The 576,716-nt window shown below is 47.3% G+C and overlaps 1 protein-coding gene across 1 annotated transcript; it reads right to left on the bottom strand.

Annotated features, from left to right (window-relative positions):
- Positions 1 to 189,282: 189,282 nt before the first annotated feature.
- On the bottom strand, positions 189,283 to 486,230 carry LOC141271676 (membrane-spanning 4-domains subfamily A member 15-like). The gene is made up of 6 exons (XM_073681714.1): positions 486,099 to 486,230; positions 384,886 to 385,008; positions 333,075 to 333,131; positions 329,237 to 329,362; positions 261,289 to 261,408; positions 189,283 to 189,471 (listed from the first exon to the last, which is right to left on the bottom strand). Exons 1-6 carry the CDS (start codon positions 486,228 to 486,230, stop codon positions 189,283 to 189,285), a joined length of 747 nt encoding a protein of 248 aa, XP_073537815.1.
- Between the last annotated feature and the right edge of the window lie 90,486 nt (positions 486,231 to 576,716).

Here is a 576,716-nt window from a genome sequence, read left to right as displayed (position 1 = left end):
CAGTCCACGTCTGGGGAGGTGTCCTCAGGTGTCAGGACTCCCATTTCCAGGTCGATCGGCAGCTTACCTGGTCTTGCTCGCATCAGGTAAGCCGGGGTGCAATTTGTAGCATTCACCGGGATATGGTTGTACAAGTCAATCAGGTCTAGCAGCTTCTCCGGCCACAGGCTGCGTTCTTCCAGGGGTAACGTCTTGAGGAGATCGATGACGATATTGTTCATTTTCTCACACAGCCCGTTGGTTTGCGGGTGGTAAGGCATTGTCCGAATCTTCCTACAGCCGTAGAGGTTGCAGAACTCCTGGAATACTTCAGCCTCAAGCGCTGAACCTTGATCTGTCAAGACCTGTTCCGGATACCCATGTGTACGGCAGAAGTGTTGCTGGAAGGCTCTGGCCGCTGTCTGGGCTGTCAGGTCTTTAACAGGAACCACTACCAGGAACCGGGAGTAATGGTCCACAATTGTCAGGGCATAGACGTAGCCCGACTGGCTTGGTGCCAATTTCACATGGTCCAGAGCTACCAGCTCAAGAGGCTGCCTGGTGACGATGGGCCTCAAGGGTGTCTGCTGGCTGGTACGGTCCTTCCTTCTGAGGTGACATGGGCCGCAGTCCCTGCTCCACTTCTCGATGGCCCTTCTCATGCCGACCCAGTAGAACTGCTCTCTCAGAAGGAACTCCAGTTTCTTCCACCTGAAGTGTCCTGCTCTGTCATGGTAGGCCTCCAGGACCATTGCTGCATCCCGCCTTGGGACCACTATTTGCCAGGTCAGCTCGTGCATCCAATGATTGACAAGCCTTCTGCACAGCTTACCCTCGTAGAGGAATAGCCTGCTTTTCTCCTTCCATATCTGCTTGGCTTACTCTGGAGCGTCCGGGCCAGGGCTAGCATCTTCCTGGGTTAACATGTCTTTCACCAGGCGTATTGCAGGGTCGCTATCTTGCGTTTCAGCCCAGCTGTGGTGGGGTAAGGGATTGAACATGACGGTGGTTAAGTCCTTGTCCCTTACCCGGTGAGAATGCTGAGTGGCTCCATACTGGTGGAACGCAGGGAGCTCTATTTCCTCCAGCTCTTCTGAGTCATCCTCTCCTTCAGGTAGGTGGGGCATTGTTGAAAGGGCGTCTGCGTTGGCGTTGGTTCTGCCTGCCCGGTATTTGATTGTGAAGTCATAATTGAATAGCCGGGGTATCCACCGCTGCTCTAAGGCACCTAATCTTGCATTGTCCAGATGTGTCAACGGGTTGTTGTCCGTGTACACGGTGAACTTTGCGGAGGCCAGGTAATGCTTAAACCGTTCTGTGACGGCCCACACCACTGCCAAGAATTCTAGCTTGAAGGAGCTGTAATTCTCCGGGTTTCTTTCAGTTTGCCTCAGCTTCCGGCTGGCATACGCGATCACCCTTTCTCTGCCCTGTTGGTTCTGTGACAGTACGGCTCCCTGCCCCACATTACTGGCATCTGTGTGGAGGATAAAAGGCTGGCCATAATCGGGGTAGGCTAGTATCTCATCCCCCGTGAGGGCCATCTTCAACTGACGGAATGACTCCTCTTCCGGCTTGTCCCACTTGAAGGGTGGCTTGTGACTTCTGGACTTAGACTGTCCTATCAGGAGGTCCTGCATAGGAGCTGCCATCTGTTAGAACCTTGCTGTTAGGTTTTTTTTCCTTTGCTGGTCACATGACCTTGTTGGCCTATTTAATCCTGCTCCGCCCTTCTGGCTTTGCTGGACTTCATTGTATATCTACTTTCTAGCTAGCCTGTGCTCTGTATCTAACTCTGTTAGTTTGCTTGGTCTACGGACCTCTATGTTCTATCTATTTTGTTTGTTCGTCTGTCTGCTACTATTTCTGTTAGGAGGTGTCCCATATTCCTCCCAGTCCTTAGTACTTGTAGGGATTCCCTCCCCACATCTATAGGTCTTCGTACAGACTAGATTAGGACTTTAGCAGGTCTGATCGCAGGATCAGGTTCCCTGTTACATCGTAGGGATTCAGCTGAGTCCTATAGTAGGGACAGATCTCCTCTCTTTCCTTAGCTTTGGTAGCAGAACATAACAGTAAGTCCAGCCAGCAAATTCTCTAAGGAAAGAGTTTTCTGTTCCATCATGGTGTCGGTTCAGGATTTGGCTCATCGCCTGCAGGGACTCTCTCTGGAGGTGGCCGAGCTCCGTCAGCACGTGAGTAACAGTCCTGGAGCACATTTCTTGGAGCCTAAGGTATGTTTGCCGGATTTATTTTTTGGTGAACACCGAGAATTTTTTTCATTTAAAAATGCTTGCTTATTGTATTTTCGTTTGAGACCTAAGTCCTCTGGGGATGAATCCCAGCGCGTAGGGTTCATAATGTCACTTTTGCGCAAAGAGCCTCAGGAGTGGGCCTTTTCTTTGCAACCTAGTGATTCATGCTTCAGATCAGTGGATAGTTTTTTTTCTGCTTTGGGACTATTATATGATGATCCTGACCGTGTCGCATCAGCTGAGACTGAGTTGAGACGTTTAAAACAAGGATCGGGTAATGTGGAAAAATATTGTACACATTTTCGTCGTTGGTCCACTCAAACAGGGTGGAACGATTCTGCTCTGAAAAGTCTATTTCTTGCTGGGCTCAGTGAAAGGGTTAAAGACCTGCTAATTGCTTATCCTACACCTGAGGATTTGCAACAGGCTATGCAATTAGCTATACGGGTGGATAGAAGACTGCGTGCTAGGGTTAATGAGAGCAAATCCTCTGCTATGTCAGTTTCTGGTTATGATAATGTGTGTATTAACAGTGGTGAACCGATGGAGATTGGATCGGTGGCACCTCGCTCTCAAGAAAAAGACCGTCGTTTTTCAGAAGGCTTGTGTTTCTATTGCGGAAAATCTGGTCATTTGATTAAAGGCTGTGAGCTTCGTATGAAGAAAGAAAAAAAAATGGTCAGTCACGCCCGTATTGCCTGTTTAAATTCCAAGGGTATATTTTTAGCTGCTTCCACGATTGCTCAGGAAAAATTGATGGAATTTCGGGTGTTTGTTGATTGCGGGTCTACACTGAATGTAATTGATGGGGGATTCGTGGAAAAACTCAATTTAAAACCTGAACCTTTATCATCCCCCATTGCTGTGGTTTCTGTGGATGGCTCCCCTTTGAAGAATATTACTCTCAAGGTCAGTGAATTTCCTCTCACTATTAATGGTGTTCACCATGAGAAATTGGATTTGGTAGTGTTGAATAACTTGCCTTCTCCAGTAATATTGGGTTTGCCCTGGTTAAAATTTCACAATCCTGTACTGGATTGGTCTACCAGTGAAATTAAATCCTGGAGCCATAAATGTTATGACAAGTGTTGTAACGGGCGTATTGCAGCTTTGGATAGGGGAGAATTGCCTGTTCCTATTCAGGATTTTTGGAGAGTTTTTTCTGAGAAGGAATCGCAGGTTTTGCCTCCCCATAGAGACTATGATTGTTCTATTGAATTTGTCCCTGGAGCGACTCTTCCTAAGAGTCGTTTATTTAACCTTACTATTCCTGAGAGGAAGGCTTTGGAGGAATACATACAGACAAGCTTGGCCGCCGGTCACATTAGGCCCTCTAAGTCTCCTGTGGCGGTTGGATTTTTTTTTGTAAAAAAAAAGGACGGCGGTTTACGTCCTTGTCTGGATTTTCGTGAGATTAACAAAATTACGGTACGCAATCCTTACCCACTGCCATTGATTCCTGATCTGTTTAACCAGTTATTGGGGGCCAAGTGGTTCTCTAAAATTGACCTTAAGGGGGCATACAATCTGTTGCGCATGAAGGAGGGTGATGAATGGAAGACTGCTTTTAACACTCCTGTGGGTCATTTTGAGAATCTGGTTATGCCTTTTGGTCTTACTAATGCTCCTGCATTTTTTCAGAATCTGATTAATGACATCCTTAGACCTTTGATCGGTAAAAATGTGGTTGTGTATTTGGATGACATTTTGATTTATTCGCCAGATCTGGAGTCTCATTGGCGGAGCGTGCGTGAGGTATTACAGTTATTAATGGACAATTCGCTTTTTGCTAAGCTGGAGAAATGTGAGTTCGCTGTACAGAGAATTAGTTTTTTGGGCTACATTATCTCCAGCAAAGGTTTTGAGATGGATCCGGTTAAGGTTCAGGCTGTGCAGGAATGGCCTAGGCCTATTGGTTTGAAATCGATACAGAGGTTTTTGGGTTTCGCCAATTACTATAGAAAATTCATAAAAATTTTTTCTAGTATTGTCAAACCTCTGACTGATCTCACCAGGAAAGGTGCTGATGCTGTTCAGTGGTCTTCTGAGGCCATTGAAGCTTTTGTGTATCTCAAGGAGAGGTTCACCTCTGCTCCCATCCTTATGCAGCCTGATGTTACTAGGCCGTTTTTGGTTGAGGTTGATGCTTCCTCTGTGGGGGTTGGCGCAGTATTGTCTCAGGATAACGGGGATGGATTACATCCCTGTGCTTTTTTTTCAAAAAAATTTTCGGAGACTGAACTGAATTACGATATTGGTAATCGGGAATTATTGGCTATTAAACTCGCATTTGAACACTGGCGCCACTTCTTGGAAGGTGCGGAATTTCCCGTTCAGGTTCTTACGGATCATAAAAATCTGATATATCTTGATGCTGCCAAGCGCCTGAATGCCCGTCAGGCTAGGTGGGCACTGTTTTTCTCGCGGTTTAATTTCTCCGTTACTTACATCCCTGGTACTAAGAATGTTAAGGCGGATGCCTTGTCTCGCAGTTTTTCTCCCATAGTCGGTGGTGAGAAAGAGGAGAACATTTTACAAGAAGGTGTTGTGATAGCTGCTTTAGACTCCGTTTTGGAAGATGAGATTCTTAAAGCTCAGGAGAATGCCCCATCTAACACTCCTCATGGGAGGTTGTTTGTGCCTGGGACCTTTAGGAGAGATTTGTTTGTTGAGTGTCACGAATCTCGGTTGGCAGGTCATCCCGGAATCTCTGAGACCAAGAGACTGGTGGGTAGATCTAAGTCCTCACATACTCCTGCTGCGGGGTTGCTTTGTCCTTTGGAGGTCCCCAGTGCTCCTTGGACACATTTGGCTATGGACTTTATAACTGACCTTCCCCCCTCTGAGGGTTTTACTGTCATCTGGGTGGTCGTGGACCGTTTTAGCAAGATGTGTCACTTGGTTCCCTTCGTCAAACTGCCCTGCGCTAAAACTCTCGCTAAGGCCTTTGTCAAGGAAATTGTCAGACTTCATGGCGTTCCTACTGACATTGTTTCTGATAGGGGTCCTCAGTTCGTGGCTCGTTTTTGGCGTGCCTTTTGTGACAGGTTGGGAATTCATTTGTCGTTTTCGTCCGGATATCATCCTGAATCTAATGGCCAGACAGAAAGGAAAAACCAGGATGTTGAGCAGTTCTTGCGTTGTTTTGTGGCAGACAATCAAGAGGGGTGGTCTGAGTTTCTGCCACTTGCCGAATTTGCTCTGAACAATCATACATCTTCTTCTGCTGGTTGTTCGCCTTTTTTTTGTTGTTCTGGGAGACATCCGTCGTTTGGGTCGTTCTCCAAGTTGGGATCTGCCGTGCCTGAGGAGGAGAATTTTTCCGGTGATTTGGAAAGAGTTTGGACGGATGTGCGTGGTAATCTTCAGGAGGCCAACAGAAAATCTAAAGACTACTTTGATAGGAAACGACAGGAGGTTTTGTTCGCTGTTGGTGACATGGTTTGGTTGTCCTCTAGGAATCTGCGGTTGAGGATTCCTTCTAAGAAATTGGGTCCCAAGTTTGTAGGGCCCTTTAAGGTGCTTCAGGTTGTCAACCAATCTGCTGTTAGGTTGGAGGTTCCTACCTCCTGGAGAATTAATCCGGTCTTTCATGTCTCTCTGTTAAAAAAAGCTGTTGTGTCAGATGGTGACGCCTCTGCCTCTGTTCCTCCGGTGGTGGAGGACGGGGAATATGAAATTTCTCGCATCCTTGACTCTAGACGGTATAGCGGTAGTTTGCAGTATCTTGTGGCCTGGAAAGGTTTCGGACCCGAGGATAACTCTTGGGTGAGGTCAGATGATGTTTCCGCGTCCAGACTTATCAGAGCGTTTCACAGGAGATTTCCTGATAAGCCTGGTCCTAGGGGATCCGGAGGATCCTCTTAGAAGGGGGGGTACTGTTAGAACCTTGCTGTTAGGTTTTTTTTCCTTTGCTGGTCACATGACCTTGTTGGCCTATTTAATCCTGCTCCGCCCTTCTGGCTTTGCTGGACTTCATTGTATATCTACTTTCTAGCTAGCCTGTGCTCTGTATCTAACTCTGTTAGTTTGCTTGGTCTACGGACCTCTATGTTCTATCTATTTTGTTTGTTCGTCTGTCTGCTACTATTTCTGTTAGGAGGTGTCCCATATTCCTCCCAGTCCTTAGTACTTGTAGGGATTCCCTCCCCACATCTATAGGTCTCCGTACAGACTAGATTAGGACTTTAGCAGGTCTGATCGCAGGATCAGGTTCCCTGTTACATCGTAGGGATTCAGCTGAGTCCTATAGTAGGGACAGATCTCCTCTCTTTCCTTAGCTTTGGTAGCAGAACATAACACCATCTTAGTAAACCCGGGGATGAACCTTCGGTAGTAGCCTACCAACCCGAGGAACTGCCTCACTTCTTTGATGTTCGAGGGGCTTGGCCAGCTCTTGATTGCCGTGACCTTGTCAGGATCGGGGGCTACTCCTTCCGCACTTACCTCGTGTCCTAGGTATTGGACCTTCGGTTTTAACAGGTGGCACTTTGAAGGCTTCACTTTCAGGCCGTAGCCTGCGAGGGCTTCGAACACCTCGGCCAGCTGCTTTAGATGGTCCTCGTAAGTCTTCGAATAGACGATCACGTCGTCCAGGTAAAGGAGGACTGTCTCGAAGTTTCGGTGCCCTAGACAGCATTCCATCAGCCTCTGGAAGTTCCCTGGTGCGTTGCAGAACCCGAAGGGCATACAGTTGAACTCACTCAGTCCCATCGGGGTGGTGAAGGCGGTCTTCTCCTTGTCAGCCTCTGCCACAGGAACCTGCCAGTACCCGCTAGTAAGGTCCAAAGTAGAGAAGAAATTAGCTGATTTTAGAGCTGCTAAAGACTCCTCTATCCTAGGTAGCGGATACGCATCTTTATGGGTGATACGATTGATTAGCCTATAGTCCACGCACATTCTCATGGTACCGTCTTTCTTTTTCACCAAAACTAAGGGAGCTGCCCAGGGGCTACAGCTATCTCTAATGACCCCAGCTTCTTTCATTTCTCTCAGCATACCCTTAGCGTTCTGATAATGTGCAGGGGGTACAGGCCTGTGTCTCTCTTTTATTGGTGAGTGGCTCCCCGTGGGGATATGGTGTTCTATCCCTTTTACTCTGCCGAAGTCTAGCGGGTGCTTACTAAAAATTCTCTCGTACTCCAGAACCACCCGGTAGACTCCTTGTTTTTGGTGCAGGGGAGTGGAGTCAGCATCCATGTGGAGTTTCTGGCACCAGTCCTCCTTTTGTTTCTGGGAGACATTACTCTCCGCCTGTGGGGATGGAGGCAACTGTTCCACGGCCCTGATAGCTTTGTGCTCAACAGCAAACAGTTTGGCAAGTGTAGCGTACCTGGGTAGGTGCACCTCCCTCTCCCCAATGTGGAGAATGCGAACGGGCACCCTCCCATGACGGACATCAACCACCCCCCGGGCTGTCAAAATGGTGGGCCTGCTGTCTGAGTACACGGGTTCTACCATGGCTTGGTAGTCTCTGCCACTCAACCCGATAGCAGTCCGACACCAGATCATCATTTCACTTTTGGGAGGCATGGAAGTGGGGAATGGGTCACTCATTCTTACGCTACCGATCTCACCACCAGACAGTTCTACCTGCTGCCGTCTCATCAGGGCTCTTATCTCTTTCTGGAGGACCCTCTTTTGGCTGGAGCTCGCATTCATCGCCACCTGCTGTAAAATCACAATTACTTCTGAAAGACAGTTTTCAATTATATTAGTACCCACAGTTATTTTAGGGTGACTTTCACGACGGTCAATGTCCACAATGATCACTCCCTGTGCCGGCAGTTCCACCTTACCAATCTTGATGGTCATCTCTCTGAACCCCACCTGCGGCACGGGTTGGCCATTGCTGGCAATGATGCTTAAGTCATCGTCTGGGTAGCGGGTTATGTCAGCATCACTCCAGTACCGCTTGAAAAGTACGTAGGGGATGGTAGTCACTTGAGACCCGGTGTCCAGCAGTGCACTCATGGGGATACCGTCCAGCACTACGGGTAAGACCGGGCGTCCTTCCACGTACTTATCACGCCAATTAGCCGGGCCTGATGACCTTATGCCTGGGGGTTGGCCCTCTGCCCCAGGTCGGACCCATTTAAAGTACAATACTTTGCTATGTGTCCTGGCTGACTGCAACGGCGGCAAATCGGCTGTCCATCCTCAGTGTAGCGGTCGGCGGGCCTCCCTCTGAATGGCGGGATCCTCCTCTGTCGACGCCACGGGACATCCTCCGGACTGGAAGCCAGCTCGATTGGTCTTGACGGTTCCACCTGCAACGACTGTACGGTCCTGGTTAATGCAGCCACACTCTTTGTTAGTTCCTGGACCTGATTGTGCAGGTCTGCGGCTGGGATGGATTTAGGGCCTGTGCATCAGCCCCCACAAGGTCTGCGGGGTAGGGCGCTGCCCCCTGGTGGTAAGTGATGGCAGGGCGCCGGGAAGCTACAGCGCCACCTGCTGCGGGTTCTCTGAGCACCCGGATGGCCCGATCCTTGAACTGCGCAAAAGTCAAATCGGGGTTCTGTAGGGCCATGAGGCGCAGCTGGGTTCTGTGGGCGCTGGACAGCAGACCTTCTATGAACTGGTCAGTCAACAGTTTATCAGAGTCCTGCACGCTACCAGGGTCAGCTTGTTTGATAGCTCTCAGGGCTTCTTGCAGGTTCAAGGCATAGTCTCTGATACTATCCTGGGCCCAATGCTTACAGCCATAGAACCGCATTTTGATTTCTGCTGAGGTACGGGTATCAAAGGTACTCCGCAGCCGGGTCAGAATGTCCTTTACTGTCCTTTTCTCCTCATCTGACCATGATTTCACTTCCCGCTGTGCTGCACCGGTGAGCTGCCCCGTCAGAATGCTCACTTTCTGTTCTTCCGTCAGGGGATAAACTTTGAACAAACTGTGCAGTCTTTCCCTAAAGTCAGTTAAGGTATGGGGGTCCCCTGAGTATTGGGGTAGTCAGGCTGCTCCGGGGATGTAGGGCATAGAGAACGGCATCACCGCTGCTGCAGCCCCGTTGGTTGTAGAAGGCCCCTCCGTGTCCGTCATCTTCCTCCCCCCTAGTTAAGCGTGGCCTACCTTCCGACGATCCTCTTCTGTAGGCCACGGCTCCGCTGGTGCTGCTCCGGACGAGGACCTTGCGTCGCGTACTGGTGACGTCAGCGTCGCTCTCTCTCCCTTCCAGGACCTTGCGCAGCGTCGGTGCGTAGAGCGGGGCTTCAAGTCTCGCGCGCTTTGGACGTCCACGCCCCTCTTCTTCCCGCGCGGCGTCCTGAAGATGGCGTCCGATGGCGGGAAAACGGCTGAAGATGGCGGGAAAACTGCTGAAGATGGCGGGAGACAGCTGAAAACGGCGGGAAACAGCTCCGGATGGCGGGAACCTCCTTTTTAAGGTACGTGTACAGTCTTTTTCAGGCACGCAATACTCGTTTGTGGCGGGTTGGTCACAATCCTGCCGACTACGCCAAAGCTGACTTGCTCCCTGGGCCGTGGGGCACTCGAGACCGGACTTCAGGGCAATGCTGGGAGTAGTAGTGGCGACCCGGTCCCGTGGCTCAGGGTGGTCAGACCAGTGGTAGTCAATGATGTGTTTTAGGTAATGTCCGACTACGCCACCCGTGGATTGCGGTCAGGGAGGACCGCCGCTGCAAGGCAGACCGCTGAGGCTGGTGTTGGGGGTGCAGCAGGGTATAGTACAACTCCCCACTGGAGGAGTGTAGCCTCAGGGCAGTGTGATAGGATGCTGGGGGTGATGGTGCAGGCGCAGCAGTAACCACACAGAGTCCAATAATACAGTCCAGGGTCTTTTACTGATCTTATCATAGACCCAACAGGAGTACAGGGTAGGAATGGACCTGGTTGTCTGAGGGCATTCGAGCGAGCTCCGCTGGTCAGGGTGAGTGGGTAGGCCTACCGTTCTCTTTCTGCCCTTGCTGACTATCTCCCCCTTTAGTGGTATGATAGCCCACGTCCCTGAGCTTGCCGTGTACTACGCCTGTATGGCTTGCGACTCGGGCCTTTGGTACCTGTAGCTTCTCCGTGCTGTACCGGTCACTCTGTGTGGCGGAACCTCCAGGCTTCTTGGCCAAGGGACCTGAAATCCCTTGCGGGTTGATGATCTGCTGCAGGACTTGCAATCCTGACAGCCTCGGACCCCAGTGTCCGGTATGCAGTTTCTCTCTACCAGGACCGGCTCTCGTCGCCTCTGTCCCTGGCTTTCTGCTCCTCCTTTGCCTCCTGGACTCCTCAGCTGTGGCTGACCTGTCTCTCTCTTCTGGGAACCCTTCTGGATACTTCAGAAGTGGGTCCTGGTCTCTCTAACCCTGCCCTTAGTACCAGATTTTATAGGGGCAGCCTGCTCCCCCTACTGGCCTGGGACAGGAGGCGCTGCATGCAAATGGTCCATGACCAGAGAACCTCCCTCCTGCTCTCAGACACAGCCTTACAAGTTTGTGGCATCCAGGCCTGGGGTGACACATTGGCATCTCTGCCGGGGGAGGTAGGCAGAAGGCAGAGGCAGAGACGTTACACTATGTCAGCACAGAATGACTGTTCAAACCAAGTACAGGCGCTCGGTGCATCATGGCGAGGCCAAACATTTATTTACACCTTCCCACCTGCTTGTTCTCCCTCTATCTCCTTCTCCCTCTTCTTTGATTGACAGCTCTGGCTTTATAGAGCAAGAGAAGGGTGACAATATATAGGAAACAAGCAGGTGGGAAGGTGTATATAAATGATTGGCTCTGCCATAATGCATCGAGCACCTGTACTTGGTTTGAAAAGTCATTCTGTGCTGACAGAGTCACTTCAAATGCCTGAATAATATGTGCAACTGTAATAAAATAAAGCTATTTGGAGAATGTCTTATAGCTTTTACCTTTAACTTGTTTGTCTATAATTTTAATTCTAATCTCCTGAAATAACTCACTCCTTAGCTTTCTTTGCTCCATGTTCATTGTGGTACACACTATGGTACCAAATAGCACAATAACTACTTTTCACCTTTTAAATAGGCAGACTGATTACAAGTTTGTGGACACCTGTTATGCTAATTAACACCTCAATTTAACGTGTCCCTGTGGTCAAACTATTTTCAATCTTTTCTAGGGGTACCATCATTTTTGTCCAAGCCATTTTTATCAGTTTGTATTTAATTTTTTTCTGTTCAACCACAATTAAAAAGCAATGTCTGATTTTCATTAGTTGATATGCAGCAAATTTAAATTGAAAATCACTATTATTTTTATAAGGTATTTCATTGACTATTGTAGTTTTTTTTAATTTACCAGAAGTGTACCAACATTTTTCTCCATGTGTGTATACTGTATATCAGGTGATGGCTATTAACCATGAGAAAGTACAAACTGCCCATACTTGAGGAATAGGGAACTCCCCTGAAACATTGCACAAGATCTATTGTGCAGCATCTCCGAGTAAATTGATGGATCCATACCACTATTGACTTACAGCAGAAGTATTTATATCTGAAGGCTAAAATCCATGGGTTACTATGATAGAAGTTATTGCCTTTTAATCATTGTATTTGGTCATGTATTTATTTGAAATTACAACATTTCATTGAAATTCCATAGTCTGGCATTTACTTTTTATATGAAGTTGGATATATGAAGACTGAGAGATCCCGATTGTTTAACTCTTATTGTTTGAATCAGCTTGGCTTGTGTTAATTAACCCCTTTAAAGCCCATGACGTACTAATACGCGTCAGTGCCCTGGGCTTTAAGAGCCTGACCCGTATTAGTACGTCATCTTGATCGCGCGCGCACACAGGCTGTGCGGACGCGATCGCCGCCGGGTGTCAGCTGATTGTCACAGCTGACACCCGGTACTATGTGCAGGGAGCGGTTCCGCACCGCTCCCAGCACATTAACCCCCGCAATGCTGCGATCGAAATCGATCCCAGCATTGCGGTGGCAAGGGGAGGTGATCGGTATACTCACCTCCTCTTCCGGCCTCCAGCGCTGTCTGCCACGTCATGACAACATCCGGGTCACCAGACAGCAGGAAGATTGTTTGGACATGCGCAGTGCATCTCCAAACTATCTTCTCCCTGTCCAGCGCTGACTGCCTGCATGGCACAGGGATGGTGCTGCATTCCTGTGCCATGCAGGCGATCAGAATAAAAAAAGTGAAAGTCCCATAGTGGGACAAAGTAAAAAAAACTCCCAAAAAATGAAAAAAAAAAAAAAATTGTAAAAATATAAAAAAAAAATAATAAAAAAAATAATCCACTAAAAATAAAAATATAATGTACCCATCAATAAATATTACTATGAAAAAAAAACAAACAAACAATAAAAGTACACATATTTGGTATCGCCGCGTCCGTAATGACCTGGTCTATAAAACTTTTTCACTAGTTAACCCCTTCAGTGAACACGGTAAAAAAAATAAATAAAAAACAAAGCAAAAAACAATGCTTTATCATCATATCGCCAAACAAAAAATGGAATAACACGCGATCAAAAAGACAAATATAAATAAAAATGGTACCTCTGAAAACATCATCTCGTCCCGCAAAAAACAAGCTGCCATACAGCTCAATCATCTGAAAAATCAAAAAGTTACAGCTCTCAGAATAAAGCGATGCAAAAGAATAATTTTTTCTATAAAATAGCTTTTACTGTGTAAAAGCGCCAAAACATAAAAAACGATATAAATGTAGTACCGCTGTAAACGTACTGACCCGAAGAATAAAGCTACCTTACCAATTTTACCACACCCGGAGCAGAATAAAAAAATGTAAAAAAACACTATTCCTGAATTGTTGGTTTTTGTTTATTCTGCCTCCCAAAAATAGCAATATAAAGCGATCAAAAAATGTCACGTGCCTGAAAATGGCACCAATAAAAACGTCAACTCATCCCGCAAAAAACAAGCCATCACATGACTTTGTCGGCCAAAATATGGCGATGCAAAAACTAGATTTTACAAAATATGTGTCTTTTAGTGTGTGACAGCTGTCAGTCATAAAAACCCGATATGATTCTGGTATCGCTGTAATCGCACTGACCCAAAGAATAAAGTAATCTCATCATTTTTACCGCATGAGGAACGGCGTAAAAAATAAACGCTAGGGCTGGGGTTGAGGTTGTGCTAATGCTAGGGTTGGGGTTGTTTTTTTTTTTCAAAAGTTAAAAAAAAAAGATGACGATATGGCGACTAGTGTTGAGCGCAAGTGCTCGCTACTTGAGTTTGCATCGGGTGCTCGGGTATGCACTGAGTATCGTGGGTGCTCGAGTCTCCGCCCCATATGCTTCGCGGCCAAAAATACCTCGCGGAGATTGCCTGCCATGCACGAGCGATCCCGCATGTTTTTTTTGGGGTGTCTAATAACCGTGAAACATGCGGGCGGGGACTCGAGCATTTCACTTGAGCACCCGTGATACATGGTGCATACCTGAGCACCGGATGCAATCTCAAGTAGCGAGCACTTGCGCTCAAGAGTAATGACAACTTATTCAATATGATGACCTAATGTTATCAAATTCTGTGTCATATCTCTGGGTTCAAAATGTTCACTATACCCCTTAATAAAATCCTTGAGGGGTATAGTTTCCAAAATGGGGTCACTTGTGGGGGAGCTCCACTGTTTAGGCACATCAGGGGCTCTCCAAACGCGACATGGTGTCCGCTAACAAATTGAATGGAAAATCGGCTCAAATTGTTAGCGGACACCATGTTGCGTTTGGAGAGTCCCTGTGTGCCTAAACATTGGAACTGCCCCACAAGTGACCCCATTTTGGAAACTAGACCACCCAAGGCACCTATCTAAATGCATAGTGAGCACTTGGAACCCCCAGGTGCTTCACAAATTGATTCGTAAAAATGAAAAAGTGGAAAAAAAAATACTTTTTCATTTTTACTGATCAATTTGTGAAGCACCTAGTGGTTCCAAGTTCTCACTTTGCATCTAGATAGGTGCCTTGGGGGGTCTACTTTCCAAAATGGGGTCACTTGTGGGGGGTTTCCACTGTTTAGGCACATCAGTGGCTCTCCAAACGCAACATGGTGTCCGCTAATTATTCAAGCAAATTTTACAATCAAAAAGTCAAATGGCGCTCCTTCCCTTCCGAGCCCTGCCGTGCGCCCAAACAGTGGTTTTTCCCCACATATGGGGTATCTGCGTGCCCAGGGGAAATTGCACAACAAATTTTGGGGTCCATTTTTTCCTGTTACCCCTGCGAAAATAAAAAAAATTGGGTCTAAAGTAACATTTTTGTGAAAAAAGTTAAATGTTCATTTTTTTCTTCCACATTCCAAAAATTCCTGTGAAGCACCTGAAGGGTTAATAAAGTTCTTGAATGTGGTTTTGAGCACCTTGAGGGGTGCAGTTTTTAGAATGGTGTCACTTTTGGGTATTTTCTGTCATAAAGACCTCTCAAAGTGACTTAAAATGTGATGTGGTCCCTAAAAAAATGGTTTTGTAAATTTTGTTGGAAAAATGAGAAATCGGTGGTCAACTTTTAACCCTTATAGCTCCCTAACAAAAAAAATTTTGGTTCCAAAATTGTGCTGATGTAAAGTAGACATGTGGGAAATGTTATTTATTAACTCTTTTGTGTGACATATCTCTCTGATTTAAGGGCATAAAAATTCAAATTTTGAAAATTGCAAAATTTTCACAATTTTCGCCAAATTTCTGTTTTTTTTCACAAATAAACGCAAGTGATATCGAAGACATTTTACCACAATCATGAAGTACAATATGTCACGAAAAAACATTCTCAGAATCAGCAGGATCCATTGAAGCGTTCCAGAGTAATTACCTCATAAAGTGACAGTGGTCAGAATTGTAAAAATTGGCCCGGTCATGAACGTGCAAACCACCTTGGGTTGTAAAGGGGTTAAAGTGACTTTTCAAAACCATACTGTCAGTAACTAAGGAATTTGAACTTCATTTCTAATTACAGTAATACCTTGACTTACGAGTTTAATTTGTTCTGTGACCAAGCTCTTAACTCTAATTGCTCTTATATCAAATTAAATTTCCCATTTAAAATGAATTAAAATGCTATTAATACATTCCAGCACCCCACAAACCACACAATTTTTTTTAGGTGTTTTTAAGTAAGAGAAATTAACTTTATTAATAACAAATACAGTAATGTACGCTATGAAAAGCTGTTAAATGTCTAACAAATAAAAAAAAGCAAAAACGCTCACCACACTGCAGATGATTTCACAGCCTCAGCCTCAATGTCCTGGTAGGTGCCCGTCCTTCACGTCTTGCCAGCAAACCATCCAAAGAATATATATTGATAGGAATAGACAGCACTGCATACCAGTCAATAAAATTCCAAAGTGCTTGTTTAATAATTCATGATTAAATGATGGAACACAGCCACATCATGCGAAGACAACTGACGTTTCTGGCACTACTGCGCCCTTAATCATAGAATAAAAGTGAACTGTGCTCATGTGAAATTTAAAATCAATGGCCTGGCAATCCCACCCCTGAAAGGGGAGGAGGAATAATTAATTATTTATGCTATACATATGGATGCTTGAGTTCAATATAGTGCAAATAGCATATATAATTTTATACACCAACAGTATGCATACCAAGATGGACTTACTGAGTAGACCAATATTACATCACAAAAGATATATATAAGACTGGAAATATCTGAAACAATCAAAAAAACTTTAAAAAAAAAAAATCTCTTTCTTTTTATCTTTTCCCCTTTTCTTCTTTTTTTTTTCCTTCCCCTATCATATCAGGTGACACCTAATATATATCTTGAAATTAAAAATTGCTACAAGTGACCGGTTGAAGAGCAAGCGTGCAAAGCAACTAATATATGTAATATAAATCACTTTTGTGATTCATGCCGGCTGGAAATTTTGTGCCCATTTTAAAGATCCAATAGGTTTCTCAAAACAAAAGCTTTTTTGTGCCAGTCCCCTCCAAGGGTAGGGCATCTTACTTTTTCTATTGCATAAAATTTCAAATTGGTCACAACCCCATTGTGTATGTTCACAAAGAGTTTTGCACACCCTGAATAAGAAGCATTTTTGTCCTTAATGCTTTTAATATGTTCGGACAAACGTTTTTTCACTTTCCGTATTGTGCACCCTATATGCTTTCCGTTGCACGCCTGACACTCCACACCGTCCACTATATGATGAGAATTGCATTTCATAAAAGAATGTATAAGAAAATCTGAACCATCTGATAATGACACTTTTCTATTTTTATCCTCTGCAAACTTGCACAAATTGCACCTGGAGCCTGAGCATCTATAAAAACCTGTGGTAGAAATCCATGTGTTTTTTGTCGCTTTTTCACTAAATAAACTTGGTGCTAATAAGTTTGCTAGGGTGTTACCTTTTTTAGCCGCAAAATTACACCCCCCCTGTAGGATTTTTCTATGTATGGGGTCTTGGTTTAAGATAGGGAGATACTTGAAAACAATCTTTTTAATCTCATGAAACTGCCTGCTGTATGCAGTACTGAAAGTAATGGAGTTTTTTTGATTATCAGAATTTGTTTTTTTCTTATGCAAGATTGATTCCCTGGAGATCATATTCACCCTTTTTACCGCTGAATTTCTTGATTATTTTTTGTAACCTCTCTGAGTCTTTTCTTGATAGTGGAACTACTCCTCCAAAAAAGCATCCTCCCTAGAACAAATCCGTCGGGCCCTGATTAGTTCTCCATATGGAATGGCCGCGATTGTGTGGCTAGGGTGGCAACTGCTGGCCAGCAAAATGGTATTGCCAGCTGTTTCTTTACGATATAATGATGTATCTACTGTTTTATTTACTACATTGCCTGTCAAAAGAATGTCCAAAAAGGGTACACTCTTAGCATTATCATTGACATACTTGATGAAATCAGTTATGTTACCACTAGTGTTGAGCATTCCGATACTGAAATATCGGGTATCGGCCGATATTCGCGGTATCGGAATTCCGATACTTAATTCCGATACTTTTGCAATATCGTATACCGGAATTGGAAGTTCCCATAATGCAATAAGCCATTTTCATTTTATTCAGCCAATGAGGATCCTAAGAAGTGTGGGCACATCCTGTTAGGCATGTAGGCATCTTAACTAATGGCATGGCTGTGATTGGCTGCTGAAATGATGTCATGATGCACTATAAAAGCCGCCGCCGCCATTTTGAGCTCACTCTGCTGTGAATTCAGTTAGGGATAGGACGCTGTTGTTCTGAGGGACAGTTTTAGCTACCTATTTGGTCTATTCTGCTTTACCCAAGCTACTTTATAAATCGCTGTGCCTTGCAGTGCTAGTGCACAGTTCTCTGTGCTGTTCACCGCTTTCTGCAAGGTCTCTGTGTGTGAGTGCAGCTCACCCTGTAGTGTGTGCTTCAACCACGTCTGGTTGTAGTGCACTCAGTGTGTGTCACTGCCTCATACATTGTCCTTTTTTGCCAATTCATAATTTTTCCTGATATCTCCTATTAGTGTGGTGGTTCCATCCGTATTCAGCTAAATTGGTTCCAAACACACTATATAGGAGTAGATAGAGAATTTTTTTTGGTCTTGCAGCGCTAGTGCACAGTGCTCTGCATCTGTACTGTTCACCACTGTCTGCAAGGTCTGGTGTGTGAGTGCAGCTCACCCTGTAGTGTGTGCTTCAACCACGTCTGGTTGTAGTGCACTCAGTGTGTGTCACTGCCTCATACATTGTCCTTTTTTGCCAATTCATAATTTTTCCTGATTTCTCCTATTAGTGTGGTGGTTCCATCCGTATTCAGCTAAATTGGTTCCAAACACACTATATAGGAGTAGATAGAGAATTTTTTTTGGTCTTGCAGCGCTAGTGCACAGTGCTCTGCATCTGTACTGTTCACCACTGTCTGCAAGGTCTGGTGTGTGAGTGCAGCTCACCCTGTAGTGTGTGCTTCAACCACGTCTGGTTGTAGTGCACTCAGTGTGTGTCACTGCCTCATACATTGTCCTTTTTTGCCAATTCATAATTTTTCCTGATTTCTCCTATTAGTGTGGTGGTTCCATCCGTATTCAGCTAAATTGGTTCCAAACACACTATATAGGAGTAGTTAGAGGAGCCTTTCTGCAGCATTGGTCCCTGCAGCCCCAGCCAGATTAGTATTAGCCTATTTTTTGCAGCCTCATCTATTGCATTGTAGGTTACCTTCCTACATTGTAATGGCTACAAAAAGTTTGTGATACTATCGTTATTACATCTTTAGGCACATCCAGTGTCTTTTTGTGACAAAAAAAACCTAAATAAAGTTCACCAAACACTCCACTTTACAGTTGTGTAGGCCACATTAGCTCATATTAAAGTCTAGTCCACACTTTATAAAATTAGTGTTTCTTATACCTGTTAGCAGCTGTTCAGGAATAAGCACACTAAGCCCTTAGTACTTTTCTGCCTATCTTTATCAGTCTACCAAGATGAAGAAGGCAGGGAGTAAGGCATGTGGTCGTGGGCGTGGAGTTTCTGCAGGGAGAGGACGTGAGGATTCTGTGCCTGCAGGGAGAGGACGTGGGGATTCTGTGCCTGCTGCGGGCACCAGTGACTCAGCATCCCCCAGTTTTACCAGGGAACAGTCCTTTATGCGCAGCTTTGTAGGAGCTAGCCGTACCCCACTGCTGCGCGAGGACCAAATTGAAGCCGTTGTCGGATGGATGGCAGCTAACGCATCGACTTCAATTAGTTCCAGATCCTCTCAGGTCCTGAGCACTGAAGAGCACCCATCTGTCTCTTCACCACCTGCCAAATTGCCCAGGCAGTCAGAGAGCCCTGGACAGGAGCCATCTCTACTTCTGTTCTCTGAATCTCTTGGCTTGGAAAGAGGGGGCCAGCCAAGCAGAATTCGAGAATTTGAAGAAGAGGTAGTATGCAGTGATGCGCAACCGTTTTGTCTCTCTGAATCTGAAGAGGCGGGTGGGCCAGTGCCTATGGTCAGCAGCACACCTCAGTACGCATCTGATGATGAGACTCAGGTGCCACTTTCTGGTGCGTACTGTGCTGTCGAGACTACCCAGGAGAAGCAGTTGTTTGAAGAGGGTGGTGTAGATGATGAGGTCCTTGACCCATCATGGCGTGAGGGACAGGAAGGTGGTGGGAGCAGCTCTGAGGAAGAGATTCCCCGAACAGCCCAAAAAGGAGGGAGAGGGAGGGGGCAGACTTGGTTGCCTGTAGCCTCCACTTCGGCACCCATTAGGAGCATGGCTCTTCCAAAATCCAAAGCGGGCGCTCCCAAGACTTGCAGTGCCTGGTCCTTTTTTGACACAGTTGCAGATGACATTTGCTTTGTCAAATGCAAGCTGTGTAATCAGAAGGTGAAAAGAGGGAAAAGTGTCAGCAACCTCAATACCACAAATATGTGGAAACATGTGCGGACCAAGCACGTGGTGGAGTTACAAAAACACACTGAAGACCTAGGCCAACCTACAGCGCCACCTACCACCTCTTCAGCTCGTGTTGTAGCCTCTTCCTCCAGCTCACACACAGCTGGTTTGGCTTCCTCACAGGATCGCCATGGAAGAATCTCTGGCACTGTTGTACAGAGACACAGTGTAATTCCACCCACAGCACCACTTTCCCAGTCATCCTCACACTCCCAGGCCAGTCTACAGCCATCGTTAGCACAGGCATGGGAGAAAAGGCGCCCATACTCAGCAAACCACCCCCGCGCACAGGCTCTGAATGCTGGCATTGCTAAACTACTGGCCCTTGAAATGCTATCATTCAGGCTGGTGGAGACTGACACATTCCGTAACTTTATGGCATTGGCAGTCCCACAATACAACGTGCCCAGCCGATTTTATTTCAGCAGGCAAGCCGTCCCTGCCCTGCAACATCATGTGGAGGGAAAAATTAAACATGCGCTACAAAACGCCGTCAGTAGCAAGGTCCACCTGACCACCGATGCGTGGACCAGTAAGCATGGACAGGGACGATACCTTTCCCTCACTGCCCATTGGGTAAATGTTGTGGAGCCGGGTACAGATCGTGAGAGTGGCGCTGTACGTGTTCTGCCAACTCCAAGGATTGCAGGAATCCAGTCTGTACACATTGACTCCTCCTCATACTCCAGTTCCTCTGAATCAGCGCTGCAGGAGCCGTCACGGTCTACCTCCACATCGACCCGTGAACGGTTACCTGTTATGGTGACCAATATGAGCACAGCCGTGGCCAAACGTCAACAGGCCGTATTAAAATTAATTTCTTTGGGGAATCGAAGCCACACAGCGCAGGAGCTCTGGAATGCCATCAAGCAGCAGAGCGACGTGTGGTTTGTGCCAGCGAATCTCCAGCCAGGCATGGTAGTGTGTCACAATGGCCGAAATCTGGTGGCAGCTCTGGGCCTAGGCAACCTCACTCACATCCCATGTCTGGCACATGTGCTCAACTTAGTCGTGCAGAGTTTTTTGAGGGACTATCCGGATCTTGATGCACTGCTTCACAAGGTCCGCATAGAGTGCGCTCACTTGCGGCGTTCCAGCAATGCAAGATCATGCATTGCAGCTCTGCAGCGCCGATTACGTCTTCCGGAACATCGCATCATATGTGACCTACCCACCAGGTGGAATTCAACGTTACATATGTTGGAGAGGTTGTGTGAGCAGCAGGCAGCAGTAATGGAGTACCAGCTGCAGCAGGCGCAAACAAGTCGCAGTGCGCGCCGTTCACACTTCACCACCACTGAGTGGGCCTCTATGAAGGACATTTGCCACGTTTTGCGTGCCTTCGATTATTCCACGCGGATGGCGAGTGCAGATGATGCACTAGTCAGCATGACTATCCCCCTTATCTGCCTGCTTGAAAAAACACTGCAAGCACTAAGGGACGAGGTTTTGGAAGAGGTGGAGGATGAGGAGTCACAAATGCCATCTGCTTCTCTACAGTCTGCGCAACGTGGTTCCTCACAAAGGCCTAGGCAGGGGACACTTTGTGAGGAGGATGAGGAGGAGTCGATGGATGAGGAAGACATCTGTCCAGAGGAGGGAGGTACACAATGCTCTAGTAGTCAGTATCTAGAGCGAGGGTGGGGTGATGCAGAGCAGGCAGAGATCACGCCTCAAGCAGGGGACAGCGTTTCTTGGCCAGTTGGCAGTCTGCAGCACATGGTTGATTTCATGCTGCAGTGCCTGAGAAACGACCGGCGCATCGCCCACATTCTCAACATGGCTGATTATTGGGTGTCCACCCTCCTAGATCCTCGCTACCGGGACAACTTACAAAGCCTCATAACACCGTTGAACCGGGAGCGTAAAATGCGGGAATACCAAGACGCACTGGTGCATTCCATCATGTTCTCCATTCCAACCGAGAGCAGTGCTGCTAGTGCTTTACAAAGCCGCTCAGGGCGTCGAAGCAGTGGAGGAAGCTCTGCACAAAGAGGGAGCAGAAGCAGTGCCTCAGCACAAGGCAAGACCAGTATGGCCGAAATGTGGCAAAGTTTTGTGTCCCCGCCGCCACAAATGTCTACACCATCACAGACGGCTCCAGTCAGCAGGAGGCAACGTTTCCGTCAGATGGTGACAGACTACATGTCTTGCCCTCTTAGTGTACTCCCAGACGGCTCTTCTCCCTTCAAGTTTTGGGTCTGTAAGCTGGATACATGGCCAGAGCTTAGTCAGTATGCATTGGAGGTGCTAGCTTGCCCTGCTGCTAGTGTATTATCGGAACGCGTCTTTAGTGCCGCAGGTGGTGTACTAACAGACCGTCGCATGCGACTATCCTCCGATAACGTTGACCGGCTTACTTTTCTCAAAATGAACAAGGCCTGGATCTCTCATGAATTTGCCAGTCCTCTTCCAGAATAAATAATTGATGGCAACAGTATCCAGGTCTCCTGTTGTGTTCATGTTTCTACCACCTGAACTGTAATCCCTGAGCTCCAACACCGCCAGTTGGCGCTTGGAAGTGCCGTCTGCACAGTCAACACTTGCTGCCGTGTTATTGGGGTTCAGTAACGTCAGCTGTTCCCCCTGCTGTGCGGACGGCAATTTCTCCTGCTCTGTCCACATTCTCACTACTACAGATTTTAAAGTTCCTCCAATTACACCTCTGGCTCCGCTGTGTTCAGTATTATCCCTGAGCTCCAACACCGCCAGTTGGCGCTCGGAAGTGCCGTCTGCACAGTCAACACTTGCTGCCGTGTTATTGGGGTTCAGTAACGTCAGCTGTTCCCCTGCTGTGCGGACAGCAATTTCTCCTGCTCTGTCCACATTCTCACTACTACAGATTTTAAAGTTCCTCCAATTACACCTCTGGCTCCTCTGTTTTCAGTATTATCCCTGAGCTCCAACACCGCCAGTTGGCGTTCGGAAGTGCCGTCTGCACAGTCAACACTTGCTGCCGTGTTATTGGGGTTCAGTAACGTCAGCTGTTCCCCTGCTGTGCGGACGGCAATTTCTCCTGCTCTGTCCACATTCTCACTACTACAGATTTTAAAGTTCCTCCAATTACACCTCTGGCTCCGCTGTGTTCAGTATTATCCCTGAGCTCCAACACCGCCAGTTGGCGCTCGGAAGTGCCGTCTGCACAGTCAACACTTGCTGCCGTGTTATTGGGGTTCAGTAACGTCAGCTGTTCCCCTGCTGTGCGGACGGCAATTTCTCCTGCTCTGTCCACATTCTCACTACTACAGATTTTAAAGTTGCTCCAATTACACCTCTGGCTCCTCTGTTTTCAGTATTATCCCTGAGCTCCAACACCGCCAGTTGGCGCTCGGAAGTGCCGTCTGCACAGTCAACACTTGCTGCCGTGTTATTGGGGTTCAGTAACGTCAGCTGTTCCCCTGCTGTGCGGACGGCAATTTCTCCTGCTCTGTCCACATTCTCACTACTACAGATTTTAAAGTTGCTCCAATTACACCTCTGGCTCCTCTGTTTTCAGTATTATCCCTGAGCTCCAACACCGCCAGTTGGCGCTCGGAAGTGCCGTCTCCACAGTCAACACTTGCTGCCGTGTTATTGGGGTTCAGTAACGTCAGCTGTTCCCCTGCTGTGCGGACAGCAATTTCTCCTGCTCTGTCCACATTCTCACTACTACAGATTTTAAAGTTCCTCCAATTACACCTCAGGCTCCGCTGTGTTCAGTATTATCCCTGAGCTCCAACACCGCCAGTTGGCGCTCGGAAGTGCCGTCTGCACAGTCAACACTTGCTGCCGTGTTATTGGGGTTCAGTAACGTCAGCTGTTCCCCTGCTGTGCGGACGGCAATTTCTCCTGCTCTGTCCACATTCTCACTACTACAGATTTTAAAGTTCCTCCAATTACACCTCTGGCTCCGCTGTGTTCAGTATTATCCCTGAGCTCCAACACCGCCAGTTGGCGCTCGGAAGTGCCGTCTGCACAGTCAACACTTGCTGCCGTGTTATTGGGGTTCAGTAACGTCAGCTGTTCCCCTGCTGTGCGGATGGCAATTTCTCCTGCTTTGTCCACATCCACTGTACTACGGATTTAAAACCTCCTCCAAATACACCTCTGGCTCCTCTGTTTTTAGTATTTACCCTGGGCTCCAATACCGCTAGTTGCTGCTCAGAAGTGCCGTCTGCACAGTCAACGCTTGCTCCAGTGTTATTGGGGTTCAGTAACGTCAGCTGATCCCCAGCTGTGTGTCCGGCAAATTCTCCTGCTTTGTCCACATCCACTGTACTACGGATTTAAAACCTCCTCCAAATACACCTCTGGCTCCTCTGTTTTTAGTATTTACCCTGGGCTCCAATACCGCTAGTTGCTGCTCAGAAGTGCTGTCTGCACAGTCAACGCTTGCTCCAGTGTTATTGGGGTTCAGTAACGTCAGCTGATCCCCAGCTGTGTGTCCGGCAAATTCTCCTGCTTTGTCCACATCCACTGTACTACGGATTTAAAACCTCCTCCAAATACACCTCTGGCTCCTCAGATTTTAGTATTTACCCTGGGCTCCAATACCGCTAGTTGCTGCTCAGAAGTGCCGTCTGCACAGTCAACGCTTGCTCCAGTGTTATTGGGGTTCAGTAATGTCAGCTGATCCTCAGCTGTGTGTCCGGCAAATTCTCCTGCTTTGTCCACATCCACTGTACTACGGATTTAAAACTTGCTCCAATTACACCTCTGGCTCCACTCTGTTTTTAGTATTTACCCTGGGTTCCAGCACCGCCAGCTGGTTCTCGGTAGTTCCATTTGCTCTTGTACCTTCTACTACCCATCCGGGTTCCAGTACCGTCAGCTGGTTCTCGGCAGTGCCTTTGGATTAGGTGCCTCCTTCTCGGTATCCAAGTTCCACCAACGTCTGCTGGTCCTTGGTAGTGCTTTCTGGCACAGGTACCTCCTGCTTAGTAACCGAGTTCCAGTACCGTCAGCTGGTCTTCGGCAGTTCCATTGGCTCTTGTACCTTCTGCTACCCATCCGGGTTCCAGTACCGTCAGCTGGTCCTCGGTAGTTCCATTTGCTCTTGTACCTTCTACTACCCATCCGGGTTCCAGTACCGTCAGCTGGTTCTCGGCAGTGACTTTGGCACGGGTACTCCCTCCTGCCCAGCCTGGTTCCAGCACGCCAGCTGTTTCCAGGTAGTGTCAACGTCACTTTGCCTCCAATGCGTTGTCCTGTCGTGTTGCGGTCGGGTTAGCCGACTCTATGGTGCCTGCAGTTTAGGTGACTCCTATGTGGGCTGCGGGATCTGGCAATGAAGGCTGGTTCCATAGTGCCAATAGGACAAGCACCCCCTGTAGGACTGTGGGTTTTGGTAACTGCGGCCAGCTCGCGGCCTTGAACTTTTATTTACATGGGTACCTTCTGCTACCCATCCGGGTTCCAGTACCGTCAGCTGGTTCTCGGCAGTGCCTTTGGATTAGGTGCCTCCTTCTCGGTATCCAAGTTCCACCAACGTCTGCTGGTCCTTGGTAGTGCTTTCTGGCACAGGTACCTCCTGCTTAGTAACCGAGTTCCAGTACCGTCAGCTGGTCTTCGGCAGTTCCATTGGCTCTTGTACCTTCTGCTACCCATCCGGGTTCCAGTACCGTCAGCTGGTCCTCGGTAGTTCAATTTGCTCTTGTACCTTCTACTACCCATCCGGGTTCCAGTACCGTCAGCTGGTTCTCGGCAGTGACTTTGGCACGGGTACTCCCTCCTGCCCAGCCTGGTTCCAGCACGCCAGCTGTTTCCGGGTAGTGTCAACGTCACTTTGCCTCCAATGCCTTGTCCTGTCGTGTTGCGGTCGGGTTAGCCGACTCCATCGTGCCTGCAGTTTAGGTGACTCCTATGTGGGCTGCGGGATCTGGCAATGAAGGCTGGTTCCATAGTGCCAATAGGACAAGCACCCCCTGTAGGACTGTGGGTTTTGGTAACTGCGGCCGGCTCGCGGCCTTGAACTTTTTTTTACATGGGTACCTTCTGCTACCCATCCGGGTTCCAGTACCGTCAGCTGGTTCTCGGCAGTGCCTTTGGATTAGGTGCCTCCTTCTCGGTATCCAAGTTCCACCAACGTCTGCTGGTCCTTGGTAGTGCTTTCTGGTACAGGTACCTCCTGCTTAGTAACCGAGTTCCAGTACCGTCAGCTGGTCTTCGGCAGTTCCATTGGCTCTTGTACCTTCTGCTACCCATCCGGGTTCCAGTACCGTCAGCTGGTCCTCGGTAGTTCCATTTGCTCTTGTACCTTCTACTACCCATCCGGGTTCCAGTACCGTCAGCTGGTTCTCGGCAGTGACTTTGGCACAGGTACTCCCTCCTGCCCAGCCTGGTCCCAGCACGCCAGCTGTTTCCGGGTAGTGTCAACGTCACTTTGCCTCCAATGCGTTGTCCTGTCGTGTTGCGGTCGGGTTAGCCGACTCTAGGGTGCCTGCAGTTTAGGTGACTCCTATGTGGGCTGCGGGATCTGGCAATGAAGGCTGGTTCCATAGTGCCAATAGGACAAGCACCCCCTGTAGGACTGTGGGTTTTGGTAACTGCGGCCGGCTCGCGGCCTTGAACTTTTTTTTACATGGGTACCTTCTGCTACCCATCCGGGTTCCAGTACCGTCAGCTGGTTCTCGGCAGTGCCTTTGGATTAGGTGCCTCCTTCTCGGTATCCAAGTTCCACCAACGTCTGCTGGTCCTTGGTAGTGCTTTCTGGCACAGGTACCTCCTGCTTAGTAACCGAGTTCCAGTACCGTCAACTGGTCTTCGGCAGTTCCATTGGCTCTTGTACCTTCTGCTACCCATCCGGGTTCCAGTACCGTCAGCTGGTCCTCGGTAGTTCCATTTGCTCTTGTACCTTCTACTACCCATCCGGGTTCCAGTACCGTCAGCTGGTTCTCGGCAGTGATTTTGGCACGGGTACTCCCTCCTGCCCAGCCTGGTTCCAGCACGCCAGCTGTTTCCGGGTAGTGTCAACGTCACTTTGCCTCCAATGCGTTGTCCTGTCGTGTTGCGGTCGGGTTAGCCGACTCTATGGTGCCTGCAGTTTAGGTGACTCCTATGTGGGCTGCGGGATCTGGCAATGAAGGCTGGTTCCATAGTGCCAATAGGACAAGCACCCCCTGTAGGACTGTGGGTTTTGGTAACTGCGGCCGGCTCGCGGCCTTGAACTTTTTTTTACATGGGTACCTTCTGCTACCCATCCGGGTTCCAGTACCGTCAGCTGGTTCTCGGCAGTGCCTTTGGATTAGGTGCCTCCTTCTCGGTATCCAAGTTCCACCAACGTCTGCTGGTCCTTGGTAGTGCTTTCTGGCACAGGTACCTCCTGCTTAGTAACAGAGTTCCAGTACCGTCAGCTGGTCTTCGGCAGTTCCATTGGCTCTTGTACCTTCTGCTACCCATCTGGGTTCCAGTACCGTCAGCTGGTCCTCTGTAGTTCCTCAGCTTTCTTGTACCTTCTGCTACATTTCCAAGTTCAAGCTTTTTGAAATGGTTCTTGGTAATCACTCTAGATCTCCCTGACGAGGACCCTGAAGACGAGGACCCTGAAGACCAACCCTAAGAAGACGAGGACCCCGAAGACGACGACCCTGAAGACGAGGACCCTGAGGACCACCCCGAAGAAGACGAGGACCCTGAAGACCACCCCGAAGAAGACGAGGACCCCGAAGACGAGGACCCAGAAGACCAACCCGAAGAAGACGAGGACCCCGAAGACGAGGACCCCCGAAGACGACGACCCTGAAGACCACCCCGAAGAAGACCAAGAAGATGACCCTGAAGAAGTTGACCAAGAGGACAAAGAAGAGAAGACAAGCACCAAGATACAGAAGAACAAGAGACAGAAAACCAAGAAGCAGAAATACAAGAAGCTGCAGAACAAAAAGCGGAAGAACATTAAGCATAAGACTAAAAATCAGAGCAAAAGATAATATCTAAATTATAAGCAGAAGATGACTAAGCAGTGTATGGGGGTGAGTCCGTTCCTCCTCGTGGTGCCCCTGGAAAAGACCTGCTGCTGAAGGCCAAACTGAACGCGGACAAATCCTGTTGTAAATCTTTTGTGACGGGCAGAATGAAAGGTGTAATGTCCAACCTTTTATAGATAACAACTACAGGAATGCCTGCCACAAATAAGAATATGATGAAGAAGAAGAAGATGAAGAAGATGAAGAAGTAGAATATGAAGAATGTAAAAAAAAAGAATAATACGAAGAAGGTGAAGAAGGTGAAGAAGAAGTGGATGAAAAAGATGCTGAGGATGATGAAGGAGAAAGTGTGGGAGAAGTAAAAAAGAAGGTGAAGAGCATGGAAGTAGTGAAACATAAATATCTGACAAAATATAAAAATACTTAACATAGTCAATATTTCCGTAACTCAGAACGTCTTAAATAAAAATATTAATTCCTGCTATTCCATTTGATTGGGCTAAACCTCTATGCCTTTATTGTCTCCTCCACCTCCCCCAATACATTCTACATTATTCTTAGTTGTTTTCCTTCATGTAGAATTAACCTACAAGGAAAGAAAGGGTTTATTTTCATTCCGATATTTCTGTCCCATTGACTTGCATTGGTTTCCGGTATCGGAATCGGCGATATCCGATACTTTTTCAGTATCGGTCCAATCCAATCCGATCCGATATTTCCCGATATCGGAAGGTATCGCTCAACACTAGTTACCACTCCACACAATCATCAGGTCATCCACATAGCGACTGTAAATCATTAACCTATCACTGAAAGGGTTATTAACATTATAAATCTTCCCTTCCTCCCACCATGTCATGTAAAGTATTGCTAATGGAGGGGAAAATTTTGAGCCCATTGGGGCACCTCTAATCTGTAAATAAAATGTATCATTAAACATGAAATAATTATAACTCAGCAGATACCTCAGTATTAAAAGGATAAATTCCTTCAATGAGTTAGAATAATTGCTGTACTGGTTTAAATGATAACGTACTGCCTCCATGGCATGGTGATGTGGAATGGAAGAGTATAAGTTATTGATGTCTCCTGTAAGGAACTAAAAAATTTTTTGCCACTTAAATTTTTCAAATAAATTCAAAACTGCTCCACTATTTTTTAAATAACCTGGTATTCTCAACACTAGAGGGAATAGATATTCATCAAGCCATTCACTGGGACCTTCTCCCAGAGAACCCATACTTGAGATAATTGGGGGTGGAAAATGATTTTTATGGGTTTTCGGGAGACCATAAAATATCGGTACAATTGGATGATCTTTGAATAAAAATTTACTCATTTTATCATTAATGACCCCTAAGACTTGGCCCTCTTTTAAAATATTTTTAAGGGCTTCTTTAAAAATGAGTATGGGGACCGAATCCAATTTTCGATATGTTGCACTATCATTTATGATTTCTAAGACCTGATTTTTATAAAGATCCTTATTAGTGTTTAGCGAGCACTAAAATGCTTGGGTACTTGAAGCTCGGGCTGAGCTCGCCGTGATACTCGGGTGCTCGACCCGAGCAACGAGCCCAATGTTAGTCTATGGGAGACCCGAGCATTTTTGCGGCGGCACCCCCGGCAGTCTTTTAAAAGCCTAACTAGTGCCCAAAACGATAGTGACAGTGCTCAAATGACATGGGGACAGCATGTGGATCGCCCCAGGAAGCATTTCTGACCCCCAGGTCACTGCTGTCAACAACGTGGTCAGAGGTATTAAGCCACTTTTATGGGCTCACAATAAAACGTTCAAAAACAAAACTGAAACTGCTTTCCTGTGAAATATGTTAAGGAAGTTCCTTTCCAGGGTAAAGACTTGTGTATAAGGTAAAATAAATAACCAAAAACAAAAATACTCCTCCACACCTTGGGCTATGTTCACAAGTAGCATTTTTTATGTGTTTTTGCACTTTTGTATTGCTTTCAACCGTGACAAATGCATTCACCGGGAAATGTCATTTTAACATTTTACAACCTTATCTGGCCATGTGCTGTGTGACATACAGTGCTGAAAGGGCATGGGAACAGCATGGGGAAGACCCCTGGAAGAATCTCTGACACCCAGGTCACTGCCTAAAAGTGTGCCCATCAGAAGTGATCCTTGCCGCATCAGAAGATGCAGACTTGCAACTATCCCCATGCAAGTCCTTGTCCCAGGGCAGTGTTCAATTGCACCTCCCCCATTCCTTGCAATGCAAGCGCAAATATGCAGCCAACCACCCACCCGCAGGCTGCAATACTATACTGCTAGCTTGCACTTGAAATGGGGCCTTTTAGTTTGGAGGAGGCCGAAGCTGGCCACTACCTCATGGCTGCTTCGGCAGCGAGGAATCCATACTCAGTCCCCAGCCGCCCGGCGGCCGGGTGTCCACGCTCGGTCCCCAGCCACCAGGGGGCGGCCGGGTGTCCATAAACGGTCCCCAGCCGCCCCTATTTCTCCTGTCACCTTCCCACACACTTTTCTTAGCCTGGCCTGCTTTAGGGCAGCATTGGACGAGCCCACCAGAGAACCAGACTCCTCCGGTGGGCCCTGGCTTCTCCATCAGGGGAGTTGAGAGTGCCAAGGTGAGGAGCATGATGATGATGATAGAAGTTAGCATCTGCTTTGTTTTCTTTTAATGCAAGCGTAAGTGTGCAGCCTGCCACCCACCCACCCCCAGGCTGCAATACCATACTGCTAGCTTGCACTTGAAATCGGGTCTCTTAGTTTGGAGGAGGCCGAAGCTGGCCACTACCTCATGGCTGCTTCGGCAGCGAGGTATCCATACTCAGTCCCCAGCCGCCCCTATTTGTCCCGGTGTGCCTTATACATAAGATTAAGCGCGCATACCAAAACATTACCTGTGCCCTCCCCAGTGCATTTAGTGGGAAGGACAGCCTATTCCTCTGTAGTGTGTGCATGCCAAACCCCTGTTCATGGTACATACGAAGATGCCTCCCACCCTGCACCTGTCATTGCAGACTAGCAACTATCCCCGTTCAAGTCTTTGTCCCAGGGCAGTGTTCAATTGTACCTCCCCCATTCCTTGCAATGCAAGCGCAAGTATGCAGCCTGACACCCACCCCCAGACTGGAATACCATACTGCTTGCTTGCACTTGAAATTGGGCCTTTTAGGCATGTGGAGGCGGAATCTGGCCACCACATCATGGCTGCGTTGGCGGCCTGGTATCCATACTCAGTCCCCAGTCGCCCGGCGGCCGGGTGTCCACACTCGGTCCCCAGCCGCCAGGGGGCGGCCTGGTGTCCATAATCGGTCCCCAGCCGCCCTGCGGCCGTGTGTCCACACACGGTCCCCAGCCGCCTGGGGGCAGCCGGGTGTCCATAAATGGTCCCCAGCCGCCCCTTTTTCTCCTGTCAACTTCCCCCCACACACTTTTCTTAGCCCGGCCTGCTTTGCGTTGTCCTGTCATGTTGCGGTCGGGTTAGCCGACTCTATGGTGCCTGCAGTTTAGGTGACTCCTATGTGGGCTGCGGGATCTGGCAATGAAGGCTGGTTCCATAGTGCCAATAGAACAAGCACCCCCTGTAGGACTGTGGGTTTTGGTAACTGCGGCCGGCTCGCGGCCTTGAACTTTTTTTTACATGGGTACCTTCTGCTACCCATCCGGGTTCCAGTACCGTCAGCTGGTTCTCGGCAGTGCCTTTGGATTAGGTGCCTCCTTCTCGGTATCCAAGTTCCACCAACGTCTGCTGGTCCTTGGTAGTGCTTTCTGGCACAGGTACCTCCTGCTTAGTAACCGAGTTCCAGTACCGTCAGCTGGTCTTCAGCAGTTCCATTGGCTCTTGTACCTTCTGCTACCCATCCGGGTTCCAGTACCGTCAGCTGGTCCTCGGTAGTTCCATTTGTTCTTGTACCTTCTACTACCCATCCGGGTTCCAGTACCGTCAGCTGGTTCTCGGCAGTGACTTTGGCACGGGTACTCCCTCCTGCCCAGCCTGGTTCCAGCACGCCAGCTGTTTCCGGGTAGTGTCAACGTCACTTTGCCTCCATTGCGTTGTCCTGTCGTGTTGCGGTCGGGTTAGCCGACTCTATGGTGCCTGCAGTTTAGGTGACTCCTATGTGGGCTGCGGGATCTGGCAATGAAGGCTGGTTCCATAGTGCCAATAGGACAAGCACCCCCTGTAGGACTGTGGGTTTTGGTAACTGCGGCCGGCTCGCGGCCTTGAACTTTTTTTTACATGGGTACCTTCTGCTACCATCCAGGTTCCAGTACCGTCAGCTGGTTCTCGGCAGTGCCTTTGGATTAGGTGCCTCCTTCTCGGTATCCAAGTTCCACCAACGTCTGCTGGTCCTTGGTAGTGCTTTCTGGCACAGGTACCTCCTGCTTAGTAACCGAGTTCCAGTACCGTCAGCTGGTCTTCAGCAGTTCCATTGGCTCTTGTACCTTCTGCTACCCATCCGGGTTCCAGTAGCGTCAGCTGGTCCTCGGTAGTTCCTCAGCTTTCTTGTACCTTCTGCTACATTTCCAAGTTCAAGCTTTTTGAAATGGTTCTTGGTAATCACTCTAGATCTCCCTGACGAGGACCCTGAAGATGAGGACCCTGAAGACCAACCCTAAGAAGAAGAGGACCCCGAAGACGACGACCCTGAAGACCAGGACCCTGAAGACCACCCCGAAGAAGACGAGGACCCTGAAGACCACCCCGAAGAAGACGAGGACCCTGAAGACCACCCCGAAGAAGACGAGGACCCCGAAGACGAGGACCCAGAAGACCAACCCGAAGAAGACGAGGACCCCGAAGACGAGGACCCCCGAAGACGACGACCCTGAAGACCACCCCGAAGAAGACCAAGAAGATGACCCTGAAGAAGTTGACCAAGAGGACAAAGAAGAGAAGACAAGCACCAAGATACAGAAGAACAAGAGACAGAAAACCAAGAAGCAGAAATACAAGAAGCTGCAGAACAAAAAGCGGAAGTACATTAAGCATAAGACTAAAAATCAGAGCAAAAGATAATATCTAAATTATAAGCAGAAGATGACTAAGCAGTGTATGGGGGTGAGTCCGTTCCTCCTCGTGGTGCCCCTGGAAAAGACCTGCTGCTGAAGGCCAAACTGAACGCGGACAAATCCTGTTGTAAATCTTTTGTGACTGGCAGAACGAAAGGTGTAATCTCCAACCTTTTATAGATAACAACTACAGGAATGCCTGCCACAAATAAGAATATGATGAAGAAGAAGAAGATGAAGAAGTAGAATATGAAGAATGTAAAAAAAAAGAATAATACAAAGAAGGTGAAGAAGAAGATGATGAAGAAGGTGAAGAAGAAGTGGATGAAAAAGATGCTGAGGATGATGAAGGAGAAAGTGTGGGAGAAGTAAAAAAGAAGGTGAAGAGCATGGAAGTAGTGAAACATAAATATCTGACAAAATATAAAAATACTTAACATAATCAATATTTCCGTAACTCAGAACGTCTTAAAAAAATATATTAATTCCTGCTATTCCATTTGATTGGGCTAAACCTCTATGCCTTTATTGTCTCCCCCACCTCCCCCAATACATTCTACATTATTCTTAGTTGTTTTCCTTCATGTAGAATTAACCTACAAGGAAAGAAAGGGTTTATTTTCATTCCGATATTTCTGTCCCATTGACTTGCATTGGTTTCCGGTATCGGAATCGGCGATATCCGATACTTTTTCGGTATCGGTCCGATCCAATCCGATCCGATATTTCCCGATATCGGAAGGTATCGCTCAACACTAGTTACCACTCCACACAATCAGCAGGTCATCCACATAACGACTGTAAATCATTAACCTATCACTGAAAGGGTTATTAACATTATAAATCTTCCCTTCCTCCCACCATGTCATGTAAAGTATTGCTAATGGAGGGGGAAATTTTGAGCCCATTGGGGCACCTCTAATCTGTAAATAAAATGTATCATTAAACATGAAATAATTATAACTCAGCAGATACCTCAGTATTAAAAGGATAAATTCCTTCAATGAGTTAGAATAATTGCTGTACTGGTTTAAATGATAACGTACTGCCTCCATGGCATGGTGATGTGGAATGGAAGAGTATAAGTTATTGATGTCTCCTGTAAGGAACTAAAAAAAATTTTGCCACTTAAATTTTTCAAATAAATTCAAAACTGCTCCACTATTTTTTAAATAACCTGGTATTCTCAACACTAGAGGGAATAGATATTCATCAAGCCATTCACTGGGACCTTCTCCCAGAGAACCCATACTTGAGATAATTGGGGGTGGAAAATGATTTTTATGGGTTTTCGGGAGACCATAAAATATCGGTACAATTGGATGATCTTTGAATAAAAATTTTACTCATTTTATCATTAATGACCCCTAAGACTTGGCCCTCTTTTAAAATATTTTTAAGGGCTTCTTTAAAAATGAGTATGGGGACCGAATCCAATTTTCGATATGTTGCACTATCATTTATGATTTCTAAGACCTGATTTTTATAAAGATCCTTATTAGTGTTGAGCGAGCACTAAAATGCTTGGGTGCTTGAAGCTCGGGCTGAGCTCGCCGTGATACTCGGGTGCTCGACCCGAGCAACGAGCCCAATGTTAGTCTATGGGAGACCCGAGCATTTTTGCGGCGGCACCCCCGGCAGTCTTTTAAAAGCCTAACTAGTGCCCAAAACGATAGTGACAGTGCTCAAATGACATGGGGACAGCATGTGGATCGCCCCAGGAAGCATTTCTGACCCCCAGGTCACTGCTGTCAACAACGTGGTCAGAGGTATTAAACCACTTTTACGGGCTCACAATAAAACGTTCAAAAACAAAACTGAAACTGCTTTCCTGTGAAATATGTTAAGGAAGTTCCTTTCCAGGGTAAAGACTTGTGTATAAGGTAAAATAAATAACCAAAAACAAAAATACTCCTCCACACCTTGGGCTATGTTCACAAGTAGCATTTTTTATGTGTTTTTGCACTTTTGTATTGCTTTCAACCGTGACAAATGCATTCACCGGGAAATGTCATTTTAACATTTTACAACCTTATCTGGCCATGTGCTGTGTGACATACAGTGCTGAAAAGGCATGGGAACAGCATGGGGAAGACCCCTGGAAGAATCTCTGACACCCAGGTCACTGCCTAAAAGTGTGCCCCTCAGAAGTGATCCTTGCCGCATCAGAAGATGCAGACTTGCAACTATCCCCGTGCAAGTCCTTGTCCCAGGGCAGTGTTCAATTGCACCTCCCCCATTCCTTGCAATGCAAGCGCAAATATGCAGCCAACCACCCACCCGCAGGCTGCAATACTATACTGCTAGCTTGCACTTGAAATGGGGCCTTTTAGTTTGGAGGAGGCCGAAGCTGGCCACTACCTCATGGCTGCTTCGGCAGCCGGGTGTCCACGCTCGGTCCCCAGCCTCCAGGGGGCGGCCGGGTGTCCATAAACGGTCCCCAGCCGCCCCTATTTCTCCTGTCACCTTCCCACACACTTTTCTTAGCCTGGCCTGCTTTAGGGCAGCATTGGACGAGCCCACCAGAGAACCAGACTCCTCCGGTGGGCCCTGGCTTCTCCATCAGGGGAGTTGAGAGTGCCAAGGTGAGGAGCATGATGATGATGATAGAAGTTAGCATCTGCTTTGTTTTCTTTTAATGCAAGCGTAAGTGTGCAGCCTGCCACCCACCCACCCCCAGGCTGCAATACCATACTGCTAGCTTGCACTTGAAATCGGGTCTCTTAGTTTGGAGGAGGCCGAAGCTGGCCACTACCTCATGGCTGCTTCGGCAGCGAGGTATCCATACTCAGTCCCCAGCCGCCCCTATTTGTCCCGGTGTGCCTTATACATAAGATTAAGCGCGCATACCAAAACATTAACTGTGCCCTCCCCAGTGCATTTAGTGGGAAGGACAGCCTATTCCTCTGTAGTGTGTGCATGCCAAACCCCTGTTCATGGTACATACGAAGATGCCTCCCACCCTGCACCTGTCGTTGCAGACTTGCAACTATCCCCGTTCAAGTCTTTGTCCCAGGGCAGTGTTCAATTGTACCTCCCCCATTCCTTGCAATGCAAGCGCAAGTATGCAGCCTGACAGCCACCCCCAGACTGCAATACCATACTGCTTGCTTGCACTTGAAATTGGGCCTTTTAGGCATGTGGAGGCGGAATCTGGCCACCACGTCATGGCTGCGTTGGCGGCCTGGTATCCATACTCAGTCCCCAGTCGCCCGGCGGCCGGGTGTCCACACTCGGTCCCCAGCCGCCAGGGGGCGGCCTGGTGTCCATAATCAGTCCCCAGCCGCCCTGCGGCCGGGTGTCCACACACGGTCCCCAGCCGCCTGGGGGCACCCGGGTGTCCATAAACGGTCCCCAGCCGCCCCTTTTTCTCCTGTCAACTTCCCCCCACACACTTTTCTTAGCCCGGCCTGCTTTAGGGCAGCATTGGACGAGCCCACCAGAGAACCCGACTCCTCCGGTGGGCCCTGGCTTCTCCATCAGGGGAGTTGAGAGTGCCAAGGTGAGGAGCATGATGATGATGATAGAATTTAGCATCTGCTTTGTTCTCTTGGAATGCAAGCGCATGTATGCAGTAGCGTCTAGGCATGAGGTGGTCAGCATTTTGGCGCATATCCTACCTCCTCCGAGGATTGCTGGATGTTTTCCTGCTACTATCCCAGTTCTATGACTCCCATTAAAACAAAGCTTCAGGTGATAAATCATGGATGAGGTAGTGGCAAAGGAGAAAGAGCAGGAGGAACAGGGACCATTCACATCAATATCAGGCCAGTCAACCACATATGTCTTGTAGGATATGTTTCTGTAACAAAAGGAGCGGTTCGGCTACACAGTTATAGAGCATACAGTGAGTGCAATGCCTACCAAAAATTTCGAGGCACTCCAATGCCCCTGGGAAATGACATGGAGGTCAGAGGGCCTTAACTAAACCGTTTTTTCCATTTATAGCAACTGGGTCTCCTGTAGACTGTTGGCCTAAGCAGTGAATGGAAGGCTTTCCAAAAATGATGAGGAACTGCAATGCCCCTTGAAACAGACGTGGATTACAGCATACTAAAAACCTTATACCCATTATTGGGGAGTGGGTCTCCCTTAGTTTTTGTCTTCGCATTGAAAAGCAAAAGCTGACTACAATTAGGAGGAAATGCAATGCCCGTTGGAAGAGTCGTGGAGGTTAGAGGTAATTAAAAACACGGTTTTAATGCCCCTCGGAAGAGACGTGGAGGTTACAGTAGCTTAACAAGACGGTTTTAATGCCACTGGGAAGAGACGTGGAGGTCACAGTAGCTTAACAAGATGGTTTTAGTGCCCCCCGGAAAAATGGAAGAGGTCGCAGTAGCTTAACAAGACGGTTTTAATGCCCCTTACAAGAGCCATACAGTACAGCATCTTAAAAACATTATTCCCATTATTGGGGAGTGGGTCTCCCATAGTCTTTGCTTATGACTTCCAAGCAAAAGCTGCCAAAAATTAGGACGGAGGAACTTGCAATGCCCCTTACAAGAGCCATGCAGTACAGCATATTACAAACATTATTCCCATTATTGGGGAGTGGGTCTCCCATAGTCTTTGCTTATGCCTTCCAAGCAAAAGCTGCCAAAAATTAGGAGGAAATGCAATGCCCGTTCGAAGAGTCGTGGAGGTTAGAGTTAATTAAAAACAACATTTCAATGCCCCTTGGAAGAGCTGTGGAGTTCAGAGTGGTTTAACAAGACGCTTTTAATGCCCCTCAGAAGAGACGTGGAGGTCCCAGTAGCTTAACAAGACGGTTTTAATGCCCCTTGGAAAAGTGGTGGAGGTCACAGTAGCTTAACAAGACGGTTTTAATGCCCCTCGGAAAAGTGGTGGAGGTCGCAGCAGCTTAACAAGACGGTTTGAATGCCCCTTGGAAGAGACGTGGAGGTCCAGGAGCTTAACAAGATGGTTTTAATGTCCCTCGAAAGAGAAGTGGAGGTCACAGTAGCTTAACAAGACCGTTTTAATGCCCCTCGGAAGAGACGTGGAGGTCACAGTAGCTTAACAAGATGGTTTTAATGCCCCTCGGAATAGACGTGGAGGTCGCAGTAGCGTAACAAGATGGTTTGAATGCCCCTTGGAAGAGACGTGGAGATCACAGTAGCTTAACAAGACGGATTTAATGCCCCTTGGAAGAGTGGTGGAGGTCGCAGTAGCTTAACAAGACGGTTTTAATGCCTCTTGGAAAAGTGGTGGAGGTCACAGTAGCTTAACAAGAAGGTTTTAATGCCCCTTGGAAAAGTGGTGGAGGTCGCAGTAGCTTAACAAGATGGTTTGAATGCCCCTTGGAAAAGACATGGAGGTCCCAGTAGCTTAACAAGATGGTTTTAATGCCCTTTGAAAGAGACGTGGAGGACACAGTAGCTTAACAAGATAGTTTTAATGCCCCTCGGAAAAGTGGTGGAGGTCGCAGTAGCTTAACAAGACGGTTTTAATGCCCCTTACAAGAGCCATGCAGTACAGCATCATAAAAACATTATTCCCATTATTGGGGAGTGGGTCTCCCACAGTCTTTGCTTATGCCTTCCAAGCAAAAGCTGACAAAAATAAGGACGGAGGAATTTTCAATAATGGCAACATGGACCACGGTCACCCTGGTGGTATAGTGGTGGTGGCGGCTGAGGATAAGGAGAAAAACATAAAACAGCCGAAATGAGGAAGCGTATACCCATGTGTGACTGTGAAGCGGTGCATGTGAATACACCTCCCGAAATAACACAGTGGATTTGACTTTATGTTACTCTGCTGTCATTTGGTGGTGATGAGAAATCTGGCCCAATCCAGCCCTTGTTTATCTTGATAAGGGTCAGCTTGTCAGCATTGTCAGTTGACAGGCGAGTGCGCTTATCAGTTATAATTCCCCCAGCGGCACTAAAAACACGCTCCGATAACACGCTAGCGGCAGGGCAGGCCAGGACCTCCAAGGTGTACAGAGGGGGTTCATTCCAAGTGTCCAGCTTGGATACCCAATAATTAAAAGGCACAGAGGAATCATGGAGGACGCTGGTACGGTTGGCAAGGTACTCCCTCACCATCTTTTGAAATTTTCCACTCCTTGTGAGAGTACCCCGCGCCTCAGGGTCTGTCTGAAAACTGTCCCAGAACATTGACAGTGTTGCCCTGCCTCTGCTGGATTGGAGTTGTGTCTCTCTCGCATGTACGCCTTGGTTGGGCAACGAACTGTGACCTCTGCAGCTAGCTGTGACCTCTGCAGCAAGGGCCTTCTGGTACTGCCCCATTTGTGTTGACCTCTCCACCTCAGGAATAAGAGAGTGAAAGTTCTCCTTGTAGCTGGGGTCTAAAAGTGTCACCAACCAGTAATGACTGTCCCCAACATTTTGACAAAGCGAAGGTCACAGTTAAGGCAGCGTAACATAAAGTCAGCCATGCGTGCCAGACTGGTAACGGTCAAGACTTCCGTGTCCTCACCAAGATGTTGACTGACCATGCTCTCCTCCTCCTCCCCCCTGTCCTCAGGCCATCCACGCTGAACCGACGGTATGACAGTTGTACAGGTACTACTGTCTACAGCGCATGATACAGGCTTCTGTTCTTCCTCCTCCTCCTCCTCCTCCTCCTCTCCCTCATTGTCCCCCAATGCACGTTGGGATGAGATGAGGCTGGGCTGTGTGTAATCGACCGCTATGGCTTCTTGATCCATCTCATCATACTCTGGCTGCAATGCCTCCTCTTTAATTCTCTGCAGAGAGCGTTGCAAAAGACAGACAAGTGGAATGCTGATGCTAATGATGGCGTCATCGCCACTCACCATCTTGGTGGACTCCTCAAAGTTTGTCAAGATGTTACATATGTCAGACATCCAGGTCCACTCCTGAGGTCTTATGTGTGGAGTCTGACCTGAATATCAACGGCCTTGTTGCAGCTGGTACTCCACACCTGCTCTCTTCTGATCAAAAATCCTTTGCAACATGTGGAGGGTAGAGTTCCAACGTGTGTGGATATCACACACCAGTCAGTGTGACGGAAGCTGCAAACGCTGCTGCAACACAGCAAGGGCGGCGGAAGCTGTAGCCGACTTGCGAAAATGAGCTGACAGGTGGCGTACTTTGACGAGCAGATCTGGCAACTCGGGGTACGATTTAAGAAACCGCTGAACCACGAGGTTAAGCACATGAGCCAGGCATGGTACGTGTGTGATCTCGTCTCGCCTCAGAGCCGCCACCAGGTTACGGCCATTGTCACACACGACCATGCCTGGATGTAGGTTCAGCGGTCTCAGCCACAGATCTGCCTGCTCTTTCACAGCTGTCCACAACTCACAAGCAGTGTGAGGTTTCTCACCTAAGCTTATGAGTTTCAGCACAGCCTGTTGCCGCTTGGCGGAGGCAGTACTGCAGTGCTTCCAGCTTGTAACTGATGTGGTGATATCTGAGATGGAGGCTGAACATGAGGAGGAGAAGGAGGATGATGCGCAGGAGCTGTACACTGTGGGGGCAACTCTGACTGACATAGGGCCCGCAATCCTCGGTGTGGGGAGGATGTGTTCCGTCCCAAGGTCCGACTGGGTCCCGGCTTCACTATGTTTACCCAGTGTGCCGTCAGGGAGATGTACCGTCCCTGGCCACAAGCACTTGTCAACGTGTCAGCTGTCAGGTGGACTCTCCCAGTAACTGCGTTGTTGAGGGCACGGCAGATGTTTTGGGACACGTGCTTGTGTAGTGCGGGGATGGCACACTGGGCAAAATAGTGTCGGCTGGGGACCGAGTACCGAGGGACGGCCACCGCCATAAGGTTGCGGAAGGATTCCGTCTCCACCAGCCTAAAAGGCAGCATTTCCAACGAAAGCAGTCGTGAAATGTGCGAATTTAGGACTGAGGCCTGTGGGGCGTTAGCTGCGAATTTCCGCTTTCATTCAAAGGTCTGGGATATGGACAATTGAACGCTGCGGTGGGACATGGACGTGGACGTTGATGCTGTTTCATGAGAAACTGCCATAACAAGTGAAGACTGAGAAGAGGGGGCATCTTTACATGCAGTATGGACAGAGGATTGCCTTGCACACACAACAGGGGGTTCTATTGCACACACAACAGCGGTAGAAGCAGTGGTGACACCCGCTGACACTGGTCGTGGACCCTGGGGCTCGCCCCACAAAGTCGGGTGCTTTGCTGCCATGTGCCTGATCATGCTGGTGGTGGTCAGGCTGGTAGTTTTGTCACCCCTGCTGATGCTGGCATGGCAGGTGGTACAAATGGCCTTTTTGGGGTTATCAGCAGAGTCTTTAAAAAAATTCCAGACTCTGGAAGACCTACAGGTTGTACTGGCAACGTCCCTTGTGTTGCTGTTACGGGGAACTGTTGCCCGCCTTCTGTGTGCGGCCACCACACTGCTTCTTCCTGCCTGTTGGGGTACTCTCCCTCCCTCACCCTGTGTGCTGCAGGCCTCACTCTGCGTGTCCTCCTGCCACGTTTGGTCAATTACTAGATCATCCACCACCTCCTCCTCTTCCACTTGCGCACCACGATCTTCCTCCTCACTTCCTGGCAATTGTGTCTCGTCATTATCCACCTCTTGTGACAAATTGCCAGCGTCGACTTCCTGTGGCCGTAGCTGTTCAAATATTTGGGCATCGCTGCATGGGATCTCCTCTTCCACCACTTCAAGCGGAGCAGGTGAGGGGCACAAATCTGGAAATGAACCAGTGAACAGCTCTTCAGAGTGTCCAAGTGTGGGATCAGTTGCTGTCTGACGACACTCGGCATGGTGGGAGGAAGAAGCATGAGGGTGAGGAGGAGTATGCGGTCGAGACTCACGGCTGCTAAGATTTGACCGTGTGGAAGACAGACCGGAGGTGGCGGTGCCCAGGTAACTGGAAGTATTATCTGCTATCCAATTAATAACCTGTTCACACTGATCAGTTCGCAATACTGATGTTGTGTGCTTCCCTAGTAATTCGGTCAAGAAGTGGGAGCAAGAAGATGTGGCTGTTGGTTGTGGCACATTTTCACCTTGGCCACGACCCCGTCCTCTGCACGCACCATCACCAGAACGTCCAGTTCCACGTCCTTTGCCACGCGCCTTGCCCATTGTAAAGGAAGTAAAATAGCTTACACTCGCACTATCAATGGAAAAAATGTAATAAAAAGATTAGAACCGTGGAAGAGGAAAGCCACAGTTCTATTTCTCTGGCCTACACCTGACTCTTTTAAACAATCTGAACAATCAGGGAGAAACTATTACTGTTTTGCTTTACGGAAAAAATACCGAAAGCTGAATAATAGAGATTTTTTTACCGTGGAATGGCAAAACCACAGTTATTGTTTACTGGGGTATACCAGACAATTTTAAATATACATATATGCGGCTGAACAGTGAGCGACACACTCAAACTGTTTTTTTTTTAGGTAAAAATGGCCCAAAAGTGGATAATACAGAGGTTTGAACCGTGGAACTGAGAAACCACACTTCTATTTCTCGGGCCTACACCAGACTATTTTCAACAGATATATTTGTGTCTGAACAATCAGGAGACACTATTACTGTTTTTCTTTACAGCAAAAAATACCAAAAGCAGGATAATACAGAGATTTGACCCGTGGAACTGCAAAACCACACTTCTATTTCTCGGGCCTACACCAGACTATTTTCAACAGATATATTTGTGTCTGAACAATCAGGAGACACTATTACTATTTTTCTTTACGACAAAAAATGCCAAAAGCAGGATAATACAGAGATTTGACCCGTGGAACTGCAAAACCAAATTTCTGTTTCTCTGGCCTACACCAGACTATTTTCAACAGATATATTTGTGTCTGAACAATCAGGGAGACACTATTAGGTTTTTTTTACGGCAAAAAATGCCAAAAGCAGGATAATAGAGATTTTTTACCGTGGAACAGCAAAACCACAGTTATAATTTATTGCTGTATACCAGACTTTTTTAAATATATATATTTGCGGCTGAACAGATACATTTGTGTCTGAAAAATCAGAGACACACTTTTTTTTTTTTTCGGGGGGGGGGGGGGGACACCAAAAGGTTAATAAGACGGGTATTTGTACAGTGTGAAGGAGGAAAAAAAAAGAGGATTTAGATGAAAAAAAAAGGATTTTTCCTGGCCCCGAGACCTGGAGCTAAGTCCAGCAATTTCAGCAACAGGAGCACACAGGACTGTAATGCAGCGTTTGCTGGTATAACCACTGCGTCTCCTATACAGCCTGCCTGCCTGCCTGATATCTGGGATGGATATTGGTCCTGAGAAGGACTGTTTGTTTGATCTGGCAGCCTTTACAGACCCTACACTAACTATTTCGCAGTATATATATATCTCCCTAAATTAGCAGCGCTGTCCCTACACCGTCTGATCCCAGCTGTCTGTGTCCAAGATGGCGGCGCCCGGTTTCAAATACTCGAGGTGACGCTGTGCAGCCAGCCAATCAATGTAATGCCCACAACCAACATGGCTGCGGCATTACAGTGACTGGCTGGCAATCCCTGCATGTTCGTGGCTCTGTAAAGAGCGCCAAACATGCAGGGTGGAGACCCGAGTTCCCGCCCGAGTAACCCGGAAATGCTCGGTGCTCGCCGAACATCCCGAGTAGCGTGATGCTCGGGCGAGTACCAAGCAGTTTTGAGCATGTTCGCTCAACACTAATCCTTATCCATCACCACTACACTTCCTGTTTTGTCTGATTGTTTCACAATTAGGTTGCTGTTTTCTTTTATTTGTTTAATAGCTGAATATTGTATTCCCTTCAAATTTCGTCTTTTTTTGGATCATTCATCTCCCAATGGTGTATCCTTTCATCCAGCAACCTCAAATCATTCTCAATCAAAGTCTGAAATTGATCCAAAGCAGGAGTGCGATCCTGCAATGAGTAATAAGAAAGGTTGCTTGGGCAAAATAAAAGCTCATCATCAGTGATGCCTGATTTATTAGAATTTTCACTATGCAACTCATTCATCAATAATAAAGTTTTTTTGTTCATTAAACATTAAGTTAGAGAACTCATTCTCTACTGCATAAGGTGTTTTATTATTATTCATTTTATTTGTATCATTGTTGTCATCATTGAAAAAGTGTTTTTTTTGTGGTTAACAACCTAGAAAAATGATAAACATCACAGATGGTACGAAAAAGGTCGAAATCCTGGCTAGGTGCAGGATTTCGTCCTTCTGCTGTACATAGATTGCACTGTGTGGCCTCCCGCTGTGTATAGATGCCTACGTGCAGCCTCCCGCTGTGTATAGATGGCTACGTACGGCCCCCTGCTGTGTATAGATGGCTACGTGCGGCCTCCAGCTGTGTATAGATATCTACGTGCGGCCTCCCGCTGTGTATAGAAGGCTACGTGCGGCCTCCTGCTGTGTATAGATGGCTACGTGCGGCCTCCCGCTGTGTAAAGCTCATCATCAGTGATGCCTGATTTATTAGAATTTTCACTATGCAAATCATTCATCAATAATAACGTTTTTTGCTCATTAAACATTAAGTTAGAGAACTCATTCTCTACTGCATAAGGTATTTTATTATTATTCATTTTATTTGTATCATTGTTGTCATCATTAAAAAAGTGTTTTTTTTTGTGGTTAACAACCTAGAAAAATGATTAACTTCACAGATGGTACGAAAAAGGTCGAAATCCTGGTTAGGTGCAGGATTTCGTCATCCTGCTGTGCATAGATGGCTACGTGCACCCCCCTGCTGTGTATAGATGGCACTGTGCGGCCTCCCGCTGTGTATAGATGCCTACGTGCGGCCTCCCGCTGTGTATATATGGCTACGTACCGCCCCTTGCTGTGTATAGATGGCTATGTGCGGCCTCCAGCTGTGTATAGATGGCTACGTGCGGCCTCCCGCTGTGTATAGATGGCTACGTGCGGGCTTCCGCTGTGTATAGATGGCTACGTGCGGCCTCCTGCTGTGTATAGATGGCTATGTGCGGCCTCCCGCTGTGTATAGATGGCTATGTGCGGCCTCCTGCTGTGTATAGATGGCTACGTGCGGCCTCCTGCTGTGTATAGATGGCTACGTGCGGTCTCCCGCTGTGTATAGATGGCTACATGCGGCCTCCTGCTGTGTATAGATGGCTACGTGCGGCCTCCCGCTGTGTAAAGCTCATCATCAGTGATGCCTGATTTATTAGAATTTTCACTATGCAAATCATTCATCAATAATAACGTTTTTTGTTCATTAAACATTAAGTTAGAGAACTCATTCTCTACTGCATAAGGTGTTTTATTATTATTCATTTTATTTGTATCATTGTTGTCATCATTAAAAAAGTGTTTTTTTGTGGTTAACAACCTAGAAAAATGATAAACATCACAGATGGTATGAAAAAGGTCGAAATCCTGGCTAGGTGCAGGATTTCGTCATCCTGCTGTGCATAGATGACTACATGCGGCCCCCTGCTGTGTATAGATGGCACTGTGCGGCCTCCCGCTGTGTATAGATGCCTACGTGCGGCCTCCCGTTGCGTATAGATGGCTAAGCGCGGCCCCCTGCTGTGTATAGATGGCTACGTGTGGCCCCCTGCTGTGTATAGATGGCACTGTGCGGCCCCCAGCTGTGTATAGATGCCTATGTGCGGCCTCCCGCTGTGTATAGATGGCTACGTGCGGCCCCCTGCTGTGTATAGATGGTTACGTATGGCCTCCTGCTGTGCATAGATGGCTATGTGCAGCCCCCTGCTGTGTTTAGATGGCTACATGCGGCCTCCCGCTGTGTATAGGAGGATTATGTGGCAGCTCATATTACGTATAGGGCCTCATACTGTATATAGGGGATGTTAGCATACTTAATTGTGCTCAATATTGTCATACAATTAATGTAAAAAAATGATTATAATATAATAATATTGTGCAAAATTAATTTCACGTGAACTATCACATGATCTATCACAGGGGATCTTGTGACATGTCACATGATACATCAGGTGTGTGTGTGTGGGGGGGGGGGGGCCCACGCCTTCTAAACTGCCCGGGGCCCTTGCTACTCTTAATCCACCCCTGGGTACAGACCCTGTTATTATGGAATCTTTAAAGATTAAAAATAATGGTCTATCTATGACGTAATTTAATTCATGCAGTACTCGTGGGTGTATCCCATCCGGGCCCGGCGATTTGTCAACTTTAGTACGCCGTACTTCCTGCTGGGTTAAGCAAGTGACATTTAATGGAGAATTTTTGTTATCACTGATCATGTTTTCTGTTATGCGATTTTCTTGTGTAAATACGGTTGAAAAAAAAATCATTTAGCATATTGGCTTTTTCCTCATCCTCATCCACCATTTCACCCAGACTATTTTTAAGGGGCCAACACTATCATTTTTTAGTTTTTTACTATTTATGTAGTTAAAGAATATTTTGGGATTATTTTTACTTTCTCTGGCAATGAGTCTCTCTGTCTCAAAGCTTTCCTGCCTTGATTTGTTTTTTACAGAATTTATTTAATTTTCTGTATTTATTTAGTGCCTCATCACTACCTACTTGCTTTAGTTCTCTAAATGCTTTCTTTTTGTCACTTATTGCGCCCCTTACAGCTCTATTTAGCCATAGTGGTTTCCTCCTATTTCTAGCATGTTTATTCCCATAGGGTATATATTGTGCACAGGTCCTATTCAGGATGTTAATAAATGTCTCCCATTTGCTTTGTGTAGTTTTATGTCTCAGGATATCGTCCAAGTTTATTGCACTAAGAACATCTATCAACCATTGGAAATTTGCCTTCCTGAAGTTTAGTGTCCTTGTAACCCCTCTACTCCACATCTTATTAAAGGATACATGAAAACGTATTATTTTGTGATCACTATTACCCAAATGACCCCCAACTCGTATGTTTGATATGCGGTCTGGCCTCTTGGTTGATATTAGGTCTAGCAGTGCCCCCCTTCTTGTTGGGTCCTGAACCAGTTGTGAAAGGTAATTGTCTCTCATAGATGTCAAAAACCTATTACCTTTGCTTGAACAACAGGCTTCTATTCCCCAATGTATTTCAGGGTAGTTAAAGTCCCCCATAATAATGACTTCTCCTTGAGTCGCTGCTTCATCTATTTGCTTTATGAAGATATTCTCCACAGCTTCCATTATTTTTGGAGAATTATAACAAACCCCTTTCAGTAATTTATTATTTTTTCACCCACCCTTATCTCCACCCACAGGGACTCTACATGTTCATTAGATTCACATATGTTCTCACACAAGATGGGTTTTAAAGATGATTTTACATATAAACACACACCCTCCCCTCGCTTGTTTGTACGGTCATTTCTGAACAGACTGTATGCCTGTAAATTAACTGCCCAGTCATGGCTCTCATCCAGCCATGTCTCAGATATCCCCACCATCTCATAATTATTTTCCAACAAAATTAATTCTAATTCCTCCATTTTGTTGGTGAGGCTTCTGGTATTAGTGTACATGCATTTTATGTATCTCTCTGTACCTCTACTTCTTCTTACTATAGTGACTGTTCTAACCCCACCCCCAATTTCTTTATTTGTGCCTAGATCACTATCTGTACTATCTTCCCCACCTAGAAAATGAATACCCCCCCAATCACTAGTTTAAACACTCCTCCAATCTTCTAGCCATTTTCTCCCCCAGCACAGCTGCACCCTCCCCATTGAGGTGCAGCCCATCTGTAACATCCCTGGCGGCGTGCTGGCATGGCTTACCACCTCCCACCATGCAAGATCGCCATCTTACCTATCAGTCCAGGCTGCACACTTTGCTCCAGTACCTGCTGTGTGCATGTCTCTTGTCTGATTGCTTAGGGCGGTGGCGCAGTTACTGCCTGATTCTTATAGTTTTTGTGTGCGCACTCCTAATATGTCCCCAGCCTATTGTTGTGAGTCAGTGGATACTTAAACCCCCTCCACCCAGTAGGAGGTGCCTGAGCAACATTTTCTTTCAGTGTGTTCTGTGCAACTGAGTTGCCAGGTCCTGTCCTGTATCTAGTCTGTTCCGCCACCCTGGGGGCTGTAGACCCAGGCCTGTTATCTGTATCTGTGACTTCTAGTCTGTTCCGCCACCCTGGGGGCTGTATACCCAGGCCCGTTATCTGTATCTGTGACTTCTAGTCTGTTTCCGCCACCCTGGGGGCTGAGTTCCCAAGCTCGTTCCTGTATCTTGCTCAGTTTCTGTCTGAACTGTGTCCTAGCCCGTTATCGGTTTGTCTCCATGTCCGTCCCTGCCCTTTTCCTGCAGTGTCTGAACCTGCACCTAACTTCAACTAATTGTCTCTGTACTTCTGTTTGTGAGTTTTGTGTCCACTCGCTACTTCATTGTAAGTACCTTGTGTGTATCTGGTTCTGCTTGTCCCGTTTCCCTGCCTCCGTATCTACCTCCTGTGTTCTAACTATCTTCCTGTATTTTCCAGTCTGTTCCATGTGAACAGAGCCCTGTCCTGTCTGCCTGCACCTTCTGCTCTGTTTGCCCACCGCACCTGCGGTTTCGCTCTGCTCTGCTTGTCCACCGCATCGGCGGTTTTGCTCTGCTCTGCTTGTCCACTATACCTGCGGTTTCGCTCTGCTCTGCTTGTTCACTGCATCTGCGGTTTCGCTCTGCTTGTCCACCACACCTGCGGTTTCGCTCTGCTCTGCTTGTCCACTGCACCGGCGGTTTCGCTCTGCTCTGCTTGTCCACCGCACCTGTGGTTTCGCTCTGCTCTGCTTGTCCACCGCACCTGTGGTTTCGCTCTGCTTGTCCACCGCACCTGCGGTTTCACTCTGCTCTACTTGTCCACCGCACCGGCCTGTTTTGTTCTGCTCTGCTTGTCCACCGCACCTGTGGTTTCGCTCTGCTCTGCTTGTCCACCGCACCTGCGGTTTTGCTCTGCTCTGCTCCACTTGTCCTCCGTGCCTGCGGTTCTGCTCTGCTAGTCCACCGCACCCGCGGTTCTGTTCCTGTATCCCAGTCTGTACTGGTTCCTATCCAGCCTGCGTTCCTACCTGCCAGTATCTGCCAGTCTGCATACCAGCCGTGCCTGCCAGTACCCGCCTGTCTGCATACCAGCCGTGTCTGCCAGTACCCGCCTGTCTGCATACCAGCCGTGCCTGTCTGTACCCACCTGTCTGCATACCAGCTGTGCCTGCCCGTTCCTGCATTCCCAGGTGTGGGTCAACAGCTGTGACTGGGGTCTGACCTGGAGTAGCACCTGGTCCCTCTGCTCGGTTCCTGCCTGGTCCACGGAGTCGACTGAGCCGCCGTGCGACCTTGGTCGGACTGAGTTGATACTTAGTCACGCCCCTCCAGGCACTCCTCCGTTCATGGTCCAGTGGGATCACTAACCACGCTCACGCCAGTCAGTCCGGCGTGTGCGTAACACCGTCCCTAGCATAGAACCTGTAGCCAACTGAGAAGTCGGCCCAGTTCTCCAGGAACCCAAACACCTCCTTCCTACTCCAATTCCTGAGCCACTTATTTATCTCCCTAATCTCCCGTTGCCTCTCTGGCGTGGCATGTGGTACAGGCAGTATTTAAGAGAATACCACCTTGGAGGTCCTTCATTTAAGCTTGCAGCCTAATTCCCTGAAATCATTTTTAAGGACCTTCCAGCTACCTCTAACTTTTTCATTTGAGCCAATGTGCACCATGATGGCTGGGTCCTCACCAGACCCTCCCAGTAATCTGTCAACCCGATCAGCGATGTGCAGGACTCGAGCGCCAGGTAGGCAGCACAATGTTCGATGATTCCTGTCTTTGTGACAGATTGCCCTATCTGTTCCCCTAATAATTGAGTCCCCCACTACCAGCACCTGTCTGGCCTGCCCTGCTCTCCTATTTCCCCCCTTAATGGAGCTGACACTTCTCCGGCTTTCAGAGGACATGTATTGCTGCAGCAGTGCTACCCCTGTACTGACACAGCCCTCATTTGCCAACTTTGCAAACTTATTGGGGTGTGCCAGATCAGGATTAGGCTCCCTGGCACTCTTTCCTCTACCCCCCCCCCCCTTCTAACTGTCACCCAGCTAGCTGCGCACTGTCCAGACTCCTTTCCATATTGTCAGTGGATCTCAGTGTGACCAGCTGCTCATTTAGATCCAGTACCTTGGCTTCCAAATGCACAACATGCACACATCTCGCAAAGCAGTATGCACCCACGACCAGCTGTTCAAGGATTGCATGCAGTACATGTGGCAAGATGTACATGTGTCACCCCAGGCCTGGTTGCCACAAACAATAATCTGTGTCTGAGAGCAGGAGGGAGGTTCCCTGGTTAGGGACCATTAGCATGCTGCACCTCCTGTCCCAGGCCAGTAGGGGGAGCTGGCTGCCCTATAAAAGCTGGAACTGGGGCAGGGTTAGAGAGACCAGAACCCACTTCTGAAGTGACAAGAAGGGTTCTCAGAGAAGAGGGACAGGTCAGCAGCAGCTGAGGAGTCCGTGAGGCAGAGGAGAAACTGCAAGCCAGGGACAGAGGCGACGAGAGCCGGTCCTGGCTGAGAGAACCATTCTAACCGGACATTGGGGTCCGAGGCTGTAAGGGTTATAAGCCCAGCAGCAGAGAACCAACCTGCGAGGGATTTCAGGTCCCTTGGCCTAAGAAGCCTGGAGGCTCCGCCACACAGAGGGACCAGTACAGCGAGGAGAAAGCAAAAGGTACCCAAGGTCCGAGTCGCAAGCCATACAGGCGAGAAGTACACGGCCAGCTCAGGGACGTGGGCTATTACACCACGAAGAGGGGGATAGTCAGAAAGAGCATAGAGAGAATGGTAGGCCTACACACTCACCCTGACCAGTGGGGCTCGCCCGAATGCTCTCAGACACCCAGGCCCATTCCTAACCGGTACTACTGTTGGGTCATTAATAATTCCTACAATAAAGACCCTGGACTGTTTGAAGCGGACTCTGAACTCTTACTATTGCGGCCTGCACTATCACCCCCAGCATCCACCTACACTGCCCTGAGGCTACACTCTTCCCGTGGGGAGTTATCCTACCCCTGTGCTGCACACCAACACCAGCCTCAGCGGTCTGCCTCGCAGCGGCGGTTATCCCTGACCGCAATCCACAGGTGGCGTAGTCGGATATTCACAAATCTATAAATAGACTGCCACAACATTGGTCTGACCGCCCTGAGCCACGGGACCGGGTTGCCACTACTACCCCCATCAGCACCATACACCAGAAGGCCCGGTTCCGGGTACCCCACGGCCCAGGGGGCGAGTCAGCTTTGGCGTAGTCGGCAGGATTGTAACCAACCTGCCACAAACAGGTATTGCGTGCCTGAAAAAGACTTTATACTTACCTGAGTGAAGTTTCCCGCCATTCGGGGCCATTTCCCGCCAATCGGAGCCGTTTCCCGCCATCGGGCGCCATCTTCGGGACGCCGCGCGGGAAGAAGAGCGGCGTGGACGTCAAAAACGCACGAGACCTGAACCCCGCCCTACTCTGAGACGCTGCGCAAGGTCCTGGAAGGAGATCCAGCGGACGCCGACGTCATCACCGAGCGACGCAAGGTCCTCGCCCAGAGCATTGCGAGCGGAGCCGCGGCCTACAGAAGAGGATTGCCGGAAGGTAGGCCACGGTTAACTAGGGGGGAGGAAGATGTCGGACGCGGAGGGACCCTCTACCACCAGCCTAGCCGCTGCAGCTGTGATGCCGTTTTCCATGCCCTATATCCCCGGAGCGGCCTGGCTGCCACAGTATGCCGGCGAGTCGCATACCTTCGGCGACTTTAAAGAAAGGCTGTATAGCCTGTTCAAAGTTTATCCCCTGACAGAAGAACAGAAAGTAAGCATACTGATAGGGCAGTTAACTGGTGCAGCCCAGCGGGAGGTAAAGTCTTGGACATCTGAGGAGCAAAGGACTGTAAGGGAGGTTCTGACCCGTCTACGGGACACCTTTGATACCCGTACCTCAGCAGAAATCAAAATGCGGTTCTATGGATGTAAGCAGCGAGCTCAAGATAGCATCAGAGATTATGCCCTAAATTTACAGGAAGCCTTGGGGGCAATTAAGCAAGCTGACCCTGGCAGCGTGCAGGATACAGATAAACTGTTGACTGATCAGTTCATAGAAGGTCTGCTGTCCAGCGCCCACAGAACCCAGCTGCGCCTCATGACCCTACAGAACCCCCATTTGACTTTTGCACAGTTCAAAGATAGGGCCATCCGGGTGCTCTGAGAACCCGCACCGGGTGGCGCTGTAGCTTCCCGGCGCCCTGCCATCACTGACCACCAGGGGGCGGCGCCCTACCCCGCAGACCTTGTGGGAGCTGATGCGCAGGCCCTAAACCCATCCCCGCCTGCAAACCTGCTCCATCAGGTCCAAGAACTAACAAAGAGTGTTGCTGCATTGACCAGGACCGTACAGTCGTTACAGATGGACCCTTCAGGACCAATCAAGCTGGCTTCAAGTCCGGAGGATGTCCCGTGGCGTCGACAGAGGAGGATCCCGTCGTTCAGAGGGAGGCCCGCCAACCATTACACTGAGGATGGACAGCCAATTTGCCGCCGTTGCAGCCAGCCGGGACACATTGCCAGGTACTGTACTTTAAACGGGTCTGACCTGGGTCAGAGGGCCAACCCCCAGGCATAAGGTCATCAGGCCCGGCTAATTGCCGTGATAAGTACGTGGAAGGAGCCCGGTCTTACCCGTAGTGCTGGACGGTATCCCCATGAGTGCACTGCTGGACACCGGGTCTCAAGTGACTACCATCCCCTATGTACTTTTCAAGCAGTACTGGAGTGACACTGATATAACCCATTATCCAGACGATGACTTAAGCATCATCGCCAGCAATGGCCAACCCGTGCCGAAGTTGGGGTTCAGAGAGATGACCATTAAGATTGGTAAAGTTGAACTGCCGGCACAGGGAGTGATCATTGTGGACATTGACCACCCTAAAATAACCTTGGGTACTAACGTGATTGAAAATTGTCTTTCAGAAGTAATTGTAATTTTGCAGCAGGTGGCAATGAATGCGAGCTCCAGCCAACAGAGGGTCCTCCAGAAAGAGATAAGAGCCCTGATGAGACGGCAACAAGTAGAACTGTCTGGTGGTGAGATCGGTAGCATAAGGATGAGTGACCCGTTCCCCATTGCCATGCCTCCCAAAAGTGAAATGATGATCTGATGTCGGACTGCAACCGGGTTAAGAGGGAGAGACTACCAAGCCATGGTAGAACCCGTGTACTCAGACAGCAGGCCCACCATTTTGACAGCCCGGGGGTTGGTTGATGTCCGCCATGGAAGGGTGCCCGTCCGGATCTTAAACATTGGGGAAAGGGAAGTACAATTGCCCCGGTACGCTACACTAGCCAAATTGTATACTGTTGAACATAATGCTGTAAGGGCCATGGAACCCTTGCCTCCATCTCCCCAGGCGGAGGGTAAAGGCTCCCAGAAACCCAAGGAGGACTGGTGCCAGAAACTCCACGTGGGTGCTGACTCCACTCCCTTGCACCAAAAACAAGGAGTCTACCAGGTGGTTCAGGAGTACGAGAGAATCTTTAGTAAGCACCCGCTAGACTTCGGCAGGGTGAAAGGGGTAGAACACCACATCCTCACGGGGAGCCACCCACCAATAAAAGAGAGACACAGACCAGTACCCCCTGCACATTATCAGAATGCAAAGGGCATACTGAGAGAAATGAAAGAAGCTGGGGTCATTAGAGATAGCTGTAGCCCCTGGGCAGCTCCCTTAGTTTTGGTAAAAAAGAAAGACGGTACCATGAGAATGTGCGTGGACTATAGAAAGGTCAATCGTATCACCCATAAAGACGCGTACCCGTTACCTAGGATAGAGGAGTCTTTAGCCGCACTAAAATCAGCTAACTTCTTCTCTACTTTGGATCTTACTAGCGGGTACTGGAAGGTTCCTGTGGCAGAGGCTGACAAGGAGAAGACCGCCTTCACCACCCAGATGGGACTCAGTGAATTCAACTGTATGCCGTTCAGGCTCTGCAACGCACCAGGGACCTTCCAGAGACTGATGGAATGCTGCCTAGGACATAGGAATTCTGAAACAGTCCTACTCTACCTGGACGATGTTATTGTCTATTCGAAGACTTACGAGGACCATCTGAAGCACCTGGCCGAGGTGTTCGAGGCCCTGGCAGGCTTTGGCATGAAAGTGAAACCCTCCAAGTGCCATCTGTTAAAGCCGAAGGTACAGTACCTGGGACATGTGGTGAGTGCAGAAGGAGTAGCCCCCGACCCTGACAAAATCACGGCAATAAAGAACTGGCCCAGCCCCTCTAGCATAAAAGAAGTGAGGCAGTTCCTCGGGTTGGTAGGCTACTACCGAAGGTTCATCCCCGGGTTCACCAAGATGGCAGCCCCTATGCAGGACCTCCTTTTAGGACAATCTAAGACCAGAAGCCAAAAGCCACCCTTCAAGTGGGGCAAGCCGGAAGAGGAGTTCTTCTGCCAGCTGAAGATGACCCTCACGGGGGATGAGATCCTGGCCTACCCCGATTATGGCCAGCCTTTTATTCTCCACACAGACGCCAGTAATGTGGGGCTGGGAGCCGTACTGTCACAGAACCAACAGGGCAGAGAAAGGGTGATCGCGTACGCCAGCCGGAAGCTGAGGCCCACCGAGAGAAACCCGGAGAATTACAGCTCCTTTAAGCTGGAGTTCTTGGCAGTGGTGTAGGTTGTAACGGAATGTTTCAAGCATTACCTGGTCTCTGCGAAGTTCACTGTGTACACGGACAACAATCCATTGACGCATCTGGACAATGCGAGACTTAGTGCCCTAGAGCAGCGGTTGATGGCCCGGCTAGCAAACTATGACTTCACCATCAAGTACCGGGCAGGCCGAGCCAATGCCAATGCAGATGCCCTATCGAGAATGCCCCACTTGCCCGATGAGGGAGAAGATCCAAACGAGCTGGAGGAAATAGAGCTCCCTGCATTCCACCGGTATGGGGCCACTCAGTACTCCCACCGTGTAAGAGACAAAGACTCGACCACCGTCATGTTCAATCCCTTACCTCACCATGGCTGGGCTGAAGCGCAGGATAGTGACCCTGCAGTTCGCTTGGTGAAGGAAATGCTGACTCAGGCAGATACCTATCCCGATCCGGATGCCCCTGAGGAAGCTAAGCAGCTGTGGAAGGAGAAGAGCAGACTATTTCTCTACGAAGGTAAACTGTGCAGAAGGCTTGTCAACCACCGGACACACGAGTTAACCTGGCAAGTAGTAGTTCCCAGGCGAGATGCGGCTATGGTCCTGGAGGCCTACCATGATGGAGCAGGACACTTTGGGTGGAAGAAACTGGAGTTCCTGTTACGGGAGCAGTTCTTCTGGATAGGAATGAGAGGGGCCATAGAAAGATGGTGCAGAGATTGCGGCCCATGTAACCTCAGAAGGAAGGACCATGCCAGCCAGAAGACTCCATTGAGGCCCATCATTACCAGGCAGCCTCTGGAGCTGGTAGCGCTAGACCATGTGAAGTTGGCTAAAAGCCGGTCCGGCTACATCTATGCCCTCACGATTGTGGACCATTACTCCCGGTTCCTGGTGGTGGTTCCTGTTAAAGACTTGACAGCCCAAACAGTGGCCAGAGCCTTCCAACAACACTTCTGCCGTCCACACGGGTATCCGGAGCAGGTCTTGACAGATCAAAGTCCAGCGTTTAAAGCTGAAGTCTTCCAGGAGTTCTGCAACCTCTACGGCTGTAAGAAGATTTGGACAACGCCTTACCACCCACAAACCAACGGGCTGTGTGAGAAAATGAATAATATGGTCATTGATCTCCTCAAGATGTTGCCCCTGGAAGAACGCAGCCTGTGGCCGGAGAAGCTGCCAGACCTGATAGACTTATACAACCATATCCCGGTGAATGCTACAAATTGCACCCCGGCTTACCTGATGCGAGCAAGACAAGGTAAGCTGCCGATAGACCTGGAGATGGGAGTCCTGACACCCCAGGACACCTCCCCAGATGCGGACTGGGATACGGAACGGCGGCTACAGTACAAGAAGGTACAGGAGAGTGTGGAGAGGAGTCTGGCTCAAGCGAGAGAAAAGCAAGAGAGGCTCTTCAACCAACACGCCCCTGCTGGTCCCCTGGAACCTGGTGAGCAGGTCCTGAAGCGGAAGAGAAAGCTTCACAAGCTGGATGACCAGTGGGAGAGAGACCCGTACACAGTACTGCCGTCCAACCACGACAACCCGAAAGTATGTGTAATTACCAAGGATGGAGGAGAAACCACTAGCACCGTCTCCAGAGACTACCTAAAACGGTGCCCCGAGCAACTACAGAGTGCAGTAGAAGATCAAGATGACCTTGAACCCGCAGAGGACAAGGAAGAAATGATCAGCACAGTTCTTGGAGAGTTTCCCCGGTCCTGGACTCGGATAAACGACACGATAGTGGTACCCGTCCTACACTTCCTTCAACCAACCCAGCAGGAACCTACAGGAGAGAAGGAAGAACAAGAGGAACAAGCAGCCCCGGAGGCAGAAGAACCCATGCCAGCAGCCCAGGAGAGTCAACCCTCTGCTGACAGTGAGCCTGCCATGCCTGCGGTAAACCAAAGGACCCGCAGACAGCTGCCTGCCCTGCCTGTAAACCCAGCTAGTAGCTGTACCCTAAATGCTAGTGGGGAAAGCCAGGTTAGACCACCACCAGACAGTGGGTTACGCAGGTCAACCCGGAGCACTAGGGGTCAAATACCAGCTCGCTGGAAGATATAAATGCTGTATATTGCAAATGTTTTATGTTTGTTACCTGGTTATTAATAATGTTTTTCCAGTTTTCCTAGTACGATGGACTGACAGGTCATGGACACTGAATGGCCGGAACTGTCTTGTAGATAGTTGCACTTGGTGCCCTCTTGCGAAGATGGCCACAGAAGAAAAACCTGTCTGGCGTGGCTCCCTTGTGGTCCAAAGTAGGTAGCTCAGCCTTGTCACCACGTCCAAGGCCAGGAACTTGGGGTTTATGGAGACAGGTCCCCGCACCGTTCAAGACTTCACCTAGTTGGGTGACATGGACACCCGGTCACGGAAGCGCCGTGACCTTAAGGACAAAATGTACTTGTATATAAGTTATGTTATCAGTTATACCCTGTATTTGTGTTTCCTGTTTAGTCCGGAGTACTAAATTTTACTAGGGGGGACTGTGTCACCCCAGGCCTGGATGCCACAAACAATAATCTGTATCTGAGTGCAGGAGGGAGGTTCCCTGGTTAGGGACCATTAGCATGCAGCACCTCCTGTCCCAGGCCAGTAGGGGGAGCTGGCTGCCCTACAAAAGCTGGAACTGGGGCAGGGTTAGAGAGACCAGAACCCACTTCTGAAGTGACCAGAAGGGTTCTCAGAGAAGAGGGACAGGTCAGCAACAGCTGAGGAGTCCGTGAGGCAGAGGAGAAACTGCAAGCCAGGGACAGAGGCGACGAGAGCCTGTCCTGGCTGAGAGAACCATTCTAACCAAACATTGGGGTCCGAGGCTGTCAGAGTTATAAGCCCAGCAGCAGAGAAACAACCCGCGAGGGATTTCAGGTCCCTTGGCCTAAGAAGCCTGGAGGCTCCGCCACACAGAGGGACCAGTACAGCGAGGAGAAAGCAAAAGGTACCCAAGGCCTGAGTCGCAAGCCATACAGGCGAGAAGTACACGGCCAGCTCAGGGACGTGGGCTATTACACCACGAAGAGGGGGATAGTCAGAAAGAGCATAGAGAGAATGGTAGGCCTACACACTCACCCTGACCAGTGGGGCTCGCCCGAATGCTCTCAGACACCCAGGCCCATTCCTAACCGGTACTACTGTTGGGTCATTAATAATTCCTACAATAAAGACCCTGGACTGTTTGAAGCGGACTCTGAACTCTTACTATTGCGGCCTGCACTATCACCCCCAGCATCCACCTACACTGCCCTGAGGCTACACTCTTCCCGTGGGGAGTTATCCTACCCCTGTGCTGCACACCAACACCAGCCTCAGCGGTCTGCCTCGCAGCAGCGGTTATCCCTGACCGCAATCCACGGGTGGCGTAGTCGGATATTCACAAATCAATAAATAGACTGCCACAACATTGGTCTGACCGCCCTGAGCCACGGGATGCCACTACTACCCACATCAGCACCGTACACCAGAAGGCCTGGTTCCGGGTACCCCACGGCCCAGGGGGCGAGTCATACACTGGATAGCATTGTCAATAATGGAGCTCATTTCCTAATGGGAATTGCACTAGGCAGAAATGTTAAGTAAAAAGAAATGTAAAGAATTAATAAAATACAGACAGCAATTCAGTCCAAACTCTTCCCTTCCAAACTCCCTGAATCCAAAGTCACTGAATCACAAGTCACACTTACTTCCATTTACACTTACTCTCCAGTCACACTCAGCTCGTTCACACTCGCTAAGGAAGAAGATTTAAAGAGTTTTTTTTGTTTTTGTTTTTTCCCCTTTAACAGCAATCCAACCTGCAGCTCAATTCACTTCCAAATGACTGGATGCCCCAACCAGCTGCCCCTTATAAACCCTTAATTATGACCCCTCACCCTTAATTAACCCCTTGTGAGTATAACTACATCTCAGGATTTAAGTGCAATGTAGTTAACCCTTAAACACACAGGTAGTAAAATAAGAGACTGTAAATGACAACATCCAGGTCATCACCGGGACAGAAGGAAGTTACTTTGATCATGTGCAGTGAGCGATCACAGTAACTTCTCCCTGTGCAGCCCTGACAGGCTGTGCAGAACAGGGATGCTGCTACATTCCTATGCTATACAGGCGATCAGACTGCAAAAAGTGAAAGTCCCATCGTGGGACAATGTGTAAAAGTAAGAAAAGTGTCAGAAAGTGAAAAAAAAAATTGTAAAAATATAAAAAAATAAAAAAAATTATCCCAAAAAATAAAAAAATACTGTACCCATAAATAAATGTTTTTATGGAAAAAAAACAATAAAAAGTACACATATTTGGTATCGCCGCGTCCGAAACGACCTGACCTATAAAACTGTCTACCACTTTAGTGAACACGGTAAAAAAATTCAAAATAAAAAAATAAGCAAAAAACAATGCTTTATCATTCAAACAAAAAATGGAATAAGGCTAAGTGCCCACGTTGCGGAACTGAAGCATATTTTTTACGCTTCTCCCTGGCGGGAAAATCGCATGCGGATTTTACATGCGGTTTTCCAGCCAGGTAGAAGCGTTTGTGAGGCGTCTTTGCACCGTCTTTGCATGCATTTCCGCATGCGGGTTATCAAGCACTTCTCCAAGTGATTTAAGCATCACTTGTAAAAGTGCTTGACAACTTGTTCACACTATATAAATCCATGCAACCGGCATGGATTTATATAGTGTTACCAAGTAATAGTTAAAAAAAAAGAATCAGAATGGTAAAAAATAAAAAAATAAAGTTTATACTCACTTTCCGATGCATTCTCTGCCCCGTCCGGAGTCTTGAGCGGCTCACGCTGTTGTGTGCAGGACCTGCGGTGACGTCATTGAGTCATGTGATGGGTCACATGACTCAATGACGTGGCAAGTCCTTCACACAACAGCGCGACGGCGGGAAAACACCGGGAAGACATCAGAAGTATAAACTTTATTTTTTCTTTTTTTTACAGGTTCTTTGGTACCCAGGTCTGGATGAGAGTCTCCTCTCATCCAGACTTGAGTACCATCCGCACATGGATTCCGCTGCGCTTCCGCAAAATTAATGAACATGCTGCGGATTTTTGACTGCAGCATATACGCTGCGGAAAAATCCGCAACATGGGCATTGACATTGCGGAATGCCATTGGGGACCATGGGGTGCGGATATACATGCGTTTTACAAGCGTTTACGCTGCGGAAATTCCGGAGCACATACGCTTGTAATACGCAACGTGGGCACGCAGCCTCAAACGCGATCAAAAAGACAAAAATGTAAATAAAAATGGTACCACTGAAAACGTCATCTTGTCCCGCAAAAAACAAGCTGCCATACAGCTCCATCAGCCAAAAAATAAAAAAGTTATAGCTCACAGAATGAAGCTATACAAAAAATTATTTTTTCTATAAAATACTTTTTATTGTGTAAAAGCGCCAAAACATAAAAAAAATATAAATGTGGTACCGCTGTAAACTTACTGACCCGAAGAATAAAGCTGCATTATCAATTCTACTACATGTGAATTGTTGTTTTTTGTTTATTCTGCCTCCCAAAAATCGTAGTAGAAAGCGATCAAAAAATGTCAAGTTCCCGAAAATGGTACCAATAAAAACAACAACCTGTCTCGCAAAAAACATGCCATCACTTGATTCTGTCAACCGAAATATGGAAAAATTATAGCTCTCAAATCATGGCGATGCAAAAACTAGTCTTTGCAAAAAAATGTTTTTTTAGTGTGTGACAGCTGTCAGTCATAAAAACCCGATACCAATCTGGTATCGCTGTAATCACACCGACCCGAAGAATAAAGTTGTCTAATCACTTATACTGCATGAGGAGTGGTGTAAAAAATATATTCTAGGGTTAGGGTTGTGTTAGGGTTAGGGTTAGGGTTGTGCTAAGGTTAGGGTTGTACTAGGGTTAGGGTTGTACTAGGGTTAGGGTTGTGATAGGGTTAGGGTTGTGATAGGGTTAGGGCTGTGCTAGGGTTTGGGTTGGGCTAGGGTTAGGGTTGTGCTTGGGTTAGCGTTGGGCTAGGGTTAGGGTTGGGCTAGGGTTAGGGTTGGGCTAGGGATAGGGTTGGGCTAGGGTTAGGGTTGGGCTAGGGTTAGGGTTGGGCTAGGGTTAGGGTTGGACTAGGGTTAGGGTTGGGCTAAGGATAGGGTTGGGCTAGGGATAGGGTTGGGCTAGGGCTAGGGTTGAGCTAGAGTTAGGGTAGTGCTAGGGTTAGGGTTGTGCTAGGGATAGGGTTGTATTAGGGTTATGGTTGGGCTAGGGTTAGGGTTGTGCTATGGTTAGGGTTTGGGCTGTGCTAGGGTTAGAGTTGGGTTGTGCTAGGGTTTGGATTGGGCTAGGGTTGGGTTAGGGTTAGGGTTGTGCTAGGGTTAGGGTTGTGCTAGGGTCAGGGTTTTGGGTTGGGCTAGGGTTAGGGTTGGGCTGGGGTTAGGGTTGTGCTAGGGTTATGGTTTTGCTAGGGTAAGGGTTGGGCTAGGGTTAGGGTTGGTCTAGGTTTAGGGTTGGGCTAGAGGTTGTATTAGGGTTGGGGTTAGGGTTGTGTTAGGGTTGGGATTTTTTCAAAAGTAAAGAAAAAAAAATTGACAACGATATGGCGACAAGTGTCAAGCGCAAGTGCTCGCTACTTGAGTTTGCATCGGGTGCTCGGGTATGTACAGAGTATCACGGGTGCTCGAGTGACATGCGCATGGTTTTTTTGGGGTGTCTAACAACCGTGAAACATGTGGGCATGGACTTGAACATATCAATTGAGCACCCGCGATACTTGGTGCATACCCGACTATCCGATGCAAACTCAAGTAGCGAGCACTTGGGCTCAGGACTAATGACAACTTATTCAATATGATGACCTCTGGGTTCAAAATGTTTGCTATACCCCTTGATAAAATCCTTGAAGGATGTAGTTTCCAAAATGGTGTCACTTGTGGGGGGTTTCCACTGTTTAGGCACATCAGGAGCTCTCCAAACGCGACATGGTGTCCGCTAATTATTCAAGCAAATTTTACATTCAAAAAGTCAAATAGCGCTCCTTCCCTTACGAACCCTGCCGTGCGCCCAAACAGTGGTTTTCCCCCACATATGGGGTATCGGCTTACTCAGGAGAAATTGCACAACAATTTGCATGGTGCCATTTCTCCTGTTACCCTTATGAAAATGCAAAATTGGAGGTTGAAAAACATTTTTGTGGGAAAAAATGTGAAAATTTTATTTTTATGGCTCAATGTTCTAAACTTCTGTGAAACATCTGGGAGTTCAAGGTGCTCACCACACACCTAGATAAATTCCCTGAGGGGCCTAGTTTCCAAAATGGTGTCACTTGTCGGGGGTTTCCACTGTTTAGGCACATCAGGGGCTCCCCAAACGCAACATGGCATCCGCTAATTATTTAAGCAAATTTTACATTCAAAAAGTCAAATGGCGCTCCTTCCCTTCCGAACCCTGCCGTGTGCCCAAACAGTGTTTTTTGCGTGTTCAAGGGAAATTTCACAACAAATTTTAGGGTCCATTTTTTCCTGATACCCTTGCGAAAATAAAAAAAATGGGGTCTCAAGTAACATTTTTGTGAAAAAAGTTAAATGTCAATTTTTTTCTTCCACATTCCAAAAATTTATGTGAAGCACCTGAAGGGTTAATAAACTTCTTAAATGTGGTTTTGAGCACCTTGAGGGGGCAGTTTTTAGAATGGTGTCACTTTTCGGTATTTTCTGACATAAAGGCCCCTTAAAGTCACTTCAAATGTGATTTGGTCCCAAAAAAAATGGTTTTGTAAATTTTGTTGGAAAAATGAGAAATCGCTGGTCAACTTTTAACTCTTATAACTTCCTAACAAAAAAAAAAATTTGGTTCCAAAATTGTGTTAATGTAAAGTAGACATGTGGAAATGTTATTTATTAACTTTTGTGTGACATATCTCTCTGATTTCGCCAAATTTTTGATTTTTTTTCACAAATAAACGCAAGACATAACAAAGAAATTTTACCACTATCATGAAGTCATATGTCACGAAAGAACAATCTCCAACTTCCAGAGTTATTACCTCATAAAATCACAGTAGTCAGAATTATAAAAATTGACCCGGTCATTAACAAGCAAACCACCCACGGGGGTAAAGGGGTTAATAACAGTTTATTATTTAGTAATTTGTTTTTTTTTTTATTTGTTCAAGTTGAACAAAAATTGTCTTGGTTACCAAAGGTGCAAAATGCCATGAAACTCCTGGTACTAAAACCGTAAGAGTAGGTCTGACAGCTTTCATACTGAAGTGCACAGAAGGAAGGAAAGGTGAAGTCTAAATTTGTATCCCAAAACCATTGCTGTAAATTGGGTGCTTGTCCCAATGCAGGTTTGTATTAATTAATATTCTCTAAGAAAATTGTAAATCATAAATTCCGAAAGCTCTATGAAAATTGAAATCCATTATATGATGCATTGTAAAAATTACAAGATATGATAAAAAGAAGTTTCCTTAGATGATATGTAGAAGTCTACTGACTCATGGAAAATGCTATGTGCAAATTGCACAATAGGTAATCTTTGCAATCCACACCTCAAATGTAGCAGAAATCATAGATTATTTTATACGTAACACGTATTTTCCAGATTACATGAATTCTAAATGAGTAAACACAAGTAGGCAATGCTAGCCTTGAGATTAGTGTGATGTGGGGTCATTAATCCAAAGGATATCTACTAAGTACATGGAAATCCCTAGTGATAAAAGCAACTGAACTTTGTACGAGATGGAATTCCACATATAAGTTTTAGCTTAAAGTAGGTGGCGCTATAGAGTTCAAGTCCTCTTTTTATCTGAAGAGGCAATTTGCAGCTTAGAGTAGCACTCTCACCAAGTTTTTTATTTATTGAATGTGTGTACATGCATGTGATGTAATGTGAGTATATTAATATACTAGCAGCCCGAGTTCTGAAACAAATACGTTTCGGAAGCTAGAAAAGTATGCTCTACATAATAAGGGCAAATAGGTGCACAGTGAAGGAAATAATTATTTGATCCCTTGCTGTTTTTGTAAGTTTGTCCACTGACAAAGACATGAACAGTCTATAATTTTAAGGGTCGGGTAATATTAACATTGAGAGATAGAATATCCCCCAAAAAATCAAGAAAATCACATAAATTAGATAAATGTATTTGCAATTTGCAGTGAGAAATAAGTATTTTATTCCTCTGGCAAACAACACTTAATACTTGGGGCCAAAACCCTTGTTGGCAAGCACAGCAGTCAAACATTGTTTGTAATTGATGATGAGGGTTGCGCACATGTCAGTAGGAATTTTGGTCCACTCCTCTTTGCAGATCATCTCTAAATCATTCAGATTTTGAGGCTGTCGCTTGGCAACTTGGAGCTTCAACTCCCTCCATAAGTTTTATGGGATTAAGGTCTGGAGACTGGCTAGGCCACTCCATGACTTTAATGTGTTTCTTTTTGAGCTACTCCTTTGTTGCCTTGCCTGTGTGTTTTTGGTCATTGTCTTGCTGGAAGACCCAGCCACGACCCAAGGAGGTTATCACTCAGTTAAATGGCTCCATCCATTCTCCCATTGATGCGGTGAAGTAGTCCTGTGCCCTTAGCAGAGAATAACTCCCAAAACATAATGTTTCCACCTCCATGCTTGACAGTGGGGATGGTGTTCTTTGGGTCATAGGCAGCATTTCTCTTCCTCCAAACACGGCGAGTTGATTTAATGCCAAAGAGCTCAGTTTTTGTCACATCTGACCACAGCACCTTCTCCCAATAACTCACAGAATCATCCAGGTGTTCATTGGCAAACTTCAGACGGGTCTGCACATGTGCTTTCTTGAGCACGGGGACCTTGCGGGCACTGCAGGATTTTAAACCTTTAAGGCGTAATGTGTTACTAATGGTTTTCTTGGTGACTGTGGTCCCAGCTGCTTTGCGATCATTAACAAGTTCCAACCGTGTAGTTTTTGGCTGATCTCTCACCTTCCTCATGATCAAGGATACTCCACGAGGTTCGATTTTGCATGGTGCCCCAGATCGACATCGATTGTCATTTTGTATCTCTTCCATTTTCTTACTATTGCACCAACAGTTGCCTCCTTCTCACCCAGCATCTTACCAAAGGTTCTGTAGCCCATTCCAGCTTTGTGCAGGTCTATGATCTTGTCTCTGACATCCTTAGAAAGCTCTTTAGTCTTGCCCATGTTGTAAAGGATAGAGTTTGACTGATTAATTGAGTCTGTGGTCAGGAGTCTTTTATACAGGTGACTATGTAAGACAGCTGTCTTTAATGCAGGTAACGAGTTGATTAGGAGCGTCTAACTGGTTTGTAGGAGCCAGAACCACAAATAATGGTTTGTAGGGGATCAAATACTTATTTCTCACTGCAAAATGCAAATAAATTTATCTAATTTATTCAATGTGATTTTCTTGATTTTTTTTTTTTGGATATTCTGTCTCTCAATGTTAAAATTAACCTACCCTTAAAATTAAAGACTGTTCATTTCTTTTTCAGTGGGAGAATTTACAAAAACAGCAAGGGATTAGTGTTGAGCGAGCACTAAAATGCTCGGGTGCTCGAAGCTCGGGCCGAGCTCGCCGTGATACTTGGGTGCTCGACCCGAGCAACGAGCCCAATGTTAGTCTATGGGAGAACCGAGCATTTTTGCGGCGGCACCCCCGGCAGTCTGTAGAAAGCCTAAAAAGTGCCCAAAACGATAGTGAGAGTGCTCAAATCACATGGGGACAGCATGGGGATCGCCCCAGGAAGCATTTCTGACCCCCAGGTCACTGCTGTCAACAACGTGGTCAGAGGTATTAAGCCACTTTTACGGGCTCACAGTAAAACATTCAAAAACTAAACTGAAAGTGCTTTCCTGTGAAATATGTTAAGGAACATCCTTTCCAGGGTAAAGACTTGTGTATAAGGTAAAATAAATAACCAAAAACAAAAACACTCCTCCACACCTTGGGCTATGTTCACAAGTAGCATTTTTTATGCGTTTTTGCACTTTTGTATTGCTTTCAACCGTGACAAATGCATTACAACCTTATCTGGCCATGTGCTGTGTGACACATGCATACAGTGCTGAAAAGACACGGGAACAGCATGGGGAAGACCACTGGAAGCATCTCTGACACCCAGATCACTGCCTAAAAGTGTGCCCATCAGAAGTCATCCTTGCCGCATCAGAATAATGCAGACTTGCAACTATCCCCGTGCAAGTCCTTGTCCCAGGGCAGTGTTCAATTGTACCTCCCCCATTCCTTGCAATGCAAGCGCAAGTATGCAGCCTGCCACCCACCCACCCCCAGGCTGCAATACCATACTGCTTGCTTGCACTTGAAATTGGGCCTTTTAGGCATGTGGAGGCGGAATCTGGCCACCACATCATGGCTGCGTCGGCGGCCTGGTATCCATACTCGGTTCCCAGCCGCCCTGCGGCTAGGTGCCCAAACACGGTCCCCAGCCGCCTGGGGGAGGCCGGGTGTCCATAAACCGTCCCCAGCTGCACCTATTTGTCCCGGTGCTCCTTATACACAAGCGCGCATACCAAAACATTACCGTCCCCTCCCCAGTGCATTTAGTGGGAAGGACAGCCTAACCACAAACAGGTGGACAAGTGAATGTGGCCAGGGATGGTCCATCTCACTGACGCCTTCACACTGGGTTAATATTGTGGAAGCTGGGACACAGTTGGACACTGGGATGCAACACGTCCTCCAGACATAGAGGATTGCGGGTCCTGGGTCAATCAGGCTTCAACAAAAAGTTCAGAAGGTAGACAGCAGCAGTGGTTGGCCTCCTACACAACGAAAAAATTATTCATGATCATGAGGCCATCCATCTCCTTAGCTTTCTGTTCCTTGGAATGCAAGCGCATGTATGTAGTAGCGGCTAGACCTGAGGTGGTCAGCATTTTGGCGCATATCCTACCTCCTCCGAGGACTGCGGGATGTTTTCCTGCTACTATCCCAGTTCTATGACTCCCATTAAAACAAAGCTTCAGGTGATGAATGATTCATGAGGTGGTGGCAAAGGAGAAAGAGCAGGAGGAACAGAAACCATTCATATCAATATCAGGCCAGTCAACCACACATGTCTTGTAGGATATGTTTCTGGACCAAAAGGAGCGGTTCGGCTACACAGTTATAGGGAATACAGTGAGTGCAATGCCTACCAAAAATTTCGAGGCACTCCAATGCCCCTTGGAAGTAACATGGAGGTCAGAGGGCCTTAACTAAACCATTTTTTCCATTTATAGCAACTGGGTCTCCTGTGCACTGTTGGCCTAAGCAGTGAATGGAAGGCTTTCCAAAAATGATGAGGAACTGCAATGCCCCTTGAAATAGACGTGAATTACAGCGTACTAAAAACCTTCTACCCATTATTGGGGAGTGGGTCTCCCTTAGTGTTCGCCTATGCATTGAAAAGCAAAAGCTGACTAAAATTAGGAGGAAATGCAATGCCCGTTGGAAGAGTCATGGAGGTTAGAGGTAATTAAAAACAACATTTCAATGCCCCTTGGAAGAGACGTGGAGGTCACAGTAGCTTAACAAGATGGTTTTAATGCCCCTTGGAAGAGACGTGGAGGTCCCAGTGGAATAAAAAGACAATATCAATGCCCCTTGGAAGAGTGGTGGAGGTCCCAGTGGAAAAAAAAGACAATATCAATGCCCCTTGGAAGAGTGGTGGAGGTTACAGTGGAATAAAAAGACAATATCAATGCCCCTTGGAAGAGACATGGAGGTCACAGTAGCTTAACAAGACGGTGTTAATGCCCCTTGGAAGAGACGTGGAGGTCACAGTAGCTTAACAAGATGGTTTTAATTTCCCTTGGAATAGACGTGGAGGTTACAGTAGCTTAACAAGAGGGTTTTAATGCCCACTAGAAGAGACGTGGAGTTTAGAGTGGTTTAACAAGACGGTTTTAATGCCACTTGGAAGAGACGGGGAGGTCACAGTAGCTTAACAAGACAGTTTTAATGCCCCTTGGAAGAGACGTGGAGGTCAAAGTAGCTTAACAAGAAGGTTTTAATGCCCCTTGGAATAGACGTGGACTTCAGAGTGGTTTAACAAGACGGTTTTAATGCCCATTGGAAGAGATGTGGAGGTCACAGTAGCTTAACAAGATGATTTTAATGCCCCTTGGAAGAGATGTGGAGTTCAGAGTGGCTTAACAAGACGGTTTTAATGCCCCTTGGAAGAGACGTGGAGGTCACAGTAGCTTAACAAGATGGTTTTAATGCCCCTTGGAAGATACGTGGCGTTCAGAGTGGTTTAACAAGACGGTTTTAATGACCCTTGGAAGAGACGTGGAGGTCCCAGTGGAATAAAAAGACAATATCAATGCCCCTTGGAAGAGTGGTGGAGGTCCCAGTGGAATAAAAAGACAATATCAATGCCCCTTGGAAGAGACGTGGAGGTCAAAGTAGCTTAACAAGACGGTTTTAATGCCCCTTGGAAGAGACGTGGAGGTCAAAGTAGCTTAACAAGACGGTTTTAATACCCCTTGGAAGAAACGTGGAGGTCACAGTAGCTTAACAAGACGGTTTTAATGCCCCTTGGAAGAGACGTGGAGTTCAGAGTGGTTTAACAAGATGGTTTTAATGCCCCTTGGAAGAGACGTGGAGGTCCCAGTGGAATAAAAAGACAATATCAATGCCCCTTGGAAGAGTGGTGGAGGTCCCAGTGGAATAAAAAGACAATATCAATGCCCCTTGGAAGAGACGTGGAGGTCAAAGTAGCTTAACAAGACGGTTTTAATGCCCCTTGGAAGAGACGTGGAGGTCAAAGTAGCTTAACAAGACGGTTTTAATACCCCTTGGAAGAAACGTGGAGGTCACAGTAGCTTAACAAGACGGTTTTAATGCCCCTTGGAAGAGACGTGGAGTTCAGAGTGGTTTAACAAGATGGTTTTAATGCCCCTTGGAAGAGACGTGGAGGTCCCAGTGGAATAAAAAGACAATATCAATGCCCCTTGGAAGAGACGTGGAGGTCACAGTAGCTTAACAAGGCGGTTTTAATGCCACTTGGAAGATACGTGGAGGTCACAGTAACTTAACATGACGGTTTTAATGCCCCTTGGAAGAGACGTTGAGGTCACAGTAGCTTAACAAGACGGTTTTAATGCCCCTTGGAAGAGACGTGGAGTTCAGAGTGGTTAAACAAGATGGTTTTAATGCCCCTTGGAAGAGATGTGGAGGTCCCAGTGGAATAAAAAGACAATATCAATGCCCCTTGGAAGAGTGGTGGAGGTCCCAGTGGAATAAAAAGACAATATCAATGCCCCTTGGAAGAGTGGTGGAGGTCACAGTGGAATAAAAAGACAATATCAATGCCCCTTGGAAGAGATGTGGAGGTCACAGTAGCTTAACAAGACGGTTTTAATGCCCCTTGGAAGAGACGTGGAGGTCACAGTAGCTTAACAAGACGGTTTTATTGCGCCTTGGAAGAGACGTGGAGGTTAGAGTGGTTTAAAAAGATTGTTTTAATGCCCCTTGGAAGAGACGTGGAGGTCACAGTAGCTTAACAAGACGGTTTTAATGGCCCTTAGAAGAGACGTGGAGGTCCCAGTGGAATAAAAAGACAATATCAATGCCCCTTGAAAGAGTGGTGGAGGTCCCAGTGGAATAAAAAGACAATATCAATGCCCCTTGGAAGAGACGTGGAGGCCACAATAGCTTAACAAGACAGTTTTAATGCCCCCTGGAAGAGACGTGGAGGTCACAGTAGCTTAACAAGACGGTTTTAATGCCCCTTGGAAGAGATGTGGAGTTCAGTGTGGTTTAACAAGACTGTTTTAATGCCCCTTGGAAGAGACATGGAGGTCACAGTAGTTTAACAAGATGGTTTTAATGCCCCGTGGAAGAGATGTGGAGTTCAGAGTGGTTTAACAAGACGGTTTTAATGCCCCTTGGAAGAGACGTGGAGTTCAGAGTGGTTTAACAAAACGGTTTTAATGCCCCTTGGAAGAGACGTGGAGGTCCCAGTGGAATAAAAAGACAATATCAATGCCCCTTGGAAGAGACGTGGAGGTCACAGTAGCTTAACAAGGCGGTTTTAATGCCACTTGGAAGATACGTGGAGGTCACAGTAACTTAACATGACGGTTTTAATGCCCCTTGGAAGAGACGTTGAGGTCACAGTAGCTTAACAAGACGGTTTTAATGCCCCTTGGAAGAGACGTGGAGTTCAGAGTGGATAAACAAGATGGTTTTAATGCCCCTTGGAAGAGACGTGGAGTTCAGAGTGGTTTAACAAAACGGTTTTAATGCCCCTTGGAAGAGTGGTGGAGGTCGCAGTGGAATAAAAAGACAATATCAATGACCCATGGAAGAGACAAGGAGGTCACAGTAGCTTAACAAGACCATTTTAATGCCCCCTACTAGAGCCATGCAGTACAGCATATTAAAAACATTATTCCCATTATTGGGGAGTGGGTCTCTCATAGTCTTTGCCTATGCCTTCCATGCAAATCTGCCAAAAATTAGGATGGAAGAACTTGCAATGCCCCTTACAAGAGCCATGCAGTACAGCATATTAAAAACATTATTCCCATTATTGGGGAGTGGGTCTCCCATAGTCTTTTCCTATGCCTTCCAAGCAAAAGCTGCCAAAAATTAGGACGGAGGAACTTGCAGTGCGCCTTACAAGAGCCATGCAGTACAGCATATTAAAAACATTATTCGCATTATTGGGGAGTGGGTCTGCCATAGTCTTTGCCTATGCCTTCCAAGCAAAAGCTGCCAAAAATTAGTATGGAGGAACTTGCAATGCCCCTTACAAGAGCCATGCAGTACAGCATATTAAAAACATTATTCCCATTATTGGGGAGTGGGTCTCCCACAGTCTTTGCCTATGCCTTCCAAGCAAAAGCTGCTAAAAATTAGGATGAAGGAACTTGCAATGCTGGCAACACGGACCACGGTCACCCTGGTGGTATAGTAGTGGTGGAGGCTAAGGATAAGGAGAAGAGCAAAAAACAGCCGAAATGAGGAAGCGTATACCCATGTGTGGGTGTGAAGCGGTGCATGGGAATACACCTCCAGAAATAACACAGTGGATTTGACTTTATGTTACTCTGCTGTCATTTGGTGGTGATGAGAAGTCTGGCCCAATCCAGTGTTAGAACTCTCCTGTTAGGTTTTTTCTATTTTGCTGGTCACATGACCTTTTTGCCTATTTAATCCTGCTCCGCCCTTCTGGCCATGCTGGACTTCATTGTAATTTCTACTCTTCAGCTAGCCAGGTGCTTTGTAACCTTTCTCAGTCAGTTTAGCTAGGTCTTTTGACCTTTATGTTCTATGTTGTGTGTTTGTCTTTTTACTGCTACAATTTCTGCTAGGAGGTGTCCATCTTTCTCCCAGTCCCTAGTTCTTGTAGGGGTCCCTCCCTCACATCTATAGGTCTTCGTTCAGACTAGCTGAGGACTTTAGCGGGTCTGATCGCAGAATCAGGTTCCCCGTTACATCGTAGGGATCTAGCTTAGTTCTATTGTAGGGACAGATCTCCTGTCTTTCCTTAGTGCTTGTAGCCTATCATAACAGTAAGTCCAGCCCAAAAATATCTCTAAGGAAAGACCTCCAGTTTCCATCATGGTGTCGGTTCAGGATTTGGCTCAACGCCTGCAGGGACTCTCTCTGGAGGTGGTTGAGCTCCAACAACACGTGAGTAGCTGTTCTGGAGCGCATTTTGTGGAGCCAAAGGTACGATTGCCTGATTTATTTTTTGGTGAGCAACAAGATTTTTTTTCCTTTAAAAATGCTTGTTTATTGTTTTTTCGTTTGAGACCCAGATCCTCTGGTGATGAATCACAGCGCATAGGGTTCATAATGTCACTTTTACGCAAAGAACCTCAGGGATGGGCCTTTTCTCTCCAACCTAGTGATTTGTGCTTTAGATCAGTGGATAGTTTTTTTTCTGCTTTGGGGTTGTTGTATGATGATCCTGATCGTGTCTCATCAGCTGAGACGGAATTGAGACTTTTGAGACAGGGATCAGGTAATGTGGAAAATTATTGTACTCACTTCCGTCGGTGGTCTGCTCAGGTGGGGTGGAACGATTCAGATCTGAAAAGTTTGTTTCTTGCTGGGCTAGGTGAAAGGGTTAAGGATCTGCTTATTGCTTATCCTACACCTGGAAACTTGCAGGAGGCAATGCAATTAGCTATACGGGTGGACAGGAGACTGCGTGCAAGGATTAATGAGAGTAAATCCTTTGCCATGTCAGCTCCTAGTCTTGAGAGGGTCTGTACTGACATTGGAGAGCCGATTGAGATTGAGGCGCTATCACCCGCTCTCAGGAAAAAGACCGCAGGTTTTTTGAAGGTTTGTGCTTTTATTGCGAAAAATCTGACCATTTCATTAAGAACTGTGTGCTTCGTATGAACAAAGAAAAAAAAAAAAAGGTCAGTTACGCCCGTATAGCCTGTTTAAACACTAAGGGGGTATTTCTTTCTGCTACTACTGCAGCTCAGGAAGAATTAATTGAATTTAGGGCATTTGTGGATTGTGGTTCTACTCTGAATGTGATTGATGGGGGATTCTTGGAAAAACTTAAATTAAAACCCAAACCTTTGTCATCCCCTATTGCCGTGGTTTCTGTCGATGGCTCTCCCTTGAAATGTGTTACTCACAAGGTGAATTTGAATTTGTCCCTGGAGCGACTCTTCCTAAAAGTCGTTTATTTAATCTTACTATTCCTGAGAGAAAGGCTTTGGAGGAATACATACAGACGAGCTTGGCCGCCGGTCATATCAGACCCTCTAAGTCACCTGTGGCTGTTGGATTTTTTTTGGTAAAAAAAAGGACGGCGGTTTAGGTCCTTGTCTGGACTTTCGCGAGATTAATAAAATTACTGTACGTAATCCCTACCCACTGCTATTGATTCCTGATATGTTTAACCAGTTAGTGGGGGCCAAGTGGTTCTCTAAAATTGATCTCCGGGGGGCATACAATTTGTTGCGCATGAAGGAGGGTGATGAATGGAAGACTGCTTTTAACACTCCTGTGGGTCATTTTGAGAATCTGGTTATGCCTTTTAGTCTTACCAATGCACCAGCATTTTTTCAGAATCTTATTAATGACATCCTTAGACCTTTGATCGGCAAAAATGGGGTTGTGTATTTGGATGACATTTTGATTTATTCGCCTGATCTGGAGTCTCATTGGCGGAGCGTACTTGAGGTATTACAGTTATTAATTGACAATTCGCTTTTTGCTAAGCTAGAGAAATGTGAGTTCGCTGTACAGAGAATTAGTTTTTTGGGCTACATTATCTCCAGCGAGGGCTTTGAGATGGACCCGGTGAAAGTTCAAGCTGTGCAGGAATGGCCTAGGCCTATTGGTTTGAAATCGATACAGAGGTTTTTGGGTTTCGCCAATTATTACAGAAAATTCATTAAAAATTTTTCTATTATTGTTAAAGGAGAGGTTCAGCTCTGCCCCCATCCTTATGCAGCCTGATGTGACTAAGCCGTTTTTGGTTGAGGTTGATGCTTCTTCTGTGGGGGTCGGTGCAGTGTTGTCTCAGGAAAACAAGGATGGAGTACATCCCTGTGCCTTTTTTTCAAAAATTTTTTCTGAGACTGAACTTAATTACGATATTGGTAATCGGGAATTGCTGGCTATTAAACTCGCATTTGAACACTGGCGTCATCTCTTGGAAGGTGCTGAATTTCCCATTCAGGTTTTCACTGATCATAAAAATCTGATCTATCTTGATGCTGCCAAGTGCTTGAATGCCCGTCAGGCTAGGTGGGCACTTTTTTTTCGCGGTTTAATTTTTCTGTTACTTACATCCCGGGTACTAAGAATGTTAAAGCTGATGCGTTGTCTCGCAGCTTTTCTCCCATGGTCGGTGCTGAGGAGGAGGAGAGCATTTTACAAGAAGGTGTTGTGATTGCTGCATTGGACTCCGTTTTGGAAGATGAGATTCTTAAAGCACAGGAGAATGCCCCATCTAACACTCCCCATAGGAGGTTGTTTGTGCCTAGGACCTTTAGGAGAGATTTGTTTGTTGAGTGTCATGAGTCTCGGTTGGCAGGTCATCCAGGAATTTCTGAGACCAAGAGACTTGTGGGTCGCAGTTTTTGGTGGCCTGGATGGCAGAAGGAAGTCATTAAGTGGGTGCGTCAATGTACTGTGTGTGCTAGATCTAAGTCTTCTCATACTCCTGCTGCGGGGTTGCTTTGCCCTCTCGAGGTTCCTAGTGCACCTTGGACACATCTGGCTATGGACTTTATTACTGACCTTCCCTCCTCTGAGGGTTTCACGGTCATCTGGGTGGTCGTGGACCGTTTTAGCAAGATGTGTGGCTTGGTTCCCTTCATCAAACTGCCCTGCGCTAAGACACTCACTAAGGCCTTTGTCAAGGAAATTGTCAGACTCCATGGTGTTCCTACTGACATTGTTTCTGATAGGGGACCTCAGTTCGTGGCTCGTTTTTGGCGTGCCTTTTGTGACAGGTTGGGAGTTCATTTGTCGTTTTCATCTGGATATCATCCTGAGTCTAATGGCCAGACAGAAAGGAAGAATCAGGATGTTGAGCAGTTCTTGCGTTGTTTTGTGGCAGACAATCAAGAGGATTAAGAGAGTGAAAGTTCTCCTTGTAGCGGGAGTCTAAAAGTGTCACCAACCAGTAATGACTGTCACCCAACATTTTGACAACGCGAGGGTCACGGTTAAGGCAACGTAACATAAAGTCAGCCATGCGTGCCAGACTGGTAATGGGCAAGACTTCCGTGTCCTCACCAAGATGACAACTGACCATGCTCTCCTCCTCCTCCTCCCCCCTGTTCTCAGGCCACCCACGATGAACCGAGGGTATGACAGTTGTACAGGTACTACAGTCTACAGCGCATGATACCAGCTCCTGTTCTTCCTCCTCCTCCTCTCCCTCATTGTCCACCAATGCACGTTGGGATGAGATGAGGCTGGGCTGTGTGTAATCGCCCGCTATGGCTTCTTGATCCATCTCATCATACTCTGGCTGCAATGCCTCCTCTTTAATTCTCTGCAGAGAGCATTGCAAAAGACAGACAAGTGGGATGCTGATGCTAATGATGGCGTCATCGCTACTCACCATCTTGGTGGACTCCTCAAAGTATGTCAGGATGGTACATATGTCAGACATCCAGGTCCACTCCTGAGGTCTTATGTGTGGAGTCTGACCTGAATATCGACGGCCTTGTTGCAGCTGGTACTCCACAGCTGCTCTCTTCTGCTCACAAATCCTTTGCAACATGTGGAGGGTAGAGTTCCAACGTGTGGGGACATCACACACCAGTCGGTGTGACGGAAGCTGCAAACGCTGCTGCAACACAGCAAGAGCGGTGGAAGCTGTAGCCGACTTGCGAAAATGAGCTGACAGGCGGCGTACTTTCACGAGCAGATCTGGCAACTCGGGGTACGATTTAAGAAACCGCTGAACCACGAGGTTAAGCACATGAGCCAGGCATGGCACGTGTGTGATATCGCCTCGCCTCAGTGCCGCCACCAGGTTACGGCCATTGTCACACACGACCATGCCTGGATGTAGGTTCAGCTGTCTCAGCCACAGATCTGCCTGCTCTTTCACAGCTGTCCACAACTCACAAGCAGTGTGAGGTTTATCATCTAAGCTTATGACTTTCAGCACAGCCTGTTGCCGCTTGGCTGAGGCAGTACTGCAGTGCTTCCAACTTGTAACTGATGTGGTGATATCTGAGATGGAGGCTGAACATGAGGAGGAGGAGGAGGAGGATGATGCGCAGGAGCTGTACACTGTGGGGGAAACTCTGACTGACATAGGGCCCGCAATCCTCGGTGTGGGGAGGATGTGTTCTGTCCCAAGGTCCGACTGGGTCCCAGCTTCCACTATGTTTACCCAGTGTGCCGTCAGGGAGATGTACCGTCCCTGGCCACAAGCACTTGTCCACGTGTCCGTTGTCAGGTGGACTCTCCCAGTAATTGCGTTGTTGAGGACACGGTAGATGTTTTGGGACACGTGCTTGTGTAGTGCAGGGATGGCACACTGGGCAAAATAGTGTCGGCTGGGGACCGCGTACCAAGGGTCGGCCACCGCCATAAGGTTGAGGAAGGATTCCGTCTCCACCATCCTAAAAGGCAGCATTTCCAACACAAGCAGTCGTGAAATGTGCGAATTTAGGACTGTGGCCTGTGGGGTGTTGGCTGCGAATTTGCACTTTCGTTCAAAGGTCTGGGATATGAACAATTGAACGCTGCGGTGGAATGTGGACGTGGATGCTGTTTCTTGAGAAACTGCCATAACAAGTGAAGACTGAGAGAAGGGGGCATCTTTGCATGCAGTATGGACAGGGGATTGCCTTGCACGCACAACAGTGGGTTCTCTTACACGCACAACAGCGGAAGAAGCAGTGGTGACACTCGCTGACACTGGTCGTGGACCCTGGGGTTCGCCCCACAAAGTCGGGTGCTTTGCTGCCATGTGCCTGATCATGCTGGTGGTGGTCAGGCTGGTAGTTTTGTCACCCCTGCTGATGCTGGCCTGGCAGGTGCTACAAATGGCTTTTTTGGGGTTATCAGCAGAGTCTTTAAAAAAATTACAGACTCTGGAAGACCTACCGGTTGTACTGGCAACGTCCCTCGTGTTGGTGTTACGGGGAACAGTTGACCGCCGTCTGTCCGCGGCCACCACACTGCTTCTTCCTGCCTGTTGGGGTACTCTGCCTCCCTCCCCCTGTGTGCTTCTGGCCTTACTTTGCGTGTCCTCCTGCCATGTTGGGTCAGTTACTAGATCATCCACCACCTCCTCCTCTTCCACTTCCGCACCACAGTCCTCCTCCTCACTTTGTGGCAATTGTGTCTCGTCATCCTCCACCTCTTGTGACACATTGCCAGCGACGCCTTCCTGTGGCTGTGGCTGTTCAAATATTTGGCAATCGCTACATGGGATCTCCTCTTCCACCACTTCAAGCGGAGCAGGCGAGGGGCCCAAATATGGAAATGGACCAGTGAACAGCTCTTCAGAGTGTCCAACTGTGGGATCAGTTGCTGTCTGACGACACTCGGCATGGTGGGAGGAAGGAGCATCAGGGTGAGGCGGAGTATGCAGTCGAGACTCACGGCTACTAACACTTGACCGTGTGGAAGACAGACCTGAGGTGGTGGTGCCCAGGTGACTGGAAGTATCATCTGCTATCCAATTAATAACCTGTTCACACTGATCAGTTTGCAATAGTGGTGCTGTTGTGTGCTTCCCTAGTAATTCGGTCAAGAACTGGGAGCGAGAAGATGTGGCTATTGGTTGTGGCACATTTTCACCTTGTCCACGGCCCTGTCCTCTACACGCACCATCACCAGAACGTCCAGTTCCACGTCCCTTTCCACGCGCCTTACCCATTGTAAATGAAGTAAAATAGCTTACACTCGCACTATCAATGGCAAAAGGGTAATAAAAATGAGATTTGAACCGTGGAAGAGGAAAACCACAGTTCTAGTTATCAGGCCTACACCAGAATCTTTTAAACAGATATATTTGTGTCTGAACAGTCAGCGAGACACTCAAACTGTTTTTTTTATGGAAAAAAGGCAAAAAAGTGGATAATACAGAGATTTGAACCGTGGAACTGCAAAACCACATTTCTAGTTATCTGGCCTACACCAGACTCTTTTAAACAGATATATTTGTGTCTGAACAGTCAGCGAGACACTGAAACTGTTTTTTTTTTAAGCAAAGAGGTGGATTACACCCAGATTTGAACCGTGGAAGAGGAAAACCACAGTTCTAGTTATCTGGCCTACACCAGACTCTTTTAAACAGATATATTTGTGTCTGAACAGTCAGCGAGACACTGAAACTGTTTTTTTTTTAAGCAAAGAGGTGGATTACACCCAGATTTGAACCGTGGAAGAGGAAAACCACAGTTCCAGTTATCAGGCCTACACCAGAATCTTTTAAACAGATATATTTGTGTCTGAACAGTCAGCTAGACACTCAAAAAAAAAATTTTTATGGAAAAAAGGCAAAAAAGTGGATAATACAGAGATTTGAACCGTGGAACTGCAAAACCACAGTTCTAGTTATCTGGCCTACACCAGACTCTTTTAAACAGATATATTTGTGTCTGAACACTCACAGGCACACTCAATTTTTTTTTTGTGGGGGGGGGGGCGGGAAATACCAAAAGGTTAATAAGACTGGTATTTGTACAGTCTGACTGAGGAAAAAAAAAGAAAGAAGAGGATTTAGATGAAAAAAAGGATTTTTCCTAGCCCCTGAGACCTGGGGCTAAGTCTAGCAATTTGAAAAGCAGCACACCGGACTGTAATGCAGTGTTTGTTGGTTTAACCACTGCGTCTCCTATACAGCCTGCCTGATATCTGGGATGGATATTAGTCCTGAGAAGGACTGTTTGTTTGATTTTGCAGGCTTTAGAGACCCTACACTACCTATTTCGCAGTATAAATCTCTCCCTAGCTCAGCAGCACTCTCCCTACGCCGTCTGATCAGGAGCGACTGTGTCCAAGATGGCGGCACCCGGTTTTAAATACTTGAGGTGACTCTGTGCGGCTCTAATCACTGTAATGCCCACAACCAACATGGCTGCGGCATTACAGTGACTGGCTGGCAATCCCTGCATGTTCATTGGCTCTGTAAAGAGCGCCAAATGTGCAGGGCGGAGACCCGAGCTCCCGCCCGAGTAACCCGGAAATGCTCGGTGCTCGCTGAACATCCCGAGTAGTGAGATGCTCGGGCGAGTACCGAGCAGTGTCGAGCATGCTCGCTCAACACTACAAGGGATCAAATAATTATTTTCTTCACTGTACATAGTACCCTGGCCACACGCGAATGAAAAAAATTTGTATATGTGTTTTATGCTAAAGAATTAATTTGGTCGCTTGGATTTCTAGCACATGCATTATTGTACGATGGAAATCCCTTAATAAAACTTCATATTTCGGGAACCACTTCCAATTTAAAAAAAAATAATTATGTTTCTGGATTCCCCGCATTTAAATACATATTTCATAAGCAGGTTGATTCTGTGTTGTAGCATTAAGTTTTGAGTTAATCAGAAAACAACAGATCAGTAGAAGCTGTGTTGGTAATGGCAGAGCCACAGTAAATCGGACTCACCTCAACATTAAGCTCTTTATGTAGTAAGATTCTCCTAACGTTGCTCTCCAGTGTCCAGCGCTGTTCTTCTCCTCTTCTCAGTGACATCACCGCTTTGCAGACTGTCCGGGTAACACTGCGCTCTGCATGACCAGGAATTGTCTTTTACAATATAAGCCTGTGCAGTGTCAGAACAAGCATCCATATTATTTAATTGTGAAAGAGACTTCTGACTCATGCATAGAGCATAGAACGAGCCAGCTAGTTTCAATTGCTGTGATGTCACTGTGAAGTGGGACAGAATGGCGCTGGACACCAGGGAAAGCAGCAGAAGGTGAGTTTTTTCATGAATAAAAAAACTTAGTGGGGATGATTCTTTAAAGAAGAACTTCCAATATTATATTGCCTAAACATGTGTAAGGCTGTGTGCCCACTATGCGTTTTTTAAGCGTTTCCGCAGCAGCAATTCCACTGCAGAAATGCTTAAAAAAACACTTGGTAGAAGGTCTGCCATGTTCCCCAATGATAATCCACATGTGATTATCATTGCGGAAAAATCCGCAGCACAATTATTTTGCGTAATCGCGGCATTTTCGCTGCCATTGACTTGCATTGAATCGCTTAATATCCGCATGACTACATGTGCACATGCAGATATTAAGCGATTCAATGTGCAGATGGTACCCGGGTCTGGAGAAGAGGAGACTTTCCTCCAGACCCGAGTACCATAGTACTTGTAAAAAAAAGAATTTAAAATAAAAAAATACATTATACTCACCTTCTGATGGCCCCAGTCTCCATAGCGATGCGTCCTGGCTTCCCGGCTGCTCGCGATGGTCTAAAAGGACCTGCCATGATGTCATTTAGTCATGTGACCTGTCACATGACTAAATGATGTCATGGCAGGTCCTTTTAGACCACCGCGAGCCGCCCAACACACCGGAAGCACCGGAGGAAACCGGGGGCCATCGTAAGGTAAGTATAATATTTATTTTTTACCATTCTTTCGGTCACACTATATAAATCCATGCCGGTTGCATGGATTTATATAGTGTGACCAAGTTGTCAAGCACTTTCCAAGTGATGCTAAAATCGCTTGGAAAAGCGCTTGACAACCTGCATGCGGAAATGCATGTGAAGAACGCTTCACATCCGCATATCCCTGGCAGGAAAAACGCATGTACAATCCGCATGTACAATCCGCATGTACAATCCGCATGTACAATCCGCATGCGTTTTTTCTGCCAGGGAAATGCAGAAACGCTCAAGAAAAAATCCGGAGCATTTCTGCATCGTGGGCACATAGCCTAAATGTGTATAGTGTAATGTAATGTAAGTGTGTTAATATACTTACTGATCGTCTTCTTCCCTGGTTTCCAGCACCATTCCGGGTCTCGTCTCACTCATGTGACTTCTATACTGACTTTCTGGATTACATTGTGATCTACAGTATGTGTGAGCCAGAAGTCGTTTCCACAATGTAAGTCAGAACAACAAATGTTTTAAAAATAATTTTGTTTCCATTTTTTCATCCTTTACATATCAGTAACATGTCTATTGATCCAGTGATTTCCATAATTCCACAACTTTTCCTTCTTGATATTGCAATTTGAATGTTGAAGTGTGTACTTGCAGCAAATCTGTCACCAATTAAATGACCTATTAGACCTGATGAGGCTGATGTACTTAGTTTGAAAATGCTAGAATACACACCTTATTAGTTTAGCTAAATCTGAACTCATTTTAATATTATGTAAGGAAACTTCTACACAAATGATTATACAGCCATTTTAAACTGGATTTTCAAAGCAAGTACACTAGCCTCAAAAGGTCTATTTAGGACAATTTTAATGCTAAAACTAGTAGTATGACGATATAGGTCCTAGTGCAGCAACAAAAAGCTATACTTGATTTTTAATAATCTGATGTAGCTGAGCTGAGAAATAAAGCTTTAAAACTCCATGCAAATTAGCAGCGGTGTGCATTGGGAACTGTTGATGTATTCAGAGTAGATCGACACATCCCTAATATACTTCCAATTTCTGTGTCCTGCTGTAGAAAACCCAATTAGTCTGTAGCAAAAATGTAGCATTACATGAAAGTATTAAAGGGAATTTGTCAGTAGGATAAACCCTCCTAAGCCATCTATATGGACATGCAGGTCATAGAAAGCTGAATGCAGAATAAAATGATACCTTGATATTTGCGATCCAAGGTGTTATTCCAGAGAAATCCACAGTTTTCCTATATGTAAATGAGCTGTTAAGATCTATGGGCCAGGCGTGAATCTGCCTCCAGAGCTTATTTTAAATGAAAGGTTACCAGTGTGAAACATGTGATGACAGACAGTCTGCTCTCCTGAACTTGATGTCTGACACTTATAGCCATCCTTTCATTTAAAATAAGCTCTGGAGGCAGGTTCTCATAGAGATCTATGTCCTGACCATAGATCTTAACAGCTCATTTACATATTAAGAAAAAAGTGGATTTCTCTGGAATAAGGCTATGTGCCCACGTTGCATTTATGAAGCAGAAAATTTCTGCTGCATAAATGCAAGTCCTCTCCCGGAAAAACGCATGCGGAATTCCGCACGCGTTTATCGCGCTTTTTTCGCGCGTTTTTCACGCGTTTTCCACATGCGGAATTGCCTTGCGTTTTTTATGCATTGGACAAAGGCAATTCTGCATGCGGAAACGCAAAATTAAATGACATGCTGCGGATTTTTGAACGCGGCATAAACGCTGCGGAAAAATCCGCAGCATGTGCATAGAAGTTGCGGAAACCCATTGGGGACCATGGGGTGCGGGTTACCAAGCATTTTACAAGCGTTTCCGCTGCGGAAATTCCGCATCAAAAACGCTTGAAAAACGCTACGTGGGCACACAGCCTAAGACATCAGATCACAGATATCAAAGTATCATTTTATTCAGCTTCCTATGACCTGCATGCCCATGTAGATGGCTTAGGAAGGTTAGTCCTACTGACAGATTCCCTTTAAATAAAGCTTGTATAAAAGGCCAAGGACACAACAAATTTTTGAGAGTAGAAAAATCTTGAATATTGACCTAACCCAAATATTAGTGACATATTATGCATGAATACGTTTTAGGGAAAAATAACTGCAATGGACAGTGCAAACAATAACATACAGTAATGTCAAGGTAAAATATACAGTACAGACCAAAAGTTTGGACACACCTCATTTAAAGATTTTCCTGTATTTTCATGACTTTGAAAAATGTACATTCACACTGAAGGCATCAAAACTATGAATTAACACATGTGGAATTATATACTTAACAAAAAAGTGTGAAACAACTGAAAATATGTCTTATATTCTAGGTTCTTCAAAGTAGCCACCTTTTGCTTTGATGACTGCTTTGCACACTCTTGGTGGCTACTTTGAAGAACCTAGAATATAAGACATATTTTCAGCTGTTTCACACTTTTTTGTTAAGTATATAATTCCACATGTGTTAATTCATAGTTTTGATGTCTTCAGTGTGAATGTGCAATTTTCAAAGTCATGAAAATGCAGAAAAATCTTTAAATGAGAAGGTGTGTCCAAACTTTTGGTCTGTACTGTATATCTATATATATATATATATAGATGTTCTCGGAGTGCTTAGGGGGGTGCCAGACGAATTCAAGGCCCGAGACCAAGTGAAGGCGGGATTTGAGTCCATATTATCCATAATAACCATTAACAAGAACATAGATTGGATAAATTACATATATTATAACTAGTGTTGAGCCACCCCCGTAGTGTTCGAGTTCGGTTCGGTTTGTCGAACACCCGTGTGTTCGCCGAACTGTTCGTCGAACACCTTCGAACACCGTTAAAACCAATGGCAGGCAAACAAAAACACATAGAAACACATAGAAAACACCTTCAAAGGTGTGCAAAAGCTGACAAACTGCTCAGAAGACATAGCTAACACATGGAAAAGTGACAAGTACATATAGTCATGCGAAAAGAAAAGAGGTGGAGGAGTAAAAGGAGGGGGAGACACAGATATAGGCATGTCATGCCCTTCTAAAATCCAAAAAGTGAGAAGCCGACACGGCCAGTCCGTTCCTGCCTGTGCCACCTCCGTTTGTGGACCCTGACGGCCAGCCCCCCTCTCCCAATACTGGTGCCTGTCCGCTGGTGGGTCGAGCGAGCCCCCCTGTGGTGGAGGCAGCTCTAAGCTTTTTAATTTAAATTGTCTCTCTAATTTGAATGAATACACTTTAAATCCTTTTACAAGGATCTATTGAAGGGCAAGTCTCATGCCAGCAGCCGCGTAATTCCAGCTCCAGTAGCGTCCACTAAAGCTGCTGCAGTTAAAAAGCTTTTATAAGGATCGAGCTCGGCTGTCCACCGCAAGGCATCCTACTGCCAGTCCCAGCCCCTATGCCTTGGGGTGCCTCCTGATGCTCTTCACTGAGTATCCCGTGGTCCCGAAGCATTTCCTTTGAAAAAATTAAGTGTCCAAACTACAGGTGGTGTAGCTTGCTTAACAGCCGGGATAATCCGCTGACTTGCAGACACTGCTACTAGGCACAAAGTATTTCCTGGGCTAGATGCAGTTAAAAATTTGTAATTAGATACTCTCGTTGGATGCTGAGAAAGCATTCCATAGAGTCTCCTAGCATGCCATATATTATTATCTTAAAAAGCTTGGGGTAGGGGTCTAGGGGACCCTTTTATAGCCAAAATCACGGCCCTATATCGCAATGCGTCACCTAGGCTGAAGATAAATGGAACTGTAGCACCCCGAGGGCTCGGTTGCTGCAGAGGTATTGCACCTCACCCAGAGGTGTGATATCTCACTCTCAGGTAAGGATGGAGTGTGGATCAGGACCCCGACACCTGCATGCATTACACCACACTGCCGTGGGGCAGGGCGACCAATATGCCCCTGAGATGGGCACGACAGTCCCTGTCCCTGGCTGGAGTGGGGGGAGGGAACACTGAGGAAGGGGAACCCTGTAGTGCAGGAGCAGGGAGGAAGCAGTTCCTGGGTGCATTGAGAAGGGAGTATAAAAGGTGGGCACCATTTTAGTTCAGTGCAGAGAAGTCTGAGCAGAAGTGAGAGGGAGCAGGGGCTCTGCATGAGCTCTGCTCCGGAGGCGGGTCCAGTAACAGAGGCCCAGGCCTGGAAGAGGGAGAAGGAAGGAAGAGGAGCGGAGAAGGCTCCAGGAACGAGGAACGAAGGGATCCCAAGGGTGTGGATGGGCGAGTCGCCAGCCCACGCCCGAATCCACCTGCGTGGAGGGGTCAGGCCAAAGGGGGAGACCGGTCCCCAAAACTAGTGGAGGCGGGAAACGACCCTCAGCTAGAAACCGGAGGCTGTGACATTTTATGTGGCGCAGCCCCTTGCTACACCCGCTAGGAGGGCAGCACATAGGGTCAGGGAAACTGGCGCCAAGTTTACCAAGAGGAGGCCCGAGGCAGCCGGACAGAAGGGTTGGTAAGAAAGGCCAGACAAAGGACACACAAAGGGGGTCCTGTGAAGCGCTCCAAAGTTATCTGGGAGTTGTCTGAGCCCCTCACCTGGTGAGCACAGTACGATGTGGGCAGCCGTTACCTGCAGAAGTGGTCTGGATAATAAGAACTGTGAGTAAAGGCCCTGGACTGCATCACTAACTCCGTGTCGTTACTGCTGCTGCCCTGCACCATCACCCCCATCCTCCGCATACACTGCCCTGAGGCTATACTCCTCCCGTGGGGAGTTATGCTATGCTCTGCTGCACCCACAACACCAGCCTCAGCTTTCTGCCCTGCAGCGGCGGTTCACTCTGACCGCAATCCACGGGTGGCGTAGTCTGACATTTAAACATCAAAACCACATAAATAGTTCCGCCACTGCTTTGACCGCCCTGAGCCACGGAACCGGGTCGCCGCCACGGAGACTACAACCACCAGCATCCACCAAAAAGGGTCCGGCTCCGGATGTCCCAAGGCCCAGGGGGCGCGTCAGAACATTTTCATCACCTTTTATAATCACCAATGGGACAAGGCAGGGATGTCCTCTGTCCCCTCTCTTATACATCCTAGTGACGGAGCACCTGCTCTCATCAATTCGCCGTAACCCCAATATTAGGTGGATTGAGGTGGGAGGCACAGAGTACAAGTGCTCTGCATTTGCTGATGATGTCAATCACATATATCCATCAGCAGGCTGTTATGGCTGAAATAGATCACTTTGTTACATGGTCAAATTTTAAAATCAATACAGCGAAGTCTGAGGCCCTCGATGTCTCCCTCCCCAAATCCATACAGGATTCCATCCAGTCCAACTTTCCCTTTGCCTGGCCCTCACAGGGTATCAAATTCTTAGGAATTCCTATTCATAGAGACCTCTCCCGTCTATGTTATCTTAATTTTGGGCCCTTTATTGAACAACTCCATACAGACCACGGTTGGCAAGTTAGAACTGTAAGATTCACTACGTGAACCACTGGTGTTTTGTGGAAAAGCACATGTACACTGTGTTCCAAATTATTATGCAAAAAGTGTTTAGGAGTGATAAGGGAAGAATTTGTTTGTCAGTTAAACTCATTGATGGTGATGTGTGTCAGGGCTCTTTATATCACTGTAAGCAATTGCAGACACCTGTGCTAATTAGTTTGGCAGGTGTGTCCAATGAACGGCAAGACTACTTAAGAAGGCTGTCCCACATTATTAAGCAGCCTATATTTTCTGCCAAAATGGGAAAGAAAAAGGATGTGTCGGCTGCTGAGAAGCAACAAATTGTGGAGTGTTTAGGTCAAGGCATGACTACAATCAACATTGTGCGATGATCAGGATGAAGTGTCTTGGCAATCAAGAAGTATGTAGCTGATTCACAGTACACACGTGTGCGTGCTGATAAGGGCAAATTGAGGACTCTTTCCTACAGGCAATTACGTCAGGTTAAAAGAGCAGCGGCAAAAAAGCCTTGTCATAGCAGCAGACAAGTTTTTGAAGCTGCTGGTGCCTCCAACGTCCCCCGAACAACAAGATGCAGGGTCCTTCAGAGGTTTGCAGCAGTGCGTACGCCATCCTGTCGACCTTCTCTATCCACTGCACACAAGCAGAAATGGCTCCAGTGGGCCAAACATTACATGAAGACTGATTTCAAAACTGTTTTGTTCACGGATGAGTGCTGTGCAACGCTCGATGGTCCAGATGGATGGAGTGGAGGATGGCTAGTTGATGGACACCCCACGCAAACACGGCTACAGCGCCAACAAGGAGGAGGTGGAGTAATGTTTTGGGCTGGAATCATGGGGAGAGAGATTGTCGGCCCCTTTAGGATCCCTGAAGGGGTAAAGATGAACTCCATAATGTATGTGGAGTTTCTCAAACAGCACTTCCTGCCATGGTTCAAGAAGAAGAACCGTGTATTCCACAGCAAGATCATTTTCATGCATGATAATGCACCGTCTCATGCTGCACATAACACATCTGCATCTCTGGCTGATATGGGCATAAAAGGGGACAAACTTCTGGTGTGACCCCCATGCTCCCCTGACCTCTACCCCATTCAGAACCTCTGGAGCATCATCAAAAGGAGTGTCTATGATGGCAGGAGGCAGTTCACATCTAAGCAACAGCTCTGGGAGGGTATTCTGTCCTCATGCAAAACAATTGAAGCAGAAACCATCCAAAACCTGACAAATTCAATGGACGAGAGAGTTCAGAAGCTCCTTTCGAACAAGGGGTCCTATGTGCAAATGTAACATCACCTAGAATAAAGTTTTGAGTTGAAAACTGTTTGATTTCAGTTTCTAATAACCTGCTAATGCTTATGATTTCAAAAATGAACATTTTTTTGGTCTTTATTAAAATGAAAAGGTTGATCGAAGAGTGTGGGGGATCTAAGAGTGTGGCAACCCAGTAGTCAGGATTACTTCGAATTCTGACAATCTGAGGGTCATGTTGCAGGTAGTGCAGCAAGAAGGCACTTATGTGTCTTGCGCATCTCGGAGCCCCAAAATTATTTTCCGGGCTAGATGCAGCTAAAAATTATTATTAATTTTAAATCTGGTGGAGCTTAGTATAGACGGCCTAATAGAATCAGTACTGCACACTGCTACAAAGCCCAAATTATTTTCTAGCCAAGATACAGATAAACATGATTAGTAATTTTTAATCTGGTGGAGCTTAGTATAGATGGCCTAATAGAATCATTACTGCACACTGCTACAAAGCCCAAATAATTTTCCAGCCAAGATACAGATAAACATGATTAGTAATTTTAAATCTGGTGGAGCTTAGTATAGATGGCCTAATAGAATCATTACTGCACACTGCTACAAAGCCCAAATAATTTTCCAGCCAAGATACAGATAAACATGATTAGTAATTTGAAAGCTTAAAACGGTTGGTGAGGTGATTTTAACTAATCATCAAGCTTTTACTCTCCCCAGGATGACACAGGGGTAGAAAAGTCGTTTCGGATCCATGATTTGTTCATCTTTATGAACGTGAGTCTGTCTACATTATCAGTGGAGAGCCGCGTGCGCTTATCTGTCAGCACACCATCAGCAGCGCTGAACACACGTTCAGACAGAACGCTGGCTGCGGGGCATGACAAGATCTCCAAGGCGTAAGTGGCGAGCTCCGGCCATTTATCCAGATTGGAAGCCCAAAAAGAGCAAGGGTCCAGTGACACAGTCATGGCTTCAATGTTTCCTTTTAGATACTCCTGTACCATCGTCTCTAGGCGTTGACTATGTGTCAGACTTCTTGTCTCCTGTGGCCTTGCAAAGGATGAGCTAAAAAAGGGGTGAAATGATTCCGCAAAATTGATGTTACCAGCAGATACTGTGTTTCTGTTACGGTTTGAGTGCTGAACACTCGTCGGTCCCACGGTTGGCAAGTTGGAACTGTGAGATTCACTACGTGCACCACTGGTGTTTTGTGGAAAAGCACATGTAACATTCTGCAACAGTCTCTGCTGATACTCCTGCATGCGTGCATCCCTTTCTATGGCAGGAATTATTTCTGCAAATTTACTTTTGTACCGGGGATCTAAAAGTGTGGCAACCCAGTAGTCAGGATTATTTCTAATTCTCCCAATTCGAGGGTCATGTTGCAGGTAGTGCAGCAAGAAGGCACTCATGTGTCTTGCGCATCCAGGAGCACCAAGGCCCAAGACTCCATGGTGTTCCTACTGACATTGTTTCTGATAGGGGACCTCAGTTCGTGGCTCGTTTTTGGCGTGCCTTTTGTGACAGGTTGGGAGTTCATTTGTCGTTTTCATCCGGATATCATCCTGAGTCTAATGGCCAGACAGAAAGGAAGAATCAGGATGTTGAGCAGTTCTTGCGTTGTTTTGTGGCAGACAATCAGGAGGGGTGGTCTGAATTTCTGCCACTTGCTGAGTTTGCTCTTAACAACCATACATCCTCTTCTGCTGGTTGTTCGCCTTTTTTTTGTTGTTCTGGGAGACATCCGTCTTTTGGGTCATTCTCCAAATTGGTATCAGCTGTTCCTGAGGAGGAGAGTTTTTCCGGTGACTTGGAGAGAGTTTGGACGGATGTGCGTGGTAATCTTCAGGAGGCTAACAAAAAATCTAAGAGGTACTTTGATAGGAAACGGCAAGAGGTTTTGTTTGCTATTGGTGACATGGTTTGGTTGTCCTCTAAGAATCTGCGGTTGAGGATTCCTTCTAAAAAATTGGGTCCCAAGTTTGTAGGGCGCTTTAAGGTGCTTCAGGTAGTTAACCAATCTGCTGTTAGGTTGGAGGTTCCCACCTCCTGGAAGATTAATCCGGTGTTTCATGTTTCTCTGTTGAAAAGAGCTTGTGTGTCGGATGGAGACGTCTCTGCCACTGTTCCTCCGGTGGTGGAGGACGGAGAATACGAAATTTGCCGTATCCTAAATTCTAGACGGTATAGAGGGAGTGTAACGGGTCTGGGAGGCGGAACCTCTGAGCAACTTATACAAGGGGGCGGTCCTTGTAAGGAAGCGGGTGGCGACCAGGGAAGACAGGCAGGCAGTCACAGCAGGTGACCGGGACAGTCTCTGGGTAAACGGGCAGGAGGTCACGGCAAGTGACCGGGACAGTCTCTGGGTAAACGGGCAGGAGGTCACAGCAAGTGACCGGGACAGTCTCTGGGTAAACGGGCAGGAGGTCACAGCAAGTGACCGGGACAGTCTCTGGGTAAACGGGCAGGTACGACCTGTGACGGCTGAGCCTCCAGGTAGGCTAGCAGGCAGATGGCAGATGAGTGCTCCCAGGTGAGCAGGCGAGAGTCTCTGGATAGGCAGGTGGTCACAGCATGTGACGGCGGAGCCTCCAGGTAGGCTAACAGGCAGGTAGCAGATGAGCGCTCCCAGGTGAGCGGGCAAGAGTCTCTGGACTGGCAGGTGGTCACGGCACGTGACGGCGGAGCCTCCAAGTAGGCTAACAGGCAGGTAGCAGATGAGCGCTCCCAGGTGAGCGGGCAAGAGTCTCTGGACTGGCAGGTGGTCAAAGCACGTGACGGCGGAGCCTCCAGGTAGGCTAACAGGCAGGTAGCAGATGAGCGCTCCCAGGCGAGCGGGCAAGAGTCTCTGGACTGGCAGGTGGTCACAGCACGTGACGGCGGAGCCTCCAGGTAGGCTAACAGGCAGGTAGCAGATGAGCGCTCCCAGGTGAGCGGGCAAGAGTCTCTGGACTGGCAGGTGGTCACAGCACGTGACGGAGGAGACTCCAGGTAGGCTAACAGACAGGTAGCAGGTGAGCGCTCCCAGGTGAGCGGGCAAGCTGCTCCATAGACAGACTGACAGGTGTCGGAAGGCAGACCGTCGGACCTCAGGCTAGCAAGCAGGAAAGCGGATGACAGGCAGGAATCAGGCAGCAAACTGGCAGGAGACTGGCAGGTATCTGGCAGGTAACAGGCAACGGGACCTGAGGGCTGAAGCAGAGTAGTGAACAGTGCAACAACATTGCTCGGGCACCTCCATTTTGGAGGAGGTGCCTTATATATGGAGGGATCCTCCGGCCATTGGCCGGGGACTCCTTAGGGCGACGCGCGCGGCCCCTTTAAGAGAGGGGGAGCGCGCGCGCGCACGCCCTAAGCACAGTGACCGGGTGAGAGCGGGCGCTGCAAGCAGAGCGGGAGGAAGCCGCCGGGCACGGAGCAGAGAGGTGAGGGGAACAGCGTCCCTGCCTAGCCGAAGGCAGGGACACCGACGCTACAGAGAGTTTGCAGTATCTCGTCGCTTGGAAAGGTTTCGGACCCGAGGATAACTCATGGGTGAGGGCGGATGATGTTTCTCCTTCCAGACTTGTCAGAGCGCTTCACAAGAGGTTTCCTGATAAGCCTGGGCCTAGGGGATCCGGAGGATCCTCATAGAAGAGGGGGTACTGTTAGAACTCTCCTGTTAGGTTTTTTCTATCTTGCTGGTCACATGACCTTGTTTGCCTATTTAATCCTGCTCCGCCCTCCTGGCCTTGCTGGACTTCATTGTAATTTCTACTCTTAAGTTAACCTGGTGCTTAGTTACCTTTCTCAGTCTGTTTAGCTTGGTCTTCGAACCTTTATGTTCTATGTTGTGTGTTTGTCTTTTACTGCTACAATTTCTACTAGGAGGTGCCCAACTTTATCCCAGTCCCTAGTTCTTGTAGGGATCCCTCCCTTGCATCTATAGGTCTTCGTACAGACTAGCCGAGGACTTTAGCGGGTCTGATCGCAGGATCAGGTTCCCTGTTACATCGTAGGGATCTAGCTTAGATCTATTGTAGGGACAGATCTCCTTTCTTTCCTTAGTGCTTGTAGCAGATCATAACATTGTCTGGGTTAGATGCAGAAAAAAATTATATTCAGTTTGCAACCTGATGGAGGTCAGTATAGATGGACTAATAGAACAAGTCTCACACAGTGCTAGAAGGCCAAATATTTTTTCAGAGCTAGATGCAGAAAAAAATTATATTCAATTTGCAACCTGATGGAGGTCAGTATAGATGGACTAATAGAACAAGTCCCACACACTGCTAGAAGCCCAAATATTTTTTCAGAGGTAGATGCAGAAAAAAATTATATTCAGTTTGCAACCTGATGGAGGTCAGTATACATGGACTAATAGAACAAGTCCCACACACTGCTAGAAGGCCAAATATTTTTACAGAGCTAGATGCAGAAAAATATTATATTCAATTTGCAACCTGATGGAGGTCAGTATAGATGGACTAATAGAACAAGTCCCACACACAGCTAGAAGCCCAAATATTTTTTCAGAGGTAGATGCAGAAAAAAATTCTATTCAGTTTGCAACCTGATGGAGGTCAGTATAGATGGACTAATAGAACAAGTCCCACACACTGCTAGAAGCCCAAATATTTTTTCAGAGGTAGATGCAGAAAAAAATTATATTCAGTTTGCAACCTCATGGAGGTCAGTATAGATGGACTAATAGAACAAGTCCCACACACTGCTAGAAGGCCAAATATTTTTTCAGAGCTAGATGCAGAAAAAAATTATATTCAATTTGCAACCTGATGGAGGTCAGTATAGATGGACTAATAGAACAAGTCCCACACACTGCTAGAAGCCCAAATATTTTTTCAGAGGTAGATGCAGAAAAAAATTATATTCAATTTGCAACCTGATGGAGGTCAGTATAGATGGACTAATAGAACAAGTCCCACACACTGCTAGAAGCCCAAATATTTTTTCAGAGGTAGATGCAGAAAAAAATTATATTCAGTTTGCAACCTGATGGAGGTCAGTATAGATGGACTAATAGAACAAGTCCCACACACTGCTAGAAGCCCAAATATTTTTTCAGAGCTAGATGCAGAAAAAAATTATATTCAATTTGCAACCTGATGGAGGTCAGTATAGATGGACTAATAGAACAAGTCCCACACACTGCTAGAAGCCCAAATATTTTTTCAGAGGTAGATGCAGAAAAAAATTATATTCAGTTTGCAACCTCATGGAGGTCAGTATAGATGGACTAATAGAACAAGTCCCACACACTGCTAGAAGGCCAAATATTTTTACAGCGCTAGATGCAGAAAAATATTATATTCAATTTGCAACCTGATGGAGGTCAGTATAGATGGACTAATAGAACAAGTCCCACACACAGCTAGAAGCCCAAATATTTTTTCAGAGGTAGATGCAGAAAAAAATTCTATTCAGGTTGCAACCTGATGGAGGTCAGTATAGATGGACTAATAGAACAAGTCCCACACACTGCTAGAAGGCCAAATATTTTTTCAGAGCTAGATGCAGAAAAATATTATATTCAGTTTGCAACCTGATGGAGGTCAGTATAGATGGACTAATAGAACAAGTCCCACACACAGCTAGAAGCCCAAATATTTTTTCAGAGGTAGATGCAGAAAAAAATTATATTCAGTTTGCAACCTGATGGAGGTCAGCATAGATGGACTAATAGAACAAGTCCCACACACTGCTAGAAGCCCAAATATTTTTTCAGAGCTAGATGCAGAAAAAAATTATATTCAATTTGCAACCTGATGGAGGTCAGTATAGATGGACTAATAGAACAAGTCCCACACACTGCTAGAAGCCCAAATATTTTTTCAGAGGTAGATGCAGAAAAAAATTATATTCAGTTTGCAACCTGATGGAGGTCAGTATAGATGGACTAATAGAACAAGTCCCACACACTGCTAGAAGCCCAAATATTTTTTCAGAGGTAGATGCAGAAAAAAATTATATTCAGTTTGCAACCTCATGGAGGTCAGTATAGATGGACTAATAGAACAAGTCCCACACACTGCTAGAAGGCCAAATATTTTTTCAGAGCTAGATGCAGAAAAAAATTATATTCAATTTGCAACCTGATGGAGGTCAGTATAGATGGACTAATAGAACAAGTCCCACACACTGCTAGAAGCCCAAATATTTTTTCAGAGGTAGATGCAGAAAAAAATTATATTCAATTTGCAACCTGATGGAGGTCAGTATAGATGGACTAATAGAACAAGTCCCACACACTGCTAGAAGCCCAAATATTTTTTCAGAGGTAGATGCAGAAAAAAATTATATTCAGTTTGCAACCTGATGGAGGTCAGTATAGATGGACTAATAGAACAAGTCCCACACACTGCTAGAAGCCCAAATATTTTTTCAGAGCTAGATGCAGAAAAAAATTATATTCAATTTGCAACCTGATGGAGGTCAGTATAGATGGACTAATAGAACAAGTCCCACACACTGCTAGAAGGCCAAATATTTTTTCAGAGCTAGATGCAGAAAAATATTATATTCAGTTTGCAACCTGATGGAGGTCAGTATAGATGGACTAATAGAACAAGTCCCACACACAGCTAGAAGCCCAAATATTTTTTCAGAGGTAGATGCAGAAAAAAATTATATTCAGTTTGCAACCTGATGGAGGTCAGCATAGATGGACTAATAGAACAAGTCCCACACACTGCTAGAAGCCCAAATATTTTTTCAGAGCTAGATGCAGAAAAAAATTATATTCAATTTGCAACCTGATGGAGGTCAGTATAGATGGACTAATAGAACAAGTCCCACACACTGCTAGAAGCCCAAATATTTTTTCAGAGCAAGATGCAGAAAAAAATTATATTCAATTTGCAACCTGATGGAGGTCAGTATAGATGGACTAATAGAACAAGTCCCACACACTGCTAGAAGCCCAAATATTTTTTCAGAGGTAGATGCAGAAAAAAATTATATTCAGTTTGCAACCTCATGGAGGTCAGTATAGATGGACTAATAGAACAAGTCCCACACACTGCTAGAAGGCCAAATATTTTTTCAGAGCTAGATGCAGAAAAAAATTATATTCAATTTGCAACCTGATGGAGGTCAGTATAGATGGACTAATAGAACAAGTCCCACACACTGCTAGAAGCCCAAATATTTTTTCAGAGGTAGATGCAGAAAAAAATTATATTCAATTTGCAACCTGATGGAGGTCAGTATAGATGGACTAATAGAACAAGTCCCACACACTGCTAGAAGCCCAAATATTTTTTCAGAGGTAGATGCAGAAAAAAATTATATTCAGTTTGCAACCTGATGGAGGTCAGTATAGATGGACTAATAGAACAAGTCCCACACACTGCTAGAAGCCCAAATATTTTTTCAGAGCTAGATGCAGAAAAAAATTATATTCAATTTGCAACCTGATGGAGGTCAGTATAGATGGACTAATAGAACAAGTCCCACACACTGCTAGAAGCCCAAATATTTTTCAGAGGTAGATGCAGAAAAAAATTATATTCAGTTTGCAACCTCATGGAGGTCAGTATAGATGGACTAATAGAACAAGTCCCACACACTGCTAGAAGGCCAAATATTTTTTCAGAGCTAGATGCAGAAAAAAATTATATTCAATTTGCAACCTGATGGAGGTTAGTATAGATGGACTAATAGAACAAGTCCCACACACTGCTAGAAGCCCAAATATTTTTTCAGAGGTAGATGCAGAAAAAAATTATATTCAGTTTGGAACCTGATGGAGGTCAGTATAGATGGACTAATAGAACAAGTCCCACACACTGCTAGAAGACCAAATATTTTTTCAGAGCTAGATGCAGAAAAATATTATATTCAATTTGCAACCTGATGGAGGTCAGTATAGATGGACTAATAGAATGATGCTATGCCCAAAAGGTTTTACTTCACTAGGTGCAGTAAAAAAATTGGTATTCTATACACAGGTAGTGTAGCTTGCAACACAGATAGGCTACTCCACTGACTAACACACTCTGCAATAGGCCAAAAAGGATTAGCTTTGCTAGATTTAGCCAAATGCTGTGAAAAAAACTTGCACAGCACTGGCACAGACCTGCCTGGAAAAAACTGATAGGAACTGATGTAACTTAGTCCTGAAAAGGACTGCAATTACAATTAGTCTTTACTCCCACAACCTATCTATTTAAGAGCACAGACCTGCCTGATAAAAGTCGTAGGAAATGCTGTAACCTAGTCCTTAAAAGGACTGCAATCACAACTATTCCCTACTCCCAAACTATCTGTAGATTTGTGCGAAAATTGGCTTGAAATTAACAAGGTATAGCGCACACAGCAACAGCGGTGCCGTCTAACACGCAGCTGCAGCAGTGAGAAAATGGTGGCGACGGGGAAAATGGCTGGGTCTTATAGGGGAAGGACATGTGACATACACTGCCAATGACACATGCCCTTGCTTGTGTGAAAAAAAGCAGTTCGCTCCGTGTGTGCGCTGCTGATAGGCTGACAGATTGAACCTCCCCACTGTAAATGCGGGAAAAAGAAAAAAAAAAATGGAGATCTTCATTATTCCTGCAGAGATCCATCCTCTGCCTCTCCCCCCGCCCCGCTGTACACTCAAACTGCGTATTAACATTAATTTTCATCATTACTGAGAAAAAATCCAGTTATGATTTTGATGCACGAACAGTTATCGAACATAACCTCGAACAGCCGAATTTTTTTCAAATCGTTCGTGTTCGCTGAACGGCTCGAACACCGCCCAAAGCAGCTCTAATTTGAGATTGGCTAACAGTTCGTGTCGAACAACGCTCATCTCTATTTATAACCAACAAAGATTTGTCAATTACACCAAATGTGCCTTACAAGGGATAGCTGACCAACTAGCACCCACATCTACCATGGCCTTCCATAACAGAATAGCCCTGGATATGTTACTTGCAGAAAAAGGAGGGGTATGCAAAATGATAGGTGAGCATTGTTGTACTTATATCCCAGACAATACCGGCCCCACAGGGAAAGTTACTAAGGCTCTCAAAATCTATGAACAAACAGTTCCCCCTAGAACAAAAGTGTTGTACCAGAGAGATTACCAGAAGTAAATGAGTTTGTAAAGTTAATATCCATATTTCTGTGTTAGGGGTGGCCCTCAATTACCCAGTCACTAGATCTTTTAGGGTCTCCATCCCTATCCTGTAAGTCTTCATATGAGTTGGATTTAGGAACGTCGGTGGGTCCATCCAAAAGGGACGGGGAGCCCGTCACATCGTAGGGTTCCAGAATAGCCTTAACATAGGGTCAATTCTTCTCCCTCTCTGATTTTTAGCATATGGATATTAAAAGCAAATAATTGATTTTAGGGGGGTCTGTTAAGGTAAAATATATATATTATAGAAAATCAATTAGTTTCTTTTAATAGATTACCTAATCAGTGTGAATTAATATAGGGATGATGGAATAATCTATGTGTATGTACATATGTATGCAAATGTGTATATGCACATGGATTATGTTAATAGTTAATGAATATATAACTAACAGTTTCTATTCTTATTGTAGAAATGATTTCCTGGGAATGACGTATGCATGTGCATGGCTGATAACAGAGAGATTCATGTTAAGTTGGCAAAGATGGTGCTGAGAGACAAACTCACTTCCTCCCATCGGAATTCCTAAGGCGTTAATAAGGTCAAAAGATACATGGATGAACAAATTGCAGTGTGCCGAGTTGTTAGAAAAAGCAAGGAATTTTACTAATCCTACCTAGAAGGAGAATACCATTTAACCCCATGTCTACGTAATAAAGTATGCCATTTGCATGGTTCAGTCTCTGAGTGAAGTTTTTCAACCAGATTAGCAGATTTGGTTAACCCCTTAATAACATTTGACGTACTAATACGCGTCTGTGCCCTGGGACTTAAGAGCCAGACCCGTATTAGTACGTCATGGCGATCGCGCGCGCACACAGGCTGTGCGGGCGCGATCGCCGCCGGGTGTCAGCTGATTGTCACAGCTGACACCTGGTACTATGTGCAGGGAGCGGTCCTGCACCGCTCCCAGCACATTAACCCCTGCGATGCTGCGATCGAAGTCGATCGCGGCATTGCGGGGGCAAGGGGAGGTGATCGCCGATACTCACCTCCTCTTCCGGCTTCCAGCGCAGACTGCAGCGGCTTCCCGGGTGTTGCCATGACGACCCGATGTCGTCATGACAACATCCGGGTCACCAGAGAGCAGGAAGATTGCTTGGACATGCGCAGTGCATCTCCAAGCAATCTTAACACTGTGCACTTCTGACAGCCTGCATGGCATAGGGATGGTGCTCCATTCCTATGCCATGCAGGCGATCAGAAAAAAAAAAGTGAAAGTCCCAGAGTGGGACAAAGTAATAAGGTGTACAAACTGTCTGAAAGTGGAAAAAAAAAAAAAATGTGCAAAAATATTATAAAAAAATAAAAAAAATAATACACCAAAAATAAAAATATAATGTACCCATCAATAAATATTATTATAAAAAAAATTAAAAAAAAACAATAAAAGTACACATATTTGGTATCGCCGCGTCCGGAACAGCCTGACCTATAAAACTGTCCCACTAGTTAACCCCTTCAGTGAACACGGTAAAAAAAAAAAAAAAAAAAGGCAGCAAAAAACAATGCTTTATCACCATACCGCCAAACAAAAAGTGGAATAACACGCGATCAAAAAGACGCATATAAATAAAAATGATACCGCTGAAAACGTCATCTCGTCCCACAAAAAACAAGCTGCCATACAGCTCCATCAGCTGAAAAATAAAAAAGTTTCAGCTCTCAGAATAAAGCGATGCTAAAAAATATTTTTTTCTATAAAATAGCTTTTATTGTGTATAAGCGCCAAAACATAGAAAAATTATACAAATGTGGTACCGCTGTAAACGTACTGACCCGAAGAATAAAGCTACCTCATCAATTTTACCACACGCGGAACAGAATAAAAAAAAAAAAAAAAAACAATTTCTGAATTGTTGGTTTTTGTTTATTCTGCCTCCCAAAAATCGGAATAGAAAGCGATCAAAAAATGTCACGTGCCTGAAAATGGCACCAATAACAACGTCAAGTCATCCCGCGAAAAACGAGCCGTCACTTGACTGTCTGCCAAAATCTGGAAAAATTATAGCTCTCAAAATATGGCGATGCAAAAACTAGATTTTACAAAAAATGCGTCTTTTAGTGTGTGACAGCTGTCAGTCATAAAAACCCCATATGATTCTGGCATTGCTGTAATCACACCGACCCAAAGAATAAAGTCGTCTAATCACTTATACCGCACAAGGAACGGCGTCAAAAATAAACTCTTGGGTTAGGATTGGGCTAGGGTTAGGGCTGGGTTTGGGGCTAGGGTTGTGCTGGGGCTAGGGTTGTGCTGGGGCTAGGGTTGTGCTAGGGCTAGGGTTGTGCTAGGGCTAGGGTTGTGCTAGGGCTAGGGCTGGGGTTGGGATTTTTTTCAAAAGTAAGAAAAAAAGATGACGATATGGTGACTAGTGTTGAGAGCAAGTGCTCGCTACTTGAGTTTGCATCGGGTGCTCTGGTATGCATTGAGTATCGTGGGTATTTGAGTGACATGCTCGAGTCTCTGCCCCATATGCTTCGCGGCCAAAAAACTTTACGGGGATTGCCTGCCATGCACGAGCGATCCCCGCATGTTTTTTTTTGGGTGCCTAATAACCGTGAAACATGCGGAGCAGGGACTCGAGCATGTCACTCAAGCACACGCTGTACATGGTGCATACCTGAGTACCCGATGCAAACTCAAGTAGCGAGCACTTGCGCTCAAGAATAATGACAACTTATTCAATATGATGACCTAATGTAAACAAATTCTGTGCCGTACCTCTGGGTTCAAAATGTTCACTATACACCTTAATAAAATCCTTGAGGGGTATAGTTTCCAAAATAGGGACACTTGTGGGGGAGCTCCACTGTTTAGGCACATCACGGGCTCTCCAAACGCGACATGGTGTCCGCTAACAAATTGAATGGAAAATCGGCTCAAATTGTTAGCGGACGCCATGTTGCGTTTGGAGAGCCCCTGTGTGCCCAAACATTGGAGCTCCCCCACAAGTGACCCCATTTTGGAAACTAGACCCCCCAAGGCACCTATCTAGATGCATAGTAAGCACTTGGAACCCCCAGGTGCTTCACAAATTGATTCGTAAAAATGAAAAAGTGAAAAAAAAAACACTTTTTCATTTTTATGAATCAATTTGTGAAGCACCTGGGGTTCCAAGTGCTCACTATGCATCTAGAAAGGTGCCTTGGGGGGTCTAGTTTCCAAAATGGGGTCACTTGTGGGGGAGCTCCAATGTTTGGGCACACAGGGACTCTCTAAATGCAACATGGTATCCGCTAACAAATTGAATGGAAAATCGGCTCAAATTGTTAGCGGACACCACATTGCGTTTGGAGAGCCCCTCTGTGCCCAAACTTTGGAGCTCCCCCACAAGTGACCCCATTTTGGAAACTAGACCCCCCAAGGCACCTATCTAGATGCATAGTGAGCACTTGGAACCCCAGGTGCTTCACAAATTGATTCATAAAAATGAAAAAGTGTTTTTTTTTTCACTTTTTCATTATTACGAATCAATTTGTGAAGCACCTGGGGGTTCCAAGTGCTCACTATGCATCTAGAAAGGTGCCTTGGGGGGTCTAGTTTCCAAAATGGGGTCACTTGTGGGGGAGCTCCAAAGTTTGGGCACAGAGGGGCTCTCCAAACGCAATGTGGTGTCCGCTAACAATTTGAGCCAATTTTCCATTCAATTTGTTAGTGGATACCATGTTGCATTTAGAGAGTCCCTGTGTGCCCAAACATTGGAGCTCCCGCACAAGTGACCCCATTTTGGAAACTAGACCCCCCAAGGCACCTATCTAGATGCATAGTGAGCACTTGGAACCCCTAGGTGCTTCACAAATTGATTCGTAAAAATGAAAAAGTGTTTTTTTTTTCACTTTTTCATTTTTACGAATCAATTTGTGAAGCACCTGGGGGTTCCAAGTGCTCACTATGCATCTAGAAAGGTGCCTTGGGGGGTCTAGTTTCCAAAATGGGGTCACTTGTGGGGGAGCTCCAAAGTTTGGGCACAGAGGGGCTCTCCAAACGCAATGTGGTGTCCGCTAACAATTTGAGCCGATTTTCCATTCAATTTGTTAGCGGATACCATGTTGCATTTAGAGAGTCCCTGTGTGCCCAAACATTGGAGCTCCCCCACAAGTGACCCCATTTTGGAAACTAGACCCCCCAAGGCACCTATCTAGATGCATAGTGAGCACTTGGAACCCCTAGGTGCTTCACAAATTGATTCGTAAAAATGAAAAAGTGTTTTTTTTTTCACTTTTTCATTTTTACGAATCAATTTGTGAAGCACCTGGGGGTTCCAAGTGCTCACTATGCATCTAGAAAGGTGCCTTGGGGGGTCTAGTTTCCAAAATGGGGTCACTTGTGGGGGAGCTCCAAAGTTTGGGCACAGAGGGGCTCTCCAAACGCAATGTGGTGTCCGCTAACAATTTGAGCCGATTTTCCATTCAATTTGTTAGCGGATACCATGTTGCATTTAGAGAGTCCCTGTGTGCCCAAACATTGGAGCTCCCGCACAAGTGACCCCATTTTGGAAACTAGACCCCCCAAGGCACCTATCTAGATGCATAGTGAGCACTTGGAACCCCTAGGTGCTTCACAAATTGATTCGTAAAAATGAAAAAGTGTTTTTCTTTTCACTTTTTCATTTTTACGAATCAATTTGTGAAGCACCTGGGGGTTCCAAGTGCTCACTATGCATCTAGAAAGGTGCCTTGGGGGGTCTAGTTTCCAAAATGGGGTCACTTGTGGGGGAGCTCCAATGTTTGGGCACACAGGGGCTCTCCAAACAGAACATGGTGTCCGCTAATTATTCAAGCAAATTTTACAATCAAAAAGTCAAATGGCGCTCCTTCCCTTCCGAGCCCTGCCGTGCGCCCAAACAGTGTTTCTTCCCCAAATATTGGGTATCTGCGTGCCCAGGGGAAATTGCACAACAAATTTTGGGGTCCATTTTTTCTTGTTACCCCTGTGAAAATAAAAAAAATTGGGTCTAAAGTAACATTTTTGTGAAAAAAGTTAAATGTTCATTTTTTTCTTCCACATTCAAAAAATTCCTGTGAAGCACCTGAAGGGTTAATAAAGTTCTTGAATGTGGTTTTGAGCACCTTGAGGGGTGCAGTTTTTAGAATGGTGTCACTTTTGGGTATTTTCTGTCATAAAGACCTCTCAAAGTGACTTCAAATGTAATGTGGTCCCTAAAAAAATGGTTTTATAAATTTTGTTGGAAAAATGAGAAATGGCTGGTCAACTTTTAACCCTTATAGCTCCCTAACAAAAAAAAATTTTGGTTCCAAAATTGTGCTGATGTAAAGTAGACATGTGGGAAATGTTATTTATTAACTCTTTTGTGTGACATATCGCTCTGATTTCAGGGCTTAAAAATTAAAATTTTGAAAATCGCAAAATTTTCAAAATTTTCGCCAAATTTCCGTTTTTTTCACAAATAAACGCAAGTGATATCGAAGAAATTTTTCCACAATCATGAAGTACAATATGTCACGAAAAAACAATCTCAGAGTCAGGGGGATCCGTTGAAGCGTTCCAGAGTAATTACCTCATAAAGTGACAGTGGTCAGAATTGTAAAAATTGGCCCGGTCATTAACGTGCAAACCACCCGCGGGGCTTAAGGGGTTAATTAGCTTCTATTCATGCACTCGGACATCTTTAATTTGGAGGAGAGCAGTTACCTGGTGTATCTTAAATTGTTGAAACCTCCACAGTACCATAAAGATCCCATCTAATATGCGCAATGGCTTGTGCTATGGACTGAGCTGCGAATGGCAAGTGTGAGTCACCTGCTCCAGTTTTAGCTTGAGGCTTATAATGTGAGACCTAATAGACTCTACCCAACATCAGGCTTATAATGCTGGTCCTAATGGAGTGTGCTTTACTCCAATATTCTCTGGTTGGTCAACTTACACATGCACGTACACAATACGTATACGCCAAAATACAAACATGTCCACAATGTACAGTATATATGTATATATAATATTATAATATATTATATACAGTATACAGTGCCCACTCCCTGCTACTTTCTCGCTTCATACCTATATAAATTATAGGAAGGTATGTCACAATGAGGGCAAGAGCACAAAGTAGCAGTACAACAATGAACCCGATATACCTGTATGAACTTTCTTTCAACCTCTTATCAGGCACGTTACCTTAGTGACATACAATCTGGCACTTCTTATCAGGGATCAAAGTGTGCCATCATTGATTCTAAAGGCCAAAACAAATATTCAACCCTAATACGTTAAGCAATTGAACTTAGTATTTTGAGGAAGAAATTCGACAATCATCCTTGTAAGCTTCGCTGTAGTGAGCATAGTTTTACCTGCAGTAACTGGGTACCTCTCAAGCTGTGTCACTTAGCTTCATGTCAGTTCAGACAGTTGCTTAGGAACAAGACTGTGCATTATCAATTAAAAAAAGAACTAAAAATACACATTGGCTTTAATCTTTCCAATCATTTTTTTCTATATTTATCATTGACATTTATAGATGACAAAGAAGGATAATAGCATTAGTGGCGTAACTAGAGTCTGATGGGCCCAGGTGCAAAATCTGGACCTGGACCCCCACTTGCATGTTGGTCAGATATATGGCCTCTTATAGAGTTCTAGATCCTATAAAGATATACGTGTTTGCCACCCATGTAATGATATCCTGTCCCCATCCTGTAATAATGTCCATCATGAAAGGCACCTTCCTGTAATAATGTCCTTCATCCTCGGCCCCTTTCTGTAATCATGTCCCCCATGCTGGGCCCCTTCCAGCTATAATGTCTTCTATCCTGGGCCTTTTCCTGGTATAATGTCGTCCATCCTGGACTCCTTCAAGTAATAATGTCCCTCATCCTGGGCCCCTTCCACTAATAATGTCCCCCATCCTGGGCCTCTAACTGTAATAATTTCTGCCATCCTAGGCCCCTTCCTGATATAATGTCCTCCATCCTGGCACCTTCCTATAATAATAGCTCCCATCCTGGGCCCTTTCAGTAATAACGTCCTCCGTTTTGCTGATCTTCTCCAACACATTTAAAAAAAAAGGAAACATCCTCTTCTATAGCCGGCCCAGAAGCCAGGAGCTGACTTTTGGCGTTCCCCACATGGTCGGTGCATGACAGCACTGATTGGCCTGTGGCATGTATTGCAGTGCAAGATCTCTGCTCCGCAATACATTTTAGGTGAATGTGTGTCTAAGGACACACATCCAGTTGAAATAGGCACTTGAGTCAGTGGGCCCTCCTCCCACTTGGGCCCTGTCCAACCATGATTGTTATGCCCCTAAATAGTGTTAATGTGAATACAATCATTCCTGTCAGGCAGAAGCATAACCATAGTGGGTGCAGGAGTTGCAGTCTCACCTAGTGACCATCACTCTAAGGACTCGCTCACACTTGCTTATAAATCGGACCAATGTTATTTAATGAGGCAGTGCAGATCTGCGTATTTTTTCTCAGCTGTGTTTGGCATGAGAAAAAAAATCGCATCATGCTGCAATTTCACTTCTAAGTCAGACAGTGCTGCTTGAAAAAAACTGGCATGCCATATTGTTACACGCACTCCGCTAGGTTCAGATAGGGGTGAGACAAGTTACATGAATTCTTTGGAATCCTGGGGGAACCGTTATTCTGGCCGACCATAGACCATGTGCTGCAGCTTCTCTCAGGCACACAAGGGTATTGACCCTCAGGCACAGACACGTAGGTTGTTTCACTTGCTTACCAGACACACTTGACAAGAGTCCTCATAAACAGTAGAACAGTAGCATTTAATAAGAAGCCCCACAGCCAGTGCAAGTTAAGTCTTATGAGCAACAGGCTCCAGTGACAAACAGTACAGTTTCCTTAGCAGCACAGAAGTTCACAGTCTTCCCAGTAGTACAGGACAGCACAGTTCTAATGCAAAGGCACACTAATGAACACAGCAGTCTTTACAGCACAGTGAAATGGAGGAGGGGGGAGGGTTTGCTGAGGGAGATTATCCCTGTGACACCATTTCTTACAGTCCTTATCTTTCTGCTTGACAATACTCTGCACTGCTAGTTCAGGAACTCTACCTGACCTGTGCTTAGTTTCACTCCAGACTTGAATCTTTTTAACTTGCAGGGGTGCTTCTGTCAGATGCAGAACACACACACCACCTTTCTCTTCGGCTCCAGCCAGACAGTAAACTACTTCCACACAATCCCCCTGGGGCTCTGCTAAAACATTCCCCTTCTCCTGTGACTGTGTTAAACCCTCTAGTTGTTGGATGTTTCTGGAGCACAACACTTCCTGTCTCATGTGCTTGTGTTAATGCTAATAGTTGCTGAATGCTTTTAAAACAACAGCATTACTTCTGTATGTCACACTTTGCAACAGCACTACTTCTGCATGTCACACTCTTCCCTCCTTTCTGAATGTCGTCCTCGACATTCATATTAATTGGTCAATCTAACCAATTCTGAGACAGTGGTGAAAGTTGGCCTGTGTTTTTATACCTAAGAACTTTTTGGAATAAAGCTTTGAAGCATATTGCTTTGGTGCCGGATTTCTTCATATTTCTATTGGACTCTTTGGGATTTCACCCAGGCACAAAGGGACAGGTGAGCAGGAAAAAAAACCTTTTTTACTTATGAAAGTTGGATAGCTTTATATATAAATCGGCATTGACATATTGGTATAACGTTCATAAACATTGATAACAACCTATTCTTACGACCTTTTTCTTGTAGGACGCCTGTAAGAAATAAACAATTAACACAATTAAAACAAACAATCAGCATCTCTTTAGCTGGACCTTTTCGTATGTCTTCAACCAGCTCTCTATCTATGCATTAAAAGTTCTTTGTTTCTACAAAATCTTTTAAGAAAAATCAAAGCATGAAAACAAGTTTTTCCAGTAAGCAACATCTTCCATACTGCCTCTCGGTGGTGAAAACCACTCAAGTGGGCTTACCTGGTCCACAGGCAGAGATAACTGTTTCCAGTCGAAAGTCCTTGGCACTTGACTCGGTTCACTAAGTGTCTCATATGTCAGCATCACGGGCCTCCTCACTTCTCGAGTCAACATCCTTCTGGTGGGTTGTTCCTCAGAGACCACGGGTTCTTTGGTAACAGGAGTTTCTTCCGCCGCACTTATTTCCCATGCTTCATTAGATGCTCTTGGAGCTGCCTCTGTAAGTTCATGCACTTCTCCTGAGTCACCTGTTTCCACACGGTCTGGTAATTCCACTCCTCCTGAGTGTCGATTGGTCTCTTCAAGGACCGGTGTTCGATCATCAGATCTGAATTGGACTTCATCTGTACTCCTTGGTACGAACTCTGGAGCCTCAGGACTTAGTTCACTCTCCTGAGGATGGTACATCCCTCTACTTGCTGGTCCGAGAAATACAACGGTGTGTTCTTCTCCATCGGAACTTTCAAGGTCACTATCCACTTCCGGAGCTTCAGTCTGTGGTGGTCCCTTAGTCAATCTCAGACGATGTCAGTCTACTTCTGGGAAGTCATGTTGTGGTGGGAGATAATCACAGGGCAGTAGTAAATTCCGATGGTCTATTCTGTTTTATATGTCTCCCGTTTCCAATCGGATTTTATACACTGGGCTGTCATCAGCTTTCCTCCTTACGACCACATACACCTCATCTTCACAGTACCAGCAAAGTTTTCCTGGACCGCCTTTCTCACGTACGTTCTTGAATAGCACCTGGCTTCCCGGTGTCAATTCTGCTCCATAACATTTTTGATCATAGCACTCCTTACTTTTGCTCTGTCCTTGCGTAACAACTACTTTGGACGCTATGTTGTATGCCTCTGCCATCCGTTCCTTCCATTTCCAAACGTACCCCGGATACGTTCTGTAAGTCTCTGACACCGGAGTATTGAACATGATGTTGATTGGCAGTCTTGGTGATCGTCCACAGTTATAGGCATGTACCACTTTTGATAGAGAACTCTTCCAGTATTTCTTCTCGTCAGCTGTTAAAGTGCGCAACATCGCCAATAATGTCCAGTTAAAACGTTTCACTTGTTCATTACCCTCTGGGTGAATGGGCGTTGTGTGGGATCTCTGAATTCTACTGTACTTCCCTAGCTTGGCAAAGAGCTGGTTCAAAAATTATCTTCCTCGGTCGTGGTGTAACCTCGTAGGGAACCCAAACCTCAAATCAAAATCATTGAAGATCTTCTCTGCTGCTGTTCGACCCGATTTATTGGTGGTGGCATATGCTTGAGCAAATCGAGTGAAAAGGTCCATCACCACCAAGATGTATTCGTAACCATCCTTGCACATCTCGAGATGTAGTAAGTCTATTGAGACCATCTCAAATGGATACGTAGTTTGGATGTTGCCCATAGGTGCCCGGGTTGATGTGTTGGGACGTTTATCTTTCAGACACCCACACTACCTGGTCACGTACCTCTCAATATCTCTCTGCATGTACAGCCAGAAGAAACGTTCACGTATCAAATTTGCTGTCCTTTTCACTCCCAGGTGTCCCATATTTTCATGGAGTTCTTTGAAGACCAACCTACGGAATACTTTGGGTAGTACCAACTGCCGGTTTTGTCCTCCTTTACGATATAGGATACCGTCTTCACTGAGGTAGAGCTTTGTCCATTCTTTAATTAAAACAGATGCTGCTGGTGACTCATTGTCTCTCTCCTGTTTACTTGGAAATCGATTTTGGTCCACAAAAAGTAGTATTCTACCAATTATCTGATCTTCCCGTTGTGCTCTACGGATTTTCCCTTTTGGTAGTTGTTGAATAGACTGGGGGTGATCTTGTTCTATTGCTTTTATGGTGGTTTCCACCGTCAACGGACACCACAATGGTGTGTCTTCCTCCTGATAAGCTTGTACTGCTTGGGCAGTGCTCTCAATTGCTTCCAGACTGACTTCCTCCGAGCATTCTTGCATGAACTCCTCAGGCTCTAGTGACATTCTTGACAATCCGTCAGCATCCACATTGCATTTCACTGGCCTGTACTTGATGCTGAAATTGAAGTCAGCTAGTTCAGCGACCCATCTCTGACCCGTCGCATTCAATTTGGCTGTAGTAAGGACATAGGTCAAATGGTTGTTGTCAATGTACACCTAAAATTCTTTGCTGTAGTAGAGATAATCTCTAAATTGTTCACAGATAGTCCATTTCAGTGCCAGGAACTCCAATTTTCCGGAATGTAGATGGTAATTCTTCTTGGCATCTGTCAATGTTCTAGAACCGTAACCGATAACTCTTAATTTTCCATCTTGATGCTGATACAGGGCAGCTCCTAGTCCAACTTGAGAAGCGTCACAATGAAGAACAAATGGTAAATTGAAATCAGGATATCCCAAGATGGGTGGTTTTACCAGGTAGTCTACTAGTTCTTCCAATACCTCCTTCTGGTCTACTGGGCAGATGATGGGCTGTTGGGACGAAACGGCGTTGTTTTTTTAAGCCCGGTCCTACTCGCGTTCTTCTTTTTCTCCATGGGTGTTGTTGTCTCTGTCATTTCCCCCCCAAGAGGAGGTTTAGTGGGGCAGCAATCCTGGAGAAGTTCCGTAAGTAAGTACGATAGTAGGAGAGGAATCCTAATATCTGCCTCAACTCCCCGATGGTAGAGGGACGCTTGTCTTTTAAGGCCAGTACCAGAGCGATTTCTGCTGGGTTCATCGTATATCCTTCTTTGGACATAATTTTCCCTAGAAATCAGACTTGTCTTTTGAACAGTTCACACTTCTTTGGGGTCAGCTTAACTCCGTGTTGTTGATACCGTTGTAATACGGTCCTCACGTGTTTAACATACTCCCGGAAGGTTTTGCTGTGTACCACATTGTCATCCAAGTACGGCTGGCAGATATCATCCCTCAATCCTTCTAAGCATGTCTCCATGCTCCTCTGCAATTCTGCTGGAGCTGAACTGAGCTCAAACGGTATGCGGATCCACTCATATAATCCCCACGGTGTGATGAATGCTGTCAAACGTCTACTGGACTCTTCGACAAACCCTTGGTGGTATGCTTTACCCTGATCGAGGACAGAGAACCAGGTGCTTCCTATCTAGCATATCTTGGATCTTTGGTATCGGGTGTCGATCAGGCACTGACTTTCGATTTAGTTCCTGGTAATCACAACAGAGTCTCAGTGTACCGTCCTTCTTCCTAACATAGACAATAGGAGAGGAATAAGACGACTTCGACTTTTGAACCCAAGCTCTGTTGATGAGATCTTGTAAATATTCTTTCACTTCTCGGTTTAATGGTTTTGGCACAGACATGTAACTTCTGGTTACTGGGGTCGTGTCTTTCAAATTGATTTTCAACTGCAACAATGGGATACAGCCTATCAGAGTCATCTTTGGAGAACACATGACACTCTTCTCTCAGCATCTGTTTTGCTACCGCTAGATCTTCAGCACACAAGTGTTCCAGGGGTACTGGGGGATCCCAGAACTCCGAGGTGGGTCGTTCAATTTCTTCCCCTGGGCAACCCCTGTTCCTTAGTGGGGAGGCTGAATTCACTGTAGACTCCTGGGCAGATCTCACACTGGCTGGATACACTGTTTTAATGGTTTCGATGTGACCTAACACAGTCTTTGGATCCAGTCTAATTTCATGTTTCATAGTATTCATCACCGGTACTGTCACTTGAACAAACCCACCAGTAGGAATCGTAGGCACAGTCTCACCTTAAACTAGGACTTCCAGAAGTTCTGAGGAGTCTTTTGGCACAAACAGTCTTTTCTGGACCTTTCTTCCCGGTTCTACCTGAACTCCACATCTCACCCCACCATTTGGTTTGCAGAGATGATGGCTGGGCGCCAGCCTACCTTGACTTCTTTTAGGTCCATTGTATTCTGTGCTTTCCTTACTCTCTGAATCACATTTTCTGCCACAGCGTTGGGTATGGCAAGTGATGTGACAATTGCATCCACCACCAGCATCCCTGACTTGTGTTTTGTGATGACCTCACTGATTACATTATAACCCAGGATAGGATCCTTTGCCACGTTCTGATCACTGGTCATGAGAAAAGGTAGCAAAATCTCAATGGTGTTGCTGTTCTTCATGGCCCTCATTTGGAAAGTCACTTCCACCCAGCTTATGAAAGGGATTTCGGTCTGGTTGACAGCTTTGCGATGGAGTTCCACTGGTCCTAAGAGTTCTTTTAGCGACCAAAGGGAGGTATGTGGCAGGTAGCGCCTTCTCCATTTTTCATTTAAAAGGCTCACTTGGGCTCCTGTGTCCCACAGTGCTTTTACCAGGAATCCATCTAGCTGGCACTGTATAAAGCATCTCTCACCGATTAGGTTGATGAGGCTATCTTTACAGACTGAGGAATCCTCCTCCAAGGAGCACATCGTTTGACCTCCGCACTGGGGATTAAGTAACTGATGGCCCTGTCTCTCTTGCAGCTGTTGAAGACGGGAACGCACTTGGGGATAGTACTGACGCAGCCGTTAAACCTCATCGCCGTTCTGGGGTTTGGTGAGATTTGGATTTGCTTCTGGGGCCTCCTGCGTGTCGCAGTTACCAGTCGCCCTGCACTGGCAACCTCCTGTCTTTTAACCCAAACGACCGTGACCATTGGCATTCCTTGGCATAATGTCCTTCCTCACCACATCTTAGACAGTGGATACACACCGTACTCTGATTTGATGAACGGCACGCTTCAGAAGCCGGGTATCTTTTGTTTTGGAACCCACTCCTGGGTCTGAGGGATAAAAGTTCTGGCCTGGAACGAATCAACTTTTTCACCTCAATCAACTCGGCTCGCAGATCTCCTATTACTTCCTCCCAGTCAGCGCTGGCGGTTCTCTCTTTTGTTTGTGATTTAAGGTTCCCTCTCGGAGGTGGCACTGGAAGGTCATCATGATGATCTTCGGACTTTCCACTGGGGGTCTCTAACTTCGGCTGACTCATTTTGGTGATTTTAGGAGCAGAGCCTTTCTTTAACTTCTGTTCGCTCTCTGACTCCAAACTAGCTGCCTCATTCATTTTTTCAATTAGGACTATGTCCAGAATGCCAGGATCTTCTAGGTACTGTTTCAGCTGCAGCTTGATGTCTTTGCTGATTAACCTCGTTCCCAATGATCTCAAGAACTTCTTCTGGGCTAGTCCAGCATCAAACTTCTCTTCCGCTTCTACATCTCTGGATGCAAACAACAGTCTATCCTTCAGTTCAATTGCTCTGAACAAGAAATTTTGGGGTGATTCATTAATTTTCGGTGAGAGGTTAATGAGTCGGTGGAACAATTCTGAAGTACTCTCTTCTTTATAGTGCCCTTTTAAAATCATCTTCAGCTGTTGCAAGGTCAATTGACTCTTCATTTCTAGCATACTACGGAGGTCCAGTCCTGCGCTGATTGCTTTCACCACCCCCTCAATGATCTCATCTGGCAGGTAGCCTTTCTGTAAGCCTGCATCGATCTGGTGCAACAAGTTCATATAAGACAGTCTCTCTTTCTGTTCACACTCTCCAATCTGTCCCAGGATCTTGAATCCTTTCTTTATGGTGATTTGTGATTTTGTATTAGAGAGGGCTGTCTCCCTGATTTGTCTAACCCGAGCAGGTTATAGGTCCTGTCTGAGTCTGTCACCAGTTCAGACGTTTTGGTCGATTCCTGCAGGGCTGTTGTTAGGTCTTTGAATTGTTCTTTCAATTCCTGTAGTTCAATCTCTGGACGGAGATTCCCGGTTTTGGTAATTGGTGCCGCCTCTCCATCCTCCAACTTCAACCTGGTTAGAAACTGAGTTAGTTCCTGCAGGAACATCCCCATGACGTCTTCAGCTTCTTTCTCCCCCAGCTCATCCATTTTTGTATTAATGGCAGCTAACAGTTGCCTGCGGTTGTGTGCTTTAGAAATCTGTCCTTCTGACATCTTTATATGTTCTGCTATTGTTCTCAATTCTTCACAGGTTAACTGAGTAAGCAGCTCACTAATTCTGTCCATTTGTATTTTCACATCCACTGCTTCTAGTGAGTTTTCTTTAGTGCTGGTCCCCTTTAACTGGTGTAGCAGAGTTGAGTTGAGGTGCTGTGCTGCTTTGTTTTTCCAGACACTTTTCCTCTTCTCCCTCTACATGCTAATTCCCGCTCAGGACTCCCCGTACGGGCCACCAATGTTACACGCACACCGCTAGGTTCAGATAGGGGCGAGACAGGTTACATGAATTCTTTGGAATCCTGGGGGAACCATTACTCAGGGCGACAATAGACCATGTGCTGCAGCTTCTCTCAGGCACACAGGGGTATTGACCCTCAGGCACAGACACGTAGGTTGTTTCACTTGCTTACCAGGCACACTTGACAAGAGTCCTCATAAATGGTAGAACAGTAGCATTTAATAAGAAGCCCCACAGCCAGTGCAAGTTAAGTCTTATGAGCAACAGGCTCCAGTGACAAACAATATGGTTTCCTTAGCAGCACAGCAGTTCACAGTCATCCCAATAGTACAGGACAGCACAGTTCTAATGCAAAGGCACATTAATGAACACAGCAGTCTTTACAGCACAGTGAGATGGAGGAGGGGGGAGGGTTTGCTGAGTGAGATGATCCCGGTAACACCATTTCTTACAGTCCTTATTTTTCTGCTTGACAATACTCTGCACTGCTAGTTCAGGAACTCTGCCTGACCTGTGCTTAGCTTCACTACTGACTTGAATCCTTTTCACTTGCAGGGGCGCTTCTGTCTGATGCAGAACACACACACCACCTTTCTCTTCGGCTCCAGCCAGACAGTAAACAACTTCCCCACAATTCCCCTGTGGCTCTGCTAAAACACTCACCTTCTCCTGTGACTGTGTTAACCCCTCTAGTTGCTGGATGTTTCTGGAGCACAACGCTTCCTGTCTCATGTGCTTGTGTTAATGCTAATAGTTGCTGAATGCTTTAACCCCTTTACAACTCAAGGTGGTTTGTACGTTAATGACCAGGCCAATTTTTACAATTCTGACCGCTGTTACTTTATGAGGTAATTACTCTGGAACGCTTCAACGGATCCCCCTGATTCTGAGACTGTTTTTTTGTGACATATTCTACTTCATGATTGTGGTAAAATTTCTTCGATATCACTTGCGTTTATTTGTGAAAACAAATGGAAATTTGGCAAAAATTTTGAACATTTTGCAATTTTCAAAATTTTAATTTTTGTGCCCTTAAATCAGAGAGATTTGTCGCACAAAAAAGTTAATAAATAACATTTCCCACATGTCTACTTTACATCAGAACAATTTTGGAGCTAAATTTTTTTTTTATTAGGGAGCTATAAGGTTAAAAGTTGACCAGCGATTTCTAATTTTTCCAACAAAATTTACAAAACCATTTTTTTAGGGACCACATCACATTTGAAGTCACTTTGAGGGGTCTTTATGACAGAAAATACCCAAAAGTGACACCATTCTAAAATCTTCAACCCTCAAGGTGCTCAAAACCACATTTGAGAACTTTATTAACCCTTCAGGTGCTTCACAGGAATTTTTGGAATGTGGAAGAAAAAAATGAACATTTAACTTTTTTCACAAAAATGTTAATTTAGACCCAATTTTTTTTATTTTTGCAGGGGTAACAGGTAAAAATGGACCCCAAAATTTGTTGTGCAATTTCCCTTGAGCACGCAGATACCCCATATGTGGGGAAAAAACACTGTTTGGGCACACGGCAGGGTTCGGAAGGGAAGGAGCGCCATTTGACTTTTTGAATGTAAAATTTGCTTAAATAATTAGCGGATGCCATGTTGCGTTTGGGGAGCCCCTGATGTGCCTAAACAGTGGAAACCCCCCACAAGTGACACCATTTTGGAAACTAGACCCCTCAGGGAGCTTATCTAGATGTGTGGTGAGCACCTTGAACCCCCAGGTGCTTCACAGAAGTTTGTAACGTACAGCCGTGAATATCAGTGTCTGAGCAAAGGGTCTGAATACTTATGACCATGTGATATTTCAGTTTTTCTTTTTTAATAAATTTGCAAAAATTTCTACATTTCTGTTTTATTTCAGTCAAGATGGTTTGCAGAGTTTACTTTAATGAGTAAAAAAATGAACTTTTTAGAATTTACCAAATGGCTGCAATGAAACAAAGAGTGAAAAATGTAAAAGGGTCTGAATACTTTCCGTACCCACTGTATACCCATAATTGTCATCGATTCTGCACCCTTGAGCCACGGGTATTTTATTCAATTCATCCGCGGTTTACATCTACAGGTAGGGGCAATGCACTCAGAATGAATTGACTGTTATGTGCAATTTTGTTTCCCCCAATTGGCCACATACAGAAATATTGTCTGAAACAGTAATTCTGGCAAACATCTTGCATTAATGTGCCCCATCCTGGTCCCCATCTTGTAGTAATGTCCCCCATCCTGGTCATCTTCTTGTAGTAACGCCCCCCATCCTGGTCCCCAATTTGTAGTAATGCCCGATCCTGGTCCTTATTTTGGAGTAATGTCCCCATTCAGGTCCCCATGTTGTAGTTATGTCCCCATGTTATAGTTATTCCCCCATATTGTAGTTATGTCCCCATCCAGGTCCCCATATTGTAAATATGTCCCCACACAGGTCCCCATATTGTAGTTATGTCTCCCATCCAGGTCGCCATATTGTAGTTATGACCCCATATTGTAGGTATGTCCCCATCCAGGTCCCCATATTCTAGATATGTCCCCATCCAGGTCCCCATATTGTATATATTTTCCCTTCCAGGTCCCCATATTGTAGGTATGTCCCCATCCAGGTCCCCATATTGTATATATGTCCCCCATCCAGGACCCCATATTGTATTTAAGTTCCCATCCAGGTCCCGAAATTGTATTTACAGTACAGACCAAAAGTTTGGACACACCTTCTCATTTAAAGATTTTTCCGTATTTTCATGACTATGAAAATTGTACATTCACACTGAAGGCATCAAAACTATGAATTAACACATGTGGAATTATATACTTAACAAAAAAGTGTGAAACAACTGAAAATATGTCTTATATTCTAGGTACTTCAAAGTAGCCACCTTTTGCTTTGATGACTGCTTTGCAAACTCTTGGCATTCTCTTGATGAGCTTCAAGAGGTATTCACCGGAAATGGTCTTCCAACAATCTTGAAGAAGTTCCCAGATATGCTTAGCACTTGTTGGCCCTTTTGCCTTCACTCTGCGGTCCAGCTCACCCCAAACCATCTCGATTGGGTTCAGGTCTTGTGACCTGAAAATACAGAAAAATCTTTAAATGAGAAGGTGTGTCCAAACTTTTGGTCTGTACTGTATGTCCCCATTCAGGTTCCTATATTGTACTTATGTCCCCACACTGTAGTTATGTCCCCATCCAGTTCCCCATATTGTAGATATGTCCCCATCCAGGTCCCCATATTGTAGATATGTCCCCATTTAGGTCCCCATATTGTAGTTATGTCCCCATTCAGGTCCCCATATTGTAATTATGTCCCCACACTGTAGATATGTCCCCATCCAGGTGCCCATATTGTAGATATGTCCACATCCAGGTCCTCATATTGTAGATATGTCCCCCATCCAGGTCCCCATATTGTATTTATGTCCCCATCCAGGTCCCCATATTGTAGATATATCCCCCATCCAGGTCCCCATATTGTAATCTTGAAACTTATCTTAGGTGTTTTGTGTCTGAGAATCAGGAGGATTGGGTTACTTACTTAACTCCAGCTGAATGCACGGTGAAAAATGTTGGTTGCTTCAGTATCTGGTATACTGAAAGGGTTACTGTTCTGAGGAGAGGATGTGGGTACTAGCATCTGACATCCTTGCAGCCAGGTTGATTTGGTCTTTTCACGCAGCACACCCAGATAAACCGGGTTCTGAGGTTCTGGAGTTCCCTCGTAGTAAGGGGGGTATTGTCACAGGTTTATCGTGACAGAAAGGAGCCAGAAGATCGCAGTGTCTGATTACTCTCACTCCTGCACGCATGAAAAGCTTTTTGCCTTCATATTAAATGGTGCAAGTTTCTTTTAGCCATGCAGGGGTTAATCTGCTCAGTTGTGAGCTCCAGGAAGCTCACCTTCATTTAGGCTCTCTGCTGTCTACACTGTGTGCAGAATTATTAGGCAAATGAGTATTTTGATCACATGATACTTTTTATACATGTTGTCCTACTCCAAGCTGCATAGGCTTGAGAGCCAACTACCAATTAAGTAAATCTGGTGATGTGCATCTCTGCAGAAGTCAGAAGAGAGATTTGACAGCCTCTGAAAAGTCGAAAATTGTGAGATGTCTTGCAGAGGGATGCAGCAGTCTTGAAATTTCCAAATTTTTGAAGTGTGATCACCGAACAATCAAGCGTTTCATGGCAAATAGCCAACGGGGTCGCAAGAAGCTTGTTGGCCAAAAAAGGTGCAACATAACTGCCCATGAATTGAGGAAAATCAAGCGTGAAGCTGCCAAGATGCCATTCGCCACCAGTTTTGCCATATTTGAGAGCTGCAACGTTACTGGAGTATCAAAAAGCACAAGGTGTGCGATACTCAGGGACATGACCAAGGTAAGGAAGGCTGAAAAACTACCACCTTTGAACAAGAAACATAAGATAAAACGTCAAGAATGGGCCAAGAAATATCTTAAGACTGATTTTTCAAAGGTTTTATGGACTGATGAAATGAGAGTGACTCTTGATGGGCCAGATGGATGGGCCAGAGGCTGGATCAGTAAAGAGCTCCATTCCGACTCAGACGCCAGCACGGTGGAGGTGGGGTACTGGTATGGGCTGGTATCAAAGATAAACTTGTGGGACCTTTACTGGTTGAGGATGGAGAGTGAAGCTCAACTCCGAGACCTACTGCCAGTTTCTGGAAGACAACTTCTTCAAGCAGTGGTACAGGAAGAAGTCAGTATCATTCAATAAAAACATGATTTTCATGCAGGACAATGCTCCATCACATGCATCCAACTACTCCACAGTGTGGCTGGCCAGTAAAGGTTTAAAAGAAGAAAAAATAATGACATGGCCCCCTTGTTCACCTGATCTGAACCCCATACAGAACCTGTGGTCCATCATAAAATGTGAGATCTACAGGGAGGGAAAACAGTACACCTCTCGGAACAGTGTCTGGGAGGCTGTGGTGGCTGCTGCACGCAATGTTGATCAAAAACAGATCAAGCAACTGACAGAATCTATGGATGGAAGGCTGTTGAGTGTCATCATAAAGAAAGGTGGCTATATTGATTACTAATTTTTGGGGTTTTTGTTTTTGCATGTCAAAAATGTTTATTTCTAAATTTTGTGCACTGATATTGGTTTACCTGGTGAAAATAAACAAGTGAGATGGGATTATATTTGGTTTTTATTAAGTTGCCTAATAATTCTGCACAGTAATAGTTACCTGCACAAACAGATATCCTCCTAAGATAGCCAAATCTAAAAAAACCCACTTCAACTTCCAAAAATATTAAGCTTGGATATTTATGAGTCTTTTGGGTTGATTGAGAACATAGTTGTTGATCAATAATAAAAATAATCCTCTAAAATACAACTTGCCTAATAATTCTGCACACAGTGTAGTGTTAACCACTCCCCACTCCTATATATACTGGGCTTTGAAAGGCTATCATTTCCAGAGCTAGCTTATGCTGCATGGTTCTAGGAGTGTGGTGGAGAGTGGTTATTTGAGAAGGTGTTTGGTAGATTTCAGCTTAGACTGTTGTTTTGTTCAGTTTGCGTATTAATCCTATCCTCCTATTTTAGTTTGTTTCCCATCCTCCACTTCCCGGTGTTAACCTCTGTTGTTTGTGTGCATATATTTGTATGATGGGTATTTTCCTTTAGCCCTGTTTGTATTACCTTTTTAATCTGGTTTGTGTACTGCTATACACTACTACTCCCCTCTTCCCTGGGGGAAGGGGGGTGGGAACAGACTAAGGGCGGATTGAGGAGCTCAGACAAGGTACATGGCCCCAGCGCCTTCAACTTCAGAAGTAATCCGGGAAACAGGGCCAGCTAGGGCTCCCTTAGCATTAGGGACAGGGTAGGAACCCTCGGCCCCAGGATTCCCGACAACATAGTTGTGACAAGAAGACTGCAGAGAAAAGGAGAGAACAGTAATGCGCACAGGTGAGATTTCCTCTCTAGCATCCGACATCAAAGGCAAAGAGTGACGCTGATGGGAGCCTATTTCACGTCAGAGTGCTGTCTAATTTTTATTTTTTTCCTCGGACAGCACTTTGTCCCACAAAGTAGAATGGATGTACTCACACATCGTTAAAAGCAAGTCTCATTCTGATCCTATATGGATCCTATACGGGCATCAGACTCACTCATTCAAGTCTATGGGGATCTGTGAGAAACGGATGCAGATCGGAGGCTTCACATTTGCTTCCATTTTGCATCAAGGATTTGTTGCTTAGTAATAAACGAGTAAAAACGTGATCTTCCAAAGGTTTTTTAATTTGCTTGGAAGCAAGACACCTCTATACACACAAAAGCAATTAGGTACAACTAGGATGACACCTGAGAAAACATTGGTCTGATTCTCCTGGATTTTAATACTCAAATGGATGTGTGAACGTAGCCTTAGGGCTCATGCAGACAAGCGTTTAAATCGGCCATGTGATTTTTGATCAGATTGCACACAAACAGCTCACTGACCCATGTTATTCAATAAAGCTGTTCAGACAAGTGATTTTTTTTTTGGTTCGACTGTCCATGAGAAAAAGCACTACTTTCTACCGAGTCTCAGATGAGACTCACACATTCAAGTCTATGGGTGCGAGAAAAAAAATCTGATCGCACACGGAACATCCAAGTGGCACTTAATTTTTACGGATAGATTTCTATTATAAACCTAGGAAACTGTATGTGATCATGTAGTTGTATAAAAAACAGATTTGGTGTGTATGGGGGGCTTTAACTATCATCTAAACGGTATGGGCACTTTTAGTCTGACTTACCAGTAGGGAGTGTCAGAACTTAGAGTGCCTAGGGCAGCATGAACACAAAATACGGCCCTGCCGGAAGGCAAGACATTGCTGGGCCTCCCGTTCAGCCACCAGGTAGCACTGACCTGGATACTGGACTGAGGTCCCCTGAATTGATCCGCTCATCTCTAGTCCCGACCAACCCAAATACAGCAGTACAGTCCTGGATTTGGATCTACACCTTGCAGTCTCGGGCGTCTGCCGAGTTTCCCTCACTACTCCCGCCCCCTCTGACATCTCCTGACAGGGCAGAAAGAAAAGATAAAGGGGTGCAGTTAGGGGCATGGTAAAAATTTGAAACATAGTTTGTCCCCCTTTCTGTTCTGTAAAAGTTGGGAGGTCTGCATCACCTAGAATTCTGTGGCCTCGCCTAAAGGAGCTATAGTTGTTAGTGATGCAACAGACCACCGCTAATCTTTTGCCATGATTCTAAAGAAAGTGTCCCAATGAGACTGCTGGGCATATCCTATAATCTATATATATAATCGTCTAATTCTGTCTGTATGTCTGTAATGGAAATCCTGCGTTACTAATTGGTCGCGCCAGCCGCCCGCGACCAATCAGCGACTGGCGCAGTCCGGCCGCAAATTGGCGCGGGATTTGAACCACGCTTCGCTGATTGGTTGCGCCTGGCCGGCCGCAAATAGTCGTGACGTAAGCGGAAGCAAGAGCCGGCTGCAGCCGGGGGTCACGTGCTGCCTGTGCGCGGTCAGCGATAGAGAGAGACAAAGAAAGAAAAAGACAAATTCGTGAGTGCACCCCCATATTATCAGTACACTATAAATACAGCGCTCGGCATAACTGAGTACACCCCCCTGTATTCTCAGTACATTATACATACAGCGCTTAGCGTGAGTACACCCCTCTGTATATGGGGGTTGTGCTCACAGTCCAACACCGTGCAGGACGCTTTGCATTTGCCACAGAACAGCAGGATTGGCAAAGTCGCCACTTGCGCCCTGTGCTCTTCACAGATGAAAGCAGGTTCACACTGAGCACATGTGACAGACGTGACAGAGTCTGGAGACACTGTGGAGAGCGATCTGCTGCACAGCCCTCCATGAGCTCGCCAGAGGTAGCCTAACTGCCATTAGGTACCGAGATGAGATACTCCGACCCCTTGTGAGAGCATATGCTGTTGTGGTTTGCCCTGGGTCCCTCCTAATGCAGGACAATGCCAGACCTCAGGTGGCTGGAGTGTGTCAGCAGTTCCTGGAAGATGAAGGCATTGAAGTTGTGGACTGGCCCGCCAGTTCCCCAGACCTGAATCCGATTGAGCACATCTGGGACATCATGTCTCGCTCCATCCACCAATGTCACATTGCACCACAGACTGTCCAGAAGTTGGCGGATGATTTAGTCCAGGTCCGGGAGGAGATCCCGCAGGAGACCATCCGCAACCTCATCAGGAGCATGCCCAGGTGATGAAGGGAGGTCATAGAGGCACGTGGAGTCCACACACAATACTGAGCCTCATTTTGACTTGTTTTAAGGACATTACATCAAAGTTGGATCAGCCTGTAGTGTGTTTTTCCACTTTAATTTTGGGGGTGACTCCAAATCCAGGCCTCCATTGGTTAATAAATTTGATTTCCATTGATGATTTTTGTGTGATTTTGTGGTCAGCACATTCAACTTTGTACAGAACAAAGTACTCAATGAGGAGATGACGCGCCCAGGGGATGGGGACGAATCGGCGCCCGAGCCTTGTTGTTGCCTGACCTTGGGGGATGTCGCGGTGGTCAGCTCCCAGGCCCATACCCTGGGGTCACTCTTAAAAAAAGGGGGAAAGTTATATGGGATAGGGGAATGTTCGTGACGCCACCCGTGGTGTCTGGTGAGGATCACCAGCGCTGCGACAGTCCTCTGAGGCCGGTGTTCAGGCAGCTTAGTTGGTACGGCTCTCCACATTTGGAGCGGGGCCTCACGGCAGCGTAGGTTTAGGGATGCAGGACAGAGGGGACCCAGCCGGGTCACAGGAAGAATAGGCACACACACAACAGTTCACTTCAGTACCTTTACTGGTGGTGTTTCTGGCACGGTCCAGGGTACTTCAGGGTGAAGGGTGCATGTCAGGACTCTCCCCAGTGAGCGGGTGTGAGGCCTCCTGTTTCTTGCCTTTCCTTGATAAGTTTCTGACCTGCCTGGAGCTAGGCCTAACTTGGTCTCTGTCTTGCACCTGCTGACCTGGTGGTAGGGCCTTCTGTTGGAGTTCACACTCCTTGGTATCTGGGGTCTCCGTGACTCCTGACTAGTGTTGAGCCACCCCCGTAGTGTTCGAGTTCGGTTCGTCGAACACCCGTGTGTTCGCCGAACTGTTCGTCGAACTGTTCGTCGAACACCTTCGAACACCGTTAAAACCAATGGCAGGCAAACAAAAACACATAGAAACACATAGAAAACACCTTCAAAGGTGTCCAAAAGCTGACAAACTGCTCAGAAGACACAACTAACACATGGAAAAGTGACAAGTACATATAGTCATGCGAAAAGAAAAGAGGTGGAGGAGTAAAAGGAGGGGGAGACACAGATATAGGCATGTCATGCCCTTCTAAAATCCAAAAAGTGAGAAGCCGACACGTTCAGTCCGCTCCTGCCCGTGCCACCTCCGCGTCGCCGGGTTTGTGCCAGAGCCGCGGTGAACCCTGACGGCCAGCCCCCCTCTCCCAATACTGGTGCCTGTCCGCTGGTGGGTCGAGCGAGCCCCCCTGTGGTGGAGGCAGTTCTAAGCTTTTTAATTTAAATTGTCTCTCTAATTTGAATGAATACACTTTAAATCCATTTACAAGGATCTATTGGAGGGCAAGTCTCATGCCAGCAGCCGCGTAATTCCAGCTCCAGTAGCGTCCACTAAAGCTGCTGCAGTTAAAAAGCTTTTATAAGGATCGAGCTCGGCTGTCCACCGCAAGGCATCCTACTGCCAGTCCCAGCCCCTATGCCTTAAGGTGCCTCCTGATGCTCTTCACTGAGTATCCCGTGTTCCCGAAGCATTTCCTTTGAAAAAATTAAGTGTCCAAACTACAGGTGGTGTAGCTTGCTTAACAGCCGGGATAATCCGCTGACTAGCAGACACTGCTACTAGGCACAAAGTATTTCCTGGGCTAGATGCAGTTAAAAATTTGTAATTAGATACTCTCGTTGGATGCTGAGAAAGCATTCCATAGAGTCTCCTGGCACGCCATATATGATTCTCTTAAAAAGCTTGGGGTAGGGGTCTAGGAGACCCTTTTATAGCCCAAATCACGGCCCTGTATCGCAATACGTCACCTAGGCTGAAGATAAATGGAACTGTAGCACCCTGAGGGCTCGGTTGCTACAGAGGTATTGCACCTCACCCAGAGGTGTGATATCTCACTCTCAGGTAAGGATGTAGTGTGGATCAGGACCCGACACCTGCATGCATTACACCACATTGCCGTGGGGCAGGGCGACCAATATGCCCCTGAGATGGGCACGACAATCCCTGTCCCTGGCTGGAGTGGGGGGAGGGAACACTGAGGAAGGGGAACCCTGTAGTGCAGGAGCAGGGAGGAAGCAGTTCCTGGGTGCAATGAGAAGGGAGTATAAAAGGTGGGCACCATCTTAGTTCAGTGCAGAGAAGTCTGAGCAGAAGTGGCAGGGAGCAGGGGCTCTGCATGAGCTCTGCTCCGGAGGCGGGCCTAGTAACAGAGGCCCAGGCCTGGAAGAGGGAGAAGGAAGGAAGAGGAGCGGAGAAGGCTCCAGGAACGAGGAACGAAGGGATCCCAGGGGTGCAGACGGGCGAGTCGCCACCGCACGCCCGAATCCACCTGCGTGGAGGGGTCAGGCCAAAGGGGGAGACCGGTCCCCGAAACTAGTGGAGGCAGGAAACGACCCTCAGCTAGAAACAGGAGGCTGTGACATTTTATGTGGCGCAGCCCCTCGCTACACCCGCTAGGAAGGCACCACATAGGGTCAGGGAAACTGGCGCCAAGTTTACCAAGAGGAGGCCCGAGGCAGCCGGACAGAAGGGTTGGTAAGAAAGGCCAGACAAAGGACACACAAAGGGGGTCCTGTGAAGCGCTCCAAAGTTATCTGGGAGTTGTCTGAGCCCCTCACCTAGTGAGCACAGTACGACGTGGGCAGCCGTTACCTGCAGACGTGGTCTGGATAATAAGAACTGTGAGTAAAGGCCCTGGACTGCATCACTGACTCCGTGTCGTTACTGCTGCTGCCCTGCACCATCACCCCCATCCTCCGCATACACTGCCCTGAGGCTATACTCCTCCCGTGGGGAGTTATGCTACGCTCTGCTGCACCCACAACACCAGCCTCAGCGGTCTGCCCTGGAGCGGCGGTTCACTCTGACCGCAATCCACGGGTGGCGTAGTCGGACATTTAAACATCAAAACCACATAAATAGTTCCGCCACTGGTTTGACCGCCCTGAGCCACGGAACCGGGTCGCCGCCACGGAGACTACAACCACCAGCATCCACCAAAAAGGGTCCGGCTCCGGGTGTCCCAAGGCCCAGGGGGCGCGTCAGAACATTTTCATCACCTTTCACAATCACCAATGGGACAAGGCAGGGATGTTCTCTGTCCCCTCTCTTATACATCCTAGTGACGGAGCACCTACTCTCATCAATTCGCCATAACCCCAATATTAGGTGGATTGAGGTGGGAGGCACCGAGTACAAGTGCTCTCTATTTGCTGATGATGTCCTAGTATATATCACTCAATCACATATATCCATCCATGCTGTTATGGCTGAAATAGATCACTTTGTTACATGGTCAAATTTTAAAATCAACGCAGCGAAGTCTGAGGCCCTCGATGTCTCCCTCCCCAAATCCATATAGGATTCCATCCAGTCCAACTTTCCCTTTGCCTGGCCCTCACAGGGTATCAAATACTTAGGAATTCCTATTCATAGAGACCTCTCCCATCTATGTTATCTTAATTTTGGGCCCTTTATTGAACAACTCCATACAGACCATGGTTGGCAAGTTAGAACTCTAAGATTCACTACGTGAACCACTGGTGTTTTGTGGAAAAGCACATGTACACTGTGTTCCAAATTATTATGCAAAAAGTGTTTAGGAGTGATCAGGGAAGAATTTGTTTGTTTGTCAGTTAAACTCATTGATGGTGATGTGTGTCAGGGCTCTTTATATCACTGTAAGCAATTGCAGACACCTGTGCTAATTAGTTTGGCAGGTGTGTCCAATGAAAGGCAAGACTACTTAAGAAGGCTGTCTCACATTATTAAGCAGCCTACATTTTCTGCCAAAATGGGAAAGAAAAAGGATGTGTCGGCTGCTGAGAAGCAACAAATTGTGGAGTGTTTAGGTCAAGGCATGACTACAATCAACATTGTGCGATGATCAGGATGAAGTGTCTTGGCAATCAAGAAGTATGTAGCTGATTCACAGTACACACGTGTGCGTGCAGATAAGGGCAAATTGAGGACTCTTTCCTACAGGCAATTACATCAGGTTGAAAGAGCAGCGGCAAAAAAGCCTTGTCATAGCAGCAGACAAGTTTTTGAAGCTGCTTGTGCCTCCAACGTCCCCCGAACAACAAGATGCAGGGTCCTTCAGAGGTTTGCAGCTGTGCATACGCCATCCTGTCGACCTCCTCTATCCACTTCACACAAGCAGAAACGGCTCCAGTGGGCCAAACATTACATGAAGACTGATTTCAAAACTGTTTTGTTCACGGATGAGTGCCGTGCAGCGCTCGATGGTCCAGATGGATGGAGTGGAGGATGGCTGGTTGATGGACACCCCACGCAAACACGGCTACAGCGCCAACAAGGAGGAGGTGGAGTAATGTTTTGGGCTGGAATCATGGGGAGAGAGATTGTCGGCCCCTTTAGGATGCCTGAAGGCGCTAAAGATGAACTCCATAATGTATGTGGATTTTCTCAAACAGCACTTCCTGCCATGGTTCAAGAAGAAGAACCGTGTATTTCACAGCAAGATCATTTTTTTGCATGATAATGCACCATCTCATGCTGCACATAAAACATCTGCATCTCTGGCTGATATGGGCATAAAAGGGGACAAACTTATGGTGTGACCCCCATGCTCCCCTGACCTCTACCCCATTCAGAACCTTTGGAGCATCATTAAAAGGAGTGTCTATGATGGCGGGAGGCAGTTCACATCTAAGCAACAGCTCTGGGAGGGTATTCTGTCCTCATGCAAAACAATTGAAGCAGAAACCATCCAAAACCTGACAAATTCAATGGACGAGAGAGTTCAGAAGCTCCTTTCGAACAAGGGGTCCTATGTGAAAATGTAACATCACCTAGAATAAAGTTTTGAGTTGAAAACTGTTTGATTTCAGTTTCTAACAACCTGCTAATGCTTATAATTTCAAAAATGATCATTTTTTTGGTCTTTATTAGAGATGAGCGGTGTTCGACTAGAACTGTTCGCCAATCTCAAATTCGAGCTGTTTTGGGCGGTGTTCGAGTTGTTCCACGAACCCGAACGATTTGCAAAAAATTCGGCTGTTCGAGGTTATGTTCGATAACTGTTCGTGCACCAAAAGCATGTCCTGCATGTCTGGCGCTATTTAGAGCACCAATCATGCAGGGATTGTCTGCCACTCACTGTAATGCCACAGCCATGGTGGTTGTGGCATTACAGTGGTTGCCCAAATCGATGGGAACAGTGCCAACAGTGAAACATGAAAAGCCGGCAATTCAGCAGCGGCATACACCTGTACCCGACAATTTAGAACCGAAAGAATAGGGCATCACACATAGATTAGATAGATAGAAACATGTCAGCCACATATATACGAAGTACAGTGAAAGTGTTGCTTACTGTACTTGTCATTTAGCGTAAAGGATTTATCAAAAAAAATAATAGTGTTTTCATGCACCGTCTCTTTAAAAAAGCCGGCCGGCAATTCAGCAGCGGTACCCGACAATTTATAACAGACAGAATAGAGCTTCACACATAGATTAGATAGATAGAAACATGTCAGCCACATATATACGAAGTACAGTGACAGTGTTGCTTACTGTACTTGTCATTTAGCGTAAAGGATTTATCAAAAAAAATAATAGTGTTTTCATGCACTGTCTCTTTAAAAAAGCCGGCCGGCAATTCAGCAGCGGTACCCGACAATTTATAACAGACAGAATAGAGCTTCACACATAGATTAGATAGATAGAAACATGTCAGTCACATATATATGAAGTACAGTGATAGTGTTGGTTACTGTACTTGTCATTTAGTATTAAAATAAAGGATTTATTATTAAAAAAATTGGCGTGGGGTTCCCCTTAATTTTAGGCTCTAGCGGAGGTTAAGCAGACGGCTGGGGCAGATGTTTGAAGCCTGGGAAGGGGGTAATACCCACGGAGCTTCCCAGGCTACTAATATCAGCCCCCAGCTGAATACATAGCCTTTACTAGCTATTAAAATGGGGGACACCCCAAAAAAAATGACGTGGGGTCCCCCCTAATTTAATAGCTAGCAAAGGCTAGGCAGACAGCTGGGGGCTGATATTAATAGCCCAGGAAGGGGGCCATGAATATTGGCCCCCTCCCAGGCTAGAAACACCAGCCGTCAGCCGCCCCAGAAATGGCGCATTCATAGGATGCGCCAATTCTGGCACTTAGCCTCGCTCTTCCACGCTGCCCTGGTGCGGTGGCAGGGGGTAATAGGGTTGGGGTTGATGTCAGCTTATAATGCCAGCTGACATCAAGCCCAGGTTAGTAATGGAGAGGCGTCTATAAGACACCCCCATTACTAACCCCATAGTCAAAGTTAAAAAAAACACAAACACCCAGAATAAAGTCCTTTAATTGAAATAAAGACACAATCCTTTATTGTTCTAAATTAAACCATACTTACTGTCACGCCCATTCCAGCTGAAGCCAACGATCTCCTGCAATAAAAGAAAAATAATAAAGCAACCTCATCCTTACCTTTCCATGGTTCCCACGACAGCTTCAGCTCTGCTACATCGAGATGACAGGCTGGACCGCAGCAGAACGCTGCCATCCAGCCTCTCATCCCGCAGACACTGAGAAGCGCAGGCTTGCTTGCGCTGCTCAGCGTCTCTCTGTGACGACATCCAGATGAGCCGAGTTCATGTCCAATGAACTCGGCTCACCTCATGCACGTCACTGACAGCGTGGGAAAATTCTCACGCTGAAGCGGTGAGTGCAGGAGAATTCTCCCACGCTGTCAGTGACGTGCATAAGGTGAGCTCATGTCCAATGAACTCAGCTCACCTCCTGCACTTCACTGACAGCGTGGGAGAATTCTCCTGCACTCAGCGCTTCAGCGTGAGAATTCTCCCACGCTGAAGCGCTGAGTGCAGGAGAATTTTCCCACGCTGTCAGTGACGTGCATAAGGTGAGCTCATGTCCAATGAACTCAGCTCACCTCCTGCACGTCACTGACAGCGTGGGAGAATTCTCCTGCACTCAGCGCTTCAGTGTGAGAATTCTCCCACGCTGAAGCGCTGAGTGCAGGAGAATTTTCCCACGCTGTCAGTGACGTGCATGAGGTGAGCCGAGTTCATTGGACATTAACTCGGCTCATCTGGATGCCCTCACAGAGAGACACTGTGGAGCGCAAGCAAGCCTGCGCTTCTCAGTGTCTGCGGGATGAGAGGCTGGATGGCAGCGTTCTGCTGCGGTCCAGCCTGTCATCTCGATGTAGCAGAGCTGAAGCTGTCATGGGAACCATGGAAAGGTAAGGATGATGTTGCTTTATTATTTTTCTTTTATTTCAGGAGATCGTTGGCTTCAGCTGGAATGGGCGTGATGGTAAGTATGGTTTAATTTAGAACAATAAAGAATTGTGTGTTTATTTCAATTAAAGGACTTTTTTCTGGGTGTTGTGTTTTTTTTAAATACTTTACTAGAAATTCATGGTGGTCATGTCTAATATTGGCGTGACCCCATGAATTTCGGGCTTAGGGCCAGCTGATAATGCCAAGCTGGCCCTAACCCCTTTATTACCCAGTGAGCCACCGCACCAGGGCCCTGGATGAGTTGGGTACAGCGCCAGAAGATGGCGCTTCTATGAACGCGCCATTTTCCGGGGTGGCTGCGGACTGCAATTTGTAGCGGGGGGGGGCCCAGAAAGCTTGGGCCTCCCTGCGCTGCAGATTCCAGCCCCCAGCTGCCTAGTTGTACCTGGCTGGACACAAAAATAGGGCGAAGCCCCACGTACTTTTTTTTTAATTATTTCATGAATTTCATGAAATAATTAAGAAAAAAAGGCCTTCCCTATATTGTTGTGTCCGGCCAGGTACAAATAGGCAGCTGGTGGTTGGGGGCAGCCCGTTCCTGCCTGCTGTACCTGGCTGGACACAAATATAGTGCGAAGCCCCACGTCAATTTTTTTTAAATTATTTCATGAATTTCCTGAAATAATTTAAAAAAATTGAAGTGGGGCTTCGCACTATATTTGTGTCCAGCCAGGTACAGCAGGCAGGAACGGGCTGCCCCCATCCACCAGCTGCCTATTTGTACCTGGCCGGACACAACAATATAGGGAAGCCCTTTTTTTCTTAATTATTTCATGAATTTCATGAAATAATTAAAAAAAATTGAAGTGGGGCTTCGCACTATATTTGTGTCCAGCCAGGTACAGCAGGCAGGAACGGGCTGCCCCCAACCACCAGCTGCCTATTTGTACCTGGCCGGACACAACAATATAGGGAAGGCCTTTTTTTCTTAATTATTTCATGAAATTCATGAAATAATTTAAAAAAAAGTACGTGGGGCTTCGCCCTATTTTTGTGTCCAGCCAGGTACAACTAGGCAGCTGGGGGCTGGAATCTGCAGCGCAGGGAGGCCCAAGCTTTCTGGGCCCCCCCCCCGCTACAAATTGCAGTCCGCAGCCACCCCGGAAAATGGCGCGTTCATAGAAGCGCCATCTTCTGGCGCTGTACCCAACTCATCCAGGGCCCTGGTGCGGTGGCTCACTGGGTAATAAAGGGGTTAGGGCCAGCTTGGTATTATCAGCTGGCCCCAAGCCCAAAATTCATGGGGTCACGCCAGTATTAGACATGACCGCCATGAATTTCTAGTAAAGTATTTAAAAAAAACACAACACCCAGAATAAAGTCCTTTAATTGAAATAAAGACACAATTCTTTATTGTTCTAAATTAAACCATACTTACCATCACACCCATTCCAGCTGAAGCCAACGATCTCCTGCAATAAAAGAAAAATAATAAACCAACCTCATCCTTACCTTTCCATGGTTCCCACGACAGCTTCAGCTCTGCTACATTGAGATGACTGGCTGGACCGCAGCAGAACGCTGCCATCCAGTCTGTCATCCCGCAGACACTGAGAAGCGCAGGCATGCTTGCGCTCCTCACTGTCTCGCTGTGACGGCATCCAGATGAGCCGAGGTCATGTCCAATGAACTCGGCTCACCTCATGCACGTCACTGACAGCGTGGGAAAATTCTCACGCTGAAGTGCTGAGTGCAGGAGAATTCTCCCACGCTGTCAGTGATGTGCATGAGGTGAGCTCATGTCCAATGAACTCAGCTCACCTCCTGCACGTCACTGACAGCGTGGGAAAATTCTCCTGCAATCAGCGCTTCAGCGTGAGAATTTTCCCACGCTGTCAGTGACGTGCATGAGGTGAGCCGAGTTCATTGGACATGAACTCGGCTCATCTGGATGTCGTCACAGAGAGACGCTGAGCAGCGCAAGCAAGCCTGCGCTTCTCAGTGTCTGCGGGATGACAGGCTGGATGGCGGCGTTCTGCTGCGGTCCAGCCTGTCATCTCGATGTAGCAGAGCTGAAGCTGTCGTGGGAACCATGGAAAGGTAAGGATGAGGTTGCTTTATTATTTTTCTTTTATTGCAGGAGATCGTTGGCTTCAGCTGGAATGGGCGTGATGGTAGGTATGGTTTAATTTAGAACAATAAAGGATTGTGTCTTTATTTCAATTAAAGGACTTTATTCTGGGTGTTTGTGTTTTTTTTAACTTTGACTATGGGGTTAGTAATGGGGGTGTCTTATAGACGCCTCTCCATTACTAACCTGGGCTTGATGTCAGCTGGCATTATAAGCTGACATCAACCCCAACCCTATTACCCCCTGCCACCGCACCAGGGCAGCGTGGAAGAGCGAGGCTAAGTGCCAGAATTGGCGCATCCTATGAATGCGCCATTTCTGGGGCGGCTGACGGCTGGTGTTTCTAGCCTGGGAGGGGGCCAATATTCATGGCTCCCTTCCTGGGCTATTAATATCAGCCCCCAGCTGTCTGCCTAGCCTTTGCTAGCTATTAAATTAGGGGGGACCCCACGTCATTTTTTTTGGGGGGTCCCCCATTTTAATAGCTAGTAAAGGCTATGTATTCAGCTGGGGGCTGATATTAGTAGCCTGGGAAGCTCCGTGGGTATTACCCCCTTCCCAGGCTTCAAACATCTGCCCCAGCCGTCTGCTTAACCTCCGCTAGAGCCTAAAATTAAGGGGAACCCCACGCCAATTTTTTTAATAATAAATCCTTTATTTTAATACTAAATGACAAGTACAGTAACCAACACTATCACTGTACTTCATATATATGTGACTGACATGTTTCTATCTATCTAATCTATGTGTGATGCTCTATCTTTCTGTTCTAAATTGTCGGGTACCGCTGCTGAATTGCCGGCCGGCTTTTTTAAAGAGACAGTGCATGAAAACACTATTATTTTTTTAAATAAATCCTTTACACTAAATGACAAGTACAGTAAGCAACACTATCACTGTACTTATTATATATGTGACTGACATGTTTCTATCTATCTAATCTATGTGTGAAGCTCTATTCTTTCTGTTCTAAATTGTCGGGTACAGATGCTGAATTGCCGGCCGGCTTTTTTAAAGAGACGGTGCATGAAAACACTAATATTTTTTTTAATAAATCCTTTACACTAAATGACAAATGCAGTAACCAACACTGTCACTGTGCTTCTTATATGTGTGACTGACATGTTTCTATCTATCTAATCTATGTGTGATGCTCTATTCCTTCTTGTCTAAATTGTCGGGTACCGGTGTATGCCGCTGCTGAATTTGCCGGCCGGCTTTTTTAAACAGAGTGTCTTCTGAGCAGTTTGTCAGCTTTTGGACACCTTTGCAGGTGTTTTCTATGTGTTTCTATGTGTTTTTGTTTGCCTGCCATTGGTTTTAACGGTGTTCGACGGTGTTCTAAGGTGTTCGACGAACAGTTCGACGAACAGTTCCTCGAACATCCCGGTGTTCGACGAACCGAACCGAACCCGAACACTACGGGGGTGGCTCAACACTAGTCTTTATTAAAATGAAAAGGTTGATCGAAAAGTTTGGGGGATCTAAGAGTGTGGCAACCCAGTAGTCATGATTACTTCGAATTCTGACAATATGAGGGTCATGCTGCAGGTAGTGCAGCAAGAAGGCACTTATGTGTCTTGCGCATCTCGGAGCCCCAAAATTATTTTCCGGGCTAGATGCAGCTAAAAATTATTAATAATTTTAAATCTGGTGAAGCTTTAGTATAGATGGCCTAATATTATCAGTGCTGCACACTGCTACAAAGCCCAAATTATTTTCCAGTCAAGATACAGATAAACATGATTAGTAATTTTAAATCTGGTGGAGCTTATTATAGATGGCCTAATAGAATCAGTGCTGCACATTGCTACAAAGCCCAAATTATTTTCCAGCCAAGATACAGATAAACATGATTAGTAATTTGAAAGCTTAAAACGGTTGGTAGGGTGATTTTAACCAATCATCAAGCTTTTACTCTCCCCAGGATGACACAGGGGTAGAAAAGTCGTTTCGGATCCATGATTTGTTCATCTTTATGAACGTGAGTCTGTCTACATTATCAGTGGAGAGCCGCGTGCGCTTATCTGTCAGCACACCACCAGCAGCGCTGAACACACGTTCAGACAGAACGCTGGCTGCGGGGCATGACAAGATCTCCAAGGCGTAAGTGGCTAGCTCCGGCCATTTATCCAGATTGGAAGCCCAAAAAGAGCAAGGGTCCAGTGACACAGTTGTAGCACCCCGAGGACTCGGCTGCTACGGGGGTATTACACCTCAAACCAGAGATGTGGTATTCCACTCCCGGGTAAGGATGGAGTGTGGGACTGAGCTCAGCTAGCTGCATGCACTACACTCATCCCATTTCCGGGGGACAGAACAACGGTACTCCCACCAGATAGATGTGCAGGTACGACAGCGTCTGTCCCTGGCTGGAGTGGGAGGAACATCCCAGTAGTGTAGGGGCAGATAGGGGAGGGGCTCTGGGCATAGAGGTAGGAGCCCATTGGGTGCTAGTCACCTGGGCTCACACATAGAGGGAGTATATATGGTGGGCACCATCTAGAGACAGGGAGAGTTCAGAGGGAGAGTTCAGCCAGTAGGGCTGACAGGGAGCTGTGGCTCCGTCTGGGCCCAGCTCCAGGGCCAGGCCTGTAGTGGAGAGGAGGAGGAAGAAAGGCCCAGAGACGCAGGACAAGAGGGAACCCTGAGATCCCACAAGTTGACGGGTGAAGGGTTGGCAGAAAAGGGTACCGGATCCCAAGCTGGCAGAGGCAAGATATCCTTAACCAGGAACCGGAGGTCGTGGTCAAGCTTTGGCACGACCCTCACCACACTCACCAGGAAGGCATACCACGAATAGGGTCAGGAAAGCCAGAGAAGGTTTTACCACCAAGAGGCCCGAGGGAGCCGGACAAAGGTGGGTCCCTGGTGGGAACGGCCAGTAGGAAGGAAGAGAGGGGAGCTCAGGACCACGCTCTGGAACTGCCTAGGGGTTGGCCGAGTCTCACACCTGGTGGACGCAGCACGACTCGGGTGGTCACTCAAGGCCAGAGTGACCGGGGCAACACCTGTGAGTAAAAACCCTGAAATTGCATCACATGTCTCTGAGCTTTCTTGCTGCACCATCACTACCACCATCATCTACACTTGCTGCCCTGAGGCCGTACCCCTCCCGTTGGGGGTTATACCATCTACGCTGCACAACCATATCACCGGCCTCAGCGGACTGTCCTGCAGCAGCAGCCCTAAAGCTGCATTCAACGGGTGGCGTAGTCGTACAACACCCTACTATTCAAGACACTGCCGCTCAGCTTGACTCCCTGGGCACGGACCGGGTCACCGCCATGAGACTACTACTCCCATCGGATCCGGCTCCGGGTAAGCCCTCCCCCGTGCGCGCGATGCCGCGCAATGAAGGCCCAGGGGCGCGTCAACTTTGGCGTAGTCGGCAGGATAACGTGCCCGCAACCACCGGGTACTGCGTGCCTGAAGAAAAGTTCACATTTACCGTAAAAAGGAGTCTCCCGCCAATTCCAGAGGGTCCCCGCCATCGGACGCCATCTCGGGTCGTTTCCCGCCGTTTGCCCGCCATCTGCAGCCTTTTCCCGCCATCCGCAGAGTTTCCCGCCATTAGGAGATGATTCCCGCCATCTGAGACGATTTCCCGCCCTGGCAGAGCGGACGCCATTATGGGCGTGCCAGAGGGTGGCAAGAGACGACCTCCCATCGTGGGCCTGGTCCCAGAAGAGCGCCAAAAGCAAAGACCGCCCCCACCAGCAGGGACTGCAATGATAGAAATGTCCATCAGCGTGGGGGGACTGCCCCTGGAACTCACAATCACCAAGTTGCCCCGGGACCACCCTCAGTATGGGCGGATCCAGAACAAAAGAGAGAGGATGGGTGCAGCCTGGAGGAGTCTGGAAAGATCACACCCGGAGATGGAGGGAGACTCAGGCAGCACCAACCCTCTGGTCAGGAGCCTGTTGCAGGCCGCCACCCCAGAAGGCCTGGTGGAGATCCTGGCACAGCTCCCCAAAGATCGGGAGCATGCACAGACCGCGCTGGAGGGCCTGGCTCGGAAGATGGCCCGAGTGCAACAAGAAGTACTGACCGAGTGGAGCAGAGAAATGGCCCTGCAGGCTGGAACCCGCCAGCAAAGGACGCCACCCGCAACGAGGAGCACGCCTGCCCCTGAAGATGGTACAGAAGGGACGACGGCCGGAGACGACGCCGTGGAAGGAGCTGAAGAGACGGAAGCAGGTAAAGGGGACGTCACCACCCCAAGCCTAGTAGCCGTAAGCCTGCCCCAGCTCCCCGTCGCAGAGCCCGAAATCCCACCGACCGTGCCCGTTACTGCACTGCCACCGCTCCAAACTAGGCCTCAAGCGGCAGGAGCCGCGGCCACACCCCCTGTGACGTCACACGTCTCAACCCTGAGCGCGGCCAAGCAGGAAACGTCACCGGCCTGGTCGCAAGGCCGGGTACCCCCGGGCGCCGCCGTCTCCACAGTGCCCTTCACCTTTAGAGTGCCACCGGCCTGGTCGCAAGGCCTGGTGAATCCGGGCGCCGTTGCCCCCATTGCGCCCTCAACCTCCACAGTGCTGCCCCTAGGCGAAGACCTATTTGCGCAACATACTTGCCCAGATGGGCAGCCCTTTGAGTGGCCGCCGGAATACATCAGTCCCCGATTCCGGAAGGAATGGCCCCTGTGTGAGCCCCTGATTCCGGCTCCGGCGCCCGCCAAGATCACCCCACTCCCGTTGGAGGAGGCGCAGTTCGCATGGGACCCCACCGGTGAAAACCTCATGGGGTTCACCCAAGAGACCCGGGCGGCCGCAGCCCAGCGTGCGGAGTGCTGCCGACAACAACTAGAGGTCTTCAACAAAGAACGGCAAGAGAGGCGGGTCCGCGAGGAGCGGCTGCAGGTACAGAGCGCGGAGCAGAAACGCCGGACCCGGCGAAACCCCCGTGCAGCCCACGGTCCCCGCGCCACCGGGACCGTAATCAAGTTCCAACTGGAGCACGGTTGGGGCTTTATCCGGGATCACAGAACCCCCGGCGACGTCTTCGTCACCCGTAGGGATGTTGAGTCCCACCTGCCAGAGGGACACCGCGGACGTGACCTTTACCTGGGTGATGAGGTCACCTTCACCCGGCATCAGTGTGCCAAAGGACCGTACGCCCTTCACGTGCACCGATTGACGGAGGAAGAGCTGCGGTATGAGGGAGATCAAGAGGACCCGGATGGGTTTGAAGACTACCCTCAGGAAGGAGTAGGAGGGCATCGTCACCAATAAGAGGTGAACAGGACTGTACAAAGTTACCTGTCGGGGTATGAGAACTGTTGCCAATTTAAGTGGTCCCCGTTGGGACTAGTGTGAATTGTTCCCCGTGTGTCCTTATCCCCACAGGCTGAGGACTGTGAGCAGCCATTCCCCTACTCCCCACTGGCCGAGGACTGAGAACGGCCATACCCTGTAAATAGTTGCGCTTCCTAAAGCGCCCCCTTCTGGTTTTATAAAGAACTGTTTTTTTTTTTCCTACTAGTGACTGTTGCACTTTACCCGGTCACAAGTTGCACCGTGGCCGGAGGAACAAGAATGCTTTATATGGAAAAGTTTTATATCAAAAGTTTATGCTGCTAAGATAGTAATCTAAAAAGTTACCTGTAATATTATATCTTTTGATAATGTTTTATATGTTAGTGTATATTTTAAAAATTTTGTATGTTTTGTTTTATTCTTTTCCAGCCCGAGGACGTGCTGTGATTTACCAGGGGGGAATGTAGCACCCCGAGGACTCGGCTGCTACGGGGGTATTACACCTCAAACCAGAGGTGTGGTATTCCACTCCCGGGTAAGGATGGAGTGTGGGACTGAGCTCAGCTAGCTGCATGCACTACACTCATCCCATTTCCGGGGGACAGAACAACGGTACTCCCACCAGATAGATGTGCAGGTACGACAGCGTCTGTCCCTGGCTGGAGTGGGAGGGGGGGAGGAACATCCCAGTAGTGTAGGGGCAGATAGGGGAGGGGCTCTGGGCATAGAGGTAGGAGCCCATTGGGTGCTAGTCACCTGGGCTCACACATAGAGGGAGTATATATGGTGGGCAAAATCTAGAGACAGGGAGAGTTCAGAGGGAGAGTTCAGCCAGGAGGGCTGACAGGGAGCTGTGGCTCCGTCTGGGCCCAGCTCCAGGGCCAGGCCTGTAGTGGAGAGGAGGAGGAAGAAAGGCCCAGAGACGCAGGACAAGAGGGAACCCTGAGATCCCACAAGTTGACGGGTGAAGGGTTGGCAGAAAAGGGTACCGGATCCCAAGCTGGCAGAGGCAAGATATCCTTAACCAGGAACCGGAGGTCGTGGTCAAGCTTTGGCACGACCCTCACCACACTCACCAGGAAGGCATACCACGAATAGGGTCAGGAAAGCCAGAGAAGGTTTTACCACCAAGAGGCCCGAGGGAGCCGGACAAAGGTGGGTCCCTGGTGGGAACGGCCAGTAGGAAGGAAGAGAGGGGAGCTCAGGACCACGCTCTGGAACTGCCTGGGGGTTGGCCGAGTCCCACACCTGGTGGACGCAGCACGACTCGGGTGGTCACTCAAGGCCGGAGTGACCGGGACAACACCTGTGAGTAAAAACCCTGAAACTGCATCACATGTCTCTGAGCTTTCTTGCTGCACCATCACTACCACCATCATCTACACTTGCTGCCCTGAGGCCGTACCCCTCCCGTTGGGGGTTATACCATCTACGCTGCACAACCATATCACCGGCCTCAGCGGACTGTCCTGCAGCAGCAGCCCTAAAGCTGCATTCAACGGGTGGCGTAGTCGTACAACACCCTACTATTCAAGACACTGCCGCTCAGCTTGACTCCCTGGGCACGGACCGGGTCACCGCCACGAGACTACTACTCCCATCGGATCCGGCTCCGGGTAAGCCCTCCCCCGTGCGCGCGATGCCGCGCAATGAAGGCCCAGGGGCGCGTCACAGTCATGGCTTCAATGTTTACTTGGAGATACTCCTGTACCATCGTCTCTAGGCGTTGACTATGTGTCAGACTTCTTGTCTCCTGTGGCCTTGCAAAGGATGAGCTAAAAAAGTGGTGAAATGATTCCGCAAAATTGATGTTACCAGCAGATACTGTGGTTCTGTTACGGTTTGAGTGCTGAACACTTGACGGTCCCACGGTTGGCAAGTTGGAACTGTGAGATTCACTACGTGCACCACTGGTATTTTGTGGAAAAGCACATGTAAGATTCTGCAACAGTCTCTGCTGATACTCCTGCATGCGTGCATCACTTTCTATGGCAGGAATAATTTCTGCAAATTTACTTTTGTACCGGGGATCTAACAGTGTGGCAACCCAGTAGTCAGGATTATTTCTAATTCTCACAATTCGAGGGTCATGTTGCAGGTAGTGCAGCAAGAAGGCACTCATGTGTGTTGCGCATCCAGGAGCACCAAGTCCCTGTTGTGTTGGTGGCGAGGTACCAATCATGCTTCCTTCCTCTGTCCTCTCCCCCCAACCTCGCACAACAGAAATGTGATCAAGGTCTCCCTCATCTGATGAGTCTTCCATCAGTTCGTCCTCCACTCCTTCCTGGGCTCCTGCACCTTCCTCACTAGTTTGGCTGCTACCATGCGCCCTGGTAAAACCATCTCCCCCACCCTCACATGCCTGCCGCCTTGGTGCTGCCGACCGTCTGGACCTTGCAGATGTTAGCCCTTCCGCATACAACTCCTCCTCCTCTACTTCCTCCACCTCCTCTTGTGCCACCACCTGACTCCGAATTCTGTTTAACATGTGCTCCAGCATGTAAATCACCGGAATAGTCATGCTGATAATGGCATCGTCAGCACTAAACATCTTCGTCGCCATTTCAAAACTGTGCAGAAGGGTGCATAGGTCCCTGATCTGAGACCACTCCTCCAGCGTGATTTGCCCCACCTCTGGATCTCGTTGGCCCAGGCTATACGTCAGAACGTATTGCACCAGGGCTTGTCGGTGCTGCAACAGTCGCTGCAACATGTGCAGAGTTGAATTCCACCGGGTAGGCACATCGCATTTTAGCCGGTGAAGTGGCAGGCCCAACGACTTCTGTAGAGATGTAAGTCGCTGAGCTGCGGGATGCGAACGGCGGAAGTGAGCACACAGCGACCGTGCCCTCTGCAGAAGGCCTTCTAGTCTGGGATAGTGGGCTAAAAATTGCTGGACAACCAGGTTCAACACGTGAGCCATACAAGGCACGTGTGTGACATTGCCCCAGCGAAGGGCCGCACCCAGGTTTGCAGCATTGTCGCACACGGCCTTCCCTGGTTTCAGGTCCAGTGGAGACAACCATTCATGAAATTGGTTCTCCAGAGCTGACCACAACTCCTCAGCTGTGTGACTCACATTTCCCAGACATTTCAATGTAAAAACCACCTGATGACGTTGAGCCCTACTGCCAGCATAGTAAGGAGGTGTGCAGGATCCCTTCTGCGCAGTTAGAAAGCTTGTGGCATGACCAGACAGGCTTTGGGTGCAGGTGGAAGACCGAGAGGAGGTTGAGGAGGCAGAAGCAGTGGAGGAACTTTGACATAAAGAGGATTGACGCACAACTCGTGGGGACGGCAAGACTTGGACAGCAGCCCCTTGTCCTGCTGTCACCATAGTTACCCAGTGCCCAGTCAGCGACATGTAACGCCCCTGTCCATGCCTACTCGTCCAAGTGTCTGTGGTGAAATGCACCCTGTCACACACAGAGTTTCTCAAAGAAGCGGTGATGTTGTGTGCGACATGCTGGTGGAGCGCAGGCACACCTTTCTTTGAGAAGTAGTGCCGACTGGGCATCTGGTACTGGGGCACTGCGACGGACATAAGGTCTCGAAAATCCTCTGTGTCCACCAGGCGGAAAGGCAGCATTTCTGTAGCCAAGAGCTTGCAGATGGTGAAATTCAACCTCTTAGCTTTCTCATGGCTAGGAGGAAATGGTCTTTTACTTGTCCACATCTGAGGGACCGAGGGCTGGCTATTGTGCTTAGACGGGGTTGATAAGGGTGTCCCCGGCAAACTGCCGGTCTGTGAGGAAGATGCAGGTGGACATGTTAGGTTGCCTTGATCCAAAGGTGGTGCTATCGATGTCGGACAGCGCTCAACACCAGCTGGTGTTACCACCTCCAAAGAAAATGATGACCTGCCAATCACGCTGGCTGTTGCGGGTAAAGAGGTGGCAGGTCTGCGCCCCAAAACAGGTGTGACTGCTGTCCCCCCAGTCACAGAGGATGAAGAGGCCGCGGATGCACAAGATATGGCAGACGGTGGTTGGCCCGGCCGGCTAGGCCGCATTGTAGCACACTGAGCTTCCCACTGCAACTTATGCTTCATGTCCATGTGCCGGTTCATGCATGAAGTACTCAAACTATGTATTTTTTGGTCTCTACTTAGCTTTTGCTGACAAATGTTACAGATAACACGAGTTGGGTCATCTTTATCGATCTGAAAAAATGCCCAGGCTATGCAAGGCTTAGCACCCATGCGACCTGAAGAGCCACCACGACTTGTGGTGAGAGGCAGAGTTGTGTTTGAGGATGCAGTTGTTGACATGCTTCCAGTACTACGTCTCTGTCCAGGAAGGCGCAACCTGACCTCGTCGTCACTAGTATCTTCCTCCACCTCCTCTGCTGACCTCATCTCTTGGCTGACTGTGGGTTGACAGTAAGTGGGATCTCCAACCTCATCATCATCACCCTGTGCGTTATCACACCCGTCGTCCTCAGAGCCAACCTGTTCCTGCCCTGACAAAAAACTAAAGTTGTCGCTCCAATCAGGTATTTGAGTCTTATCATCATCTTCCTCATTGTCTCCACCAACAGGAGTTACAGTTTGGGAATGAGGGTCTACATTATGGTCAGAACCTTCTGCGTCTGGTCCTGGATCCGACTCATAAAGATTCTGGGCATCAGTGCAGATCATTTCCTCGTCTGGATTCACAGAAGCGCTGGAGTCGACCTCTGATTCCCAGGCTATAGTATGAGTAAACAGCTCTGCAGACTCAACCATCTGTTCTACCTCGTACTCAGACGGGCACCTGGAGATCTGGGAGCTGTGAGGAAGCAAGTGCGATTGGGGTGACACCTTTGAGGACTGGAGTATTTGTGATGTTGAAGTTGATGTGGAGGAGAGCCCACTTAAAGGAGCACTTGATATCCGTTGAAGCACCTGCTGTTTTTGTGCCTCATCTGGAATTTGTAGCGATTGGCGTGGCCGTAAGAAAGGGATCTTATCACATTGTCCGCTAAAAGAAGTAGACATTTTAGTTTGGCTGGAAGATGGTCTTTCTTCTGCAGATGTTACTGTTGCTTTAACACCTACCCCACGGACACAACCTTTTTTTCCCCTTCCCAACACGCCTATTCCCCTTTCCACCAGCAGCAGGCCTTTTTCCACTCATTTTGGTGGTTAACTAATTCACAACTCTGGAGTTGTTTGCACAAAAAAACAATGGATGGGAACCGAGCAGAGCTGAGTGGCCAAACTGTGGTATTAGGCCAAAACTATTGGCTGGGTTAGATGCAGAAAAAAATTATATTCAACTTGCAACCTGATGGAGGTCAGTATAGATGGACTAATAGAACAAGTCCCACACACAGCTAGAAGCCCAAATATTTTTTCAGAGGTAGATGCAGAAAAAATTTTTATTCAGTTTGCAACCTGATGGAGGTCTGTATAGATGGATTAATAGAACAAGTCCCACACACAGCTACAAGCCCAATATTTTTTCAGAGGTAGATGCAGAAAAAAAATATATTCAGTTTGCAACCTGATGGAGGTCAGTATAGATGGACTAATAGAGAAAGTCCCACACACTGCTAGAAGTCCAAATATTTTTTCAGAGCTAGATGCAGACAAAAAATTATTTTGAATTTGCAACCTGATGGAGGTCAGTATAGGTGGACTAATAGAACAAGTCCCACACACTGCTAGAAGGCCAAATATTTTTTCAGAGCTAGATGCAAAAAAAAATTATATTCAGTTTGCAACCTGATGGAGGTCTGTATAGATGGATTAATAGAACAAGTCCCACACACAGCTAGAAGCCCAAATATTTTTTCAGAGGTAGATGCAGATAAAAATTATTTTTAATTTGCAACCTGATGGAGGTCAGTATAGATGGACTAATAGAGAAAGTCCCACACACTGCTAGAAGGCCAAATATTTTTTCAGAGCTAGATGCAGATTAAAATTATATTCAATTTGCAACCTGATGGAGGTCAGTATAGATGGACTAATAGAACAAGTCCCACACACAGCTAGAAGTCCAAATATTTTTTCAGATGTACTCTAGATGCAGATAAAAATTATTTTTAATTTGCAACCTGATGGAGGTCAGTATAGATGGACTAATAGAGAAAATCCCACACACTGCTAGAAGGCCAAATATTTTTTCAGAGCTAGATGCAGATAAAAATTATTTTTAATTTGCAACCTGATGGAGGTCAGTATAGATGGACTAATAGAGAAAGTCCCACACACTGCTAGAAGGCCAAATATTTTTTCAGAGCTAGATGCAGATAAAAATTATATTCAATTTGCAACCTGATGGAGGTCAGTATAGATGGACTAATAGAGAAAGTCCCACACACTGCTAGAAGGCCAAATATTTTTTCAGAACTAGATGCAGATAAAAATTATATTCAATTTGCAACCTGATGGAGGTCAGTATAGATGGACTGATAGAACAAGTCCCACACACAGCTAGAAGCCCAAATATTTTTTCAGAGGTACTGTAGATGGAGATAAAAATTATTTTTAATTTGCAACCTGATGGAGGTCAGTATAGATGGACTAATAGAGAAAGTCCCACACACTGATAGAAGGCCAAATATTTTTTCAGAGCTAGATGCAGAAAAAAATTATATTCAGTTTGCAACCTGATGGAGGTCAGTATAGATGGACTAATAGAGAAAGTCCCACACACTGCTAGAAGGCCACATATTTTTTCAGAGGTAGATGCAGAAAAAAATATATTCAGTTTGCAACCTGATGGAGGTCTGTATAGATGGATTAATAGAACAAGTCCCACACACAGCTAGAAGCCCAATATTTTTTCAGAGGTAGATGCAGAAAAAAATATATTCAGTTTGCAACCTGATGGAGGTCAGTATAGATGGACTAATACAACAAGTCCCACACACAGCTAGAAGCCCAATATTTTTTCAGAGGTAGATGCAGAAAAAAATATATTCAGTTTGCAACCTGATGGAGGTCTGTATAGATGGATTAATAGAACAAGTCCCACACACAGCTAGAAGCCCAATATTTTTTCAGAGGTAGATGCAGAAAAAAATATATTCAGTTTGCAACCTGATGGAGGTCAGTATAGATGGACTAAAACAACAAGTCCCACACACAGCTAGAAGCCCAATATTTTTTCAGAGGTAGATGCAGAAAAAAATATATTCAGTTTGCAACCTGATGGAGGTCTGTATAGATGGATTAATAGAACGAGACCCACACACAGCTAGAAGCCCAATATTTTTTCAGAGGTAGATGCAGAAAAAAATATATTCAGTTTGCAACCTGATGGAGGTCAGTATAGATGGACTAATACAACAAGTCCCACACACAGCTAGAAGCCCAATATTTTTTCAGAGCTAGATGCAGAAAAAAATTATATTCAATTTGCAACCTGATGGAGGTCAGTATAGATGGACTATTAGAATGATGCTATGCCCAAAAGATTTTACTTCACTAGGTGCAGTAAAAAAATTGGTATTCTATACACAGGTGGTATATCTTGCAACACAGATAGGCTACTCCACTGACTAACACACTCTGCAATAGGCCAAAAAGGATTAGCTTTGCTAGATTCAGCCAAATGCTGTGAAAAAAACTTGCACAGCACTGGCACAGACCTGCCTGGCAAAAACTGATAGGAACTGATGTAACCTAGTCCTGAAAAGGACTCCAATTACAATTAGTCTTTACTCCCACAATCTATCTATTTAAGAGCACAGACCTGCCTGATAAAAGTCGTAGGAAATGCTGTAACCTAGTCCTTAAAAGGACTGCAATCACAACTATTCCCTACTCCCAAGCTATCTGTAGATTTGTGCGAAAATTGGCTTGAAATTAACAAGGTATAGTGCACACAGCAACAGCGGTGCCGTCTAACACGCAGCTGCAGCAGTGAGAAAATGGTGGCGACGGGGAAAATGGCTTGGTCTTATAGGGCAAGGACATGTGACATACACTGCCAATGACACATGCCCTTGCTTGTGTGAAAAAAAGCACTTCGCTCCGTGTGTGCGCTGCTGATAGGCTGACAGATTGCACCTCCCCACTGTAAATGCGGGAAAGAGAAAAAAAAATGAAGATCTTCATTGTTCCTGCAGAGATCCATCCCCTGCCCCTCCCCCCACCCCGCTGTACACTCAAATGCGTATTAACATTAATTTTCATCATTACTGAGAAAAAATCCAGTTATGATTTTGGTGCACGAACTGTTATCGAACATAACCTCGAACAGCCGAATTTTTCTCAAATTGTTCGTGTTCGCCGAAAGGCTCGAACACCGCCCAAAACAGCTCGAATTTGAGATTGGCGAACAGTTCGAGTAGAACAACGCTCATCTCTACTCCTGACCCTGGTATAACAGTCAGCTTCTGGTGAACCTGGGATGTATAGTTCTCCAGGGGTTCCGGTTATTTCTGCTGGGGATATAGGCCCCCCGTAGGCGCGGACCCGGTGTCCAGTAAATGGTTTTGAGGTGGGCTGGTTAAGCTCCTCTGCCCCCTATGTTGCTTGCTTACTCCACTCGCCTTCGGCCACGCTCGGGGCCCTCACTAGGCTTCACACGGGCAGTAGGCCTCGCTACTCTTCGCCGCTCTTTTGGCGTCGGCACGTCCTAGGCTCACTAACTCGAGCTCTCTGCGTCTGGACTGAACTGACTGAGCTCCACTGCAGGCTAGCTTCTGCAGGAGCTCCTCTCAACAGACTGACCTTCTCACAGACTGTGGACTCCAGACTGCATACTCCAGACTGACTGCCTAACTCCACCCTTCAGTATATATCCCTATCCGGGCTCCCTCTGGTGGTCTGAGGTGGTAGGGTGGAGGTGTGTGAATGCTATGAGGGCCTCTTGTGGAGAAGTCCGCCCATGCACCCCTCTGGGATCTGTGGCACTAATGCGCAGCAGGGCGCCACATTCCCCCCTAGCAAAGCTCAGTACTCCCGGACTGAAGTAATTTTTATAACAGGTAACAACAATAACTCTTCCCTTTATGGCAGGCACTTTGCTTGAACTATGCATAATAAAACATTATAAATAATAAATATATACATACATACAATAAGCAACCTCAGAATTTAAGTCTGTCCCCGGTGAGGTCCCCTGACAGGGTGTCCATCTCACGGGTAAAGTACAAGGTAGCTTGAGGGACCTGTCCAAAGCAAACCCTCAACATAGGCCCTGGGGTGGCTGCAGGGCATGGCGATCCTGAGTTGGACCTCCACTCTTGCCACCCAGACAGGTTTTTGTTCTGAGGTCACCTAAAGGGGCACTCCAGGGAGTGCAATTATTTACAGCAAACAGTTTTTGGGCTGCACACAGTCCTCAGCCACAAAGTTCTTTATGTACCCTTACGGCTAACTAGAGATAACAAGGGAAGTGTCCATATCACTTAAATTGTCCATTAGTAAGGCAAAGCACATATCAAGATACACGTACATGAAAATACACAAGACAATACCCCAGGGGCAACTATCTACACTGTCACAGTTTCCTTCTCTATTCTCTGTATCTGACAGGGGTCTGACCTCGTGTGCTACGTGTCGACCTACGTGGTACTGGGATGCATGAGGCAATAGTGTTTGCACTACCTCCAATTCTGTCAGTTCTAGGTGTGGAGGAACTGCAAGGCTGCCTTAACCTCTCTACGGGACTGGCAAGTGTACCATTGGCTGGGCCTTCTTGCTCTGCTCCAACCGGGGATCCTTCTTCCGAGCATTCTTCTTGAGCAGGCTCTTCTGAAGCACTTACAGGCTCTACTTGCTGTGGAGGGTCTTCTGGCTGTTGAAAGAAGTGGATCACAGGTATTATTACTGCTCCTCCTAGTTGAGGCCAATCTGCCGGGAAATCTCCTAAGTCAGTATGGAGTACTGCTTTTTTAGGCTCCTCAGGTACGGTGAGAGGCACTTATTCTTGGGGCTTTAGCAGGTCTGGACACAACTTCAGATGGTCTCTAGATACCGTTGCAGTCATCATTCCTCCGTCTTTGCTAATCAAACAGGTCTTCTTGTTATCAAATCTTGAATTTAACACAGTGTAGGGTTCTCTCTCCCACTGGTCATCAAGTTTGTGGTTTCTCCTTTTCCTCTTTAACACCACTTCTCCTGGTGTGAAGGGTTCTGCGGGCGCACTTTTATTGTAGTGGGCTTCCTGCTTGCTCCTTACCCGAGTGAGACTGTCTTCGACACAGGCCTGTACTCTTCTGTACTGCTCCTGTCTGGTCGTGTCCCAGTCCTCAGTGGACATATCTGCTTCTGGTTCTACTACACCAAGCTCCAGGTCCATGGGCAACTTCCCGGGTCTTGCTCGCATGAGATATGCTGGAGTACAATTGGTGGAACTCACAGGTATTTGGTTGTACAGATCTACCAGGTCAGGTAGTAGGTCTGGCCACTGATTTCTCTCCTCTAGTGGTAAGGTCTTCAGAAGGTCGATGATGATGTTATTCATCTTTTCACAGAGACCGTTGGTTTGGGGGTGGTACGGTGTAGTCCAGATCTTTTTACACCCGTACAGATGGCAGAACTCCTTGAACAATTCGGCTTCAAAGGCTGAGCCTTGATCTGTCAGCACCTGCTCCGGGTATCCATGGGGCCTGCAGAAGTACGCCTGAAACATCTTCGCCGCAGTTTCTGCCGTCAGATCCTTGACGAGAGCGACCACCAGGAACCGGGAGTAGTGATCCACCATGGTCAGGGCATAGGAATATCCTGACCTGCTGGGTGACAGCTTGACATGATCCAGGGCCACGATCTCCAAGGGTCGAGTTGTCTTGATGGGTTGCAGGGGTGCCTTCTGGCTGCTGTAGTCTTTTCTTCTGAGGCCACAGGGTCCACAACTCTGGCACCACCTCTCAATGGAACTGCGCATTCCTACCCAATAAAACCAACACTTCAGCAGGGTTTCTACCTTCTTCCAGCCAAGTTGCCCGCCTGATCGTGGTAGGCTTCCAACACCATCTGGATGTCTGTCTTGGGCACCACTATCTGCCATACCATCTCATAGGTCCTCGGGTTGACATACCTTCGGCACAGCTTCTCTCTATAGATGAACAGCCGGCTTCTCATTCCACAGTTGCTTGGCTTGTGGAGACGCATCCTTCTCCAGGGAGGAACATTCCTGGGGTATCAATTATTTGATACGGCTGAGAACCGGGTCGCTGTCCTGGGTCTCCTTCCAGCTGTGGTGAGGCAGGGGGTTTAACGTCTTACCGCGATGCCTCCTGGAGGCTCGTTGCTCGTGGACTACTCCATTACGGTGGAAGGCAGGTAGCTCAATCTCCTCCAAGTCATCCACTTCTTCTTCAGTGTCCGACTGGTGAGGCATCCTGGACAGGGCATCGGCGTTGGCATTTTTACCGCCTGCCCGGTACTTAATGGTGAACTGGTAGTTTGACAGTCGAGCCATCCATCGTTGTTCCATGGCTCCTAACTTGGCTGTTTCCAGATGAGTCAAGGGTTTATCATTTGTGAAGGTAGTGAACTTACTGGAGGCTAAGTAGTAGTGTTGAGCCACCCCCGTAGTGTTCGAGTTCGGTTCGTCGAACACCCGTGTGTTCGCCGAACTGTTCGTCGAACTGTTCGTCGAACACCTTCGAACACCGTTAAAACCAAGGGCAGGCAAACAAAAACACATAGAAACAAACAGAAAACACCTTCAAAGGTGTCCAAAAGCTGACAAACTGCTCAGAAGACACAACTAACACATGGAAAAGTGACAAGTACATATAGTCATGCGAAAAGAAAAGAGGTGGAGGAGTAAAAGGAGGGGGAGACACAAATATAGGCATGTCATGCCCTTCTAAAATCCAAAAAGTGAGAAGCCGACACGTTCAGTCCGCTCCTGCCCGTGCCACCTCCGTGTCGTCGGGTTTGTGCCAGAGCCGCGGTGAACCCTGACGGCCAGCCCCCCTCTACCAATACTGGTGCCTGTCCGCTGGTGGGTCGAGCGAGCCCCCCTGTGGTGGAGGCAGCTCTAAGCTTTTTAATTTAAATTGTCTCTCTAATTTGAATGAATACACTTTAAATCCATTTACAAGGATCTATTGGAGGGCAAGTCTCATGCCAGCAGCCGCGTAATTCCAGCTCCAGTAGCGTCCACTAAAGCTGCTGCAGTTAAAAAGCTTTTATAAGGATCGAGCTCGGCTGTCCACCGCAAGGCATCCTACTGCCAGTCCCAGCCCCTATGCCTTGGGGTGCCTCCTGATGCTCTTCACTGAGTATCCCGTGGTCCCGAAGCATTTCCTTTGAAAAAATTAAGTGTCCAAACTACAGGTGGTGTAGCTTGCTTAACAGCCGGGATAATCCGCTGACTAGCAGACACTGCTACTAGGCACAAAGTATTTCCTGGGCTAGATGGAGTTAAAAATTTGTAATTAGATACTCTCGTTGGATGCTGAGAAAGCATTCCATAGAGTCTCCTGGCACGCCATATATGATTCTCTTAAAAAGCTTGGGGTAGGGGTCTAGGGGACCCTTATATAGCCAAAATCACGGCCCTGTATCACAATACGTCACCTAGGCTGAAGATAAATGGAGCTGTAGCACCCTGAGGGCTCGGTTGCTACAGAGGTATTGCACCTCACCCAGAGGTGTGATATCTCACTCTCAGGTAAGGATGGAGTGTGGATCAGGACCCGACACCTGCATGCATTACACCACATTGCCGTGGGGCAGGGCGACCAATATGCCTCTGAGATGGGCACGACAGTCCCTGTCCCTGGCTGGAGTGGGGGGAGGGAACACTGAGGAAGGGGAACCCTGTAGTGCAGGAGCAGGGAGGAAGCAGTTCCTGGGTGCATTGAGAAGGGAGTATAAAAGGTGGGCACCATCTTAGTTCAGTGCAGAGAAGTCTGAGCAGAAGTGGCAGGGAGCAGGGGCTCTGCATGAGCTATGCTCCGGAGGCGGGTCTAGTAACAGAGGCCCAGGCCTGGAAGAGGGAGAAGGAAGGAAGAGGAGCGGAGAAGGCTCCAGGAACGAGGAATGAAGGGATCCCAGGGGTGCGGACGGGCGAGTCGCCACCGCACGCCCGAATCCACCTGCGTGGAGGGGTCAGGCCAAAGGGGGAGACCGGTCCCCGAAACTAGTGGAGGCAGGAAACGACCCTCAGCTAGAAACCGGAGGCTGTGACATTTTATGTGGCGCAGCCCCTCGCTACACCCGCTAGGAAGGCACCACATAGGGTCAGGGAAACTGGCGCCAAGTTTACCAAGAGGAGGCCCGAGGCAGCCGGACAGAAGGGTTGGTAAGAAAGGCCAGACAAAGGACACACAAAGGGGGTCCTGTGAAGCGCTCCAAAGTTATCTGGGAGTTGTCTGAGCCCCTCACCTGGTGAGCACAGTACGACTTGGGCAGCCGTTACCTGCAGACGTGGTCTGGATAATAAGAACTGTGCGTAAAGGCCCTGGACTGCATCACTGACTCCGTGTCGTTACTGCTGCTGCCCTGCACCATCACCCCCATCCTCCGCATACACTGCCCTGAGGCTATACTCCTCCCGTGGGGAGTTATGCTACGCTCTGCTGCACCCACAACACCAGCCTCAGCGGTCTGCCCTGCAGCGGAGGTTCACTCTGACCGCAATCCACGGGTGGCGTAGTCGGACATTTAAACATCAAAACCACATAAATAGTTCCACCACTGGTTTGACCACCCTGAGCCACGGAACCGGGTTGCCGCCACGAAGACTACAACCACCAGCATCCACCAAAAAGGGTTCGGCTCCGGGTGTCCCAAGGCCCAGGGGGTGCATCAGAACATTTTCATCACCTTTCACAATCACCAATTGGACAAGGCAGGGATGTCCTCTGTCCCCTCTCTTATACATCCTAGTGACGGAGCACCTGCTCTCATCAATTCGCCATAACCCCAATATTAGGTGGATTGAGGTGGGAGGCACCGAGTACAAGTGCTCTCTATTTGCTGATGATGTCCTAGTATATATCACTCAATCACATATATCCATCCATGCTGTTATGGCTGAAATAGATCACTTTGTTACATGGTCAAAATTTAAAATCAATGCAGCGAAGTCTGAGGCCCTCAATGTCTCCCTCCCCAAATCCATGTAGGATTCCATCCAGTCCAACTTTCCCTTTGCCTGGCCCTCACAGGGTATCAAATACTTAGGAATTCCTATTCATAGAGACCTCTCCCATCTATGTTATCTTAATTTTGGGCCCTTTATTGAACAACTCCATACAGACCACGGTTGGCAAGTTAAAACTGTAAGATTCACTACGTGCATCACTGGTGTTTTGTGGAAAAGCACATGTAAGATTCTGCAACAGTCTCTGCTGATACTCCTGCATGCGTGCATCCCTTTCTATGGCAGGAATAATTTCTGCAAATTTACTTTTGTACCGGGGATCTAACAGTGTGGCAACCCAGTAGTCAGGATTATTTCTAATTCTCACAATTCGAGGGTCATGTTGCAGGTAGTGCAGCAAGAAGGCACTCATGTGTGTTGCGCATCCAGGAGCAAGCGAGGTAACAATCATGCTTCCTTCCTCTGTCCTCTCTCCCCAACCTCGCACAACAGAAATGTGATCAAGGTCTCCCTCATCTGATGAGTCTTCCATCAGTTCGTCCTCCACTTCTTCCTGGGCTCCTGCACCTTCCTCACTAGTTTGGCTGCTACCATGCGCCCTGGTAAAACCATCTCCCCCACCCTCACATGCCTGCCGCCTTGGTGCTGCGGACCGTCTGGACCTTGCAGATGTTAGCCCTTCCGCATACAACTCCTCCTCCTCTACTTCCTCCACCTCCTCTTGTGCCACCACCTGACTCCGAATTCTGTTTAACATGTGCTCCAGCATGTAAATCACCGGAATAGTCATGCTGATAATGGCATCGTCAGCACTAAACATCTTCTTCGCCATTTCAAAACTGTGCAGAAGGGTGCATAGGTCCCTGATCTGAGACCACTCCTCCAGCGTGATTTGCCCCACCTCTGGATCTCGTTGGCCCAGGCTATACGTCAGAACGTATTGCACCAGGGCTTGCCGGTGCTGCCACAGTCGCTGCAACATGTGCAGAGTTGAATTCCACCGGGTAGGCACATCGCATTTTAGCCGGTGAAGTGGCAGGCCCAACGACTTCTGTAGAGATGTAAGTCGCTGAGCTGCGGGATGCGAACGGCGGAAGTGAGTGACGCGCCCCCTGGGCCATGTTGTTAGGGATACCCGGAGCCGGATCAGATGGGGGTTGTAGTCTCCGAGTGGCTGTGACCCGGTCCATGCCCAGGGTGTCAAGCTCAGTGTGTGGCAGTCTTTACAGATGTTATTAGTTCTTAGTGTCGACTACGCCACCCGTTGATTTGCGGTCAATACGGCCGCCGCTGCAGCAGGGTCCGCTGAGGCTGGTGGTATGTGTGCAGCTTCGGGTAGTATAACCCCCAACGGGAGGGGTATAGCCTCAGGGGGTCAGGTGTAGAGGATGGTGGTAGTGGTGGTGCAGTGTGGATGGTAAGAAGACTCAGAGTCGGGCTGTGCAGTTCAGGGTTTTTACTTACTGCTGTTCTGTTGGTCACTCTGGCCTTGAGTGACCGCCCGAGCCGTGCTGCGTCCACCAGGTCCTGGACTCGGCCAACCCCCAAGCAATTCTGGAGCGTGGTCCTGAGCTCCCTTTCTGACTGTCCTTTCTACTGGCCTTTCTCACCAGGGGTCCACTTATATCCGGCTCCCTCGGGCCTCTTGGTGGGTGCACCTCTTCGGGGTTCCCTGACCCTATGCCTGGTGTGCCTTCTTAGTGGACTTAGTGAGGGGCTGCTCCACATGTAATGTCGCAGCCTCCGGTTCTTAGCTGAGGGTTGTTTCTCTCCTCCACTAATTTGGGATCCGGTTCCCTTACGTGCCAACCCTTCACCCTTCTGGTCTAATTCTGGGTTCTTGGGGTTCCTTCTTCTCCCCCTCTGGGTCCTTCTCTTCTTCTCTCTCTCTTCTCTCTGCAGGCGCTCCTGGACCTCTCTCAGGACTGACTGACTCTCTACAGAAGACTGACTGACTGACTGACCCTGATCTAAGATGGTTCCCACCTTATATACTCCCTCTATGTGTGAGCTCAGGTGACCAGCACCCAATGAGCTCCTAGCATTACCCAGACTGCTCCCCCTATCTGCCCCTACACTACTGGGATGTTCCACCCCCCTCCCACTCCAGCCAGGGACAGACACTGTCGTACCTGCACATATACCTAGTGGGAGTACCATCGGTCTGTCCCCCGGAAATGGGATGTATGTAGTGTATGCAGCTAACTGAGCTCAGTTCCACACTCCATCCTTACCCGGGAGTGGAATACCACACCTCTGGAGTGAGGTGCAATACCCCTGTAGCAGCCGAATCCTCAGGGTGCTACATGAGCACACAGCGACCGTGCCCTCTGCAGAAGGCCATCTAGTCTGGGATAGTGGGCTAAAAATTGCTGGACAACCAGGTTCAACACGTGAGCCATACAAGTGTGGAACCCCAGGGGTCTGGTTTCCACAGTAATGTAATGTTATGTCTGAGAGCAGGTGGGAGGTCCTTTGGTCAGGGATCCTGTGCATGCCACACCTCCTGCTCAGTCTTGGGAGGGGAAGAACTTCCCCTATATAAACCGGGGCTGAAGCAGGGTTAGTGAGTCAAGGAGAGTAGAGACAGAGAAGCAGCATAGGAAGAAACAGCAGAAGCTCAGTGGGAGCAATACTACTACAAGTCAGGGGCTGGCAGCTGCAGAGCTCGCCCTGACTGAGAAGATTTCTTACCGGACCCGGCGTCCGAGGCTGTGGGGACTAACTCTTACCCAGCAGCAGAAGCCGACCGGCAGGGGATTTCAGGTCCTCAGGCCCAGAAACCCGAAGGCACGGTCACACGCGTGGGACCAGCACCGCCATCGTGGAGCGGAAGCCATTAGAAGGCCCCGAGTCACCGGCCATACGGGTGAGCACCACACGGTACACTCAGGGACGTGGGCTACTTATATCCGCTTCTAGCAAGGTAGCCAGAAGAGTACAGTCAGTTTGGGAGGCCTACAACTCCGCCTGGCCAGGGGAGATCCCATCTGCTCAAGGACTGACCAGGCCCCGTTCGCTAGCAAGTACTCCGGGAGGGTTTATCGTTGTTACCAGTAAAGACCCTGAATTACACCGCACCGTCTCTGAGTGGTTCCTGCTACCCCCATCATCCACGTCGGCTGCCCTGAGGCCATACCCCTCCCGTTGGGGGTTATACCATCCCCGCTGCACCATCCATCCACCGGCCTCAGCGGACTGTCCTGCAGCGGCAGCTCCATAAGCTGCATTCAACGGGTGGCGTAGTCGTACTACATCTACCGCTAACAGACTGCCGTCCAGTTTGACTCCCTGGGCACGGACCGGGTCACCGCCACGAGACTACAACCCTCAACAGATCCGGCTCCGGGTAAGCTCCCGCGTGCGCAACGCAGCGCGACACAGGGGTCAACTTTGGCGTACTCGGCAGGATTTCGTGCCCGCAACCACCGGGTACTGCGTGCCTGAAAAGCAAAGACTGTTCAAACTTACCAGTGGTGAGGTTTCCCGCCATCCGGCGCCATCTTCTGCCTTCTTCCCGCCATCCGTGGAGTTTTCCCGCCATTGGACGCCATCTTGAGGACGCCGCGCGGGAAGAAGAGGGGCGTGGACTTCGAAAGCACGCGAGAACTGAAGCCCCGCCTCACGTCCGGACGTTGCGTAAGGTCCTGGAAGGAGCCCAGCAGACGCCGACGTCGCAGGAGCGCGACGGAAGGTCCTCAACCCTGACGATCCACTGCGGAGCCGCGGCCTACGGAAGAGGATCATCGCAAGGTAGGCCACGGTCCACTAGGGGGGAGGAAGATGTCGGATACGGAGGAGAGCTTCACTGCCTCAACCCCCGCCAGCGCTACCGCTGCTGCAGTTATGCCCTTCACCATGCCCTATATCCCGGGAGCAGCTTGGCTACCCCAGTACTCAGGGGAGTCACATACCCTGCATGACTTTAGAGAAAAGCTGGATAGCCTCTTCCAGGTGTACCCCCTCACAGAAGAGCAAAAAGTGAGCATCCTGGTGGCCCAACTAACCGGGGCAGCCAAAAGGGAAGTAAAATCCTGGCCACCTGGGAGGAAGACTGTCGCAGGGATACTAACCCGGCTGAAGGACACCTTTGATACCCGCACCTCAGCCGAGATTAAGCTTAGATTCTACGGGTGCAAGCAGCGAGCGCATGAGAGTATAAGGGACTATGCACTAAACCTACAAGAGGCCCTGAGGGCCATTAAGCAGACCGACCCTGATGGAGTGGGAAACGAGGACAGGCTGTTGACCGAACAGTTTATAGAGGGACTGTATTGTAATACCCACCGAACCCAGTTGCGGGCAATGGCCTTACAGGATCCCCATCTGGGCTTTGCACAGTTCAAGGACAGAGCCATCCGGGTGCTCCGAGAACCGGCACCGGGTGGCGTTGTGACCCACAGGCGCCCTGCTATCACTTACCACCAGGAGGCGGCGCCCTTGTCGGCAGGGCCTGTGGGAGCTGATGCGCAGGCTTTGGACAATGACCCGGCTCCAGACCTACACCATCAGGTCCAAGAGCTAGCTAAGAGCGTTGCTGCGCTAACCCGAACTGTGCAGTCTTTACAGGCTTCCACCCCAGGGAAGATCCAGCTGGCATCCGGACCGGAGGACATCCCGTGGCGTCGACCAAGGAGGACCCCACCAGCCAGAGGAAGACCCAGTGACCGATACAGCGAGGACGGACGACCCATCTGCCGCCGCTGCAATCAACCCGGACATATGGCAAGGTACTGTTCTTTAAACGGGCACAACCTGGGGTAGAGGGCCAACCCCCAGGAAAAAGATCACCAGGCCTATCGAACTGGCGCGACAGATATGTGGGAGGACGTCCAGTCTTGCCTGTGGTACTGGATGGCATTCCCATGAGTGCCCTACTGGACACCGGGTCACAGGTCACCACCATCACGTACGTGCTCTTTAAGCAGTACTGGAATGACTCGGATATTACCCGCTACCCTGACGACGACTTGAGTATCATCGCCAGCAATGGCCAGCCCGTGCCACAGATCGGATTTAAAGAGGTGACCATCAAAATCGGTAGAGTCGAACTGGCAGCACAGGGACTGATCATTGTAGATATTGACAAACATGAGAGTCACCCAAAAATAACTCTAGGAACTAATGTAATTGAAAATTGTCTTGCAGAGGTGATTTTCCTTTTACAGCAGGTTGCCAAGAACGCCAGCTCCGGCGAGCAGCGGGTGCTCCAGAAAGAGATCCGGGCACTGATGCGACGGCAACAGGTGGAACTCTCCGGCGGTGAGATTGGTAGCGTAAGAATGTGTGACCCTTTTCCTATTGCCATACCCCCAAAAAGTGAAATGATGATTTGGTGCCGGGCAGCTATTGGTCTGAGAGGTAGAGATTACCAGGCAATGGTAGAACCAGTTTACTCGGACAGTAGGCCCACCATTTTGACAGCACGGGGGGTGGTTGATGTACGCCATGGGAGGGTGCCCGTTCGCATAATAAATATCGGGGAGAGGGAAGTGTACCTGCCCCGGTATGCCACGCTAGCCAAATTATATACCATTAACCAAAATTCTATACAATCTGTGGAACCCTTGCCTCCATCTCACCCGGAGGAAGGTAACGGCTCTAAGAAAAACATGGAGGACTGGTGTCAGCAACTACATCTGGGTACTGACTCCACTCCCGCACACCAGAAACAAGGAGTCTATCGGGTGGTTCAGGAGTACGAGAGAGTGTTCAGTAAACACCCGTTAGACTTCGGGCGAGTCAAGGGGGTAGAACACCACATCCCCACGGGAGACCATCCTCCTATAAAAGAGAGGTATCGACCCGTACCCCCTGCCCACTACCAACACGCCAAGGGGATGCTTAGAGACATGAAGGAGGCTGGGGTGATCAGGGATAGCTGTAGCCCCTGGGCAGCTCCACTAGTCTTAGTCAGAAAAAAAGACAACACCATGAGGATGTGTGTAGATTACCGGAAAATCAACCGTATCACACACAAGGATGCGTACCCCTTGCCAAGGATAGAGGAGTCATTGGCTGCTTTAAGATCTGCTAACTTCTTCTCTACCTTGGATCTCACTAGCGGGTACTGGCAGGTTCCTGTAGCAGAGGCGGACCGGGAGAAGACCGCATTCACCACCCCGATGGGACTTAGCGAGTTCACCTGCATGCCGTTCGGACTCTGCAACGCACCAGGAACCTTCCAACGACTAATGGAGTGTTGTCTGGGCCACAGAAACTTCGAGACGGTCCTGTTGTACCTGGACGATGTCATCGTATATTCCAAGACGTATGAGGACCACCTGAAACACCTGGCGGAAGTGTTCGAGGCTCTGGCGAGTTACGGCCTAAAGGTGAAACCCTCCAAGTGTCACCTCCTGAAACCAAAGGTGCAGTACCTGGGACACGTGGTGAGCGCTGACGGAGTGGCTCCCGACCCTGATAAGATCACCGCAATTAAGGAATGGCCAAGCCCCTCCAGCGTAAAAGAAGTGCGGCAGTTCCTCGGGTTGGTAGGCTACTACCGAAGGTTTATTCCCGGTTTCACCAAAAAGGCAGCACCTATGCAGGACCTCCTGAAAGGCCAGTCCCGGAAGGCCAAGAACCAGAAGCCGCCCTTCAAATGGGAGGAGCTGGAAGAAGAGTCCTTCCGCCAGCTGAAGATGGCCCTCACGGGGGACGAAATCCTGGCGTACCCGGATTATAGCCAGCCCTTTATCCTCTACACCGACGCCAGTAACATCGGGCTAGGAGCCGTACTGTCCCAGATCCAGCAGGGGAAGGAACGAGTAATCGCCTACGCCAGCCGAAAACTGCGACCCACCGAAAGGAACCCCGAGAATTACAGCTCATTTAAGCTAGAGTTCCTGGCCGTAGTATGGGCAGTCACCGAGCGCTTTAAGCATTACCTCGCTTCTTCCCGGTTCACCGTGTACACGGATAACAACCCGTTGACACACCTGGACACGGCAAGACTCGGTGCCCTGGAGCAGAGGTGGATGGCCCGTCTGTCCAACTACGAGTTCACAATCAAATACCGGGCCGGACGCTCCAATACCAACGCGGATGCCCTGTCCAGGATGCCCAACCTGCCGGACGAAGGAGAAGATCCGGAGGGACTGGAAGAAGTTGAACTCCCTGCGTTCCACCGTCATGGGACTATCCAGTATTCCCACCGGGTAAGGAGTAAGCAGGCTGCTACGTTGAACCCCTTACCTCACTACAACTGGGCGGAAACGCAAGACAGCGACCCTGCCGTCCGACTGGTGAAGGAGATGCTGACTCGCCCGGAGGCTTGCCTTGAACCAGACGCTCCGGAGGAAGCCAAACAACTATGGGCAGAGAAGAGTCGACTGTTCCTTTACAAGGGGAAGTTGTGCCGCAGAATGGTTAACTCCCGGACGCAAGAACTACTCTGGCAAGTAGTGGTGCCACGAAGAGACGCAGCCATGGTGATGGAGGCATACCACGACGGAGCTGGACACTTCGGATGGAAGAAGCTGGAGTTCCTGCTGCGCGAGCGATTCCACTGGGTAGGCATGAGGGGAACCATTGAGAAGTGGTGCAGAGACTGTGGCCCGTGCAACCTGAGAAGGAAGGACCGTGCCAGCCAGAAGACTCCCCTGCAGTCCATCGTCACCCGGCAACCGTTGGAACTGGTAGCCTTGGATCATGTAAAACTGACCCCAAGCAGAAGTGGCTACGTCTACGCGTTAACCATCGTGGATCATTACTCCCGGTTCTTGGTTGTCGTCCCCGTCAAGGACTTAACGGCTCAAACAGCAGCTAGAGCCTTCCAGCAGCACTTTTGCCGTCCACACGGGTACCCGGACCAAGTGCTGACGGACCAGGGACCTGCCTTTGAAGCGGAGGTCTTCCAGGAATTCTGCAATCTGTATGGCTGCCGGAAGATAAGGACGACACCCTACCATCCGCAAACTAATGGACTTTGTGAGAAAATGAACCAGGTGGTAATGGATCTTCTAAAAACGTTGCCCCTGGAAGAACGCAATCTGTGGCCTGAGAAGTTGCCCGATCTGGTGGACCTATACAACCACATCCCGGTAGGTTCCACCAACTGTACCCCGGCTTACCTAATGAGGGCAAGACCTGGTAAGTTACCTGTTGACCTGGAAATGGGAGTCCTGACACCCGAGGACACTTCACCAGAAACAGACTGGGACACAGAGAGGCAGCAGCAGTACCGGAGAGTACAGGAGAGCGTGGAGCGAAGTCTCTGTCAGGCTAGGGAAAGACAAGAGAAAACTTACAACCAGTATGCTCCCGCTGTTCCCCTGGTACCCGGAGAGCAGGTCTTGAAGAGGAAGAGACGGCTCCACAAGTTGGACGACCAGTGGGAGAAGGACCCGTACACCGTACTGCCCTCAAGCCACGAGAACCCGAAGGTTTGTACCATCAGTAAAGACGGAGGGGAAACCACAGCCATTGTATCCCGGGACCACCTGAAGAAGTGTCCCGAACAACTGAGGAACCCTGAAGAGGAACAAGAAGACCATCGACCCGTAGAGGAAAGGGAAGATATGGTTAGTACTGTGCTCGGGGACTTCCCTCGGTCTTGGACTCAAGTCAATGGTGCAGTTGTGGTACCCGTACTCACCTTCCTCCAACCAGCATCCCAAGCACCTACGGAGCAACAGGTAGAGCTGGAAGAACAGCCGGTCCAGGAGGCAGAAGACTCCATACAAGCAGAACAGGAGGATCAACCCTCTGCTTATAGTGAGCCTGCCGTACCCCTAGTGAGACAAAGAGCCGGTAGACAGCTGCCCAGTTTACCCTTGACAGCTTCTACACCCTGTAGTTCAGGGCCAGACAGTCAGCTCCGTAGGTCCACTAGGGCCACTAGAGGCCAGTTACCCGCACGCTGGAGGATTTGAAGTGTATAAATTGTTTTATTTATGTTTACCTGTGTATTGTTGCTTGTGTATAATTTTGTGTTTCCAGTTACTTTTAGGAATCCTTGGTGGATTTACCGGGAATCCTTGTACATAGTTGGAGCGTAACCCGGGATGGACTAGAGACTGTTAAGGACTCGGGGTAGGACAGACCCCTACCTGGTTACGTCTCCCTGTTTTGGTGAAATGGACACCTTGCTTTCTTCAAAGACTGCACCCGGTTACGGACATGCCGTGACCACCTTTATGTGTTTCTTATTGTATTATTATTGTTTATATCTTGTTATGTTTTTCTAAAATATGTTTAGTCCCGGAGTACTAAATTTTACTAGGGGGGAATGTGGCACCCCAGGGGTCTGGTTTCCACAGTAATGTAATGTTATGTCTGAGAGCAGGTGGGAGGTCCTTTGGTCAGGGATCCTGTGCATGCCACACCTCCTGCTCAGTCTTGGGAGGGGAAGAACTTCCCCTATATAAACCCGGGGCTGAAGCAGGGTTAGTGAGTCAAGGAGAGTAGAGACAGAGAAGCAGCATAGGAAGAAACAGCAGAAGCTCAGTGGGAGCAATACTACTACAAGTCAGGGGCTGGCAGCTGCAGAGCTCGCCCTGACTGAGAAGATTTCTTACCGGACCCGGCGTCCGAGGCTGTGGGGACTAACTCTTACCCAGCAGCAGAAGCCGACCGGCAGGGGATTTCAGGTCCTCAGGCCCAGAAACCCGAAGGCACGGTCACACGCGTGGGACCAGCACCGCCATCGTGGAGCGGAAGCCATTAGAAGGCCCCGAGTCACCGGCCATACGGGTGAGCACCACACGGTACACTCAGGGACGTGGGCTACTTATATCCGCTTCTAGCAAGGTAGCCAGAAGAGTACAGTCAGTTTGGGAGGCCTACAACTCCGCCTGGCCAGGGGAGATCCCATCTGCTCAAGGACTGACCAGGCCCCGTTCGCTAGCAAGTACTCCGGGAGGGTTTATCGTTGTTACCAGTAAAGACCCTGAATTACACCGCACCGTCTCTGAGTGGTTCCTGCTACCCCCATCATCCACGTCGGCTGCCCTGAGGCCATACCCCTCCCGTTGGGGGTTACACCATCCCCGCTGCACCATCCATCCACCGGCCTCAGCGGACTGTCCTGCAGCGGCAGCTCCATAAGCTGCATTCAACGGGTGGCGTAGTCGTACTACATCTACCGCTAACAGACTGCCGTCCAGTTTGACTCCCTGGGCACGGACCGGGTCACCGTCACGAGACTACAACCCTCAACAGATCCGGCTCCGGGTAAGCTCCCGCGTGCGCAACGCAGCGCGACACAGGCCCAGGGGCGCGTCACAAGGCACGTGTGTGACATTGCCCCGGTGAAGGGCCGCACCCAGGTTTGCAGCATTGTCGCACACGGCCTTCCCTGGTTTCAGGTCCAGTGGAGACAACCATTCATGAAATTGGTTCTCCAGAGCTGACCACAACTCCTCAGCTGTGTGACTCACATTTCCCAGACATTTCAAAGTAAAAACCGCCTGATGACGTTGAGCCCTACTACCAGCATAGTAAGGAGGTGTGCAGGATCCCTTCTGCGCAGTTAGAAAGCTTGTGGCATGACCAGACAGGCTTTGGGTGCAGGTGGAAGACCGAGAGGAGGTTGAGGAGGCAGAAGCAGTGGAGGAACTTTGACATAAAGAGGATTGACGCACAATTCGTGGGGACGGCAAGACTTGGACAGCAGCCCCTTGTCCTGCTGTCACCATAGCTACCCAGTGCCCAGTCAGCGACATGTAACGCCCCTGTCCATGCCTACTCGTCCAAGTGTCTGTGGTGAAATGCACCCTGTCACACACAGAGTTTCTCAAAGAAGCGGTGATGTTGTGTGCGACATGCTGGTGGAGCGCAGGCACACCTTTCTTTGAGAAGTAGTGCCGACTGGGCATCTGGTACTGGGGCACTGCGACGGACATAGGGTCTCGAAAATCCTCTGTGTCCACCAGGCGGAAAGGCAGCATTTCTGTAGCCAAGAGCTTGCAGATGGTGAAATTCAACCTCTTAGCTTTCTCATGGCTAGGAGGAAATGGTCTTTTACTTGTCCACATCTGAGGGACCGAGGGCTGGCTATTGTGCTTAGACGGGGTTGATAAGGGTGTCCCCGGCAAACTGCCGGTCTGTGAGGAAGATGCAGGCGGACATGTTAGGTTGCCTTGATCCAAAGGTGGTGCTATCGATGTCGGACAGCGCTCAACACCAGCTGGTGTTACCACCTCCAAAGAAAATGATGACCTGCCAATCACGCTGGCTGTTGCGGGTAAAGAGGTGGCAGGTCTGCGCCCCAAAACAGGTGTGACTGCTGTCCCCCCAGTCACAGAGGATGAAGAGGCCGCGGATGCACAAGATATGGCAGACGGTGGTTGGCCCGGCCGGCTAGGCCGCATTGTAGCACACTGAGCTTCCCACTGCAACTTATGCTTCATGTCCATGTGCCGGTTCATGCATGAAGTACTCAAACTATGTATTTTTTGGCCTCTACTTAGCTTTTGCTGACAAATGTTACAGATAACACGAGTTGGGTCATCTTTATCGATCTGAAAAAATGCCCAGGCTATGCAAGGCTTAGCACCCATGTGACCTGAAGAGCCACCACGACTTGTGGTGAGAGGCAGAGTTGTGTTTGAGGATGCAGTTGTTGACGTGCTTCCAGTACTACGTCTCTGTCCAGGAAGGCGCAACCTGACCTCGTCGTCACTAGCATCTTCCTCCACCTCCTCTGCTGACCTCATCTCTTGGCTGACTGTGGGTTGACAGTAAGTGGGATCTCCAACCTCATCATCATCACCCTGTGCGTTATCACACCCGTCGTCCTCAGAGCCAACCTGTTCCTGCCCTGACAAAAAACTAAAGTTGTCGCTCCAATCAGGTATTTGAGTCTCATCATCGTCTTCCTCATTGTCTCCACCAACAGGAGTTACAGTTTGGGAATGAGGGTCTACATTATGGTCAGAACCTTCTGCGTCTGGTCCTGGATCCGACTCATAAAGATTCTGGGCATCAGTGCAGATCATTTCCTCGTCTGGATTCACAGAAGCGCTGGAGTCGACCTCTGATTCCCAAGCTATAGTATGAGTAAACAGCTCTGCAGACTCAACCATCTGTTCTACCTCATACTCAGACAGGCAGCTGGAGATTTGGGAGCTGTGAGGAAGCAAGTGCGATTGGGGTGACACCTTTGAGGACTGGAGTATTTGTGATGTTGAAGTTGATGTGGAGGAAAGCCCACTTAAAGGAGCACTTGATATCCGTTGAAGCACCTGCTGTTTTTGTGCCTCATCTGGAATTTGTAGCGATTGGTGTGGCCGTAAGAAAGGGATCTTATCACATTGTCCGCTAAAAGAAGTAGACATTTTAGTTTGGCTGGAAGATGGTCTTTCTTCTGCAGATGTTACTGTTGCTTTAACACCTACCCCACGGACACAACCTTTTTTCCCCTTCCCAACACGCCTATTCCCCTTTCCACCAGCAGCAGGCCTTTCTCCACTCATTTTGGTGGTTAACTAATTCACAACTCTGGAGTTGTTTGCACAAAAAAACAATGAATGGGAACCGAGCAGAGCTGAGTGGCCAAACTGTGGTATTAGGCCAAAACTATTGGCTGGGTTAGATGCAGAAAAAAATTATATTCAATTTGCAATCTGATGGAGGTCAGTATAGATGCACTAATAGAACAAGTCCCACACACAGCTAGAAGGCCAAATATTTTTTCAGAGGTAGATGCAGATAAAAATTATTTTTAATTTGCAGCCTGATGGAGGTCAGTATAGATGGACTAATAGAGAAAGTCCCACACACTGCTAGAAGGCCAAATATTTTTTCAGAGCTAGATGCAGAAAAAAATTATATTCAGTTTGCAACCTGATGGAGGTCTGTATAGATGGACTAGTAGAACAAGTCCCACACACTGCTAGAAGGCCAAATATTTTTTCAGAGCTAGATGCAGATAAAAATTATTTTTAATTTGCAACCTGATGGAGGTCAGTATAGATGGACTAATAGAACAAGTCCCACACACTGCTAGAAGGCCAAATATTTTTTCAGAGGTAGATGCAGAAAAAAATTATATTCAGTTTGCAACCTGATGGAGGTCAGTATAGATGGACTAATAGAACAAGTCCCACACACAGCTAGAAGCCCAAATATTTTTTCAGAGGTAGATGCAGAAAAAAATTATATTCAGTTTGCAACCTGATGGAGGTCTGTATAGATGGATTAATAGAACAAGTCCCACACACAGCTAGAAGCCCAAATATTTTTTCAGAGGTAGATGCAGAAAAAAATTATATTCAGTTTGCAACCTGATGGAGGTCTGTATAGATGGATTAATAGAACAAGTCCCACACACAGCTAGAAGCCCAATATTTTTTCAGAGGTAGATGCAGAAAAAAAATATATTCAGTTTGCAACCTGATGGAGGTCAGTATAGATGGACTAATAGAGAAAGTCCCACACACTGCTAGAAGGCCAAATATTTTTTCAGAGCTAGATGCAGACAAAAAATTATTTTTAATTTGCAACCTGATGGAGGTCAGTATAGATGGACTAATAGAACAAGTCCCACACACTGCTAGAAGCCCAAATATTTTTTCAGAGCTAGATGCAGAAAAAAATTATATTCAATTTGCAACCTGATGGAGGTCAGTATAGATGGACTAATAGAATGAGATTTTACTTCACTAGGTGCAGTAAAAAAATTGGTATTCTATACACAGGTGGTATATCTTGCAACACAGATAGGCTACTCCACTGACTAACACACTCTGCAATAGGCCAAAAAGGATTAGCTTTGCTAGATTCAGCCAAATGCTGTGAAAAAAACTTGCACAGCACTGGCACAGACCTGCCTGGCAAAAACTAATAGGAACTGATGTAACCTAGTCCTGAAAAGGACTGCAATTACAATTAGTCTTTACTCCCACAATCTATCTATTTAAGAGCACAGACCTGCCTGATAAAAGTCGTAGGAAATGCTGTAACCTAGTCCTTAAAAGGACTGCAATCACAACTATTCCCTACTCCAAAGCTATCTGTAGATTTGTGCGAAAATTGGCTTGAAATTAACAAGGTATAGCGTACACAGCAACAGCGGTGCCGTCTAACACGCAGCTGCAGCAGTGAGAAAATGGTGGCGACGGGGAAAATGGCTTGGTCTTATAGGGCAAGGACATGTGACATACACTGCAAATGACACATGCCCTTGCTTGTGTGAAAAAAAGCACTTCGCTCCGTGTGTGTGCTGCTGATAGGCTGACAGATTGCACCTCCCCACTGTAAATGCGGGAAAGAGAAAAAAAAATGGAGATCTTCATTATTCCTGCAGAGATCCATCCCCTGCCCCTCCCCCCGCCCCGCTGTACACTCAAACTGCGTATTAACATTAATTTTCATCATTACTGAGATAAAATCCAGTTATGATTTTGGTGCACGAACAGTTATCGAACATAACCTCGAACAGCCGAATTTTTCTCAAATCGTTCGTGTTCGCCGAACGGCTCGAACACCGCCCAAAACAGCTCGAATTTGAGATTGGCGAACAGTTCGAGTCGAACAACGCTCATCTCTACTAGGTAGTGCTTGAACCTCTCAGTGGTGGCCCAGACCTGGGCCAGGAACTCCAACTTGAAGCTGCTATAGTTCTCTGGGTTCCTCTCGGTCGGGCGTAGCTTCCTGCTTGCATAGGCGATCACCTTCTCTCGGCCATTCTGCTTCTGACTTAACACAGCTCCTAATTCCTCTTTGCTGGCATCAGTGTATGTGGCACCCCAAGGGTCTGGTTGCCAAAGTGGCATTGCTTCACTCAAAAGAGGTAATGCCATACCTGGAAGCAAGCAGGAGTTCTTTTAGCCAGGTACACAATACATGCAACACTTCCTGGCTCTAGACCCGCAAGGGGAGGACCCTCCCCTTGGCAACTGGATGTGGAGGCGGGGTTAGTTTAGTTTAGTGCAGGGAGTTGAGATTAGGACATAGAAGAGAGAGGAGCTAGGGACTGGATCTAGAGATAGCTCGTCCTAGCTGGACTGCACAAAGAACTGGACACCGGAGTCCGAGGCTGTGGGACACTTCAGGCCCAGCAGCAGATACTGCAGGGCAGGAGATTGCAGGTCTCCTGGCCCCACCAGACGCCCGGAGGCTCAGCAGCACAGGGGGACCAGCACCGCCACGGAGGAGCGACGCATGCACAAGGCCCGAGCTGCCAGCCATACGGGTGAGCACAGAACGTCACACTCAGGGACGTGGGCTACAACACAGCTACAAGCAGTAAAGCCAAGGAGTATAGTGAGAAGGGCAGGCCTACAACTCCATCTGGCAAGTAGGACTCTATGTTTGCTTCCAGGCTGACCGGACTCTTACTTCTAGCCAGTACTCCAATCCAGGCTTGTCTAATTGTCATCAGTAAAGACCCTGGGACTGCACTATACTGACTCTGCGGTTATTACTGATACGCTGCACAACCACCATCATCCACACACTGCCCTGAAGCTAGCTCTTCCTGTGGGGAGTTATACCACCCTTGCTGCAAAACCACCAGCTTCAGAGGACTGTTCCGCAGCGGCGGTCTCCATTGGCCGCATTCCACAGGTGGGGTAGTCGGACATTAACACCTATAATAGTGTTGAGCCACCCCCGTAGTGTTCGAGTTCGGTTCGTCGAACACCCGTATGTTCGCCGAACTGTTCGTCGAACTGTTCGTCGAACACCTTCGAACACCGTTAAAACCAATGGCAGTCAAACAAAAACACATAGAAAGACATAGAAAACACCTTCAAAGGTGTACAAAAGCTGACAAACTGCTCAGAAGACACAACTAACACATGGAAAAGTGACAAGTATATATAGTCATGCGAAAAGAAAAGAGGTGGAGGAGTAAAAGGAGGGGGAGACACAGATATAGGCATGTCATGCCCTTCTAAAACCAAACAAGTGCGAAGCCGACATGGCCAGTCCGTTCCTGCCCGAGCGACCTCCGTGTCGCCGGGTTTGTGCCAGAGCTGCGGTGGACCCTGATGGCCAGCCCCCCTCTCCCAATACTGGTGCCTGTCCGCTGGTGGGTCAAGCGAGCCCCCCTGCGGTGGAGGCAGGTCTAAGCTTTTTAATTTAAATTGTCTCTCTAATTTGAATGAATACACTTTAAATCCTTTTACAAGGATCTATTGGAGGGCAAGTCTCATGCCAGCAGCCGCGTAATTCTAGCTCCAGTAGCGTCCACTAAAGCTGCTGCAGTTAAAAAGCTTTTACAAGGATCGAGCTCGGCGGTCCACCGCAAGGCGTCCTACCGCCAGTCCCAGCCCCTATGCCTTGGGGTGCCTCCCCGATGCTCTTCACTGAGTGTCCCGGGGGCCCGAACCATTTCCTTTGAAAAAATTAAGTGTCCAAACTACAGGTAGTGTAGCTTGTTTAAGAGCTGGGATAATCCGCTGACTAGCAGACACTGCTACTAGGCACAAAGTATTTCCTGGGCTAGATGCAGTTAAAAATTTGTAATTAGATAGTCTCGTTGGATGCTGAGAAAGCACTCCATAGAGTCTCCTGGCACGCCATATATGATTCTCTTAAAAAGCTTGGGGTAGGGGTCTAGGGGATCCTTTTATAGGCAAAATCACGGCCCTGTATCGCAATACGTCACCTAGGCTGAAGATAAATGGAACATTTTCATCACTTTTCATAATCACCAATGGGACAAGGCAGGGATGTCCTCTGTCCCCTCTCTTATACATCCTAGTGACAGAGCACCTGCTCTCATCAATTCGCCATAACCCCAATATTAGGTGGATTGAGGTGGGAGGCACCGAGTACAAGTGCTCTGCATTTGCTGATGATGTCCTAGTATATATCACTCAATCACATATATCCATCCCTTCTGTTATGGCTGAAATAGATCACTTTGTTAAATGGTCAAATTTTAAAATCAATGCAGCGACATCTGAGGCCCTCGATGTCTCCCTCCCCAAATCCATCCAGGATTCCATCCAGTCCAACTTTCCCTTTGCCTGGCCCTCACAGGGTATCAAATACTTAGGAATTCGTATTCATAGAGACCTCTCCCGTCTATGTTATCTTAATTTTGGGCCCTTTATTGTACAACTCCATACAGACCACGGTTGGCAAGTTAGAACTGTAAGATTCACTACGTCAACCACTGGTGTTTTGTGGAAAAGCACATGTACACGGTGTTCCAAATTCTTATGCAAAAAGTGTTTAGGAGTGATAAGGGAAGAATTTTTTTGTTTGTCAGTTAAACTCATTGATGGTGATGTGTGTCAGGGCTCTTTATATCACTGTAAGCAATTGCAGACACCTGTGCTAATTAGTTTGGCAGGTGTGTCCAATGAAAGGCAAGACTACTTAAGAAGGTGTAGCGCCGGCGTCCCTGCCCTCTGCTAGGCAGGGACGCTGTTCCCCTCACCTCTCTGCTCCTAGCCCGGCGTCCTCCTCCCGCTCTGCTGGCAGCGCGCGCTCCTTCCCGGCCACTGTGCTTAGGGCGCGCGCGCGCTCCCTCCCTCTTAAAGGGGCCGCGCGCGCCGTCCTAAGGAGTCCCCGGCCAATGGCCGGAGGACTTCACCATATATAAGGCACCTCCTCCAAAATGGAGGTGCCCGAGCAATGTTGTTGCACTGTTCACTACTCTGCTTCAGCCCTCAGGTCCCGTTGCCAGTTACCTGCCAGATACCTGCCAGATTCCTGCCAGCTTGCTGTCTTATTCCTGCCTGATATTCTGCTACCTGCCTGCTAGCCTGAGGTCCGACGGTCTGCCTTACTACTCCTGTCAGTCTGTCTAAGGACCAGCTTGCAAGCTCACCTGGGAGCGCTCATCAACTACCTGCCTGCTTGCCTGAGGTCTGACGGTCTGCCTTCCAACTCCTGTCAGTCTGTCTATGGACCAGCTTGCCCGCTCACCTGGGAGCGCACATCTGCTACCTGCCTGCTAGCCTACCTGGAGGCTCTCCCGTCACGTGCTGTGACCACCTGCCTGTCCAGTGACTCCTGCCCGCTCACCTGGGAGCGCTCATCTGCTGCCTGTCAGCTAGCCTACCTGGAGGCTCTGCCGTCACGTGCTGTGACCACCCGCCTGTCCAGAGACTTCTGCCCGCTCACCTGGGAGCGCTCATCTGCCGCCTGTCTGTTGGTCTTCCTGGAGGCTCCGCCGTCACATGCTGTGACCACCCGTTTATCCAGAGACTCTCGCCTGCTCACCTGGGAGCTCACGTCTACCATCAGCCACCACAGGTCGTACCAACCCTTTACCCAGAGACTGCCTCGGTCACTTGCCGTGACCATCTGCCCGTTCACCCAGAGACTGCCCCGGTCACTTGCCGTGACCATCTGCCCGTTCACCCAGAGACTGCCCCGGTCACTTGCCGTGACCATCTGCCCGTTCACCCAGAGACTGCCCCGGTCACTTGCCGTGACCATCTGCCCGTTCATCCAGAGACTGCCCCGGTCACTTGCCGTGACCTCCTGCCCGTTCTTCTAGAGACTGTCCCGGTCACCTGCTGTGACTGCCTGCCTGGTCGCCACCCGCTCCCTTACAAGGACCGCCCCCTTGTATAGTAGCTCAGAGGTTCCGCCTCCCAGACCCGTTACAGTTTGCTCGGGCCATGGAACCCGGTGGCACCCAAGCTCCCTCGCTCTCGGACCTGTGTCATGAACTGTCCCGTCAGAGGTCCCAACAGGAGTCCATCCTGGGTCACCTGCGGAATGTCAATTCTCGCCTGGACACTCTGACTGCTCCGCCAGCAACCTCCGCCAGTGCCATGACTCGCAATCTGGCAGCTCCGCTGTCCACTAATACTATGGTATCCTACCCCGGACCCCGGCTTTCTGCACCTCGTCGCTTCGGAGGTGACTCCGCCCAGGCTCGGGGCTTCATAAATCAGTGCACCCTGCACTTTAAACTCCTGTCCCACCAGTTTAACTCCGACCGGGCCAAAATTGCCTTCATCATGTCCCATCTCACCGGGGAGGCCCTGGCCTGGCTAAATCCTCTAAGGGAGAGAGGAGACCCCCTGGTGTCCGACTTGCCTGCCTTTCTCATGGCTTTCCGGAAAGTCTTCGACGAACCCGGACGGAAGACCTCATCCGCATCATCACTGCTACGCCTCCGTCCGGGAAGTCTCACCGTGGGCCAATATGCCATACGGTTCCGTACCCTTGCCTCGGAGCTGGCCTGGGATAACGACGCTCTGGTATCCGTCTTCTGGGAGGGTCTGTCCGGCCGTATTAAAGATGAACTTGCCGGTAGGGACATTCCTACCACTCTCGATGACCTAATAACTCTTGCCACCCGGATTGACCTACGGTTCCAGGAGCGTGCCAAAGAGGTCACCCGTGAGAGGAGGTTTCCACGTCTAGCTCCTACTTCTCAGAAATCCGTCTCTCCCCAGGTACACTCTCTTGAGCCTATGCAGGTCGACCAGACCAAGATGGTCAAAACCCGTCAGGACTTACGCCGTGCCGAGGGGAGCTGCTTCTACTGTGGCAGTAAGGAGCACCGGATCCGTGCCTGCCCGGAGAGGTCGGGAAACGCCTGTGTCTAGGTTCGCTCAGAGAGGTCGACCTAGACAAGAATAAATCCTCTCCATCTCTGCTGCTGTCAGTCTCAATCGTCTACGGGGAGAACCGTTATTTCGAACTAGCCCATCTTGACTCTGGAGCAGCCGGGAATCTTATTTCACAGACCCTGGTAGAGAAATACCGCATCCCCACCAAACCTCTGGCTGTACCCTTGTCTGTTGCTGCTGTGGATGGGGGTCTCTTACCACGCCCCATCCAACTCATCACCGAATCCATTACTCTGCAGGTGGGAATGCTGCATTCTGAGAGTATCTCCTTTCATGTTCTGCCTGGACTCTCTCACGCCCTCTTACTAGGTCTACCTTGGCTCCAGAGACATGCACCCGTGCTTGACTGGCAGACCGGAGAAGTCCTTCGTTGGGGACAGGACTGCCATAAGACCTGTCTGGTTCCCGTCCATCCCGTCCGTTCTTCTCCTACCCCAGCTAATCTACCTGGACTTCCGATTCCTTATTGGTCTTATGCTGATGTCTTTAATAAAAAGGAGGCAGAGACACTACCCCCTCATAGACCATACGACTGCCCTATCGACCTATTACCTGGTACTACTCCTCCCCGTGGGCGTATTTATCCATTATCCGCTGCTGAGACCCGGTCGATGTCCGAATATATTGAGGAGAATCTGGCCAGGGGATTCATCCGGAAATCTACCTCCCCGGCGGGAGCAGGCTTCTTTTTCGTCAAAAAGAAGGACGGCTCTCTCCGTCCCTGTATAGACTATAGAGGCCTTAACCAGATCACGGTGAAGAATAAGTACCCCCTTCCACTCATTCCGGAGTTATTTGATCGTCTGAGGGGGGCTAGAATCTTCACCAAACTGGACCTCCGTGGGGCGTACAACCTGGTTCGTATCCGTCAGGGGGATGAATGGAAGACGGCATTCAACACACGGGACGGCCACTATGAATATCTGGTAATGCCCTTTGGTCTCTGTAACGCTCCTGCCGTCTTTCAAGAGTTGGTCAATGACATCTTCCGGGACCTTCTCTACTCCTGCGTAGTGGTGTACCTGGACGACATCTTGGTCTTCTCTCCGGATCTCCAGACTCACCGGAGGGACGTTCGTCAGGTCCTGCTCAGGCTCAGGCAGAATCACCTCTTCGCTAAATACGAGAAGTGCCTCTTTGAGCAGACCTCGCTTCCGTTTTTGGGCTACATTATTTCTCAGACCGGCCTACGAATGGATCCAGAGAAACTGTCTGCCATCGAGAAATGGCCTCGACCGGAGGGGTTGAAGGCCATTCAGCGGTTCCTGGGCTTCGCCAACTACTACCGCCTCTTCATACCGCACTTCTCTTCCCGGACTGCCCCAATTTCCGCGCTCACCCGTAAGGGTACTAATCCCAAAGAGTGGCCACCCGAAGCAGAGGAGGCCTTTCTTTCCTTAAAACAGGCCTTCTCTTCCGCCCCGGTGCTGCATCGTCCGGACGGCAACAAGCAGTTCTTCCTGGAAGTTGACGCCTCCTCCTCTGGAGCCGGAGCGGTACTTACTCAAAAATCATCTTCCGGGAGGATGGTAACTTGCGGCTTCTTCTCTAAACTCTTCTCCTCCTCAGAGCGCAATTATTCCATAGGAAACCGAGAGTTATTGGCCATCAAACTGGCATTGGAGGAGTGGCGTTACCTGCTCGTGGGGGCTCTTCACCCGGTAATAATTTACGCTGACCACAAGAACTTGGCTTACCTCCAGCATGCCCAGATACTTAACCCGCGCCAAGCCCGGTGGTCCTTGTTTTTTGCTCGCTTTGATTTTGTTCTTCATTTTCGCCCGGCTGACAAAAACGTCAAGGCGGACGCCTTGTCTCGATCCTTTCTGGTGTCTGATCTCGAGGAAGATCCGAAACACATCATCGATCCCGCCAGAGTAATGCAGGTTGCTCCCGTGAGTCTAAATCGTCTCCCTCCCGGAAAGACGTTCGTATCAGTACCTGATCGGGAGAAGATCCTTCACTGGGGTCACTCGTCTAAACTGGCTGGCCACGCCGGTCAGAAAAAGACCCTCCAGCTTATTACCCGGCACTACTGGTGGCCTACCCTGCACAAGGACGTAATAGACTTTGTTTCTGCCTGTGTGTCCTGCGCCCGCAACAAGGTTCCGAGACATCTGCCAGCCGGTCGCCTCCTTCCGCTTTCTGTACCTGCTGCCCCCTGGCAGCATATAGCAATGGACTTTATAACTGACCTCCCAGTCTCTGCCGGTTGTACGGTCATTTGGGTGGTCGCTGACCGCTTCTCCAAGATGGCTCATTTCGTTCCCCTGCCAGGCCTCCCGTCTGCACCCGAGCTAGCTAAAGACTTTATTCGTCACATCTTTCGTCTTCATGGCCTGCCCCTCCACATCGTGTCGGATCGTGGGGTACAGTTCACCTCACGCTTCTGGAGAGCCACTTGTAAACTGCTAGACGTCACCCTGGACTTCTCTTCCGCTTACCACCCACAGTCCAATGGTCAAGTGGAGCGGATCAATCAGAACCTGACCAGTTACCTCCGGCACTTCGTTAATGCCCATCATTCAGACTGGGTGGATCTCCTACCATGGGCCGAGTTCTCTTACAACAATCACGAGAGCGAATCCTCCTCCAAATCCCCGTTTTTTGTAGTCTTCGGTCAGCATCCTCGGATTCCTTTTCCTGTCTCCACCTCTGTGGACAACCCGGCTGCGGAATCTCTCGTTAGCAAATTTTCCTCCATTTGGGAGAGTACCCGATCCGCACTCCTTCAGTCGTCCGAACGGATGAAAAGACACGCTGACAAAAAACGCCTGGATCCTCCACAATTTCATCCTGGAGATAAAGTCTGGCTCTCATCTAAATATGTCCGACTCAAGATACCTTCTTACAAGTTAGGGCCTCGGTTCATCGGTCCTCTGGAGGTCATCAGTCAGATCAACCCGGTGGCCTATAAATTGAAACTCCCGGCCAACTTACGGATCCCTAACTCCTTCCATGTATCTCTCCTCAAACCTATGGTACTTAACTCTTTTTCCAAGTCTACAGGTACGCCTCCTGCTCCGGTTTCTGCTGAGGACGAGTTTGAGGTAGAGAACATTCTTGCCACCAAAAGGGTAAGAGGAAAGACCTTTTTTCTAGTGGATTGGAAGGGGTTTGGTCCTGAGGAGAGAACGTGGGAGCCCCGGGAGAACATCCATGCCCCTCTCATCCTAGCTAAATTTCTGTCTGGCCTAAAAAAGGGGGGGCCTAAAGGGGGGGGTACTGTAGCGCCGGCGTCCCTGCCCTCTGCTAGGCAGGGACGCTGTTCCCCTCACCTCTCTGCTCCTAGCCCGGCGTCCTCCTCCTGCTCTGCTGGCAGCGCGCGCTCCTTCCCGGCCACTGTGCTTAGGGCGCGCGCGCGCGCTCCCTCCCTCTTAAAGGGGCCGCGCGCGCCGCCCTAAGGAGTCCCCGGCCAATGGCCGGAGGACTTCACCATATATAAGGCACCTCCTCCAAAATGGAGGTGCCCGAGCAATGTTGTTGCACTGTTCACTACTCTGCTTCAGCCCTCAGGTCCCGTTGCCAGTTACCTGCCAGATACCTGCCAGATTCCTGCCAGCTTGCTGTCTTATTCCTGCCTGATATTCTGCTACCTGCCTGCTAGCCTGAGGTCTGACGGTCTGCCTTACTACTCCTGTCAGTCTGTCTAAGGACCAGCTTGCCCGCTCACCTGGGAGCGCTCATCAACTACCTGCCTGCTTGCCTGAGGTCCGACGGTCTGCCTTCCAACTCCTGTCAGTCTGTCTATGGACCAGCTTGCCCGCTCACCTGGGAGCGCACATCTGCTACCTGCCTGCTAGCCTACCTGGAGGCTCTCCCGTCACGTGCTGTGACCACCTGCCTGTCCAGTGACTCCTGCCCGCTCACCTGGGAGCGCTCATCTGCTGCCTGTCAGCTAGCCTACCTGGAGGCTCTGCCGTCACGTGCTGTGACCACCCGCCTGTCCAGAGACTTCTGCCCGCTCACCTGGGAGCGCTCATCTGCCGCCTGTCTGTTGGTCTTCCTGGAGGCTCCGCCGTCACATGCTGTGACCACCCGTTTATCCAGAGACTCTCGCCTGCTCACCTGGGAGCTCACGTCTACCATCAGCCACCACAGGTCGTACCAACCCTTTACCCAGAGACTGCCTCGGTCACTTGCCGTGACCATCTGCCCGTTCACCCAGAGACTGCCCCGGTCACTTGCCGTGACCATCTGCCCGTTCACCCAGAGACTGCCCCGGTCACTTGCCGTGACCATCTGCCCGTTCACCCAGAGACTGCCCCGGTCACTTGCCGTGACCATCTGCCCGTTCACCCAGAGACTGCCCCGGTCACTTGCCGTGACCATCTGCCCGTTTATCCAGAGACTGCCCCGGTCACTTGCCGTGACCTCCTGACCGTTCTTCTAGAGACTGTCCCGGTCACCTGCTGTGACTGCCTGCCTGGTCGCCACCCGCTCCCTTACAAGGACCGCCCCCTTGTAGAGTAGCTCAGAGGTTCCGCCTCCCAGACCCGTTACAGAAGGCTGCCCCACATTATTAAGCAGCCTACATTTTCTGCCAAAATGGGAAAGAAAAAGGATGTGTCGGCTGCTGAGAAGCAACAAATTGTGGAGTGTTTAGGTCAAGGCATGACTACAATCAACATTGCCAAGACACTTCATCCTGATCATCGCACAATCAAGAAGTATGTAGCTGATTCACAGTACACACGTGTGCGTGCTGATAAGGGAAAATTGAGAACTCTTTCCTACAGGCAATTACGTCAGGTTAAAAGAGCAGCGGCAAAAAAGCCTTGTCATAGAAGCAGACAAGTTTTTGAAGCTGCTGGTGCCTCCAACGTCCCCCGAACAACAAGATGCAGAGTCCTTCAGAGGTTTGCAGCTGTGCGTAAGCCATCCTGTCGACCTCCTCTATCCACTGCACACAAGCAGGAACGGCTCCAGTGGGCCAAACAATACTTGAAGACTGACTTCAAAACTGTTTTGTTCACCGATGAGTGCCATGCAACGCTCGATGGTCCAGATGGATGGAGTGGAGGATGGCTGGTTGATGGACACCCCACGCAAACACGGCAACGGCGCCAACAAGGAGGAGGTGGAGTAATGTTTTGGGCTGGAATCATGGGGAGAGAGATTGTCGGCCCCTTTAGGATCCCTGAAGGGGTAAAGATGAACTCCATAATGTATGTGGAGTTTCTCAAACAGCACTTCCTGCCATGGTTCAAGAAGAAGAACCGTGTATTCCACAGCAAGATCATTTTCATGCATGATAATGCACCGTCTCATTCTGCACATAATACATCTGCATCTCTGGCTGATATGGGCATAAAAGGGGACAAACTTATGGTGTGACCCCCATGCTCCCCTGACCTCAACCCCATTCGGAACCTCAGGAGCATCATCAAAAGGAGTGTCTATGATGGCGGGAGGCAGTTCACATCTAAGCAACAGCTCTGGGAGGGTATTCTGTACTCATGCAAAACAATTGAAGCTGAAACCATCCAAAACCTGACAAATTTAATGGACGAGAGAGTTGAGAAGCTCCTTTCAAACAAGGGGTCCTATGTGCAAATGCAACATCACCTAGAATAAAGTTTTGAGTTGAAAACTGTTTGATTTCAGTTTCTAATAACCTGCTAATGCTTATAATTTCAAAAATGACCATTTTTTTGTTCTTTATTAAAATTAAAAGGTTGATCGAAGAGTGTGGGGGATCTAAGAGTGTGGCAACCCAGTAGTCAGGATTACTCCGAATTCTGACAATCTGAGGGTCATGTTGCAGGTAGTGCAGCAAGAAGGCACTCATGTGTCTTGCTCATCTAGGAGCGCCAAAATTATTTTCCGGGCTAGATACAGCTAAAAATTATTATTAATTTGAAAGCTGGTGGAGCTTAGTATAGATGGCCTAATAGAATCAGTACTGCAAACTGCTACAAAGCCCAAATTATTTTCCAGCCAAGATACAGATAAACATGATTAGTAATTTTAAATCTGGTGGAGTTTAGTATAGATGGCCTGATAGAATCAGTACTGCACACTGCTACAAGGCCCAAATTATTTTCCAGCCAAGATACAGATAAACATGATTAGTAATTTTAAATCTGGTGGAGTTTAGTATAGATGGCCTAATAGAATCAGTACTGCACACTGCTACAAGGCCCAAATTATTTTCCAGCCAAGATACAGATAAACATGATTAGTAATTTTAAATCTGGTGGAGCTTTGTATAGATGGCCTAATAGAATCAGTACTGCACACTGCTACAAGGCCCAAATTATTTTCCAGCCAAGATACAGATAAACATGATTAGTAATTTTAAAGCTTAAAACGGTTGGTGAGGTGATTTTAACAAATCATCAAGCTTTTACTCTCCCCAGGATGACACAGGGGTAGAAAAGTCATTTCGGATCCATGATTTGTTCATCTTTATGAACGTGAGTCTGTCTACATTATCACTGGAGAGCCGCGTGCGCTTATCTGTCAGCACACCACCAGCAGCGCTGAACACATGTTCAGACAGAACGCTGGCTGTGGGGCATGACAAGATCTCCAAGGCGTAAGTGGCGAGCTCCGGCCATTTATCCAGATTGGAAGCCCAAAAAGAGAAAGGGTCCAGTGACACAGTCATGGCTTCAATGTTTACTTGGAGATACTCCTGTACCATTGTCTCTAGGCGTTGACTATGTGTCAGACTTCTTGTCTCCTGTGGCCTTGCAAAGGATGGGCTAAAAAAGTGGGGAAATGATTCCGCAAAATTGATGTTACCAGCAGATACTGTGTTTCTGTTACGTTTTGAGAGCTGAACACTCGACGGTCCCATGGTTGGCAAGTTGGAACTGTGAGGTTCACTACGTGCACCACTAGTGTTTTGGGGAAAAGCACATGTAAGATTCTGCAACAGTCTCTGCTGATACTCCTGCATGCGTGCATCTCTTTCTATGGCAGGAATAATTTCTGCAAATTTACTTTTGTACCGGGGATCTAACAGTGTGGCAACCCAGTAGTCAGGATTATTTCTAATTCTCACAATTCGAGGGTCATGTTGCAGGTAGTGCAGCAAGAAGGCACTCATGTGTCTTGCGCATCCAGGAGCACCAAGTCCCTGTTGTGTTGGTGGCGAGGTAACAATCATGCTTCCTTCCTCCGCCCTCTCCCCCCAACCTCGCACAACAGAAATGTGATCAAGGTCTCACTCATCTGATGAGTCTTCCATCAGTTCATCCTCCACTTCTTCCTGGGCTCCTGCACCTTCCTCACTAGTTTGGCTGCTACCATGCGCCCTGGTAAAACCATCTCCCCCACCCTCACATGCCTGCGGCCTTGGTGCTGCCGACCGTCTGGACCTTGCAGATGTTAGCCCTTCCGCATACAACTCCTCCTCCTCTACTTCCTCCACCTCCTCTTGTGCCACCACCTGACTCCGAATTCTGTTTAACAAGTGCTCCAGCATGTCAATCACCGGAATAGTCATGCTGATAATGGCATCGTCAGCACTAAACATCTTCGTTGCCAGTTCAAAACTGTGCAGAAGGGTGCATAGGTCCCTGATCTGAGACCACTCCTCCAGCATGATTTGCCCCACCTCTGGATCTCGTTGGCCCAGGCGAACGGCGGAAGTGAGCACACAGCGACTGTGCCCTCTGCAGAAGGCCATCTAGTCCGGGATAGTGGGCTAAAAATTCAACACGTGAGCCATACAAGGCACGTGTGTGACATTGCCCCGGCGAAGGGCCGCACCCAGGTTTGCAGCATTGTCGCACACGGCCTTCCCTGGTTTCAGGTCCAGTGGAGACAACCATTCATGAAACTGGTTCTCCAGAGCTGACCACAACTCCTCAGCTGTGTGACTCATATTTCACAGACATTTCAAAGTAAAAACTGCCTGATGACGTTGAGCCCTGCTGCCAGCATAGTAAGGAGGTGTGCAGGATCCCTTCTGCGCAGTTAGAAAGCTTGTGGCATGACCAGACAGGCTTTGGGTGCAGGTGGAGGACCGAGAGGAGGTTGAGGAGGCAGAAGCAGTGGAGGAACTTTGAGATAAAGAGGATTGACGCACAACTCGTGGGGACGGCAAGACTTGGACAGCAGCCCCTTGTCCTGCTGTCACCATAGTTACCCAGTGCCCAGTCAGCGACATGTAACGCCCCTGTCCATGCCTACTCGTCCAAGTGTCTGTGGTGAAATGCACCCTGTCACACACAGAGTTTCTCAAAGAAGCGGTGATATTGTGTGTGCGACATGCTGGTGGAGCGCAGGCACACCTTTCTTTGAGAAGTAGTGCCGACTGGGCATCTGGCACTGGGGCACTGCGATGGACATAAGGTCTCGAAAATCCTCTGTGTCCACCAGGCGGAAAGGCAGCATTTCTGTAGCCAAGAGCTTGCAGATGGTGAAATTCAACCTCTTAGCTTTCTCATGGCTAGGAGGAAATGGTCTTTTACTTGTCCACATCTGAGGGACCGAGGGCTGGCTGTTGTGCTTAGACGGGGTTGAGAAGGGTGTCCCCGGCAAACTGCCTGTCTGTGAGGAAGATGCAGGCAGACATGTTAGGTTGCCTTGATCCAAAGGTGGTGCTATCGATGTCGGACAGCGCTGAACACCAGCTTGTGTTTCCACCTCCAAAGAAAATAATGAACTGCCAATCACGCTGGCTGTTGCGGGTAAAGAGGTGGCAGGTCTGAGTCCCAAAACAGGTGTGACTGCTGTCCCCCCAGTCACAGAGGATGAAGAGGCCGCGGGTGCACAAATGTGGTAGACGGTGGTTGGCCCGGCCGGCTATGCCGCATTGTAGCAACTCAAAACTATGTATTTTTTGGCCTCTACTTAGCTTTTGCTGACAAATGTTACAGATAACACGAGTTGGGTCATCTTTCTCGATCTGAAAAAATGCCCAGGCTATGCAAGGCTTAGCACCCATGCGACCTGAAGAGCCACCACAACTTGTGGTCAGAGGCAGAGGTGTGTTTGAGGATGCAGTTGTTGACGTGCTTCCAGTACTACGTCTCTGTCCAGGAAGGCGCAACCTGACCTCATCGTCACTAGCATCCTCCTCCACCTCCTCTGCTGACCTCATCTCTTGGCTGACTGTGGGTTGACAGTAAGTGGGATCTCCAACCTCGTCATCACCCTGTGTGTTATCACACCCGTCGTCCTCAGAGCCTACCTCTTCCTGCCCTGACAAAAAACTAAAGTTGTCGCTCCAATCAGGTATTTGAGTCTCATCATCATCTTCCTCATTGTCTCCACCAACAGGAGTTACAGTTTGGGAACGAGGGTCTACATTTTGGTCAGAACCTTCTGCGTCTGGTCCTGGATCTGACTCATAAAGATTCTGGGCATCAGTGCAGATCATTTCCTCGTCTGGATTCACAGAAGCTCTGGAGCCGACCTCTGATTCCCAGGCTATAGTATGAGTAAACAGCTCTGCAGACTCAACCATCTGTTCTACCCCATACTCAGACGGGCAGCTGGAGACTTGGGAGCTGTGAGGAAGCAAGTGCGATTGGGGTGACACCTCTGAGGACTGGAGTATTTGTGATGTTGAAGTTGAGGTGGACGAGAGCCCACTTAAAGGAGCACTTGATATCTGTTGAAGCACCTGCTGTTTTTGTGCCTCATCTGGAATTTGTAGCGATTGGCGTGGCCGTAAGAAAGGGATCTTATCACATTGTCCGCTAAAAGAAGTAGACATCTTAGTTTGGCTGGAAGATGGTCTTTCTTATGCAGATGTTACTGTTGCTTTAACACCTACCCCACAGACACAACCTTTTTTTCCCTTCCCAACATGCATATTCCCCTTTCCACCAGCAGCAGACCTTTTTCCACTCATTTTGGTGGTTAACTAATTCACAACTCTGGAGTTGTTTGCACAAAAAACAATGGATGGAAACCGAGCAGAGCTGAGTGGCCAAACTGTGGTATTAGCCCAAAAGTATTGGCTGGGTTAGATGCAGATAAAAATTATTTTGAATTTGCAACCTGCTGGAGGTTAGTATAGATGGACTAATAGAACAAGTCCCACACACTGCTAAAAGCCAAAGCCCAAATATTTTTTCAGAGCTAGATGCAGATAAAAATTATTTTGAATTTGCAACCTGCTGGAGGTTAGTATAGATGGACTAATAGAACAAGTCCCACACACTGCTAGAAGCCGAAATAGTTTTTCAGAGCTAGATGCAGAAAAAAATTATATTGAATTTGCAACCTGATGGAGGTTAGTAAAGATGGACTAATAGAATGATGCTATGCCCAAAAGGTTTTACTTCACTAGGTGCAGTAAAAAAATTGGTATTCTATACACAGGTGGTGTAGCTTGCAACACAGATAGGCTTCTCCACTAACTAACACACACTGCAAGAGGACAAAAAGGATTAGCTTTGCTAGATTTAGCCAAATCTGTGAAAAAAACTTGCACAGCACTGGCACAGACCTGCCTTGCAAAAAGTGATAGGAACTGATGTAACCTAGCCCTGAAAAGGACTGCAATTACAATTAGTCTTTACTCCCAAGCTATCTATTTAAGAGCACAGACCTGCCTGATAAAAGTGATAGGAACTGATGTAACCTAGCCCTCAAAAGGACTGCAATTACAATTAGTCTTTACTCCCAACCTATCTATTTAAGAGCACAGACCTGCCTGATAAAAGTCATAGGAAATGATGTAACCTAGTCCTTAAAAGGACTGCAATCACAACTATTCCCTACTCCGAAGCTATCTGTAGATTTGTGCGAAAATTGGCTTGAAATTAACAAAGTATAGCGCACACAGCAACAGCGGTGCCGTCTAACACGCAGCTGCAGCAGTGAAAAAATGATGGCGACGGGGAAAATGGCTGGGTCTTATAGGGCAAGGACATGTGACATACACTGCCAATGACACATGCCCTTGCTTGTGTGAAAAAAAAGCAGTTCGCTCCGTGTGTGCGCTGCTGATAGGCTGACAGATTGCACCTCCCCACTGTAAATGCGGGAAAGAGAAAAAAAATGGAGATCTTCATTATTTCTGCAGAGATCCATCCCCTGCCCCTCCCCCCGCCCCACTGTACACTCAAACTGCGTATTAACATTAATTTTCAGCATTACTGAGAAAAAATCCAGTTATGATTTTGGTGCACGAACAGTTATCAAACATAACCTCGAACAGCCAAATTTTTTTCAAATCGTTCGTGTTCGCCGAACGGCTCGAACACCGCCCAAAACAGCTCGAATTTGAGATTGGCGAACAGTTCGAGTCAAACATCGCTCATCTCTAACCTATACCTATAAATTCCTCTTGGATTGACCGCCCTGGGTCATGGACCGGGTCACCACCCTGTGACTACAACCCCAAGCATCTACTGGCCCGGCATCGGGTACCCCACGGCCCAGGGGGCGCGTCAACTTTGGCGTAGTTGGCAGGTTTTCGTGCCTGTTGCCACCGGGTACCGTGCGCCTTAAAGAACTGTGTCACATACCATGGTGAAGTTTCGCGCCAATTTCCGCTGTTTCCCGCCATTGTCCGCCATTTCCGAGGCGCCGCGAGGGAAGAAGAGGAGCGCAACAGCTGGAAGCGCGCGAAGCCCAAGCCCCGCCTCACGCACTGATGCAGCGCCAGGTCCTGGAACGAGCCCCAGTGAGCGCTGACGTCAGACGCGTGCGACGCCTGGTCCTAAAAGGAGACCATTGCCTGCGGAACTGCGGCCTACGGGAAGCAAAGTGAAAGAAGGTAGGCCACGGTACACTAGGGGGGAGGAAGGCGCTGGACATGGAGGGAAGTTCAGCCGTAAGCGCGACCACGGCCACGGTAATGCCATTCTCCATGCCATATATACCGGGGGCGGCGTGGTTTCCCCAGTACTCAGGAGAGTCGCACACCCTGAGTGACTTTGAAGAAAGACTGCGCAGCTTGTTTAAAGTGTATCCCCTGTCTAAGGAGCAGAAAGTCAGCATCCTCATAGGTCAGTTAATCGGTGCAGCTCAGAGAGAAGTGAAGTCCTGGCCGGGCAGAGACAAAGGTACTGTAAAGGAAATACTGGCCCGACTAAAGGACACCTTTGACACCCGAACTGCAGCTGAAATAAAAATTAAGTTTTACGGGTGCAAACAAAGTGTGCAGGACAGTGTACGGGACTATGCTTTAAACTTGCCGGAGGCGCTGCGGGCCATCAAACAAGTAGACCCCGACAGTGTGCGGGATGAGAACAGATTGCTAACTGAGCAGTTTATTGAGGGGCTCCTGTCCAGCGCTCATGGGACACAGCTGCGCATAATGGCTCTGCAAAACCCCGATCTGGACTTTGCACAATTTAAAGACAGAGCCATCCGGGTGCTGGAGAGTCAACACCAGGTGGCGCTACATCCCTCCAGCGCCCAGCTATCACATACCACCAGGAGGTGGCATCCTTTTCCCCAGAACCTGTAGGGGCTGATGCACAGACTCTAGACAATGCCCCGTCTACAGACCAGCACCTTCAGGTCCAAGAGCTGACTAAAAGTGTAGTTGCACTAGCCAAAACGGTGCAGTCCATGCAAGTGTCCCACAAGGAGAAGATCCAGCTGGCTTCCAGTCCGGAGGACGTCCCGTGGCGACGACAGAGGATTCCACCAATCAGAGGGAGGAACAGCGACCGCTACGACCAGGACGGACAACCCATCTGCCGCCGCTGTCACAAGACAGGACACTATGCAAGATACTGCAATAATTTAAAAGAGCAAAACCTGGGGCAGAGGGCCAACCCCCAGGTGTAAGACCACCAGGCCCACAAAGCTGGCGAGATAAGTACGTGGGAGGACGACCGGTCCTACCTATTGTGGTTGACGGCTTTCCGATGAGCGCGTTGCTGGACACTGGATCCCAGGTGACCACTATGCCATATGTTCTTTATAAACGGTACTGGACTGATTCAGACATTACCCGCCGTCCAGATGAACATCTTAGCATCTATGCCAGCAATGGTCAGCCCTTGCCTCAAGTGGGGTATAAAGAAGTGACCATAAAGATTTGCAGAGTAGAGTTGCCATCACAAGGAATGATAATTGTTGACATTGATCACCGAGAAAGTCATCCCATGATAACCTTAGGCACTAATGTCATTGAAAATTGTCTTTCAGAAATTATTGTCTTGTTACAACAGGTTGTGGAGACTGCCAGTTCCAGTCAGCAGTTGGTTCTGCAGAGAGAAATCAGAGCCCTGATGAGAAGACAACAGGTAGAACTGTCTGGTGGTGAAATTGGCAGTGTCAGGATGAGTGACCCATTCCCCATTGTCATGCCCCCTAGAAGTGAAATGTTGATATGGTGTCGGGCAGCAATCGGTCTCAGGGGTCGAGATTACCAGGCCCTGGTAGAGCCCGTATACTCTGACAGTAGGCCCACCATCTTGACAGCCCGGGGGGTAGTTGATGTCCGCCATGGGAGAGTGCCAGTCCGCATCCTGAATTGTGGGGAGAAAGAGGTTCATTTGCCCCGATATGCTACCCTTGCCAAATTTTTCTCCGTCAGTAACAACTCTATAAAGACAGTGGAACCCTTACCTCCATCCAAACCGGCGGAGGATAATGGCTCCAAGGGACAGATGGAGGACTGGTGTCAGAAGCTACACGTGGGCACTGACTCCACCCCTCAGCACCAAAAACACGGAGTATACCGGGTGGTCCAAGAATATGAGCGGGTCTTCAGCAAACACCCACTAGACTTCGGGCAGGTAAAAGGGGTACAACACCATATCCCCACGGAAGATCATCCACCCATTAAAGATCGCTACCGGCCTGTACCCCCAGCTCGCTATCAATGTGCCAAAGGGATGTTATGGGAGATGAAGGAGGCTGGGGTGATAAGAGATAGTTGTAGCACCTGGGCAGCTCCATTAGTCCTCGTCAGGAAAAAGGATGGTACAATGAGAATGTGTGTTGACTACAGGCAAATTAACCACATTACACATAAGGATGCCTACCTGTTACCCAGAATTGAAGAGTCCCTAGCTGCATTAAGATCTGCTAATTATTTCTCTACTTTGGATCTTACCAGTGGGTATTAGCAGGTTCCTGTAGCAGAGGCGGATAAAGAAAAGACCGCGTTTACAACGCCGATGGGCCTTAGCGAGTTCAACTGCATGCCATTCGGGCTCTGCAACGCCCCAGGAACCTTCCAGCGGTTGATGGAGTGCTGTCTAGGACACAAGAACTTCGAGACAGTCCTGCTGTACCTGGATGACATCATTGTCTACTCCAAGTCCTATGAAGACCACCTGAAGCACCTGGCAGAGGTGTTTGAAGCCCTAGCTGGGTTTGGCCTGAAGGTGAAGCCATCCAAATGCCACCTGTTGAAGCCCAAGGTACAGTACCTAGGTCATGTGGTAAGCGCCGAAGGTGTAGCACCAGACCCTGAAAAGGTCACCGTAATCAAGGACTGGCCAAGACCCTCCACTATCAAGGAAGTGCGGCAGTTCCTCGGGTTGGTAGGCTACTACCGAAGGTTTATCAAAGGCTTCACCAAGATAGCGGCACCCATGCAGGACCTCCTAGTAGGCTAGTCCAGGAAGGCCAAAAACCCGAAGCCTCCGTTAAAATGGGATAAGACAGAAGACGAATCCTTCACCTGACTGAAGATGGCTCTCACGGGAGACGAAGTTCTGGCCTACCCCGACTATGGCCAACCCTTCATACTCCATACAGACGCGAGCAACGTGGGATTGGGAGCGGTGCTGTCCCAGATACAGCAGGGCAGAGAGAGAGTGATTGCCTATGCCAGCAGGAAGCTCTGGCTCACGGAAAGGACCCCCGATAACTACAGTTCCTTCAAGTTGGAGTTCCTCGCCGTAGTCTGGGCTGTGACAGAGTGCTTCAAGCACTATCTCGCCTCCTCCAAATTTACGGTCTTCACGGACAATAACCCACTGACGCACCTGGAGACTGCGAAGCTTGGTGCCCTGGAACAGCGATGGATGGCCCGACTGTCTAATTACGAGTTAACCATCAAGTATCGGGCGGGGCACAAGAATGCAAATGCTGATGCGCTGTCCAGGATGCCCAACTTGCCAGATGGAGGAGAAGATCCAGAAGAGCTGGAGGAGATAGAGATCCCCGCTTTCCACCGTCATGGGGTGACCCAGTGCTCCCATTGTGTAAAGAACAGATGCTCCACCAACAGAGAGGCCACGATCAATCCATTGCCCCACCATGGATGGGCAGAGACACAGGATAGTGACCCGGCTGTCCGCCTAGTCAAGGAGTTGCTGACGCAAGCTGACTTGCACCCTGATCCAGATGCCCCAGAGGAGACCAAACAGTTGTGGAAGTAGAAGGGCAAGCTGTTCATCTACAAAGGGGAGCTGTGTCGAAGAAGTATCAACTCCCAGACACATGAACTGGTCTGGCAGGTGGTAGTCCCGAGGCGAGATGCGTCAATGGTCTTAGAAGCATACCACGATGGAGCAGGACACTTCAGATGGAAGAAGTTGGAAGTCCTTCTACGTGAGCGGTTCTACTGGGCTGGCATAAGGAAAGCAATCAAGAGATGGTGTCGAGAATGCGGACCATTCAACCTGAGACTAAAAGACCGTGACAGCCAGAGGGCTCCCCTGCAGCCCATCGTTACCAAACAGCCACTTGAACTGGTAGCCTTGGACCATGTGAAGCTAGCCCCAAGCAGGTCAGGCTATGTCTACGCTCTCAACATCGTAGACCACTACTCCCGGTTCCTGGTAGTAGTGCCAGTGAAAGACCAGACGGCTCAGACGGCAGCCAAGGCATTTCAACAGCACTTCTGTCGCCTGCACGGTTACCCTGACCGTGTGCTTACTGACCAAGGTCCAGCCTTCGAAGCGGAGGTGTTCCAGGAATTCTGCAACCTGTACGGCTGTAAGAAAATCAGGACAATGCCGTATCATCCCCAAACCAACGGGTTGTGTGAGAAGATGAACCAGGTGGTGATAGACCTGTTGAAGACGTTGCCCCTGGAAGAACGCAGCCTGTGGCCAGAGAAGTTGCCAGATCTGGTGGATCTATATAATCACATTCCGGTGAACTCCACCAATTGTACACCCGCTTACCTGATGAGGGCAAGACCTGGTAAGCTGCCCATCGACTTGGACATGGGAGTCCTAACACCAGAGACAACCTCACCAGATGCGGATTGGGATACCGAGCGGCAGCAACAATACTGAAAAGTACAAAAGAGTGTTGAAAGAAGTTTGTCCCAGGCAAGACAAAAGCAAGAGAAAACTTATAATCAACACGCACCTGCTGTTCCCTTATCACCTGGAGAACAAGTCCTTAAAAGAAAGAGACGACTGCACAAACCAGATGACCAGTGGGAGGTAGAGCCGTACACCATCCTACCCTCGAGTTACGATAACACCAAAGTGTGCCTCATCAGCAAAGATGGAGGAGAAACATCAGCGGCAGTTTCCAGAGATCACTTGAAGAAATGTCCCAAGCAATTGCAACACACTAAAGAAAATCAAGACAACCCTCAGCCCACAGAAGAAGTGGAGGAGGTGGTCCAAACAGTATTCGGAGAATTTCCCCGGTCGTGGACACAGGTGAACAATGCAATTGTGGTACCGGTCCTTACCTTTCTCCAAGCGGCCTCACCGGAAGCTGTAGAAGTCCCAGAAGAGTTGGAAGAACAGTTGGCCCCAGACACAGAAGCCTCCTCATCAGCAGACCAGGAGAATCTACCCTCTGCTAGCAGTGAACCTGTCGTACCCATGGTGAGCCAAAGAGTTCATAGGAAATTGCCCAACCTACCACTGCTACCTCAAACTACCAGTAGTGTAGTTCACACTGAACCCACCACACCAGGGGTAGACACAAGGGACCAGGGTAGAGCAGTGACAAATAGTGTACTACGTAGATCCACCAGAACTACAAGAGGTCAGCTCCCTGCCCGTAGGAGAATTTAAAATGCAAAGTTTAAAGTATAAAAGTATTAAAATGTATGCTGTATATAGTTACCCGACAAGGGTCCAGAGACTTGTAGGTTATGGACAGTGAATAACCAAAGAACTTTCCCTTGTAAATAGTTGCACTTGTTAAAGTGCCCCTTATTGAAAGACCACTGAACAAAAACTCGTTGGAGGTGGCCGAAGACGTGGTCCAGCACTTGGATCATCTATGCCCTGCAGCCACCCCAGGGCCTCCGTTGAGGGTTTTGGACGGGTCCCTCATGCTGCTACCATTGCATCTTGCACAGTGGAATGGACACCTGGTTGCAGATTATACTGTAACCTGTTAAGTACTGTAACGTTAATAATTTTCTATGTGCCTTGTTATTGTTATTTGTTACTTTTGAAGAATATTCTTAGTCTGGGAGTACTGAAATGAACTATGGGGGAATGTGGCACCCCAAGGGTCTGGTTGCCACAGTGGCATTGCTTCCCTCAAAAGAGGTAATACCATACCTGGAAGCAAGCAGGAGTTCTTTTAACCAGGTACACAATACATGCAACACTTCCTGGCTCTAGACCAGCAAGGGGAGGACCCTCCCCTTGGTAATTGGATCTGGAGGCGGGGTTAGTTTAGTTTAGTGCAGGGAGTTGAGTTTAGGACATAGCTGGACTACACAAAGAACCGGACACCGGAGTCCGAGGCTGTGGGACACTTCAGGCCCAGCAGCAGATACCGCAGGGCAGGAGATTGCAGGTCTCCTGGCCCCATCAGACGCCGGGAGGGACCAGCACCACCACGGAGGAGCGACGCATGCACAAGGCCCGAGCTGCCAGCCATACGGGTGAGCACAGAACATCACACTCAGGGACGTGGGCTACAACACAGCTACAAGCAGTAAAGCCAAGGAGTATAGTGAGAAGGGCAGGCCTACAACTCCATCTGGCAAGGAGGACTCTATGTTTGCTTCCAGGCTGACCGAACTCTTACTTCTAGCCAGTACTCCAATCCAGGCTTGTCTAATTGTCATCAGTAAAGACCCTGGGACTGCACTATACTGACTCTGTGGTTATTACTGATACCCTGCACAACCACCATCATCCACACACTGCCCTGAAGCTAGCTCTTCCTGTGGGGAGTTATACCACCCTTGCTGCAAAACCACCAGCTTCAGAGGACTGTTCCGCAGCGGCGGTCTCCATTGGCCGCATTCCACAGGTGGCGTAGTCGGACATTAACACATATACCTATAAATTCCCCTTGGATTGACCGCCCTGGGTCACGGACCGGGTCACCGCCACTGTGACTACAACCCCCAGCATCTACCGGCCCGGCACCGGGTACCCCCATGGCCCAGGGGGCTTGTCATGTACAGCAGGAACGATTGGCTGTAGTCAGGGTAGGCCAGGATCTCTTCACCGGTCAGGAACCCCTTCATCACAAAGGATTCAGCTTGCTCCTTACCCCACTGGAATGGGGGATTTCTGCCTCTCCCGGACTGTCCTACCAGGAGATCTTGCAAAGGCGCCGCTTTCTTGGTGCAGTCCTTCACAAACCTCCGGTAATACCCGACTAGTCCCAGGAACTGACGTACCTCCTTGAGGCTCTTCGGCTCCGGACATTTCTGGATGGCAGTGACCTTCTCCTGGTCTGGTGCTACTCCCTCTGGACTAACGATGTGCCCCAGGTACTGTACCTTTCGCTTGAGCAGGTGGCACTTTGAGGGCTTCAGCTTCATCCCATACCGGGACAGTGACTCAAATACCTCTGCCAGGTGCTTCAAGTGGTCCTCATACACTTTGGAGTACACTATCACGTCGTCCAGGTATAGTAGTACAGTCTCAAAGTTGCGGTGTCCCAGGCAGCACTCCATCAATCTCTGGAACGTTCCGGGGGCGTTGCAGAGTCCAAACGGCATACTATTGAACTCGCAGAGTCCCATCGGGGTGGTGAAGGCCGTCTTCTTCTGATCCTCCTCAGCAACAGCTACTTGCTAGTACCCACTAGTGAGGTCAAGGGTGGAGAAGTAATTTGCAGACTTTAAGGCAGCCAGGGATTCCTCTATACGTGGTAAAGGGTATGCATCTTTATGTGTAATGCGATTTACTTGTCTGTAATCTACACACATTCTCATGCTTCCGTCCTTTTTCCTGACTAGAACTAGGGGAGCTGCCCAGGGACTACAACTATCCCTTACTACCCCTGTCTTCTTCATGTCGTGCAACATCTCCTTTGCCTTCTGGTAGTGTGCTGGTGGTATAGGCCTGTAACGTTCTTTGATGGGTGGATGGTCACCTGTGGGGATATGGTGTTGTACCCCTTTAATCCTCCCAAAGTCAAGTGGGTGTTTACTGAATACCTGCTCGTAGTCCTGAACCACCAGGTGTACACCCTGTTTCTGATGGGCAGGAGTGGTGTCTATCCCAACATGGAGCTGTTGACACCAATCCTCCACCTGGGTTCCCGGCTCATTATCCTCCACTTCGTCTGGTGAGGTTAAGGACTCCGCCGTGTGTATGGAATTGTTATTTACTGTGTACAGTTTGGCAACAGTGGGGTAGCGTGGTAATCTAACCTCATCCTCCCCATAGTTTAGGAGGCGTACGGGCACCCTCCCATTGCATACATCCACTACCCCTCTGGCAGTCAAGAGTGTAGGTCTATGCTCCGAGGTAAGGAGCTCTTCTTCCGCCTGGTAGCTCTGTCCTTTGAGACCTATTGCTGCTCTACACCAAATCAGCATTTCACTCATCGGGGGAATCACAATGGGTACCGGGTCTGTCACCCGTACATTACCAATTTACCAGTCCCTGGTCCTTCAGTTCCACTCTTCCCACCTTTACTGACACATCCTTAACCCCGACTAGGTTAAGGGGGAGGCCGTTTGAGGCATACACAGAAAGATTTGGATCTGGTGGGTGAAGTTCGTCTATGGACCAGAACCTTTTGTAGAGGACATCAGTCATGATGGTTACCTGAGATCCTGTGTCGCGATGCCGTCCAGCACGATGGACAGGAAAGGTCTTCCTCCCACGAACCTGCGGTACCAGTTTGATGGGCCTGAGGGGTCTACTCCTGGGTGTCGGCCCTCGGCCCCAAGGTTTGCTCGTTTAAAGGACAGCTCTGGATGGTGTGAACTGTCTTGTGGCAGCGGTGGCAGACAGGGTCCTACGGCGGGCGGCGTTGGTCACTGGTCCTCCCAGGGGGTGGCGTTGTCCTCCTCCTCCTTCTCATCCAGGGGACATCCTGAGGGCTGTCGGCTAGCAGGATCCTTCCTTCCTCCTCGGGCTCCATCCGCAGCTGAAGGGCACTCAGTACAGTGGTCAGGGTTTTGCTCAACTGACGCACTTCAGAGCGCAGGCTGTCCAGCTCACTAGGGGATGTTGCTGGAATCTTGGCTTCAGCAGCCACCGGGGAAAAGGGGGACGCTGCAGGCACTGGGGTGGCCCCACACTGGTAACATTGGATAGCAGTGGTTTCCAGGGGCTGCAGTCCTTTTATAGCCATGTCCTTAAGGGTGTCAAAGGTGGCATCTGGATGATCCAGCGACCACCAACGCACAGTCCTGCTCTCCTCTTGAGACCTCAGTCCCCGGATAAACTGTTCCTTCAGCATTCTATTTTCATTATTGATGCTGGTTGGACTAACCTGTTTCAGAGCTCGCAGGGCCCCTTGTAAACGCCAGGCATATTCCCGAACACTGTCCTCCGGTTGCTGAGAGCAGTTGTAGAACCTCATCCGGAGGTCTGTCTCAGTACGATCCTCAAAGACAGTCTGTAACTTTTTAAAGATTGTGGACACTGACTCCTGGTCTGTGGCCGACCAGGTTTCTACTTCTCGCTCCGCAGCACCAGTCAATTGTCCCAATACAACAGCGGCTCTTTGCTTGCCTGTCATAGAGTACATGTCCAGTATACCGCATATTTTCCTTTTGAATCCAGACAGGGTATCTGGTTTGCCGCTGTACTGGGGGAGCCACTTCGCTCCAGGGATGTACGGTAGGGCCATGGGTATGACAGGGGTTACAAGCCCTGCTGGTGGAGCGGCTGCTCCAGCCTGCTCGGCGCCGAGCGCGGGTTGATCATCAGCGCCGTTAACCGGTACTCCGGCGTTGTGCTGTTCTTCAGACATTCTGGCTCCCCCCTAGCGAACCGTGGCCTACCTTCTTTTCTTTTCTTCCGGTAGGCCGCAGCTCCGCAGGTGACGGTCTTCCTTTAGGACCTTGCGTCGCTTGGATCCTACGTCAGAACGCTCACCGGGGCTCCTTCCAGGACCTGGCGCTTCCTGGTTTGACGTCGAGGCGTGGGGCGTGTCCGGGGCTTCGCGCGCTTCAGCAGGTACGCCTCTCAGTTTCCCGCGGTTACGCCCTTCTTCCCGCTCGGCGGCACAACAACGGCGGCTATCTTCGCCACAGTTAAGTACACAGTTTTTATTAAAGGCGCACAGTACCCGGTGGCAACGGCCACAACACTCCGTCGCTGCAGCGGGCACGGAATCCTGTTTGTGACGCCAGGAAGAGATGACGCGCTCAGGGGATGGGGACGACTTGACGGCCGGGCCTTGTTGTTGCCTGACCTTGGGGGATGTCGTGGTGGTCGGCTCCCGGGCCCTTACCCTGGGGTCACTCTTAAAAAAAAGGGGGGAAGTTATATGGGATAGGGCAATGTTCGTGACGCCACCCGTGGTGTCTGGTGAGGATCACCAGCGCTGCGACAGTCCTCTGAGGCCAGTGTTCAGGCAGCTTAGTTGGTGCGGCTCCCCACAGGTGGAGCGGGGCCTCAGGGCAGCGTAGGTGTAGGGATGCAGGACAGAGGGGACCCAGCTGGGTCAGAGGAAGAATAGGCACACACACAACAGTTCACTTCAGTACCTTTCTGGCACGGTCCAGGGTACTTCAGGGTGAAGGATGCATATCAGGACTCTCCCCAGTGAGCGGGTGTGGGGCCTCCTGTTTCTTGCCTTTCCTTGATAAGTTTCTGACCTGCCTGGAGCTAGGCCTAACTTGGTCTCTGTCTTGCACCTGCTGACCGGGTGGTAGGGCCTTCTGTTGGAGTTCACACTCCCTGGTCTCTGGGGTCTCCGTGACTCCTGACCCTGGTATAACAGTCAGCTTCTGGTGAACCTGGGATGTATAGTTCTCCAGGGGTTCCGGTTATTCCTGCTGGGGATATAGGCCCCCCGTAGGCGCGGACCCGGTGTCCGGTAAATGGTTTTGGGGTGAGCTGGTTAAGCTCCTCTGCCCCCTATGTTGCTTGCCTACTCCACTCGCCTTCGGCCATGCTCGGGGCCCTCACTAGGCTTCACATGGGCAGTAGGCCTCGCTACTCTTCGCCGCTCTTTTGGCGTTGGCATGCCCTAGGCTCCCTAACTCGAGCTCTCTGAGTCTGGACTGAACTGACTGAGCTCCACTGCAGGCTAGTTTCTGCAGGAGCTCCTCTCAACAGACTGACCTTCTCACAGACTGTGGACTCCAGACTGCATACTCCAGACTGACTGGCTAACTCCACCCTCCAGTATATATATCCCTATCCGGGCTCCCTCTGGTGGTCTGAGGTGATAGGGTGGAGGTGTGTGAATGCTATGAGGGCCTCTTGTGGGGAAGTCCGTCCATGCACCCCTCTGGGATGTGTGGCACTAATGCGCAGCAGGGCGCCACAAATATTTCATTCATTCAGATCTAGGATGTGTTATTTAAGTGTTCCCTTTATTTTTTTGAGCAGTGTATATCTATATGAGCATGTGCATGAGACCAAGGATAGTTTTGTCACATAAGCACAGGAACTGTGACATAACATAGATGAAAAAGCCAATACAGAGTGTTTCATACAAGGAGCAGAAGCAATATCAAACAATTTCCTACTTTTTATTCTTTTGTTCAAAAAGTTGTATAAAATTAATTCAATGCATCTTTAGTAGATAATTCAATTGGTGACCATTTGTATTTAATGGCTGCAGAAAACAGAACAAAATAGTACTTGCGAGAGGTTATACTTTAACATTCTAGCAGATTTTATTCTGCAGAAGAGTAATTTTCATTTTTTCAGTGTGTTTGTGATGAATTGATTGGATTATTTAAGGTGATGTTGCTGTTTTTCTGATTATCATAGCTAGTTGGAAAAGCCGGGTATTGAGGAATAAGAGCTACTGCAGAAGAAGTGGAGACTCCCAAATGGGAAACTGTTGGATGAATGTTGTGAGCCAAGCCATCAGTCTGCATTACAAAAACCTGCTGGAGAAGAAAAAAAATATTAAATACCTTGAAGTATGAAGCTTACTATATTCTATTTCTTTAAAGTACAATTATGCTTGAAAGTTTGGGAAACCTTCAGAATTTTCCATAAATACTATCTAAAACTACATTAGATTCTAACACAAGTCCTAAATGTAGATAAGGAAAATTCTAATCAAACAAATAAATCCAAAATATTAGACTTTGTCATTTTTAGGGCTCATACTCATTTGTGAGAAAAACGGACGAGCGCAATCCGATAAAAAATCGGATTGCAATCTGACCAATGTTATTCTATGAGTTACAGCCAGGGCCGGTATTTGGGGCAGGCAAACAAGGCAAATGCCTAGGTCCCCCACCCACAAAGGTGGCCACCTGCTTCTGAAGCCACTTTATGAAGTGCACAGAGGGTGTAGAGCATTACTTACAGTGAATAATGTTGTACATCCTCTGTAGTCCCTGCACACGTCTCTCTCCCTCTTCTCCAGCAATGTCGGTTTAGGAGTAGTGATGAGTGAACACTAAAATGCTCGGGTGCTCGTTGTTCGAGTCGAGCAAATTGGAATGCTTGAGCGCTCGGACCGAGTAACGAGCCCAATGTAAGTCTATGGGAAACTCGAGCATTTTTCCGGCGGCTCCACCTGGGGGTTTGCAGAGGGCCTAAAAATGGCCCAAATCAATGGGAACAGTGCTCAAATGACATGGGAACAACATGGGGAAGAGACCTGGAAGCATTTCTGACTCCCAGATCACTGTTGTCAACAACATTGTCAGAGGTATTATGCCACTTCTATGGACTCACAATAAAACATACAAAACCTAAACCAAAATGGATTTTCCTGGGAAATATGTTAAGGAATATCTTTTCCAGGGTAATGACTTGTATAAGGCAAAATAAATAAACAAAAATAAAAATGCTACTCCACACCTTGGGCTATGTTCACAAGTAGCATTTTTTGATGCGTTTTTGCACTTTTGCTTTGCTTTCAACCAAGACAAATGCATTCACCGGGAAATTTCATTTTAACATTTTACAACCTTATCTGGCCATGTGTGTGTGACACATCATCAGACACATCCTGTTTCATTTATGATAGAAGGACTCTGAAAGTCACAAAGACTATTTTTATAGAGCCATCAGGCAGCCCTTACTATTCTTAAAGGGCCAGCAGTTGGCTCTGCTTTGTTGTTCCCATTATTAATGAGTGGGTTTCCTATACTGTTATTGCAAGGGCTGCCAAAAAACAGTGACCGCAAGGGCTGCCAAAAATTTGGACGCAACCCAATACCCCTTTGAAGAGACATAGACGAGGGTCTCAGTAAAAAAAATGTTCCCATTATGAAGGAGTGGGTCTCCTAGTGGTGGTGCCCATGCTGTGACTGCAAGGGCTGTCAAAATCTGGGGAAAACCCCACTAACAATTTAAAGATGCATACAGCTGGACGACAGTAACAACATGTTCACATTAGAAAGGAGAGGGTCTGCTATTCAGTTGTAGAGTATGCAGTGAGTCCAATGGCCGCCAAAATTTAGGAAAAACCCCACTAACAATTTAGAGACACATACACGTGGGCCACAGTAAAGAGTATGACATGTTCCCATTAGAAAGGAGAAGGTCTGCTATTCAGTTATAGGGTATGCAGTGAAGCAACGGCTGCCAAAAATTTGGAGGAACTCCAATGCCCCTTGCAAGAGACGTAGAAGTCAGAGGGCCTCCTGCAAAAAATGCTCCCATTATTAAAAAGTGTGTCTCTTATACTGTTTGCCTATAATACAAAAAGAGTAAATAAAAGGGTGTTATGTGTATTATTATTTTAATTTCTAACCCAAAAATAAGGGACCTATAATAAAATATTAGTACTGTGGACTAACGAAGTGGACAAATGAGAAAACAAGAGGAAAAACTTTGCACCAAAGTCCAAGGGACCATTTAAAAAAGTTTTAATTTTATTAATAATTATAAGGAAAATAAGGAATAACAGACACAGGAGTAATTAAAAACATAGCGGTAGAGGGGCACCAGAGAAAGAGTGTGGTCAGTAATACTAGTCAACCAGCAAAAAACTATGTATAACTTCAATTGATAATCTTGTCATATATGACACATAGTATAAGAGAAGTCAAAATAGCCGCCAAAACATGCATGCATGTCGCACCTAATGGATACTTACATCCGCTATGGATTGAGCACACTTATCAATGGCCTCCTGAAAACAATGCTCCCATTATTAGGAATTGTATCTCCCATGCTGTTTGCCAATGCAGTGAAGCAACGGCTGCCAAAAATTTGGAGGAACTCCAATGCGCCTTGCAAGAGACATAGATATGTAGATATGGTACATATGGTGGTGATATGGTGGTGGAGGATGAGGATGCTGTGAAGGAGGAGGACAAGAGCAAATAGACTAAATCAGGAAGCGTATATCCATGTCTGGGTGTGAAGACAGAGGTGCATGGGAATAGACTTAGACCTCCCAAAATAAGACACTGTATTGTTGAGAAGTCTGGCCTAATCCAGCCCTTGTTCATTTTTATGAGAGTCAGCCTGTTAGCATTTTCAGTTGACAGGCGGATGCGCCTATCGGTTATAATTCCTCCAGCGGCACTAAAATCCCGCATCTGACAAAATGCTAGCGGGAGGGCAGGCCAGGACCGCCAAGGCGTAGAGAGCCAGTTCATGCTACGTGTTGAACTTGGATACCCAATAATTATAAGGCACAGAGGAATCACGGAGGACGTTGGTACGGTCAGCAAGGTACTCCCTCAACATCTTCCGAAACTTTTCCTTCCTTCGGAGAATACCCCGCGTCTCAGGGCCTGTGCCATGGGATGGTCTGAGAAAACTGTCCCCGAACTTTGACAGTGTTCCTCTGCCTCTGCTGGATTGCATTTGTGTCTTTTTTGCCTGTTCTCCTTGGTTGTCCAACGAACTGTGACCTCTGCCGCCAGCGTTTTCAGATGGGATTTTTTTAAATAATTCTGCAACAAGGGCCTTCTCTTACTGCCCCATTTTATTAGGCCTGTCCTGCAAGGGAATAAGAGACAGAAAGTTCTCCTTGTAGCGCGGGTCTAGAAGTGTCACCAACCAGTAATTACTGTCACCTAATATTTGGACAACGCGGGGGTCACGGGAAAGGCAGCGTAACATAAACTCAGCCATGTGTGCCAGACTGCAAAGAGGCAAGACTTCCGTGTCCTCATGAAGAGGATGACTGGCCATGCTCTCCTCCTCATCGTCCTCCTCCTCCCTGTCTTCAGACCATCCACGCTGAACAGACGGTGTGACAGTTGTGCAGGTAGTACCGTCTATAGCACAGGAAACTAGCTCCTGTTCTTCCTCCTCCTCTTCCTCATTGTCCCCCAATCCATGTTGGGATGAGATGGGGCTGGGCTGTGTGGAATCACCCTGTATGGTTCCTTGCTCCATCTCATCATGCTCCGCATGCAATGCATCCTCTTTAATTGTGAGCAAAGAGCATTTCAGAAGACAGAAGCGGGATGATGACGCTAATTATGGCGTCATCGCTGCTCACCATCTTGGTGGAGTCCTCAAAGTTTTGGAGGATGGTACAAATGTCTGACATCCATGTCCACTCCTGAGGTTTTATGTGTGGAGTCTGACCTGAACACCGACGGCCTTGTTGATGCTGGTAGTGAACAACTGCCCTCTTCTGCTCACAAATCCTTCCCAACATCTGCAATGTAGAGTTCCAACGCATAGGGACATTGCAGATCAGTCAGTAAGCTAGAAGCTGCAAACGCTGCTGAAGCACGGCAAGGACGGTGGAAGCTGTAGCTGACTTTCTAAAATGGGCACACAGGTGGTGTACTTTGACAAGCAGATCCGACAGATCCAGGTAGGTTTTGAGAAACCGCTGAAACACGAGGTTAAGCACATGGGCCAGGCATGGTACATGTGTGAGCACGCCTCCCCTCAGAGCCGCCACCAGGTTCCAGCCATTGTCACACACGACCATGCCTGGCTGTAGGGTCAGCGGTGTCAGCCATAGATCTGCCTGCTCTTTCATAGCTGTCCACAACTCTTCAGCGTTGTGCTTTTTGTCAATTAAGCATATTATCTTCAGCACAGCCTGTTGCCGCTTGGCCGAGGCAGTGCTGCATTGCTTCCAGCTTGCGACTGATGTGGTCATTTTGGAGATGGAGGCTGAAGAGTAGGAGGAGGTGCAGGAGCTGTATGTACAGTACAGACCAAAAGTTTGGACACAACATCTCATTTAAAGATTTTTCTGCATTTTCATGACTATGAAAATTGTACATTCACACTGAAGGCATGAAAACTATAGATTAACACATGTGGAATTATATACTTAGCAAAAAAGTGTGAAACAACTGAAAATATGTCTTATATTCTAGGTTATTCAAAGTAGCCACCTTTTGCTTTGATGACTGCTTTGCACACTCTTGGCATTCTCTTGATGAGCTTCAAGAGGTAGTCACCGGAAATGGTTGTCACTTCACAGGTGTTCCCTGTCAGGTTTAATAAGTGGGATTTCTTGCCTTATAAATGGGGATGGGACCATCAGTTGTGTTGTGCAGAAGTCAGGTGGATACACAGCTGATAGTCCTACTGAATAGACTGTTAGAATTTGTATTATGGCAAGAAAAAAGCAGCTAAGTAAAGAAAAACGAGTGGCCATCATTACTTTAAGAAAGGAAGGTCAGTCAGTCCGAAAAATTGGGAAAACTTTGAAAGTGTCCCCAAGTACAGTTGCAAAAACCATCAAGCACTACAAAGAAACTGGCTCACATGAGGACCGCCCCAGAAAAGGAAGACCAATAGTCACCTCTGCTTCTGAGGATAAGTTTATCCGAGTCACCAGCCTCAGAAATCGCAGGTTAACAGCAGCTCAGATTTGAGACCAGGTCAATGCCACACAGAGTTCTAGCAGCAGACACATCTCTTCAACAACTGTTAAGAGGAGACTTTGTGCAGCAGGCCTTCATGGTAAAATAGCTGCTAGGAAACCACTGCTAAGGACAGGCAACAAGCAGAAGAGACTTGTTTGGGCTAAAGAACACAAGGAATGGACATTAGACCAGTGGAAATCTGTGCTTTGGTCTGATGAGTGCAAATTTGAGATCTTTGGTTTCAACCACCGTGTCTTTGTGCGAGGCAGAAAAGGTGAACGGATGGACTCTACATGCCTGGTTCCCACCGTGAAGCATGGAGGAGGAGGTGTGATGGTGTGGGGGTGCTTTGCTGGTGACACTGTTGGGGATTTATTCAAAATTGAAGGCATACTGAACCAGCATGGCTACAACAGCATCTTGCAGCGGCATGCTATTCCATCCGGTTTGCGTTTAGTTGGACCATCATTTATTTTTCAACAGGACAATGACCCCAAACACACCTCCAGGCTGTGTAAGGGCTATTTGACCAAGATGGAGAGTGATGGGGTGCTACGCCAGATGACCTGGCCTCCACAGTCACCAGACCTGAACCCAATCGAGATGGTTTGGGGTGAGCTGGACCACAGAGTGAAGGCAAAAGGGCCAACAAGTGCTAAGCATCTCTGGGAACTCCTTCAAGATTGTTGGAAGACCATTTCCGGTGACTACCTCTTGAAACTCATCAAGAGAATGCCAAGAGTGTGCAAAGCAGTCATCAAAGCAAAAGGTGGCTACTTTGAAGAACCTAGAATATAAGACATATTTTCAGTTGTTTCACACTTTTTTGTTAAGTATATAATTCCACATGTGTTAATTCATAGTTTTGATGCATTCAATGTGAATGTACAATTTTCAAAGTCATGAAAATACAGAAAAATCTTTAAATGAGAAAGTGTGTCCAAACTTTTGGTCTGTACTGTATATACCCTCAGCCATTGAGGGTCCATTGAACGTCCTGTTAGTATAGGCATTCCACAACATATATATATATATATATATATATATATATATATATATATATATATATATATATATATCCTGTGGATAGGGCATCAATGTCAAAGTAGTGGACAACTTCTTTAACATTTAAAGAGAACCTGTCAGCAGAAGACCTGCTCCTATCCGTCTGTCTGTCTTTCTATCTCTATGATGAGGAACATACTTGTGCTTTGGGGCAGCCCGTGGTCAGGACTTATCTTGCAGATCTGGCCTAGAGCACCAGGATAAGACCTTGCCAACAGTCCCTCCCCGGAGCATGGGCAGATCATTAACTCAAAACTGCAAGCACAGATTACACAAGAACCATGGATTTCTTCACCTCAGGTATCATATTAATCAGTGCAGCAGCCCCAACATGATACTGCCTGTAGTTTACTTAGCAAAATCCTGCTGATGGGTTCGCTTTAAAGTATATGAGAAGCTTTTTAATTTCATTTCCAGTATCCATACCTGAAAAACACTGACGGCACACGGACGACACACTGATTGAAAACACTGATGCCACCGGTACCGGTGTAACATGTACGTGTTTTATATGGACATGTGAAGGGGGCCTAACAGTGTTGTTGATGGAATATTTCAGGATTGGGGGCCTCACTTTTAATTTTGCTTAGGGCCCTAATTTGTCTAAAACCGACCCTGATTATAGCTCATCTGCAATTTTTTTCTCGGCAGAAATTGGACTGAGAAAAAAATTGCAGAATGCTGCGATTTGCCACGTATATCGAACGACCCTCGCCAATGCAAGTCAATCGGTGCGAGAGAAAAAACGGACGGCATACGTACCATCTGTATGCCATCCGATTTTTGCGGATACATTACCTTTCTGTAGCATAGAACACTGTAAATGGTCCTGTAAATGATTGCAGAATAATAGTTGCAGAGAAAAAAAACGCATTGCATACGGATTTCATACGGATGTCATACGGATGCTAGGTGTGAAAAATCGCATTGTCCTCTCATGAAAATCGCATGACACTTTCATGACACTCGTCCTATTTTACGGTCCAGATATCGGAACTTTTTTCTTCACACATATGGGTTTCAGCCCTTATTGAGAAACATTATTCACTGTTACATGTCTGTAAGTGGCAAAAATATGTGAACCTCTAGGATTAGTAGATAATTTGAAGGTGAAATTTGTGTTTTCAATTAATGGGAAGACAATGAAGTGTTAGTAGGTGACCTCTTTAATTTAAAGAACAGTAATCCGATCTTCACACTAGTCTTATCATAGCATGAATATTCATGCATATGAAAAAACAAGTCCATAAAAAATTAATAAAATGAAAAAAAAAGAAAAGAAAAGAAAAATTAATGAACATAAAAATGGATGGATAGTGAATTAATTGTGACATTGAGAATAGTAACATAGTAACACAAGAGATGCCCAGGGTTAGCTCTATCCTCCCATAATGACCAAGAGAATTTTGGATTTGGATAATTTCTTTAAATTAATCCACACATATGCAATAGTTGAAGTACCAGTAATAGGGCAGGTATATTAATCAGCTTCGTTTTTTGTATTTTAACTGATTTTAACAATAATTTCTTTTATTGTTTTTTCCAGCCTAAAGGTGTTTCGACAAAATTCTTGTCATTATGGGAGGATAGAGCTAACCATGGGCATCTCTTGAGAACTCAGCATGTCTTGTGTAAGGCGGCGGTATTCACACTGTGCAGTAACTGAGGCAGTGACCCAAGCAAGTCCAACATAAACAGCTTTTATTTCAGCAACTCACGGGTTAACAGAAAGTCCTCCGGTTCGCTGCCGGGTTAACAGAAGTCCATACACAATGCTTGCCATTGGCAACGGCCGCGCCGGGCCGCTCAGAGTCTGACGGGTGCAGAGCCTTCCCAGGTGTGTGTTCAGCTATACACAGTCCTAACGAGTTTTTCTGCTATCCTCCTAGTGGGTCCCAACACTGAACAACACTAATCCTTAGTGCAGGGTTTTTAAAGGACCTGTGGCAGGAGCCACTGGAAAACCCTGGTTGGAGGGAGGAGGCCGCCCCACTGCCTTCCTGTAACCTCCTCCAAGAAATGAAGGCCCTGCCGGGTTTTACTAATCTGTCTTAGCCAGATAGCCTGACCAGGTCAATGCTCACTTTCATTCCTGCATTGCAGCCGCAGGTGAGTTTGTGACTGCAATGCACTCCAATGGATTTAATAGGACTCTGTACACATTCTGGGGGATATATAACGTCCCTCGTATACGATCCCGGTCACTGCCTCACACTTGGCATTGTCACAGTTGGTTCACCATCCATTTTTATTTTCGTGCATTTTTCTTTTTTTTATTAGTATTTTTTCATTTTATTAAATATTTTATTCACTTGTTTTTTCATATGCGTGAATATCGACTATCAAATGATTGTTAATGCTTGATTTGAGCGAATCTTTCAAGGTTCGGTTTGGTTACGATTGGCAAACTTCCCGACGTTCGCCAATGCGAGGCAAAACGAAACGCGTAGACAACACCTTCAGGGGGCCCAAAAGCTGGGTTTTCAACTGGAGTCTCTGGGCAATGGGAAGCCAGTGCAGGGATTGACAGAGGGGAGAAGTTGGGGATTAGCAGAGTGACAGGTGGATTAGTCGAGCAGCAGAGTTTAGGATAGATTGGAGGGGTGTGAGAGTGTTAGAAGGGAGGCCACAGAGTAGGAGGTTGCAGTAGTCGAGCCAGGAGATGATGAGGGTATGCACTAGTGTTTTCGCAGATTCATGGTTGAGGAATATGCGGATCCGAGATATTTTTGAGTTGGAGTTGGCAGGAAGTGCAAATGGCTTGGATCTTATGTTTGAAGGAGAGATGAGAGTCAACCTTGCGGGACTGGGGAGAGTGGAGAGCCTTTGACTTTGATGAATAGGTCAGTTGGGGGGGTTAAATGAGATGGTGGAAAGATGATGAATTCGGTTTTATCCATGTTAAGTTTTAGAGATCTAGCAGAGAAGAAAGATGAAATAGCAGACTGACATTTTTGGATTCCGGTTAGTGAGGAGATGATATGAGGTCCAGAGAGGTAGATCGGTGTGTCATCAGCATAGAGGTGATACTGCAAGCCAGGAGACTCTATGAGCTAACCAGGCTGAAGGTGTAGATGGAGAAGAGCAGGGGTCCTAGAAATGAACCTTGGGGGACAACGACAGATAGGGGGCAAGATGAGTAGGTGGTGTGTGAATGGGAGACACTGAATGTCTGGTCTGTTAGGTATGAGGAGATCCAAGATTAAGCCAAGACTGTGATGCCAAGAGATGAGAGAGTCTGTAGTAAGAGGGAATGGTCCACTGTGAAGAAGGCAGATTATATTTCCGGAGGGAGTAGGGCAAAGTAGTGTTTCTTGGATTTGGTGGTTAGTAGGTCGTTGGTGACTTTAGTCAGAGCAGTTTCAGTGGAATGATGCAGTTGGAAGCCAGATTGTAAGCGATCAAAGAGGGAGCAGGAGTAGATGTGGGAGGACAGTTCAAAATGGACGTGTTGTTCCAGTAGTTTTGAGGCATAGGGGAGAAGTGATATGGGGCGATAGCTAAATACAGAGGATGGGTCAAGGGAGGGCATTTTCAGGATGGGTGTGATTGAGGTATGTTTGAAGCATGAGGGGAAATTGTTAGTGACAGGCTGAAGAGGTGGGTTAGGGTTGGGATGAAGACTGTTGTAAGGTTTGGAATGAGGTGGGGTGGGATCGGGTCAAGTCACAGGTGGTGAGATGTGATTTGGAGAGTAAAGAGGAAAGTTGATCTTCCGTGATGGCGGAGAAGCTGGTTTTGGAGGAGAAGAGTTGAGTAGTTATGAGGAGGGCTGTGGGGACTTTAGACAAAGGATTTGCCTTATGTTGTCAATCTTTTCCTAGAAGAATGAGGCAAAGTCTTTAGCTTAGATGAGAGGAGAGGGAGGGGGAGCTGGGGGACAGAGGAGAGAATTGAAAGTACTGAATAGCTGTTAGAGTTGTGAGACAGGGATGATATGAGAGATAAGAAGTAGGTTTGTTTTGCTGCAGTGAGTAATTGCACAGCATTTTGACAACTTCTGTTACGGGCTGCTCGACCTTGTAGATGAGGGCTAGTAAGAGCTCCAGTGGATGGCTAGTGCTGCATCATGTGGCCTCTCTTCCTCTTCCTCCACCTTAACATCACACAGTAGTCTTCAGAGGGGGCACCCCAATTACCCTTGTTTCCACCACCGTGTCACAACTCTGCAACCGCCCAACTGACTGTGGGGAACCACAGATGGGTGAGTCTACAGAGCTGTTCACACATTCTATCCCATGGGCATTAGAGGTCTGCTCCAAAGATTCACAGACTCAAGAGAAGGAAAGCATCTGCGCTGATGCCCAAAATTCTTTCGGTTGAATCCGGGCCAGACGAAGTAGGGTCCGAGCAGAATCCAGACCCTCGTCACCAGACATTAACCCCCAGGGGTGATCCTGATGAGACTCAGATACTTGAGGAGCACGCAGACTGTGTTGTGCTGTCAGGGCAGGAAAAGGAGGAGTGTGACTCTCAGGGTGAGGAGTGGGAGAACAGAAAGGATGACGATAAGGTTGTAGATCCCACTTGGTGTGATCCCAGAGGCACATAGCTGAGAAGCTCAGCAAAGGAAGTGGAGAAGGAGGAAAATGAGGAGGTTATGTTGCAGCTTCTCGCACAGACACGAAGTGATGCAACCACGGCAAGCACTGCATCCTCAGCCACAACTCAGCGGTCACGGGTCTGCAGTTCGCAGTGGCGGTAAGGGTTGCCAAGCCTAGGCCTTTTTTGAGACCACAAAGGGTGACCCAACTTACGTTATCAGCCAACTTTGTTAAAGAGAGAGGCAAAAATTCAAATAATCTGACTACTATGTGAATGAACCGGCACATGTGTGATCAACAAGTGTTAGTATGGGTATCTTACTGCGCTAAAATGCAGACTAGCGGGCCTCTCCAACCACTGGCCACCCTATCAACTACATCTGCTGCTTCTTCATTCTCCGTCACCATTGCAAGCGTTCTCACACAGGTCTCCGGCTGCAGAACCTCCACTTGTTTACCCGCTACAGCCCATCAGCTGTTATGGAAGTGGACATCCCTGCTGTTTTTGACTGATTTCAGACACCGAGCACACTACATCTTTCTCAATCCGCCATAACATCTCTGCCTGCACCTCACTCACAGTCCAGCAGTTTGTTGTGCCACGGAAATGCTGCCTTTCCGCATAATGGATACAGACGGTTTCCGAAAGCTGATGATGACCGTCGCCGTCCCACAGTACCAGTTTCCCAGTCGCCATTACTTCTCTAAGATAGCTGTGCCTGCTCTTCACCAGTATGTCGCAGACAACATCTCCTGTTCATTGAAAAAAATCGATGTCTTACTGGGTGCATTTCACCACTAACACCTGGATGAGCAAGTATGGGGCGTTACATCTTGCTGACTGGGCACTGGGTGACTCTGGTGGCTGTGGGTCACTCGGGGAAGGGGCTGCTCCACAAGTCTTGGAATCACCAAGGCATGCAGGGTATTTGGGGATGGAGAACTAAACCACTACACACCAGAAGATGGAGAACTAAACTACTAGACAACAGGGGTTGGAGAACTAAACTACTAAACACCTAGAGTTGGAGAACTAAACCACTACACACAAGGAGATGGAGAACTAAACATCTACTCACTAAGGGATGGTGAACGAAACCACTAAACACTAAGGTGTCACTAGACACCAAGTCTTGAAATCCCCAAGGCTTGTGGGACAAACCTCTGTATCTAACACTTCCTTCAGTGCTTCTGCCTCCACCTCCTCTAGGGACTCCACCTGCGCCCTCAACCTCTCCATTAATAAGATATGTCTTCCAACAGTGCATAGAGAATTCCCCCCACCTGTACTGCGTAGCCAGAGCTCACTGTAATCAGGCAGTGTTTAAATTAATATACCTTGGAGATCGCAGTTACATGGCTCAAGAGTTGTGGACAGCTATCCAGGCCAAGTTTGAGCAATGGCTGTCTCCACTGAATCTGGAGCCAAGGAAGGCCATGTACAATAGCAGTGCTAACCTGGTAGCCGCCCTACGCCAGGGCAATTTCACACACACGTGCCTTGCAAGGCTCACATCATCAACCTGGTGGTACAGCAATTTATCCACCACTATCCCGGCCTGGAAGCTCTGCCACAGAAAGCACGGTCACTGTGTGCTCACTTTCGCCATTTTCAACCCAAGGGTCATCGACTCTCATCGCTACAGAGATCTTTCGGCCTACTGGTTAACTGGTTGATATGCAATGTGCCAACATGGTGGAATTACAGTCTGCACATGTTGCAGTGACTGTGGCAGGAGCAACGAGCCCTGGTGTTGTATGTAATTTTGCATAGCCTGGGCCAACGCAGAATGGACGTGATGCAGATTACACTTGTGGAGTGGGCACAGTTGAAGGACCTCTGCAAAGTTTTGAAATAGCTACTCAGATGGTTAATGCTGATGATGCCATCATCAGCATCACTATCCCGGTCATCTACATGCTGGAGCACACTTTGAATAGTCTATGGGAGTAGGTGGTCATCCCAGAGGAAGAGGAGGAAGCAGAGGAGGATGCGGAAAGTATACCAATATCTCTAAGTTCCGGACTGTCATCACACAGGTGGGTGCCATAGGAGGGTGGTTTACAGTGATCGAGGGGGTTTCATGGTACAAGAAAAACTGTTAGTGAAGGAGCAGGAGCCGATAAACAAATGGAGTAGGACGAGGAGGAAGAGGTGATGGGCGCGCAACAGTCAGGAGATGAAGAGCATAATGATCCCCTCTCTGTTGTCCGTGGTTGGCGGGAGGGGACGGGGGAAGCAAACTTGCGTGTTACCCCACCACCAACACACCATGGACTTGGACCTCATGGAAGAACCCGACAAATTAGCGCCATCTTGCTGCACTATCTGCAACATGATGCCCATATTGTTTGCATTAGAAATAGTGCTGACTACTGGTTTGCTACTCTGTTATATCCATGTTACAAGAGTAAATTTTTCCAGATGCTTCCCCTCCTGGATACTCCGCTCAAAAGCTGGAGTATCGAAACACGCTTGTAGTCTCCTCCTTATTAAACTTTCCCCTCCCCTCTTCAATCCATCTTGAATGCAGCAGCCAGGATCATATTCCTCGCCAACCGCTACACCGATGCCTCTTCGCTGTGCCAGTCAATGAACTGGTTGCCTATCCAATACAGATTTCAATATAAACTTATCACTCTCACCCACAAAGCTCTCCACGGTTCAGTCCCACTCTACCTCTCCTCCCTCGTCTCAGTCTACCACCCTAGCCGTGCCCTCCATTCTGCTAATGACTTAAAACTAAAATCCTCCTTAATCTGAACCTCCCACTCCCGTCTCCAAGATTTCTTGCGTTCTGCGCCAATTTACAATACCTAAAGTTTTAAGCGTGCCCTAAAATCCCATGTCTTTAGACTGGCCTATCGCCTCAACATACTTATCTAACTGTCCTAGTTTGGCCCATACAAAAATTTTCTTCAAAATCATACCATGCATGCAGTGTAATGCAGCGGCTTGCAGCATTACTGTAATGGTCCAGGGTGTGTTTTGGCTGACCATGTACCTCCCCCTCAGGTGACTGATCACATTACTGTGACATCAGCAGAGGTCCTGTGCACACAGAAGGTCTGATCACATGACTGACATCCGCACAGGTCCTGTGTGCACTGGAAAGATATATAAACCCTCGTAGTTTTGAAACAGGTGAGAAAGGCGTGAGACCTGTTCCCTGTGTGGGACACCGTTGAGTGTGAGGCCTAGTGAGGCCTAGTGAGGCCTGGTGAAGCCTGAAAGGCAGAGGCTGGATCCTTATGTGTAAGAGATGCCAGTAGCCTTGGAGGGCAAGAGGCTTGGAAGACAAGAGTCCTGGAAGGCAGAGGCTGGATGTTATGTGTGCAAACATACCAGTAACCTTGGATGGTACGAGGGCTGGAGACCCCCATCTGGGAAGCTGTAAAGCCACAGCGGTGGCAGAACAAATCTGAAGCAGCTAAAACCCGGCAAAGGTAAAACACTGCTTGATGTGGACATTTATATTGTTACCTTGCTGAAGGCTGTATCTGGAGCCAAGTGGACATATCTGTCACTGGAAAGGCTCTTGGACATTATATGTGTAATATGTCGGCGAGCCACTGAGATGGACTCGGTTATAAGCAGTTATGAAGTGTAATAAACTGCTGGATTGTGAAATACCAGAAAGACGTTGCATGTGTGCTTTAATTGACCCGGTGAAGCGAGTGTCCCCCAGCATGATGACTAGCGCTGCCTTACAACAGTTAATAGTCTCTGTCTGTACTGTACACATATGGCGCCCCTGAGGGTTCAGTCGCCACAGAGGTACTGCACCTCACCCAGAGGTGTGGTGTCTCCTTCTCTCAGGTAAGGAGGGAGTGCTGCCCGGAACCCCAACACCCACATTCAACACTACACTTCTCCAGGCTGGCTGGAAGGGCAAGATGCATGTGCACAGTGCTGAGCCCTGTCCCTTGCTGGAGTGGGGGGAACCCAGAGGTAGGGGGGAACCAGTAGTGGGTGTGGGTGGAGGAAGTAGTTTAGGGGAGCACTTTGACAGTAGGTATATAATGGGAAGCCATCTTAGGGTGGCGAGGAGAGAGTCAGTAAGAGGAGTGAGAGAAGACAGTCTGGGAGCAGAGTCTCTTTAGGAGCTCTGCTCCACAAGTAGGGCCCAGTCATAGAGGCCCAGGAGGGAGCAGAGGAGTAGGCTCCGATCTACAGAACGGATCTTAAGGGGTACAGCGAGTGCAGGACGGCACCCGTACGCCCCGAATCTGTCAGAAGACAGAGGGATCGTAGGCCGCAAGAAGGGGACCGGCCCCTGGACCAGTCGTGTAACTTCAAGTCTCGGCTGGAAAAACCGGAGGCTTCTGGCTTTCATAGACCAGTTGCCGCAGCCTTATTCTAATCCCCGTGAGGGTCAAGCAGGTCCGGGAACTCCAGTAAGATTGGAGGGACTTCAGAGAATACGAGCGGGATTGAGAGTGGGGAAGCGCAGGGCAGGAGGGAGAAGACCCAGTGTGAAGACGGTCTAGCTAGGAACACAAGAAAGCGGGGTTCCATCGGGTGCTCCTAATCTGCCTGAAGAAGAGCTGAACCCCTGCCTGGTGAGCGCAGCGCGACATGGGAGGCTGGCACCCGTACAGTGCACCAGTGGAACTTTCATAAGAACTGTGAGTAAAGACTCGGATGACTGCACCGTACTGCCTCCGTCCATTATTTCACCTGCGCCATCTTTCCCTCCCTGCACTACAACCCCCAGCACAACCCTCACTTTCTACACTGCCCTGAGGCCTGCCGCTCCACCTGTGGGGAGTCGTTCCATCACAAGCTGCCCTACCATCTGCCTCAGAGGACTGCTCCGCAGCGGCGGCTCCCTTTGGCCGCATTCCACAGGTGGCATCATGAACACTTTACAAATCACCTATAAATAATCCCCCCTTTTCGTTGACCGCCCAGGGCCACGGACCGGGCCAGCCACCGTGATACCCCACACCAGCGGCCAGAGGCCCGGCTGCCGAGTACCCCACGGCTCTGGGGGCGCATCAACCATGGCGTCACAAACAAGATACATGACCAACCCGGCGGGTATTCTGTGCCTAAGGAACTGTATTATGGTACTGAATGTGGCGCCCGCCCCAGAAGAACGGGCGCCATTATGTGCATGATAAAAAACAACAATATGGAACCTCCCATCGTGGGAGGGGTCCCAGAATGGCGCCAAAAGCACAACCTGCCCCTTGCAACTGTGACTGTCCGCATAGATGTGTCCGTCAAGGCAGGGAGGACGTCGCAAGGAGTGACCGACAGCAGACTGCCATGGGACTGCCCCCGAAAGGGGAGGGGAGGAAGAGAGAAGGAATGGAGACAGGGTGTGGTCTTAACCAGTCTAGACAGACCGCACCCGGCAGCCAGCATGGACGGAAGCCAGGATCAAGCCTCCGCCTCTGGCCTGCTGCAGTGGCAAGCGACCTTCCTCACCCTGGAGGGAGAAGCCAGTAAATTATCCCCGGATGATGCGGAATTCCTCCAGAGATTCTAGGGCTGAGCCAACAAGTGGATTGGGCCCAGCAAGCAGCGGTCACCAAGTGGAGGAGCGAGCGGCTAGAGAAATTGGCAGCACGGCGGAGAGCAGCACTGGATGCCAGCAGCGGCACCCCAACCCCGGCAAAGCCCGCTGAATACCAGGAGGCCGTGTGCAGCACAGGAGCAGGTAGGAAGAAATCCCCTGTCCCGGGCACTGCAAGCGCCGACCTGCTCCTGGGTCTCCTACACCAGCACTCTCCGTACCCCGCCATGCCCTCCCTGGAGCAGCTGCTCAGCCTGGAACCTCCAACCCTGGGCGCTGATCCTGAGGACCTTCCACTTGGGGTCCCCCAGGAACCTCCACTCCTGGGCGCGAAGCCAGGAACCTCCTGCTCGGTTCCCTCCCGGAGCCTCCACCTCCGGCACCCGAGTGGGTATACGGCGCGCCGGCCTTCGATTGCCCGCTACTCCCGACACCAGCACCCCCGGTTACCTGCCCCAGCGGAGAATAGTATAGTTGGGACAACCGGGGGGGGACCTGATGGTTTTCCCACAGGAGACCAAGGCCGAAGCTCCGCAGAGGAAAGAGTTCTGAAGGCGGGAGCTCCAGCAGCTGGAGAAGGAGCAGCGATTGGAGGTCCGGAACAAGGCCGCAAAGGCTCAAGCCCGTCAGGCAGAGTCTGCCCAGCCCCCGTGAAGAAGGACTCGTGGTGAAGTTCGACCTGAAGGCTGGGTGGAGCTTCATACGAGATCCCAACTTCGCGAGGGACATTTTTGTAAACCGGCGGGATGTGGAGCCCGAGCTGGAGCAGGGCCATCCCGACCGGAATCTGTACCCCGGTGACCGGGTCACCTACACTCGGCACCACGGGGAACGCGGGTGGTATGCCCTACAAGTGTACCGCGTGATCTAGGACACACCCCCGGAGGACATACCTTATGACCCGGCTGGGTCCGGTAAGAACCAGAAGTACCCCAGGCGGGGACCCCAGTACTAGCCCAGCAAGTGGGACTGAACGTTATGTAAATAGTCACCCGTAAGTGTACCACCAGTTTTTCTAATAGTACAGTGCTGGCCAAAAGTATTGGCACCCCTGCAATTCTGTCAGATAATACTTAGTTTCTTCCTGAAAATGATTGCAATCACAAATTCTTTGGTATTATTCTCTTCATTTAATTTGTCTTCAATGAAAAAAAACAAAAATAATTGTCCTAAAGCCAAATTGGATATAATTCCACACCAAACCTAAAAAAGGGGGTGGACAAAAGTATTGGCACCGTTTGAAAAATCATGTGATGCTTCTCTAATTCGTGTAATTAACAGCACCTGTAACTTACCTGTGGCACCTAACAGGTGTTGGCAATAACTAAATCACACTTGCAGCCATTTAACATGGATTAAAGTTGACTCAACCTCTGTCCTGTGTCCTTGTGTGTACCACATTGAGCATGGAGAAAAGAAAGAAGACCAAAGAACTGTCTGAGGACTTGAGAAACCAAATTGTGAGGAAGCATGAGCAATCTCAAGGCTACAAGTCCATCTCCAAAGACCTGAATGTTCCTGTGTCTTCCGTGCGCAGTGTCATCAAGAAGTTTAACCACTTCGCACCAGAGCCTGTTTTTGCCTTCGTGACCAGGCCAATTTTTTCAATTCTGACCACTGTCACTTTATGAAGCAATTACTCTGGAACGCTTCAATGGATTCACCTGATTCTGAGACTGTTTTTTCGTGACATATTGTACTTCATGATAGTGGTAAAATTTCTTTGATGTCACTTGCGTTTATTTGTGAAAAAAATGGAAATTTGGCGAAAATGTTGAAAATTTTGCAATTTTCAAACTTTGAATTTTCATGCCCTTAAATCAGAGAGATATGTCACATAAAATAGTTAATAAATAACATTTCCCACATGTCTACTTTATATCAGCACAATTTTGGAACCAAAATTTTTTTTTGTTAGGGAGCTATAAGGGTTAAAAGTTGACCAGCGATTTCTCATTTTTCCAACAAAATTTACAAAAACATTTTTTTAGGGACCACATCATATTTGAAGTCACTTTGAGGGGTCTTTATGACAGAAAATACCCAAAAGTGACACCATTCTAAAAACTGCACCCCTCAAGGTGCTCAAAACCACATTCAAGAACTTTATTAACCCTTCAGGTGCTTCACAAGAATTTTTGGAATGTGGAAGAAAAAAAATAACATTTAACTTTTTTCACAAAAATGTTACTTTAGACCCAATTTTTTTTATTTTCACAGGGGTAACAGGAACAAATGGACCCCAAAATTTTTTGTGCAATTTCTCTTGAGCGCGCTGATACCCCATATGTGAGGGAAAACCACTGTTTGGGCGCATGGCAGGGTTCGGAAGGGAAGGAGCACCATTAGACTTTTTGAATGTAAAATTTGTCTGAATAATTAGCAGACACCATGTTGCGTTTGGAGAGCTCCTGATGTGCCTAAACAGTGGAAACTCCCCACAAGTGACACCATTTTGGAAACTAGACCCCTTAGGGAACTTATCTAGATGTGTGGTGAGCACCTTTCACCCCCAGCTGCTTCACAGAAGTTTATAATATTGAGCCATAAAAATAAAATTTTCACATTGTTCCCACAAAAAATGTTTTTCATTCCCTAATTTTATCATAAGGGTAACAGGAGAAATTGCACCATGAAATTTGTTGTTCAATTTCTCCTGAACACGCCGATACCCAATATGTGGGGGAAAACCACTGCTTTGGTGTACGGCAGGGTTCGGAAGAGAAAGGAGCGCTATGTTGGCTGGGATAGGCAGCAGACACCATGTCACATTTGAAGAGTTGCTGACATGCCGAAACAGAAGAAACCCCCACAAGTGACCCCATTTTGTAAACTACACCTCTCAAGGAATTCATCTAGGGAAGTAGTGAGTATTTTTTAATTTTTAAATTTATACCATTGGGCAGTGAAAAAAGCATAATTATATTTTTACCACAAAAAAATGTTTTACCCTCAGATTTTACATTTTCACACAGGGCAATGGGTAAAAATGGTGCCGAAATGTGTCACACAATTTCTTCTAAAAGTGGCAATACCCCATATGTGGCTCAGCCATACGGCGAGATCTGGGGGGGACGGATTGCTATTTGACAATTGGAGAACAAATTATTGTAGAATAGGCATTTGGATTTGGGAGCACAAAATTTTCTGAATTTCTTTCGGGGGGCAAGGGCCATTTCTCTTTTCCAGAGCCTTTCTGCTACCAGTAACTTGGAAGTCCCTTATATTTTTAACAGATGATGGACCTGAGTGGGGACTAGCTTTTTTTGAGGACTGAGTTGAAGCTTTTATTGGGAACATTTTATGTAACATTTATCCGGCGCTCTAGGCTGAGCACTTACATCGGGGTTTCCATCTAAATTTCCAAGTGATGTAATTCAGATGAAACCCCTGCGGCATCCATTCACTGTAATGAGGCAGCAGAGTTACTCTGGACTCCGTCTGGCCTCTGTTTAGCGGTGTACTTTTTTTCAGAAGTGCACAAAACTGTAGCCAACCGCACTTTTATGCACGCCTAAAACAAATGACACCGTGGGATCACAGGCCAGATGGCATCCACAGTGGCCTATATCTGCCTCATTACAGGGAATCTTCCGTCATGGGTTCCGGCTGAATCACGTATTTCAGAGATTTACACGGAAACTCTGGCGTAAGTGCTCAGCGCAGAGCGCAGGATAAATGTGTGCCGAGCCATACTGCGATCTTTGGGAGACATAATAAACAAATCAGTAGCAGGTGAAGAATTGGTTTTATTTATTTTTTTACGCCGTTCCTAGTGTGATATAACTGATTAGATTACTTTATTCTTCGGGTCGGTGCGATTACAGAGATACCAGATTTATAACGGGTTTTTATGACTGACAGCTGTCACACACTAAGAGACGCTTTTTTTTTGCAAAATCTAGTTTTTGCATCGCCATATTTTGAGAGCTATAATTTTTCCATATTTCGGCCGACAGAGTCATGTGATGGCTTGTTTTTTGCGGGACGAGTTGAAATTTTTATTGGTACCATTTTTGGGTATGTGACATTTTTTGATCGCTTTCTATTCCGTTTTTTGGGAGGTAAAATTAACAAAAACCAACAATTCAGGAATTGTTTTTTGAGTTTTTTTTTTATGCCGTTCTGCGTGTGGTAAAAGAGATCAGGCAGCATTATTCTTCGGGTCAGTACGTTTACAGCGATACTACACATACTGTATATTTTTTTATGTTTTGGCGCTTTTACACAATAAAACAATTTTATAGAAAAATTTTTTTTTGCATTGCTTTATTCTGAGCGCTATAACTTTTTTATTTTTTGGCTGATGGAGCTGTATGGCGGCTTGTTTTTTGCGGAACAAGATGACGTTTTCAGCGGTACCATTTTTATTTAAATTTTGCTTTTTGATCGCATTTTTTTCCACTTTTTGCTTGGCAATATGAGGAAAAAGCATAGTTTTTTGCTCCGTTTTTTATTTATTTTTATTACGGTGTGCACAGAAGGAGTTAATTAGTGTGACAGTTTTATAGCTCGGGTTGTTTCGGACGCGGCAATACCAAATATGTGTACTTTTTTTTATTTTTGAATAAATATGTGGATTTATCGGTTTAATATTTTATTTATTTATTTTTATTTATTTTGTATTTTTTTTTTAACAGTTTCAAAACATTTTTTTTACTTTTTTTTTACATTTTTACTTAGTCCCTGTATGGGACATTAATTTTTATTTTTCTGATCCCTGATCTCATGTAATGTAATAGACATGTATTACGTTATATGAGATCTTCACTGACTGTTTCACAGTCTCCTGCCTGGCATCAGCTTGCAGGCTGAAGCCAGGCAAGAAGGACACCATATATGGCAGAGCTGGAGGCGGTCATGTGACCTCCAGCTGCCATAGCAACGCCAGGTCCTGAAAGGAATCAAGGGGTCGTCGGAGAGGTAAGTGGACGACCCCCTCTCCTCCTGCTGTCTTCCATATGCCGCGATCACTATAGATTGCGGCATATAGAAGACAGCAAAGGGTTAACATCACTGGGACCTGATCTAATCAGGTCCCGATGATGTTCCCTGTCAGAGCTAACGCTCTGCACTGCTCCCACAGCGCTTGCAGGACCCTGGGGGTCCTGAGCGCTGCGAGACCACCCACCGTTTTTAAACGTCGGCGCTGCACAGAGCCAAGCAAGCGCCGACGTTTATCTACAGTGGGCAGTCGGGAAGCGGTTAAAGCCCATGGCACTGTGGCTAACCTCCCTAGATGTGGACGGAAAAGAAAAATTGACGAGAGATTTCAACGCAAGATTGTGCGGATGGTGGATAAAGAACCTCGACTAACATCCAAGCAAGTTCAAGCTGCCCTGCAGTCCAAGGGTACAACAGTGTCAACCCGTACTATCCGTCGACGTCTGAATGAAAGGGACTGTATGGTAGGATACCCAGGAAGACCCCACTTCTTACCCCGAGACATAAAAAAGCCAGGCTGGAGTTTGCCAAAACTTACCTGAGAAAGCCTAAAACGTTTTGGAAGAATGTTCTCTGGTCAGATGAGACAAAAGTAGAGCTTTTTGGGAAAAAGCATCAACATAGAGTGTACAGGAAAAAAAAAGAGGCATTCAAAGAAAAGAACACGGTCCCTACAGTCAAACATGGCGGAGGTTCCCTGATGTTTTTTAGTTGGTTTGCTGCCTCTGGCACTGGACTGCTTGACCGTGTGCATGGCATTATGAAGTCTGAAGACTACCAACAAATTTTGCAGCATAATGTAGGGCCCAGTGTGAGAAAGCTGGGTCTCCCTCAAGAGGTCATGGGTCTTCCAGCAGGACAATGACCCAAAACACACTTCCAAAAGCACTATAAAATGGTTTTAGCGGAAGCACTGGAGACTTCTAAGGTGGCCAGCAATGAGTCCAGACCTAAATCCCATAGAACACCTGTGGAGAGATCTCAAAATGGCAGTTTGGAGAAGACACCCTTCAAATATCAGGGACCTGGAGCAGTTTGCCAAAGAAGAATGGTCTACAATTCCAGCAGAGCATTGTAAGAAACTCATTGATGGTTACCGGAAGCGGTTGTTCGCAGTTATTTTGGCTAAAGGTTGTGCAACCAAGTATTAGGCTGAGGGTGCCAATACTTTTGTCCGGCCCTTTTTTGGAGTTTTGTGTAAAATGATCAATGATTTGATTTTTGCTTCATTCTCTTTTGTGTTTTTTCCTTGCAAGCAAATTAAATGAAGAGAATAATACCAAAGAATTTGTGATTGCAATCATTTTCAGGAAGAAACTGAGAATTTACTGACAGAATTGCAGGGGTGCCAATACTTTTGGCCAGCACTGTATGTGAATAATTACTAGTGTTGAGTGAGCACTAAAATGCTCGGGTGCTCGAAGCTTGGGCCGAGCTCGCCGTGATACTCGGGTGCTCGACCCGAGCAACGAGCCCAATGTTAGTCTATGGGAGACCCGAGCATTTTTGCGGCGGCACCCCCGGCAGTCTTTTAAAAGCCTAACAAGTGCCCAAAACGATAGTGACAGTGCTCAAATGACAAGGGGACAGCATGGGGATCGCCCCAGGAAGCAGGTCACTGCTGTCAACAACGTGGTCAGAGGTATTTAGCCACTTTTAAGGGCTCACAATAAAACGTTCAAAAACGAAACTGAAACTGCTTTCCTGTGAAATATCTTAAGGAAGTTCCTTTCCAGGGTAAAGACTTGTGTATAAGGTAAAATAAATAACCCCCCCAAAAAAATACTCCTCCACACCTTGGGCTATGTTCACAAGTAGCATTTTTTATGCGTTTTTGCACTTTTGTATTGCTTTCAACCGTGACAAATGCATTCACCGGGAAATGTAATTTTAACATTTTACAACCTTATCTGGCCATGTGCTGTGTGACACATGCATACAGTGCTGAAAATACATGGGAACAGCATGGGGAAGACCCCTGGAAGCATCTCTGACACCCAGGTCACTGCCTAAAAGTGTGCCCATCAGAAGTCATCCTTGCTGCATCAGAAGATGCAGACTTGCAACTATCCTCGTGCAAGTTCTTGTCCCAGGGCAGTGTTCAATTGTACCTCCCCAATCCTTGCAATGCTTGCGCAAATATGCAGCCAACCACCCACCCACCCCCAGGCTGCAATACCATACTGCTTGCTTGCACTTGAAATTGGGCCTTTTAGGCATGTGGAGGCGGAATCTGGCTACCACGTCATGGCTGCATTGACGGCCTGGTATCCATGCTCAGTCCCCAGCCGCCCAGCGGCCGGGTGTCCACACTCGGTCCCCAGCCGCCAGGGGGTGGCCGGGTGTCCATACTCGGTCCCCAGCCGCCCCGCAGCCGGGTGTCCACACTCGGTCCCCAGCCGCCCCGCGGCCGGGTGTCCACACACGGTCCCCAGACGCCTGGGGGCGGCCGGGTGTCCATAAACGGTCCCCAGCCGCCCCTATTTCTCCTCTCAACTTCCCCCTCCACACTTTTCTTAGCCCGTCCTGCTTTAGGGCAGCATTGGACGAGCCCACCAGAGAAGCAGACTCCTCCGGTGGGCCCTGGCTTCTCCATCAGGGGAGTTGAGAGTGCCAAGGTTAGGAGCATGATGATGATGATAGAAGTTAGCATCTGCTTTGTTTTCTTGGAATGCAAGCGCATGTATGTGTAGCGCCCCGAGGGTTCAGCCGCTACAGGGGTATTGCACCTCAACCAGAGGTGTGGTATTCCACTCCCAGGTAAGGATGGAGTATGGACCAAGGCTCAGTTAGCTGCATACACCACACACACCCCATTTCCGGGGGACAGCTCTGCGGTGCTCCCATTTATATATATATGCAGGCACATCTGACCATGTCCCTGGCTGGAGTGGGGAGGGGGGAGAGAACCCTGTGATGTAGGAGCAGAAGGGGACGGTTTCTGGAGCATAGGAAGGAGCTCATTGGTTGCAGGTTACCTGAGCTCAGACACAGAGAAGCAGATAAAAAGGTGGGGGCCATCTTAGGAGGGAGTTCAGTGAGTTCTGTGAGAGGAGAAGGCAGGGAGCAGAGCTGCTGCATGGGCTCTGCTCCCTGGGCAGGTCTAGCACAGAGGCCGGAGCCTGAGGGAAGAGAGAAGAAGGAGAAGGAAGAAAGGTGGAGAGAAAGAGGAGTAGAAAGGCTCCAGAAACAAGAAGGCAGAAGGGACCCTAAGAACCCACGAGATATCGGGTGAAGGGTCAGGTAGAATAAGGGTACCGGATTCCCAAGTTGGTGGAGGTAAATTATCCCTCAGCCAAAGACCAGAGGTCGTGATCATCTACTGGTGCGACCCCCTGCTACACCCACTAGGAAGGCACCACATAGGGTCAGGGAAACCGGCGATAGGTTTCACCAAGAGAAGGCCCGAGGCAGCTGGACAGAAGTGTGGTCACTGGTGGGGCACGAGAGTCCGGAGAAAGGACAGAAGGGGGTCCTGTGCCATACTCCTGAATTGCCTGGGGGTTGACCGAGCTCCTCACCTGGTGGACGCAGCACAGCTTGGACAGTCATTCCCTGCAGAAGTGACTCGGATAACAACTGTGAGTAAAAGACCCTGGACTGCAACACGTTGTCTCTGTGTTTCTTACCGCGCCAGCACTAACGGTACTGGGACGCCCTGCACCACAACCTGCACCATCTACGCTCACTGCCCTGAGGCTACACTCCTCTCGTGGGGAGTTATACTATTCCCTGCTGCACCCACAACACCAGCCTCAGCGGTCTGCCCTGCAGCGGCGGTTCACTCTGACCGCAATCCACGGGTGGCGTAGTCGGACATTGCAAAACAAATAGAAAACTGCCACTGGTCTGACCACCCTGAGCCACGGGATCGGGTTGCCACTACTACTCCCAGCATTGCCCCGAAGCCCGGTTCCGAGTGCCCCACGGCCCAGGGGGTGAGTCAGCTTTGGCGTAGTTGGCAGGATTGTGACCAACCCGCCACAAACGGGTATTGCGTGCCTGAAAAAGACTGTATACGTACCTTAAAAGGAAGTTTCCCACCATCCGGAGCCGTTTCCCGCCATCTTCAGCCGTTTTCCCGCCATCGGACACCATCTTCGGGACGCCGCGCGGGAAGAAGAGGGGCGTGGATGTCAAAAACGCGCGAAGTCCGAAGCCCCACCCCACGCGCTGATGCCGCACAAGGTCCTGGAAGGAGCCCAGCGAGCGCTGACGTCAGCAGCGCGCGACGCCAGGTCCTCAACGCAGACCAACGCGAGCGGAGCCGCAGCCTACAGATGAGGATCGCCGGAAGGTAGGCCACAGTTAATCGGGGGAGAGGAAGACATCAGGAACGGAGAGCAAGATGGCGGACTGGCAGCAGACTAAGCTGCCCAGCATCGGCAGTGCCCCAGCCGTCGCGGGTCCCGACCAGCGCCAGGAGAAGACGCGTGACGCAGGAGCGGTCGCAGGAGCAGGTAAGAGGAGTCGCCCTGTCCCGGACGCTGCAAGCGTCAGCCTGCTCCCGGGCCCCCTGGTGGAGCCGCCGATCCCGGGCGTCATCAACAGCGGCCCTCTCCAGGTCCCGCCACAAGGCCTACTGCACCGCCGCGCAAGGGGCGGGTATGCCCTCAACATCCACCGGGTGGGCGCAGAGAGTCACACTGCTGAGGACCCGGACGGGTCTGAAGACCACCGCTATGAGGAACAAGGCGCGTATGGAGGGTATCGCTACCAGTGAACAGTAGCATACCATTGTATATAGTTACCCGACAGGGTACATGGGACTGTTTCAAATTTGAGTGTGGTCCCCATTGTTACCTGTTAAAGTTGTCTCCTCCCTAAGTTACCTGGCTGAGGACTGAGAGCAGCCGTCCCTCTTCCCTACCTGGCTGAGGACTGAGAGCAGCCATCCCGTTCCCAAACTGGCCGAGGACTGAGAACGGCCGTCCCTGTAAATAGTTGCGCTTCTTAAAGCGCCCCCTACTGGTTTTATAAAAGAACTGCAACATCTACCTCGGGGCGAAGTGTCCCGCAAGTTTGAAGTTTTGCACTTAATAGGAAGATGGACACCTGTTCGCAAGTTGCACAGTGGCCAGTGAAGAAGAGAATCTGCTAAGAGAATGTTTTACCTGAAAAAGTTTGATACACTGAATAGTTTTATATGCTGCTAGAAAATGTTATATGACAAAAGAGTTCCGGTAGTGTTCAAAATATTTTATAAAGTCTAGTAAAAGAGAAGTGTTGAAAAAGAGAAAAATGTTTCCCATAAAGGGAATTGAATAATGTCGGTCGTTTTCTAAATGTAAAAAGTTATTGAAAAAGTTTTGCATGTCTTGTAAATCAAATGTTTTTGCTCTTTTCCAGCCCGAGGACGTGCTGTGGTTTACCGGGGGAGAATGTAGCGCCCCGAGGGTTCGGCCGCTACAGGGGTATTGCACCTCAACCAGAGGTGTGGTATTTCACTCCCAGGTAAGGATGGAGTATGGACCAGGGCTCAGTTAGCTGCATACACCACACACACCCCATTTCCGGGGGACAGCTCTGTGGTGCTCCCATTTATATATATATGCAGGCACATTTGACCATGTCCCTGGCTGGAGTGGGGAGGGGGTGAGTCATATGTAGTAGCGGCTAGGCCTGAGATGGTCAGCGTTTTGGCGCATATCCTACCTCCTCCGAGGATTGCTGGATGTTTTCCTGCTACTATCCCAGTTCTATGACTCCCGTTAAAACAAAGCTTCAGGTGATAAATGATGGATGAGGTAGTGGCAAAGGAGAAAGAGCAGGAGGAACAGGGACCATTCACATCAATATCAGGCCAGTCAACCACACATGTCTTGTAGGATATGTTTCTGGACCAAAAGGAGCGGTTCGGCTACACAGTTATAGGGAATACAGTGAGTGCAATGCCTACCAAAAATTTTGAGGCACTCCAATGCCCCTTGGAAATGACATGGAGGTCAGAGGGCCTTAACTAAACCGTTTTTTCCATTTATAGCAACTAGGTCTCCTGTACATTGTTGGCCTAAGTAGTGAATGGAAGGCTTTCCAAAAATTAGGAGGAACTGCAATGCCCCTTGAAACAGACGTGGATTACAGCGTACTAAAAACCTTCTACCCATTATTGGGGAGTGGGTCTCCCTTAGTTTTCACCTTTGCATTGAAAAGCAAAAGCTGACTAAAATTAGGAGGAAATGCAATGCCTGTTGGAAGAGTCGTGGAGGTTAGAGATAATTAAAAACAACATTTCAATGCCCCTTGGAAGAGCTGTGGAGTTCAGAGTGGCTTAAGAAGATGCTTTTAATGCCCCTTTGAAGAGATGTGGAGGTCACAGTAGCTTAACAAGACGGTTTTAATTGCCCCTCAGAAGAGACGTGGAGGTCCCAGTAGCTTAACAAGACAGTTTTATTGCCCCTTGCAAGAGCCATACAGTACAGCATCTTAAAAACATTATTCCCATTATTGGGGAGTGTGCCTCCCATAGCCTTTGCTTATGCCTTCCAAGCAAAAGCTGCCAAAAATTAGGACGGAGGAACTTGCAATGCCCCATACAAGAGCCATGCAGTGCAGCATATTGCAAACATTATTCCCATTATTGGGGAGTGTGTCTCCCATAGTCTTTGCTTATGCCTTCCAAGCAAAAGCTGCCAAAAATTAGGACGGAGGAACTTGCAATGCCCCTTACAAGAGCCATGCAGTACAGCATATTACAAACATTATTCCCATTATTGGGGAGTGTGTCTCCCATAGTCTTTGCTTATGCCTTCCAAGCAAATGCTGCCAAAAATTAGGATGGAGGAACTTGCAATGCCCCTTACAAGAGCCATGCAGTACAGCGTATTACAAACATTATTCCCATTATTGGGGAGTGGGTCTCCCATAGTATTTGCTTATGCATTCCAAGCAAAAGCTGCCAAAAATTAGGACGGAGGAACTTGCAATGCCCCTTACAAGAGCCATGCAGTACAGCATATTACAAACATTATTCCCATTATTGGGGAGTGTGTCTCCCATAGTCTTTGCTTATGCCTTCCAAGCAAAAGCTGCCAAAAATTAGGACAGAGGAACTTGCAATGCCCCTTACAAGAGCCATGCAGTACAGCATATTACAAACATTATTCCCATTATTGGGGAGTGTGTCTCCCATAGTCTTTGCTTATGCCTTCCAAGCAAAAGCTGCCAAAAATTAGGACGGAGGAACTTGCAATGCCCCTTACAAGAGCCATGCAGTACAGCATATTACAAACATTATTCCCATTATTGGGGAGTGGGTCTCCCATAGTATTTGCTTATGCCTTCCAAGCAAAAGCTGCCAAAAATTAGGAGGAAATGCAATGCCATTCGAAGAGTCGTGGAGGTTAGAGTTAATTAAAAACAACATTTCAATGCCTCTTGGAAGAGCTGTGGAGTTCAGAGTGGTTTAACAAGACGCTTTTAATGCCCCTCAGAAGAGACATGGAGGTCCCAGTAGCTTAACAAGACGGTTTTAATGCCCCTTGGAAAAGTGGTGGAGGTCGCAGTAGCTTAACAAGACGTTTTGAATGCCCCTTGGAAGAGACGTGGAGGTCCCACTAGCTTAACAAGACGGTTTTAATGCCCCTCGGAAAAGTGGTGGAGGTCGCAGTAGCTGAACAAGACAATTTTAATGCCCCTTACAAGAGCCATACAGTACAGCATATTAAAAATATTATTCCTATTATTGGGGAGTGGGTCTCCCACAGTCTTTGCTTATGCCTTCCAAGCAAAAGCTGACAAAAATAAGGACGGAGGAACTTTCAATAATGGCAACACGGACCATGGTCACCCTGGTGGTATAGTGGTGGTGGAGGCTGAGGATAGGGAGAAGAACATAAAAAAGCCGAAATGAGGAAGCGTATACCCATGTGTGGGTGTAAAGCGGTGCATGTGAATACACCTCCCGAAATAACACAGTGGATTTTACTTTATGTTACTCTGCTGTCATTTGATGGTGATGAGAAGTCTGGCCCAATCCAGCCCTTGTTCATTTTGATAAGGGTCAGCTTGTCAGCATTGTCAGTTGACAGGCGAGTGCGCTTATCAGTTATAATTCCCCCAGCGGCACTAAAAACACGCTCCGATAACAAGCTAGCGGCAGGGCAGGCCAGGACCTCCAAGGCGTACAGAGCGAGTTCATTCCAACTGTCCAGCTTGGATACCCAATAATTAAAAGGCACAGAGGAATCACGAAGGACACTGGTATGTTCGGCATGGTACTCCCTCACCATCTTTTGAAACTTTCCACTCCTTGTGAGAGTACCCCGCGCCTCATGGTCTGTCCAAAGGAAGGGTCTGAGAAAACTGTCCCAGAACGTTGACAGTGTTCCCCTGCCTCTGCTGGATTGGAGTTGCCTCTATCTCGCTTGTACGCCTTGGTTGGTCAACGAACTGTGACCTCTGCCGCTAGCGTGTTCAGATGGGAATTTTTTTAACAGTTCTGCAGCAAGGGCCTTCTGGTACTGCCCCATTTTTGTAGACCTCTCCACCTCAGGAATAAGAGAGTGAAAGTTCTCCTTGTAGCGGGGGTCAAAAAGTGTCACCAACCAGTAATGACTGTCACCTAACATTTTGACAACGCGAGGGTCATGGTTAAGGCAGCGTAACATAAAGTCAGCCATGCGTGCCAGACTGGTAACGGGCAAGACTTCCGTGTCCTCACCAAGATGACGACTGACCATGCTCTCATCCTCCTCCTCCCCCCCTCATCCTCAGGCCACCCACGCTGAACCGACGGTATGACAGTTGTACAGGTACTACCGTCTACAGCACATGATACAAGCTCCTGTTCTTCCTCCTCCTCCTCCTCTCCCTCATTGTCCCCCAATGCACGTTGGGATGAGATGAGGCTGGGCTGTGTGTAATCGACCGCTACGGCTACTTGATCCATCTCATCATACTCTGGCTGCAATGGCTCCTCTTTTATTCTCTGCAGAGAGTGTTGCAAAAGACAGACAAGTGGAATGCTGACGCTAATGATGGAGTCATCGCCACTCACCATCTTGGTGGACTCCTCAAAGTTTGTCAAGATGGTAAATATGTCAGACATCCAGGTCCACTCCTGAGGTCTTATGTGTGGAGTCTGACCTGAATATCGACGGCCTTGTTGCAGCTGGTACTCCACAATTGCTCTCTTCTGCTCACAAATCCTTTGCAACATGTGGAGGGTAGAGTTCCAACGTGTGGGGACATCACACAGTCGGTGTGACGGAAGCTGTAAACGCTGCTTCAACACAGCAAGGGCGGCGGAAGCTGTAGCCGACTTGCGAAAATGAGCTGACAGGCGGCGCACTTTGACTAGCAGATCTGGCAACTCGGGGTACGATTTAAGAAGCCGCTGAACCACGAGGTTAAGCACATGAGCCAGGCATGGTACGTGTGTGAACTCGTCTCGCCTCAGAGCCTCCACCAGGTTACGGCCATTGTCACACACGACCATGACTGGATGTAGGTTCAGCGGTCTCAGCCACAGATCTGCCTGCTCTTTCACAGCTGTCCGCAACTCACAAGCAGTGTGAGGTTTCTCACCTAAGCTTATGAGCTTCAGCACAGCCTGTTGCCGCTTGGCTGAGGCAGTACAGCAGTGCTTCCAGCTTGTAACTGATGTGGTGATATCTGAGATGGAGGCTGAACTTGAGGAGGAGGAGGATGATGCGCAAGAGCTGTACACTGTAGGCGCAACTCTGACTGACATAGGGCCCGCAATCCTCGGTGTGGGGAGGATGTGTTCCGTCCCAAGGTTCGACTGGGTCCCAGCTTCCACTATTTTTACCCAGTGTGCCATCAGGGAGATGTACCGTCCCTGGCCACAAGCACTTGTCCACGTGTCCGTTGTCAGGTGGACTCTCCCAGTAACTGCGCTGTTGAGAGCACGGTAGATGTTTTGGGACACGTGCTTGTGTAGTGCGGGGATGGCACACCGGGCAAAATAGTGTCGGCTGGGGACAGAGTACCGAAGGACGGCCACCGCCATAACTTTGCGGAAGGATTCCGTCTCCACCAGCCTAAAAGGCAGCATTTACAACGCAAGCAGTCGTGAAATGTGCGAATTTAGGACTGTGGCCTGTTGGGCATTAGCTGCGAATTTCCACTTTCGTTCAAAGGTCTGGGATATGGACAATTGAACGCTGTGGTGGGACGTGGACGTTGATGCTGTTTCTTGAGAAACTGCCATAACAAGTGAAGACAGAGAAGGGGGCATCTTTGCATGCAGTATGGACAGGGGATTGCCTTGCACACACAACAGGGGGTTCTATTGCACGCACAACAGCGGAAGAAGCAGTGGTGACACCCGCTGACACTGGTCGTGGACCCAGGGGTTCGCCCCACAAAGTCGGGTGCTTTGCTGCCATGAGCCTGATCATGCTGGTGGTGGTCAGGCTGGTAGTTTTGTCACCCCTGCTGATGCTGGCATGGCAGGTGGAACATATGGCCTTTTTGGGGTTATCAGCAGAGTCTTTAAAAAAATTCCAGACTCTGGAAGACCTACCGGTTGTACTGGCAACGTCCCTCGTGTTGGTGTTACGGGGAACTGTTGCATGCCTTCTGTGTGCGGCCACCACACTGCTTCTTCCTGCCTGTTGGGGTACTCTGCCTCCCTCACCCTGTGTGCTGCTGGCCTCGCTCTGCATGTCCTCCTGCCACGTTGGGTCAGTTACTAGATCATCCACCACCTCCTCCTCTTCCACTTGAGCACCACGATCCTCCTCCTCACTTCCTGGCAATTGTGTCTTGTCATCGTCCACCTCTTGTGACAAATTGCCAGCGTCGACTTCCTGTGGCCGTGGCTGTTCAAATATTTGGGCATCGCTACATGGGATCTCCTCTTCCACCACTTCAAGCAGAGCAGGAGAGGGGCACAAATCTGGAAATGGACCAGTGAACAGCTCTTCAGAGTTTCCAAGTGTGGGATCAGTTGCTGTCTGACGACACTCGGCATGGTGGGAGGAAGGAGCATCAGGGTGAGGAGGAGTATGCGGTCGAGACTCACTGCTACTAAGAGTTGACCGTGTGGAAGACAGACAGAAGGTGGTGGTGTCCAGGTAACTGGAAGTATTATCTGCTATCCAATTAATAACCTGTTCACACTGATCAGTTCGCAATACTGGTATTGTTCTGTGCTTCCCTAGTAATTCGGTCAAGAAGTGAGAGCGAGAAGATGTGGCTGTTGGTTGTGGCACATTTTCACCTTGGCCATGGCCCCGTCTTCTGCACGCACCGTCACCTGAACGTCCACTTCCACGTCCCTTGCCACGCGCCTTGCCCATTGTAAAGGACGTAAAATAGCTTACACTCGCACTATCAATGGAAAAAGGGTAATAAAAAGTAGATTAGAACCGTGGAAGAGGAAAACCACAGTTCTATTTCTCTGGCCTACACCCGACTCTTTTAAACAATCTGAACAATCAGGGAGAAACTATTACTGATTTTCTTTACGGAAAAAATACCAAAAGCTGAATAACAGAGATTTTTTACCGTGGAATAGCGAAACCACAGTTATTGTTTACTGGGGTATTCCAGACTTTTTTAAATAGATATATTTGTGGCTGAACAGTGAGCGACACACTCAAACAGTTTTTTTTTAAGGTAAAAATGGCCCAAAAGTGGATAATACAGAGGTTTGAACCGTGGAACTGCAAAACCACACTTGTATTTCTCGGGCCTACACCACACTATTTTCAACAGATATATTTGTGTCTGAACAATCAGGAGACACTATTACTAGTATTGAGCCACCCCCGTAGTGTTCGAGTTCGGTTCGGTTCGTCGAACAACCGTATGTTCGCCGAACTGTTCGTCGAACTGTTCGTCGAACACCGTTAAAACCAATGGCAGGCAAACAAAAACACATAGAAACACATAGAAAACACCTTCAAAGGTGTCCAAAAGCTGACAAACTGCTCAGAAGACACAACTAACACATGGAAAAGTGACAAGTATATATAGTCATGCGAAAAGAAAAGAGGTGGAGGAGTAAAAGGAGGGGGAGACACAGATATAGGCATGTCATGCCCTTCTAAAACCAAACAAGTGCGAAGCCGACACGGCCAGTCCGTTCCTGCCCGTGCGACCTCCGTGTCGCCGGGTTTGTGCCAGAGCCGCGGTGGACCCTGACGGCCAGCCCCCCTCTCCCAATACTGGTGCCTGTCCGCTGGTGGGTCGAGCAAGCGGTGGAGGCAGGTCTAATCTTTTTAATTTAAATTGTCTCTCTAATTTGAATGAGTACACTTTAAATCCTTTTACAAGGATCTATTGAAGGGCAAGTCTCATGCCAGCAGCCGCAGTAATTCCAGCTCCAGTAGCGTCCACTAAAGTTGCTGCAGTTACAAAGCTTTTATAAGGATCGAGCTTGGCGGTCCACCGCAAGGCGTCCTACCGCCAGTCCCAGCCCCTGTGCCTTGGGGTGCCTCCCCGATGCTCTTCACTGAATGTCCCGGGGGCCCGAAGCATTTCCTTTGAAAAATGCAGTTAAAAATTTGTAATTAGATACTCTCATTGGATGCTGAGAAAGCATTCCATAGAGTCTCCTGGCACGCCATATATTATTCTCTTAAAAAGCTTGGGGTAGGGGTCTAGGGGACCCTTTTATAGGAAAAATCACGGCCCTGTATCGCAATACGTCACCTAGGCTGAAGATAAATGGAACATTTTCATCACCTTTCATAATCACCAATGGGACAAGGCAGGGATGTCCTCTGTCCCCTCTCTTATACATCCTAGTGACAGAGCACCTGCTCTCATCAATTCGCCATAACCCCAATATTAGGTGGATTTAGGTGGGAGGCACCGAGTACAAGTGCTCTGCATTTGCTGATGATGTCCTAGTATATATCACTCAATCACATATATCCACCCCTGCTGTTATGGCAAAAATAGATCACTTTGTTACATGGTCAAATTTTAAAATCAATGCAGCGAAGTCTGAGGCCCTCGATGTCTCCCTCCCCAAATCCATACAGGATTCCATCCATTCCAACTTTCCCTTTGCCTGGCCCTCACAGGGTATCAAATACTTAGGAATTCCTATTCATAGAGACCTCTCCCGTCTATGTTATCTTAATTTTGGGCCCTTTATTGAACAACTCCATACAGACCACGGTTGGCAAGTTAGAACTGTAAGATTCACTACGTCAACCACTGGTGTTTTGTGGAAAAGCACATGTACACTGTGTTCCAAATTATTATGCAAAAAGTGTTTATGAGTGATAAGGTAAGAATTTTTTTGTTTGTCAGTTAAACTCATTGATGGTGATGTGTGTCAGGGCTCTTTATATCAATGTAAGCAATTGCAGACACCTGTGCTAATTAGTTTGGCAGGTGTGTCCAATGAAAGGCAAGACTACTTAAGAAGGCTGTCCCACATTATTAAGCAGCCTACATTTTCTGCCAAAATGGGAAAGAAAAAGGATGTGTCGGCTGCTGAGAAGCAACAAATTGTGGAGTGTTTAGGTCAAGGCATGACTACAATCAACATTGCCAAGACACTTCATCCTGATCATCGAACAATCAATTAGTATGTAGCTGATTCACAGTGAACACGTGTGCGTGCTGATAAGGGAAAATTGAGGACTCTTTCCTACAGGCAATTATGTCAGGTTAAAAGAGAAGCGGCAAAAAAGCCTTGTCATAGCAGAAGACAAGTTTTTGAAGCTGCTGGTGCCCCCAACGTCCCCCGAACAACAAGATGCAGGGTCCTTCAGAGGTTTGCAGCTGTGCGTAAGACATCCTGTCGACCTCCTCTATCCACTGTACACAAGCAGAAACGGCTCCAGTGGGCCAAACAATACATGAAGACTGACTTCAAAACTGTTTTGTTCACCGATGAGTGCCGTGCAACCCTCGATGGTCCAGATGGATGGAGTGGAGGATGGCAGGTTGATGGACACCCCATGCAAACATGGCTACGGCGCCAACAAGGAGGAGGTGGAGTAATGTTTTGGGCTGGAATCATGGGGAGAGAGATTGTCGGCCCCTTTAGGATCCCTGAAGGGGTAAAGATGAACTCCATAATGTATGTGGAGTTTCTCAAACAGCACTTCCTGCCATGGTTCAAGAAGAAGAACCGTGTATTCCGCAGCAAGATGATTTTGATGCATGATAATGCACCGTCTCATGCTGCACATAACACATCTGCATCTCTGGCTGATATGGGCATAAAAGGGGACAAACTTATGGTGCGACCCCCATGCTCCCCTGACCTCAACCCCATTGAGAACCTCTGAAGCATCATCAAAAGGAGTGTCTATGATGGCAGGAGGCAGTTCACATCTAAGCAACAGCTCTGGGAGGGTATTCTGTCCTCATGCAAAACAATTGAAGCAGAAACCATCCAAAACCTGACAAATTCAGAAGCTCCTTTCGAACAAGGGGTCCTATGTGCAAATGTAACATCACCTAGAATAAAGTTTTGAGTTGAAAACTTTTTGATTTCAGTTTCTAATAACCTGCTAATGCTTATAATTTCAAAAATGACCATTTTTTTGTTCTTTATTAAAATGAAAAGGTTGATCGAAGCGTGTGGGGGATCTAAGAGTGTGGCAACCCAGTAGTCAGGATTATTTCGAATTCTGACAATCTGAGGGTCATGTTGCAGGTAGTGCAGCAAGAAGGCACTCATGTGTCTTGCGCATCTAGGAGCCCCAAAATTATTTTCCGGGCTAGATAAAGCTAAAAATTATTATTAATTTGAAAGCTGGTGGAGCTTAGTATAGATGGCCTAATAGAATCAGTACTGCAAACTGCTACAAGGCCCAAATTATTTTCCAGCCAAGATACAGATAAACATGATTTGTAATTTTAAATCTGGTGGAGTTTAGTATAGATGGCCTAATAGAGTCAGTACTGCACACTGCTACAAGACCCAAATTATTTTCCAGCCAAGATACAGATAAACATGATTAGTAATTTGAAAGCTTAAAATGGTTGGTGAGGTGATTTTAACAAATCATCAAGCTTTTACTCTCCCCAGGATGACACAGGGGTAGAAAAGTCGTTTCGGATCCATGATTTGTTCATCTTTATGAACGTGAGTCTGTCTACATTATCAGTGGAGAGCCGCGTGCGCTTATCTGTCAGCACACCACCAGCAGCGCTGAACACACGTTCAGACAGAACGCTGGCTGCGGGGCATGACAAGATCTCCAAGGCGTAAGTGGCGAGCTCCGGCCATTTATCCAGATTGGAAGCCCAAAAAGAGCAAGGGTCCAGTGACACAGTCATGGCTTCAATGTTTACTTGGAGATACTCCTGTACCATCGTCTCTAGGCGTTGACTATGTGTCAGACTTATTGTCTCCTGTGGCCTTGCAAAGGATGGGCTAAAAAAGTGGTGAAATGATTCCGCAAAATTGATGTTACCAGCAGATACTGTGTTTCTGTTACGTTTTGAATGCTGAACACTCGACGGTCCCACGGTTGGCAAGTTGGAACTGTGAGATTCACTACGTGCACCACTAGTGTTTTGGGGAAAAGCACATGTAAGATTCTGCAAGTCTCTGCTGATACTCCTGCATGCGTGCATCTCTTTCTATGGCAGGAATAATTTCTGCAAATTTACTTTTGTACCGGGGCAACCCAGAAGTCAGGATTATTTCTAATTCTCACAATTCGATTGTCATGTTGCAGATAGTGCAGCAAGAAGGCACTCATGTGTCTTGCGCATCCAGGAGCACCAAGTCCCTGTTGTATTGGTGGCGAGGTAACAATCATGCTTCCTTCCTCTGCCCTCTCCCCCCAACCTCGCACAACAGAAATGTGATCAAGGTCTCCCTCATCTGATGAGTCTTCCATCAGTTCGTCCTCCACTTCTTCCTGGGCTCCTGTACCTTCCTCACTAGTTTGGCTGCTACCATGCGCCCTGGTAAAACCATCTCCCCCACCCTCACATGCCTGCGGCCTTGGTGCTGCCGACCGTCTGGACCTTGCAGATGTTAGCCCTTCCGCATACAACTCCTCCTCCTCTACTTCCTCCACCTCCTCTTGTGCCACCACCTGACTCCGAATTCTGTTTAACATGAGCTCCAGCATGTAAATCACCAGAATATTCATGCTGATAATGGCATCGTCAGCACTAAACATCTTCGTCGCCATTTCAAAACTTTGCAGAAGGGTGCATAGGTCCCTGATCTGAGACCACTCCTCCAGCGTGATTTGCCCCACCTCTGGATCGCGTTGGCCCAGGCTATACGTCAGAACGTATTGAACCAGGGCTTGTCGGTGCTGCCACAGTCGCTGCAACATGTGTAGAGTTGAATTCCAGCGGGTAGGCACATCGCATTTTAGCCGGTGAAGTGGTAGGCCCAACGACTTCTGTAGAGATGTAAGTCGCTGAGCTGCGGGTTGCGAACGGCGGAAGTGAGCACACAGTGACCGTGCCCTCTGCATAAGGCCATCTAGTCCAGGATAGTGGGCTAAAAATTGCTGGACAACCAGGTTCAACACGTGAGCCATACAAGGCACATGTGTGACATTGCCCCGGCGAAGGGCCGCACCCAGGTTTGCAGCATTGTCGCACACGGCCTTCCCTGGTTTCAGGTCCAGTGGAGACAACCATTCATGAAACTGGTTCTCCAGAGCTGACCACAACTCCTCAGCTGTGTGACTCACATTTCACAGACATTTCAAAGTAAAAACTGCCAGATGACGTTGAGCCCTGCTGCCAGCATAGTAAGGAGGTGTGCAGGATCCCTTCTGCGCAGTTAGAAAGCTTGTGGCATGACCAGACAGGCTTTGAGTGCAGGTGGAGGACCGAGAGGAGGTTGAGGAGGCAGAAGCAGTGGAGGAACTTTGAGATAAAGAGGATTGACGCACAACTCGTGGGGACGGCAAGACTTGGACAGCAGCCCCTTGACCTGCTGTCACCATAGTTACCCAGTGCCCAGTCAGCGACATGTAAAGCCCCTGTCCATGCCTACTTGACCAAGTGTCTGTGGGGAAATGCACCCTGTCACACACAGAGTTTCTCAAAGAAGCGGTGATGTTGTGTGCGACATGCTGGTGGAGCGCAGGCATACCTTTCTTTGAGAAGTAGTGCCGACTGGGCATCTGGTACTGGGGCACTGCGACGGACATAAGGTCTCGAAAATCCTCTGTGTCCACCAGGCGGAAAGGAAGCATTTCTGTAGCCAAGAGCTTGCAGATGGTGAAATTCAACCTCTTAGCTTTCTCATGGCTAGGAGGAAATGGTCTTTTACTTGTCCACATCTGAGGGACCGAGAGCTGGCTGTTGTGCTTAGACGGGGTTGAGAAGGGTGTCCCCGGCAAACTGCCGGTCTGTGAGGAAGATGCAGGCGGACATGTTAGGTTGCCTTGATCCAAAGGTGGTGCTATCAATGTCAGACAGCGCTGAACACCAGCTGGTGTTACCACCTCCAAAGAAAATGATGACCTGACAATCACGCTGGCTGTTGCGGGTAAAGAGGTGGCAGGTCTGCGTCCCAAAACAGGTGTGACTGTTGTCTCCCCAGTCACAGAGGATGAAGAGGCCGCGGATGCACAAGATGTGGCAGACGGTGGTTGGCCCGGCCGGCTAGACCACATTGTAGCACAGTGAGCTTCCCACTGCAACTTATGCTTCATGTCCATGTGCCGATTCATGCATGAAGTACACAAACTATGTATTTTTTGGCCTCTACTTAGCTTTTGCTGACAAATGTTACAGATAACACGAGTTGGGTCATCTTTATCGATCTGAAAAAATGCCCAGGCTATGCAAGTCTTAGCACCTATGCGACCTGAAGAGCCACTACGACTTGTGGTCAGAGGCAGAGTTGTGTTTGAGGATGCAGTTGTTGACGTGCTTCCAGTACTACGTCTCTGTCCAGGAAGGCGCAACCTGACCTCGTCCTCACTAGCATCCTCCTCCACCTCCTCTGCTGACCTCATCTCTTGGCTGACTGTGGGTTGACAGTGAGTGGGATCTCCAACCTCATCATCATCACCCTGTGTGTTATCACACCCGTCGTCCTCAGAGCTAACCTGTTCCTGCCCTGACAAAAAACAAAAGTTGTCGCTCCAATCAGGTATTTGAGTCTGATCATCGTCTTCCTCATTGTCTCCACCAACAGGAGTTACAGTTTGGGAACGAGGGTCTACATTATGGTCAGAACCTTCTGCGTCTGGTCCTGGATCCGACTCATAAAGATTCTGGGCATCAGTGCAGATCATTTCCTCGTCTGGATTCACAGAAGCTCTGGAGCCGACCTCTGATTCCCAGGCTATAGTATGAGTAAACAGCTCTGCAGACTCAACCATCTGTTCTACCCCATACTCAGACGGGCAGCTGGAGACTTGGGAGCTGTGAGGAAGCAAGTGCGATTGGGGTGACACCTCTGAGGACTGGAGTATTTGTGATGTTGAAGTTGAGGTGGAGGAGAGCCCACTTAAAGGAGCACTTGATATCCGTTGAAGCACCTGCTGTTTTTGTGCCTCATCTGGAATTTGTAGCGATTGGCGCGGCCGTAAGAAAGGGATCTTATCACATTGTCCGCTAAAAGAAGTAGACATTTTAGTTTGGCTGGAAGATGGTCTTTCTTCTGCAGATGTTACTGTTGCTTTAACACCTATTCCACGGACACAACCTTTTTTCCCCTTCTCAACACGCCTATTCCCCTTTCCACCAGCAGCAGGCGTTTTTCCACTCATTTTGGTGGTTAACTAATTCACAACTCTGGAGTTGTTTGCACAAAAAAACAATGGATGGGAACCGAGCAGAGCTGAGTGGCCAAACTGTGGTATTAGGCCAAAAGTATTGGCTGGGTTAGATGCAGAAAAAAATTATATTGAATTTGCAACCTGATGGAGGTCAGTATAGATGGACTAATAGACCAAGTCCCACACACTGCTAGAAGCCTAAATATTTTTTCAGAGCTAGATGCAGAAAAAAATTATATTGAATTTGCAACCTGATGGAGGTCAGTATAGATGGACTAATAGACCAAGTCCCACACACTGCTACAAGCCTAAATATTTTTTCAGAGCTAGATGCAGAAAAAAATTATATTGAATTTGCAACCTGATGGAGGTCAGTATAGATGGACTAATAGACCAAGTTCCACACACTGCTAATGTGTCACCCTGGCCTGGATGCCACAAGTGTAATTAAAGCTGTGTCTGAGAGCAAGGGGGAGGTTCTCTAGTCAGGGGAACATTAGCATGCAATGCCTCCTGTCTCAGGCCAGTAGGGGGAGCTGGCTGCCCCTATAAAAGCTGGTACTGAGGGCAGGGTTAGAGAGAACTGGATGGCCTGTCTCAGCACTGAGACATGTCCCAGAGTGGAGCAGGGACAGAAAGTTGATTGCACCTAAGAGGAAGTGTGGCAGTAGGAGAGCCACCAGCCAGAGGCGAGAGGCGAAGAGAGCCTGTCTTGGCAAATCAGAGACTGACCTTACCAGACTTTGGTGTCTGAGGCTGGAAGGATTCCACATCCCCCAGCAGAGAACCAGTCCGCAAGGGACTGTATATTCCTTGGCCTAAGAAGCCTGGAGGCCCTGCCACAACCGAAGGGACCAGTAAAGCCGTACAAGGCTGGGAGCAGAAAGGAACCCACGTCGCAGGCCATACAGGCGAGAATACACGGAAAGCTCGGAAACGTGGGCTGTTACCCTATCAGGAGGAGATAGCCAGAAGGAGCGCAGAAAGCACGGTAGGCCTACACCCTCACCCTGACCAGGGCCAATTTCCCCGTTGCTCTCAGACATCCAGGTCCCCTCCTAGCTGGGACTGTTTATGGGTCAGTTTACCTGTTCTAGTAAAGACCCTGGACTGCAACCTGTTGTCTGTGTGCTCCTTGCTCCTCCAGCACTATTAACACTGGGATTCTCACTACCATCACTCCCACCATCCATTATACTGCCCTGGGGCCGCACTCTTCCCGTGGGGAGTCACACTACCCTAGCTGCACACCTCATCAGCCCCAGCGGTCTGCATGCAGCGGCGGTTCCTAATAACCGCAATCCACGGGTGGCGTAGTCGGACATTGTCAGCAGAACGTAGCAGACTACCATTGGCCTGACCACCCTGAGCCACGGACCGGGCAGCCACTACTACCCCCATCTTTCCCCTAATTGCCCGGATCCGAGTGCCCCACGGCCCAGGGGGCGAGTCAGCTTTGGCGTAGTCGGCAGGATTTCGTGCCCGCAACCATCGGGTACTGCGTGCCTGAAAAAGACTTTTGTAACTTACCTGTGGCAAAGTTTCCCGCCGTCCGGAGTCGTTTCCCGCCATCCGGAGCCGATTCCCGACATCAGACGCCATCTTGGACCGTTTCCCGCAGTCTTCTGCCGTCTTCCCGCCATCAGCAGCTGCTTCCTGCCATCGGACGTCATCTTCAGGACGCCGCGCGGAAAGAAGAGGGGCGTGGACGTCAAAACCGCGCGAGATTCGAAGCTCCGCCCCACGCACCGACGCTGCGCAAGGTCCTGGAAGGGAGAGAGAGCGACGCTGACGTCATCAGGACTCGACGCCAGGTCCTCGTCCATAGCAGCAGCAGCGGAGCCGCGGCCTACAGAAGAGGATCGTCGGATGGTAGGCCACGCTTATCTAGGGGGGAGGAAGATGTCGGACACAGAGGCCCCCACTACCACCAACGCAGCTGCAGCAGCGGTGATGCCCTTTTCCCTGCCCTACATCCCTGGAGCGGCCTGGCTGCCCAAATACTCAGGGGAGCCCCATGCCCTAACTGATTTTAAAGAAAGGCTGTACAGTTTGTTCCAGGTTTACCCCCTGACAGAGGAACAGAAGGTCAGCATATTGACAGGGCAGTTAACTGGCGCAGCCCAAAGGGAGGTAAAATCATGGCCCACTGAGGAGAAAAGAACTGTGAAGGGTATTCTGGCCCGGCTGCGGGGTACCTTTGACACACGTACCTCCGCTGAGATTAAAATGAGGTTCTATGGATGTAAGCAGCGGGCACAGGACAGCATCAGAGACTATGCCCTAAATCTGCAGGAAGCCTTGAGGGCTATTCAACAAACTGACCCTGGCAGTGTGCAGGAAATGGATAAGCTGCTAACAGAACAATTCATAGAAGGTTTGCTGTCTAGCGCCCACAGGGCCCAACTGCGCCTCATGTTCTTTCAGAACCCCAACCTGACCTTTGCCCAATTTAAGGACAGGGCCATAAGGGTGCTCCGTGAATCTGCAACCAGTGGCGCTATAAACCCCCGGCGCCCTGCTCTCACCTACCACCAGGAGGCGGCACCCTCCTCTATGGACCCCGTGGGGGCTGATGCACAAGCCCTGAACCAAGCCCCGTCGAAAGACCTGCACCACCAAGTCCAGGAGCTGACCAGGAGCGTTGCGGCGTTGACCAGGACCGTCCAGGCATTGCAAGTGGACCCGTCAAGACCCATCGAGCTGGCTTCAAGTCCGGAGGATGTCCTGTGGCGTCGACAGAGGAGGATCCCGTCGTTCCGAGGGAGGCCCACAGACCGCTACGCAGAGGATGGACAGCCCATTTGCCGTCGATGCAACCAGCCCGGACACATTTCCAGGTACTGTAATTTAAACGGGTCCAACCTGGGGCAGAGGACCAACCCCCAGGCATAAGATCACCAGGCCCTTATAATTGGCGTAATAAGTACGTTGGGGGGCGCCCGGTTTTAACCGTGGTGCTGGACAGTATCCCCATGAGCGCCTTGCTGGATACTGGGTCACAAGTAACCACTATCCCTTATGTACTTTTTAAGCAGTATTGGACTGATGCTGATATCACACGGTATCCAGACAGTAACTTGAGCATCATCGCCAGTAATGGCTTACCCGTGCCGCAGATGGGGTTCAAGGAGATGACCATTAAAATTGGTAAAGTTGAACTACCGGCACAGGGAGTAATTATTGTGGACACTGACCGTCGTGAAAGTCACCCTAAAATAACTGTGGGTACTAACGTAATTGAAAATTGTCTTTCAGAGGTAATTGTAATTCTACAACAGGTGGCGGTGAATGCTAGTTCCAGCCAACAGAGAGTCCTCAACAAGGAGATAAAAGCCCTGATGAGAAGGCAGCAGGTAGAACTGTCTGGTGGTGAGATTGGTAGCGTAAGACTGAGTGACCCATTCCCCATTTCCATGCCTCCCAAAAATGAAATGATGATCTGGTGTCGGACTGCAATCGGGTTGAGAGGTAGAGACTACCAAGCCATGGTAGAGCCCGTGTACTCGGACAGCAGGCCCACCATTTTGACAGCCCGGGGGGTGGTTGATGTCCGTCATGGGAGGGTGCCCGTCCGCATCCTCAACATTGGGGAGAGGGAAGTACACTTACCCAGGTACGCTACACTCGCCAAACTGTTTGTTGTCGAACACAAAGCTATCAGGGCCGTGGAACCCTTGCCTCCATCTCCACAGGCGGAGGGTAATGGCTCCCAGAAACAAAAGGAGGACTGGTGCCAGAAACTCCATGTGGGTGCTGACTCCACTCCCCTGCACCAAAAACAAGGAGTCTACCGGGTGGTACAGGAGTACGAGAGAGTCTTTAGTAAGCACCCGCTAGACTTCGGCAGAGTAAAGGGGATAGAACACCACATCCCCACCGGGAGCCACCCACCAATAAAAGAGAGGCACAGACCTGTACCCCCTGCACATTATCAGAACGCAAAGGGCATGCTAAGAGAGATGAAAGGAGCTGGGGTTATTAGAGACAGCTGTAGCCCCTGGGCAGCCCCCTTGGTTCTGGTCAAAAAGAAAGACGGCACCATGAGAATGTGCGTGGACTATAGACAAATCAACCGTATCACCCACAAAGACGCATATCCGCTGCCTAGAATAGAGGCGTCTTTAGCCGCACTAAAATCAGCTAACTTCTTTTCTACTTTGGACCTTACTAGCGGGTACTGGCAGGTTCCTGTGGCAGAGGCTGACAAGGAGAAGACCGCCTTCACCACCCCGATGGGACTGAGTGAGTTCAACTGTATGCCCTTCGGGCTCTGCAACGCACCAGGGACCTTCCAGCGGCTGATGGAATGCTGTCTAGGGCACCGAAACTTCGAGACGGTCCTCATTTACCTGGACGACATGATCATCTATTCGAAGACCTACGAGGACCGTCTAAAGCACCTGGCCGAGGTGTTCGAAGCCCTGGCAGGCTACGGCCTGAAGGTGAAACCATCGAAGTGTCACCTGCTGAAACCAAAGGTCCAGTACCTAGGGCACGTGGTAAGTGCGGAAGGAGTAGCCCCCGACCCTGACAAGGTCACGGCAATCAAGAGCTGGCCAAGCCCCTCGAACATCAAAGAGGTGAGACAGTTTCTCGGATTGGTAGGCTACTACCGAAGGTTCATCCCCGGGTTCACTAAGATGGCAGCTCCTATGCAGGACCTCCTGATCGGACAGTCTAAGTCCAGGAGTCAAAAGCCACCCTTCAAGTGGGATAAACCGGAAGAGGAGTCCTTCCGCCAGTTGAAGATGGCCCTCACAGGGGACGAGATCCTGGCCTACCCTGATTATGGCCAGCCTTTCATTCTCCACACAGATGCCAGTAATGTGGGACTGGGAGCCGTACTGTCCCAAAACCAACAGGGCAGAGAAAGGGTGATCGCGTACGCCAGCCGGAAGCTGAGACCCACCGAGAGGAACCCGGAGAATTACAGCTCCTTCAAGCTAGAATTCTTGGCGGTGGTGTGGGCCGTGACGGAACGCTTCAAGCATTACCTGGCCTCTGCAAAGTTCACGGTGTACACGGACAACAACCCGTTAACACACCTAGACAATGCAAGACTGGGTGCCCTAGCACAGCGGTGGATGGCCCGTCTCTCCAACTATGACTTCGTGATCAAGTACCGGGCCGGCAAAACCAATGCCAACGCTGACGCCCTATCGAGGATGCCTCACTTACCTGAAGGTGACGAAGACCCAGAAGAGCTGGAGGAGGTAGAACTCCCCGCGTTTCACCGGTATGGAGCCGCTCAATACTCCCACCGCGTGAAGGAGGAGGATCTAACAACCGTGATGATCAATCCTCTACCTCACCACAGCTGGGCCGAGACCCAAGATAGTGACCCTGCAGTCCGCCTGGTGAAAGATCTGCTGACCCGAGAAGACGCCCGCTTAGATCCAGATGCCCCAGAGGAAGCCAAGCAGCTATGGAAGGAAAAGAGCAAGCTGTTCCTCTACGAAGGCAAGTTGTGCAGAAGGATTGTTAACCACCGGACGCACGAGCTGACCTGGCAAGTCGTGGTCCCAAGGCGGGATGCAGCTATGGTCCTGGGGGCTTACCATGACAGAGCGGGACACTTCGGTTGGAAGAAACTGGAGTTCCTGCTAAGAGGAAGGTCCTTTTGGGTCGGCATGAGGGGAGCTGTAAAAAAGTGGTGCAGAGACTGTGGCCCTTGTCACCTAAGGAGGAAGGACCGCACCAGCCAGAAGACACCCTTGAGGCCCATCGTCACCATGCAGCCTCTTGAGCTGGTAGCTCTGGACCATGTCAAATTGGCTCCCAGCCGGTCAGGATACATCTATGCCCTGACAATCGTGGACCATTATTCCCGTTTTCTAGTGGTGGTCCCGGTAAAGGACTTGACAGCCCAAACAGCGGCCAGAGCCTTCCAGCAATACTTCTGCCATCCACACGGGTATCCGGAACAGGTCCTGACAGACCAGGGTCCAGCGTTCGAGGCTGAAATCTTCCAGGAGTTCTGCAACCTCTATGGCTGTAAGAAGATTCGGACAACTCCTTACCATCCACAAACCAACGGGATGTGTGAGAAGATGTACAATATAGTCATTGATCTCCTGAAGACGTTGCCCCTGGAGGAACGCAGCCTGTGGCCAGAAAAACTGCCGTACCTGATAGACCTATACAACAATATCCCGGTGAATGCTACAAACTGCACCCCAGCTTACCTGATGCGAGCTAGACCAGGTAAGCTGCCCGTAGACCTGGAGATGGGAGTCCTAATACCTGAGGACACCTCCCCGGATGCGGACTGGGATACGGAAAGGCAACTGCAGCACAAGAAGGTACAGGAGAGTGTGGAGAAGAGCCTGGCCCAGGTGAGAGAGAGGCAAGAAAAAATCTTCAATCAACACGCCCCTGCTGGTCCCCTAGAACCTGGTGAGCAAGTCCTGAAGCGGAAGAGAAGGCTACATAAGTTGGACAACCAGTGGGAAAGAGAACCCTACACCGTACTGCAGTCTGACCACAACAACCCAAAGGTGTGCGTAATCACCAAGGACGGAGGAGAAACCACTAGTGTCGTCTCCAGAGACCACCTCAAAAGGTGCCCCGAGCAACTCCGTAGTGCAGAAGAGGATCAGAGTGACCTTGAACCCGCAGAGGACAAGGAAGAAATGATCAGCACCGTTCTCGGAGAGTTCCCTCAGTCCTGGACTCGCATAAATGATGCCATAGTGGTACCCGTCCTGCATTTCCTGCAACCGGCACAGCAACAACCAACACCAGAGCCGGAAGGTGAAGAGGAGCAAGCGGTTCCAGAGGCAGAAGAGCCTGTACCAGCAGTCCAGGAGAGTCAACCCTCTGCTGACAGTGAGCCTGCCATGCCTGCGGTAAGCCAAAGAACCCGCAGACAGCTGCCTGCCCTACCTGTACACCCAGCTGGTAGCTGTACCCCTAACGCTAGTGGGGAAAGCCAGGTTGGTCCACCACCAGACAGTGGGCTACGTAGGTCAACTAGGAGCACAAAGGGACAGATACCCGCTCGCTGGAGAATATAGAGTGTACTAAAATTGTAAATGACCCTGTTGCCAAATGTTGAATTGTTTGCCAAGTTACATGCTTGTTTGGTAATTCTGTGTTTCAGTTTCTTGCAGCTACCGTAAGGACTCACAGGTTATGGACTTTTTATAACCGGGACCTGGTATGGACTGCGTTCGGAGCCTAACCCAGGAATGAACTAAGACTGTAAAGGACTTGGGGTAGGGCAGACCCCCACCTGGTTAAGGCTCCCCGTTGTATTGGTGATATGGACACCCGGTCACAGGCCACACTGTGACCTTAAGAACTCAATTTGTGCGTCGTCTGTCTATTAATGTTTTATTGTTATGCATATTGTCTTTGTTTATTGTTTAGTCCCGGAGTACTAAATTTTACTAGGGGGGAATGTGTCACCCTGGCCTGGATGCCACAAGTGTAATTAAAGCTGTGTCTGAGAGCAAGGGGGAGGTTCTCTAGTCAGGGGAACATTAGCATGCAATGCCTCCTGTCTCAGGCCAGTAGGGGGAGCTGGCTGCCCCTATAAAAGCTGGTACTGAGGGCAGGGTTAGAGAGAACTGGATGGCCTGTCTCAGCACTGAGACGTGTCCCAGAGTGGAGCAGGGACAGAAAGTTGATTGCACCTAAGAGGAAGTGTGGCAGTAGGAGAGCCACCAGCCAGAGGCGAGAGGCGAAGAGAGCCTGTCTTGGCAAATCAGAGACTGACCTTACCAGACTTTGGTGTCTGAGGCTGGAAGGATTCCACATCCCCCAGCAGAGAACCAGTCCGCAAGGGACTGTATATTCCTTGGCCTAAGAAGCCTGGAGGCCCTGCCACAACCGAAGGGACCAGTAAAGCCGTACAAGGCTGGGAGCAGAAAGGAACCCACGTCGCAGGCCATACAGGCGAGAATACACGAAAAGCTCGGAAACGTGGGCTGTTACCCTATCAGGAGGAGATAGCCAGAAGGAGCGCAGAAAGCACGGTAGGCCTACACCCTCACCCTGACCAGGGCCAATTTCCCCGTTGCTCTCAGACATCCAGGTCCCCTCCTAGCTGGGACTGTTTATGGGTCAGTTTACCTGTTCTAGTAAAGACCCTGGACTGCAACCTGTTGTCTGTGTGCTCCTTGCTCCTCCAGCACTATTAACACTGGGATTCTCACTACCATCACTCCCACCATCCATTATACTGCCCTGGGGCCGCACTCTTCCCGTGGGGAGTCACACTACCCTAGCTGCACACCTCATCAGCCCCAGCGGTCTGCATGCAGCGGAGGTTCCTAATAACCGCAATCCACGGGTGGCGTAGTCGGACATTATCAGCAGAACGTAGCAGACTACTATTGGCCTGACCACCCTGAGCCACGGACCGGGCAGCCACTACTACCCCCATCTTTCCCCTAATTGCCCGGATCCGAGTGCCCCACGGCCCAGGGGGCGAGTCACTAGAAGCCAAAATATTTTTTCAGAGCTAGATGCAGATAAAAATTATTTTGAATTTGCAACCTGGTGGACGTTAGTATAGATGGACTAATAGAACAAGTCCCACACACTGCTACAAGCCGAAGCCAAAATATTTTTTCAGAGCTAGATGCAGATAAAAATTATTTTGAATTTCCAACCTGGTGGAGGTTAGTATAGATGGACTAATAGAATAATGCTATGCCTAAAAGGTTTTACTTCACTAGGTGCAGTAAAAAAATGTGTATTCTATACACAGGTGGTGTAGCTTGCAACAGATAGGCTACTCCACTGACTAACACACACTGCAAGAGGCCAAAAAGGATTTGCTTTGCTAGATTTAGCCAAATGATGTGAAAAAAACTTGCACAGCACTGGCACAGACCTGCCTGGCAAAAAGTGATAGGAACTGATGTAACCTAGCCCTCAAAAGGACTGCAATTACAATTTGTTTTTACTCACAACCTATCTATTTAAGAGCACAGACCTGCCTGATAAAAGTGATAGGAACTGATGTAACCTAGCCCTCAAAAGGACTGCAATTACAATTAGTCTTTACTCCCAACCTATCTATTTAAGAGCACAGACCTGCCTGATAAAAGTCGTAGGAAATGATGTAACCTAGTCCTCAAAAGGACTGCAATCACAACTATTCCCTACTCCCAAGCTATCTGTAGATTTGTGCGAAAATTGGCTTGAAATTAACACTGAAAGTATAACGCACACAGCAACAGCGGTGCCGTCTAACACACAGCTGCAGCAGTGAGAAAATGGTAGCGACGGGGAAAATGGCTGGGTCTTATAGGGCAAGGACATGTGACATACACTGCCAATGACACATGCCCTTGCTTGTGTGAAAAAAAGCAGTTCGCTCTGTGTGTGCGCTGCTGATAGGCTGACAGATTGCACCTCCCCACTGTAAATGCGGGAAAGAGAAAAAAAATGGAGATCTTCATTATTTCTGCAGAGATCCATCCCCTGCCCCTCTCCCCGCCCCGCTGTACACTCAAACTGCGTATTAACATTAATTTTCAGCATTACTGAGAAAAAATCCAGTTATGATTTTGGTGCACTTACAGTTATCGAACATAACCTCGAACAGCCGAATTTTTTTCAAATTGTTCGTGTTCGCCGAACGGCTCGAACACAGCCCAAAACAGCTCGAATTTGAGATTGGCGAACAGTTTGAGTCGAACACCGCTCATCTCTAGTAGTGAACGACTGGAGAAGATGGTACAAGAGTATCTTCACGTCAATATCAACGCCATCAGGGGGGGTTTGGACTCTTTTGAATTTTGGCCTAGAAAAATTGAAGAGTGGCCTGAGCTCGCCTGTCACTCCTTAGTAGTTTTGTCCTGGGCGACAGCCAGCGTTCTCTCAGAATGTGTCTTTATCGCTGCTGGTGTCTTAATGAATAAGCGCCTCCGGCTGTCTCCTGCAAGTGTAGACTGCCTAACTTTCATCAAGATGAACAATTCATGGATCTCCAATGACTTTTGCACCCCAGTCGCAGACTGGAAGTCTAAGCGATGTTGTAGTTTTTAGTGTGCTGCATTGATCTTGCGTTATTTCAGTCTGTGACACCTTTGTCGTGGCTTCTGTGCCTGTTGTTGCTAGTGCTGCTGATGTTACTAAAAAAATTTTGAAATGTGGAGACTCCAATTTGGGTCTCCATCTGGTGGGTTTGCCTGTAGTGTCAGATTACCATTATACTATTACTACTCTGTGGAAATTGATAATGTCTGTAAAGCGTTATGGAATTACTGGCGCTATATAAGTGAGTAAAACAAATAAATAAATAGAAATTGATGCCACTTTAGTTGAATCTGCCCATAATTATTGGAAATGTTTGGTCTCCAAGTTGGGTCTCCTTCATGTGTGTTGCCTGAATTTGGCAGAACTCTCAGAGCCCCAGGCCTACACCTGTCACTCATCCATCAGTTACTGATCAAAGTTTAAGCTAGAAATGCTGCTCTAAGCCTTGCCCAATGCTTAAATGTGGCATGGTTTCAGGACCACGCTATTAGCACAACCAATTTAACTTCTGAAATTTGAACTCCTGGGTGGAGCACAATATTATCATAAAATATTTATCTGCTGAAATGTGGCCTGGTTTCTGGACCACGCTATTACCACACACAATTTTTATTGTGAATTGTGGACTCCAGGCTGGAGCACAATACTGGCACAAAATAATTAAAAGCTAAAATGTGGCCTGGTTCATGTAGCACAGTAGTAAGACAGCAAATTTAGATTTTATCATGTGAACCCCTGTATTGAAAACAATATCAGCACAAAAAAATTAAAAGCTGAAATGTGGCCGGCTTCATGTAGCATGGTAGTAAGAAAATAAATTTAGATTTTATCATGTGAACTCCTGTATGAAGAACAATATCAGCAGAAAAGTTTTAATGTGGCCTGCTTCATGTAGCACAGTAGTAAGACAAATTTATAATTTATAATGTGAACCCCTGTATGGAGTAGAATATCAGCACCAAAGAATTAAAAGATCAAATGTGACCTGCTTTATGTAGCACGGTAGTAAAAAAAAAAATTAGATTTTTTTTATTGTGGAGCCCTGGATACAGCTGAAACTCAGCCCCAAAAAATTACAAGCTGAGATTGGCCTGCTGTATGTATCACGGTAGTAATAGAAGAAATTTGATTTTTTTGTGTGGACAAGCCCTTTATAAAACAGAATCTCAGCGCAAAAAAAATACAAGCTGAGATGTAGCCTGGTGTATGTATCACGGCAGTAACAGAAGAAATTATATTTTTTACTGTGGAGTAGTGTTGAGCGAGCATGCTCGACACTGCTCGGTACTCGCCAGAGCATCACGCTACTCGGGATGTTCGGCGAGCACCCAGCATTTCCAGGTTACTCGGGCGGGAGCTCGGGTCTCCGCCCTGCATGTTTGGCACTCTTTACAGAGCCAATGAACATGCAGGGATTGCCAGCCAGTCACTGTAATGCCGCAGCCATGTTGTTTGTGGGCATTACAGTGATTGGCTGGCCGCACAGCGTCACCTTGAGTATTTAAAACCGGGCGCCGCCATCTTGGACACAGTCGCTCCAGATCAGACAGTGTAGGGACAGCGCTGCTGATTTAGGGAGAGATATATCCTGTGAAATAGTTAGTGTAGGGTCTGTAAAGGCTGCCAGATCAAACAAACAGTCCTTCTCAGGATTAATATCCATCCCAGATATCAGGCAGGCAGACTGTATAGGAGACTCAGTGGTTATACCAGCAAGCGCTGCATTACAGTCCTGTGTGCTCCTGTTGCTGAAATTGCTGAACTTAGCTCCAGGTCTCGGGGGCCAGGAAAAAATCCTTTTTTATTGATCTAAATCATCTTTTTTTTTTCCCTCCTTCACACTGTACAAATACCCATCTTATTAACCTTTTGGTGCCCCCCCCCCCCTCAAAAAAAAAGTGTGTCTCTGATTTTTCAGACACAAATATATCTGTTGAAAATAGTCTGGTATACACCAGTAAATTATAACTGTAGTTTTGCTGTTCCTCGGTAAAAAATCTCTATTATCCTGCTTTTGGCATGTTTTGCCGTAAAGAAAAACAGTAGTAGTGTCTCCTGATTGTTCAGACACAAATATATCTGTTGAAAATAGTCTGGTATACATCAGTAAATTATAACTGTGGTTTTGCTGTTTCACGGTAAAAAATCTCTATTTTCCTGCTTTTGGCATTTTTTCCCATAAAAAAAAAATAGTGTTTCCTGATTGTTCAGACACAAATATATCTGTTGAAAATAGTCTGGTGTAGGCCCGAGAAATACAAGTGTGGTTTTGCAGTTCCACGGGTCAAATCTCTGTATTACCCTGCTTTTTTGCATTTTTTGCTGTAAAGAAAAAACAGTAGTGTCTCCTAATTGTTCAGACACAAATATATCTGTTGAAAATAGTCTGGTGTAGGCCCGAGAAATACAAGTGTGGTTTTGCAGTTCCACGGGTCAAACCTCAGTATTATCCACTTTTGGGGCATTTTTACCTAAAAAAAAAAACAGTTTTAGTGTGTCGCTCATTGGTCAGCCGCAAATATATCTATTTAAAATTTTCTGGTATACCCCAGTAAACAATAGCTGTGGTTTTGCCATTCCACGGTAAAAAATCTCTATTATTCAGCATTTGGTATTTTTTACGTAAAAGAAAAACAGTAATAGTTTCTCCCTGATTGTTCAGATTGTTTAAAAGAGTCGGGTGTAGGCCAGATAAATAGAACTGTGGTTTTCCTCTTCCACAGTCCTAATCTACTACCCTTATTACCCTTTTTCCATTGATAGTGCGAGTGTAAGCTATTTTACTTCCTTTTCAATGGGCAAGGCGCGTGGCAAGGGACGTGGAACTGGACATTCTGGTGATGGTGCGTGCAGAGGACGGGGCCGTGGCCAAGGTGAAAATATGCCACAACCAACAGCCACATCTTCTCGCTCCCACTTCTTGACCGGATTACTAGGGAAGCACAGAACACCACCAGTATTGCGAACTGATCAGTGTGAACAGGTTATTAATTGGAAAGCAGATAATACTTCCAGTTACCTGGGCACCACCACCTCCGGTCTGTTTTCCACACGGTCAACTCTTAGTAGCCGTGAGTCTCGACCGCATACTCCTCCTCACCCTGATGCTCCTTCCCCCCAACATGCCGAGTGTCGTCAGACAGCAACTGATCCCACACACTTGGACACTCTGAAGAGCTGTTCACTGGTCCATTTCCAGATTTGTGCCCCTCGCCTGCTCCGCTTGAAGTGGTGGAAGAGGAGATTCCATGTAGCAATGCACAAATAATTGAACAGCCACGGCCACAGGAAGTCGACGCTGGCAATTTGTCACAAGAGGTGGACGATGACGAGACATTGCCAGGAAGTGAGGAGGAGGATCGTGGTGTGCAAGTGGAAGAGGAGGAGGTGGTGGATGATCTAGTAACTGACCTAACGTGGCAGGAGGACATGCAGAGCGAGGCCAGCAGCACACAGGGTGAGGGAGGCAGAGTACCCCAACAAGCAGGAAGAAGCAGTGTGGTGGCCGCACACAGAAGGCGGGCAACAGTTCCCCGTAACACCAGCACGAGGGACGTTGCCAGTACAACATGTAGGTCTTCCAGAGTCTGGAATTTTTTTAAAGACTCTGCTGATAACCCCAAAAAGGCCATTTGTACCACCTGCCATGCCAGCATCAGCAGGGGTGCCAAAACTACCAGCCTGACCACCACCAGCATGATCAGGCATATGGCAGCAAAGCACCTGACTTTGTGGGGCAAACCCCAGGGTTCACGACCAGTGTCAGCGGGTGTCACCACTGCTTCTTCCGCTGTTGTGCGTGCAATAGAACCCCCTGTTGTGTGTGCAAGGCAATCCCCTGTCCATACTGCATGCAAAGATGCCCCCTCCTCTCAGTCTTCACTTGTTACGGCAGTTTCTCAAGAAACAGCATCAACGTCCGCGTCCATGTCCCACCGCAGCGTTTAATTGTCCATATCCCAGACCTTTGAACGAAAGCGGAAATTCGCAGCTAACGCACCACAGGCCACAGTCCTATATTCGCCCATTTCACGACTGCTTGCGTTAGAAATGCTGCCTTTTAGGCTGGTGGAGACGGAATCCTTCCGCAACCTTATGGCGGTGGCCATCCCTCGGTACTCGGTCCCCAGCCGACACTATTTTGCCCGGTGTGACATCCCCGCACTACACAAGCACATGTCTCAAAACATCTGCCGTGCCCTCAACAACGCAGTTACTGGCAGAGTCCACCTGACAACGGACACGTGGACAAGTGCTTGTGGCCAAGGACGGTACATCTCCTTGACGGCACACTGGGTAAACACAGTGGAAGCCGGGACCCAGTCGGACCTTGGGACGGAACACATCCTCCTCACACTGAGGATTGCGGACCCTATGTCAGTCAGAGTTGCCCCCACAGTGTACAGCTCCTGCACATCATCCTCCTCCTCCTCCTCATGTTCAGCCTCCATCTCAGATATCACCACATCAGTTACAAGCTGGAAGCACTGCAGTACTGCCTTCGCCAAGCGGCAACAGGCTGTGCTGAAACTCATAAGCTTAGGTGAGAAACCTCACACTGCTTGTGAGTTGTGGACAGCTGTGAAAGAGCAGGCAGATCTGTGGCTGAGACAGCTGAACCTACATCCAGGCATGGTCGTGTGTGACAATGGCCGTAACCTGGTGGCGGCTCTGAGGCGAGGCGAGATCACACACGTACCATGCCTGGCTCATGTGCTTAACCTCGTGGTTCAGCGGTTTCTTAAATCAAACCCCGAGTTGCCAGATCTGCAAGTCAAAGTACGCCGCTTGTCAGCTCATTTTTGCAAGTCGGCTACAGCTTCCGCCGCTCTTGCTGTGTTGCAGCAGCATTTGCAGCTTTCGTCACACCGACTGGTGTGTGATGTCCCCACAAGTTGGAACTCTACCCTCCACATGTTGCAAAGGATTTGTGGCAGAAGAGAGCAGTTGTGGAGTACCAGTTGCAACAAGGCCGTCGATATTCAGGTCAGACTCCACACATAAGACCTTAGGAGAGGACCTGGATGTCTGACATATGTACCATCTTGACAAACTTTGAGGAGTCCACCAAGATGGTGAGTGGCGATGACGCCATCATTAGCGTCAGCATTCCACTTGTCTGTCTTTTGCAACGCTCTCTGCATAGAATTAAAGAGGAGGCATTGCAGCCAGAGTATGATGAGATGGATCAAGAAGCCATAGCGGTTGATTACACACAGCCCAGCCTCATCTCATCCCATCGTGCATTGGGGGACAATGAGGGAGAGGAGGAGGAGGAGGAGGAGGAAGAACGAAGAACAGGAGCTTGTATCATGCGCTGTCGACGGTAGTACCTGTACAACTGTCATACCGTCGGTTCAGCATGGGTGGCCTGAGGACAGGGGGGAGGAGGAGGAGGAGGAGGAGAGCATGGTCAGTCGTCATCTTGGTGAGGACACGGAAGTCTTGCCCGTTACCAGTCTGGCACGCATGGCTGACTTTATGTTAAGCTGCCTTAACCGTGACCCTCGCGTTGTCAAAATGTTGGGTGACAGTCATTACTGGTTGGTGACACTTTTAGATCCCCGCTACAAGGAGGACTTTCACTCTCTTATTCCTGAGGTAGAGAGGTCTACAAAAATGGGGCAGTACCAGAAGGCCCTCGCTGCAGAACTGTTAAAAAAATTCCCATCTGAACACACTAGCGGCAGAGGTCACAGTTCGTTGACCAACCAAGGTGTACAAGTGAGAGAGAGGCAACTCAAATCCAGCAGAGGCAGGGGAACACTGTCAACGTTCTGGGACAGTTTTCTGAGACCCGCCAAGCTTACAGGCCCTGAGTCGTGGGGTACTCTCACAAGGAATGGAAAGTTTCAAAAGATGGTGAGGGAGTACCTTACCGACCGTACCAGCGTCCTCCGTGATTCCCCTGTGCCTTTTAATTATTGGGTATCCAAGCTTAACACTTGGAATGAACTCGCTCTGTACGCCTTGGAGGTCCTGGCCTACCCTGCCGCTAGCGTGTTATCGGAGCGTGTTTTTAGTGCCGCTGGGGGAATTATAACTGATAAGCGCACTCGCCTGTCAACTGACAATGCTGACAAGCTGACCCTTATCAAAATGAACAAGGGCTGGATTGGGCCAGACTTCTCATCACCAGCAAATGACAGCAGAGTAACAAAAAGTCAAATCCACTGTGTTATTTCGGGAGGTGTATTCACATGCACCGCTTCACACCCACACATGGGTATACGCTTCCTCATTTCGGCTTTTTTATGTTCTTCTCCCTATCCTCAGCCTCCACCACCACTATACCACCAGGGTGACCGTGGTCCGTGTTGCCATTATTGAAAGTTCCTCCGTCCTTATTTTTGTCAGCTTTTGCTTGGAAGGCATAAGCAAAGACTATGGGAGACACACTCCCCAATAATGGGAATAATGTTTGCAATATGCTGTACTGCATGGCTCTTGTAAGGGGCATTGCAAGTTCCTCCGTCCTAATTTTTGGCAGCATTTGCTTGGAAGGCATAAGCAAAGACTATGGGAGACACACTCCCCAATAATGGGAATAATGTTTGTAATATGCTTTACTGCATGGCTCTTGTAAGGGGCATTGCAAGTTCCTCCATCCTAATTTTTGGCAGCTTTCGCTTGGAAGGCATAAGCAAAGACTATGGGAGACACACTCCCCAATAATGGGAATAATGTTTGTAATATGCTGTACTGCATGGCTCTTGTAAGGGGCAATGCAAGTTCCTTCATCCTAATTTTTGGCAGCTTTTGCTTGGAAGGCATAAGCAAAGACTATGGGAGACACACTCCCCAATAATGGGAATAATGTTTGTAATATGCTGTACTGCATGGCTCTTGGAAGGGGCATTGCAAGTTCCTCAGTCCTAATTTTTGGCAGCTTTTGCTTGGAAGGCATAAGCAAAGACTATGGGAGACACACTCCCCAATAATGGGAATAATGTTTGTAATATGCTGTACTGTATGGCTTTTGGAAGGGGCATTAAAAGAGTCTTGTTAAGCTACTGCGACCTCCACTACTTTTCCGAGGGGCATTAAAACCATCATGTTAAGCTACTGTGACTGCCACGTCTCTTCAAAGAGGCATTAAAAGCGTCTTCTTAAGCCACTCTGAACTCCACAGCTCTTCCAAGGGGTATTGAAATGTTGTTTTTAATTACCTCTAACCTCCACGACTCTTCCAACGGGCATTGCATTTCCTCCTAATATTAGTCAGCTTTTTCTTTTCAATGCAAAGGCGAAAACTAAGGGAGACCCACTCCCCAATAATGGGTAGAAAGTTTTTAGTACGCTGTAATCCACGTCTGTTTCAAAGGGCATTACAGTTCCTCATAATTTTTGGAAAGCCTTCCATTCACTGCTTAGGCCAACAGTGTACAGGAGACCCAGTTGCTATAAATGGAATAAATGGTTTAGTTAAGGCCCTCTGACCTCCATGTCATTTCCAAGGGGCATTGGAGTGCCTCAAAATTTTTGGTAGGCATTGCACTCACTGTATGCCCTATAACTGTGTAGCCGAATCGCTCCTTTTGTTACAGAAACATATCCTACAAGACATATGTGGTTGACTGGCCTGATATTAATGTGAATGGTCCCTGTTCCTCCTGCTCTTTCTCCTTTGCCACCACCTCATCCATCATTCATCACCTGAAGCTTTGTTTTAATGGGAGTCATAGAACTGGGATAGTAGCAGGAAAACATCCAGCCATCTTTGGAGGAGGTAGGATATGCACCAAAACGCTGACCACCTCAGACCTAGCCGCTACTACATACATGCGCTTGCATTCCAAGAAAACAAAGCAGATGCTAACTTCTATCATCATCATCATGGTCCTCACCTTGGCACTCTCAACTCCCCTGATGGAGAAGCCAGGGCCCACCGGAGGAGTCTGGTTCTCTGGTGGGCTCGTCCAATGCTGCCCTAAAGCAAGCCGGGCTAAGAAAAGTGTGTGGGGGGATGTTCCAAGGAGAAATAGGGGCGGCTGGGGACCGTTTATGGACACCCGGTTGCCCCCAGGAGGCTGGGGACCGTGTGTGGACACCCGGCCGTGGGGCGGCTGGGGACCGTTTATGGACACCTGGCCACCCCCAGGTGGCTGGGGACCGTGTGTGGACACCCGGCCGCGGGGCGGCTGGGGACCGAGTATGGACACCCAGGCGCCCCCTGGCGGCTGGGGACCGAGTGTGGACACCCGGCCGCCGGGCGGCTGAGGACTGAGTATGAATTCCAGGCCGCCAATGCAGCCATGATGTGGTGGCCAGATTCCGCCTCCACATGCCTAAAAGGCCCAATTTCAAGTGCAAGCAAACAAGCAGTATGGTATTGCAGCCTGGGGGTGGGTGGGTGGCAGGCTGCACACTTACGCTTGCATTCCAAGAAAACAAAGCAGATGCTAACTTCTATCATCATCATCATGGTCCTCACCTTGGCACTCTCAACTCCCCTGATGGAGAAGCCAGGGCCCACCGGAGGAGTCTGGTTCTCTGGTGGGCTTATCCAATGCTGCCCTAAAGCAGGCCGGGCTAAGAAAAGTGTGTGGGGGGATGTTCCAAGGAGAAATAGGGGCGGCTGGTGACCGTTTATGGACACCCGGCTGCCCCCAGGCGGCTGGGGACCGTGTGTGGACACCCGGCCGCGGGGCGGCTGGGGACCGAGTATGGACACCCGGCCGCCCCCTGGTGGCTGGGGACCGAGTGTGGACACCCGGCTGCCGGGCGGCTGGGGACTGAGTATGGATTCCAGGCCGCCAATGCAGTCATGACGTGGTGGCCAGATTCCGCCTCCACATACCAAAAGGCCCAATTTCAAGTGCAAGCAAGCAGTATGGTATTGCAGCCTGGGAGTGGGTGGGTGGTTGGCTGCACATTTGCGCTTGCATTGCAAGGAATGGGGGAGGTACAATTGAATACTGCCCTGGGACAAGGACTTGAACGGGGATAGTTGCAAGTCTGCAACGACAGGTGCAGGGTGGGAGGCATCTTCGCATGTACCATGAACAGGGGTTTGGCATGCACACACTACAGCGGAATAGGCTGTCCTTCGCACTAAATGCACTGAGGAGGGGACAGGTAATGTTTTGGTATACGCGCTTAATCTTATGTATAAGGCCCACCGGGACAAATAGGGGCGGCTGGGGACTGAGCATGGATACCTCTCTGCCGAAGCAGCCATGAGGTAGTGGCCAGCTTCGGCCTCCTCCAAACTAAAAGGCCCCATTTCAAGTGCAAACTAGCTGTATGGCATTGCAGCCTGGGGGTGGGTGGTTGGCTGCATATTTGCGCTTGCATTGCAAGGAATGGGGGAGGTACAATTGAACACTGCCCTGAGACAAGAACTTGCACGGGGATAGTTGCAAGTCTGCATCTTCTGATGCGGCAAAGATGACTTCTGATGGGCACACTTTTAGGCAGTGACCTGGGTGTCAGAGATGCTTCCAGGGGTCTTCCCCATGCTGTTCCCAGGTCTTTTCAGCACTGTATGAATGTGTCACACAGCACATGACCAGATAAGGTTGTAAAATGTTAAAATGACATTTCCCGGTGAATGCATTTGTCACGGTTGAACGCAATACAAAAGTGCAAAAACGCATAAAAAATGCTACTTGTGAACATAGCCCAAGGTGTGGAGGAGTATTTTTTTTTTTAGGTTATTTATTTTACCTTATACACAAGTCTTTACCCTGAAAAGGAACTTCCTTAACATATTTCACAGGAAAGCAGTTTCAGTTTCGTTTTTTAACGTTTTATTGTGAGCCCTTAAAAGTAGCTTAATACCTCTGACCACGTTGTTGACAGTAGTGACCTGGGGGTCAGAAATGCTTCCTGGGGCGATCCCCATGCTGTCCCCATGTCATTTGAGCACTGTCACTATCGTTTTGGGCACTTGTTAGGCTTTTAAAAGACTGCCGGGGGTGCCGCCGCAAAAATGCTCGGGTCTCCCATAGACTAACAATGGGCTCGTTGCTCGGGTCGAGCACCCGAGTATCACGGCGAGCTCAGCCCGAGCTTCGAGCACCCGAGCATTTTAGTGCTTACTAAACACTACTGTGGAGCCGTGGATACAGCTGAATCTCAGCGCCAAATAATTACAAACGGAAATGTGGCCTGCTGTATGTATCACAGTAGTAACAGAAGAATTTAGATTTTTTTACTGTGGACGAGTCCTGTATACAGCAGCATGTCAGTGCAAAAAAAATACAAGCTCAGATATGGCCTGCATTATGTCACACAGTAGGAACAGAAAAGAGTTTCAAAGGTGTACTCCTCCATGGAGCATAATATCAACACAACAGAGTTCTATGCTGAAATGTGGCCTGGTGTCTCTGAACCACACTAATAAGAACAAAACAGACACAAATTTAGATTTTCTAATGTTAACTCCTGGATGGAGCAGAATATCAGCAAAAAAGAAATACATGCTCAGATGTAGCCTAGTTTCTGTAGCATGGTAGTAGCAAAAAAAAAATTAGATTTTGTAATGTGAACTCCTGGATGGAGCAGAATATCAGCAAAAAACAATTAAAAGCTCAGATGTGGCCTGGTTTATGTAGCACGGTAGTACCAGACACAAATTTAGATTTTCTAAAGTGAACTCCCGGATGGAACAGAATATCAATCAAAAAGAATTAAAAGCTCAAATCTGGCCTGTTTTCTGTAGTACAGTAGTAGCAGAAAGAATTTAGATTTTCTAATGTGAATTCCTGCCTGGCCAAAAAAATGCCAGAACCAAATCTTTCTATGCACAAATGTGGCACAGGTATTCTCCTGCATGGAACACAATATCAGCACAACAGAGTTATATGCTGAAATGTGGCCTGGTGTCTGTCTGGACCACACAATTAGGCCACGGCCCCACTATCAGCATTTGGTCAGTATTTGTTCTCAATAGTGGGTGCCAAAACCAGGAGTGGGTGATAAATGCAGAATTGGTGACTTGTTTTCTGATTTTTCCTCACCTTGTTTTGGCTCCCACTTCTGAGAAAAAAATAACTTGACTTGACAGGTAAACAGGATCTTTGACCTTTTCATTCATGGCACTATTGCACGTCAAGTACTTAAAGCACTTTTTTGATGATCATGAGCACAGGCAATTAGCAGATAATATAATGTTATTTTTTCCATTTTGAGGACTGGTCTGCCATTACAGTCTTCACCCGAGTTATATTGGGTGCAGGTATAAAGGGTATCTTGGGTGGCCACTACACATTCCTAGTAATTAATTATATATCCTTCACATTTCTCACCACAAGCTGTGTTAAGTGATTTTAAAATTCTACGGTATATGCACATTATGCACTTTATTGCCTGAGACCAGTTAATTGACACACCGTCCATACTTAATTAATCCACCTGACCCACTCAGCTGATCCCCCGTCCATACTTAATTGATACTTAATTGATCCCCCGTCCATACTTAACTGATCCCGCGCCGATATCTAATCGATACACTTGCACATCCCTAATTGATCCCCGTCCATACACCTATATATAAATAATTGTGTTTTGTACTTGTACATATATACTGACTGTATCCCCATATTTAGAATGACGTCCATGTTGGCCGAAGCCGTGCAGTGTACATCTTGCGCAATGTATGCATTCCCTGAGCTACCGCTCAGGGATCCATACTGCTGCGAGAGATGTGAGCATATCGTGCACTTGGAAGCCCAAATCCTGGATCTAAGTGCTCAGATAGCGGTACTGAGGAGCATCGACAACATGGAACGGAGTTTGCTGCTCACCGAGCAGACACTCAATGGGTCAACACTGGGGGTGGAGCTTAGTGGGGAAGCGCAGGCTGAACAGGCAGGGAGCTGGGTAACAGTTAGAAGGGATAGAGGGAAGAAGTATAGGAAGGCTGGTTCAGAACCGGCATTATTGGAGCACGACAGATCCTCTGACCGCCGGGGGAGTGTATGCTCCAGTAATGAGGGGGAGGGGGGAAGTGTAGGGCAGGCTAGACAGGTCCTGGTAGTGGGTGACTCTATTATTAGGGGGACAGACAGGGCAATCTGTCACAAAGACCGGGATCGCCGAACGGTGTGCTGCCTCCCTGGCGCTCGAGTCCGGCACATCGCGGATCGGGTTGACAGGTTACTGGGTGGGGCTGGCGAAGACCCAGCGGTCATGGTCCACATTGGCACCAATGACAAAGTGAGTGGTAGATGGAGGGTCCTTAAAACTGATTTCAGGGATCTAGGTAGGAAGCTTAGGGCAAGGACCTCCAAGGTAGTTTTCTCAGAAATACTACCAATCCCGCGAGCCACACAGGAGCGCCAACGGGAGGTTAGGGAGGTGAATAAGTGGCTAAAGAGTTGGTGCAAGGCAGAAGGGTTTGGGTTCATGGAGAACTGGGCCGACTTCGCTGTCGGCTACAGGCTCTACCGTAGGGACGGGCTGCACCTCAATGGGGAGGGTGCAGCGGTGCTGGGGAAGAAGATGGCTAATAGGTTGGAGGAGTTTTTAAACTAGAGACGGGGGGGGGGGGAACCAAGGAAATAGGTGGGATGTGAGGCAAGCAAGGGGGAAGGGGAGAAGTGAATATGAGGGTGGAGAGGGGGGTGGGGATAGTACAGTTAGATCGTTAGAGAAGAATAGGATGCTAAATAACCCCAAAGTTTTATCTTGCATGCTGACCAACGCAAGAAGCCTGACCAATAAGGCGGATGAGCTGCGGGCGCTTATATCGGAGGAGAGGTATGACATCGTAGGTATAACAGAGACTTGGCTAGACGATAGCTACGACTGGGCGGTAAATTTAACAGATTATAGTTTATTTAGAAGGGACCGGAAACAGGGGAAGGGCGGAGGAGTCTGCTTATATGTAAAGTCATGTCTAAAGCCCAGACTAAGGGAAGATATAGGAGAGGGAGAAGAGGGGGTCGAGTCCATGTGGGTAGAGATAGAGGGGGCAAAAAATAATAATAAAATATTACTGGGGGTCTGCTATAAGCCACCCAATATAACAGAGGAGAATGAGAAACTGCTATTAGGACAAATAGACAAAGTAGCAAAACATAATGAGGTGATTGTAATGGGGGACTTCAACTACCCGGATATTGACTGGGAAACAGAAACCTGTAGATCGCAGAAAGGAAAAAGGTTCTTGACAAATATTAAGGATAATTATCTCTCCCAACTAGTGCAGGAACCAACGAGAGGGAAGGCCGTGTTGGACTTAATATTGACTAATAGGCCTGATAGAATAACTGAGGTACAGATAGGGGGGCACCTAGGTAATAGCGATCATAATATTATCAATTTCAAAATGCCCTTCAGTAGGGTTATCAATAAGGGAACAACTAAAACATTAAACTTTAGGAGGGCGAAGTTTGATCAGCTGAAAGAAAACCTTCAACTTATAGACTGGGACAAAGTTCTTAATCAAGGAAATACGAATAGTAAATGGGAAACCCTCAAAAGAATTCTGAATACTCAGTGCGAGAGGTATATACCGTATGGGAATAAAAGGGCCAGAAATAAGAGGAAACCAATATGGTTGAACAAGAATGTAAAAGGGGCGTTAAATAGCAAAAAAGAGGCATTCAAGAGATTAAAACAGGAAAACAGCAAGGAGGCACTAATGTGTTACAAGGAAAAAACGAGAACCTGCAAAAAACAAATAAAAATAGCAAAGGAGGAAACAGAGAGATGTATTGCTAGGGAAAGTAGATCAAATCCCAAACTGTTCTTTACGTATATAAATAGTAAAAGGATTAAATCGAATAATATTGGACCGATAAAAAGTGATGAAGGCAAAATCATAGAGAAAGATGAGGATAAAGCTAATCTATTAAATACATTTTTTTCGTCAACTTTCACAAAGGATAAAGAACTAACAGGCGAAATGAGAAGTGACAAGCTTAATCCTCCACTAAGTATGACAAATTTAACCCAAGCTGGGGTACAGAAACGCCTCAGTAACATTAAAATAAACAAATCACCAGGACCTGATGGCATACACCCACGGGTACTAAGGGAACTAAGTAATGTGATAGACAGACCGTTATATCTTATATTTAAGGACTCTGTTGAGACTGGGTCTGTGCCACTTGATTGGCGACAGGCGAATGTAGTGCCAATATTCAAAAAGGGAGCAAAAAGTAACACCGGAAACTATCGGCCGGTGAGTCTGACGTCCGTTGTGGGCAAAATTTTTTAAGGCTTTATTAATGAGGCAATCATGGAGCATCTTGACGCTAATAATCTATTAACCCCGAACCAACACGGATTCATGAGGAATCGCTCCTGCCAAACAAACCTGATTGACTTCTACGAGGAGGTTAGCTCTCGAGTAGATCAGGGGGAACCAGTGGATGTCGTGTATCTCGACTTCTCAAAAGCGTTCGATAGCGTGCCACATAATAGGTTGGTATACAAAATGAGAATGATGGGGCTGGGGGAAAATGTCTGCAAGTGGGTAGCTAACTGGCTAAAGGATAGAAGGCAGAGGGTGGTTATAAATGGAATATACTCAGATTGGGTAAGCGTCACTAGTGGGGTACCACAGGGGTCTGTACTAGGCCCAATGTTATTTAATATCTTTATTAACGACATAGTCAACGGGATAAATAGTAAAATATCAATATTTGCAGATGACACAAAGTTATGTAAAACAATTAATACAAAAGAGGATAGTGAAGACCTACAGAGGGATTTGGATAAGCTGGGTAGGTGGAGCATTAAATGGCAAATGAGGTTTAACGAGGAGAAATGTAAGGTCATACATATGGGAAGGAAAAATGGAAGTCACCAGTACTCACTGAATGGGAAATCATTGGGGAATTCAGAGATGGAGAAGGACTTGGGCATTTTGATTGATAGCAAACTAAATTGGAGTGCCCAAAGTCAGGCCGCTGCTGTAAGGGCAAACAGGGTAATGGGATGTATCAGAAGAGGTATAGCTGCAAAGGAGGAGAACATTGTTCTTCCACTGTACAAAGCACTGGTCAGACCACACTTGGAATACTGTGCTCAGTTATGGGCCCCAATATATAGAAAGGATATAAATGAGCTTGAAAAGGTACAAAGGAGGGCAACAAAATTAATAAGGGGAATGGAGGGACTGCAATACCCAGAGAGGTTGGCAAAACTAGGACTATTCAGCCTGGAAAAGAGAAGGTTGAGGGGGGACATAATAAATGTGTACAAATATGTTAGGGGACAGTATAGAGACCTTGCCCGGGATTTGTTCAAAAGGAGGGATATTACGGTAACAAGAGGGCATTCACTAAGACTGGAAGAGAAAAGGTTTCAGCACCAGCATAGGAAGGGGTTCTTTACGGTAAGAGCAGTGAGAATATGGAATTCACTGAGTGAGGAGACGGTAATGTCGGATGCACTAAACCAGTTCAAGCGGGGACTGGATGCTTTTCTAGATACCAGGCAGATTTCTGCATATACTTAAAAATAGAATAAAATAGTAGGTTGATACAGGGATTTATTCTGACTGCTGGTTTCAGAGTCGGGAGGGAATTTTTCCTCAGGTGAAGATTGGCCAAATCATTTGGGGTTTTTGCCCTCCTCTGGATCAACTTTAGCAATTACAGAACTAACAGGTCGAACTTGATGGACGCAAGTCTTTATTCGGCTTTACTAACTATGTAACTATGTAACCATGAACTATACGTTGCTAAACTTGTGAATAAATACTCTTATTTGGTGAATCGTTCCATCAATTCAGTTCCCCGGAATGTTATTAGGCAGAATGATGGTTAAAAAATATATCAGGTATTTATACTAATGAACTGAAATAGTACCTGAACAAATACAATAGGTTCCGGGCCATAACTGAAAGTGTCTATTAATAACTTTATTACCTGGTTTAAACCTACAACCACAATCTATACAGATTCATATATGTCTATGTATAATAAAAGAATTTATTAATAAAAATTGTAATTTTTTTACTACTCTAATTTCACTTTTTGTTACTAGGTGGATAAGCGAACCTGGTTTTGTGATATATTACAGGCTAGACCCAGCATTGAAACAGCACCAGTACAAGATGTTAGTATTAGTATATGCTATTTTTATTCCACATGGAGGACTACTTCATTTAAAAGGAGGTTGTTCATATAGTGGACTGCCCCTTCCATATAATAGTATTGTACAGGTTGTTACTGTTATAGGGATATCAACTTTTTCTATGTTATTTAATGTTTTTTTATGTATATTGAACCGCTCCCCTTCACCTCACTGGCTTTTCAGATCCTAATGGACATGCCGCTTTCCATTAGGATGTGAAAAGCCAGGGATTATTATTCACACTGAGATTGCAACCCCGAGGTTATTTCTGCCTTACAGCAATTAATTCCCCCAGCTAGCAAAAGATATAGCAGAGGCAACGGAGTGCTGCCAATGTTTGCAGTGGCTCAATTAATTCTGCACCACTCCAGTGTTTTTTTTTATAGCACCACTGGAATGGTGCTTTGTATGTAATTCCCCTGCCCCCTGCCTGATACTCACCTTCTGCCGCTTTTTTCCTTTGTCGATCCTGTCGGTCTACAGTGAAAAGTGATCTGCTGGCAGCTCCAGTGTTTTATTGAGTGGCGCGGAGGTACTTTTCAATACAAGTCTATAAGAGCCTCCTTCTGGCTCTCATAAACTTGCACTGAGAGCTTGTGACGTACAGTGTCTAGCGAAAGTATTCACCCCTCCTTGGCATTTTTTGTGTTTTGCTACCTCACAACCTGGAATTTCATAGGTTTGAGGGTTTGTATCAGTTCATGTAAAGAACATGCCTACAACTGTGAACATTTGGTTTTCTTTTTATTGAGAAGCAAACAATAATACAAAATAACTGAAAACTTCAGTGTTCATAACTATTCACCCCCCTAAAGTCAGTACTTTGTAGAGCCTCCTTTTGTGGCAATTTGAGCTGCAAGTCACTTTGGATAAGTCTCTATGAGCTTTCCACATCTTTCCACTGGTAATTTTGCCCATTCCTCAAGGCAAAACTGCTCGAGCTCCTTTAAGTTAGATGGTTTCCTCTGGTGAACAGCAATCTTCAAGTCTAACCACAGATTCTCAATTTGATTAAGGTAACATAGTAACATAGTTTTTAAAGGTTGAAGTAAGACTAAGTCCATCCAGCTAAAAAACCCATGTGGCAAACACTAAGTTCTACATTGGGGAAAAAAATTCCTTCCTGACTCCATACGGCAATCAGACTAGTTCCCTGGATACAAGGAATCTAGTATATATAACCTGTAATATTATACTTTTCAAGAAAGGCATCCAGGCCCTTCTTACATTTTAATAGTGAATCACTCATTGCAACATCATGCGGCAGAGAGTTCCATAGTCTCACTGCTCTAAAGATCAGTAGAAAGGTCTTTGTACTGTCCCCTCATATATTTGTACATGGTAATAAAATCACCCCTAAGCCTTCGTTTTTCCAAACTAAATAACCCCAAGTGTAATAACCTGTCTTGGTATTGCAGACCCCCCAGTCCTCTAATAACCTTGGTCGCTCTTTTATGCACCCGCTCTAGTTCAGCTATGTCTTTCTTGTACACCGGAGACCAGAACTGTACACAGTATACTAAGTGTGGTCGCACTAGTGACTTGTATATAGGTAAATTATGTTCTCCTCATGAGCATCTATGCCTCTTTTAATGCATCCCATTATTTTATTTGCCTTTGCAGCAGCTGCCTGACACTGGCCACTAAACGTGAGCTTGTCGTCCACCAATACACCCAGGTCTTTTTCAGTGACAGTTTAGCCCAGTGTTTTACAATTAAGCATATAATTCTACATGTTATTTCCTCTGTCCAAGTGCATTACCTTACATTTATCCCCATTAAAGCTCATTTGCCATTTATCAGCCCAAGCTTCTAGTTTACATATATCCTCCTGTAATATAAAATTGTCCTCCTCTGTATTGATAACCCTGCAGAGTTTAATGTCACCTGCAAATATTGAAATACAACTCAGTGTGCCCCCTAAAAGGTCATTAATAAATATGCTAAAAAGAAGCGGGCCCAATACTGACCCCTGTGGTTCCCTACTGTTAACTGTGACCCAGTCTGAGTGTGTTCCATTAATAACCACCCTTTGTTTTCTATCATTGAGCAAGTTCTTAACCCACATACATGTATTTTCCCCTATCCCCATTGTCCGTATCAAAAGCTTTTGAAAAGTCCATATACACAACATCCACTACATTTCCTTGGTCCAGTCCGGAACTTACCTCCTCATAAAAGCTGATCAGATTAGTTTGACAGGAACAGTCCATTGTAAACCCATGTTGATATTGGGTCATGAGGTTATTTTTCTTCAGATACTCTAGTATAGCATCTCTTAGAAAACCCTCCAGGATTTTACCCACAGTATAAGTTAAGCTTACTGGCCTATAATTTCCAAGTTCGGTTTTTGTCCCCTTTTTGAATATTGGCACCACAATTGCTATACGCCAGTCCTGTGGTACAGACCCTGTTATTATGGAATCTTTAAAGATTAAAAATAATGATCTATCTATGACGTTACTTAATTCCTGCAGTACTCGTGGGTGTATTCCATCTGGGCTCAGGGATTTGTCAACTTTAATGATTTTTAGACGCCGCCGTACTTCCATCCACCATTTCACCCAGACTATTTTTGAGAGGGCCAACACTATCATTTTTTAGTTTTTTACTATTTATGTAGTTAAATATTTATTTTTTATTTTTACTTTCTCTGGCAATGAGTCTCTCTGTCTCAATCTTTGCTGCCTTGATTTGGTTTTTACAGAATTTATTTAATTTTCTGTATTTATTTAATGCCTCATCACTACCTACTTGCTTTAGTTCTCTAAATGCTTTCTTTTTGTCAATTATTGCGCCCCTTACAGCTCTATTTAGCCATAGTGGTTTCCTCCTATTTCTAGCATGTTTATTCACATAGGGTATACAGTTATATGAAAAAGTTTGGGCACCCCTATTAATCCTAAGCTTAATGTTTTAGAAAAATTAGTGTTTTTGCAACAGCTATTTCATCTTGATATATGTAAAAACTGTTGGACACAGTAATGTTTTTGCCTTGAAATGAGGTTTATTGTACTAACAGAAAATGTGCAATCTGATTAGGCCACTCCAAAACATTTACACATTTCCCTTAAACCACACAAGTGTTGCTTTAGCAGTATGCTTTGGGTCATTGTCTTGTTGGTATGTGAACCTCCGTCCCAGTCTCAAATCACTGACAGACTGAAACAGGTTTTGCTCAAGAATATCCCTGCATTTTGCACCATCCATCTTCCCCTCGACCCAGACCATTTTCCCTCTCCTGCTGCCAAAAAAACAACCCCTTAGAATGTTGCTGCCACTACCATGTTTTACTGTGGGGATGCTGTTCTCGGGGTGATGAGCTTTGTTGGTTTGGCTCCAGACTTAGCATTTACCTTGGTGACCAAAAAGTTAAATTTTGGTCTCATTTAACCACAGCACCTTCCTCTATATATTTGGAGAGTCTCCCACATGTCTTTTGGCAAACTCAAAATGAGCCTTACAATTTTTGTGTGTAAGTAAAGGATTTTTTCTGTCCACTCTTCCATAAAGGCCACTTCTATGGAGTGTACAGCTTATTGTGGTCGTATGGACAGATACTCCAGTCTCTGCTTGGGAACTCTGCAGCTTCTTCAAGGTTTCCTTTGGTCTCTGGTTTTTGGTGCGCGGCCCACTCTTGGCAGGTTTGTTGTGGGACCATGCTCTTTCCATTTGGTGATAATGAATTTGATGGTGCGCCGGGGGATCATGAGAGATTGGGATATTTTTTTTTAATACCCAACCCTGACTTGTACTTCTCAATAACTTTGTTGTTGACTTGTTTCAAGATTTTGTTTGGAGATTTCCTTGGTCTTCATGGTGCTGTTTGGTTAGTGGTGCTTCTTGCTCAATGATGTTGCAGCCTCTGTTTCCTTTCAGAAAAGGTGTGTTTATACTGACAGACGGGATGACACTTAGATTTTACACAGGTGGATTTCCTATCACTAAGCATGTGGCTCATGAAGGTAATTGCTTGCAGCAGAAATTTTTAGGGGCTTCATAGCAAAAGGGGTGAATATATATGCACATGACAATTTTTACTTATTTAATCCTATAAATTAAATTTATGCCTATATTTTTCTCACTTCACCAACTTAGACTATTTAGTGCTGATGCATCACAAACAAATCGGATTACAAAAATAGTTAAACACAGGTTGTAATGTAACAAAATAGGAAAAAAGCCATGAGGGTGAATACTTTTGCAAGTTACTGAAGCTTTGTCTTCCGGACAGTCAGTAGCTACACTCACAAGATGGCGCCGTGGAACCGGAGCGGCACCAAAAAAAGGTGAAAACGCCAGAGGGTGAGTATATGATAGGGGGAAAAAGCTTACATTTAAAGTACTACTCCAGTGCTGAAAAAAAATGCTGGAGTGGTGCTTTAAGTGCCATAGTCTGCCACAAAAGCTGTATGAAAGGAGTATGGTAGAGGGAGATAATACCCTCTGTCATGCCATTGGATCCCCACAGCACAATTGCAGTGTTCTTGTGGTTGTTATGGTAACCGGAGGCCTAATAATAAAGTTTGCCATATATCAAAGCCTAGTAGACCATGCCTATTAGACTGCCTGTCAGTATAACACTGACAGGCTTGATAATGCTCTGCACTACATTAGCAGCACTATGTGTTATCAACCCAATCAAGGTTTCAAGTTTTCAATATTATAAAAGAAATTGAAAAATGTTTTTAAGTGCTTACTTTTTTTTTTTTACATTTTTCAGCATAAAGCAGTCGCTTAATGAAAAACAAAGCCCTCAAAAAAGAAAAATAACTAGTATCACCACATCCTTAACGACCAGTACAATAAAAATACATAACGATTTATCCTGTCAGATGAATGCTACAAAAAAATACAAAAAACTATAATTGCATTGTAATTTTTGTTCATCTCACCTCAAATAAAATTCAATAAAAAAATTGTCCAAAAGTCATGTGTATCACAACATGGTACAAATAAAGACTGTAGATTGTTTGGCAACAAAAGAGTCTCAGTATATGATGCAAAAAAAACAAATTTTTTCAAATAGTGAGTTTCATGTGCAAAAGTAATAAAACATAAAAATACGTCATAATTTTACATATTAGGTTTCACTAGAACCGTATTGACCCATACTATGAAACTATATCATTATTTGTCTGTGCAAATTAGGGGTGTGGTATCCCCTTTGTTGAGCTGATTAGTATATATGTAGCTTACCACGGGCCTAGGTGGTCTGGAGTTGGGACCCGGTCCTGTTTGTCTACCCTTTTATATGCATTACTTCAACTTTGATACACAGTAAGGTTTTTAATATAGACAGTGTAGGACCGTCCCAATTTAGGGTCACCTTGTCGCTGGTGGGACGGCTTGTATACTTTTTTTGATCAAAAATAGTTCACTAAGTACCCTATATTTCATATGCAACTTTGCTTTACATTTATATATAATGATTGTAGGGTATGAGATATATTTTTTGTCTTTTGTAGGTTTTGCATCATTATTTATCTCTCACGAAGAACGCAGAATTGCTGTTTTTTTGGTCATCCCCCAAAAGATTTAAGAAAAAGTGATCATAGAGCCATATGTACCCCAAAATACTATCCTAATGGTAGATTATTAATATCATAAGCCTGGATAACCCCTTTAAGAATAAAGGCCTTAAAAACACTTAAAATTTAAAAAAATTTTACGCAACGCAAAGTGGATCAAACATTTGTCTTTTGATGTTTGGCCAGTTTCAGGCAGCTGCGCCAAAATGACGCGCCCATTGGGCTTGGGGTTTAAGTCTGTAGTCACTCTATGTCCATGTTGTTGCAATTTGCATATATGCGGTCACATGCCAACTAGATGTGCGTGGTATCACTCAATACAAGTGAATTAAGCAAGGCCTGACACGTTTAGTCTGAACGTGGCTGTAAGTATGCAAATTGCATACTTGCGGTCAGAAGACCGCCTCCTCCCTTCGTCAGCACCAGAGAATCCGGACAGCAGACACTGTAAGGACTCACAAGTCTACAGTCACAAATAGTGACTGCAGACTTGCACTCCAAGCCTGGAAACTCCTTTAAATGTTGTGCGCCTCTTAATGAATTTGGCACATCTTACTGCAGCATTCCCTCATTTAGACTGGCATACGAAATGCCAGTCTCAATGAGGGTCAAAATGTCCATGTGGTCCATTCTGTCTGAACCAAACCACTCCTCTTACCTGTTGGGAGACAGCATTTCCTATCAGAGAACTGCATCCAAATGATGAGATGGAAATAGACACACACAACTCCAAGAGGGTGGCAATAATCAATGAGATGAATACAATCTCCCTGACTACCTGTAACCAAAAGCAGCACAGTTCATAATCAGATTTATATATACATATGTATTTATAGTTATATATATAAATATATATCAACCTGACACAACATTTTGTAAGTTACCCTTTGAACTGAATAAATTAATTAATAAAAATAACTGAATGAAATGACATCAATAAAAAAAAAAATTAAAAAATAATAAGTAATCTGAATTATAAGTTATGGTCTTGCACACATCATGCGGTATTCGATCATAATTGCATTTGATCATAACTATCATTGCAAATAAAACACCAAATCTGTCTGCATAACAGGATACCTTACCATGTAACCTGGTATATTCAAACGGATCAATGTGAGTAGTGTCACACCGCGTTCAGACACAGATGAGATAAGAATAGTTCATGTGCATGTGCAGACCTCCCAACTTTTCCAGAACAGAAGGAGGGACAAATGATGCAAATTTTAACTAAGCCCCTAGCGACACCCCAAGCCTTTTCCCCTTATTTGATGTCTTTTTGGTGCAGATGTGAAGCAACATTTTTAAAGTTGTTTTTATAGTACATAAAAGCTTTGATTCTGTACTTTTTTTAGGCTCCACATAGAAGCCTCTAGAGAAAAAAATGCAACAAAATCACCAGTTCAATAGCGTTTTTAGACAAACAGGGGGTGCAGTTTTCATGAAATCACATCTACTTTGCTTGGACAGTTAAACACAGCAGAATTTCTGTGTAAAAAAAAAGCAGCATAAAAACGCAGCATTTACACTACATGTGAACACGGCCTAAATGTTCAAATAAAGTGGATGTGATTTCAAGACAACTCTGCCTTCGGTGCATTTAAAAATGCAGTTGTACTGTGCATTTTTCTCTAGAGGCTTCTATGTGGAGCCTGAAAATGCTGTTGCATTGTTAAAGAGAATGTGTTAGGAGGATTAACACTTCTACGTAATCCTTCTATATGGCCATGTAGGTCATAGGAATCCGAATAAACACCTTAATATTAAGACACCTTAATATCTGTGATCCGCTGTCTTATTCCAGAGAAATCCATGTTTTTCTTATATGTAAATGAGCTGTTCAGGATTATGGGACGGACACTGATCTGCATGAGAATCTGCCTCCAGAGCTTATTTTATATTAAATGGGACGTTACCAGTCTGAGACATGTAAATCAGGAGAGCAGACTGTCAGTCATTACATAGTAACGCCCCCTTTCATTTAAAATAAGCTCTATAGGCAAATTCTCAGGGTGATCTATATAAATGAGCTGTTTAACACTTTGAGCCTGACACAGATCTCCCTGAGAATCTGCCTCAAGAGCTTATTTAACCCCATAGCACTCAATGACGGACACTGCACGGCATGAGCGGGTGTAAGTTAATGCTCATTGCCGTGCAGTGTCCGTCATAGCTTTGAACTGGCACAGCATGTAAACACGCTGTGCCAGTTCAGTGCCGACAGCTGAGCGGCACGAGAAGGGGTGCAGGGACCCATGCCATCGGTCCCTGCACCCAGATCGCTGCGATCAGTCAGTCAGTCCATCTGACTGACCGATCACAACATGATGGAGCAGGAGAAGCTGAAATTTCAGCGTCTGCTGTTCTATCTGTGCCGGAACTGAGCGCTGCCAGTGGCTGAGCTGCGGCACTAAACAGCCAGGAGCAGTGTCAGCACTGCCCCTGGCTGTTAACCATATGAATACTGCGATCGAGCGCGATCGCAGTGTTCAGGAGGCAGGCAGAGAGCTGGGAGCTCCCTTGCCTTCACGTCGGCGCCCCCGTGACATCATCGTGGGGGGCCCGACCATTGACATGGTGACCAGGGGTCGTCATGATGACCCCCAGGTCACCAAGCTACGGAAAGCTCCTGAGACCAATGCACAGCAATGGTCTCAGGAGCTTTCACTATAGGTATAATGTATTGCAATGCTAGTGCATTGCAATACATTATATCTATGAAAAAAGTGAAAGTCCCATAGTGGGACTAAGTAAAAAAGTTTAAAAAACATAAAAATAAAAATTGTAAAAATAAAAAAAAAAAGTAAAATATATATATATATATATATATATATATATATATATATACAGTACAGACCAAAAGTTTGGACACACCTCATTTAAAGATTTCTCTGTATTTTCATGACTATGAAAATTGTACATTCACACTGAAGGCATCAAAACTATGAATTTACACATGTGGAATTATATACTTCACAAAAAAGTGTGAAACAACTGAAAATATGTCTTATATTCTAGGTTCTTCAAAGTAGCCACCTTTTGCTTTGATGACTGCTTTGCACACTTTTTTGTTAAGTATATAATTCCACAACCCAACACCGTGCAGGACGCTTGGCAGTTTCCACAGAACACCAGGATTGGCAAAGTCGCCACTGGCGCCCTTTGCTCTTCACAGATGGAAGCAGGTTCACACTGAGCACATATGAAAGACGTGACAGAGTCAGGAGACGCCGTGGAGAGCGATCTGCTGCCTGCAACATCCTTCAGCATGAACGGTTTGGCAGTGGGTCAGTAATGGTGTGGGGTGCCATTTCTTTGGAGGGCCACACAGCCCTCCATGTGCTGACCAGAGGTAGCCTGACTGCCATTAGGTACCGAGATGAGATCCTCAGACCCCTTGTGAGACCATATGCTGGTGCGGTTGGCCCTGGGCTCCTCCTAATGCAGGACAATGCCAGACCTCATGTGGCTGGAATGTGTCAGCAGTTCCTGCAAGATGAAGGCATTGAAGCTATGGACTGGCCCGCCCGTTCCCCAGACCTGAATCCGATTGAGCACATCTGGGACATCATGTCTCGCTCCATCCACCAACGTCACGTTGCACCACAGACTGTCCAGGAGTTGGCGGATACTTTAGTCTAGGTCTGGGAGGAGATCCCACAGGAGACCATCTGCAACCTCATCAGGAGCATGCCCAGGTGTTGTAGGGAGGTCATACAGGCACGTGGAGGTCACACACAATACTGAGCCTCATTTTTACTTGTTTTAAGGACATTACATCAAAGTTGGATCAGCCTGTAGTGTGTTTTTCCACTTTAATTTTGGGGGTGACTCCAAATCCAGGCCTCCATTGGTTAATAAATTTGATTTCCATTGATGATTTTTGTGTGATTTTGTTGTCAGCACATTCAACTTTGTACAGAACAAAGTATTCAATGAGAAGATTTCATTCATTCAGATCTAGGATGTGTTATTTGAGTGTTTCCTTTATTTTTTTGAGCAGTGTATAAATATATATATATAAATATATAAATATATATATATATATATATATATATATATATCTCTATAATACAACACTGGATGTGTCTTTTTGTCCTAAGTCGGTATAGACTGCGTCTGCCCAGTGTGGCCGGAGTCAGAAGGATGCATCCAGCATTAATAGAGGTGATAGGAAGGAGGGTGAGGATGGAGTAGTGTGGTGCCGTAGATCACAGTATGCATAGGCTCTGACCACACAACGTAATGTCTGGCGCCGCCCATAACGTCATGCCGCGATCTCCGGCGCCATGAGGATGAGGCTGGAAGTGGAATGTGGCGCTGGGTTAGCGCCTGCGCATAGCGCAATCTCCGGTGCCATTTTATTGAAGACAAATTTGCACACAGTGTCTTCAAAAAAATGTATTCTAATACAACGTCAACATAGTAGTGCCGGCGCTGGTATATATTATAAACAGGCAATGGGTGCAGGGGTCTATTTTATGTACAGGGGAAGGGTGTATGTTATATATTATACACAGGGGATGAGTGTAGGGTATATATTATATACAGGGAAAGGGTGCGGGGTATATATTATATACAGGGGATAATGTACAAATAAAAATTCTCGCCACCCAGGTATAGAATGGGTTCAATAGCTAGTGTGTGTGTGTATATATATATATATATATATATATATATATATATGTATACTGTATATATGTTACTGTAAAAAAAATTCACGGACACAAGGTCTGCAAAAAAAAAAAAACACGGGCATGTGAGCAACTTACAATGGGTACTGTAAGGTTGCAGCTAGACAGGTTGTGGATGGGAGGTACCAAGCCTCAGTGATGTAGGACCCGGAGAAGCAGGCTCCAGCACACATAGTGCTGAGCGGTAGTTAATGGGTCCGAATTATAGGGCCAGGTTTTACGAGCAGCTGAAAAAGCTAGGTGGGATTTAAGAGCTGATTTAAGGCAGCTGGGTCTGTCTGTGTGTATTGCAATGTGAGCAGGCCTTGAATGTGCTGCTCAGACCTTGATGAAGGCAAAGGAAAGCTAATGCATTTAAACAGATGAGGCCGTGCTGTATGGACTTGTTGTTTTGAGTTTTGTTCAGTTATATATTTTTGAGCCTGGAAGAGGCTGTGTTATTTTCTTTCCTGACTGGTTTATGGACACTTAATAAACCACCGATTTATTTGAACCTGCGAACTGCATTCCCGAGTGTGAACCCCCATGTACCATGGAGTTGATCCCTCACAAATTGGTGCTTCGAATGCGGGCAGAAGTCCCAGAGGACAGGTGATTGCTGTCTGGAAACCGCATGTCCTGGCAGCTGTAGCAGCACAAGCGCAGCCTGCAACCACGGAGGAGCTGATAAGACAACTGGTACAAGTGAATATGCAGCAGCAGCAAGCTCAGCAGGAGACCAACAAATTGTTAATACATTTCCAGCTTCAACAGCAACAAATGCAGCAGCAGCGACAGTAGCAGGAACAGATGACGCTCCTGGCTACAGATGAGCGAATATGTTCGGGAAACGATCGCCAATATCAAATTCGGCACAAATATGGCACATTCGGATTCATGTTCGGGTTACCTAGCTTTTGCGCAAAAATAGGCCCCGAACACGAACATCCCTGGTTTCAGGGGCTGTGATCAGCGGTAAGATAGCTACCGCCGGTCACAGCACTACGGCAACATGCTGTCAGGTGTCAGCATGATCTCGCAGCTGGGCCAGTCACCCGCAGTAAAAAGCTTACTGCTGGTCACCGGCACAAGCTGATGGGACTACTAGCCCCATCATCCAGCGCCTGCTGTCACTGTACATAAGCTGCCACTGATGGGAGAAGTAATCTCTCATCAACGGCGCATGCGCACTGAAACAAAGTAAAAAAAGTTAAAATAATTAAATAATTATTTAAATAAAACTAATAAACACATTATACTCACCTACCACTTACCTACATCTTGACTCTAATGACCGATGCTCATGTCAACCGCAGAAAGATAAAATAATAAACCAACCTCATTCTCACCTGTCCGCCATATACCGAATGTCCCATATCGATGTCCCTGATAGCACAGCCACATCCGGAGATGTGACCGTCCTATCAGCCGGCGGTACACTGAAAGGAGTGCTATAGCTCCCGCAGTGTATCGAGAGAAGCTGCCGACACTGAAGTCACTGGAGTTCAAACAGCTGAAGATCAGTTGAGCGCTCCAGTGATCTCACTTACGGCATGGGTGCTGTGTGAGAATTTTCCACGCAACACTAATGCCGTAAGTGAGATCACTGGAGCTCTCAGCTGATCTTCAGCTGTTTGAACCCAAGTGACCTCGCTCCTGCAGCACAGCACTATACACTGACAGGAGTGATTACACTCCTGTCACTGCTTGAGAAGACAGCACTGTATACACTGACAGGAGTGATTGCTGATGTAGCTGCTGTAGAAGTGACACGGATTGCCGTGGGACACTGGAATTACGTCATGATGGTGGACAGGTGAGGGATATGGTTGTTTTATATATATTTTTTTTTTACAGGAGACGAGGGATTCGGGGATTAGGCGTTAGGTGAGTATATGGTGTTTTTAATTTTTAAATAAATTATTAAAACCGTGTGGAATTTTATTTAAATAAAATACTTTATTCTGGCCGTGTCTTTATTGAAAAAACGTCAAAAACCTTACTACGGGGTTAGTGATGGGGGCGTCTTATAGACGCCTCTCCATTACTAACCTGGGCTTCATGTCAGCCGCCAATACAAAGCTGACATGAACCGCACCCTATTACACCACTCGCCACCACTACACTGCACAGTGGGAAGAGCGAGGCTAAGTGTCAGATTTGGCGCATCTGATGGATGCGCTGTTTCTGGGTCCACTGAGGGCTCATGTTATTAGCATCGGAGGGGGCCAGGATCCATGGCCCCTTCCCTGGCTATTAATATCAACCCACAGCTGTCTGTTTAGCCTTTGCTGGTTAGATTTTATAGGGGGACCCTATGTCAATTTTTTTTGGGGGGTCCCCCTGTAATTTAGCCAGTAAAGGCTAAGCAAACAGCTGTAAGCTGTTATTAATAGCCAGGGAACATCTTTTACTAATGGCCCCTTCCTCGGCTAGTAATATCAGCTCCCAGCAGTCAGCTTTCTGTCAGCTGGTTATGAAAATGACACGGGAGCCAACACCATTTTTTTTATTTAATTCTTCATTTTATTTCATTTTTAAGAAATCCCATGCCCACTGTGTTTGTTTTTAACGCTGCGTAAACTCACCAGCAGCACATTAATTTCTGTAGCGGAGACTCAAGTCTCCACTGCAGATTTTGATAGACTGAAATGTCATTACAAGCGGTGGATCCGCATGTACTGACAAAACAAGTGCGGCATTAGAACGCAGTGTTTCGGACGCAGCGAAAATACTCACCCCTGGTCCGATGGTTATCCAAGGGTTAGCGATGGTAATCCAAGGGTTAGGGTTTGTGCACATGATCCGGACAGGCAGCGTTTTGGATGTAGAATACTTTATGCTGTATCCAAAGCGCTGTATTCTATTGAACACAGGTGAATCCGCATGTGTTCATTGAACCATGTGGATTCACTGCATTCAGTACATTGTACGGATCAGATTTCTCTTGCGGAGACTAGCGACTCTGAAAGAGAAATTGACAGGGTGCGGTCTTGAAAGTCGCTCCGCATGTCCGTATCCGCGGTTGATCCGCAGGCACAGATGAACGCATAGTGAACATGGGGTTTCCCCATGGGACATGGCTGTTAAAATTGGGGGTCCCAATTACCCCTTCCCAGGCTACAAATATCTACCCACAGCTGTCCGCTTAACCTCTGCTGGTGTGTAAAATTACGGAGGGACCCCACGCCATTTTTTTTTAATTTAGCAATAAATTACATGTACACTAAGCAACACAGTCACTGTACTAATTATATATATATCACTGGCATCTTTCTATTTAACTATTCTAAGTATGTATAGCAATTCTCTCTATTCTCTATAATGTCAGGTACTGCTGTGATTTTACAGTATGCGGATGATGAATTGTCGGGCTTCAAGGAGATGAGTGCGTGAAAATCAGACGGACCCATTGACTTGCATTGGCGAGTCTCGTCCGAGATTCACAGCAATACACAGCATGCGTTTTTCTCAGTCCGATTTCAGCTGGAAAAAAATCGCAGATGAGATGTGCCTCATAGAATAACATTGGTCAGGGTCCGTTTTTATCGCATATGAGTATGAGCCCTTAAAGCGATGTCCCACGATTGTTTTTTCAAATATCTTTAATTATCTTAAAAAAGCATTCATTGATTTACAAAAACACATCATAAAACGCATGCAAAACATGCATGCAAAAATGCACCACAAACTCTGCAGCAAAGTGAATAAGAAACATGAAGTGTCATGCACACATTGAGTATTTTTGATTTGCAGATTTGGTTTAGAAAATAATCATCAGCATGTTAATTCTCTGTGCATTTTTGCCGCATTTTTTGCAAAACTCACCAAAAGTCAAAATAGAAAATAATCTTCAGCATGTTAATTCTCTGTGCATTGAATGCACTGAAAAAACGCAGCAAAATCGCAACAAAAAACATGACAAAATTGCGGCAAAAAATGCAGGAAATAACACGAATCAAAATCGCAGTAAAATCACGGCAAAACCACAGGCAATAAAACGCATCAGTATCGCGGTAAAATCGCGGCAAAAATGCATCAAAATCACTGCAAAAACTTGGCAAAAACACAATGTGTGAAGATAGTCCTATTCTGCAAAAAAACATGCAAAGCACAAAACCCTGATAAAAAAAGACAAGATGTGTGCACGATATTTCTAGAATCTCACAGACTTTTCTGGTACTGTAAAACGCAGCAGAAAATATACATAAAAAACACTGAAAAAACGCAGTGTGTAAACAGCCTTATTGCTTATGTTTTTGCCACGATTTTACAGCAATATTGAGGTGTTTTAGCTGCGATTTTACCGCGATATTGATACGTTTTAGTGCCTGCGTCTTTGCCATGACTTTACCGCGATTTTGATGTGTGCTATTGCCTGCATTTTTGTCGCGATTTTGCCGCCGTTTTTTTTAGTGCATTCAATGCACAGAGAATTGACATGCTGAAGATTATTTTCTGCACCAAATCGGCAAATCAAAAAATACTCAATGTGTGCATGACACTTCACATTTCTCATTCACTTTGTTGCAGAGTTTTCGGTGCATTTTTTCATGCATTTTATGCATGTGTTTTTGTACAGCAATTAATGCTTTTGGAGCTAAAGATATTTGAAAAAAAGAAACGTGGGACATCACTTTAAGGGGATGCGTGCTTATGCAACATCAAACCCACTGCGGACAGATGTTACAGCATAGTGGATGAGATTTGTAGAAATCCCATGTCCACTATGCGTTCATCTGTGCCTGCGGATCAACTGCAGACATGGACATGCGGTGCGTCTTTCAAGACCGCACCATGTCAATTTCTCTTGCGGAGTCGCTAGTCTTCGCCAGAGAAATCTGATCAGTACAATGTATTGAATGCGGTGAATCTACATGGTTCAATGAACACATGCGGATTCACCTGTGTTCAATAGAACGCAGCACTTTGGACTTGGCACTTGTTTTATCAGTATATGGGGGTCCACTGCATGTAATGACATTTCAATCACTCAAAATCTGCAGCGGAGACTTGAGTCTCTGCTACAAAAATTGACATGCTGTGAATTTACGCAGCATCAAAAACAAACACAGTGGGCATGGGATTTCTTATAAATAAAATGAAAAATTAAATTAAAAAAATGGCGTGGGCTCCCGCGTCATTCTCATAACCAGCAGAGGGAAAGCTGACCGCGTGGTGGCTGAATGTCACACACAGTGTAGGAAAGACAAAGTGCAACAAAAAGGGATGAGGGGAAGGGAGCCCAGACTCTAGGGAAAGGGGGGAGTGGAGACCTCCTAGGCTGATCTGATATCACCCTGTCCTTCCCTACCGTCCCTATATTGGTTGCTCACCAATCACCGAGCAGGAACCTAAAACCCTGTCTTTCTCTAGAGCTAAGGTCTGGCTTGGGAACGAGGGGATGAGCGTTAGTCAGTCCCCACTAACACTAAAGACAGCAAGGGGAGACAGACACGGGGAAAGTAGCTTATCTTTGAGTTGACTCCAGAGAGATTGCACACACGTCCTCTTAACACCAGAGAGAAAGTAAGAACTGCACTTGCGCCAAGCCTTCACAAGGGGTCATGTGAATATCACCAGCGCCTCATTATTGCATAGTGAAGGTATTTATACACCCAGGCCAGGGTGTTAATTAACAAGAGGAAGGTAGCTGCTGAGTCCGAGAGTGAGACAAATCTAAGAGGGTGTCTGTAATGCCAAACGAAGAGATTTCCTGCAACCAACTGCAGATTGACAGTCTGTCACATCTGACAGAAACCCCTCCTCTACGAGTGGCCTCCAGTTACTCAGGACCAGGTTTCTCAGGATAAGAGGAGTGAAATGAATGAACCAACCTAGCACCATTCACCTCTGATGCTGAAACCCACATCCTCTCTTCTGGTCCATAACCCTTACAGTGCACCAAGTATTGTAGGGAATGACGTTGGAGATGAGAATCTACAATCCTCGAAATCTGAAACTCAAGATTACCATCAACCATTACTGGGGGCAGCGGTAGGGTTGAGGGCTCAAGATGTTACACATATTTATTGAGTAAGAATGTGGAAAACATTGTGGACCTTAAGGGCCTGAGGAAGCTCAAGACGAAACGCTGCTGAGTTAATGACGGCGGTTATTTTATACAAACCAATAAACCTAGGTCCCAGCTTCCAAGAAGGGACCTTCAACTTAATATTCCTGGTAGACAACCACACAAAGTCATTCATATTCAGGTCAGGACCTGGCAAGCGTTTTCTGTCAGCCATATGTTTATACCTGTCTCCCATGATTACTAAGGACCCCCCGCCACACCGAGGAGAGTGACAAAGCAAAACATTCCTCAGGAACTCCTGAAGCTCCTCCCCCACTAAAGGTACCAAATTGTGGGTGGTAAGCGTATGCACCAAAGAATGGTGAACTGTCAGTGGATTCTTGACGATGATTATTAATGGCAAATTGTAACATACCTGGCGGCGTCCTTGCATAATGGTCCATCTCCCACTGTGCAAGAGCGCGCACTTGATTTCCAGTCCAGACTGCCTTCCATACTGTCTGCTTTGCTCTGCTCTGGCTGCTTGGGGCGACGCCCGCCGAACTTCCTGTTTCTTGTAGCTGCTGCAGACACACCCCTAATGCATCATCTGCCTATTGCTGTCTGTCACCTGTTATTTAAACCAGCTCCTCCTTGGAATCCTTGCCTGAGCATCTTGTTCTGTTAGTTGGCTTCTAGTCACTGATGTGCCAGGTCCTATCTATGTTTCCTGCCTTGCGGTATCAGTTCCCGTGTCTGAACTGTGTCCTGTCTGTGTAGTCTAGCCAGCTGTCTTTCTGCCTTTCCTGGAGGCTGTATTTCCAGGCCCGTGTGAACACGCTCTTAGCCTGTTCCTTCTGCCCTCTAGGGGCCGCATACCTAGATCTGTAGTCTGTGTCTTTTCCCAGTGTCTGTTCCTGCCCTAACTATCTTCCAGCCTGTTTCCCGTCTCTCTCTACGCCCATATCTTCTCTTTTTCTGCAGAGTCTGAACTCGTACTCCTGCTCGTTGTCACTGTACTTCCGTTTGTGAGTTTGTGGTCCACTCGCTACTTCACTGCAAGTACCCTGTGGTTATCCAGTTCTGCCTTTCCCTTCCTGTCTGTTCCGTGTGAACAGAGCCCTGTCCCCTCTGCCCTGCCTTGCCCGCCGCTCCGGCGGTTTCTGCCTGCTCTGCCTTGTTCACCGCTCCGGCGGGTCTTGCCTGCTCTGCCTTGCTCACCGCTCCGGCGGTTCTTGCCTGCTCTGCCTTGCTCAGCGCTCCAGCGGCTCTTGCCTGCTCTGCCTTTGCTCACCACTCCAGACGGTCTCGCTCTGCTCTGCCTTTGCTCACCGCTCCAGGCGGTCTCGCTCTGCTCTGACCCTTTGCTCAATGCTCCGGCAGTCTCGCTCTGCTCTGACCCTTTGCTCACTGCTCCGGCAGTCTCGCTCTGCTCTGACCCTTTGCTCACTCCTCCAGCAGTCTAGCTCTGCTCTGACCCTTTGATCACTGCTCCGGCAGTCTCGCTCTGCTCTGACCCTTTGCTCACTGCTCCGGCAGTCTCGCTCTGCTCTGACCCTTTGCTCACTGCTCCGGCAGTCTCGCTCTGCTCTGACCCTTTGCTCACTGCTCCGGCAGTCTCGCTCTGCTCTGACCCTTTGCTCACTGCTCCGGCAGTCTCGCTCTGCTCTGACCCTTTGCTCACTGCTCCGGCAGTCTCGCTCTGCTCTGACCCTTTGCTCACTGCTCCGGCAGTCTCGCTCTGCTCTGACCCTTTGCTCACTGCTCTGGCAGTCTCGCTCTGCTCTGACCCTTTGCTCACTGCTCCGGCAGTCTCATCCTGCTCCACTCTTGCTCATCGCTTCAGGCGGCCTCGTCCTGCTCTACTCTTGCTCGTCACTCCGGGCGGCCTCACTCTGCTGTGTTTGTCCACCGCATCTGCGGTTCTGTTCCTGAGTCCCAGTCTGTACTGGGACCTATCCACTCTGTGCTCCAACCTGTCGTACCTGCCAGTACCTCCCTGCCTGCATACCAGTCGTGCTTACCAGCACCCACCTGTCTGCATACCGGCCTTACCTGTCAGTACCTCCCTGTTTGCATACCAGTCGTGCTTGCCAGCAGCCACCCGTCTGTGTGCCAGCCTAACCTGCCTGTTCCTGTATTCCCCAGTGTGGGACAACAGCCGTGTCCGGGGTCTGACCTGGAGTAGCCCCTGGTCCCTCTGCTCGGTTCCTCCTTGGTGCACTGGTGTCGTATGCCGTCGTTCGACCTTGGTCGGATCGGGTGGATACTTAGTTACGCCCCTCCAGGCATTCACTCTCCGGTACGGTCCAGTGGAATCACTACATATACACGCACACGCCAGTCAGTCCGGGCGTGTGCATTACACAAATTCTGCCAGCGGTAAGTAGGATGCCCAATCCTCCTGATTTTCGGAGACGAAACACCTAAGGTAGTGACACGCCAGGTGTGGGAAAGACTTAGTGCAACACAGAGGGAAGAGGGAAAGGGAGCTCAGACACTAGGGAAAGGGGGAAGTAGAGACCTCCTAGTCTGGTCTAGTATCACCCTGTCTCAGCTACCATCCCTATATTGCCTCTTCAGCAATCGCCGCATGCGTGCCTTGCCCTGCCTTTCCCTGGTATATGGCTAAGGCTAGGGCTGGGAGGAGATGAGCACTAGTCGATCTCCACTAAACTCTATAGACAACAAGGGTAGACAAACAGGGGGAGAATGCTTAGCTTTAGATGACTCCAGACAAATGCGAACTCGGCCTCAAGCTCGAGAGAGGACGAAGTACTGCTCTTGCTAAGCCTTCACAAGTAGAAATGAATTTAGCCGGCACCTCCCTCTCAGACACACCAGGTATATATACACCCAGGGCAGGGAGCTAATTACCAGAGGGAGGTAGCCGCTAGGTCCTAGAGACAGCCTCTCATCTAAGAAGATGTCTGTAATGCCAAACATAGAGATCTCCTGCAACCAACTGCAGGGCGACTGTCTGTCACCTCTGATGCACCTGTGACAGTACCCCCCTAACTCTACGAGTGGCCTCTGGACACTCAGGACTGGATTTCTCAGGAAAAGAGGTGTGGAATGAGCGAACCAATCTGGGAGCGTTCACCTCTGACGCTGAAACCCACATCCTCTCCTCTGGACCATAGCCTTTCCAGTGCACCAAGTATTGTAGAGAACGACATTGGAGACAAAAATCTACAATCCTCGAAATCTGGAACTCCAGATTACCATAAACCATTACTGGGGGCAGTGGTAGAGGTGAGGGCTCAGTCATTGCATTTGGAATCCATCGTCCATCTACGGAATTCCAAACTGTACGTTTCCACTGACCAATTCCCCTGCTGTAGACGACGTAGCCTAGACTCAGCCAAGGCGACTTGGTCAGGGTCATCATAGATGAGGGCCAGAGCTCCGAAAAACCCCTCCACAGACTGGAGACAAACCGAGTCCTGTGGTAACGAAAATACCCATGATTGAGGATCTCCCTGCAATAGAGAGATCACAATACCAACCCGTTGCTCCTCATTACCGGAGGAGTAAGGATGAAGTTTGAAATACAATTTGCATGCCTCCTTAAATACAAAAAACTTGTTCTACCTCCTGAAAACCTGTCCGGGAGGGTAACCTTGGGTTCAGGCTGGACAGGCCTACCTGCTGAGACTCCCATATTGGCGACCTGTAACCGCTGATGCTGCTGCTGTACCTCACCGCAAAGGTCATTCACCTCCAGAGACAGCCTGTGCAGCCTCTCTGCAAGCTCTGCAGCTGAGCCCATACCAAGGGAGTAAGGAAAAAAAAGCTGCACACCCAAAGACACACAGAGAAAAAAAAAGTCAGTTTTTTTTTTTTCCCTTTTCAAAACAAGCTCGGTCGGCTATAATGTCACACCAAGGTGTGGGAAAGACTTACTGCAAAACAGAGGGAAAGGGAGCCCAGACACTAGGGAAAGGGGGGAGTGGAGACCTCCTAGTCTGGTCTAGTGTCACCCTGTCTCAACTACCGTCTCTATATTGCCTATTCAGCAATCGCCGAACGCGTGCCTCGCCCTGTCTTTCCCTGGGGTATGGCTAGGGCTAGGGATGGGAGGAGATGACACTAGTCGGTTTCCACTAAACTCTATAGACAACAAGAGTAGACAAACAAAGGGAGAATGCTTAGCTTTAGATGACTAAAGACAAATGCGAACTCGGCCTCAAGCTCCAGAGAGGACAAAGTAATGCTCTTGCTAAGCCTTCACAAGTAGAAATAAATATAGCCGGCACCTCCCTCTCAGACACACCAGGAATATATACACCCAGGCCAGGGAGCTAATTACCAGAGGGAGGTAGCTGCTAGTTCCTAGAGACAGCCTCTCATTAAGAAGATGTCTGTAATGCCAAACATAGAGATCTCCTGCAACCAACTGCAGGGCGACTGTCTGTCACCTCTGATACACCTGTGACAGGTAGGTTTCCAAATTCTGATTGACACACTTGGTCTGTCCATTCGACTGAGGGTGGAAGGCAGAATAAAAGGACAGCTGCACCCCCAGCCGAGAACATAATGCCTTCCAGAACTTGGAAACAATTTGGGTCCCTCGATCTGACTTCACATAGGAGGGAACCCCGTGAAGCATCACAATCTCATTTATAAACACCTGAGCAAGTGTCTTGGCATTTGGAAGCGCAAAAAATGTGACAAAGTGAACCATTTTACTGAACCTATTTACAACCACCAAAACCACCGTTTTGACTGCAGAAACCGGTAGGTCAGTAATAAAATCCATGGACAAGTGTGTCCAAGGTTTACTAGGGATAGGTAGCGAAAGAAGAAGAGTACCAGACGGACGAGTATGCGAAACCTTAGAACGCGCACAAATACTTCAAGCCGATACATGTTCAATCACATCCCGATGAAACCCCAGCTGCCAAAAACGACGAGAGAGGAGGTCTCCGGTTGCCCTGCCACCTGGATGCCCAGCAAGCACAGAGTTATGATAATCCTTAATTATTTTGCAGCACAGATTAGAAGGTACAAATAACCTTCCTGAAGGGCAGGAGGCAGGGGTGTCCCCCTGAACCTCCAACACCTCACCCTCCAGTTCAGGATACAGTGCCGAAATGACTACTCCTTTCTGTAATATCAGGTCAGGGTTCTCATGGTCACCACCACCAGGGAAGCTCCGGGACAAAGCATCAGCTTTGACATTTTTGACCCCTGGACGAAAAGTGACAACAAAATTAAACCTAGTAAAAAACAGGGGCCATCTGGCTTGCCTAGGGTTGAGACATTTAGCTGACTGGAGATATGACAGGTTCATATCATCAGTAATAACAGTAATAGGATGTACAGCCCCCTCCAACCAATGTCGCCATTCTTCGAACCACAATTTGATAGCCAAAAGTCCCCTATTACCCACGTCATAATTTCTCTCAGCCGAAGACAATTTTTTAGAAAAGAAGGCTCATGGACGCCATTTACCAGGGGACGGACCCTGAGACAGCACAGCCCCAACCCCCACATTTAACGCAGTAACTTCCACAATAAAGGGTGGGAAAACATCGGGTTGACTGAGCATAGGTGCAGTGGCAAAATGATTCTTTAAAGAAGAAAAAGCCTGGAGGGAGGCATCTGACCATTTGGAAAAATCTGACCCTTCTTAGTCTGTCAGTAAGGGGTTTCACAATTACTGAGTAATTTTGGATGAATTTCCATCGAAAATTAGTAAAGCCCAGACAACGTCGTAGAGCCTTCAGGTTCTCGGGACGGTCTCAATCAAGGACTGCACAGATCTTCTCTGGATCCATCCGAAAACCCGAAGATGACAAAAGTACCATAAAAACTGAACCTCCTGAACAGCGAAAACACATCTCTCCAGTTTGACATAAAGTTTGTTATCCCTTAATATCTGGAACACCTGTTTAACATGCCCCCGATGTGTCTCATAATCAGGTGAGTAAACCAAAATATCGTCCAGATAGACCACCACAAACCTCCCCACCAAATGATGGAAAATATCATTTATGAAATGCTGGAATACTGCAGGTGCATTGGTCAAACTGAAAGGCATAATCAGACTCTTGAAATGCCCTTCAGGGGTATTGAATGCTGTTTTCCATTCGTCCCCTTCTCTGATTCTAACTAGATTGTATGCTCCCCTTAAATCCAACTTGGAGAATACCTTAGTTCCTGGAACCTGGCTGAACAAATCAGGAATCAGAGGAAGAGGGTATGAATCACGGATGGTAATTTGATTTAATACCCGGAAAACTAAACAGGGAGGTAGACCGCCATCTTTTTTCTTCACAAAGAAGAACCCTGCCACAACGGGCGAATATGAGGGTCTGATCTGTCCCTTCTTAAGACTTTCCGCAATGAAATACTTCATGGTTTGTCTCTCAGGGCCAGAAAGATTATACAGTCTGGACTTCGGTAGTTTAGCTCTGGGGGTCAGGTTAATAGGACAGTTATATGCACGATGAGGAGGCAAATCCTGACACCCCCTCTCAGAGAAAACATCCTCAAAACCAGACAGAAAAGCAGGTAATATTTCCACAGCGAAAGTAGCAAGGGAAATATCTAAACAGTTCTCATGACAGTAATCTCCCCATTCCATAATCTCCCCGGTTTGCCAATCCACCTACGGATTATGCTTCACCAGTCAGGGAAGACCAAAAACAATAGGTGTGGGAAGACTGTCCAGGACATAACAAGGGATTATTTCATAATGAACTGACCCCACCCTCAGTTTTACATTATGTAAAATCTGAGTACATGCTTTCTGTGCAAGTGGCGCCAAGTCGGTGGCGAAGATGGAAATAGGTTTAGCTAAAGCACAGCAAGCAAGACCATGAGTTTTCACAAACTCAGTATCAACCATGCTGACTCCGGCTCCACTGTCAACAAACAGAAATTTTCTCGGTTTTGCTCTCTAGCATTACCTCTGCTGTCAGGACAAAGCAGGAACTGCAGGTTGGCAACAAATGCACCCCTTGTTTATCCAACTCCAGACTACCAAGAGTTAATCGAGTCTCCTTTTGTTTAGGAACTGAAGGACAGGTCCCAATAAAATGTCCCTTTTTCCCACAAAAAAACATGCACCTTTTTTCTTGAGAATCTCCGGGGAAATGTATGATGTCAAGGCACTCCCTAACTGCATGGATTCCTCCACCTCCCCCAGTAATGGTTCACCACCAGACCGCTCCCCCGGCAGAGGTACATAACCCCGACAAGAAGGCCCCGGAGAAGTTGGTCTCACCCGCCTCTCCCGAAGGCGTCTATCAAGACATATGGCCAACGACATGGCAACCTCCAAGGACTGAGGGGTTTCATATACTGCCAAGACATCTTTCAACCTTTCAGTAAACCCCTCACAAAATTGACTTCTAAGGGCTGAGTCACTCCATTTGGAATCCGTTGCTCATCTACGGAATTCAGAACTGCACATCTCCACTGACCGATTCCCCTGTTGAAGGCGAATTAACCTAGACTCAGCCAAGGCGACTCGGTCAGGGTCATCATAGATGAAGGCCAGAGCCCTGAAAAACCCCTCCACAGACTGGAGACAAACGGAATCCTGTGATAAAGAAAATGCCCACGATTGAGGAGCTCCCTGCAGTAGAGAGATAATTCAAACCCGTTGCTCCTCATTTCCGGAGGAGTAAGGACGAAGTTTAAAATACAGTTTGCAGGACTCTTGGAATGCAAAATACTTGTCCCTACCTCCTGAAAACCTGTCCGGGAGGGCAACCTTGGGTCAGGCTGGACAGGTCCACCTGCAGAGACCCCCATATTAGCAACCTGCAGCCCGTGATATTGTTGCTGAACCTCACAGCGGACAGACTGTGCAGCCACTGTGCGAGCTCTGCAACTGAACCCATACCAAAGCAAAAAATAACCACACTCGAAAAAAAAACCACACAATTAAACCCAAGTGTCAGTTTTTTTGTTTTTTTTCTCTAAATGTGCATGGCCGGTGGTAATGTCATGCACAGTGTAGGAAAGACACAGTGCAACACGAAGGGATGAAGGGAAGGGAGCCCAGACTCTAGGGAAAAGGAGGAGTGGAGACCTCCTAGGCTGATCTGATATCACCCTGTCCTTCCCCACCATCCCTATATTGGTTGCTCACCAATCGACGAGCAGGAACCCAAAACTCTGTCTCTCCCTAAAGCTAGGGTCTGGCTAGGGAACAGGGGGAGGAGCGCTAGTCAGTCCCCACTAACCCTAAAGACAACAAGAGGAGACCAACAAGGAGGAAGTAGTTTAGCTTTGAGTTGACATCAGAGACATTGCACACACGTCCTCTTAGCACCAGAGAGGAAGTAAGAACTGCATTTGCCCCAAGCCTTCGCAAGGGGTCATGTGAATATCACTGGTGCCTCCCTATTGCAAAGTGAAGGTATTTATACACCCAGGCCAGGGTGTTAATTAGCAAGAGGAAGGTAGTCGCTGGGTCCTGGAGTGAGACAGATCTAAGAAGGTGTCTGTAATGCCAAATGAAGAGATCTCCTGCAACCAACTGCAGGGCGACTGTCTGTCACATCTGACACACCCGTGACACTGATATTACTGGCCGGGGAAGGTGCCATTAGCCAAAGATGTTCCCTGGCTATTCATAACAGCTCATAGCTGTTTGCTTAACCTTTACTGGCTAAATTACAGGGGGACCCCAGAAAATAATTGACGTCGGGTTACCCTATAAAATCTAACCAGCAAAGGCTAAACAAACAGCTGTGAGCTGATATTAACAGCCAGGGAAGGGGCCATGAATCCTGGCCCCCTCCGAGGCTAATAACATCAGCCCTCAGCGGACCCAGAAACGGCACATCTATAACATGCGCCAAATCTGATGCTTAGCCTCGCTCTTCCCACTGCCGTGTAGCGATGGCAAGTGGGGTAATAGGGTACGGTTCATATCAGCCTTGTATTGGCTGCTGACATGAAGCCTAAGTTAGTAATGGAGAGGCATCTATAATACGCCCCCATTACTAACCCCGTAGTAAGGTTTTTGACATTTTTTCAATAAAGACACGGCCAGAATAAAGTATTTTATTTAAATAAAATTCCACACGGTTTTAATAATTTATTTAAAAATAAAAAACACCATATACTCGCCTAACACCTAATCCCCGAATCTTTCGTCTCCTGTAAAAAAATAAATAAAAAACAACCATATCCCTCATCTGTCCGCTGTCATGACGTAATCCCAGTGTCCCACGGCGATCCAGGTCACTTTTTCAGCAGCCACATCAGCAATCATTGATGTTACTGCTGTAGAAGACAGCACTGTATACACTGACAGGAATGTAATCAGTGCTGCTCTGCAGGAGTGAGGTCACATGAGTTCAAACAGCTGAAGATCGGCTGAGAACTCCAATGATCTCACTTACAGCATTATTGTTGCGTGTGAAATTCTCACACAGCACCAATGCCGTAAGTGAGATCACCGAAGCGCTCAGCTGATCTTCAGCTGTTTGAACTCCAATGACCTCAGTGCTGGCAGCTTCTCGCGATACACTGAGGGAGCCATAGCACTCCAGTCAGTGTATCGCCGGCTACCTAATAGGATGGTCACATCATGTGATTGTGCTATCAGGGACATCTATATGGGACACTTGGTGTATGGACTACGGCGGACAGGTGAGGATGATGTTGGTTCATTATTTTATCTTTATTGCAGGGGACATGGGCATCGGGGATTGCTTGTAAGGTGAGTATATGGTCTTTTTTTATTTATTTACAGGGGACGAGAACATCGGGGTCGAGGTGTAGGTAAGTGGTAGGTGAGTATAATGTGTTTATTATTTTCATGTAAATAATTATTCATTTATTTAAACTTTTTTGTTTTTACTCTCACTTTCAGTGCGCATGCGCCAATAATGAGAGATTACTTCTCCCATCAAAGTCGCTTCGGTAGCTTGTGTACAGTGACAGCAGTCGCCGGATGATGGGGCTAGTAGTCCCATCAACCGATGCCTGTCACCCGTGATAAGCTTTTTACCGCGGGTGACTGTCACAGCTGCAGGATCATGCTGACACCTGACAGCATGATCCCGCAGCGCTGTGACCTGCGGTAGCTATCTTACCGCCGGTCACAGTCCCTGATTCCCGCGCTGTCACCAGATGACAGCGTGGGAAATCAGGGATGTTAGGGGCCCCGTTCCGGTTTGGGTTCGTGATCGGGTGCTCAAACACGAACATTTTTTTCTCTTCCAAAATGATTTTCATTAATTTTTTAAAACTTTTAAGAACTTACAAAACCAAATGATTGTAGATTTACATTTGATTAATCACAAGGTCATGACTTCAAGTCAATTCCAGTCAATATAAACTTGCAATACAACATCTCCCAACTCCCTTCCCATCTCCCAAACGTAGACAATAGTTAAAATTACATTGGTATACATTATTCTTATATTCATTTTACCTTTAAATCATCATTGGGTTGCGTTATTACAGCTATGTTCTCTCCATTTTAAGACATATTCAATGACTAATATTGACATTCAGGTCTTAAGGAATTTTCAACCTTCCCAAAATGCCCCCATCTCTTCTAATGTATACCAGCTGGTCTGTCTGAACGGTTTGGGTCTTTCAATAATTTCTTCGGTTGTACAGAATTTAAGCAGAAAATATTTCCATTTCATCACGAATGGTCTTATGCAATTTTCTTTATCACATTCTGCTTCTTACCACTCGTGTGAAGTGATTCCCTCAGTTGATTTATTACCATTTTCCTGCTAGGTATTTGGTCACTCAGCTAGAACCTCAGTATGCATCTCTTTATTAGTAAGCACATACTGTATGATGAAACAGGGGGGTTAGTTTTTCTTTTTTCCTGTTTCCTTGACGTGATAGCCTATCCTCCCTTCCTTCACACAAATGGAATAGATAGGGCAGAGGATGTAATGCCACGGTCCCATTATCCAAGCTATCCAATAACTCTTTTACATCCCTCCAAACTATTTGTATGTTTGGGTACTTCCACAGGCCATGTAGCAGGTCAGAGTTTTTTAGTGCACATTTTGGGCACTGTGTTAATCGGTCCCCCATTCTACTTGAAGGGGTTATATTATAGGCAATTATGGCCCTATGTATAACTCTAATGTGCATATCTCTCCATATCTCACTAAGTATGTTTTTCCGAACTTCCAACCATCCAGACAATATTTTTTCACCTACATCCTCCCCTCTTATCTGGTCTGCCCAAGTTGTAAATAGTTTCATACTCTCTTTATCCCCCAAAATTAATTTTAACCCTTGAAATATTTTGCGATCCCGCTCCAAAAGAAAATAGCTTATCCATTAAGTTCCTTTTTGTTTCATTACTCACTTTTGTTAACTAAGACATTACTATTAGTGATGAGCGAGCACTAAAATGCTCGGGTACTCGTTGTTCGGGTCGAGCAAATTGGAATGCTCGAGTGCTCGGACCGAGTAACGAGCCCAATGTAAGTCTATGGGAAACTCGAGCATTTTTCCGGAAGCTCCTTCCGGCGGTCTACAGAAGGCCTAAAAATTGCCCAAATCGATGGGAACAGTGCTCAATTGACATGGGATCAGCATGGGGAAGACCCCTGGAAGCATTTCGGATGCCCAGGTCACTGCTGTCAACAATGTTGTCAGAGTATTACGCCACTTTTATGGACTCACAATAAAACATGCAAAAACGAAACCAAAATGGATTTTCCTGGGAAATATGTTAAGGAACATCCTTTCCAGGGTAATGACTTGTATATAAGGCAAAATAAGTAACTAAAAACAAAAATGCTCCTCCACACCTTGGGCTATGTTCACACGTAGTATACGTATACGTAGTTTTTGATGCATTTTTGCACTTTTGTATTGCTTTCAACCAAGACAAATGCATTCACTGGGAAATAACATTTTACAAACTTATCTGGCCATGTGGTGTGTGACACATTATCAGACACATGCATACAGTGCTGAAAAGACATGGGAACAGCATGGGGAAGAACCCGGGAAGCATTTCTGACTCCCAGGTCACGACCTAAAAGTGTGACCATCATAACTGATCCTTGGCGCATGCGAACATGTCTCCCGCCATGCACCTGTCATTGCAGACTTGCAACAATCATCATCCACGTCCTTGTCCCAGCGCAGTGTTGTCCCTACCCCATTCCTTGGAATGTAAACACAAGTATGCAGCCAGACACAGGCCGCAATAGTAAACTGCCAGATTTCTGGGCAGCTGTTTGCACTTGAAATGTGGCCTTTTAGGCTCGTGGAGGCAGAAGCTTTTCACAACCTCACGGGGGCGGTGGCCGGATGTCCATACTCGGTCCCCAGCCGCCACTATTTCTCCCGGTATCATCTCCGCCTTCCACAAGCGCGGGTCCCAGAACATTACCCGTGCCCTCATCAGTGCACTTACTGGGGAGGACCGCCTAACCACAAACACGTGGACAAATGAATGTGGCCAGGGATGGTACGGAGCCAGTCCACAGCTTCTCGGCGAGAGTTGTATTTCACCATAGCCATATTTTTTAGCTCGGTGAAAGAACTTGGGAAACCGTATCTACTCCAGCTGTCATTTCTCCCAGGAAGTCCTCTAATGCAGCTTGTCGCATAAGCAATGGCGGCCCGTCCAACATCAGCTCACATTTGTCGGTGGTGCTTCGGCACACAAACATCTTTCTTCGCCCTTTAATTTCATGACTACAGAGTTGGGCAATGGCCTGATCTGCAATGTGGTTCAGAAATAACATGCATAAGCACTTCCAATCCACATTAAAAAAAAGCAGCCATAGAGTGTCCGGGAACCTTCGTACACCCACACACTTTTCTTAGCCAGGGCTGCTTCTCGGCTGAGTTGGATGGGCTCACCAGAGAACCGGAGAATCCTCCGGTGGACCCTGGCTTCTCCTTCAGGAGAGTTCATAGTGCCGATGTGAGGCCATGATGATGATAGAGGCCACCATTTGCTTAGTTTTCTGTTACTTGGAATGCAAGTGCAGGTATGCAGCCAGCCACCCACCCACTCACAGGCCGCAATAGTAAACTGCTAGATTTCTGGGCAGCTGCTTGAGCTTGAAATGTGGCCTTTTAGGCTCGTGGAGGTGAAAGCTTTTCATAACCTCATAGCGGCGTCGGCCGCGTGTCCATGCTCGGTCCCCAGCCGCCACTATTTCTCCTGGTATCGTCTCTGCCTTCCACAAGCAAGGGTCCCTGAACATTACTGCTGGTACTTTTCTGTGGGAATATGCTAGCCTCCAACCAGCCTGTAATATTTCCAGTGAACTATGGTACGACGCCATAGTATTAGCACTGCCTCCAGTACCAGTAGTGAAGCCATCCCCAATTTCCTTCTTAGTAATTCTATTTGGTAGACTGACTGGCTGCCCAAATACATTAGTTTCCCACAAAGGAGCTGAAGATAGAGTGGCAGCCTGTTAGATATCAGAGGGTGAACGGCAGCACATTGGCTCAGTGGTTAGCACTGAAGCCTTGTAGCGCTGGGATCCTAGGTTCAAATCCCAGCAAGGACAACATCTGCAAGGATTTTGTATGTTCTCCCCGTGTTTGCATGGGTTTTCCCCTCAGTAAAAAAGGAGCCATAGAGTGTCCGGGAACCTTCCCACACACTTTTCTTAGCCAGGACTGCTTCTCGGCAGGGTTGGACGGTCCAACCAGAGAATCCTCGGGTGGGCCCTGGCTTCTACATCAGGAGAGTTCATGATAGCGCAAAACGTTGCAGCATCTATGGGGCTCTTGAGCGGGGGAGAAAGGTGAGTCCTCAGAATCAAATCCTCTGGTGGGCCCAATGTTTTCAGTCTGACACTGCTTCTCAGTGAGAGTTGTATTTCTACACAGCCATATTCTTTAACTCGGTGAAAGGACTGGCATAGAGGGAAACCGTATCTACTCCGGCTGTCATTTCTCCGCCACCAGATTCCGCCTATTGTGACACACGACCATGCCTGGCTGTATATTCAGCGGTGAGAGCCACAGATCAGGCTGCTGTGTTACAGTTTTCAACAACTCTGCAGCACTGGGCAGTTTGTCACCTAAGCATTAAGTATGTTATCTTCAGCACAGCCTGTTGCCGCTTGGCCAAGGCAGTGCTGCAGTGCTTTCAGCTTGTGACTGATGTGGTCATTTCGGAAATGGAGGCAGAACTGGAGGAGGAGGTGCAGGAGCTGAGCAATGTGATTACATTGAGGTTACATTGGCGAGTCTGATGTTTATACTAAACAAATATCCTACTTTTTATTTTTTTTTTGTTTTACTTTATTTTTTAAGACAAATGCATTCACCGGGAAATGTTATTTTAACATTTTACAACCTTATCTGGCCATGTGGTGTGTGACACATCATCAGACACATCCTGTTTCACTTATGATGGAGGGATTCTGAAAGTCACAAAGCCTATTTTTATAGGGTCATCAGGTGGCCCTTACTATTCTTAAAGGGCCAGCAGTCAGCTCTCGCTATTGTTAGAGAGCCATCAGCCGGCTATGCTTTGTTGTTCCCCTTATTAACAAGTGGGTCTCCTATACTGTTATTGCGTATGCAGTGATTGCAAGGGCTGCCAAATGCAACCCAATATACCCCTTTGAAGAGACATAGAGGAGGGTCTCAGTAAAAAAAATGTTCCCATTATAAAGCAGCGGGTCTCCTATAGTGGTAATGCCCATGCTGTGACTGCAAGGGATGCCAAAATTTGGGAAAAACCCCACTAACAATTTAAAGACACATAGATCTGGGCCACAGTAATGAGTACGACATGTTCCCATTAGAAAGGAGAGGGTCTGCTATACAGTTATAGGGTATGCAGTGAGTCTAATGGCTGCCAAAATTCAGGAAAAACCCCACTAACAATTTAAAGACACATACAGCCTGGCCGCAGTAACAAGTATGACATGTTCCCATTAGAAAGGAGAGGGTCTATTGTTCAGTTATAGGGTATGCAATGAGTCCAATGGCTGCCAAAATTTAGGAAAAACCCTACTAACAATTTAAAGACACATTGAGCTGGGCCACAGTAACGACATTTTCCCATTAGAAAGGAGAGGGTCTGCTATTCAGTCATAGGGTATGTAGTGAGTCCAACGATTGCCAAAATTTAGGAAAAACCCCACTAACAATTTAAAGACACATAGAGGTGGGACTTAGTAATAACGTATTCCCATTAGAAAGAAGAGGGTCCCCCATACTGTTTGCCTATGCAGTGAAGCAACGGCTGCCAAAAATTTGGAGGAACTCCAATGCCCTTTGCAAGAGACATAGAGGTTGGAGTACCTTCAGAAAACAATGTTCCCATTATTAGGAAGTAGGTCTCCCATACTATTTACCTATCCAGTGAAGCAACGGCTGCTAAAAATTTGGAGGAACTCCAATGCCCCTTGTAAGAGACGTAGAGGTCGGAGGGCCTCCTGCAAAAAATGCTCCCATTATTAGGAAGTGTGTCTCCAATATTGTTTGCTTATGCAGTTAAGCAATGGCTGCCAAAAATTTGGAGGAACTCCAATACCCCTTGCAAGAGACGTAGAGGTCGGAGGGCTTCCTGAAAACAATGTTCCCATTATTAGGAAGTGTGTCTCCCATACTGTTTGCCTATGCACTGAAGCAACGGCTGCCAAAAACTTGGAGGAACTCCAATGCCCCTTGCAAGAGTCGTAGATATGTTGATATGGTACATATGGTGGTGATATGGTGGTGGAGGATGAGGATGCGGAGAAGGAGGAGGACAAGAGCAAATAGACAAAATCATGAAGCGTATACCCATGTCTGGGTGTAAAGACAGAGGTGCATGGGAATAGAGTTAGACCTCCCCAAAAAAAGACACTGTATTTGAGTTTATATTATGTTGCTATCATTCAGTGGTGTTGAGAAGTCTGGCCCAATCCAGTCCTTGTTCATTTTTATAAGAGTCAGCCTATCAGCATTTTCAGTTGACAGGCGGATGCGCCTATCAGTTATAATTCCACCGGCGGCACTAAAAACCCGCTCTGACAAAACGCTAGCGGCAGGCAGGCCACGACCTCCAAGGCGTAGAAAGCGAGTTCATGCCACGTGTCCAGCTTGGATACCCAATAATTATAAGGCACAGAGGAATCACGGAGGACGTTGGTACGGTCGACAAGTTACTCCCTCACCTCCTTCTGAAACTTTGCACTCCTTGTGAGAGTACCCCCCGCCTCAGGGCCTGTGCGATAGGAGGGTCTGAGAAAACTGTCCCAGAACTTTGACAGTGTTCCCTTGCCTCTGCTGGATTGCATTTGTGGCTCTCTTGCCTTTACTCCCTTGGTTGTCCAAAGAACTGTGACCTCTGCCGCCCGCGTTTGCAGATGGGAATTTTTTTTAATAATTCTGCAACAAGGGCCTTCTCTTACTGCACCCATTTAATTAGGCCTGTCCTGCAAGGGAATAAGAGACATAAAGTTCTCCCTGTAGCGTGGGTTTAGAAGCATGACCAACCAGTAATGACTGTCACCCAAAATTTGGACAACGTGAGGGTCACAGGAAAGGCAGTGTAACATAAACTCAGCCATGTGTGCCAGACTGCAAAGAGGCAAGACTTCCGTGTCCTCATCAAGAGAACGACTGACCATGCTCTCCTCCTCATCCTCCTCCTCTTCCTCCTCCGCCTCCCTGTCCTCAGGCCATCCACGCTGAACAGACGGTATGACAGTTGTGCAGGTAGTACCGTCTATAGCGCATGAAACTAGCTCCTGTTCTTCCTCCTCCTCCTCTTCCTCATTGTCACCCAATCCACATTGGGATGAGATGAGGCTGGGCTGTGTGTAATCACCCTGTATGGTTCCTTGCTCCATCTCATCGTGCACCGCCTGCAATGCATCCGCAGAGCACAGAGCGTTTCAGAAGACAGAGAAGCCGGATGGCGATGCTAATTATGGCGTCATCGCCGCTCACCATCTTGGTGGAGTCCTCAAAGTTTTGGAGGATGGTACAGATGTCTGACATCCATGTCCACTCCTGAGGTCTTATGTGTGGAGTCTGACCTGAATACCGACGGCCTTGTTGATGCTGGTACTCAACAACTGCCCTCTTCTGCTCACAAATCCTTCCCAATATCTGCAATGTAGAGTTCCAACGTGTGGGGACATCACACACCAGTTGGTGAGCCGGAAGCTGCAAATGCTGCTGAAGCACGGCAAGGGCGGCGGAAGCTGTAGCTGACTTTCTAAAATGGGCATACAGGCGGCGTACTTTGACAAGCAGACCCGGCAGATCCAGGTAGGTTTTGAGAAACCGCTGAACCACGAGGTTAAGCACATGGGCCAGGCATGGTACGTGTGTGAGCTCGCCTCGCCTAAGAGCCGCCACCAGGTTCCGGTCATTGTCACACACGACCATACCTGGCTGTAGGTTCAGCGGTGTCAGCCACAGTTCTGCCTGCTCTTTCAGAGCTGTCCACAACTCTTCAGCATTGTGCGGTTTGTCACCTAAGCATATTAGCTTCAGCACAGCCTGTTGCCGCTTAGCTGAGGCAGTGCTGCACTGCTTCCAGCTTGTGATTGATGTGGTCATTTCGAGATGGAGGCTGAAGAGGAGGAGGAGGTGCAGAAGCTGTAGAATGTTGGGGCAACCCTGATTGACCCAGGGCCCGCGACGTGTTCCGTCCCAAGGTCCGACTGGGTCCCGGCTTCCACTATGTTAAGCCAGTGTCAGCGAGATGTACCATCCCTGCCCACAAGCACTTGTCCACGTGTCTGTGGTTAGGTGGACTTTCCCAGTAACTACATTGTTGAGGGCATGGCTAATGTTGTGGGACATGTGCTTGTGTAATGCGGGGATGGCAATCTGGGAGAAATAGTGGTGGCTGGGGACCGAGTACAGAGGGACGGCCGCCGCCATCAGGTTGCGGAAAGCTTCCATCTCCATGAGCCTAAAAGGCAACATTTCAAGCGCAAGCAGTCGCAAAATGTGTGAATTTCGTCGTGTGGCCTGTGGGGCGTTAGCTGCGTATTTGCGCTTGCGTTCCAAGGACTGGGGTATGGACAACTGAACGCTGCACTGGGACAAGGACGTGGAGATGCTACCTGATGGTGCTAGTTGAGAGTGTTCAATGACAGGTGCAGGGTGGGAGGCACCTTGGCATGCGCCATGTACAGGGGATTGGCGTGCACGACCAACAGCAGAACAAGCAGTGGTGTCACCAGAAGGCACTGTTGCTGGACCCTGGGGTTTAACCCACTTAGTTGGGTGCTTTGCTGCCATGTGCCTGATCTTGCTGGTGGTGGCCAGGCTGGTAGTTTTGCTACCCCTGCTGATGCTGACCTGGCAGATGGTGCAAATCACCTTTTTGAGGTTATCGGCAGAGTCTTTAAAAAACAACCAGACTTGTGAAGACTTAACAGTCGTACTGGCAAATTCCTTCATGTTGATGTTACAGGGAACGGTTGCCCCCTTCTGTCTGTGGCCACCACACTACTTGTTCTTGCCTGTTGTGGTGCTACCCCTCCCTCCCCCTGTGTGCTGCTGTCCTCGCTCTCCATGTCACCTTGCCAGGTTGGGTCAGTGATTTCATCGTCCACCACCTCATCTTGCACTTCCGCACCCTGGTCCTCCTCCTGACTTTCTGGCAATTGTGTCTCATCATCATCCACCTCTTGTGACAGTTTCCCGCTGTCACCTTTGTGTGACCGTGGCTGCTCAAATATTTGGGCATCGCTACATGCGATATCCTCTTGCCCCGCTTCTAGTGGACCGGGCGAGAGGCCCGAATCTATAAATGGAAAATTGAACAGCTCTTCGGAGTGTCCAAGTGTGGGATCAGTTGTCTCCGGGCACTCAGCATGGTGGGAGGAAGGAGGATCAGGGTGAGGAATATGCAGTCCAGACTCACGGCTACTGAGACTTGACCGTATGGAAGACACCGTGGTGGTGGTGGTGGTGGCTAAGTGACTGAAAGCATTATCTGCTATCCAATCAATAACCTTTTCACACTGCTCTGTGTTCAATAGTAGTGTTCTGCGGTCCCCTATTAATTGGGACAGGAAGGTCGAGCGACAAGATGTGGATGTTTGTTGTGGCACAATTTCAGCTTGCCCACAGCCTCAGCCTCGTCCTCTGCATGCACCATCATCACCATCACGTCCACTTCCCTGTCCCTTGCCACGCGCCTTGCCCATTTTAAATGGAGGACAATATTTTCCACGTTCACTACAAATGGCAGTATTTGAACCGCAGTGATATGTGATACGTGTGACGGAAAACCACAGTTTTAAATAGCTGGCCTGTAGGTTACTATTTTTCACAGCGACCTCGTTTCAATAACTTCACTGACACACTGCAACAAAATTTAAATGGAGGCCAGAAATGGCTGAATTTGGAGTGTACTTATACAACGCCTGGCAAAAATTATGGAATCACCGGGCTCTGAGGATGTTTATTCAGTTTTTTTAATGCTGTTGAAAAAAAGCAGATCACAGACATGGCACAAAACTAAAGTCATTTCAAATGGCAACTTTAGGGCTTTAAGAAACAGTAAAAGAAAGCAAGCTTAAAAATGTGGTACTCAGTAAGGGTAATTTTTTTCAGAACAAGCAGAGGGAAAAAATTATGGAATCACTGAATTCTGAGGAAAAAATTATGGAATCATGAACAACAAACAAACACAAAAGAACACTCGAATATATCACTAGTATTTTGTTGCACCACCTCTGGCTTTAATAACAGCTTGCAGTCTCTGAGGTATGGATTTAATGAGTGACAAATAGTACTCTTCATCAGTCTGGCTCCAACTTTCTCTGATTGCTGTTGCCAGATCAGCTTTGCAGGTTGGAGCCTTGTCATGGACCATTTTCTTCAACTTCCACCAAAGATTTTCAATTGGATTGAGATCTGGACTATTTGCAGGCCATGACATTGACCTTATGTGTCTTCTTTCAAGGAATGTTTTCACAGTTTTTGCTCTATGGCAGGATGCATTATCATCTTGAAAAAAAAGATGTCATCATCCCCAAATATCCTTTCAATTGATGGGATAAGAAAACTGTTCAAAATATCAATGTAAACTTGGGCATTTATTGAAGATGTAATGACAGCCATCTCCCCAGTGCCTTTACATGACATGCAGCTCCATATCATCAATGACTGTGGAAATTTGCATGTTCTCTTCATGCAGTCATCTTTATAAATCTCATTGGAACGGCACCAAACAAAAGTTTCAGCATAATCAACTTGCCCAATGCAGATTCGAGATTCATCACTGAATATGACTCATCCAGTCATCCACAGTCCACGATTGCTTTTCCTTAGCCCATTGTAACCTTGTTTTTTTCTGTTTAGGTGTTAATGATGGCTTATGTTTAGCTTTTCTGTATGTAAATCTCATTTCCTTTAGGCTGTTTCGTACTGTTCGGTCACAGACATTGACTCCAGCTTCCTCCCATTCGTTCCTCATTTGTTTTGTTGTGCATTTCCTGTTTTGGAGACATATTGCTTTTAAGTTTCCGGTCTTGACGCTTTGATGTCTTCCTTGGTCTACCAGTATGTTTGCCTTTAACAACCTTCCCATGTTTTTTGTATTTGGTCCAGATTTTAGACACAGCTGACTGTGAACAACCAACATCTTTTGCAACATTGCGTGATGATTTACCTTCTTTTAAGAATTTGAATATCCTCTCCTTTGTTTCAACTGACATCTCTCGTGTTGGAGCCATGATTCATGTCAGTCCACTTGGTGCAACAGCTCTCCAAGGTGTGATCACTCCTTTTTAGATGCAGACTAATGAGCAGATCTAATTTGATGCAGGTGTTAGTTTTAGAAATGAAAATTTACAGGGTGATTCCATAATTTTTTCCTCAGAATTGAGTGATTCCATAATTTTTTCCCTCTGCTTGGTCTGAAAAAAACTACCCTTACTGAGTACCATATTTTTAATCTTGATTTCTTTTAGTGCTTCTTAAAGCCCTACAGTTGCCATTTGAAATGACTTTAGTTTTGTGCCATGTCAGTGATCTGCTTTTTTACAACAACATTAAACAACTGAATGAACATCCTCCGAGCCCTGTGATTCCATAATTTTTGCCAGTTGTATGTGATATGTGTGACGGAAAACCACAGTTTTAAATAGCTGGCATGTAGGTTACTATTTTTCACAGTGACCTCGTGTCAACAACTTCACTGTCACACTGCAACAAAATTTAAATGGAGGCTAGAAATGGCTGAATTTGGAGCACACTTATATGTGATACGTATGATGGAAAACCACAGTTTTAAATATCTGGCCTGTACGTTACTATTTTTCACAGCGACCTCATGTCAATAACTAATATGTAAGGTGCCCCAGCGAGGTAGTCGTGGGCGAGCTGTAGTCCCCACTCGCTATGGCACCCTACAGACAATACGTGTCCTCCCTCTGAAGTGTGGCTGTGTTTGTGGTGCTCTTCACTTACTTCAGGCCATCCGATCGCGGCTGTCTCCAGGCATTTCTCTTCTGGGACCAGGGCAGCAATAAATTCAGAGGACACGAGGTTCTTAACCAGAACTTGGACTTTACTTGGGGAAGAGGAATATATACAGTATTTACAGGCAGATATAATGGATAAGGCCCGACAGGCTATCATCTCTCTCACAGGCACTGACAACATCTTCAGCCCCGGTTCCCTCTTTAAGTGAATCATCTCTGTGACTCTATCTCCAGTCCAAGAGACTTTTCTGTAACATTAACAGTGACCTGGATCAAATATCTCCCTCACGTCCTAGCCTGGAGTCCTTTTTATCTTCTTCTGCTTCCTGCAGACTTGAAGTGCCTCGGGTCCTCACTACCTCTGATGAGTTTCTCCGACCAGCTAACAGGACTCTTGCTCTAGCATGAGGAGACTTGCACACCAGTGATCCCACTGCCTGAGGGTGTAGAGCTCCCGTCTACCCTAGCAGCAACTATAATCAGGCTGCCCGCACGATTCACCGTACTGTCTCTTACTGAGTGACTCCTCCTGCTTTCTGGAAACTTAAGCAGGAATTTTCCTAAAGTACCCATACTTGGTGAGCTGTCATCACACAGTATTAACTCCTCACTGTCTGTAACCCTGCTAGCAGACTCAACCTGACATCTGCACCCAGAACAGTGGCATCTTGTGGCTGTTTACTGGCACTGCAGCCCACAAGGAATTATGCCAAGAACAAGCTCTATGTTACTCAAGGCTTGATCAGGCACTAAGTTCCCCCTCTACTCTACTAACTGGACCACTAAAGCTAACCCCCTTAGCTTGGCCTACCACAGTTAGAGAGGTCTGACTTCAGGAACACTTCCTTTAACTATCTCAGTACCAAGGGAAGGCTACGCCCTTACCCACTATTACACATACACTGCAACAAAATTTAAATGGAGGCTGCAAATGGCTGAATTTGGAGCACACTTATATGTGATACGTTTGACGGAAAACCACAGTTTTAAATAGCTGGCCTGTAGGTTACTATTTTTCACAGCGACCTCGTGTCAATAAATTCACTGACACACTGCAACAAAATTTAAATGGAGGCCAGAAATGGCAGCATTTGCAGCACACTTATATGTGATATGTGTGATGGAAAACCATGGTTTTAAATAGCAGACCTGTACATTACTATTTTTCACAGTGACCTCGTGTCAATAATTTCACTGACACACTGCAACAAAATTTAAATGGAGGCCAATATTTTCCATGTTCACTACAAATTTCTGGATTTTTATCACTGTAATATGGAAAGGATCTGGCAGTATTCTGCAGTGCCAACAATCAAATGGCGCAGAAAAATGGTGTACTCTGGATTGCTTTTTTAGCAAATAACCTGGATTAGGATAAAAAAAAAATTGCCTTTCTATGTCTAGAAATACAGTACAGACCAAAAGTTTGGACACACCTTCTCATTTAAAGATTTTTCTGTATTTTCATGACTTTGAAAATTGTACATTCACATTGAAGGCATCAAAACTATGAATTAACACATGTGGAATTATATACTTAACAAAAAAGGTGTGAAACAACTGAAAATATGTCTTATATTCTAGGTTCTTCAAAGCAGCACCTTTTGCTTTGATGACTGCTTTGCACACTCTTGGCATTCTCTTTATGAGCTTCAAGAGGTAGTCACCGGAAATGGTTTTCACTTCACAGGTGTGCCCTGTCAGGTTTAATTAGTGGGATTTCTTGCCTTATAAATGGGGTTGGGACCATCAGTTATGTTGTGCAGAAGTCAGGTGGATACACAGCTGATAGTCCTACTGAATAGACTGTTAGAATTTGTATTATGGCAAGAAAAAAGCAGCTAAGTAAAGAAAAATGAGTTGCCATCATTACTTTAAGAAATGAAGGTCAGTCAGTGCGAAAAATTGGGAAAACTTTGAAAGTGTCCCCAAGTGCAGTTGCAAAAACCATCAAGCGCTACAAAGAAACTGGCTCACATGAGGACCGCCCCAGGAAAGGAAGACCAAGAGTCACCTCTGCTTCAGAGGATAAGTTTATCCGATTCACCAGCCTCAGAAATTGCAGGTTAACAGCAGCTCAGATTAGAGTCCAGGTCAATGCCACACAGAGTTCTAGCAGCAGACACATCTCTACAACAACTGTTAAGAGGAGACTTTGTGCAGCAGGCTTTCATGGTAAAATAGCTGCTAGGAAACCACTGCTAAGGACAGGCAACAAGCAGAAGAGACTTGTTTGGGCTAAAGAACACAAGGAATGGACATTAGACCAGTGGAAATCTGTGCTTTGGTCTGATGAGTCCAAATTTGAGATATTTTGTTCCAACCACCGCGTCTTTGTGCGACGCAGAAAAGGTGAACGGATGGACTCTACATGCCTGGTTCCCACCGTGAAGCATGGAGGAGGAGGTGTGAAGGTGTGGGGGTGCTTTGCTGGTGACACTGTTGGGGATTTATTCAAAATTGAAGGCATACTGAACCAGCATGGCTACCACAGCATCTTGCAGCGGCATGCTATTCCATCCAGTTTGCGTTTAGTTGGACCATCATTTATTTTTCAACAGGACAATGACCCCAAACGCACCTCCAGGCTGTGCAAGGGCTATTTGACCAAGAAGGAGAGTGATGGGGTGCTACCCCAGATGACCTGGCCTCCACAGTCACCAGACCTGAACCCAATCGAGATGATTTGGGGTGAGCTGGACCGCAGAGTGAAGGCAAAAGGGCCAACAAGTGCTAAGCATCTCTGGGAACTCCTTCAAGATTATTGGAAGACCATTTCCGGTGACTACCTATTGAAGCTCATCAAGAGAATGCCAAGAGTGTGCAAAGCAGTCATCAAAGCAAAAGGTGGCTACTTTGAAGAATCTAGAATATAAGACATATTTTCAGTTGTTTCACACTTTTTTTGTTAAGTATATAATTCCACATGTGTTAATTCATAGTTTTGATGCCTTCAGTGTGAATGTACAAAACCCCTGTACTTAAAGGGGTTGTCTACTACTTATTATCCCCTCCCCAATGTATCCCCCCGGGGCCCAAAGGTATATTTGTAAATACCTTCTGCATTCTCGTCGAGCAGTTGCTGGTGCCAAGGATATACAGACGTAAGGTGATAGACATGGCCCATGCACATGTGTTAGGTGGTCATCTGGGGGTAGAAAAAACACAGGAACAAATTCTCCAGAGGTTCTATGGGCCCAGTTGTCACCGAGAAATTGTGAATTATTCCAGGCCCACCTGCCAGCTGACCTCACCAGTGGCATACTTTCTTAGTGCTGTTGCCTATCATTGAGGCGCCATAGCCATGGATCTGCAACACGGTATCCAGAGGCCGTACCCCTACAAAACTACTCCACCAAGTGTATAGCCCGGGAGCTGGTCTATATCTTTTCTAGAACGGGGTTGCCTAACGAATCAAGAGACCCCATTTATGACAAAGGTGATGAGGGAGTTGTGCAAAACTCTGCAAATCACACAACTATGGATCTCAGTCTGCCAACCACAGTCCTCTACTGGATTCTCCCCTTTTGATCTGTTGTATGGCTGACACCCCTGTGGACTCCTGGATGTAGCGAAGGAGACCGGGAAGTGGAGTCTACACCTTACAGGAGTGTAATCGAGCACGTGGCCCAGATGCAAGAGAGGATTGCCAAGGTGATGCCCATCGTGAATCTAGGGTGTATAATAGATTGGAGAGAGTGAGACACTTCAACCTTGGGAATCGGGTACTGGTTCTGGTACCTACAATGGAGAGCAAATACCTGTCCAAGTGAAAGGGCCCCTATGAAATAGTTGAAAAGGTTGGCGATGTCAACTATAAAGTCCACTAGCCAGGGAGAAGGAAACCCTACCAGGTGTACCACGTCAACTTGATTAAGACATGGCGAGATAGGGAGCCTGTGGAAGCACCGTGTTTGGTGGCTGATTCTGAAGCCGGCATGAAAGAGGTCAAGGTGGCAGAGTCGCTGTCACGTGCCCAAAAGCAACAGTGCAGAGAGTTGTTACATCGGAACAGAGACCTATTCTCAGAATTATCCGGTTGTACTCAGATCATACAGCATGAGGTTCTTACGGAGTCTCATGTCGGGGTAAACTTGAAGCAGTATCGGATTCCCGAAGCCTGCCGAGAGGTGATCTCAAAAGAGGTGAAGCGGATGCTTATCCTCAAAGTCATTGAAGAGTCCAAGAGTGGCTGGTTTAGTCCCATAGTCTTTGTGCCAAAACCAGATGGAGAATGGCGGTTTTGCAATGACTATAGCAAGCTGAATGAGGTCTCAAAGTTCGACACCTACCCAATGCCTAGGGTAGATGAGCTTATTGAAAGGCTAGGACCCGCTTGGTACATCACCACCCATGATCTCACAAAAGGATACTGGCAAATTCCCCTGTCTAAAGAGGCCAAGGAGAAAACGGCCTTCTCGACGCCAGACAGATGTTATCAGTATGTCAGGATGCCGTTTGGATTGCAGGGAGCTCCGGACACTTTCCAGATAGCCATGGACCAGATCTTAGCACCCCATAAAAAGTATGCAGCGGCCTACCTAGATGACATTGTCATATTCAGCCAGGACTGGGCAAGTCATCCTGATAAAGTGCAAGACATACTTTATTCCCTAAGGAAGGCGGGTTTTTACCATCAACCCAAAGAAATGTGCTATGGGGATGGAGGAAGCCAAGTATCTGGGCTACATGGTTGGTAGAGGTGAAATAAAACCACAATAAATAAGGTGGAGGCGATCCAGAACTGGCCATAGCCCCTCTCGAAGAAGCAGGTCAGAGCATTTTTAGGCATTGTGGGCTACTATCGAAGATTTGTCTCTAACTTTGCCCTGATTGCAGCCCCACTGACGGATTTTCTGAAAGGAACAAAGTAGGCTATGGCTAAGTGGTCTCCGGAAGTTGAAGCGGCCTTCCAGGAACTACAACTGGCCCTCTGTAAACAGCCAATCTTGGTGGCACTCAACTTCTCCAAAGAGTTCGTGGTCCAGACGGATTCATCGAATGTCAGGCTGGGAGCAGTCTTGTCCCAGAAGATTAACGGAGAGAAACACCCTATAATGTACCTCAGTTGGAAACTGTCCACATGTGAGAAGAACTACTCCATAGTGGAAAAAGAATGTTTAGGCATAAAGTGGGCGTTGGACATTCTGAGGTATTACCCATTCGGTAGAAGGTTCAGGTTAGTGTCAGACCATGCCCCACTGAGGTGGATGCGAGAGAAGAAGGGGAGCAATGCACGAGTAACTAGGTGGTTCCTAGCCCTACAGGATTTTCAGAATTTTAGTTTTCAGGTGGAGCATAGGCCTGGAAAACAACATGGGAATTCTGATGCCCTATCAAGGGTCTATCATATGTTGGCAGAAGATACCAAGCCCCCCAGCTTTGTGCAGGGGGGAATACGTAAGGTTGCAGCTGGACAGGTTGTGGACAGGAAGAATGTGTCCCTGAGGTGCCAAGCCTCGGTGATGTATGACCCGGAGAAGCAGGCTCCAGCACACATAGTGCTGAGAGGTAGTTAATGGGCCCGGATTTTAGGGCCAGGGTTTAAGAGCAGCTGAAAGAGCTGGGTGGAATCAGCTGCTCACTTAACTCCAGTCGAGGTCTTGAAAGGTCCTGATTTAAGGCAGCTGGGTCTGTCCCAGTCTGTCTGTGTGTATTGCAAGGTGAGAAAGCCATGCATGTGCTGCTCAGACCTTGCTCAAGGCAAAAGAAAGCACTTGCATCTAAACAGCTGAGACCATGCGGTATGGACTTGTTGTTTTGAGCTTTGCTCTGTTATATCTTTTTGAGCCTGAAAGAGGCTGTGTTATTTTGTTTCCTGACTGGTTTATGGACACTTAATAAACCACCAGTTTGTTTGAACCTGCAAACTGCATTCCTGTGTGTGAACCACCGTCTATCACGGAGTTGATCCCTCACAGTACACGTTCTATTCATGAAAACCATGAACAGAACACGTACATGAAAAAGGGACGTCTGAATGAGGTCTTAGTGAAAGTTATTAAATGATAACATACAAAAAATGAAGAGAGGCAGAAAAATGGTGATGGTCACATAAAATATAAATAAGCAACAAGTATAATTTCATCTTATACTACACAAGCACTGGCCTGTTTTACAAAGGGTCCTTCCTATGGTACTCGAGTATAGAAATCCACCTACACTGACGAGCAAAAGGGTAACAATGTTTTGAACTTTTGACTTTCAGGCTCCATATCTTACCATCCACTACTACTTCTAACGTGAAACTGTCATCATTTTATAGACAATCATCTTGGCTATCTCATACATAAATATATAACAAGCTATCGGGGTAACCACCAGATTAATCAAATTTTTTTTTAGCAAGATAGTTAAAAAATAACCTTTATTAAATATGTATAAAATTATCTTTCAAATAAAAAAACCCAAAAGGGCCAAGTAGTGAACCCTGGGTCTTTTGAAATTACCGACAATAATTTATTAAGGCTGTATACATGCGAACCACACCTCAATATATCAAAAGCCAAATATGTAGGGTTTAGAAAAATTCAACCTCCATACATCCAGAGCATTGAGTTCAACACTAATATTAATTGGCATTTCTTGTAAAACCAATATATAGGGACACCATATATGCGCTCAGAACAACTAGGTGTACAAAGGAACCTCCCATATGCCCTTTAAACACAGAAGGTACCATAGATTATACAACAGAATACCACATGACCTCTATTCAAAAAAGGTATCGTGGATTATGTCAGGGAAAATCAACAAAAGCCACACTGAAAGATTTCCATGGGTTAATGTTATATCTAACAAAATGAAACAATCTCACCCAATCCTAAAGTGCATCATGGCTTGATTCATCCTGGTGAAATGTCATCCTAAAAGTCATGACAAAAACATTCTGGAGGTATCCTGCTCCCGACGCATTTCCTCCTAAAGTAGATTCATCAGGGGAGACTGAAATAGGGGGGGGGCTGAAGGTCTCCACCGTTTCAATCAGCCCTTAACCTCCTTTTAAAAGACCCAGGGTTCCTATCTCATACATAAATTTGACTTTGATAAATGTTAATTTTTATTATTTAGTTAGTATTTTGTAAATCCACCTTTGGCTTTCAACACAGCCTGAATCCTTCTGATCATGCTCTCGATCAAATTCAAGCATGTGTTGACCAAAATCTGATCCCAGGTTTCTTCTACATGTTCCTAAAGTTGGTGCATACTGGTCGACTCACTTGGGTATGTATACTGTTTTTTCTTCAACTCTACCCACAAGTGTTTGATTAGGTTGAGGTCTGGGGACTAAGGGGGCCAATCTAGCACCTCTACTTCATTGTCACTGAACCATTTCTTCACCAATCTCAACGTATGCTTCGGGTAATTGTCCTGCCGGAACACTATGTCATCCTTTTCATGCACATAGTACTCGAGTGTACAAAGTAACTCGTTTTGTAGGATACTCACATGTAGCTGCCATTTCTTTGCTATCTTCTTATAGCTTTCTCCTGCTTTGTGGGCCTCCACCATTTTCATTTCAGAGTGCTAGGCAGCTGCTTAGAAGAACCCATGGCTGCTGTTTTTTGGCACAAGGGTAGAGGAGGGTGGGTTTGTTATAAAGCTGGGAAATTGTATCACCTTGCCTTTCATAATGATGATAGTGAACAAGCCATAACCCTAACAGGCTAATTAAGGTCGGAAACCTTGGTCAAAGTTATCTGAGCACACGAATCTCCAAGGGTGCCCAAACTTTTGCATGGGCCCAGTTTCCTTTCTGTAATTTTTAAAATGTAAAATAATAACAATATAAATATATATTTTTTGCCTAAAATACAAAGGAAATGTGTCATCTTTATCTGTAGCTTTTTTAGAGATCATTTCATCTTCAACTTCAGTGATCTTCAATCATTTTCAATTATAAACAGGTTCATTTTTAATTTAAATAGTGCAGCAATAATAAAAATGGTAATAATACATTTGTGATGCCAAGTCCCAACAAGTTAGTATGTTAGTGTAGGGAGTACAATTGGGGGAGAAAGGTTGGACTGGATGGACCTAGGTCTTTATTCAACCTACGTTACTATGTTACTAACTTGCTTAACTGTTCACAATAACAGTAATTTTGACCAGGGGTGCCCAAACTTTTACATGCTACTGTATAGAGGACTACATGAGGGCTCATATCGTATATATAGAAGCTACATGGGGCCTCACACTGTATGAAGAGAGGCTATGTGGGGGTTCATACTGTATATAGGGGTCTAATACTTTAAATAGGGGCTATGTGCGGCTTCATACTATACATAGCAGACTATGTGAGTGAAGCTACAGTACAGACCAAAAGTTTGGACACACCTTCTCATTTCAAGATTTTTCTGTATTTTCATGACTATGGAAATTGTACATTCATGCTGAAGGCATCAAAACTATGAATTAACTCATTTTGAATTATATACTTAACAAAAAAGTGTGAAACAACTGAAAATATGTCTTATATTCTAGGTTCTTCAAAGTAGCCACCTTTTGCTTTGATGACTGCTTTACACACTCTTGGCATTCTCTTGATGAGCTTCAAGAGGTAGTCACCGGAAATAGTTTTCACTTCACAGGTGTGCCCTGTCAGGTTTAATAAGTGGGATTTCTTGCCTTATAAATGGGGTTGGGACCATCAGTTGTGTTGTGCAGAAGTCTGGTGGACACACAGCTGATAGTCCTACTGAATAGACTGTTAGAATTTGTATTATGGCAAGAAAAAAGCAGCTAAGTAAAGAAAAACGAGTGGCCATCATTACTTTAAGAAATGAAGGTCAGTCAGTCCGAAAAATTGGGAAAACTTTGAAAGTGTCCCCAAGTGCAGTTGCAAAAACCATCAAGCGCTACAAAGAAACTGGCTCACATGAGGACCGCCCCAGGAAAGGAAGACCAAGAGTCACCTCTGCTTCTGAGGATAAGTTTATCCGAGTCACCAGCCTCAGAAATCGCAGGTTAACAGCAGCTCAGATTAGAGACCACGTCAATGCCACACAGAGTTTTAGCAGCAGACACATCTCTTCAACAACTGTTAAGAGGAGACTTTGTGCAGCAGGCCTTCACGGTAAAATAGCTGCTAGGAAACCATTGCTAAGGACAGGCAACAAGCTGAAGAGACTTTTTTGGGCTAAAGAACACAAGGAATGGACATTAGACCAGTGGAAATCTGTGCTTTGGTCTGATGAGTCCAAATTTGAGATCTTTGGTTCCAACCACCGTGTCTTTGTGCGACGCAGAAAAGGTGAACGGATGGACTCTACATGCCTGGTTCCCACCGTGAAGCATGGAGGAGGAGGTGTGATGGTGTGGGGGTGCTTTGCTGGTGACACTGTTGGAGATTTATTCAAAATTGAAGGCATACTGAACCAGCATGGCTACCACAGCATCTTGCAGCGGCATGCTATTCCATCCGGTTTGAGTTTAGTTGGACCATCATTTATTTTTCAACAGGACAATGACCCCAAACACACCTCTAGGCTGTGTAAAGGCTATTTGAAAAAGAAGGAGAGTGATGGAGCGCTACGCCAGATGACCTGGCCTCCACAGTCACCAGACCTGAACCCAATCGAGATGGTTTGGGGTGAGCTGGACCGCAGAGTGAAGGCAAAAGGGCCAACAAGTGCTAAGCATCTCTGGGAACTCCTTCAAGATTGTTGGAAGACCATTTCCGGTGACTACCTCTTGAAGCTCATCAAGAGAATGTCAAGAGTGTGCAAAGCAGTCATCAAAGCAAAAGGTGGCTACTTTGAAGAACCTAGAATATAAGACATATTTTCAGTTGTTTCACACTTTTTTGTTAAGTATATAATTCCACATGTGTTAATTCATAGTTTTGATGCCTTCAGTGTGAATGTACAATTTTCATAGTCATGAAAATGCAGAAAAATCTTTAAATGAGAAGGTGTGTCCAAACTTTTGGTCTGTACTGTATATGGGGCCTCACATTGTATATAGAGAGGCTATGTTGGGGCTCATACTATATATAGGGGCTATGTTTTTTTTTGGGGGGGGGGGGCAGGGGACAATTGATACTTCTGCTTTGGGGCCCCATGATTTCTATGTGCGTCCCCGGGTACTTATGAATATATATTACATTAGTAAATTTTTTATATGTTACATATGTTACAATATTCCAGTTTTTTTCTTTCTGGATTTTTATATGACAGCTTATATTTTATTGATTGTTATATAATTCTTAGTCAGCTCGTCTATTTGTTATGGTTTAATTATCTTTTCTTCGATTTTTTGTACCTTCTATTAAGTTCTATTCTGAATCCACATCCATGTGCTTGAAATATAGTCCCTGTCTCTTTTCACTCCTGTTTGCAGAGGTGATTGCTTTGATCATCTGTGAGGTGCAGGTCTTTCTGATGTATACCCGATGAACACCAGCTCAGCAATAGATGTTTTTCCTGGTCACATTTCTAAGTAGTAGATAGGATCCCATGTTTACCCTGCATTTTATTCTGTGTATTTTACCTCTATTATCTTTATAGTCTATACACGGGTTTCCATGATCTTATGTTTTATTAAATATAACTTTAGTAAAAAAAAAATTACAATTACTGTTTATCTTAATTACTTTTCTTTTCTTATAATTGTCCTTTCTTTGTTCTTTTGTGAGTTATGTTTTATTGTTTTTATTTTTCCCCTCCATCTTCCACCTTTGCACTTTACACATTTCAAACTGAGTTCTTCATAGCCTAGCAAATGTCACATTATGTCACATAATGTATATGTACAGATAATCACCCTGGTTATTAATTATATATCAACCAGTAAGCTGCCTCATATACAGGTGCATCTCACTAAATTAGAATATCATTAAAAAGTTAATTTATTTCAGTTCTTCAATACAAAATGTGAAACTCCTATATTATATAGAGTCATTACAAACAGTGATCTATTTCAAGTGTTTATTTCTGTTAATGTTGATGATTATGGCTTACAGCCAATGAAAACACAAAAGTCATTATCTCAGTAAATTAGAATACTTTATAACAACAGCTTGAAAAATGTTTTTAAAATCTGAAATGTTGGCCTACTGAAATATATGTTCAGTAAATGCACTCAGTACTTGGTCGGGGCTCCTTTTGCATCAATTACTGCATCAATGCGGCGTGGCATGGAGGCGATCAGCCTGTGGCACTGCTGAGGTGTTATGGAAGCACAGGTGGCTTTGATAGCAGCCTTCAGCCCATCTGCATTGTTGGGTCTGGTGTCTCTCATCTTCCTCTTGACAATACCCCATAGATTCTCTATGGGGTTGAGGTCAGGTGAGTTTGCTGGCCAATCAAGCACAGTATCAGCACAGTATACTGTTGTTTTTAAACCAGGTATTGGTACTTTTGGCAGTGTGGATAGGTGCCAAGTCCTGCTGGAGAATGAAATTTCCATCTCCAAAAAGCTTGTCGGCAGAGGGAAGCATGAAGTGCTCTAAAATTTCCTGGTAGACGGCTGCGCTGAATTTGGTCTTGATAAAACACAGTGGACCTACACCAGCAGATGACATGGCTCCCCAAACCATCACTGATGGTGGAAACTTCACACTAGACCTCAAGCAGCTTGGATTGTGGCCTCTCCACTCTTCCTCCAGACTCTGGGACCTTGATTTCCAAATGAAAATTGGAACTCTGGGACCTTGTGGAATGTGTCAATGACTGCCTTCTGGACATCTGTTGAGTCAGCAGTCTTCCCCATGATTGTGGAGCCTACTGAAACAGACTAAGGGAGCTTTTTAAACGCTTAGGAAGCCTTTGCAGGTGTTTTTTTAATAATTATTGTAATTTACTGTGATAAAGACTTTTGTGTTTTCATTGGCTGTAAGCCATAATCATCAACATTAACAGAAATAAACACTTGAAATAGATCACTCTGTTTGTAATAAATCTATATATTACACTGTTTGAATTTCACTTTTTATATTGAAGAACTTAAGTAAATTAACTTTTTGATAATATTCCAATTTAGTAAGATGCACTTGTATCATGTAGCTTATTTGTGCTGTAACTTGAACTATTCTCATGACTGAGGTCTTTTTTTTAGACATGCATTTTGCTTTTTTCATGTGACTAGTGACAACCGTTCCTCATATATGATTTGTTTTGCCTTATTTCATTCTAATTGACATGTTTCTATTACATATAATACCATATTAATTGGTCTTTGCGATATCTGTTTCCTATTTGGATATATTATTATTTTTTGTTATTGTAGAATATCGCCAAGATCAAGGTCTGGGAGGCACGAAACGTTGGTGGTGTATTCTGTCTTTGTACATCTATAATAATATATTGGATTGATTAAAATGCAAGCTATTGTTGGATTGATGAATTCTTAATAAAAGAAATCTGCTGAGTATCATAAGTTCCGTGCTTTCTTCCAAAATGTTGTGTGTTGAGAATTCCTCCTCTTTCCACTTGCACTTGTCTATCTTTTGCAAGTTTGATCTGGTTATTGCTATGAGAAAGAAAATATTAAAAACAAAGGAACATGGATACCATCTTTAATCCCTTAAGGACCGAGACACTTTGCAGGTTGATGACCAGACCTCATTTTTTAAATCTGACCACTGTCACTTTATGAGGTAATAACTCTGGAACGCTTCAACGGATCTCACTGATTCTGAGAATGTTTTTTCATGACATATTGTACTTCATGATAGTGATAAAATTTCTTCGATATGCATTTATTTGTGAAAAAAAATGGAAATTTGGCGAAAATTTTGAAATTTTGCAATTTTCAAACTTTGAATTCTTATGCCCTTAAATCAGAGAGATATGTCACAGAAAATAGTTAATAAATAACATTTCCCACATGTCTACTTTACATCAGCACAATTTTGGAAACAATTTTTTTTTGTTAGGAAGTTATAAGGGTTAAAAGTTGACCAGCGATTTCTCATTTTTCCAACAAAATTTACAAAACCATTTTTTTTAGGACCGCATCACATTTGAAATGACTTTGAGGGGTCTATATGACAGAAAATACCCAAAATGACACCATTCTAAAAACTGCACCCCTCAAGGTGCTCAAAAACACATTCAACAAGTTTATTAACCCTTCAGGTGCTTCACAGGAACTGAACCAATGAGGAAGAAAAAAATTAACTTTTAACTTTTTTTCACAAAAAATAAAATTTAGACCCAATTTTTTTATTTTCACAAGGGCAGTACATAAAAATGGACCCCAAAATGTATTGTGCAATTTCTCCTGAGCATGCTAATACCCAATATGTGGCGGAAAACCACTGTTTGGGCACATGGCAAAGCTCAGAAGTGAAGGAGTGCCATTTGACTTTTTGAATTCAAAGTTTGCTGGGATGATTAGTGGACGCCATGTCGCATTTGGAGAGCCCCTGATGTGCCTAAACAATGGAAACCCTCCACAAGTGACCCCATTTTGGAGACTAGACCCCTCAATGAACTTATGTAGATGTGTGGTGAACACTTTTAACCAACAGGTGCTTCACATACGTTTATAACGTAGAGCCATGAAAATAAAAAATCTAATTTTTTCCACAAAAATGAACTTTTAGTCCCAATTTTTTATTTTCACAAGGATAACAGGAGAAAATTGAGCCAAAAAGTTGTTGTGCAATATCTCCCGAGTACGCTGATACCCCATAAGTGGGGGAAAAACACTGACTGGGCACGCGGCAGGGCTCGGAAGAGAAGGAGCACCGTTTGACTTTTTGAACTCAAAATTGGCTGGAATTGAGAGCGGACGCCATGTTGCATTCAGAGAGCCCCTGATGTGCCTAAACAGTGGAAACAGCCCACAAGTGACCCTATTTTGGAAACTAGACCCCTCAAGGAACTTATCTAGATGTGTGGTGAGCACTTTGAATCCCCTGGTGCTTCACAGAAGTTTATAACGTAGAGTCATGAAAATACCCCAATTTTTTTATTTTCACAAGGGTATAAGGTGAAAACGGACTTCTTATTTTGTTGTGTAATTTCTCCTGAGTATGCCAATACCCTACATGTAATTGTAAATTACTTTTGAGGCACTGTGCAAAGGTCAGAAGGGAAGGAGCGCCATTTTATAATGCAGATTTTACTGTTATGGTTTGAGGGTGCCATGACCCACTGAGAGATCCCCTGAGGTGCCAGAACAGCAGAATCCCCCATGAGTAACCCCATTTTACAAAGTACACCTCTCAATGAAGTCATCTAGGGGTGCAGTGATCATATTGACACAATGGGTGTGTCACAGAATTTTATACCATTGGGCAGTGAAGAAAAAATAATTGCATTTTTACCGCAAAAATGTTGTTGTAGCCCCAGATTTTACATTTTTACATGGAGATAATGGATAAAAATGGCACCAAAATTTGTCCCACAATTTCTGATGAACGTGGCAATACCTCATATGTGGCTGTACAGTACTGCTTAGCCACACAGCGACATTCGGGAGGGACTATTTGCCTCCTGGAGCGCAGATTTTCCTAGAATAGTTTGCAGACTCCATATACAGAGCCCCTAAATGCTAGAAGAGCAGAATCCCCCCTCAAGTGACCTCATTTTGGAAGTTATACCTCTGCCAAACATATGGATGCTAAATGTGGTTTAGGCACACTGGGGCTTAAAAGGGCGGGGGACATTAGAATTTCAGAGCGCAGAATTCGCTGAATTTCTTTTGGGGACGAGGAGCCATTTCACTTTTCTAGAGCCTTTATACTACCAGTAGTGTGAGAGCCCCTATATTTCCATTGACAGATGACAGACATGAGTGGGGTTTTTTTGTGGCTTGAGTTGAAGCTTTTATTGGGAACCTTTTACATAATATTTGGGATCACATTTATCCGGCACTCTACGCTGAGCAATAACTTTGGGGTTTCCATCTAAATCTCTGAGTGACGTGATTCAGATGAAACCCCGAGGGATCCATTAACTATAATGAGGCAGCAGAGTTACTCTGGACTCAGTCGGCCTCTGTTCAGCTTTGTCCTTCTTTTCAGAGGTGCACAAAACTGCATCTGCCTCATTATAGGGAATCCGGGAGAGTCATGTGAGGGTTTGTTTTTTGCGGGACGAGTAGATGTTTTTATTGGTACCATTTTCGGGCACATGACATTTTTTGATCGCTTTCTATTACGATTTTTGGGGAGGCAGAACAAACAAAAACCGTCAATTCAGGAATTGTTGTTTTTCTTTATTTATGTCATTCCGCATGTGGTAAAATTGATAAGTCAGCTTTGTTCTTCGGGTCAGTACGATTACAGCGATACCTCATTTATATAGTTTTTTTATGTTTTGGCACTTTTACACAAAAACTATTACAGAAAAAATAATTATTTTTGCATCGCTGTATTCTGAAAGCTATAACTTTTTTATTTTTCCGCTGTATTGTCCTGTTTTTCTGGGACAAGATGACATTTTCAGCGGTACCAATTTTATTTATATTCGTCTTTTTGATCGCGTTTTATTCCACTTTTTTTCAGCCATATGATGATAAAGCATCAGTTGCCTCGTTTTTTGCGGGGGGTTTTACGGCGTTCACTGAAGGGGTTAACTAGTATAAAACTTTTATAGGTCAGGTTGTTCCAGATGCGGCGATACCAAATATGTGTACTTTTTTTTATTTATTTAATTTTTTTTACACATGTATTTATTAGTGTAATTTTTTATTATTATTATTTTGTAATATTTTTTGTTTACATATTTTTACAATTTTTTACCATTTTTTAGCTTTTTTACTACGTCCCTTTATGGGACTTTCACTTTTTTTACCCTTTTATTACAGGTATAATGCATTGCAGTGTACTAGATTGCAGTGAACTAGATTGCAGTACATTATACCTATAGTGAAAGCACCTGAGACCATGCTGTGAACCCAAACAGTTTATCCCCAGAAAATAAGTTTTCACTGAATCAAGGGGGAGCTATATTAAACTATACCCACAACATATACAAATCCAAACACTCAGCCTAGAGTTGAGACTATTATGCTGTACGGCAGGGCAGCCCACGATATGTACTGCAGAATATAAAAACTATTAATACTCGAACCAGTGGCAATTTCAGTGAATATGAGGCCTGGGCTGCCCGCGGTGCAACACAGCAGTTTACAATCTTATAATACTACTTCTAAATATCCCGGCTTCCCAAAGCGCTTAGTGCACACATTTACGTTTTAACAGCAGCTGCTCCAACAGGACTTTGGATCAGGGACTTTTATGATAGCAATGTTCATAGGTGCCTTTCAAGCACCTTACTATGTAAAACAAGTCTGTCCGTAAGGGTCAAAGCTACTCAATTATATAGCACGTGAGGTACAGCTACACCGTACTAGATACTCAGGAGTCCAGCATAAAATAAAAAATAAAAGTCTAAATAACAACAAGATCCCGGGCTCCATTAGTGGGGAAAGTTCTGGCCTGCGCAAAAACACTGTCTAACTAACTGACTAGCTATATACAGGCCTCTGATCAGACTTTGGTTTAGGCGCCAAAAAAATGTAGTTGCGTGCACGGTTACCCTCTACAGTGTTCCCGAGGACCTTAAATCTCTTACAGACCCGGGTCTGACTCGTCAGGTGCTAGCAGGCAGCTGAGGGGACTTCCTTCCCCAAACATGGGTATATCAATCCTGACAATCGTGGCTGGACTCCTTCTCCGACAACCGTCACTCCTCACGCGGGCCTCCGGCTGTACTCGCCCACCTTTGCCATCTCCCCTAGATACCAATTTCCGTTGTTTTCCATTGAAAAACAAACTTAGCAGAGAGTAGTAAGGAAACAGTGACCTCCTGTGGTCACATGATGCCATTGCAGCTTATACATATACATTAGCATATATAAATGGATGAGCTAATATTTGCAGGAAACAAGGTTTATATTCATGTGAACACTGGTATCTATACTTCGTACCACTTTGGTGGGTCAGCATATATCTCCATCTCTGAAGTGCTGGACTGCTGTCTCACCATCCTACAATGACGACCCCTGGTCACCATGGCAACGATCGGGCCCAATGATTACGTCGCGGGGGCGCCGATCTGAAGGCAGAGGGAACTTCCAGCTCTCTGCCTGCCTCCTGAATGCTGCGACCGCGCTCGATCGCAGCATTTAAGTGGTTAACAGCCAGTGGCAGTACTGACACCGCTTCTGGATGTTTAGTGCCGGAGCTCAGCCATCAGCAGCCCTGACCTCCTGCACTGATCGGCAGGAAGTGCAGATATTACAGCATCTCCTGCACTATCATGCTGAGATCGGTCAGTCAGATTGACTTACCGATAACAGCAATCTGGGTGCGGCAACTGCCGGCATGGGTCCGTGCACCTCTTCTTACACCTCTTATCTTGAATTTTTGACCACTATTATTTTGCAAACTGCTCCAGTTCTATCATATTTGAAGGGTGACTTCTAACAACAGCAATTTTAAGATCGCTACACAGGTGTTCAATGGGATATAGATCCTGACTCATTGCCGGCCACTTCAGAACTCTGCAGTGCTTTGTTTCCAGGAATTTCTGGGTGCTTCTTGAAGTAAGTTTGGGGCCATTGTCCTGTTGGAAGACCCAGGACCTAGGAAGCAAACCCAGCTTTCTGACACTGGGCACTACATTGCGACCCAAAATCCTTTGGTAATCTTCACATTTCATGATGCCTTGCACACAGTCAAGGCACCCAGTGCCAGAAGCAGTAAAATAACTCCAAAACATCTTTGAACCTTCACCATATTTGACTGTAGGTACTGTGTTCTTTTCTTTGTATGCCCCATTCTGTTTTCGGTAAACAGTAAAATGATGTGAGAGAAGGGGAGGTCACCACGCTACATGATGAATGGGTTGAGCTAGGAATTCCGCTGGTGGATGCCGATCCCGCTGGTGAGCACAGCCGAAGTGGAGTGATGGCGGATATGATCCGGCACAACCATCCAGGTAAAATTGAATTGATTAGAAAACCATTAAAACCGGGGAAATAAAAGAAAGCTGGCGTGGCACAGCTGCCCTTAATCATAGGATGTTACATCATAAATTAATGCAAGTATTTGAATAAAAAGGGAACCAATCACAAAAAGGCATGAATTGCATTTGAGAAACAAAAGCTGAGTATATCCTGATGAGACGCAAAGTTGCAATGCAATAGACAAAATAGTAAATCATAACATGAACATATGAAAAACGAAATATGGCAAAAAATTATGTATACCTAATTAAAAATGATTTATTCTATATTTATGTTCATACTATTGGGATATTTTGTGTTTAATTGTAGAATTCAAAAAGCTTCCCTTAAGGCAAGTTGTTGTTGCCAGTTACCTCCACGCCTAGGGCATGTAACTAGTGATGAGCGAGCGTGCGCGCCACTATTCATTACTCGCCCGAGCATCACAGTGCTCGAGATGATCGGTGCTTGACAAGTAATTTTGAAATGCTCCGGTGGGAGTTCAAGTCCCTGCCCCGCATGTTGGGCGCATTTTAGGCAGCCAATTAACATGCAGGGATTGTCTGACAGTCATTGTAATGGCGTAGCCTTGTTGGTTGTGGCATTACAGTGATTGGCTGACTGCATAGCGTCATCGTATCTATATAAGACCTGGGACCCTATGCTCGTCACAGTCTACCGGTCAAAGACACAGAGTAGGGAGAGGTGCTGTTGAGCAAGGGAGAGAATTGGTGGTTATTTTAAACAAGGATTCCACACCACTATTAGAAATCTACTCTAACAGTCCTTCTAAGGACTAATTCTGAAGAAAATATTAATCCTGCTGATAGCGCTAGTTAGGCAGAGTTTGTGGAGAGCTAGTATAGCACAGAGCAGGGTCCATAGCACGTTATTACTTCTGCTGAAACTCCTATCTATAGCCCTAGATATCAGGGTTGATAATATTCTTTTTGCTCTTAATCCTGCTAATTTTGGTGAAAAGCAATATAATACACCATTTTACTGCTCCATGTGCTTGTTATCAGCATACTGACAGATTTTGTTGATTTTAATAGCATTGCTGTATTGTGGAAGCAAAGAAACTTGACCATCAAGGTGGTCAAATATTACTGCAGTATTAATCCTGTTTTTTTTTGCAAGCTGAAAAACATTGTACTTCATTTAAAGTCTGCTACTTGCATGTCCAAAACATATTCACACTTGATCGCATCAGTATACCCTCACTGGGCAAAAGAATTGGTCATCAGATATGATCAAATACTGTGGTATTAATCCTGATTTTTTTTTGCAAGCTGCAAAATATACTGTATTTAAAATCTGCTACTTGTGTGTCAAAAATATATTCAAACTTTTTCGCTGACCAATAGCATCAGTATACCCTCACTGGGCAAAAGAATTTGTCATCATACGTGTTCAAATACTGCGGTATTAATCCTGATTTTTTTTTGCAAACTGTAAAATATTATACTGCATTTAAAGTCTGCTACTTGTCTGTCAAAAATATATTCAGTTGCGTCCAAATTTTTGGCAGGCCTTGCAGTCACTGCATACCCAATGACAGTATAGGAGACCCACTCGTTAATAATGGGAACAACAAAGCATAGCCGGCTGATGGCTCTCTAACAATAGCAAGGGCCGACTGCTGGCCCTTTAAGATTAGTAAGGGCCTCCAGTTGACCCTATAAAATAGGCTTTGTGACTTTCCGAGTCCCTCCATCATAAATGAAACAGGATGTGTCTGATGATGTGTCACACACCACATGTCCAGATAAGGTTGTAAAATGTTAAAATGACATTTCCCGGTGAATGCATTTGACTTAAAAAATAACGTAAGAAAAATAAATAAATAAAAAAAATAAAAGCACAGTAGGATATTTGTTTAGTATAAAAATCAGAATCGCCAATGTAACCTCAATGTAAATCACATTGTTCAGCTCCTGCACCTCCTCCTCCAGTTCTGCCTCCATCTCCGAAATGAACACATCAGTCACAAGCTGAAAGCACTGCAGCACTGCCTTGGCCAAACGGCAACAGGCTGTGCTGAAGATAACATGCTTAATGCTTAGGTGACAAACCGCCCACCGCTGCAGAGTTGTTGAAATCTGTAACACAGCAGTCTGATCTGTGGCTCTCACCGCTGAACATACAGCCAGGCATGGTTGTGTGTGACAATGGGCAGAACCTGGCCACGGAGAAATGGCAGCAGGAGTAGATACAGTTTCCCTCTATGCAAGTCCTTTCACCGAGCTAAAGAATATGGCTGTGGTGAAATACAACTCCCACTGAGAAGCAGTTTCAAACTGAAAAACATTGGGCCCACAAGAGGATTTGATTCTGAGGGCTCACCTTTCTCCCCCGCTCAAGAGCCCCATAGCTTCTGCAAAGTTTGCGCTATCATGAACTCTCCTTATGGAGAAGCCAGGGCCCACCCGAGGATTCTCTGGTGGGACCGCCCAACCCTGCCCAGAAACAGTCCAGACTAAGAAAAGTGTGTGGGAAGGTTCCCGGACACTTTATGGCTCCTTTTTCACTGAGGTGGAAACCCACACAAACACAGGGAGAACATACAAAATCTTTGCAGATGTTGTCCTTGCTGGGATTTGAACCCAGGATCCCAGTGCTGCAAGGCTTCAGTGCTAACCACTGAGCCAATGTGCTGCCATTCACCCTCTGATATCGAACAGGCTGGAGAAACTTGCACCTACTGCCACTCTAGCTTCAGCTCCTTTGTGAAAAACTAATGTATTTGGGCAGCCACTCAGTCTACCAAATAGAATTCCTGAGAAGGAAATTGAGGATGGCTTTGCTACTGGTACTGGGGGCAGTGCTAATACCATGGCGTCATACCATAGTTCACTGGAAATATTACAGGCTGGTAGGAGGTAAACAGATTCCCACAGAAAAGTACCAGCAGTAATGTTCAGGGACCCTTGCTTGTGGAAGGCGGAGACAATACCGGGAGAAATAGTGGCGGCTGGGGACCGAGTATGGACACCTGGCCACCGGCATGAGGTTGTGAAAAGCTTCCGCCTCCACAAGCCTAAAAGGCCACATTTAAATTTCAAGCAGCTGTCCAGAAATCTGGCAGTTTACTATTGCATTCCAAGTAACAGAAAACTAAAGCAAATGGTGGCCTCTATCATCACTCTCCCGATGGAGAAGCCAGGGCCCAGCAGAGGAGTCTCCGGTTCTCTGGTGGGTCCGTCCAACCCTGCCGAGAAGCAGCCCTGGCTAAGAAAAGTGTGTGGGAAGGTTCCCAGACACTGTATGGCTGCTTTTTTAATGTGGATTGGAGATGCTTAATTGCATGTTATTTCTCAAACCGCATTGCAGATCAGGCCATTGCCCAACTCTGTAGTCATGAAATTAAAGGGCAAAGAAAGATGTTTGTGTGTCGAAGCACCAACGACAAGTGCAAGCTGATGTTGGACAGGCTGCTATTGCTTATGCGACGAGCTGTATTAGAGGACTTCCTGGGAGAAATGACAGCTGTAGTAGATACGGTTTCCCAAGTCAGTCCTTTCACCGAGCTAAAAAATATGGCTGTGGTGAAATACAACTCTCACCGACAAGCTGTCGCTGGCTCCGTACCGTCCCTGGCCACATTCACTTGTCCATGTGTTTGTGGTTAGGCGGTCCTTCCCAGTAAGTGCACTGGGGAGGGCATGGGTAATGTTGTGGGTTGTGGGACCCGCGCTTGTGGAAGGCGGAGACGACACTGGGAGAAATAGTGGTGGCTGGGAACGAGTATGGACGCCCGCCGCCACCATGAGATTGTGGACAGCTTCTGCCTCCATGAGCCTAAAAGGCCACATTTCAAGTGCATGCAGCTGTCAAAAATTTGGCAGCCTGTGGGTAGGTGGGTGGGTGGCTGGTTGCATAATTGCGCTTGCATTCCAAGGAATGGGGTAGGGACAACTGAATGCTGCGCTGGGATAAGGACGTGGACGGTGATTGCTGCAAGTCTGCATCGACAGAGGCATCTTCGCATGCGCCAAGGATCACTTGTGATGGGCACACTTTTAGGCAGTGACCTGGGAGTCAGAGATGCTTTCAGGGGTATTCCCCATGCTGTTCCCATGTCTTTTCAGCACTGTATGCATGTGTCTGATGATGTGTCACACACCACATTGCCAGATAAGGTTGTAAAATGTTATTTCCCAGTGAATGCATTTGTCTTGGTTGAAACGCTACGTGTGAACATAGCCCAAGGTGTGAAGGAGAATTTTTGTTTTTGGCTATTTATTTTGCCTTATATACAAGTCATTAGCCTGGAAAGGATGTTCCTTAACATTTTTCCCAGGAAAATCCATTTTGGTTTCGTTTTTGTATGTTTTATTGCAAGTCCGTAAAAGTGGCATAATACCTCTGTCAGTGACCTGGGCGTCAGAAATGCTTCCAGGGTCTTCCCCATGCTGTTCCCATGTCATTTGAGCACTGTTCCCATCGATTTGGTAAATTTTTAGGCCCTCTGCAGACAGCCGGGGGGAGCCGCAGGAAAAATGCTCGAGTTTCCCATAGACTTACATTGGGCTCGTTACTCAGTCCGAGCACTCGAGCATTCCAATTTGCTCGACCCGAACAACGAGTACCCGAGCATTTTATTGCTCGCTCATCACTAATTACCAGCATATAGCGACCGAATAATACCACTTTCAAGGAACAAAGACCGCCACACCATGATCAGATCACATAATGATTGAATAATACCACAAACAAGGGACAAATACCGCCACACCGTTACCACCCCATAGTGACCGACTACTACAATACTGATTATGAATACAAACCACAATACTAACAACACTGTTATTACCACCAGTGAGGCTATACACGAGCTCTGTATATAGTGTCAGTCTACAGGTAATACAAGGATCACCAGTGACATTATACACAGGAGCTATGTATATAGTGTCAGTGTAAAGGTAATACAGTGATTACTGGTGACACTATACACAGGAGCTCTGTATATAGTGTATAGTGTACAGTTAATACAGTGACATTATACACAGGAGCTCTGTATATACTGTATAGTGTACAGGTAATACAGTGATCACCAGTGACATTATACACAGGAGCTCTGAATATAGTGTATAGGTAATAAAGGGTTCACCAGTGACGTTATACACAGGAGCTCTGTATATAGTGTATAGTATGTGTGTACATGTAATACACTGACTCCCCAGTGACGTCTCTAGGTGGAATCCTTCATCTTCGCTTTTCTTCTCCATCTCGCACAGACCGCCATCACTTTTTCCAGCCAGTACTCGCTTCTGCAGAAAATAACAGTCATCAATAGCTGATCGCTTCTAGAGCACATTCCGCACTACGCAGTAGTGCCCCAGCCTGGCCCCCTTTATCCTCTATGTCTCTTGTCCAGCCTGGCTCCCAGATATCCATTCTGGCCCTCATATGTCCCTTGTCCAGCCTGGTCCCCTTGTCCAGCCTGGTCGCTATATGTCCCTTGTCCAGCCTGGTCCTCTTGTCCATTCTGGCCCCCATATGTCCCTTGTCCTGCTCACTCCCATTTAGCCATCCTGGCCCCCATATGTCCCTTTACTGCCCCCCCATATATCCATCCTGGCCCCCATATTCCTTTGTCCTGCCCCCCATATATCCATCCTGGCCCCCATATCCCTTTGTCCTGCCCCCCATATATCCATCCTGGCCCCCATATCCCTTGTCCTTCTCCCCCCATATAGCCATCTGAGCCCTCATAAGTCCATTGTCCTTCCCACCCATATAGCCATGCTGGTCTCCCCATATATCCATGCAGACCCCCCCATATATTCATGCAGGGCCCCCATATCCGTTGTCGTCCTGCTCCCCATATATCCATGCTGCCCCCCATATATCCATGCTGGCCCCGTCATATATCCATGCTGGCCCCCCGATATATCCATGCTGAACTCCCATATATCCATGATGGCCCCCCATATCACTTGTCCTGCTCCCCATATATCCATGCAGCCCCCCCCCATATATCCATGCTGGCCCCCATATCCATTGTCCTGCTCCCCATATATCCATGCTGGCCCCCCATATATCCATGCAGGCCCCCATATCCCTTGTCCTGCTACCCATATATCCATTCAAGCCCCCCCATATATCCATGCTGCCTCCCCCCATATCCCTTGTCCTGCTTTCCATATATCCATGCAGGCCCCCCATATATCCATACAGGCCCCCATATCCCTTGTCCTACACACCATATATCCATGCAGGCGGCCCCCCCTATATATCCATGTAGGCCGCACTATAAATCCATGCAGGCCCCCCATATCCCTTGTCCTGCCCCCCATATATCCATGGAGGCCCCGTGCCTGCATGTGCACGTCACTGCACATACTCTGCCTGCGCTTTTAAAGGGCCCGTGCCCCTTTTTTTTTCCACCCCTTTTTCCTCTGCTGCAAGGGGCCGAGCCAACCGGGGATTTCCCCGATACCCCCCAAGGCCTGTCCGACCCTGCTTGCAACGCACTGTAATGCTGTAGCCATGTTGGTTGCGGCATTACAGTGATTGGCTGGCCGCATAGCGTCATCAAGTCTATATAAGAACTGGTGCCCCTATGCTCGTCACAGTCTACCACGGTAACAGGTAGAGTAGGGAGAGGTGCTGCTGAGTGAGGGACAGAATTGGAGGTTTAATAGTTAGGTATAGGTATTTCACAGCAAGATACATATCCATCTGAACTAACAGTCTTTCTGAGGACTAATCCAGCCGCATATATTACTGGTGATTAGTGTTGAGCGAGTATGTTCTGTTAACCCTTTCACCGAGTATGCTCGGGCGAGCACTGAGTAGTTACAGCTGCTCGGTGTTATGTTTAAATCACTCCCGTGTGCATGATTTGCAACTGCTGGACAGCTTTATTACATGTGAGGAATGATTGTTTCTTTTGTATTCCTCACATGTAATAAAGCTGTCAAACAGTCGCAAATCATGCACACAGGAGTGATTTTAACATAACACCGAGCAGCTGTAACTACTCGGTGCTCGCCCGAGCATACTCTGCGAAAGGGTTAACAGAACATACTCGCTCAACACTACTGGTGATAGCAGGAGTTAGGCAGGCAGGGTTTGTTGACAGTGTATACAGCACAATAGGGTCCATTGCACGTTCTGTCTGCTGCTGTTACAGATATTCATAGCCCTACATATCCGGGCTTTTCTTTCCCCTCTTAATCCTGATTATTTGCTTAAAAAGCAATACAGAGTATACCATTTTACCGCTCCATTTCCTTGTTAGCAGAATACAGCCGGATTTTTTTGATTGTATTCGCATTGCTGTATTGTGGAAGCAGAGAAACTTTTCCATCATCAGACATGATCCCATATTACTGCAGTAATAATACAGACATTTTATGGAGCAGGCCAAATATTACACTCCATTTAAAGTCAGCCAGCTGTATTTTGTTGAACCTATTCACACTTGATCACTGACCAATACCATACTATATTAGGCCACTGCCTAAAACCGTGGTCATCAGACATGATCCCATATTACTGCTGTAATAATCCTGAATTTTTTGGTGGCGTATCAGGTATTACACTCCATTTAAAGTCTGGCAGGTGTATGTTGTTCCCAACTATTCACACTTGGTCGCTGACAAATACCATACTATTAGGCGACTGCCTGAAACCGTGGTCATCAGACGTGATCCCATATTACTGCCATAATAATCCTGAAATTTTGGGGGGCGTATCAGATATTACACTACATTTAAAGTCTGGCAGGTGTATGTTGTTCCAAACTATTGACACTTGGTCGCTGACAAATACCATACTATTAGGCGACTGCCTGAAACCGTGGTCAGCAGACATGATCCCATATTACTGCCATAGTAATCCATTAATTTTTGGGAGCGTGTCATATATTATACTCCATTTAAAGTATAGCAGTTGTGTGTTCTAACCTACCTATTCACAGTTGGTCACTGACCAATAGCATATCTGTGAACAATGTTGTCAGAGTATTACACCACTTTTGCGGACTGACAATAAAACATACAAAAACGAAGCTAAAATGGATTTTCCTGGAAAAAATGTTAAGAAACATTCTTTCCAGGGTAATAACTTGTATATAAGGTCAAAGAAATAAAATAAAAATATGGACTGTGGAAGAGATTTATGCAACCAGAATGAACACTCATCTCGAGCTGATGATACCACCTAGCAGCACCTGACCCTATTGTAAATAAATCTAACAGCGGTATCGATAGGGAATAGAATAGACTTTTTTTTTTTTGGCAGCACCAGCAGCATGCAGTATAAGGCCATAATACCTGGCTAAAACGGTGTAATACGCTATCCATACTATGATACCTCACCCATAAACTAATTTCAGATAAGAGATTCTATATTTTATTACCTATTTCAGTTGTCCTTCCCATTATTAAAGAATGGATCTCCTATACTGTTATTGCATATATGCAGCAATTTCAAGGTCTGCCAAAAATATAAAAAAAATTTAATTAAAAATCACATCAGGATCTTTGGTATAAAAACCAGGCTCGCAAATGTAATCTCAATGTAATCACATTGTACAGCTCCTGGACCTCCTCATCCTTTATGGTCTCCATCTCCGAAATGACCATATCAGTCGGAAGCTGGAAGCACTGCAGCACTGCCTCCGCCAAGCGACAACAGGCTGTGCTGAAGGTAATATGCTTAGGTGACAAACTGCACACTGCTGCAGAGTTGTTGAAAGCTGTTACAGAGCAGGCAGATCTGTGGCTCTCAACACTGAACATACAGCCAGGCATAGTCATGTGTGACAATGGCTGGAACCTGGTGGCAGAGAAATGACAGTCGGGGTAGATACGGTTTCCCTCTATGCCAGTCCTTTCACCGACCTAAATAATATGGCTGTGGTGAAATACAACTCTCACTGAGAAGCAGCCCTGGCTAAGAAAAGTCTGTGTGAAGTTTCCCAGACACTCTATGGCTGCTTTTTTACTGTGGATTGGCTCCAACTATCTAGAAGACTTAAGATCTGGCACCTTGGCAAAGCCCAATTCTGTTCTCCCTCTGATATCTAACAAACAGGTCATGCTGGAGAAACTTGCACCTACTGCCACTCAGTGTCTTCAGCTCCTTTGTGAGAAACTAATGTTTTGGGCAGCCACTCAGACTATGAACTATCCTGAAGGAGAAGGAAAATTCTCCGGTTCTCTGGTGGGCCCGTCCAACCCTGCTGAGAAGCAGCCCTGGCTCAGAAAAGTCTGTGTGAAGGTTCCTGGACACTGGCTGCTTTTTTACTATGAAGGAAATGGGAGAGCCCAGGGGAAACCTATACAAACACAGGAAGAACATACAAACTCCTTGCAGATGTTGTCTTGGGATTTGAACCCAGGACCCCAGCGCTGCAAGGCTACAGTGCTAACCACTGAGCAACCATGCTGCCCTCTCTGTTCTCTCTCTGATATCTAACAAACAGGTCATGCTGGAGAAACTTGCACCTACTGCCTCTCAGTGTCTTTAATTCCTTTGTGAGAAACTAATGTTTGGGCAGCCACTCAGACTACCAAATAAAATTCCTGAGAAGGAAATTGTGGATGGCTTTGCTTCTGGGACTGGGTGCCAATACCAAACCACTGGAAATATTTCTGGCTGGTTGGAGACAAGTTCATTCCCACAGAAAAGTACCAGCAAGCTAAGGAGATGGTGGCCGCTATCATCATGAAGAATTTACTCATCTAGGAGACCAACCACCGCTGCTGTCTGCCTTATGAACATTGTGTTGAAGCTTGATTGACCCAGGGCCCACAATCCTCTGCGCCGGGAGGACGTGTTCCACCCCAGGGTCTGACTGTTAGAACCTTGCTGTTAGGTTTTTTTTCCTTTGCTGGTCACATGACCTTGTTGGCCTATTTAATCCTGCTCCGCCCTTCTGGCTTTGCTGGACTTCATTGTATATCTACTTTCTAGCTAGCCTGTGCTCTGTATCTAACTCTGTTAGTTTGCTTGGTCTACGGACCTCTATGTTCTATCTGTTTTGTTTGTTCGTCTGTCTGCTACTATTTCTGTTAGGAGGTGTCCCATATTCCTCCCAGTCCTTAGTACTTGTAGGGATTCCCTCCCCAAATCTATAGGTCTCCGTACAGACTAGATTAGGACTTTAGCAGGTCTGATCGCAGGATCAGGTTCCCTGTTACATCGTAGGGATTCAGCTGAGTCTTATAGTAGGGACAGATCTCCTCTCTTTCCTTAGCTTTGGTAGCAGAACATAACAGTAAGTCCAGCCTGTAAATTCTCTAAGGAAAGATTTTTTTTTTTTTTTGTTCCATCATGGTGTCGGTTCAGGATTTGGCTAAACACCTGCAGGGACTCTCTCTGGAAGTGGCCGAGCTCCGTCAGCACGTGAGTAACTGTCCTGGAGCATATTTCTTGGAGCCTAAGGTATGTTTGCCGGATTTATTTTTTGGTGAACATCGAGAATTTTTTTCATTTAAAAATGCTTGCTTATTGTATTTTCGTTTGAGACCCAAGTCCTCTGGGGATGAATCCCAGCGCGTAGGGTTCATAATGTCACTTTTGCGCAAAGAGCCTCAGGAGTGGGCCTTTTCTTTGCAACCTAGTGATACATGCTTCAGATCAGTGGATAGTTTTTTTTCTGCTTTAGGACTATTATATGATGATCCTGACCGTGTCGCATCAGCTGAGACTGAGTTGAGACGTTTAAAACAAGGATCAGGTAATATGGAAAAATATTGTACACATTTTCGTCGTTGGTCCACTCAAACAGGGTGGAACGATTCTGCTCTGAAAAGTCTATTTCTTGCTGGGCTCAGTGAAAAGGTTAAAGACCTGCTAATTGCTTATCCTACACCTGAGGATTTGCAACAGGCTATGCAATTAGCTATACGGGTGGATAGAAGACTGCGTGCTAGGGTTAATGAGAGCAAATCCTCTGCTATGTCAGTTTCTGGTTATGATAATGTGTGTACTAACAGTGGTGAACCGATGGAGATTGGATCGGTGGCACCTCGCTCTCAAGAAAAACACCGTCGTTTTTCAGAAGGCTTGTGTTTCTATTGCGGGAAATCTGGTCATTTGATTAAAGGCTGTGAGCTTCGTATGAAGAAAGAAAAAAAAATGGTCAGTCACGCCCGTATTGCCTGTTTAAATTCCAAGGGTATATTTTTAGCTGCTTCCACGATTGCTCAGGAAAAATTAATGGAATTTCGGGTGTTTGTTGATTGCGGGTCTACACTGAATGTTATTGATGGGGGATTCGTGGAAAAACTCAATTTAAAACCTGAACCTTTATCATCCCCCATTGCTGTGGTTTCTGTGGATGGCTCCCCTTTGAAGAATATTACTCTCAAGGTCAGTGAATTTCCTCTCACTATTAATGGTGTTCACCATGAGAAATTGGATTTGGTAGTGTTGAATAACTTGCCTTCTCCAGTAATATTGGGTTTGCCCTGGTTAAAATTTCACAATCCTGTACTGGATTGGTCTACCAGTGAAATTAAATCATGGAGCCATAAATGTTATGACAAGTGTTGTAACGGGCGTATTGCAGCTTTGGATAGGGGAGAATTGCCTGTTCCTATTCAGGATTTTTGGAGAGTTTTTTCTGAGAAAGAATCGCAGGTTTTGCCTCCCCATAGAGACTATGATTGTTCTATTGAATTTGTCCCTGGAGCGACTCTTCCTAAAAGTCGTTTATTTAACCTTACTATTCCTGAGAGGAAGGCTTTGGAGGAATACATACAGACAAGTTTGGCCGCCGGTCACATTAGGCCCTCTAAGTCTCCTGTGGCGGTTGGATTTTTTTTTGTAAAAAAAAAAGGACGGCGGTTTACGTCCTTGTCTGGATTTTCGTGAGATTAACAAAATTACGGTACGCAATCCTTACCCACTGCCATTGATCCCTGATCTGTTTAACCAGTTATTGGGGGCCAAGTGGTTCTCTAAAATTGACCTTAAGGGGGCATACAATCTGTTGCGCATGAAGGAGGGTGATGAATGGAAGACTGCTTTTAACACTCCTGTGGGTCATTTTGAGAATCTGGTTATGCCTTTTGGTCTTACTAATGCTCCTGCATTTTTTCAGAATCTGATTAATGACATCCTTAGACCTTTGATCGGTAAAAATGTGGTTGTGTATTTGGATGACATTTTGATTTATTCGCCAGATCTGGAGTCTCATTGGCGGAGCGTGCGTGTGGTATTACAGTTATTAATGGACAATTCGCTTTTTGCTAAGCTGGAGAAATGTGAGTTCGCTGTACAGAGAATTAGTTTTTTGGGCTACATTATCTCCAGCAAAGGTTTTGAGATGGATCCGGTTAAGGTTCAGGCTGTGCAGGAATGGCCTAGGCCTATTGGTTTGAAATCGATACAGAGGTTTTTGGGTTTCGCCAATTACTATAGAAAATTCATAAAAAATTTTTCTAGTATTGTCAAACCTCTGACTGATCTCACCAGGAAAGGTGCTGATGCGGTTCAGTGGTCTTCTGAGGCCATTGAAGCTTTTGTGTATCTCAAGGAGAGGTTCACCTCTGCTCCCATCCTTATGCAGCCTGATGTTACTAGGCCGTTTTTGGTTGAGGTTGATGCTTCCTCTGTGGGGGTTGGCGCAGTATTGTCTCAGGATAACGGGGATGGATTACATCCCTGTGCATTTTTTTCAAAAAAATTTTCGGAGACTGAATTGAATTACGATATTGGTAATCGGGAATTATTGGCTATTAAACTCGCATTTGAACACTGGCGCCACTTCTTGGAAGGTGCGGAATTTCCCGTTCAGGTTCTTACGGATCATAAAAATCTGATATATCTTGACGCTGCCAAGCGCCTGAATGTCCGTCAGGCTAGGTGGGCACTGTTTTTCTCGCGGTTTAATTTCTCCGTTACTTACATCCCTGGTACTAAGAATGTTAAGGCGGATGCCTTGTCTCGCAGTTTTTCTCCCATAGTCGGTGCTGAGAAAGAGGAAAACATTTTACAAGAAGGTGTTGTGATAGCTGCTTTAGACTCCGTTTTGGAAGATGAGATTCTTAAAGCTCAGGAGAATGCCCCATCTAACACTCCTCATGGGAGGTTGTTTGTGCCTGGGACCTTTAGGAGAGATTTGTTTGTTGAGTGTCACGAATCTCGGTTGGCAGGTCATCCCGGAATCTCTGAGACCAAGAGACTGGTGGGTCGCAGTTTTTGGTGGCCTGGATGGCAGAAGGAAGTCATTAAGTGGGTGCGCCAATGTACTATATGTGCTAGATCTAAGTCCTCACATACTCCTGCTGCGGGGTTGCTTTGTCCTTTGGAGGTCCCCAGTGCTCCTTGGACACATTTGGCTATGGACTTTATAACTGACCTTCCCCCCTCTGAGGGTTTTACTGTCATCTGGGTGGTCGTGGACCGTTTTAGCAAGATGTGTCACTTGGTTCCCTTCGTCAAACTGCCCTGCGCTAAAACTCTCGCTAAGGCCTTTGTCAAGGAAATTGTCAGACTTCATGGCGTTCCTACTGACATTGTTTCTGATAGGGGTCCTCAGTTCGTGGCTCGTTTTTGGCGTGCCTTTTGTGACAGGTTGGGAATTCATTTGTCGTTTTCGTCCGGATATCATCCTGAATCTAATGGCCAGACAGAAAGGAAAAACCAGGATGTAGAGCAGTTCTTGCGTTGTTTTGTGGCAGACAATCAAGAGGGGTGGTCTGAGTTTCTGCCACTTGCCGAATTTGCTCTGAACAATCATACATCTTCTTCTGCTGGTTGTTCGCCTTTTTTTTGTTGTTCTGGGAGACATCCGTCGTTTGGGTCGTTCTCCAAGTTGGGATCTGCCGTGCCTGAGGAGGAGAATTTTTCCGGTGATTTGGAAAGAGTTTGGACGGATGTGCGTGGTAATCTTCAGGAGGCCAACAGAAAATCTAAAGACTACTTTGATAGGAAACGACAGGAGGTTTTGTTCGCTGTTGGTGACATGGTTTGGTTGTCCTCTAGGAATCTGCGGTTGAGGATTCCTTCTAAGAAATTGGGTCCCAAGTTTGTAGGGCCCTTTAAGGTGCTTCAGGTTGTCAACCAATCTGCTGTTAGGTTGGAGGTCCCTACCTCCTGGAGAATTAATCCGGTCTTTCATGTCTCTCTGTTAAAAAAAGCTGTTGTGTCGGATGGTGACGCCTCTGCCTCTGTTCCTCCGGTGGTGGAGGACGGGGAATATGAAATTTCTCGCATCCTTGACTCTAGACGGTATAGAGGCAGTTTGCAGTATCTTGTGGCCTGGAAAGGTTTCGGACCCGAGGATAACTCTTTGGTGAGGTCAGATGATGTTTCCGCGTCCAGACTTATCAGAGCGTTTCACAGGAGATTTCCTGATAAACCTGGTCCTAGGGGATCCGGAGGATCCTCTTAGAAGGGGGGGTACTGTTAGAACCTTGCTGTTAGGTTTTTTTTCCTTTGCTGGTCACATGACCTTGTTGGCCTATTTAATCCTGCTCCGCCCTTCTGGCTTTGCTGGACTTCATTGTATATCTACTTTCTAGCTAGCCTGTGCTCTGTATCTAACTCTGTTAGTTTGCTTGGTCTACGGACCTCTATGTTCTATCTGTTTTGTTTGTTCGTCTGTCTGCTACTATTTCTGTTAGGAGGTGTCCCATATTCCTCCCAGTCCTTAGTACTTGTAGGGATTCCCTCCCCAAATCTATAGGTCTCCGTACAGACTAGATTAGGACTTTAGCAGGTCTGATCGCAGGATCAGGTTCCCTGTTACATCGTAGGGATTCAGCTGAGTCTTATAGTAGGGACAGATCTCCTCTCTTTCCTTAGCTTTGGTAGCAGAACATAACACTGACTGGGTCCCGGCTTCCACAATATTAACCCATTTTTCGTCAGTGAGATGTACCGTCCCTGGTCACAAGCACTTGTCCATGTGTCTGTGGTTAGGTGGTCCTTCCCAGTAACTGCATTGGTACGGGTAATGTTCTGGGACCCATGCTTGTATAAGGCGAGAAGTGTGTAAGTGCAAGCAGTTGAGAAATGTGGCAGGTTAGTATTGTGACTTGTGGGTGGGTGGGTGGGTGAGTATTTGCGTTTGCGTTCCAAGGACAACTGAATGCTGCGCTGAAACAAGGAAGTGGACGTGGTTGCAAGTGTGCAATGACAGGTGCAGGGTAGTAGGCATCTTCGCCTGCATCATGGACGGAGGCTTGGCGTGCATGTACAACAGGGGAAGAGGCAGTGGTGTCACCCGCAGACACTGTTTCTGGACCCTGGCGTTCGGCCCATTGACTTCATCGTCTACCACCTCGTTTTAAACTTCCGCACCCTGGTCCTCCTCCTGACTTTCTGTCCATTGTGTCTCATCATCATCTACCTCTTGCGATAATAATTGCACTTTCCCACCCTAACCTTCGGGTAACCATGTCTGCTCAAATATTTGGGCATCGCTACATGCGATCTTCTGTTGCCCCACTTGAAGCGGACCAAGCCAGAGGCCAGAATCTATAAATGGAAAGATGAACAGAACAGCTCTTCGGAGTGTCCAAGTGTGGGATGAGTTGTCTCCGGGTACTCTGCATGGTGGGAAGAAGGAGGATCAGGGTGAGGGATATGCCGACTACAAGTAAAAAAAATCTCCCGGATCCGCACATTCCTCAAACCATAATCTGCAAAAATACTAGTGCATGCCCTCATCTTCTCCCACCTCGACTACTGCAATCTCCTGCTCTATGGCCTCCCTTCTAACAGTCTCGTACCCCTCCAATCTATCCTAAACTCTGCTGCCTGACTAATCTACCTGTCCCCCGCTATTTCCCTGCCTCTCCTCTTTGTCAATCCCTTCACTGGCTCCACATTGACCAGAGACTCTAGTTCAAAACCCTAACCTTGGCATGCAAAGCCATCCACAACCTGTTTCCTCCATACATCTGTAACCTAGTCTCCCAATACTTACCTGCACGCAACCTCCAATTCTCACAAGATCTCCTTCTCTACTCTACTCTTATCTCCCTTTCCCACAATCGCATATAAGATTTCACATGTGCATCCCCCTCTACTCTGGAACTCTCTACTCCAACATATCAGACTCTCACCTACTGTTGAAATCTTCAAAAGGAACCTGAAGACCCACCTCTTCTGACAAGCGTACAACCTGCAGTAACCCTCGCTCCACCATACCGCTGCACGACCAGCTTTACCCTCACCCACTGTATCCTCACCCATCCCTTGTAGACTCTGATCCCTCATGGGCAGGGTCTTCTCTCCTCCTGTACTAGTTGCAGTAACATTTTTGTTCAAGATTATTGTAATTGTTTTTGCTATGTAATTTTTTTTCCACTATAATACTGTTTTAGCACCAAGTTAATAATTTACACGAGGGGTAATAGGAGAAAATGGACCCCATAATTTGTTATGCAAGTTTTACCGAACACAGTGATACCCCATATGTGGTTGTACACTACAGTTTGAGCACACAGCAGGGTCGGATGAGAAAGAGTGCTACTTGGCTTTTCGAACGCAGATTTCATTTGAATAGTGTCACGGTTCCACACCTCAGTGTCTCTGGGATTCAGTTACTGACAGCTCAGCCGTCCAATCTAGTACAGGAGCGTGCTGAATCTGTCAGTGTGTTGATTGACAGCTTGGCTGTTGTATCTGAGACTGTGAGTCGCTGGCTATCTCCAGGTGTTCATTATCCCAGGTGACTGCCAGGCTACTTAACTGGGCTGTTTCTCCCAGACTTACAATTAGTTTGTGTGAGATTTGTCTGTGTGCCTTGTGTTCTGTGAATTGATCTTCTGTTGCCTGACTTTGGACCTTGTTTTGACCATCCATCTGTTTAACCCCTTCTGCTCTGATCTGCTATCCTCCTGGTATTCTGACCAACAGAAAGTAAGGGTATGTGCCCACGATGCAGAAAATTTCTGTAGCGTTTCTGCATGTTCTTGGCAGTAAAAACGCTTGCAGATTTTACACGCGTTTTTGACACGTTTTTGCAGCGTTTTTACATGCGGATTTGACTTGCGTTTTTCAAATGCATTGGGACCTCAAATCCGCATGCAGAATCGCACAAATAATGGACATACTGCGGATTTTTCTGCAAGGAAAATCCGCTGTGGAAAATTCCACAGCATGGGTACAGAACATGCAGATTTTCATTGGGGATCATGGGGCACGGATTACCAAGCGTTTTGCAAGCGTTTACGCTGCGGAAATTCCGCAGCAAAAACGCTTGAAAAACGCATAGTGGGCACGCAGCCTTACCCGACTATGCCTTAGCTTCTTCCCTCTGTTTATGATGTACCCTCCTGGCTTTTGACTTCGGAACCCCTGACTATTACGTCTCACAGCTTGGCCGTGAAAAGTGACTCAGCATCACAAATAGATTCTGGGCTCCATTAACCGAGCCCCTGAGGTGCCAGAACAACATACCCCCCCCCAGGTGACACCATATTGGAAACTCCACAGCCTAAGGAATTCATCTAGGGGTCTAGTGAGTATTTTCAACCCATAGGTGCCTCACAGAATTTTATAACATTGAGAAGTGAAAATATGATTTTTTTGTAGTAAAAGTGTAATTTTTGTATTTTCTGCAAACTTATTCAGATTTTTCAGACACAGAATGAATAAAAACCAGCAATTCAGTTATTTTTTTTTATTTTTTGCGCTGTTCACTGTGCGCTAAAAGGTATAAGATCGAGTTGTCTGTCGGGTTGGTACAAATTGGGCATATTCTGAGTGCTGTCACTTTGTTATTTTTTTGCTGAATAAGCCATATTAGGGCTTGTTTTTTGCGCGACAGTTTGGCGTTTTTATTAATACAAAAATATTTTACGTATGTCTTTATGATCGCTTTTTATTCACTTTTTTGTGAGTCAGTATGACGAAAAAGAGTCATTTTGGCGTGTTTTTAATGACAGCCTGACAATGAATTCACCCCACATTGACACTCCTCACAATATGATATCCCAAGTTCTCCTACAGACATTACCGCCATCGCAATACGATGCCCCCAGTCAGCCTCTCCACAGAGGAAGAAGGCCCCAATAATTGCTCCCACGCAGTATAATATCCCACTGTCCCCCAACACAATATAATTCCCACAGTTAATCCACACATTATGATAAAATTAAAAAAAGACAAAAAATAAATCCTATTCACTTAGTTCTATTCTCCTGAAGCGCTGCTCTAGTCTGTGCAAGTTATGTACTGATTCTCTGCACAGCAGGTCATTTCTCCATCACCTCCAATGTCAGCGTCTGTGGTAATCGGACTGCACTCGGATAACATCCGAGTGCAGTCCGATGTTACACATACACCCATAGACTAATATGGGTGAGTGCGATCCGATTCTCGGGTGCACCCGCAGCACGCTGCGATTGTTTTCTCATGCTGAATCATCATGAGAAAATAATCGCAAACCTGAGTGCTATGCAATGTTTTATCGCATAGCACTCGGCCGTGTTATATACTTGTGTGAGAGAGCCCTCAATCAAATGGAATAAAGTTTGACGATTTTTATCCACAGATGTCCTTGTCTAGTCAGCAGTTTTTTGATTGACACATGCAATGATGGGAGCAGTTTCATATGAGATTACACAAAAAGGCTCTTTATCTAATTTTCTACTGTTTGACATAATAAAATATACTAGTGCATATGTAAGAGCTGGCTAAAGTCTTCTTTCTACTCACCCATACAATGATGCACGACTCATTACAGGTATAGCCCCCATTTATCACCACATCAACTATAAGAATAACAAACTCCAATGATGATATCACAGCACTTATAATGTTCCAGCCCAAACTGCCACGAATCTGTAAAAAACATGTAAACTATTGAATTTGTACTTTGAAAAAATATTGGGAAATGTCGTTTAGTCCATGTTTGTTTAAAAAGTATCAGTCAGGAATATCAACCCTTGTAAGCCATCTATACGGGCATTTAGGTCAAAGAAAGATGAATACAATGATTCAGATAACAAGGTAATACGATGTCTTATTACAGAGAAATCCACATTTCTCTTAATATGTAAATGAGGTGTTAAGATCTGACTCGCCCAGGGGGGGATATGGGGGACTCGGTACCCAGGCCTTTAGCTTCCTGGGATGTCACGGCAGTCGGCTCCCGGACCCGTACCCTGGGGTCACTCTTAAAAAGGGGTTGTTGCTTGAAGGGATGAATAACAGTTTTGTCTCGTGACCCCACCTGTGGTTCCTGGTAATGGGTACCGGCGCTGCTGCAGACCTCTGGAGCAGATGTTAGGACAGCTGAGTTGGTGCGGCTCTCCACAGGCAGAGCACAGCTCCAGGGCAGTGTAGGTGCAGATGGTGATGCTGGGCGTTGTAGTGCAGGAGCGATAGCGTGGTAGAAATAACTAACAGAAACAGTGGGGTGCAGTCATCCAAGTTTACTCACAGTTATTCAGGTTCCTCAGGTAGCACTAGACAGCTGACAGTCTCCCACGTCGCGCTGCGTTCACCAGGCAGGGGTTCAGCACTCCCTCAAGTATCTCAAGAGCACTTAACGGGACCCCTCTCTGTATGTTCCTTTCTTAGCCGACTTTCCGCACTGGGTCTCTCCCTCCTGCCCTGCGCCCCGCCACATATGTCCCGATCGGGTACCTTGAGATCCCTCTGGGCAACTTGAAGTTCCCGGACCTAGCTTGGTGCCCTTTTCGGCGGCTTAGGCGCGAATGTGACAACTGCACCTTGAAAGTGCAGAAGCCTCCGGTTTTCTAGCTGAGACTTAAAGTAACTCAGCTAGACCAGGGACCGGTTCCCTTCTTGCGGCCTGATCCCTCTGACGCCTGGCAGATTCGGGCGTACGGGTGCCGTCCTGCACTCACCGTACCCCCTGGGATCCCTTCTGTTACTTGAGCCTTCCTCCCTAGCTCCCACTCCTCTCTCAGCCTTGGGCATGACATGCCGAGCCTGCCTCCCAAGCAGAGCTCCTGAAGAGCCTCTGCTCCTTTCACTTCTCCTCCTCTGACTCACTCTCACTCTGAACTACTTCTAAGATGGCTTCCCCTATATATATATATATATATTCAAGTGCTCCCCTGGTCTGCGTCCTCCACCCACACCCACTACTTGGTTCCCCCTCACTTTTGGCTCCCCCCACTCCAGCCAGGGACGGGGCAGCAGAAGAAGTGCATAATGTCCTTCCAGCCGGCCTGGAGTAGTGTAGTGTTGAGTGCAGGTGTTGGGGTCCCGGGTAGTACTCCATCCTTACCTGAGAGAAGGAGATGCCACACCTCTGGGTGAGGTGCTGTACCTCTGTGGCGACTGAACCCTCAGGGGCACCACAGATCCATGGGCATGTAATAGATCTGAGAATCTGCCTCCAGAGCTTATTTTAAATGAAGGGGGGAATTACCAGTGTGAGGCATGTAGATCAGGAGAGCAGACTGTCAGTCATTACATGTCTCACATTTGTAATAACCCCTTTCCTTTAAAATAAGCTCTGGAATTAGAGTCTCATGCAGAGCAGGGTCTGGCCCATAGCTCTTAACAGCTCATTTACATATTAAGAGAAATAAGCTGGTGTTCACAGTATGGGACCCAGTCCTTTTGTCTGCCCTTATTCACACATTGAGGTCAACTTTGACACATGGTAAGGTTTTTAATATTAGACAGTGTAGGACTGTCCCAAACGGGTTCACCTTGTTGATGGTGGGATGGCTTATATACAATTTTTGATCTAAAACAGTGTTACCAAGAACCCTATTTTACTTAAATGCACTTGCTTTTTATTTAGTTACAGCCGGGTTTATGTTCATTTTGCTTCTTGTAGGTTTTTCTGATTCATGGCCATTGTGAAACGTGCATTTATGTGCTGCATGTATACCAACTTAAACCAAGCTCAAATTTTGTGTTGTTTCTATATATTAAGAGAAATGTGGATTGATCTATAATAAGACATTGGATCGTAGATATCAAGGTATCATTTTATTCAGCTTCCTATGACCTACATGCCCAAAAAATGCCTAGGCAGAGTTAATCCTACTGACAGATTCCCATAAAGTAAAACTCATTACTCGGGTTAAAAAGTATCAGGCATTTTGGATTTTAAAATTCCCAATTCTGGTTGGCTATGAAAAGTATAAAAGTACAATATTCCTAAAGTCCCTTCCTATCTCATAATCCTTTAACAGAGTTAGATCAAAGTCTTTGATCCCTTGCAACACTAAGTCCATATAATACCAAGTTGTCTGGTTCTCATTCATACAGTGCACTCAGCACTGTCTAAATCTCCCAAAAATGGGATTCTGATAGAACCCCTGATAGTCATTCACTATAATGAGGCAGATGGAGTCACTTTATAATCCATCTGGTGCAGTTTTCTTTTTTAGGCGGCCAACAATGCACGGTACACTAAGCATGCCTAAAAAATGAAACATGGCCAGAACATGGCCACAGAACATGGCCACAGAACATGGCCACAGAACATGGCCACAGAACATGGCCACAGAACATGGCCACAGAACATGGCCACAGAACATGGCCACAGAACATGGCCACAGTGGCTAGATGGAGTCCAAAGTGAGTCCATCTGGCTCATTATGATGAATGGCGCCGACGTGGGATTTTGTCTGTGTGACACCACCGGCCAGGCTTACCCTGAAGGGGCGTAACTAAGTGACTATCTAGTCTTCATTAGAGCCTCTGATGGTGAGGATAAGCTTGGAGCATTAGGCTAATCACCAGGTGCCACTCCAGGGCAGTCCCTGGACCTTCAGCAGCTTACCAGCGGGTTAAAGTCACAAATAAGAGGCACAGAGGTGGTAGACAGAGATGGTGTCAGACAGTCCAAGGATGGAGTGGGCAGCACAGGTTCTAAATACGAAGCTGGGGTCAGAAGTGGAGAGATCAGACAAAAAGAGTAAACGAACCGGGTTAGTAACAAACCAAGAATGCACCTAGACAGGGAACTAGTGCCGAACTGCAGCTAGGAGCTAAACTCAGGCAAGGTGTGGAGGGAGGAGCTGCCTACTATATCCACTGCTGGCAGGGGATAGGCCAGGGAAGTAAAACTCTGCAGAACACAGTGGTTTTAAATTCCTGCAGAGCCTGGCTGCAGCTTTCAATAGTCAGGTGGATACTGTTCAGCAAAATGGAGGATGTTGCAGTGCTGGAAGTGTTTGCACGAGGCAGCTCAGAGAGATGGTTTGACACTGGAAGGATGCAGTGAGTAGGACAGCGCTTACAAACCGTGCGAGTCACTGGCATGACAGTTTGAAGTACGTTTTTGAGGAGTTTTAATCGAAATCCAACTCTACTAAGCATAGAGCACTGTATGAATGTGAACTAGGCATTATGATGCTAAATAATAGCAACACACAGTGTCCACAAAATGGATCAATACACTGCCAAATAATACTTCCATGCAGTAAACAAACTCTTCTTCTAAACATAATAACATCTTAATTTATTGTATATTTTGCCCCTTTTAAAAATACAATATTTTTGATAAACCTCCAGCCATCTTTCCAGAGGATGAACCCACATTAGGTATTACATTACTCACCAGACAGCTGGATTTGTTGCTTTCTGCTGCAACTGACAAAGATCCGGAGATAATATACTGCAAAGAGGATGCAGAGAAAAATAGTTCACCTATACATACATTTAAAAAAACTTAGATGTACATGATATAGTGAAGTTGTACTTCTATTGAGTTGATTAATTATGTTCTGAACAGCTTTCGAGAGTTAAAGGAACACATCTGGGATAGTGAAACTCAATGTTATAGATAGGTACAGTATGCTATGCCTGTTTTCCTGTCAACATAGCCGTATTAAAGAGTAACTAAACCTTTGCTAAAAATTTTTATATCTTTTTAATTGCAAACAGATTGATGGAGTCCAGTCAAGAGACTACCATCAATTGCTCAAAAAAAATCCTGAGAAATGCGCAGCTTGGTAGACAGGAACGTACAGCTCCTGTGTGAGCGTGGACACAGAGTGGAGCATAAAATATATGCTTTCTATTGAATCCATACTACGCTGTGTGTGCATGCTGAGACAGGAGCTGTGAGCTTCTGGCTTTTGAGCTGCGCACTTCTCAGTATTTTTTTGGAGTGCTCAGTAGAGATGAGCGTTGTTCTACTCGAACTGTTCGCCAATCTCAAATTCGAGCTGTTTTGGGCGGTGTTCGAGCCGTTCGGCGAACACGAACAATTTGAGAAAAATTCGGCTGTTCGAGGTTATGTTCGATAACTGTTCGTGCACCAAAATCATAACTGGATTTTTTCTCAGTAATGATGAAAATTAATGTTAATACGCAGTTTGAGTGTACAGCGGGGTGGGGGGAGGGGCAGGGGATGGATCTCTGCAGGAACAATGAAGATCTCCATTTTTTTTTCTCTTTCCCGCATTTGCAGTGGGGAGGTGCAATCTGTCAGCCTATCAGCAGCGCACACACGGAGCGAAGTGCTTTTTTTCACACAAGCAAGGGCATGTGTCATTGGCAGTGTATGTCACATGTCCTTGCCCTATAAGACCAAGCCATTTTCCCCGTCGCCACCATTTTCTCACTGCTGCAGCTGCGTGTTAGACGGCACCGCTGTTGCTGTGTGTGCTATACCTTGTTAATTTCAAGCCAATTTTCGCACAAATATACAGATAGCTTGGGAGTAGGGAATAGTTGTGATTGCAGTCCTTTTAAGGACTAGGTTACAGCATTTCCTACGACTTTTATCAGGCAGGTCTGTGCTCTTAAATAGATAGGTTGTGGGAGTAAAGACTAATTGTAATTGGAGTCCTTTTCAGGACTAGGTTACATGAGTTCCTATCAGTTTTTGCCAGGCAGGTCTGTGCCAGTGCTGTGCAAGTTTTTTTCACAGCATTTGGCTGAATCTAGCAAAGCTAATCCTTTTTGGCCTATTGCAGAGTGTGTTAGTCAGTGGAGTAGCCTATCTGTGTTGCAAGATATAACACCTGTGTATAGAATACCAATTTTTTTACTGCACCTAGTGAAGTAAAATCTTTTGGGCATAGCATCATTCTATTAGTCCATCTATACTGACCTCCATCAGGTTGCAAACTGAATATAATTTTTTTCTGCATCTAGCTCTGAAAAAATATTTGGGCTTCTAGCAGTGTGTGGGACTTGGTCTATTAGTCCATCTATACTGACCTCCATCAGGTTGCAAATTAAAAATAATTTTTTTCTTCATTTAGCTCTGAAAAAATATTTGGGTTCTAGCAGTGTGTGGGACTTGGTCTATTAGTCCATCTATACTGACCTCCAGCAGGTTGCAAATTGAATATAATTTTTTTCTGCATCTAGCTCTGAAAAAATAGTTGGGCTTCTAGCGGTGTGTGGGACTTGGTCTATTAGTCCATCTATACTGACCTCCATCAGGTTGCAAATTAAAAATAATTTTTTTCTGCATCTAGCTCTGAAAAAATATTTGGGCTTCTAGCAGTGTGTGGGACTTGGTCTATTAGTCCATCTATACTGACCTCCATCAGGTTGCAAATTAAAAATAATTTTTTTCTGCATCTAGCTCTGAAAAAATATTTGGGCTTCTAGCGGTGTGTGGGACTTGGTCTATTAGTCCATCTATACTGACCTCCATCAGGTTGCAAATTAAAAATAATTTTTTTCTGCATCTAGCTCTGAAAAAATATTTGGGCTTCTAGCAGTGTGTGGGACTTGGTCTATTAGTCCATCTATACTGACCTCCATCAGGTTGCAAATTAAAAATAATTTTTTTCTGCATCTAGCTCTGAAAAAATATTTGGGCTTCTAGCGGTGTGTGGGACTTGGTCTATTAGTCCATCTATACTGACCTCCATCAGGTTGCAAATTAAAAATATTTTTTTTCTGCATCTAGCTCTGAAAAAATATTTGGGCTTCTAGCAGTGTGTGGGACTTGGTCTATTAGTCCATCTATACTGACCTCCATCAGGTTGCAAATTAAAAATAATTTTTTTCTTCATTTAGCTCTGAAAAAATATTTGGGCTTCTAGCAGTGTGTGGGACTTGTTCTATTAGTCCTTCTATACTGACCTCCAGCAGGTTGCAAATTGAATATAATTTTTTTCTGCATCTAGCTCTGAAAAAATAGTTGGGCTTCTAGCGGTGTGTGGGACTTGGTCTATTAGTCCATCTATACTGACCTCCATCAGGTTGCAAATTAAAAATAATTTTTTTCTGCATCTAGCTCTGAAAAAATATTTGGGCTTCTAGCAGTGTGTGGGACTTGGTCTATTAGTCCATCTATACTGACCTCCATCAGGTTGCAAATTAAAAATAATTTTTATCTGCATCTACAGTACCTCTGAAAAAATATTTGGGCTTCTAGCAGTTTGTGGGACTATTTGTATTAGTCCATCTATACTGACCTCCATCAGGTTGCAAATTCAAAATAATTTTTTTCTGCATCTAACCCAGCCAATAGTTTTGGCCTAATACCACAGTTTGGCCACTCAGCTCTGCTCGGTTACCATCCATTGTTTTTTTGTGCAAACAACTCCAGAGTTGTGAATTAGTTAACCACCAAAATGAGTGGAAAAAGGCCTGCTGCTGGTGGAAAGGGGAATAGGCGTGTTGGGAAGGGGAAAAAAGGTTGTGTCCGTGGGGTAGGTGTTAAAGCAACAGTAACATCTGCAGAAGAAAGACCATCTTCCAGCCAAACTAAAATGTCTACTTCTTTTAGCGGACAATGTGATAAGATCCCTTTCTTACGGCCACGCCAATCGCTACAAATTCCAGATGAGGCACAAAAACAGCAGGTGCTTCAACGGATATCAAGTGCTCCTTTAAGTGGGCTCTCCTCCACATCAACTTCAACATCACAAATACTCCAGTCCTCAAAGGTGTCACCCAAATCGCACTTGCTTCCTCACAGCTCCCAAATCTCCAGCTGCCCGTCTGAGTATGAGGTAGAACAGATGGTTGAGTCTGCAGAGCTGTTTACTCATACTATAGCCTGGGAATCAGAGGTCGACTCCAGCGCTTCTGTGAATCCAGACGAGGAAATGATCTGCACTGATGCCCAGAATCTTTATGAGTCGGATCCAGGACCAGACGCAGAAGGTTCTGACCATAATGTAGACCCTCATTCCCAAACTGTAACTCCTGTTGGTGGAGACAATGAGGAAGACGATGATAAGACTCAAATACCTGATTGGAGCGACAACTTTAGTTTTTTGTCAGGGCAGGAACAGGTTGGCTCTGAGGACGACGGGTGTGATAACGCACAGGGTGATGATGATGAGGTCGGAGATCCCACTTACTGTCAACCCACAGTCAGCCAAGAGATGAGGTCAGCAGAGGAGGTGGAGGAAGATGCTAGTGACGACGAGGTCAGGTTGCGCCTTCCTGGACAGAGACGTAGTACTGGAAGCACGTCAACAACTGCATCCTCAAACACAACTCTGCCTCTCACCACAAGTCGTGGTGGCTCTTCAGGTCGCATGGGTGCTAAGCCTTGCATAGCCTGGGCATTTTTTCAGATCGATAAAGATGACCCAACTCGTGTTATCTGTAACATTTGTCAGCAAAAGCTAAGTAGAGGCCAAAAAATACATAGTTTGAGTACTTCATGCATGAACCGGCACATGGACATGAAGCATAAGTTGCAGTGGGAAGCTCAGTGTGCTACAATGCGGCCTAGCCGGCCGGGCCAATCACCGTCTGCCATATCTTGTGCATCCGCGGCCTCTTCATCCTCTGTGACTGGGGGGACAGCAGTCACACCTGTTTTGGGGCGCAGACCTGCCACCTCTTTACCCGCAACAGCCAGCGTGATTGGCAGGTCATCATTTTCTTTGGAGGTGGTAACACCAGCTGGTGTTGAGCGCTGTCCGACATCGATAGCACCACCTTTGGATCAAGGCAACCTAACATGTCCACCTGCATCTTCCTCACAGACCGGCAGTTTGCCGGGGACACCCTTATCAACCCCGTCTAAGCACAATAGCCAGCCCTCGGTCCCTCAGATGTGGACAAGTAAAAGACCATTTCCTCCTAGCCATGAGAAAGCTAAGAGGTTGAATTTCACCATCTGCAAGCTCTTGGCTACAGAAATGCTGCCTTTCCGCCTGGTGGACACAGAGGATTTTCGAGACCTTATGTCCGTCGCGGTGCCCCAGTACCAGATGCCCAGTCGGCACTACTTCTCAAAGAAAGGTGTGCCTGCGCTCCACCAGCATGTCGCACACAACATCACCGCTTCTTTGAGAAACTCTGTGTGTGACAGGGTGCATTTCACCACAGACACTTGGACGAGTAGGCATGGACAGGGGGGTTACATGTCGCTGACTGGGCACTGGGTAACTATGGTGACAGCAGGACAAGGGGCTGCTGTCCAAGTCTTGCCGTCCCCACGAGTTGTGCGTCAATCCTCTTTATGTCAAAGTTCCTCCACTGCTTCTGCCTCCTCAACCTCCTCTCGGTCTTCCACCTGCACCCAAAGCCTGTCTGGTCATGCCACAAGCTTTCTAACTGCGCAGAAGGGATCCTGCACACCTCCTTACTATGCTGGCAGTAGGGCTCAACGTCATCAGGCGGTTTTTACATTGAAATGTCTGGGAAATGTGAGTCACACAGCTGAGGAGTTGTGGTCAGCTCTGGAGAACCAATTTCATGAATGGTTGTCTCCACTGGACCTGAAACCAGGGAAGGCCGTGTGCGACAATGCTGCAAACCTGGGTGCGGCCCTTCGCCGGGGCAATGTCACACACGTGCCTTGTATGGCTCACGTGTTGAACCTGGTTGTCCAGCAATTTTTAGCCCACTATCCCAGACTAGATGGCCTTCTGCAGAGGGCACGGTCGCTGTGTGCTCACTTCCGCCGTTCGCATCCCGCAGCTCAGCGACTTACATCTCTACAGAAGTCGTTGGGCCTGCCACTTCACCGGCTAAAATGCGATGTGCCTACCCGGTGGAATTCAACTCTGCACATGTTGCAGCGACTGTGGCAGCACCGACAAGCCCTGGTGCAATACGTTCTGACGTATAGCCTGGGCCAACGAGATTCAGAGGTGGGGCAAATCACGCTGGAGGAGTGGTCTCAGATCAGGGACCTATGCACCCTTCTGCACAGTTTTGAAATGGCGACGAAGATGTTTAGTGCTGACGATGCCATTATCAGCATGACTATTCCGGTGATTTACATGCTGGAGCACATGTTAAACAGAATTCGGAGTCAGGTGGTGGCACAAGAGGAGGTGGAGGAAGTAGAGGAGGAGGAGTTGTATGCGGAAGGGCTAACATCTGCAAGGTCCAGACGGTCGGCAGCACCAAGGCGGCAGGCATGTGAGGGTGGGGGAGATGGTTTTACCAGGGCGCATGGTAGCAGCCAAACTAGTGAGGAAGGTGCAGGAGCCCAGGAAGAAGTGGAGGACGAACTGATGGAAGACTCATCAGATGAGGGAGAACTTGATCACATTTCTGTTGTGCGAGGTTGGGGGGAGAGGACAGAGGAAGGAAGCATGATTGTTACCTCGCCACCAACACAACAGGGACTTGGTGCTCCTGGATGCGCAACACACATGAGTGCCTTCTTGCTGCACTACCTGCAACATGACCCTCGAATTGTGAGAATTAGAAATAATCCTGACTACTGGGTTGCCACACTGTTAGATCCCCGGTACAAAAGTAAATTTGCCGAAATTATTCCTGCCATAGAAAGGGATGCACGCATGCAGGAGTATCAGCAGAGACTGTTGCAGAATCTTACATGTGCTTTTCCACAAAATACCAGTGGTGCACGTAGTGAATCTCACAGTTCCAACTTGCCAACCGTGGGACCGTCAAGTGTTCAGCACTCAAACCGTAACAGAACCACAGTATCTGCTGGTAACATCAATTTTGCGGAATCATTTCACCACTTTTTTAGCCCATCCTTTGCAAGGCCACAGGAGACAAGAAGTCTGACACATAGTCAACGCCTAGAGACGATGGTACAGGAGTATCTCCAAGTAAACATTGAAGCCACGACTGTGTCACTGGACCCTTGCTCTTTTTGGGCTTCCAATCTGGATAAATGGCCGGAGCTAGCCACTTACGCCTTGGAGATCTTGTCATGCCCCGCAGCCAGCGTTCTGTCTGAACGTGTGTTCAGCGCTGCTGGTGGTGTGCTGACAGATAAGCGCACGCGGCTCTCCACTGATAATGTAGACAGACTCACGTTCATAAAGATGAACAAATCATGGATCCGAAACGACTTTTCTACCCCTGTGTCATCCTGGGGAGAGTAAAAGCTTGATGATTGGTTAAAATCACCCTACCAACCGTTTTAAGCTTTCAAATTACTAATCATGTTTATCTGTATCTTGACTGGAAAATAATTTGGGCTTTGTAGCAGTGTGCAGCACTGATCCTATTAGGCCATCTATACTAAAGCTTCACCAGATTTAAAATTAAAAATAATTTTTAGCTGCATCTAGCCCGGAAAATAATTTTGGGGCTCCGAGATGCGCAAGGCACATAAGTGCCTTCTTGCTGCACTACCTGCAGCATGACCCTCATATTGTCAGAATTCGAAGTAATCATGACTACTGGGTTGCCACACTCTTAGATCCCCCAAACTTTTCGATCAACCTTTTCATTTTAATAAAGACCAAAAAAATGGTCATTTTTGAAATTATAAGCATTAGCAGGTTGTTAGAAACTGAAATCAAACAGTTTTCAACTCAAAACTTTATTCTAGGTGATGTTACATTTTCACATAGGACCCCTTGTTCGAAAGGAGCTTCTGAACTCTCTCGTCCATTGAATTTGTCAGGTTTTGGATGGTTTCTGCTTCAATTGTTTTGCATGAGGACAGAATACCCTCCCAGAGCTGTTGCTTAGATGTGAACTGCCTCCCGCCATCATAGACACTCCTTTTAATGATGCTCCAAAGGTTCTGAATGGGGTAGAGGTCAGGGGAGCATGGGGGTCACACCATAAGTTTGTCCCCTTTTATGCCCATATCAGCCAGAGATGCAGATGTTTTATGTGCAGCATGAGATGGTGCATTATCATGCAGAAAAATGATCTTGCTGTGAAATACACGGTTCTTCTTCTTGAACCATGGCAGGAAGTGCTGTTTGAGAAAATCCACATACATTATGGAGTTCATCTTTAGCGCCTTCAGGGATCCTAAAGGGGCCGACAATCTCTCTCCCCATGATTCCAGCCCAAAACATTACTCCACCTCCTCCTTGTTGGCGCTGTAGCCGTGTTTGCGTGGGGTGTCCATCAACCAGCCATCCTCCACTCCATCCATCTGGACCATCGAGCGCTGCACGGCACTCATCCGTGAACAAAACAGTTTTGAAATCAGTCTTCATGTAATGTTTGGCCCACTGGAGCCGTTTCTGCTTGTGTGAAGTGGATAGAGGAGGTCGACAGGATGGCGCATGCACAGCTGCAAACCTCTGAAGGACCCTGCATCTTGTTGTTCGGGGGACGTTGGAGGCACAAGCAGCTTCAAAAACTTGTCTGCTGCTATGACAAGGCTTTTTTGCCGCTGCTCTTTCAACCTGACGTAATTGCCTGTAGGAAAGAGTCCTCAATTTGCCCTTATCAGCACGCACACGTGTGTACTGTGAATCAGCTACATACTTCTTGATTGCCAAGACACTTCATCCTGATCATCGCACAATGTTGATTGTAGTCATGCCTTGACCTAAACACTCCACAATTTGTTGCTTCTCAGCAGCCGACACATCCTTTTTCTTTCCCATTTTGGCAGAAAATGTAGGCTGCTTAATAATGTGAGAGAGCCTTCTTAAGTAGTCTTGCCTTTCATTGGACACACCTGCCAAACTAATTAGCACAGGTGTCTGCAATTGCTTACAGTGATATAAAGAGCCCTGACACACATCACCATCAATGAGTTTAACTGACAAACAAACAAATTCTTCCCTTATCACTCCTAAACACTTTTTGTATAATAATTTGGAACGCAGTGTACATGTGCTTTTCCACAAAACACCAGTGGTTCACGTAGTGAATCTTACAGTTCTAACTTGCCAACCGTGGTCTGTATGGAGTTGTTCAATAAAGGGCCCAAAATTAAGATAACATAGATGGGAGAGGTCTCTATGAATAGGAATTCCTAAGTATTTGATACCCTGTGAGGGCCAGGCAAAGGGAAAGTTGGACTGGATGGAATCCTATATGGATTTGGGGAGGGAGACATCGAGGGCCTCAGACTTCGCTGCATTGATTTTAAAATTTTACCATGTAACAAAGTGATCTATTTCAGCCATAACAGCATGGATGGATATATGTGATTGAGTGATATATACTAGGACATCATCAGCAAATAGAGAGCACTTGTACTCGGTGCCTCCCACCTCAATCCACCTAATATTGGGGTTATGGCGAATTGATGAGAGCAGGTGCTCCGTCACTAGGATGTATAAGAGAGGGGACAGAGGACATCACTGCCTTGTCCCATTGGTGATTGTGAAAGGTGATGAAAATGTTCTGACGCACCCCCTGGGCCTTGGGACACCCGGAGCCGGACCCTTTTTGGTGGATGCTGGTGGTTGTAGTCTTCGTGGCGGCGACCCAGTTCGTGGCTCAGGGCGGTCAAACCAGTGGCGGAACTATTTATGTGGTTTTCATGTTTAAATGTCCGACTACGCCACCCGTGGATTGCGGTCAGAGTGAACCGCCGCTACAGGGCAGACCACTGAGGCTGGTGTTGTGGGTGCAGCAGAGAGCGTAGCATAACTCCCCACGGGAGGAGTATAGCCTCAGGGCAGTGTATGCGGAGGATGGGGGTGATGGTGCAGGGCAGCAGCAGTAACGACACGGAGTCAGTGATGCAGTTCAGGGCCTTTACTCACAGTTCTTATTATCCAGACCACGTCTGCAGGTAACGGCTGCCCACGTCGTACTGTGCTCACCAGGTGAGGGGCTCAGACAACTCCCAGATAACTTTGGAGCACTTCACAGGACCCCCTTTGTGTGTCCTTTGTCTGGCCTTTCTTACCAACACTTCTGTCCGGCTGCCTCGGGCCTCCTCTTGGTAAACTTGGCGCCAGTTTCCCTGACCCTATGTGGTGCCTTCCTAGCGGGTGTAGCGAGGGGCTGCGCCACATAAAATGTCAGAGCCTCCGGTTTCTAGCTGAGGGTCGTTTCCTGCCTCCACTAGTTCGGGGACCGGTCTCCCCCTTTGGCCTGACCCCTCCACGCAGGTGGATTCGGGCGTGCGGTGGCGACTCGCCCGTCCGCACCCCTGGGATCCCTTCATTCCTCATTCCTGGAGCCTTCTCCGCTCCTCTTCCTTCCTTCTCCCTCTTCCAGGCCTGGGCCTCTGTTACTAGGCCCGCCTCCGGAGCAGAGCTCATGCAGAGCCCCTGCTCCCTGCCACTTCTGCTCAGACTTCTCTGCACTGAACTAAGATGGTGCCCACCTTTTATACTCCCTTCTCAATGCACCCAGGAACTGCTTCCTCCCTGCTCCTGCACTACAGGGTTCCCCTTCCTCAGTGTTCCCTCCCCCCACTCCAGCCAGGGACAGGGACTGTCGTGCCCATCTCAGGGGCATATTGGTCGCCCTGCCCCACGGCAATGTGGTGTAATGCATGCAGGTGTCGGGTCCTGATCCACACTCCATCCTTACCTGAGAGTGAGATATCACACCTCTGGGTGAGGTGCAATACGTCTGTAGCAACCGAGCCCTCAGGGTGCTACAGTTCCATTTATCTTCAGCCTAGGTGACGTATTGCGATACAGGGCCGTGATTTTGGCTATAAAAGGGTCCCCTAGACCCCTACCCCAAGCTTTTTAAGAGAATCATATATGGCGTGCCAGGAGACTCTATGGAATGCTTTCTCAGCATCCAACGAGAGTATCTAATTACAAATTTTTAACTGCATCTAGCCCAGGAAATACTTTGTGCCTAGTAGCAGTGTCTGCTAGTGAGCGGATTATCCCGGCTGTTAAGCAAGCTGCACCACCTGTAGTTTAGACACTTAATTTTTTCAAAGGAAATGCTTCGGGACCATGGGATACTTAGTGAAGAGCATCAGGAGGCACCCCAAGGCATAGGGGCTGGGACTGGCAGTAGGATGCCTTGCGGTGGACAGCCGAGCTCGATCCTTATAAAAGCTTTTTAACTGCAGCAGCTTTAGTGGACGCTACTGGAGCTGGAATTACCGCGGCTGCTGGCATGAGACTTGCCCTCCAATAGATCCTTGTAAATGGATTTAAAGTGTATTCATTCAAATTAGAGAGACAATTTAAATTAAAAAGCTTAGAGCTGCCTCCACCACAGGGGGGCTCGCTCGACCCACCAGCGGACAGGCACCAGTATTGGGAGAGGGGGGCTGGCCGTCAGGGTTCACCGCGGCTCTGGCACAAACCCGGCGACACGGAGGTGGCACGGGCAGGAGCGGACTGGCTTCTCACTTTTTGGATTTTAGAAGGGCATGACATGCCTATATCTGTGTCTCCCCCTCCTCCTGTGTTAGTTATGTCTTCTGAGCAGTTTGTCAGCTTTTGGACACCTTTGAAGGTGTTTTCTATGTGTTTCTATGTGTTTTTGTTTGCCTGCCATTGGTTTTAACGGTGTTCGAAGGTGTTCGACGAACAGTTCGACGAACAGTTCGGTGAACACACGGGTGTTCGACGAACCGAACCGAACTCGAACACTACGGGGGTGGCTCAACACTAGTGCTCAGTTGGTGTCTTAGGACCAGGACCCCCACCAGTCTGCTTGAAATAAAAAGGACAAAAAATATTTTAAAAAATTAGCAGAGTTTTAGTTACTCTTTAACCTCTCCCTGACATTGGACATAATGGTATGTGTAACGGGTCGGGGAGGCGGAACCTCTGAGCTACTATACAAGGGGGCGGTCCTTGTAAGGGAGCGGGTGGCGACCAGGGAAGACGGGCAGGCAGTCACAGCAGGTGACCGGGACAGTCTCTGGGTGAACGGGCTGGAGGTCACGGCAAGTGACCGGGGTAGTCTCTGGATGAACGGGCAGGAGGTCACGGCAAGTGACCGGGGCAGTCTCTGGGTAAAGGGTAGGTACGACCTGTGATGGCTGAGCCTCCAGGTAGGCTAGCAGGCAGATGGTAGATGTGTGCTCCCAGGTGAGCAAGCGAGAGTCTCTGGATAAACGGGTGGTCACAGCATGTGACGGCGGAGCCTCCAGGTAGGCCAACAGACAGGCAGCAGATGAGCGCTCCCAGGTGAGCGGGCAGGAGTCTCTGGAATGGCAGGTGGTCACAGCACATGACGGCGGAGCCTCCAGGTAGGCTAGCAGGCAGGTAGCAGATGTGCGCTCCCAGGTGAGCGGGCAGGAGTCTCTGGAATGGCAGGTGGTCACAGCACGTGACGGCGGAGCCTCCAGGTAGGCTAGCAGGCAGGTAGCAGATGTGCGCTCCCAGGTGAGCGGGCAGGAGTCTCTGGAATGGCAGGTGGTCACAGCACGTGACGGCGGAGCCTCCAGGTAGGCTAGCAGGCAGGTAGCAGATGTGCGCTCCCAGGTGAGCGGGCAAGCTGGTCCATAGACAGACTGACAGGAGTAGGAAGGCAGACCGTCGGACCTCAGGCTAGCAAGCAGGTAGGAGGAATGTCAGGCAGGAAACAGACAGCAAACTGGCAGGTTTCTGGCAGGTAACTGGCAGGTAACTGGCAACGGGACCTGAGGGCTGAAGCAGAGTAGTGAACAGTGCAACAACATTGCTCGGGCACCTCCATTTTGGAGGAGGTGCCTTATATATGGTGAAGTCCTCCGGCCATTGGCCGGGGACTCCTTAGGACGGCACGCGAGGCCTCTTTAAGAGGGAGGGAGCGCGCCCTAAGCACAGTGGCCGGGAAGGAGCGCGCGCTGCCAGCAGAGCGGGAGGAGGACACCGGGCTCGGAGCAGAGGGGTGAGGGGAACAGCGTCCCTGCCTAGCAGAGGGCAGGGATGCCGGCGCTACAGTACCCCCCCCTTTAGGCCCCCCCTTTTTTAGGCCAGAGAGAAATTTAGCTAGGATGAGAGGGGCATGGATGTTCTCCCGGGGCTCCCACGTTCTCTCCTCAGGACCAAACCCCTTCCAATCTACTAGAAAAAAGGTCTTCCCTCTTACCCTTTTGGTGGCCAGAATGTTCTCTACCTCAAATTCGTTTTCAGCGGAAACCGGAGCAGGAGGCGTACCTGTAGACTTGGAAAAAGAGTTAAGTACCACAGGTTTGAGGAGAGATACATGGAAGGAGTTAGGGATCCGCAAGCTGGCCGGGAGTTTCAATTTATAGGCCACCGAGTTGATCTGACTGATGACCTCCAGAGGACCGATGAACCGAGGCCCTAACTTATAGGAAGGAATCTTGAGCCGGACATACTTGGACGAGAGCCAGACCTTATCCCCTGGACGGAATTGAGGAGGATCCAGACGTTTTTTGTCAGCATGTCTTTTCATACGCTCGGATGACAGAAGGAGTGCGGACCGGGTACTCTCCCATATGGAGGAAAATTTGTTAACAAGAGATTCCGCAGCCGGATTGTCCACCGAGGTGGAGACGGGAAATGGGATCCGAGGATGCTGACCGAAAACAACAAAAAACGGGGATTTGGAGGAAGATTCGCTCTCGTGATTGTTGTAAGAAAATTCGGCCCATGGCAGGAGATCCACCCAGTCTGAATGGTGGGCATTAACGAAGTGCCGGAGGTAACTGGTCAGGTTCTGATTGATCCGCTCCACTTGACCATTAGACTGTGGGTGGTAAGCGGAGAAGTCCAGGGTGACGTCTAGCAGTTTACAAGTGGCTCTCCAGAAGCGTGAGGTGAACTGTACCCCACGATCCGACACTATGTGGAGGGGCAGTCCATGAAGACGGAAGATGTGGCGGATAAAGTCTTTAGCCAGCTCGGGTGCAGACAGGAGGCCTGGCAGGGGAACGAAATGAGCCATCTTGGAAAAGCGGTCAGCGACCACCCAAATGACCGTACAACCGGCAGAGACGGGGAGATCAGTTATAAAGTCCATTGCTATATGCTGCCAGGGGGCAGCAGGTACTGGGAGTGGAAGGAGGCGACCGGCTGGCAGATGTCTCGGAACCTTGTTGCGGGCGCAGGACACACAGGCAGAAACAAAGTCTATTACGTCCTTGTGCAGGGTAGGCCACCAGTAGTGCCGAGTAATAAGCTGGAGGGTCTTTTTCTGACCGGCATGGCCAGCTAGTTTAGACGAGTGACCCCAGTGTAGGATCTTCTCCCGATCAGGTACTGATACGAACGTCTTACCGGGAGGGAGACGATTTAGACTCACGGGAGCCACCTGCATTACTCTGGCGGGATCGATGATGTGTTTCGGTTCTTCCTCGAGATCAGACACCAGAAAGGATCGGGACAAGGCGTCCGCCTTGATGTTTTTGTCAGCCGGGCGAAAATGAAGAATAAAATCAAAGCGAGCAAAAAACAAGGACCACCGAGCTTGGCGCGGGTTAAGTCTCTGGGCATGCTGGAGGTAAGCCAAGTTCTTGTGGTCAGTGTAAATTATTACCGGGTGAAGAGCCCCTTCGAGCAGGTAACGCCACTCCTCCAATGCCAGCTTGATGGCCAATAACTCTCGATCTCCTATGGAATAGTTGCGCTCAGAAGAGGAGAAGAGTTTGGAGAAGAAGCCACAAGTTACCATTCTCACGGAAGATGATTTTTGGGTAAGTACCGCTCTGGCTCCAGAGGAGGAGGCGTCAACCTCCAGGAAGAACTGCTTGTTGCCATCTGGGCGATGCAGCACCGGGGCGGAAGAAAAGGCCTGTTTTAAGGAAAGAAAGGCCTCCTCTGCTTCGGGCGGCCACTCTCTGGGATTAGTGCCCTTACGGGTGAGCGCGGAAATTGGGGCAGTCCTGGAAGAGAAGTGCGGTATGAAGAGGCGGTAGTAGTTGGCGAAGCCCAGGAACCGCTGAATGGCCTTCAACCCCTCCGGTCGGGGCCATTTCTCGATGGCAGACAGTTTCTCTGGATCCATTCGTAGGCCGGTCTGAGAAATAATGTAGCCCAAAAACGGAAGCGAGGTCTGCTCAAAGAGGCACTTCTCATATTTAGCGAAGAGGTGATTCTGCCTGAGCCTGAGCAGGACCTGACGAACGTCTCTCCGGTGAGTCTGGAGATCCGGAGAGAAGACCAAGATGTCGTCCAGGTACACCACTACGCAGGAGTAGAGAAGGTCCCGGAAGATGTCATTGACCAACTCTTGAAAGACGGCAGGAGCGTTACAGAGACCAAAGGGCATTACCAGATATTCATAGTGGCCGTCCCGGGTGTTGAATGCAGTCTTCCATTCATCCCCTTGACGGATACGGACCAGGTTGTACGCCCCACGGAGGTCCAGTTTGGTGAAGATTCTAGCCCCCCTCAGACGATCAAATAATTCAGGAATGAGCGGAAGGGGGTACTTATTCTTCACCGTGATCTGGTTAAGGCCTCTATAGTCTATACAGGGACGGAGAGAGCCGTCCTTCTTTTTTACGAAAAAGAAGCCTGCTCCCGCCGGGGAGGTAGATTTCCGGATGAATCCCCTGGCCAAATTCTCCTCAATATATTCGGACATCGACCGGGTCTCAGCAGCGGACAATGGGTAAATACGCCCACGGGGAGGCGTAGTACTGGGTAACAGGTCAATAGGACAGTCGCATGGTCTATGAGGGGGTAATGTTTCTGCCTCCTTTTTATTAAAGACATCAGCAAATGACCAATAGGGAAACGGAAGTCCAGGTAGATTAGTTGGGGTAGGAGAAGGACGGGCGGGATGAACAGGAACCAAACAAGTCTTATGACAGTCCTGTCCCCAGCGAAGGACTTCTCCGGTCTGCCAGTCAAGCACGGGTGCATGTCTCTGGAGCCAAGGTAGACCTAGTAAGAGGGCGTGAGAGAGTCCAGGCAGAGCGTGAAAAGAGATGCTCTCAGAATGCAGCATTCCCACCTGCAGAGTTATGGATTCGGTGATGAGTTGGATGGGACGTGGTAAGAGGCCCCCATCCACAGCAGCGACAGATAATGGTATAGCCAGAGGTTTGGTGGGAATGCGGTATTTTTCTACCAGGGCATGTGAAATAAGATTCCCGGCCGCCCCAGAGTCAAGTTGGGCTAGTTCGAAATAACGATTCTCCCCGCAGATAATTGAGACTGACAGCAGCAGAGATGGAGAGGTTTTATTCTTGTCTAGGTCGACCTCTCTGAGCGAACCTAGACAAAGGCGTTTCCCGACCTCTCCGGGCAGGTACGGATCCGGTGCTCCTTACTGCCACAGTAGAAGCAGCTCCCCTCGGCACGGCGTAAGTCCTGACGGGTTTTGACCATCTTGGTCTGGTCGACCTGCATAGGCTCAGGAGAGTGTACCTGGGGAGAAACGGAGGGAGTGACGGGTTTCTGAAAAGTAGGAGCTAGACGTGGAAACCTCCTCTCACGGGTGACTTCTTTGGCACGCTCCTGGAACCGTAGGACAATCCGGGTGGCAAGAGTTATTAGGTCATCGAGAGTGGTAGGAATGTCTCGACCGGCGAGTTCATCTTTAATACGGCCAGACAGACCCTCCCAGAAGACAGATACCAGAGCGTCGTTATCCCAGGCCAGCTCCGAGGCAAGGGTACGGAACCGTATGGCATATTGGCCCACGGTGAGACTTCCCTGACGGAGGCGTAGCAGAGATGATGCGGATGAGGTCTTCCGTCCGGGTTCGTCGAAGACTTTCCGGAAAGCCGTGAGAAAGGCAGGCAAGTCGGACACCAGGGGGTCTCCTCTCTCCCATAGAGGATTTAGCCAGGCCAGGGCCTCCCCGGAGAGATGGGACATGATGAAGGCAATTTTGGCCCGGTCGGAGTTAAACTGGTGGGACAGGAGTTCAAAATGCAGGGTGCACTGATTTATAAAGCCCCGAGCCTGAGCGGAGTTGCCTCCGAAGCGAGGAGGTGCAGAAAGCCGGGGTCCGGGGTAGGATACCATAGTATTGGTGGGCAGCGGGGCTGCCGGATTGCGAGTCATGGCACTAGCGGTGGTTGCTGGTGGAGCAGTCAGAGTGTCCAGGCGAGAATTGACATTCCGCAGGTGACCCAGGATGGACTCCTGTTGGGACCTCTGACGGGACAGTTCATGACACAGGTCTGAGAGTGAGGGAGCTTGGGTGCCACCGGGTTCCATGGCCCGAGCAAACTGTAACGGGTCGGGGAGGCGAAACCTCTGAGCTACTATACAAGGGGGTGGTCCTTGTAAGGGAGCGGGTCGCGACCAGGGAAGACGGGCAGGCAGTCACAGCAGGTGACCGGGACAGTCTCTGGGTGAACGGGCTGGAGATCACGGCAAGTGACCGGGGTAGTCTCTGGATGAACGGGCAGGAGGTCACGGCAAGTGACCGGGGCAGTCTCTGGATGAACGGGCAGGAGGTCACGGCAAGTGACCAGGGCAGTCTCTGGATGAACGGACAGGAGGTCACGGCAAGTGACCGGGGCAGTCTCTGGGTAAAGGGTAGGTACGACCTGTGATGGCTGAGCCTCCAGGTAGGCTAGCAGTCAGATGGTAGATGTGTGCTCCCAAGTGAGCAAGCGAGAGTCTCTGGATAAACGGGTGGTCACAGCATGTGACGGCGGAGCCTCCAGGTAGGCCAACAGACAGGCAGCAGATGAGCGCTCCCAGGTGAGCGGGCAGGAGTCTCTGGAATGGCAGGTGGTCACAGCACGTGACGGCGGAGCCTCCAGGTAGGCTAGCAGGCAGGTAGCAGATGTGCGCTCCCAGGTGAGCGGGCAGGAGTCTCTGGAATGGCAGGTGGTCACAGCACGTGACGGCGGAGCCTCCAGGTAGGCTAGCAGGCAGGTAGCAGATGTGCGCTCCCAGGTGAGCGGGCAGGAGTCTCTGGAATGGCAGGTGGTCACAGCACGTGACGGCGGAGCCTCCAGGTAGGCTAGCAGGCAGGTAGCAGATGTGCGCTCCCAGGTGAGCGGGCAAGCTGCTCCATAGACAGACTGACAGGAGTAGGAAGGCAGACCGTCGGACCTCAGGCTAGCAAGCAGGTAGGAGGAATGTCAGGCAGGAAACAGACAGCAAACTGGCAGGTTTCTGGCAGGTAACTGGCAGGTAACTGGCAACGGGACCTGAGGGCTGAAGCAGAGTAGTGAACAGTGCAACAACATTGCTCGGGCACCTCCATTTTGGAGGAGGTGCCTTATATATGGTGAAGTCCTCCGGCCATTGGCCGGGGACTCCTTAGGACGGCGCGCGCGCCCTAAGCACAGTGGCCGGGAAGGAGCACGCGCTGCCAGCAGAGCGGGAGGTGGACGCCGGGCTCGGAGCAGAGGGGTGAGGGGAACAGCGTCCCTGCCTAGCAGAGGGCAGGGACGCCGGCGCTACAGTATGTACAATCTTGGATCCCAGTCAGGCTCAGAGCTGAGCTTGTATGTTTCCCAGTAGATGATGACTGTGATAACCAGCTTTCATCTGAATCTAACAGCAGTGAGCAGAGCTGAAAGCAGCATTTAAAGAGCGGTAACCAGGGCCTGCCGTTCCATTTGTGACGCCCTGCGGCTGCAGGCTGTCCCAGAACTCCTGGGTGTTGCACAGACGGATTCTCCCCAGTGGCCTCAATACATGCAGACACCTCCACCCAAGTCCACTAGATGGAGCCCTGTCAGGTATATATATACTGGGGGGTGGAGTTCAGGAAGTCAGTCAATGGGAAGCAGTGAGTGTGACACGATGCTGCAGCACCAGACAAGCTGAAGTCTGTGTGGCTGAAAGCCAGGCTAGGCCCAAGCTGCGGGCTAGTCTGGCCAGTGAGAGCCTAGAGTGGACTAGAAGGCAAGGAGAAGAGAAGAGCCATGAGGGACAGAGGAACCACAGAGGGTTCGTCCCTTGATGCAAGCCGGGCACCGGGCCCAAGCCTATTGGGACCTCCATGCCCAGTAGGGAATCCGGCATACTGAGGAGGATTTCATATCCCTCAGTCCACCCGTGACATCCGCACATTTAGAGGACTAGGTACCCCAGGGATAGTGGTAACCAGTGGGAAAGCCCTCGCCGCCAAGCAAGACGGGTGAGAGAAACATCAAGGGAGCTAGACCCTGTTCCAGGCAGGTCAGAAACTCCAGGGAGAAAGACAGGAGGATACAGAAAGGAGGCCTTACACCCGCTCACTGGGGAGCAAGTACAGAAGTGCACAGCACCTACAAGTACCCCGGACCGTACCTGACTACCATCATCAGTAAAGGTACTGAAGCCAAACCCTGTGTGCGTGTCTGTTCTTCCTCTGACCCGGCTGGGTCCCCTCTCTCCTGCATCCCTTCACAACATCCCTGCCCCGGGGGCCCGCTCGGTCTGTCGGGAGCAGAAACATCCCATCACCCCCCGGAGGTCTGCAGCAGCACTGGTAATCCTTACCAGGTACCACAGGTGGCGTCACAAACTATTTACTTTATTTTTATCTCTATCCAAGTTACAATCCCCTTTTTGATTGACCGCCCTGGGCCACGGACCGGGCCAGCCACGGTGACAGATCCCCCTTTTCCCCAGAGCATCTACCAGCCCAGACTCCGAGTACCTCATTGCCCTGGGGGCGCGTCACATTCACCAACCGGCTCCTCCATGATGCTATCACAGGAAGCTGCCGATGACTTACCATGGTAGCTTGGGTCCTGCTGAAGATCCACTTGCCTGCCATGATAGTACTTCTATGAAGGCCATCCTGTTAATGGCTTTCATAGAAGACCACCATTTTTACTATATACTGTAATATAGTAGTATATGGTATAAGAAGGCAGGGGTGGGGAACCTTTTTCTGCCAGGGGCCATTTGGATATTTATACCATCATTCGGGGGCCGTAGAAAATGATCAACTTGATATTTTACTAACTCACCCCTACTGGAACTGCTTCTTTTTTGTGCGGCTTTGATGTTAGGTGGTATTGATGTTGCTACTCGCAACTGATTTTCCAGATTTGCATCAGGCTACAGAGCAGGTGACTCTTTGCCATGAATTTTTAAACAAAGATGCTGGGAACATACTGTGGGCATATACATCACAGGAAGGACTGGGGGCATACACATGACAGGGGAGGCTGGGGGCATTGACATGACAGGGGTGGGCATACACATGACAGGAGGGGCTGGGGGCATACACATGACAGGAGGGTCTGGGGGCTTACACATGACAGCGGGGGCTGGGGGCATACTCATGACAGGAGGGGCAGGGGGCATACTCATGACAGGAGGGGCAGGGGGCATACTCATGACAGGAGGGGCAGGGGGCATACTCATGACAGGAGGGGCAGGGGGCATACTCATGACAGGAGGGGCAGGGGGCATACTCATGACAGGAGGGGCTGGGGGCATACAAATGACAGGAGGGGCTGGGGGCATAGACATGACAAGGAGGGCTTAGGGCATACACGACAGGAAGGGCTGGGGGCATACTCGTGACAGGAGGGGCTGGGGGCATACTTGTGACAGGAGGGGCTTGGGGCATATGTGGCGCCCCTGTGGGTTCAGTCGCCACAGAGGTACTGCATCTCACCCAGAGGTGTGGTATCTCACTCTCAGGTAAGGATGGAGTACTGCCCGGGACCCTAACACCTGCATCCAACACTACACTACTCCAGACCAGCAGGAGGGGCAAGATGCGCTGCTCCTCTGCTGAGCCCTGTCCCTGGCTGGACTGGGGGGAACCAAAGTAGGGGGAACCATGTAGTGGGTGTGGGTGTAAGAATCAGATTAGGGGAGCACTTGAGAAGGAGGATATAAAAAGGGGAAGCCATCTTGGGAGTGAACTTCAGTGAGAGGAAGAGAGTGTGTGGAGCAGGAGCTCAGCAGGAGCTCTACTCAGGAGGAGGGCTTAGTGAGAGAGGCCCAGGACAGAAAGAAGAGAGGAGAGGAGCAGGAAGGAAGGCTCCAGTAAAGCAGAAAGGATCCCAGGGGTACAGGCAGTGCTGGAGGCCACCCGTACGCCCGAATCTACCAGGCGGTGGAGGGATTGAGCCGCAGAAGGTGACCGGCCCCTAAACTAGCAGAGTTCTTCAAGTCTCAACTAGGTAACCAGAGGGTGCAGCATTTCAGGTGCTGCAGCCAAAAGCCACAACTAACTCACCAAAAAGGTGGCCATAGAGGACCCAGGGGACAGAGAAGACGTCGCCCGACAAGGTCCGCGGTCACTGGCTTGGGACACTGGGTGTGAGGTGCAGGGAGACGGACAGAAGGAACACACAGAAGGGGGTCCCGTTTTGTACTCCGGAGGTACCTGCGGGTTTGCTGAACCCCTCCCTGAGTAAGCACAGGACGACGTGGGAAGTTACCCTGGCCCTGGTAACTTGAAGTCTAAAAATCATGAGTAAAACCCTGAAGACTGCACCTCACTGTCTCTGCGAATTATTACTGCGCCATCATCCCCTGCACTACACTGCACAGCAACATCTATAACATCACCATTTCCTGCCCTGGAGCTAAGCTCTACCTGTGGAGAGCTGAACCAACTCTGCTGCACTAACATCAGCTCCAGATAACCTGCTCCGTAGGGGCGGCTCCCTTTAGCCGCATACCACAGGTGGCATCACGAACTTTATATAAAAACTATAAATCCCCTGTAAATTAACCCTTTTTATTGACCGCCCTGGGTCACGGACCGGGTCACTGCCACTGTGACATCTCCCCTAGCAAAGACCGGCCCGGATACCGAGTACCCCACGGCCCAGGGGGCGCATCACATAGACATGACAAGGAGGGCTTGGGGCATACACGACAGGAAGGGCTGGGGGCATAGTTGTGACAGGAGGGGCTGTGGGCATACTCGTGACAGGAGGGGCTGGGGGCATACTCGTGACAGGAGGGGCTGGGGGCATATTCGTGACAGGAGGGGCTGGGGCATACTCGTGACAGGAGGGGCTGGGGGCATACTCGTGACAGGAGGGGCTGGGGGCATACTCGTGACAGGAGGGGCTGGGGGCATAGACATGACAGGGGGGGCTCGGGACATACACATGACAGGAAGGGCTGGGGGCATACTCATGACAGGAGGGGCTGGAAGCATACAGGTGACAGGAGGGGCTGGGGGCATACAGGTGACAGGAGGGGTTGGGGCATACAGATGACAGGAGGGGCTGGGGGCATACATGTGACAGGAGGGGTGGGGGCATACACATAACAGGAGACATGGGGGCATATACATCGCAGGAGACATGGGGGCATATATATATGACAGGAGGGATTGGTGCATACACATCACATCACAGAATATTTATGGGTCATATACATCAGAGGAGCGGCTGGGGGCATACACATAACAGGAGACATGGGGGCATATACAGGTGAGTCTCACTAAATTAGAATATCATCATAAAGTTAATTTATATCAGTTCTTCAATACAAAAAGTGAAACTCATATATTATATAGAGTCATTACAAACAGAGTGAATCATTTCAAGTGTTTATTTCTGATAATGTTCATGATTATGGCTTACAGCCAATGAAAACACAAAAGTCATTATCTCAATAAATTAGAATACTTTATAACAACAGCTTGAAAAATGTTTTTAAAATCTGAAATGTTGGCCTACTGAAATGTATGTTCAGTAAATGCACTCAATACTTGGTCGGGGCTCCTTTTGCATCAATTACTGCATCAATGCGGCATTGCATGGAGGCGATCAGCCTGTGGCTCTGCTGAGGTGTTATGGAAGCCCAGGTTGCTTTGATAGCAGGCTTCAGCTCATCTGCATTGTTGGGTCTGGTGTTTCTCATCTTCCTCTTGACAATACCCCATAGATTCTCTATGGGGTTAAGGTCAGGCGAGTTTGCTGGCCAATCAAGCACAGTGATACTGTTGTTTTTAAACCAGGTATTGGTACTTTTGGCAGTGTGGACAGGTGCCAAGTCCTGCTGGAGAAATTTCCATCTCCAAAAAACTTGTCGGCAGAGGGAAGCATGAAGTGCTCTAAAATTTCCTGGTAGATGGCTGCGTTGACTTTGGTCTTGATAAAACACAGTGGACCTACACCAGCAGATGACATGGCTCCCCAAACCATCACGGATTGTGGAAACTTCAAACTAGACCTCAAGCAGCTTGGATTGTGTGCCTCTCCACTCTTCCTCCAGACTCTGGGACCTTGATTTCCAAATGAAATGCAAAATTTACTTTGCATTTTCTTAGTGTCAATGACTGCCTTCTGGACATCTGTCAAGTCAGCAGTTTCCCCATGATTGTGGAGCCTACTGAAACAGACTAAGGGACCTTTTCAAATGCTTAGGAAGCCTTTGCAGGTGTTTTTTGTTAATTATTTTAGTTAACTGAGATAATGACTTTTGTGTTTTCATTGGCTGTAAGCCATAATCATCAACATTAACAGAAATAAACACTTGAAATAGATCACTCTGTTTGTAATGACTCTATATAATATGAGTTTAACTTTTTGTATTGAAGAACTGAAATAAATTAACTTTTGATGATATTCTAATTTAGTGAGATGCACCTGTACATCACAGAACACATGGGGGCATACACATCACAGGAGGGGCTGGGGCTGGTCCTGGGCCATATACATTACAGGAATGACTGGGGGCATACATACTACAGGAGGTGCAGGTCCCGGGCCATAAAAATTATAGGAGACGCTGGGGCTGTGGTCTTCATTAATGGGACAGGAGTGCAAAATGCGCTGACTCCGCCCACAAAGTACCGTGCCAGTGTGAGGACGTAATCCTTTATTGCATGCTCTGCAGCATTCAGTAGTGGACGCTGCAAGGAATAATTAAAGGCCCCGCAGCCGGCATCTTGACGTCCGACTGACCTTAATCCGATTGAGATGCTGTGGTATGACCTTAAAAAGGCAGTTCATGCTCTGAAACCCTCCAATGAGGTTGAATTACAACAATTTTGCAAAGATGAGTGGGCAAAAATTCCTCCAGAGCGTTGTAAAAGACTCATTGCCAGTAATGGCAAACGTTTGTGTAACATCCCTGCCAGCGTGCTGGCATGGCTTACCACCTCCCACCATGCAAGACCGCCATCTTACCTATCAGTCCAGGCTGCACACTTTGCTCCAGTACCTGCTGTGTGCATGTCTTTTGTCTGATTGCTTAGGGCGGCGGCGCGGTTACTGCCTGATTCTTATAGTTACTGTGTGCGCACTCCTAATGCATCCCCAGCCTATTGTTGTGAGTCATTGGATAATTAAACCCCCTCCACCCAGTAGGAGGTGCCTGAGCAACACTTTCTTTCAGTGTGTTCTGTGCAACTGAGTTGCCAGGTCCTGTCCTGTATCTTGTCTGTTTCCGCCACCCTGGGGGCTGAGTACCCAGGCCTGTTGCCTGTATCTGTGACTTCTAGTCTGCTCCGCCACCCTGGGGGCTGTATACCCAGGCCCGTTACCTGTATCTGACTTCTAGTCTGTTTCCGCCACCCTGGGGGCTGAGTACCCAGGCTCGTTCCTGTAACTTGTTCCTGGTTCAGTTCCTGTCTGAACAGTGTCCTAGCCCATTACTTGTTTGTCTCTATGTTCGTATCTTCCCTTTTCCTGCAGTGTCTCAACCAGCACTCAGTCACAAAATTGGATTGCGGTCCCGCTGCGGTTGTTTGGGACACCTTAATGGTCTTTGTCCAGCGAAGGTTGGAGAATCCCAAGACATTAGGCCTGTAGGAGAGGCTGCCCTTGGCGTTAGTGTTTCCTCTCCACAGATGACCGTGACTGTCTCCGTGGCAAGTGAAGGCCTCGGATTAACCGGAAGTTTCGGGCGTAAAGCCTTGAAGAGTCGGTGTCTGATTCCCGTCCGACAACTCCAGAATCCAGTTTGGGCATTGTCAGCGGAAGGATGAGCCCTACTCAGAAACAGTCAAAATATGTCTGTACAAATTAAGCTCCAGATTGGAGCATTACACATGAAGTTCACATACCAGATGCTGTCTGGTTTACCCACAGGTCGTCCTGAGCCGAGAGATCTAGTGCCTGCTCGGGTCTGGAGATCCTGCATGGTGTTTCCTGGGGGACTGTTGAGGTACAAGGGGTGTCCAGTCCCCATATCTTCAGGACAGTCAGCAGTGTCTTCTTCTTCTTCACCAGATCTGCTAGTCGCTGACTTGTTGTGCGCTGAAGTCTCCGAAGGAAGGGAAGCGGAGGCATTGTCCCCACACAGTCTCTATGATTGTACCAATGATCTGGCTTCAGGTACCACCCCGCCTCGCAGACGTGTCATCTCTGAAACCAGACTGAAGTTGATCCCTAAGCAAGGATCCTTCATCTCTAATAAATCTGGCACTAAGTCCATCAAGGAGGTGGCTACCTCCAAGTCTCTGCACCCCTCCAACCAGGTGCAGGACTTCCAGTTGTCTCTTGAATCCTCCGGGGTGCTACCTGATAACAAATGGAGAGAGACTTTTCTGAACTCTGTACCTGGTACTTCGCTCACTTCATCCAGTAAGCTTGGCAAAGTGTATATCAAGGCGGTGGTTACCCCACGAGTCTCTGCACCCCTCCAGCCGGTGGAGGATTTCCAGTTGTCCTGTAAATACTTTGGGGTGCTACCCGATATTAACAGATGGAGACAGAGTTTCTTGTGTCCTGTTTCTGGTAGTTCACTCACTTCATCTGTTGCTGAGGATGGCTTGATGGGAGGAAGCATCCTAGTCACCAAGATGGTGAGACCAGTTTCGTTCCCTCTAATGGACAGAAGAGGTAATCTTCTTGAAGAGAAGGATCGGCCTCCAAATTCTCTGCAGAAAATCCTTATAGGCTTGAAGAGGGGACGTAAAGGGGGGGTACTGTAACATCCCTGGCAGCGTGCCGGCATGGCTTACCACCTCCCACCATGCAAGACCGCCATCTTACCTATCAATCCAGGCTGCACACTTTGCTCCAGTACCTGCTGAGTGCATGTCTCTTGTCAGATTGCTTAGGGCGGCGGCGCGGTTACTGCCTGATTCTTATAGTTACTGTGTGCGCACTCCTAATGCGTCCCCAGCCTATTGTTGTGAGTCACTGGATACTTAAACTCCCTCCACCCAGTAGGAGATGCCTGAGCAACATTTTTTCAATGTGTTCTGTACAATTGAGTTGCCAGGTCCTGTCCTGTATCTTGTCTGTTTCCGCCATCCTGGGGGCTGAGTACCCATGCCTGTTGCCTGTATCTGTGACTTCTAGTCTCTTCAGCCAGCCTGGGGGCTGTATACCCAGGCCCATTACCTGTATCTGTGACTTCTAGTCTGTTTCCGCCACCCTGGGGGCTGAGTACCCAGGCTCGTTCCTGTAACTTGTTCCTGGTTCAGTTCCTGTCTGAACAGTGTCCTAGCCCATTACTTGTTTGTCTCTATGTTCGTATCTTCCCTTTTCCTGCAGTGTCTCAACCTGCACCTAACTCCAACTCGTTGTCTCTGTACTTCTGTTTGTGAGTTTAGTGTCCACTCGCTACTTCATTGTAAGTACCTTGTGTGTATCTGCTCTGCTTGTCTACCGCACCTGCGGGTTTTGCTCTGCTCTGCTTGTCTACCGCACCTGCGGGTTTTGCTCTGTTCTGCTTGTCTACCGCACCTGCGGGTTTTGCTCTGCTCTGCTAGTCTACCGCACCTGCGGGTTTTGCTCTGCTCTGCTAGTCTACCGCACCTGCGGGTCTGTTCCTGTATTCCAGTCTGTACTGGTCCCTATCTTGCCTGCGTTTCTACCTGCCAGTATCCACCTGTCTGTATACCAGCCGTGCCTGCCAGTACCCACCAGTTTTCATACCAGCCGTGCCTGCCAGTACCCACCTGTCTGTATACCAGCCATGCCTGCCACTGCCAGTACCCGCCTGTAAGTATGCCAGCCTAACCTGCCTGTTCCTGCATTCCCCGGTGTGGGTCAACAGCTGTGACCGGGGTCTGACCTGGAGTAGCACCTGGTCCCTCTGCTCAGTTCCTCCCTGATTCACGGAGTCGACTGAGCCGTCATGTGACCTTGGTCGGACCGAGTTGATACCCCTCCAGGCACTCCTCGGTTCATGGTCCAGTGGGATCACTAACCACGCTGACGCCAGTCAGTCCGGGCGTGTGCGTAACAGTTTGATTGCAGTTGTTGCTGCTAAGGGTGGCCCAACAGTTATTACGTTTAGGGGCAATCACTTTTTCACACAGGGCCCTGTAAGTTTGGATTTCTTTTTCCCTTAATATTAAAGACCTTCATTTAAAAAACTGCATTTTGTGTTTACTTGTGTTATCTTTGCTTTTATACCCCTCCTTGAAACATGATCAGAGTTCTTAGGTTTAAAATGCAACAGAGCTGAGAAAGCTGCTCCCGCCCACCCCAGGCTCTACATTGTTTATAGACACACGGATGAGCCTTCACACCAGCTAGTCACAGTAATGATAATGTCCTAGTGATAAATCCTTTAATTATAAGTAAACAACAGCACAAAGCTTGATATAGGACACATTGTTGAAATCTGTGTTTTAACCCCTACCTCATGCTGTCCTCAGATTACATAGCAAAAACCTGCTGACAGATTTCCTTTAAAAAAAAATTAAAATGTGAAAACTTCTAAAAAATATAAAAGTTGAAATCAACCTCTGTTAGACAAATGTAAATAGCAAAATGTAAGAAGCAAAATATTTAACATATTTGGCATTGTGGTGTGTGGAATTGCCTGAACAAATAAAATCTAAAAATATTTATTCCATATAGTGAACACCAAAGCACAAAAAAAGCCCACATCATCGGCAGAAAAAAAGGGTCTCCTAAAATACTGACGCAAACCAATTTCTTTTTTTTACAAGTTCTGAATTTTATTATCAACTGTAAGGCGGCGGTGTTCACACCATGCAGTAACTGTGGCAGTGACCCAAGCAAGTCCAACATAAGCAGCTTTTATTCAGCAAAACTTACAGGTAAACAGAAAGTCCTCCGGTTCTCAGCCGGGTTAACACAAGTCCATAACAACGGTTGCCGTGGGTAACGGCCGCACCGGACCGCTCAGAGCCTGACGGCTGCAGAACCTTCCCAGGCGTGGGGTAGGCTACTCACAGGCCCGCCGAGCTTTCCTGCTATGCTCCTAGCAGGTCCCCACACTGAAAAACACTAATCCTTAATGCAGGGTTTTTAAAGGACCTGTGGCAAGAGCCATTGGAAAACCCAGGTTGGAGGGAAGAGGCCATCCCACTGCCTTCCTGTAGCCTCCTCCAAGAAATGAAGGCCCTGCCCGGGTTTTACTAATTTGCCTTAGCCAGATAGCCTGACCAGGTCAAGGCTCACTTTCATTCCTGCACTGCAGCCGCAGCCGTGTCTGTAACTGCAATGCACTCCAACTCGTTTAATAGGTCTCTGTATACATTCTGGGGGATATATAATGTCCCTCGTATACGATCCCTGTCACTGCCTCACATATCCACCCCCTCTGTTCAAACTTGTGGGTTTGAACATTTGTCACCTTACAGGGTGCCCGGTACAGGGCATCCACGTTTACCTGCGACTTCCCAGTTCTACAGAGAAACTGAAATTTTTCAGTGACAGGAACCACCTGGTGACGCGCACATTTTTCTCCTTGGTGTTTCTCATCCATTCCAAGGGTGAGTGATCCATCACCAAGCAGAACGGACACCCGAGCAAATAACGTAGCGATTCCAAGGCCCACTTAATAGCCAAACACTCCTTCTCTACTACGCTATAGTTTTTCTCTGCCGGGGTACGCTTTCTACTCAAGTAGGTGACCGGATGCTCTTCACCATTCACTTTTTGTGACAGTACCGCCCCTAGGCCTACCTCCGAGACATCTGTCTGTACAGTGAAGGTTTCCTTGAAGTTGGGGCTGATGAGGACCGGCTGTCCACACAGGGCCAATTTCATGGACTGAAACGCTTCTTCTGCCTGAGGGTTCCACCGAACCATTACCAATTTTTTTTCCCTTTCAAGAGATCGGTCAGGGCCGCCGTTCTCCCAGTAAAATTAGGTATAAACCGGCGGTAATACCCAAGGACACCAAGGAATGCCCCTACCTGCTTTGTACTTGACGGTTTAAGCCAGTTTTTAATGGCCTCAACTTTATTGATTTGGGGCTTGATAACTCCTCGGCCAATCACATACCCCAAATATCAGGCTTCCTCTAGTCCTATCGCACATTTTTTTGGGCTTGCCGTTAACCCTGTGGCTCTGAGAGAATCCTGAACCGCTTGTACCTGGGATAGGTGCGTATTCCACACGGTGATAAAGATGATGATATCATCTAGATACGCGGATGCGTACTTCTGATGGGGCTTGAGCACTATGTCCATCAGCCTCTGGAATGTAGCCAGGGCCCCATGCAACCCAAAAGGTAAGACCACATAGTGATATAGACCCTCTTGAGTTATGAAGGCGGTCTTTTCCTTAGTCGATTTCGTGAGAGGTACCTGCCAGTAACCCTTGGTGAGATCAAGCATGGTAAAGTACTGGGCCTGCCCGTCTCTCAATCAGCTCATCCACTCTGGGCATTGGATAAAGGTCCAACTTCGACACTTCATTCAATTTCCGGAAATCGTTACAGAAGCGTAACGATCCGTCTGGTTTCGGGATCAGTACGATGGGGCTAGCCCACTCACTCCGTAATTCCTCGATGACGCCTAACTGGAGCATTTGTTTTACCTCAGCCGTGATGGCTTGCCTCTGGGCTTCAGGTACCAGGTACGGTGTCACTCGCACCCTTATCCCAGGTTCGGTGACAATGTCATGTTGGAGAACCGTAGTCCTACCCGGGAAACTCTGAGAACACGTCTGTATTCTGCTACACCAGCAAGCGAGCCTCCTGTCGCTGCTGTTTAGTGAGAGCATCACTTATCCTGACCCCTCCCCCGGACGCATCCCTGGCTGAAGGTAGAGAACTCTCTGACGGCATGCCCCAAGTGACCTCTGTAACTAAACATTCTCGATCTTTCCAAGGTTTTAGCAGGTTTACATGCTGAAGCTGCTCTGGTTTCCTCCTTCCGGGCTGATACACCCGGTAATTTACCCCTCCCACCTTTTCTCGAACTTCATATGGCCCTTGCCACTTGGCCATGAGCTTACTCTCGGCTGTGGGTACAAGTACTAACACCCAATCGCCCTTGTTAAAATACCTGACCGTGGCTCTGTTATTATATGTGCGACTCTGTGCTGCCTGGGCATCTAACAGATGTTCTTTCACGATGGGCATGACCGCCGCGATCCAGTCCTGCATACTAGCCACATGTTCAATTATACTCCTATGTGGAGTCGGCTCTTGTTCCCAGGTCTCTTTGGCTACGTTTAACAGACCCCTAGGGTGTCTGCCGTACAATAACTCAAAGGGAAAGAACCCTGTGGAAGCCTGGGGCACCTCACGGACAGTGAACATCAAATAGGGTAGCAACCTGTCCCAATCCCTTCCGTCCTTAGAAACCACCTTTTTTAACATTGACTTGAGGGTTTTATTGAACTGTTCTACTAGCCCGTCGGTCTGAGGGTGGTACACCGAGGTGCGCAATTGTTTTATTTTCAGTAGTTTGCAAAGTTCCTTCATAACCTTGGACATAAAAGGGCTCCCTTGATCCATCAGGATCTCCTTAGGTAGCCCAAGGCGACAGAACATGGCAAACAGCTCCCGTGCAATCAGTTTCGGCGAGGTGTGGCGCAGCGAAATATCCTCTGGGTATCGGGTGGCATAGTCGACGACCACAAGTATATGTTGGTGGCCACGAGCGGATTTTACAATGGGCCCTACCAAGTTCATTGCAATCCGTTCAAAAGGTACCTCTATCACTGGCAGAGGTACCAATTGGCTACAGAAGCTTGCGGTGGGTGTGGTCAGCTGACATTTGGGGCAGGTTCCGCAGTACTTTTGGACCTCCGCATAAATCCCAGGCCAAAAGAACCGCTGCAAGATACGCTCTTGCGTCTTTTTAACCCCTAAGTGTCCACCCAGCAGGTGTGTGTGTGTCATCTCCAGAACCGCCCGATGGTACGACTGAGGTACCACTAACTGTTCCAAATCATCTCTGATTTTGTCTACCCTATAGAGCAACTCATCGTTGACCACCATGCGTGGAAACACAGTATCTGCACCGGGCTGTTGAGGTACGCCATTTACCTCTAACACCATATCCCGCGCCCGAGTCAGGGTGGGATCCTGTAGCTGAGCTGTCCCAATCGTGCCCCGGGACACTTCCAGCTCGGGGATTGATGGGGTCTCCTCGACCCCTCCTGCCAGCACCTCTAGGGGAAACCTATCGGGGTCACACTCTGTACCTAGGTTGGACACCCCTACGGCAGGTACCCCTGACTCGGGTTCTTCGGGTACAGCGCCCGTAATAAATTTTACTGGGGGAGAGTGGATTTTGTTTTTCCACAGGGTCCAGAACAGGGGCAAGTCTCTTCCCAACACAGTCCCATAGGGAAGAGTTTTTACCACCCCCACCACATGTTTTATGTCTCCACATGGCGTGGACAAAACTACATCTGCGGTTGAGTATTCTCGGAGGTCCCCATGGATACACACAAACCCGACTGTCCGTTCACTGGGGTTGTCTCCTGCCACCAGTGACCTATGTACCAAAGTCACTAGGCTCCCCGAGTCTAAGAGAGCCTCCATTGGGTACCCATTAACCAGTACCTGGCACAGTTGGGGTTCACTGTCCGAGGGGTTGGCACTCGCAGTGCAGACGGTCTGGGCGTACATTGAGACCCGGCGGTTATACCCGCAGTCCATGGGTTCTGTAGTCAGGGGGCAGTTAGCAACCACATGTCCTGGCCTCTGACACCGCCAGCACCTAAGGGTGGAGGTACTGTTAGGTCTTATGACCATTTGGGAGGGAACCGGTCTCCTGCTACTCTCACTCTGGGGTACCCCTTCAGCACGAGTACAGTGCTGACTGTCCTCAGCAGAGCGACGTGACCCCTTTCTCAGTTCCTGGGTTGGCAGGGTTCGGCGTGACAGCCGCGAGGGGGCAGAGTCCCGTATAAAGTCCTGAGTGGCCGAGTAACGCTCGATCAGGCTGACCACCTGGTAGGGGGTGCCGGGGTCCCCTTGCCCCACCCAATGTAGGATAGCGGCCGGCAGAGTCCTCACCAGCCAGTGATATATAACGTCACTCGTATACGATCCCAGTCACTGCCTCACACAACTAAAATATTAAAAAAACCTTGTAAGTTTGATACTGCCATGTTTGTACTTTTTTGGAGAACCATGATTCCAGGTCACTTTACCGCACAATGAGCACTGTAAAAACAAAGCCCAAAAAGTAATAGCGGACTTGTATTTTTTTGACCATTTGACACCACTTAGAATTTATATTCTTGTTTTCAGTATACTATATGATGAAAAGAATAATGCAATCTAAAACTACAACTCATTCCATGAAAAACAAGCCCATATGCTGCTATGTGGAAGGAAAAATAAAAAAAGTCATGCCTCTTGGAAGAAAGGAAAAAAAATGAAAGTACCATGACAAAAAAAAAATCGACCCTGTCTTTAAGGGGTAGCCATTATTGACATCTACTTTGCAAGGGATGGGGAGATGATGGGGTCATAGAGGGGGCTCCATCTCTGTTTGACAGTTTAGATGCCAGGGTTGCCCTTGTTTTAGTCAGATAAGAAGTTGAACTACCATGATCAGAACTATCTCTGACCACTGCAGTTATACGCAGTCATGTGCCGTACGTAGGGTGCCCTTGCTCCTTAAGTTGTTAATTTTATGTGCCATACACTTCCCCTAAAGACCCTGCGCTAGGTATGACCCATTGTATATATATTAAAGAAACACTTCTGAGATGCATAAATATAAGATGGCAACGGACATGTCCTTGAGGGGAGACATGTATCGCTGAGGTTGGTAGCTTCAGTGATGTAAAACCAGTAAAGCAAGCTTCAGCACAAGAAGTGATGAGAGGATTAATTGGGCGTTTCAGGGCCAGTTTTTATGAGCAGTCACAAGAGACAGGTGGGATTGGCTGCCCATATATTCCCACCACAGGGCTTGTGTATAAAATAGAGACCAAGTGTCTCGTTCAGTGTCTGTGGCTGGTGGTGTGGAGACCTCCAACGTGTCTGTGCTACAGGACACTGACTGTGAGCAAGTGAACACTGTATGGACTGTTTATTTTCCTGTTTTGTTACTTTGTGCCTGACAAGGCTGTGTTTTGTTACTTTGTGCCGGACAAGGCTATGCTTCATTTACTTCAAAAGTATGTTTTATGAAGTCCGAATAAACCTGCCTTGGACATTTTAAAGAAACTGACTCCTGTGACGACCTCAAAAGCGGCTGAGTGAGTACCAAACCCCTACAATATATATACATATATATATATATATATATACATATATATATATATATATACACACACACATATACATATGTACACATATATATATACATATATATATATATATATATATATACACATACACACACACATATATATATATATATATATATACAGTACAGACCAAAAGTTTGGACACACCTCATTTAAAGATTTTTCTGTATTTTCATGACTTTGAAAATTGTACATTCACACTGAAGGCATCAAAACTATAAATTAACACATGTGGAATTATATGCTTAACAAAAAAAGTGTGAAACAACTGAAAATGTCTTATATTCTAGGTTCTTCAAAGTAGCCACCTTTTGCTTTGATGACTGCTTTGCACACTCTTGGCATTGTCTTGATGAGCTTCAAGAGGTAGTCACCGGAAATGGTCTTCCAACAATCTTGAAGGAGTTCCCAGAGATGCTTAACACTTGTTGGCCCTTTTGCCTTCACTCTGCGGTCCAGCTCACCCCAAACCATCTCGATTGGGTTCAGGTCTGGTGACTGTGGAGGCCAGGTCATCTGGCGTTGCACCCCATCACTCTGCTTCTTGGTCAAATAGCCCTTACACAGCCTGGAGGTGTGTTTGGGGTCATTGTCCTGTTGAAAAATAAATGATGGTCCAACTAAACGCAAACCGGATGGAATAGCATGCCGCTGAAAGATGCTGTGGTAGCCATGCTGATTCAGTATGCCTTCAATTTTGAATAAATCCCCAACAGTGTCACCAGAAAAGCACCCCCACACCATCACACCTCCTCCTCCATGCTTCACGGTGGGAACCAGGCATGTAGAGTCCATCCGTTCACCTTTTCTGCGTCGCACAAAAACAATGTGGTTGGAACCAAAGATCTCAAATTTGGACTCATCAGACCAAAGCACAGATTTCCACTGGTCTAATGTCCATTCCTTGTGTTCTTTAGCCCAAACAAGTCTCTTCTGTCCTTAGCAGTGGTTTCCTAGCGGCTATTTTACCATTAAGGCCTGCTGCACAAAGTCTCCTCTTAACAGTTGTTGTAGAGATGTGTCAGCTGCTAGAACTCTGTGTGGCATTGACCTGGTCTCTAATCTGAGCTGCTGTTAACCTGCGATTTCTAAGGCTGGTGACTCGGATAAACTTATCCTCAGAAGCAGAGGTGACTCTTGGTCTTCCTTTACTGGGGCGGTCCTCATGTGAGCCAGTTTCTTTGTTGCACTTGATGGTTTTTGCAACTGCACTTGGGGACACTTTCAAAGTTTTCACAATTTTTCAGACTGACTGTATTAGAACCCTCCTGTTAGATTTTGCTATCTTGTGTTTTGCGGTCACATGACCAGCTGTCTCTATATTCCAGCTCCGCCCTTCTGGCTTTGCTGGACTTCAGGGTTTTCTGCCTGTCTCTCTAGCCAGGTGCTTCTGTGCCTATCTCTGTCTAGTTTGCTTGGTACTCTTGGACCCCTAGTACTTTTTGTCAGTTTGTCTTTTTGCTCTGCAACAACTTCTGTTAGGAGGTGTCCCATTTTTGTCCCAGTCCTTAGTTCTTTTAGGGACCCCTCCCTTTATTCTATAGGTCTCCGTTCAGACTAGCCGAGGACGAAGGCGAGTCTGTTCACAAGGAACAGGCTGCCCGCTACATCGTAGGGATTCAGCTTAGTCTTACTGTAGGGACAGCTTTTCCCATTCTTTCCTTAGTTTATGTTGCAGATCATAACAGTAAGTCCAGCCCAAAAAAAAAAAAACTAAAAGGAAAGAAATTCGGGGATCAATATGGTTTCCGTCCAGGAGTTGGCTCAACGCCTGCAGGGATTGTCTCTGGAGGTGGCCGAGCTTCAGCAACACGTGAGTAGCTGTCCTGGAGCGAATTTTGTCGAACCCAAGGTAGGACTGCCTGATATTTTTTATGGTAAACAGCAAGATTTTTTTTCCTTTAAAAATACTTGTTTGTTATATTTTCGTTTGAGACCGAGGTCCTCTGGGAATGAATCACGGCGCATTGGTTTTATTATGTCACTTTTGCGCAAAGAACCACAGGGGTGGGCCTCTTCTCTCCAACCTAATGATCCGTGTTTAAGTTCTGTTGAGGAATTTTTTTCTGCTATGGGGCTATTATATGACGATCCTGATCGAATCTCATCTGCTGAATCAGAACTTAGACGTTTGAATCAGGGGTCAGATGATGTTGAAATTTATTGCACACACTTCAGGAGATGGGCTTCAGAAGTTAAGTGGAATGATTCGGCGCTGAAAAGTTTATTTCTTGCTGGTCTGAGTGAAAGGGTTAAGGATTTTCTAATTGCATTCCCTGCACCTGAAACTCTGCAGGAAGCTATGCAGTTAGCTGTTCGTGTGGACAGGAGAATAAGGTCCAGTGTCAATGATGTAAAAACTCCTGTAACTTCAGGTCCTAGTTTCCAGAAAATCTGCTCTGACAGCGGAGAACCAATGAAAGTTGGGGCGATGTCACTCCGCTCTCAAGAACGAGATCGGAGATTCACCGAAGGTTTATGTCTTTATTGTGGTAAAGCCGATCATTTGTTTAAGTATTGCGAGCGTCGTTTAAGTAAAGATAAAAAAAAGGTCAGTTACGCCCGTATAGCTTGTTTACGCTCTGCAGGAGTGTTCCTTTCTGGGAGTACTACTCTGCAGGGAGATTTGATTGAATTTCAGGTATTTGTGGATTGTGGTTCAACACTTAATGTGATTGATAAAGGGTTTTTGGAAAAACTTAAATTGAAATCCAAACCTTTGTCATCTCCTGTTTCTGTGGTTGCAATTGATAACACTCCTTTGAAATGTATTACTCACAAGACTGCTGCATTTCCTCTCACTATCAATGGTGTTCACCAAGAAAGTTTGGATTTGGTTGTTTTGGATAATTTGCCCTCTCCAGTTGTTCTAGGATTACCTTGGTTAAAACTGCACAATCCTTTGTTGGACTGGTCTACTAATGTGATTAAGTCTAGCAGTCCAAAGTGCTATGATAAATGTTGTAATGGTCGCATTGCGGCTGTGGAAAAAGGGGAATTACCAGTACCTATTCAAGATTTTTGGAGGGTTTTTTCGGAGGAGGAGTCGCAAGTTTTACCTCCTCATAGGGATTATGATTGCGCCATTGAGTTTGTTCCAGGTGCTATTCTTCCCAAAAGTCGCTTGTTTAATCTGACTATCCCTGAAATAAAGGCCTTGGAGGAGTACATAGAGACTATCCTGGCTGCTGGTCACATTAGACCTTCTAAGTCGCCTGTGGCAGTCGGATTCTTCTTTGTTAAAAAAAAGGACGGCGGTTTACGTCCATGTCTGGATTTTCGTGAAATTAATAAGATTACTGTACGCAATTCCTACCCATTGCCGTTAATTCCTGACTTGTTTAACCAGTTAGTGGGGGCCAAGTGGTTCTCAAAAATTGATCTCCAAGGGGCATACAATTTGTTACGTGTGAAGGAGGGCGATGAATGGAAAACTGCTTTTAACACTCCGGTAGGTCATTTTGAGAATCTGGTGATGCCCTTCGGTCTTACCAATGCACCTGCATTTTTTCAGAACCTTATTAATGACATCCTGAGACCTTTGATTGGTAAGAATGTGGTTGTGTATTTGGATGACATTTTGATTTATTCACCAGATTTAGAGTCCCATTGGCAGAGTGTAAGTGAAGTTTTGCAGTTATTGAGTGATAATTCACTCTTTGCTAAGCTGGAGAAATGCGAGCTCGCTGTGCAGAAAATTAGTTTTTTGGGCTACATTGTCTCCAGCGAGGGCTTTGAGATGGACCCTGTGAAGGTTCAGGCTGTGCAGGAATGGCCTAGGCCTATTGGTTTGAAATCTATACAGAGGTTTTTGGGTTTTGCCAATTATTACAGGAAATTCATTAAGAATTTTTCTGTAATTGTTAAAACTCTAACCGATCTCACCAGGAAAGGTGCGAATACGACCCAGTGGACTACTGAAGCCATTGAAGCGTTTGAGTATCTCAAAGAGAGGTTCAGTTCTGCCCCTTTCCTTATACAGCCTGATGAGACCAAACCTTTTTTGGTCGAGGTCGATGCTTCATCAGTGGGGGTCGGAGCAGTTTTGTCTCAGGAGAACAAGGGTGGAGTACATCCTTGTGCCTTCTTTTCGAAAAAAAATTCGGAAACCGAGCTGAATTATGGTGTTGGAAATCGGGAGTTGCTGGCTATTAAACTTGCGTTTGAACACTGGCATCATTTTTTGGAAGGCGCTAGATTTCCTATTCAGGTTTTCACAGATCATAAGAATTTGATCTATCTGGATGCTGCCAAGCGCTTGAATGCCCGTCAAGCTAGGTGGGCACTTTTTTTTCTCGGTTTCATTTTTCTGTTACCTATATCCCTGGTACTAAGAATGTTAAAGCCGATGCTTTATCTCGCGGCTTCTCTCCTACGGTCGGTGCAGAGGAGGAGAGCATTTTGCAGAAAGGAGTTGTGGCGGCGGCATTGGACTCCGTTTTGGAGAATGGGATTCTGAATGCTCAAGATGATGCTCCATCTAACACTCCCCATGGGAGGTTGTTCGTGCCTAGAGCCTTTAGGAGAGATTTGTTTGTGGAGTGTCATGAGTCTCAGTTGGCAGGTCATCCAGGAGTTTCGGAGACCAAGAGACTTATCAGTCGCAGTTTTTGGTGGCCTGGATGGCAGAAGGAAGTCATCAAGTGGGTGCGTCAGTGTACTGTGTGTGCCAGGTCAAAGGCTTCACATACTCCTGCTGCGGGGTTGCTTTGCCCTCTGGAGGTTCCTAGTGCGCCTTGGACGCATCTCTCTATGGATTTTATTACTGATCTTCCTGTGTCTGAGGGTTTTACTGTCATCTGGGTGGTCGTAGACCATTTTAGTAAGAAGTGTCATTTGGTTCCATTCATTAAGTTGCTCTGCACCAAGACACTCGCTAAGGCGTTTGTTAAGGAGATTGTCAAGCTCATGGCGTTCCCACGGATATTGTTTCTGATAGAGGACCTCAGTTTGTGGCTCGCTTTTGGCGTGCTTTTTGTGACAGGTTGGGAGTTCATTTGTCATTTTCGTCTGGGTATCATCCTGAGTCTAATGGACAGACTGAAAGAAAGAACCAGGATGTTGAACAGTTTTTGCATTGTTTTGTGGCGGACAATCAAGAGGTGTGGTCTGAGTTTCTGCCTCTCACAGAATTTGCTCTTAACAATCATACATCCTCCTCTGCTGGGTGTTCTCCTTTTTTTTGTTGCACTGGGAGACATCCGTATTTTGGTTCGTTCACCAAATTGGGGTCGGCGGTGCCGGAGGAGGAGAATTTTTCCGGTGATTTGGAGAGAGTTTGGACTAATGTATGTTGTAACCTGCAAGAGGCTAACAAGAAGTCCAAGAAGTATTTTGACAGGAAACGTAAAGAGGTTTTGTTTACTGTGGGTGACATGGTTTGGTTGTCCTCGAAGAACTTGCAGTTGAGGATTCCCTCTAAAAAACTGGGTCCTAAGTTTGTGGGTCCATTTAAAGTGCTTCAGGTTGTTAACCCATCTGCTGTCAGGTTGGATGTCCCTACTTCCTGGAAGATTAATTCTGTGTTTCATGTTTCCTTGTTGAAAAAGGCTGACGTTTCTAATAGGGACGCCACTGTCACAGTTCCTCCTGTGGTGGAAGACGGTGAATATGAAATTTCTCGTATTTTGAATTCAAGATGGCATAGAGGGATATTACAGTATCTTGTCTCCTGGAAGGGTTTCAGTCCCGAAGACAACTCCTGGGTAAGGACGGATGATGTCTCTGCTCCTAGGCTTGTTAAAGCTTTCCACAGGAGGTTTCCTGATAGGCCTGGGCCTGGAGGATCCCGAGGATCCTCATAGAAGATGGGGTACTGTTAGAACCCTCCTGTTAGTTTTTGCTATCTTGTGTTTTGCGGTCACGTGACCAGCTGCCTATATATTCCAGCTCCGCCCTTCTGGCTTTGCTGGACTTCAGTGTTTTTTGCCTGTCTCTCTAGCCAGGTGCTTCGGTGCCTATCTCTGTCTAGTTTGCTTGGTCCTCTGGGACCTCTAGTACTTTTTGTCAGTTTGTCTTCTTGCTCTGCAACAACTTCTGTTAGGAGGTGTCCCATTTTTGTCCCAGTCCTTAGTTCTTTTGGGGACCCCTCCCTTTATTCAATATGTCTCCGTTCAGACTAGCCAAGGACGAAGGCGGGTCTGTTCACAAGGAACAGGCTGCCCGCTACATCGTAGGGATTCAGCTTAGTCTTACTGTAGGGACAGCTTTTCCCATTCTTTCCTTAGTTTATGTTGCAGATCATAACAGACTGACCTTCATTTCTTAAAGCAATGATGGCCACTCATTTTTCTTTACTTAGCTGCTTTTTTCTTGCCATAATACAAATTCTAGCAGTCTATTCAGTAGGAATATCAGCTGTGTATCCACCTGACTTCTGCACAACACAACTGATGGTCCCAACCCCATTTATAAGGCAAGAAATCCCACTTATTAAACCTGACAGGGCACACCTGTGAAGTGAAAACCATTTCCAGTGACTACCTCTTGAAGCTCATCAAGAGAATGCCTAGAGTGTGCAAAGCAGTCATCATAGCAAAAGGTGGCTACTTTGAAGAACCTAGAATATAAGACATATTTTCAGTTGTTTCACACTTTTTTGTTAAGTATATAATTCCACATGTGTTAATTCATAGTTTTGATGCCTTCAGTGTGAATGTACAATTTTCATAGTCATGAAAATACAGAAAAATCTTTAAAACAGTTGAAACCAGAAGTTTACATACATAATATAAAAAGACACACATGCATGTTTTTCTCAATATCTGACATGAAATCAGAATAAACCTTTCCCGTTTTAGGTCAATTAGGATTACCATAATTTTTTATATTTGCCAAATGCCAGAATAATGAGAGAGAGACATTGTTTTAAGGCATTTTTATTGCTTACTACAAAGTCAAAACACTAAGATTACTATACCTTTAAACAATTCTGGACTGCCTATATGATGATGTCATGTGTTTGGAAGCTCCTGATAGTTTTATTGGCAACATCTGAGTTAATTAGAGACACCCCTTTGAATGTATTTTAATGCAGACCTGAAACACACTGCTTCTTTGTGTAGCATCATGGGAAAGTCTAAAGAAATCAGCCAAAATATCAGGAAGAGAATTGTGGACTTGCACAAGTCTGGCTCATCCTTGGGTACAATTTCAAGATACCTGAAGGTGCCTCATTCATCTGTACAAACAATTATACGCAAATAGAAACAAGATGGAAATGTCCAGTCATCATACCGCTCAGGAAGGAGTCGGGTTCTGTGTCTCAGAGATGAACGTGCTTTGGTTCAGCATGTGCATATCAACCCAAGGACAAAAGCAAAAGACCTTGTGAAGATGATGGCGGAAGCTGGTAAGATTGTGTCAATATCCACAGTGAAATGAGTACTGTATCAACATGGGCTGAAAGGCCAGTCTGCCAGGAAGAAGTCATTACCCCAAAACAAACAAAAAAAGCCAGTTTAATGTTTGCAAATGTACACAGGAACAAAGACCTTAATTTTTGGAGACGTCCTGTGGTCTGATGAAACTAAAATTGAACTTTTTGGGCATAATGACCATCATTACATTTGGAGTAAAAAGGGAGAAGCTTGGAAGCCTAAAAACACCATCCCAACTGTGAAACATGGGTGTGGCAGCATCATTTTGTGGGGTTGTTTTGCTGCAGGAGCAACTGGTGCACTTCACAAAATATATGAGAAAAGAAGATTATGTGGCAATACTGAAGCAACATCTCAAGACATCAGCCAGGAAGTTAAAGCTTGGGCGGAAATGGGTCTTCCAAATGGACATTGACCCAAAGCATACTGCCAAAATGGTAACAAAGTGGCTTAAGGATAGCAAAGTAAATGTTTTGGAGTGGCCATCACAAAGCCCTGATCTTAATCCTATTGAAAATTTATGGGCAAAGCTGAAAAAGCAGGTGCGAGCAAGGCGACCTACAAACCTGGATCAGTTACACCAGTTTTGTCAGTAGGAATGGGCCCAAATTCCGACCAACTATTGTGAGAAGGTTGTGGAAGGATATCCTAAACGTTTGACCCAAGTCATTCAGTTTAAGGGTAATGGTGCCAAATACTAATGAAATGTATGTAAACTTTTGACTTTGCAGTAAGTAATACAAATGCCTTAAAACATTCTCTCTCATTATTCTAGCATTTGGCAAATATTAAAAATTAAAAATTATGGTAATCCTAATTGACCTAAGACGGGAAAGGTTTATTCTGATTTCATGCAGATATTGAGAAAAACATGCAGATGTGTCTTTTTATATAGTGTATGTAAACTTCTGCTTTCAAATGTATATGTGGCACCCCAGGGGTCTGGTTTTCCACAGTAATGTAATGTTATGTCTGAGAGCAGGTGGGAGGTCCTTTGGTCAGGGATCCTGTGCATGCCACACCTCCTGCCCAGTCTTGGGAGGGGAAGGACTTCCCCTGTATAAACCCTGGGCTGAGGCAGGGTTAGTCAGTCAAGGAGAGTAGAGACAAGAAACAGCAGAAGCAATACTACTACGAGTCAGGGGCTGGCAGCTGCAGAGCTCGCCCTGACTGAGAAGATTTCTTACCGGACCCGGAGTCCGAGGCTGTGGGGACTAACTCCTACCCAGCAGCAGAATCCGTCAGGCAGGGGATTTCAGGTCCTCTGGCCAAGAAGCCCGAAGGCACGGTCACACGCGTGGGACCAGCACCGCCATCGTGGAGCGGAAGCCATTAGAAGGCCCCGAGTCACCGGCCATACGGGTGAGCACCACACGGTACACTCAGGGACGTGGGCTACTTATATCCGCTTCTAGCAAGGTAGCCAGAAGAGTACAGTCAGTTTGGGAGGCCTACAACTCCGCCTGGCCAGGGGAGATCCCATCTGCTCAAGGACTGACCAGGCCCCGTTCACTAGCAAGTACTCCGGGAGGGTCTATCGTTGTTACCAGTAAAGACCCTGAATTACACCGCACCGTCTCTGAGTGGTTCCTGCTACCCCCATCATCCACATCTGCTGCCCTGAGGCCATACCCCTCCCGTTGGGGGTTATACCATCTATGCTGCACCATCCATCCACCGGCCTCAGCGGACTGTCCTGCAGCGGCAGCTCCATAGCTGCATTCAACGGGTGGCGTAGTCGTCCTACATCTACCGCTGTTACATCGCCGCTCAGTTTGACTCCCTGGGCACGGACCGGGTCACCGCCACGAGACTACAACCCTCAAGAGATCCGGCTCCGGGTAAGCTCCCGCGTGCGCAACGCAGCGCGACACAGGCCCAGGGGCGCGTCAACTTTGGCGTAGTCGGCAGGATCTCGTGCCCGCAACCACCGGGTACTGCGTGCCTGAAAAGCAAAGACTGTTCAAACTTACCAGTGGTGAAGATTCCCGCTATCCGTGGAGGTTTCCCGCCATCCGGCGCCATCTTCTACCTTCTTCCCGCCATCCGCGAAGTTTTCCCGCCATCCGGCGCCATCTTCGACCTTCTTCCCGCCATCCGTGGAGTTTTCCCGCCATTGGACGCCATCTTGAGGACGCCGCGCGGGAAGAAGAGGGGCGTGGACTCCGAAAGCGCGCGAGAACTGAAGCCCCGCCTCACGTCCGGACGTTGCGTAAGGTCCTGGAAGGAGCCCAGCAGACGCCGACGTCACCGGAGCGCGACGGAAGGTCCTCAACCCTGACGATCCACTGCGGAGCCGCGGCCTACGGAACAGGATCATCGCAAGGTAGGCCACGGTCCACTAGGGGGGAGGAAGATGTCGGATACGGAGGAGAGCTTCACTGCCTCAACCCCCGCCAGCGCCACCGCTGCTGCAGTTATGCCCTTCACCATGCCCTATATCCCGGGAGCAGCTTGGCTACCCCAGTACTCAGGGGAGTCACATACCCTGCATGACTTTAGAGAAAAGCTGGATAGCCTCTTCCAGGTGTACCCCCTCACAGAAGAGCAAAAAGTGAGCATCCTGGTGGCCCAACTAACTGGGGCAGCCAAAAGGGAAGTAAAATCCTGGCCACCTGGGAGGAAGACTGTCGCAGGGATACTAACCCGGCTGAAGGACACCTTTGATACCCGCACCTCAGCCGAGATTAAGCTTAGATTCTACGGGTGCAAGCAGCGAGCGCATGAAAGTATAAGGGACTATGCACTCAACCTACAAGAGGCCCTGAGGGCCATAAAGCAGACCGACCCTGATGGGGTGGGAAACGAGGACAGGCTGTTGACTGAACAATTTATAGAGGGTTTATATTGCAATGCCCACCGAACCCAGTTGCGGGCAATGGCCTTACAGGATCCCCATCTAGACTTTGCACAGTTCAAGGACAGAGCCATCCGGGTGCTCCGAGAACCGGCACCGGGTGGCGTTGTGACCCACAGGCGCCCAGCTATCACTTACCACCAGGAGGCGGCGCCCTTGTCGGCAGGGCCTGTGGGAGCTGATGCGCAGGCTTTGGACAATGACCCGGCTCCAGACCTACGCCATCAGGTCCAAGAGCTAGCTAAGAGCGTTGCTGCGCTAACCCGAACTGTGCAGTCTTTACAGGTTTCCACCCCAGGGAAGATCCAGCTGGCATCCGGACCGGAGGACATCCCGTGGCGTCGACCAAGGAGGACCCCACCGGCCAGAGGAAGACCCAGTGACCGATACAGCGAGGACGGACGACCCATCTGCCGCCGCTGCAATCAACCCGGACATATGGAAAGGTACTGTTCTTTAAACGGGCACAACCTGGGGTAGAGGGCCAACCCCCAGGAAAAAGATCACCAGGCCCATCGAACTGGCGCGACAGATATGTGGGAGGACGTCCAGTCTTGCCTGTGGTACTGGATGGCATTCCCATGAGTGCCCTACTGGACACCGGGTCACAGGTCACCACCATCCCGTACGTGCTCTTTAAGCAGTACTGGAATGACTCGGATATTACCCGCTACCCTGACGACGACTTGAGTATCATCGCCAGCAATGGCCAGCCCGTGCCACAGATCGGATTTAAAGAGGTGACCATCAAAATCGGTAGAGTCGAACTGGCAGCACAGGGACTGATCATTGTAGATATTGACAAACATGAGAGTCACCCAAAAATAACTCTAGGAACTAATGTAATTGAAAATTGTCTTGCAGAGGTGATTTTCCTTTTACAGCAGGTTGCCAAGAACGCCAGCTCCGGCGAGCAGCGGGTGCTCCAGAAAGAGATCCGGGCACTGATGCGACGGCAACAGGTGGAACTCTCCGGCGGTGAGATTGGTAGCGTAAGAATGTGTGACCCTTTTCCTATTGCCATGCCCCCAAAAAGTGAAATGATGATTTGGTGCCGGGCAGCTATTGGTCTGAGAGGTAGAGATTACCAGGCAATGGTAGAACCAGTTTACTCGGACAGTAGGCCCACCATTTTGACAGCACGGGGGGTGGTTGATGTACGCCATGGGAGGGTGCCCGTTCGCATAATAAATATCGGGGAGAGGGAAGTGTACCTGCCCCGGTATGCCACGCTAGCCAAATTATATACCATTAACCAAAATTCTATACAATCTGTGGAACCCTTGCCTCCATCTCACCCGGAGGAAGGTAACGGCTCTAAGAAAAACATGGAGGACTGGTGTCAGCAACTACATCTGGGTACTGACTCCACTCCCGCACACCAGAAACAAGGAGTCTATCGGGTGGTTCAGGAGTACGAGAGAGTGTTCAGTAAACACCCGTTAGACTTCGGGCGAGTCAAGGGGGTAGAACACCACATCCCCACGGGAGACCATCCTCCTATAAAAGAGAGGTATCGACCCGTACCCCCTGCCCACTACCAACACGCCAAGGGGATGCTTAGAGACATGAAGGAGGCTGGGGTGATCAGGGATAGCTGTAGCCCCTGGGCAGCTCCACTAGTCTTAGTCCGAAAGAAAGACAACACCATGAGGATGTGTGTAGATTACCGGAAAATCAATCGTATCACACACAAGGATGCGTACCCCTTACCAAGGATAGAGGAGTCATTGGCTGCTTTAAGATCTGCTAACTTCTTCTCTACCTTGGATCTCACTAGCGGGTACTGGCAGGTTCCTGTAGCAGAGGCGGACCGGGAGAAGACCGCATTCACCACCCCGATGGGACTTAGCGAGTTCACCTGCATGCCGTTCGGACTCTGCAACGCACCGGGAACCTTCCAACGACTAATGGAGTGTTGTCTGGGCCACAGAAACTTCGAGACGGTCCTGTTGTACCTGGACGATGTCATCGTATATTCCAAGACGTATGAGGACCACCTGAAACACCTGGCGGAAGTGTTCGAAGCTCTGGCAAGTTACGGCCTAAAGGTGAAACCCTCCAAGTGTCACCTCCTGAAACCAAAGGTGCAGTACCTGGGACACGTGGTGAGCGCTGACGGAGTGGCTCCCGACCCTGATAAGATCACCGCAATTAAGGAATGGCCAAGCCCCTCCAGCGTAAAAGAAGTGCGGCAGTTCCTCGGGTTGGTAGGCTACTACCGAAGGTTTATTCCCGGTTTCACCAAAAAGGCAGCACCTATGCAGGACCTCCTGATAGGCCAGTCCCGGAAGGCCAAGAACCAGAAGCCGCCCTTCAAATGGGAGGAGCTGGAAGAAGAGTCCTTCCGCCAGCTGAAGATGGCCCTTACGGGGGACGAAATCCTGGCGTACCCGGATTATATCCAGCCCTTTATCCTCTACACCGACGCCAGTAACATCGGGCTAGGAGCCGTACTGTCCCAGATCCAGCAGGGGAAGGAACGAGTAATCGCCTACGCCAGCCGAAAACTGCGACCCACCGAAAGGAACCCCGAGAATTACAGCTCATTTAAGCTAGAGTTCCTGGCCGTAGTATGGGCAGTCACCGAGCGCTTTAAGCATTACCTCGCTTCTTCCCGGTTCACCGTGTACACGGATAACAACCCGTTGACACACCTGGACACGGCAAGACTCGGTGCCCTGGAGCAGAGGTGGATGGCCCGTCTGTCCAACTACGAGTTCACAATCAAATACCGGGCAGGACGCTCCAATACCAACGCGGACGCCCTGTCCAGGATGCCCAACCTGCCGGACGGAGGAGAAGATCCGGAGGGACTGGAAGAAGTTGAACTCCCTGCGTTCCACCGTCATGGGACTATTCAGTATTCCCACCAGGTAAGGAGTAAGCAGACTGCTACGTTGAACCCCTTACCCCACTACAACTGGGCGGAAACGCAAGACAGCGACCCTGCCGTCCGACTGGTGAAGGAGATGCTGACTCGGCCGGAGGCTCGCCTTGAACCAGACGCTCCGGAGGAAGCCAAACAACTATGGGCAGAGAAGAGTCGACTGTTCCTTTACAAAGGGAAGTTGTGCCGCAGAATGGTTAACTCCCGGACGCATGAATTACTCTGGCAAGTAGTGGTGCCACGAAGGGACGCAGCCATGGTGATGGAGGCATACCACGACGGAGCTGGGCACTTCGGGTGGAAGAAGCTGGAGTTCCTGCTGCGCGAGCGGTTCCACTGGGTAGGCATGAGGGGAACCATTGAGAAGTGGTGCAGAGACTGTGGCCCGTGCAACCTGAGAAGGAAGGACCGTGCCAGCCAGAAGACTCCCCTGCAGTCCATCGTCACCCGGCAACCGTTGGAACTGGTAGCCTTGGATCATGTAAAACTGACCCCAAGCAGAAGTGGCTACGTCTACGCGTTAACCATCGTGGATCATTACTCCCGGTTTCTGGTTGTCGTCCCCGTCAAGGACTTAACGGCTCAAACAGCAGCTAGAGCCTTCCAGCAGCACTTTTGCCGTCCACACGGGTACCCGGACCAAGTGCTGACGGACCAGGGACCTGCCTTTGAAGCGGAGGTCTTCCAGGAATTCTGCAATCTGTATGGCTGCCGGAAGATAAGGACGACACCCTACCATCCGCAAACTAATGGACTTTGTGAGAAAATGAACCAGGTGGTAATGGATCTTCTAAAAACGTTGCCCCTGGAAGAACGCAGTCTGTGGCCCGAGAAGTTGCCCGATCTGGTGGACCTATACAACCACATCCCGGTGGGTTCCACCAGCTGTACCCCGGCTTACCTAATGAGGGCAAGACCTGGTAAGTTACCTGTTGACCTGGAAATGGGAGTCCTGACACCCGAGGACACTTCACCAGAAACAGACTGGGACACAGAGAGGCAGCAGCAGTACCGGAGAGTACAGGAGAGCGTGGAGCGAAGTCTCTGTCAGGCTAGGGAAAGACAAGAGAAAACTTACAACCAGTATGCTCCCGCTGTTCCCCTGGTACCCGGAGAGCAGGTCTTGAAGAGGAAGAGACGGCTCCACAAGTTGGATGACCAGTGGGAGAAGGACCCGTACACCGTACTGCCCTCAAGCCACGAGAACCCGAAGGTTTGTACCATCAGTAAAGACGGAGGGGAAACCACCGCCATTGTATCCCGGGACCACCTGAAGAAGTGTCCCGAACAACTGAGGAACCCTGAAGAGGAACAAGAAGACCATCGACCCGTAGAGGAAAGGGAAGATATGGTTAGTACTGTGCTCGGGGACTTCCCTCGGTCTTGGACTCAAGTCAATGGTGCAGTTGTGGTACCCGTACTCACCTTCCTCCAACCAGCATCCCAAGCACCTACGGAGCAACAGGTAGAGCTGGAAGAACAGCCGGTCCAGGAGGCAGAAGACTCCACACAAGCAGAACAGGAGGATCAACCCTCTGCTTATAGTGAGCCTGCCGTACCCCTAGTGAGACAAAGAGCCGGTAGACAGCTGCCCAGTTTACCCTTGACAGCTCCTACACCCTGTAGTTCAGGGCCAGACAGTCAGCTCCGTAGGTCCACTAGGGCCACTAGAGGCCAGTTACCCGCACGCTGGAGGATTTGAAGTGTATAAATTGTTTTATTTATGTTTATCTGTGTATTGTTGCTTGTGTATAATTTTGTGTTTCCAGTTATTTTTAGGAATCCTTGGTGGATCTACCGGGAATCCTTGTACAATTAGTTGGAGCGTAACCCAGGATGGACTAGAGACTGTTAAGGACTCGGGGTAGGACAGACCCCTACCTGGTTACGTCTCCCTGTTTTGGTGAAATGGACACCTTGCTTTTCTTCAAAGACTACACCCGGTTACGGACATGCCGTGACCACCTTTATGTGTTTCTTCTTATTGTACTATTATTGTTGTTATATCTTGTTATGTTTTTTTTCTAAAATATGTTTAGTCCCGGAGTACTAAATTTCACTAGGGGGGAATGTGGCACCCCAGGGGTCTGGTTTTCCACAGTAATGTAATGTTATGTCTGAGAGCAGGTGGGAGGTCCTTTGGTCAGGGATCCTGTGCATGCCACACCTCCTGCCCAGTCTTGGGAGGGGAAGGACTTCCCCTGTATAAACCCTGGGCTGAGGCAGGGTTAGTCAGTCAAGGAGAGTAGAGACAAGAAACAGCAGAAGCAATACTACTACGAGTCAGGGGCTGGCAGCTGTAGAGCTCGCCCTGACTGAGAAGATTTCTTACCGGACCCGGAGTCCGAGGCTGTGGGGACTAACTCCTACCCAGCAGCAGAATCCGTCAGGCAGGGGATTTCAGGTCCTCTGGCCAAGAAGCCCGAAGGCACGGTCACACGCGTGGGACCAGCACCGCCATCGTGGAGCGGAAGCCATTAGAAGGCCCCGAGTCACCGGCCATACGGGTGAGCACCACACGGTACACTCAGGGACGTGGGCTACTTATATCCGCTTCTAGCAAGGTAGCCAGAAGAGTACAGTCAGTTTGGGAGGCCTACAACTCCGCCTGGCCAGGGGAGATCCCATCTGCTCAAGGACTGACCAGGCCCCGTTCACTAGCAAGTACTCCGGGAGGGTCTATCGTTGTTACCAGTAAAGACCCTGAATTACACCGCACCGTCTCTGAGTGGTTCCTGCTACCCCCATCATCCACATCTGCTGCCCTGAGGCCATACCCTCCCGTTGGGGGTTATACCATCTATGCTGCACCATCCATCCACCGGCCTCAGCGGACTGTCCTGCAGCGGCAGCTCCATAGCTGCATTCAACGGGTGGCGTAGTCGTCCTACATCTACCGCTGTTACATCGCCGCTCAGTTTGACTCCCTGGGCACGGACCGGGTCACCGCCACGAGACTACAACCCTCAAGAGATCCGGCTCCGGGTAAGCTCCCGCGTGCGCAACGCAGCGCGACACAGGCCCAGGGGCGCGTCATATATCTCAGAAGTGTTTCTTTAATCCTTCTATGTTTCATTCTATGATGAAAATGTACATCACAGCTGAGGGCTACAGAGTCCATGTACTCGGTACTTGAGTTTACAGAGCAAGGAGCACAAGCAGATAGCACTGTAGATTAATGTGGACCCAGAAGCAGTGAAGAGTGCAATTGACAGGAAAAATAGGAAGAATAAAGGGGCAAGTGTGCTGCATCATTCAACTGTAATGTTACTGACAAATATTGTGCTGCCACTGAAAATTATAAAACTTGAACTTTTGTTAAAGCATCACTCCAGACTTTTTTTAATTTCAGCACTGGAGTGGTGCCACTAACATAAGTTTCTTGAACCTAGAATTATACTTACCAGCCACCATCTTCAGCTCTTCGGCACTTGCATCTTGTGATTGCAACTTCTGACTGAAGTTAGAGGTAACGGTCAAAAGCTCTCAGTATAAGTCTATGAGAGCCTCGTCCTGGCCTTATTCTGGTTTTCATAGACTGACATTTACTTGTGACTTCCGGATCGCCCAGCAAACACTGGAGCGATACAGCAGGTCACAACCTGCTGAAGACTTACCGATAACAGATGAAGACGACGGCTAGTAAGTATGAGACTAGGGGCAGGGAACTTACATTAGTGGCACCGCTCAGGATATAAAATAAAAAAAAAACGCTGGAGTGGTGCTTTGATGACAGAGGTGTATTAAAAAAGCACTTCAGTGAAACACAGTCAAAGGCAGGCTTACAAATGCAAATTTCTAATGAGCGCATATTAACATTATAACTAGCCCTTAAAGGAACCTGTCACCTTTCACAGGTCCCAAACCACCACTATGTCTTTATTGAACCCTTTATGTAATTCCTGTGGCTTATAAATTTTTGAAACGCTATAAAACTAATTATATTACTGGGCTTGTGTTATTCTAATTAGTGAGTGATTAGTCATGAGGGTTTTTTTTTCTCAATACTAAGCTTCCCATTAATCATGTTATCATGCCCCTGTTGGAGTGATTGACATGATTGGCAAGAGTCGTCCCCTTTTTGCAAATCTCTGTCTCTGCAAATTGATTGGCGCATTGTACATGGCCAAAGAACCATGAGTGATGCAGGACTCAACCCGGAACTACAGTGGCATGTAAAAGTTTGGGCACCCCTGGCCAAAATTACTGTTATTGTGAACAGTTAAGCAAGTTGAAGATGAAATTATCTCTATAAGGGCCAAAGTAAAAGATGACACATTTCCTTTGTATTTTAAGCAAGAAAAAAGTATATTGTCATTTTTTTACATTTTAAAAATTACAAAAAGGAAAATGTGTCGATGCAAAAGTTTGGTCACCCTTGGAAATTTGTGTGCTTAGATAACTTTGACCAAGGTTTCAGACCTTAATTACCCTGTTAGGGATATGGCTTGTTCACTATCATCGTTAGGAAAGCAAGGTGATGGTTTTAATAAAGCTGGGAAAACTACAAGTCTCCTCTAACCTTGTGCCAAAAAACAGCAGCCATGGGTTCTTCTAAGCAGCTGTCTACCACTCTGAAAATGAACATGGTGGAGGCCCACAAAGCAGGAGAAGGCTATAAGAAGATAGCAAAGCATTTTCAAGTTGCCTCAGTTCGAAATGTAATTAAGAAATGGCAGTTAACAGGAACAGTGGAGGTCAAGATGTGGTCTGGAAGAGCAATCAAAATTTCAGTGAGAGCTGCTCGTGGGTAATGTTGTTCGGCATTACAAATTCGTGTTCGGGTTTCCAGCTTGTTCGCGCAAAAAAATTGGCTCCGCCCATGAACATCCCTGATTTGACACGCGGTCACGCAGATGTTATCTGTGACTTCTCCAGCAGCTGATTTCACCTTGTGAGCCGCGCATGGCAGTGACGTCATGTGCGGCTCACATGGCGAGATCAGTGCGGGGAGACAGGACGCAGTGCTGAAGGAGAGAGAAGGAAGGTGAGTAGGAGTGTTTATCTTTTTTTATGAGCAGCGTGATGGGGATTAGGGGGGCCATGTATACCAGGATAAGGATGAGGGGGTCATGCATACCAGGATAAGGATGAGGGGGCCATGCATACCAGGATAAGGATGAGGGGGCCATGCATACCGGGATGAGGATGAGGGGTGCAATGCACACCAGGACAGGGATGAGGGGTGCCATGCATACTAGGATAAGGATGAGGGGTGCCATGCATACCAGGATGGGGATTGCTTTGCCATGCATTCCAGGATAAGAATGAGGGGTGCCATGCATACCAGGATGGGGATTGCTGTGCCATGCATACCAGGATAGGGATGAGGGGTGCCATGCATACCAGGATGGGGATGGGGCCACATATAATAGGAAGGGAGGGCAAATATACCAGGATGGGGGATATTAATATAATTGGGGGACATTATCCCTATACCAGTGTCAGCAGCAGACCCCCTCCTCCTTAAAAGTGCATCATGACCACATTTTTTGCTTACATTTTTTTTTCTATTTTCCTCCTTTAAAACCTAGGTGCGTCTTATGGTCCAGTTGGTGTCTTATAGACTGAAAAATATGGTGACTGTTCACAATAACAGTAATTTTGACCAGGAGTGCCAAATCGTTTACATGCCACTGTAGCACCGGCTCTTTGTAAATCTCATGGCTGGATGAGTCCTGTTTGCCAAGGAAACAAATTAGCAAAATGCCGACTGTGACGTCGCTCTTGCAAATTATGTAATTGACGACCACAGGGGAGGAATGATCATTAATACAATTGTTTGGCCTCCACAGAGGCCACAGCAATGCAGCATATCCCCAAGTCATATAGGAAGAGGAGCTGCCAATAAAAATTATTTTTAAATTAAGTTAAAATATGTGATCAGCTAACATTTACACACTCAATAATCGTTTTTTTCAATTATCAGCCCGTGTAATAACATAAATATAATACCCTTTCACACAATTATAGACAGATTTTTACAGGTGTCATTTTAAGAAATTTCCAGATTAGTATATCAATACTTACAATAGCTGCTCCCCAAAAATGTATAGCTATTTCTGTAGTCAAACTGTAATTATAAACTCCTTCAGTAAACACAAGGATTGTCCCAAAAGCAACTTGGATAAAAGCCATTGTAATCTGAATAATCTGTGAAGAAGAAATATAATTTACCATCAAATCAACATTCAAATTTCCTTAAGCAGTGTGCTATGCACTATTGTGGTTGATGAGGAGACCTCTTTGATCCCTTAAAGACCACCAATACACCTTTTAATGGCAGTAATTAAGGGGCCTTATTCCTCAGCACCATTTTTTTATGACACACAGGATTAAATAAATAGTGCCCCCCCCCCCCCCCGACCCCGATGAGCAAAAATGCAGCAACTGTTGGCTGTAAATGACAGCTGACACCTTACTGCTTCAGTCCCATTCTGCTTTAGAAACAATCTTGGCCATTTAATGCCTCTGCCGTGATAGCAACACCTAGGGCTCTCACTCTAACCCTAGTACTGTAGTACATGAGACCAGGAATCAAAGTAAAATTTATTCACGGCCCTTAGTGGAACTAAGTGAAAAAAGTAAAAGAGAAAAAAATCAATACAATTTGGACAAATATTAAAAAAAAAAAAAAAATCCCGAAAAAAAATAAAGCCTTTTCGCCACTGAAAAGGCAGCTTTTATGTCCAAATTATGTCAAAATAAACCAAAAAGTACAACACAAGTATAATTCGTATTTGCACATCTGGAGTAACTCAAACTATAAAACTGCTACGTCATTTATTCTGTACAGTGAAAAGACATGGCACAAATATAGATTTTCATCATGCTGACACACAAAAAACAGAATAAACATGTATACCAATAAAAATTTCAACTCATACCGCAAAAAATAAGCCCCGATAAAACTCTCTTGGCCAAAAAGTAAAAAAGCTATAGCTCTTAGAAAATGGAGAGAAAAAAACAACATTTTATAAAAATAATTTTTAGTGTGTAAAAGTACAAAACATAGAAAAGAATATATAAATCTGCTATTTCTATAATTATACTGACCCAAAGAATAAAGCCAACTTATCACTTATACAGTATAGCACTTATACGAACGACATCGGGGGTTTTCGTGTAAATTCCAAAAAAAGTTATTCAGATGGAACCAATCACTGTAATGAGGCACTGTGGACTCTGTTAGGGCCTCTGTTCCAGCAAAGTCAGTCTTTTTCTTCCCACTATGAGTTTTTGGTGAGTTTTTGATGTTGCAAACTTTCTGCACCATTTCTGCACCCATTAAGTAAAATAGGTTACTTGCATTTTTGCAAAAATATGCAGTGTAAAAGACTCACCAAAAACTCTTAGGTTACTTTGCCACTATGAGTATTTGTGAGTTTTTGAGTTTTTGCAGATTTTCTGCAATATTTCTACACCTATTCATTAGGGAACAATTTTGAACATAATTTTTGTTGAGTTCAATTTTTTTGCTGATTTCAAAACTGCGGTTAGTTTTCTTCTATCACGTCAGGTTTTTTCTCTGCTGCTATTGGCAGAGAGCGAACCGCCCTCGAGTGGGGTGGGGTGGAGGACAACCTGGGTGACCGGCAACATGTTATTTAACTAGGCTATTCAGTTACACGTCAGACAGTGTGGTGAGAGGTTGTGTACCACTTTATATAGAGAAATATATTCCGAAAGTCTGTATACATGGAGTAAGCACAATTTACTTTTCATTTGCACTCTTATTTCCTTTCTTTTAGATCATGTCTGTCTCTGCTATTTCTTGTTGTAAGTGTAACAGTCTTGGTTAATTTTGTTAAATCTGTGGCAGTTTCACCATTCCCAGTCAAAGGATGAACATCAGCACATTTGCCTAGCAAGCCTATATTGCATATTTCAAAGTAAAGCTTGGTGATCAAGATAAGTCTTGGGCCACTCACAAGGTGTGAAAGCAGTGTGCTGAGCGTTTAAGCATCTGGATGAAGGGAACATGTGATAAGATGCCATTTGGTATACCTATGGTTTGGCGAGAGCCAAGAGATCATTCCAGTGACTGTTACTTTTGTAAAGGATATAACAAGGAAAATAAATACAAAGTAGAGTATCTTAGTCTACCGTTAGCTAATCATCCAGTGCCTCATTCAGCTGAAATCCCAGTGCCAGTTTTCAGACCCTCTTTTCAAGAACAGCATTATGGTGAAGAACAAAGGGACAGCAATGATGACAATTTTGAAACTGAAGATGTCTCAGTTCGTAAGGGATTCAGCCAGCATGAGTTGAACAATTTGGCATGAGATTTGTAACTATCAAAAAGGCTTCAGAACTCCTAGTATCAAGACTGCATGAGAAAAACTTGCTTGAAAAAGAAGCAAAGGTATCCTACTTACAATCCAGAAAACGTGCATTTCTGCAATACTTTAGAAGTGGCAGTGGCTTTGTGCATTGCCATAGCATACAGTACATGGTTTAATTGAAGAATTAGGAATTCCAATCTGTAACTCAAATGAGAATGGCGACTCTTCATCAATAGCTCAAAGCGGAGCTTAAAGTGTGTCCTCCTCCACAATGGCAATTTGTTTGGTGCAGTCCCAATTGGCTATTCAGAGTTGTTTCACAAACACAATTGGATCATCTGTGTCTATCTTAAAATGGTATGCTTACTTCTTGGTCAGCAATGTGGATACACCGAGTATCCTTGTTTTTTGTGCATGTGAGACAGCAGAGCTCGTGAGAAGCATTAGGTGATGAGTAATTGGCCTCCAACATCTGTCATTCTACATAAGCGGCTTGTTGATGGAAAGAACATTATATTCCCACCTGTCACAAAGTATTAAACGATTCATGACGGCCCTGTCATATTTGCTGTTTAAATGCTGCTTTTTCCTTTGGGCAATCAGGGGTTAATGTCAGTTTTCCTTCCCTATAAATATTCACATGCCCATTCAGTTGATGTTGGTGTTCAGTTCATTCTGCCTAACCTGGAGTGAGGAGAAGGAGTCTGTTGTCTGGAGTAGTTGGAGGTTTACCTTGGGATTGCTGCTTGCTGTTTGGCTGTGTGTTTTCCTTTCCTCATTTCCATTTAATTTTCCTACCTACTCTTTCCCTGTGTTTTCCTTTGTGGCTGTGAGTGTATTTTTGGTGAGCTTGCTATTTCAATTTACCCTGTCTGTTTTCCCTGTCTTGTTACAGTATTATTCTATTTCTACTGTCTTTCTTCCTGGGGGAGAGGGGGTCACTGACAGGGCCTGTGCAGGAGATAGGGAGACGCTTGCGACTCGGGCCTCCTCACCTTCAGTGGTACCCCTGAGATAAGGGAAAGTCAGGGCTCCCCTAGTGTGACAGGTTCGGGTCCCAACTCCCAGACATTTCCCGTTTTCCCCATTTACGGCATGACACCAGCACTGCATATGAAACTGGGCCTCATGAAGCAATTTGTTAAAGCTTTGCCAAGTGAAGGAAACTGTTTCAAGTACCTCATTTTGGCATTTCCTAGCCTGTCATTTGAAAAAATAAAGGCCGGTGTGTTTGATGGTCCACAGATTCGGCAGCTCATCAGCAATGTCAGAATTCCAAAAAAATGGTTGGTTATCATTCAAAGACCTTGTAAAGGACTTTCTTTGAAATACACGAGCAAACAATTACACCAAAATTGTTCAGAATCTCTTGGAGAGATATAAAATGCTTGGTTGCAACATGGGCATTAAGGTGCATTTTCTACATAGCCATCTTACTAACTTCCCTGAAAACCTTGGTGGAGTCAGCGATGAGCAAGGTGAATGATTCCACCAAGATTTGAAGGTCTTGAAGGAAGGTCTTATTCATACCAAGTTTAAGAGCAGTCTTCGCTCGAAACGCGTCTGGTAGCGCACCCCTCCTTGGTGCCCCAGCGTTTCAATTCTAGTATTGTTCTTCTACCAGCTGGAGTTACATTATCGCCATCTGGATATTTTTAAAAAATTCTAAATAAAAGACATTTGTTTTTACTATTGGAGTCTGTGGAGCTGGATCATCGTCTTTCCTATTACCTGTCTACTGAGCACAAGCAGCAACGCTGATCACGGATCCCGGAGACACCCAGTTGGTTCATGAAGGTGAGCTGTTTTTTTTTCTTTTCTTTTCCCTTTCCATTTTGTGACTCTGCCACCGTGCTCCTCCATATCTCCTAAGATTGGACTGCTAATAGTTTTTTGGGGAAACACAGTGGATTTTATACAAGTTTTTTATTACAATATACATAACGCACCAAAGGAGTATTTTTTTTTTTTTGGACATGGATCCTTTATATAAACTTTCAGGCAGAGAGCGTGCTGCTAAAATCTTCACTATTAACCCTACTAAACCGGATTTACCCACAGATGTGCACAATCTAATTATGGACATAGAAAAACTCTCTTTGAATGAAACCAAAACATGGTGGGACCAAACAATTTTGAATAATTATATTGAAAAAAATATGATTCCACGTGGCCTTTGCATCAAAAAAATCCCCACTACCGTTTATTGTCCACAATTTGTTACTGAATGGAATGCTATTCTATCCACTTGCTCCCTTCAACTTATTGAACTTATTTTAAAATACGAGACTGAACAATTAAAACACACACAGTGTGAAATAACTAAATTGATGGAGAAAATTAAGACAGTAATGCCCACTGAAGATTTTAACATTTTTCAAAAAAACCTCAAAAAACGGTGCAAGATCTGGAAGATTCTATTATTTGTACTAAACAAAAGAAATTCAGCCGTAACACAATAGATTATGAGAAAGATCAGGTATATGAGTGGGGCAGATGGGAACACCCTAAAAAACTTCCTAAATCCATTTTAAAACGCAGTGGATTTAGGACAGGTTCCACACCTAGATCTCAAGTCACGTTTTCCTCATCTGAATTTGAATCAGATAATTCTACTGATGCCTCTGAGGGAGATCTAGCGAATGTAAAACCCAATATTATTACTTAAAAAAACAGCGAGTTTCAAAAAAAGGGGGAGAAGAGCAGGTCGCAAGTACCGGAAAAAATGTGGAATCAATCAAACATCGACTCCGGAACAGGAGCAGATTCCAACACTAGATGTGGTTAATTTATCATCCACTCCCCTCACTACTGCTGAACATTGACTGCTTTCTAAAGGGTTAAATTTTGCTGTCACAAACAGCAAACTTGATATCTTTTCTATCATCAAAAATAATAACCGTTTTGTGAGAGACTTAACCATTAAAAAACATTTCTGGTCAGATGACTCACAAAACCAAACGCTCCCCCAGAAACATACCAATCTGTACAGGGGTCTAAGATTTTCAGAACAACTTGCACTATCATGCCTAACAGATCTCAACTCAGAGGAAACTCCTATTCAGGATTTATCTTCCATCTCCTAAGTCCGGACCAAAAATTCACAGTTTTATCCAGCACAAACACGTACTGACACCATGGACAGATTCCAAGAAAATATAGAACGTGACTTGAAAACATTACAGCAGGAACCCATGTAAATTCATAGAGGAAAGTGCAATTTGTCCAGAATTGAAAAACTTGCCTTAGACAATCTTTCCAAAAGAACAGACATCGTGATCAAGATGTCAGACAAGGGTGGATCAGTGGTGGTCTTGAATAGTGAGGATTATGTCCTTTCTATTAAGAACATGTTGCAAGATCACAATATATATACTGTAACATACCTGGCGGCGTCCTTGCATGGTGGTCCATCTCCCACTGTGCAAGAGCGCGCACTTGATCTCCAGTCCAGAATGTCTCTCTGGCTTCCCTCCATGCTGTCTGTTTGTGTCTGTTTCTGCTGCTTAAGGGCGGCGCCCGATCACTTCCTGCTTTTTGTACCTGCTGTGGGTCACACCCCTTGTGCGTCCTCAGCCTATTGCTGTCTGTCACCTGGTATATAGCTCAGCTGCTCCCATCTATCCCTGCCTGAGCATAGTGTTTCATTCAGTGTGTGCTTGCACTCTGAAGGTGCCAGGTCCCGTTCTGTGTTCTCTTGTCTGCCTATCCTGGAGGCTGTATTTCCAGGCCTGTCTGAACACGCTCCTTGCCTGTTCCTCCTGCCTTCTAGGGGCCGATTACCTAGACCCGTTCCTGTATCTTGTCTGACCTGTCTGAACACGCTCCTAGCCTGTTCCTCCCGCCTTCTAGGGGCCGATTACCTAGACCCGCTCCGGTATCTTGTCTGTCCTGTCTGAACACGCTCCTAGCCTGTTTCTCCTGCCTTCTAGGGGCTGATTACCTAGACCCGCTCCTGTATCTTGTCTGTCCTGTCTGAACTCGCTCCTTGCCTGTTCGTCCTGCCTCTCTGGGGGCCGTATTCCCAGACCCGCTCCTGTATTCCGCTGCAGTGTCGGTCTCCTCCGTACACTCAGTTCCAGTCTGAACTCTCTCCTATCCTTTACCTGTTTTGCCTCTATGTCCGTTCCCTTCCTTTTTCTGCAGAGTCTGAACTCGTACCTAACTCCTGCTTGTTGTCTCTGTACTCCCGTTTGTGAGTTTGTGGTCCACTCGCTACTTCTCTGCTAGTACCCTGTGGGTGTCTGGCTCTGCCTTTCCCTTCCTGTCTGTTCCGTGTGAACAGAGCCCTGTCCCCCATACTCAGCCTAGCCTGCTCTGACTCCTTTGCTCACCGCTCCGGCGGTTCTAGCCTGCTCTGACTCCTTTGCTCACCGCTCCGGCGGTTCTAGCCTGCTCTGACTCCTTTGCTCACCGCTCCAGCGGTTCTAGTCTGCTCTGACTCCTTTGCTTACCGCTCCGGCGGTTCTAGCCTGCTCTGACTCCTTGCTTACTGCTCCGCAGCCTTGCTCCGCTCTGACCCTTTTGCTCACTGCTCCGGCAGCCTTGCTCCGCTTTGACCCTTTTGCTCGCTGCTCCGGCAGTCCTGTCCTGCCCTGCTTCTGCCCGCTGCTCCGGCAGTCCTGTCCTGCCCTGCTTCTGCCCGCTGCTCCGGCAGTCCTGTCCTGCCCTGCTTCTGCCCGCTGCTCCGGCAGTCCTGTCCTGCCCTGCTTCTGCCCGCTGCTCCGGCAGTCCTGTCCTGCCCTGCTTCTGCCCGCTGCTCCGGCAGTCCTGTCCTGCCCTGCTTGTGCTCGCTGCTCCTGCAGCCCCGTCCTGCTCTGTTCTTGCCCTCGCTGCTCCTGCAGCCCCGTCCTGCTCTGTTCTTGCCCACCGCTTCGGGCGTTCCCTCTCTGCTGTGGTTGTCTACCGCATCTGCGGTTCTGTGACCCAGTCTGTACTGGGTCTTAACCTTTCTGTGCTCCAGCCCGTCCTTTCGGCCAGTACCTCCCTGCCTGCATACTCGCCTGTATCCACCCATCTGCATACCTGCCGTGTTTGCTTACATCCACCAGTCTGTGCCAGCCTAACCTGCCTGTTCCTGAGTCCCAGTGTGTACTGGGTCCTATCCCGCCTGTGTTCCTACCTGCTAGTGCCTCCCTGTCTGCACTCTAGCTGCGCTTGCCTTTACCCGCCTGCCTGCATACCAGTCGTGCCTGCCTATACTCTCCAGTCTGTGCGCCAGCCTAACCAGCCTGTTCCAGTAATCCCTGTGTGGGTCAACCCCCGTGTCCGGAGTTTGACCTGGAGTAGCACCTGGTCCCTCTGCCCGGTTTCTCCCTGGTGCACTGGCGTCGTATGCCGTCGTGCCATCTTGGTCGGATCGGCCAGATACTTAGTCACGCCCCTCCAGGCACTCTCCGGTTCATGGTCCAGTGGAACCACAACACCCGCACACGCCAGTCAGTCCGGGCGTGTGCATAACATATACCATTCTTTCCAATGACCCAACGGCATTTTTTCAGGAAAAACTCATCAAATTAGTACAAGAGGGCTTTTCTTTGGGCTTTTTCACTAAAAATGAATCAGAATTCCTCATTGTGGATTCTCCAACTATTCCCATCTTACATGCCTTACCTAAGACTCACAAGAATGAATGACCACCACCCATGCGCCCAATTATTTCAGGAATTGGCTCGCTGGGAGAAAGATTAGGTCAATGGTTGGACTCTGCTTTACAGCCACTTGTCGTGTATGTTCAAATATAGATCTTACTCCCATGAATTTCAATCGTTCATTAAAACAGTTTTATCTTTTCTATTAACAGATAATTATTTTATGTTCAATGGGAACTTTTTTGGTGGAGTTTCTATGGTGGCTAAATTTTCCCCTTCGGTTGCTAATATTGTTATGGCTCAGTGGGAGGAATGCTATGTGTACAGTGCCCATAACCCCTTTTGTGCATCCCTCATTTGTTACTCAAGATTTATTGATGATATTTTAGTGGTTTGGGGGGCAACATGGATGACATTCCAGAATTTATATCGTATTTGAATAATAATGAATTTAATTTACGATTTACATACACTATCAACCGTAACTCTATTACTTTTTTTGGACTTAGAACTAAACGGCCAAAATAATGAACTAATCACTTCTAAAACATTCAGGAAACCTACATCAGGGAATACAATTTTGCATGCGCACAGTTTTCACCCACCCCAAGTTCTAAAAGCCATTCCAGTAGGAGAAATTACTAGAGCTAAGAGAAATTGTAGTGATTCCATTTCCTTCTCAAAAGAATGTACCACCATTAATTCTAGACTATCATGTAGAAATTATCCAAAATGGACCTTAGATAGAGCAAAAAAATAGTAGATAGTAAAAAAGCGGGTATCAGGGAACTGGCTTAAATGGGTTTAATTCCTGCAGATTTTGGGACATACTCGTTCAGAATAGGGGCGGATGCCTGTAGAATGTCAGCCAGCGAGGTAAAAGCATTGGGTCTATGGGAGTCAGAATGTTTTCAAACTTATATTTGTCCGGATTTGGTTAATATAGGTTGTTAGGTTTAAGTAGTGAGTAGTGTTGAGCGAACATGCTCGACACTGCTCGGTACTCGCCCGAGCATCACGCTACCCGGGATGTTCGGCGAGCTCCGAGCATTTCCGGGTTACTCGGGTGGGAGCTCGGGTCTCCGCCCTGCATGTTTGGCGCTTTTTACAGAGCCAATGAACATGCAGGGATTGCCAGCCAGTCACTGTAACGCTGCAGCCATGTTGGTTGTGGGCATTACAGTGATTGGCTGGCCGCACAGCGTCACCTCGAGTATTTAAAACCGGGCGCCGCCATCTTGGACACAGTCGCACCGGATTAGACAGTGTAGGGACAGCGCTGCTGATTTAGGGAGAGATATAAACTGCAAAATAGTTAGTGTAGGGTCTGTAAAGGCTGCCAGAACAAACAAACAGTCCTTTTCAGGACTAATATCCATCCCAGATACCAGGCAGGCAGGCTGTATAGGAGACACAGTGGTTATACCAGCAAACGCTGCATTACAGTCCTGTGTGCTCCTGTTGCTGAAATTGCTGGACTTAGCACCAGGTGTCGGGGGCCAGAAAAAATACTTTTTTTTTCATCTAAATCCTCCTTTTTTTTTCCTCCTTCACACTGTACAAATACCCATCTTATTAACCTTTAGGTGTGTCCCCCCCCCCCCCCAAAAAAAAAGCATGTCTCTGATTTTTCAGACACAAATATAACTGTTGAAAATAGTCTGGTGTAGGCTAGAGAAACAGAAGTGTTGTTTTGCACTTCCACGGTTCAAACCTCTGTATTATCCATTTTGGGCCATTTGTATCTAAAAAACAAACAGTTTGAGTGTCTCGCTCACTGTTCAGCCGCAAATCTATATATTTAAAAAAGTCTGGTATACCCCAGTAAACAATAACTGTGGTTTTGCCATCCCACGGTAAAAAATCTCTATTATTCAGGTTTTGGTATATTTTCCGTAAAGAAAAACAGTAGTGTCTCCTGACTGTTGTGACACAAAAATATATATCTGTTGAAAATAGTCTTGTGTAGGCCCGACATCCCAGTGTGGTTTCGCAGTTCCACGGGTCAAATCGCTGTACTATCCAGTTTTGGGCCTTTGGTATCTAAAAAAAAAAGCAGTTTGAGTGTGTCGCTCACTGTTCAGCCGCAAATATCTCTATTTAAAAAAGTGTGGTATACCCCAGTAAACAATAACTGTGGTTTTGCCATCCCACGGTAAAAAATCTCTATTATTCAGCTTTTGGTAGTTTTTTCCGTAAAGAAAAACAGTAGTGTCTCCTGACTGTTGTGACACAAAAATATATCTGTTGAAAATAGTCTTGTGTAGGCCCGACATCCCAGTGTGGTTTCGCAGTTCCACGGGTCAAATCGCTGTACTATCCAGTTTTGGGCCTTTGGTATCTAAAAAAAAAAGCAGTTTGAGTGTGTCGCTCACTGTTCAGCCGCAAATATCTCTATTTAAAAAAGTGTGGTATACCCCAGTAAACAATAACTGTGGTTTTGCCATCCCACGGTAAAAAATCTACTCTTTATTACCCTTTTTCCATTGATAGTCCAAGTGTAAGCTATTTTACTTCATTTAGAATGGCAAGGAGCGTGGCAAGGGACGTGGAAGTGGACGTTCTGGTGATGGTTCGTGCAGAGGACGGGGCCGTGGCCAAGGTGAAAATGTGCCACAACCAACAGCTACATCTTCTCGCTCCCACTTCTTGACCGAATTACTAGGGAAGCAGAGAACAACACCAGTATTGAGAACTGATCAGTGTGAACAGGTTATTAATTGGATAGCAGATAATACTTCCAGTTACATGGGCACCACCACCTCCGGTCTGTCTTCCACACGGTCAACTCTTAGTAGCCTTGAGTCTCGACCGCATACTCCTCCTCACCCTGATGCTCCTTCCTCCCACCATGCCGAGTGTCGTCAGACAGCAAGTGATCCCACACTTGGACACTCTGAAGAGCTGTTCACTGGTCCATTTCCATATTTGGGCCCCTCGCCTGATACGCTTGAAGTGCGGGAAGAGGAGATCCCATGTTGCGATGCCCAAATATTTTAACAGCCACGGCCACAGGAAGTCGACGTTGGCAATCTGTCACAAGAGGTGGACGATGACGAGACAATTGCCAGGAAGTGAGGAGGAGGATCGTGGTGCGCAAGTGGAAGAGGAGGAGGTGGTGGATGATCTAGTAACTGACCCAACGTGGATGGAGGACATGCAGAGTGAGGCCAGCAGCACACAGGGGGAGGGAGGCAGAATACCCCAACAGGCAGGAAGAAGCAGTGTGGTGGCTGCAGACAGAAGGCAGGCAACCGTTCCCCATAACACCAACACGAGGGACGTTGCCAGTACAAGCGGTAGGTCTTCCAGAGTCTGGAATTTTTTTAAAGACTCTGCTGATAACCCCAAAAAGGCCATATGTTCCACCTGCCATGCCAGCATCAGCAGGGGTGACAAAACTACCAGCCTGACCACCACCAGCATGATCAGGCACATGGCAGCAAAGCACTCGACTTTGTGGGGCGAAACCCAGGGTCCACGACCAGTGTCAGCGGGTGTCACCACTGCTTCTTCCACTGTTGTACGTGCAATAGAACCCCCTGTTGTGTGTGCAAGGCAACCCCCCGTCCATACTGCATGTAAAGATGCCTCCTCCTCTCAGTCTTCACTTGTTATGGAAGTTTCTCAAGAAACAGCATCAACGTCCACATCCACGTCCCACCGCAGCGTTCAATTGTCCATATCCAACACCTTTGAACGAAAGCGGAAATTCGCAGCTAACGCCCCACAGGCCACAGTCCTAAATTCGCACATTTCACGATTGCTTGCGTTGGAAATGCTGCCTTTTAGGCTGGTGGAGACGGAATCCTTCCGCAATCTTATGGCGGTAGCCGTCCCTCGGTACTCGGTCCCCAGCCGACACTATTTTGCCCGGTGTGCCATCCCCGCACTACACAAGCACGTGTCCCAAAGCATCTGCCGTGCCCTCAACAACGCAGTTACTGGGAGAGTCCACCTGACAACGGACATGTGGACAAGTGCTTGTGGCCAGGGACGGTACATCTCTCTGACGGCACACTGGGTAAACATAGTGGAAGCCGGGACCCAGTCGGACCTTGGGACGGAACACATCCTCCCCACACCGAGGATTGCGGGCCCTATGTCAGTCAGAGTTGCCCCCACAGTGTACAGCTCCTGCGCATCCTCCTCCTCCTCCTCCTCCTCATGTTCAGCCTCCATCTCAGATATCACCACATCAGTTACAAGCTGGAAGCATTGCAGTACTGCCTCCGCCAAGCGGCAACAGACTGTGCTGAAACTCATAAGCTTAGGTGATAAACCTCACACTGCTTGTGAGTTGTGGACAGCTGTGAAAGAGCAGGCAGATCTGTGGCTGAGACCGCTGAACCTACATCCTGGCATGGTCGTGTGTGACAATGGCCGTAACCTGGTGGCGGCTCTGAGGCGAGGTGAGATCACACACGTACCATGCCTGGCTCATGTGCTTAACCTCGTGGTTCAGCGGTTTCTTAAATCGTACCCCGAGTTGCCAGATCTGCTCGTGAAAGTACGCCACCTGTCAGCTCATTTTCGCAAGTTGGCTACAGCTTCCGCCGTCCTTGCTGTGTTGCAGCAGCGTTTGCAGCTTCCGGCACACCAACTGGTGTGTGATGTCCCCACACGTTGGAACTCTACCCTCCACATGTTGCAAAGGATTTGTGAGCAGAAGAGAGCAGTTGTGGAGTACCAGCTGCAACAAGGCCGTCGATATTCAGGTCAGACTCCTCACATAAGACCTCAGGAGTGAACCTGGATGTCTGACATGTACCATCCTGACAAACTTTGAGGAGGCCACCAAGATGGTGAGTGGCGATGACGCCATCATTAGTGTCAGCATCCCACTTGCTGTCTTTTGCAACGCTCTCTGCAGAGAATTAAAAACGAGGCATTGCAGCCAGAGTATGATGAGATGGATCAAGAAGCCGTAGCGGGCGATTACACACAGCCCAGCCTCATCTCATCCCAACGTGCATTGGGGGACAATGAGGGAGAGGAGGAGGAGGAGGAGGAGGAAGAACAGGAGCTGCTATCATGCGTTGTAGACAGTAGTACCTGTACAAGTGTCATACCGTCGGTTCAGCGTGGGTGGCCTGAGGACAGGGGGGAGGAGGAAGAGGAGGAGCAGGAGGAGAGCATGATCAGTCGTCATCTTGGTGAGGACACGGAAATCTTGCCCGTTACCAGTCTGGCACGCATGGCTGACTTTATGTTACGCTGCCTTAACCGTGACCCTCGCGTTGTCAAAATGTTGGGTGACAGTCATTACTGGTTGGTGACACTTGTAGACCCCCGCTACAAGGAGAACTTTCACTCTCTTATTCCCGAGGTGGAGAGGTCTACAAAAATGGGGCAGTACCAGAAGGCCCTTGCTGCAGAACTCTTAAAAAAATTCCCATCTGAACACGCTAGCGGCAGAGGTCACAGTTCGTTGCCCAACCAAGGCGTACAGGCGAGAGAGATGCAACTCCAATCCAGCAGAGGCAGGGGAACACTGTCAACGTTCTGGGACAGTTTTCTGACACCCGCCCAGCTTACAGGCCCTGAGGCGCGGGGTACTCTCACAAGGAGTGGAAAGTTCCAAAAGATGGTGAGGGAGTACCTTGCCGACCGTACCAGCGTCCTCCGTGATTCCTCTGTGCCTTTTAATTATTGGGTATCCAAGCTGGACACTTGGAATGAACTCGCTCTGTACGCCTTGGAGGTCCTGGCCTGCCCTGCCGCTAGCGTGTTATCGGAGCGTGTTTTTAGTGCCGCTGGGGGAATTATAACTGATAAGCGCACTCGCCTGTCAACTGACAATTCTGACAAGTTGACCCTTATCAAAATGAACAAGGGCTGGATTGGGCCAGACTTCCCATCACCACCAAATGACAGCAGAGTAACCTAAAGTCAAGTCCACTGTGTTATTTCGGGAGGTGTATTCACATGCACCGCTTCACGCCCACACATGGGTATACGCTTCCTCGTTTCGGCTGTTTTATCTTCTTCTCCTTATCCTCAGCCTCCACCACCACTATACCACCAGGGTGCCAGCATTGCAAGTTCCTCCGTCCTTATTTTTAGCAGCTTTTGCTTGCAAGGCATAAGCAAATACTATGGGACACCCACTCCCCAATAATGGGACTTATGTTTGTAATATGCTGTACTGCATGGCTCTTGTAAGGGGCATTGCAAGTTGCTCCGTCCTAATTTTTGGCAGCTTTTGCTTGGAAAGCATAAGAAAATACTATGGGAGACCCACTCCCCAATAATGGGACTTATGTTTGTAATATGCTGTACTGCATGGCTCTTGTAAGGGGCATTGCAAGTTGCTCCGTCCTAATTTTTGGCAGCTTTTGCTTGCAAGGCATAAGCAAATACTATGGGAGACCCACTCCCCAATAATGGGGCTTATGTTTGTAATATGCTGTACTGCATGTGACGCGCCCCCTGGGCCGTGTGTACACATGTGTGGGATACCCGGTGCCGGGTCTCTGGGGTCTGTAGTCTCCCTAGCGTTGACCCGATCCCGTGGCTCAGGCTGGTCAAACCAGTGGCAGTCTTTCTTAGGTTTTGAGGTTAATTGTCCGACTGCGCCACCCGTGGATTGCGGTCAGGGAGTACCACCGCTGCGAGGCAGACCGCTGAGGCTTGTGTTGTGTGCACAGCAGAGAATGGGATAACTCCCCACGGGAAGAGTATAGCCTCAGGGCAGTGAGTGTGGATGATGGGGGTGATGGTGCACGAGCGCAGCAGGAACGACCCTGAGTCTTTGCAGTGCAGTTCAGGGTCTTTACTGATGATTATAAGGTAGACCCTCCCGGGAGTACTGGCTAGCATAAGTGGCCTGGTCAGTCTGTGAGCAAGCAGGAGTTCCCCTGGCCAGGTGGAGTTGTAGGCCTCCCCGTCTGTCTGCACTCTTCCTGGCTACATTGCTGTAAGCGGGTAGAAGTAGACCACGTCCCTGAGTGTACCGTGTAGTGCTCACCCGTATGGCTGGTGACTTGGGGCCTTCTGTTAGCCTCCGCTCCACGACAGCGGTGCTGGTCCCTTGCTTGTGACTGAGCCTCCGGGCTTCTATGGCCAGAGGACCTGAAATCCCCTGCCGGCTGGTTTCTGCTGCTGGATATATAAGTCCTCACAGCCTCGGACTCCTGTGTCCGGTTCCTATTGTCTTCTGCCAGGGCGAGCTCTGCTCAGCTTCCAGCCCCTGGTCTTTAGCTCCTAGCTCCTACAGAGCTCCTTGCTGTTTCTTTCCCTTGCTCTCACTCTGACTCTGACTGTTCTCTGTTCTCTGACTCACTCAACCCCGCCCCAGATCCAGTTTATAAGGGCAGAATTCTCCCCTCCCAGGACTGGGGCAGGAGGATGTTGCATGTTTAAGGGATCCTGACCAGGAAACCTCCCACTTGCTCTTCGACGTAATATCTCTATTACTGTGGTGACCAGACCCCTGGGGTGCCACACATGGCTCTTGTAAGGGGCATTGCAGTTCCTCATAATTTTTGGAAAGCCTTCCATTCACTGCTTAGGCCAACAGTGCACAGGAGACCCAGTTGCTATAAATGGAAAAAAAGGTTTAGTTAAAGCCCTCTGACCTCCATGTCATTTCCAAGGGGCATTGGAGAGCCTCGAAATTTTTGGTAGGCATTGCACTCACTGCATGCCCTATAACTGTGATCCATCATTTATCACCTGAAGCTTTGTTTTAACGGGAGTCATAGAACTTGGATAGTAGCAGGAAAACATCCAGCAATCCTCGGAGGAGGTAGGATATGCGCCAAAACGCTGACCACCTCAGGCCTAGCCGCAACTACATACATGCGCTTGCATTACAACAAAACAAAGCCAATGCTAACTTCTATCATCCTCATCATGCTCCTCACCTTGGCACTCTCAACTCCCCTGATGGAGAAGCCAGGGCCCACCGGAGGAGTCTGATAGTCCGGTGGGCTCGGCCAATGCTGCCCTAAAGCAGGCCAGGCTAAGAAAAGTGTGGGAAAGGTTACCAGGACAAATAGGGGTGGCTGGCGACCGAGTATGGACACCCGGCCACCCCCTGGAGGCTGGGGAGCAAGCGGGGACACCCGGCCACCAGGCGGCTGGGGACTGAGTATGGATACCAGGCCGCCGACACAGCCATGGCGTGGTGGCCAGATTCCGCCTCCACATGCCTAAAAGGCCCAATTTAAAGTGCAAGCAAGCAAGCAGTATGGTATTGCAGCCTGGGAGTGGGTGGGTGGCAGGCTGCATACTTGCGCTTGCATTGCAAGGAATGGGAGAGGTACAATTGAACACTGCCCTGGGACAAGGACTTGAATGGGGATAGTTGCAAGTCTGCAACGACAGGTGCAAGGTGGGAGGCATCTTCGCATGTACCATGAACAGGGGTTTGGCATGCACACACTACAGCGGAATAGGCTCTCCTTCCCACTAAATGCACTGGGGAGGGCACAGGTAATGTTTTGGTATGCGCGCTTAATCTTATGTATAAGGCACACCAGGACAAATAGGGGCGGCTGGGGACTGAGTATGGATACCTCGCTGCCGAAGCAGCCATGAGGTAGTGGCCAGCTTCGGCCTCCTCCAAACTAAAAGGCCCCATTTCAAGTGCAAGCTAGCAGTATGGAATTGCAGTCTGGGGGTGGGTGGGTGGCAGGCTGCACACTTACACTTGCATTAAAAGAAAACATAGCAGATGCTAACTTCTGTCATCATCATCATGCTCCTCACCTTGGCACTCTCAACTCCACCGATGGAGAAGTCAGGGCCCACCGGAGGAGTCTGGTTCTCTGGTGGGCTCGTCCAATGCTGCCTAAAGCAGACCGGGCTAAGAAAAGTGTGTGGGGGGACGTTCCAAGGAGAAATCGCGGCGACTGGGGACCATTTATGGACAGCCGGCTGCCCCCAGGCAGCTGGGGACCGTGTGTGGACACCCGGCCGCGGGGCGGCTGGGGACCGAGTATGGACACCCGGCCGCCGGGTGGCTGGGGACTGAGTATGGATTCCAGGCCGCCAACACAGCCATGACGTGGTGGCCTGATTCCGCCTCCACATGCCTAAAAGGCCCAATTTCAAGTTCAAGCAAGCAAGCAGTATGGTATTGCAGCCTGGGGGTGGGTGGGTGGCAGGCTGCATACTTGCGCTTGTATTGCAAGGAATGGGGGAGGTACAATTGAACACTGCCCTGGGACTAGAACTTGCATGGGGATAGTTGCAAGTCTGCATCTTCTGATGCGGCAAGGATCACTTATGATGGGCACACTTTTAGACAGTGACCTGGGAGTCAGAGATGCTTCCAGGGGTCTTCCCCATGCTGTTCCCATGTCTTTTCCGCACTGTATGCATGTGTCACACAGCACATGGCCAGATAAGGTTGTAAAATGTTAAAATGACATTTCCCGGTGAATGCATTTGTCATAGTTGAAAGCAATACAAAAGTGCAAAAACGCATAAAAAATGCTACTTGTGAACATAGCCGAAGGTGAGGAGGAGTATTTTTGTTTTTGGTCATTTATTTTAACTTATACACAAGTCTTTTCCCTGGAAAGGATGTTCCTTAACATATTTCACAGGAAAAAAGTTTCACTTTAGTTTTTGAACGTTTTATTGTGAGCCCGTTAAAGTGGCTTAATACCTCTGACCACGTTGTTGACAGCAGTGACCTGGGGGTCAGAAATGCTTCCTGGGGCGATCTCCAGCGTGGAAGAGCGAGGCTAAGTGCCAGAATTGGCGCATCCTATGAATGCGCCATTTCTGGGGCGGCTGACGGCTGGTGTTTCTAGCCTGGGAGGGGGCCAATATTCATGGCTCCCTTCCTGGGCTATTAATATCAGCCCCCAGCTGTCTGCCTAGCCTTTGCTAGCTATTAAATTAGGGGGGACCCCATGTCATTTTTTTTGGGGGGTCCCCCATTTTAATAGCTAGTAAAGGCTATGTATTCAGCTGGGGGCTGATATTAGTAGCTTGGGAAGCTCCGTGGGTATTACCCCCTTCCCAGGCTTCAAACATCTGCCCCAGCCGTCTGCTTAACCTCCGCTAGAGCCTAAAATTAAGGGGAACCCCACGCCAATTTTTTTAATAATAAATCCTTTATTTTAATACTAAATGACAAGTACAGTAACCAACACTATCACTGTACTTCATATATATGTGACTGACATGTTTCTCTCTATCTAATCTATGTGTGAAGCTCTATTCTGTCTGTTATAAATTGTCGGGTACCGCTGCTGAATTGCCGGCCGGCTTTTTTAAAGAGACGGTGCATGAAAACACTATTATTTTTTTTGATAAATCCTTTACGCTAAATGACAAGTACAGTAAGCAACACTGTCACTGTACTTCGTATATATGTGGCTGACATGTTTCTATCTATCTAATCTATGTGTGAAGCTCTATTCTGTCTGTTATAAATTGTCGGGTACCGCTGCTGAATTGCCGGCCGGCTTTTTTAAAGAGACGGTGCACGAAAACACTATTATTTTTTTTGATAAATCCTTTACGCTAAATGACAAGTACAGTAAGCAGCACTTTCACTGTACTTCGTATATATGTGGCTGACATGTTTATATCTATCTAATCTATGTGTGAAGCTCTATTCTTTCGGTTCTAAATTGTGGGGTACCGGTGTATGCCGCTGCTGAATTGCCGGCTTTTCATGTTTCACTGTTGGCACTGTTCCCATCGATTTGGGCAATCACTGTAATGCCACAACCACCATGGCTGTGGCATTACAGTGAGTGGCAGACAATCCCTGCATGATTGGTGCTCTAAATAGCGCCAGACATGCAGGACACGCTTTTGGTGCACGAACAGTTATCGAACATAACCTCGAACAGCCGAATTTTTTGCAAATCGTTCGGGTTCGTCGAACAACTCGAACACCGCCCAAAACAGCTCGAATTTGAGATTGGCGAACAGTTCTAGTCGAACACCGCTCATCTCTACTAAGAACCATCCAGTTACTCGGGCATTCTTACCTTACTTTTCCCTCAACCATCTCAAAGGGGCATGGTCTGACACCAATTTAAACTTTCGGCCAAGTAGGTAATATCTTAGCGTGTCTATGGCCCATTTTATGGCTAAGCATTCTTTCTCCACAATGGCATAATTTTTCTTGCAGGACGAGAGGTTCCAGCTCATATACAGGATGGGATGCTCTTCCCCATTTATCTCCTGTGACAGCACAGCTCCTAGGCCAACTTTTGAGGCGTCTGGAGCACAAACTCTTTAGTGAAGTCTCGTGCGACCAGGACCGGCTGCTTACAGAGTGCCAAATCAGCTGTTGGAACGCCATCTCAGTTTCAACCGTACATTTCGCCTGTTATGATCTGCAACATAAACTAAGGAAAGATAGGGAAAGCTGTCCCTACAGTAAGACTAAGCTGAATCCCTACGATGTAGCGGGCTGCCTGATCCTTGTGAACGGACCCGCCTTCGCCCTCGGCTAGTCTGAACGGAGACATATAGAATAAAGGGAGGGGTCCCTAAAAGAACTAAGGACTGGGACAAAAATGGGACACCTCCTAACAGAAGTTGTTGCAGAGCAAAAAGACAAACAGACAAAAAGTACTAGAGATCCCAGAGGACCAAGCAAACATACAGAGATAGGCACCGAAGCACCTGGCTAGAAAGATAGTCTAGAAAACACTGAAGTCCAGCCAAGCCAGAAGGGCGGAGCTGGAATATATAGGCAGCTGGTCACGTGACCGCAAAACACAAGATAGCAAAAACTAACAGGAGGGTTCTAACAGTACCCCATCTTCTATGAGGATCCTCGGGATCCTCCAGGCCCAGGCCTATCAGGAAACCTCCTGTGGAAAGCTTTAACAAGCCTAGGAGCAGAGACATCATCCGTCATTACCCAGGAGTTGTCTTCGGGACCGAAACCCTTCCAGGAGACAAGATACTGTAATTTCCCTCTATGCCATCTTGAATTCAAAATACGAGAAATTTCATATTCGCCATCTTCCACCACAGGAGGAACTGTGACAGTGGCGTCCCTATTAGAAACGTCAGCCTTTTTCAGCAAGGAAACATGAAACACAAGATTAATCTTACAGGAAGTAGGAACATCCAACCTGACAGCAGATGGGTTAACAACCTGAAGCACTTTAAATGGACCCACAAACTTAGGACCCAGTTTTTTAGAAGGAATCCTCAACCGCAGGTTCTTCGAGGACAACCAAACCATGTCACCCACAGTAAACAAAACCTCTTTACGTTTCCTGTCAAAATACTTCTTGGACTTCTTGTTAGCCTCTTGCAGGTTACAACATACATTAGTCCAAACTCTCTCCAAATCACCGGAAAAATTCTCCTCCTCCGGCACCGACGACCCCAATTTGGAGAACGAACCAAAAGACGGATGTCTCCCAGTACAACAAAAAAAAGGAGAACACCCAGCAGAGGAGGATGTATGATTGTTAAGAGCAAATTCAGCGAGAGGCGGAAACTCAGACCACACCTCTTGCTTGTCTGCCACAAAACAACGCAAAAACTGTTCAACATCCTGGTTCTTTCTTTCAGTCTGTCCATTAGACTCAGGATGATACCCAGACGAAAATGACAAATGAACTCCCAACCTGTCACAAAAAGCATGCCATAAGCGAGCCACAAACTGAGGTCCTCTATCAGAAACAATATCCGTGGGAACGCCATGGAGCTTGACAATCTCCTTAACAAACACCTTAGCGAGTGTCTTGGCGCAGGGCAACTTAATGAATGGAACCAAATGACACATCTTACTAAAACGGTCCACGACCACCCAGATGACAGTAAAACCCTCAGACACAGGAAGATCAGTAAATAAATCCATAGTGAGATGCGTCTAAGGCGCACTAGGAACCTCCAGAGGGCAAAGCAACCCCGCAGCAGGAGTATGTGAAGCCTTTGATCTAGCACACACAGTACACTGACGCACCCACTTGATGACTTCCTTCTGCCATCCAAGCCACCAAAAACTGCGACTGATAAGTCTCTTGGTCTCCGAAACTCCTGGATGACCTGACAACCGTGACTCATGACACTCCACAAACAAATCTCTCCTAAAGTCTCTAGGCACGAACAACCTCCCATGGGGAGCATTAGATGGAGCATCATCTTGAGCATTCAGAATCCCATTCTCCAAATCGGAGTCCAAAGCCGCCACCACAACTCCTTTCTGTAAAATGCTCTCCTCCTCCTCGGCACCGACCGTAGGAGAGAAGCTGCGAGATAAAGCATCGGCTTTAGCATTCTTAGTACCAGGGATATAGGTAACAGAAAAATGAAACCGAGAAAAAAAAAAGTGCCCACCTAGCTTGACGGGCATTCAAGCGCTTGGCCGCATCCAGAGAGATCAAATTCTTATGATCATTGAAAACCTGAATAGGAAATCTAGCGCCTTCCAAAAAATGACGCCAGTGTTCAAACGCAAGTTTAATAGCCAGCAACTCCCGATTTCCAACACCATAATTCAGCTCGGTTTCCGAAAATTTTTTCGAAAAGAAGGCACAAGGATGTACTCCACCCTTGTTCTCTTGAGGCAAAACTGCTCCGACCCCCACTGATGAAGCATCGACCTCGACCAAAAAAGGTTTGGTCTCATCAGGCTGTATAAGGATAGGAGCAGAACTAAACCTCTCTTTGAGATACTCAAACGCTTCAATGGCTTCAGTAGTCCACTGGGCCGTATTTGCACCTTTCCTGGTGAGATCGGTTAGAGGTTTAACAATTACAGAAAAATTCTTAATGAATTTCCTGTAATAATTGGCAAAACCCAAAAACCTCTGTATAGATTTCAAACCAATAGGCCTAGGCCATTCCTGCACAGACTGAACCTTCACAGGGTCCATCTCAAAGCCCTCGCTGGAGACAATGTAGCCCAAAAAACTAATTTTCTGCACAGCGAACCCACATTTCTCCAGCTTAGCAAAGAGTGAATTATCACTCAATAACTGCAAAACTTCACGTACACTCTGCCAATGGGACTCTAGATCTGGTGAATAAATCAGAATGTCATCCAAATACACAACCACATTCTTACCAATCAAAGGTCTCAGGATGTCATTAATAAGGTTCTGAAAAAATGCAGGTGCATTGGTAAGACCGAAAGGCATCACCAGATTCTCAAAATGACCTACCGGAGTGTTAAAAGCAGTTTTCCATTCATTACCCTCCTTCACACGTAACAAATTGTATGCCCCTCGGAGATCAATTTTTGAGAACCACTTGGCTCCCACTAACTGGTTAAACAAGTCAGGAATTAACGGCAATGGGTAGGAATTGCGTACAGTAATCTTATTAATTTCACGAAAATCCAGACATGGACGTAAACCGCCGTCCTTTTTTTAACAAAGAAGAATCCGACTGCCACAGGCAACTTAGAAGGTCTAATGTGACCAGCAGCCAGGCAAGTCTCTATGTACTCCTCCAAGGCCTTTCTTTCAGCGATAGTCAGATTAAAAAAGCGACTTTTGGGAAGAGTAGCACCCGGAACAAACTCAATGGCGCAATCATAATCCCTATGAGGAGGTAAAACTTGTGACTCCTCCTCCGAAAAAACCCTCCAAAAATCTTGAATAGGTTCTGGTAATTCCCCTTTTTCCACAGCCGCAATGCGACCATTACAACATTTATCATAGCACTTCGGATTCCAAGACTTAATCACATTAGTAGACCAGTCCAACAAAGGATTGTGCAGTTTTAACCAAGGCAATCCTAGAACAACTGGAGAGGGCAAATTATCCAAAACAACCAAGTCCAAAATTTCTTGGTGAACACCATTGATAGTGAGAGGAAATGCAGCAGTCTTGTGAGTAATACATTTCAAAGGAGTGTTATCAATTGCAACCACAGAAACAGGAGATGACAAAGGTTTAGATTTCAATTTAAGTTTTTCCAAAAACCCTTTATCAATCACATTAAGTGTTGAACCACAATCCACAAATACCTGAAATTCAATCAAATCTCCCTGCAGAGTAGTACTCCCAGAAAGAAATACTCCTGCAGAGCGTAAACAAGCTATACGGGCGTAACTGACCTTTTTTTTTTCTTTACTTAAACGACGCTCACAATACTTAATCAAATGATCAGCTTTACCACAATAAAGACACAAACGTTCGGCGAATCTCCGATCTCTTTCTTGAGAGCGGAGTGACATTGCCCCATCCTCCATTGGTTCTCCGCTGTCAAAGCAGATTTTCTGGAAACTAGGACCTGAAGTTACAGGAGTTTTTACATCATTGACCCTGGACCTCAGTCTCCTGTCCACACGAACAGCTAACTGCATAGCTTCCTACAGAGTCTCAGGTGCAGGGAATGCATTTAGCAAATCCTTAACCCTTTCACTCAGACCAGTAAGAAATAAACTTTTCAGCGCCGAATCATTCCATTTAACTCCTGAGGCCCATCTCCTGAAGTGTGTGCAATAAATTTCAACATCATCTGACCCCTGATTCAAACGTCTAAGTTCTGATTCAGCAGATGAGATTCGATCAGGATCGTCATATAATAGCCCCATAGCAGAAAAAAATTCTTCAAGAGAACTTAAACACGGATCATTAGGTTGGAGAGAAAAGGCCCACCCCTGTGGTTCTTTGCGCAAAAGTGACATAATAAAACCAATGCGCTGTGATTCATTCCCAGAGGACCTCGGTCTCAAACGAAAATATAACAAACAAGCATTTTTGAAGGAAAAAAAATCTTGCTGTTTACCATAAAAAATATCAGGCAGTACTACCTTGGGTTCGACAAAATTCGCTCCAGGACAGCTACTCACGTGTTGCTGAAGCTCGGCCACCTCCAGAGACAATCCCTGCAGGCGTTGAGCCAACGCCTGGACGGAAACCATATTGATCCCCGAATTTCTTTCCTTTTTAGTTTTTTTTTTTTTGGGCTGGACTTACTGTTATGATCTGCAACATAAACTAAGGAAAGAATGGGAAAAGCTGTCCTACAGTAAGACTAAGCTGAATCCCTACGATGTAGCGGGCAGCCTGTTCCTTGTGAACAGACCCGCCTTCGTCCTCGGCTAGTCTGAACGGAGACCTATAGAATAAAGGGAGGGGTCCCTAAAAGAACTAAAGAGTGGGACAAAAATGGGACACCTAACAGTAGGCTTCAGCATACTTCTTATGTGGGCCGAGGATCCAATCCATGGCACCCCCTGCAGTCCGAAAGGCATTCGGATGTACTGGCAGCACCCATCAGGACTTGAGAAAGCTGTTTTCTCCTTGGCCCTCTGGGACATGGGGATCTGCCAGTAGCCCTTCGTCAAGTCGAGGATGGTAATATATCTCGCAGGTCCATGCCTCTCGATGAGTTCATCGACGCGGGGCATCGGGTATGCATCACAGTTGGATACCTCATTCAGCCTGCGGTAGTCATTACAAATTCTCCACTCCCCGTCGGGCTTCAGCACGAGAACAATGGGACTCGACCATCCGCTCTTTGATTCCTCTATCACGCCAAGGTCCAGCATCCTCTTCACCTCGGCTGAGATTACCTCATGGCGGGCTTCAGGAATCCTATAGGGTTTGAGGTTTACCCTAACATGTGCTTCCGTCAGCACGTCATGCTCGATGTAATGCACATGCCCGGACTGACTGGCGTGTGCGTGTTTAGTGGTTCCACTGTGCCATGAACCGGAGAGTGCCTGGAGGGGCGTAACTAAGTATCTGCCCGATCCGACCAAGGTCGCACGACGGCATATGACACCAGTGCACCGGGGAGGAACCGAGCAGAGGGACCAGGGTCTACTCCAGGTCAGACTCCGGACACGGCTGTTGACCCACACTGGGGAATACAGGAACAGGCAGACTAGAGCGCAGGCTGGGTAGGGTCCAGTACAGACTGGGAGACGAGTTCAGAGCCGCAGATGCGGTAAACAAACAGAGTAAAGCGAAACCGCAGGTGCGGTAGACAAGGCTGAGCAGAGTGAAACCGCAAGCACGGTGGACAAGGCTGAGCAGAGCGAAACCGCAGACGCGGTGGACAAGGCTGAGCAGAGCGAAACCGCAGACGCGGTGGACAAGGCTGAGCAGAGCGAAACCGCAGACGCGGTGGACAAGGCTGAGCAGAGCGAAACCGCAGACGCGGTGGACAAGGCTGAGCAGAGCGAAACCGCAGACGCGGTGGACAAGGCTGAGCAGAGCGAAACCGCAGACGCGGTGGACAAGGCTGAGCAGAGCGAAACCGCAGACGCGGTGGACAAGGTTGAGCAGAGCGAAACCGCAGACGCGGTGGACAAGGCTGAGCAGAGCGAAACCGCAGACGCGGTGGACAAGGCTGAGCAGAGCGAAACCGCAGACGCGGTGGACAAGGCTGAGCAGAGCGAAACCGCAGACGCGGTGGACAAGGCTGAGCAGAGCGAAACCGCAGACGCGGTGGACAAGGCTGAGCAGAGCGAAACCGCAGACGCGGTGGACAAGGCTGAGCAGAGCGAAACCGCAGACGCGGTGGACAAGGCTGAGCAGAGCGAAACCGCAGACGCGGTGGACAAGGCTGAGCAGAGCGAAACCGCAGATGCGGTGGACAAGGCTGAGCAGAGCGAAACCGCAGACGCGGTGGACAAGGTTGAGCAGAGCGAAACCGCAGACGCGGTGGACAAGGCTGAGCAGAGCGAAACCGCAGACGCGGTGGACAAGGCTGAGCAGAGCGAAACCGCAGACGCGGTGCACAAGGCTGAGCAGAGCGAAACCGCAGTCGCGGTGGATAAGGCTGAGCAGAGTGAAACCGCAGACGCGGTGGACAAGGCTGAGCAGAGCGAAACCACAGACGCGGTGGACAAGGCTGAGCAGAGCGAAACCGCAGACGCGGTGGACAAGGCTGAGCAGAGCGAAACCGCAGACGCGGTGGACAAGGCTGAGCAGAGCGAAACCGCAGACGCGGTGGACAAGGCTGAGCAGAGCGAAACCGCAGACGCGGTGGACAAGGCTGAGCAGAGCGAAACCGCAGACGCAGTGGACAAGGCTGAGCAGAGCGAAACCGCAGACGCGGTGGACAAGGCTGAGCAGAGCAAAACCGCAGATGCGGTGGACAAGGCTGAGCAGAGCAAAACCGCAGATGCGGTGGACAAGGCTGAGATAAATCGCCGAAGAGGTAAACAAAGACAAAGCAAAAGGGATAGGGCTCTGTTCACACGGAACAGACTGTAAAGGAAAAGCAGAACCAGATACACACAAGGTACTTGCAAAGAAGTAGTGAAAGGACTCCAACTCACAAACGGAAGTACAATGACAACGAGTAGAAGTTAGGTGCAGGTTCAGACTCTACAGAAAAAGGGAGCAAACGGACATAAAGACAAAACAGGTAAGAAGCTAGGAGACAGTTCAGACAAGAACAGTTACTGCAACAAAATGCAGGAACGAGCCTAGGTACAGCCAAGCGCTGGTTCAGACACTGCAGAAAAAGGGAACAAACGGACATAAAGACAAAACAGGTAGGAAGCTAGGAGACAGTTCAGACAGGAACTGTACTGCAACAAATACATGAGCGAGTCAGGGTATACGGCCCCCAGAGGGTGAGACAAACAGGCTAGGAGCGTGTTCAGACAGGCCTGGAAATACAGCCTCCAGGAAGGCAGAGAGACAGCTGGCTAGAGTGCACAGACAGGACACAGTTCAGACACGGGAACTGATACCGTAAGGCAGGAAACATAGACAGGACCTGGCATGTCAGCGACAGAAGCCAACTGACAGAATAAGATGCTCAGGCATGGATTCCAGGGAGGAGCTGGGTTAAATACCAGGTGACAGACAGCAATAGGCTGAGGACGCATTAGGGGTGTATCTGCAGCAGCTACAAGAATCAGGAAGTTCGGCGGGCGTCGCCCTAAACAGTAAGAGCAAAGCAAAGCAGACAACATGGAAAGAAGCCAGAGTGGCAGTCTGGACTGGAGATCAAGTGCGCGCTCTTGCACAGTGGGAGATGGACCACTATGCAAGGATGCCGCCAGGTATGTTACACTCGACCACCTGCGAACGCCGCGGCAACTCCGAGAACAGGTCACGGTTCCATTGCAGCAGCTCTCTACATTGTTGCTTCTGTGCCGGCGATAGTCTCTGCTATCGTGACGTCCTCGATTTTGGCTTTCAGACTGGCTCCCAAACAAGGAGCCCCCAATGTTTCCTGATCTCGCCATGGCTTGTGCAAATTCTCATGGTACACTTGGTGCGGCTATCTTTGGCCACGCTGGTGAACTTTGTAGTTCACTTCGCTGAGTTTCACCACCACCTCATACGGTCCTTGCCACTTGGCCAGGAACTTGCTCTTGACGGTGGGAATAAGCACCAGAACACAATCCCCAGGCTGGAACTGTCTCAGCCTTGCTGACCGGTTATAGACCCTTGCCTGGGCCTCTTGTGCCTGGAGGAGATGCGCCTTCACGATAGGCATCACTTTCGCCTTTCTCTCCTGCATCTGGGGAACATGTTCTATGATGCTCCGGTGGGGTGTAACCTCGGCTTCCCAGGTTTCCTTGGCAATTTGCAGGAGCCCTCGCAGATGTCATCCATACAGTAGCTCAAACGGGGAGAAACCCGTAGAGGCTTGTAGGACCTTTTACCAAGAAAAGCAGGAATGGTAGCAGGCAGTCCCAGTCACGACCATCTTTATGACCATTTTGAGCATTGCTTTTAAGGTTTTATTAAAGCGCTGCACCAGGCCGTCTGTCTGGGGATGGTAAACAGAGGTTTGCAGCTGGGTAATCTGAAGGACTTTTTATACAGCTCCTTCATTACCTTGCTCATGAACGGGGTTCCTTGGTCCGTTAGTATCTCCTTCGGCAGTCCGGTCCTGGCAAATACATGGACAAGTTCCTGGGCTATGCTCCTACTTGATGAGTTCCTTAGTGGTACCGCTTCTGGGTATCGGGTCGCATAGTCCATGACAACCAGGATGTATTGGTGGCCCGGGGCCAATTTGACTAAGGGCCCCACTAGGTCCATGGCAATCCTCTCAAAGGAGATTTCTATCACAGGTAGGGGGATTAAAGGACTACAGAGGTGGGAAGAGGGGGCGGTTATCTGGCAGGTAGGGCAGGACCTACAATAGTTTAGGATCTCCTGGTAACACCCTGGCCAATAAAACCTCCTTAATATCCTCTCCTGAGTCTTCTCAACCCCCATGTGTCCCCCCAGAACATGTGAATGGGCCATATCTAATACCCTCTGTCGGCATGGCCCTGTAACTAATAGCTGCTCCACTATCTCATCACCCCATGGTTTGGTCACTCAATACAATAACTCCCCCTGAACTGCGAAGAGTGGGTACCTGGTGTCTGCCCCTGTCTCTTGAGCAACCCCATTACAGACAGTAACATTGTCCCATGCCCCCTTCAAGGTCAAGTCCCGAACTTGAGCACACCCAAAGTTCTCGCCTGTCACCTCTAACTCAGGGAGGTCGGCCTCCTCAGTCACAGTCTAGTCCTTGCCGCCGGCAAAGACATCCAGGGACCTGGATTTTGTCCATGCGACTCAGTCCGGTACCTTTCCCCAACAAGTCCCAGAACAACGGGAAATCGCACCCAATATGACGGGATGTATCAGGTCCTTAACCATCCCGACCTCGTGGGATTTGGCACCACAGCCTGTTCCCACTGTCACTCTAGCAACAGGGTAGTCCTTGGCATCACCATGTATGCAGTGAACGCCCACAGTCTTGGCAGAGATCAGCTGGTGGGGAAGGTTGGCACTGATTAGGGTCACTAGACTACCTGAATCCAACAGTCCAAGCACCATCACCCCATTAACGGATACTGCACATGCCTGCGGTCCCTCACCAGGTTGACCATCCACGCTACAGGCATAATAGGAATAATGCGGTCCTAAGCTTCAGTCCATTGGTTCAGGGGACATATGACACCGGGCGGCTATGTGTCCAGGATTATGACACCGCCAACATACCACATTCTTCACAGCAGTCTTTGCAGGGTCCTCAATGGGATTGGGACGACCCCCCGTTTGTGACTCTAGACCCCTTATGCGGAGAGCCCACCCCTCTTTGGGTACTCCAGTACAGGGAATTGACTATGTCCAGTTTGCCAAGAGATTTTTCAACCACTTGGTACCTCTCTACCAGGCCCACGAGGTTGTCCGCGTTCCGAGGGTCGCCCTGAGCAACCCAGGTCTGCACTGGCCTGGGTAGGGAATGTATGAACCTTTCCATTACCACTCGTTCAACAATCTGGGCAGGAGTGGAAGACTCTGGCTGCAGCCATTTCTGGACTAGATGTAACAACTCAAACATCTGCGAGCAAGCTGGTTTGTCACCAACAAACGCCCAGTGGTGGACCCTTTGTGCTCTGACAGACATAGTGACTCCAGAGCGTGCCAGTATCTCGGTCTTTAACTTGGCATACTCCTGTGCATCCTGTAGGTCAGGTCATAGTAGGCCTTTAGGGGGGTTACCCGTTAAATAGGGGACCAGCACCTCCGCCCACTCCTCCGGTGGCAGTTTTTCCCGCTACCCTTTCGAACACAGTCAGAAATGCCTCAACATCATCACCTAGGGTCATCTTTTGCAACACATGCCTTACTGCTTTCTGGACGTATGAGACATCACCTGGAGTTGGGGGAGGGGCGACCTCTCTGCTGCGAACTTTCCCCGCTAGACGGTCCATCTGCCTTTGTTGTTGCTGAATCTGCTGCATCAGGAGTTTATTGGTCTCTTGCTGTGCTTGCTGGCTCTGCAACTGCTGCTCTCGTTGCTGCTGTAGAAGCTCCCAGTGCTGCTGTTGTAGGCTCTGCTGGCTCTGCAAGTGCAGTTGATGTTGTGGTTGTTGGTAAGATGACTCGTTCGGCCGCTTTCGGAAGTAGGCTCAGGAACCAGGTTTTCTCTGTAAGCTTTATTATATGGCATAAAGGCCTGCAATTCCCGCAAAAAAATAAACACGGCCTTACTGGCAAAACGACAAAACAGAAGAAACGATAGCACAGTCCATATGTATGGGGAATACGCCCACGCAGGGTGTAATCCCAGCCTTCAGCTCCGTCCTGAGCTGAAGCCTCCCCAGTCTGGAGACCTTGCCTCTCCAGACCACAACACACAAAAAAAATAGGACTGAACATTTAAACCATGCTCAGCCACACCCTGAGGGGAGGTATGGTGAATGAAGTCCCTCCATCTCTGTCATTCACATAAAACCACACCCTTTAAAAGAGTTTACCACTAGCATGTAACATGCTGGCAGAAATTCAGTAGGTCTCAGTTCACACAGGAGAGCATCCTGAGTGACACATACCTCTCCTCATATATCACACCAGTAACTCTGTGACAGCGTTAATTCTTGCAGGCGGGGTTGGTCGGGTGACAATGTAGGGGTACATTGTCCACTTCCGTGGTGGTGTCTCTTCCATGCCCAATTAAGCTTTAATTGCAAGGCCCGTTGTACCACAGCACTTGGCTTTTGGTTTAAATCCTTTCTGGCCCAGGGCGCACTAATACATATCTGTGCCCTGGACCTTATGGGCCAAATACTTATTAGTATGCCTTGGTGATTTCACACACACACAAGCGGTGCAGGCGAGATCGCTGCCGGGTGTCAGCTGATTGTCACAGATGACACCCAGTGCTATGTGCCAGGAGTGGTCCCGCACCGCTCCCTGCACATTAACCTCCGAAAAGCTGAAATCGAAATTGATCGCAACATCTGGTGGCAAGAGGAGGTAAGCGCTATACTTACCTTCTCTGCTGGCATCATCCGGGTCACCAGAAGGCAGGAAGCTGCTTTGGTCATGCACAGTGTGCGACCAAAGTAACTTCTCCCTGTGCAGCGCTGACAGGCTGCATAGCACAGGGATGGTTCAGCATTCCTGTGCTATTCAGCCGGTCAGGCTGCAAAAAGTGAAAGTCCCATAGTGGGACAATATGTAAAAGTAATAAAAATGTCAGAAAGTGAAAAAAAAATAAAAAAAAAGTAAAAATATTTTTTTTAAAAATTTAAAAAATAATAAAAAAAAATATATATTATACCCATAAATAAATAATCTTATGAAAAATATAAACCAATAAAAGTACACATATTTGGTATCACCGCATCCAGAACAACCTGACCTATAAAACTGTCCCGCTAGTTAACCCCTTTAGTGAACACGGTAAAAAAAAAAAAAAGAAAGAAACATAAAACAATGTTTTATCATCATTCCGCCAAACAAAGAATGAAATAAAACGCGATCAAAAAGACGAATGTAAATAAAAATGGTACCTCTGAAAACGTCATCTTGTCCCGCAAAAAACAAGCTGCCATACGGCTCCAACGGACTAAAAATAAAAAAGTTATAGCTCTCAGAATAAAGCGATGCAAAAACAATTCTTTTTTCTATAAAATAGTTTTTATTGTGTAAAAGCGCCAAAATATAAAAAAAATATATAAATGCAGTACCGCTGTAAACGTACTGGCCCGAAGAATAAAGCTAATCAATTTTACCACACGCAGAACGGCATAAAAAAAACAAAAAAAAACAATTCCTGAATTGTTGGTTTTTGTTTATTCTGCCTTCTAAAAATCAGAATAGAAAGCGATCAAAAAATGTCATGTGCCTGAAAATGGAACCAATAAAAACGTCAACTTGTCCCGCAAAAAACAAGCCATCACATGACTCTGTCGGCCGAAATATGGAAAAATTATAGGTCTCAAAATATGGCGTAGCAAAAACTAGTCTTTGAAAAAAAAATGTGTCTTTTAGTGTGTGACAGCTATCAATCATAAAAACCAGATATGAATTTGGCATCGCTGTAATTGCACCGACCCGAAGAATAAAGGCGTCTAATCACTTATACCGCAAGAGGAACGGCATAAAAAATAAACTTTAGGGTTAGGGTTGTGCTAGGGTTAGGGTTGTGTTAGGGTTAGGGTTGTGTTAGGGTTAGGGTTGTGCTAGGGTTAGGGTTGTGCTAGGGTTGCGCTAGGGTTAGGGTTGGGCTAGGGTTGGACTAGGGTTAGGGTTGGGCTAGGATTATGGTTGGGCTAGGGTTAGAGTTGGGCAAGGGTTGGGCTAGGGTTAGGGTTGGTCTAATGTTAGGGTTGGGGTTGGGATTTTTTCAGAAGTAAAGAAAATAAATGACAACGCTATGGCGACTAATGTTGAGCGCAAGTGCTCGCTACTTGAGTTTTCATCACGTGCTCGGGTATGCACCGAGTATAGCGGGTGCTTGAGTGACATGCTCGGGTCTCCGCCCCAAATGTTTTGCAGCTGTTATACAGCCAAAAAAACCTTGCGGGGATTGCCTGCCATGCACGAGCAATCCCCGCATGTTTTTTTTTTGGGGTGTCTAATAACCATGAAACATGCGGGGTGGGGACTCGAGCATGTCATTTGAGCACCCGCGATACATGGTGCATACCCGAGCACCCGATGCTAACTCAAGTAGCGAGCACTTGCGCTCAAGACTGATGACAACTTATTCAATATGACCACCTAATGTTATCAAATTCTGTGTCGTACCTCTGGGTTCAAAATGTTCACTATACCCCTTGATAAAATCCTGGAGGGGTGTAGTTTCCAAAATGGAGTCACTGGGGGGGTGGTTTCCACTATTTAAGAACATAAGGGACTCCCCAAACGCGCCCAAACAGTGGTTTTCCCCCACATATGGGGTATCGGCTTACTCAGGAGAAATTGAACAACAAATTTCGTGGTACAATTTCTCCTGTTACCCTTATGAAAATGCAAAATTGTGGGCTGAAAAACATTTTTATTGAAAAAAATGTGAACATTTTATTTTCAAGGTTCAATGTTATAAACTTCTGTGAAGCACCTGGGGGTTCAGGGTGCTCACCACACATCTAGATAAGTTCCCTGGGGGGTTAGTTTCCAAAATGGTGTCACTTGTAGGGGGTTTCCATTGTTTGGGCACATCAGGGGCTCCCCAAACGCAACATGGTGTCCACTAATTGTTCAAGCAAATTATACATTCAAAAAGTCAAATAGCGCTCCTTCCCTTCCGAACCCTGCCGTGCGCCCAAACAGAGTTTTTTCCTCATGTATGGGGTATCTGCATGCTCAGGGGAAATTGCACAACAAATTTTGGGGTCCATTTTTCCTGATACTCCTGAGAAAATAAAAAAATTTGGGTCTAAAGTAACATTTTTGTGAAAAAAGTTAAATGTTCATTTTTTTCTTCCACATTCCAAAAATTCCTGTGAAGTACCTGAAGGGTTAATAAACTTCTTGAATGTGGTTTTGAGCAACTTGAGGGGTGTAGTTTTTAGAATAGTGTCACATTTGGGTATTTTCTGGCATAAAAGTCACTTCAAATGTGATGTGGTCTCTAAAAAAATGGTTTTGTAAATTTTGTTGTATAAATGAGAAATCGCTGGTCAACTTTTAACCCTTATAGCTCCCTACTAAAAAAAAATGTTGGTTCCAAAATTGTGCTGATGTAAAGTAGACATGTGGGAAATGTTATTTATTAACTATTTCGTGTGACCTATCTCTCTGATTTAAGGGCATAAAAATTAAAATTTTGAAAATTGTGAAATTTTCTAAATTTTCACCAAATTTCAGATTTTTTCACAAATAAATGCAAGTGATATCGAAGAAATTTTACCACAATCATGAAGTACAATATGTCACGAAAAAACAGTCTCAGAATCAGGGGGATCCATTGAAGCGTTCCAGAGTAATTACCTCATAAAGTGACAGTGGTCAGAATTGTAAAAACTGGCCCGGTCATTAACGTGCAAACCACCATCTGGGTTAAAGGGGTTAAAAGGAAAGCATGGTGATATAAAAAGGAAATGGGCATGGAATGAGTTTGAGTTTTTTTGCACTGTTTTGATTTTGTGATAAAGCTGTGGCCAACCCCTTTGACCCACGAAAGTGTTTGATGGTCTTTTCTTATTTAAATGTTGAGAAAGCAGCCCAGGTTTTTTTCAAAAAGGCTGAGGGAGTTAACACTCCTTACAGTCAAGGAGGGCATGAATTGTATAAGGATAGGCCCAAGGACTGTAAGGGAGTATGTAGAGGTTAAATAAAGTGAGGGAAAATGAAGAGGGCTGGACTGTCCATAGGGGTGTGGACAGGAATTTATTTATAGGGTGGTTTGGCGCTAAAAGGATACATCAGAAGGTCAGCTTACCTAAAGAACACCCACCCACCCTACCCATTATATTTTGTTTAGTGATGTTGAGAGTCTTATAAAAAAAAATGTATATATAAAAATAGATTAATAAAAGTTATTTGGTAATCTTTAGGTAGGATAAAAAATTTTGTTATGTAAAGTTGTCCCAGCGTGGTGGTGTCTCTTCTGTGCCCAATTAAGTTTTAATTGCAAGGCCTGCTGTATAACAGCGGTTGGCGTTTGGTTTAAAAGGAAAGCATGGTGATATAAAAAGGAAATGGGCATGCAAAGAGTTTGAGTTTTTTGTACTGTTTTGGTTTTGTGATAAAGCTGTGGCCAACCCCTTTGACCCACAAAAGTGTTTGATGGTCTTTTCTTATTTAAATTTTGAGAAAAAGGCTGAGGGGGTTAACACTCCTTACAGTCTCATCACACCATGAGGGGCTGTTGGCTCAATGTACTGAATAACTGTGGAGAGCTGATCATCATCATCATCAACTGCTCTAGTAAAAGCAAGGTTTTTTTCCTGTTGCACCTGAGGTCTGGACATTGCTTATTGAGACGGGCTGATCCTGCATCCCTTCCACAACTTCTCCCTTTTTATTCTGCTGAGGATGGCTCGCCGGCCAGCGAGACCACCCCGACCGGTGGTCGCCATTACGCCCCAGCTCGCTGGAGGCCGACCCAGACACATATGATGGTTTATTAATGTTGGAACATTAGGAAAGACTGAACACTCCAGTAAAAGTTATAAGCTTACATTTTTACCTTAACTGCTACCTATGCTACCTAACTGTACTACTTGCACACAATTTGACTTACAGTAACAATATATCCTTTGTATGAACAAAATAGCTTTAAATAAACATTACACTCAGGTTATTTTTTGCATTATTTTCCATTGTATCTATGTATAGTTTGTATGGCTTTGGAGACAAAGGGAGGGTATCCTGTAGCTTAAAAAGTTATTGTGATAGAGAAAACTGGGGTCACATTTGAATTCAGAAGCCAAAAGTTAGTCACAAACAAGTGTCAGATCTAACTCAAGGAAAATTGTTACCCAGTGTTATGTAAGTTAGGTTACTTGTGTTTTTTCATTGTGTTAGTGAGTGCGTTTTTTTACATGCGTTTTTCATCTTGTGTTCGTTTCTTTTGGTAAGCTGCTTTGTCTGTAATACTTCCTGGTATTTGGCTTTCACAAAACCTTATTGATACAGTTATGTGCGAATTACATATGTTTTTAATTTGTTTCCACAGTGGAATCACTCTAAAGACACACAAGTTTTTTACCTGTGGATTTTCTGCATCTAATACAATTCTATGAGGAAAATCAGCATAAAAAACTCAGCGCACCCCAGTTCAGTTTACACAGAGTAAAAAATAGTACTGTGGGCTATAAATCCATTCCACTTTGCTGGAACTATAAGACACTACGTTTTTTATACAGCAAATATATGTAGCATCGAAAACTCACCGAAAATTCATTGTGGGAACGTAACCTTAAGCATCTTTATAGCGTACAAAAGTTTGGTCGACCACATTTGTGAGCACACCTAAAGAGACCGGACACTACCAAAACAGGCACCAAAAGGAGTCCACTCTGACTGCATCTGTTTTATTATACTGAGTCGTTCCATCAGGAGTTTTGTCTGAATCACAATTTGTGGGGACTTAGATGGAAATGAAAGTGCTCAGTGTAGAGCACAGGATAAATGTGGGACTAGTCTTATACTGAAAGCGATTAAAAAATGTTATGTGCCCAAAATGTTTCCAATAGAAACTTCAACTTATCTCACAAAAGACATTACCTGGCAGTAGTTTTTGATGACATGTGGGCTATCACCACATTGGAGAGGAATTGAGTAACAAATTGTGAGATCTATTTTTACCTATTAACCCTTGTTTAAATAAAAAAATTTCAGCTAATAAAAAATTACATTTTTACCACTTAAATGCTATGCAATATTTCCAGGTCCCAGTGTTATTAAATTCTGGGAGGGCACCTGTGGTTTCAAAATACTCGCTACACCGGTAGATGAATTTCAAATTCCTTCAGCCATGAAATTTCCAAAATGTGGTCACTTGTAAGTTTTTTTCTGGCACCTCAGGGGCTCCGCTAATGGCGTCCAAAATCTATTCAAACATAATCTGGGTTTCAAAAGCGCCATTTCTTTCCTACCAATCCGATCTCAGCCATGTGCTCTAACAGTAGCTAACCACATATGGAGTATTTACATATGGGTCCATTTTCTCCCAATACTCTTTGTGTGAATTAAAACTTTAAACCAAACTAACATTTTAGCGGAAAAACCTTACGTTTTTCAATTTCATGGCCTTAAACTTATAAAATTAAATTGATATAGTTTGTGGTTTAAAAATGCTCACCATACCCATATAATTCTTTGTGGGGTTTAGCTTCCCAAATGGGGTCACTTGTGGGTGGTACTGCTTTTTTGGCACCTCAGGGGCTCTGCAAATGGACCAAGGTGTCCAAAAATCAAATTGGTTTTGAAGCCCTGCCATATGCCCAAACATTGTGTTTTTTTAACAACATATGAGGTATCAATGCGTTTGGAATAAATTGCATACCAAATTATGGGTTTCCATCTTTTCCTGTTACCCCTTGTGAAAATTATAAATTTGGGACTAAAACATTTCACTGCAAAAAAGAAATGTTTTCTTTTTCACGTGCAAATGTTATGAAGTTCTGTCATGCATCTATGGGTATAGATTAATTCCCTGACTGGTCCAGTTGAAAAAATGGAGCAATTGTGGGGATCTGTAAATGTGACATGGTGTCCATAACCTACAAAAATTATTCTCCAAAAATAGTGTTTTTTCCTTTCCAAGCTCTGCCGTGTGCCTAAACTGCAGTATTTAACTACATACAGTCATGGCTGAAAGTGTTGGCACATTTGAAAGTGTTCCATAAAATTATTATTATTATTTATTATTATTATAGTGCCATTTTTTCCATGGCGCTTTACATGTGAACAAAAATTACAATAATCTTGAGCGAAAATGCGACGGCAACTGGTACAGGAGGAGAGAGGACCTTGCCCGCGAGGGCTCATAATCTACAAGGATGGGTGAGGATACAGTAGGTGAGGATAGAGCTGGTCTTGCAGCGGTATGGTGGAGTGAGGGTTACTGCAGGTTATACGCTTGTCCGAATAGGTGGGTCTTCAGGTTCCTTTTGAAGGTTTCAATAGTAGGTGAGAGTCTGATATGTTGGGGTAGAGAGTTCCAGAGTAGGTAGGATGCACGGGAAAAATCTTGTATGCGATTGTTGGAAGAGGAGATAAGAGGAGAGTAGAGAAGGAGATCTTGTGAGGATCGGTGGTTGTGTGCAGGTAAGTACAGGGAGACTAGGTCACAGATGTATGGAGGAGACAGTTTGTGGATGGCTTTGTATGCCAAGTGGGACATGCAGAAGTAGTGCTGTTGCTTCAAAAGCATCCAGCAACTATAAGAGTTAACACAGTCATAAGAGACAGGAAGTGTTTGCTTCAGAAGCATCCAGCAACTAGAGGAGTTAACACAGTCACAAGAGACAGGGAGTGTTTTAGCAGAGCCCCAGGGGTGTTGTGGGGAACTTGTTATTGTAGTCTGACTGAAGCCGAAGAGAAAGGTAGTGTGTTATCTGTATCTGACAGAAGGCAACTGAACAGGATTCAGATCAGGAAAGAAACTAAATACAGGTCAGATACACTCCCTGAACTAACAGTGCAGAGTATTATCAGGCAGGAAGATAAGAACTGGAAGGAATGGTGTCACAGGGATCATCTCCCTCATCAAACCCTCCCCCCCTCCATCTCCATGCAGGATAAAGAATTCTGTGTACTATTGAGTCCCTGTGACGGAAAAGCCTGTGGTTGTGTATGCATAGAGGTGTGCTGCTAAGAGATCAAATCTATGCTGAATTATGCTACTGAAGAGACTGTAATACTGTGCCTTGTGAAGAAACTACTGTATTGTTATTGGTGCCAGTTGTTCAAGAAACTCAGACTGTACTGTAGCCGCTTCAGCTTAAATTCCACTGTTAAACTGTTGAAAAAGAGTCTTGTCAGATGTGTCTGGTCAGCAATTGAATCTATCGTGTGTCTGAGAGAAGCTTCAGCCTATGGTCGCCCTGAGTAACGGTTCCCCAGGATTCCAAAGAATTGATGAAACCTGTTTCGCCCTATCTGAACCTAGCGGCATGCGTGTAACATTGGTGGCCTGTACGGGGAGTCCTGAGCGGGAATTAGCGTGTAGAGGGAGAAGAGGAAAAGTGTCTGGAAACACACAGCAGCACAGTACCTCAATTCAACTCTGCTACACCAGTTAAAGGGGACCAGCCCTAAAGAAAACTCACTAGCAGCAATGGATGTGGAAATACAAATGGACAGAATTAGTGAGCTGCTTCTTCAGTTAACCTGTGAAGAATTGAGAACAGTAGCAGAACATATAAAGATTTCTAAAGCACACAACCGCAGGCAACTTTTAGCTGCCATTAATACAAAAATGGATGAGCTGGGGGAGAAAGAAGCTGAAGACGTCATGGGGACGGTCCTCCAGGAGCTAACATAGTTTCTAACCAGGTTGAAGTCGGAGGATGGAGGGGTGGCACCAATTACCAAAAGTGTGAATCTCCGTCCGCAGATAGAACTACAGGAATTGAAAGAACAATTCAAAGCCCTAACAGCCCTGCAGGAATAGAGCAAAACCTTTGAACAGGTGACAGACTCAGACAGAACCTTTAACCTGCTCGGGTTAGATAAATCAGGAAGACTGTCCTCTCTAATACCACAAATCACCATAAGGAAAGAATTCAAGATCCTGGGACAGATTGGAGAGTGTGAACAGAAAGAGAAACTGTCTTATAGGAACTTGTTGCACCAGATTGATGCACGATTACAGAAAGGCTACCAGCCCAGGACTGAACCTCCGTAGTATGCTAGAAATGAAGAGTCAATTGACCTTGCCACAGCTGAAGATGATTTTAAAAGGGCACTATAAAGAAGAGAGTACTTCAGAATTGTTCCTCTGACTCTAACATCTCACAGAAAACAAATGAATCACCCCAAAAGTTTCTTGCTCAGAGCAATTGAACTTAAGGATAGACTGTTGTTTGCATCCAGAGATGTAGAAGCAGAGGAGAAGTTTGATGTTGGACTAGTCCAGAAGAAGTTCTTGAGATCATTGGGAACCGGGTTAATCAGCAAAGACATTAATTTGCAGCTGAAACAGTATCTAGAAGATCTTGGCATTCTGGACGAAGTCCTAAATGAAAAAATTAATACGGCAGCTAGTTTGGAGTCAGAGAGCGAACAGAAGTTAAAGAAAAGCTCTGCTCCTAAAATCACCAAAATGAGTCAGCTGAAGTTGGAGACCCCCGGTGGCCAGTCCGAAGATCATCATGGAGACCCTCCAGTGCCACCTCTGAGAGGAAACCTTAAATCACCAACAAAAGAGAGGACCGTCAGCGCTGACTAAGAGGAAGTAATAGGAGAACAGCGAGCCGAGTTGATTGAGGTGAGGTGATTGAGGTGAAAAAGTTGATTCGTTCCAGGCCAGAACCTGTATCCCTCAGACCCAAGAATGGGTTTGAAAGCAGAAGATAGCCGGCTTGTGAAGCGTGCTGTTCATCAAATCAGAGTACGGTGTGTGTCCACTGTCTAAGATGTGGTGAGGAAGGACATTATGCCAAGAAGTGGCAATGGTCGTGGTCGTTTGGGTTAAAAGACAGGAGGTTGCCAGTGCGGGGCGACTGGTAACCGCGACACGGAGGAGGCCCCAGAAGCAAATCCAAATCTCACCAAACCCCAGAACGGCGCATGAGGTAAAACGGCTCCGTCAGTACTATCCTCAAGTGTGTTCCCATCTACAACAGCTGCAAAACAGGGGCATCAGTTACTTAATGCCCAGTGCGGAGGTCAAACGATGTACTCCTGGGAGGAATCTGTAAAGATAGCCTCATCAGCCTAATCGGTGAAAGGTGCTTTATACAGTGCCAGCTAGGTGGACTCCTTCTGAAAGCACTGTGGGAGAATTTGTATTATGGCAAGTAAAAAGCAGCTAAGTAAAGAAAAACGAGTGGCCATCATTACTTTAAGAAATGAAGGTCAGTCAGTCCGAAAAATTGGGAAAACTTTGAAAGTGTCCCCAAGTGAAGTGCAAAAACCATCAAGCGCTACAAAGAAACTAGCTCACATGAGGACCGCCCCTGGAAAGGAAGACCAAGAGTCACCTCTGCTTCTGAGGATAAGTTTATCCAAGTCACCAGCCTCAGAAATCGCAGGTTAACAGCAGCTCAGATTAGAGACCAGGTCAATGCCACACAGAGTTCTAGCAGCTGACACATCTCTTCAACAACTGTTAAGAGGATACTTTGTGCAGCAGGCCTTCATGGTAAAATAGCTGCTAGGAAACCACTGCTAAGGACAGGCAACAAGCAGAAGAGACTTGTTTGGGCTAAAGAACACAAGGAATGGACATTGGACCAGTGGAAATCTGTACTTTGGTCTGATGAGTCCAAATTTGAGATCTTTGGTTCCAACCACCGTGTCTTTGTGCGACACAGAAAAGGTGAACGGATGGACTCTACATGCCTGGTACCCACCGTGAAGCATGGAGGAGGAGGTGTGATGGTGTGGGGGTGCTTTGCTGGTGACACTGTTGGGGATTTATTCAAAATTGAAGGCATACTGAACCAGCATGGCTACCACAGCATCTTGCAGCGGCATGCTATTCCATCCGGTTTGTGTTTAGTTTGACCATTTATTTTTCAACAGGACAATGACCCCAAACACACCTCCAGGCTGTGTAAGGGCTATTTGACCAAGAAGGAGAGTGATGGGGGGGTGCTACGCCAGATGACCTGGCCTCCACAGTCACCAGACCTGAACCCAATCGAGATGGTTTGGGGTGAGCTGGACCGCAGAGTGAAGGCAAAAGGGCCAACAAGTGCTAAGCATCTCTGGGAACTCCTTCAAGATTGCTGGAAGACCATTTCCGGTGACTACCTCTTGAAGCTCATCAAGAGAATGCCAAGAGTGCGCAAAGCAATCATCAAAGCAAAAGGTGGCTACTTTGAAGAACCTAGAATATAAGACATATTTTCAGTTGTTTCACACTTTTTTGTTAAGTATATAATTCCACATGTGTTAATTCATAGTTTTGATGCCTTCAGTGTGAATGTACAATTTTCAAAGTCATAGAAATACAGAAAAATCTTTAAATGAGAAGGTGTGTCCAAACTTTTGGTCTGTACTGTAGATCTTCTGGGAGTGAACTACAGCGTGTAGGGATTATTATGTCTCTATTGCGCAAAGAACCTCAAATCTGGGCATTTTCCTTTTCTCCTGATGATCATTGTTTGAGGTCTGTGGAGGCATTTTTTGATGCCATGAGTTTGCTGTATGATGATCCTGATCGGGTTACATCAGCTGAGGCAGAGCTCAGTCATCTCAAACAGGGTTGTCTTGATGCTGAGAGTTATTGCACCCTGTTCAGACGATGGTTTGCAGAGGTCAGGTGGAACAACCCTGCACTCAAGTTTCAGTCTCTGGCTGGCTTGAGTGAAAGGGTTAAAGATTTTCTCATTGCATTCCCTGCACCTGATACTTTGCAAGTTGCCATGCAGTTAGCTATCCGTGTGGATAGAAGGTTGAGGGCCAGACAGAATGAGGAGAAGTTTCCCTTATTGCTGGAGTCTGTTTCTCACAATAATCCTGCTGACACTGGGGAACCTATGCAGGGGGGGGCAATGTCATCCCGTTCCAAGGAGAGGGACAGGAGGTTCTCTGAGGGACTTTGCTTGTATTGCGGTAAGGCTGATCATTTTTTAAAGCAATGCGAGGTTCGCTTAAGGAAAGAAAAGAAAATGGTCAGTAGAAATAACACTCCCGTTCGCATTGCGTTTTTACGTTCTGCTGGGGTGTTTTTTCCTGGTAATACCACCTGTCAGGGTCGTTCGATTGAGTTTCAGGTAATGGTGGATTGTGGTTCTGCACTTAATTTGATTGATCAACAATTTCTTGAAAAGTATAAGTTTGGTTCTGAACCTTTGTAGTCTCCTTTTCCTGTGGTGGCGATTGATAATACTCCCCTGGAGCATGGGAGCATTCCTCGTAAGGTCACTGGGTTTTCGCTTACTATGAATATGGAACATCCGGAGCAGATTGACTTATTTGTATTTGCTAAATTGCCTTCCCCGGTCATCCTGGGTTTGCCCTGGTTAAAAGTGTATAATCATTTGCAGGACTGGTTGTCTGGTTCCATAAGATCCTGGGGTCAGGGGTGTTATGGTAAGTGTTGTAATGTTCACATTGCGTCTGTTGTGAAGGGGGAGTTACCTGAACCCATTCAGGAATATTGGAGGGTTTTTTCGGAGGTGGAGTTGAAAGCTTTACCACCTCATAGAGATTACAATTGCGCTATTGAGTTCGTCCTTGATGCTAAGCTCCCAAAGAGTCGGTTGTTTAATCTGACAATTCCCGAGAGGGAGGCTTTGAAAGAATACCTTCAGACTAGTTTAGCTGCAGGTCACATACGACCCTCTAAGTTTCTTGTGGCGGTTGGGTTCTTTTTTGTCAAAAAGAAGGATGGGGGTCTTAGGCCATGTCTAGATTTTCGGGAGATTAATAAGATCACTGTGCGCAGTCCTTACCCGTTACCACTTATTCCGGATTTGTTTAACCAATTGACCGGAGCTAAATGTTTTTTCTAAGATTGACCTTCGTGGGGCATATAATTTGCTGTGGGTGAAGGACGCTGATGAATGGAAGACAGCTTTTAACACCCCGGAAGGACATTTTGAGTGTTTGGTGATGGCTTTTGGGCTTACTAATGCTCCTGCATTTTTTCAAAATTTCATCAATAACATTCTGAGACCCTTGATCGGTAGGAGTGTTATTGTTTATCTGGATGATATTTTGATTTATTCATTGGATCTTGAGTCCCGTTGGCAGAGAGTCTGCGAAGTTCTTCAGATACTGAGAGATAACACACTCTTTGCTAAATTGGAGAAGTGTCAGTTTGCTGTCCAGAAAATTAGTTTTTTGGGTCACTTTGTCTCTTGTGATGGTTTTGAGATGGACCCGGTGAAAGTTCAGGCTGTGCTGGAGTGGCCAAGGCCTGAAGGTTTGAAGTTGGTACAGAGGTTTTTGGGGTTTGCCAATTATTACAGGAAATCCATAAAGAATTTCTCTGTCATTGCTAAACCCATTACTGATCTCACCAAGAAGGGTGCTAATACAGTCCAATGGTCCACTGAGGCTAGTGAAGCTTTTGAGTATCTCAAGGAGAGGTTCAGCTCTGCTCCTGTTCTTATCCAGACGGATGACACCAAGCCATTTTTGGTTGAGGTGGACGCCTCATCTATAGGCATAGGGGCAGTTCTGTCCCAAAAGGGAGAGGATGGGGTGCATCCCTGTGATTTATTTTCAAAAAAAATTTCTGAGACAGAGCTCAACTATGATGTTGGGAATTGTGAGTTGTTGGCTATTAAACTCACGTTCGAGCATTGGCGACATTTTTGGAGGGGGCTCGACATCCTATACAGGTTTTCACCGATCATAAGAATTTGATTTATCTGGAAGCAGCTTAACATTTGAATGCCCGTAAGGATAGGTGGGCACTGTTTTTTGCCCGGTTCAATTTTTCCGTAACCTTTGTCCCGGGGACAAAGAATGTTGAGGCTTTGTATCGTAGTTTCTCTCCAGTGGTGAATGCTGAGAGGGAGGAGTGTATTTTGCAGAGAGGGGTGGTGGTGGCCGCATTGGATTCTGAGTTGGAGAACAGCTTCCTAGGAGCTCAGAGTGCGGCACCAACTAACACTCCGAGTGGTAAATTGTTTGTGCCTAGAGCCTTGAAGAGAGCGCTGTTTGTTGAATGTCACGAATCTCAGTTGGTAAGGGATTTCGGAAACTAAGAAGTCTATCAGTCGGAGTTTCTGGTGGCCAGCGTGGCAAAGGGAAGTCATCAAGAGGGTGCGTCACTGTGCTGTGTGCGCTAGGTCGAAGGCCTCTCACGCTCCGGCTGCGGGATTGCTGTGCCCCGTGGAAGTTCCTAGTTCGCCATGGATGCACCTTGCCATGGATTTTATCACCGATCTGCCTCTATCGGAGGGTTTTTCTGTCATCTGGGTTGTTGTGGACCGGTTTAGTAAAATGTGTCACCTGGTTCCGTTCAACCAATTACCTTGCGCCAAGACTCTTGCTAAGGCTTTTGTGAAGTAGATTGTCAGGCTCCATGGTGTTCCCACGGACATGGTTTCCGATAGAGGAGCACAGTTTGTGGCTCGTGTTTGGCGTGCTTTTTGTGACAGATTGAAAATTCATTTGTCATTCTCGTCGGGGTATCATCCAGAGTCCAATGGACAGACTGAAAGGAAGAACCAGGATGTCGAGCAGTTTTTGAGATGTTTTGTGGCAGACAATCAGGAAATGTGGTCAGAATTTCTACCACTTGCGGAGTTTGCCCTTAATAATCATACTTCTTCCTCGGCTGGGTGTTCTCCTTTTTTTGTTGTACTGGCAGGCATCCATATTTTGCTCCATTTTCCAAAGTTGGGGCTGCTCTACCGGAGGAGGAAAATTTTTCTGGTGATTTGGAGAAGGTTTGGAACAGTGTACACCTGAATCTTAAAGAGGCTAAGAGGAGATCAAAAAGGTATTTTGACAAAAAAAAGAAAGGAGTTTCCTGTTGGGGACATGGTTTGGTTGTCCTCTAGGAATCTTCGTTTGAAAATTCCTTCTAAAAAACTGGGGCCTAAATTTGTGGGTCCTTTCAAAGTGCTTCAGATTGTCAACTCCCCAGCGTAGGGTTAAGCTGAGTCTCAGTGCAGGGACAGCTTTTCCCTCTTATTCCTTAGTTCTAAGTTGCAGAACATAACAGCTGGTGGTGGATGCAATTGCCACATCGCTTGCCATACACAACGTCGTGGCGGAAAATGTGATTCTTAGAGTAAAGAAAGCACAGAATACAATGGACCTAAAAGAAGTCAAGGTAGGCTTGCGCCCAACCATCTTCCCTGCAAGTCAAATGGTGGGGGTGAGGTGTGGAGTCCAGGTAGAACCGGGAAGAAAAGTCCAGAAAAGATTGTTCGTGCCAAAAGACTCCTCAGAACTTCTATAAGGCCTAGTTCAAGGTGAGACTGCACTTACGATTCCTACTGGTGGGTTTGCTCGAGTGACAGTACCGGTGATGAATACTAAGAAACACGAAATTAGACTGGATCCAAAGACTGTGTTAGGTCACATTGGAACCATTAAAACGGTATATCCAGCCAGTATGGGACCTGCCCAGGGGTCTACTGTGAATTCAGTCTCCCCACCAAGGAACAGGAGTTGCCCAGGGGAGGAAATTGCACGACCCACCTCAGTATCCTGGGATCCCCCAGTATCCCTGGAACACTTGTGTGCTGAAGATATAGCTATAGCAAAACAGATGCTGAGAGAAGAGAGTCATGCATTCTCTAAAGATGACTGTGATATAGGCTGTATCCCATCATTGCAATTGAAAATCAATTTGAAAGACATGACCCCAGTAACCAGAAGTTACATGTCTGTGCCGAAACCATTTCACCGTGAAGTGAGAGTATTTACAAGATCGAATCAACAGAGGTTGGGTCCAAAAGTCAAAGTCGTCTTATTCCTCTCCTATTGTCTGTGTTAGGTAGAAGGACGGTATGTTGAAACTCTGCTGTGATTACTGGGAACTAAACCGAAAGTCAGTACCTGATCGGCACCCGATACCAAAGATTCAAGATATGCTGGATAGCCTATCAGGAAGTACCTGGTTCTCTGTCGTCGATCAGGGTAAAGCATACCATCAAGGGTTTGTTGAAGAGTCCAGTAGACCCTTGACAGCATTCATCACTCTGTGGGGGTTGTATGAGTGGATCCGCATACCGTTTGGGCTCAGTTCAGCTCCGGCAGAATTTCAAAGGTGCATGGAGACCTGTTTGGAAGGATTGAGGGCTGATATCTGCCAGCCGTACTTGGATGACAATGTGGTACACAGCAAAACCTTCCGGGTGCATGTTGAACACGTGAGGACCGTATTACAGCGGTATCAACAACACGGAGTTAAGTTGACCCCAAAGAAGTGTGAACTGTTTAAAAGGCAAGGCCGATTTCTAGGGAAAATTGTGTCCGGAGAAGGATATACAATGGACCCAGCAGAAATCGCTCCGGTACTGGCCTTAAAATACAAGCGACCCTCTTCTGTCGGGGAGTTGAGGCAGATCTTAGGATTTCTCTCCTACTATCGCACATGCGTTTGGAACCTCTCCAGGATTGCCGCCTCGCTATACCTCCTCTTGGGGGGGATGACAGAGTCAACAGCACCCACAGAGAAAAAGAAGAATGCGGGTAGGACCAGGTTTAAGAGAAACAACGCGTTTCGTCCCAATAGCCCATTCTCTGGACAGCAGACCACCAGGAGGTATTGGAAGAACTAGTAGACTACCTGGTAAAACCACCGATCTTGGGATATCCTGATTTCAATTTACCATTTGTTCTTCATTGTGATGCTTCTCAAGTTGGACTGGGAGCTGCCCTGTATCAGCATCAAGATGGAAAATTGAGTCATCGGTTATGGTTCTAGAACGTTGACAGACACCGAGAAGAATTACCATCTACATTCCGGAAAATTGGAGTTACTGGCATTGAAATGGGCTGTGAATGATTTAGAGATTATCTCTACTACAGCAAAGAGTTTGAGGTATACAGTGTCAACAACCCTTTGACCTATGTCCTCACTACAGCCAAACTGAATGCAACGGGTCAGAGATGAGCTGCTGAACTTGCTGACTTCAATTTCAGCATCAAGTACAGGCCAGGAAAATGTAACGCGGATGCTGATGGATTGTCGAGAATGCCACTAGAGCCTGAGGAGTTCACGCAAGACTGCTTGGAGGAAGTCAGTCTGGAAGCAATTTAGAGCACTACCCAAGCAGTGCAAGCTTATCAAGAGGAAGACACAGCATTGTGGTGTCCGTTGACAGTGGAAACCACCATAAAAGCGATAGAACAAGATAACCCCCTGTCCATTCAACAACTACCACAAGGAAAAATCCGTAGAGCACAAAGGGAAGATCAGATAATTGGTAGATTACTACTTTATGTGGACCGAAATCGGTTTCCAAGTAAATGAGAGAGAGATAATGAGTCACCAGCAGTATCTGTTTTAGTTAAAGAATGGACGAATCTACCTCAGTTTAGACTGTATCCTGTATCGTAAAGGAGGACAAAACTGGCAGTTGGTACTACCCAGATTATTCTGTAGGTTGGTCTTCAAAGAACTCCATGAAAACATGGGACACCTGGAAGAGGAAAGGACAGCCAACTTGATCCGTGAACGTTTCTTTCGGCCGTACATGCAGGGAGATATTGAGAGGTAGGTGATCAGGGAGTGTGGGTGTCTGAATGATAAACGTCCCAACACATCAACCCGGGCACCTATGGTCAACATCCAAACTACATATCCGTTTGAGATGGTCTCAATAGACTTTCTACATCTCGAGACGTGCAAGGGTGGTTACGAATAAATATTGGTGGTGATGGACCATTTTACTCAATTTGCCCAAGCATATGCCGCCATCAATAAAGCTGGTCGAACAGCGGCAGAGAAGATCTTCAATGATTTTGCTTTGAGGTTTGGGTTCCCTGCGAAGTTACACCACGACCAAGGAAGAGAATTTGAGAACCAGCTCGTTGCCAAGCTAGGAAAGTACTGTAGAATTCAGAGATCCCACACAACGCCCTATCACCCACTGGGTAATGGACAAGTTGAACGTTTTAACCGAACATTATTGTCGATGTTGCGCACTTTAACAGCTGACGAGAAGAAAGACTAGAAGAGTTCTCTGTCAAAAGTGTTACATGCCTATAACTGTACAAAGAGCGATGCAACAGGTTACTCACCCTTCTTCCTATTGTATGGACGATAGCCAAGACTGCCAATCGACATCATGTTCGATACTCCGGTGTCAGAGACTTACAGAACGTATCCAGAGTACCTTCGTAAATGGAAGGAAAGAATGGCAGAGGCATACAACATAGCGTACAAAGTTGTTATGCAAGGACAGAGCAAGAGTAAGGAGTACTATGATCAAAAATGTTATGGAGCAGAATTGGCACCGGGAAGCCGGGTGCTAGTCAAGAACGTAAGTGAGCAAGGCGGTCCAGGAAACCTTTGTTCGTACTGGGAAGACAAGGTGTATGTGGTAGTAAAGCGGAAAGTTGATGACGGTCCAGTGTATGAAATATGATTCGAAAGGGGGGACAAGAAAACCAGAATAGTCCATCGGAATTTATTACTACTCTGTGATTATCTCTTACCACAACAAGACTTCCCAGAAGCAGACCGACATCGACCGAGATCGACTAAGAGACCACCACAGATTGAAGCTTCGGTGGTGGCTAGAGACCTTGAAAGTTCCGGTGAAGAAGAGCACACTGTTGTATTTCTCGGACCGGCAAGGAGAGAGATGTACCATCCTCAGGAGAGTGAACTAAGTCCCGAGGCTCCAGAGTTTGTACCAAGGAGTACAGGTGAAGTCCAATTCAGATCTGATGATAGAACACTGGAGAGACCGATCGACACTCAGGAGAAATGGAATTACCAGACCGTGTGGAGCAAGGCGATTCTGGACAAGTACAGGAACTTACAGAGGCAGTTCCAGGAGCATCTGAAGAAGCACAGGAAATGAGTGCGGCGAAAGAAACTCCTGTAACCGAAGAACCCGTGGTATCTGAGGAACAACCCACCAGGAGGATGTCGACTCGAAAAGTGAGGAGGCCCGTGATGCTGACGTATGAGACACTTGGTGAACCGAGTCAAGTGCCAAGGACTATCGATTGGAAACAGGTATCTCTGCCTGTGGACCTGGTAAGCCCACTTGAGTGGTATTCACCACCGAGAGGCAGTATGGAAGATGTTGCCTACTGGAAAGACTTGTTTTCAAGCTTTGATTTTCCTTAAAATACTTCGTAGAAACAAAGCATAGAGAGACAGAGCTGGTTGAAGACGTATGAAAAGATCCAGCTGAAGAGACGCTGATTGTGTTAATTGTTTATTTCTCACAGGAGTAAGTGTGGTGGGGTACTCTGGAAAAAGGGAGGAACTCTGAGGGGGTACTCTGAAAACAGGATCTGTAGGGGCACTCTGAAAACAGCCTCTGTGGGGGCACTCTGAAAACAGTCTATGTGGGGGTACTCTGAAAACAGGTTCTGTGGGGGAACTCTGAAAACAGGTTCTGTGGGGGGTACTCTGAAAATAGCCTCAGTGGGGGTACTCTGAAAATAGCCTCTGTGGAGTTACTCTGAAAACAGCCTCTGTGGGGGCACTCTGCATAAAGGCAGTGTAATAATCTACAGGACACTTTCTTTCTGTATACAGGCCGTATCATACTCTGTACTTTTTCGAGATGCAAAGAATAAGGAGACACAAAAAGCAAAGCCACACTAAGAAAAATTAAAATTCCCCCAAGATTCAAGAAAAAACACAGCAAAAAAAGGGTAGCAGTGTTTACCTGCCCAGATCTCAGAACTAATGCACTACCAACAGGGGTGGAATAAGGATAGCCAGGGCCCCGGGCAGTTGAGACTGCATGGGCCCCTTCACCACCCCACGTGACGGGTCAGGGGTCATCATATGCCTGAAACATTATTTCTGAAAAAAATAGCTGCTGAGTGAAACTATAACCTAAAAAACATCCATTAATCTAAAATGTACCTTCAGTAGTGTTGAGCGATACCTTCCGATATCAGGAAATATCGTATCGGATTGGATCGGACCGATATCCAAAAAGTATCGGATATCGCCGATTCCGATACCGGAAACCAATGCAAGTCAATGGGACACAAATATCGAAATGAAAATAAACCCTTTCTTTCCTTGTAGGTTAATTCTACATGAAGTAAAACAACTAAGAATAATGTAGAATGTATTACGCGAAAAGCCGGCAATTCATCAGCGGCATACACCGGTACCCGACAATTTACAACAGAAAGAATAGATTAGATAGATAGAAACATGTCAGTCACATATATAATAAGTACAGTGATAGTGTTGGTTACTGTACTTGTCATTTAGTGTAAAGGATTTATTTAAAAATATAATAGTGTTTTCATGCACCGTCTCTTTAAAAAAGCCGGCCGGCAATTCAGCATCTGTACCCGACAATTTAGAATAGAAGGAATAGAGAATCACACATAGATTAGATAGATAGAAACATGTCAGTCACATATATATGAAGTACAGTGACAGTGTTGATTACTGTACTTGTCATTTAGTGTTAAAATAAAGGATTTATTTAAAAAAAAATTGGCGTGGGGTTCCCCTTAATTTTAGGCTCTAGCGGAGGTTAAGCAGACGGCTGGGGCAAATGTTTGAAGCCTGGGAAGGGGGTAATACCCACGGAGCTTCCCAGGCTATTAATATGAGCCCCCAGCTGAATACCTAGCCTTTACTAGCTATTAAAATGGGGGACCCCCTCAAAAAAATGACGTGGGGTCCCCCCTAATTTAATAGCTAGCAAAGGCTAGGCAGACAGCTGGGGGCTGATATTAAAAGCCCAGGAAGGGTGCCATGAATATTGGCCCCCTCCCAGGCTAGAAACACCAGCCGTCAGCCACCCCAGAAATGGCGCATCCATAGGATGCGCCAATTCTGGCACTTAGCCTCGCTCTTCCCACTGCCCTGTAGCGGTGGCAGTGGGGTAATAGGGTTGGGGTTGATGTCAGCTTATAATGCCAGCTGACATCAAGCCCAGGTTAGTAATGGAGAGGCGTCTATAAGACACCCCCATTACTAACCCCATAGTCAAAGTTAAAAAAAAAAACACAAACACCCAGAATAAAGTCCTTTAATTGAAATAAACACACAATTCTTTATTGTTCTAAATTAAACTCTACTTACCATCACGCCCATTCCAGCTGAAGCCAACGATCTCCTGCAATAAAAGAAAAATAATAAAGCAACCTCATCCTTACCTTTCCATGGTTCCCAGGACAGCTTCAGTTCTGCTACATCGAGATGACAGGCTGGACCGCAGCAGAACGCTGCCATCCAGCCTGTCATCCCGCAGACACTGAGAAGCGCAGGCATGCTTGCGCTCCTCAGTGTCTCTCTATGACGGCATCCAGATGAGCCGAGTTCATGTCCAATGAACTCAGCTCACCTCATGCACATCACTGACAGCGTGGGAGAATTCTCCTGCACTCAGCGCTTCAGCGTGAGAATTTTCCCACGCTGTCAGTGACGTGCATGAGGTGAGCTGAGTTCATTGGACATGACCTCACCTCATTCACGTCATTGACAGCGTGGGAAAATTCTCACGCTGAAGCGCTGAGTGCAGGAGAATTTTCCCACGCTGTCAGTGACGTGCATGAGGTGAGCCGAGTTCATTGGACATGACCTCGGCTCATCTTTATGCCGTCACAGAGAGACACTGAGGAGCGCAAGCAAGCCTGCGCTTCTCAGTGTCTGCGGGATGACAGGCTGGATGGCAGCGTTCTGCTGCGGTCCAGCCTGTCATCTCGATGTAGCAGAGCTGAAGCTGTCGTGGGAACCATGGAAAGGTAAGGATGAGGTTGCTTTATTATTTTTCTTTTATTGCAGGAGATCGTTGGCTTCATCTGGAATGGGCGTGATGGTAAGTATAGTTTAATTTAGAACAATAAAGAATTGTGTGTTTATTTCAATTAAAGGACTTTTTTGTGGGTGTTGTGTTTTTTTTAAATACTTTACTAGAAATTCATGGTGGTCATGTCTAATATTGGCGTGACCCCATGAATTTCGGGCTTAGGGCCAGCTGATAATGCCAAGCTGGCCTTAACCCCTTTATTACCCAGTGAGCCACCGCACCAGGGCCCTGGATGAGTTGGGTACAGCGCCAGAAGATGGCGCTTCTATGAACGCGCCATTTTCCATGGTGGCTGCGGACTGCAATTTGCAGCGGGCGGGGCCCAGAAAACTTGGGCCTCCCTACGCTGCGGATTCCAGACCCCAGCTGCCTAGTTGTACCTGGCTGGACACAAAAATAGGGCGAAGCCCCACGTATTTTTTTTTTAATTATTTCATGAAATTCATGAAATAATTAAGAAAAAAAGGGCTTCCCTATATTGTTGTGTCCAACCAGGTACAAATAGGCAGCTGGTGGTTGGGGGCAGCCCGTTCCTGCCTGCTGTACCTGGCTGGACACAAATATAGTGCGAAGCCCCACGTCAATTTTTTTAAAATTATTTCATAAAATAATTTTTTAAAAAAAGGGCTTCCCTATATTGTTGTGTCCGGCCAGGTACAAATAGGCAGCTGGTGGTTGGGCACAGCCCGTTCCTGCCTGCTGTACCTGGCTGGACGCAAATATAGGGCGAAGCCCCACATCAATTTTTTTTTAATTATTTCATGAATTTCCTGAAATAATTAAAAAAAAATTGACGTGGGACTTCGCACTATATTTGTGTCCAGCCAGGTACAGCAGGCAGGAACGGGCTGCGCCCAACCACCAGCTGCCTATTTGTACCTGGCCGGACACAACAATATAGGGAAGCCCTTTTTTTCTTTATTATTTCATGAATTTCATGAAATAATTTAAAAAAAAAATACGTGGGGCTTCTCCCTATTTGTGTGTCCAGCCAGGTACAAATAGGCAGCTGGGGGATGGAATCTGCAGCACAGGGAGGCCCAAGCTTTCTGCCCCCCCCCCCCGGTGCAAATTGCAGTCCGCAGCCACCCCGGAAAATGGCGCGTTCATAGAAGCTGGATGCTGTACCTGGCTGGCATACAAAAATATGGCAAAGCCCACGTCAAAATTTTTGGGAAAAATTAATTAAAAAATAAATAATAATTTAGGGACTGCATCTTTATTAACTCCTCAAATGTCATTTAGTGTTAAAATAAAGGATTTATTTAAAAAAAAATTGGCGTGGGATCCCCCATAATTTTAGGCTCTAGCGGAGGTTAAGCAGACGGCTGGGGCAGATGTTTGAAGCCTGGGAAGTGGGTAATACCCACGGAGCTTCCCAGACTACTAATATCAGCCCCCAGCTGAATACCTAGTCTTTACTAGCTATTAAAATGGGGGACCCCCCCAAAAAAATAACGTGGGGTACCCCCTATTTAATAGCTAGCAAAGGCTAGGCAGACAGCTGGGGGCTGATATTAATAGCCCAGGAAGGGTGCCATGAATATTGGCCCCCTCCCAGGCTAGAAACACCAGTCGTCAGCCGCCCCAGAAATGGCGCATCCATAGGATGCGCCAACTCTGGCACTTAGCCTCGCTCTTCCACGCTGCCCTGGTGCGGTGGCAGGGGGTAATAGGGTTGGGGTTCATGTCAGCGCCAGCTGCCATGAAGCCCAGGTTAGTAATGATGGGCGTCTATAAGACACCCCCATTACTAACCTACAAAGTGTTAAAAAGAAAAAACACACTACACCCAGAAAAAAAAATTTATTTGAAATAAAACACACATTTTTATTTAATTCTTAGTTTACTAAAAAAAAATAGTTACCTGTCCACGTTCCAGCGCTGATCTCCCATGCACAGCTGTCACATCTGGAGATGGTGACAGCTGTGCATGGCTGCTGTAAGCTCACACTGCCGGGAACACGTCCGCTCCCGGCAGCGGGAGCCACTGACTGAGGTCACCGGAGTGCATTCAGGCAGCGCAGCTCCGGAGACCTCCTTTAAGGCACTGCTGTACCGTGGGAATTTCTCACGGTACAGCAGGGCCGTAAAGGAGCTAACCGGAGCAGCGCTGCCTGAACTCCGGCGAACCCGCTTATGCAATGACGGGGCTGCTTTACGGCCCCATCATTCTAGCGGCGGCAGCGGTTCAGAGCGGTCACATTCTATGTGGCTGCTCTAAACTGGAGATCATCGTGGGACACTCGTGGACTACTACGGAGGGGTAAGGATAAGGTTGTGGTTTATTATTTTATATTTTATTACAGGAGATCGATGGCTTCGGGGAATTAGGTGTCTAGGTGAGTATAGGTGTAGTTTTTTATTTTTTACTTTATTTTAGGTGGCGATTGGCGGGGACAGGTAATGTATGAACTAATTTATTGTAGGTAACCACTGGCCACCAATGACATGTATTTAAAATTTATTGGGGAAACAGTAGGGCAATTTAAATAACAGGATCAGGCTGATGGGAACTACTGCTCCCATCGAGCTGATCCTGCTGGCACGAGTGGACGGGGGACAGACATAGGCCGATGGGAGTAGTAGTGTCACATCGGCCTATGTCTGCCTGCACGCACACACCCGCACACACTCGCAGACATCGCACAGACACCGCATACACACGCAGACATCGCACAGACACCGCACACACTCCCAGACATCGCACAGACACCGCACACACTCGCACACATCGCACAGACACCCCGCACACACTCGCAGACACACGCACAGACACCCACACACACCAATCATGACGGGCTGATCGTCTGGGAGGTGAGGCTGACCTGTGCGGCCGTGGGAAAGTTCATGTGAGTTCATGCAATGCAGTCAAGCATGAACTCACATGAACCCTCTGAGGGCACCGCGGCTACTTCAAATGAACAGCTGATCGGCATCACCTGATACCTCAGCTGTTCATTTGAAATAACCGGCGGGAAAGCGCAGCACAGAACGGGAAAGCCGGCGGTGAAGTCTTTTCACTGCCGGATTCCCCGCCCGGGTCCTTCGCTCCCCGCTCCTTGGTGCTGCGCTCCCCGCCTGGTCCTAACTTACGATCGGGATGGGAGGTGGCGAGGGGAGCGGAGGATCGGGGTGGGAGGCTGCGGGGAAGCAGTATGGGGCTGTGTGATTGTTTAAAAGCCGGCGGCTTTTTACCGCCCGCCGGCTTTTAAACGATCAGGAGAATTCTCCCACGCTGGGATGGCATTCTGATGACAGGCTGGATCGCAGCTGAGCGCTGCCATCCAGCTTGTCATCCTTCAGAGACACTGCAGAGCGCAGGCATTATGGGAACTTCCGATTCCGGTATTCGATATTGTAAAAGTATCGGAATTAAGTAACGGAATTCCGATACCGCGAATATCGGCCGATACCCGATATTTCAGTATCGGAATGCTCAACACTAACCTTCAGTTAAAAAAATACTTTAAGCCATAGTATTGAACAGACCAACTTCACTGTGTTCCAAATTATTATGCAAATAATATTTTCTCAGATTTTCCCAAATTACCTATATGAATTGCAGTCATGGTAATTTTCCAGTCAAATAACTATTAGAGTACAATTGAAAAGTTTTTGTACAAACTGCCTATGATAACAGTATATTTAAAAAAAAATAAAACACTCAAACTGCACTCAAAATGCATGTTCCAAATTATTATGCACAGCAGAGTTTTCAACCTTTTCATTTTAATAAAGAACAAAAAAATGGTCATTTTTGAAATTATAAGCATTAGCATGTTATTACAAACTGAAATCAAACAGTTTTCAACTCGAAACTTTATTCTAGGTGATGTTACATTTGCACATAGGACCCCTTGCTCGGAAGGAGCTTCTGAACTCTCTCGTCCATTGAATTTGTCAGGTTTTGGAAGGTTTCTGCTTTAATTGTTTTGCATGAGGACAGAATACCCTCCCAGAGCTGTTGCTTAGATGTGAACTGCCTCCCGCCATCATAGACACTCCTTTTGATGATGCTCCAGAGGTTATCAATGGGGTTGAGGTCAGAGGAGCATGGGGGCCACACCATAAGTTTGTCCCCTTTTATGCCCATAGCAGCCAGAGATGGCGCAGCAGAAATCACACAGAGTCCAATGATGCAGTCCAGGGTTTTTACTCACAGTTGTTATCCAAGTCACTTCTGTCAGCAATGACTGCCCAAGCCGTGCTGCGTCCACCAGGTGAGGGGCTCGGTCAACCCCCAGGCAATTCAGGAGTATGGCACAGGACCCCCTTCTGTCCTTTCTCTGGCCTCTCGTGCCCCACCAGTGACCAAACTTCTGTCCGGCTACCGCGGACCGTGTCGGGTAAGCGTTGGCCTCCGCTTCCCGCTATCCTATATGGCGCCTTCCTAGCAGGTTTGGCGGGGGGTCACACCAATAAATGATCACGACCTCCGGTTCTTGGCTGAGGGATGATTTACCTACACCAACTTGGGAATCCAGTACCCTTCCACAGCCTGACCCTTCACCCGATATAACGAGGGTTTGCAACGGTTGCTGTCCGTTCTGCTCTCTTAGGGTCCCTTCTGCCTTCTTGTTTCTGGAGCCCTTCCACTCCTCTGTCTCTTCTCCTTCCTTCCTTCTCCTTCTCCGGCCCCAGCCTTCTCTCTAGGCCTGCCTCGTGGAGCTGAGCTCAGGCTGAGCCTCGGCTCCCTGTCAGCTCTGACTGAACTGCTACTCTGCTCTGCTCTGACTTAAGATGGCTCCCACCTTTTATTTGCTTCTCTGTGTCTGAGCTCAGGTGACCTGCACCCAATGAGCTCCTTCCTGTGCTCCAGAAACCGTCCCCTACTGCTCCTACACCACTGGGTTCTCTCCCCCCTCCCCACTCCAGCCAGGGACATGGTCAGTTGTGCCTGCAATATGGGAGCACCGTCGAGCTGTCCCCCTGAAATGGGGAGTGTATGTGTGTGCATGCAGCAAACTGAGCCCTGGTCCACACTCCATCCTTACCTGGGAGTGGAATATCACACCTCTGGTTGAGGTGCAATACCCCTGTAGCAACCGAACCCTCGGGGCGCTACATTTGTCAGTGGCAAGTGGCAGTGGAACACTAGAAAGCAGCCAGCAAGCACTCTGTAGAAAACGGCAGGGAACCATTATTGATTGATATACACAAAAAACATACTTTTTAGACAGAATACACACTTTGAGACTGGAGCAGCAGGGCTCAGCAGGAGACCAGGCAGCACGCAAACTCTGGGTCACGGTGCGTGGGGTGGGAGCCGGCGCCTCCTCTCCCAACATCATTTAAACTGGCCGCGCTAGTAAATATATAGCCGCGGCGGCCGGATGGGAGCCAGCGTGTCTGAGTGGCTGCTTTGAACTTTGGGTCCTGCCCTGCCTGATGTCATGTGGCACTGGCAGAGTGAGCACAGCATGATTCAAGCCGCCTGCGGCTGCGGGCCCGCAGCAGTGATGATCTGAACCTTAAACCAGCGCGGCGGTGACAAAAAAAAAAAAGATTGCGCATTATAATGAGAGCAATTCATGGGGCCTCCCCCATGTCGGCTGCTACTGCCCACCGCATCAACGAACTTAACACACTAATGCCAGATCAAAGGAGGCCCCTGGCATGGCATTTGTTTAGGCAACGTACTGACGACAGCACACAGTGTAGAATGTATTGAATGCGGTAAATCCACAAGGTTCAGGTTCAGTGAACATATGCAGATTTACCTGTATTCAATAGATTCTGAAATCTATCTGTAGTTCACATTCTGTATAAATAACAAAATAAATCATACTCACCTGTTGTCACCCTCCTGGACTCAGTGCAGGCCGTCCTGTGGTCTGCGCCAACATTAATTATGTCACTGTTCTATTAGACACACGACTGCTGCAGCTTCTGATAGGCTGGTAGAACTGTGAAATTATTGCTCTTGGTGTACACTGTGTGCCGAATTATTAGGCTAGTTGTATTATAGAGGATTATTTTTATTATTGATCAACAACTATGTTCTCAATCAACCCAAAAGACTCAAATATCCAAGCTTAATATTTTTGGAAGTTGGAGTGGGTTTTTTTTAGATTTGGCTATCTTAGGAGGATATCTGTTTGTGCAGGTAACTATTACTGTCCCGAATTATTAGGCAGCTTAATAAAAAACAAATATAATCCCATCTCACTTGGTTATTTTCACCAGGTAAACCAATATCAGTGCACAAAATTTAGAAATAAACATTTCTGACATGCAAAAACATAAACCAAAATAATTAGTGATCAATATAGCCACCTTTCTTTATGATGACACTCAACAGCCTTCCATCCATAGATTCTGTCAGTTGCTTGATCTGTTTTCGATCACCATTGCGTGCAGCAGCCACCACAGCCTCCCAGACACTGTTCCGAGAGGTGTACTGTTTTCCCTCCCTGTAGATCTCGCATTTTATGATGGACCATAGGTTCTCTATGGGGTTCAGATCAGGTGAACAAGGGGCCCATGTCATTATTTTTTCTTCTTTTAGACCTTTACTGGCCAGCCACGCTGTGGAGTAGTTGGATGCATGTGATGGCGCATTGTCCTGCATGAAAATCATGTTTTTTTTTAACGATACTGACTTCTTCCTGTACCACTGTTTGAAGAAGTTGTCTTCCAGAAACTGGCAGTAGGTCTGGGAGTTGAGCTTCACTCCATCCTCCACCCGAAAAGGTCCAACAAGTTCATCTTTGATGACACCAGCTCATACCAGTACCCCACCTCCACCTTGCCGGCTTCTGAGTCGGAGTGGAGCTCTCTGCCCTTTACTGATCCAGCCTCTGGCCCATCACGAGTCACTCTCATTTCATCAGTCCATAAAACCTTTGAGAAATCAGTCTTAAGATATTTCTTGAACCATTCTTGAAGTTTTATCTTATGTTTCTTGTTCAAAGGTGGTCGTTTTTCAGCCTTCCTTACCTTGGCCATGTCCCTGAGTATTGCACACCTTGTGCTTTTTGATACTCCAGTAACGTTGCAGTTCTGAAATATGGCAAAACTGGTGGCGAATGGCATCTTGGCAGCTTCACGCTTGATTTTCCTGAATTCATGGGCAGTTATTTTGTGCCTTTTTTGGCCAACACACTTCTTGCGACCTTGTTGGCTATTTTCCATGAAACGCTTGATTGTTCGGTGATCACGCTTCAAAAGTTTGGAAATTTCAAGACTGCTGCATCCCTCTGCAAGACATCTCACAATTTTGGACTTTTCAGAGCCCGTCAAAACTCTCTTCTGACCCATTTTGCCAAAGGAATGGAAGTTGCCTAATAATTAAGCACACCTTATATAGTTTGTTGATGTCATTAGTCAACACCCCTCCTCATTACAGAGATGCACATCACCAGATTTATTTAATTGGTAGTTGGTTCTCAAGCCTATGCAGCTTGGAGTAGGACAACATGTATAAAAAGTATCATGTGATCAAAATACTAATTTGCCTAATAATTCAGAACACAGTGTAGATCACAGATCAGTCTGCACTGGATCCAGGAGGGCGACTGCAGGTGAGTATGATTAATTTTGTTGTTTTTATTTTTAAAAGATCTAACCCCCCATGAGAACCTTTTACCAGATAATCTCTTTAATGTACATGTATTACTGCCAGTGTGCAGCACTTTCATTATTTTGGAAAACTCCTTTAAAAAGGAACCTGACAGCTGATATTGATCATCCAGGGCAGCAAGTATCAGGCACGGGATGTATGATCTGATGGGGGGGATATGCTGATGGGGCTGTGATGATGGAAGGGATACGCTGATGGGGCTGTGCTGATGGGGGGTACGCTGATGGGGCTGTGCTTATGGGCGGGTACGCTGATGGGGCTGTGCTTATGGGGGGGTACGCTGATGGGGCTGTGTTGATGGGGGGATACACTGATGGGGCTGTGCTGAAGGGGGAGATACGCTGATGGGGCTGTGCTGAAGGGGGAGATACGCTGATGGGGCTGTGCTGAAGGGGGAGATACGCTGAAGGGGCTGTGCTGATGGGGGAGATACGCTGATGGGGCTGTGCTGATGGGGGAGATACGCTGATGGGGCTGTGCTGATGGGGGAGATACGCTGATGGGGCTGTGCTGAAGGAGGGGATACACTGATGGGGCTGTGCTGATGGAGGGGATACGCTGATGGGGCTGTGCTGATGGAGGGGATATGCTGATGGGGCTGTGCTGATGGAGGGTTAATAAAATAAGGGGTTATGCGGAGGGGCATAAAATGAGAGGCTGTGCAGGGGGACAGTAAAGTATATGAGGAGCTGTGGTTGACATCATACTATATATGGGGTCTGTGTTGGTGACAATACCATATATTGGTGACTTGTTGTGGATATAATACCAAATGGGCGGCTGTGGTGACCATCATACTGTGTAGGGGGACAGATTGAGGAGTGATTACAGTTTGAAGAGGGCAGCGTGGTGGGTAATATAAGGGCATAGTGTGGAGAGGGTGCACAGAATGGATATGGAGAGGGGACAGCGGGAAATGGAGGAACAATATGGAGAGGGGTTAGCATGACGGTGGGACAGTGTGGAGATAAAGAAAGTGTAATGGAACATTAGAGAGGGGGCAGCCATGGTATAGGCCGTGGTTCATAAGAGGGAGAGGTTATAGCGGATAATGGTGGACAGTGTGGAGGTCATATACCATAGGAGACTTTTTTCAGTCATAATATGAAAAGATATTATTCTGCAGAGGGCGTTTTAATAACACTCCTATTTTTAAGGGTATGGTATGGGGATGTGCTGCAAAAGCCCGGAGAAGAAGGAGATTTGCAGAGACGAGCTGTGGATGTGAAAAGTCACCATGTCATCTAGACAACATAGAAATGAAAAGAAAGAGACGACTACAGAGAAGATGTAATCTATAAGGTACCTGGATGTAAATGTTTATTTGTGATACTGCCTGCGTCTCAGCTGTGCTGTAGATCTTGAATGGTCTGCATTCTGATGATGGCTGTTAATAACAATTCCCAGTATCACCTTACCACTGTTAAGGACATACTAGGAGTTGTAGGTTCATGCCATACAATTGTTTATGGGGCTAACTTGATATTACAATTGATCGTTGTACTAAGCTTAGTTCTTGTATTCAAGTACTCTTGGTTCTGGTCATGCATTTATGTACTTATGGTGGTTCTGGTGATGTATTAATTTAGTGATGATGGTTCTGGTGACATAGTCAAGTACAGAAGCTGGGCCTGTTGATGTATTCATGTACTGATGGTGGATCTAGTGATGCATTCATGTACTGATTGTGGTTTTCGTGACGTATTCATGTACTGATGGTGGTTCTGGCGACGTATTCATGTATTGATGATGGCTCTAGTGATGAATATATCACCAGAATCATCATCACTATATGAATACAGCATCAGAACAACCATCACTACATGAATATGTCACTAGAACCACCATCAGTTGTAAATGTGTATGTAAAACGCAGAAATATCAAATGTGGATTTTTTAAAGTTTTTCTCATTTCTTAATTTTTAATTGGGGGGGAGGAGTATTATTGGAACTTTTATATATTTATATATATTTTCATATTGTTTAAAACATGTTTTTTTCTTTTTTACTATATTTGTTAGTCCCCTTAGGGGACTTGAATCTGCGATCAGCCTGTTGCTTGTGCTATTTACAGCAATGCCACAGCCCTGCTGTATATAGCAGTAATCACAGTCTCCTGTGAATGCCAGCCAAGGGCTGATTTTCACAGGAGTACCATCATGACAGGTACAAGAGTTTTTTTGCACTGCAATACTGCGGTATTACAGTATATACTAAAATCGGTAATTCGATCACAGTTTTTTTTTTGTTAAAAAAATTGAATTCCTTAGGGCTGTTCCCGTATCTAGGTAGTAAGCTCGGCTCTGCTCCCGCATCTAGGTAGTAAGCTCGGTTCTGCTCCCGTATCCTCAGCAGTAAGCTCGGTTCTGCTCCCGTATGCTCGGCAGTAAGCTCGGTTCTGCTCACACATCTAGGTAGTAAGCTTGGTTCTGCTCCAGCATCGAGGTAGTAAGCTCGGTTCTGCTCCAGCATCTAGGTAGTAATCTCGGTTCTGCTCCCACATCTAGGTTGTAAGCTCGGTTCTGCTCTCGCATCTAAGTAGTAAGCTCGGTTCTAATCCCGTATCTAGGTAGTAAGATCAGCTCTGCTCCCGTTTCTAGGTAGTAAGCTCGGTTCTGCCTACACATCTAGGTAGTAAGCTCAGTTCTGCTGTCGTATCTAGGTAGTAAGCTCGGTTCTGCTGTCGTATCTAGGTAGTAAGCTTGGTTCTGCTCCAGTATCTAGGTAGTATCGGTTCTGTTCCCATATGTAGGTAGTAAGCTCGGTTCTGCTCCAGTATCTAGGTAGTAAGATTGGTTCTGCTCACGTATCTAGGTAGTAAGCTCGGTTCTGCTCCAGTATCTAGGTAGTAAGCTCGGTTCTGCTCCCGCATCTAGGTAGTAAGCTCGCTTCTGCTCCAGTATCTAGGTAGTAAGCTCGGTTCTGCTCCCACATCTAGGTAGTAAGCTCATTTCTGCTCCAGTATCTAGATAGTAAGCTCAGTTCTGCTCCCACATCTAGGTAGTAAGCTTGGTTCTATTCCAGTATCTAGGTAGTAAGCTTGGTTCTGCTCCCGCATCTAGGTAGTAAGCTCGATTCTGCTCCCGTATCTAGGTAGTAAGCTCGGTTCTGCTCCCGTATCTAGGTAGTAAGCTCGGTTCTACTCCCATATCTAGGTAGTAAGCTCGGTTCTGCTCCCGTATCTATGTAGTAAGCTCTGTTCTGCTCTAGTATCTAGGTATTAAGCTCGGCTCTGCTCAGATATCTAGATAGTAAGCTCCGTTCTGCTCCTGTATCTAGGTAGTAAGCTCGGTTCTGCTCCCGCATCTAGGTAGTAAACTTGGTTCTGCTCCCGTATCTAGGTAGTAAGCTCAATTCTGCTCCCGCTTCTAGGCAGTAAGCTTGGTTCTGCTCCAGTATCTAGGTAGTATCGGTTCTGTTCCCATATGTAGGTAGTAAGCTCGGTTCTTCTCCTGTATCTAGGTAGTAAGCTTGGTTCTGCTCCAGTATCTAGGTAGTAAGCTCGGTTCTGCTCCCATACCCGAGGATGTCATCACAGGATGGGAACATGTTCGTGCTGCCAGGGGTTTCTTGCTGCCACTTACTGTTACTCAGCTTCTCTTTTACCCAGTAATGATGTGGGCATGGCTGAAAGTAAGTGCTGCGACCATTTAGTATGACATGAGTCTTAAATGAGGAAATCCTTGTAGGTCACTTCATCCTTTCTATGCAGACATCACCTATGATAACCCACTAGATCGAAGCATTGAGCAAATGGAGCATCATGTGGTCCATTGATTTGCTGATGTACCTTTTGTGGCCGGAGAATGTCTCTGCCAAGCAGAATCAGGATATTTGCGTTATTGTCAAGAGCTGGTATCTTATTGGCTATAGTCTTTAGATGAGGGTGATGAATAGCAGGCTCTGGAGTTGGGATCTCTTCTCTGTTGGATGGTATCTGGTTGCACTCGACGAGAGTGGGTAGGCGTTTCTCCACATTGTTCTCAAGAGAAGATACTATGAGTCCATTGGCTCTTCTCCCAGAGACCTCCATAACACCACTACAAGTGCCCTGGGTGTAGGGGTGAGCATTTCCTTTTAAGTTAAACAGATCAAAGAATTCTGACCTTGCAAGTGATCGGTTACTCTGATCGACCCGGATGACGTACATCCTTCAGGTTTGCTCTGGTTGACCCTTGGATGCACATTCACCATGCAAATTTTAACACATGATTTGTCCCAGAGGCCTTCTCCGCAGACTTCTGTGCATGAAGAAGATATTGTGATAGGACTCACTGCTTGATCTGTATCCTCCCCACCTTGCCTTGTGATGTAAGAAGGCGTAAGCTGTGCAGTGTTAGATTGGGATGGATAGAGTACTTGTACGTGGTCCTCACTGTCGCACTCTAAACACTTAATAGGAATTTTACAGTCTTTAGCAAAGTGTTCAGTAGAAGCGCAACATCTGGAACAAACCCAAAAGCTCTTTAGAATGTCCTTGCGTTACTGGAGCGATTTGTTTCTGAAGCCAATGCACTTCTTTAGGGGATGTGGCTTCTTATGAATGGGACAATTTTCGATTAGAACTTTCAGCCTTTCCACATACCTCGCTCTTGCCTGGAGCTGGTGAAGGTGTGGGAAGAACATCTGTCTTCTTCACTAACACTGGACTGCTGCGGTTTCTGTTGCTCGAACGTGGACTTTCCTACTTGGGAGGGGATAAACCAGGGCCGCTGTGTTCTCCATAGGAAAAGCTTGGGTCAGTTTTACACTCTACAATGTCCTTGATAAACTCACAAAATGAATTAAAGGAGACTTGGTTAGCTCTTTTGTATCTTGACCCAATTGTGGACCACTTATCTTGAATATTGTACGATAGCTTGAAAACAATCAGGCATACCCCACGAGCAGTGTTCAGGTAGCTGAGGCCAGGTAGGTGCATGTCTGCTTTGGCCAGCTGATGCTCTAACAGAAGGTTACTGAGCTCTTGGAATTTTGAACTGTCATTACTGGATATTTTTAGAAAATCCTGTAGTCACTTGAACAGTGCATTTTCTATGGCTTCAGGACTACCATAGCTTTGTTGCAGCAGTGTGACCAGCCATTGGATTACTGATATGGACAGATCTAAGTCTCTTGACCCATTCTCTGGATTGTGGCCCGAGCCACCTGATTAGCAGAATTAGCTCTTCATCAGCAGTGATGCTGAGGTCACTAAACACGGTTCTAAAGACACATTTTCAACCTCTGTAGTTTCAGGTTGATCATCGAACCTTGTGAGACCGGTCTTAGTCCGCGGCGAACCATGTACTTTGGAAAGTCAGACATGTCAGTTTTCTCTGATTTTGGAAAGACCGTTGCTGGCTAAGTAGCATTAATCATATAGTCTGTGGCGTTTTTACCTAGGAACGCAGGAAAGAATGGTGCAGCGTAGGCATTCAGTCCAGTAACTGGCTTAATGTGCATAGCTTCTGCCACGCATGGAGCTGGAACTGTGTGGCTGAACGGAATGTGATGACTTGTCTGCATATTGGCTTGCATGTGCATTTCTGTGTATAGGGTTTGATGAGGTGCAGAGGCCTGGTACATTCTGGTGCACGAAGGAGGTTTGGGATGAAGGGTTGGCAACGTGTTGTACTGACCTTGAATGCAGGATGCTGGTGAACGATCTGCATCCTGTTGCCTTAGAGAAATGTCTGTGCTGTCAGGAAAGATTGCTGGAGTCAAGCATGCACTATTTTGGCTTAGTTCATAGTCTCTTGTATGCTTAAAAGGGTCTTCGGTATCAAAATCACTTAAACTGATGCTGTCTCTTTGGCTCCCACTGATAGCTTGTTCCAGGACCTTTAACCTTGCCATGGCTGTGGCATGTTCACATACCTTATCTAGGGCCTCTATTTCTGCCTTTTTGCATGTTGTGCTGGCTTCCATTTCTGTCTTCTTGCGAGTTGCGCTGGCTTCCAATTCTGCCTCCATTTCTACTTTTCTGCACGCTGCTTCAGCTGCTTCCACTTAAATCTCAGTTTTCTTTTATGCAAAAGCAGCTTGTACGTTAGTAGCCTCGGCTTCTGCACGTGCTCTTATAAGCTGTTCGCTGAGCGTCGAAGATTTTGAAGAAGGTGCCTTAGATGATGGAAAGAATTGTGAGGTGTTAGGGAAGCGCTAGAACAACTAGACAGGGAATTAAGGTTATGAAAAACAAACCTTTTATTGTTTAATACGCTTCCTAACGCCACAACGCGTTTCGATAGCAGTAGCTAACTTCCTCAGGTAGATCCTAGAAGATAGCTAGAAGATAGCCAAGATCCTTCCTGAGGAAGATAGCTACTGCTATCGAAACGCGTCGTGGCGTTAGAGAGCGTATTAAACAATAAAAGGTTTGTGTTTCATAACCTTAATTCCCTGTCTAGTTGTTCTAGCGCTTCCCTAACACCGCACAATTCTTTCCTTCTTAAAACTTCTAAGGAAGGCAAACCTTACTGCAATGCAATGAAACAGCAATACATAGCAACTGAATGAAAGTGCAATACAGTCTGTAAAATTCCCAAATCATGGGACATGACAGAAATCATCTAGCAGGTGACTGTGGGTGGAGCAGCGTGTATCATGTCAGGATCACTTTAGGCAGCACTCTATATCACACAGAACACGGACATATTGTCCAGAGGAAATACAAGAACAGCCGCACCATAGACATCATTACTAGTGATGAGCGAGCATGCGCGCTACTGCTCGGTGATCACCCGAGCATCTCACTGCTCGAGATGCTCGGCGAGTATTTCCGGGTTGCTCGGTCAGGAACTCGGGTCCCCTCCCTGCATGTTTGGGGCTCTTTAGAGAGCCAATGAACATGCAGGGATTGCCTGCCATGCACTGTAATGCCGTAGCCATGTTGGTTGTGGGCATTACAGTGATTGGCTGGCCGCACAGCGTCATAAGATCTATATCAGACCTGGCGCCACCATGTTCGTCGCAGTCACTCCGGATCAGACAGTGTAGGGAGAGATGCTGCTCCGTCAGGGAGAGATTTGATAGTGTATTAGGTAGTGTAGGGAGAAAAACTGTACATTACACATATCCATCTTAACAAACAGTCCATCTGAGGACTAATCCATCTCCAGAGATATCAGGCAGGCAGGGTGTATAGGCAGGCAGTGTATATAGCAGACTGCAGTGCATATAGCACAAGAGGCTCCATTCCAATTCTCCCTTCTGCTGCTGTTAGATATTTCTATACAAAGGCCCAGGTCTCAGAGGCCAGGAATACTTTTCTTTGGATCTTAATCCTCATTATTTGCTTAAAAAGCAATCCAGAGAACACCGTTTTTCTGTGCCATTTGCTTGTGTGGGGAGAGGTGCTGCAGCGTCAGGGACAGATTTTCTTGTGTATTAGGTGGTGTAGGGAGAAAAAGCATACATTACACATATACATCTTAACAAACAGTCCTTCTGAGGACTAATCCATCTGCAGAGATATCAGGCAGGCAGGGTGTATAGACAGGCAGTGTATATAGCAGACTGCAGTGCATATAGCACAAGAGGCTCCATTCCAATTCTCCCTTCTGCTGCTGTTAGATATTTCTATACAAAGGCCCAGGTCTCAGCGGCCAGGAATACTTTTCTTTGGATCTTAATCCTCATTATTTGCTTAAAAAGCAATCCAGAAAACACCATTTTTTTTGCGCCATTTGCTTGTTGGCACTGCAGAATACAGCCAGGTCCTTTTCATATTACAGCGCTAGAAATCCAGCTATTTAAAACTCTGTTTTCTCTGTAACACGGATCACATATACGTTGTCAGAAAATACTGCCATTTCTGGCCTCCATTAAAAATTTCCTTTAGTGTGTCAGTGAAGCAATTCAACGCAGTTTGCTGTTCAAACTACTTACCTACAGGCCAGGTATTTAAAACTCTGTTTTCTCCATCACACGGATCACAAATACGATGTCAGAAAATACTGCCATTTCTAGCCTCCATTAAAAAAAAATTTCAGTGTGTCAGTGAAGCAATTCACAGCAGTTTGCTGTTCAAACTACTTACCTACAGACCAGGTATTTAAAACTCTGTTTTCTCCATCACACGGATCACATATAAGTTCGCTCCAAACTCAGTCATTTGTAGTGAGCGTGGAAGATACTGTCCTCCATTTAAAATGGGCAAGGCATATGGCAAGGGACGGGGAACTTGACGTGATGGTAATGGTGCATGCAGAGGCCGAGGACAAGGCTGTGGGCAAGCCGAAAGTGTCCCACAACAAACACCCACATGTTCTCGCCTAACCTTCCTGTCCCAATTTCTAGGGGACCGCAGCACACCACTATTGAACCCAGAGCAGTGTCAAAAGGTTGTTGGTGGGATAGCAGATAATGCTTCCAGTCACTTAGCCACCACCACCACCACCCTGTCTTCCACACGGTCAATTCTCAGTAGCTGTGAGTAGATGTAGCACCCTGAGGATTCGGCTGCTACAGGGGTATTGCACCTCAACCCAGAGGTGTGATATTCCACTCCCGGGTAAGGATGGAGTGTGGAACTGAGCTCGGTAGGCTGCATGCACTACATACATCCCATTTCCGGGGGACAGATCGACGGTACTCCCACCAAAATATGTGCAGGTACGATAGTGTCTGTCCCTGGCTGGAGTGGGAGGGGGGTGGAACATCCCAGTAGTGTAGGGGCAGATAGGGGGAGCAGTCTGGGTAGTGCTAGGAGCTCATTGGGTGCTGGTCACCTGAGCTCACACATAGAGGGAGTATATAAGGTGGGAACCATCTTAGATCAGGGTCAGTCAGTCAGTCTGTCAGTCAGTCAGTCTGTCAGTCTTTTGTAGAGTGAGTCAGAGGAAGAGAGCAGAGGAGAAGAGCAGCTCCAAGGCCCAGAGAGAGAGAGGAGAAAGAAGGACCCAGAGGGGGAGAAGAGAGAACTCCAAGAACCCAAGATTAGATCAGCGGGTGAAGAGTTGGCACAAGGGTACCGGATCCCAAGCTGGTGGAGGGCACTAATCCTTAGCCAGAGACCGGAGGTCGTGGGCAGGATCTGCCACGACCACCCACTAAATCCACCCGGAAGGCAAACCAAGAATAGGGTCAGGGAACCCAGAGACAAGGGTTTACCAACAAGAGGCCCGAGGGAGCCGGACTTAGGTGGATCCCTGGTGGGGAAGGCCAGAGAGAAGGAACGTCAGAAAGGGAGCTCAGGATCACGCTCCAGAATTACTTGGGAGTTGGCCGAGTCCAGGACCTGGTGGACGCAGCACGGCTCGGGCGGTCACTCAAGGCCGGAGTGACCAGCATAACAGCAGTAAGTAAAGACCCTGAACTGCACAGCCCGACTCTGAGTCTCATTACCATCCTCACTGCACCTCCACAACCACCATCCTCTACACCTGACCCCCTGAGGCTATACCCCTCCCGTTGGGGGTTATACTATCTGAGCTGCACACACATCACCAGCCTCAGCGGACCCTGCTGCAGCGGCGGCCGTATTGACCGCAATTCAACGGGTGGCGTAGTCGACATAAAAGAACATCTAGTAACAAATATAAGGACTGCCACACACTGAGCTTGACACCCTGGGCACGGACCGGGTCACCGCCACTCGGAGACTACAACCCCCATCTGATCCGGATCCGGGTATCCCCCAAACAACACTGGCCCAGGGGGCGCGTCAACTTTGGCGTACTCGGCAGGATTACGTGCCCGCAACAACCGGGTACTGCGTGCCTGAAGAAAAGTTCACCGTTACCTTAAAAAGAAGTCTCCCGCCGGTTCCGGAGGGTCCCCGCCAACAGACCCCATCACAGGTCGTTTCCCGCCGGTTGTCCGCCATTTGCAGCTTTTTCCCGCCATCCATGGAGTTTCCCGCCACTGGGAGACGATTCCCGCCATTTCCAAAGATTTCCCGCCTTGGAAGAGCGGACGCCATTATGGGCGTGCCAGAGGGTGGCAAAAGGCCACCTCCCATCGTGGGCCAGGTCGAAGAATGGCGCCAAAAGCGGAAACCGCGCCCACCAACAGAGACTGTGATGCTGGAAGTGTCCATCAGCGTGAGAGAACTGCCCCTGGAACTGAAGTTGCCCCGGGACCACCCTCAATGTGGGCGGAGACAGAACAAGAGAACGAAGATGGGTGTCGCCTGGAGCAGTCTGGAGAGAGCGCACCCGGAGACAAGAGGTCTGGAGAGGAGTCCAGAGAGAGCCTACCCGGAGATGGAGGGAGAGTCAGGCAGCACCGACCCAGTGGTCAGGAGCCTGCTACAAGCCACAACCCCACTAGGCCTAGTGGAGGTCCTGGCACAGCTCCCCCGAGACCGGGAGTGTGCACAGACTGCGCTGGAGGGCCTCGCACGGAGGATGGCCCGGGTGCAGCGAGAGACGTTGGCGGAGTGGAGCCGAGAGATGGCCCAGCAGACCGGAACCCGTCAGCGGAGCACGCCACCCGAGACGAGGAGACAGACCGCCGCTGAGGATGGTGCAGGAGGACTCAAGGCCGGAGACGGCGCCGAGAAGGGAGCTGAACGGATGGAGGCAGGTAAAGGGGACGTCTCTACCCCGAGCCGGGAAACCGCGTGCCTGCCCCAGCTCCCCGTCGCAGAGCCCGAAGTTCCCCCTGCCGTGCCCGTCGCGGCATCTTCACCGCCGCCGACTAGGCCTCAACCGGAAACCGCGGCCGCGACCCCTGTGACGTCACACGCCTCGACCTCGAGCGTGGCCAAGCAGGAAATACCACCGGCCTGGTCGCAAGGCCTAGTACACCCGGGCGCCGCAATTCCAACAGCGCCCCCTACCTCCGCGGAGCCACCGGCCTGGTCGCAGGGCCGAATAACCCAGGGCGCCGCCGTTCTTACGGTGCCCTTTGCCTTTAAGGTGCCCCAGGCCTGGTCGCAAGGCCTGGTTAACCCGGGCGCCGCTACCATCAACGCGCCCTCAACATCTAGAGTGCCGCACCTGGGTGAAGATCTATTCGCCCAGCATACGTGCCCGGATGGGCAGCCCTTCATATGGCCCCAGGAGTATATTCAGCTGGAACTCCAGAGAGCAAGGCCCATGTGCGAGCCCCTGATTCCGGCTCCGAAGCCCATAAAGAGGACCTCGCCCCCGCTGGAGGAGGCACAGTTTGAGTGGGACCCCACTGGAGAAGACCTCATGGGGTTCACTCAGGAGACTCGGGCGGCCGCAGCGGAGCGTGCAGAGTGCTGCCGGCAGCAGCTCGAGGTCTTCGAGAGGGAGCGGAGAGAGAGGCGGGTCCGGGAACAGCAGATGCAGATAAGAAGCGCGGAGCAGAAGAGCCGGACCAGGAGGAATCCCCGTGCAGCTCATGGTCCCCCTTCCACCGGGACTGTGATAAAATTCAACATGCAGCATGGGTGGGGCTTCATTAGAGACCATCATACCCCCGGCGACGTCTTTGTGACCCGCAGAGACGTAGAAAGCCATCTGCCGGAGGGACACAGAGGTCGTGACCTGTATGTAGGGGACGAGGTCACCTTCACCCGGCACAAGTGTGCCAAAGGACCTTACGCCCTCCATGTGCATCGCCTGACGGAGGAGGAGCTGCGGTGTGAGGAGGAGCAAGAGGGTCCGGACGGGTCTGAAACTGAAACCAACCAACAAGAAAGAGCAGGAGGACGCCGTCGTTGAAGTACGGTAGAGAGAGACTGTATAAAGTTGCCCGTCGGGGTACCAAGAACTGTTACTTATTTAAAATATGTTCCCCGTTGGGACAAAGTGTGAACTTATGCCCGTGTGTCCCTAGTTTCTAATACCTGGCCGAGGACTGAGAGCGGCCATACCTCCCCTTGTACATAGTTGCGCTTCTTAAAGCGCCCCCTACTGGTTTTATAGGAAACCATTTTCTTTAAGAGACTGTCGCACTTTACCCGGTCACAAGTTGCACCGTGACCGGAGGAACCAGCGACAGGAATGTTTACAGGAATGTTATTTATGAAAACGTTTTATTGCTGATATATATATGATGTTTTATATGTTTATGTTTATGAAAAAAAAAAAATTGTATGTTTTGGATGTTTTTATATCTTACAGCCCGAGGATGTGCTGTGATTTACCAGGGGGGAATGTAGCACCCTGAGGATTCGGCTGCTACAGGGGTATTGCACCTCAACCCAGAGGTGTGATATTCCACTCCCGGGTAAGGATGGAGTGTGGAACTGAGCTCAGTAGGCTGCATGCACTACATACATCCCATTTCCGGGGGACAGATCGACGGTACTCCCACCAAAATATGTGCAGGTACGATAGTGTCTGTCCCTGGCTGGAGTGGGAGGGGGGTGGAACATCCCAGTAGTGTAGGGGCAGATAGGGGGAGCAGTCTGGGTAGTGCTAGGAGCTCATTGGGTGCTGGTCACCTGAGCTCACACATAGAGGGAGTATATAAGGTGGGAACCATCTTAGATCAGGGTCAGTCAGTCAGTCTGTCAGTCAGTCAGTCTGTCAGTCATTTGTAGAGTGAGTCAGAGGAAGAGAGCAGAGGAGAAGAGCAGCTCCAAGGCCCAGAGAGAGAGAGGAGAAAGAAGGACCCAGAGGGGGAGAAGAGAGAACTCCAAGAACCCAAGATTAGATCAGCGGGTGAAGAGTTGGCACAAGGGTACCGGATCCCAAGCTGGTGGAGGGCACTAATCCTTAGCCAGAGACCGGAGGTCGTGGGCAGGATCTGCCACGACCACCCACTAAATCCACCCGGAAGGCAAACCAAGAATAGGGTCAGGGAACCCAGAGACAAGGGTTTACCAACAAGAGGCCCGAGGGAGCCGGACTTAGGTGGATCCCTGGTGGGGAAGGCCAGAGAGAAGGAACGTCAGAAAGGGAGCTCAGGATCACGCTCCAGAATTACTTGGGAGTTGGCCGAGTCCAGGACCTGGTGGACGCAGCACGGCTCGGGCGGTCACTCAAGGCCGGAGTGACCAGCATAACAGCAGTAAGTAAAGACCCTGAACTGCACAGCCCGACTCTGAGTCTCATTACCATCCTCACTGCACCTCCACAACCACCATCCTCTACACCTGACCCCCTGAGGCTATACCCCTCCCGTTGGGGGTTATACTATCTGAGCTGCACACACATCACCAGCCTCAGCGGACCCTGCTGCAGCGGCGGCCGTATTGACCGCAATTCAACGGGTGGCGTAGTCGACATAAAAGAACATCTAGTAACATCTATAAGGACTGCCACACACTGAGCTTGACACCCTGGGCACGGACCGGGTCACCGCCACTCGGAGACTACAACCCCCATCTGATCCGGATCCGGGTATCCTCCAAACAACACTGGCCCAGGGGGCGCGTCATAGAGATGAGCGTTGTTCTACTCGAACTGTTCGCCAATCTCAAATTCGAGCTGTTTTGGGCGGTGTTCGAGCCGTTCGGCGAACACGAACAATTTGAGAAAAATTCGGCTGTTCGAGGTTATGTTCGATAACTGTTCGTGCACCAAAATCATAACTGGATTTTTTCTCAGTAATGATGAAAATTAATGTTAATACGCAGTTTGAGTGTACAGCGGGGTGGGGGGAGGGGCAGGGGATGGATCTCTGCAGGAACAATGAAGATCTCCATTTTTTTTTTCTCTTTCCCGCATTTGCAGTGGGGAGGTGCAATCTGTCAGCCTATCAGCAGCGCACACACGGAGCGAAGTACTTTTTTTCACACAAGCAAGGGCATGTGTCATTGGCAGTGTATGTCACATGTCCTTGCCCTATAAGACCAAGCCATTTTCCCCGTCGCCACCATTTTCTCACTGCTGCAGCTGCGTGTTAGACGGCACCGCTGTTGCTGTGTGCGCTATACCTTGTTAATTTCAAGCCAATTTTCGCACAAATATACAGATAGCTTGGGAGTAAGGAATAGTTGTGATAGCAGTCCTTTTTAGGACTAGGTTACAGCATTTCCTACGACTTTTATCAGGGAGGTCTGTGCTCTTAAATAGATAGGTTGTGGGAGTAAAGACTAATTGTAATTGGAGTCCTTTTCAGGACTAGGTTACATGAGTTCAGTTTTTGCCAGGCAGGTCTGTGCCAGTGCTGTGCAAGTTTTTTTCACAGCATTTGGCTGAATCTAGCAAAGCTAATCCTTTTTGGCCTATTGCAGAGTGTGTTAGTCAGTGGAGTAGCCTATCTGTGTTGCAAGATATAACACCTGTGTATAGAATACCAATTTTTTTACTGCACCTAGTGAAGTAAAATCTTTTGGGCATAGCATCATTCTATTAGTCCATCTATACTGACCTCCATCAGGTTGCAAACTGAATATAATTTTTTTATGCATCTAGCTCTGAAAAAATATTTGGGCTTCTAGCAGTGTGTGGGACTTGGTCTATTAGTCCATCTATACTGACCTCCATCAGGTTGCAAATTAAAAATAATTTTTTTCTTCATTTAGCTCTGAAAAAATATTTGGGCTTCTAGCAGTGTGTGGGACTTGTTCTATTAGTCCTTCTATACTGACCTCCAGCAGGTTGCAAATTGAATATAATTTTTTTCTGCATCTAGCTCTGAAAAAATAGTTGAGCTTCTAGCGGTGTGTGGGACTTGGTCTATTAGTCCATCTATACTGACCTCCATCAGGTTGCAAATTAAAAATAATTTTTTTCTGCATCTAGCTCTGAAAAAATATTTGGGCTTCTAGCAGTGTGTGGGACTTGGTCTATTAGTCCATCTATACTGACCTCCATCAGGTTGCAAATTAAAAATAATTTTTTTCTGCATCTAGCTCTGAAAAAATATTTGGACTTCTAGCAGTGTGTGGGACTTGGTCTATTAGTCCATCTATACTGACCTCCATCAGGTTGCAAATTAAAAATAATTTTTTTCTGCATCTAGCTCTGAAAAAATATTTGGGCTTCTAGCAGTGTGTGGGACTTGGTCTATTAGTCCATCTATACTGACCTCCATCAGGTTGCAAATTAAAAATAATTTTTTTCTTCATTTAGCTCTGAAAAAATATTTGGGCTTCTAGCAGTGTGTGGGACTTGTTCTATTAGTCCTTCTATACTGACCTCCAGCAGGTTGCAAATTGAATATAATTTTTTTCTGCATCTAGCTCTGAAAAAATAGTTGGGCTTCCAGCGGTGTGTGGGACTTGGTCTATTAGTCCATCTATACTGACCTCCATCAGGTTGCAAATTAAAAATATTTTTTTTCTGCATCTAGCTCTGAAAAAATATTTGGGCTTCTAGCAGTGTGTGGGACTTGGTCTATTAGTCCTTCTATACTGACCTCCAGCAGGTTGCAAATTGAATATAATTTTTTTCTGCATCTAGCTCTGAAAAAATACTTGGGCTTCTAGCGGTGTGTGGGACTTGGTCTATTAGTCCATCTATACTGACCTCCATCAGGTTGCAAATTAAAAATAATTTTTTTCTGCATCTAGCTCTGAAAAAATATTTGGGCTTCTAGCAGTGTGTGGGACTTGGTCTATTAGTCCATCTATACTGACCTCCATCAGGTTGCAAATTAAAAATAATTTTTTTCTGCATCTAGCTCTGAAAAAATATTTGGGCTTCTAGCAGTGTGTGGGACTTGGTCTATTAGTCCATCTATACTGACCTCCATCAGGTTGCAAATTAAAAATAATTTTTTTCTTCATTTAGCTCTGAAAAAATATTTGGGCTTCTAGCAGTGTGTGGGACTTGTTCTATTAGTCCTTCTATACTGACCTCCAGCAGGTTGCAAATTGAATATAATTTTTTTCTGCATCTAGCTCTGAAAAAATAGTTGGGCTTCTAGCGGTGTGTGGGACTTGGTCTATTAGTCCATCTATACTGACCTCCATCAGGTTGCAAATTAAAAATATTTTTTTTCTGCATCTAGCTCTGAAAAAATATTTGGGCTTCTAGCAGTGTGTGGGACTTGGTCTATTAGTCCATCTATACTGACCTCCATCAGGTTGCAAATTAAAAATAATTTTTATCTGCATCTACAGTACCTCTGAAAAAATATTTGGGCTTCTAGCAGTGTGTGGGACTATTTGTATTAGTCCATCTATACTGACCTCCATCAGGTTGCAAATTCAAAATAATTTTTTTCTGCATCTAACCCAGCCAATAGTTTTGGCCTAATACCACAGTTTGGCCACTCAGCTCTGCTCGGTTACCATCCATTGTTTTTTTGTGCAAACAACTCCAGAGTTGTGAATTAGTTAACCACCAAAATGAGTGGAAAAAGTCCTGCTGCTGGTGGAAAGGGGAATAGGCGTGTTGGGAAGGGGAAAAAAGGTTGTGTCCGTGGGGTAGGTGTTAAAGCAACAGTAACATCTGCAGAAGAAAGACCATCTTCCAGCCAAACTAAAATGTCTACTTCTTTTAGCGGACAATGTGATAAGATCCCTTTCTTACGGCCACGCCAATCGCTACAAATTCCAGATGAGGCACAAAAACAGCAGGTGCTTCAACGGATATCAAGTGCTCCTTTAAGTGGGCTCTCCTCCACATCAACTTCAACATCACAAATACTCCAGTCCTCAAAGGTGTCACCCAAATCGCACTTGCTTCCTCACAGCTCCCAAATCTCCAGCTGCCCGTCTGAGTATGAGGTAGAACAGATGGTTGAGTCTGCAGAGCTGTTTACTCATACTATAGCCTGGGAATCAGAGGTCGACTCCAGCGCTTCTGTGAATCCAGACGAGGAAATGATCTGCACTGATGCCCAGAATCTTTATGAGTCGGATCCAGGACCAGACGCAGAAGGTTCTGACCAAAATGTAGACCCTCATTCCCAAACTGTAACTCCTGTTGGTGGAGACAATGAGGAAGACGATGATAAGACTCAAATACCTGATTGGAGCGACAACTTTAGTTTTTTGTCAGGGCAGGAACAGGTTGGCTCTGAGGACGACGGGTGTGATAACGCACAGGGTGATAATGATGAGGTCGGAGATCCCACTTACTGTCAACCCACAGTCAGCCAAGAGATGAGGTCAGCAGAGGAGGTGGAGGAAGATGCTAGTGACGACGAGGTCAGGTTGCGCCTTCCTGGACAGAGACGTAGTACTGGAAGCACGTCAACAACTGCATCCTCAAACACAACTCTGCCTCTCACCACAAGTCGTGGTGGCTCTTCAGGTCGCATGGGTGCTAAGCCTTGCATAGCCTGGGCATTTTTTCAGATCGATAAAGATGACCCAACTCGTGTTATCTGTAACATTTGTCAGCAAAAGCTAAGTAGAGGCCAAAAAATACATAGTTTGAGTACTTCATGCATGAACCGGCACATGGACATGAAGCATAAGTTGCAGTGGGAAGCTCAGTGTGCTACAATGCGGCCTAGCCGGCCGGGCCAATCACCGTCTGCCATATCTTGTGCATCCGCGGCCTCTTCATCCTCTGTGACTGGGGGGACAGCAGTCACACCTGTTTTGGGGCGCAGACCTGCCACCTCTTTACCCGCAACAGCCAGCGTGATTGGCAGGTCATCATTTTCTTTGGAGGTGGTAACACCAGCTGGTGTTGAGCGCTGTCCGACATCGATAGCACCACCTTTGGATCAAGGCAACCTAACATGTCCGCCTGCATCTTCCTCACAGACCGGCAGTTTGCACAATAGCCAGCCCTCGGTCCCTCAGATGTGGACAAGTAAAAGACCATTTCCTCCTAGCCATGAGAAAGCTAAGAGGTTGAATTTCACCATCTGCAAGCTCTTGGCTACAGAAATGCTGCCTTTCCGCCTGGTGGACACAGAGGATTTTCGAGACCTTATGTCCGTCGCAGTGCCCCAGTACCAGATGCCCAGTCGGCACTACTTCTCAAAGAAAGGTGTGCCTGCGCTCCACCAGCATGTCGCACACAACATCACCGCTTCTTTGAGAAACTCTGTGTGTGACAGGGTGCATTTCACCACAGACACTTGGACGAGTAGGCATGGACAGGGGCGTTACATGTCGCTGACTGGGCACTGGGTAACTATGGTGACAGCAGGACAAGGGGCTGCTGTCCAAGTCTTGCCGTCCCCACGAGTTGTGCGTCAATCCTCTTTATGTCAAAGTTCCTCCACTGCTTCTGCCTCCTCAACCTCCTCTCGGTCTTCCACCTGCACCCAAAGCCTGTCTGGTCATGCCACAAGCTTTCTAACTGCGCAGAAGGGATCCTGCACACCTCCTTACTATGCTGGCAGTAGGGCTCAACGTCATCAGGCGGTTTTTACATTGAAATGTCTGGGAAATGTGAGTCACACAGCTGAGGAGTTGTGGTCAGCTCTGGAGAACCAATTTCATGAATGGTTGTCTCCACTGGACCTGAAACCAGGGAAGGCCGTGTGCGACAATGCTGCAAACCCAAACCTGGGTGCGGCCCTTTGCCGGGGCAATGTCACACACGTGCCTTGTATGGCTCACGTGTTGAACCTGGTTGTCCAGCAATTTTTAGCCCACTATCCCAGACTAGATGGCCTTCTGCAGAGGGCACGGTCGCTGTGTGCTCACTTCCGCCGTTCGCACCCCCAGCTCAGCGACGTACATCTCTACAGAAGTCGTTGAGCCTGCCACTTCACCGGCTAAAATGCGATGTGCCTACCCGGTGGAATTCAACTCTGCACATGTTGCAGCGACTGTGGCAGCACCGACAAGCCCTGGTGCAATACGTTCTGACGTATAGCCTGGGCCAACGAGATTCAGAGGTGGAGCAAATCACGCTGGAGGAGTGGTCTCAGATCAGGGACCTATGCACCCTTCTGCACAGTTTTGAAATGGCGACGAAGATGTTTAGTGCTGACGATGCCATTATCAGCATGACTATTCCGGTGATTTACATGCTGGAGCACATGTTAAACAGAATTCGGAGTCAGGTGGTGGCACAAGAGGAGGTGGAGGAAGTAGAGGAGGAGGAGTTGTATGCGGAAGGGCCAACATCTGCAAGGTCCAGACGGTCGGCAGCACCAAGGCGGCAGGCATGTGAGGGTGGGGGAGATGGTTTTACCAGGGCGCATGGTAGCAGCCAAACTAGTGAGGAAGGTGCAGGAGCCCAGGAAGAAGTGGAGGACGAACTGATGGAAGACTCATCAGATGAGGGAGACCTTGATCACATTTCTGTTGTGCGAGGTTGGGGGGAGAGGACAGAGGAAGGAAGCATGATTGTTACCTCGCCACCAACACAACAGGGACTTGGTGCTCATGGATGCGCAACACACATGAGTGCCTTCTTGCTGCACTACCTGCAACATGACCCTCGAATTGTGAGAATTAGAAATAATCCTGACTACTGGGTTGCCACACTGTTAGATCCCCGGTACAAAAGTAAATTTGCCGAAATTATTCCTGCCATAGAAAGGGATGCACGCATGCAGGAGTATCAGCAGAGACTGTTGCAGAATCTTACATGTGCTTTTCCACAAAATACCAGTGGTGCACGTAGTGAATCTCACAGTTCCAACTTGCCAACCGTGGGACCGTCAAGTGTTCAGCACTCAAACCGTAACAGAACCACAGTATCTGCTGGTAACATCAATTTTGCGGAATCATTTCACCACTTTTTTAGCCCATCCTTTGCAAGGCCACAGGAGACAAGAAGTCTGACACATAGTCAACGCCTAGAGACGATGGTACAGGAGTATCTCCAAGTAAACATTGAAGCCACGACTGTGTCACTGGACCCTTGCTCTTTTTGGGCTTCCAATCTGGATAAATGGCCGGAGCTAGCCACTTACGCCTTGGAGATCTTGTCATGCCCCGCAGCCAGCGTTCTGTCTGAACGTGTGTTCAGCGCTGCTGGTGGTGTGCTGACAGATAAGCGCACGCGGCTCTCCACTGATAATGTAGACAGACTCACGTTCATAAAGATGAACAAATCATGGATCCGAAACGACTTTTCTACCCCTGTGTCATCCTGGGGAGAGTAAAAGCTTGATGATTGGTTAAAATCACCCTACCAACCGTTTTAAGCTTTCAAATTACTAATCATGTTTATCTGTATCTTGACTGGAAAATAATTTGGGCTTTGTAGCAGTGTGCAGCACTGATCCTATTAGGCCATCTATACTAAAGCTTCACCAGATTTAAAATTAAAAATAATTTTTAGCTGCATCTAGCCCGGAAAATAATTTTGGGGCTCCGAGATGCGCAAGGCACATAAGTGCCTTCTTGCTGCACTACCTGCAGCATGACCCTCATATTGTCAGAATTCGAAGTAATCATGACTACTGGGTTGCCACACTCTTAGATCCCCCAAACTTTTCGATCAACCTTTTCATTTTAATAAAGACCAAAAAAATGGTCATTTTTGAAATTATAAGCATTACCAGGTTGTTAGAAACTGAAATCAAACAGTTTTCAACTCAAAACTTTATTCTAGGTGATGTTACATTTTCACATAGGACCCCTTGTTCGAAAGGAGCTTCTGAACTCTCTCGTCCATTGAATTTGTCAGGTTTTGGATGGTTTCTGCTTCAATTGTTTTGCATGAGGACAGAATACCCTCCCAGAGCTGTTGCTTAGATGTGAACTGCCTCCCGCCATCATAGACACTCCTTTTAATGATGCTCCAAAGGTTCTGAATGGGGTAGAGGTCAGGGGAGCATGGGGGTCACACCATAAGTTTGTCCCCTTTTATGCCCATATCAGCCAGAGATGCAGATGTTTTATGTGCAGCATGAGATGGTGCATTATCATGCAGAAAAATGATCTTGCTGTGAAATACACGGTTCTTCTTCTTGAACCATGGCAGGAAGTGCTGTTTGAGAAAATCCACATACATTATGGAGTTCATCTTTAGCGCCTTCAGGGATCCTAAAGGGGCCGACAATCTCTCTCCCCATGATTCCAGCCCAAAACATTACTCCACCTCCTCCTTGTTGGCGCTGTAGCCGTGTTTGCGTGGGGTGTCCATCAACCAGCCATCCTCCACTCCATCCATCTGGACCATCGAGCGCTGCACGGCACTCATCCGTGAACAAAACAGTTTTGAAATCAGTCTTCATGTAATGTTTGGCCCACTGGAGCCGTTTCTGCTTGTGTGAAGTGGATAGAGGAGGTCGACAGGATGGCGCATGCACAGCTGCAAACCTCTGAAGGACCCTGCATCTTGTTGTTCGGGGGACGTTGGAGGCACAAGCAGCTTCAAAAACTTGTCTGCTGCTATGACAAGGCTTTTTTGCCGCTGCTCTTTCAACCTGACGTAATTGCCTGTAGGAAAGAGTCCTCAATTTGCCCTTATCAGCACGCACACGTGTGTACTGTGAATCAGCTACATACTTCTTGATTGCCAAGACACTTCATCCTGATCATCGCACAATGTTGATTGTAGTCATGCCTTGACCTAAACACTCCACAATTTGTTGCTTCTCAGCAGCCGACACATCCTTTTTCTTTCCCATTTTGGCAGAAAATGTAGGCTGCTTAATAATGTGAGAGAGCCTTCTTAAGTAGTCTTGCCTTTCATTGGACACACCTGCCAAACTAATTAGCACAGGTGTCTGCAATTGCTTACAGTGATATAAAGAGCCCTGACACACATCACCATCAATGAGTTTAACTGACAAACAAACAAATTCTTCCCTTATCACTCCTAAACACTTTTTGTATAATAATTTGGAACGCAGTGTACATGTGCTTTTCCACAAAACACCAGTGGTTCACGTAGCGAATCTTACAGTTCTAACTTGCCAACCGTGGTCTGTATGGAATTGTTCAATAAAGGGCCCAAAATTAAGATAACATAGATGGGAGAGGTCTCTATGAATAGGAATTCCTAAGTATTTGATACCCTGCGAGGGCCAGGCAAAGGGAAAGTTGGACTGGATGGAATCCTATATGGATTTGGGGAGGGAGACATCGAGGGCCTCAGACTTCGCTGCATTGATTTTAAAATTTTACCATGTAACAAAGTGATCTATTTCAGCCATAACAGCATGGATGGATATATATGTGATTGAGTGATATATACTAGGACATCATCAGCAAATAGAGAGCACTTGTACTCGGTGCCTCCCACCTCAATCCACCTAATATTGATGAAAATGTTCTGACGCACCCCCTGGGCCTTGGGACACCCGGAGCCGGACCCTTTTTGGTGGATGCTGGTGGTTGTAGTCTTCGTGGCGGCGACCCAGTTCCGTGGCTCAGGGCGGTCAAACCAGTGGCGGAACTATTTATGTGGTTTTCATGTTTAAATGTCCGACTACGCCACCCGTGGATTGCGGTCAGAGTGAACCGCCGCTACAGGGCAGACCACTGAGGCTGGTGTTGTGGGTGCAGCAGAGCGTAGCATAACTCCCCACGGGAGGAGTATAGCCTCAGGGCAGTGTATGCGGAGGATGGGGGTGATGGTGCAGGGCAGCAGCAGTAACGACACGGAGTCAGTGATGCAGTTCAGGGCCTTTACTCACAGTTCTTATTATCCAGACCACGTCTGCAGGTAACGGCTGCCCACGTCGTACTGTGCTCACCAGGTGAGGGGCTCAGACAACTCCCAGATAACTTTGGAGCACTTCACAGGACCCCCTTTGTGTGTCCTTTGTCTGGCCTTTCTTACCAACACTTCTGTCCGGCTGCCTCGGGCCTCCTCTTGGTAAACTTGGCGCCAGTTTCCCTGACCCTATGTGGTGCCTTCCTAGCGGGTGTAGCGAGGGGCTGCGCCACATAAAATGTCAGAGCCTCCGGTTTCTAGCTGAGGGTCGTTTCCTGCCTCCACTAGTTCGGGGACCGGTCTCCCCCTTTGGCCTGACCCCTCCACGCAGGTGGATTCGGGCGTGCGGTGGCGACTCGCCCGTCCGCACCCCTGGGATCCCTTCATTCCTCGTTCCTGGAGCCTTCTCCGCTCCTCTTCCTTCCTTCTCCCTCTTCCAGGCCTGGGCCTCTGTTACTAGGCCCGCCTCCGGAGCAGAGCTCATGCAGAGCCCCTGCTCCCTGCCACTTCTGCTCAGACTTCTCTGCACTGAACTAAGATGGTGCCCACCTTTTATACTCCCTTCTCAATGCACCCAGGAACTGCTTCCTCCCTGCTTCTGCACTACAGGGTTCCCCTTCCTCAGTGTTCCCTCCCCCCACTCCAGCCAGGGACAGGGACTGTCGTGCCCATCTCAGGGGCATATTGGTCGCCCTGCCCCACGGCAATGTGGTGTAATGCATGCAGGTGTCGGGTCCTGATCCACACTCCATCCTTACCTGAGAGTGAGATATCACACCTCTGGGTGAGGTGCAATACGTCTGTAGCAACCGAGCCCTCAGGGTGCTACAGTTCCATTTATCTTCAGCCTAGGTGACGTATTGCGATACAGGGCCGTGATTTTGGCTATAAAAGGGTCCCCTAGACCCCTACCCCAAGCTTTTTAAGAGAATCATATATGGCGTGCCAGGAGACTCTATGGAATGCTTTCTCAGCATCCAACGAGAGTATCTAATTACAAATTTTTAACTGCATCTAGCCCAGGAAATACTTTGTGCCTAGTAGCAGTGTCTGCTAGTGAGCGGATTATCCCGGCTGTTAAGCAAGCTGCACCACCTGTAGTTTAGACACTTAATTTTTTCAAAGGAAATGCTTCGGGACCATGGGATACTTAGTGAAGAGCATCAGGAGGCACCCCAAGGCATAGGGGCTGGGACTGGCAGTAGGATGCCTTGCGGTGGACAGCCGAGCTCGATCCTTATAAAAGCTTTTTAACTGCAGCAGCTTTAGTGGACGCTACTGGAGCTGGAATTACCGCGGCTGCTGGCATGAGACTTGCCCTCCAATAGATCCTTGTAAATGGATTTAAAGTGTATTCATTCAAATTAGAGAGACAATTTAAATTAAAAAGCTTAGAGCTGCCTCCACCACAGGGGGGCTCGCTCGACCCACCAGCGGACAGGCACCAGCATTGGGAGAGGGGGGCTGGCCGTCAGGGTTCACCGCGGCTCTGGCACAAACCCGGCGACACGGAGGTGGCACGGGCAGGAGCGGACTGGCCGTGTCGGCTTCTCACTTTTTGGATTTTAGAAGGGCATGACATGCCTATATCTGTGTCTCCCCCTCCTTTTACTCCCCCACCTCTTTTATTTTCGCATGACTATATGTACTTGTCACTTTTCCATGTGTTAGTTATGTCTTCTGAGCAGTTTGTCAGCTTTTGGACACCTTTGAAGGTGTTTTCTATGTGTTTCTATGTGTTTTTGTTTGCCTGCCATTGGTTTTAACGGTGTTCGAAGGTGTTCGACGAACAGTTCGACGAACAGTTCGGCGAACACACGGGTGTTCGACGAACCGAACCGAACTCGAACACTACGGGGGTGGCTCAACACTAGCTGTGAGTCTGGACCGTATATTCCTCACCCTGATCCTCCTTCCTCCCACCATGCTGAGTATTAAGAGACAACTGATCCCACACTTTGACACTCTGAAGAGCTGTTCACTTTTCCATTTATAGATTCGGGCCTCTCGTCCGGTCCACTTGTAGCGGGGCAAGAGGAGATCGCGTGTAGCGATGCCCAAATATTTGAGCAGCCACGGTCACACGAAGGTGACAGTGGGAAAGTGTTACAAGAGGTAGACAATGATGAGACACAATTGCCAGAAAGTCAGGAGGAGGACCAGGGTGTGGAAGTGGAAGACGAGGTGGTGGATGATATAGTAACTGACCCAACCTGGCAGGCGGACATTCAGAGAGAGGACAGCAGCACACAGGGGGGGGGGAGGCAGAGCACCCCAACAAGCAGGAAGAAGCAGTGTGATGGCCGCAGACAGAAGGCAGGCAACCGTTCAAAGTAACACCAACATGAAGGAAGTTGCCAGTACAACTGTTAGGTCTTCCCGAGTCTGGTTGTTTTTTAAAGACTCTGCCGATAACCCCAAAAAGGCCATTTGCACCACCTGCCAGGCCATCATCAGCAGGGGTGGCAAAACGACCAGCCTGACCACCACCAGCATGATCAGGCACATGGCAGCAAAATACCGGACTTTGTGGGCCGAACCCCAGGGTCCAGGAACAGTGTCTGCGGGTGGCACCATTGCTTCTTCCGCTGTTGTGCATGCAAGCCAATCTCCTGTCCATGGTGCATGCGAAGACGCCTCCTGCCCTGCACCTGTCGTTGCACACTCTCAAGTAGCAGCATCAGGAAGCACGTCCATGTCCTTGTCCAAGCGTAGTGTTCAGTTGTCCATACCCCAGTCCTTGGAACGCAAGCGCAAATATGCAGCCATCGCCCCACAGGCCACACTACTAAATTCTCACATTTCGCGACTGCTTGCGCTCGAAATGTTGCCTTTTAGGCTCGTGGAGATGGAAGCATTCCGCAACCTGATGGCGGCGGCCGTCCCTCGGTACTTGGTCCCCAGCCGCCACTATTTCTCCCGGTGTGCCGTCCCCACATTACACAAGCACGTGTCCCACAACATTAGCCGTGCTCTCAACAACGCAGTTACTGGTAAAGTCCACCTAACCACGGACACGTGGACAAGTGCTTGTGGGCAGGGACGGTACATCTCATTGACGGCACACTGGGTTAACAAAGTGGAATCCGGGACCCAGTCGGACCTTGGGACGGAACACGTCCTCCCGACGCCAAGGATTGCGGGCCCTAGGTTAATCAGGGTTGCCCCCATAGTCTACAGCTCCTGCGCCTCATCCTCCTCAGCCCCCTCCTCCTCTTCAGCCTCCATCTCCGAAATGACCACATCAGTCGCACTGCAGCACTGCCTCGGCCAAGCTGCAACAGGCTGTGCTGAAGCTAATATGCTTAGTTGAAAAACCGCACAATGCTGAAGAGTTGTGGACAGCTCTGAAAGAGCAGGCAGATCTCTGGCTCACACTGCTGAACCTACAGCCAGGCATGGTCGTGTGTGACAATGGCCGGAACCTGGTGGCGGCTCTGTGGCAAGGCGAGCTCACACATGTACCATGCCTGGCCCATGTGCTTAACCTCGTGGTTCAGCGGTTTCTCAAATCCTACCCGGAGCTGCTGGATCTGCTTGCTAAAGTACGCCACCTGTGTGCCCATTTTAGAAAATCAGCTACAGCTTCCGCCTGTTATGATCTGCTACAGGGACTAAGGAAAGACAGGAGAACTGTCCCTACAAGAGAACTAAACTAGATCCCTACGATGTAACGGGGAACCTGATCCTGCGATCAGACCCGCTAAAGTCCTCGGCTAGTCTGAACGAAGACCTATAGATGTGAGGGAGGGATCCCTACAAGAACTAGGGACTGGGATAAGTTTGGACACCTCCTAGCAGAAATAGTAGCAGTCAAAGACAAACACACAACAAAAATCATAGAGGTCAGAAGACCTAGCAAAACTAAGAGAACGGCAACAGAGCACCAAGCTAGCTCAAGAGTAGTAAATACAATGAAGTCCAGCAAGACCAGGAGGGCGGAGCCGGATTAAATAGGCAAAAATGGTCATGTGACCAGCAAACTAAAAAAAAACTAACAGGAGAGTTCTAACAGTACCCCCTCTTCTAAGAGGATCCTCCGGATCCCCTAGGCCCAGGCTTACCAGGAAACCTCCTGTGAAACGCTCTGACAAGTCTGGAAGCAGAAACATCATCCGCCCTCACCCATGAGTTATCCTCAGGTCCGAAACCCTCCCAAGCGACGAGATACTGCAAACTCCCTCTATACCGTCTAGAATTTAGGATGCGGGAAATTTCATATTCCCCGTCCTCCACCACCGGAGGAACAGTGGCAGAGGCGTCACCATCAGACACATCAGCTTTTTTCAACAGAGAAACATGAAACACCGGGTTAATCTTCCAGGACGTAGGAACCTCCAACCTAACAGCAGATTGGTTAACTATCTGAAGCACCTTAAAGGGCCCTACGAACTTGGGACCCAATTTTTTAGAAGGAATCCTCAATCGCAGATTCTTAGAGGACAACCAAACCATGTCACCAACAGCAAACAAAACCTCTTGCCGTTTCCTATCAAAGTACCTCTTAGATTTTTTGTTAGCCTCCTGAAGATTACCACGCACATCCGTCCAAACTCTCTCCAAATCACCGGAAAAACTCTCCTCCTCAGGCACAGCCGAAACCAATTTGGAGAATGACCCAAAAGACGGATGTCTCCCAGAACAACAAAAAAAAGGCGAACACCCAGCAGAAGAGGATGTATGGTTGTTAAGAGCAAATTCAGCAAGTGGCAGAAACTCAGACCACCCCTCTTGATTGTCTGCCACAAAACAACGCAAGAACTGCTCAACATCCTGGTTCTTCCTTTCTGTCTGGCCATTAGACTCAGGATGATATCCAGATGAAAACGACAAATGAACTCCCAACCTGTCACAAAAGGCACGCCAAAAATGAGCCACGAACTGAGGTTCCCTATCAGAAACAATGTCAGTAGGAACACCATGTAGTCTGACAATTTCCTTGACAAAGGCCTTAGCGAGTGTCTTAGCGCAAGGCAGTTTGATGAAGGGAACCAAGTGACACATCTTGCTAAAACGGTCCACGACCACCCAGATGACCGTGAAACCTTCAGAGGGGGGAAGGTCAGTAATAAAGTCCATATCCAGATGTGTCCAAGGTGCACTAGGAACCTCCAGAGGGCAAAGCAACCCCGCAGCAGGAGCATGCGAAGACTTGGATCTAGCACACACAGTACATTGGCGCACCCACTTAATGACTTCCTTCTGCCATCCAGGCCACCAAAAACTGCAACCCACAAGTCTCTTGGTCTCAGAAATTCCTGGATGACCTGCCAACCGAGACTCATGACACTCAACAAACAAATCTCTCCTAAAGGTCCTAGGCACAAACAACCTCCCATGGGGAGTGTTAGATGGGGCATTCTCCTGAGCTTTAAGAATCTCATCCTCCAAAACGGAGTCCAAAGCAGCAATCACAACACCTTCTTGTAAAATGCTCTCCTCTTCCTCCTCAACACAGACCATGGGAGAAAAGCTGCGAGACAAAGCATCCGCTTTAACATTCTTGGTACCCGGGATGTAAGTAACGGAAAAATTAAACCACGAGAAAAAAAGTGCCCACCTAGCCTGACGGGCATTCAAGCGCTTGGCAGCATCAAGATAGATCAGATTTTTATGATCAGTGAAAATCTGAATGGGAAATTCAGCACCTTCCAAGAGGTGACGCCAGTGTTCAAATGCGAGTTTAATCGCCAGCAATTCCCGATTACCAATATCGTAATTAAGTTCAGTCTCAGAAAATTTTTTTGAAAAAAAGGCACAGGGATGTACTCCATCCTTGTTTTCCTGAGACAACACCGCACCGACCCCCACCGAAGAAGCATCAACCTCAACCAAAAACGGCTTAGTCACATCAGGCTGCATAAGGATGGGAGCAGAGGTGAACCTCTCCTTTAGAAACACAAAAGCTTCAATGGCCTCAGAAGTCCACTGAACAGCATTAGCACCTTTCCTGGTGAGATCGGTCAGCGGTTTGACAATAATAGAAACATTTTTTATGAATTTTCTGTAATAATTGGTGAAACCCAAAAACCTCTGTATCGATTTCAAACCTATAGGTCTAGGCCATTCCTGCACAGCTTGAACTTTAACCGGGTCCATCTCAAAACCTTCACTGGAGATAATGTAGCCCAAAAAACTAATTCTCTGTACAGCGAACTCACATTTCTCCAGCTTAGCAAAAAGCGAATTGTCCATTAATAACTGTAATACCTCACGTACGCTCCGCCAATGAGACTCCAGATCAGGCGAATAAATCAGAATGTCATCCAAATACACAACCACATTTTTGCCGATTAAAGGTCTAACGATTTCATTAATAAGATTCTGAAAAAATGCTGGAGCATTGGTAAGACCAAAAGGCATAACCAGATTCTCAAAATGACCCACAGGAGTGTTAAAAGCAGTCTTCCATTCATCACCCTCCTTCATGCGCAACAAATTGTATGCCCCCCGGAGATCAATTTTAGAGAACCACTTGGCCCCCACTTACTGGTTAAATAAATCAGGAATCAATGGCAGTGGATAAGGATTGCGTACAGTAATTTTATTAATCTCACGAAAGTCCAGACAAGGATGTAAACCGCCATCTTTTTTTTTTACAAAAAAAAATCCAACAGCCACAGGAGACTTGGAAGGCCTAATGTGACCGGCGGCCCAGCTTGTCTGTATGTATTCCTCCAAAGCCTTTCTCTCAGGAATAGTAAGATTAAATAAACGACTTTTAGGAAGAGTCACTCCAGGGACAAATTCAATGGTACAATCATAGTCTGTATGGGGAGGCAAAATTTGTGACTCCTCCTCAGAAAAAACTCTCCAAAAATCCTGAATAGGTACAGGCAATTCCCCTTTATCCACAGCAGCAATACGTCCGTTACAACACTTATCATAACACTTAGGGCTCCAGGACTTAATTTCATTGGTAGACCAATCCAGTACAGGATTGTGCAATTTTAACCAGGGTAACCCCAATATTACTGGAGAAGGCAAATTATCCAATACCACCAAATCCAAATTTCCTTGGTGAATACCATTAATAGTGAGGGGAAATTCACAGACCTTATGAGTAACACTCTTCAAGGGAGAGCCATCAACAGAAACCACAGCAATAGGGGATGACAAAGTTTTAGGTTCTAATCTAAGTTTTTCCAAGAATCCCCCATCAATCACATTCAGAGTAGAAGCACAATCCACAAATACCCGAAATTCAATTAATTCATCCTGAGCAGCAGTAGTGGCAGATACTAATACTCCCTTAGAATTTAAACAGGCAATACGGGCATAACTGACCATTTTTTTTTCTTTCTTCAAACGAAGCACACAGTTCTTAATAAAATGACCAGAATTTCCGCAATAGAAGCACAAGCCTTCAGAAAGCCTGCGATCTTTTTCCTGAGAGCGGGGTGCCATCGCCCCAATCTCCATCGGCTCTCCATTGTCAGCACAGACCCTCTCAAGACTCGGAGCTGACATAGCAGAGGATTTGCTCTCATTAACCCTTGCACGCAGTCTTCTGTCCACCCGTATAGCTAATTGCATTGCCTCCTGCAAGTTTCCAGGTGTGGGATAAGCAATCAGTAAATCCTTAACCCTTTCACCTAGCCCTGCAAGAAACAAGCTTTTCAAAGCTGAATCGTTCCACCCCACCTGGGCAGACCACCGACGGAAGTGAGAACAATATTTTTCCACATTACCTGATCCCTGCCTCAAACGTCTCAATTCAGACTCAGCAGATGAGACACGATCAGGATCATCGTACAACAAACCCAAAGCAGAAAAAAAACTATCCACTGATCTAAAGCACGGATCACTAGGTTGGAGAGAGAAGACCCATCCCTGAGGATCTTTGCGCAAAAGTGACATTATGAACCCTATGCGCTGTGATTCATTACCAGAGGATCCGGGTCTCAAACGAAAATACAATAAACAAGCATTTTTAAAAGAAAAATATCTTGTTGTTTGCCAAAAAATAAATCAGGCAGACGTACCTTTGGTTCCACAAAATGTGCTCCACAACAGCTACTCACGTGTTGTTGGAGCTTGGCCACCTCCAGAGAGAGTCCCTGCAAGCATTGAGCCAAATCTTGAACCGAGACCATGATGGAAAACTGGAGGTCTTTCCTTAGAGAAAATTTTTTTTTTTTTCTTTTAGGGCTGGACTTACTGTTATGATCTGCTACAGGGACTAAGGAAAGACAGGAGAACTGTCCCTACAATAGAACTAAACTAGATCCCTACGATGTAACGGGGAACCTGATCCTGCGATCAGACCCGCTAAAGTCCTCGGCTAGTCTGAACGAAGACCTATAGATGTGAGGGAGGGATCCCAACAAGAACTAGGGACTGGGATAAGTTTGGACACCTCCTAGCAGAAATAGTAGCAGTCAAAGACAAACACACAACAAAAAGCATAGAGGTCAGAAGACCTAGCAAAACTAACAGAGAAGGGCAACAGAGCACCAAGCTAGCTCAAGAGTAGTAAATACAATGAAGTCCAGCAAGACCAGGAGGGCGGAGCCAGATTAAATAGGCAAAAATGGTCATGTGACCAGCAAACTAAAAAAAACCTAACAGGAGAGTTCTAACACCGCCGCCCTTGCAGTGTTTCAGCTGCGTTTCCAGCTTCTGGCTCACAGACTGGTGTGTGATGTCCCCACGCGTTGGAACTCTACACTGCAGATGTTGGGAAGGATTTGTGAGCAGAAGAGGGCAGTTGTTGAGTACCAGAATCAACAAGGCCATCGCTATTCAGTTCAGACTCCACACATAAGACTTCAGGAGTGGACATGGATGTCACACATATGTACAATCCTCCAAAACTTTGAGGACTCCACCAAGATGGTGAGCGGTGATGACGCCATAATTAGCGTCACCATCCCGCTTCTCTATCTTCTTAAACGCTCTCTGCTCACAATCAAAGAGGATGCATTGCAGGCGGAGCATGATGAGATGGAGCAAGGAACCATACAGGGTGATTACACACAGCTAAGCCTCATCTCATCCCAACGTGGATTGGGTGACAATGAGGAAGAGGAGGAGGAGGAGGAAGGACAGGAGCTAGTTTCATGCACTATAGACAGTACTACCTGCACAGCTGTCATACCGTCTGTTCAGCGTGGATGGCCAGAGGACAGAGAGGAGGAGGAGGAGAGCATGGTCAGTCATCCTCTTGGTGAGGACACGGAAGTCTTGCCTGTTAGTAGTCTGGTACGCATGGCTGAGTTTATGTTAGGCTATGTGCCCACGATGCAGAAATGCTCAGGATTTTTTCCTGAGCGTTTCTGCATCTCCCTGGCAGAAAAAAAATGCATGCGCGTTGAACATGCGTTTTTCATGCCAGGGACATGCGGAAATGAAGCGTTCTTCACTTGCATTTCCGCTTGCGGGTGTCAAGCGCTTTCCAAGCGATTTTAGCATCACTTGGAAAGTGCTTGACAACTAGGTCACACTATAAAAATCCATGCAACCGGCATGGATTTATATAGTGTGACCCGAGAGAATGGTTAAAAATAAAAAAATAAACCTATATTTACCTTCTGATGGCCCCCGAGTCTTGCTGCGCCCGTTCCTGGCTGCCAAAAGATCGCGATACGCTGTACTGAAAGACCTACCGTCACATGACTGTGACATCAGCGCAGGTCCTTCAGTCCTGCGCGATCTGTCGGAAGGAGTCCGGAGGCCGTCGGAAGGTGAATATAATCTTTATTTTTTATTTTATTCTTTTTTTTACAGCTTTTAATGGTACCTGGGTGTGGAGGAGAGTCTCCTGTCCTCCACACCCGGGTACCATCCGCATATTAGAACGCGCCAATTACGGAAGTACAGATTCAGTCTTGCGGAATTGGCGCGTTCTAATGCAAGTCAATGGCGGCAAAAAAGCAGCGCTTCCGCAAAATTAAAGGACATGCTGCGTATTTTTGAGCGCAGCATAAACGCTGCAGAAAAATACGCAGCATTGAAAGTTGCATTGGAGACCATGTGGGAAAGTTTACCAAGCGTTTCCCAAGCGTTTACGCTGCAGAAATTCCGCAGCGAAAACGCTTGAATAACGCATCGTGGGCACACAACCTTACGCTGCCTTTCCCATGACCCTTGTGTTCTCAAAATTTTTGGTGACAGTCATTACTGGTTGGTGACACTTCTAGACCCACGCTACAAGGAGAACTTTATACAGTATCTCTTATTCCTGAGGCGGACAGGTCTACAAAAATGGGGCTGTACCAGAAGGCCCTTGTTGCGGAACTATTAAAAAATTCCCATCTGAAAACGCTGGCAGCAGAGGGCACACTTCATTGGACAACCAAGGAGTACAGGTGAGAGAGACACAACTTCAATCTAGCAGAGGCAGGGGAACACTGTCAAAGTTCTGCGAGAGTTTTCTCAGACCCTCCCATCGCACAGGCCCTGAGGCGCAGGGTACTCTCACAAGGAGTGCAAAGTTTGGGAAGATGCTGAGGGAGTAACTTGCCGACCATACCAACGTCATCCGTGATTCCTCTGTGCCTTATAATTATTGGATATCCAAGCTGGATACGTGGAATGAACTGGCTCTCTATGCCTTGGAGGTCCTGGCCTGCCCTGCCGCCAGCGTCTTATCAGAGCGGGTTTTTAGTGCCGCTGGTGGAATTATAACTGATAAGCGCATCCGCCTGTCAACCTGAAATGCTGACAGGCTGACTCTTATAAAAATGAACAAGGGCTGGATTGGGCAAGACTTCTCAACACCACCGAATGATAGCCCGTAAAAAAAATTTTTATACAGTATGTTCATGTATACTCCCCAGGGGTAAATGTTTGTCAGCCATACACTTAGTGCATGGGTATTACAAGTATAGGAGGCCCGCTCCTTTCTAATGGGAACATTTTTTTAAGAGGCCCTCCTCCACGTCTTCCAAGGGTCATTGAAGTGCCTCCAAATTTTTGGCAGCCCTTGCATTCACTGCATAGGCTAACACTATGGGAGACTCTCTCCTTTCTAATGGGAATTTGTCATTACTGTGGCCCTGCTCTATGTGTCTTTAAATTCTTTGTGGGGTTTTTCCTAAAATTGGTCAGCTGTTGGACTCACTGCATACCCTATAACTGTATAGCAGACTCTCTCCTTTCTAATGGGAATTTGTTGTACCTTGTTACTGTGGCCCTGCTCTATGTGTCTTTAAATTCTTAGTGGGGTTTTTCCTAAAATTGGTCAGCCGTTGGACTCACTGCATACCCTAAAACTGTATAGCAGACTCTCTCCTTTCTAATGGGAATTTGTTGTACCTTGTTACTGTGGCCCTGCTCTATGTGTCTTTAAATTCTTAGTGGGGTTTTTCCTAAAATTGGTCAGCTGTTGGACTCACTGCATACCCTATAACTGTATAGCAGACTCTCTCCTTTCTAATGGGAATTTGTCGTACCTTGTTACTGTGGCCCTGCTCTATGTGTCTTTAAATTCTTAGTGGGGTTTTTCCTAAAATTGGTCAGCCGTTGGACTCCCTGCATACCCTATAACTGTATAGCAGACTCTCTCCTTTCTAATGGGAATTTGTCGTACCTTGTTACTGTGGCCCTGCTCTATGTGTCTTTAAATTCTTAGTGGGGTTTTTCGTAAAATTCGTCAGCCATTGGACTCACTGCATACCCTATAACTGTATAGCAGACCCTCTCCTTTCTAAATGGAATTTGTCGTTACTGTGGCCCTGCTCTATGTGTCTTTAAATTCTTAGTGGGGTTTTTCCTAAATTTTGGCAGCCCTTGCAGTCACAGCATGGGCATTACCACTATAGGAGACCCACTCCTTTATAATGGGAACATTGTCGTACCTTGTTACTGTGGCCCTGCTCTGTGTGTCTTTAAATTCTTTGTGGGGTTTTTCCTAAAATTGGTCAGCCGTTGGACTCACTGCATACCCTATAACTGTAGAGCAGACCCTCTCCTTTCTAATGGGAACATGTCGTACTTGTTACTGTGGCCCTGCTCTGTGTGTCTTTAAATTCTTAGTGGGATTTTTCCTAAAATTGGTCAGCCATTGGACTCACTGCATACCCTATAACTGTATAGCAGACTCTCTCCTTTCTAAATGGAATTTATTGTTACTGTGGCCCTGCTCTGTGTGTCTTTAAATTCTTAGTGGGGTTTTTCCTAAATTTTGGCAGCCCTTGCAGTCACAGCATGGGCATTACCACTATAGGAGACCCACTCCTTTATAATGGGAACATTTTTTTTACTGAGACCCTCCTCTATGTCTCTTCAAAGGGGTATTGGGTTGCAAGAGCTGCCAAAAATTTGGATGCAGTCACTGGATACGCAATAACAGTATAGGAGACCCACTTGTTAATAATAAGAACAAAGCATAGCCGGCTGATGGCTCTCTAACAATAGAGAGGGCCGACTGCTGGCCTTTTAAGAATAGTAAGGGCTGTCTGATGGCCCTATAAAAATAGGCTTTATGACTTTCAGAGTCCCTCCATCATAAATAAAACAGGATGTGTCTGATGATGTGTCACACACCACATTGCCAGATAAGGTTGTAAAATGTTAAAATGACATTTCCTGGTGAATGCATTTGTCTTAAAAAATAACGTAAAAAGAACAAAACAATAAGATCTTTCTTTAGTATAAAAAACAGCGTCACCAATTTAACCTCAATGTAATCACATTGTTCAGCTCATGCACATCCTCCTCCATCTCCGAAATGACTACATCAGTCACAAGCTGACAGCACTGCAGCACTGCCTTGGCCAAGCGGCAACAGGCTGTGCTGAAGATAACATGCTTAATTGACAAACCACCCAGCGCTGCAGAGTTGTTGAATGCTGTAACACAGCAGCCTGATCTGTGGCTCTCCTCGCTGAACATACAGCCAGGCATGGTCGTGTGTGACAATGGGCGGAACCTGGTGACAGAAAAATGACAGCTGGGGTAGATATGGTTTCCCTCTATGCCAGTCCTTTTACTGAGCTAAAGAATATGGCTGTGGTAAAATACAACTCCCACTGAGAAGCTGTTTCAGATTGAAAAACATTGTGCCCACCAGAGTATTTGATTCTGAGGGATAACCTTTCTCACCCGCTCAAGAGCCCCATAGCAGCTGCAAAGTTAGCACTATCATGAACTCTCCTGAGGTAGAAGCCAAGGCACACCAGACAATTCTCTGGTGGGACCGTACAACCCTGCCGAGAAGCAGTCCTTGCTAAGAAAAGTGTGTGGGAAGGTTCCCGGACACTCTCTTTTTACTGAGGAGGAAACACACGCAAACACGGGGAGAACATACAAAGTCCTTGCAGATGTTGTCCTTGCTGGGATTTGAACCCAGGATCCCAGCGCTGCAAGGCTTCAGTGCTAACCACTGATCCAATGTGCTGCCGTTCACCCTCTAATATCTAACAGGCTGGAGAAACTTGCACCTACTGCCACTCTAGCTTCAGCTCCTTTGTGAGAAAATGTATTTGGGCAGCCACTCAGTCTACCAAATAAAATTCCTGAGAAGGAAATTGGGGATGGCTTCGCTACTGGTACTGGGGGCAGTGCTAATACCATGGCATCGTACCATAGTTTGCTGGAAATATTCCAGGCTGGTAGGAGGCAAGCAAATTCCCACAGAAAAGTACCAGCAGTAATGTTCAGGCCACATTTCAAGTGCAAGCTGCTTTAGAGGACTTCTTGGGAGAAATGACACACAGGGTAGATATGGTTTCCCTCTATGCCAGTCCTTTCACCGAGCTAAATACAACTCTCAGCAAAAAAGTTGTGAACTGGCTCCGTACCGTCCCTGGCCACATTCACCTGTCCACATGTTTGTGATTAGGCGGTCCTTCCCAGTAAGTGCACTGGGGAGGGCACGGGTAATGTGAGACCCGTGCTTGTGGAAGGCGGAGGCGACACCGGGAGAAACAGTGGTGGCTGGGGACAAAGTATGGACACCCGGCCGCCGCAGGCATGAGGTTGTGAAAAGCTTCCGCCTTCAAGAGCTTAAAAGGCCATATTTGAAATGCAAAGAGCGGCCCAGAAATCTGGCAGTTTAGTGTTGCAGCCTGTGGGTGGGTGGCTGGCTGCATACTTGCACTTGCATTCCAAGTAACAGAAAACTAAGCAGATGGTGGCCTCTATCATCATCATGTCCTCACCTCGGCACTATGAACTCTCCTGAAGGAGAAGCCAGGGCCCACCGGAGGAGTCTCCGGTTCTCTGGTGGGCCCGTCCAACCCTGCCGAAAAGCAGCCCTGGCTAAGAAAAGTGTGGGGGAAGGTTCCCGGACACTATGGCTGCTTTTTTAATGTGGATTGGCCATGCTTATGCATGTTATTTCTCAAAACGCATTACAGATCAGGCCATTGTCCAACTGGGTGGGTGGGTGGCTGCTTGCATACTTGCGCTTGTATTCCAAGGAATGGGGTAGGGACAACTGAATGCTGCAGTGGGACAAGGACGTGGATGTTAATTGTTGCAAGTCTGCAACGACAGGTGCATGGCGGGAGGCATCTTCGCATGCGCCAAGGATCACTTATGATTGGCACACTTTTAGGCAGTGACCTGGGAGTCAGAGATGCTTCCAGAGGTCTTCCCCATGCTGTTACCATGTCTTTTCAGCACTGTATGCATGTGTCTGATGATGTGTCACACACCACGTGGCCAGATAAGGTTGTAAAATGTTAAAATTACGTTTCCTGGTGAATGCATTTGACTTGGCTGAAAGCAATGCAAAAGTGCAAAAGCGCATCAAAAATGCTACATGTGAACATAGCCCAAGTTGTGGAGGAGTATTTTTGTTTTTGGTTACTTATTTTGCCTTATATACAAGTCATTACCCTGGAAAGGATGTTCCTTAACATATTTCCCAGGAAAATCCATTTTGGTTTCGTTTTTGTATGTTTTATTGTGAGTCCATAAAAGTGGCGTAATACTCTGACCACGTTGTTGACAGCAGTGATCTCAGAGTTAGAGATGCTTCCGGGGGTCTTCCCCATGCTGTTCCTATGTAATTTGGGCAATTTTTAGGCCCTCTGCAGACCGCTGGGTGGAGCCGCCTGAAAAATGCTAGAGTTTCCCATAGACTTACATTGGGCTCGTTGCTCAGGTCGAGCTCCCGAGTATTCCAATTTGCTCGACCCGAGCAACGAATACTCGAGCATTTTAGTGCTCGCTCATCACTAATCATTACATGTATTTATTCACCTATATGTTGACATGTGGCACTTCAGCCCCATCGCAAGGGGTCTGTCTCAAACTTGCAATGGAGCTGAAATGCCGCATATGAACCCATGAGATTACATGGATGTACTAATTACACGTACATCACATACACATATGTACACAAATATAGACATGACATATTTCACACTTCTTCAAACATATTAGACACACATACATATACATATATACCCACTGTAAGATGGCCGCCGGACAGGTCCTTGAGGGGAGATATGTATCACCGAGGTTGGTAGCTTCGGTGATGTAAACCCGGGAAAAGCATGCTCCAGCACATGTAGTGCTGAGAGGGTTAATAGGGCGTATAATGGCAGGTTTTTACTAAGCAGTCATAAGAGATGGGAGTGAATGGCTGCTCACATATCCCTACCCCACATTTTTGTAAATAAAATAGAGACCGAGTGTCTCATTCAGTGTCTGTGGCTGGAGTTATGGATGCCTCCAGCATGTCTATGTCTGTTTCGGTACTCTGTTCTGGACAAGGCTGTGTTTTGTTTACTTTGAAAGTGCGGTTTATGAAGTCTGAATAAACCTGCCTTGGACATTTTTAAGAAACCGCTTCCTGTGTCTACCTCAAAAGCAGCTGAGTGAGTACCAAGTCCTACACCACAAATTACACAAGGACTTACCCTCACTGCAGATTATTGTACATGGTGCATTAGCAGCTTCTTCTTCCTATAGCCTGTACTTCCATCTTCTCTGTGGTGCAGTCTCCCCTCCTCCTGGGGCCCGACTACAGAGCTGGCTCCTCTCTTGCTATAATTACAAGGCAGCAGGGGGAGAGCAGCGCTCTAATAAAAAAAGAGCAGGGGGGCAGGGAGAGCAGTGGCCATGTTGTAAGAAGCCACTCTGCTCTGCTGGAGCCTGGAGCTGGTGGGCGGAGCCCCCTCTTCTGCTGCAGCAGAGCAGACACTGAGTCATCCACTGCGCAGCACAAAACACAACTTTTGCAGAGGCAGATTCCTTCTCCTTAATCTCGGGCCCCCCTGTCTCATGGGCCCCATAGCGGCAGCATGGTTTGCCATTATGGATCATATGCCCCTGGTGGCAAGGTCCACATAACCACCGATACATGGACCAGTAAGCATGGGCAGGGACGTTATATCTCCCTAACTTCCCACTGGGTAAATATAGTGGTGGCTGGGCATGAGGCAGAAAGTGTTTTGGCGCATGTCATACTACCACCAAGGATTGCTGGATGTTTCTCTGTCCTTGATGCCTCCTCCTCCTACTCCGCTTCCACCACCGTCTCCTCATCTGGTCAGCGTAACACCTACAGTACATGCCAACTTCAGCACAGCCAGGGGAAAACAACAGCAGGTTGTTCTGAAACACGTGTTTAAGGGAAAAATTCCACACAGTGCAAGAGCTGTGGACAGGGATCAAACAACAGACCGATGAGTGGTTGGTGCCGCTGAACCTCAAGCCTGGAGGTGTGCGATAATGGGCAAAATCTTGTAGCAGCTCTGGGCCTCGCCGGTTTGACGTACATCCCTTGCCTGGCACATGTGCTGAATTTGGTGGTGCAGAGCTTCCTGAAAAATTACCCCAAGATGTCAGCGCTGCTGCAGAAAGTGCGGGCTGTCTGTGCGCGCTTTTGGCGTTCCCACCCTGCTGCTGCTCACCTATCTGCAGTGTAATATTGTTTCTGCCTTCCCGCTCTCCACCTCATATGCGATGTACCTAAAAGGTGGAACTCCCACCTTGCATATGCCAGAGAGACTGTGCGAGCAGCAGCAGGCAATAGTGGAGTTGCATGAACGAGTGAGACGCTCTGCCGAACAACACCACTTCGCCGCCAACGAGTGAACCTCCATACGGCACGTGTGTGCCATGTTGTGCAGCGTCATCTACTCCACCAACATAGCCAGTGCGAGTTGCCCAGATTGTTACCTGTGCTGATTACTGGGTGGCCACCCTGCTGGATCCCAGCAACAAGGACAACGTGCCATCCTTACTTCCGTCACTTGAGTGTGATCGGAAAATGCGGGAATTCAAGGGCACACAGGTAGACGCACTACTGACGGCGTTCCCACCTGACAGCAGGGGCTCAGTGGAAGCACAAGGCAGAGGAAGAGGAGGAAGTCACCAATGCAGCTTGGCCACTGGCACCACCTTGGAAGAGTGGGTTAGCCTGGCTTAAATGTGGAAAACCTTCCTCAGCATAGCACAACATTCAGCACCACCATCTGATATGGTCCGCATTAGCAGGATGCAGCGTTTCAACAACATGGTGGAAGGGTATGCGTCCAGACATCACCACGTACCGAGTGATGGGTCTGCCCCATTTAACTTCTGGGTCTCCAAATTGGACACATGGACTGAGCTTGCCCTTTACGCCTTGGAGGTGCTGGCCTGCCCTGTGGTAAGTGTACTGTCGGAACATGTGTTTAGCATGACAGCTGGTATGATCCACAGCCAACTTGGGCAAGCTCACATTCATTAAAATGAACCAGGTGTAGATCTCACTGGACTTGTCCGTACCTTTGGCTGAATAAAGAAGTATACCAGCAGCACAAAGCCATTGTTATACTCCACCGCAGTTTGTTCATTCTATTTGCCATTCCCAATGTTTTTGGCCTCCCCAAATTAAAAAAAACAACACAAAAACAGTGTTGGCTACCTCCTTCTCCTCCACCGCCACATCCACCTCCACCTCAACCACCTCCTCCACTTGGACCTCTGCCTTCTAGTTCAAGATTATTATTATTATTTTTTATTCCATGTTATTTTAAGTCATTTCCTTATCCACATTTGTTTGCAGGGCAATTGTCCTGCCTGCTCTTATCTCCATTTTGCTTCCTTTTGCAGTCCCCTAGCCCTGACTGCGACCATTTTACGGACATTTTACAGAACAAAAGTTTGGGTCCCCATTGACTTCTATGGTGTTCGGGTTTGGGTTTAAGTTCGGGTAGAGTTCTAGTATCCAACTACAGTTTAGTCGAACCCGACAAACCCGAACATACATGGGTCCACTCATCCCTATCCTTTATCTGTTCTCCATGCTTAGTGTGGCACACACAGACATACAATGTAAAGTTTGAGTCAACTTCTCCCCTTTTTATCTTATTTTAGGTGTGATTTTCATTTTGCCCACACCTGTTACTTGCCACAGGTGATTTTGAACGAGCATCACATGCTTGAAAAAAAGTTGGTTACCCATAATTTTGGAAAGGTGCCAATAATTTTATCTGGCCCCTTTTTGGTGTTGTGTGTGAAATTATGTCCAATTTGCCTTTTTTTCTATCTTTTTGTGTTGTTCCAATACACACAAAGGAAATAAATGTGTATAATAAAACATGTGTAATTGCAATAATTATCAGGAAGAAATACTTTGTTTTTTAGAACAATTTCAGAGGTGCCAAAACTTTCAGCCATGACTGTATGGGATATTGCCACATTCAGTAGACTTACGCAATAAATTTTGGGTCCATGTTCCCCTATTACTCCATTTGAAAATTAAAAAATTACAGCTAAAGTAATATTTTTGTGGAAAAATTTAATTTTTAATTTTCTTATTCAACTTTGTCTTAACTTTTATGTTGCACCTTAAGGCTGCATGCGTTTTTTCAAGCGTTTTTGATGCGGAATTTCCACAGCGGAAACGCTTTAAAAATGTTTGGTAATACTTTCCCCATGGTCCCCAATGACAATCCGCATGTGCTGTGCACATGCTGCGAAATTTTCCGCTGCGGATTTTCCTTGTTGAAAAATCCGCAGCATGTCCATTATTTGTGTGTTTCGGCATGCGGATTTGAGGTCACAATGCATTTGAAAAATGCAAGTCAAATCCGCATGGAAAAACGCTGCAAAAACGCTTAAAAAACGCGTGTAAAATCCGCATGCGTTTTTACTAGTAAGGACATGCAGAAACGCTGCGGAAATTTTCTGCTTCAATTCTGCATCGTGGCCACATAGCCTAAAGGTTAACACATTTCCTGATAGCAGTTTAGAATAATTTGAGGGGTGCAGTTCTGGGGATTTTACAGTATACTGGCCCCTCAAAGTTACTTCAAAACTGGATAGATCCATAAAAATAGGATTTGTACATTTCCTTGAATAAATGAAAAATTGCTGCAAAATTTAAACCCTTCTAACTGCCAAAAAAATAAAAGGACACTTGAAAAAATACGCTGGTGTAAAATAGGCACATGGGAAATGTATGGTATCTGGTTTTAGGATTAAATCATTACAATTTTGAAAATTGCTAATTTTTCAAAATTTTCATCCAATTTCCTGGATGAAAATTCCTAAATTTATCGCAAACAATAGGTACAGTACGTCAAGAAAAATTACAGAATTGCAGAATCACAGGTCACATAAAGTGACAATGGTCAGATATGGCAAATGGGGCTTGATCATTAAGGTCAAAATTGGTTCCATCGCTAGGGGGTTAAATGGCACACTAACAAACATTTTGAAGGAAAACATACCTTCAGTTAATAAAAAAAATAGCAATTGTGTGCCACTCTGCTCAGGAAATGGCTGTCTGATAGTTAGCATTGCCAATCATATTTCTCTTATTAGAGGGTTCATTCTCTATTATTTTCTCAACTATAAATAAAGTGCTTAAAGTTTAAAGTAACAAGTTCAATTTGAGTCAAAATTTACCCCAAGAGACTTTGGTTGTCCTTTGAGAAAAATTAGATGAAACGTTGGCCTTTGTGGAGGAGGCAATAAAGGTGGATTCCAGTTTGATGATGTTACAACCGGGATCCTTCCACCGTTTGTCACCATGCCCATTGTATAACGTTTCTGCAAAATTAAAGACAACAGATATAACTTTGTAAGCATGTCTCAATTTATTGTCTTACTTCATTTTTTTTATCACCAGATGATCCCTACTGATGAGATTTTTTGCAGAGGGGAAGAGGATGGCAGGGAGGAGGATGGGGCTGGACGCTGAGCTCCTGCCTCCTCCACCTTCCCATTTACACAGAATCTCATTAGTAGCAATTATCATCTCCCATTTCAGTAATGTAATAATATATCTTCACTGTATACAGATGTCACCAGTAAATTGAGAATTTTAAGAATGAAAGGTCAGTCCAGAAAGAGAAAGATTTCTCTGATAAGATATATTAATGAGTTTCTTAGTTTTGTGTGTACTACTGATTTATAAAATAAAAATTTAAATGTTTAAATTGATCAACAGATAAAAAGGTAAAGTACATAGAGTGGTTTTGAAAAAGTAAAAGATTTAACAGCACCCTCTTTAACCCCCCCCCCCACACACACACCATCACTACTACTCATTCCCACAAAGTACATTTTAATCAATAGATCTTGGAATAATAATAACTTCCACAATTGGATGTGATATAATAAAATGTTCCTGTGGTGAGATAATCTTATAAATGTGCCCCTGCTGTGTACTGTGTAATGGCTGTGTCTGACCGTACAGGGATTGCTCTCAGTGGGAAAAACAAGATAATCTTGTAGTTATGATACCTTTTAATGGCTAACAAAAATAAAATAAATGATGTTACAAGGCAAGCTTTCGAGACATCTTCATCAGGCATATTATGGCAAGGTATATGAAGAAACACATATATGCACACAGAGAAAGAAAGAAAAATAAAAGAAAGAAAGCAGATGCATTGACCTTTAAATAAACAAACTGAGCTCAGAGACGGAATCCTTAGGCTGTGTGCCCACTATGCGTTTTTTAAGCGTTTCCGCTTAAAAAAATATTATTAAAGGGAATTTGTCACCATGTTTTTGCTGCCTAATCTGAGAGCAGCATAATGTAGAGACAGAGACTCTGATTCCAGCGATGTGTCACTTACTGGGCTGATTGCTTTAGTTTTGATAAAAATCTGTTTTTTCATGAGGAGATTATTACTGGAGGACTAGTAAAGATGCTTTCCCTTAGTCCTCCATATTCATGATCTCTGTATAACCCTGCCCCCACCACCGATTGGCATCTTTCTGCTTATGCACAGTGTACTCTGAAAGCTGACAATCAGTGGTGTGGATGGGGTTATTCTGAGCTCAGCATTCAGGGAGCTGGAAGATCTTCAGAATATAAATCAGTTTCTAATCAAAATTTTAGCAACCAGTAAAGTAAATGATACATTGCTGGAATCAAGGTCTGTGACCCTACATCATGATGCTTTCTGATACAGTATTAAAAACTTGTTGACAGATTTCCCTTAAGACAATGCATGAAGACTCCACTAGATGACTTTCTTAGAAGTGACCGTAATATTTAATGGTCAATGCACATTACTTTTATAATGATATTAACTTTATGGGGTTTTTTTCCTACTCCTGGAGAATCACTTTATCTAGCTCCTTCTAGTCTCAACTAAATTGTTCCATCTGTAAACACAAAAAATGAAAGGAATTGGCCCGATTCAGCCAGTGATGGCTGAGTTGACGTGTCTCTAGTATTATGATAGGACCTTCCTTTATTTTATTTTTTTTAAACCACTCTGAACGCTTTGTCTAAACTAGTTTTTCCTTCTGAACAACCTCTTCAAAGTTTTAGTTTAACCCCTTATTTATCGCTGATACACATTAAAATGGCGGTCGTTAAGGGGCCTTTTTCCCTCATGAGGGAATAGCACCACCCGGTGACAACAGTTCCCTCGGGTGTCAGCTGTATGTGACAACTGACACCCTGCAGTATCAGCCCCGGTCGGTTTTGCAGCCGATTGGGGCCGGTTAACCCCCAAAATACCGTTATCAATCGCAAAAGCAGTATTTAAATTGTTACAATGGGTCACAAGACCCCCTTAGTAGCCATCGGACCCCCTCAATGAGAAACACGAGTCCCAATGGTTACCATGGTACCCTGAGGTCATATGATGACCTCAGGGTTTGGTGGCCTGTGAGATCCAGCTATAAGCATAATTACAGGAATACTGCAGTGTATGATACCAGCAATCAAAATAAAAACTATACATGTCCCACAGTGAGACTAAGGCCACGGCCCCACTATCAGTATTTGGTCAGTATTCGGTCAGTATTTTTTCTCAGGAGTGGGAGCCAAAACCAGGTGAGGAACAATCAGAGAAAAGGTATAATAGAAACAAGTCACCAATTCTGCATTTATCACCCACTCCTGGTTTTGGCTCCCACTCCAGAGAAAAAATACTGACCGAATACTGATAGTGGAGCCATGGCCATAGCGAAAAAGTTAAATAAAATATGTGAAAAAAAGTATAAAAAAAAAAAACACACAAAAAAGCACACACAAATCACAAAAAGTCGTTTTGCCACTCAAAACGCAGCGTTTGTGATATAACAAAAATAAACAAAAAAATACACATAATTGGTATCGCTGTGTCTGGAATGACCTGCTCTATAAAACTGGCATGTTATTTATTCTGTTTGGCGAACTCCGTAAAAAAAAAAAGTGACAAGTGTTGCTTTTTCCTCATACTGAGGAAGTGAATAAAAAGTGATCAGAAATTCATATGTAAAAAAAATGGTAGAAATGAAAACGAAAAACCGTCCCGCAAAAAACAAACCCTAATATGGGTCATTTGGCAAAAAAATAAAAAAGTTACAGCTCTGAGAATCTGGTAATACAAAAACAAATACATTTTTGTAAAATATTGTTTTTAGTCTGCAAAAATAGCAAATCATAAAAAAAAAAACACTATCAATCTGTTATCCCTGTAATCGTATCAACCCAACGAACAAATCGGTCTTATCACTTTTACAGCGCAAAAAATTAAAAACAATAACGGAATTGCTGGTTTTTGTTAATTCTGTGTCTGAAAAATCTGAATAAAAATATTATGTGCCCCAAATTTATACCAAAAAAATCTGCAACTTGCTCCGCAAAAAATAAGCCCTCATACAGCTCTGTTTGCCAAAAAATAAAAAAGTTAAAGCTCTCAGAATATGGGACAAAAAAAAATTCTTTTTATAAAAAAGCATTTTTACTGTGTGATAGCAGCAAAACCTAAAAAAAAAACATATAAATCTGGTATCGCTGTAATCGCGCCAACCCGAAGAATAAATCTGCCTTATCACTTATACTGCATGGTGAACGGCACAAAAATAAAAATAAAAACTATTCTGGTACTGCTGTCCATATGTTCATTCTGCCTCCCAAAAATCGAAACAAGATTTTGTTCACATTTATCCTGCGCTCTCCGTTGAGCGCTTACGTCATGGTTTCCGTAAAAAACGCGATTTAGAGAAAACCCTGAACGAAACCCCTCACTTATGATACAGATGGAGGCACTTTGGACTGGTCTGTGTTCCGGCAGTGTCCCATCATTTTAGGTTTCTTTTTAGTGCACAAGTGTGGAAGACCACAGATCTGAGCACACCTAAAAAGATGGATACCACCAGAGCAGACGCCAAACAGAGCCCAAAGTGTCTCCATATACCACATTATGGTGGGTGGTTCTGTTGGGGTTTTTTTCTGAATCGCACTTGTGTGGGATTTACACAGAAACCACGACGTAAGTGCTCAGCATAGAACAAAACAAGGTGGTCCAGCCTTATTCTGGAAGCGATCGAAAAATATTATGTACCCCAAAGTGTTACCAATAAAACCTTAATTTATCCCACACAAAACCAGCCCCCTCTCAAGTCCATCAACTGTCACTGGCTGGAACTATAGGGGATTCCCACATTACTGGTAGAACAAAAACTCTGGAAAAGCGACATGGCTTTAACCCCCTCAAATAAACTCCAGTAAATTCTGCGCTCGCAAAATCAAATGCCCCCTCCTTCTGAGCCCCACTGTGCCTAAACCGCAGTAAGCGGCCACATGTTTAGCATTATTGTAGTGGGGAGAGTGCACTTAACAATTTACGGGGTGTGTGTCACCAGAAGCACAAGCTTGGCAGAATGTATGGGGGTGCTACAATATATGGGGGCTCTACACTTTATGGGGGCACAATGAATGGGCACTAATCTGGCATATTTGAAATTCTCCAGAATAAAGCATAGCGTGGATGTTACAAAATAGTCACTGCCGCCATAGATGAATTCATTCAGAGGTGTAATTTCTACAATGGGGTCACATTTGGCTTTTTTCTGCTCTTCTGGCACCTTTGGACTCTGCAAATGTTACCCGCAAAATCTGTGCTCCAAAAGCAAAATAGCGCTCCTTCTTTCTCAGCCCTGAAGTGTAGCCTAACAGTAATTTCTGATGACATATGGAGCATCACCGCATTCAGGAGAAATTTTGCAATAAATTATGGGGTCCAGTTTCTCCTATTAACCCTTGTATACCTGAAAAATTTGCAGCAAATAAAAGAATTACATTTTTTACCACTAAAATGTCATATTTCCATGTTATGAAATTCTGTGAGGCACCTATGAGTTCACATACTCACTACTGCCCTAGATGAATTCCTTGGACAGAGGAGTTTCCGATATGGGGTCACTTGGGGGGGTTTCTGCCGTTCTGGCACCTCAGGGGCTCGGCTAATGGAGCCCACAATCTATTCAAATGGAATCTGCATTCTAAAAGCCAAGTAGAGCTCCTTCCCATCCGATTTCTGCCGTGCACTCAAACAGTAGTGTACAACCACATATGGGTTACCCCTAGTGTAAATTATAAATTTGGTTCTAAAACAGTATTTTAGTGGGAAAAAAAATTATTTGATCTCACATCTAAATGTTATAAAATGTTGTGAATCACCTGTAGGTTAAAAATGCTCAGTACACCACTATATGAATTCCTTGAGGGAGTTAATTTCCAAAATTGGGTCACTTGTGGGGGGTTTCTGCTGCCTTCGCATGTCAGGGGTTCTACAAATGTGACGTGGCATTCACAATTTATTCCAGACAAATAGCGCTCTTTCCTTTCCTAGCCCTGCCATGTGCCCAAACAGAAGTTTTTGACCACATATGGGTTATAATCGCATTTGGGAGTTTGGGAGAAATTGCGTACCAAATTATGGGATCCTTTTTAACCTATTATTCATTGTGAAAATTACAAAATGCTCACTATACCCTTGAATAAAATCTTTGAGGGGTTTAGTTTCCAAAATGGCGTAACTTCAGGGGGGGTTTCCACTGTTTAAGCAAATCAGGGGTTCTCCAAACGCGACATGGAGTCCGCTCTTCTTTCCAGTAAGTTTTCCGTTCAAAAAGTCAAATGGTTCTCCTTCCCTTCCGAGCCCTGCCGTGTGCCCAAACAATAGTTTTCCCCTACATATGGGGTATCGGCATACTCAGGAGAAATTGAAAAACAAATTTTGGGCTCCATTTTCTCCTGTTACCCTTGTGAAAATAAAAAATTTGGGGCTAAAGTAAAATTTTTGTGAAAAAAAGTAAAATGTAAATTTTTTCTTTCCACATTGCTTTAGTTCCTGTGAAGCACCTGAAGGGTTAATAAACTTCTTGAATGTGGTTTTTAGGACTTTGAGGGGTGTAGTTTTTGGAATGGTGTCACTTTTGGGTATTTTCTGTCATATATGTCCCTCAAAATCACTTCAAATGTGATGTGTTCCCTAAAAAAATGGTTTTGTAAATTTTGTTGGAAAAATTAAAAATCGCTGGTCAACTTCTAACCCTTCTAAATTTCTAACAAATAAAAATATATTAAAAACTGTGCTGATGTAAAATAGAATAGGCATATGGTAAATGTTATTTATTAACTATTTTGTGTGACGTAACTCTCTGGTTTAAGAGCATGAGAATTAAAAGTTTGAAAATTGTGAAATTTTTAAAATTTTTGCCAAATTTCCACTACAAATTTTACTACTATCATGAAGCACAATATGTCACGAAAAAACAGTCTCAGAATCACTGGGATCCATTGAAGAGTTCCAGAGTAATTACCACATTAAGTGACTCTGGTCAGAATTCAAAAATTTAGCTTGGTCATTAAGGCCAAAATTGGCTCCGTCACTAAGGGGCTAAGAGTCTAAGTAGATCCCATAGATCAATATTGACATGGAACATACAAATGTCTCTTCTAATAATACCTGCCCATGAGCTCTGACAATGCGCTATTTCCCCTCTTTATTAACTTTATGGTAAAAAGATAACCAGTAAAATGAAAAAAGATAAAGTAAAGCTACCTTGCTCCCATTTTTGTAGTGCTCCCTAAGCCTTAATAGCTCAGACACATGCTGTAAACTTTTTTCGAAAGTCAATCCAATTCTTAATCAAAAATGAAAAGTCATTTTATATACACAGACTCACCTTTAACAATGATGAACTTCCAGAATTCTTCAAAGCGAATCGTCACTTGTAGTGCTTCATATAAATTAGATGTTGGTTTTGAGGAAACTTACACCGTTTGATGTTACATTGTCTTTTCTGTGTTGTTTCCATGGATAGGCTGAATTGTGTTGTCCAGTAGTAACTTATCCAGTAGTAACTGATATTTCACACCTCCCTCATTGTATGTTTGTATAAAGGCTTCTGTAAAGTAATCTATTTACACAGCAGGTAAAGATGTCTGACCTGCTCATTCAACATGCACATATACATATACATGTACATATGATCCAGTTGAAACATCTTTGCTTATGCATTTAAAAAAGGACCTTTCACAAATTGTGTGTTTACAAACCACATATTCCTGTAGTAGCAGGAATGTAAATTAAAAGCTTTTTTTTTCTCCTTTTTTACTCCACTACATTGCAGAGATACAGGGTGGCAAAATTACTGATGCACAATATGTCAATTTTGTTATCATTCAAAAGGACATTTCATTTTGTTCAGCCCTGTGGGCATGTACTATTAGCCAAAAGAAAAGAAAAGAAAAATGCCATCAGCTCACCAATCGTCATGAAATGTCAATAGATTCAGGAATTATTCAAAGCATGGATTTTCTGGACCGCTATCCCCAAGCAGACAAATGTAGGAAGGGATGATGATATCCAGCAATGGAAACATAAAAAGTTTATTCTTTATTAGATTAGCATTAAAAAACAACAGGAATAAAAACAAGCCAAATGAGACACGTAGCACCTTACGTGTTTCGGACAATAACGTCCTTACTCATAGGTATGTTATATGAAAAAATCCCAATGAATATATACCATTAGCATGTTCCGGAACTGACGTAACATAGAATGATAAACACCACCCCCACCAGATCAATCATATACAGGGTGGTCCAAAAGTAGGTGGACAGAAAGTGTAATAAGGTTATAAAGGGGGAGATTTATCAAACATGGTGTAAAGTGAAACTGGCTCAGTTTCCCTTAGCAACCAATCAGATTCCACTTTTCATTCCTCACAGACTTTGGAAAATGAATGGTAGAATCTGATTGGTTGCTAAGGGCAACTGAGCCAGTTTCACAGATCTAGTTTTCACAGATAGATCTCCCCCAAATCTGTTTTCTTTTCAGATAATTCAGATAACACATAATGACAAATAATTTAAATACAGATCAAAGAAAATGGATTTTAACAGAGTATTGGAAATCTCAAAATGCTGAAACCGTTAGAGCAAATTGGGTTGAAACATTGGGTACCCAAGCCCCAAAGAGACAAACCATTTACCGCATTCGTGACAAATTCAATGCCACTGGCTCAATCCTTAATGCTCCAAAAATGGTCGACCCAAAACAGTCTGTACAGAAGATAATAAACAACTTGTTGCTGAAACATTTGTTCAGAGTCCAAAAAAGTCCACCAGATAGAGCCTCTTTGGAATTGGGAATTTCATGAGCTTCTATCATGAGAATCCTGAAATCTATTGGGTGGAAAGCTTATCGTCCACGTCTAATTCATGGTTTATTGGAGGATGATCCAGACAGGCGGCTGCAATTTAGTGAGATTATGCTTAGCGAAATTGAAGAAAATCCAGTAATTTTAGATAACATTATGTGGAGTGATGAAGCTTCTTTCAAATTATCCGGCCATATTAACAGACATAATTGTATTTACTGGTATAATGAGAACATGCATTTAACATTAAAGCAACAACTAAATGAGCCTGGTGTCAATGTTTGGGGTGGTATTTCAAGTTTTGGTGTTTTAGGACCAATATTTTTTGATGGAACAGTCGCAGGAGATAAGTATCTTGAAATTCTAATGAATCAAGTTGTTCCCCAGTTACAGCAACAGCATAATTCAAATGACCTTTATTTCCAACAAGATGGGGCCCCTCCACATTATTCAAGAGTAGTCCGTGAGTATCTTGATGAAACATCTATATATATAATTGTCTTATCCCGTCCGTCTGTCTGTCTGTCTGTCTGTCTGTCTAGGAAATCCCGCGTCGCTCATTGGTCCGGCAGCGGCCAATCAGCGCCGCGGGATTTCTGAAAAAAGATGGCGGCCGTTAGCGGCTCATCTGCGGGACGGAGCTGAGCGGCGATGCAGCCGGGAGATGAGCGCCGCGAGGCGCTCATCTCCCGGCCGGCAACAGCAGAAGGAACCCGACCGCCGGACCCATCTGCGGGACGGAGATGCAGCCGGGAGATGAGCGGCGCGAGGCGCTCATCTCCTGGCCGGTATCAGCGGAAGGACTGGCGGCGCCGCTGACCTCCATGCGGAAGGGAGGACCGGGGAGCAGCGCTGCGGGTCAGGATACTTCTGCTGCGAGCGCCTGCTATGTCCCGGGTTCTCGCAGAGTAAGTACCCGCACAGGCAGCGCCACTCCCCGGTCCTCACCAAGACGATTCAATGATTGGTCGCGGTCTTTGGACCCGACCAATCACTGATCTTAGCGCAAAACTTAAACACCGCTGTGCTGATTGGTCGCCAATGCTGCCCGCGACCAATCACGGATTTGGGCGCCACATTTAAATATTGGCCGCGAACAATCAGCACAGCGGTGTTTAAATCTGGAGCCAAGATCGGTGATTGGTCACGGCCGATATTTAAATTTGGCGCCCAAATCGGTGATTGGTCGCGGGCAGTGCCAGCGACCAATCAGCGATTTTTAACACAATGTCCGGACCTTTGTAACACCATGCGGATACTGTGGGGACATCAGCGGCTAGGGTGTGAAGGGAGGACCGGGGAGCGGCGCTGCCTGTGCGGATACTTCTGCTGCGAGAACCAGGGACATGAGCGGCCGCTCGCAGCAGAAGTATCCCGACACGCAACGCCGCTCCCCGGTCCTCCCTTCACACCCTAGCCGCTGATGTCCCCATAGTATCCGCATGGTGTTACAAGTAGAGATGAGCGTTGTTCTACTCGAACTGTCCGCCAATCTCAAATTCGAGCTGTTTTGGGCGGTGTTCGAGCCGTTCGGCGAACACGAACAATTTGAGAAAAATTCGGCTGTTCGAGGTTATGTTCGATAACTGTTCGTGCACCAAAATCATAACTGGATTTTTTCTCAGTAATGATGAAAATTAATGTTAATACGCAGTTTGAGTGTACAGCGGGGTGGGGGGAGGGGCAGGGGATGGATCTCTGCAGGAACAATGAAGATCTCCATTTTTTTTTCTCTTTCTCGCATTTACAGTGGGGAGGTGCAATCTGTCAGCCTATCAGCAGCGCACACACGGAGCGAAGTGCTTTTTTTCACACAAGCAAGGGCATGTGTCATTGGCAGTGTATGTCACATGTCCTTGCCCTATAAGACCAAGCCATTTTCCCCGTCGCCACCATTTTCTCACTGCTGCAGCTGCGTGTTAGACGGCACCGCTGTTGCTGTGTGTGCTATACCTTGTTAATTTCAAGCCAATTTTCGCACAAATATACAGATAGCTTGGGAGTAGGGAATAGTTGTGATTGCAGTCCTTTTAAGGACTAGGTTACAGCATTTCCTACGACTTTTATCAGGCAGGTCTGTGCTCTTAAATAGATAGGTTGTGGGAGTAAAGACTAATTGTAATTGGAGTCCTTTTCAGGACTAGGTTACATCAGTTCCTATCAGTTTTTGCCAGGCAGGTCTGTGCCAGTGCTGTGCAAGTTTTTTTCACAGCATTTGGCTGAATCTAGCAAAGCTAATCCTTTTTGGCCTATTGCAGAGTGTGTTAGTCAGTGGAGTAGCCTATCTGTGTTGCAAGATATACCACCTGTGTATAGAATACCAATTTTTTTACTGCACCTAGTGAAGTAAAATCTTTTGGGCATAGCATCATTCTATTAGTCCATCTATACTGACCTCCATCAGGTTGCAAACTGAATCTAATTTTTTTCTGCATCTAGCTCTGAAAAAATATTTGGCCTTCTAGCAGTGTGTCGGACTTTCTCTATTAGTCCATCTATACTGACCTCCATCAGGTTGCAAACTGAATATATTTTTTTCTGCATCTACCTCTGAAAAAATATTGGGCTTCTAGCTGTGTGTGGGTCTTGTTCTATTAATCCATCTATACAGACCTCCATCAGGTTGCAAACTGAATATAATTTTTTTCTGCATCTAGCTCTGAAAAAATATTTGGCCTTCTAGCAGTGTGTCGGACTTTCTCTATTAGTCCATCTATACTGACCTCCATCAGGTTGCAAATTCAAAATAATTTTTATCTGCATCTACAGTACCTCTGAAAAAATATTTGGGCTTCTAGCTGTGTGTGGGACTTGTTGTATTAGTCCATCTATACTGACCTCCATCAGGTTGCAAACTGAATATATTTTTTTCTGCATCTACCTCTGAAAAAATATTGGGCTTCTAGCTGTGTGTGGGACTTGTTGTATTAGTCCATCTATACTGACCTCCATCAGGTTGCAAACTGAATATATTTTTTTCTGCATCTACCTCTGAAAAAATATTGGGCTTCTAGCTGTGTGTGGGACTTGTTGTATTAGTCCATCTATACTGACCTCCATCAGGTTGCAAACTGAATATATTTTTTTCTGCATCTACCTCTGAAAAAATATTGGGCTTCTAGCTGTGTGTGGGACTTGTTGTATTAGTCCATCTATACTGACCTCCATCAGGTTGCAAATTGAATATAATTTTTTTGTGCATCTAACCCAGCCAATAGTTTTGGCCTAATACCACAGTTTGGCCACTCAGCTCTGCTCGGTTACCATCCATTGTTTTTTTGTGCAAACAACTCCAGAGTTGTGAATTAGTTAACCACCAAAATGAGTGGAAAAAGGCCTGCTGCTGGTGGAAAGGGGAATAGGCGTGATGGGAAGGGGAAAAAAGGTTGTGTCCGTGGGGTAGGTGTTAAAGCAACAGTAACATCTGCAGAAGAAAGACCATCTTCCAGCCAAACTAAAATGTCTACTTCTTTTAGCGGACAATGTGATAAGATCCCTTTCTTACGGCCACGCCAATCGCTACAAATTCCAGATGAGGCACAAAAACAGCAGGTGCTTCAACGGATATCAAGTGCTCCTTTAAGTGGGCTCTCCTCCACATCAACTTCAACATCACAAATACTCCAGTCCTCAAAGGTGTCACCCAAATCGCACTTGCTTCCTCACAGCTCCCAAATCTCCAGCTGCCCGTCTGAGTATGAGGTAGAACAGATGGTTGAGTCTGCAGAGCTGTTTACTCATACTATAGCCTGGGAATCAGAGGTCGACTCCAGCGCTTCTGTGAATCCAGACGAGGAAATGATCTGCACTGATGCCCAGAATCTTTATGAGTCGGATCCAGGACCAGACACAGAAGGTTCTGACCATAATGTAGACCCTCATTCCCAAACTGTAACTCCTGTTGATGGAGACAATGAGGAAGACGATGATAAGACTCAAATACCTGATTGGAGCGACAACTTTAGTTTTTTGTCAGGGCAGGAACAGGTTGGCTCTGAGGACGACGGGTGTGATAACACACAGGGTGATGATGATGAGGTTGGAGATCCCACTTACTGTCAACCCACAGTCAGCCAAGAGATGAGGTCAGCAGAGGAGGTGGAGGAAGATGCTAGTGACGACGAGGTCAGGTTGCGCCTTCCTGGACAGAGACGTAGTACTGGAAGCACGTCAACAACTGCATCCTCAAACACAACTCTGCCTCTCACCACAAGTCGTGGTGGCTCTTCAGGTCGCATGGGTGCTAAGCCTTGCATAGCCTGGGCATTTTTTCAGATCGATAAAGATGACCCAACTCGTGTTATCTGTAACATTTGTCAGCAAAAGCTAAGTAGAGGCCAAAAAATACATAGTTTGAGTACTTCATGCATGAACCGGCACATGGACATGAAGCATAAGTTGCAGTGGGAAGCTCAGTGTGCTACAATGCGGCCTAGCCGGCCGGGCCAACCACCGTCTGCCATATCTTGTGCATCCGCGGCCTCTTCATCCTCTGTGACTGGGGGGACAGCAGTCACACCTGTTTTGGGGCGCAGACCTGCCACCTCTTTACCCGCAACAGCCAGCGTGATTGGCAGGTCATCATTTTCTTTGGAGGTGGTAACACCAGCTGGTGTTGAGCGCTGTCCGACATCGATAGCACCACCTTTGGATCAAGGCAACCTAACATGTCCGCCTGCATCTTCCTCACAGACCGGCAGTTTGCCGGGGACACCCTTATCAACCCCGTCTAAGCACAATAGCCAGCCCTCGGTCCCTCAAATGTGGACAAGTAAAAGACCATTTCCTCCTAGCCATGAGAAAGCTAAGAGGTTGAATTTCACCATCTGCAAGCTCTTGGCTACAGAAATGCTGCCTTTCCGCCTGGTGGACACAGAGGATTTTCGAGACCTTATGTCCGTCGCAGTGCCCCAGTACCAGATGTCCAGTCGGCACTACTTCTCAAAGAAAGGTGTGCCTGCGCTCCACCAGCATGTCGCACACAACATCACCGCTTCTTTGAGAAACTCTGTGTGTAACAGGGTGCATTTCACCACAGACACTTGGACGAGTAGGCATGGACAGGGGCGTTACATGTCGCTGACTGGGCACTGGGTAACTATGGTGACAGCAGGACAAGGGGCTGCTGTCCAAGTCTTGCCGTCCCCACGAGTTGTGCGTCAATCCTCTTTATGTCAAAGTTCCTCCACTGCTTCTGCCTCCTCAACCTCCTCTCGGTCTTCCACCTGCACCCAAAGCCTGTCTGGTCATGCCACAAGCTTTCTAACTGCGCAGAAGGGATCCTGCACACCTCCTTACTATGCTGGCAGTAGGGCTCAACGTCATCAGGCGGTTTTTACTTTGAAATGTCTGGGAAATGTGAGTCACACAGCTGAGGAATTGTGGTCAGCTCTGGAGAACCAATTTCATGAATGGTTGTCTCCACTGGACCTGAAACCAGGGAAGGCCGTGTGCGACAATGCTGCAAACCTGGGTGCGGCCCTTCGCCGGGGCAATGTCACACACGTGCCTTGTATGGCTCACGTGTTGAACCTGGTTGTCCAGCAATTTTTAGCCCACTATCCCAGACTAGATGGCCTTCTGCAGAGGGCACGGTCGCTGTGTGCTCACTTCCGCCGTTCGCATCCCGCAGCTCAGCGACTTACATCTCTACAGAAGTCGTTGGGCCTGCCACTTCACCGGCTAAAATGCGATGTGCCTACCCGGTGGAATTCAACTCTGCACATGTTGCAGCGACTGTGGCAGCACCGACAAGCCCTGGTGCAATACGTTCTGATGTATAGCCTGGGCCAACGAGATTCAGAGGTGGGGCAAATCACGCTGGAGGAGTGGTCTCAGATCAGGGACCTATGCACCCTTCTGCACAGTTTTGAAATGGCGACGAAGATGTTTAGTGCTAACGATGCCATTATCAGCATGACTATTTCGGTGATTTACATGCTGGAGCACATGTTAAACAGAATTCGGAGTCAGGTGGTGGCACAAGAGGAGGTGGAGGAAGTAGAGGAGGAGGAGTTGTATGCGGAAGGGCTAACATCTGCAAGGTCCAGACGGTCGGCAGCACCAAGGCGGCAGGCATGTGAGGGTGGGGGAGATGGTTTTACCAGGGCGCATGGTAGCAGCCAAACTAGTGAGGAAGGTGCAGGAGCCCAGGAAGAAGTGGAGGACGAACTGATAGAAGACTCATCAGATGAGGGAGACCTTGATCACATTTCTGTTGTGCGAGGTTGGGGGGAGAGGACAGAGGAAGGAAGCATGATTGTTACCTCGCCACCAACACAACAGGGACTTGGTGCTCCTGGATGCGCAACACACATGAGTGCCTTCTTGCTGCACTACCTGCAACATGACCCTCGAATTGTGAGAATTAGAAATAATCCTGACTACTGGGTTGCCACACTGTTAGATCCCCGGTACAAAAGTAAATTTGCAGAAATTATTCCTGCCATAGAAAGGGATGCACGCATGCAGGAGTATCAGCAGAGACTGTTGCAGAATCTTACATGTGCTTTTCCACAAAATACCAGTGGTGCACGTAGTGAATCTCACAGTTCTAACTTGCCAACCGTGGTCTGTATGGAATTGTTCAATAAAGGGCCCAAAATTAAGATAACATAGATGGGAGAGGTCTCTATGAATAGGAATTCCTAAGTATTTGATACCCTGTGAGGGCCAGGCAAAGGGAAAGTTGGACTGGATGGAATCCTATATGGATTTGGGGAGGGAGACATCGAGGGCCTCAGACTTCGCTGCATTGATTTTAAAATTTTACCATGTAACAAAGTGATCTATTTCAGCCATAACAGCAGGGATGGATATATGTGATTGAGTGATATATACTAGGACATCATCAGCAAATAGAGAGCACTTGTACTCGGTGCCTCCCACCTCAATCCACCTAATATTGGGGTTATGGCGAATTGATGAGAGCAGGTGCTCCGTCACTAGGATGTATAAGAGAGGGGACAGAGGACATCCCTGCCTTGTCCCATTGGTGATTGTGAAAGGTGATGAAAATGTTCTGACGCACCCCCTGGGCCTTGGGACACCCGGAGCCGGACCCTTTTTGGTGGATGCTGGTGGTTGTAGTCTTCGTGGCGGGTCGGCGACCCGGTTCCGTGGCTCAGGGCGGTCAAACCAGTGGCGGAACAATTTATGTGGTTTTGATGTTTAAATGTCCGACTACGCCACCCGTGGATTGCGGTCAGAGTGAACCGCCGCTACAGGGCAGACCGCTGAGGCTGGTGTTGTGGGTGCAGCAGAGCGTAGCATAACTCCCCACGGGAGGAGTATAGCCTCAGGGCAGTGTATGCGGAGGATGGGGGTGATGGTGCAGGGCAGCAGCAGTAACGACACGGAGTCAGTGATGCAGTCCAGGGCCTTTACTCACAGTTCTTATTATCCAGACCACGTCTGCAGGTAACGGCTGCCCACGTCGTACTGTGCTCACCAGGTGAGGGGCTCAGACAACTCCCAGATAACTTTGGAGCACTTCACAGGACCCCCTTTGTGTGTCCTTTGTCTGGCCTTTCTTACCAACACTTCTGTCCAGCTGCCTCGGGCCTCCTCTTGGTAAACTTGGCGCCAGTTTCCCTGACCCTATGTGGTGCCTTCCTAGCGGGTGTAGCGAGGGGCTGCGCCACATAAAATGTCAGAGCCTCCGGTTTCTAGCTGAGGGTCGTTTCCTGCCTCCACTAGTTCGGGGACCGGTCTCCCCCTTTGGCCTGACCCCTCCACGCAGGTGGATTCGGGCGTGCGGTGGCGACTCGCCCGTCCGCACCCCTGGGATCCCTTCATTCCTCGTTCCTGGAGCCTTCTCCGCTCCTCTTCCTTCCTTCTCCCTCTTCCAGGCCTGGGCCTCTGTTACTAGGCCCGCCTCCGGAGCAGAGCTCATGCAGAGCCCCTGCTCCCTGCCACTTCTGCTCAGACTTCTCTGCACTGAACTAAGATGGTGCCCACCTTTTATACTCCCTTCTCAATGCACCCAGGAACTGCTTCCTCCCTGCTCCTGCACTACAGGGTTCCCCTTCCTCAGTGTTCCCTCCCCCCACTCCAGCCAGGGACAGGGACTGTTGTGCCCATCTCAGGGGCATATTGGTCGCCCTGCCCCACGGCAATGTGGTGTAATGCATGCAGGTGTCGGGTCCTGATCCACACTCCATCCTTACCTGAGAGTGAGATATCACACCTCTGGGTGAGGTGCAATACCTCTGTAGCAACCGAGCCCTCAGGGTGCTACAGTTCCATTTATCTTCAGCCTAGGTGACGTATTGCGATACAGGGCCGTGATTTTGGCTATAAAAGGGTCCCCTAGACCCCTACCCCAAGCTTTTTAAGAGAATCATATATGGCGTGCCAGGAGACTCTATGGAATGCTTTCTCAGCATCCAACGAGAGTATCTAATTACAAATTTTTAACTGCATCTAGCCCAGGAAATACTTTGTGCCTAGTAGCAGTGTCTGCTAGTCAGCGGATTATCCCGGCTGTTAAGCAAGCTACACCACCTGTAGTTTAGACACTTAATTTTTTCAAAGGAAATGCTTCGGGACCATGGGATACTTAGTGAAGAGCATCAGGAGGCACCCCAAGGCATAGGGGCTGGGACTGGCAGTAGGATGCCTTGCGGTGGACAGCCGAGCTCGATCCTTATAAAAGCTTTTTAACTGCAGCAGCTTTAGTGGACGCTACTGGAGCTGGAATTACCGTGGCTGCTGGCATGAGACTTGCCCTCCAATAGATCCTTGTAAATGGATTTAAAGTGTATTCATTCAAATTAGAGAGACAATTTAAATTAAAAAGCTTAGAGCTGCCTCCACCACAGGGGGGCTCGCTCGACCCACCAGCGGACAGGCACCAGTATTGGGAGAGGGGGGCTGGCCGTCAGGGTTCACCGCGGCTCTGGCACAAACCCGGCGACACGGAGGTGGCACGGGCAGGAGCGGACTGGCCGTGTCGGCTTCTCACTTTTTGGATTTTAGAAGGGCATGACATGCCTATATCTGTGTCTCCCCCTCCTTTTACTCCTCCACCTCTTTTATTTTCGCATGACTATATGTACTTGTCACTTTTCCATGTGTTAGTTATGTCTTCTGAGCAGTTTGTCAGCTTTTGGACACCTTTGAAGGTGTTTTCTATGTGTTTCTATGTTTTTTGTTTGCCTGCCATTGGTTTTAATGGTGTTCGAAGGTGTTCGACGAACAGTTCGACGAACAGTTCGGCGAACACACGGGTGTTCGACGAACCGAACCGAACTCGAACACTACGGGGGTGGCTCACCACTAGTTACAAGGTCTGGACATTTGTGTTAAAAATCGCTAATTGGTCGCAGGCGCTGCCCACGACCAATCACCGATTTGGGCGCCAAATTTAAATATCGGCCGCAACCAATCGCGATCTTGGCTCCACATTTCAACACCGCTGTACTGATTGGTCGCGGACGCTATTTAAATGTGGCGCCAAAATCGGTGATTGGTGGCGCCCAGCGTCGGCGACCAATCTGCACAGCGGTTTTTAAATGTGGAGCCAAGATCCGTGATTGGTCGCCGCCGATATTTAAATTTGGCGCCCAAATCGGTGATTGGTCGCGGGCAGTGCCTGCGACCAATTAGCGATTTTTAACACAAATGTCTGGATCTTTGTAACACCATGCTGATACTGTGGGGACATCAGCGGCTAGGGTGTGAAGGGAGGACCGGGGAGCGGCGTTGCGGGTCCGGATACTTCTGCTGCGAGTGCCTGGTCATGTCCCGGCTTCTCGGAGCGGAAGTATCCACACAGGCAGCGCCGCTGACATCCATGCGGCTAGCGTGTGTAGGGAGGACCGGGGAGTGGCGCTGCGGGTCCGGATACTTCTGCTGCGAGCGCCCGCTCATGTCCCGGCTTCTCAGAGCGGAAGTAGCCGCACAGGCAGCCGCTCCCCGGTCCTCACCAATACGATACGCTGATTGGTCGCGCCCTCCCGACGCGACCAATCAGAGATTTGAACGCTGAATTCAAACACACTGTCCGCTGCTTAGTAACACGGCGCGCGACATTTAAAACCTGCTTCTATGATTGGTCTCGGACGCCGTCCGCGACCAATCACAGATTTCGGCGCACAATTTAAACACGCTCTCCAGCCAATTACCGCAACATTTCAAATATCTACGCCACGTACGGGAGATAGCACGGCTAACTCCGCCCATGTGGTCATGTGACTCACAAAATGCTCATAACGTACTGAGCAGGTTTTCTCTGTCACACTGTGCGAGGGACTTCAGTCACACTGTGCGAGGGACTTCAGCCACACTGTGCGAGGGACTTCAGTCACACTGTGCGAGGGACTTCAGTCACACTGTGCGAGGGACTTCAGTCACACTCTGCGAGGGACTTCAGTCACACTGTGCGAGGGACTTCAGTCACACTGTGCGAGGGACTTCAGTCACACTGTGCGAGGGACTTCTGTCACACTGTGCGAGGGACTTCTGTTGTTAGAACTCTCCTGTTAGGTTTTTTTTAGTTTGCTGGTCACATGACCATTTTTGCCTATTTAATCCGGCTCCGCCCTCCTGGTCTTGCTGGACTTCTTTGTATTTACTACTCTTGAGCTAGCTTGGTGCTCTGTTGCCGTTCTCTGTTAGTTTTGCTAGGTCTTCTGACCTCTATGCTTTTTGTTGTGTGTTTGTCTTTGACTGCTACTATTTCTGCTAGGAGGTGTCCAAACTTATCCCAGTCCCTAGTTCTTGTAGGGATCTCTCCCTCACATCTATAGGTCTTCGTACAGACTAGCCGAGGACTTTAGCGGGTCTGATCGCAGGATCAGGTTCCCCGTTACATCGTAGGGATCTAGTTTAGTTCTATTGTAGGGACAGATCTCCTGTCTTTCCTTAGTCCCTGTAGCAGATCATAACATCTGTCACACTGTGCGAGGGACTTCTGTCAGGTTTACTGAACACGTTCTGCCAGTGACAGCGCGCTGAAGAGATACTTCTTTACGCTTCCTGTTTTATAATGGGTCGTAAGCGAAAATACGCCACGGAGGAAGACAGAAAAGCAGCAGAAGCAGCAAGAAAACGACAACGTCGAGAGCAACAGACACCGCAACACACTGCCGCCAGACAAGCCCAGGATGCGGAAACTCACCAAAAACGCCGGGAACAGGAGACACCGCAATACACTGCCGCCAGACAAGCCCAGGATGCGGAAGCTCAACAAAAACGTCGGGAACAGGAGACACCGCAACAAACTGCCGCAAGACAAGCCCAGGATGCGGAAGCTCAACAAAAACGCCGGGAGCAGGAGACACCGCAACACTCTGCCGCCAGACAAGCTCAGGATGCCGAATCTCACAAAAAATGCCGGGAACAGGAGACACCGCAACACACTGCCGCCAGACAAGCCCAGGATGCCGAATCTCAACAAAAACGCCGGGAACAGCAGACACCGCAACACACTGCCGCACGACAAGCCCAGGATGTGGAAGCTCAAAAAAAACGCCGGGAACAGGAGACACCGAAACACACTGCCGCCAGACAAGCCCAGGATGCGGAAGCTCAACAAAAACGCCGGGAACAGGAGACACCGCAACAAACTGCCGCAAGACAAGCCCAGGATGCGGAAGCTCAACAAAAACGCCGGGAACAGGAGACACCGCAACACACTGCCGCCAGACAAGCTCAGGATGCCGAATCTCACAAAAAATGCCGGGAACAGGAGACACCGCAACACACTGCCGCCAGACAAGCCCAGGATGCCGAATCTCAACAAAAACACCGGGAACAGGAGACACCGCAACACACTGCCGCAAGACAAGCCCAGGATGCGGAAGCTCAAAAAAAACGCCGGGAACAGGAGACACCGAAACACTGCCGCCAGACAAGCCCAGGATGCGGAAGCTCACCATAAACGCCGGGAACAGGAGACACCGCAACACACTGCCGCCAGACAAGCCCAGGATGCGGAATCTCACCAAAAACATCGGAAACTGGAGACACCGCAACACACTGCCGTCAGACAAGCCAAGGATGCAGAATATCGCAAGAAACAACAGGCGCAGGACACACCGCAACACACTGCCGCCAGACAAGCCCAGGATGCGGAAACTCACCAAAAACGCCGGGAACAGGAGACACCGCAACACACTGCCGCCAGACAAGCCCAGGATGCGGAAGCTCAACAAAAACGTCGGGAACAGGAGACACCGCAACAAACTGCCGAAGACAAGCCCAGGATGCGGAATCTCAAAAAAAACGCCGGGAACAGGAGACACCGAAACACACTGCCGCCAGACAAGCCCAGGATGCGGAATCTCACCAAAAACACCGGAAACTGGAGACACCGCAACACACTGCCGTCAGACAAGCCAAGGATGCAGAATATCACAAGAAACAACGGGCGCAGGACACACCGCAACACACTGCCGCCAGACAAGCCCAGGATGCGGAATCTCACCAAAAACGCCGGGAACAGGAGGCACCACAACACTCTGCCAGCAGACAAGCCAAGGATGCAGAATATCGCAAGAAACAATGGGCGCAGGACACACCGCAACACACTGCCGCCAGACAAGCCCAGGATGCGGAATCTCACCAAAAACGCCGGGAACAGGAGGCACCACAACACACTGCCAGCAGACAAGCCCAGGATGCGGAAGCTCACAGAAAATTTCGGAAGCAGGAGACAACACCACACACTGCCGCCAGACAAGCACAGGATGCGGAATCTCACAGACAACGCCGGAAACAGGAGACAACACAACACACTGTCGCCAGACAAGCCCAGGATGCGGAATCTCACAGACAACGTCGGAAACAGGAGACACCACAAGACACTGCCGCCAGACAAGCACAGGATGCGGAATCTCACAGACAACGTCGGGAACGGAAACACCGCAACACACTGCGGCTAGACACGAACACGATGCAGAATCCCATAGACAATGTCGTCTGAATGAATCTCCAGAATCCAGGACAAACCGAGAACAACACAATCGACAAATTTATCAAAAAAGAATGCTCTACCAACTAAGGCAAACCCAGCAGAACATTCAACAACTTGCACGTTACGTAACAGACAATGAAACTATCATTATTCAACACTACTGTGGGAAGATGAATGTTGTTTGTTCAAAATGCGAATCTATGAATTTTATCGAGGAAAAACCATCTGACAATCAGTTTACTCAATGCTGTCAAAAAGGAAAAATGATGCTACCAAGATGTCACTACTCAGATCTGTTTGAGCACTTGATGAAAGGAACGCATGAACACAGTAGAAATTTTATGGAAAATATCAGAAGTATCAACAGTTCTCATGCGTTTGCTTCATTTGGTGCCAACATTGCACCGCCCCCTGGATTCGGACCGTATTGTTTTAAAATTCATGGCCAGATCTACCACCGTACTGGAACACTTCACCCAGAACTAGGACAACCAACAACATTTGCACAATTATACATCTTTGATCCAAATGAGGCTACAGAACAAAGGATGAAACGAAAAGAAAATGAAAAGTGTAATGCAGAACTGATGAACCTAATTGCCGTACATTTACAAACAATCAGCCCATTTGCTGCCGCATATCGCATGCTAAAAGACGTTGAAGCTGAGGAGGAACAGAGAGCTATACAAAATCGGACGGAAATGCCTTCTATTATCATGGCCATTAAACAAGAACGTCAACAAGATCCCCGATGTTACAACAAACCACGTGTAAGTGAGGTCGCAGTTGTTTTTCAAAACGATGATGGAGAGCCTCCTTTTCAAAGAGATATATTAGTCCATCTTAAGCCAGACAAAAACAACCCTTTCGTTCCTAAAACACAACGGATTAGCATTTTGCACAGCAACCTTGATGCTCTTCTGTATCCGCTATTCTTTCCAAGCGGTGATCAAGAGTGGCATGAAAACCTACACCAGCAAGGAACTTCAAGAAGAATTACACAACTACAGTACTACAGTTTTCTTCTGTCTGTGCGAAAATACTTCAATCCTATTTTAAACGGTGGGAAACTGACACAACAGTACTTAGTAGACGCATACGTTAAAATTGAAGCAAATCGGCTCAATTTCATACGAAGAAATCAAAAACAACTTAAAGTTGAAGACTACTGCGTTCTTCAAGAACATTTGCAAAAACAATCCATTCAAAAAGGAATTCCAATTGGAAAAACAGTAATTCTCCTGTCGTCCTTTGAAGGTAGCCCCCACAACATGCAACAGCGTTATCAAGATGCAATGGCAATAGTAACAAAGTATGGAAGACCTGACATTTTTTTAACAATGACCTGTAATCCTAAATGGCCGGAAATTACAGAAAATCTACAACCCTGGCAGCAAGTTGAACACAGGCCGGACTTAGTTGCACGCATATTTCGACTAAAACTCAGCAGCCTTTTTGAAGACCTCAAAAAAGGCCTTTTTGGAACAGTCGTAGCAATGGTACATGTCAGAGTTTCAGAAACGAGGTCTCCCACATGCGCATGTACTAATTATTTTAGACGCGGATTCCAAGTTTCGCACGGAGGATGAAATTGACAACATAGTGTGGGCTGAAATTCCTAACCAAGAAAAGTATCCTGAACTGTATAATATTGTAATCTGTAATATGGTTCATGGCCCATGCGGTGTAGCAAATCCAAAAAGTCCATGCATGGAAAACGGAAAGTGTACAAAAGGGTTTCCAAAGCAGTTGAAACAGCACACTGTTAAAGATTTGGACGGCTACCCATCCTACCAGAGACAACTGATTGATAACATTGAACAAAACAAAAAGATTATAAATAACTCATGGATAGTTCCATACAACCCGTACTTATTAAAACGCTACAACTGTCACATCAACGTTGAAATCTGCGCTTCAATAAAAAGTGTTAAATATCTTTTCAAGTACATCTACAAGGGGCATGACAAAGCTAACGTCGAAATCCAACAAAAAACAGTCAATCACGATGAATCATCACGGTTTGTTGACTCAAGATATGTCAGTGCTCCAGAAGCTGCTTGGAGAATATTTGCATTTCCAATGCATTCACAGTCCCATGCCATTATACGTTTAGATATTCATTTACCAAATCAACAGCAGCTTTATTTCTTTGAAAATGCTCAAGTCGAAGATGTCTCCAAAAATTTAAGCACAACGTCAACATTAATGGAATGGTTTTTGCTGAACCAACGTGACGAAAACGCAAGGCAGTATTTGTATTGAGAGATTCCAGAGCATTACGTTTGGAATAAAACTTGGAAGCCAAGACAACGAGGACTTAGCAGAATAATTGGACGCATGTATACTGTTAGTGTCAAAGATCAAGAAAGATATTGCCTTCGGCTGTTACTACTGCATGTCAAAGGAGCCAGAAGTTAGAAAGATTTGAAAACAGTTAATGGAGTATTGCACGATACATTTAAAGCTGCAGCTTTGGCTTTAGGACTTCTATTGGATGATACTATGTGGACACTTACTTTAGAAGACGCAGTTACTCCATATATGCCTAAGAAACTTCGTGAATTGTTTGCCTACATTTGTGTCTTTGGACCGCCTACAAATCCGGCTCAACTTTGGACAAATTTCAAAGAACATATAATTGAACATTACTGCTTACGTCTTCACAACAAAAGTGGAAATTGTCACAATTGCGAATCTTATGCCATGCAAGATGTCCAAAATATCCTACTACTGCATGGAAAAACGTTTTCAGACTTTAATTTGCCACAGCCTGCAAGTCAAGTTGCACAAATTCAAGAGTATGACGAAGCTTATGAATTATTGTTGGCAAGAGAGAAGAAAAACTTCTTAAATCAAGAACAATAGATTGCATATGACACTATTGTGAGCGCTGTAGAAAACCAAGCTGATCCAACGCCAAAATGTTTCTTTATTGACGGTCCTGGAGGCAGCGGTAAAACATACCTATATGAAGTTTTAATGCATCACGTTAGAGCAGGGGTCTCAAACACGCGGCCCGCGGGCCGCATGCGGCCCCTGAGGCTGCTTTATGCGGCCCGCAGGCACAGACCCCTTGATGATCCCGACCTGGTCCAGCAGCTGATATCTGCGTGTCGGCGCAGCGAGTATGACGTCATTGCCATACGCAGCTATCAGCTGCTGGCCTCTGATTGGCCGGCGGCTGACATTGAAAATGCAGTGCTGGGAGACAGTCTCTGTGCGGCAATGCAGCGCTGCTGTCGGCGGCTCCTCCTGGACCAGGTCGGGATCGTCAAGGGGTCTGACTCTGTGGTGCCTGCGGGCCACATCTGCAGGAAGGACGCCGAGGGAACGGAGGACAGGTGAGAATCATCTTTTTTTTTTTCTATTTTATGTGTGTGAAGAACAGGGGGCACATAGCCACAAGAGGGGACCTGGATGGGGCACATAGCCACAAGAGGGGACCTGGATGGGGCACATAGCCACAAGAGGGGACCTGGATGGGGCACATAGCCACAAGATGTGGACCTGGATGGGGCACATAGCCACAAGAGGGGACCTGGATGGGGCACATAGCCACAAGAGGGGACCTGGATGGGGCACATAGCCACAAGATGGGGACCTGGATGGGGCACATAGCCACAAGATGGGGACCTGGATGGGGCACATAGCCACAGGATGTGGACCTGGATGGGGCACATAGCCACAAGATGTGGACCTGGATGGGGCACATAGCCACAAGATGGGGACCTGGATGGGGCATATAGCCACAGGATGGGGACCTGGATGGGGCACATAGCCACAAGAGGGGACCTGGATGGGGCACATAGCCACAAGATGGGGACCTGGATGGGGCACATAGCCACAGGATGGGGACCTGGATGGGGCACATAGCCACAGGATGGGGACCTGGATGGGGCACATAGCCACAAGATGGGGACCGGGATGGGGCACATAGCCACAGGATGTGGACCGGGATGGGGCACATAGCCACAAGATGGGGACCTGGATGGGGCACATAGCCACAAGATGGGGACCTGGATGGGGCACATAGCCACAAGATGGGGACCGGGATGGGGCACATAGCCACAGGATGGGGACCTGGATGGGGCACATAGCCACAAGATGGGGACCGGGATGGGGCACATAGCCACAGGATGTGGACCGGGATGGGGCACATAGCCACAAGATGGGGACCTGGATGGGGCACATAGCCACAAGATGGGGACCTGGATGGGGCACATAGCCACAAGATGGAGACCTGGATGAGGCACATAGCCACAGGATGGGGACCTGGATGGGGCACATTAGTACAAGATGGGGACTTGGATGGGGAACATTACTACAAGATGTTTGCCATTATTACTATATGATGCTAATTGTAAGACAATATTACTGAATGTGGCCAATTGGGGGAAACAAAATTGTAAAAATCAAAAAAATGAAAATAAAGCATGAAAAAATATTGGGCACTAAAAATGCTCTTTTATATGTAAACTAAAGTAAACACAAAAAATTGCACGTTTATTATCACCACATCCATAACGACCCAAGCTATAAAAAAATAAACACGGAAAAAATGTTCAAAAGGTGTATAAAAAAAAAAATGGTATCACTAAAAATGTCTCATTGAACAAAGAATGCGGCCCCCCAAATTCAAATTTTTTCCATGTGCGGCCCATATACCCAGCCGAGTTTGAGACCCCTGCGTTAGAGGGTTAGGAAAAGTCGTATTGCCATCGGCTACAACAGGTATTGCAGCAATCCTTTTACGAAGAGGTCGCACTATGCATTCACTCTTTGGGATACCAGTTCCGGTCAATGAAATCTCCGTTTCCAGAATCAAACAAGACACATTTGCAGGAAAACAGTTGAACAGTGCAAATCTTTTGATACTTGATGAGTGCACCCTGGCACCCAAATATGCTTTGAGCTTAATTGACAGACTTCTGCGTGAAGTTATGACTACAAATATTGCTGAAAAAAAATGAAATTCCTTTTGGAGGTAAAGTTTTTGTCCTTGGCGGAGATTTTAGGCAATGCCTTCCAGTTGTACCGAATGGAACAAGAACAAATATTATCGAGTCAACCTTAAAAATGTCAGACCTTTGGAAAGAGTTTAATAAACTACAACTAATTAACAACATGCGATCTTCTGACCCAGAGTACAGCAACTGGCTTCTTAAACTTGGTAAAGGTGAACTGAGCAATGAATATAACCTTGGAGAAGACATTATTGAAATACCAGAAGACATGGTGTGCACTGACTGCATCGTAAGTGATGTTTTTGGACAACGCGTTGAAATAGATGTAAACGACCAAAGCAGTGTTGAGAGGGCCTCTTCCTATGCAATTCTCTGTCCCAAGAACGATGACGTAGCTCTGCTAAATTCCCGTGTGATGGATAGAATGCCTGGAGAGTATAAATTATGCAAAAGTGATGATTCGGTGGATGTCGAAAATGAAGATGAACGAGAGCATTATCCAGTTGAATTTTTAAATAGTGTTACGCCATCAGGAATGCCATTCCACAGACTACAACTTAAAGTTGGAGCAATCGTAATGTTGCTTCGGAATCTAAATACAAAGAAATGGTCTATGTAATGGAACTCGCCTTATTGTTACTGGACTCCATTCCCACATAATTCAAGCAACAGTGATCACTGGATCTCCAAAAGGAGAGGAAGTGTTCATTCCAGGCATTGATTTATGTCCTTCAGACACCGGTCTTCCATTTAGGCTTCGACGTCGACAGTTTCCAGTAAAACCAGCATTTGCCATGACAATAAACAAGTCACAAGGTCAAACTCTACAACGTGTTGGCATATATTTACCGGAGCCCGTTTTTGGACATGGACAACTCTATGTTGCATTTTCAAGAGTTAAAATGAGATCCAATGTCAAGGTGCAAGTTTTGGATACCCATTTACAAGGAAAGTTGCTTCCAGATAGTCCAAAAGTATTCACCAAAAATGTCGTGTACAAAAATATTTTAGGTTGATATTGTTAATAAATAAATTCTAGGGTCGTACTTCTTTTGTCCGATGATTTATTGTAAAATATAGTTACATATTCATGGAATGGTTTATATATTTTGATCATCTGTTTAATAATTTTGTTCCGTTGTATTAAGTTCTATAACCAATAATAGTTAATAAAGTATTATTCTGTGTATTCATTGTATTATTGTTAAATCTTCATAGCGGCATCTGCAGCATGTGCTACTAAAGTGAATGCAGATTTGTGCCTCTCCACGCACTTAGTCCCGGCGTGGAAAGCAGCGAATCTACAGACAGCAGCTAATCACAGCAGTATCTGAGAGCGCGTGCTGTGCCTCACATCCTGCGAGGAGCTGCTGAAAACAGGACAGACAGCGCTAGAGCAGAGAAAGGAAACAAGGGGAGGATTAGGGTTTAGTTTTTGAACTGTGCTGTAGAGATGGGGGAATGAGTAGGTCATACAAAACCAGGATAAGGGGGCCATACAAGCTAAGATGAGGAAGGCGTACAATCCAAAATAAGTCAGCCATACAAACCAGGATTAGAGGAATGAGGCAGCCATACAAACCACATTGACAGACCGCGCTGTGGATGCTGGATGTGACACGATGACGGATAACCCCGGCCACAGCCCGTTCATTCACTGTGGTGCGCGGAACAGCAGACCCCTGGCTGCAGCCGCAAATAGTTGTGATGTAAACTGAAGCAACATACGGCTACAGGCGGGAGAATTACGTGCTGGCTGTGCGTCGTCAGCGATGTTGTCACAAGCAGGATTGACAACATGACGTAATGACAAAATTCATTAGGGGCACCGAGGGGATACATTGTGAAGTTAATTAAAAGTTGTGCACAACCCATTTAAACACTGCTTCGCTGCTTAGTGGCGCCCGGTCAGCCGCATGCATATTCTAGATTACCCGATGCATTAGAATCGGGCCACCATCTAGTTTCCTAATAAATGGATTGGCCGAAGAGGCCCACTAGATTGGCCGGCACGTTCACCAGACTTGACCACAATGGATTTTTTCTTTTGGGGAGTACTCAAGGACAAAGTTTATAGTCGAAAACCAAAAAGTGCTAGTGATTTGAAAAATTAAGTAAGATGCATTTCAAGAAATTAATACCCAAAGAGACTTGTGCAAAAAAGTTTGTTGAAGCGTAAGAGGCAGACTTCAAAGCTGTGCAAATTGTAATGGAAAACAGTTTGAGCACCTGAGTTGATAAAATTTAAGGGCTTTTGTATTATTGTTCAGAATAAAATTTAATTGTCAATGTTATGCTTGTGTTAGTAAATATAATTTTATATATAAATAAAAATAAATGTTATTATTTTCTGGCCACCTACTTTTGGACTACCCTGTATATCACAAAATAACAAAATGTATCAAAAAGAAGAAAACAAAAGATCAAAATGAATGAATACAGGTATATACAAATATATATAAAAAATAATAAGTAAATCGTGAATATCTAAAAGAAATACATCAAATCGTACAATAGACCCATAAGGAAACGTGCTTTAACCTGCAGGATCCAAAATGCCTCCCTAGTAAGTAGTGCTTTCAGACAATCCCCTCCTTTCATGGGTTTATTAATCAGCTCAATACCTTTAACCTGGTGAGAGGACATGTTACTATTAACCCACTATGATGTTGTTCAGTCATAAAAAGGCAGCGTCATAGGGAGGAAAAGTCTCACTGTCTCACGGAGAGAATCAAAGTTCTTGGGCTACTTCAGTGGTCTTGGTGCGAAAGAAAGACTGGTCCCTCCAATTCTTTGTGGACTACTGGAAACTGAGTGTCCAGACCGTTCGGGATGTCTCTTCCGCGGATCAAAGATTTGTTGCCCTGAGTCATGCAAAATTTTTCTTGACTCTTGATCTGACCAGTGGGTACTGGCAGGTACCGGTGGCCGAGAAGGACAAGGCGAAGACAGCCTTCATCCTACCCATGGGACTCTACGAGTTCAATTGAATTCCATTTGACCTGTTCAATGCCCCGAGGACATTCAAGCAGTTGATGGACATTGGCTTACAACTTGGCATAGTTAATAGGATTCAGGAACGTGGAGGGAAGTAATCCCTCTGGCGCTGACCCATGCCCCAGCTCAAGGTGCTCCTGCCCAGCAGGACCAGCTTGTCCTGGCACAGCCGGCCCAACTGGCCCCAGACTCACCAGTGCAGTCTGCCCCCGCAATGTCAGCCAAAATAGAGTACCTGTTATGTTCTGCTACCAGAGCTAAGGAAAGAGAGGAGATCTGTCCCTACGATAGAACTCAGCTGAATCCCTACGATGTAACAGGGAACCTGATCCTGCGATCAGACCTGCTAAAGTCCTAAGCTAGTCTGTACGGAGACCTATAGATGTGGGGAAGGAATCCCTACAAGTACTAAGGACTGGGAGGAATATGGGACACCTCCTAACAGAAATAGTAGCAGACAGACGAACAAACAAAATATATAGAACATAGAGGTCCGTAGACCAAGCAAACTAACAGAGTTAGATACAGAGCACAGGCTAGCTAGAAAGTAGTTATACAATGAAGTCCAGCAAAGCCAGAAGGGCGGAGCAGGATTAAATAGGCCAACAAGGTCATGTGACCAGCAAAGAAAAAAAAACCTAAGAGCAAGGTTCTAACAGTACCCCCCCTTCTAAGAGGATCCTCCGGATCCCCTAGGACCAGGCTTATCAGGAAATCTCCTGTGAAACGCTCTGATAAGTCTGGACGCGGAAACATCATCCGACCTCACCCAAGAGTTATCCTCGGGTCCGAAACCTTTCCAGGCCACAAGATACTGCAAACTACCTCTATACTGTCTAGAGTTAAGGATGCGAGAAATTTCATATTCCCCGTCCTCCACCACCGGAGGAACAGAGGCAGAGGCGTCACAATCCGATACAACAGCTTTTTTCAACAGAGAGACATGAAATACCGGATTAATTCTCCAGGAGGTAGGAACCTCCAACCTAACAGCAGATTGGTTGACAACCTGAAGCACCTTAAAGGGCCCTACAAACTTGGGACCCAATTTCTTAGAAGGAATCCTCAACCGCAGATTCCTAGAGGACAACCAAACCATGTCACCAACAGCGAACAAAACCTCCTGTCGTTTCCTATCAAAGTAGTCTTTAGATTTTCTGTTGGCCTCCTGAAGATTACCATGCACATCCGTCCAAACTCTCTCCAAATCACCGGAAAAATTCTCCTCCTCAGGCACGGCAGATCCCAACTTGGAGAACGACCCAAACGACGGATGTCTCCCAGAACAACAAAAAAAAGGCGAACAACCAGCAGAAGAAGATGTATGATTGTTCAGAGCAAATTCAGCAAGTGGCAGAAACTCAGACCACCCATCTTGATTGTCTGCCACAAAACAACGCAAGAACTGCTCAACATCCTGGTTTTTCCTTTCTGTCTGGCCATTAGATTCAGGATGATATCCGGACGAGAACGACAAATGAACTCCCAACCTGTCACAAAAGGCACGCCAAAAACGAGCCACGAACTGAGGACCCCTATCAGAAACAATGTCAGTAGGAACGCCATGAAGTCTGACAATTTCCTTGACAAAGGCCTTAGCGAGAGTTTTAGCGCAGGGCAGTTTGATGAAGGGAACCAAGTGACACATCTTGCTAAAACGGTCCACGACCACCCAGATGACAGTAAAACCCTCAGAGGGGGGAAGGTCAGTTATAAAGTCCATAGCCAAATGTGTCCAAGCAGCACTGGGAACCTCCAAAGGACAAAGCAACCCCGCAGCAGGAGTATGTGAGGACTTAGATCTAGCACATATAGTACATTGACGCACCCACTTAATGACTTCCTTCTGCCATCCAGGCCACCAAAAACTGCGACCCACCAGTCTCTTGGTCTCAGAGATTCCGGGATGACCTGCCAACCGAGATTCGTGACACTCAACAAACAAATCTCTCCTAAAGGTCCCAGGCACAAACAACCTCCCATGAGGAGTGTTAGATGGGGCATTCTCCTGTGCTTTAAGAATCTCATCTTCCAAAACGGAGTCCAAAGCAGCTATCACAACACCTTCTTGTAAAATGTTCTCCTCTTTCTCAGCACCGACTATGGGAGAAAAACTGCGAGACAAGGCATCCGCCTTAACATTCTTAGTACCAGGGATGTAAGTAACGGAGAAATTAAACCGCAAGAAAAACAGTGCCCACCTAGCCTGACGGGCATTCAGGCGCTTGGCAGCATCAAGATATATCAGATTTTTATGATCCGTAAGAACCTGAACGGGAAATTCCGCACCTTCCAAGAAGTGGCGCCAGTGTTCAAATGCGAGTTTAATAGCCAATAATTCCCGATTACCAATATCGTAATTCAGTTCAGTCTCCGAAATTTTTTTTGAAAAAAAGGCACAGGGATGTAATCCATCCCCGTTATCCTGAGACAATACTGCGCCAACCCCCACAGAGGAAGCATCAACCTCAACCAAAAACGGCTTAGTCACATCAGGCTGCATAAGGATGGGAGCAGAGTTGAACCTCTCCTTGAGATACACAAAAGCTTCAATGGCCTCAGAAGACCACTGAACCGCATCAGCACCTTTCCTGGTGAGATCGGTCAGAGGTTTGACAATACTAGAAAAATTTTTATGAATTTTCTGTAATAATTGGCGAAACCTAAAAACCTCTGTATCGATCTCAAACCAATAGGCCTAGGCCATTCCTGTACAGCTTGAACTTTAACCGGTCCATCTCAAAACCTTCGCTGGAGATAATGTAACCCAAAAAACTAATTCTCTGTACAGCGAACTCACATTTCTCCAGCTTAGCAAAAAGCGAATTGTCCATTAATAACTGTAATACCTCACGTACGCTCCGCCAATGAGACTCCAGATCCGGCGAATAAATCAAAATGTCATCCAAATACACAACCACATTTTTGCCGATCAAAGGTCTAAGGATGTCATTAATAAGATTCTGAAAAAATGCAGGAGCATTAGTAAGACCAAAAGGCATAACCAGATTCTCAAAATGACCCACAGGAGTGTTAAAAGCAGTCTTCCATTCGTCACCCTCCTTCATGCGCAACAGATTGTATGCCCCCTTAAGGTCAATTTTAGAGAACCACTTGGCCCCCATTAACTGGTTAAACAGATCAGGAATCAATGGCAGTGGGTAAGGATTGCGTACAGTAATTTTGTTAATCTCACGAAAATCCAGACAAGGACGTAAACCGCCGTCCTTTTTTTTAACAAAAAAAAATCCAACCGCCACAGGAGACTTAGAGGGCCTAATGTGACCGGCGGCCAAACTTGTCTGTATGTATTCCTCCAAAGCCTTCCTCTCAGGAATAGTAAGGTTAAATAAACGACTTTTAGGAAGAGTCGCTCCAGGGACAAATTCAAAAGAACAATCATAGTCTCTATGGGGAGGCAAAACCTGCGATTCCTTCTCAGAAAAAACTCTCCAAAAATCCTGAATAGGAACAGGCAATTCTCCCCTATCCAAAGCTGCAATACGCCCGTTACAACACTTGTCATAACATTTATGGCTCCAGGATTTAATTTCACTGGTAGACCAATCCAGTACAGGATTGTGAAATTTTAACCAGGGCAATCCCAATATTACTGGAGAAGGCAAGTTATTCAAAACTACCAAATCCAATTTCTCATGGTGAACACCATTAATAGTGAGAGGAAATTCACAGACCTTGAGAGTAATATTCTTCAAAGGGGAACCATCCACAGAAACCACAGCAATGGGGGATGATAAAGGTTCGGGTTTTAAATTGAGTCTTTCCAAGAATCCCCCATCAATAACATTCAGAGTAGACCCACAATCAACAAACACCCGAAATTCCATTAATTTTTCCTGAGCAATCGTGGAAGCAGCTAAAAATACACCCTTGGAATTTAAACAGGCAATACGGGCATGACTGACCATTTTTTTTTCTTTCTTCATACGAAGCTCACAGTCTTTAATCAAATGACCAGATTTTCCGCAATAGAAACACAAGCCTTCAGAAAATCTACGATCTTTTTCTTGAGAGCGAGGTGCCACCGATCCAATCTCCATCGGTTCACCACTGTTAGTACACACATTCTCATAACCAGAAACTGACATAGCAGAGGATTTGCTCTCATTAACCCTTGCACGCAGTCTCCTATCCACCCGTATAGCTAAGTGCATAGCCTGTTGCAAATCTTCAGGTGTAGGATAAGCAATTAGCAGGTCTTTAACCCTTTCATTGAGCCCAGCAAGAAATAGACTTTTCAGAGCAGAATCGTTCCACCCTGTTTGAGTAGACCAACGACGGAAATGAGTACAATATTTTTCCACATTACCTGATCCCTGTTTCAAACGTCTCAACTCAGTCTCAGCTGATGCGACACGGTCAGGATCATCATATAATAGTCCCAAAGCAGAAAAAAACTATCCACTGATCTGAAGCATGTATCACTAGGTTGCAAAGAAAAGGCCCACTCCTGAGGCTCTTTGCGCAAAAGTGACATTATGAACCCTATGCACTAGGATTCATCCCCAGAGGACTTGGGTCTCAAACGAAAATACAATAAGCAAGCATTTTTAAATGAAAAAAATTCTCGGTGTTCACCAAAAAATAAATCCGGCAAACATACCTTAGGCTCCAAGAAATGTGCTCCAGGACAGTTACTCACGTGCTGACGGAGCTCGGCCACTTCCAGAGAGAGTCCCTGCAGGTGTTTAGCCAAATCCTGAACCGACACCATGATGGAACAGAAAAATCTTTCCTTAGAGAATTTGCGGGCTGGACTTACTGTTATGTTCTGCTACCAGAGCTAAGGAAAGAGAGGAGATCTGTCCCTACGATAGAACTCAGCTGAATCCCTACGATGTAACAGGGAACCTGATCCTGTGATCAGACCTGCTAAAGTCCTAAGCTAGTCTGTACGGAGACCTATAGATGTGGGGAAGGAATCCCTACAAGTACTAAGGACTGGGAGGAATATGGGACACCTCCTAACAGAAATAGTAGCAGACAGACGAACAAACAAAATATATAGAACATAGAGGTCCGTAGACCAAGCAAACTAACAGAGTTAGATACAGAGCACAGGCTAGCTAGAAAGTAGTTATACAATGAAGTCCAGCAAAGCCAGAAGGGCGGAGCAGGATTAAATAGGCCAACAAGGTCATGTGACCAGCAAAGGAAAAAAAACCTAAGAGCAAGGTTCTAACAGTACCTTCCAGCGGGGACTCTGTTTCCCCATATGGCCAAGTTTGACAGTAGCAACATGAGCCTTCAGTATTGGATCGAGAGGGTTCAGAATGCAGTCAAGGTGTTTAATCTGACCCCAGAGTTACAGGCAGAGGTAGCTCTGAATGCACTAGAGAGTAACGCCAGGTGGACAGTGATGGTGCACTCTGAATTCGAGAGAGACATCATAGAGAAGATATTTGCTGCTGGAGAGGGTCCATGGGACCTGTGCGCAGTCACAATATTAGGTAACAATAAGTTTATCAGACTTTACGCTATATCATGAGTTGTAACAACAGAAAATTACTGTATATATGAATGCCTTTAACTGCACTAAGTTATTAGGGAATGAAAGAACAGGTTGTAATTTGTAGTATACAGGAAGGAAAAGATTTCTTCCACCAGCAGAAAAATACTAACAATGCAGTGACATAACAAGAATCTACATAGCCAATCATGTGCAAGTCAAATTTACGTTTCAAGCAGTAGTAGATGGTGACATATGGAGCATGAAAGTTAAAAGTTTAAAACATTGTTACCCTTTTTCTCGTCAGTGTAAACAACTGGGGAAAAAAAAATGCCCCAAGACTTAACATCGCAAGTCTCCCAATTGATGGTAGGATTGTATTTCACCAACCAGGGCATACCCAACACAACTTTAGCTGGTAAGGAAGGAAATACCATGAATAAAATAGATTCTGTGTGTAACACTCATACTCATACTCTCATGCACACATTCTCAACCATAGAAGTAACATGACTTTGTGAAAGGGGAGAATTATCAATTACAGATACTTGATTATGATGACCAAGAGTTAAAACTGTGTACCCACACTCAATAGCAAAATCACTGTCAATGAGATCTAAGGCCGAGCCTGAGTCAACAAATGCAGAGGTAACTATAATTGCGGTCCTTGTTTCGATGGGGACTGAAGTAAGTTTTCCATCTTCTTTTCTTCATGTAAGTTGTATTTTCGTATCCATCCTGCCTCATTTGGAGGAGAGAGTCAACGTGTGGGTATTGTTCCGTTGTTGATCCATGAAGATTCTCTGGCTCGGGCATATTCTCTGCCTGTGGATTCTCCAGTGTTTTCCTCTGCTGATGCTTTTTTCTCTGCTCTGTGGCAGGTTAGTTTAAGGAAATCATAAAGTGGAGGACCACTGCTCTCAGTTCAGACGCTGGGCAGTGGAAACCTCCTAGAAAGACCCAGGTCTCTGCAATCAATTCTGCCAGGGTTTTTATAGCTAGATACGAGATATGATGGTTTATAGTCCCTCCCCATTGTCCTTGGAAGAGGCCACGTCACTGGCAGTGCGTTTGGACAGATGACTTAGGGATAAGAACACATTTGAGGGTGTTTTAGTGAGTTCTCCCTCTCATCCTTATGAGGCCAGAGAACCAATGCAAATTGGGGCCTGTAGAGTCCAAGGAGGGAAATGAACTTGAAACACCTGCTCGTTTCTGTTTATACTGTGGTTGAACGGGTCATGTAATGATTCAGTGTTTCAGATACAATAATGAATTTCTTAATGGTAAAGAGAAAGGGAAAAAAATCATTAACATGTAAGGACACTGGTTCTAAAGGATTGAAGTTATCTATCATGCATACTACTGGTTGTTTTTTACAAGTGTCTCTGGTTACCAAACTTGGAGATATAGTTACCTCTGCGTTTGTTGACTCAGGTCCCGTCTTATATATCATTGACAGTGATTTTGCTATTTAGTGCGGGTACACAGTTTCAACTCTTGGTCATCATATTCAAGTATCTGCAATTAATAATTCTCCCCTTAGACAAAGTCATGTTACTTTTATGGTTGAGAATGTGTGCATGAGAGTATGAGTGTTACACACAGAATCTATTTTATTCATGGTATTTCCTTCCTTACCAGCTAAAGTTGTGTTGGGTATGCCCTGGTTGGTGAAACACAATCTTACCATCAATTGGGAGTCTCGTGAGGTTAAGTTTTGGGGCAATTTTTGTTTTTCCATTTGTTTACACTGACAATAAAAAGGGTAACAATGTTTTGAACTTTTTACTTTCAGGCTCCATATCTCAACATCTGCTACCGCTTTGAACGTAATTTGGCTTGTAACTATTTTGCACATGATCAGTCATGCAGATTCTTGTCATGTCACTGCATTGTTAGTGTTTTGCCCCTGGTGGTAGAAAAATCTTTTTCTTCCTGTATACTACAAATTACAACCTGTTCTCACATTAACTAATAGCTCAGTTTGTAATTAGATTGATTTCCAAGTCAAAGGTGATATAGTTGATATTTTATAACTGGCTTCATTATTATTTAGAAACAATTATATGCTTTTCAATGTCTGTAGTCTTTGCTTAAAACTTCCATCATGGAATGTCTGACTAAGATACTGGTTTCCTGTGAGTTTCCTGACAAGAAGGTTTTACGTTGGGCCACGGGAAGTGTCTTATCACTGATAGTCTATTTCGGTTTCCTGTTCAGTTGCATGTAACGGTTGCAGTTCCGCTTTGTCTAGCTAATAAATATGGTGAGTCTTAGCTGCCTCACAAAACTCTACCTGCTGACAATACATGTCCCATGTATATGTCTCCCTCCCTTCATCGCTGAATTATTTTTTATTTGAATCTCACTGGCAATGTGAAGACCTTTTGCTGTCTATTCCAAAGCTCTCCCTAAGAAAGAAGAAGGGTTGCCACATCAAAGGTCACTGGTTCGAATCAAGGAGCAGCCATGAAGAAGATTTCCCAAGAAAAGAGAAACAGCATCATCTAACTCATCGATAGAGGTCTATTGACCAAGGAAATTACCAAACTGCATCATGTGAGTGCCATGATAGTTGGAAGAATATGAAATTAAGTCCATCCATCCATTCGAAAGTCTATAGGTGGTCGTCCAGGCAAAATATCGGAGTCAACAAGTTGGCACATCAGTCTATCAGTTCTGGCGCGACAAACACTGTGGCTCGTATGCTTTGTAATAGTGAAATCACAGACGTCCATGCAAGCACCGTTCAAGGCATGTTACACAAGTCTGGAATGGTGGCCCAAAAGAAAGTGAAGAAGCCTCGACTTCAATATTGTCATAAAAAGCATTGGCTCAAGTTTGCAAAAAAGTATGCAACGTGGATAGCAGAAGATGGAAAACAGGTGATTTGGAGTGATGAAACAAAAGTCAATAGACTAGGCTCTGATAGGTGCAAATGGTTCCGGAAAAAATAAGGGAAAAAGAAGCTAACAGATTGGGAAATTGAAGGAACTGTCAAGTTCGGTGGAGAAAGCCTGATGATATGGGGTTGTTTCACAGTCAAAGGCGTTGGTTTCTTGACCAGGATTGATGGTGGTCTCAATGCTGAGTTATATGTGAGTATTCTGCAAGACTAGTTACTTCGAACACTTGAGTACTATGGGAATGAAAAGGACAACATAGTGTTCCAGCAGGAAAGCAACCAGAAGCATAGTTCAAATGTGACACCCCAGGGGTCTGGTTGCCTCAGTAATAGAGATATTATGTCTGAGAGCAAGTGGGAGGTTTCTCTGGTCAGGATCCCTAAACATGCAACACGGTCTGCCCAGACCTGGGAGGGGAGGAATCTGCCCTTATAAACTGGGTCTGGGGCGGGATTAGAGGAGTCAGAGTCAGAGTGAAGCTGCAGACACAGGGAAAGGAAGAACTAGGAGCTCTGGAGGAGCAGTAGCTGAAGTCCAGGGGCTGGAGCTGAGCAGAGCTCGCCCTGGACGAAGACACTAAAACCGGACACAGGAGTCCGAGGCTGTGGGGACTGATATACACCCAGCAGCAGAAACCAGCCGGCAGGGGATTCCAGGTCCTCTGGCCATAGAAGCCCGGAGGCTCAGTCACAAAGAAGGGACCAGCACCGCCGTCCAGGAGCGGAGGCTAACAGAAGGCCCCAAGTCACCAGCCATACGGGTGAGCACCACACGGTATACTCAGGGACGTGGGCTACTTGTAACCGCTGACAGCAAGGTAGCCAGGAAGAGTGCAGATAAACGGGGAGGCCTACAACCCCACCTGGCCAGGGGAACTCCTGCTTGCTCGCAGACTGACCAGGCCCCTTATACTAGCCAGTACTCCCGGGAGGGTCTGCCTTGTACCATCAGTAAAGACCCTGAACTGCACCTCACGTCTCTGTGATTCCTTGCCGCTCCTGCACCATTAGCACTGGGACCCTCACACCATCACTCCCATCATCTTCCACATTAGCTGCCCTGAGGCAATACTCCTCCCGTGGGGAGTTATCCCATACTCGGCTGCGCAACCAACATCAGCCTCAGCGGTCGGCAGCGCAGCGGCGGTCCCCACTGACCGCAATCCACGGGTGGCGTAGTCGGACACTTATTACAACATTTAGACTGCCACTGGTTTGACCACCCTGGGCACGGACCGGGTCACCGCCACACGGAGACTACAACCCCCAGCATTCTACAACAGGCCCGGTTCCGGGTTCCCCTGCACAACACAGGCCCAGGGGGCGCGTCAACTTTGGCGTAGTCGGCAGGATTTCGTGCCCGCAACCACCGGGTACTGCGTGCCTGAAAAAGAGACTTTTATACTTACCTGTGGTGAAGTTTCCCGCCGTCCGGAGCCGATTCCCGCCATCAGACGCCATCTTGGACCGTTTCCCGCCGTCTTCTGCCTTCTTCCCGCCATCCGCAGCTGCTTCCCGCCTTCGGACGCCATCTTCGGGACGCCGCACGGGGAGAAGAGCGGCGTGGACACCGATAGCGCGCGAGATCCGAAGCTCCGCCCCACACTCCGCCCCACGCTCTGACGCTGCGCAAGGTCCTGGAAGGGAGGAAGAGCGACGCTGACGTCATCGGAGCGCGACGCCAGGTCCTCAACCCCGACGATCGACTGCGGAGCCGCGGCCTACGGAAGAAGAGCATCGCAAGGTAGGCCACGGTCCACTAGGGGGGAGGAGGATGCCGGATACCGAGGGGAGCTCCACTGCCACAGCCACCGCCAGCGCAACCGCTGCAGCAGTCATGCCATTCACCATGCCCTATATCCCGGGGGCAACCTGGCTACCCCAGTACTCAGGGGAGTCACATACTCTAAATGACTTTAGAGAAAGACTGGATAGCCTCTTCCAGGTGTACCCCCTCACAGAAGAGCAAAAAGTGAGCATCCTGGTGGCCCAATTAATCGGGGCAGCCCAAAGGGAGGTAAAGTCCTGGCCACCTGGGAGGAAGAGGACTGTCAGAGACATACTAACCCGGCTGAAAGACACATTTGATACCCGCACCTCAGCCGAAATAAAGCTCAGATTTTACGGGTGTAAACAGCGGGCACATGAGAGTATAAGAGACTATGCTCTAAACCTACAAGAGGCCCTGAGAGCCATTAAGCAGGCAGACCCTGACAGCGTGGGAAATGAAGATAAGCTGTTGACTGAACAATATATTGAGGGTCTACTGTGCAATGCCCATCGAACCCAGTTGCGGGCAATGGCCTTACAGGACCCTGACCTGGACTTTGCACAGTTCAAGGACAGAGCCATCCGGGTGCTCCGAGAACCGGCACCAGGTGGCGCTGTGACCCACAGGCGCCCTGCTATCACTTACCACCAGGAGACAGCGCCCTTGTCTGCAGGGCCTGTGGGAGCTGATGCGCAGGCTTTAAACAGTGACCCGGCTACAGACCTGCACCATCAGGTCCAAGAGCTGACTAAGAGCGTTGCCGCGCTAACCAGAACTGTGCAGTCTTTACAGGTCTCTTCTCCAGGAAAGATCCAGCTGGCCTCCGGACCGGAGGACGTCCCGTGGTGCCGACTGAGGAGGACCCCACCGGCCAGAGGAAGACCCAGCGACAGATACAACGAGGAAGGACGACCCATCTGCCGCCGCTGCAATCAACCCGGACATGTGGCAAGGTACTGTCATTTAAACGGGCACAACCTGGGGTAGAGGGCCAACCCCCAGGCATAAGACCATCAGGCCCATCAAACTGGCGTGATAAATACGTAGGGGGACGTCCAATCTTGCCTGTGGTACTGGATGGCATTCCTATGAGTGCCCTACTAGACACTGGGTCACAGGTGACCACCATCCCGTACGTGCTCTTTAAACAGTACTGGAATGACTCGGACATAACCCGCTACCCAGATGACGACCTGAGTATCATCGCCAGCAATGGTCAGCCCGTGCCGCAAGTGGGATTCAAAGAGGTGACCATTAAGATCGGTAAAGTCGAACTGGCGGCACAAGGACTGATTATAGTGGACATAGACCGTCATGAGAGTCACCCTAGAATAACCTTGGGAACTAATGTGATTGAAAATTGTCTTGCAGAGGTGATTCTCATTTTACAGCAGGTTGCCAAGAACGCCAGTTCCGGCCAGCAGCGTGTGCTCCAAAAAGAGATCCGGGCACTGATGAAGCGGCAAGAGGTGGAACTATCTGGTGGTGAGATAGGTAGCGTGAGAATGTGTGACCCGTTCCCTATTGCCATGCCCCCAAAAAGTGAGATGATGATTTGGTGCCGGGCAGCTATTGGTCTAAGAGGTAGAGACTACCAAGCAATGGTAGAACCCGTCTACTCAGACAGTAGGCCCACCATTTTGACAGCACGGGGGGTGGTCGATGTACGCCATGGGAGGGTGCCCGTTCGCATCATAAATATCGGGGAGAGAGAAGTACACCTGCCTCGGTATGCCACGCTAGCCAAATTGTTCACCATAAACCAGAATTCTGTACAGGCCGTGGAACCCTTGCCTCCATCTCAACCAGAGGAAGGTAACGGCTCTAAGAAACCAATGGAGGACTGGTGTCAGCAACTGCATTTGGGTACTGACTCCACTCCCTCACATCAGAAACAGGGAGTCTATCGGGTGGTTCGAGAGTACGAGAGAGTGTTTAGTAAACACCCGCTAGACTTCGGGCGAGTAAAGGGGGTAGAACACCACATCCCCACGGGAGACCATCCTCCCATAAAGGAGAGATGCCGACCCGTACCCCCGGCACACTACCAACACGCCAAGGGGATGCTTAGAGACATGAAGGAGGCTGGGGTAATCAGGGACAGCTGTAGCCCCTGGGCAGCTCCACTAGTCTTAGTGAAAAAGAAAGACAACACCATGAGAATGTGTGTAGACTACAGGAAGGTCAACCGTATCACACACAAAGATGCGTACCCGTTACCAAGGATAGAAGAGTCCTTAGCTGCATTAAAATCTGCTAACTTCTTCTCTACTTTGGATCTCACTAGCGGGTACTGGCAGGTTCCTGTAGCAGAGGTGGACCGGGAGAAGACCGCATTCACCACCCCGATGGGTCTCAGTGAATTTAACTGCATGCCGTTCGGGCTCTACAACGCACCAGGAACCTTCCAACGGTTGATGGAATGCTGTCTGGGACACCGGAACTTCGAGACGGTCCTGTTATACCTGGACGATGTCATCGTCTATTCCAAGACCTACGAGGACCACCTGAAACACCTGGCAGAAGTGTTTGAAGCTCTGGCAAACTACGGCCTAAAGGTGAAACCCTCCAAGTGTCACCTCCTGAAACCAAAGGTGCAGTACCTGGGACACGTGGTGAGTGCTGACGGAGTGGCTCCCGACCCTGATAAGATCACCGTAATTAAGGACTGGCCAAGACCCTCCAGCATAAAGGAAGTGCGGCAGTTCCTCGGGTTGGCAGGCTACTACCGGAGATTCATTCCCGGTTTCACCAAAATGGCAGCCCCTATGCAGGACCTCCTGATAGGTCAATCTCGGAAAGCCAAAAAACAGAAGCCGCCCTTCAGGTGGGAAAAGCTGGAAGAGGAGTCCTTTTGCCAGCTGAAGATGGCCCTCACGGGGGATGAAATCCTGGCATATCCAGACTACAGCCAGCCCTTTATCCTCCACACGGACGCAAGCAACATCGGGCTAGGAGCCGTACTGTCCCAGATCCAGCAAGGGAAAGAACGGGTAATCGCTTACGCCAGCCGAAAGCTACGGCCCACGGAGAGGAACCCTGAGAATTATAGCTCATTCAAGCTGGAGTTCCTGGCAGTAGTGTGGGCAGTGACCGAACGTTTCAAGCATTACCTTGCCTCCTCCAAATTCACCGTGTACACGGATAACAACCCGTTGACACACCTGGACACTGCAAGGCTCGGTGCCCTGGAACAGAGATGGATAGCCCGCCTGTCCAACTTTGAATTCACCATCAAATACCGGGCAGGACGCTCAAATGCCAACGCGGATGCCCTGTCTAGAATGCCGAACTTACCGGACGTAGGGGAAGATCCAGAAGATCTGGAAGAAGTTGAGCTCCCTGCGTTCCACCGTCATGGGATTACCCTGTATTCCCACCGTGTGAAGGACAGGCGCTCCGTGACGTTCAATCCCTTGCCCCACTACAACTGGGCGGAGACGCAAGACAGTGATCCCGCAGTCCATTTGGTGAAGGAAATGCTGACCCAGGCCGATGCCCGTCTTGACCCAGATGCTCCGGAGGAGACCAAGCAACTGTGGAAGGAGAAAAGTAAGCTGTTCCTCTACAGGGAGAAGCTGTGCCGGAGAATGGTTAACTCTCGAACACATGAGTTGACCTGGCAGGTAGTGGTCCCAAGACGAGACGCGGCTATGGTTCTGGAGGCATACCACAACGGAGCAGGGCATTTCGGATGGAAGAAGCTGGAGTTCTTGTTGCGTGAACGGTTCTACTGGGTGGGCATGAGAGGAGCCATCAAGAGGTGGTGCAGAGACTGTGGCCCGTGCCACCTGAGAAGAAAGGACCGTGCTAGCCAGAAGACTCCCTTGCAGCCCATCATCACCAGACAGCCACTGGAACTGGTAGCCCTGGACCATGTGAAACTGGCTCCAAGCAGATCTGGGTATGTCTACGCCCTCACAATCGTAGATCATTACTCCCGGTTCCTGGTGGTGGTCCCGGTCAAGGACTTAACGGCTCAAACAGCAGCTAGAGCCTTCCAGCAGCACTTCTGCCGTCCACACGGGTACCCGGACCAAGTGTTGACAGACCAAGGACCAGCCTTCGAAGCGGAGGTCTTCCAGGAGTTCTGCAACCTGTATGGCTGCAAGAAGATAAGAACAACGCCCTATCACCCTCAAACCAATGGACTCTGCGAGAAGATGAACCAGGTGGTGATAGATCTGCTAAAGACATTGCCCCTGGAAGAACGCAGTCTGTGGCCTGAGAAACTGCCCGATCTGGTGGACCTGTATAACCAGATCCCTGTAGGTTCCACCAACTGTACCCCGGCTTACCTAATGAGAGCAAGACCTGGTAAGCTGCCTATTGACCTGGATATGGGAGTCCTGACGCCCTGAGGACACCTCGCCAGAGGCAGACTGGGATACAGAACGGCAGCAGCAGTATCGGAAAGTACAGGAGAGCGTCGAGCGAAGTCTGTCTCAAGCTAGAGAAAGGCAAGAGAAGGCTTATAACCAGTATGCTCCCGCTGTTCCCCTGGTACCTGGAGAGCAGGTCTTGAAGAGGAAGAGGCGGCTCCACAAGTTGGACGACCAGTGGGAGAAGGACCCGTACACCGTACTGCCATCAAGCCATGAGAACCCAAAAATCTGCGTAATCAGTAAGGATGGAGGAGAAACCACAGCCATTGTCTCCAGAGACCACCTGAAGAAGTGTCCCGAGCAGCTGCAAAGCCCTGAAGAAGATCAAGAAAACCCTCAACCCGCAGAGGTAAGGGAAGAAATGATCAGTACCGTACTCGGAGACTTCCCCCGGTCTTGGACACAAGTAAACAGCGCTGTCGTGGTACCCGTCCTCACCTTTCTCCAGCCAGCCCCGCAAGTGCCTACAGAGGAACCGGTAGAGCTGGAAGAGCAGCCGGCCCAAGAGGCAGAAGAGTCCACACCAGCAGTACAGGAGGATCAACCCTCTGCTAGTAGTGAGCCTGCCGTGCCCTTAGTGAGCCAAAGAGTGCGCAGAAAAGAAAGCTGCCCAGCTTGCCCATAACACCTCCTACACCCTGTAGTGCAGAACCAGTTAGTGAGCTCCGTAGGTCCACTAGAGTCACTAGAGGTCAGATGCCCGCTCGCTGGAGAATCTAAACCAATGCACTGTAAAGTTGACTGTTTATTGAAAAATGTTTATGGTTTTTGTTTGTTGCCTGTTACTAATTATGTTTCTCAGTTACCCTGCAGATTTATTTGGACTAACAGGTTATGGACACTGGATAACCGGAACAGTTTTGTAGATAGTTGCACCTTGGTGCCTCTTGTGAAGACGGCCACGGAAGAGAAAACCTGTCTGGCGTGGCCTCCTTGCGGCCCAAAGTAGTTAGTCTACCCTTGCAGCCACGCCCAAGGACAACGCAAGGGGTTTGCTTTGGACAGGTCCCCTATTCTGTGCCAAGACTTCGCCTTGTTGGGTGACATGGACACCGCCTTTGTTTTCATAAACTTCACCTTGGGTGATATGGACACCCGGTCACGGAAACGCCGTGACCTCTACAGACTAAAGTTTCTTGTGAATATGTTATTGTATTATTGTTATACCTTGTATTTATGTTTCTTTAAAAAAAAAAAATGTGTTTAGTCCCGGAGTACTAAAATTTACTAGGGGGGAATGTGACACCCCAGGGGTCTGGTTGCCACAGTAATAGAGATATTATGTCTGAGAGCAAGTGGGAGGTTTCTCTGGTCAGGATCCCTAAACATGCAACACGGTCCGCCCAGACCTGGGAGGGGAGGAATCTGCCCTTATAAACTGGGTCTGGGGCGGGATTAGAGGAGTCAGAGTCAGAGTGAAGCTGCAGACACAGGGAAAGGAAGAACTAGGAGCTCTGGAGGAGCAGTAGCTGAAGTCCAGGGGCTGGAGCTGAGCAGAGCTCGCCCTGGACGAAGACACTAAAACCGGACACAGGAGTCCGAGGCTGTGGGGACTGATATACACCCAGCAGCAGAAACCAGCCGGCAGGGGATTCCAGGTCCTCTGGCCATAGAAGCCCGGAGGCTCAGTCACAAAGAAGGGACCAGCACCGCCGTCCAGGAGCGGAGGCTAACAGAAGGCCCCAAGTCACCAGCCATACGGGTGAGCACCACACGGTATACTCAGGGACGTGGGCTACTTGTAACCGCTGACAGCAAGGTAGCCAGGAAGAGTGCAGATAAACGGGGAGGCCTACAACCCCACCTGGCCAGGGGAACTCCTGCTTGCTCGCAGACTGACCAGGCCCCTTATACTAGCCAGTACTCCCGGGAGGGTCTGCCTTGTACCATCAGTAAAGACCCTGAACTGCACCTCACGTCTCTGTGATTCCTTGCCGCTCCTGCACCATTAGCACTGGGACCCTCACACCATCACTCCCATCATCTTCCACATTAGCTGCCCTGAGGCAATACTCCTCCCGTGGGGAGTTATCCCATACTCGGCTGCGCAACCAACATCAGCCTCAGCGGTCGGCAGCGCAGCGGCGGTCCCCACTGACCGCAATCCACGGGTGGCGTAGTCGGACACTTATTACAACATTTAGAATGCCACTGGTTTGACCACCCTGGGCACGGACCGGGTCACCGCCACACGGAGACTACAACCCCCAGCATTCTACAACAGGCCCGGTTCCGGGTTCCCCTGCACAACACAGGCCCAGGGGGCGCGTCACAAGATTGGTGAAGAAATTGCTCAATGACAATGAAGTAGAGGTCCTGGATTGGCACCCACAGTTCCCAGAGCTCTATAAAATCTGACACTTGTGGGTAGAATTGAAGAAAAAACTGTATACATAAACATTTGAGTCGACCAGTATAAACCACTTTGGGTACGTGTAGAAGAGACCTGGGATCAGATTTTGGTCCAGACATGCTTGAATCTGATCGAGAGCATGCCCTGAAGGATTCAGGCAGTGTTGAAAGCCAAAGGTGTATTAACAAAATAATAAAAATAAAAATTTAGATTTTTAGGAGCAAAACAGTAACAATGCAGTGACATGACAAGAATCTGCATAACTGATCATATGCAAAATAGTATCAAGTCAAATTTATGTATGAGATAGCCAAGATCATTGTCTATAAAATGATGGTAGTCTCACATTCGAAGCAGTAGTGGATGGTGAGATATGGAGCCTGAAAGTCAAAAGTTCAAACATTGCTAACCTTTTCCTTGTCAGTGTATCTAAATCCCTGACATCTATGAGATCTCTTATTCCACATTTTATTCAGGATTTTGAGGATGTTTTTTCTGACACTGAATGTGAATTTATTCCCCCGCATAGGTCATATGATTGTGCTATCAAATTTATCCCAGGCGCTAAATTGCCTAAATCTCATCTGTTTAACCTCTCTCTTCCTGAAAGAGATGCCTTGAAAGTGTACATTCAAAAGAATCTCTCCAAGGGTCTCATAAGGCTACCTCACCAGTCGCCGTGGGTTTTTTCTTTGTTAAGAAAAAAGAGGTTTGCATCCTTGTTTGGATTTTAGAAAGGTTAATAAGATTACTGTACATAATCCATACCCATTACCTCTTATTCTTGATCTGTTTAATCAACTAGCAGGGGCCAAGTGCTTTTTAAACTGGATCTGAGAGGGGCATATAATCTTATACATGTTCACCACAGTGATGAGTGGAAGACTGCCTTCAATACACCCGAGGGTCACTTTAAAAATTTTGTGATGCCATTCAGTTTGACCATCCCTAGCAATGTTTCAGAAATTCATAAATTATATTTTTTATTCTTTGGTGGGTAGATTTGTGGTGATAAACTTGGATGATATCTTGATTTACTCAGGTTCTCGCGAAGAGCATCGGGAGCATGTTCGACAGGTGCTTCAGGTTCTTCCTGACTATCATTTGTTTGCCAATTTAGAGAAGTGTCAATTTGAGGTAGAGCAGATTCAGTTTTTTGGTCATTTGGTTTCTGCTAAAGGTTTTCAGATGGATCCTGTTAAAGGGAATCTCTCACCCCCTGGGACTTATCTGACCTCTAACATGGGCATACAGGTGATAGAAATGTAAATCTATACTTACCTGTATGCCCCATATTAGAGGTGTGCATGCTTTGAAATGTCTTTTTATTCAATCTGTTTTCTGATGCTTGCGGGCCCGAGGACCAGAAGAAATTCCCGCCTACTTTGTGAATTACAATGATCCCCCCCTCCCCTACACATCACAGTGCCCTGTGACTTGCAGTTTCGTTTTCCTAATCCCCTGCCCATATTTGAAGTCAGATAAGTCCCAGGGGTAACAGATTCCCTTTAAGGTACAGGCCGTCCTTGATAGGGTACAACCTACTAATCCTAAAGCTTTACAGAGGTTCAAAGGTTTTGCTAATTATTATCCTAAGTTCATTAAAAACTTTTCAGTCATAGTCAAGCCTCTTACTGATATGACCACGAAGGGTACTGACTTTTCCTCTTGGTCTATTGAGTCTGTTGATGCTTTTGCTTCTCTCAAGACAGCCTTTCCTAAAGTTCTTGTCTTCAGTCAACTCGATGTTCATTTGCTTTTGTGGTTGAGGTAGATGCCTCTTCTATGGGGATGGGTGCTGTTCTTTCACAGAAGGATGGTTATTTTCATCCTTGTGCTTTATTTTATAGGAAATTCTTACCGAGTCCAACTAATGATATAGGCGAACAGGAACTCTTTGCTGTAAATAGAGCTTTCGAAGAATGGCGGCATTGGTTGGAGGGGGTAAGGCATAGAGTAATGGTCTTTACTGATCACAAAAATGTACTCTATTTGACCCTGCTAATTGAATACTAGACAGGCCCTGTGGGCCCTCTTTTTCGCTCAGTTTGATTTCTCTGTGACATATCTCCCTGGTACTAAGAATGTTAAGGCTTATGTTTTATCACATAGTTTTGTTCTATAGTCGAGGGATGAAAATCCAGTCAAAATTCTTAGTGAAGGGGTAGTGGCAGGTGCTCTCTGGATTGATCTCAGACAGCGCATTGTGTAAGCTCAGGTTGGTGCACCGGGAACTTGCCACCCCGCGAGCTTTTTGTGCCGTCCTCACTGACCTTTTTAGCAAAGTGCATCATGGTTTCTCTGCCACCTGGAGAGCTGTTTCCAGATCCTTTTGGTGGCAGAGTGCTCGAAAGGATGTTGATGAGTATGTCCATAACTGCAGAGTTTGCACCAGGTCTAAAGCCTCTCATCAGGCCCTGGCAGGGCTTCTTTTGCCTAACGAGGTTCTGTCTCAACCTTGGACTCATTTGTCCATGGATTTCATCACAGATTTGCATAATTGCCTAATTCTAGTGGTAATAATGTAGTATGGATGGTGGTGGACCATTTGAGCAAGATGGTTCACTTGATTCCTCTACTAAAATAGCCTACGGCTAGGAGTTTAGCTACATTGTTTATCTCTCACGTTGTTAAGTTACATGGTGTTCATAAAAACATTATATCTTATAGAGGAGTTCAGTTTATGGTTAGCTTTTGGCGTATCTTTTGCTCTAGATTAGGAATTAAGCTTTCATTCTCCTCCAGTTATCATCCTTCCTGAGACTAATGGTCAGACGGAGAGAATGAACCAAGAATTAGAACAATATTTAAGATGTTTTATTTCACTCAACAACCGCATCTCTACTGCTAATTTCTTTTGTTATAGGGGTTTTCATCCAGTTTTTGGAAAATTTTCTGGTTTTATGTCTGCGGTCCCAGAGGAGGAAAGTGTTGGTATATGCAACAGTTGTAGACTTCTTTGTTTGTATGAAGGAGGACTTTATGCTGATCTGACAGTAGATGGCGATATTGTGTAAAGTTTCCTTGTTTACTGTATTGTAAAAAGAAAAAAGTCTCTCTTGTATTTTTCTGTTTTGTTCTTACTTCTTGGTGCAGTACTGTGTGACTGTGTGTTTTTTCCTTTACATCATGTTCTGAGAAGTAAAAGCTTGTTATCCCATGTAATCTGCTCTGTGAAGTTTCTACTGCAACTGTGGGTATCCAGAAGCTGTGCAACAGGTTTGGGCCCAGGCACCGAGGACCCCAGACACCCAGGACACTAACTCTCAGCAAGATCCTGGTGATTGCAGGAGAATTCTTCAGTACAATTCTCTCCAAACAAGTTAGACAAGTTAAAGATGACAAGTAGTACAGAGCTAAAACTCACAGTAGCTAAGCTGAATAATGAGAATTATCAGTTATGGAAGTTCAAAGTAGAAATGTTATTGTCTAAAGATGATTTATGGGAAGTAATCACTACAGATAGACCTGATGAGGATAATCAGACATGGAATAAGAAAAATAGACAAGCAAGAGCAACCATCAGCCTATTAGTGGATGATGCTCAATTAATCCACATAAGGAATGAGGATACCACAAAGGGAATGTGGGAAGCACTAAGAAAGCTACATGAAAGACCCAGCTTAAATCACAAGTTATTTCTGCTAAGAAAGCTTTACAGTATGAGACTAAGTGCAGACAATGACATGCAGAAGCATATATTCTCTATTATGGAAGTGATATCCCAGCTGAGATCAATTGGTGAAGATATTAAGGAAAGCCATGTAGCAGCAATATTATTGCGCAGTGTAGCATCAGCGTCTCTGCCTCCTGCTAGGCAGAGATGCCGTCCCTCTCACCTTCCTGTTCAGCGCCCGGCGTCTTCCAGCGCTCCTTCCCTCGCTGCTACCGGCGCACGCTCCTTCCCGGGCACTGTGCTTAGGGCGCGCGCGCCGTCCTAAGGAGTCCCCGGCCAATAGCCGGAGGACTTCCCATATATAAGGCACCTCCTCCAAAATGGAGGTGCCTGAGCAAAGTTGTTGCAAAGCATACTCACCTCTGCTTCAGCCCTCAGGTCCCGTTGTCAGCCTGACTACCAGTCCTGTCTGCCTGCTTGTCTTTTCTTCAGCCCGACAGTCTGTCTCCTGCCTCCGCCAGTCTGTCTATGGGCAAGTCCACCTGCGGACCAGGAAGCACCTGCCAGTTACCTGCCTGCTACCTGCCGTACCTGCTAGCCCGCTCAACTGGGAGCGCTCACCTGCTACCCGCCTGCTAGCCTCACTTGCCATGACCACCTGCCTGCCAGCCAAGAGACTCTTACCCGCTCAGTCATCACTTGCCATGACTGCCTGCCTGCCAGCCAAGAGACTCTTACCTGCTCTTCCGTCACTTCCCGTGACCACCCGCCTACTCACCCAGAGACTGCTACCTACCTGTTTTGTCCACCCGCTACTCTGGTCAGTCCCAGCTACCTGACCCGTGGGAGCCACCTGCTCTATTACAAGGTCGTCCCCAGTATAACACCTGCCCCTCGGGGTCCCTCCTTGTTCCAAGGCACAGACGTTCCACCACCCGGCCCCGTTACAGTTTGCTCGGGCCATGGAACCCAGTGGCACCCAAGCTCCCTCGCTCTCTGACCTGTTCCACGAAGTCTCCCGTCAGAGATCCCAACAGGAATCTATCCTGAACCACCTGCGTAATGTCAACTCCCACCTGGACACACTGACTGCTCCATCTGGACCTGCCTCCAGTCGTACGACTCATGCCCCGGCAGCACCGCTGCCCATCAATGCCATGGTACCCGATCCGGGTCCCCGGCTCTCTGTACCGCCTCGTTTTGGTAGAGATCCCGCCTTGGCTCGAGGCTTCATTAACCAGTGCACCCTGCACTTTGAACTCTTGGCACATCACTTTACCACCGACCGGGCCAAAGTGGCCTTCATCATGTCCCATCTCACTGGAGAAGCACTGCCTTGGCTAAATCCCCTGTGGGAGAGAGGGGATCCCCTGGTATCCAACTTGTCAGCTTTCCTCACTGCTTTCCGAAAAGTCTTCGATGAACCGGGACGAAAGACCTAGTCAGCCTCCTCTCTGCTACGTCTCCGCCAAGGGAGTCTCACCGTAGGCCAATATGCCATACGGTTCCATACCCTCGCTTCTGAGCTTGCCTGGGATAACGAGGCCCGGCTGTCCGTCTTCTGGGAGGGTCTTTCCGGTCGGATTAAAGATGAACTTGCCGGTCGGGACATCCCTACCACCCTGGATGACCTGGTGTCACTTGCTACCCGGATTGACATCCGGTTCCAGGAACATACCAAGGAAACCACCCATGAGAGAAGGTTTCCCCGCCTTGCTCCTAACATCCAGAGACCTGTCTCTTCTTCAGTCACTCCCCGGGCGCACTCACCCAAGCCCATGCAGGTCGACCAGACCAAGTTGGTCAAATCCCGCCAGGAGTCACGCCGGGCCGAGGGGAGCTGTTTCTATTGTGGCAGCAAGGAGCACCTGATCCGTTCCTGCCCGGAGAGGCTGGGAAACGCCGGTGTCTAGGATCGCTCGGAGAGGTCGTCCTAGACAAAAGTAAGTCCTCTCCCTCCCTGACTTTGTCTGTCTCTTTCTCCTGGGGAGAGGATCGGCACTTTGAAATCGGCCACCTGGACTCTGGAGCTGCTGGGAACCTCATCTACCAGTCCTTGGTAGAGAGATACCGTATTCCCACCAAGCCTCTCACTGAACCTTTGTCAGTTGCCTCCGTGGATGGTAGACTCCTTCCAGTGCCCATCCTGCTCGTCACTGAACCCTTAACTCTGCAGGTGGGAATGCTGCACTCCGAGAAGATCTCCTTCCATGTGCTATCCGGACTCTCTCACTCCCTGTTGCTAGGTCTACCTTGGCTCCAGACACATGAACCCGTATTGAACTGGCAATCCGGTGAAGTACTCCGGTGGGGTCCAGACTGCCATAAGACCTGCTTGGTTCCGGTCCGCCCAGCTTGCCCTCCGCCTACTCCAGCTAATCTACCCGGTCTCCCAGCTCCATACTGGCCCTATGCGGACGTCTTCGGTAAAAAGGAAGCAGAGACGTTGCCACCCCATAGGCCATATGACTGCCCGATCGACCTGGTACCTGGCGCCACTCCTCCCCGTGGGCGAATCTACCCATTGTCTGTGGCCGAAACCCGGGCCATGTCTGAATACATTGAAGAAAATCTGGCTAGGGGATTTATCCGAAAATCTACCTCCCCGGCTGGAGCCGGATTCTTCTTTGTCAAAAAGAAAGACGGCTCGCTACGTCCCTGTATTGACTACAGAGGACTCAATCTAATCACTGTAAAAAACAAATACCCCCTGCCGCTCATCTCCGAATTGTTTGATCGTCTCAAGGGCGCCAGGATCTTCTCCATGCTGGATCTACGAGGAGCATATAGCCTGGTCCGTATCCGTCAAGGAGACGAGTGGAAGACAGCATTCAATACCCGGGACGGTCACTATGAGTACCTTGTGATGCCCTTTGGTCTCTGCAATGCCCCCGCTGTCTTTCAAGAGCTGGTCAACGACATCTTCCGTGACCTCCTGTACTCCTGCGTACTGGTATACCTGGACGATATCTTGGTCTTCTCTCCGGATCTCCCCACACACCAGAGGGATGTTCATCAGGTCCTGCTTAGGCTTCGGCAGAACCACCTCTATGCCAAATACGAGAAGTGCCTCTTTGACCAGACCTCCCTTCCATTCTTGGGCTATGTTATCTCCCAGACAGGTCTGCAAATGGATCCAGAGAAGCTCTCTACTGTCCTAAAATGGCCCCGTCCAGAGGGATTGAAGGCGATACAGCGATTCCTGGGCTTCGCCAATTACCATCATCTTTTCATCCCACACTTCTCGTCCCGGACTGCTCCCATATCTGCGCTTACCCGTAAGGGGGCAAATCCCAAGGTATAGTCGCCTGAAGCCGAGGAGGCCTTCCTTTCCTTAAAGAGAGCCTTCGCCTCTGCCCCCGTCCTGCACCGTCCGGACTGCAATAAACAATTCTACCTGGAGGTTGATGCCTCCTCCTCCGGAGCGGTACTCACCCAAAAATCTTCTACCGGGAGAATGGTAACCTGCGGCCTCTTCTCCAAAATCTTCTGCTCGTCTGAGCGCAACTACTCCATAGGAGACCGTGAATTGCTAGCCGTCAAATTGGCACTGGGGGAGTGGCGCTATCTGCTTGAAGGGGCTCTTTATCCGGTGATCGTCTACACGGATCACAAAAACCTGGCATATCTCCAAAATACCCAGAGACTTAATCCACGCCAGGCCCGGTGGTCGTTGTTTTTTGCCCGCTTCGACTTCATACTTCATTTCCGCCCGGCGGACAAGAACGTCAAAGGTGATGCCTTGTCCCGGTCCTTCCTGTCCTCCAATCAAGAGGAGGAGTCTACGCACATCATTGACCCCTCCAAGGTGATGAATGTGGCCCCCTTGGATCTGACTCATCTTCCACCCGGTAAGACGTTTGTAGCAGTACCAGATCGGGAGAGGGTTCTTCGCTGGGGACATTCTTCTAAACTAGCTGGCCATGCTGGCCAAAAGAAGACCTTCCAGCTCATTACCCGGCATTACAGGTGGCCTACCCTGCGTAAGGACGTTGTAGACTTCGTCGCGGCCTGTTCATCCTGTGCCCCTAACAAAGTTCCCAGACATCTACCAGCTGGCCATCTCCTGCCCCTTCCCGTACCTGCTGCTCCATGGCAGCACATTGCTATGGACTTTATCACCGATCTTCCTGTTTCTGCCGGTTGTACAGTCATTTGGGTGGTCGCTGACCACTTCATTCCCCTGCCTGGTCTCCCATCTGCACCCGAGCTGGCTAAAGACTTTATCTGCCACATCTTCCGTCTCCATGGCCTACCCCTCCACATCGTGTCGGATCGTGGGGTTCAGTTCACCTCACGCTTCTGGAGAGCCACATGTAAGCTGCAGACGTCACCCTGGATTTCTCCTCCGCTTACCACCCACAGTCCAATGGTCAAGTGGAGCGGATCAATCAGATCCTGACCAGCTACCTCCGGCACTTCGTTAATGCCCACCATTCGGATTGGGTGGATCTCCTACCATGGGCCGAATTCTCTTATAATAACCATGAGAGCGAATCCTCTTCCAAATCCCCGATCTTTATAGTCGGTGGCCAACATCCCCGGATTCCAGTTCCTGTCTCCGCTTCTGTGGACAACCCTGCCGCGGAGTCTCTTGTCAGCGAATTTTCTACTATTTGGGAGAGTACCAGGTCCGCTCTTCTTCTGTCCTCCGAGCGGATGAAGAGATATGCTGATAAGAGACGTCTGGATCCGACTCAATTCCGTCCGGGAGACAAGGTTTGGCTCTCTTCCAAACATGTGCGGCTCAAAGTACCCTCCTACAAGTTGGGCCCTCGATTCATCGTACCCTTCGAAGTCCTCAGGCAAATTAATCCAGTGGCCTACAAATTAAAACTCCTGGCCATCCTACGCATTCCCAACTCCTTCCACATATCCCTCCTCAAACCCGTTGTCCTTAACACTTTTTCCGACTATCCAGGTACTCCTCCTACTCCGGTTTCTGCTGAGGACGTCTTTGAAGTGGAGAGTATCCTGGCCACCAAGAGGGTAAGAGGGAGAACCTTTTTTCTGGTGGATTGGAAGGGGTTTGGTCCTGAGGAAAGAATTGGGGACCCAGGGAGAACATCAACGCTCCGCTTCTCCTTGAGAAATTTCTCTCTGGCCTAAAAAAGGGGGGCACTGTAGCATCGGCGTCTCTGCCTCCTGCTAGGCAGAGACGCCGTCCCTCTCACCTTCCTGTTCAGCGCACGGCGTCCTCCAGCGCTCCTTTCCTCGCTGCTGCCGGCACGCGCTCCTTCCCGTTCACTGTGCTTAGGGCACGCGCGCGCGCTCCCCCTCTCTTAAAGGGACCGCGCGCGCCGCCCTAAGGAGTCCCCGGCCAATAGCCGGAGGACTTCCCATATATAAGGCACCTCCTCCAAAATGGAGGTGCCCAAGCAAAGTTGTTGCAAAGCATACTCACCTCTGCTTCAGCCCTCAGGTCCCGTTGCCAGCCTGACTACCAGTCCTGTTTGCCTGCTTGTCTTTTCTTCAGCCCGACAGTCTGTCTCCTGCCTCCGCCAGTCTGTCTATGGGCAAGTCCACCTGCGGACCAGGAAGCACCTGCCAGTTACCTGCCTGCTACCTGCCGTACCTGCTAGCCCGCTCACGTGGGAGCGCTCACCTGCTACCCGCCTGCTAGCCTACCTGGCGGCTCCGCCGTCACTTGCCGTAACCACCTGCCTGCCAGCCAAGAGACTCTTACCCGCTCAGTCGTCACTTGCCGTGACCACCTGCCTGCCAGCCAAGAGACTCTTACCCGCTCAGCCTTCACTTGCCGTGACCGCCTGCCTGCCAGCTAAGAGACTCTTACCTGCTCTTCCGTCACTTCCCGTGACCACCCGCCTACTCACCCAGAGACTGCTACCTACCTGTTGTGTCCACCCGCTACTCCGGTCAGTCCCAGCTACCTGACCCGTTGGAGCCACCTGCTCTATTACAAGGTCGTCCCCAGTATAACACCTGCCCCTCGGGGTCCCTCCTTGTTCCAAGGCACAGAGGTTCCGCCACCCGGCCCCGTTACATGCAGTTTACCGGATTCATATACTGCTTTGATAAATCCACTAGAGACAAGACCTGAAACAGACATTACATTAGAGTTTGTGAAGACCAGACTCATAGATGAATATCAAAGAAGGAAAAATCAAACAAATGATTCTTCTACTGAAAAAGATAATGGAAATGCTCTTAAAGCTACAGAATCAAAAAGACCCTATAATAAAGAGACAAGAGAATGTTTCAGATGTAAGAAAAAATGACATTTAAAGAAAGACTGTACTATATGGAAAGCAGAACAACAGAAATTACATCATAAAGAGAATACACAGAAGGTGAAAAACACAATTTCTGATTCATGTGAAAATAATTGGAATGGCACATTTAAAGTGACTGATAAGAAATCATCGTTGGGTTGGTTTATTGACTCAGGAGCAACAAGTCACATGACAAGTAATAAAAATATCTTTACTGAACTTAATTTAAGTAAGAAGGAAGCCATTTATTTTGCAGATGGAAGCAAAGTAACTGCAGAAGGTGTTGGACAAAGAATGCTAAATTGTTCTAACAAGTTTGGGCATGATTCAAAAATACTTATACAGGATGTGTTATACGTTCCAGGATTAGAAGGAGGATTGTTATCTGTAAAACGTCTAACAGGTAAAGGACTTACTGTAAAATTCAAAGATGATGAGTGTACAATCCTAGCAGGAAACAAGGTAATAACCAATGTCAAGGCAGTTGAACAATTATATCATCTAGACACATTAAAGGAACAGATGAAATTGTATACACATTATCACAAGACTTGTATTCACATGTGGCATAGACATCTAGGACACAGACATCCTGAAAGTATAATGGAGCTAGAAAGGAATGAATTGACAAAGGATCTATTGATATCTGACTGCTCAATTACCGTAAGATGTGAATGTTGTATAAAATCAGAAGCCACAAGGATATCTATTCCTAAAGAAAGTGAAACGAAAAGCAGAAAACCACTTGATTTGGTGCATACTGATGTATGTGGACCCATGAAAGTGACTACATCAGGAGGCAATAGATATATGGTGAGTTTTATAGATGACTACTCAAGATACATAGTCACATACTTGATCAAGAACAAAAGCAAAGTTTTCAATAAACTAGTAGACTACGTGACAAAGTCGAATAAAAAATTTCAGAGAAAGCCAATTGTCATTAGAAGTGATAATGGAGGTGAATTCACAGGACACCAAATAGAAAACTACTTAAGAAAAAATGGTATAGAGCATCAAAAGACTGTTCCTTACACACCTGAACAAAATGGAGTAGCAGAAATGAAAACCAGAACTCTGACTGAAATGATAAGGTCTCAAAAAGAGGAGGAGAACTCAGCTCATCTTTGCAAAAAGGTGTATTTATTTAAACATTAAGAAAAAAGGTGAGTATTTAACCGGACAAAAAAGGGAATGAGGTGACTGGATAGAAAAATACTGGAAAATCAGGTACATATAATAATAAGACAATGATTTTAGCCCTTTGGTATAGATAGAATTGCACAATTGCCCATGGTGAGTCATAAATATAATAAATATAATATATATAATAGAGACATTCCACCTATATGGGGTAAACAGGTACCATTAATATAACAAGGGGGAACACTGCCATGTGGCAAGGGGGCACACCAACATATACCTGGTGCCAAAACAGAATGTATAATCATAAATAGATTACCTGTAGAAACTATCACAGTCAGAGTGGAGAGAGGGGGGAGAGAAAGGATGTTGGTAGCAGGAAGCTCGACTCGCGTTTCGCGGTAAAACCGCTTTCTCAAGGGCGGGTGAAATGATAAGGTGTATGCTGACAAATTCCAAACTATCAGAGAAATATTGGGGTGAAGCAGCAATGACAGCTACATATCTACAGAACCGATTTTTTTCTAGAAAACTGAAAAAAGAAACATATGAACTGTGGCAAGGTATGAAACTAAGTGTAAATCATTTAAGAGTTTTTAGTTGCAACGTTTTTGCATTCATTCCAACAGAAAAATGTTCCAAACTTCAAAATAAGTCCATGGAAGGAATATTTGTTGGATATAGTGAAAATTGCAAAGGATATAGAATACTAGATCCCAAAACAGACAAAGTTATGGTGAGTAACAGTGTGACATTCATTGAGGATCTAAATGAAGACACTATCATTTTATTGGAAACAAAAAATGAGAAAAACAGCAATGATATAGCTGAAGGAATATCTGACGAAAAAGAAGTGGAAATTAATAAAAAACAGAATACTGAAAGTGAAGAGAAACAACTACAAACAGACACATAACCAAGACATTCAATAAGAGAAAACAAAGGAAAACCACCAATGCGCCTTTCATACAAGGCAAGTACAAGTAAAATTTTTGAGCCTACCTCTTGGGAAGACATATCTCGACTTCCTGAAGAAGAAGCCAATAAATTGATAGAGGCCACAGAAATAGAAATAAGATCCATGCATGACTCAAAAACATGGACACTAACAGAATTACCAGAAGGAAGAAAAGCTATAGGATGTAAATGGGTTTTTAAAGAAAAGTACCGAACAGATGGCACAGCTGAATGATACCAAGCAAGACTCGTAGCTAAAGGTTATTCTCAAAAATATGGAGAAGACTATGATGAAACATTTGCTCCAGTTGTCAAACATACTACAATAAGAACTTTGTTTGCAGTTGTAGCAATGAAACAAATGGAACTGAAACATCTGGATGTAAAGATAGCATTTTAGAATGGAAGTTTAACAGAAGATATTTACATGGAACAACCTCCAGGATTCAAAGATGAAAGTAACCCACACATGGTTTGCAAATTCCAGAAACGTAGATACGTTTTAAAACAAGCTGCTAAAGCGTGGAATGATAAAATCACGGAGGTGCTCACAAATGAAAAATTTAAAAGAAGCAAAGCTGATCCTTGCCTGTACACAAAAAGACTAATGGACAGATGGATCTATGTACTCATATATGTTGATGACATTTTAGTTTGTTTTGAAAAATAAAGGGATAAAGAGGACATACTAAAAATCCTGAATCAACATTTCGAGATCAAAGACTTGCGAAATGTGAAACAGTACTTAGGAATACAGATAGAAAGAGAAGAAGATGGAAGTTTCCTACTTAATCAAAATCACATGATTCAAGACATAACCGAAACATTTGGATTGAAGGATGTAAAACCAGCAAAGTCTCCAATGGAAACTAATTATCTTAAAGAGATGAGTAGTGAGAAAAATGTGTTACCAGGATAGGAAAATTACTGTATCTAGCGACTGTTACAAGGCCAGACATTGCAGCAGCAGTAGGAATTCTGAGTAGAAAAGTGTCCAAGCCAAATAAAGCGGATTGGAATGCTGTGAAGAGAGTAATACATTATTTGAAAGGAACCAGCAATGTTAAACTGAAACTGCCTACAAGTGATAAGTGCCTTTTAACTGGATACGCTGATGCAGATTGGGCTGGAGATCCAACTGACAGAAAATTACCAGTGGCTATCTTTTCTCTCTCTCAGGTGGACCAATTAGTTGGACTAGTAAAAAAACAATCAATAGTAACTCTCTCATCAACAGAAGCAGAATATGTTGCAGCAGCACATGCGAGTCAAGAAGTTCTATGGTTAAGACAATTGCTAACAGACCTAGGACAAGCACAGTTGGAACCAACAAAAATAAATGAGGACAATCAGGGATTTCTTGTTTTTGCTCAGATGGAAAAAGTTAACCCAAGAACCAAGCACATTGATGTGAAGTATCATTTCTTGAGGGACCATCAGGAACAAGGAATCCTGAAATTAGAATATTGTCCAACTGAAGATATGACAGCAGACATTTTCACAAAGGCACTGAATGCTGAAAAACATCAAAGACTAATGAAGATATTGGGTATGACTGAATAAGTCCTTACTGTTGAGAAAGGGTGCTGGTATATGCAACAGTTGTGGACTTCTTTGTTTGTGTGAAGGAGGACTTTATGCTGATCTGACAGTAGATGGCGATGCTGTGTAAAGTTTCCTTGTTTACTGTATTGTAAAAACAAAAAAGTCTCTCTTGTATTTTTCTGTTTTGTTCTTACTTTCTGGTGCAGTACTCTGCTCTGAGGTTTCTACTGCAACTGTGGGTATCCAGAAGCTGTGCAACAGAAAGATATTCTTCTCGTTTAATTAAGTTCTGGAGAGAAGTTGAAAAGGTCTTTTGGTAACTTGCGATAGCACCTAGAGAACTGCGAACCACAGACATAGGAGGATCTCTGTTTTTAAGGTGGGAGATTTTATTTGGCTATCCTCAAAAAAATCTTCGTCTTAAAGTTCCAATAAGGAAATTTGCTCTTAAATTTGTTGATCCATTTAAGGCATATATTGTAACAGTTCATACTTAATCCTTTATTTTGTATTTCGTGGTTTGTTGTCATCACTCTGGAATTTCTTTCTATTTAAGCACACTTTTCCTTCTGTAGGTAATTTACATTCTGCTCTGCCCTCCGGTTCTTTAGGAGGACCGTGAAGCGCTGGACGGCCTTTCAGGCAGCATAGGTTCGAGTTGCCATCGTCTAGTCTGTGGTTAGGGCAATCTGAGCTCATGCAAGAACCACTAGGAACTGCAGGGTCAGGATCTATAGTCTGTACAGGAACCAGACGGGTCAGTTGTAGTTTTTAGTATGTTACCTATTTTCTCAAGTGAGTTGCTACACTATCATAAGACCATGGGTGTAAGCAGCTGCCAAATGGAGGCTAAAACTAAGAAAAACAACCTTAAGAAAAAAAAATTGTCTCCCTTCTCAGCAGTCTACACCTGCCTACTAGCAACCAAACTATCCAGTTTAACTTAGCATTAGTGTTGAGCCACCCCCGTAGTGTTCGAGTTCGGTTCGGTTCGTCGAACACCCGTGTGTTCGCCGAACTGTTCGTCGAACTGTTCGTCGAACACCTTCGAACACCGTTAAAACCAATGGCAGGCAAACAAAAACACATAGAAACACATAGAAAACACCTTCAAAGGTGTCCAAAAGCTGACAAACTGCTCAGAAGACACAACTAACACATGGAAAAGTGACAAGTACATATAGTCATGCGAAAAGAAAAGAGGTGGAGGAGTAAAAGGAGGGGGAGACACAGATATAGGCATGTCATGCCCTTCTAAAATCCAAAAAGTGAGAAGCCGAGACGGCCAGTCCGCTCCTGCCCGTGCCACCTCCGTGTCGCCGGGTTTGTGCCAGAGCCGCGGTGAACCCTGACGGCCAGCCCCCCTCTCCCAATACTGGTGCCTGTCCGCTGGTGGGTCGAGAGAGCCCCCCTGTGGTGGAGGCAGCTCTAAGCTTTTTAATTTAAATTGTCCCTCTAATTTGAATGAATACACTTTAAATCCATTTACAAGGATCTATTGGAGGGCAAGTCTCATGCCAGCAGCCGCGTAATTCCAGCTCCAGTAGCGTCCACTAAAGCTGCTGCAGTTAAAAAGCTTTTATAAGGATCGAGCTCGGCTGTCCACCGCAAGGCATCCTAGTGCCAGTCCCAGCCCCTATGCCTTGGGGTGCCTCCTGATGCTCTTCACTGAGTATCCCGTGGTCCCGAAGCATTTCCTTTGAAAAAATTAAGTGTCCAAACTACAGGTGGTGTAGCTTGCTTAACAGCCGGGATAATCCGCTGACTAGCAGACACTGCTACTAGGCACAAAGTATTTCCTGGGCTAGATGCAGTTAAAAATTTGTAAGTAGATACTCTCGTTGGATGCTGAGAAAGCATTCCATAGAGTCTCCTGGCACGCCATATATGATTCTCTTAAAAAGCTTGGGGTAGGGGTCTAGGGGACCCTTTTATAGCCAAAATCACGGCCCTGTATCACAATACGTCACCTAGGCTGAAGATAAATGGAACTGTAGCAATGAGGGCTCGGTTGCTACAGACGTATTGCACCTCACCCAGAGGTGTGATATCTCACTCTCAGATAAGGATGGAGTGTGGATCAGGACCCGACACCTGCATGCATTACACCACATTGCCGTGGGGCAGGGCGACCAATATGCCCCTGAGATGGGCACGACAGTCCCTGTCCCTGGCTGGAGTGGGGGGAGGGAACACTGAGGAAGGGGAACCCTGCAGTGCAGGAGCAGGGAGGAAGCAGTTCCTGGGTGCATTGAGAAGGGAGTATAAAAGGTGGGCACCATCTTAGTTCAGTGCAGAGAAGTCTGAGCAGAAGTGGCAGGGAGCAGGGGCTCTGCATGAGCTCTGCTCCGGAGGCGGGCCTAGTAACAGAGGCCCAGGCCTGCAAGAGGGAGAAGGAAGGAAGAGGAGCGGAGAAGGCTCCAGGAACGAGGAATGAAGGGATCCCAGGGGTGCGGACGGGCGAGTCGCCACCGCACGCCCGAATCCACCTGCGTGGAGGGGTCAGGCCAAAGGGGGAGACCGGTCCCCGAACTAGTGGAGGCAGGAAACGACCCTCAGCTAGAAACCGGAGGCTCTGACATTTTATGTGGCGCAGCCCCTTGCTCCACCCGCTAGGAAGGCACCACATAGGGTCAGGGAAACTGGCGCCAAGTTTACCAAGAGGAGGCCCGAGGCAGCCGGACAGAAGTGTTGGTAAGAAAGGCCAGACAAAGGACACACAAAGGGGGTCCTGTGAAGCGCTCCAAAGTTATCTGGGAGTTGTCTGAGCCCCTCACCTGGTGAGCACAGTACGACGTGGGCAGCCGTTACCTGCAGACGTGGTCTGGATAATAAGAACTGTGAGTAAAGGCCCTGAACTGCATCACTGACTCCGTGTCGTTACTGCTGCTGCCCTGCACCATCACCCCCATCCTCCGCATACACTGCCCTGAGGCTATACTCCTCCCGTGGGGAGTTATGCTACGCTCTGCTGCACCCACAACACCAGCCTTAGCGGTCTGCCCTGTAGCGGCGGTTCACTCTGACCGCAATCCACGGGTGGTGTAGTCGGACATTTAAACATCAAAACCACATAAATAGTTCCGCCACTGGTTTGACCGCCCTGAGCCACGGAACCGGATCGCCGCCACGAAGACTACAACCACCAGCATCCACCAAAAAGGGTCCGGCTCCGGGTGTCCCAAGGCCCAGGGGGTGCGTCAGAACATTTTTATCACCTTTCACAATCACCAATGGGACAAGGCAGGGATGTCCTCTGTCCCCTCTCTTATACATCCTAGTGACGGAGCACCTGCTCTCATCAATTCGCCATAACCCCAATATTAGGTGGATTGAGGTGGGAGGCACCGAGTACAAGTGCTCTCTATTTGCTGATGATGTCCTAGTATATATCACTCAATCACATATATCCATCCCTGCTGTTATGGCTGAAATAGATCACTTTGTTACATGGTAAAATTTTAAAATCAATGCAGCGAAGTCTGAGGCCCTCGATGTCTCCCTCCCTAAATCCATATAGGATTCCATCCAGTCCAACTTTCCCTTTGCCTGGCCCTCACAGGGTATCAAATACTTAGGAATTCCTATTCATAGAGACCTCTCCCATCTATGTTATCTTAATTTTGGGCCCTTTATTGAACAATTCCATACAGACCACGGTTGGCAAGTTAGAACTGTAAGATTCACTACGTGAACCACTGGTGTTTTGTGGAAAAGCACATGTACACCGCGTTCCAAATTATTATGCAAAAAGTGTTTAGGAGTGATAAGGGAAGAATTTGTTTGTTTGTCAGTTAAACTCATTGATGGTGATGTGTGTCAGGGCTCTTTATATCACTGTAAGCAATTGCAGACACCTGTGCTAATTAGTTTGGCAGGTGTGTCCAATGAAAGGCAAGACTACTTAAGAAGGCTCTCTCACATTATTAAGCAGCCTACATTTTCTGCCAAAATGGGAAAGAAAAAGGATGTGTCGGCTGCTGAGAAGCAACAAATTGTGGAGTGTTTAGGTCAAGGCATGACTACAATCAACATTGTGCGATGATCAGGATGAAGTGTCTTGGCAATCAAGAAGTATGTAGCTGATTCACAGTACACACGTGTGCGTGCTGATAAGGGCAAATTGAGGACTCTTTCCTACAGGCAATTACGTCAGGTTGAAAGAGCAGCGGCAAAAAAGCCTTGTCATAGCAGCAGACAAGTTTTTGAAGCTGCTTGTGCCTCCAACGTCCCCCGAACAACAAGATGCAGGGTCCTTCAGAGGTTTGCAGCTGTGCATACGCCATCCTGTCGACCTCCTCTATCCACTTCACACAAGCAGAAACGGCTCCAGTGGGCCAAACATTACATGAAGACTGATTTCAAAACTGTTTTGTTCACGGATGAGTGCCGTGCAGCGCTCGATGGTCCAGATGAATGGAGTGGAGGATGGCTGGTTGATGGACACCCCACGCAAACACGGCTACAGCGCCAACAAGGAGGAGGTGGAGTAATGTTTTGGGCTGGAATCATGGGGAGAGAGATTGTCGGCCCCTTTAGGATCCCTGAAGGCGCTAAAGATGAACTCCATAATGTATGTGGATTTTCTCAAACAGCACTTCCTGCCATGGTTCAAGAAGAAGAACCGTGTATTTCACAGCAAGATCATTTTTCTGCATGATAATGCACCATCTCATGCTGCACATAAAACATCTGCATCTCTGGCTGATATGGGCATAAAAGGGGACAAACTTATGGTGTGACCCCCATGCTCCCCTGACCTCTACCCCATTCAGAACCTTTGGAGCATCATTAAAAGGAGTGTCTATGATGGCGGGAGGCAGTTCACATCTAAGCAACAGCTCTGGGAGGGTATTCTGTCCTCATGCAAAACAATTGAAGCAGAAACCATCCAAAACCTGACAAATTCAATGGACGAGAGAGTTCAGAAGCTCCTTTCGAACAAGGGGTCCTATGTGAAAATGTAACATCACCTAGAATAAAGTTTTGAGTTGAAAACTGTTTGATTTCAGTTTCTAACAACCTGCTAATGCTTATAATTTCAAAAATGACCATTTTTTTGGTCTTTATTAAAATGAAAAGGTTGATCGAAAAGTTTGGGGGATCTAAGAGTGTGGCAACCCAGTAGTCATGATTACTTCGAATTCTGACAATATGAGGGTCATGCTGCAGGTAGTGCAGCAAGAAGGCACTTATGTGTCTTGCGCATCTCGGAGCCCCAAAATCATTTTCCGGGCTAGATGCAGCTAAAAATTATTTTTAATTTTAAATCTGGTGAAGCTTATTATAGATGGCCTAATAGGATCAGTGCTGCACACTGCTACAAAGCCCAAATTATTTTCCAGTCAAGATACAGATAAACATGATTAGTAATTTGAAAGCTTAAAACGGTTGGTAGGGTGATTTTAACCAATCATCAAGCTTTTACTCTCCCCAGGATGACACAGGGGTAGAAAAGTCGTTTCGGATCCATGATTTGTTCATCTTTATGAACGTGAGTCTGTCTACATTATCAGTGGAGAGCCGCGTGCGCTTATCTGTCAGCACACCACCAGCAGCGCTGAACACACGTTCAGACAGAACGCTGGCTGCGGGGCATGACAAGATCTCCAAGGCGTAAGTGGCTAGCTCCGGCCATTTATCCAGATTGGAAGCCCAAAAAGAGCAAGGGTCCAGTGACACAGTCGTGGCTTCAATGTTTACTTGGAGATACTCCTGTACCATCGTCTCTAGGCGTTGACTATGTGTCAGACTTCTTGTCTCCTGTGGCCTTGCAAAGGATGGGCAAAAAAAGTGGTGAAATGATTCCGCAAAATTGATGTTACCAGCAGATACTGTGGTTCTGTTACGGTTTGAGTGCTGAACACTTGACGGTCCCACGGTTGGCAAGTTGGAACTGTGAGATTCACTACGTGCACCACTGGTATTTTGTGGAAAAGCACATGTAAGATTCTGCAACAGTCTCTGCTGATACTCCTGCATGCGTGCATCCCTTTCTATGGCAGGAATAATTTCTGCAAATTTACTTTTGTACCGGGGATCTAACAGTGTGGCAACCCAGTAGTCAGGATTATTTCTAATTCTCACAATTCGAGGGTCATGTTGCAGGTAGTGCAGCAAGAAGGCACTCATGTGTGTTGCGCATCCAGGAGCACCAAGTCCCTGTTGTGTTGGTGGCGAGGTAACAATCATGCTTCCTTCCTCTGTCCTCTCCCCCCAACCTCGCACAACAGAAATGTGATCAAGGTCTCCCTCATCTGATGAGTCTTCCATCAGTTCGTCCTCCACTTCTTCCTGGGCTCCTGCACCTTCCTCACTAGTTTGGCTGCTACCATGCGCCCTGGTAAAATCATCTCCCCCACCCTCACATGCCTGCCGCCTTGGTGCTGCCGACCGTCTGGACCTTGCAGATGTTAGCCCTTCCGCATACAACTCCTCCTCCTCTACTTCCTCCACCTCCTCTTGTGCCACCACCTGACTCCGAATTCTGTTTAACATGTGCTCCAGCATGTAAATCACCGGAATAGTCATGCTGATAATGGCATCGTCAGCACTAAACATCTTCGTCGCCATTTCAAAACTGTGCAGAAGGGTGCATAGGTCCCTGATCTGAGACCACTCCTCCAGCGTGATTTGCCCCACCTCTGAATCTCGTTGGCCCAGGCTATACGTCAGAACGTATTGCACCAGGGCTTGTCGGTGCTGCCACAGTCGCTGCAACATGTGCAGAGTTGAATTCCACCGGGTAGGCACATCGCATTTTAGCCGGTGAAGTGGCAGGCCCAACGACTTCTGTAGAGATGTAAGTCGCTGAGCTGCGGGATGCGAACGGCGGAAGTGAGCACACAGCGACCGTGCCCTCTGCAGAAGGCCATCTAGTCTGGGATAGTGGGCTAAAAATTGCTGGACAACCAGGTTCAACACGTGAGCCATACAAGGCACGTGTGTGACATTGCCCCGGCGAAGGGCCGCACCCAGGTTTGCAGCATTGTCGCACACGGCCTTCCCTGGTTTCAGGTCCAGTGGAGACAACCATTCATGAAATTGGTTCTCCAGAGCTGACCACAACTCCTCAGCTGTGTGACTCACATTTCCCAGACATTTCAATGTAAAAACCGCCTGATGACGTTGAGCCCTACTGCCAGCATAGTAAGGAGGTGTGCAGGATCCCTTCTGCGCAGTTAGAAAGCTTGTGGCATGACCAGACAGGCTTTGGGTGCAGGTGGAAGACCGAGAGGAGGTTGAGGAGGCAGAAGCAGTGGAGGAACTTTGACATAAAGAGGATTGACGCACAACTCGTGGGGACGGCAAGACTTGGACAGCAGCCCCTTGTCCTGCTGTCACCATAGTTACCCAGTGCCCAGTCAGCGACATGTAACGCCCCTGTCCATGCCTACTCGTCCAAGTGTCTGTGGTGAAATGCACCCTGTCACACACAGAGTTTCTCAAAGAAGCGGTGATGTTGTGTGCGACATGCTGGTGGAGCGCAGGCACACCTTTCTTTGAGAAGTAGTGCCGACTGGGCATCTGGTACTGGGGCACTGCGACGGACATAAGGTCTCGAAAATCCTCTGTGTCCACCAGGCGGAAAGGCAGCATTTCTGTAGCCAAGAGCTTGCAGATGGTGAAATTCAACCTCTTAGCTTTCTCATGGCTAGGAGGAAATGGTCTTTTACTTGTCCACATCTGAGGGACCGAGGGCTGGCTATTGTGCTTAGACGGGGTTGATAAGGGTGTCCCCGGCAAACTGCCGGTCTGTGAGGAAGATGCAGGCGGACATGTTAGGTTGCCTTGATCCAAAGGTGGTGCTATCGATGTCAGACAGCGCTCAAGACCAGCTGGTGTTACCACCTCCAAAGAAAATGATGACCTGCCAATCACGCTGGCTGTTGCGGGTAAAGAGGTGGCAGGTCTGCGCCCCAAAACAGGTGTGACTGCTGTCCCCCCAGTCACAGAGGATGAAGAGGCCGCGGATGCACAAGATATGGCAGACGGTGGTTGGCCCGGCCGGCTAGGCCGCATTGTAGCACACTGAGCTTCCCACTGCAACTTATGCTTCATGTCCATGTGCCGGTTCATGCATGAAGTACTCAAACTATGTATTTTTTGGCCTCTACTTAGCTTTTGCTGACAAATGTTACAGATAACACGAGTTGGGTCATCTTTATCGATCTGAAAAAATGCCCAGGCTATGCAAGGCTTAGCACCCATGCGACCTGAAGAGCCACCACGACTTGTGGTGAGAGGCAGAGTTGTGTTTGAGGATGCAGTTGTTGACGTGCTTCCAGTACTACGTCTCTGTCCAGGAAGGCGCAACCTGACCTCGTCGTCACTAGCATCTTCCTCCACCTCCTCTGCTGACCTCATCTCTTGGCTGACTGTGGGTTGACAGTAAGTGGGATCTCCGACCTCATCATCATCACCCTGTGCGTTATCACACCCGTCGTCCTCAGAGCCAACCTGTTCCTGCCCTGACAAAAAACTAAAGTTGTCGCTCCAATCAGGTATTTGAGTCTTATCATCGTCTTCCTCATTGTCTCCACCAACAGGAGTTACAGTTTGGGAATGAGGGTCTACATTATGGTCAGAACCTTCTGCGTCTGGTCCTGGATCCGACTCATAAAGATTCTGGGCATCAGTGCAGATCATTTCCTCGTCTGGATTCACAGAAGCGCTGGAGTCGACCTCTGATTCCCAGGCTATAGTATGAGTAAACAGCTCTGCAGACTAGAGATGAGCGTTGTTCTACTCGAACGGTTCGCCAATCTCAAATTCGAGCTGTTTTGGGCGGTGTTCGAGCCGGTCGGCGAACACGAACAATTTGAGGAAAATTCGGCTGTTCGAGGTTATGTTCGATAACTGTTCGTGCACCAAAATCATAACTGGATTTTTTCTCAGTAATGATGAAAATTAATGTTAATACGCAGTTTGAGTGTACAGCGGGGCGGGGGGAGGGGCAGGGGATGGATCTCTGCAGGAACAATGAAGATCTCCATTTTTTTTTCTCTTTCCCGCATTTGCAGTGGGGAGGTGCAATCTGTCAGCCTATCAGCAGCGCACACACGGAGCGAAGTGCTTTTTTTCACACAAGCAAGGGCATGTGTGATTGGCAGTGTATGTCACATGTCCTTGCCCTATAAGACCAAGCCATTTTCCCTGTCGCCACCATTTTCTCACTGCTGCAGCTGCGTGTTAGACGGCACCGCTGTTGCTGTGTGCGCTATACCTTGTTAATTTCAAGCCAATTTTCGCACAAATATACAGATAGCTTGGGAGTAGGGAATAGTTGTGATTGCAGTCCTTTTAAGGACTAGGTTACAGCATTTCCTACGACTTTTATCAAGCAGGTCTGTGCTCTTAAATAGATAGATTGTGGGAGTAAAGACTAATTGTAATTGGAGTCCTTTTCAGGACTAGGTTACATCAGTTCCTATCAGTTTTTGCCAGGCAGGTCTGTGCCAGTGCTGTGCAAGTTTTTTTCACAGCATTTGGCTGAATCTAGCAAAGCTAATCCTTTGTGGCCTATTGCAGAGTGTGTTAGTCAGTGGAGTAGCCTATCTGTGTTGCAAGATATACCACCTGTGTATAGAATACCAATTTTTTTACTGCACCTAGTGAAGTAAAATCTTTTGGGCATAGCATCATTCTATTAGTCCATCTATACTGACCTCCATCAGGTTGCAAACTGAATATAATTTTTTTCTGCATCTAGCTCTGAAAAAATATTTGGGCTTCTAGCAGTGTGTGGGACTTGGTCTATTAGTCCATCTATACTGACCTCCATCAGGTTGCAAATTAAAAATAATTTTTTTCTTCATTTAGCTCTGAAAAAATATTTGGGCTTCTAGCAGTGTGTGGGACTTGTTCTATTAGTCCTTCTATACTGACCTCCAGCAGGTTGCAAATTGAATATAATTTTTTTCTGCATCTAGCTCTGAAAAAATATTTGGGCTTCTAGCGGTGTGTGGGACTTGGTCTATTAGTCCATCTATACTGATCTCCATCAGGTTGCAAATTAAAAATAATTTTTTTCTGCATCTAGCTCTGAAAAAATATTTGGGCTTCTAGCAGTGTGTGGGACTTGGTCTATTAGTCCATCTATACTGACCTCCATCAGGTTGCAAATTAAAAATAATTTTTTTCTTCATTTATCTCTGAAAAAATATTTGGGCTTCTAGCAGCGTGTGGGACTTGTTCTATTAGTCCATCTATACTGACCTCCATCAGATTGCAAATTAAAAATAACTTTTTTCTGCATCTAGCTCTGAAAAAATATTTGGGCTTCTAGCAGTGTGTGGGACTTGGTCTATTAGTCCATCTATACTGACCTCCATCAGGTTGCAAATTGAATAAAAAAAATTTCTGCATCTAGCTCTGAAAAAATATTTGGGCTTCTAGTGGTGTGTGGGACTTGGTCTATTAGTCCATCTATACTGACCTCCATCAGGTTGCAAATTAAAAATAATTTTTTTCTGCATCTAGCTCTGAAAAAATATTTGGGCTTCTAGCAGTGTGTGGGACTTGGTCTATTAGTCCATCTATACTGACCTCCATCAGGTTGCAAATTAAAAATAATTTTTTTCTTCATTTAGCTCTGAAAAAATATTTGGGCTTCTAGCAGTTTGTAGGACTTGTTCTATTAGTCCTTCTATACTGACCTCCAGCAGGTTGCAAATTGAATATAATTTTTTTCTGCATCTAGCTCTGAAAAAATATTTGGGCTTCTAGCAGTGTGTGGGACTTGGTCTATTAGTCCATCTATACTGACCTCCATCAGGTTGCAAATTGAATAAAAAAAATTTCTGCATCTAGCTCTGAAAAAATATTTGGGCTTCTAGCGGTGTGTGGGACTTGGTCTATTAGTCCATCTATACTGACCTCCATCAGGTTGCAAATTAAAAATAATTTTTTTCTGCATCTAACCCAGCCAATAGTTTTGGCCTAATACCACAGTTTGGCCACTCAGCTCTGCTCGGTTACCATCCATTGTTTTTTTGTGCAAACAACTCCAGAGTTGTGAATTAGTTAACCACCAAAATGAGTGGAAAAAGGCCTGCTGCTGGTGGAAAGGGGAATAGGCGTGTTGGGAAGGGGAAAAAAGGTTGTGTCCGTGGGGTAGGTGCAGAAGAAAGACCATCTTCCAGCCAAACTAAAATGTCTACTTCTTTTAGCGGACAATGTGATAAGATCCCTTTCTTACGGCCACGCCAATCGCTACAAATTCCAGATGAGGCACAAAAACAGCAGGTGCTTCAACGGATATCAAGTGCTCCTTTAAGTGGGCTCTCCTCCACATCAACTTCAACATCACAAATACTCCAGTCCTCAAAGGTGTCACCCAAATCGCACTTGCTTCCTCACAGCTCCCAAATCTCCAGCTGCCCGTCTGAGTATGAGGTAGAACAGATGGTTGAGTCTGCAGAGCTGTTTACTCATACTATAGCCTGGGAATCAGAGGTCGACTCCAGCGCTTCTGTGAATCCAGACGAGGAAATGATCTGCACTGATGCCCAGAATCTTTATGAGTCGGATCCAGGACCAGACGCAGAAGGTTCTGACCATAATGTAGACCCTCATTCCCAAACTGTAACTCCTGTTGGTGGAGACAATGAGGAAGACGATGATAAGACTCAAATACCTGATTGGAGCGACAACTTTAGTTTTTTGTCAGGGCAGGAACAGGTTGGCTCTGAGGACGACGGGTGTGATAACGCACAGGGTGATGATGATGAGGTCGGAGATCCCACTTACTGTCAACCCACAGTCAGCCAAGAGATGAGGTCAGCAGAGGAGGTGGAGGAAGATGCTAGTGACGACGAGTTCAGGTTGCGCCTTCCTGGACAGAGACGTAGTACTGGAAGCACGTCAACAACTGCATCCTCAAACACAACTCTGCCTCTCACCACAAGTCGTGGTGGCTCTTCAGGTCGCATGGGTGCTAAGCCTTGCATAGCCTGGGCATTTTTTCAGATCGATAAAGATGACCCAACTCGTGTTATCTGTAACATTTGTCAGCAAAAGCTAAGTAGAGGCCAAAAAATACATAGTTTGAGTACTTCATGCATGAACCGGCACATGGACATGAAGCATAAGTTGCAGTGGGAAGCTCAGTGTGCTACAATGCGGCCTAGCCGGCCGGGCCAACCACCGTCTGCCATATCTTGTGCATCCGCGGCCTCTTCATCCTCTGTGACTGGGGGGACAGCCGTCACACCTGTTTTGGGGCGCAGACCTGCCACCTCTTTACCCGCAACAGCCAGCGTGATTGGCAGGTCATCATTTTCTTTGGAGGTGGTAACACCAGCTGGTCTTGAGCGCTGTCCGACATCGATAGCACCACCTTTGGATCAAGGCAACCTAACATGTCCGCCTGCATCTTCCTCACAGACCGGCAGTTTGCCGGGGACACCCTTATCAACCCCGTCTAAGCACAATAGCCAGCCCTCGGTCCCTCAGATGTGGACAAGTAAAAGACCATTTCCTCCTAGCCATGAGAAAGCTAAGAGGTTGAATTTCACCATCTGCAAGCTCTTGGCTACAGAAATGCTGCCTTTCCGCCTGGTGGACACAGAGGATTTTCGAGACCTTATGTCCGTCGCAGTGCCCCAGTACCAGATGCCCAGTCGGCACTACTTCTCAAAGAAAGGTGTGCCTGCGCTCCACCAGCATGTCGCACACAACATCACCGCTTCTTTGAGAAACTCTGTGTGTGACAGGGTGCATTTCACCACAGACACTTGGACGAGTAGGCATGGACAGGGGCGTTACATGTCGCTGACTGGGCACTGGGTAACTATGGTGACAGCAGGACAAGGGGCTGCTGTCCAAGTCTTGCCGTCCCCACGAGTTGTGCGTCAATCCTCTTTATGTCAAAGTTCCTCCACTGCTTCTGCCTCCTCAACCTCCTCTTGGTCTTCCACCTGCACCCAAAGCCTGTCTGGTCATGCCACAAGCTTTCTAACTGCGCAGAAGGGATCCTGCACACCTCCTTACTATGCTGGCAGTAGGGCTTAACGTCATCAGGCGGTTTTTACATTGAAATGTCTGGGAAATGTGAGTCACACAGCTGAGGAGTTGTGGTCAGCTCTGGAGAACCAATTTCATGAATGGTTGTCTCCACTGGACCTGAAACCAGGGAAGGCCGTGTGCGACAATGCTGCAAACCTGGGTGCGGCCCTTCGCCGGGGCAATGTCACACACGTGCCTTGTATGGCTCACGTGTTGAACCTGGTTGTCCAGCAATTTTTAGCCCACTATCCCAGACTAGATGGCCTTCTGCAGAGGGCACGGTCACTGTGTGCTCACTTCCGCCGTTCGCATCCCGCAGCTCAGCGACTTACATCTCTACAGAAGTCGTTGGGCCTGCCACTTCACCGGCTAAAATGCGATGTGCCTACCCGGTGGAATTCAACTCTGCACATGTTGCAGCGACTGTGGCAGCACCGACAAGCCCTGGTGCAATACGTTCTGACGTATAGCCTGGGCCAACGAGATTCAGAGGTGGGGCAAATCACGCTGGAGGAGTGGTCTCAGATCAGGGACCTATGCACCCTTCTGCACAGTTTTGAAATGGCGACGAAGATGTTTAGTGCTGACGATGCCATTATCAGCATGACTATTCCGGTGATTTACATGCTGGAGCACATGTTAAACAGAATTCGGAGTCAGGTGGTGGCACAAGAGGAGGTGGAGGAAGTAGAGGAGGAGGAGTTGTATGCGGAAGGGCTAACATCTGCAAGGTCCAGACGGTCGGCAGCACCAAGGCGGCAGGCATGTGAGGGTGGGGGAGATGATTTTACCAGGGCGCATGGTAGCAGCCAAACTAGTGAGGAAGGTGCAGGAGCCCAGGAAGAAGTGGAGGACGAACTGATGGAAGACTCATCAGATGAGGGAGACCTTGATCACATTTCTGTTGTGCGAGGTTGGGGGGAGAGGACAGAGGAAGGAAGCATGATTGTTACTTCGCCACCAACACAACAGGGACTTGGTGCTCCTGGATGCGCAACACACATGAGTGCCTTCTTGCTGCACTACCTGCAACATGACCCTCGAATTGTGAGAATTAGAAATAATCCTGACTACTGGGTTGCCACACTGTTAGATCCCCGGTACAAAAGTAAATTTGCAGAAATTATTCCTGCCATAGAAAGGGATGCACGCATGCAGGAGTATCAGCAGAGACTGTTGCAGAATCTTACATGTGCTTTTCCACAAAATACCAGTGGTGCACGTAGTGAATCTCACAGTTCCAACTTGCCAACCGTGGGACCGTCAAGTGTTCAGCACTCAAACCGTAACAGAACCACAGTATCTGCTGGTAACATCAATTTTGCGGAATCATTTCACCACTTTTTTTGCCCATCCTTTGCAAGGCCACAGGAGACAAGAAGTCTGACACATAGTCAACGCCTAGAGACGATGGTACAGGAGTATCTCCAAGTAAACATTGAAGCCACGACTGTGTCACTGGACCCTTGCTCTTTTTGGGCTTCCAATCTGGATAAATGGCCGGAGCTAGCCACTTACGCCTTGGAGATCTTGTCATGCCCCGCAGCCAGCGTTCTGTCTGAACGTGTGTTCAGCGCTGCTGGTGGTGTGCTGACAGATAAGCGCACGCGGCTCTCCACTGATAATGTAGACAGACTCACGTTCATAAAGATGAACAAATCATGGATCCGAAACGACTTTTCTACCCCTGTGTCATCCTGGGGAGAGTAAAAGCTTGATGATTGGTTAAAATCACCCTACCAACCGTTTTAAGCTTTCAAATTACTAATCATGTTTATCTGTATCTTGACTGGAAAATAATTTGGGCTTTGTAGCAGTGTGCAGCACTGATCCTATTAGGCCATCTATAATAAGCTTCACCAGATTTAAAATTAAAAATAATTTTTAGCTGCATCTAGCCCGGAAAATAATTTTGGGGCTCCGAGATGCGCAAGACACATAAGTGCCTTCTTGCTGCACTACCTGCAGCATGACCCTCATATTGTCAGAATTCGAAGTAATCATGACTACTGGGTTGCCACACTCTTAGATCCCCCAAACTTTTCGATCAACCTTTTCATTTTAATAAAGACCAAAAAAATGGTCATTTTTGAAATTATAAGCATTAGCAGGTTGTTAGAAACTGAAATCAAACAGTTTTCAACTCAAAACTTTATTCTAGGTGATGTTACATTTTCACATAGGACCCCTTGTTCGAAAGGAGCTTCTGAACTCTCTCGTCCATTGAATTTGTCAGGTTTTGGATGGTTTCTGCTTCAATTGTTTTGCATGAGGACAGAATACCCTCCCAGAGCTGTTGCTTAGATGTGAACTGCCTCCCGCCATCATAGACACTCCTTTTAATGATGCTCCAAAGGTTCTGAATGGGGTAGAGGTCAGGGGAGCATGGGGGTCAACCAATAAGTTTGTCCCCTTTTATGCCCATATCAGCCAGAGATGCAGATGTTTTATGTGCAGCATGAGATGGTGCATTATCATGCAGAAAAATGATCTTGCTGTGAAATACACGGTTCTTCTTCTTGAACCATGGCAGGAAGTGCTGTTTGAGAAAATCCACATACATTATGGAGTTCATCTTTAGCGCCTTCAGGGATCCTAAAGGGGCCGACAATCTCTCTCCCCATGATTCCAGCCCAAAACATTACTCCACCTCCTCCTTGTTGGCGCTGTAGCCGTGTTTGCGTGGGGTGTCCATCAACCAGCCATCCTCCACTCCATTCATCTGGACCATCGAGCGCTGCACGGCACTCATCCGTGAACAAAACAGTTTTGAAATCAGTCTTCATGTAATGTTTGGCCCACTGGAGCCGTTTCTGCTTGTGTGAAGTGGATAGAGGAGGTCGACAGGATGGCGTATGCACAGCTGCAAACCTCTGAAGGACCCTGCATCTTGTTGTTCGGGGGACGTTGGAGGCACAAGCAGCTTCAAAAACTTGTCTGCTGCTATGACAAGGCTTTTTTGCCGCTGCTCTTTCAACCTGACGTAATTGCCTGTAGGAAAGAGTCCTCAATTTGCCCTTATCAGCACGCACACGTGTGTACTGTGAATCAGCTACATACTTCTTGATTGCCAAGACACTTCATCCTGATCATCGCACAATGTTGATTGTAGTCATGCCTTGACCTGAACACTCCACAATTTGTTGCTTCTCAGCAGCCGACACATCCTTTTTCTTTCCCATTTTGGCAGAAAATGTAGGCTGCTTAATAATGTGAGAGAGCCTTCTTAAGTAGTCTTGCCTTTCATTGGACACACCTGCCAAACTAATTAGCACAGGTGTCTGCAATTGCTTACAGTGATATAAAGAGCCCTGACACACATCACCATCAATGAGTTTAACTGACAAACAAACAAATTCTTCCCTTATCACTCCTAAACACTTTTTGCATAATAATTTGGAACGCGGTGTACATGTGCTTTTCCACAAAACACCAGTGGTTCACGTAGTGAATCTTACAGTTCTAACTTGCCAACCGTGGTCTGTATGGAATTGTTCAATAAAGGGCCCAAAATTAAGATAACATAGATGGGAGAGGTCTCTATGAATAGGAATTCCTAAGTATTTGATACCCTGTGAGGGCCAGGCAAAGGGAAAGTTGGACTGGATGGAATCCTATATGGATTTAGGGAGGGAGACATCGAGGGCCTCAGACTTCGCTGCATTGATTTTAAAATTTTACCATGTAACAAAGTGATCTATTTCAGCCATAACAGCAGGGATGGATATATGTGATTGAGTGATATATACTAGGACATCATCAGCAAATAGAGAGCACTTGTACTCGGTGCCTCCCACCTCAATCCACCTAATATTGGGGTTATGGCGAATTGATGAGAGCAGGTGCTCCGTCACTAGGATGTATAAGAGAGGGGACAGAGGACATCCCTGCCTTGTCCCATTGGTGATTGTGAAAGGTGATAAAAATGTTCTGACGCACCCCCTGGGCCTTGGGACACCCGGAGCCGGACCCTTTTTGGTGGATGCTGGTGGTTGTAGTCTTCGTGGCGGCGATCCGGTTCCGTGGCTCAGGGCGGTCAAACCAGTGGCGGAACTATTTATGTGGTTTTGATGTTTAAATGTCCGACTACGCCACCCGTGGATTGCGGTCAGAGTGAACCGCCGCTACAGGGCAGACCGCTAAGGCTGGTGTTGTGGGTGCAGCAGAGCGTAGCATAACTCCCCACGGGAGGAGTATAGCCTCAGGGCAGTGTATGCGGAGGATGGGGGTGATGGTGCAGGGCAGCAGCAGTAACGACACGGAGTCAGTGATGCAGTTCAGGGCCTTTACTCACAGTTCTTATTATCCAGACCACGTCTGCAGGTAACGGCTGCCCACGTCGTACTGTGCTCACCAGGTGAGGGGCTCAGACAACTCCCAGATAACTTTGGAGCGCTTCACAGGACCCCCTTTGTGTGTCCTTTGTCTGGCCTTTCTTACCAACACTTCTGTCCGGCTGCCTCGGGCCTCCTCTTGGTAAACTTGGCGCCAGTTTCCCTGACCCTATGTGGTGCCTTCCTAGCGGGTGGAGCAAGGGGCTGCGCCACATAAAATGTCAGAGCCTCCGGTTTCTAGCTGAGGGTCGTTTCCTGCCTCCACTAGTTCGGGGACCGGTCTCCCCCTTTGGCCTGACCCCTCCACGCAGGTGGATTCGGGCGTGCGGTGGCGACTCACCCGTCCGCACCCCTGGGATCCCTTCATTCCTCGTTCCTGGAGCCTTCTCCGCTCCTCTTCCTTCCTTCTCCCTCTTGCAGGCCTGGGCCTCTGTTACTAGGCCCGCCTCCGGAGCAGAGCTCATGCAGAGCCCCTGCTCCCTGCCACTTCTGCTCAGACTTCTCTGCACTGAACTAAGATGGTGCCCACCTTTTATACTCCCTTCTCAGTGCACCCAGGAACTGCTTCCTCCCTGCTCCTGCACTGCAGGGTTCCCCTTCCTCAGTGTTCCCTCCCCCCACTCCAGCCAGGGACAGGGACTGTCGTGCCCATCTCAGGGGCATATTGTTCGCCCTGCCCCACGGCAATGTGGTGTAATGCATGCAGGTGTCGGGTCCTGATCCACACTCCATCCTTATCTGAGAGTGAGATATCACACCTCTGGGTGAGGTGCAATACGTCTGTAGCAACCGAGCCCTCGGTGCTACAGTTCCATTTATCTTCAGCCTAGGTGACGTATTGTGATACAGGGCCGTGATTTTGGCTATAAAAGGGTCCCCTAGACCCCTACCCCAAGCTTTTTAAGAGAATCATATATGGCGTGCCAGGAGACTCTATGGAATGCTTTCTCAGCATCCAACGAGAGTATCTACTTACAAATTTTTAACTGCATCTAGCCCAGGAAATACTTTGTGCCTAGTAGCAGTGTCTGCTAGTCAGCGGATTATCCCGGCTGTTAAGCAAGCTACACCACCTGTAGTTTGGACACTTAATTTTTTCAAAGGAAATGCTTCGGGACCACGGGATACTCAGTGAAGAGCATCAGGAGGCACCCCAAGGCATAGGGGCTGGGACTGGCACTAGGATGCCTTGCGGTGGACAGCCGAGCTCGATCCTTATAAAAGCTTTTTAACTGCAGCAGCTTTAGTGGACGCTACTGGAGCTGGAATTACGCGGCTGCTGGCATGAGACTTGCCCTCCAATAGATCCTTGTAAATGGATTTAAAGTGTATTCATTCAAATTAGAGGGACAATTTAAATTAAAAAGCTTAGAGCTGCCTCCACCACAGGGGGGCTCTCTCGACCCACCAGCGGACAGGCACCAGTATTGGGAGAGGGGGGCTGGCCGTCAGGGTTCACCGCGGCTCTGGCACAAACCCGGCGACACAGAGGTGGCACGGGCAGGAGCGGACTGGCCGTCTCGGCTTCTCACTTTTTGGATTTTAGAAGGGCATGACATGCCTATATCTGTGTCTCCCCCTCCTTTTACTCCTCCACCTCTTTTCTTTTCGCATGACTATATGTACTTGTCACTTTTCCATGTGTTAGTTGTGTCTTCTGAGCAGTTTGTCAGCTTTTGGACACCTTTGAAGGTGTTTTCTATGTGTTTCTATGTGTTTTTGTTTGCCTGCCATTGGTTTTAACGGTGTTCGAAGGTGTTCGACGAACAGTTCGACGAACAGTTCGGCGAACACACGGGTGTTCGACGAACCGAACCGAACTCGAACACTACGGGGGTGGCTCAACACTACTGCAGACTCAACCATCTGTTCTACCTCATACTCAGACGGGCAGCTGGAGATTTGGTTGCTGTGAGGAAGCAAGTGCGATTTGGGTGACACCTTTGAGGACTGGAGTATTTGTGATGTTGAAGTTGATGTGGAGGAGAGCCCACTTAAAGGAGCACTTGATATCCGTTGAAGCACCTGCTGTTTTTGTGCCTCATCTGGAATTTGTAGCGATTGGCGTGGCCGTAAGAAAGGGATCTTATCACATTGTCCGCTAAAAGAAGTAGACATTTTAGTTGGGCTGGAAGATGGTCTTTCTTCTGCACCTACCCCACGGACACAACCTTTTTTCCCCTTCCCAACACGCCTATTCCCCTTTCCACCAGCAGCAGGCCTTTTTCCACTCATTTTGGTGGTTAACTAATTCACAACTCTGGAGTTGTTTGCACAAAAAAACAATGGATGGTAACCGAGCAGAGCTGAGTGGCCAAACTGTGGTATTAGGCCAAAACTATTGGCTGGGTTAGATGCAGAAAAAAATTATTTTTAATTTGCAACCTGATGGAGGTCAGTATAGATGGACTAATAGACCAAGTCCCACACACCGCTAGAAGCCCAAATATTTTTTCAGAGCTAGATGCAGAAAATTTTTTTATTCAATTTGCAACCTGATGGAGGTCAGTATAGATGGACTAATAGACCAAGTCCCACACACTGCTAGAAGCCCAAATATTTTTTCAGAGCTAGATGCAGAAAAAAATTATATTCAATTTGCAACCTGCTGGAGGTCAGTATAGAAGGACTAATAGAACAAGTCCCACACACTGCTAGAAGCCCAAATATTTTTTCAGAGCTAAATGAAGAAAAAAATTATTTTTAATTTGCAACCTGATGGAGGTCAGTATAGATGGACTAATAGACCAAGTCCCATACACCGCTAGAAGCCCAAATATTTTTTCAGAGCTAGATGCAGAAATTTTTTTTATTCAATTTGCAACCTGATGGAGGTCAGTATAGATGGACTAATAGACCAAGTCCCACACACTGCTAGAAGCCCAAATATTTTTTCAGAGCTAGATGCAGAAAAAAATTATTTTTAATTTGCAACCTGATGGAGGTCAGTATAGATGGACTAATAGACCAAGTCCCACACACTGCTAGAAGCCCAAATATTTTTTCAGAGCTAGATGCAGAAAAAAATTATTTTTAATTTGCAACCTGATGGAGGTCAGTATAGATGGACTAATAGAACAAGTCCCACACGCTGCTAGAAGCCCAAATATTTTTTCAGAGATAAATGAAGAAAAAAATTATTTTTAATTTGCAACCTGATGGAGGTCAGTATAGATGGACTAATAGACCAAGTCCCACACACTGCTAGAAGCCCAAATATTTTTTCAGAGCTAGATGCAGAAAAAAATTATTTTTAATTTGCAACCTGATGGAGGTCAGTATAGATGGACTAATAGACCAAGTCCCACACACCGCTAGAAGCCCAAATATTTTTTCAGAGCTAGATGCAGAAAAAAATTATATTCAATTTGCAACCTGCTGGAGGTCAGTATAGAAGGACTAATAGAACAAGTCCCACACACTGCTAGAAGCCCAAATATTTTTTCAGAGCTAAATGAAGAAAAAAATTATTTTTAATTTGCAACCTGATGGAGGTCAGTATAGATGGACTAATAGACCAAGTCCCACACACTGCTAGAAGCCCAAATATTTTTTCAGAGCTAGATGCAGAAAAAAATTATATTCAGTTTGCAACCTGATGGAGGTCAGTATAGATGGACTAATAGAATGATGCTATGCCCAAAAGATTTTACTTCACTAGGTGCAGTAAAAAAATTGGTATTCTATACACAGGTGGTATATCTTGCAACACAGATAGGCTACTCCACTGACTAACACACTCTGCAATAGGCCAAAAAGGATTAGCTTTGCTAGATTCAGCCAAATGCTGTGAAAAAAACTTGCACAGCACTGGCACAGACCTGCCTGGCAAAAACTGATAGGAACTGATGTAACCTAGTCCTGAAAAGGACTCCAATTACAATTAGTCTTTACTCCCACAATCTATCTATTTAAGAGCACAGACCTGCTTGATAAAAGTCGTAGGAAATGCTGTAACCTAGTCCTTAAAAGGACTGCAATCACAACTATTCCCTACTCCCAAGCTATCTGTATATTTGTGCGAAAATTGGCTTGAAATTAACAAGGTATAGCGCACACAGCAACAGCGGTGCCGTCTAACACGCAGCTGCAGCAGTGAGAAAATGGTGGCGACGGGGAAAATGGCTTGGTCTTATAGGGCAAGGACATGTGACATACACTGCCAATCACACATGCCCTTGCTTGTGTGAAAAAAAGCACTTCGCTCCGTGTGTGCGCTGCTGATAGGCTGACAGATTGCACCTCCCCACTGCAAATGCGGGAAAGAGAAAAAAAAATGGAGATCTTCATTGTTCCTGCAGAGATCCATCCCCTGCCCCTCCCCCCGCCCCGCTGTACACTCAAACTGCGTATTAACATTAATTTTCATCATTACTGAGAAAAAATCCAGTTATGATTTTGGTGCACGAACAGTTATCGAACATAACCTCGAACAGCCGAATTTTTCTCAAATTGTTCGTGTTCACCGACCGGCTCGAACACCGCCCAAAACAGCTCGAATTTGAGATTGGCGAACAGTTCGAGTAGAACAACGCTCATCTCTACTTAGCATCACTTAGGGGATAGACATGGGTTTGGAACTGTAGGCCGGTTTCTGCCAATGGTGTATTTTTTATTTTTTCTCTAATCTTCTTCTCTTGTTTCCTCAGATAGAATAATAGAGGTGGATGGGCTGCTCCCTTTTTCCCAGCCCAAAAACAGAGAGAGCACAGTTATGGCAAGAGTTAGTCTGTATCCTCTCTGGTCTAGATGGCAGGACCTTTTCTTCTACTAACACAGTCAACATTAAGACACTGGTGAGGATGGTCCTGGCCATTTCTCTCCTACCCACCTTTTCCCCCAGAGCCTGGTGTGTGCCTGAGTGAAGACCGAGCCGAAGATCAACTCCTTCCAGATAATTATGCATGGACTAATCTTCTGAACAAACAAGTGGATCTTCTGCCCACATTCCGCTGCTTTGAGTCAGCTCACAGTCAATCCCTGCGATGCTTGTCCCGTTTTTTTTTTTTATTCTTCTGTGTTCTTCATCTTTAGCCTTCTTTCTTCCTTGTATGGAGCCTTCTAGGCTCTTCTGCCCCTCCGGTCTAGCTCAGTATCTCTCTTGGCCTCCTTGTGGCTTTCCTGGGGCTAGGACTCAAATTTAGCCTTCGACTTCAGTTGCTGCCTAGTCAAGCTGATGGAACATGCAGATTCTCACACAGGCAATTCTCCCACCCACTACCCCTTCCCGGGCACTGCTATTGACTCGCCCCCTGGCCGTGGGGCACTCGGATCCGGGCAATTAGGGAAACGGTGGGAGTAGTAGTGGCAACCCGGTTCCGTGGCTCAGGGTGGTCAGGCCAATGGTAGTCTGCTACGTTCTGCTGATAATGTCCGACTACGCCACCCGTGGATTGCGGTTATTAGGAACCGCCGCTGCAAGGCAGTCCGCTGGGGCTGATGATGAATGCAGCTGGGATGGTGTGACTCCCCATGGGAAGAGTGCGGCCCCAGGGCAGTGTAGTGGATGGTGGGAGTGATGGTAGTGAGAGTCCCAGTGATGATAGTGCTGGAGGAGCAAGGAGCACACAGACAACAGGTTGCAGTCCATGGTCTTTACTAAACAGGTAAAGTGACCCACAAACAGTCCCGGCTAGGAGGGGACCTGGATGTCTGAGAGCAACGGGGAAATTGGCCCTGGTCAGGGTGAGGGTGTAGGCCTACCGTGCTTTCTGCGCTCCTTATGGCTATCTCCTTCTGATAGGGTAACAGCCCACGTTTCCGAGCTTTCCGTGTATTCTCGCCTGTATGGCCTGCGACGTGGGTTCCTTTCTGCTTCCAGCCTTGTACGGCTTTACTGGTCCCTTCGGTTGTGGCAGGACCTCCAGGCTTCTTAGGCCAAGGAAAGTACAGTCCCTTGCAGACTGGTTCTCTGCTGGGGGAAGTGGAATCCTTCCAGCCTCAGACACCAAAGTCTGGTAAAAATTAAGTCTTTTCTCTGCCAAGACAGACTCTCCTTGCCTCTTGTCTCTGGCTTGTGGCTCTCCTCCTGCCACACTTCCTCTTAGGTGCAGTGCAACTTTCTGTCCCTGCTCCACTCTGGGACACGTCTCAGTGCTGAGACAGGCTTTCCAGTTCTCCCTAACCCTGCCCCCAGCACCAGCTTTTATAGGGGCAGCCAGCTCCCCCTACTGGCCTGAGACAGGAGGCATTGCATGCTAATGTTCCCCTGACTAGAGAACCTCCCCCTTGCTCTCAGACACAGCTTTATTACACTTGTGGCATCCAGGTCAGGGTGACACATTCCCCCCTAGTGAAATTTAGTACTCCGGGACTAAACAATAAACAAAGACAATATGCATAACAATAAAACATTAATAGACAGACGACGCACAAATTGAGTTCTTAAGGTCACAGTGTGGCCTGTGACCGGGTGTCCATATCACCAATACAACGGGGAGCCTTAACCAGGTGGGGGTCTGTCCTACCCCAAGTCCTTCACAGTCTTAGTTCATTCCCGGGTTAGGCTCCGAACGCAGTCCATACAAGGTCCCGGTTATAAAAAGTCCTTAACCTTTGAGTCCTTACGGTGGCTGCAAGAAACTGAAACACACTATTAATAAACATGCAGGTAACTTGGCAAACATTTCAACATTTGGCAACAGGGTTATTTACAATCTTAGTGCACCCTATATTCTCCAGCGAGCGGGTATCTGTCCCTTGGTGCTCCTGGTTGACCTCCTTAACCCACTGTCTGGTGGTGGACTAACCTGGCTTTCCCCACTAGCGCTAGGGGGTACAGCTACCAGCTGGGTGTACAGGTAGGGCAGGCAGCTGTCTGCGGGTCCTTTGGCTTACCGCAGGCATGGCAGGCTCACTGTCAGCAGAGGGTTGACTCTCCTGGGCTGCTGGTACAGGCTCTTCTGCCTCTGGAACCGCTTGCTCCTCTTCACCTTCCGGCTCTGGTGTTGGTTGTTGCTGTGCCGGTTGCTGGAAATGCAGGATGGGTACCACTATGGCATCATTTATGCGAGTCCAGGACTGAGGGAACTCTCCGAGAACGGTGCTGATCATTTCTTCCTTGTCCTCTGCGGGTTCAAGGTCACTCTGATCTTCTTCTGCACTACGGAGTTGCTCGGGGCATCTTTTGAGGTGGTCTCTGGAGACGACACTAGTGGTTTCTCCTCCATCCTTGGTGATTACGCACACCTTTGGGTTGTCGTGGTCAGACTGCAGTACGGTGTAGGGTTCCCTTTCCCATTGGTCGTCCAACTTATGTAGCCTTCTTTTTCGCTTTAGGACTTGCTCACCAGGTTCTAGGGGACCAGCAGGGGCGTGTTGATTGAAGAGTCTTTCTTGCTTCTCTCTCACCTGGGCCAGGCTGTTCTCCACACTCTCCTGTACCTTCTTGTACTGCAGTTGCCTTTCTGCATCCCAGTCCGCATCCGGGGAGGTGTCCTCAGGTATTAGGACTCCCATCTCCAGGTCTATGGGCAGCTTGTAACGGGTCTGGGAGGCGGAACCTCTGGGCTACAATACAAGGGGGCGGTCCTTGTAAGGGAGCGGGTGGCGACCAGGCAGGCAGTCACAGGAGGTGACCTGGACAGTCTCTGAGTGAACGGGACAGTCTCTGAGTGAACGGGACAGTCTCTGAGTGAACGGGGCTGGAGGTCACGGCAAGTGACCGGGGCAGTCTCTAGGTATAGGGTTGGTACGACCTGTGGCGGCTGAAGATAGACGAGAGCTCCCAGGTGAGCAGGCGAGAGTCTCTGGATGAACGGGTGGTCACAGCATGTGACGGCGGAGCCTCCAGGAAGACCAGCGGACAGGCGACAGATGAGCGCTCCCAGGTGAGCGGGCAGAAGTCTCTGGACAGGCGGGTGGTCACAGCACGTGACGGCAGAGCCTCCGGGTAGGCAGACAGACAGGTAGCAGATGAGCGCTCCCAGGTGAGCGGGCAGGAGTCACTGGACAGGCAGGTGGTCACAGCACGTGACGGCGGAGCCTCCAGGTAGGCTAGCAGGCAGATAGCAGATGTGCGCTCCAAGGTGAGCGGGCAAGCTGGTCCATAGACAGACTGACAGGAGTTGGTAGGCAGACCGTCGGACCTCAGGCAGGCAGGCAGGTAGCTGATGTGCGCTCCCAGGTGAGCGGGCAAGAGTCTCTGGAATAGCTGGTGGTCACAGCACGTGACAGCGGAGCCTCCGGGCAGGCAAGCAGGCAGGTAGCGGAGAAGCGCTCCCAGGTGAGCGGGCAGGCTGGTCCTTAGACAGACTGACAGGAGTAGTAAGGCAGACCGTCGGACCTCAGACTAGCAGACAGGTAGCAAGTAATCAGGCAGGAATCTGACAGGTAACTGGCAGGTAACTGGCAACGGGACCTGAGGGCTGAAGCACAGGTGAAACACAGGTGCAAACAACATTGCTCGGGCACCTCCATTTTGGAGGAGGTGCCTTATATATGATGAAGTCCTCCGGCCATTGGCCGGGGACTCCTTAGGACGACGCGCGCGGCCCCTTTAAGAGGAGGGGAGCGCGCGCGCGCCCTAAGCACAGGGGCCGGGAAGGAGCGCGCGCTGAGAGCAGAGCGGGAGGAGGACGCCGGGAAGGAGCGCGCGCTGACAGCAGAGCGGGAGAGGGACGCCGGGCACGGGGCAGAGCGGTGAGGGGAGCAGCGTCCCTGCCTAGCAGAGGGCAGGGACGCCGGCACTACAGTACCCCCCCCTTTAGGCCCCCCCTTTTTTAGGCCAGACAGAAATTTAGCTAGGATGAGAGGGGCATGGATGTTCTCCCGGGGCTCCCACGTTCTCTCCTCAGGACCAAACCCCTTCCAATCTACCAGAAAAAAGGTCTTTCCTCTTACCCTTTTGGTGGCAAGAATGTTCTCTACCTCAAACTCGTCCTCAGCGGAAACCGGAGCAGGAGGCGTACCTGTAGACTTGGAAAAAGAGTTAAGTACCACAGGTTTGAGGAGAGATACATGGAAGGAGTTAGGGATCCGTAAGTTGGCCGGGAGTTTCAATTTATAGGCCACCGGGTTGATCTGACTGGTGACCTCCAGAGGTCCGATGAACCGAGGCCCTAACTTGTAAGAAGGTATCTTGAGTCGAACATATTTAGATGAGAGCCAGACCTTATCTCCTGGACGGAATTGAGGAGGGTCCAGACGTTTTTTGTCAGCGTGTCTTTTCATACGCTCGGAAGACTGAAGGAGTGCGGATCGGGTACTCTCCCAAATGGAGGAAAATTTGCTAACGAGAGATTCCGCAGCCGGGTTGTCCACCGAGGTGGAGACAGGAAAAGGAATCCGAGGATGCTGACCAAAGACTACAAAAAACGGGGATTTGGAGGAGGATTCGCTCTCGTGATTATTGTAAGAGAACTCGGCCCATGGTAGGAGATCCACCCAGTCAGAATGGTGGGCATTAACGAAGTGCCGGAGGTAACTGGTCAGGTTCTGATTGATCCGCTCCACTTGACCATTGGACTGTGGGTGGTAAGCGGAAGAGAAGTCCAGGGTGACGTCTAGTAGTTTACAAGTGGCTCTCCAGAAGCGTGAGGTGAACTGTACCCCACGATCCGACACGATGTGGAGGGGCAGGCCATGAAGACAGAAGATGTGACGAATAAAGTCTCTAGCTAGCTCGGGTGCAGACGGGAGGCCTGGTAGGGGAACGAAATGAGCCATCTTGGAGAAGCGGTCAGCGACCACCCAAATGACCGTACAACCGGCAGAGAGTGGGAGGTCAGTTATGAAGTCCATTGCAATATGCTGCCAGGGGACAGCAGGTACTGGGAGCGGAAGGAGGCGACCGGCTGGCAGATGTCTCGGAACCTTGTTGCGGGCGCAGGACACGCAGGCAGAAACAAAGTCTATTACATCCTTGTGCAGGGTAGGCCACCAGTAGTGACGGGAAATAAGCTGGAGGGTCTTCTTCTGACCAGCGTGGCCAGCCAGTTTAGACGAGTGACCCCAGTGAAGGATCTTCTCCCGATCAGGTACTGATACGAACGTCTTTCCGGGAGGGAGACGATTTAGACTCACGGGAGCCACCTGCATTACTCTGGCGGGATCGATGATGTGTTTCGGATCTTCCTCGAGATCAGATACCAGAAAGGATCGAGAGAAGGCGTCCGCCTTGACGTTTTTGTCAGCCGGGCGAAAATGAAGGACAAAATCAAAACGAGCAAAAAACAAGGACCACCGGGCTTGGCGCGGGTTAAGTCTCTGGGCATGCTGGAGGTAAGCCAAGTTCTTGTGGTCAGTGTAAATTATTACCGGGTGAAGAGCCCCCTCAAGCAGGTAACGCCACTCCTCCAATGCCAGTTTGATGGCCAATAACTCTCGATCTCCTATGGAATAATTGCGCTCTGAGGAGGAGAAGAGTTTAGAGAAGAAGCCGCAAGTTACCATCCTCCCGGAAGAAGATTTTTGAGTAAGTACCGCTCCAGCTCCAGAGGAGGAGGCGTCCACTTCCAGGAAGAACTGCTTGTTGCCGTCCGGGCGATGCAGCACCGGGGCGGAAGAGAAGGCCTGTTTTAAGGAAAGAAAGGCTTCTTCTGCTTCGGGCGGCCACTGTTTGGGATTAGTACCCTTACGGGTGAGCGCGGAAATTGGGGCAGTCCGGGAAGAGAAGTGTGGTATGAAGAGGCGGTAGTAGTTGGCGAAGCCCAGGAACCGCTGAATGGCTTTCAACCCCTCCGGTCGGGGCCATTTCTCGATGGCAGACAGTTTCTCTGGATCCATTCGTAGGCCGGTCTGAGAAATAATGTAGCCCAAAAACGGAAGCGAGGTCTGCTCAAAGAGGCACTTCTCGTATTTAGCGAAGAGGTGATTCTGCCTGAGCCTGAGCAGGACCTGACGAACGTCCCTCCGGTGAGTCTGGAGATCCGGAGAGAAGACCAAGATGTCGTCCAGGTACACCACTACGCAGGAGTAGAGAAGGTCCCGGAAGATGTCATTGACCAACTCTTGAAAGACGGCAGGAGCATTACAGAGACCAAAGGGCATTACCAGGTATTCATAGTGGCCGTCCCGGGTGTTGAATGCCGTCTTCCATTCATCCCCCTGACGGATACGAACCAGGTTGTACGCCCCACGGAGGTCTAGTTTGGTGAAGATTCTAGCCCCCCTCAGACGATCAAATAATTCTGGAATGAGCGGAAGGGGGTACTTATTCTTCACCGTGATCTGGTTTAGGCCTCTATAGTCTATACAGGGACGGAGAGAGCCGTCCTTCTTTTTGACGAAAAAGAAGCCTGCTCCCGCCGGGGAGGTAGATTTCCGGATGAATCCCCTGGCCAGATTCTCCTCAATATATTCGGACATCGACCGGGTCTCAGCAGCGGATAAAGGATAAATACGCCCACGGGGAGGAGTAGTACCGGGTAACAGGTCTATGGGACAGTCGTATGGTCTATGAGGGGGTAATGTCTCTGCCTCCTTTTTATTAAAGACATCAGCATAAGACCAATAAGGAATCGGAAGTCCAGGTAGATTAGCTGGGGTAGGAGAGGGACGGACGGGATGGAAGGGGACCAGGCAGGTCTTATGACAGTCTTGTCCCCAGCGAAGGACTTCTCCGGTTTGCCAGTCAAGCACGGGTGCATGTTTCTGGAGCCAAGGCAGACCTAGCAAGAGGGCGTGAGAGAGTCCAGGCAGAACATGAAAGGAGATACTTTCAGAATGCAGCATTCCCACCTGCAGAGTAATGGATTCGGTGATGAGTTGGATGGGGCGTGGTAAGAGCCCCCCATCCACGGCAGCCACAGACAAGGGTACAGCCAGAGGTTTGGTGGGGATGCGGTATTTCTCTACCAGGGACTGTGAAATAAGATTCCCGGCTGCTCCAGAGTCCAGTTGGGCTAGTTCGAAATAACGGTTCTCCCCGTAGACGATTGAAACTGACAACAGCAGGGATGGAGAGGATTTATTCTTGTCTAGGTGGACCTCTCTGAGCGAACCTAGACACAGGCGTTTCCCGACCTCTCCGGGCAGGCACGGATCCGGTGCTCCTTACTGCCACAGTAGAAGCAGGTCCCCTCGGCACGGCGTAAGTCCTGACGGGTCTTGACCATCTTGGTCTGGTCGACCTGCATAGGCTCAGGAGGGTGTACCTGGTTAGAGACAGAAGGAGTGACGGGTTTCTGAAAAGTAGGAGCTAGACGTAGTAACCTCCTCTCACGGGTGACCTTTCTGGCACGCTCCTGGAACCGTAGGTCAATCCGGGTGGCAAGAGTTATTAAGTCATCGAGAGTGGTAGGAATGTCCCGACCGGCAAGTTCATCTTTAATACGGCCGGACAGACCCTCCCAGAAGACGGAAACCAGAGCGTCGTTATCCCAGGCCAGCTCCGAGGCAAGGGTACGGAACCGTATGGCATATTGGCCCACGGTGAGGCTTTCCTGACGGAGGCGTAGCAATGATGATGCGGATGAGGTCTTCCGTCCGGGTTCGTCGAAGACTTTCCGGAAAGCCGTGAGAAAAGCAGGCAAGTTGGACACCAGGGGGTCTCCTCTCTCCCATAGAGGATTTAGCCAGGCCAGAGCCTCCCCGGTGAGATGGGACATGATGAATGCAATTTTGGCTCGGTCGGAGTTAAACTGGTGGGACAATAGTTCAAAGTGCAGGGTGCACTGATTTATGAAGCCCCGAGCCTGGACGGAGTCGCCTCCGAAGCGAGGAGGTGCAGAAAGCCGGGGTCCGGGGTAGGATACCATGGTATTAGTGGGCAGCGGAGCTGCCGGATTGCGAGACATGGCACTGGCGGAGGTTGTCGGTGGAGCAGTCAGAGTATCCAGGCGAGTATTGACATTCCGCAGGTGACCCAGGATGGACTCCTGTTGGGACCTTTGACGGGACAGTTCATGACACAGGTCCGAGAGCGAGGGAGTTTGGGTGCCACCGGGTTCCATGGCCCGAGCAAACTGTAACGGGTCTGGGAGGCGGAACCTCTGGGCTACAATACAAGGGGGCGGTCCTTGTAAGGGAGCGGGTGGCGACCAGGCAGGCAGTCACAGGAGGTGACCTGGACAGTCTCTGAGTGAACGGGACAGTCTCTGAGTGAACGGGACAGTCTCTGAGTGAACGGGGCTGGAGGTCACGGCAAGTGACCGGGGCAGTCTCTAGGTATAGGGTTGGTACGACCTGTGGCGGCTGAAGATAGACGAGAGCTCCCAGGTGAGCAGGCGAGAGTCTCTGGATGAACGGGTGGTCACAGCATGTGACGGCGGAGCCTCCAGGAAGACCAGCGGACAGGCGACAGATGAGCGCTCCCAGGTGAGCGGGCAGAAGTCTCTGGACAGGCGGGTGGTCACAGCACGTGACGGCAGAGCCTCCGGGTAGGCAGACAGACAGGTAGCAGATGAGCGCTCCCAGGTGAGCGGGCAGGAGTCACTGGACAGGCAGGTGGTCATAGCACGTGACGGCGGAGCCTCCAGGTAGGCTAGCAGGCAGATAGCAGATGTGCGCTCCCAGGTGAGCGGGCAAGCTGGTCCATAGACAGACTGACAGGAGTTGGTAGGCAGACCGTCGGACCTCAGGCAGGCAGGCAGGTAGCTGATGTGCGCTCCCAGGTGAGCGGGCAAGAGTCTCTGGAATAGCTGGTGGTCACAGCACGTGACAGCGGAGCCTCCGGGCAGGCAAGCAGGCAGGTAGCGGAGAAGCGCTCCCAGGTGAGCGGGCAGGCTGGTCCTTAGACAGACTGACAGGAGTAGTAAGGCAGACCGTCGGACCTCAGACTAGCAGACAGGTAGCAAGTAATCAGGCAGGAATCTGACAGGTAACTGGCAGGTAACTGGCAACGGGACCTGAGGGCTGAAGCACAGGTGAGACACAGGTGCAAACAACATTGCTCGGGCACCTCCATTTTGGAGGAGGTGCCTTATATATGATGAAGTCCTCCGGCCATTGGCCGGGGACTCCTTAGGACGACGCGCGCGGCCCCTTTAAGAGGAGGGGAGCTCGCGCGCGCGCGCCCTAAGCACAGGGGCCGGGAAGGAGCGCGCGCTGAGAGCAGAGCGGGAGGAGGACGCCGGGA

Source organism: Phyllobates terribilis, unplaced genomic scaffold, assembly GCF_046119375.1.
Source record: "Phyllobates terribilis strain yellow unplaced genomic scaffold, ASM4611937v1 Scaffold_5__5_contigs__length_657084704, whole genome shotgun sequence".
Classification (NCBI taxonomy): Eukaryota; Metazoa; Chordata; class Amphibia; order Anura; family Dendrobatidae; genus Phyllobates; species Phyllobates terribilis.
Note: the sequence above shows the minus strand (reverse complement) of the source record. Positions and strands in the feature narration are given on the sequence as shown.

Coding starts and splice junctions, on each gene's coding strand:
- LOC141271676 (XM_073681714.1), bottom strand. CDS start 486,230: ATGGGCATGGTGACAAACGGTGGAAGGATCCCGGTTGTAACATCATCA. Junction 385,009..486,098: donor GACAACCAAAGTCTCTTGGG/GTAAATTTTGAC, acceptor TCTTCTTCACAG/ATTATTCAGATTACAATGGC. Junction 333,132..384,885: donor ATTTTTGGGGAGCAGCTATT/GTAAGTATTGAT, acceptor TCCTCTTTGCAG/TATATTATCTCCGGATCTTT.